This window comes from Lepidochelys kempii, chromosome 7 (assembly GCF_965140265.1).
Source record: "Lepidochelys kempii isolate rLepKem1 chromosome 7, rLepKem1.hap2, whole genome shotgun sequence".
Lineage (NCBI taxonomy): Eukaryota > Metazoa > Chordata > Testudines > Cheloniidae > Lepidochelys > Lepidochelys kempii.
Window position 1 is genome coordinate 96,361,165 of NC_133262.1, and position 572,447 is coordinate 96,933,611.

General features: G+C 40.0%; 1 protein-coding gene and 1 pseudogene across 1 annotated transcript; both read right to left on the bottom strand.

The window, feature by feature from the left end:
* Positions 1-10,919: 10,919 nt before the first annotated feature.
* Positions 10,920-486,361, bottom strand: ADGRA1 (adhesion G protein-coupled receptor A1). The gene is made up of 19 exons (XM_073353951.1): positions 486,065-486,361; positions 415,400-415,471; positions 291,519-291,590; positions 283,506-283,577; positions 274,767-274,838; positions 273,451-273,614; positions 233,076-233,289; positions 215,313-215,477; positions 209,712-209,910; positions 204,426-204,575; positions 200,177-200,338; positions 191,776-191,991; positions 81,519-81,726; positions 80,376-80,584; positions 72,157-72,284; positions 69,579-69,702; positions 61,337-61,482; positions 16,831-16,926; positions 10,920-12,484 (listed from the first exon to the last, which is right to left on the bottom strand). Exons 1-19 carry the CDS (start codon positions 486,283-486,285, stop codon positions 11,263-11,265), a joined length of 3,912 nt encoding a protein of 1,303 aa, XP_073210052.1. The 5' UTR covers positions 486,286-486,361; the 3' UTR covers positions 10,920-11,262.
* Positions 405,079-405,238, bottom strand: LOC140915412 (U2 spliceosomal RNA; annotated as a pseudogene).
* Positions 486,362-572,447: the final 86,086 nt, after the last annotated feature.

Here is a 572,447-nt window from a genome sequence, read left to right on the forward strand (position 1 = left end):
GGAGGAAGTGCAATGCAGAGCAGTTTGTTGATGTACATAGGGATTTCCCTTGAATCGTCCTGAGAGACCTGGATGAAACTTTCATAGAAGTACTCTGTAATCATCTCCTGAAGGTTTCTAGGCATGGCAGTCTTATTTGTCTCCATGATAGGACACTGTCTCACACTGGCTGGCAGAAATTTCTGCAGGCATGACTGCAGTAAACAGGCTAGTGGCATAGAGGCCCTGGCAGCTTTGGGACACCAGCAGCAGCTGTATTCTCTCTGCCTTTGTTACCCTCAGCAGTGAGATATCTGCTAAAATCACCACTGCCTGTGGAAAATGGTGCCAGTATTCAGTGCCACTGCCCTATACTCATAGTTTCATGAAAGTAAGCAATTCCTTTGCTCATTTCCCTCACCCCTGGCTGGCCGCACTCACCATGCTAGTGCTGTGAGTGGTGCCATGTACAACCACTCCCAAACAGACATGTCCACAAGCAGGTCTTGTTAAAACTTTAGGGGAGCAAGGGAAGGGAGTTCTGAACCTTAACTTTCGCTTTGTGTTGTGACCACACTGACAATTGTAGCTCTGTGTGTTTTATCTGCAGCTGATGCCATTGCAGTTTGAGGTGTTTGCAGTAGCTGTGCTACTGTAAGATCTGTAGTGTAACCTGACTGCTCTATGCCGATGGCAGAGAGGTCTCCCATCGACATAATTAATCCACCCCCATGAGTGACGGTAGCTATGTTGGCAGGAGAAGATCTTCCGCTGACATAGTGCTGTCCACACTGGTGCTTATGTCAGTGTAACTTATGTCACTTGGGGGGGTGGTTTATTCACACCCCTGAGCAATATAAGTTATGCCAGCAGACAGCCCCCCAACCTGAAGCAAATACTCACCAGCAACCACACACCACACAACAGAACCACTAACCCAGGAACCTATCCTTGCAACAAAGCCCGTTGCCAACTGTGTCCACATATCTATTCAGGGGACACCATCATAGGACCTAATCACATCAGCCACACTATCAGAGGCTCGTTCACCTGCACATCTACCAATGTGATATATGCCATCATGTGCCAGCAATGCCCCTCTGCCATGTACATTGGCCAAACTGGACAGTCTCTACATAAAAGAATAAATGGACACAAATCAGATGTCAAGAATTATAACATTCAAAAACCAGTCGGAGAACACTTCAATCTCTTTGGTCACTCGATTACAGACCTAAAAGTGGCAATTCTTCAACAAAAAAACTTCAAAAACAGACTCCAAGGAGAGACTGCTGAATTGGAATTAATTTGCAAACTGGATACAATGAACTTAGGCTTGAATAAAGACTGGGAGTGGGTACACAAAGTAAAATTATTTCCCCATGTTTATTTTTCCTCCCTACTGTTCCTCACATGTTTTTGTCAACTGTTGGAAATGGCCCACCTTGATTATCACTACAAAAGTTTTTTTTCTCTCCTGCTGGTAATAGCTCACCTTACCTGATCACTCGCCTTTCAGTGTGTATGGTAACACCCATTGTTTCATGTTCTCTGTGTATATAAAATCCCCCTACTGTATTTTCCACTGAATGCATCCGATAAAGTGAGCTGTAGCTCACGAAAGCTTATGCTCAAATAAATTTGTTAGTCTCTAAGGTGACACAAGTACTCCTTTTCTTTTTGTGGACACAGACTAACATTGTTGCTACTCTGAAATAAGTGGTAGTGTAGACATAGCTTAAGTGTTCTGTCAAGGCCTCCCTCAGCTGTATAGCTCCACAGTGGGTCCTAACAGCCCTTGTGTCTGGCTGTTCAAACTCAGCAGACAGCCGCTCCACCTTTGCCTTCCACTCCTGTGGCAACTTTCCCCCCTTTCCCTCACAAATATCATGCAGGACACAGCAGGCAGGTATAACCTTTGGGATGTTTTTCTCACTGAGATCCAATCTTATGAGTAAACAACGCCATTGTCCCTTCAATCTATCAAAACCACATTCAACTGTCATTCTGCACTTGCTGAGCTTGTGGTTGAGTCTTTCCTTGCTGCTGTTGAAATGGCTGGTATATGGCTTCATGAGCAAAGAGAGTAAGGGGTAGGCCAGGTCTACAAGGATCACTACTGACATTTCAACATCACCAATGGTAATTCATGGTTGTGAAAGAAAGTCCCTGCTTGCAGCTTTTTGAACGGTCCTGTGTTCTTAAAGATGCAAGCATCATGAACCTTCCCTAACCAGCCAACAGTGATTTGGTGAAGCATGCCTGGTGATCCACCGAGGCTTGCATAACCATAGTAAAGTAATCCTTTCTATTGATATTCTCTGGAGCACGATGGGCTGGTGGCAAAACAGGGATACCTATTGGTGCCATCTATCACCCCACTGCACTTCAGGAACCCTACTGGTGCAAATCCATCACGATATCCTGCACATTGCTGAATGTGACAGTCCATGAGTAATGGCCCTGAACACTTGCATGACAATGGCCCCCATGGTGGATTTTCCAATTCCCCTATGATTTCCCACTGACTTGCAACAACCCAGTGTTGAAAGGTTCCACAGTGTGATTGCCAGTTGCTTCTCCCCGTCAGTGCAGCTCTCATTCTGTTGTTCCTGCACAGGAGGGAGAGGGTGGCCTTTAGCATCCAAAAGTTCTGCAGCCACTGCTCATCATCCCAAACCTGGATTACAATGCCATCCCACCAATCTGTGCTCATTTCTTGGGCCCAGAAGAGGTGCTCCACCATCTGCAGTTGCTCCATGAACACTACCAACAACCTTGAATTGGTTTTTCACTATGTCCCACACAAATCCATCCTCCATGATGATGTGGTTCTTTTTGCATCTCTGCAAAAACTGGAGAAGCTGTGCTTGCAATGCCCATTACAACAATGCAGAGCTGTGCGGGTTCCATACTTCTATCAGAGATGGTGGACAGTGAGGAGGGCTGTGTGGTTTTATGGGATTTTTTAAAAAGGTGCTAAAATGATAGGATATGGTGATATTAGGGGATGGAGAAAGTTGCATGCTGGAACTTGACCCCTTGCTCCCAGTCACTCCTGTGTGACTTGTTTCTGCCCAGTCATGCATTACCAACCCCTCCAACCCCACTTTTCCCCAAAAAAGACAGTGTGCTGAGCAGTGGAGAGTTGCACACTGCGATGCCTACCCATGGTGCACTATACTGTACATCGACACAAGCACTTTTGATAAGTACACGCAGCACTGATGCAAGGAGCCAAGTATTCATGTGCACAAGTGATATACTAACTGCAGCAGCTTTATGCCAATGTAACTTGTGGCAGCCAAAATGTAGATATGGCCTGAGTGGGGAAAAGATATGAAAAGTAGATTTACTATCAGAATTCAGGAGGCAGCAAGTTCATTTACATGACATTTTATCCCTCCAGGCAACTCCATAACCTACTGCTGCAGAGCTGGGGGTTTTGTGTTTTGCCATCTGCAGCAAGGCATCTTTTCTGCGGAATAGCGGGATCATCTAGCTTCCCTGGTCTGTGAATCTCAGAAGACTCTCGATGGATTTTGGCTCGAATGGGCCCTAAAAGACTAGAAAAGCTACTTCCGTAGTAAAGAAAAAAACCAATCAGATCTAATCTCAGTTCCACAGTGCTCACTACCTCCATCTAAAACCACCTCAGACATTTCACCTTCAACAAAGTGTGTATCTCAAAGAGCTGCTTTGCAGAGGGTTTTTTTTTCTCTACTCAAAAAAAAAAATGAAGTGCACTGAAATAGCATCTCTACTTTACATAGCTATTAGGGCTGATTCTCTGCTCAAGGATAAAGTGCTCTGGGGAGATTTCATAGGAGTGACCTAAGGAAGGGAGGGGAGAATTAAAAGGAGACAAAATGCATGCAAAATACTTGGGACTAAAACCTAAAGTTCCTCTTTTTATTTCTGCCTGTTGAGCAAAAAAGGTATGAGCCACATCACCCCGACACATTGAGGTGCCTTCAGAAGAATGACAGGGGACCAGGAATATTTGTGAGCCTGAATTTGATAAGTTCAAAGGGGAAGCACGAGAAGCCCCCGACAGCACGACTCAGCCATGCCTCTGCCTGTGCTTCTACAGCTACACTGCTATTTGTACCTGTGCTAGCTCTAATTGAGTTACCACAAATACGTGCACACGAGCAAGGGCATCGCACACCCCTAGACATGGCCAAAGAGGAATCCAGTCCCACCTATCTGCTCATAGCAAAAACAGCTGAAGGCCAATAATATGAGCTAATTCTTGATTAAAGAGACAAGGTGGGTGAGAATATCTTTTACTGGAGCAATGTAAACAATAAAAGATATCACCTACCTTGTCTCTCTAATGTCCTGGGACTGACAACTACAACTACGCTTAATTCCCGCTGACAGAATTGGAATATCACAATTTACCTGGACAATTGAACAGTGGGTGCAGTTTAAAATGTCAAAATTTTGTGAGCAGTAAGATATTACCAGTACTAGTGGTATTCCTGTTCCACACAAAGGGAATACCTGCTCAAACTAGGCAGGAAAGGGTTATTCTGTTACACATTGTTGCCTAAATGTTTTAGCTCTGCACTGTGATGTAATCCTATCAATACAAAGGCCAGCACTGTTCAGTCAGTGCTGAAGTCAGCACTGTGCCTGAGTGGGCGATGAAGCCTAGCTTCTTTCCTAAAGGGATTTTTTAGTGTCTACATCAGGAACAAAGCAGCTGGGTGCAGTCTCCTAGCCAGAGCAGCATATGGGGGAACATGAGAGAGAGAAAACAGAAATAAATAGATACACAAAATCCCAGTCTCCACTCCTCAGGCTTCATATCCCTGTCTCCTTGCCTAGCCAGTCTTAGTCTCTCCCTCCAGGTCACTGTCCAAGTCCCACTTTTCCCCCTCCCAGTCTTTGACTCTCCCCAGACTCACTCCCAGGTCAGTCTTTGCTCAGCCAGTCCCAGGTCCCCACTCCCAGCTCCCCATCACATCTCTCTTTCCCCTCCCTGAGCACTGGATCCCAGTTCTAGTGTCCTCCCGGCATTCATTATCCAATCTCAGTCTCTCTCCAATGCTGGCTCTTTGCTCCACTGTCCTTTCTCCCTTTTTCCTTGTATCAGGCTCTTTGGCCAGCCAGTGCCGGTTCTCCCTCAGCACTCCAGCTCTTTGTCAGAGTTGTTGTTCCCTCCCCACAGCCCCTGACTACTTCCTAGTCCCAATCTCCTTTTCCCAGTTCCTCAGACTCTCCCCTTTTCCCAGTTCCTCAGCTGATCTCAGTGTTCCCCACCTCAGCTAACTCGCTCCCAATCTCCACTCCATTTCCCTCACCAACTCCCAGTCTCCTTGCCCAACCAATCCCAGCCTCCCCTCACCATGTTGGCCCCTATTGCCAGTATCCTTGCCCAATAAATCCAGCCTCCACACCACCAACCACCGGCTTCCAGTTCCTGCCGCTACTCCCTTCCAGTCTCAGTCTCCTTTCCCAGCCAGTGACAGTCACAGTTTCTCCCTCTCCAGTCCTAATCTCACCAGATTCCTTGTCACACTCTACTCCTTTCCCTCCCTCTAGTTCAGCCTTTGTCCACTCTGAATTTGAATAGGACAACTTCCTCTTGTATGCTGCATAGGTGCTAGCAAGGGGGTCATTGAGAGCACAAAAAAGACAGGCTCCCTGCTCTCAGCTCTGGTACCTGGCCCCATCCCAGGCCAGAGCAGCTGGAGGAACCATTACATGGAAAGTGCTCCTGAGCACCCATAGCCCTGGGCTGGAGCATGCTCAGTCACTGTGTGGGGATGACACATATGCAGTGCTTGAAGCTGTGAGAGGCTGTAGTGTGCTCAGTGAGAATGGAATCTTTGGAGAATTTAGTTGCTAAAATTAAAGGTGTTGAAAATGTGTGACCTGCTATTTTTCAAACACTTGACCAAATTTGGGCAGATTCATGTGGATGGTAATTGGTAAAAGCCATTTCCTTGACACAAAGGCCATCCTCCTGCCAAATTTCAACTCTTTGCTCCAGAGCAAGGGCGAAGCAGAGCTGTTCAAACAAAAGATCACCAGAATTGTTTACCATGGGCAAAAAAACAATATATTTTTCCCTAGCCTTATTTGTGGTAATAGCTGAGTGGTTTTTGGATGAAATTTTCCAAATAAATTCAGGCTGAGGCAGACCATGGAAAACTTCAGCCAAAATGGTTAATGTGGCAAAGTTACAAGCAACTGAAAATGGGGTCTTGTAACAGGAAGTGTAAGGCAAACTTAATAAATAGTGCTGCCAGCTCCACCTATCATAGGATAAAAGATGGGTAATGAATGAGGGCATTGTGCTAGGAATGAGTATAATTCACAAACCTGAGATTACCATCTTCTCTTTTTCTCCTAGAGTAGCCCCCAAGGTTATTTCTTCCTTTTTCCAGCTGCATCCTTCAGGTATTGCTTAATCTTACTCAGGAGGTAAGTGGATGGAGCCACGGATATGCTGAGCCAGATGACTTGTCTTCTATCTGCCAGACAGCCAGACAATGTACTGAAGGAGTGGAGGAGGAGCTACAATGGTTATAATGACCTGCCAATGAAAGAAGTCGGTTTTCTGCCTACCCAGAGCCCAAGAGTCTTAGGTGATAGATACCACAGTGACAGGTACCGTTAGAAATACATCAAAACAACCCCCCAAAACAGATAGTAGCTGGAAGCATAGCCCCTACGGCTTGGCAGGGGGCATGCATTTAAAACAAACCTCTCTCTCTGACTTGACATGCTGCATAGCCTTAAGGCATGAAATTTATCAGGGAGGGTGGACCGCTTTAGAAATTGCAGAAGCTTGAAGACCAAATCCTGACCTTTCCCATTAGGCAGCAGTAAAAGCTGCTTTAGCACTTCTATTTCATTTATGCTGTCTGCTTGGACCAGACCAATCCTGAGGACATTCAGGTTGTGTGGGAAGGTGGGGGTGAATTTACTCACTTTCACCTGGAGGTGCAGTAATTTCTGCAGAGAAGATATAGAGCAAGGAGAGAAGAGGGGACCAAAATGTATCTCTACATTTTACTTACACACACACACACACACACACACACACACACACACACACACACACACACACACACACACACACACACACACACACACACACATTTATACCTTGGTAAGAGTGCAGCTGGCTTTGAAGAATCATGGGGGATTATGCCCTTCTCCATCTTCCAATCTCCAAGGTGCAGTGATTCTTCTCTATAATGCACACCAACATGCTCCTGATGACATCTCATTCTGGAACTTTTGAGTGGGCCTGGCTTTTTCTGTCAAAAAACCCCTTCTGTCTTCAAAATCTGCTTAGATTTATCCAGAATCCCCCACTGATTCTTTGAAGGAAGGAACATGCTGCACTGTGGAGCTAAAGAAGCACTGAGCACTAACAGGACCGCCATGACAACATCCTCAAGTGTTCAGGGAGCACAGCATTATCGACTCCATCCCAGGGCACAGATCAAAGGGTGCCAACCATTGAGCAGCTTTGTGGCTGAACCTCAGGGGGTATTTCCCTCATGATATACTCATGCTTCTCTGGCCACATGGCTCTACTAGACTATTTAGCTCCATCTGGGCTCTGGATGCTCCTGGACCAGGATTTGTTCCTGAGTCTCGAAGTGAAAGTTGCTTAGACTCAATGGTGAGAATGACTATGTGAACACCTGGGAACCACACCTGGGAACATGCCCCAGGCACAATTTTCAAACATTCATAATTTATTTCCATATTGAATTTCTTTACATGAGGTTAAGCAGGAATTCCTCATGCAAAACTGCATGTGTGCCATGATCCAAGTCTTAAAAGAAAGCCACTTTGAGGTGCCCAAAACTGAACTAATTAAAACTGGAAGCTGTGTATATACACAGAGTTAAGAATACATCCATCATAAGAAATTGGAGTAATAAATTTGATCCCTAATTACCTTTATTTAACGTTCAGTATAAATGTGAATTACTAAACCTCAAGTGATCTGTCTGGCAGAGAATTTTTTAAAAGTTTATGCTTTCTTGGATTATATCATCATGGGAGTTACATGGGAAACAGTAATTGCCACACTGGATTTGACCCATGATCCATCTAGTCCAGTATTCTATCTCCAACAGTTAAGAGTAAGACAGAACTTTAATTTTAACCCCCTGTTGTCAATTGCCTGTATCATTCTCAGAAAATTACCTTTGGGGCTGAAATTTCTCATGCTTTGTCTCAGGCCAGGAAGTGATCTATAAAAATCTGTTCTGCCTCTTTTGTGTTATTCATGCACAACTAAAACTAATGTTAGTATTCAGGTGGGTTACATGTGCATGTCCAGGAGGGAATTTGTTAGTACAATATATCTGCTATACTGTATGTATTTCACTGACTTTATTTTTATGTCATAAGAAATCAGGTAAAGTCAATGATTCACTGACTCTAAATGACAAAAAAACCAACAACAATTAAATGATCCCATTTATCTTGGAAAAAAAAAGTCAAAAGCACAGAAAGAATTTTGGTCAAATCTGATGTTATAAAACATGTTGTAATTTATTTAATATCATGTTCTCCTACTCTGTAGTTATATATTTCTGAAAAAATAATATGCAAACAGATTATTGCATAACACATCTTTTCCAAATTAGCCCCAAAATATTTACTAAATTAATATTTTAACACAATAAGAAAGGTGTTTTCATATTTAATGTTAATTTTCCAGAGAGTTTTATCACATAAGATATTCTGTGGAAAGCAGCACCTATTTTACTTCTTTGTAAGCCATTATGAAGATCATACACAAGCCTCTCAGACAAAACAACACGAGTGACAGAAACGCAAGCTGAATAAAGAACTTCACTGGGTGTGTTCTAGCAAAGTGAATATTTCACCTGGCCATGTATGTGGGATATTTTGCATAATGATCTATAGACCCTCTAGGATTCATCTATTACAGCATAGATATATACTGCTGAGATACAGAGAAGTGGTATTTAGCATTATGTCTATGCTTGGTTAGGGCTCACTGTCTATGTGAAATGAGAATAAAATAATATTAAAATGAAAATAATTATTAAACAGAAAATATTGCATTATGCAAACAATGAAAATACTGTATTTTAGTTTTGAGACAGTTCAAGCACATACAGCATATACATAATAAAGCATAGTTTTTTTTTTTAATTCCCCCCATCACTTAAAGAAGCAGTCATGAAAAGGTTGTATACTGGTTTAAAACTCAACAACCAACTAGTGCATTCTTCCTGCTCTTTTAAAGACACACATAATAGGAAATGGATACATTACACTGCTGTAGTTTACAATATATATTTCAAATTTACAAAAATACAGAAAAACAAGATTTCTTGCACTCAGATACTGAGCATTAACCCTTTGAGTACTAATTCCCACCTGCAACACTGCAGAACACATTTGTCTGACTTATGCACTTTTATAACATTGCAACAATTATAATTGTCACCTATATGTACACTGTTAGGAAATGTTTTCCTATATAATTAAAAAAAAAAAGAGTAGGGACTAATAAACTGCAGCTAACAGACAAATGATGGGTTGAGGCATGTTAGTATTTCTGCAAAATATACATTGTAAATTGATGCTCCATCAAGGGGCTGTTATTATTTGTTCTGTGCTCTATAGCAATGTATCAGTTACCCAAGCCTGTGTTAGGATATGACAGACTTGTTCATATGGCCATACAACATTGTGCTTTGTCTTTTTATTTATGAAACCACTTCTCTCCTTTCATTGCAGACATTTTTCTTCCAGCTATATGTTTTTATTCACATTATATAACTCATTCTTACTTTGCAGCCTTCTTATTTTAAAAAGGAGTTTCATTTCACATAAGGATAATTATAATTCAGATCTGTCCTGTGAGTTGACGCTTTGTGTACAGACATTCATGGACAAAGAATTTCTTGCCAAAAGCCTTGTTAACAGAGAATGTTAGTGACCCTAAAATGCCCTATGGTTGAGCGGAATTAATGAACACAAGTAACTGCTTTTGAAGGTCAAATTTGCATTAAAGGATAAAGACAATCTGAAATTTGCTGGGAGGGAAAGTGGCTTTCACATAAGATGTGAAATTAATAAATTAGTATCTGGAAAGTTATGTTTCTGGAAAATGATTAAACGTTCACTTTCCTGACAACTCTGGACTACATTGTTCATATGATTAAATAGACAATATAGTATATACAGTCTCTCTGAAGTAGAGTAAGCTATTTTTAAGAAAATGACAGTAGTCCTCAAAGAGTTAATGATAAAACTGCTCTACCTAAACAGATTTTGAAAGGTTACTGTGAAACAGCTTACAGATTTGTTCAAAAGGCATACTTTACAAAGAAGTGTAAAACTTGTTGAGACAATTGCTATTACACTGCACAGCGTCACATACAATGAGTAGTGCATGCTCTGTAAAGACATTAGAGTGGACCCTTATCAAAGCTATCATATAACCTTATACAAAGGATTGTGCCACTTAAACTAGTGCTTTAGTGATTTTTTGTAGATTCATAATGCTCTAGATTAAATACCAACAGGGTTTCCACAGCCTTTTACAATACTTGTTTTTACATATGTAACACTAGAACACAGCAAATGGTATATCCTGACATATGTCATGCAAAACACAACCAATACAGCACCATAGGTGTAACAGACATTACCTAGTACTTCTCTCCAACAAGAAAAGAGGCATAACAGAGACTGTACATTACATGATTTTACAGGCCATATGCTACAGAAGATCTTTAGAGGCAGTATCACTTTGTAGGGCTAAAAAGCTGTATCAATAATTTATTAAAATCCTGCTCCTCATTTCTATTATTGTAACTTCTGATTAAAATCCATGGCACAGTAATAATATTTTGCTACAAAAATAAATAAGTAAAAGATGCGGATATGTATATAAAAGAGTCTGAAGTTACCTTAGAATTAAAAAAAAAAAAACCCAAATAATGAATTAAAAGTGATGTATTTCTAAAGAAATACAGTTCTTTGTTACAAAAGGATATTGCCTCTTATATTCAGTTTTCTAGACTTCAGTTTCAAATTCTCTCCCAGAACAATTTTCTAACATTCTTTTAAAAATAACTTCACTTTTAAAACACTGCCACTACTTCTCTCTTTTAGTCGCTCATTCAGAAAACAGAAATAAAGGTGTAAAACCTGTACAATTTGTTGATGTGCTACACAAATGTAATCTTATTCAGTTTAGAATAAAAACAAAACTGAAGATGATCTGAGTTGAAAAAAGACAATATAGTGGCCCATGAACTACACAGTAGTTTCATTCTTCCAAGGACCAGTTTTGATATTTCCTGTACTATCTGAACTGTATATCATGGCTTCATGCACATTTCCCTTGAGAATTCCATTGTGATTAGTTGTATTAAATGGCAATGATTGTGTCCGCGGATGCATCTCAAAATGAGCTGTATGGTGCACAGTGTCACTTTCTGGGATTTTAGCACAACTGTATATTACAGTACTTGCATCGCTACTTTCAGGCTGGTTGATAGTAGGATATGCATCACTTTTCGCACAGCAAGCCCGTCTGTGCCCTGACTGACTATCATGCGTGCTGTGTGGACTGTCTGTATGTGAACTGTGGATGCTACCATCAATGCTCGAAGGAATGTGATAGGCATATTCTCTTTCTCCTGCAGATCTATGTCGACTGAAGTAACGTGGTTTAGTTCTGCTTTTCAGACATCTGTGAATGTGCATGTTGGGCCTGAAAGTTCCCTCGTTATGCACATGTATATGAGCTTCATCATCCAAAAGTTGATCACAGTGCATTTTTGCACAACATGGTGTAACTGGTGAAAGGCAGTTAACATGGTTTTGAACAGCTTGTAGATTAGTAAGCTTGCAGTGATTAGCAGGTGGATGATTAAAAACAGCTGATTTGTTAGGACATGGTGACTCTTGAAGACAAGGTGCATGAACCTGCGTGTCCCCATTGACATTAACCTTTGGGCGGACATTAACTTGTACAGAATATGTGCTTCTTCTAGATGTGCAACAGGACCACCAGCAATGCCATACATCGTCTCGCTTTGCACAGTGATGGATGAGGATGAAAAGCCCTAAGGTCACACAAAATGCTCCATAGAGGCAGCTAAATATCATATCCAAGAAATGTCCTTGAGATACAGCAAGCGCTCCAAAGGTCCAAGTGGCAGTAAACAAGAACAAAGTGAATGCCGCAGCTCGAAGCTGAGCCTTAAACGAGTGCTCGTTTTCCAACAAAGAAGAAGAAATCATGGAGCACGTTGTCTGGGAAACTGACCCAGTGTCCGTAATATGACTACGGCCCACTTCAGTACTTGCCAACCTCTGCTGATCTTCTGTCCTTTCTCTTAATTCATACTTGCGTTCTGGATGACGCTTCAATTGCACGTATGTGCAGAGAAAGTAAACACAGGTGACTAGCACAATGAATGCTACTGGTCCATAAAATGCACCAAGGCTAGGTTCCCAAGCCATCCAACAACTGCAAACAAACAAACAAAAAAGTGAAAGTCAAATTAATTTTTAAACCCAAATTTGACATAATGGACAATAACTTCTCATATGTACAATACATTGGTTTTCCCTTAACAGCATGATATCCCCTTGATGTGTATGGAGAGCTCCCATTAATGTCAAGGAAACTATTAAATGTTAGCAATGGGAGGGAGAGAATATGATAATTAAGGTTCATTATTCTGAGTCATCACCCTCAGTCCCATTAAACACATATTTAGACTGAGATAGTTTGGACTGAGGCTGTAGAGCAGACTCATTAATTGCTCTCTAAGTGGTCTCGGTGCCACTGCAGGGGACAGAACATCACACCCAGGAGGTGTGTGTGTTACACTAAGACTCTCGGCCTCACCTTGCTTTCTGACCTCCAGTCTCCAAAAGCAGTCTGACTGACCCTGACTCTGTCCTCCTGATTCCCACCTGGTAACTGCCTCTGATATCCAGTCTCTGACTCCAGCCTGCCTCTGACTCTTACGTATTGATCCCAGCTCTAGCAATTATTCTGATTCCTGCTCACTGACTACCACTTTGTGGCTGTCCTTGACTTGCGGACACCAGCTCAGTTGTGACCAAAAGGCCAGACCACTTATGCCCCCGGTCCTTTACACTGGGGTCATGAGGCAGCAGGAGTTACTTCAACCCTAGTGCTGTAGTCATTCAAGTAGTGTGGAGAAAAGATAACAAGACGGTGTTCCTTTTCTATTTATTTCAAACAAAACAGCAACACATGCTAGCTGCGGGGTGTTGGGGAAAGGAAGAAGTCCCTTTCTGTTGCCCAATATGATTGCTATTTGGGATAACCTTCTCTCCCAGATGACACTCTTCTATTTCTCTTTGACTGAGTCCCATTTCTGAAACAAGAATTCTCTTAAACCTGCACCGACTCTTTTACAGTCTCTCCTGAGGCCCATTGACATTTAAACAAGGGAGGAGCCCACCATGAGCAAATGATCACTTCCACAGAAATGCAGATGTTGAGATGGATGAGTGGTATAAGCAAGAAAGACCATATGTGGAATATGTTTGTTAGAGACAAGCTCAAAGTAACAGTCTAATGGAAAAATGAGGGCATGCAGGCTTAGAGGGTTTGGTCATGTAAACCACAGTCCTGACAACTACATAGGTAAGAGAGTCCAGCAGATCAAGATTGAAGGAAAAAGCCAGAGAGGCTGACCCAAGAAAAAGTGGTGGGATGTTATAAAAGAAGACATTATTATGTGGTATGATAGGGGATACGGCATTAAACAGAGCACTTTGGAAGGAGAGGATTCAGAGTGGACCCAATTTGATGCAAGGAAGAAGAACAAGAAGGGCCCACTCTCCTGCTGGGAGGTAGACAAGGTTCATTGCCTTCCCAAAGTCATTCTCCAGAGTTCACTATCTACATATGGCATTCAGAGTGATAGGTAACTTAGGCCACGTCTACACTACCCGCCGGATCGGCGGGTAACCATCAATCTATCGGGGATCGATTTATCGCGTCTAGTGAAGATGTGATAAATCGATACCCGATCGCTCTGCCGTTGACTCCGGAACTCTACCACAGCGAGAGGTGGAAGCAGAGTCAATGGGAGAGCGGCAGCCGTCGATCCTGCACCGCAAGGACGCAAGGTAAGTGATTCTAAGTCGATCTAAGATACGTCGACTTCAGCTACGCTATTCTCGTAGCTGAAGTTGCGTACCTTAGATCAATCCCCCCCCCAGCGTAGGCCAGGCCTTAGACTATTTGACGTGGGCTCCATAACACAGAAAATCTTATGCATGTCAACAATGGGCCCTTAGGGAAAGGAAAGTGGCATGGAAGAGGCATGATACTTTATTTACAGTATTAGAGTACTTATTCACAGTCCACTAATAAAAAATTAGAGTATTAGAAGTACTTATTCACAGTCCACTAATAAAAAATAGGGTTAGTCATTTATAACCAGAGGTGTATATGATTCTTTACAAGGAGAACAGAAGTCCCCAATTTTGGATGTGGTCCATCTAATACAATGGTTCTGAAACTTTTCCATGCCAGGACTCCCTCTCACCACACTCTCATGTAGCCAGAATCCCCTCGACCATTTTGTAATATGAGTGGTCATACTCTCTGGGTTCAGAACCCCCGCATCTAACAAAATTCAGCCTTGGTGTGTTTTGGTCAGCTTTAGTAGCATTTACATTTGATTATTACATTTACATTTTTGATTCTGGACTCTGATCTTTAAGAAATGCACACAAGTTATTTTTTATTTCATAAGCACAAGAGGGTTTAAGGTATTATGCCCTTCTGGCAAAAGACCAAGGTGATTTTACTCCCAGGGTCATAAGAAAACAGGTTAACTCCTACTTTTCATTTGATAAGTGTGAAGCACTGATATATGTGCATACATTAAATAAACTCCAATGTTGCACATTTGATGCAAAGTGAAAACCAGAATATTCCCCAGTAGAACATTGTCTCAGGATGTTGTTGGTTCACGTGGAATCTCATCAGGATCACTTCAAAAATCAGTTCCTCAGTTCCATAAAAAACATGTTGAAGTTACTGCATCTACATTTTGATGTGTTAATATTATTAAAAATGAATCAGGCATATAACCCACTGTGCTGCTGTTCAATTTGTATCTTTCCTAGACAATTTTATAACCATCCTTCACCTGCTTTCCGTTTTCTGTACAGATTGTGATATCTGGTATTGATTGTCTATGATTAAAGTGATTAAAGTAGTACAACCTCTCTAATTGTGCCAAAATAAAAAATGTCTCACAGATTTATGAAGATAAATAATCAAGTCTTTAATATATTGTTGATTATAAATTATTGTCTAATTGTACATGTTTGAATAAATATGTTTTGAATATATGACAGGCATGGTCTGAGTAGGTACCAGTCTAAGCAGATCAAGTTGCCTAGTTTAGTAGTTGTCTACTAATTTACTGTCAGGTTTTACAATTTCATTCTCTCTGAAAATGATTTTGAAAGGTCAAATATTTAATTATTATATCTTTCACTTTGTTTCCAGACAACTCTATTTCTACTCATTCCATGGCTGCTTTGAGATGTGTCAAGATGCATTTTCAAAGCACCGTAGCATTAATTGAAACTGAATCCCTTCCAAGAATCCGTATACCTGTATTGACAGAATGGACTGAAAGTTCCATTAAAGCACTGATCACTGGCATGATGAATCATCTCTGTGCAATCAGTGTCAATTGTTATTCTAAACCACTTCCTGTTCAGCTCTTCTGGAAAAAGCCTGTTGGTGGCCTCCTTTGGCACTCCCCACCCCCAGGCAACAAGAGCAAATAATGTAGCTAAGGTGCCTGAAGCACCAACACGTAACAGCTGTACAGCCACCTTGGTCAGACTGGGTACTAGAAGGTTGGTTCATAACTGCAAGACAATATTGCTGGGATGTTTCTGGGTTGCTGAAAACCCAAGAATGTTTTTTTAAGGGAAAAAATATAATTTTTTAAAAAAAAATTTTATTGAAATTACATTAACAATTTCTTCACTTACGAAGAATAGTCTCTCTCTCCTTTTAAGGTTGGCAGCTAAAAGTGTCAATAGCGCCCCTTAAAAAATACTATGCATTAGGTATTTTGTAGCAGTCATAATGAAACTAAGCAAAATGTGGAGGGACAACATCTGGGCACCAAATACGTGCATGCAAGTGGGGGTTTCTGGTCAGCTCAGTGAAGTGTGGTACTTATTCCTCTTATACCAGCTGGTGTACATGGGGGTGTCCCTTCATCATTGCCCCCTTTTGGGTTTCTCTGATGAGAGTCAGACAGTGAGCATTGTGACTGTTCATTGCACAAGTGGGCAAGAAGTAGGGAAGGTCATGTTGAGCTGTTGAGCCCCACCCTGTGCAAACCCAAGCAGAGCCAATTATAGTCTGGTTGCACTGGTCTGAATAGGAGAATACATGGTAAATCAAACAGTAGTTAGAGGCATAATCAAGATTTTGTTGTTTCTGATTGGCTAGTGTGGTCCTTTTTATACAATACATGCAACAATACATGATTATAGTGAATGTAGAAACAACAGGTCTGATTCTCTTCTCATTTACGCTGGTGTAAATCAAATGTAACTCCATTGATATCAGTGAAATCAAACTGGTATAAAACCGTTGGTAAGTGAGCCAAGCATCAGACCGCAAAGTAAGACAATGATTTTTCACAGCCATTATTCCATGCAGGCAAATATGGAATTTTATCTTAAAGTTTTATGTTTCTGTCCCTTATGAAGGCAGTAACATTTATCAGCATCTGACAGAGACATATTACTTATTTCTGAGAGTATTTTATTACAATGCTATATACTTACTATGGGGCATTGCCTTCAATTCCATAATTATTGATGTTGGTCGCTGCTGTAATCCCACATATAATAAAAGGAACACCTCCACTAATTAGATAAAATCTGTCAAGAGATAACAATTGATATTTTAATTTTCTTGGTTTGCAATTGCTAGAATTTTTTTTAAACAGTTTTTCTTTCTTGATGTTTTGTAAAAAGATAACAATGAACAATATAGCCTGAAACATTAAATATCAGAGACATAAGATCAGAAAATCAAGAAAATAAAATAGTTTTGAAAACCCTGAAAGCCCAGTATGAAGCAATAGCAGAGGGCTAATGTTTGCATTGATCCATTTCAGAATTTCCTCACAATCTCTTGACTTGTAGTTTCAATATGTATAATTACACTCCAAAAAGAACCTCAGTAATGAGAGAAAACAATGAGGAGTCCTTGTGGCACCTTAGAGACTAACAAATTCATTAGGGCATAAGCTTTTGTGGGTTAAAACCCACTTCATCAGATGCATGGAGTGGAAAATACAGTAGGGAGGTATAAATACACAACATATGAAAAGATGGGATTTGCCTTACCAAGTAGGGGATCAGCGCTAACTAGACAATTCAATTAAGCTGGAAGCGGGCTATTCTCAACAGTTGACAAGAAGGGGTGGAAATCACTGTTCTAGTGCTACTGAGGCCAATGTAATCAAGGTGGCCCATTTCAAACAGTTGACAAGAAGGTGTGAGTATCAGCAGGGTGGAATTAGTTTTTGTAGTGACCCATCCACTCACAGTCGTTATTCAGGCCTAATTTGATGATGTCCAGTTTGCAAATTAATTACAACATCTCAAATAATAAGTTATTCCTTCTACTTAAATGTTTTTGCTTTATATACATATATGCACTATAAATTCAGAAAGTACAGCCAGGTCAGCTGTTTATGGTCTATATCCAACGTAAATTTTCTCAGAAGCTTCTGTCCTACAGAGGTTCTGGGGTCACGAAAACTGTTCCTAGCTGACAACTCTGAAATGGAGGAGAAAAAAAGGTGGTCCATTGGGCAAAGCTTGCCCTCCAAACAGGGATGCCTTGCTAACTGTGATGAGGGCCCTTCCCGCTAAGGTCTGGAAATCAAGATGATAAAACCTCTTTCTGCCTACTGCTCCTCACCAGTGAAGGGTGGTGGGACAGCACTCTAACAATTTAATGCCCTAATCCTGCATCTGTATCCATGCGGGCAAACCTCTGAACCCCTGATCCCGACCTCACAAAAATCTAACAAAATATACATTTTAATATCTTTCTTTTGTAACTTGTATGAAAAGAACGGAACACATAATTTCACAGCCATTTAACTGGTTAAACACCACTTTACTTGGATCCAAATTAATTCCAATAAGAGGAATACATACTAATACTATCCTAGTTAAGCCACAGTCATTACCATTCACTATAATTAGGCTAAATTAGATTCCTAGGAGATGTCCTTTGAAGCAGCCATCCTGTTTTATGATGTTCAAATTCAGCAGAGTGTACTGTAATATTATTTTACATTTGCATAGCACCTTCCCTCCAAAGCAAACAGCAAATTATGCATATAATGCAGCACTGAACTGCTGTGACCTCTGAGACAGAGAGCAGCAGCCAACTGGTGCACAGGAGACTGCAGAATAGTTATGGTGGAAAGGAATTTTGTTCAGTGGCCCAAGGAGAAAACTCAAATTTTACTAAAAGAAAAGGAGCACTTGTGGCACCTTAGAGACTAACAAATTTATTTGAGCATAAGCTTTCGTGAGCTACAGCTCACTTCATCGGAAGCATCTGATGAAGTGAGCTGTAGCTCACGAAAGCTTATGCTCAAATAAATTTGTTAGTCTCTAAGGAGCCACAAGTAGTCCTTTTCTTTTTATGAATACAGACTAACATGGCTGCTACTCTGAAACCTGTCAAATTTTACAGACAGTGTTAGGCTTTTTAATATCCACGCAGAGAACTTTAGTTTGTAGAGTGTTGTTTGAAAAATCCATGCAGTAAGCTCTAGTGAACTCACTTTATCTACCTTTAGGATGAAGGGCTGAGATAACCCTGCTTAGCTTTGAACCTGTGGCTGCACGGACACTACACATTTCAAACCAGAGAATCAAGCCCCTCCTGCAGACCCTGTAAGCTCTGTTGTTGCTCTCTGTGTACATCCTCTCTCATTTCCTATTTAAACCAGCTTTTCTCTCCGCTGAAACAATTCCTTTCTCTTCTCTCACCTCTCAATTATGGAAGGCGGTAGAGTTAAATTATAGGAAAGGATATTTTTTCTTCCCTACCCAGTACTTTCTGCTCCTCCAAACAAAAGGGGAACCTCTTACTTATACAACACATTATTGTGTGAGGTTCTGATCTGAGATTAGAATTTGGTCCCTATATTTTCCAAAGCCCTGTTCAAACATTACATAATCTCACAGTTATTGTAAGATAGAGCTTGGGCAGATCGGCGAAACAGAGGTAGAGTGAGTGGAAGTGACTGCCCCAAGATCACTCAGAAGGCTAATCAGAATCAGGGTTTTAATCCAGATTCTTTTGGTTCCCAGACCCAAAGTTAGAGGTCACTTTATAAACAGAAAGATCACACAGCAAAGCTTATAGCACACTTTTTCCTAGGGTTCCAAGCTATAAAAAAAAAGCAAAGAAACCTACCAGAAAATTACCTCGCATATGCCTGAAAAATCTTTCAGCTTTTATACCTTAAGCACATTTCCTTCAAACTTGGTTTAACTAGATCTCAATGAGTGCTAAAGAATAAGCAAAGTCCAGACAAAATCCATTCAGCCATTGCTACTTTATGATTATGCAATCATTTTGTGATCTGGGCAGATAGGACAAACATAATGTAATTAATTTATCTTTTTTACATACACAATTCAAAACTGGATGAATGAAGTTCTCAGAAACGTTTTAAAAAATTGCTCTGGGTAGAGACAAAGCATGAAAAATTTCAGACCAATTTGTCTGAGAAAATTATAAGAAACACAAAAATAAGAATGTACAGATCTATATAGGAAATCACATTTCAATCTTAAGTATAGTAGTCACAAAAATTTCACAATATTACATTCTATAATCTCGCTTTCTATCTAGATACACATTTCTTCTACATTGAATATATACTCTCACACATTGTATATCCTTTAACCTTATAAACACTTCTATTGTACATCTTTGAACACTATAAAATATTAATCTATTTTAGGTTTTCAAAAGAAATATATCATGTCAATATCACACAGGGCACTGTGCTGTGTGCTGGTAATTTTCAGATGCCCTGGAAGCAGTTACCTATACGATGCTCCAGAAATGAGGCAATGTCCAGCCAAATGTCTATCCTGTCGCATTGCTAAAAGTAGGAAAATACATTCTAGAAGTGACATAAGGTGAAGTCAAATGCTTTCAATGCATCCAACGTGCACTGTACTGATATCCATCACAGCACAGTGCCTGCCCTGTCTCATTGCTAATTTTTTTTTAAAAAAATCACAGGCTAGAAATGATACTATGTACAAATGATTCTTCAACTATAGTATCAGGCCTCCTCAGGAATAGGAAATAACTCCCCAGAAAATATACGGCAGAGAAATGAAACTGGGTAGCAGATGGATGGCACAAAGCAAAATGAAGACAAAATATGGAGAAATGGGAGTTAAAGTATAAGAACTAGGTTATACGCACTTTGGAGCAGGATTCTTGTTTATCTGTATAGAGACCATAACACTTGGGTGCTGTAAATATTATATTAATGAACAAACAGTAAGTATCTGAAGATTGAAAAAAGAGGAAGAGGCATTGTTCAGGATGGTCCAGAGGAATATAACTAGTAGTTTAGGAAATTTAGACCATTTTTAATGTGGTCTATGAAATATTAGGAGAGTCTGCCAAGAGAAGAAATGGATGAAGGGTCATTATTTGAGTAATTTAAAATGACTGGACAAAGCACTGGAGGAAATAGTGCTGGGGACAATTTGTTAGGAGACTGGACTGTGTGACATAATAGGTTTTTTTCAATCACTAGTAATTATGCAATATTTCATTATTAAAGGGAGAAAATTTATAAATGCAAGTAATTTCTAAGAAGCAGCCAAGAACAGAATTCACAATGCAAAAGAAAGAAAAACCACAATAATGAATAAAAAAGTGAGGAAAAGGTTGATAACAATTAGTAACACTTAGTACTTATAGAGCACCTTTCATCTCAGGAAATTAAAGTGCTTTATAATATTAATTGATTTAACCTTACAAACCCCCGTGTGGTCGATAAGTATTATTAACCTTGTCATACCGATGAGAAAACTAGCAAAGAGAGATAATGTGGTTTGTCCAAGGTCACACAGAAAGTCTCCCTCAGAACCAGACCTCTTGATTCCCAGTCCTGTGATTTAAACACAAGACTGTCTTTCCACCCTGTTAGAGTAAAATGAAGGGAATGGGTCACAATATGCCACCCAGGAAAGAGTTTCCACATCAAGGAGTTTACAAGAAATGGGATTTGCCTCCCCTTGGAGTGAACAAGGGCATCACCCTTCATTAAACTCAGACATCTCCTGGATCTTAAAAGCAGGACTGAGGATTCACAAGGAGGGCTGGGTGGCTCTGTACTACTCCTGGGGCTTGTTGATGCCCGGGTGTCCCTGCTCATATCTGGCAATTACTCTCTAAAAGCGTTTGACAGCAGGTAGATGGAACCTGTGTGAGTTAAGCCTGACAGTGTTAATCCTAGCTTCCACTTATATTTTCTTCTTGGATTGCCAGGGAATGTCACAAGCATCAGCTTTTCCCCACCCAAATCAATGGAGCCCAAACATTCAGAATTTTGTCCGGGGCGGTGGAGGGGGTGGGAGTGTGTTCCTCTGAGATCAAAGCATGGAGAGTACTGATCAGGTTCAGCTCCTCTCCCTGCAGCATATTTTCTGCTATTTCAACAGATTTTCAATTACTTTCATCTATACAGCAGGAAAAATCAGGGGCAATATTCTTGCCCAATGACACACACACACACAATCCAGTACAGCACCCAGTTTTGTGGTGTGAACTGCAATTATTCCCCATAAACAAACACACGTCTCTCCATCTCATTCTCATCTCTTGTTTACTTTCCTATTTTTTTATACCATCAATCTTTTTTCATTCACTTCTTTACAGTTTCCCTTAGCATTTGTTTACTCCCCTAAACTTACCTTATCTCCCTCTAGGTACATATGGGTTTCAGAGCTTGGCTCTGTGTCCTTTGGCTTTTCAGTTTCTAATGACCATCTCCATCTTTGCATACAAGTCACTCAATTTTTTACGGTCCAGTTCTATTTGTGCTTCACTCTCTTTAACTAAGCCTGGCCTAAGCCAGTTTGCACAAAAGGTTTACAGCCAAACCAGTGCCTCCACTTTGAATTTTTATTTCTCCTTTGTTTTACTAACTCTACTTTTTATTTACTGTGTAAACACTGACTCATCACCAGATCTATCTGAAGTGTCTGATCTATGGAATAGATGATGCCATAACAGCTTAGCATTATTTAAAAATGGACAGAGATATGGGCTAACTGTTAAGAGATGGATACATGACATCGGCTTGCCTACACCTCAAACAACAGGTGAAGGTGCTTGCCGTTCAGATCGTGACCTTGTTGGATGCATACAAACTCAGCAGTTGTATCAGCTGCAGGAATGCAGACTGCTAGCTAGAAATAATGCTTCTCATGATTGGGCACTCATTTGACATCTGCATACATTTATTTACTTGAATCATACACTCCTTCCATTTGAAGGAGCACCTATCCTTTGCTCCGGGGGAGACACACACACAAGTTATAAAAATAGACAAATCCTCTAACACCTTTTGTCCAATAATGCATATATATAATAACCCATCAGCTGAAAACATATGTGAGGTCTTTTCAATCTCCCATCAGACTTCCCAGTCCTTTGCAGACACGGAAAATAAATGACCCTTGCAACGTATCCTGCAGTTTGATAAAGGCCAATTGCAGATCTATATGAACCCATGAAAGTCCTGGTTCCATATCTGTGGCCTGGTGAAGATGGAGTTGTGCAGCTGATTAGGAGTTATTTTTCTTATCTTTCCCATTCCCATTCATAAGCGCTCTCTCTGCCTCCACAGGAAAACATCCAGTAACATCAGAGATCAGAGCTAGTTTCACCAACTAGCGTGGCTATTTCATAACTCATGCAAGTTAAAGCTGATAACGTATGCTATCAGCAGTGAAACACACTCGAAGGTAGTAAGATAGAAAAGCCATGCTAGTGGGTGAAACCAGCTCTGATATCCAGGGCCGGCTCTAGGTTTGTTACCGCCCCAAGCAAAAAATTTGCCGCCCCATGCTCAGGTGGGGCTGGGGCTCGCAGGCGGCGCTGGAAGCGGAGGGAGTGATGTCTCCTTCTCCCAGCGCCTGCAGGGGCTTTACCCTTCCCCCGCCCAGCCACGCAGAGAAGCCCCGATATAAGGGGTGGCATAAGGCCGCGCAGCAGCCAGTGCGCAGATGAGGCAGCACAACCCCGGCTCCCCGGCAGGACTCGTCCTCTCCTCGTAGCGGCTGGGCCCTGGCAGCTCAGCATCCCGGGGCTGGGGCTTCCCCTTCCCGCTATGGCTGGGGGCGTGGCGCCCTCGCCCTGTCTAAGTGGCGCAGCTCCGAGAGCACAACTGCCCCCCAAAAAGGGTGGCCAGAATGCCGACCCAAGCACATGCTTGCTTTGCTGGTGCCTAGAGCCGGTCCTGCTGATATCATTGTGGTGTAGGCTAATGTGTGGGGTTTGGAGTGGGAATGATGCATGTGCACATGCACACAGGAAATGGCTTCACACACACACACACACAGACAGGAAATGGCTTGAGACTCAAAGAAAACTACAGAGAAGAAATAAGGGTTTTATAGCTAAAAACTGATTTTGACACACTGTTTATTTATGTAATATTTTAGAATTGTTTTACAGGGAATTTAATCCAGGGGCAATTCCACACACAAAGGCAATTGCCAAGCAATGTCTTCAGCAGTCCCTGAGGAATGCTTTTTCATATTTGCACATTGTTGTTAGCACTGGGCCACGTCCTTGCCATCAGTCTGAGTCAGGGCCTGAAAAAACCACCAGGCACAGAAACGATAAAAACGCCCACACTCCTGTTTCGGAGTGCACATATTTTGCACACACTGCACATATTTTGAAGTCATTTTTATATGCACTTGGAGCTATAGATAGGCACATTTTAGGAATATAAAAACAACAGTGAAACACTGATGTCTTCCTTCCTTTCACTCTCTCCACCCTCCAAAAATGTGTATTTTTGTGAAGAGTGACAGGATGGGTGAGGTCATACCTTTTATCGGAACAACTTCAGAGAAAAAAATGTTGAAAACACCTGTTCTAAGGGACCATTCAAGGTAGAGTGGCACTTAACACATCTGCAGCCATAGGCCAAAAAAGAGGGGGTTAGTGGGTTACAGATTGTTGTAATAAGCCAGAAATTAGTGTCTCTGTTCAGTCTATGATTTTTAGTGTCCAGCAGAATTATGAATTTAAGTTCCCAGACGTGTCTTTTGAAAGGGTAGTGCAAGTTTCCTTCCCCTGTTTTTTCAATCCTTGTCCCCTGTAATCATTTTCCATCTGCACTTTGTGGTTCATCACTCCTGGTTAAGGTGGTGGGCCTTTAGTTCTGAGCAACCGTATGGCCGCCTGTCCCAGTATCTGCAATAGATATACACCTTCTGATTTCTACATCAAATGAGGCAGGTCTCCTACAAACAACCTCCTCCTTCAGTACAAATCCCTCACTCCTATTCCTGAATCACCTATTAACTTGAATGGTTAAAGTCTAGCAAAGTTATAAGCAACTGAAAACAGTTATAAGCAACAGGAAGGATGAGGCAACATTAACTACAGATTAGCTCTGCCTATCATACCTATCTTTATGGCAGGAAAGGGGTTAACTCAGGGCCCATTACAGTACAGATAGAAACCTAAGGCATATAAAAGCTAAGGGAAAGGTTATACAAGGATAAGAAGTTGTCTCTCCTTCAAAATTGAGGCAAGAAGAAAGTGGAAAACTGAAAACTGATATTGAGAGTCATCAGATTTTGGTGTGTGACAAAGCCACACACTTTTGCTTCACTGTCATTGAGAATCATCCAAACTACACTCAGTTATAAAGGAACAAGTGCTAGGTGAATATTTTAGCTTAATATATACAGATTCTTTAGGTATTCATTTCACTTCAAAAATACATTTTTCTTTCCAGTACTGATAAGCCAGAGTTGCGTCAGCTTGCTGGAAAAATTTTTGTATTCATTTGAATGAGGCTCCTAAATGACAGAAGTTATACTGCTGTTAGGTAATAAAATGCTGTAAAATAATTGATTAGAATGTTCCGAGGTTTCAAAATCCTTGAGGGAAAAAAAAGAAGCTAATACCCCTAAGCTTGTCCGAGTTTTCTGAGTAAACCTACCACCTATATTCTGTTCTATCAAGCTAGCAAGATTTCTGTGCTGACAAGTTCTTTTTTATATTTTCAAACAGAATAAACAACATCTTACCACCACAACATTTTTAATGACAATAGTATTTCACAACTGCAGACCAAAGATATGGAGAACAGAATGAATCTAAACTGCAGAGCATTAGGTTCACTCTTGCCAGTGCAGGGAGGCATAATTTCAAATGCATCTCCCTACACTAGTTTGGGGAATTCACTTTAGGGAGTGCACCTTTAGCTTCTGCCATTGGCCCTCCCAGTGTAAGTGGCCTGATGTGCTGAATCCACACATACCCAGCCTCCCTGTTTAAGCTCCGTGCCGCATAGAGGGTCTGCTATGGCTTTTTGCAGGTGGAAAGGAATTTATAGGCACCTAATATAGCAGTAAACTGCCGTTGTCTCAATAGCTTTTCTATTGCCAGTGCTCCACAGCAGAGTTTGAGCCAGCAGAGGGAATCAGGCCCAGAAAATTTGTTCACAAGAATAGCATTAAATGAATAACTCCAAACATCTTAAAGAAAATAAAAATCGGGAGGAAAAGATATAGAAGAAGTTGCACTTGCACATAAGGGACTCAATTACTTCTTGGAGACAGTGAAACTGCACTGCCCCAGAAGGGTGCCAGGAGGTTCCTTTCCTGGAGCTTCCAGGAATGCAGAGGCTTTCTTGCTACTAGGGCCCTTTGTGGGGGTAAGACTTACATGCTACAATCCCATAGTGAAAGTCAGCTTTGTTGGCCCGTGCACAGGGAGGGCAAAGTCATAGCCCTGCCTCTTCCCCAGCCCCTTACGGGCTCTATGAGTCCCCACACTGCCCAAAACACAAAGGCTAAAGCAGATCCTAAGAATGAGGACTGCAACCTATTTGGTCCTTATAGGGACCATGTAAGTGGGGAAAGCTCTCCTCTTGTAAGGGTCAGGCAGAATCTGGCCCAGAATGAGGGTAGCAACTGTAGAGATTTCCACTCACGCTTAATGAATAATAATTAAATAGCAAAAATGAGTAAAGAACTAGTCATGCTGAAATAATCAAATAAAATATTTCTACAGCCTATTTGTGATCTGTAAAATAAAAGGAAAGTAAATGCACAAAAATCATATCTTTTTAAGCAAAGGAAAAAAATAAAGGAATGCAAAATGAGGATTCAAATTACAGAGAAAAAATGATTGTGTTAATCCTTTGAGAAGAATTATATAATGTAAATAAATACCTTTTTCTCCCAAAATATTCACATTTGATCCTTACCCCACCCCACCCACATGCATTTTCACTGTCATTTTCTCCTGAGGAATCATAAAAAGCTTGTCAATACCGTTTAAAATGTTAATTTCTAGTAGTAAAATGGCTGATACTCTTGTCGTAAGCAATTCATTGCTTCCTCCTTCTTCCGGGCATTTGACTACATCAGTGTAGAGCTGTTATCTAAAATTCTATTGCAGCTCCAGCCTGCTGAATCAAATACAACTGCATTACCAAGCATCACAGAATACACCTTTCGAAAGTCAATTACCATCAAGATGTCCTTCTGCCTTTCAGTGAGGAGAAAAGAATCATTAACCTATCAACCCTCATCTAGGCAACAAATTCTGATAAGTGCCTATTTATGACAATGCCATTTTATATCATACAAAGCTGAATGGAAAATAAAGCATACACAGATAATAATAATAAGTTCTATGACCTTATATTCTGCTATATTTAATACATGGTTCACATTATATTAGTATCCATGTTTTATAGCTGTCAGTAGAATCAGCTTGCATTTTAAATAGACAATATAGATTTATTTGGTTCTGCTCAATGTAAATTGCATTGTCTGCCAAAGGAACCAAATCAAACTATCACCAAAGGGAAATGCATTGTACTTTTGATCAAGTATGCAAGCCCTTGTCAGTGGTTCCCAGTTTGTGTTCCCCTACAACTGAAATATGAAATAGTAGTTTTTAAAAGTAATTTTCTCTAATCCTTTATGTCACCAGGGGACCTTCAGTGTAGTTCCCTGATTAGTACTAAAGTTTATCTCCCATGCTTCAGAGCTATTGGTTTATTTTGGCCATTAAATAACATTTAGTTTATTTGGCAGAATTCTCTCTCCTGTAGGAATTCTCTTATTTAAAATGGAATAGTCAGGCTAATGATTTGTAATCTATGCACACATCTTAAAACATCTTTCCCCACTTGTATAAGAAGCAGCATTTTTACAACTCTCTCTGCAGTATTTTATTCACTGTTGGAGATTTTTCCTTACAATATGAAAGATGGCACCATAGATTTAACCTATTGTATTAAAAATAAATATCCTGACAATAATTACACCATGAGTTATACCACAAACTTAAGACTCCATTATTTGAATCATGGATTTCAAAGAAAATGTGTGGAACTGTTCATTTTCCATGACAAAAATGTAAAGTCTCTGAGAAACAAACAAAATGTAACTTTCTGCCACTTTTCTCTTACTACACATGCATAGAGGGAAGCCGGAGAGACCTGGAAGTGACTGAGCAAGCAATCTAATTGAGTTACAGACTTTACTGGTGGAGCCAGATGGTCTATTCTTAGGCTCCCTCAGTGGAGCCTATAAATTAGAACTCTGAAAATGGCAGAGGAAGAATGGAAGACAACACACAGGATGCTCAGGAGATAGGAGACCCGCTTCTATGCTATTCCCTTCTCTGAAGTTCATGAGTCTTCTTTTCCCTCCTCTCTTACTGCAATCAATAGTCTACCCTGAAGGGCAGGCTCCTTGTTCCAGCAGCCAGAGAGAATTAAATCACTGATGAGAAGTGGGAGAGTGGAAAATATCTCAAATAATTCAGAGAAAGGAGACCTGACTTTCCATCCTCACCTGCTATCAGTGTTCCAACTCTCAAAATTTGATTGCAAGTCTTGCGACATTTAATGTTTTTCTTAACCCCAGTTCTTGAAGTCAGATGATTATGTGAGAATCTCAGTGTTATTAAAAAATTAAAAGTTTTCAACACTCCTGGTTGTGAAGAAAAGCTGGAAAATGGGAACCCTAGTGGCTCAAAAACCAGAAGACAAATCAAAGGAACCTCAAATTTAGTATTTTGAAATCTCATGATTTTGGGGCAAAGTCATGATTCCGAGTAGCAATATTGCCTATCGGAAAAATACTATTAGGCAAGTACCAGCTCCAACAAGCTGAGAAGCACCTTGGAAATTATTTTTATCTTTTTCAGGTACCAAAACATTTTTAGCACCTTATGAAGCCTTGTTTGATTGATACTGGCCAATAAAACAATGTAAATTAGGAAATTTAATGTTGCCCAAAGAAACTTGCCATTTTCTCCATAAAAAATGGGCCATTTAAAATGAAAACAAAAAACTACAATCCTACACATACTGTATGTAAAATCAGCTGAAATGCATCAGCTGGCTTCCTTTGAATAATGGTCAACAAATGGTAAATATTATGGAGATTAAGCTGTCACAACTATTTTAAAATGATCTGCTCTCTGACCATAATGTAAAATATTTTTGAGCTATCCGGCACTATATATTCCTATTTTCCAACCAAGCTGTATATTATGAAGTCAAATTTGAAGTGAAATGGTATATTTTGTCACTTTTACTGGATTTGTTGTGCATATCATAAGCATATCTATGAATGAAGGCTTTTTTATACACCAGACAAAATAGATGATTATATTATATGTGCATGTATATGGAGAGACTTCCAGAAGGTTAAAACATACCTACTATTTCTGTGGGCATAATTCACAAGATACTAAGAAACAAATCTTTAAAATATTCCTAAAGCATAGTTGCTACATCATCAAAATTAAACACAGTTAGTATGTCACGCTACTGCATCTTTTTTCTACAATTATATTCTAATCACAATTTACTCTTTCCTCCCATCTATGTAGGTATTCAGATGTATTTTCAACTTCATGAATCTAAAAATCTAATCACTCACAGCTACAGCAAGATGTATCCTCAGGCCAAGTGAGAGAACAGCACTGTTTAAGACAGGAAGTAAACCAAACAAATAAAAATATCATCATTGTATTGAGTCTAGTTGGTCTAATTGAGAAATTCAGTCACAAACCCAGAAGGCAATTCAAAATTGAAGAGCCTTTATAGAAATGCTCCATGGATATCATCAAAACCCCAGCTGTTGAAGCTTACTAGCTGTCAGCTTCTGTCATGGACAAAGTCAGCCTGCACTTTACAGAACAGATGAAACATTCTCCTGAAAAGAGTGGCTGAATATGTGAAAGAAATAAGAGATGATAAATTCTTCTAAAGTCCACCATACAGAAAGCTATCTCGACGCCTATCACTTTAGGTTGCCTATCACTTCCCATTCTAAATATATTTCCAGTCTGTTTGGAAGGGCTCTAATGCTTCTATGGTTAGCAGTAGGAACTTGAAATTTGGCAGGGGGTAGTCTTGGGGGTGCGAGGATCAAAAAAGTGCCCACTTGAAACACCGAGGACATGATTTTCAGAGGTGCTGAGCACTAAAAACTCCAGATGAAGTCAGTAAGAAGCACCTCTGAAAAATAAGGTCCCAGCTGCCTCAACTCGGCCACCTAATCATTGAGGCACTCAAAATTAGTGAAAAATTTGGTCTAAATAACTTGCCGAAGGCCACATGATGCCATAGAAAATAATTACTCTTATCAAGGTATCTTTAGACTCAAATGTGGAAATGTGCCATATTTCTTCAGTTTTATTTCCCCCTTCTCCTTTCTACTCTCCATTTTAATCTGTCCACTAATATTGGCTGAGCAAACATCTGAAGCTCAGGACTGAAATAAGAGAACAGAGTATCTTGTGTGAGGAATTTCCTTACAGTATATGAAGGCTGGAAGTTCAAAAATCTTTGATGGAACAATTCTCTGTAAGAAAATGCAATTTCCTCTAACCATTTCATGAGGACATGTTAATTTAAACAACATTTTTGATGGGAAAGTCAAAATGTTTTCTTTAGACTTTCTTGTTTCATTTCAATAATGTTTAAATATTTCATTCAAATAATGTTAAAACCATTCATTTTGTATCAACTTCTATATAACATTGATTTTATTATATTATACACACCTTGCATTTAATATACAGTACATATTTTTTTCTAATATAGTGTTTTGATATTATTGGAACAAAATGTTTAGAGTTTCTGAATTGAAATTTTTCAAAATTTCTGTACCACAGGACATTTTGAAATTTCAACCTTTTGGTTTGATTTGGAAAAAACAAACTTTGAAATGTCAAAGTCTTCTGTGGAACAGAAATTCCATTTTCTAACCAGCCCTAATTGGAAGATACGGAGATATCTGAAGTGGGAGGTCCAGATATGAAATGCTACTTGTGACTAGATATATAAAGCTTTCAGAGTAGCAGCTGTGTTAATCTGTATCCGCAAAAAGAAAAGGAGGACTTGTGGCACCTTAGAGACTAACCAATTTATTTGAGCATAAGCTTTTGTGAGCTACAGCTCACTTCATCAGATGCATTCAGTGGAAAATACAGTGGGGAGATTTATATACACAGAGAACATGAAACAATGGGTGTTACCATACACACTGTAACAAGAGTGATCAGGCAAAGTAAGCTATTACCAGCAGGAGAGCCGGGGGGGGGACCTTTTGTAGTGATAATCAAGGTGGGCCATTTCCAGCAGTTGACAAGAACATCTGAGGAACTGTGGGGGTTGTGGGAGGGGGAATAAATATGGGGAAATAGTTTTACTTTGTTTAATGACCCTTCCACTCCCAGTCTTTATTCAAGCCTAAGTTAATTGTATCCAGTTTGCAAATTAATTCCAATTCAGCAGTCTCTCCTTGGAGTCTGTTTTTGAAGATTTTTTGTTGAAGAATTGCCACTTTTAGGTCTGTAATTGAAGAGATTGAAGTGTTCTCCGACTGGTTTTTGAATGTTATAATTCTTGATGTCTGATTTGTGTCCATTTATTCTTTTATGTAGAGACTGTCCAGTTTGGCCAATGTATATGGAAGAAGGGCATTGCTGGCACATGATGGCATATATCACATTGGTAGATGCACAGGTGAACGAGCCTCTGATAGCGTGGCTGATGTGATTAGGCCCTATGATGGTGTCCCTGAATGGATATGTGGGCACAGTTGGCAACAGGCTTTGTTGCAAGGATAGGTTCCTGGGTTAGTGGTTCTGTTGTGTGGTGTGTGGTTGTTGGTGAGTATTTGCTTCAGGTTGGGGGGCTGTCTGTAGGCAAGGACTGGCCTGTCTCCCAAGATCTGTGAGAGTGATGGGTCGTCATTCAGGATAGGTTGTAGATCCTTGATGATGAGTTGGAGAGGTTTTAGTTGGGGGCTGAAGGTGATGGCTAGTGGCGTTCTGTTATTTTCTTTTTTGGGCCTGTCCTGTAGTAGGTAACTTCTGGGTACTCTTCTGGCTCTGTCAATCTGTTTCTTCACTTCAGCAGGTGGGTACTGTAGTTGTAAGAACGCTTGATAGAGATCTTGTAGGTGTTTGTCTCTGTCTGAGGGGTTGGAGCAAATGCGGTTGTATCGTAGAGCTTGGCTGTAGACGATGCATCGTGTGGTGTGGTCTGGATGAAAGCTGGAGGCATGTAGGTAGGCCTAGCGGTCAGTAGGTTTCCGGTATAGGGTGGTGTTTATGTGACCATCGCTTATTAGCACTGTAGTGTCCAGGAAGTAGATCTCTTGTGTGGACTGGTCCAGGCTGAGGTTGATGGTGGGATGGAAATTGTTGAAATCATGGTGGAATTCTTTTCCATGGGTTCAGATGATGAAGATGTCATCAGTGTAGCGCAAGTAGAGTAGGGGCATTAGGGGACGAGCGCTGAGGAAGTGTTGTTCTAAGTCAGCCATAAAAATGTTGGAATACTGTGGGGCCATGTGGGTACCCATAGCAGTGCCGCTGATTTGAAGGTATACATTATCCCCAAATGTGAAGTAGTTATGGGTGAGGACAAAGTCACAAAGTTCAGCCACCAGGTTTGCTGTGACATTATCGGGGATACTGTTCCTGACGGCTTGTAGTCCATCTTTGTGTGGAATGTTAGCGTAGAGGGCTTCTACATCCATAGTGGCCAGGAAGATCACCGATGGATTGTAGTTTCCTCAGGAAGTCAGTGGTGTCTCGAAGATAGCTGGGAGTGCTGGTAGAGTAGGGCCTGAGGAGGAAGATCAGCGGCACTGGTATGGGTACCTGCATGGCCTCACAGTATGCCAACATTTTTATGGCTGACTTAGAACAACACTTCCTCAGCTCTTGTCCCCTAATGCCCCTACTCTACTTGCGCTATATTGACAACATCTTCATCATCTGGACCCATGGAAAAGAAGCCCTTGAGGAATTCCACCATGATTTCAACAATTTCCATCCCACCATCAACCTCAGCCTGGTCCAGTCCACACAAGAGATCCACTTCCTGGACACTACAGTGCTAATAAACAATGGTCACATGAACACCACCCTATACCAGAAACCTACTGAGGGCTATTCCTACCTACCTGCCTCCAGCTTTCATCCTGACCACACCACACGATCCATCGTCTACAGCCAAGCTCTGCGATACAACCGCATTTGCTTCAACCCCTCAGACAGAGACAAACACCTACAAGATCTCTATCAAGCATTCTTACAACTACAATACTCACCTGCGGAAGTGAAGAAACAGATTGATAGAGCCAGAAGAGTTCCCAGAAGTCACCTACTACAGGACAGGCCTAACAAAGAAAATAACAGAATGCCACTAGCTGTCATCTTCAGCCCCCAACTAAAACCCCTCCAATGCATTATTAAGGATCTACAACCTATCCTAAAGGATGACCCAACACTCTCACAAATCCTGGGAGACAGGCCAGTCCTTGCCTACAGACAGCCCCCCAACCTGAAGCAAATACTCACCAGCAACTACATACCACACAACAGAACCACTAACCCAGGAACCTATCCTTGCAACAAAGCCCATTGCCAACTGTGCCCACATATCTATTCAGGGACACCATCTCAGGGCCTAATAACATCAGCCACACTATCAAAGGGTCGTTCACCTGCACATCCACCAATGTTATATATGCCATCATGTGCCAGCAATGCCCCTCTGCCATGTACATTGGTCAAACTGGACAGTCTCTACGTAAAAGAATAAATGGACACAAATCAGATGTCAAGAATTATAACATTCATAAACCAGTCGGAGAACACTTCAATCTCTCTGGTCATGCGATTACAGACATGAAAGTTGCAATTCAACAAAAAAACTTCAAATCCAGACTCCAGCGAGAAACTGTTGAATTGGAATTCATTTGCAAATTGGATACAATTAACTTAGGCTTGAATAGAGACTGGGAGTGGCTAAGTCATTATGCAAGGTAACCTATTTCCCCTTGTTTTTTCCCAACCCCACCCCGCCTCAGACGTTCTTGTTAAACCCTGGATTTGTGCTGGAAATGGCCCACCTTGATTATCATACACATTGTAAGGAGAGTGGTCACTTTAGATAAGCTATTACCAGCAGGAGAGTGGGTTTGTGTGTGTGGGGGAGAGGGGCTGAGAAAACCTGGATTTGTGCTGGAAATGGCCCAACTTGATTATCATACACATTGTAGGGAGAGTGATCACTTTAGATAAGCTATTGCCAGCAGGAGAGTGGGGTGCGGGGAGGTATTTTTTCATGCTTTGTGTGTATAAAAGATCTTCTACACTTTCCACAGTATGCATCCGATGAAGTGAGCTGTAGCTCACGAAAGCTTATGCTCAAATAAATTGGTTAGTCTCTAAGGTGCCACAAGTACTCCTTTTCTTTTTGCGAATACAGACTAACACGGCTGTTACTCTGAAATCTGGTGGCTACAGACTCACAGTGCAAGTTCCACAGTAGGTTCAGTACAATGTATCACCTTACCAGCCTAGTTCTCTTTAGTTTTATTGCAAAATGATTTATTTCCTTCGCGGTGGGTACATATGCACATATTGTGTTAATTGTACTCTATTACATTGCTTCACAATGACAATAACTGATAGCATTGGGAGATAACTTGTATTTTGTTGACAGGTTTCAGAGTAACAGCTGTGTTAGTCTGTATTCGCAAAAAGAAAAGGAGTACTTGTGGCACCTTAGAGACTAACCAATTTATTTGAGCATAAGCTTTCGTGAGCATCCGATGAAGTGAGCTGTAGCTCATGAAAGCTTATGCTCAAATAAATTGGTTAGTCTCTAAGGTGCCACAAGTACTCCTTTTCATTTTGTTGACAGTCAGTGGCTTTATTTCAAACTGAACAGGCAACATCGTGTATTATAGCAAGCAGCTTATACTCTCCGATATCTAAATTTATGTGGTCACCATCAAAAAGTGGTGTTTTCCAATGGTTACCTCACTAAAATTACCAAAGTCTTCCTCTACTCTTACAATAAGAGATATCTACATGGTAACATTTGGCAAAAGGTGACTTTTTAAATGGTGACCACTGTAATGCATTTCCCATATCATTATATACCAAGTGATAATTTAAACAGAACCACAAGGGCTACAGACTTAAATCATTTGGTGCTATAAACTTTATTATATGATTTTATTAGTTGTTAGGTGATGACAGAGGCATTGGTGCTGCTGTATTAGACACAAAGTTAAAGATTGCCCCTGCTTACAGGCTAAAAGACAAACCAGCTAGGCTGAGTTCACTCAGAAATCCAGAAAGTGTGTTGCTTAACTTTTCTTTATTCCTTTTATTTATGAACTCATAATTTATAGGTATGTAGGAGAAGTGAGTTTTATATCTTTCTTCCATATTCTGGCTTAGGTATTTTTCATATCTTTCTTGTTTGATTCTTGTTATCCTTTAAATCATGCCAGTTATCCCTCCTTATCAACTGTTCTCTGTTCAATGCAGAGAGAAAGTCTCTTTAGTTCTATTCTTATTGTACTTTTATATGACAATGTAAATTGGAACTACATACTATTCAGGGGACTGATGTATTTGACATAACAAGTTCAGATAAATATACAGTGGTGTCTCATGTAGAAGCTATATATTAATCTATCACTGTACAAAACTGAAAGAGATCTTATATTACACCAGGTGGATCACAGACCTATAAAACATATCTGGCCAGATTCTTTTCCACACTCCTACCCATTGCGATGATCTGATAGTACAAGGGGTATGGAAAGCCACTGAATCCCCCGGGGAAGGGATTCTCTGAGTATGGGGGAATCTGTAGCGGGCATACATCTGGCGGAAGCAGATCTACAATACCTGACATGAAACTATGAGCATAGAGGTCAGGTCAGGGCTACAGGGGGGTTAGCAAAACTCTAGCTATTCTTCTATGGTGTAATGGCCCCCAGGGACTATAGCCAGACAGGGCACTTTGAGGAGCCCCCAGGGTTCATTAAAGTATTCCTGGGCTGGTGTTGAATTGTTCTCAGATGTGAGAAACCACAACCAACTTCTTTGAGACTCATCCCTTCATCCCAGAAGATAATGCACGCAGCTGAGTATGTCGCCCACAGCCTGTATGCTTCTTGCACTAAAGGAAATGTTTAATCTAAAGCCTATTTTTATCTGTGCTGTCTATAGAACCTCTCTGTTATAATACAGACATGAATGTAGAACTGTTACTCATGCTGATGAATACATACTGTGACTCATGCAAGTCGTCCCACTGACTTCAATCAAGCCCTATATAAGTGTAGTCTAGACGCACACAATTCAGTACGACAGACACGCATTGTTCATCACTGGGAACTCATTCATACTGTGAAGAACATTCGCGAGGTTTCATCTGTTCAATTTTCATGAAGAAAAACTAACTCTTCTAAGTTTGTTTTCATGGATAAAGTCTCTCTTATTATTGGCCGTCCAATTTCACATCTTACAATTTATCACCCTAAAAAGATAACTATAGATAACCAGCGACTCAAACCCTTACCCAGCTGCTAACTATTGAATACAATAAAGTAGTACATCTGAAGCATGAAAACATGATGGAAACCATGCTCCCTGGTGACTTCTGACTTTTGGCTCCTTCTTAGAGATCTCTCTCTTTCATTTCTGCTTTCTCTAGCAGGCACAGTTCAATCTGCTAATAAAGAGACAGCATCAAAACATGCTCTTTTAAAGTTATACACAAAGGATAGATATTAGGGATTATAATGCTATTAAGTCACAGAGAAACTGTAATCAAGTAATGATTTGAATCCTCAAAACCAAGAGATTTAGAGTTAATGGCAAAAATTCAGGTTGACATTTCATCCTGAGCTCACCCTACTGAAAAGTAAAAAAGCAAAGGTACAATGGCAGGAGTGTCAGCCCAAATTTTTAGCTTTAATGTTGAATTCTTTTGCTATTGTCAGTTTAAGGTGGATACCTAAATGGAGCTACGTGAAAACTTTCACATATACAATTAAATTCATGCATTCCTGCTCTCTGTTGTTTTTAAAAAACTGACACACACGAATGCACAAATCTATTTTTGGTGGCTCCTGTCCCAGATTTTTAACCAGAAGCTAAAACAAAACTTTTCCATCATCTATAAAAGTCAAAGGGTAAATTACAGAAAGTCACAAGCTTTTGAAGGACGAATCTTATTTTCCCCACCCCCAGCATTCAGACCAACAATGATGAAAGACTTCAGAAAGAAAAAAGAGAGGAGGGAAAGAATACAGCTATTTTGATGTGTTGTGGTTTTGTTGTTGGTTTTCTTTTTGTTTTTGTTTTTTTGGAGACACACACATCAGGTTAGAAAGAAAAATTGGCTAAATTGCCTAAAAATGTTGAGCTAAACATCCAGACAATAGGAAATTTGCAAGAAGAGGAATGAACAACTAGCATTGCGATCATCAACAAAGCTGCCAGTCTCAAAGTGCACATTTCTGCTCAGTTTCCTGTTCATTAGTCTGCTTAGTTTATAATCAAATGAATTTATTTTGGCCAGGGCTCATGATCTTTTTGCATTCACTTTTCTTCCTGAGATTGACTTTTACTGGCATAAACGCTCACAGAAAGCAAATTTCAAAGTGACATGCACGCACACCCACTTGTGGAAAACAAATTTTGCTTGCACAGGCATTTGTGCTGAAGTGCCTGCACACTCCATCCACTCAGGGAGCAGAAGCAACACCCTGTGACCTGTTTGACTGTCATGACCAACATATAAAGCAATATCAAATATTCAGAGGACTTTCCACAATCAATTCATAAGTTAAAACAGTTGTGAATTTTTGTTTTTTTAAATTATGAAATAATTTAGGACAACAGATAAACCTGAGGAAATTGTAATCTTCTCCTGGATATTCTGGGAGCAGAAACAGAAGCTATATTTATTAGATAAATTATTAATTGAGAATTATATACTCCATTCTAGTGCCGATATACAACAAGTGCAGCTACAGATTGAGGACTGTGCTGTACACCTACAACTTCCGACACTTTCAATGTCTTTCAGAATAAACAACAGAGCCTCTGTAGGTAAACTTATGCAGCACTTTAGCATACCCAGTTTTGCAGGCACTGTTGAAAAAAATCACAGGTACTAGCACAAATTATCTTGTGGAACTACTATTGCACAATACATCCATTTACAAAATATCATGACACTCATGACAAAATGGCGAGAGTTGGCAGCACTACACTCCTGCTTTCTCTTTCCATTTCCTCTTTTCTGCCACGAAAATTCCTCTTACCTGATTGAAGAGGGTCCCTGCAGCCTAGGACCTAGCCCACAAACAAGGCATTAGCTAATGCATATAGGGTATATTCACGCACTTATAAATACACCATAATAATAGGTATTATGCACATGGTATTAATGTAATATATATGCGTGTTGGGTTGGATAACAGTGCTAAATTGTATTCTATTTATTCTTGCTCACTTATGCTAAGGGACATATATCCCATGATGCCCTGGGACAAGTATAGCTCAGCACTTGGTTTAAGAAAATACAAAAGATGGCAAAACTAGATCGACGACTGTTATGAAACAAAGGTACGATGTAGCATAAGACAATATGGTAAGATTTTTGAATATTTTGTGCTAGGGAGTATCTTCATGCCCCTTAACATCTGGAATTTAATATTCAAACAAAAGATGGTAAAGTATAGGGAGGCACCAAAGGCAAAGCTGGCACAAAGTTGGTTAATTAAACTTACACATTAAGTGACATGATCAGTGTACTGCAACTTGTAAAGAGCCTTCCTATAAAAGATGGCTAGTTTAAAGTGGCATCTGGGAAGCACATCTTCTGTGAAGATGAACTAAACATGCTGCATGAATTCGCCTCCTGGGAAGGACTGGTGATGTATTATCCCCTTCTTTCTTGTACTGTGTTGGATTGTCTTCAGACAATAAATTTGGCTGAGCTTGGTTATTTGGTCTCCCAAACATTCTTAACATCAAATGACACATACAGTGAATTAGTTGACTATACCCTTTTGTCAATAAAGGGGATGATTTATTATCTCAATTATTAGTGAATGTAGGGAGCTTTGATATCAAGCACTATCTAAATGTTAATCATAGTCATAATCTCTTGCCTTGATTTCTGCACCCCCCCTAAATCCCCTCCCTGTTCCCCCTTATGTTACTGCAGCTAACATTTTCTACCTCTTCTGTATTCCATTAGCATTATCCCATCCTCAAATCCCTTCAACCTTCCTCTCATTTACTGCATTATATTGTCATTATTACCTTTGAGGATGTGGACAGTTCTCCCCTTGACCACATCAACCTTTGTTTCCATCTGCACTCTGTCTCAAGCCCAAGGCCTTCTTGGTTCTCTCTCTCTCTCTCTCTCTCTCTCTAGCGTTCTTTGCCCACTCCGTTTTCTGCCTTTTTACACACTGGCCCTACACTTGAAACAGCTTCTTTTTTCTGTGCCAAACTTCCTTCTCCCCATGTGCCTCTTTAAGCCCATTTTTTTCATTGGCTCTTTCATTTGCCCTCATTCCTAGCCCTTCGGTCCTCTGCATTGTGCCTGTCCCAATTGCAGTGTATGTTCCTCCAGATAGGGAACTTGCCTAAATGTGTTTGTAAAGTGCAATGTACTCCCATAGCATTGTATAATAAATGTGGTAAGTAAAATCAATGTGAGATTACAGCTGAGAAATTCAAAAAACTAATTCCATCATGTTGCACAAGACGTATAAGTTAAGATGTATAATTTATGGTACACAACAGTATAAAAATTAAAACATTAATGTAAACATTTAAAAGCACATAGTAGTATTTTCCTATGTACAACATCATGGAATTAATGTTAAGAACACAAGAACTGCCATTTTGGATCAGGCCCATCTACTCCAGTATCCTGTATGAGACAGTGGCCTGTATCAGCTGCTTCTGAGGAAGGCGTAAAAAACAATGCTGTAGTCAGTTATGGAGTAATCTTCCCCCAGCTTTCTTCTTAACACCCAGTGGTCAGTGGTTGGCTTATGCGCTGAAGCATGAGGGTTTATATCCTTTCAGCACTATGTTTTAATATTTACTGTTATAAGTCTGGATATTGCATAAGAAATCTTCATTTGTCAAGGCCAGTGTCGCATTAACTTTAGTTATAGCATTTAGTTTTCCTATTTTTTTTGAAGTTAAAAGAAAAATGAATATAAATGCAAAAAGCAAACTAAAATGCTTTAGATGTAAAGCGCTTGAGGTAAATATGCACTAAAAGCAGTCTTAAATGCTGAGTCACCTTACACTTTAAGGCCTTAAGCACCTCACTATCTAAAGGTGGTTTTGTTGCTTACAGCTTTAATGGTTTAAGGGCAATATAAAATGATTTGGTGCCTGCCCAGCATTTTAAATGGATTTACCTTTAGGGTGTCATGAAAATCAAATTAAAATACTCTACCATAGCTTTGTGCATATTCCAACTTTAAGCATTCATACCTCTAAAACTACAGGTGAAATTTTATTTCAGATATCTTCACATTTGGTGTCAAGGCTGATTCCGCACTCTGGCACTTTGAGTGCAGAAGGTGGGGGCCCGCAAGGATTCTAAAAATTACTAATGGTCACTCCAGGCTGGTATTAAACTCCCAAGGTTACAGCTTTTCTCTGACCTTGGATGGGTAGATGCTGCCACCACCCAAGTGTAAAAAAACCCTTTTGGGAACCCAGGAAGGTGCACTTGGAATTCCTTCCTGTGGGGTACCCTCAAGCCCTTTCACCCCCCCCATCCGGGGAAGGGCTGAGAAAGAAAAACAAAGGAAATCAGCTGTTGCCACAAGCTAATTAAACATGTGCACAAACCTCTTAGGACACAAAAACCCAATTCTGTTCTTAAAAAAGGTAAATTTTATTAAAAACAGAAAGAAAATACATCTGGAACTTAGGCTATTGCTAGATTTCAAAAGAGCAAATATAATAATTCAGCACCAAGAATCGTTTTCTTGAGGTCCAGCTTAATGGTTACAAACAAAACAAAAGCATTTGGGGGTTACCACAGAGGAGTCCACAAGCCATAAAGAAATAAAAGAGATAAACCTAATCACATCTTCCTAGACATTTCCTGATCTACTTACATATCTGGGGTTTCAAATGAGTAGTTTCTAGGTATAATCTGATGATTTTTCATACCTGGCTCAAAATTTTTTACAGCACAGTTCCAGCCCTGTCCCTGCTCTCCGAGAGAACAGCAGACAGACAGACAAAGGGGAAGTTTTCCTCCAATTTTAAAAAGTTCTAGTCTTCCCATTGACTCTTTTGGTGAGGTGCCCACTCCCTTTGTTTTACCTACAGGTAAAGCAAGTAGAGAACAGCTACTAACAGGGATTTTATAGCTAACTGGCTGGCTGGAGGTCCATAAAAGAGAGCTACCCCCACTTCATTTGTCACATCAGGATTCTTCAATGAAGATTATAAAAAAAGACAGGTTTGCTAGCTTTGACCACTTACAATGTACAAGCACAAAAATGCCATCTGGAACATATGGGGACAAGTGTATTTTTACAAACTCCCATAACTCAAAAACAATTGAGCTAATTTAATTCAAACCTTTTCCCCCAAACACCAAAACCAGCCAGCCAAATACACACACTTTTGGCTGGAGATTAAGCATGGAAAATTCCAGCCCCAAGTGAATTTGTCAGAGGAGGTTATGAGCAACCAAATAAAAGGATGTTAAAATGGAAGATAGATTTCAACCTTAAGCATAGTATTTGCTTCCTGCCAATACAGACGTGAATACAATAGCACTTACAACAGTAACCACCACACACTGCATTGTGTAATTAATAATCATGAAGTCCTGTAATCTTCTCTGGTACTATAGGCGAGTTATACTTTGGTTTGAATGCATTACAGGACACCAATGTGTAGCTATCTCATGATCATTCACCTCCTCTGTGTGTTTACTTGTTCTTTAATTTTTAATTGCATTTACTATTTGTGAAATGTCCTGAACTGACAGCATTTACAGACTGAAATGCTCTATTTACTCCGTTCTCAATGCAGATTATCACATGGGAAACTGCTCCATAAACCGCACATTATCTCACCAACCTGCTCAATCCTTTTTTGGAGGGAGGACCTTCACAGACTGCAAGGTAGCCAAGGTCTTCTGCCCATTTCAACTTTGGTCTCCTGGCAGAGACTGCCAAAAAGAGGCCAGTTAGTGCCAACTGTGATGTGACACCTGCCCACGTGGGATTGATCTAAAACTTCCAACTCATTTTGAACTGGCAACAGATGATGAAGCAAATAAACATTTTACATGCTAGTTGTCCTCTGTACTCCTATTCACCTTGGGCCACATCCTCTGGGCTGCAAACTGCCTTAGCTGAGCAGCTGAGGATATTCCCCACACTGGGAAATCCCTGAGTTGAGTAGAGTTGGCACAATTGTTTCTACATCATCCTCTCTCAGTCCCCTCATTAAAGGGGGCATGGCCGGTGGCAGGTGTGGCCAAGGGAAGGGGGCAATATTCAGCTGGTGTAAATACCTCTTGGGGGGTTACTACCAGCTGGCACAAGTTAGAACAGCCCTAAGACAACCCTTACTTGTGCTGGAAACTGAACCAGCCTCTGATGGCATAAAACCACCTTTGTTCCTCCAACCTTCCTTGGGTTCTCAGCAGACTCCACCTGGACAGATCCAGAAAACTGGGACATTTAAGTACTGTAGCACCTTACAGACAAGCATAGTATTATACAGAAATTGTGGATTAAACTGTGCCACCTAGGGAGCTGTACTATTTGCAATGGTCCACTGGCCATATTAAAAGATACTGATGTTACTCCAGGTTATACTATCTATAGCCACACATACTGTAGCCATACACATATACAACTAGGGCACAGCATCAGAGTATTTTCTTTCCAGTGTATATTTCCTGATAATAGTACTATTTTCTTTTCATGATAAAGCCAAGCAAAATATTTTGAAATGTAACAGCATATTTAAATAAATTATTGAAAAGGAAATTGCACACACACACACACACACAAGAGATAACTACTTTTGATTGACAATGTCTTGTTAAGATAACCCTTTGTTCCATATACTGCATTCTATACAATAATTTCTCTTGGTATCTTATAACTCCTTGAATCCACAAGCGCTTAACAAATTAACTGTAATGCACGATCAAAATGCTATAGCCTTTCTGTACATTTATGTTATGCTGTCATAAACATATAATGCTTGTACAGTATTCCAATTCATAGAATTATAGAATATCAAGGTTGGAAGGGACCTCAGGAGGTCATCTAGTCCAACCCCCTGCTCAAAGCATGACCAATCCCCAACTAAATCATCCCAGCCAGGGCTTTGTCAAACCTGACCTTAAAAACCTCACAGGAAGGAAATTCTACCACTTCCCTAGGTAACCCATTCCAGTGCTTCACCACCCTCCTAGTGAAAAGTTTTTCCTAATATCCAACCTAAACCTTCCCCGCTGCAACTTGAGACCATTACTCCTTGTGTAATCATCAATTATGATTGATTAATGAATTACATATTGTTAATTGTTGGCTAACTGCATTCCAAGTTTCTGAAATGTTGCAGCGTGGCAATTACATATTATACTTAGTTCCTTGAATCACATCTTGCCACACTAATTCTTTAATCACTTCACTGTTTAGCCCCTCCTCCCCTGCACACATACCCTTACACATACACACAGTTGAAAAGTTCTAATTGGACGATATATTGGAAAATTCTAACTCCATTATTCACAGCATACCAGCTATGGAGTTGTACCATCTTCTGCCACATATTGATAGTTTTCATAAGCAATTATTTTTATCCTATATTTTATTTAAATAAGCCAATAAATTATTTTTCTAATTTCCTTAATAAATGGTAGCTGTACTAATCATCGGCAATGAATGTCAAAATGGTCTTTTCTGTAACTGTAGTGAATATTATTCCCTATAGAGAGGAATGGTTGATCACGTATGTCACAAATCTTTGTTTTTATTATGGCAGTATCCGCAATATAAACATATGAAATGTATTCTTATGTGTTTGTCCTTACCACTCTTTGCATAATCAAGTCTCTACCTATGCAACACTGCATTCATCACAGAAAATATCTAGAGTCTCCAAATCTAACAGGATTTTCTGCAAAGCCCCTGCTGAAGTTTGAATATATTATCTTCAAGGATTTTCAGAACTTGCAAAGTTTCCAATTACCCCTTTACATTTTGCCTGGAGCAGCACATTAAAGTTGTAATTTTATCTATCTTACTCTATCCTCTACAATTACATATATGACTAGAACAGAGTATGGAAACTGTAGAGAGATGTGCCAGGATTACAAGAATTCTGAATTTCTAGGAAATATGTAAATGTGTATTTGTGATAAAAGCACGAAAACATCCACTCAAATCGTAGTATTCCAGAGCAGCAGTTTGTAGTTACGAGTCTATCCAACCTGATAAAATCACAGCAGAAATCCCACTGAACCTATGTCATTTTGGAAGCATGAATTCAACTAACAACTGTTCTAAACCATGATGATAGCTTTAATAGTTTCCATGTTACAAGCACCCTAAGCCTAACCTTTAATCTTTTTCTTAGTAAAATGACTATGTATCACCCATATGTTGCCTCATTTTTTTCTCTTCTAAAAAGTTTGTACAGATGCACTGCATGCTTTCAGAATTTGGGAGATTTTAAAGCATACCCTCCTTCAAGTCATCTGCATTCCCAACTGATAGCTCAAAGAAGGTGTCCAGGAGATATACATACTTGGCAAAGCAGTTAAGTGTCTTATTTACAAGTAAGGAATTTACCTACATAACTTTCTCTTTGAAGTACCTGTAAACCATCTGTATAGATCTGTAGTAAGTAGTTTATTCACTGTTCTTCTAATACAGAGGACAAACCTCATTGTAGATCCAAATTACGAATCATCTCATAAAGATATGGTATTAGACCACCTTTTATTATTGCACATTATATACATCATAAATACTGAATCTGAAACTATTACTGAAAGGCATATTTTTGCTGAATATATTTATATCTGATAAACAAAAACAAAATACCTAAGTGAATTCAAATATAGTATCCTGGCACAGATTTTCTTCTTCAGTTTATATTAGTTGTTGTTAGCTACTGTAATTCATATTTCAATATATAATGGATTAGTAACAAAAAAACCTATCTTCTATGATACATTTTCATCTACTGTGCTTTAGCCAGTGCAAAAATTTAAAAGGCCATATTGTATTTCAGCAATCTGGCAAGGACTTTGTTGGCAAACATATTAAGCTTCAAGCCAAAAGCTATACGGGCTACCGAAATGTAGAGAATGTGTCTGAAAGTAGCTATTATGCATTTTGTCCCCTGAGAGGCTTCTGGTATTCAAGCAATGTGGAAGCCTGGGAAAATACATGAGAATTGCTAACATTTCCATTGTTCAATAATGAATTAACCCAATTACAGCACAATTGGAAAATGACCTAAAAATATACATTACAATTACTGGAGAAAAAGAGACAAGTTTCTAGTATTAACTTCTTCTTAAGATTTTCCACAGCTAACATGAGAAACATACTTATACTGTGGCATTAGTTATATTCCTTGCTTTTCTACTGTACCAAACTTGAGTGGCAGAGACTAACTCTACCAATGCTAGAATTCGCATTAATGGTCCAAACTATGTTGTCCTCTAAATAAAAGAGTGTACTTGGCTAGGACATGTGGTCAGGCAAAAGTCATGCAGGAATAACGTACCAGTAAGCCTAGAAATTGGGAAAAAAAAGTTTTCCCCCCAACTAGACATCAACACAAAAGTGTATATAATGTATATACGAAAATTGTGAATATTTTATTGTATTCCGCTGTATTCCTATGTACAGTGCTTAGCATAAATAGGCTGTTACATGGAACCTCAGTACACACAATAAATAATAATTATTAGTGTCAATGTATTTTTTAATATGCCATCACCTAGAACCTAGGTATCCCAGATTTTTCACTGGGAGAAAAAATCATTGGGCTAATCCACCATTACTATGACTAGGAGAAAGCTTATTCAAAGAGACTCATCTTTCCATTTAAACATAAAGGTGGTGAGACTCCAGCTCATCCTCACGTCTTGTGGAAGAGAGTTCCGCAGCCAAGGGTCCTACAGGGGGAGCGCCCTGACTATGGCTCCTGAGCATTTTGCTCTGAGCTTTGTTAGTTGTAGCATTCCCTATTACCTGCAATATCCATGAGTTATAGAATCATAGGACTGGAAGGGACCTCGAAAGGTCATTTGGTCCAGTCCCCTGCACTCATGGCAGGACTAAGTATTATCTAGACCATCCCTGACAGGTGTTTGTCTAACCTGCTCTTAAAAATCTCCAATGATGGAGATTCCACAACCTCCCTAGGCAACTTATTCCAGTGCTTAGTCACCCTGACAATTAGGATGCTTTTCCTAATATCCAACCTTACCCTCCCTTGCTGCAATTTAGGCCCATTGCTTCTTGTCCTATCCTCAGAGGTTAAGAACAATAATTTTTCTCCCTCCTCCTATGTACTTGAAAACTGTTATGTCCCCTCTCAGTCTTCACTTTTCAAAACTAAACAAACCCAATTTTTTCAATCTTCCCTCATAGGACATGTTTTCTAGATTTTTAATCATGTTTGTTGCTCTTCTCTGGATTTTCTCCAATTTGCCTACATCTTTCCTGAAATGTGGTGCCCAGAACTGGACACAACACTGCAGTTGAGGCCTAATCAGCACGGAGTAAAGCGGAAGAATTACTTCTCGTGCCTTACTTACAACACTCCTCCTAATACATCCCAGAATGATGTTAGCTTTTTTTGAAACAGTGTTACACTGTTGACTCATATTTAGTTTGTGGTCCACTATGACCCCCAGATCCTTTTCTGCAGTACTCCTTCCTAGGCAGTCATTTCCACTTTGTATGTGTGCAAGTGATTGTTCCTTCTTAAGTGGAGTACTTTGCATTTGTCCTTCTTGAATTTCATCCTATTTACTTCAGACCATTTCTCTAGTTTGTCCAGATCATTTTGAATTATAATCCTATCCTCCAAAGCACTTGCAACACTGTCCAGCTTGGTATCGTCTGCAAAACTTTATAAGTGTACTTTCTATGCCATTATCTAAATCATTAATGAAGATATTGAATAGAACTAATCCTTGTGGCACTCCACTCTTTATGCCCTTCCAGCATTACTGTGAACCACTGATAACTACTCTCTGGGAATGGTTTTCCAACCATTTATGCACCCACCTTATAGTAGCTCCATCTAGGTTGCATTTCCCTAGTTTGTTTATGAGAAGGTCATGCAAGACAGTATCAAAAGCCAAGATATACCACATCTACCATTTCCCCCCTTCCACAAGGCTAGTTACTAGTTACCCTGTCAAAGAAAGCTATCAGGTTGGTTTGACACAATTTGTTCTTGACAAATCCATGCTGACTGTTACTTATCGCTTTATCTTCTAGATGTTTGCAAACTGATTCCTTAATTATTTGCTACATTATCTTTCCAGATACAGAAGTTAAGCTGACTGGTCTGTAATTCCCTGGATTGTCTTTATTTCCCTTTTATAGGTTTGCACTATATTTGCCCTTTTCCAGTCCTCTGGAATCTCTTCCATCTTTCATGACTTTTCAAAGATAATTGCTAATGGCTCAGATATCTCTTCAGTCAGGTCCTTGAGAATTCTAGTATGCAGTTCATCAGGCCCTTGTGACTTCATAGAATCATAGATTTTAAGGTCAGAAGGCACTATTATGATCATCTAATCTGACCTCCTGCAAAACGCAGGCCACAGAATCTCATCCACCTACTTCTGTAACAACCCCTAACTTATGTCTGAGCGATTGAAGTCCTCAAATCGTGGTTTAAAGACTTCAAGGTGTAGAGAATCCTCCAGCAAGTGACCCGTGCCCCACGCTGCAGAGGAAGGTGAAAAACCCCCATGGCTTCTGACAATCTGCCCTGGAGGAAAATTCCTTCTCAACCCCAAATATGGTGATCAGCTAAACCCTGAGTATGTGGGCAAGACTCACCAGCCAGACACCCAGGAAAGAATTCTTTGTAGTAACTCGGATCCCACCTTATCTAACATCCCATCACAGGCCATTGGGCATACCTATCGCTAATAGTAGAAGATCAATTAATTGCCACAGTTAGGCAATCCCATCATATCATCCCTTCCATAAACTTATCAAGCTTAGTCTTGAAGCCAGATATGTCTTCCCTTGGAAGGCTGTTCCAGAACTTCACTCCTCTGAAGGTTAGAAACCTTCGTCTAATTTCAAGTCTAAACTTCCTGACGGCCAGTTTACATCCATTTATTCTTGTGTCCACATAGGTACTGAGCTTAAATAACTCTTCTCACACCGTGGTATTTATCCCCCTGATATATTTATAGATAGCAATCGTATCTCCTCTCAGCCTTCTTTTGGTTAGGCTAAACAAGCCAAGCTCTTTAGGTCTCCTTTCATAAAACAGGTTTTCCATTCCTGAGATCATCCTAGGAGCCCTTCCCTGTACCAGTTTGAATTCATCCTTAACTTGAAGACATTTAATTTGTCTAAGTAATTTTTAACTTGTTCTCCCCCTATTTTAGCCTCTAATCCTACCTCATTTTCACTGGCATTCACTATGTTAGACGTCCAATCACCCCCAACCTTTTTTGGTGAAAACCGAAACAAAAATCATTAAGCAACTGCTGCGATTTCCACATTTTCTGTTATTGTTTCACCACCCTCATTGAGTAATGGGCCTACCCTGTCCTTGCTCTTCCTCCTGTTTCTAATGTATTTGTGGAATATTTTTGTTACCCTTTATGTCTCTAGCTAGTTTGACCTTGTTTTGTGCCTTGGCCTTTCTAGTTTTGTCCCTACATACTTGTGTTATTTGTTTATATTCATCCTTTGTAACTTGACCTAGTTTCCACTTTTTGTATGACTCTTTTTTTTTATTTTTAGATCCTTGAAGATCTCCTGGTTAAGCCAGGTGCTCCCTTATCATGTTTCCCATCTTTCCTAAGCAATGGGATAGTTTGCTGTTGTGCTCTTAATAATGTTTCTTTGAAAAACTGCCAACTGTCTTCAATTGTTTTTCCCCATAGAATCATAGAATATCAGGGTTGGAAGGGACCCCAGAAGGTCATCTAGTCCAACCCCCTGCTCGAAGCAGGACCAATTCCCAGTTAAATCATCCCAGCCAGGGCTTTGTCAAGCCTGACCTTAAAAACCTCTAAGGAAGGAGATTCTACCACCTCCCTAGGTAACGCATTCCAGTGTTTCACCACCCTCTTAGTGAAAAAGTTTTTCCTAATATCCAATCTAAACCTCCCCCACTGCAACTTGAGACCATTACTCCTCATTCTGTCATCTGCTACCATTGAGAACAGTCTAGAGCCATCCTCTTTGGAACCCCCTTTCAGGTAGTTGAAAGCAGCTATCAAATCCCCCCTCATTCTTCTCTTCTGCAGGCTAAACAATCCCAGCTCCCTCAGCCTTTCCTCATAACTCATGTGTTCCAGTCCCCTAATCATTTTTGTTGCCCTTCGCTGGACTCTCTCCAATTTATCCACATCCTTCTTGAAGTGTGGGGCCCAAAACTGGACACAGTACTCCAGATGAGGCCTCACCAATGTCGAATAGAGGGGAACGATCACGTCCCTCGATCTGCTTGCTATGCCCCTACTTATACATCCCAAAATGCCATTAGCCTTCTTGGCAACAAGGGCACACTGCTGACTCATATCCAGCTTCTCGTCCACTGTCACCCCTAGGTCCTTTTCCGCAGAACTGCTGCCTAGCCATTCGGTCCCTAGTCTGTAGCTGTGCATTGGGTTCTTCCGTCCTAAGTGCAGGACCCTGCACTTATCCTTATTGAACCTCATCAGATTTCTTTTGGCCCAATCCTCCAATTTGTCTAGGTCCTTCTGTATCCTATCCCTCCCCTCCAGCGTATCTACCACTCCTCCCAGTTTAGTATCATCCGCAAATTTGCTGAGAGTGCAATCCACACCATCCTCCAGATCATTTATGAAGATATTGAACAAAACCGGCCCCAGGACCGACCCTTGGGGTACTCCACTTGATACCGGCTGCCAACTAGACATGGAGCCATTGATCACTACCCATTGAGCCCGACAATCTAGCCAGCTTTCTACCCACCTTATAGTGCATTCATCCAGCCCATACTTCCTTAACTTGCTGACAAGAATACTGTGGGAGACCGTGTCAAAAGCTTTGCTAAAATCAAGAAACAATACATCCACTGCTTTCCCTTCATCCACAGAACCAGTAATCTCATCATAAAAGGCGATTAGATTAGTCAGGCATGACCTTCCCTTGGTGAATCCATGCTGGCTGTTCCTGATCACTTTCCTCTCATGCAAGTGCTTCAGGATTGATTCTTTGAGGACCTGCTCCATGATTTTTCCAGGGACTGAGGTGAGGCTGACTGGCCTGTAGTTCCCAGGATCCTCCTTCTTCCCTTTTTTAAAGATTGGCACTACATTAACCTTTTTCCAGTCATCCGGGACTTCCCCGGTTCGCCACGAGTTTTCAAAGATAATGGCCAATGGCTCTGCAATCACAGCCGCCAATTCCTTCAGCACTCTCGGATGCAACTCGTCCGGCCCCATGGACTTGTGCACGTCCAGCTTTTCTAAATAGTCCCTAACCACCTCTATCTCCACAGAGGGCTGGCCATCTCTTCCCCATTTTGTGATGCCCAGCGCAGCAGTCTGGGAGCTGACCTTGTTAGTGAAGACAGAGGCAAAAAAAGCATTGAGTACATTAGCTTTTTCCACATCCTCTGTCACTAGGTTGCCTCCCTCATTCAGTAAGGGGCCCACACTTTCCTTGGCTTTCTTCTTGTTGCCAACATACCTGAAGAAACCCTTCTTGTTACTCTTGACATCTCTGGCTAGCTGCAGCTCCAGGTGCGATTTGGCCCTCCTGATATCATTCCTACATGCCCGAGCAATATTTTTATACTCTTCCCTGGTCATATGTCCAACCTTCCACTTCTTGTAAGCTTCTTTTTTATGTTTAAGATCCGCTAGGATTTCACCATTAAGCCAAGCTGGTCGCCTGCCATATTTACTATTCTTTCGACTCATCGGGATGGTTTGTCCCTGTAACCTCAACAGGGATTCCTTGAAATACAGCCAGCTCTCCTAGACTCCTTTCCCCTTCAAGTTAGTCCCCCAGGGGATCCTGGCCATCCGTTCCCTGAGGGAGTCGAAGTCTGCTTTCCTGAAGTCCAGGGTCCGTATCCTGCTGCTTACCTTTCTTCCCTGCGTCAGGATCCTGAACTCAACCAACTCATGGTCACTGCCTCCCAGATTCCCATCCACTTTTGCTTCCCCCACTAATTCTACCCGGTTTGTGAGCAGCAGGTCAAGAAAAGCGCCCCCCCTAGTTGGCTCCTCTAGCACTTGCGCCAGGAAATTGTCCCCTACGCTTTCCAAAAACTTCCTGGATTGTCTATGCACCGCTGTATTGCTCTCCCAGCAGATATCAGGAAAATTAAAGTCACCCATGAGAATCAGGGCATGCGATCTAGTAGCTTCCGTGAGCTGCTGGAAGAAAGCCTCATCTACCTCATCCCCCTGGTCCGGTGGTCTATAGCAGACTCCCACCACTACATCACTCTTGATGCACACACTTCTAAACTTAATCCAGAGACTCTCAGGTTTTTCTGCAGTTTCGTACCGGAGCTCTGAGCAGTCATACTGCTCCCTTAAATACAGTGCTACTCCCCCACCTTTTCTGCCCTGCCTGTCCTTCCTGAACAGTTTATAACCATCCATGACAGTACTCCAGTCATGTGAGTTATCCCACCAAGTCTCTGTTATTCCGATCACGTCATAGTTCCTTGACATCACCAGGACCTCCAGTTCTCCCTGCTTGTTTTCAAGGCTTTGTGCATTTGTATATAAGCACTTGAGATAACCTGTTGATCGCCCCTCATTCCCAGTATGAGGCAGGAGCCCTCCCTTAGACTTGCTTTCCATGGGATCTTACCTTCCCATGTAGGTAAGTTGTAGAGGGCTGGGAAGGGAAAGGCAGACAGTCTTTGGGATAACCAGTCAAGGCTTTATAAATGAGGACTGGTATGGTCACTGTACGATGAAAGTGGCTTCCATAAAGGAAGATAAGAGAAAATAACATTTAAGAACACAGAAGAAAGAGGAAAACAATAGGCAGTAACTGATGTTTATCTGGTGACCCCTCTCCCTCCTTTTACACTGGGCGACATAAATCCATAAGATCCATTTCTAATGAAAAATGCACTAGAGCTTAACTGCATACATTTCAGAGCCACTGGTGCCAAGGGGCTAGTACAGTCTGTGTCTGTCAGGGTGTGAATTATGCCACTTCATATGATTTCACCTGAAGATGGAAGGACTAAAGATGTGAACATGGCCGAGAAGAGGATGCGACTCATTTGGAGTCCACACATCTACGAAAGGATCCAAAATGCAAAGTCCAGACATTTACTAGAGGATCTATCACCCTTGGCCAAAATTCATCCCAAAATAACTTCATTACATTGATTGGTATTACATTAGGGATAACTTTGCACCCATGAGCTATACACTGCTATGGGAAATTTCCTAGACCCTGAGATTAGTGAGATCTCTTGCTAAAGGAACTTGCAACTTCAAGTATATTAGATATACTCAATATACTAGATATACTGGTAAGTGACGATTATTGTGCCTCAGAGAACTAATTATAAGACTCTTGAAAAGTTAAAGGAGCACTTTTTATGCTTATACATGCTTTGACTCAGTTACCAGAATTCTAAACATTTAATGCCTTCCTTAGAGTCCAGAAAAATTGCACAGATGTGTTTTTATGATGTAGCTTAAACATACTGCAAGCGGCCAAACTCAGGAGTGCCACAGGGTGGTATAAGGCAATTATATGTAAGTCAATGTAAAACACCATGTAAACAGATGTAATTAACACAGTAAAGGGTGAAACAGGAAGGGGGTAGAAGGAAAAGAACAAAAGAGGGTTTAATAAGGTAAAAATAAATGAGGCGCGTGCACCATTAAGCATAATTAGATTCAGGCTCATCCTGCTTTATCCCATAACCACTTCTTAGCTGCTTTTCGTTACTTCCTCCCCAACTCCACTGAATTATACCCATTCACAACAATTCACCGGTCTGCAACTTACACAATATTTACCTCACCTCCCAGTTTGGCCTTTTTTAAAAAAACAACCACAACCTTGGTTGGTAATCCTTGCTGATAAACTAGGATCTAGGACAACAGCCAGATCAGGGAAGCTGCCTTCAGTATTCATAATTTGCAGTGAGTGGAGGGTTGATCTATAAGAAGGATGTGGTTTGCTAGTCATAAGGGTGGACCCTTAGGGCACCCAGCCCTGATAATGTGCCCTAAATGACCCACAATCTCTGCAGTGAGGTAATTACTATTGCACATTGTTCAAACTGAACAAAAAAAGACTATTGAATAAGCAAATAAACCAATAGAACAAAAGTTGCAGCCAATCTGACTTCCATCCAGTCTCTCTGGGTAGTCACAACCTGGTGAATGCATTAACATATAGCTGTAAAACTTTAAACCCACTTGCGCCAGTGACTTAAATATTGTGCTTGTCAGTATTCGAGCCATGCCTCCATTGCTTCATATGATGCACACTGAAACAAGCAGGGCTAAATCTATGGGACCAGAAGTTAAGTAAAGGACCTGACCCCCCATGGCATCATTTAGAGCCCTGTGAAAAGAATTGAGCTGCAAGGCCAGAGGTTTAGTGAAGGATTTGTTACCAGATGTCAAAGAGTGATGGGGGAGCTTTTCTAAACTTTGACACTTAGCAAGACTTCTCTCATTGCAAAAGGTAAATGCAGTAGACAAGTTTAAGTGCTAGATGTATATAGCTGGATACCAATGACTGACTTTAGGGTACCTGAGAGAACTAAAGATAACATTATATCCTCGAAAGGATTAAAGGAGCACTGATGCATATTAATGTATTTCATAAGTGTGGGTTCTGGAAAAGAGTATCTGTAATTTAGTGATTTGATTAGAAATTAAGTAGGTTTTGTGGTTGATTTGCTTCAGAGTGATAATGATATGATGTGGAAAGCCTTTTTGCCTCATCTTTTAGATGAAACTGAAGAATCCAATGGAATTTATGTAGGAACATAAAATCTAAAGTTATACTGTAACTTTTAGTGAGCTTTCAGATTAGCTTTTCTCTTTGTGATCAATCCTATTTTCTAATTAATTATATGATTTCTGATAGTCTATTCCATATCAGCCAATATTGTGTGTGTGTAAATATGTATGTGTATATATATATATACACATATATACACACACCCGCACACGTGTACACACACACACACACACACACACACACACAGAGTATAGGAACCCATTCTCATGTATGAAAGTTTGAGTGACAACTGGAATTAAAATTGCCTAAACATTTCCATTCTAGCCCACTGTTTTCAATCATTCATAGTATACACTCAACTTTGATTTCTGAGTTGAAATTTTCCAGGCTTGCACTGTGCCCAAAGGTGATTTTTTAAATGAAAAGTTTATGTTAAATGGTTTAGTCATTTTTTGGAAAGTGACAATATGAACATTTCCCCATTAATTGTTCTTAAATTATAAATACACACTTATTTTTAAATTAGTGCCAAAGAAAATTTAAATTTGTGCTCACTGAGAAGTGAGCACACTGAGAAGTGCTTCTGAGTGTTCTGGTGAAAACTGATTTAATTTGGGTGCGTTACAACCTTCAGAAAATTGCACATGTACATTTTTAATGACAATAATGCTAACCTTGATATGATGTTTAGCAAAGGAAGGATATATTGCCCATTCATAAAGAGCTATATACTGTAAAGTGCTCTGTAGGAATGCAGTGTCTGAAGCAGCGACCCCTAGATGCCTTATTGCATTCAGTGGGCATCTTGGAAGATGTATATTTTGTACACTGCATAATGAACAAGACAAAGCTCCATGGTCTCATTCATTGCCTGCTTAGCAAGTAGGGCTGTATTTGATGACAAGCAGCAATGGGACTATTTATGTGAGCTAGGGTTTGCAAGGTTAGTCCCCTGCCAGGCATCCAGCGAATGAGGGAGAGGGGAGGAAACCAGGAGATCTGTTTGTCTTGCAAACAATTCCCAAGCTTTTCCAAAGAGGGAGGGGGAGGGCGGCGCTCTGGCCCTATTAATTAATTAATTAATTTGTTCAAATTTTTAAAATTCAACTATAGGTGCCCATCCTAGGTGCTCTAGGTACCTACCCAATCAATTAAAATACACACCATTAACAGAAGGACTGCCACTAAACATACAAACTGAGCCCACACCCTCCCCAGCAGTCTTAAAAAAAGAAGTAAAGAGATAGGCTTTGTAGTGTGTTCAAAAGGTTTACAAATCTGAAGAGAAAATAATAAATATGTTTGAGAGGAAAATAAAGCTAACAAAAAAATTGAATGAACTAATTTAATTAATAATACAAAATTATTTACTTGCACTCTGCGATGGACTAGTGCCCGAAGAAAAAACAGATAAGCTAATTCTCAGTTTTGCTATGTGATATGCTGCCCCTGTTGATTGTTGAAGGGAGTGGCTTTCACACTTTACTTCGCAAAATGATTCCCAAGGCCACGCTGTTACATGTACAGAAACATTAAAACATAAGCTAGTGGGACAATACAACTTGGATCTTGAAAGAATTAAAAACAAATTGGCATCTGTGCCTTATGTTGTCCATGAATTGTCTTCCTTTTTGGAAGGCAACCTGGGTGTTATCTGTCCACTGGACTGATCCAATTAACCTAACAAGAGAATCAGCAGCCCTAGGTTTCTGATGCTTCGCTGGAACACATTCATGCAACAAGATTGCTTCTCTACTGACTGAGATCCACTAACAGTTTGATCTGGACTCAATACAAATAACGGATGTACTCACAGACAATGGCAACAATTTTGTTAAAGCCTTCAGTATGTTTTCAGATGCTGGAAAGCAGGAGAAAGAGGATGCGGGTAAAGAAATGGAGGATGATGCTGGTAAGGAAGTGGACTCACCAGATTCCGATATATGTAGCCCGGTGAGTACTGATGAAGTTTTGTCAAGCAATACTGCTGACTGTTAGTGTATATTGTACTTGCCACCAAACAGGACCTATTTTTCATACACACTCAACATGGTAGCAACTACTGATGCTTCTAGGGCTCTCGCCAAAAACTCCTCATACAAGTGTGTTTTTTAGAAGTGTGGCAGGTAAGTGCTCTGCACTACACACCAAAGCTCAAAGATTGCTGAGACAGTGAATGACACACTTTGAAAAACAATTCCCAAACCTATCTCTGTGTGCTGGAATTCAGAATTCGATTGCTTTCCACACATTTATGACATGAGTAATAGGATTTAAATTGTGATGCAGCATCTCCAGCTGCCAAAATTCTCCAACTCAGAGCTGGAATTCTTGGTGAGTAGTTGGACATGATGTCCCCAATTTCCACTACACTAGACAAACTACAGGGGGAGGAGAACAGAGTCTTTCTATGGTGTGGTTCTGCCTATTGGGTTTGTGCTAAAATCCAGACTTTACATGTTTTCTCCAAAATGCAGTTCTTGCTTGGTAGATAATTTGAAGGAGGGACTTAGAAAATGGTTCAGGCATATTTTGACCTTTGATGTAGTGGTGAATTACAAAAGTACTAAGTCATTTGTTGTTATTCCTGTGTCATACCTATTTCTTAAGTTGCATTAGCTGCAGAATCAGGATAAGAGAATAAACAAAGAGGAACTTTTAAAAAAAAGATCTGGTTTGTTGTGACACCTTATTGAAGCCTGTAGATCAAGTTATTTCATCTAAAGCTGCCACTAATTTTGATGGCTTTGATGATTAGAGGGGCATCTGACTCTGACTGTGACTTAAGAATTCTTGGGATGCAATTCCTCAATGATCCATTGCATGAACTGGATCAACAGGACCAATGATCTATTGCATGAACTGGATCAACAGTTGTTACGCTTTTTATCAAATTTAATATCAAAGAGCCAAGCTCTGCTCCTGGGGCAAGAGTATCCAGTTATACTGGACGACTCCTTTTGTCAAGAAGGAACTGTCTTCAGGATATGTTTGAGATTATGTTGTTATTGAAGAAAAATGCTCACGTCATGGAATGATTGCTGTACATAATATGTACATATGTACATGCTGTATGTAATATTGTAATGTATGTAATATTCTTATTAATAAATTTATTAAGGAAAATAAATTTATACATTTATTTACATTTAGAGATTTTTTCGTTGTTATTCCATGCTTATTTGCATATATGAATAAAATTTAATTGTTGCTCTTTTTCTTTCTCTTCCATTATGTACTATATTATTTAGGCCGTAGTCCATATATTGACCAAATAATTGCAGGGAATACAGGAGTTGAAAGTACTTGAACGTATACTTGTACTTATAAACACATAAATACTATTTCCATGGAATATTTACATTTGTATTTATAAGTGCTTCTGTAATACTATTCTTAGTTGCTTAAACTTAAGCTCTTTTTATTAGTTCTTACAGGAACACTGTAAGCAGGGCCAGGGTAGAATAATGAAACAGAAAATTCACAAAGGCTGAATGGAACATAATCACCTTTGCTTGGCACATTTTTACTGCAGAGGTTCTATTTTAATCTAAAATGACACAAATTTAGCAATAGTCTCTAGCTACACAATCCTTCTATACATTTATAAATATGTCTGCCATATCAGTATAATTATACAGGTTAACACCCATATTTCCAGATACACTAACCCAGTTTATAGTAGTCTAATATTCTTCTTCTCATCCACAATGTAATAATTCTAACAGAGCTGTTTAATGATCAATTTTCCCCCCACTCCTCCTACGTCTCTCTAAAATGTATTGTGCAGTGTTCAAATTAAACTGGTCAGTCCCAAGAGACCACACTTGAAGCCCATATATGCACCATGTGCACAACCTGATCCTATCCATGCCTGACAGTGGGATGATGCCAAGTTTCAAAGCCCAGAACCAACCACTAGAAGAGGACAAAGAGTTGGAGTTTCGTCTGCCAGCTGAGTACTCCTCATATTTCAGGACAGTGATGAGCACTTTACAAATGCCATACATAGACAGAATAGATTGATATAGTTCCATTTACTCTGAAGCACATCACAAACTATGTTTATATAAACACATGTACAGCAATGACTTCATTTTTGCAGTGTTAATGGTTAGAATTTAATTGCACAAAATTCAGTGAAGCATTCATTAATTCATGTCTTGTAAGCATTCTAAAACATTAATCTGAAGGGCAGTTTGGAAAATGCCAGAATGCTAAGAGTTAATGAGTTTCTTTCACTAAATAGTTATGGGCTTATATTTAATCATTGAACTACACAGAGAAGAAGTCACTACACTCAAAATAATGTTGCCAAGGAGGAGTGAGTTTCAGCAAAAATGTACAAGTTTAATAAGCATATCCTTTAGGTTCCTAAAGCATTCTGGTTTTGGTCACTGTACCTGTACATGACAAGAAAAAAAATCTATAGATGGCCAGCATTTCTTTCGGCAACTGAACACCCATAGCATCAGTCAAGAAGCAGACAAAATATGTGCTTTTTAAAAAAAACAACCCTACAAGGAAATACATCAGATACTATTTGTCATTTACTTTAATTCTTTAAAATTATTAAATGCTATAGTGATAAAGCAGAAACCTTTTTGCAAGTGGTATTTTAACAAAGAATAGAATGAAAAAGAAGTTATAAAATTCAAGTTACAATAAAAGCAATAAAATGGTATTGCAAAATCTCAAAGACTCATCTACTGCAAAACTGACAAGAGAAAAACTTGATAAAAACCACAACAGGTCTACTCTGATTTTTACATTGTTGAATTTAATAAACATATCTTTCTGGGTCAAATGTATATTTATGAGTCAATTTTTTTAAAATGGCACAATTAGGCTGAAAATATATACCTGTAATTGTGCACACAATTAGTATAAAACTGCATGCCCAAATGGTAAAATGTACATGCAAGTGGCAAGATAGACTCTTGATTATTTGTACATATAAATTCAGTAATTGTATGTGTAACCTCAAATGTCTTTTCACATACAGAGGTCGATTCTCCATTTTGAAAATTTGGCCCTTTGGTATTTATTCAATATTTTCCCCTATTTCAACTGCTTTAAAAGGTGAATCAAGCCCTTTTAAACATGCATTAGGTTTTTTAAAATTTCTTGGTAAATATTTGGTAAATGCTGTTCTACTGAGTTATTTTTTAATTTCCTGCAGTAGAATCCTCCAGTGAATCACAACAGATATTCTTGTCTCCTATAGAAAAAGTACATTAAGAAGGTGTAAAAACATCCATATGCAAACTGGGAAGCCAGTCAACTCTACACATTCATTTTCAGGAAAGAAAAGTTTGTAGAAGAGCAGCAAACTGTGCAGTTTATGTGATATGCACTCATAGACATTTTTGAAAGAAGCAGAGATACCAGCCAAAATAGACCTATAAACCTGAATTACTGATAGCAATTTACCTCCTAGTTTTTTTAATTGCCTTTGCAGGTCATATTATTTACATTTTACAAATGACAGCCCTTATATGTAGCAGTAAAAGGGCCTCAACTCAGCCTCTCTTACGTGAGCACAATTATTTATGGGTGCCAAAATTGAGGTAATTTGTTTGCTTTTACAAAAAATCAGTCCTGAAAAAATTTCATTATCCTTTACTTATGTGAAAATATTTCATAAACACAAAGCAGCCAATGTCAGCTTTCAGGTCCAAAAAATTAACATTAAAACCTATTTCTTATTAATATAGTAACAATTTAAGCAGTACCAAATGGATGTTATGGAAATATTTTGGATACATGATATAGAATATTTTAGATATTAACTTTATTGAAAATAACCAAATTAAAATGACCATGAAATTATCTTTGTCTTTCCAAAAGAACAACAATTACTAATTCTGAGTTTGGGCATTCTCTGAATTAAAGGATTTTTTAATTTTCCACATAACATGCCCATTTTCTACTTGAAATAGATCCTTCACTATTTTGAAACTAGTACTAACTATTATGGAATCACACCATACATTTCAGTGGTTGAATCTCTAGGACATATAATGCTCTGAGTGAGAAAACTAATTGTAGAATAAATTTAGTTAGCTATTAAACAATTATTTACATGTGCTCTTACAGCTAAAAGTAGGTCTATCGTTTCTATTACAAAGTTTAAAATACCTACAATTTATTTTCACTGTCTGAGGAACTCTATACAATTGACAGAACAAGGGCTCTAATTAGAGTAATCTTTTCTGTAACCTGATTGTCTGTTGTTTTCTTCCAGCTCTAACAGGATTTGAATTTGAAGAACATACAATACACTGGGTCTGTGTAACCTGAAACAATTTTCTTCGTTAATAACCTCACTGCAGTACTTGAAAATTAACAATTATTCATTTTGCCATGAGCAAATAACTGAATGACTGAAATTCACATCTGTGAAGAATGGTATAGTAAATCACAGATTAGCACTCACTCTCAACAAAAACATTTTCCTTTGCTTATACCTAACACAAAGCCAACCTTCAGTGTGAGTCTTCTCCTTTCCACCAGACAAATTTTATGTAAGTGTTAATCAATTTAGTCTTTGGAAAGAAAATATTTTAAAAAGCAGAGAACTAATGACGGTAATAAAGATTTCATTCAATGGGGTCTGGGTTATAAAACAAATCTTTTTACAGAACATGTGCACAATGCATATTTCTATATAATGTTAACAGTCTGGCTCATGTTCACACAGCATGGCCTATCAAGGCCATACAACAGATTTTATGTTCTCAGTAAAAAATGCTGTTCTAGACATTTTTGTACAGAATTTACTATTTTGGACTGAGTTCTCATGAAATTATGCCCCCTTGGTGAGAATTCTTTTGAAATTACAGCTGCTGTAAATTCAGAAGAATTCTTTCCAGATGGCCTCTTCTACTGAGCATCTTGACAATCTCTCAAGTAGTGACGGATCATCTCTGGTGTGGGGTGAGGTGGGTGGTGGGAGGACTGGCATAAGATCTCTATGGAATGAAGAACAGCATGAGTAAGATTTGTGGGCATAAGGGGAAAGTGAAGGCCATTATGGGCCAGTTTCTGATCACTGAATAGTACCTTACTCCACAAGTGGGCCATGGTATTTGGCTCAATAGGAAATCAACAGGATCCATTGGGGAGGTAGGTGCTATCTGGCATAAATAAGGGAATCAGAATCTAGCTGTATATAACTTCTATATATTTCAGTGTTTTGAGTGGAATTAGCCATAACCACTGCTGCAAAGTGGCAGATTTTTCCACATATTTAACAGACATTTCTGTAGTACTCTGAGGGATTCAGGTTTTCAGTGGTCTTACCTATAGTTTTCACAACTGAAGATGACAGCAAATAATGCAACAGACTATTTAAAGAGTTAGAATTGTTAACAAATCTTAGGCACTCAGATAAAAAAAATCAACCTTTAATGTTATTAGTCCATACCTGAGCAATGGCTGTTTTGGATAAGAAGCTTGGTCACTATTTTGGCATGGCTGAGCTTTTTTTGTGACTTGCTTATAAATATTCCTTGCAGTTACTCCGATCCATAGCATAGTGGAGAGGGTGGAATAATGCAATACTATGCCAACCTAAAACAAGAGGGTAATAGTTACAGAAATCGGCAAATGGCCAGTAAAACAAAAATACTTTGTAACATAAGCCTATTGTACAAATGTACAAGTAAACCAGAATAATTTTATTTTAAATGAACTGAATTTGTGATTACCTTAACAACATTTTTGCATCTCTCTGGTTACTTCTAATCAGTGCAAGAGAATTAAAATGATTTAAAAAGCAGGTGGCATCTCTTACTTAAACTAATGTTTAAATTATAATTGCTAATATCTGAAACACCCAGTAAGGTGTTATGAAATCAGAACACATAAAATGTGTTTTCTGAGAGCATCATTAGTGGCTACTCACTGAATGTGCAAATTTAAGCTTATGGAAGATTAGCTTGATTCTTAACGTTTTGTTAGCAAGGAACCTGCCACTACTTGCTAATTATGCTGCATATAATGCAAATTTCAAGTCTGAGGTCAATGAAAAGGCAAACGTTTTGTCTGAATTTGTACTATCAGCATTAATTTTAGTAAGTTTTGTGGAAGCGGTATATCTTTTCCCTCTCAGCTAGGTACAGCCATGTATGACCTGATGAAATGACCTATCAGTAGGTTGGGATAGGATCCTAGCATCTCAGGCATGCTAAGAAAAAATATTTTTGGTGTCTTTAAAACTGGCCATTTTAGCTACACCATAGCCAAAAGTAGATGAAGAAGTTTTGCATCTTTTAAAACAGTACTTAGTACAGAAATAAAAGAAAAAGGAAGTACAAACCTAAAAGTGTGGCTGTCCTGATCTTTCCAATAAAGTGCTGTGTGTATCATTAAAAGTAAAACAAAAACACCAACGCTAAGATGCTAACATGTTTACTCTGCTAGTAACTGTTATTCATTACTATGGAAATAGTAATTGGAATTTTATCCAATCTACAATGCTTTATTATATTAGCTAAGTCTCCATCTGATTATATAAAATGAGGTTACTTTTGAAGCAATAACCTGACATTTTGCTGTGACAAGTAAAATATTGCTATAATTGGAAAGCCCATACATTTTTAAGGAATACAGAGAATTACTGAATAAAGCTAACACAAACCTATTATAATGATTTATCTAAACTAGAGTTCCATTTTTGGTTAAGTTGAAACAAAATAATTGATAGAAAGAAAAAACATGAATTTTGTTTAGGTTTAATAATACATCATAATATTTATATATATACACAGCAAATATTAATCAAGGCAAAGGCTGTTGGAATTCATTTCTTTTCCTGGGCTTGTCTGACACATTAGACAGGGGAGAGTATGGACTTCATAGTGGCTGTCGCTTGAGGTGAGAGAAGCAGAAATAAGAGAATGAGACATCTATGCACCATCAGCTGGCAGATGTTGCCAATTCAGTGGCTAGTGCTGTCTGGGTTTATTTCATGTGCAGCTCACAGAAGAGTTTTGCAGGGACACAGTGAGAACTAGTATGAATCCAAGGGGGGCGGGAATGAGAAGAAAGAATCAGAAAAATATGAAGGACTAAATTGATAACATTGTTCTAGTTATTTCAGTGTAGGGCTGAGGCTGTGTATTGTATGGTTATTCAGAAAATATATCTAGAAAATATATATTAACAAATGCACGCACATGAGGGATGAGTCTGGTGTCAGTATATACAAATGTGTGAAGTTCAGACAACATATGGGATGATAAAATTCCATTCCCTATTGATGTACCAACAGATATGGCCAGCAATATAAATTAATGTGGATCCTAATAAAATAGTACAATAAAATAGCAACCGTTTCACTGCACTATCAAAGAAGCAACAGAATTGAGGCCAGAATAGAATTTCTGTGTCATACCCTACCCACAATGCCCAACTTTCTTTATACAATGTCCAACTTTCAGAGATTAGTCCCCTTCAGTAACATCAGATAAAACATGCTGACAAGGAAGAGAGACCATACATATTATTAGCTGTTGTGCAACCTCTTAAATACTAAGCCTATTAAAAACTCTATTGGTATTTCCTGCCTTTAATAGAGGAGAACATGTTTTCAGGCCCTGAATGGCTAGTAAATTTGAAGGATGATGGTGGCTCCAGACTTATTATTTAGCCAGACATATATGCAGGAATTCATAAAATATGCTCAGTGCAGATTGGGTGAATGCATTCAGCTACTATATTCAAGTCAGAGGGCAACAGTGCCTTTTTTTTCATAGATTCTAAAGCCAGAAGGTACTATTGTCATAATCTAGCCTGATTGCCTGTTTGTGCCTTACTTCACTCCATAAACACTGGATTAGAGGACAGATTTTTCTGATGTTAAATATGTATTCAATAGAACAGACGTGTTTGTTACACCTCATTTTGGACTATGTCAAGTGTTTGTAAGGGTACCCTCACTCAAATCCAGATTCAGGATATGGGAGTTCAAATGTATGTGGTGGGTATTGAAAGTCCTAATGGGTTACTTGTTTAAGGTGCTGAGTGGGGTTTGGGTTTATTTGTGTATATTGTGTTACTGGATTTGGGCCTAGAGCACATGGACAGATGCTATATAAAAATCCAAATAAACAAATAGATTAAAAATTAAGTAGTTTAAACACGATGTGGATGTGGTGCTCAGGTTCATCATTGTGTACAGATGATGTACACACTTGCATGATGGGCCCTGTTTCCAGTATGGAGAAAAGGATAAAGATTGAGGATACTAGATCTACAAAAAACAGAGGGGGAGGGGGAGGGGGAGGGAGACTTTCCTTATAACCTTCAGACTAATGCTTAGAGCACTCACCCAGGATGTGGGAGATCGCGGGTTCAAGTCCCCACTCTGACTGATAAGGAGAAGGGATTTGAAGAGAAGATCTGTCACCTCTCAGGTGAGTGCTCTAACCACTGAACTATGGGATATACTGATGTGGGTCTCTCTCTCAGTCTTTTCTGCTGAAATTGTTCCATGTCAATTAAATAATTGAATAATTAAATATTAATTGGGCCAGAGAAAGAGTGAGAATGACGCTATAGCAGGGGTAGACAACCTATAGCACACGTGCCAAAGGCGGCACGCGAGCTGATTTGCAGTGGCACTCACACTGCCCGGGTCCTGGCCACCGGTCCGGGGGGCTCTGCATTTTAATTTAATTTTAAATGAAGCTTCTTAACCATTTTAAAAACCTTATTTACTTTACATACACCAATAGTTTAGTTATATACTATAGACTTATAGAAAGAGACCTTCTAAAAACATTTAAATGTATTACTGGCACGTGAAACCTTAAATTAGAGTGAATAAATGAAGACTTGGCACACCACTTCTGAAAGGTTGCCGACCCCTGCTCTATAGCCTAGGACACGCCCCTGAGAAACAGATCACTGGCAGAGATAGGCGCTTCCCTGTTGCCTGGACTTAGGCACATATCTCTGAGGGGTTTAGGACATACCCATCTCATCCGATGATCTGCATCTCTCACTGGCTGTTTTAGGAACAAGACTGTGACCCACAAAGCCTGAGTTAGGCACCTAGGTTCCCTATACAATGAGTGGATTGCCTGCCTGTCTCTCCCCACTCATTGTACAGGAAACCTAGGTGCCTAACTCAGGCTTTGTGGATCGCAGTCTTGTTCCTATGATTTTCTAGGTACTTAAAAGTTATGCATAATGTTGCAATGCTTAAGTCCATTTCTAGATCAGAGTCAGAGAGACATGCTCAAGATCACACAGCAAGACTGGGGTAGATTAGAGTGCTGAATTCAGGTCTCCCAAGTCCCAGGCCAGCACTCTAATCAGCGGACCATCCTTCCTCTCTTTACAAATGACAAATAATGAGCATCTAATAGGTAGCAAAATGAGGTAAACCATTTGAAGGGATTTTTATGTCTGAAAGGAATTTTTAGATGTTTGGATTTCAGATTAAAATAAATACTGTACCACAGAGGGAAGTAATTGTTTTTCTTTAGTTCAACTACTTGACATTCAAGGATATAATAAGATGAATTAGTGGCCTAGTGCAGAAAACAGCCCTTGTTCATACCATTAACTCTTTCTCCCTAAACTGGGATCATTGTGAGACACTTAATTCTGGGTTAGAGCAATGGTTAAACTCAAATATTCTGCAAAGACATCTGCTAATGAGGTAGAGCCTTAAGGAAATTCACTTTATTATTTCACTTAGGTGAAAGAGTTGTAATGAGGTTTTGTCATGTGCAAAAGAAAGTGCTGGGGGTGTGGAGCTGAGTATGGTGAGAAAGCTAGGAGAAGATTCACTCCACAACACTCAGAGCAGTGACTCCAGGTTTATTCCATCAGAAAAGGCTGCATTTGGAATTTTCCACCAAGCATTGCACTATAAAACAACAATGCAGACTTCCCTCTGTCCTTTCCTTTGTTCCTGGGCTGCATTTATGTTGCATTTGTAAAGCAGGGAGAGACATTGAAGGTACTGTAACTATATCCCCAATGGAATATATGTTAACTTGTTTTAATGCTTCTTTGAGATAAATCATTTGAAACTGCCATCTTTACAAAATGTGTGATTAACAAGCAATGTTATGGTAACATCCTCTTCAGATACATCCTATCGGAAAGAAGATCGGATAGTTCTATACCAGTGTTCTTTTCTTTCTGCCCAGGTCCAGTTGTGCTTGCAAGAATTTAAAAAAAGGCTCAGCCAATCCTCATTCCTGCTTACACAGTCCTGAGGGACACCTGAACCAAATATGGCTATTTAAAAAGGTTCTGCCCTGGACTGACTGATCTTAACGATGGCTGCACTCATTGTGTGCACCCACTCCACAGGGCCTCGTGTGGAGCTGCTTGAGTGGCCATTGGGTATCATCATATAAATGAGCTCCCAGACACCCTGAGAAGCCATATGCAGGTCTCCCTTCTTTCCAGTACTGGCCTCTTACAGGTTACGTCAACGCTGCTGCAGCAATAATACCAGAGAGCTGTCAGAAGAGGAGACAGGTATCAGGACTGAGGGCTCTGTATGATTTTTTTACAGGTGTATGTTGGCAGGCAAGGAGGTTAGGAAGGGTGGTGGTGGTGAAACAATGGCTGCGAATGGACAGTATGTTCAACCTGTGGTATCAGCTAAAATATCCCCTTAATGGGTTGTTCAGTCCATTCGATCTCCCCTGCTGTCAATCCGCTCCTCTCAGGGAATCAGAGAAGCTGTATGCACGCTCAGTGAGCTCTGTGTCATCCCTGGACCCTTGGTGAAGTACGGTGCTGACACTCTCCATAGACGGGCATGGTCTTATGTGGATGAGTGAACCTAATGCAGGTGCCTTGGGGGCATGTGTGTGGGGGTCTCAGGATCTGTTTAGATTTCTCTAGCTGCACAGTGTGACTATGCTTTACAATGACTCAGGATTTGGCCTAATACCATGAGAGGAAATAACTACCATATGCACTGCATTTTATTAAAAAATTCCTGTAGCTTATCATAGAATCATAGGACTGGAAGGGACCTCGAGAGGTCATTTAGTCCAGTCCCCAGCCCTCATGTTATTATTACTCATAACAGAATTATTAATAACTCATTTAACAAACTCTATTTTTCATTATCATTTTTACTGTGCAATCTGCAAGGTAAATAACCAAGCAAAAATTGTAACAACAGATGGTCATTTGTGACCATGTAATTACATTGCCATGGCTGTCCTATAAACTTTCAATCTACAGATAAAAAAAAATGTAAATGATGTTTAGATTTGTGAGAATTTAGAGATTAATTACCATGCAACTGGCTAGATATTAAGAGAGATTTATCTCAGAATAATGAAATAGACAAAAATGTCGTAAAAATAATGTCACGTAAGGCATATTTTACAACTTAGTGTTTATTGCACTAGAGAAGCTTATAATATTTATAGGTGCTGTCTGTTGAAAGTCATACAAATGTAAATGTTCAACTTTCAGAACAGGTTACAGAAAATTAGAAACAGAATTCCTAAAATTGGTTATGGGAGCTGTACTATATAAATTCCTGTACTCATATTAAAAAAATCTAATTATATAAAATGTAAAGGACATGCTTCATTCAAACAGTGTTAGAATTTCAAGTTGTGAAGAACAGGAGAATTCTAGCATGGAACTGTTGTCTTGTGGTTAGAACAAGAGAACGTGAGTCAGGATTCCTGGGTTCTCCTTGTGGCCTTGTAATGCGACTTTCACTTAACCTCTCTATACCTTGGTTTATCCACCTGTGCAATGGATATAGTAGTAACAAACTCACTTGAGTGTTTTGATGTTATTTCTGTTCATAAAGGGCTCTGACATCTTCCAATGAAAGTATTATGTAAGTAGAAAGTATTACTTCAGCAATAACAGTCTTGCAAATCCTCATTGGTATATTACACAGATCCTAAATATTTTATCACCATTTTTAGCTGGATTATATTTAAGAACTTCATAATACATTAAGCACTAACTGTATTAACTATGGGCCAAATACTGCCTTTATTTACAATCACACAGTGACATTGAATCCATTATAAAAATGGGGAGAATTTTGTGTCTTATTTGCTTTCCTCAGACAGGAGTAATTCAAAGTAAGATGTGTAACTTGCTGTCTATTCCTTCCCTGGGTCACTATTCTAACTGAGAGATTGCATCTCAATTAAAATTTTACTTTAGAAATAAATTCTATCAGCAAATACAGAGGGGCATTTTACATGCTGCTATTTTTAGTAAGCCTGCTGAGCAATCATGAGTGCTTAGAAGAACAATTGCAACACTTTTTGATTCTCCTTGTTAGTAACAGAAATATTATAATGCATGAATGAAGAAATATTTTTTTAATTAAAAGAGTGGGCAAAGAATAATTTATAAATTAGCTAAAAAAAGGCAAGCAGACAAGTTGGGTCACTGTTCTCAAGTAAGATTTATTACTGGTGATGTTTTTTTATCCTCTTGTCTGCTAAAACCCCATGAAGCTCTGCTCACTTTTAAATTAAATGTGAGAACAGAACTTCTAATATATTAGTACTGTGACTAGACTGTGCAGACTCAGTTCCATCATGAGTAATGGAAAGAGATCAGCCACACATTTGTTTTCAATGGGCTGGGTTTCAAGACTATAGCCTGTTTAAGTAAAGGAGAATACACATCTCATATTAGAGGTCTCAGTGCTAATACCATTAGATAAAAGCTGAGTGTTGCATTCACAGATATTTTTGCTTCATGAAATTCTTTAGCAAAGGTCAGCAACAATATCATTCATGAGAACAGGGGCATCTGTTCTAAAGAATTCCAGAAAAAATTATTAGAAATACAAAGCTGGACTTTAACTGGTCCTTGCGAGGTTTTGCTGAGAGGGGAGGACTGAAGCAGCCTTCTTTCCTTCCTCTCCTGCCAAAGGACCAATCACAATCTCATTCCCTGTATCCAGGAGAGCACAGAGACTGCTCCCTCTGTGAGATTCCAGGGATGTACCTCCCCATATAAGATGTTTCACAGGAGGAGGAGGTGGGGATTGTGCAGCCTGCACAACACCCATGCCTGCATACCAGGAAACTCAGTGAGGCTCCCTAACATACAAGCCCTTTTCTGGGGGCAGGGTGGTATAAGCATTGCCTCCAAAGCCTGCGCTGCACTTAAAATACATCATTACGTTATAAACATTAAGTTGCTAAAATATATTCAGTGATTACACAGTGGGCATAAAGGGCCTACATTACAAAGCTGAAACAGGTAGGTTAGTATGATATTCTCATGGTAAGCAACCGCAAGAGTAATAATTCTAACTTTGCCCCCCCTCTAATCTGAAGATCTCAAAGGGCATTACAAACATGAATAAACCATATCCCCCAACACTCCTGTAAAAAAGAGAAATAGTATTAACTCCATTTTGCTTTTGGATAGGGAAATTGAGGCACAGAGAAGTTAATATATTTGCCCAAGTTCACACAGCAACTCAGTGGCACAGATGGAAATACAATACAGAGTTCCTGATTGCCACTGCTTCACATTAGCCACAATCTTCATAGTGATGACTAATTCTGGTACATATGTCTGATAAAATATAGAATCTTTGATAAGAAAGAATATCATCAGTATTAAGTCAACATGTATAATTTCAGGGGCTTTTTTTTTTAAAATAAGAATAAGGTAACAAAGGTACTTACAGCTTGACATATAATTGGATATTTTATGCGATTGATTCCACCAGCAAAGACAGCAAAAGTAAGAGCAGTATGGAAACAGAAGTTGAGAAGCATGTGCCATCCTTTTCTACTGATTCGGATTGTGCTGTTTAAAATTAACATATTTTTTCAATTCACATCTTTATTGTAAAAATCTTCGAATACGTTCTTATATTTTTGGAAAAAATATATTTGACATATAGATTTCAAACTCTCAGATTCTTGACTACTAGACTACTTGCAGCATAGCGAGTCTGTTTTAAAGCCCATTGAAGTCAATGGGAGGTTTTTAAAATTTTTTTTACTGACTTCAGTGGGCTTTTAAACAGGCCCAGAATGAAATAATACATGTATTTAAAAGGCTTTCTGCCAGATGTCAAATATGCAGTAGTCTAACTATGACAACTCTGAAGGATTATGTATAAGTTGAAGATCAAAATTCATTACATTGAATACATTCTTAATTAATGTTTATCAGCTTATACAGTAAAATACATTCCTGCTCTTTTAAATAGTTAATGACTTTTAACTACTGTGTACACACACACAAACACACACACACACACTTAAAAATCTCATTCATATAAATGAAATCACAACATTTCTAAAACCAAACAGATTTAAAAGCAAGAAAACACCTTTCTGATAAGATGATATTTATCAAACCCTTTGTACCAGGTTGTTCTCTGATTCTAATACAATTAGTGTATCTTTCCAAGGGGCTGTTGTGGAACTGGAAGCGAGCATCCAGTAGTTTGATATCAAAGGTGGCCTTATATCACAGAGCTTTATATCGCAGTATCAAATTATAAAGAATATAAGAAATTTTAGGAACAATATAAGACCATCTCTAGACACACATCTGCTTCTTTTTAGGGGAAGCTACAGCTTGGGAACAAGCCCATCATAATATTTTATGGGTTTCTAGTTTTCTAGTCCTTAAATTTTGTTTGTGTGTGAAACCAATATTTGAATGGATATTTTTTTCCAAATGGAGTCAAGGAGGACACATTTCCATAAGTTACTGATTAGAAGAGCTTGTTTTGGTATGTGTTGTCACATGTAGAAAGATTAATTATGAATGTTTTTGAGGGCAAAGTTCAATTTCCATTTTCTCTCACAGAGCTTAGTACAGTGGTTCTCAAACTATTGTACTGGTGACCCCTTTCACATAGCAAGCCCCTGAGTGCAACTCCCCACCCCCCAATAAATTAAAAACACTTGTTTATATGTTTAACACCACTATAAATGCTGGAGGCAAAGCAGGGTTTGGGGTTGTCATAAATATAAAGGGAAGAGTAAACCCCTTTGAAATCCCTCCTGGCCAGGGGAAAGCTCCTCTCACCATGTCAAGGTTCCTCCCCCACTCTGAACTCTAGGGTACAGATGTGGGGACCTGCATGAAAAACCTCCTAAGCTTATCTTTACCAGCTTAGGTCAAAACTTCCCCAAGGTACAAAATATTCCACCCGTTGTCCTTGGACTGGCCGCTACCACCACCAAACTAATACTGGTTACTGGGAAAGAGCTGTTTGGACGTGTCCTTCCCCCCAAAATACTTCCCAAAAACCTTGCACCCCACTTCCTGGACAAGGTTTGGTAAAAAGCCTCACCAATTTGCCTAGGTGACTACAGACCCAGACCCTTGGATCTTAAGAACAATGAACAATCCTCCCAACACTTGCACTCCCCCTTTCCTGGGAAATGTTGGATAAAAAGCCTCACCAATTTGCATAGGTGACCACCGACCCAAACCCTTGGATCTGAGAACAATGAAAAAGCATTCAGTTTTCTTACAAGAAGACTTTTAGTAAAAATAGAAGTAAATAGAAATAAAGAAATCCCCCCTGTAAAATCAGGATGGTAGATATCTTACAGGGTAATTAGATTAAAAAACATAGAGAACCCCTCTAGGCAAAACTTTAAGTTACAAAAAAGATACACAGACAGAAATAGTTATTCTATTCAGCACAATTCTTTTCTCAGCCATTTAAAGAAATCATAATCTAACACATACCTAGCGAGATTACGTACTAAAAGTTCTAAGACTCCATTCCTGGTCTATCCCCGGCAGAAACCAGCATATAGACAGACCCCCAGACCCTTTGTTTCTCTCCCTCCTCCCAGCTTTTGAAAGTATCTTGTCTCCTCATTGGTCATTTTGGTCAGGTGCCAGTGAGGTTACCTTTAGCTTCTTAACCCTTTACAGGTGAGAGGAGCTTTCCCCTGGCCAGGAGGGATTTCAAAGGGGTTTACCCTTCCCTTTATATTTATGACAGGGGTGGAGACTGACAGCTAGCGACCACCCATGTAATAACCTCATAAGCCCCTGAGGGGTCCCAACCCCCAGTTTGAGAACCCCTGCCTTAGTATAAACAAAACAGATTATTTGACTTTGTATATATTTTTACTTATGAAACACCAAATTCCATTCTTTTTTTTACTACATTATACTGTAAATTTTAGTATCCATCAGTAACTAAACCATTTAAGCATTTTATCTTTGTGCAAAGAAAAGATAGATAATGAATGTGTGTTTGCTTCTGTATTGAATTCTTACCTGTGATGCACAATGTAAGTGATAATGGATGCAAACAGGCACAATAACATGACTGCAGTACATGCATATACCACAGGGTGCAGGAACTCCCCTGGGTACTGGGGAAAGGAGAGCACTGTCTTCAAATCCTGCCAAGGAAGGAAGGAAAATAAAATTAGCATTTTAAGGGGTGAGAACCTAAGACTTCACTGCAATACTCCCATCATTCCCAATTAACCCCCTCTAGATTTTCACATGCTGCATTTTGGAATAGAAAAATAAGATGATGAATTTATCTGCATAAAGTTCATGAATTTACAATTGCAACAAACTGCTCTCCACGATTCTGCATATACTTCTCAGGGGGAAATTAACTTTCTTCCACAGGCAAGGCTGTCCTGATTAAAAAAATATATTCCAGAAAGAAAAATGTGCAAAATTCCACAGCAAACGGATACCAGTAATGTCTGTTCTATCTGACACCATAAACTTCATGCATCTATGATACTGAGTACACAATACCTATTTACCAGGAACAGTATTCTACTTCCAACATACTCATTTCTTCTTAAGGAAACAGAAAGATGACAAGGGACCCAAGATAGCTAACTGTTGTTAAGATACTACAGGAGTCTGATCCTCATTTGCTGTAAACCAGCATAAATCCACGTGGGCCAACAGATTTGAGTAGAATGTCTTTCCATAAAATGCCACCTTTGATGCACACATGCATAGCTTCTGTTGATGTCAGTTGAACAGCAGCTGCACAATTACATCTAAGGCAAAACCTAGGTGCAAGAGTTCTTTTTAGGGAAGCTGGAGGTGTTGCCACAGTTATTCATGGAAACAGCATGTCAGTGAGAAGACTGACAAAGGACATACTTCGGTGGACTCAACCATATCAGATTCCTATACCAACCGGTTGGATGCTCATCCTGGTTATGCCTGGCATAAGGTCCCAAATACAACTGAGACTATTGGAGATAACAGGAGAATAAGAAAAACATAAGACCAAGGGTAAACACCGCTAGGTCAGTGGAAGAATTCCTCCATGGGGGAGGCTCCTATGTTTGGTCTGGCAGTTTTCCAGGTCTAGAGCCCTATCCTTCTATACTTATTTAAAATATAAATCCCATTTACAGTGCACTTGTTACTTTAAATTAATTCTTAATATAGAAAGAATTTTAAAAAAACGTGATTGGCTAAGAATTGTGCACACAGTTAGTTTGTGCTAGAACATACTTAATATTAACTTATTATTCTCCTTCAAAACTATCCTTAAAACTCTCCTTTGCTGTGAGGCCTACAAAATTTTGATCAGCGCTAGGCTGCTGGTGTGCTGAGACCATAGACTAGCATGTTAACCAATATTGTTACATTGTTTTCTTGTACTCCCCTGTCTTTCTATATCTGTTGGTTTCTTCTTGTTTTATACTCAGACTGTAAGCTCTCTGGGGCAGGAACAGTTTTTTTGTTCTGTGTTTTGTTTTTTGTTGACTGGGGCTCCTAGTGCTACAATAATATATCCAATTCAAAATAATAATAAAATAACAACAACAGCAACAACATCCTATTCTCCAACACGCCCATTTGTATCATCCACCTGTTATGGCTTATCTTTTAGATTGTAAGCTCTTTCAAGCAGGGACTATCATTCACTACAAACATACAGTGCCTAGCAAAATGGCACTTGGGTGTGTGACAGACCTCTATGCTACTACAATCTTACACATATAATAAAATTAGACTGCTTTGCTGAAAAAGATAAAATAGTATCAGCTTCTAGCTCTCACTAATGTGGTCACATTTATGGTAAATAAATACCAAAACTATGGTCAGAATTTTGTTTTGAGGCCCTTTACATTTCCAGAAATGTATATAATAGCTACCATACCTGATACAATAATAGTAATACAATTATTTAAACAAGTAATAAGAGAAGAAAGCACTTTTCTGACATTTCTGTAACCTATTATTGAAAAACAAATTATAAAAAGCTAACAGAGTTGAAAACAGAAATAAAAAAAACTGTCAGTGTACTGCATTGAGATATATATAGCATACCAAACTTAAAAGGGTTTAACTGACATGGCATCATTTCACATATTAAAGAGCTAGCCTTTAATCATGTGCAATAGTGTAGATGCAGGATTCTACCAATCCTCTTACACTTGAGTGTTTACATGAAAGCAAATGCTATATGTCTTGCAGGAATATGGCTATTTTTGTCCCCAGAAGAGTCATGAACAATCAGCCTTTTAAACCTATTTCCAAGTTTAATCTTTCTCTTTTCTGATCTTGTACATCAAGTCTGTTAAAGAGTGAAATTCTAAAGAAAAATAGCTTAATAATAATTACCGCTGTAGAATATCTTTTTTTAGAGTTCTGAACACTGAAAACTGATTTCACTACAGATAAATGATAAATGTATCTAGTCTGCTTTTTAATGATAATTAAAGCTTATTGATCTGTCAACCGCCCCTGAGTGATCTTCTGGGAGAGACAGCATGAGAAGATAAAGTTAATTTTTTTTCATGCCTTATGCAGAGTAGTATAATTGTACACTACATTGAAATAAGGCTGTTTTGATTTTATTTCCTGGAGCGGATTCAAAGAACGATAATATTAAAAACTGGCAGGAAATATCTAAGGGAAAAAAGGATATGCAGTGGAGCATTTTGACATTCTAAAGAAACCATCATCTAGAATTATACGGCCTGTAAAATGCTGCCGTAATCAGAAATCTCCATTCACTCCCTCTAATAGTAAAGGTGTCAAGCTCACTTATCATAGGTATAAATGGCTGCACCATATGGAAGGCAGTAGACAATCAGGCCCATAGAAACTAGAGATGGAAAAGACTTATTACAGCATCTAATTCATCTAATCACTACAGAATTTTTTTAAAAAAAGTTTCACCACAAACAGGGTTTTCACCACTTTCCCTTTGGAACCCAAACAAAAATAAATTGTCTAAAGCAGATAAATCTGTAAAGATGGCTTAGTGGGTGATATAAAAGTATAAAGAAGTGTTGATAAATTATATAACGATAGTCCAGAGATATCCAACAGCAAACATTGAGAAAAGAGGGGGAGAAGTTATTTTGCTCTAGAAACCAGGTAAACACAACACTGTCTTTGCTCGTTCACTAAAATACATGGAGTTAACAAACAAGATAGTGCACTTTAGAAGAGGTAAATTTTTGTAATCCTGGTATTTATATTGGTAAATTCTGAATTTATTTTTTTGTAGGATTCAAAGTCAGATAAATACTGTGAGAGTATCCTCCCTTATAATATTATGACACTTCTGGCAAATGAAATTCAATGTTGATAAATGCAAAGTAATGCACATTGGAAAACATAACCCTAACTATACATATAAAAAGATGACGTCTAAATTAGCTGTTACCACTTCAGAAAGAGATCACAGAATCATAGATCTTGGAGTCATTGTGAATAGTTCTCTGAAAACATCCACTCGCTGTGCAGTGGCAATCAAAGAAGCTAACAGAATGTTAGGAAACATTAGGAAAGCGATAGCTAATAAGACAGAAATATCATATTGTCTCTATATAAATCCATGGTATGCCCACATCTTGAATACTGCGTGCAGATCTGGTTGTCCCATCTTAAAAAAGATATGTTGGAACTGGAAAAGGTACAGAAAAGGGCAACAAAAATGATTATGGGTATGGAACGGCTGCCATATGAGGAGAGATTAGTAAGACTGGGACTTTTCAGCTAGGAAAAGAGATGACTAAGGGAGATATGACAGAGGTCTGTAAAATCATGACTGGTGTGGAGAAAGTAAATAAGGACGTGTTATTTACTTCTTCTCATAACACAAGAACTAAGGGTCACCAAATGAAATTAATAGGCAGCAGGTTTAAAACAAACAAAAGGAAGTATTTCTTCACACAACGCACAGTCAACATGTGGAACTCTTTGCCAGAGGATGTTGTGAAGGCCAAGAGTCTAACAGGGTTCAAAAAAGAGCAAGATACGTTCATGGAGGATAGGTCCATCAATGGCTATTAGCCAGGGTGGGCAGGAATGCCAAACCGTGCTCTGAAGTGTCCCTAGCCTCTGTTTGCCAGATTCTGGGAATGGGCGACAGGGGCTGGATCACTTGATGATTATCTGTTCTCTTCGTTCCCTCTGAAGCATCTGGCATTGGCCACTGTCAGAAGAAATGATACTGGGCTAGATAGACAATTGGTCTGACCCAGTATGGCTGTTCTTATGTTCTTCTTATCCTGGCCAGAATCAGGACAGGCAAAGGGTGTATGGAAAACTCTGCCAGTTTCCCCCAAAAGAGAGTTCATGGTTGTTCCAAGGTTTATGTTGAGCAAAGATTCAGATTGGTTCTATTGTTGTGAAATTGGCCTGGCCATCCCTAGTTATCAGGTACCAAATAGATGTCCCTGACTACGCCACTCTCCTGATCAAAGGAGAATTATTGACATTCATACCAAGAAAATTAACAATCATTTAAATTATTTTTAAAAACTAGAGTGATACAATAAGTCCTGTTTTACTGTGATAAAATATAGGAAACGATAATTTCAGACTTCTCATTTGTTTGGCAAAAATTCATTAAAAAGAAGAAGGAGTTCTAACAGCATTTATTAATCAATTTTCTCTTCATTTAGAAGCATACTGTTTAGGAAAATTGGGGAATTTCACTTCTATTTATTTACTAAATGTGTGGAAATTATTATCAACAAAATCAATCTGACAGGGAAAGGAATGCATTGTACACAATTACAATAACATTCATCCCTATTAAATTGTGAGTGTGTTTTAAGAAAAAAGAAATAAAGAAAAACAAAGGAAAATAAATGACAAAGATTTAATCACAGATTTGAGAAGTTCTCACTTTATCTCATTAAGAGTTACAGTTCTCTGAGCTATGTGCTATGATTGCAGGAAACTATACTACTTGAAAAAAATAAATGCTGTTCTTGCAGAAATTAAAATATTAATATAACATTCATTTCATAAGTGATGCACTCATATTTGTCTATACCTATTAAAAGCTTCTGCTTGTTACAAAACAAACTTTGGTAATTAGGTATACTAAGGCTTTAGAATATATACATTTATAATGCTACAATAAATCAGAACAGTTTGCTTTATATAGGTGCATTTTTATCTTCATCTGAAGATCTAAAAGTGCTTTGCATAGAGTAAATAATAAAGCCTCACAACATCTCAGTGAGAAACTAAGTATTACTATACCACTTTTATACACAGATAAACTGAGGAAGGGAGAAGTTAAGGTGACTTAACCAAACTCATGCAGCAAATCAATGGCTGACACAGGAATAAAACTCAAGGATACTGTCTCACAGTCTTCAGTTCTAACCACTAGCCCACACTTTTCAGCAACTGATCAGGGGAAAATAACGGTATGCAAAAATCTTGATGTTATGCTTTCACTTCTAGCCACTTGCCCAAGCAAAAACAGTGTGAGGTGAAGGTACATTATTCTCACTTGTATCTCCCAATTCAAAGCACTGAAACTTTCAAATTTATATCACTTGAACAACATCACGGAGAGAAAAACAGCTAAACATAAATACCTACAGAAACATTAGTTGTAGCTATTAATTATTATGGAGAAAAATCTCAAATTATATTTACTAAACGAAAAGCATATTAAACAATTTTTCTAAAGAAGGCTTCCACTAAAGCTAGATTTTAACACTGTGTGGTCATAGATGGCAGCAACTCTAGAGAAATAACTCAAAGGTTCCTCTTTTAATATTCCAAAAAGTCTCCCTGTCAAATACATAATAGCTATGATGAATCTGAACGTGTGCCGTGCTAGCAGTACAATGCACAGCTGGATTAATTTAGGCATTTACTTCATCTTGTTCCACAGCAGGGTATACATTATCCTGATAGTGATGTAAACCTTCAGGATCACTGCAGCTTTATTGCTTCACTTCAGTTTAGTTGTATTACTTCAATTCACTGATATTGGCCCACACCATAAGAGTGCTTTATTATTGGATGGTACAGTTGGTTTAAAAAAAATATCCTATACCAGTACATGGCATCCCATTCTACTGAGTCACAAATAACATGCTACCTATTTTTAATTTACTGTTAGGTAAAATACATTAAGTACTCAGCTGATCTGGTTAGCTGAAGCTATGCAGTTTATTACTATAACTTAGTCGATCATTAGAATAATGCTTCACTATTCTGATATGAACAATAAAACACCTTAGAAACTCTTAATCTAAATCAAACTCAACAAATATCTCATTTTATGCCCCCAAATGCCACATTAACAAATAAGGCACTAACATTTACAACTACTAATGCACTTTATTTTGCTGCTAAAGTTTTCCATTGGTTCTTCCAGAAGATCTTGGAAGGCATGTCTGGATAAAGGTTGCAAAAAACATTATTGCTTTTCTTAACAGTGATTGAGAAACACAGAACAGGTGCCATATTACATTATTTAGAGCTGTACCAACTACTAAGGCAAAGTAGGATGTGAAAGATTTTATTTTGATGATGTTTTGCACAGATCAAAAAGGAGATCCGCATATAGGGAAAGAAAAGATGGAGTAATGAAACAATATAAAAAAGCCTAAATCAAAGTAACAAATTAAACATAAAAGTCCAAGAAAACCCACCATGTTACACTTTACCAAATGATATAAACATGAAATAAATTTGATATAAATGTCTAAAATAAAAATAAATTAGTCAATCTTTAAAGTAGTATATGATTTTTGTAAACAAAAAAAGCAAATGAGTTGTTTGTGAGTAAATAATTAGTAGCTAATTATTAACTAAGCAAACTTTAAGTATGATAACTTGAACTGAAACAGTTCTAGACAGAGACAGCCATTTTGGGTGTGGTACCTGCAAAGTCAACAGGTGTTTTCTTTAAAATTTTTAGAAAAACCTCTTCAGAGCAAAATTATGTTTCCTGCTTAGAAAAAAACACAAATGTCCAGAAAAAATAAGTCCATACTAGCTATATAAGGGTGAGACATGTTTGACACCATCTGATCTTCAGCAACAGGATGCTAAATTCGGAGCCATTCAGGTATGTGTGAAAAAATGATCAAATAACTCTGAGGGAAATCAGTTCTTATAAAGTAGATGATAATTCCGCATTTAACTACTCATTGTCACAGCTTCGTGCAATGATTGGCTGCCATCTATGCTCCATCTGACAGCAGCAGATTGGTATTCTCTGCACACGTCTTCTCAGTTCCTGTTGTCTATGTTTGCTGTCCTTTACAAATACACACAATGCATTATTTACTTAACTATAAACCTATCAAAAACATTCACAAGCAGTACCAAACATGTACAAATGCACCAGCATTTAGGAAAAATTCAATATTAGGCAAATACCAGTGACTAATCTATTTACAACCGGCTCATAATGACCCCTTTTAATGATGTAAAAGATTGTCAACAACATGTTCTTCAATCAGCAACCTTACATTTTTTTTGTTTGCTTTTCTCTTTCTCAACCAAGAAGCCATTTATTATTGCATACGTGTGCCTTTTCTTTCATTAAGGTAACTTTCTGTTTGGCATGGTAGTTAAATAACTGCAGTGTGAACTGCAAGTGTGACTGAGAACAAACCAAAGCAGCCTGATTGTGTTAGCATTGCACAGAAATATCTTTCTTCATGAACAGCAATTTAGCAAAAAGAATATTATCATCAGTATACACACTAAAGCTCCCAAAACACCAGCAAGGACAAAAAAGTGCTTGTTTTAAAGGGCATGAGATGTTATTCATTTCCATTTATTAAATGATTCAACATTGCGGTATGCCTGAAACTAATTAGTATGATCAACACAGTGTGAGGCAGGAACAAAAGCAGATGAGCTTTCTGAGATATATTGATGTAAAAGCATAAATGAGTATACATTTAAAAAACCTTCTCCTATAATTTGTAACCTTCACATACTGATCATTCTTTGATAGAACTTTCATCTGACAAGATTGACTTAAATGTCATTTACGATTGGGCCTCTCTCTAGATATTAGGCTGAGATGACCACCAGGTTTATTCACTTATTAGCAGTTAAATAATTTACTTTTCTTTAAGGTTGTATTGTATAAAACATCATGAGAAATGAAACCTCAGTTACTGGCAAGCAAGGATGGTACATGTACATATTAGAGGAATACATCTGTGTATATATCTATATATATATTTATAGATATACTTGCTAAGTCATATACTCACCATTAGCACTGCAAAGTTACTGAAGTGTGTACTCTGAATGGTGGTAATATTGCCTACAGAGCTAATTATGTGGCACCCTTCTCCACACCAGCCTCCATGTCCATCTAGAAGGTCAAAATCCCAAAAGGCTGCAATGGGGTCTATACCCCGTGCAAAGTGTCTCAAACCTATAGTAAGAGGCGTGGTGAGGTTTCCGAAACTGCATCCATCTGCAAAAGCAACAAACTGAATCAGAGAAATAGACTGGAAAATCCTTTACTGCTGAATGCTGTATATTCACAGATTCAAAAATGTACTGAACTATGGAAAACCAAGCAATAGCCACATATTCCTGTCTGTGTGAATTAAAAGCAAATACAGAAAAGTTTACTACAGTTTAAATTAATCTTAATGACTATTTCAGCCTGTTGAGGTGTCCGATTGATCTGATCATCCTTAATAAAGCTGGATTTGTTGTGTGAGTCTTAAATTAAGACACGTTATACTATTCACTCATGTAACTGAAAAAAGAGCTGTCCCTTAGTGTGATTAATAGCTAAGGCAATTTTGCACTTTTAAAGTTACATTAAAACATTGTTTTAAAAGCAAATGGAAATGGGAATACTATTCAGAATAAACTAAACTATTAAAATTGCCTGGGTGACTAATTAACATAATTAGTCACAGTTCTGTAAGATTCATCACATTGAGACAAAAGCCTTTAGCAACACCTGTTTTAGGTCCTTCATACCAAAAACTATTCTGGTGAATATTAAGATACATGCAACAGGGCATTAACCCCCCCCCCCACCCCATCTTAATATTTATCTGAATCCAGAGTGATGGTCTTGCAATTTTCCTTGTATAGAGTAAAACAAGGTTCTTTTCTATTTCACCTTGGTTTGAGATATAAGCTTCTGTCACAACAACATAAAAAAAATGTAAAACCTAATTTGCCTTCTGTTCCTACAATAATTACACTTCTCTTGTGGACCAGTTAATTTGAATAAAACCATATACATATGAATAAATACAAACACTTGCGTTAAGAAACAGAGAGACCCCAGGCTCTCAGCATACTGTATACTCTGCTGCTCCATTCTGTACATAATCAAGTACACCGTAGCTTTCAGATTAAAAGAAATAATGAATAACACTCCTCACCTATTTTAGCAAAGACAGCTGGTGTGGTAATTGTCCTACGCTTCCCGTCATCTGCAAGATTTGATGAGTTTCCCGTGCTAGGAAAGAGTTTTCCATTCCGAAAGACAATAAACTGTAGCTTGCAAGTGGAGTTATCAACAGATTGCAAGGCTGAAGACTGAGAGAAGACAGACTGTGGCAAATGAACTGAAGCTACTGCTACAGCATTCTGTACAATGAGAGGAAAAAAGAAAAATTTAAAATGCAAATCACAACAGGGTTGCTTTCAGTATGTTTTAAACTCCTGTACAAGAAATGTATGCTGCCTCCCTTTTCCAACAGACTAGAAGCAACCAAAGAAGCAGGAGTGGTAACCATGGGAATAGGATTGGTACAGCGCATATTAAAAGGGAAAACGTTTTGATTGAATGTGTGAGCCTATATGGTCAAGCTCCCTGCTGCAGAGGTGCAAATGGTTCTTACCATGCCTGCTAGAGGGTCCATCAACACTGCAGATCTGATTTAAAGAGACAACCTCTACCAGGTTTTCTCCTTCACTTAAAACAGAATCAGACAATTTATATGAAAATATTTCTCTGAAAGGGTACTTATAGAGTACGGGTATAATTTTATTAATACAAAAATTACATCAGTGGAGAACGCTAAACAGAAACAATGCAGTGTAGTAAATATATTGTATGGGTAGTATTTAATTCTTGCTTCACATAAAGAAAATTATTCATCCAACTCCATTTTTTAGTAAATCTAGCATTATAAATATCTCCAATACCAATGTACCAGAAGAAAGCAAGGTTAGTATGAAGTGAATATAAAGACTGTCAGATCACGATAATGGCTTTGACTTGTGAATGTGTTATACACCATTATGTAAGTAGAGATGTCACTTACAAAATGCGTATAAACACACCAGAATGAATGCTAGGCTGATTTTTCTCATCATTCATTCCTCTTCCTCCTGCTCTACAGGGAACCTTATCAGTAAGCACTGAGATAGGTACAAGAAAAAACAAAAGGGGAACAGAGTGTAAATAAACAGGACAAGAGATTGGCCTGAGTCTATTTATGTGAAAAGTCTATTTATTTAAAAACAAACAAATTGAAAAATGTTCTGAGTAATTTACATTCCCCCAAAGGCAAAGTACAGCTTCTGTGCACACAATTTGCATAGATTATCACACAATTTACTTATAGCACATGTGCAGTACCTCTTTGAAAATTAAAAAAGAATAATCTTCCCCATCATGCAGACAAACATGACATTAATATATGTATATGTGCTGGGAAGGATACATGTGTGATAGATACATAATGCTACTCAGGTGAGTGAGCAGAAAGGCTACAATAATGTAACAGAGGCTTCTTGTGACATCATAGGTATGAGAGCAAAGCTTGGGCGGCCTCTAATGTCATCGGAACTCTTAGATGAGTGGGTATAGGCTTATTCACAATTCTCCTCTGCTGCAGTGCACATTCTGAAAGTGTATCAAGATTTTAACATGACAAAAGTGCTTACAAATTACATAAAAGTCCTTCTGGACTGGATGGCATTTTCTTATCTGGAAGATGCCATTTGTTAGATAAAGACATTTCGGAAAAACGGAACAAAAAACAACACGAGAGAATCTTTTAGATATTTTTAACCTCACCATTAGATTTTAAAACAGCTGAGCAAGTAGTGACATGAGCGATAACTGGAACTGTGACATTATCGGTAACTCAGTCCATCATCATGCACTCAACTTCAGATAATGTTTCTATTGCAGTCCCATTGATTATAAAGCTGTAAAATTTCTGATTATTCCCTCATGCTTTTTAAAAAAAGTCATATTTCACTGTTATGATATCATACAGTAGCTGTGAAAATATGAACCTCTGATGACATCACCTTAGCCACAAATCAGTTTTCAACAACTAGAAATAAGGATTTTTACTAGGTTCATTCATCAAATTTCAGCAAGTACCTATTGAGGACTTTTCTAGGGTCACATATGAGCATGAGCGAGGTTATAATTTATTTATATTGTTCTTTTATTATTATTACTGTGTGCTGGAAGCAACAAAAGCACTAAATTACACAAATTATTTAGTATATAAAAAGGAGAAAGCTAGCAGCTCTTGAATAAGATTATGATAATGAGACTGACTCCTAAAAGCATTGGGATAAATAATAATGTACCTTGACAAAATAGCTTGACAAAAGCAGCGGTGAATAAGCTGGATGAACACAAGGGTTTTTATAGTGTATTTACTGAGATAGAAAACTATTAAGCCAGTGTGATTCTTAAGCTCTTCCATACTGTGACTTCATGTTACAGAGAGGAAAAAAAGTTATGGATCCCCCTTTCCCAAATAGGTATAAAGGAAAGTGGTAATAATGTCCTTCAGCTTTGAGAAGCCATGAACTAAGCCAATCAGACTTGGAATGCTGTCCATGTATTACAAATGATTTGTGGAAATACCTACACGTGGCTGAGGAAGTCTGATGTGCATAACACTACAGATTAGTGAGTCAATCAGATAATAAAAAAGACTAATAATATTGTTGTATGCAGCATAATTGTAGCAGTGTTGGTCTCAGGATATTTAATATCTTTTATTGGACCAACTTCTATTGGTGAGAGAGACACCCACACCTTGTCTCTGTAGGATTAATTACAGACAACTGAAATTTTTTCTCCATTAGTAGAGCTGACAAAATAATCTGTAACAAGACATTTCATTGCTGAATTTTGTCTCTTTTTCTCTTTACAAAAATTGCCTACAAACAGATAGCAATTTTCAAAAATATAACAATTATTTTGAAATTATCTACCAACAAATCTCTGAATTATTCTTGATCTGTACTTCATTCATGAGCATGTCACTTTGAGCATTTAATATTTCAAATTAAAGTTGTTTTGAGTGGATATATGGGGCATGTGGGTTTTTTGTTTTGTTTCCTGATTGGAGATGTGTAAATCCAAAGAGCAAATACTCATGATTATGCATTCAAAATTTGCTTTCCATGGATATTCTGCAATGATAGATTAAAACTGGCTGTTTCAGCACACATTCCTGCCAATAAACTCATCTGCTAGAATATTCATAGAACACACACACATTGGGAGTGCCTACACATTCACATTGCTGTTTAAAAATACGAACAAATATTTGTGAACAATTTTTACATCTTAGCCACATGAGAAATTTTTGTTCAACAGCATTACTCACATGGGGAAGGTACACTGTAGACTAGAATTCTCTCTCTTCTGCAACAGAAGAAGCAGCAGGGTCTTGTGGATAAAGCACTGGCCTAGTTGAAGGACTTGGCCTCTATCCTTGGCTCTACCGTTAACCTTCTGCGTAAGAGCAGGCAAGTTATGTCACCTCTCTCCCTCAGTTTCCCCACTGGCAGAATGCAATAATGATATTCACTTTCCTTTATAAGACATTTTGAGAGCTATAGCTAAAGAGCATTGTAGAAAAACAGTTTTATTATTATTGATAATGTTAATATTACATTTAGGGAGACTTATGACTGAATGAATCAAGTGCCAATTGCTGTACTATATGTAAAATTGTTATTATGGTTTAAATTAAGACATTTCCCCTGTTACAAATTTTATTTGATCACTGTAGTATGAAACTGCCTATGTGTGGCACTTTACAAAATTCAGCTAACAGCATTATGAGAAGGAGCTCCATGGTTATGCCAGCAATTATAACACTACCCTAAAAATGCCATCTGGTGTCTAGCAAGGGAACTGCAGTGTTACAATGATGTGAAGATTCAGAAATGACACCTGGCATTTGCTCAGGGAAAGGCAGGAAAAGCTGCCAGCTTGTGCAGTTTATTTAACCATTAGGATTTACGCACTTGGTGGGGTTTTTGAAAATAACCATGTAGGTAATCCAGTCATGACAGCAGGGTTGTTTGCATTCCATTTCTCACGACTGTATTTAGACTAGACACACCCTTCAAAAGGGGAAATACTAGAGCGATTGGAACTAGTTCAACACAATGTTTTTTCCAGTGGAAACACCGATTGGTTGAAATCAAAATGTTCCATGGGAATGTGTCAACTTCAATGAAATTCTGATGGAACCCTGCCTGCCAGGAATGTTACAAAACCCACCTGGTTTCTTGCCAGCTTACCTGCCTGGCTCCTCAGCAGACCACCAGAGGAGCTGAGAGCCTGCAAGCCCTGGCTCACAGCTTTTCAAAATCCAGGGCTCCTAGATTTCCTGGCTCTTGCATAGCCTGTCAGGTGGACTGTCCGGGAGCCAAGGCTCCCAGCCTCCTCATCAGCCTAGAAGCCCTATGAGCCCCAGCTCCCTAAGCTGCTTGGCTCCTTCACTAGCATGCTGCTGGGACTCCAGGGAGCCTCAGAAACATTTAGATAAGGATGAAACAAAATACCATTTTGGCTTTTTCTAAACAAAATTTCAGAATTCCCATTTTGTGGAAAATTTTGACATTTCAATTTTGTTTTATCTAAGAATTTTATTTTGGAATTTCCCACAGAATGGGAATTCCAGTTACCAGCCAACTCCAGAAAACTCTAAAAAGGGACATAAGAATCCAAGAGAACAATACTGAAATTAACAAGTTTGTCTGCAGTGTTGTAGCCGTCTTGGTCTCAGGATATTAGAGACACAAGGTGGGCGAAGTAATATCTTTTATTGGATCAACTTCTGTTGGTGAAAGAGCCAAGCTTTTGAACTACACAGAGTTCTTCTTCATACATCACCCACTTTACCTATCAAAAGTTTAAAATTTCTCATACCATAAAGTGAATGATCCTCAAAATCTATTGAGAGCTACTGAATCTTGACATTTTTTGTAGCTCATGCATGTGTGACTCTTGTTAAAAATGTTTAAGGGAAAAACTGAAAGATTTAAAGTGAATTTCTTCCCCCAGGCAATTTTACTCTGGCCTGGAGCACACTTCCTCATAATTGATGGTAGCATTCACGAGGAGTTTTTAAGAGTTTAGAGAAGACATTGCTTCAGGTACCTTTGTGATATGGTAACCCTCTTCCTAGTTGCCCTCTACTTTCATGACCTTTACTTCTTTAAAGAGGCCTGCTCCTGTTTTCAGCATTCCTTGCTGATTGTCCTGCTCTAGCTAAATGAAATTGGAACGTTGTAAGTTATCAGAGGTTTGTTATTAATGTATTTACCTGCTTGCCCTGTGCTGGAGTGACATTCATTGGATGATCAGGTACACAAATTCTTCTTCTAGTGCTGTCCTTGCTTTTACCATTAGGATATTGCGCTGCAAGAATATGAGGGTCTTGTTCCATTGTAGCTGGAGTGCTACATCAGCTGTAGTGAGTCATGACACAACAGAAGCCCTTCCCTCCGGCTGCATATATCTTGTAAGGAGTGCAGTGAATGAGGCCAGGGCTGTCACACACTATTTTTCAAATATTACAATGTAATATCATAGAATATTTTCTGCAACCTTGGTAATTGCAGCTTGTATGGTGAGGAGTGATTGAGGCGGAAACCTGCAAGAGCCATTGTCTTCTTCATTATGGATCTTGTATATAAATGGATTTCATGGAGCCCTGTTTGTGCTGTAAACACAGAGTAGTACACAGCACTAGAAGAAGAAAAACACATATCTGGGGATCTATTTTATGGTATTATATTACACTACTTGAGAAACAGCATGTGCTCATATAGTTACAAATTATGTGACAGATAATTCAAACACACAAAAGGAAAGATATAAGTGAAACCGTAACTTTTGCATTTCCTGATTTTCAGTGCTTCAACTTTGCTTGATTTAAATTATTCTTCAAGTAATTGGGAATCCACCACATCCCTAGATGAGCTGTTCCAATTGTTAATTTTCCTAATTTAAAAATGTGCACCTGAATATGAGGTCGGAAGAAAATAATCTCTGGCAAAAATGAAACAAATGTAGCCACCTCAATTCCACAATCTGAAAAAGAAGCTGGCAAGGAAATAGAGAAAGTAGGTGCAGTGCTTCCAAACATTAAAAATTTGATAACTGACTAATGGATTGGGATGCATTAAGGATATAATACATCATACTGATAGAGATCTGAGTGTGCCGCCAGAAATACATGCACCACATAAAGTTGCATTAGCAGTCAGAGAGCAAGTAAAAACTGAACTTGACTGGACGGTAATATCAGGTGTTATTGAACAAATACAGACACCAACAGACTGAGCTAATTGCATGGTCCCCACAATAAAATCAAACACAGGATTTATAAACAAATAGAGAATATCCAAAAGATGAAGACAAGGACCTAAAACGAGACTTCTGCTGCACACAAATTGCTGAGAAGGTCATATCAAGACTTCAAAATAAAAGAGTATTTTCAGTTTGAGATGCATGCCAAGGGTTTAGGCAGACTGACTTGATACAAAAAGTGCAAAACTCTGCACTTTCAATTCCCCTTGTCGATAGATATTGGGGTTGTCTCAGCACATGTGACAGACTGAGGTATCACATTCCAGATCCTTGTGGTTCTAGATTGGGCAAAAGTAAATTTTGAGTTGCTGATTTGGGGCAAAAATAATTAACGAACAATGAGAACCTTTGTAATGTTCTTCAACATACCAATTAAAGGAACTTTAAATCAAACAGAAGCAAATGACAATTTGAATAGAATGTAGTTAGTTATAAACTTGGTGACAAAGTTTGACAGGACCTAAAAAAAGTAGAGCTAATTGTACAAATAGAAAGACCCCCAAGCAAGGAAACTTTACAGAGTCATAGCCAAGAAAATTATTTCGTGATTTGTCACAGTCAAAACCTCCACTTAGAATGCTGCTTGAACACAAGTGCAGAATGGTACAGAAATGATTGGCAATAAAATAAACCTTAATTTTTTGTCAATTAAATGACAAATATAAAATGACCGAACCCTACAACTGGTCAGACAGTGAGAAAAAGCTGGGTACCTCCAAGAATAAATATTTATTGAGACTATAGAGATGTAATTGCTGTATATGACAGGATTATTGTGCGCTACAGATATTATGTAATAATACTGCATATCATGAGGTTGGAAATACTAAACATAATGCACATCCACCTATGTATTGAGAAATGTAAGACTAGAGTCCAAGACGTCCCATTCTGGCCAGACATGGGTATGCCATAGGGTATAGTGAAAGTGGAATCTACAGTAAAGAAATACAGGAAACGCTATGCAAAACAAAACAAAACAAAACAAAAAAAAACCCCTGAAACCACATAGGATTCCAGATCGCTTTTGTTTCAGTGCTGGTGCAAATGTATTTGAATTTAAAAACAAAGAAATAAATAAATTATATATTTATATATATATACACAACTACTATATGTGTTGTACAATACACCACATAGCAATGTAAACCAGCTTTTCTTCCATGTGATTCTAGAGAAGTTGCTAACAAATAATGGCACATTTCTCTTTGGTATATTACCTCAAACACACCAAATCACATCCTTTTTATGCAGTCAAACATGTTAGCAGAAAAGTCAGTATGAAGAGAAAAGAACTTTATTTTAAAAAACACTGGTGGATTCAAATGATCCATACTTAGACTACAACAACCCCAATGCTGTATTAGAATCACCATTTCCAGAGGTGCTGAATCAACTGAAGTCCACTGAAAATACAGGTGCTCAGTACTTTTGAAAATCAGGGCACTTATTTAGGTGTTTGAATATGGATTTAGGAGTCTAACTTCAGGTATCCAATTCTGAAAATTTCAATTTAAATGCATAAAAATTAGAACAGCTACAGACATATTTTAAACCTCAGAGTTAAACAACTTTTTATCTCATTACTAAGTACCATGAAGAACCAAGAGACCATCCACCCCTCCACTAAGAAGCACAAGCTTCCAGCTACTCTGAAGTGTGTGACAGTCTGGGCCATTCCACAAAATATCAATATTCAATGCAAATGACCTAGCTAACTACTAGCCCATGCTCAGCCAAATATTCCTGATGCTAAATCACAGAAAATGTGGAAGCAAGCAAATTCCAACAAAGCTAATCTTCTGCCAATGTCGTAGATTTGTCTTACCCATTTAGGCTAAGACTGGGACATAGCATGGACACAGTACTGGCAGCACATCTCAGTCACTTGTCCTTTGTTCAGGGTAGCCATGGATAGAGCACAAACTACTATACTTACACTACTGAATCTGTCTGCAGCCTTCCATGTGTGACTGATGCACATATAAGTAGAAAGAACAGGAGGACTTGTGGCACCTTAGAGACAAACAAATTAATTTGAGCATAAGCTTTCGTGGGCTACAGCCCACTTCATCAGATGCATAGAATGGAACATATAGTAAGAAGCTTATGCTCAAATAAATTTGTTAGTCTCTAAGGTGCCACAAGTACTCCTGTTCTTTTTGCGGATACAGACTAACACGGCTGCTACTCTGAAACATATAAGTAGGGTTCTATGTACTCTGTGACCACGGTATTTTCTATAAACCCCACCACTCACATCATAGAATTGTGCTCCAGAATTTTTCATTGTTTGAAAAGTTCTTCCACCATGATGACTGCAAAGAAAACGTTTGAAATGTAAACTGAGTATTTCTACATTGTCTTGAAGTGTGGGCATCAGAACTGGACAAATATTTTAGTACTGGTATTACCCATTCGGTGTGCAGAAGAAAGACCACTTCTTTGTGTCTACTTGATATTCCCCGTGTCTACTTGATATTCCCCATTTTATACATCCAAGCATCACATTAGCCCTTTTTGCACAGCAGAGAGCTCATGTTGAGGTGATGATCTATAATGACCCAATAATCCTTCTCTGAGTCACTGCTTTCCAAAACAGTCTCCCTTCCCATAGGTATAGTGTTCATTCTTTGTTCCCAGATATATTACCTTGTATTTGGTTGTAATGTTGGACTGTGACTATTTAACCAGGTGGTTCATATCACTCTGTAACAGTAACCTGTCCTCCTTATTTACTACTGCAGCAATTTGTGTGGTCATATGGAATCTTTACCAGCAAAGATTTCATATCATCTAGGTTTCAGAGTAGCAGCCGTGTTTGTCTGTATTCGCAAAAAGAAAAGGAGTACTTGTGGCACCTTAGAGACTAACCAATTTATTTGAGCATAAGCTTTCGTGAGCTGCAGCTCACATCATCTAGATTGTTGATAAAACCATTTAATAACACTGAACAAAAGAATTGATCCCTGAAGAAGCCCTCTAGAAAAGGTCCCATTCATTGGTACCTTCTCATTAACAACTACATATTGAGATCTGTCAGTGAGCCAGTTTTTAATCCATCTAATATATGCCCTGTTAATTCCATATAATGCAAGATTTTAAATCAAGATGCCATGTTGTACTAAAACAATTTCAACAAGCTAATATGCTTATCCTGCAACCCCATATCACCTCTGGCACCTCCTAGACACCAAAACAACTGGCTCGCCAAAAACTTCTCTGAATCAGTTATGTGTTGACAATACAAAACTCTGAAGCATATTGAAACCTGAAAATGTGTGAACAACATTATGTCAATTTAAATAGAAAAATAAATAGGACAGGGCTACTCTACTGACTGTATTATTCACTTTCATATTTAATTTAAATACAAACTTTAATTTTAATGAATCTGCCACAGAACTTTCAATTTGCCCCATCAGAACACTGTGAAAAAAAGGGACCTTGTTGCAAAATGTAGGTACAGCTTGATGCAGAGTCTCCTGAGGAATATATACAAGATTTAGCAGGATTAAACGGTACGTTCCAAGTGGATAGATCTCTTAGAGCTATGATAAGCAATCACTCATTGCTGCTAAGAGATGGGATGGGATGGGATGCCTCCTGAAGACACTGAAGAATACGTGCCTCCATCTGTTCCTTGTTTCCCCACATGCTGGAGGATAAAATGAACCATTGTGGTATTGCCACAAGATGACAAAAATCAGACAGCTCATGTTTGGGGAGTTGTATCATATTCATAGTGCTCCTTTGTTTGGCTAGCCATCTAACAGTAAGACAGTCTAAACACTAGCACAGTTCTGAAGCCCAGTAATTGTTATTTATTTTAAAATAAATCTGAAAATTCATCAGAATAAATGCACACAACCTTTCCAGAAGTGTAGGATTAGGACCCCCAGAACTCTGGTTTGCTTGGGAATTTGCCTCCTTTTATTCATTATTAAAGGTGAGTATGTGTGCAATCCCATGTGCCTGTCCTGAGAGGGGATGTTGTAAAGGAGAAGGGGGACAGTTGGGGAAGTTGGGAGGACTTGCGCATTGCAGGAAAGGAGAGATCTGTCAATCGGGGTAAAGAGGTATCCAAAATGAAATATTTTTAAAAATTGAAATCTGTAAAGGGAAAGGTCTGTAGTTTGGATTATTACTTGTGCTCTCAAAACTAGTTTACCCATCCCAAATTGTAAATCCAGCATAGCCTCATTGTGCTTGTCACAATGTAGTGGCCCACTTACCGAGTGGAGTTTCACTGAGAATGCATGTCACAGGTATTCTGGAGCTGTGCTGGCTGCTTATGAGTTTCTAAGTGGAATTGAAGGTGCTGTTTTTGAACTTTTAAAGGTCTGGGACATAGTTACCTGAGACAACATAATATGCCCATTATCATTTGCCTCTGCAGAGATGTTCTCACTGGAGCTCCCTTTTCATAATGGAAGGTAGCAGCTGGCAGTGTGTGTTCCAGAAAGCTCCATCGGATCTAGAATCCATTTCCCCCTTGCCCCTTGCAGGCTGTTAAACTCTGGGAATGATACATTTTGTCCCAGACATGTTGGGTGAAGGCTGCCTGAGGTGTGGGGATGTATTTCTATTTTATAGGGAATGTTATTTGCCATCTAAGGCATGTTGGGAGTGAAGATTTTATGGTGGAATGAGGAGACAATTTATTATTATGATATTGATGGGACTGTAATGTTAATTGATACAAGGGCACTCAGAGGATAGACGGGCATCTGTTGAATTCTTGGATTTTTTTTTTTTATAAATCAAAATAAAGAAACAGACAAGTAAATAAATATCATCAGTGGAGCTGTCTGGATGGCTCATTCAGCTACATTCCATGTTTTGCAGGTCTAGCATCATGGGACGTCAGAGATAAGAATCACAATTAGACCCAATAGCCACTCAGCCAATAGCCTCTGTGACTCATCATCCACAACGTTGAATTATGGATGAGCACTGCCAGTTTTGATCAAGGACTCATGTGAATTCCAGCTCCAGTATATTAACAGATATTCTTTTTTTGCACATGAATATATGTGATTTCCATTTACAACTAGTTAAACCCTGTCAATACACATGCCTCATGAGTTTTTAGTTTTTATTTTCTACGCCGGTTCATAGCTTACTGACACAGACGCAGAAGATTCTCAGTAAAACCAGGAGAAGTACTTTTTATCAACCTTGACATCTTATTAGTCCCACCACCTAAAAATAATAAAGTGACACCCAAAGGTTTTACAGCATTAGGATCAAAATATTTGAGTTAAAAGAGGATGCTTATGATATGTAGAAGAAAAAAATATTTAAGACTGAGACTGTATTGCAAATTGTATTTGCATTTGGGTAGTAAGCAGAATATACATGAAGGCACCAGTCAAACTTTTACTGAAGTCTCACACTTAGATACATTTTACATATTTCTGCTTACTGAATCTGATGCAAACAGATTCAGCCATTAGGTGACATATAAGGCCCTACTTGAACTGCAGGGTGATTGTCAAAAAATTGCAGCTAAGTTGAGGACAAGGCATGGAAAATTGAGGGAAAGGAATAATGGACCTTATTATTTGCAGTAATAAAGTCCATTATTACATTTCCATGATTTTCCTCTGTCAGCTGCTCGGGTTTCAGAGCAGGGGCCCACACTGTTGGCTGCCCAGAAGTGACAACGGGGATCCAGGGCTGAGAGTGGCCACCGGGGCTCACAGCAGGGGATCCCACTCTCAGCCCTGAAATGGCCCAGGCTCCCACTGTCAAAATTGCAGTGGAAGACTAATATCGCGAAATCTTTAACTTTTGCAATATTACAAGTTACAAGGGACTTTAGTGATGTAATAATTTAAATGACTGAATATTACAGCTCTTTAAGCATATTAGTTATTAAGATTCTAAACTTCACAGAACTGTTTTCACACTTTAACTAGATAAATATAAAGTTCATCAAGGAACATGAATGGGAATGCAATGCAAAACAAAATTCATAGAGCTCTCTTATGAAGTTTGTCATTAAAATGTTGAGACTGAAAAATATAAAGAACATACAGTGTACTGAAGTCTTGGTATTACATGATTTTTAGCATTCTTAGTTATTTCATGTGGATAACAGGGTGTTGATTACTGAAGTGCAATACTGATATTACTAGTCAATGGCTATTGAGAAATTGCTACTTTTTGTTTAAGGAAAAACATAAAAAACTCATTTAATGCAGTCAATGACAGCAATTCCAGTTATCTTTGTTTTTTTCTGGAAGTGGGTTGGGAAGTTCCATACCATAAAAACTCCACCCATCATTCTTCATATTTTAAATTTGATTTTGAACAATTCACAGACAGTATTAAATCAGCATTCCCCAAGCTGCACGCACTGCTACAGAAGGGTGTGAGATTATCAAAGGCTGTGAAGGCACTTCAGCTCTCTCTTCATGTGGTAAGAAGGGGATATGTAAAGGAAGAAGCAGTGAGGCTAATGTTAAGGTTTGCCTCTATTCTAAGAGCCATATGTAGACCCACCCCCATCTTTTGCTGTACTCCAAGAAACAACAACCCTGCCACTCTCACACTACGAAGGGGCACAATCATCCCCAAGGTGGGGGGGAGGTGTCACATATTATTACTTTCCCTGTTCTTGTCCCTCCCCCCTGAACCAATACCGTCTCCCTGTCCCCAAGATAGACAGAAATCAGTCTCTCTTTTCTGAATTCCCAAAGGTGACAAATAGCAGTCTCCTCTCTGGATCTCAGTTAACACAGCTGATCTGATAGTTTCTAGAATGCAACTTGAAGGAATAAGTAATAGAGAGAATTGCCCTTTGGTCCAAAGGTTTCATTAGCTTGTTAATGAAATTCAAAGGTCACAAAGGTGGTGATTCTTATACTGGAAGATAGATGGAGACCAAATCCTTAAAAAATGTCTTCACATTTGGGTGAACAAAAAAGAGAAGACCATTGGACTGTGGGTTATATGTTGGTATAATTGATGAGTGGACTTTAATAGTGGCAAGAGCTAGATCTGACTTTTCAGAGAAAACATGCTGTCCAAGACGTTGGTAATGGAGGAAGATAGAGACTGTGTTCTTGCTGTATGCCCATATTGTAAACCACCTTTATTTCACAGCATGTGTCTTTTTGTAGTACTCTCATGAAATTCTTTGGAAGAGCCAGTTGGATCTACTGTGAACACTAAGGGGGAAATTCTGACCTTATTGAAGGCAACAGGAGTTTTGTAATTGGTTCATTCGGGCCAGGATTTCACCATAAAAGCCCAAGGGCTTGTCTATACTACCGCTTAAGTCCATGTAACTTATATCGCTCAGGGATGTGAAAAAGACATCCCCTTGAGCAACAAAAGTTACAGCGACCTAACTGCTGTCTACAGCAGTGCTGTGTCAGCCGGAGACGCTCTCCTGCTAACTTCTGCGTCTTGCAGAGGTGCAGTAATTATGCTGATGGGAGAACACTCTCCCATCAGCATACAGCATTTTCACCAGACATGCTACAGCACTTCCAACGTAGACCTGCCGTAAGTCTAGCAGAATGCCATGCTAAAGGTCTACATGAACTGGACACGGGGCTGAGTGAAGGACCTAGCTTTGGGCCTGGGAAAAGAGACATGGAGATGCTATACTGGTAAGTGATGCAGAGGTTCCAAGACTATGACTACAGGTTCCAGTTACTAGCACTGTTGAGCCCAGGTTGGAAGTATAAGGATGATCTGAGCCTTGTCCTTACTTTAGCTTTCTGAAGACTTGAGGGTGATGTGGTAGAGAAGAGGATGCTTAGCTGTGCACCAGTTCATAAGATCTAGGGATGAATTTAGGGGCAAGTGACCCAGGCGACCGCCTGGAGTGCTGGGCTTGGACGGTGCCGGGCTCAGGGTGCTATTCTGGTTGTTAGTGACAAAAGGGAAAATAGAATGTTTGAAGTAAAATGTTTCAGGTTTTCTGTATGTGGATTCATTTTTCACTAAAATCCTACAACGTTCTGGAACTTTGTAGAATATCAAGAAACCTTCCAGACTTTCTGAGAACTACATTTTCCTTGAACCTCCTAGAATGTTGTTAGCCATGCCCTCATATGTGTATAACGGGTCAGGCATCACCCTAAGACTGCAGAACATAGACTTTTGCTTTCCCTAATACTGTCTGTTTTCCCCTGTAGAAAATACAAGATTCCCCCAAAGAATCCTTCAGGAGCTCAGTATAGGAAGCGAAAAGCTCAATTGCAATCTGGTTTGCAGCGAGGGGCAAATTTGATGGGAAAATATCTGAAACAGAACAACATAGAATGGACTTTAGGTAGTAGTGATCGTCCCAGTGCAGAAGAAATTGAAGAGCGAAGCATAAATGATGGAAGTCCTATTACTAAGGAATTCACAGATTTACCTGATGCACAGTTCAATTTCTTGATGCTAGTACATTTCAGTTATTCTTAACATTCAAAAGTTTCTATAAGCTTAGAGGAAACAATTTTTTATTTGCTTATATATGGCATGAATAAATACAGATAAATAAAAGGGATAAATAAGGCATTTAAATCGTGCATCAGAGTCATTAAATGGGCTACAAATGCAATAAAAAAGAAGATATTCAAAAGTTTAACAAATGGCGGGGAGTGGGGAGCACCAAAGACACCCCTCAGCTGGGGCACCATTCGGTCTTGGGCTGGCCCTGATAAGATCAGTATTCTTTAATAAATTCAGGTCAGATCCTTATTAACTTTTGAACAATGTAAAGGACACTTAGTATTGTCCTACAAGACAAACACATACTTGGGGGTCCCCATTGTTAGAATCAGCCTTTAGTGACACTTGTGTTGATCTTGTTGTTTCAGGTCCTTTGTAAAGAAATTATCTTTGCCTGCCAAATTTAGAATCACAGGGATGGCTGGATGAATAAACTACTGCCAGAACCATGTGAACAGTGAGGAGCAAACCCTTCACGTGGTAGTACATTCTGACTGTACCATATGTCAGAATCTATGGTGTCAGACTCTTGATTCAAAGAAGAGAGACATTCCAAGCCACAAAATCTCTCATAGGTCAAGCTCGTTCATTTAAATTCTGGATTATCTGATCATAAACTGTTAGTCAGTCTAGGTTAACTTCCTAGGCCAACTAGGCTGGATGCACAAGCATTGATGGAAATGATTGACAAAATGGAAGCCACTCCTCACCCTGAATCAGTCTAGCTAAGGTTTTTCTAAGACTCTAACCACAGAGGTATCTAAACATCAAAGAACATTTGCTATCACTACCAACAAAGGCAATGACAAAAATCCTGAGGCAACATATGCAAGGTCTTAATGTTGCTTTTCTCACGCTCTGTTGCCACTTCACAAAGTGCTTTCAATTGACAGTATTTCTGGGGAAAAACAAAAGACATCTTGTATAAAATTTCCAAAAGCGCCTAAATGATTTAGGATCCTAAATGACTTTTTTGAAAATGGGACTTATGTTTCTACATCATAACAGTTCTATTACAAATTTTACCCCATTATTTTTGCAAAAATAAAAGTATAATGGCAAAGTGGCATTTTATTTTGCAAAAGTGGATTGTGAAAAATAGTAAATTTCCAACTGAGACAAAATCTTGAACATTTACCATTTTGCTCATATACCATTAAAAGCTGGTGACATTTCATCCTGGGTCAAATTTGAAAATAATCACAGACATAATCAGTTTTCACCACAAATACTCATCATGTGAAAACTGATAGCTTAAAGTGAGGAGAGAGTAGCTAGATATTTGAGGGACAGCATGGGAAGGAAGATTGTGAAACAGCAGCTCCTGCCACGAACTTGTTATATGGCCTTGTGTGAATCCCAGCCTCTCTTCCCTACTTTCTAGATCTATACAAAGGGAAGAAGAAGAATATTGTGTAATCTTCCTCTTCATTCTTGTGGGTGGTAGATTGACTTGTGAGTGATAATAAAAGGTTAAGTCAGTACAGTATTCCAGAAGTGGATGGAAAGAGCTTTTCTTCTAGTTTTTTCTCTTGCTTATGAATTCATATAAGTTTTCACATACTAATGCTGCAGGGCCCTTATCCTTCCGAGAAAAGCATTAATAAAAAATAGCAGTTTATATACCATGCAGTACTTATTTTTGAATCTTGTATATTAGGAGCAAATTTGCAATTTAATCAGAAAAAAAAGAATTGTTTTACATTATTATATCTAAGCATTTGCTATAACTTGAATATTTTTGGTCCTCTCATCTTGCTCTACTGATTTTCTAATTCCTTTCAGTAAAGGTCAAATTTTCTGGCAAAAGTATATTTAATGTGTTCACAAATTTGTACCAAAGGCCTTTAGACTAAAGGGCTTCATTTTACCAGTCAGACACATCAACATTGTGTATAATTCAGATTTACTCAAGGGCTTCTACTGCTAAATCTGACTAATCTTTAATTTTTTTTTAAAAGGCAGCATTTTGTCATCCTTACTGAATCACTCCCAGTCTCCCATTAAATTTATATACCTTTTTCTATTAATATTCTATCACAATACCGTAATATGTTCACATTTACCCTATGTGTTACTTCCTCTTCTAGAGTCTCTAACTTTACTTTAAACATTAGTGTCCTAAAAGAATGGGAGTGCTTTGGTAAGTTTGGCACATGCATTTTTGCATTCTCACTACTCTTACAAGATGTTGGTATGAGGACCTGAGTGGAGGAATCAATTATTTAAGAGCCAAGAGCTGAGAAAGCGTGCTAGAGAGGGGAAAAAAATCAGTAAAGAAAAAAATGGGTCTCTGATGCCAACTGAAGGGCTAACACTGCGTACAAAATTAATAACTTGCATTATTAGCTGAAAGACAGTAGATTTGAGAAAGTTTGGCAGAGTCCTAAATTGCCTACTTCAGCAATTGGTCTTGGAAACTACACACCTAAGGTGATCACAAAATGCTCCTGACAAGGGCACAGAGTAAATTAATGACTAAACTCCTATTACTTTCTTCCTTTCTGGCTCTGCAAGTCTCCAGAATAGCCTAGCAGGAAAAAATAATAGCTGTGATGATGACTGTTGTGGTTAGATGAAACTAGACTAGACTAGGATCGCAAGGAAACCAGTCAATTTTGACACAGCTTCTAAAAAAACAACTTTAGAAGTGTGGTGTTGCACTTCCATGCAACATATAGCATCTGTAAAGCAAATAAAGACAATGCCTTTCCTACAGTCTGCATTAAATAAATGGTTTGATTTTAATGAAATGAAATATCATAGATTGAGATCTCCTTCCCCTCCAGATGTAAAAACAAAAACTGAACACAATAAAAACTGATTGAGCTCTTTATGCTCTTCTGCTAGTCAAAATGATGATGCTACTACATTCTTCCTATAGTACATACTACAAATACATTGACAAACACATTCAAAACAACACAAGACTAATTAAATTATAAATATCGTACATCTCATCTCTGCATTTTACAACCATGTTAGGGCTCTTGAAAGAACCTTATTCAACACTCATTTTCTGGATTAGCTTGGGTACTCTTTAACTGGTTAGATTTTCAATGAAAATGTTCATTAACAATAAACCAAAATGATGTGCTCTGGGGTATCTGGTTTTTTTCTTTTCTCTTTTGTACCTTGACATGGAAAATGCAAGATACTTGTACTTGCTAAGCAATGGTCTATTCAGCACCATTGTGTTGGCATTACTCACCAAGTGGAATTAAAAACTGCACTACAGTTACCATGACAACCAGCTGTCTCCCACATACAGCATCAGTTTGAATTTTTGCAGACCATTTCTAAAAAAGATTTAAGTCAACAAATTCAGTCTTACCCTGAGGTAAAACCCTGGTTTAAGGACAAATAAATAAAATTACTAAACTGAAAATATTTAAGATCAATACACGTTTATCCCTTTCATATGACTTTGGTCTTCAAATATCAGCAGTGACTTTTGTCAGAAATTAAAGGTAAACAGAAATCTCCCTGTTCAAACTATAGCTGAGGGCCAGTGAAATTCTTGACCCAATATCTAGCCAAGATTATTTAATGTGGTAAAGCTACAAGAAATTCTTGATATATTGTGCCCTCAGAAATATTAAGCTTTTCCATTTAGCATTGTTTTTGCAAATCAGTCACATAATAAATGAAATAAAATATAGCAACCCCAATGTTTACAACTGCATTTTAAGTCCTTAGGTTCTTGAAACAATGGAACTATAAAGTTAGGTATTATGAATCTTCTGTGTTTCAACAAATCTGCAAATTAGCCACTGAACTGAGGAGTAGGGCTTGCATAACCAAATAAATAATTTAGGGTAAGCCAGACAGAAAAGACAGCACTGTTCTCAATGGTCTAATATATTATACACTAATATTTATCATCATCTGATTATGTTTTAAAACATTATACACCCTTTCCTCCAAGCAGGGGGTATTTCATTATGTATTCAGGGAAAACACTCCTACTAAATCTAAATTTTCTTTTTAAGCTACCTTTTTAAAAAATGAAAGAAATTCAGAGATTAAGAACACACATAAATAATGTTTACTTATATCCCAACAAAATCAGACAATACACAATTCAGACTTGCACTCCCCTGGAAAAGTGGGACACTGTGACATGCAATTATGAAACAAAACAGTAAAACACCAGAATCTAAGCATTACTTTAGCTTTAAATCTTTTTGCTGTTGATTTGTATGATAATTGCATTTAAACAGCATCAAAGTTTTGTTCTGATTAACAAAGGGCAAAATAACAGGAAAAGATCTTTCACAGAAGGACATCAAATATATATTATATTCACATGGCATGTGAAAGAAAGAGCTATTTTTTCTCCATCCCCAACTTGTTTTCAGGTAAGAGTGTGTATGTGTGTGCATGTGTGCAAGAGAGAGAGAGGGAACAAACAATAATGTAAACAACCACTCTTCTGACCAGAATTTTTGGATAAATAAATTATTGATCTCAAACATAAATCTGTAATCTCAAAGTATCTGGAAAACATACATTAATTAATCATACTTATTATTATAAAACATTTATATTGCACTATATATTTCCATTTTGCTTTACAGAACATTAAAGACACATTCCCTGCCTTGAAGAGCTTGCTAACCTAGTAAGGCCTGGATGGACAAAAGGAGTTAGGCATTGTGATGCTGAGTACCACAATGCCTAACTTTTAGGTGCCTAGAAAAATCACTGTGATTGACAAAGCCTGAGTTAGGCAGCTAGACTCCAACAAAATGACTGGGAAAAGACATTTCCCTTTGAATATGATTCACAAAAGCCACTAGATTAGGCATTGAGCCGCCTAAGCTAGCCAGTGGGTGATGTCAGCTAGAGGGATGTGTGCTACCCCACTCATGCAGATAGGTGCCCAAGTCCAAACTGCAGGGAGGAACCTAGCTCCATTGGTGATTCTGAGCCGTGAACCTTCTTCTTGAGTTAGGTGCCTTTGCTGTTTTAGCAAGAACTGGGGGGAGGGGTTGGGGAGAGAGGAGAGGGGAGAAGAAGAAGGAGAAGGAGGAGGAGCTCCCTCATAAGTTTTAGCCCAGTAGTCAGGGTACTCACCTGGGATGTGGAAGACCTCTGGTTTAAATACCCCCTTCACCTGAGGGGAAGAAGGGTTTTGAATGGGGGTCTGCCACCTCTAAAATGATTGCTCTAGCCACTGAGCTATGGGGGCCAGTCCCCCAGTCTCTCCGGTGGAAGCTGATGCACTCTGGATAAATAACTAAGGTGTCACTTGGGACAAAGGGAGAGAGTGAGAGAGCACAAGCATAAGAATGACTCTGTAGCTCAGTGGTTAGAGCTCACTCAGGCGGTAGAAGAACCAGTATCCAGTCCCCCTGTCCCCTCCACTCCAGTGACACTCATTATTTACTCAGAGTGCAAAGGCTTCAAAAGGAGAGACTGAGGGACACCCACATCAGAATATCTATAACCCAATGATTTGAGCACTCACCTGAGGGGTGGCAGATCCCTGTTGAAATCTCGTCTCTCCTCAGGTGGATGGGGACTTGAACCGAGTGTCTCAGACATCCCAGGTGAGTACCCTGACCACTGGGCTAAAAGTTCTGAGAGAGCTGCCTCTCCTCTCTAACACCCTATCCCAGTGAACTCACCTGAGGGACCAGTCTGGTAGGCATGCTCAGAAGATGCCTATTGGATCGGACCCTGCACATGACTCAGGCAGTCAAACACCTATCTTGCCCTGGTTGTGAATCTCCCTGAGGCTTTGGTGGGAGATAGGCATGCAGATGCCTAGAGGGAGGCTGCAGAATGCATGCTGAGAAGCAGAAACACAGGCATTTAGGAAACTTCTACTACAAAAACTTAGATGCCCAATGAGTTTAGGTAGCTACGGGATTCAGCAGGCATCTTGTGCATCGCATTGATCCTGAAACAGGGACATAGGCACCTAATTCCTTTTGTGCATCCAGGCCTAAACAACAAGAAGGCAACAGATTCATTCAGACGAGGAAGTGTCTCTTGGGTAGACTATTAACAGATCTTGGCCTCCATTTCCTAAGAGGTAAAATCGTAAGAATAGTATTCCCTATGCTTGCAAGGCCTCTCAAATCTTTATATATAGTTTTATTGTTCTGTCAATTGAAAAACTCCCATTTTATAGCTGGATAAACCGAGACATAGAAAGGTTGCAACACACCCACAGGAACACGTCAGAGGGAACTCAACTGCTCTCTGTTCTTAAGGTTCAAAGGTGTTTGTGTACATGTGCACAGTAAGTGTGAGATTCTACTGTGTCTCTTTGAAATCTACCTGTCTGCACTCTTATTCATTTTGATAGCCTCTGATATTCACCAAATTGTCCCAAACAGCTGGGTTGTGGGTGCTTAAAAAAAACCCAAAACCTCAGACAAAGAGACCACCTGCCCAAACCATCCACCCTGACAAAGGGCCAGCTCATCTCCTACTCCTGGAAGTGAAGTATCAAGGAAGAAAATCTTTGCAAGGATCCCCTTGTATCAATTCACCCACATCATCTCTTTGGAGAGGTAGCTAAAGAGAACTGCAGAAGGCCAGCACCATCCACAGAGAAGCCCTGTTACTGTACACTGGCTCTAGCCCGCAACACCCCTATTGCCTTGTGTTCCTGGCAGCATGATAATACTGGAGCCACACGACAAGGTATTCCCCCAGAGTGCTGCTGGCTTTGGGACCCCAGGGCAAAAAATGTAGTACAGCCTGACCAAGCTCCACATGGCCAAAATGAGGGACAAAGGGGGGGGGGGGGGATCGATCTAAGTTACGCAACTGAAGTTGACATACTTAGATCGACTTACCATGGTGTCTTCACCACGGTGAGTTGACTGCTGCCACTCCCCCGTCGACTCCGCCTGTGTCTCTCGCAGCGGTGGAGTACAGGAGTCTACGGGAGAGCGCTCAAGGATCGATTTATCGCGTCTTGACTAGACACAATAAATTGATCCCCGCTGGATCGATTGCTGTCCGCCGGTAGACATACCCTTAGACTTTGTCCTCCACAAGATTTCTACAGGATCCAGAGGACAGTGACAATATTATGTTAGCAGCTGAAGTTCACTTCCACACATAGGTGCTGGAAGTAGGGGTGCTGCCACACCCCCTGGCCTGAAGTGGTTTACAGTTGGTTCAATGGCTCTCAGGGCACCCACTATACAAATTGGTCCAGCACCCCTGCTTCCACATGCACCCTCTTGTGCTTGGACATCAGGGACAAAAGCTACAAGTTACTCTGGTCAATATTACTCAAATCACTTTGCAGAAGGAAAAACAAACTCTGAAGAAAGGCACTACCACAGCCAGGCTATTACATCAGCACTAGTGAGGGAGGAACAACCAAGGGAGCGAGATGGAGTAGGGGTTGATTGACATTAATAAATGACAAGGGGCCATTGTAAGAGTGCTTCAGATGCAGAAGATTGTAAACCACAGGTCTAGTGGGTTAGATGTGGACCTTTTAGTCAGGGTCTTAATCTACTCAGCTCAAGTTGTAACCATGGTTTCTGAAATGGTACTTAACACTGAGTGTCCTCTTGGTTATGTTTGCTGTTAAATCATGTTCAGTGCTGATTCAACCACACCTGCTGGTGACAGCCATTGTCAACAATGGATAATTCTGATCAGGGCCGGCTCTAGGTTTGCACGTGCTTGGTTTACTGGTGCCTAGAGCCGGCCCTGATTCTGATAGTGAGGACAAAGCTTTATTACAGCTGAGATGACAACAGGCCACCGAGACAAAGCTTCCATTTTATATTCTACTTTGTTACATTTGTGCTTTGTATATGTCTGTGTTTTCACATTTTAATACAAAAAAGGGCAAATCTTGTGGAACTGGAGATCTGCAAACATTGAAGATGTTGTAATACAATTGCAAAAATATTTAATTTATTATTAATATTATTAATAAATAATAATAATAAATAATAATAATAATAAACATTTATATTGTGGTAACCCCCAGCGGCCCAATTGCAATTGGGACCCCATTGTGCTAGGAGGTGTACAAACTAAGGCCCTATTCCTGTAATGACTTATGCATGTGATTAGCTTTATCCAATGTGACTAGCCCCATTGACTTCAGTCAAGTTCAATACGTGTAAAGTTAAGCACATGCATATGTCTTTGCAGGAATAGAAAACGGACCATCCCTGCCCTAGAGGGCTTCATTTCACAGGCTTCCCAAATAAGTTTGGGAACCTTTCTGTCCCTATAATTTAAACCCATGGGATGATTCAAGTTAGAGGGAAGGCGACGATCATCCGAAGAGAAGGTCTGTTACTCTGCACTGGCTCTCGCCTGTAGCACCCTACACTGATCTGGGTTCCTGGCAGCATGACTCCGTTGGAGTCACACTACCAGGTATTCCTCCTGGCCTGCCAGTAAAAAGTGAGATGAACTCCTGTGACTAATAATAAATCACCCCCACCCCCACGCGAACCTACAAAAACAAACAAAAAATGACTTAGGCTAGCATAAGTGGGCTATTTTTAATAGCACATACATACTTTATCTGTGTTTTCCATTAGGTTTTTTTCTCAGGTCTTCTCTATGCTCCTTTTCCCACTGATGCTTGGTAAAACCCTCCCTTTCCAAAATCAAAAGGAGTTGTAACATGGCCAGGATTTCATTCACTGTATTTGGCTTTCAATCTTCTGATCTATTTTTCATCCTTGCATTTTCTTTCTCTTGCTCCTTATTTCATCGTCTCTCCTGAACACATCAGAAATACAACAACGTTCGAATTCAAGCTGAACTTATGAACCCTTGGTCTCTAGGTGGGTTTGATATTAAAAGAAACAAGTTAGTCTATTTCAAAATAATAATGCTTGGGGTATAAAAAGAAAAATACTTTAATTCACAGCCATCTGAGTGGCGTCTGACTATTTGCATAGTTAAAAAAAATAGGTTCTGGGTCTTTTGGTTTAATTCTTGTTTTTTTGAAGAAGAAAAAATGCATTTGCCTAACTCATCTCCCACCCGCCACAAAACCTGAATAAACAGCAGGCCTCTGTATTGGCCTCATCCTGCCTGTACAGTGGCACAGACTGAGCACATACAAGTGTGTGTCTGTGGACTTCCCCCTCTTCATGTGCCACATGGGATACGGAGGAAGAGGTCATGGGACATGGAGGAAGAGGTAGGATTTGACCCTATGTAAGTACTGAAAGGAAAAACCAATCCTTTATTGTGGACTGTAATAAAGTACAGAGAATACTTTTTGAAAAAAATCCTTCTTTCTTTTTGTGAGATCTTCTCCCACAGTCTGCAACCAGAGCCAATCTGCTCCTGGCTCTTGCAGATGGAAGTGGTTAATTTCCCAAAAACCATGCAAATAACATTGCATTGTCATTTACACCTGTGCAAGATGGGTGATGGGCACCTGTGCTGCTACTAAAGCAGAGTTCTCTCGTTGAAACATTGTATCCTGCATTTAGGAGGGATGACAAAGATCCCAAATCAGAGAGACAAAGACATTAGTCATGCAGGAAACTTAAAAGGGTGCAGGACTCATTTCTGTAGCATCAATAATTATTTCCATAACCTGTTTCATGATTCTGTATTTCTACTGTAAATACTTTTCTATAATAAAAGTGCTGAGGACACCCATTTTGTGTGGAACCAATGTGCATTTGGCACTAAAATAAGAGACGTCCCTTAAAAAGGTTTATTTGAGGCTATGTCTACCCTATGAGCTAAAGATGCCATTCCTCTGCTCGTATTCACATACTTGTTCTAGCTCTCAGCAATCTAGTGTAAGTTAGGGTGACCAGATGTCCTGTTTTTAAAGGGACAGTCCCATTTTTTGGGACTTTCTCTTATAGAGGCGCCTATTATCTCCCACCCCCTGTCCCATTTTTTCACAGTTGCTCTCTGGTCACCCGCGTGTGAGTATCAACATCCGTGCAGCTACGGTAGCAATACAGTGGCAGCGGAGGCACAGCTTAGCTGGGCCAAATATTTACCCACCAGTTTCAGGCAAGATTTTACCCAGCACAGCTCAGCTAGGTCTCTGCTGCCACTTCCATTGCTACCGCAACTACAATGCTATTTATACTTCCACTAGCTCAACCAGAGCTAGTGCAAATATACATACATACCTAGCTCATAGTATAGACATATCCTGAGAGGTATGTTCTACTTGCACCAAAAGTAGGGTTTAACATCGGCCTTTTATGAAGGTAAAGGACTATACAAAATTCAAAGCAGTGGAGAGTCTAGACCCAGAATGAACTTTGGGATAATCCTACACAGTTCCCATATTCTGGTCAAAAGCATACAAAAAAGTCTCAGTCTATATCCAAAAATTGTTTCTGAAAGTACCTTGTGGAAAACGTGAAATGCACAAGGAGCGCTGCGATTCACAGTAGTTTGTTCTAAGTTGCAGACGTGAAAGTTGCAAATTTGGATCTTTTGAAACATTTCTGAGCTTTGTGTTCATGAAGTGAACTACCATGCTCATTTACAATGAAAAGCTTTTTGAGGCAATCTTTGTCTCTTTTTGGATTTACATATCACCCAGCACATTTTGATCGAGAGTCTGTCTCACAATGCATAGATATGCTTTTGTATAAATTACACAAGAAAGGCATGTTGCTTGATTGTCTTTATAATTAATATAATATACCTTATTATGAAGCCCTATGTAAAACAAAAATATAAAAATATTAAGATTAAGATGCAAATAACTATAAAAATCATAGACAAATAAGCTCGCAAAATAACTTTTATATTAGACAAGGCTAGGTCAGCAAAACATGTCCAATTGCCATAATCAAATTGCCAGACTTAAGGGTTTAGATTCTTTATTGCCACATAAATGTCTTTTTAAAATAAAGTGGTCATGAATCTAATTTTTGCCGTGCTTTTTCTGTTGGATCCCGGGGGAAAATTCTTAACATCTGCTTCCTATTCAAAGGTGGTAAATTGAATTCAAAACTAGAAAAAGACTTTCTTCCCAAGAGTTGCATCACTAATTAAGATGTGATCAAGAAGATGATCCTTAAATAGTCCTGGCAAAGTAGTAGTTGAGAGGCATCTACATATCCTGGGACAATATCTTGAGGGTGATGGGTATTCTGATCACTGATGGGTATTTAAAAGCACTCTAACTTCTTATATGCCACCATCAGATATCAAGTCACTGATTTCTATACATAGCACTGTACAAATGTATTCTCTTCAGAGCCCTTGTTTAGCCTAGAAAGAATAATTGACAATGTGGTATATATAGCTATGTAATTGCTTTCTTTGCACTGCATTTTTAATTGTCTAGGAGTTGGCTTTCAGCAGGACTAACTACCATTTGGCAAAGATGATGTGATGCAGAATGTGACACAAAAAAGTTACTGCACTCTTTCATAGAGACATTTATTTTATTCTAATGTATTTTACCACTCTCCTCAATCTAAGAGTCTTTAAAACAAAGCATATGATTGGTTACTCATTGCATATGGAAAACATAAGAGAATTGTATATTGTTCATAGCAGAGTTTGTGTGAACAAAATTTTAAAATAATCTTATTTAACTATTTTGTAAGTCTAGGTTTGAATCACTGTGTGTCGATTACATTGGAAAGCATGGCTAGTGTAGCCAAGCTCACCCAGTGAGGGAGGAATTTGCAATCTATGCTCACCTGAAGCATCACCAGGCAACAGCTATAGCATAGGTTAAAAAAAAAAATCTAAAACTTGTTAGTTCCCGTAGTGGAAATTCTAAAATGGGATTTTTTTCACTAAATCTGATGTGTTTCACTTGTAATCCAATAATGGGATTTCTACCAAACTTCTCATATCTTAAACAATTTGCAAAAACAGTAGAACCTCAGAGTTACGAACACCTCAGTAATGGAGGTTGTTTGTAACTCTGAACAAAATGTTATGGTTGTTGTTTCAAAAGTTTACAACTGAACGTTAAAATTACTTTTAATTTTAGCTCAGCAGGCTGGCCTACTGGTTAGCAACCAAAAGGGGAAGTTAGGAGACTTGGGCTCTAGTTCAGCTCCAACATTCGCTCACTGAGTTACCTTAACTTTTCTGAAACCCCAGTTCATGAAGAGCATGAAGTACCCTTCAAAAGTTTACAACAGCTGTGAAACTACTCTACAGAATAAAAATTCTGCATTCCCCCTTTTTTAAGTTTACATTTAATACAGTACTGTACTGTATTTGCTTTTTTTGTGTGTGTCTCCGCTGCTTCCTGATTGCGTACTTCCAGTTCCAAATGAGGTGTGTGGTTGATTGGTCAGTTCGTAACTCTGGTGTTTGTAACTCCAAGGTTCCACTGTAAAGAGAAGGCAGCAAAGCCACAGCTGAGCTAGTGAAGAAGAGGGGAAAACAATGATTGTTTCCAGCATATCATCTTTATATTCTCTAGTGAAGCTGCAGTAAGATGAATGTCTGGTTATCTGTATGAAGTAGCAGTCCAGCACTTTTCAAACCCTGTTGATCACTGAATACACTTACAATAGGGAATGGATGATTTTAATTGCCAGTATGTTAAAATACAATGCAGCAACATCCCAAATCTGTTTGCAGGGGATTTGTCAATTTTGAAAAAAGAAAAACAAACTGAGCAAAATCCCACCTCCAGAATACAAAACCCAGCTGATTTTGCTCAAATGTAATATCAGCACAAGGGGCTGGAACAAAGAGTTGGAAAACACTGAAATAATGACAGGAGAAATCAACAGTCTATTACAGTTTTTTTAAATGCAATCTAATCACAGGGAATAAAATAACTTATTTTCATAAAGGAAACCATAACAAAAAATCAAGGAGCAATTCTTAGGATGGAGAATTTGATAGTAGCTCCCAAAATTATTAATGGAAGTAGTAACAGTATGTGTTCAAGTCCCCACATATTAATACTATATCTCCAACTCCTCACTCAGTGTTCTGGTAAGATAATGCCATGATTTAGGTCATTACAGGTACCACTTTTCATCTCATGTTTAAGGTAGTAATTGAGGTGCTCCTGTTTTGGAGTCTGACATAGGACCAGTAGCATCACAGAACTTAAAATCACAACAAAAAAAGAAAACAGGAAGAAATCAATATAAAAAATTAGCATTGTAAACACCAGAGACATTATAGGAGCCGATGCTGTTTGTGAGCAGTTGTAATCTGTGACTGAAGGCTATCAAAGCCTAACCCTCAGCACAACATATATTTTATCCACACTAAAGCTTCTGATGAGCACATATTATTGCTTGCAATTTCATATTACTTTTCTTTACTTGGAGCACTTGCCAGAGGATAAACTTAGAAAAATAAAAGAAATCTAGGAAGACTAACAAAGGCAGTAGCACAAAAAAAGCATTTAGTCCTGGATCGCTGTGGACACATTTTTATTAGTGACAGGTAATGTGAAATGAAGCATAAACTGAAATCAAACCCATCTTTAAGGTTACACTAAATTGAACTGACAAGAACACTACATGGAAGGGGGGGGAAAGAAATGGATTGCTACATAGTACTTTGATCTTCACAAATGAGAGTGCACAGTGCTTAAATATAAAACCAGAAGAGGTGGAATTCAAGGTAGAGGAGAGATGGAAAACAAGAGGCGGTGTAAACTTTAACCTGGAACTTCCACTCCCCAAGTCCAGTTAGATGCCAGTCTTTGTTGATAAAGGGGATTGAGGGAGAAAAGGATGGTGAAGAAGGAGAAATAACAGAAGTGGGTTACTGATATTTAACAGTGCTGTCAATATGTACTCTGTCCTATATTTAGCTACAGCATAAGACCATAAAAGAAACAAAGAATAGAGGAAAATCAAGTGGTAGCCTAGGCAGACATGTATGAGTTTACTCTGAGGCTGGGTTCGATTCCTGAGATTACAAATGCAGTTAAAGAGTAACATTGCTAAAAACAGCTAACGGATACTCTCTCAGGGCATTTTAGAAGACTATAGACAATGTCAATCAAAGGAAACATTTTTCTGTGTGGTTTATTGAATCTAGCAGCTCAAAATCAGGTCTCACAGATTGCTGTCTTGAAATGAGAAAAGAAAATTAAAATAGCAAGACAGGAAAATCAACAAGTTATGTTCAAACTTAATATTCCAGTACATATCTGCAAACATTCCCCACCAAAGCCAATTTCCAGGCCTCCTATAAGGCCATCTGCAGAAACCAATATGAGGAGTGGTGTTCTTTAGCAAGTCAGAACTGCAGGCATTTGCAGCTTGAGGTGGGCAGCTGAAACAGGTGTTGGATGAAATGAGTGCTGGTAGAGTGAAGTTGGTTTGGAAGTTATTTTAGATCAGATTCATTAGAATCTCTGACCTTAGTACTGATTTCCTTATTCCAGATTCACAATGGTGTAACTTCATTGAGTTATGCCTAATTTATACCAACACAAACAAGGCAGAATCAGTCATTTGTCTCAGCAGAAAAAACAACTAGTTTATATAACTGGTAATGGAAAATAAAGCTAATTTCAGTCTTACCAACAGTACCTCTCTTAGCAGGACACTTTGCATTTGTTTCTGCAGTCTGCGTCCTCTTGAGCCTCCCCTGAAGGCAGAGGCACTAGAGAGATTTGCAGTGTGCTGCTGTCTCAGTATTATTCCTAGTACAACCATACAACAAAAAACACCTGAACATGGCATGTTTGTAGACAGTCTATGTCTGAAGAGACTTGGACTATCCTTTTTATCTAGAGGTGGGCACTTCATCTCAGGATATAAATACTTTAACAGAAATATCTTGGAATCTTTCAGTGCTGGAGACCAGCTGTAGATAAACTGCGTACTTCATTACAAGTGCTACAGGCTAGTGTGCTTTAAAAGCACATAATTAAATATTTTTAACTAAATGGTTTGGTTTTGTGTTTTTATTTTAATCTAATAAACATGGCACACAAGAATTATTTTGAATTGTGAAGCATTACTTCATCCCCAGTAATGTAATGGAAGTAATCCATATGACTTGTCTGAAGACGCAAAAACAGAAAGGAGTTTTGTCGTCTGACTTTCAGATTGGATCGAATCAATGAAAGAGCAAGTCAGGAATGTTTATTTTCTCCTGACCAATTTAACCTCTTCTCAGATAGCTAGTCATAAATATAAAGGGAAGGGTAAACCCCTTTGAAATCCCCCCTGGCCAGGGGAAAGCTCCTCTCACCTGTAAAGGGTTAAGAAGCTAAAGGTAACCTCGCTGGCACCTGACCAAAATGACCAATGAGGAGACAAGATACTTTCAAAAGCTGGGAGGAGGGAGAGAAACAAAGGGTCTGGGGGTCTGTCTATATGCTGGTTTCTGCTGGGGATAGACCAGGAATGGAGTCTTAGAACTTTTAGTAAGTAATCTAGCTAGGTATGTGTTAGATTATGATTTCTTTAAATGGCTGAGAAAAGAATTGTGCTGAATAGAATAACTGTCTGTGTATACAGAAATAGAATATTTCTGTCTGTGTATCTTTTTTGTAACTTAAGGTTTTGCCTAGAGGGGTTCTCTATGTTTTTGAATCTAATTACCCTGTAAGATATCTACCATCCTGATTTTACAGGGGGGATTTCTTTATTTCTATTTACTTCTATTTTTACTAAAAGTCTTCTTGTAAGAAAACTGAATGCTTTTTCATTGTTCTCAGATCCAAGGGTTTGGGTCTGTGGTCACCTATGCAAATTGGTGAGGCTGTTTATCCAACATTTCCCAGGAAAGGGGGGGGGTGCAAGTGTTGGGAGGATTGTTCATTGTTCTTAAGATCCAAGGGTCTGGGTCTGTAGTCACCTAGGCAAATTGGTGAGGCTTTTTACCAAACCTTGTCCAGGAAGTGGGGTGCAAGGTTTTGGGAAGTATTTTGGGGGGAAAGACGCGTCCAAACAGCTCTTCCCCAGTAACCAGTATTAGTTTGGTGGTGGTAGCGGCCAATCCAAGGACAACGGGTGGAATATTTTGTACCTTGGGGAAGTTTTGACCTAAGCTGGTAAAGATAAGCTTAGGAGGTTTTTCATGCAGGTCTCCACATATGTACCCTAGAGTTCAGAGTGGGGGAGGAACCTTGACAGATCGAATCAATGAAAGAGCAAGTCAGGAATGTTTATTTTCTCCTGACCAATTTAACCTCTTCTCAGATAGCTACAAAGAGAAATGTTGGATGAGATTTCAATTCCACTCACAGGAAGGAAACAACATTTTTGTTAAAAGAAAAGGAATACTTGTGGCACCTTAGAGACTAACCAATTTATTTGAGCATAAGCTTTCGTGAGCTACAGCTCACTTCATCAGATGCATATCGTGGAAACTGCAGCAGACTTTATATATACACAGAGAATATGAAACAATACCTCCTCCCACCCCACTGTCCTGCTGGTAATAGCTTATCTAAAGTGATCATCAGGTGGGCCATTTCCAGCACAAATCCAGGTTTTCTCACCCTCCACCCCCCCCACAAATTCACTCTCCTGCTGGTGATAGCCCATCCAAAGTGACAACTCTTTACACAATGTGCATGACAATCAAGTTGGGCTATTTCCTGCACAAATCCAGGTTTTCTCACATCCCCCCCACCCCCATACACACACAAACTCACTCTCCTGCTGGTAATAGCTCATCCAAACTGACCACTCTTCAAGTTTAAATCCAAGTTAAACCAGAACATCTGGGGAGGGCGGGGTAGGAAAAAACAAGAGGAAACAGGCTACCTTGCATAATGACTTAGCCACTCCCAGTCTCTATTTAAGCCTAAATTAATAGTATCCAATTTGCAAATGAATTCCAATTCAGCAGTTTCTCGCTGGAGTACTTGGCTGACAACCAATTATTCCAGTCCAAGCTTTGTGTTTCAGATAAACAAATAAGTACATAATGAACAGTATGTTCCTAAGAAAAGTGCGTAATTGTCTAAGGTGGAGGGATGTGAACAGTAAAAATTAGTCTGAAAATGGATATTCTTGCATTCATCAATTTAAGTATCGACAGCAGTAATAATCCTACGTATCATTTTTGTCCTTTTCTTATATGGGTTCCAATACAAGGGAATGTTCAACAGATTTGTTTCCAGTCTATGCCCTTACTTATGCTGAATATTACCTTACTACTCATAATGTAAAGTCCTTAACTGTCAGTAAAGATGTCAGAATTTGGCCCTATGTTCAAATGCACAATCAGTCACTATTATCTCATGTAGTTCATAGCCTGCTTCTGCTATTCACATGATGAGAAATACAGTTGTGATTACTTCTTTAACATCCCCACCACAATGTAGGATGCTACTATTTCAGTGCAACTCATGGACCTATCTCCATATTCTGTTATCTTACAGAGATCATCATCAAATAAATGTGCTGCAGGGAATGATGGAATATAGCCGAACTGAAGCTGAAATTGCTAGGCCATAGCCACAGATTGAAAAAAGATTGAGCAGCAATAGCAAGTGTACACATAAGTATGTCCCAGCTCTAAAAAGCCTTATACCCAAATGTGTAGGCAAAATAACAGCAAATCTTCTAAGACGTAGAGAGTATTTTTAAATTGATTACAAGTTTAATGAAGTGTCTGTTTAAGAGGATATAATACTCTGCTGTTCAAAGTGAGAATCTCCGAAGAGTAAATATTCCATCCTTGACTTTGTTTTTCAGATATGATGAGAGACAAGCAGATACTCCAATTCATTTAACTTATGAAAGCAGGACATATATAAAAGGAACATTGGGAGTGAAAACAGGCAGAATGCTGCTAGAGATTACTTATGTAGGCAGGATAAGGAAAACTCTTACAGAACTGGCAAAGATACTAAATAGGGTTACTTTGACAAAGAGGGTCAAATATATCAAGTGAAAAATGAACTGCATTAAAACATTTAAGTAAATGTTCATAATCTAGGCATTAGAGGAAGAACTACTTAACACTTCTCATTTACCCCTCTCAACACACTTAGTCATCTCGTTTTTCAAATATGAAATGTGAAAGCATGACAGACATAACTGCAAAATTATAACTGCCCGTCTATTCAACTTCATACCTTGAATTACTCAAATGTATTAGTATTCTTAAGCCATTTATATATTTTTTTTTACAAAAAGGAAAGGAAAATGTCATAGCAAAATACTACTTTATGAAAGCTGTGGGCCTCATTTACAGTAGTATAGAGGACCCATAATTCTGAAAAGCAGGCCTATATCTATACTTCACCAAAAAAGAACTTTAGGAAAATATCAAGATCATGTGGATAAGTGCTCAGTAGTAAAGAAATAAACAAACAACCTTAATTATGCCTTGTAATAAATATACGTTATGATGCTGTCTTTAATTATATACTATTTCTCAAATTATACAGTGTCATACCATTTTTTTACACTCAAATAACTATGTGAAGAATATTTATCTTCTTTCATTATTTTCTACTTAAACTAACTTTCATAATAATCCTTCTAAATGATGTATTGATGTAAACATTTCATAACCTCAGTAACTCTATGATGTTTCTTTCAGTAATTTTGAGTACCCTTTCTTTTCCATCAGCCCTACAGACCTGTTTAGAAACAATTCAGAGAATAAAACTGTTGGCTATGAAGCTAATTTAGCTACATATATACAGCATGGGTTTCCCAGCCTGCAATTTGGGGGATGAGATTGTTAGCTATGAAATCCTGCCCTGTTGCAATTTAGCCATAAAATAGCTAATACTAGTTAAGAATCTTTCTGGAATAAATGTCAAAGGAATGTATGGTCCTGTGTATACAAGGCATGCGCAGGGTATCCTTTGCAATAACTGGGTTTCCTGTTTAAAAATGTATCATAGGCTTTAGTTAGATTATACAATTGGATTTCTGCCAAGTTTCAGAAACAGGTAACTCAGGAAAATTTGCACAGTGTAATTTTGGATTTGGCGGTATAACATTTGTCCTTTTCATTGGGTATGAGGGAGAGTTCATTTCACATGCATACTGCTAACACTAATTATCACTTAGTTGCATATACCCTGTGGAAATAAATTTCTCCAACAAATGCACAAATTTAAAATGAGAAAATGTGTATCACTAGTAAATGTTTGCTCTAGTGAGGCTGATAAACTGCATCCAAACACTGAACACTCAAGCTACAATGAGGCAGATCCCCTGTTGGTGTAAACTGTCATAGTTCCATTGATGTCTGTGGAGCCATGACAATTTATATCAGGTACTGCCCCGGTGTTTCTCTTCTGCTTTTGACCAAAAAGGTTATTGAAACATTTTAATCCTCCAGACAAACTTTCTATTTCCATAATAACTTCTCAAGGGCTTCTTATCCTAAATGAGCGAGTGCCTGCTCTTGCTCCCAATGAATTAACAAACTCCCATTGATTTCAGTAGAAGCAGAATAGGACCCTGGGTGACAAAGCAACTTCCTCCCTGGTGCAAATGGCCTGTGTAAATCTCAGCTCTATTTAATCCCTCAGGACCAAATGACCAATTTTGTCATCTTCATTTGGACAAAACAATCACTAAAACTTTTGCAAAGGGGCTCGTCCGTGCAAGAAAAATGAGTCTACTTACTGGACTGCAGACTGGGAACTTGCTGCTTTATTTAACTGCATCACAACAGAGTTGGAGGTGGGACTGACTAAATAGGAAGTAATGCAAGGATAGAGCATGGCGCCAACCTGTAATACTCTAAGTAACCCAGCTAACCCCTTGATGTCCACTTACTACAGTAGAAGTTTTGCCTGAATAAGGACTACAGGCATCATCCCAGTGATGCAAAGGGGTTTACGCAGGTAAGTTTACCCTTCAGATTTTATGTACATTTGCAAATCTCACTGTGATTTTACCTTCATTCAGACACCCTCTTTATCATATTGAATACCTGCATAAGTGTCTGCTATGCTTGACCTTGCATTGTACTTTGGTCTGCAATGTCATTAAACTTACTCACTTCAGTTTATGAATGAACCATCAGGAATCTCTCTAGTATTACATAGGTTATAGTCTTCCTTAACTCCATAAAACACTCAGAAGAATCTGAACTTAAGTGAAAAGTTCAAGAATGCAATTTTTAATTCTTTCTTAAAATCTCTGGTCCAGAAAACAAAATATGATTAAAATATTTATCAACTATTTGGTAACAGACCAATTCAAAGGGCAAAATTCTGCTCCCAGAGTTAGACATTGTTTCACTCTGGTATTCTGCTCTCTCTATACACACAGATCAAGGGACTGTCATCCATGTCATGAAAGCACAATACTGGAATTGAAAATCACTGTGTGAATCTGAGAGCAGAATTTTGCTGATGCTTTGATGGAGTATTTAATCAGTTACATGGAAGGAGTATGTGACAGGAGATAAAAAGAGAGAGATCATCTCTATGGAAACAACTATGGTCTACTTCAGCAGTAAGGGATATCACAAGAATGAACTATTCTAATGTTACAAGAAAGTCCAGTAATGGAGAAAATGTGATTTGAAACTACTGCCTGCATGGCCAAAATTATATAGAATTACCTAAAATGATTCACATAAATTGCATAGAAGATTTTACCAGCAATTACCACTAATGAAGTGATCAAAGATGAAGTAGTTCTGTTGTGCTATAGCAGAAACATGAGGTCCCTGAAGTACCTGTCACTATTTCATCTGTTTAAATGAGCATAAGTAAAATACCGTGATAGCTGTTTTGGAAGATGGCTTAATCTTCAATCTCATTTAATACAATAGTAGTCACTGATGGACTTCAGTCTTACAAAATAAAAGAAATGACCTCTTAACATGCAGTTCTACCTTGTAAAAATATCTGTGTAAAAATGGCATGGTCTTACTCAACAGATCTGCTCCCTGATGTATACTCTGAGATATATTTGCTTACTTCAGTGACAGCACAACATTTTTACTGATTTTTATTCTTAACCCAGATCTAATAGTTAAGGCAGAGTGAACTAGATTCCGTTCTTCCTTGTGCATCATCAACAGAATTGTTCACCGTGTCTAATCAGTCACACCTGCACAAATCCATTGAAGGCACAAGTGTCAGTAATGGCCTAATTTGCTAGCTGCAAAATTTCAAAACTTTCAGTGTAAAATGGCAGATTTCTGTGGAAAACTTCCCCCACTTTTCAACCATTTTTGACAACTGGTGATGATGCTCTAGAAGGAAGGACCATAGTGTTTAGTATGATTATTAAATATTGGTACAGCACCAAAACATGCAAAAAACACCTTAGAGAACAGATATTTAGGCTGGTCCCTGTGCCAAAGGGCTTACAGTCTAAGGAAAAGCTAACATATATGAGAACTAGGGCAAGCAAGAAGAAATGGGTCAGGACAGGATAAGTTCAAAAGATCATGCAGAGAGGTGCTAATATATTTCACGTGAACAGGTTTATTTTCTTCCCAGTCACCTAAAGTCCTTATTTTGTAAGTTTAATTGGTTCACTTCTAACAGGCTTTGTGTGAGGGATCGCAGCCCTCAAAGCGAGTCCTGCAGGTCCCCAGATGGTGCTCAAGACCACAGCTGCCACTCAGCAGCTCACCTAACCCCCTGGAGAAGGAGGCCAATGAAGCTCTAGCTTACAAAGGACTCCACCCAACAGAGCTCCTGACTGGGGGAGACATCCTGCCCTACAAATTGCCTGACTCCTACTTAAACCAGAAAGAGACACAGGAAATTGAGCAACTAGGTGAATCCATGACTGGCTGCTATTATGCACCCCACCTACTTGCCTGACTCCTGAGCCCTGCCTGGTCCCTGTTCCTGCTTTCCTGCCTTGCTCCCGGTCCCTGCTGATCTGGCTCTGACTCTTGGCTTGGCATCTGGCTCTGGTTCCAGGCTTCTGACTCTAACCATTAGGCCTGACCGCCCATGCCCTGGTCTCTATTCTTTGCAGCAGTCAGGAGAGGAGCTGATTAGAATGTGGACAAATAGCATAACTCTCAAACTGAGGCTAAATTTGCAGGACTGAGTTTTAGAAAAAAATTGTTTTACTTGTGAAATGAGTAAATCGAATAGGCAAAAATCACTAAAAGGCAAATATGGAACTTTACAATGGAGCCTGTTAGGATAAAGATATTCAGGCCTGTCTGCAAGGGCCTGTACTTTAAGAATTTAGGTGTATTCTTATCACTTGGCTAGTTCTAGAGGTATAAAAGAAAGAATCAAAATCACTGTCTGCTGGTGTAAGGGCCTTCTCTTACTGTGACAGTCTGAGGCCCTGTTCTTAGGCTAAGGCCTTTGGCTAAGCAGCAGAGGCAGCCATAAGCTAGGAAGCGAACAGTCACATCCTCACATTCCAAATTAGTCACATTGAAATAAGGTGATATTGGGCTGTTAGGCACTATCAGGACAGGATTGTATGCCTATCACCTCCGGAGAAAGGGAAGTGCCTAGAAAATGTAAAAGGAAACTTAGTTTGATAGCATCCTGTCTGGCAAGAATTCACTTATCAATAGCTGGGATGTGAAATCCTCACTTCTGTATTGTTTTGTCATTATAGTTCCCACTTTGCTATTGTTTGTCTGTATAATCTCTGTCTGGTTCTGTGATTGTTCCTGTCTGCTGTATAATTAATTTTGCTGGGTGTAAACTAATTAAGGTGGTGGGATGTAATTGGTTACATAATCATGTTACAATATGTTAGGATTGGTTAGTTAAATTTCAGGAAAATGATTGGTTAAGGTATAGCTAAGCAGAACTCAAGTTTTACTATATAATCTGTAGTCAATGAGGAAGTGAGGGGGCGTGGGTGGGAGGGGGTGGGTGTGGGTGCGGGTGCATGGGGGAGATGGGAACAGGGAATGGGGGTAAGGAAGTTGGAATCATGTTTGGCTAAGGGTAGGAATGGGAACAGGGACACAGGTGTAAGGCTCTGTGGTGTCAGAGCTGGGAAGGAGGATACTAAGGAAGGAAACTGGAATCATGCTTGCTGGAAGTTCACCCCAATAAACAGCGAATTGTTTGCACCTTTGGACTTTGGGTATTGTTGCTCTCTGTTCATGCGAGAAGGACCAGGGAAGTAAGTGGGTGAAGGAATAGGCCCCCTAACAGAGCCTCACAATTTTTAGAATAGAACTTCACTTTAAACATCTTGGCCACAGTTAACTGGCTGTTGTTGTAAGTCTTTGACATTTATTATATAATATCAGTAAGTAAGGTACTGTGATTGGGGAGGCTCATATTAAGCCTTTTAAAAACATTTACAACTTTGGGAGAAAATTATCTTTTGGGCTAAAATTTCTAAAGTTACTTTTGTCTCTTAAATATGTATTTATTAAGTCTAGTAACATTCTATTTTGATAATTTTTACTAAACCAAGTACAGAAGACAATGACTGAAACGCTGGTCCCATTGGGGTCAATAGAAGTTTTACCATTAACTTCACTGGGGACAGCATTTCACCCAGTGTGTTTTTCATTTTTTAAGAATATCCACATGTGCCTTTCTTGAACATGGGTGTGACAGACTGACATTATCCTGCAATATTTTGAATGAATTTTATTGAATTAAGTTTACCATCTTTGGGATTCATTGTATGAAAAAAGCAATTGCGTATGTGTGATTGCAGAATTCTACGTATGCACCTTCTCTAGGAGACTGACTAATGCAATCTCTGGAATGTATTAGGAACTTCAAAGGACTTTTTGGAACAATATCTGTGAATTGAATTTCATAGGAAATGTCTATGAAATGCAAAAGACCTACTTCAATCTGCTCTTTTGAAGTTATGTCCTGGGGAGAAAAACCCACGGTTTATTAATTACCTGATCCTGGAAACTAGTTCAAACACCCCTGACCTGCATAAAGGATGGACTAACATGTTATGAATGTGTTTGTTCTGAGCTGAAGCTGTGATGAACTTGTAACCACATGGAATCCCCTTGAATGCTTCTGACATGGTCCATGTAGGATTTGGTGAACTCTGGTAAATTTATTAGCATGCATGTTGGTTCTTTTATTGTTTTTAATATGTTTCTCTGTAGTGGTTTTTATCTTAAGAATAAAGTAGAAAGAACTGTATGGTACTTATACTGTTTCAATCACTCTTATTAACCTCTGAACAGGAAGCAACCAGGTGTGCTTGGGTAACCTGTCCCTGCTGGGAACAACACAGCGAAGGCAGGAAACTGCAGCCTGGACATACCCCACATGGAAGGAAGTGAGACATAGGTTTCCACCAAAGAAAGGCAATAATTAGGGAGCTGGAAGTCTGTGAATGGGTGCTTTGCTGGGCCACTGAGGGGAAATCGAGGTTCATTTGCCCTGAACTGTGACACAGGGATTCAAAACCAGCTACTCAAAATTTCAACTTTTCCATAGACCTAGTCAATGAGAACATGTGCCGTTGACATAATTTAGTATAGAAGTATTTGGAGTTCACACAGTTTGTTAAACCATTTTCTCTGAAGGTGTTTGAAAGAAATAAATCTCTTGATGGTCACAGATTATGGTGATGTTGATATTCCCAAAGAGAGGTTTCTGCTTTAAGTCTATCCATCACTTGAGACGTAATTGAATGTTTATTGGTTTTAGGCGAGATACAGATGAAAAGCCAGAGGATTTTGTAGCAATTAAAATAAGCTGAGCCAGCCCTCTGGTAAAATTTATCTTTTAATACAGCTGAAAAATATATCTTCTGCTTTCTGACAGAGCTTCCAGTGATTCTCTTCCAAAAATTGATAAGGAATATATTTGTTTATTTTGTATGAACATGGTATTAAGTTCCTTTAATGCCCAAAAGAATATGAAAAGAAAGTGGAGGATAAATCAAATTCAAAACATTAATCTAATCTGATCTTCTTCCCATCGGAGAAATATGGTTATTTAATCAGAAATTGGAATATATGTTCCAAAATTAATAGTAGAAACCTTTTAAAAAAGACAGATGTTTTCTGTTACATATATGTAGAGGTTATGCTGATTCAGAGCAACAAAGTCTTTCTGAGGCTGGAAAGTTCGGAGACCCAGCTTTCTATGATCTTGGGATGAGGTATGTTGTTACATTAAATCATGGCAAATTAATGGTTATGATGCAAAAATCAGGTGAAACTCAGTGGTTTAGAGTGAGCTTCATGTTGAGAGTTTGAGCTCCTTCAATCAATGATCCAAAAATAAAGAGATACAAACCACCGTGGAATGAAACCAAAGAATATTTGCGTGACATGTAGGATGTGAAACAGCCAACTTTTGAGTCAGCTCTCACACTAGCAGACCTAGTTGACATATGGGGGTTAGTGCAGAACAACAACATTTTATACTTGACAGGTATCTAGCAACTAAAAATCTATTTGTAGCATTACATTATTTTAACTATAGAAATAAAAGGTCTTGGAAAAGAAATAATAATAGTAATAAAAATAATATGGCCTATCTGTGAGATTAGGAAGGTGTTTAGGGTTTTTTGTTTTGTAGAAGAGTTACAGTGTATCTTTTAGTTAATGTCAGTTCTGATAATATGCAATGATTTTATTGTAACTGAACCACATCTAACAAATGTAAAACTAGGCATTGTTTATTTCTTAAGTGTACTTCCCACTCCACCTCATCCAAGACTCTTGGGACCCTGCACTAAATTCAATATAAAGTAGTAAATACTCCTAGGTTTCCAGCTGAAACAGACAAGTTGGTAGGAGATTAAATACAAAGAAAAAAATGGAGTTTAACATTTTTGAAAATGGATAAAACACTACACTAAACATACATATATGCATGCTTTTCTACTAATACTTTGCATTTAAGCAATTGCTGTATTTGCCACAGTGGTGATGTGAGAGGGGAAGGGATCTGATCTGATCTGAGCAGACATGAATAGAAAGACAAAGGAAAAGGAGATAGTTTTGACTGAAGCAAGGACTCACACCACTAAGGGTTTCTACCAAAACAATAGAATCAATTGACCCCTATGGAAGGCAGTGGAAAGAAAGCAGGACAAGGGGAATGTAATCATGATACATAGTATGTTTTCCTTTGGATTTATCCCCACAGTGATTTGCTATAGTCAACAGAGAGCACTAAGGAGAAGTCTTTGTCTTTTTCACAAAGCACATATTGGATAATCCTCTTTCAATAAGCTTGTGAAAGCTGGAAAAACCTCTAGGTGCCTACAGGATGGGGTAGAGGAATTCCTTCCTGACCCAAACTTCCACCAGTTCACAAGGCAATTTTACAAATGAGTTCTCAGTGATGTCAGCTAGAGGATTCTTTCTTCCATATAACTGTACACTCTGGAAATGTGCCAAAATCAATAGGCTCTAATATTAGGAAAGGAAATTTCCAGGCCTTCTAATCTGTTATTAGAAGCTATATTAGTGTGTGACTAACTGGGGAAGGTGGGGAGAGGAAATGGGATAAAAAATACTAGAATACAGGCCAGACTATTACCTATTTTTGGTTAGCAGAAAAAAATCATTTAATGGCATGTTAGGTAAATTCTTCCAGGTACATGGCATTTAAGATATAGAAGTTTAATAGAACGAGGCACCCTTTCTTAACACATTTTATAAGCCTGTTTATAATATTATGCAAGATTGCTGCCATAGGATAAGTGGAATTAATAAACTATGATGCCTTATATCTGTCTCTGTTTTTATCTGCCTTTGACTCTGCTTTCAGGGAAAGACTGTATGCTCCGGAACAGAAAGTGCAGTGTTGGGCAGTGGTTATGTCAATTTGGTTTGGTTTTACATTGTTAACTTTGAACAATTACTCCCAGTAAGAGCATTCATGGTAATTCAGCCAAATGGAAAATGCTGCATTTGTGTCATACAGACAACATTACATTTGCTGAATTATGATGTTTTCAAAAATTTTATTAAAAAGAGAATTAAAAAAGGCAGGTGAATTTGATTGATCTGATTACCTAATGTCAGTCCTGAGCTTTGACTTTTACAAAGCAAAATTCAGAGGTCAGAATTTCACTGGTTTCAAGTGGTGAATTTTTGCTATATTATATTCACTAGTCTGACCTAGAGAACCTCAACCTTATTTCACAATCAGATAAATCTTGAGAGGGGATGAGAACCTAAAACATCTCTTGGATTTAGGGTCACCGTCAGGATTTGGCACAATATAGATGGTGTTTCTTAATGGCAAGTGTGATTTGTCAAGTATATTGTTGCTACAGATCTAAACTCTGGCACTCACTCACTTATTGCTGTATGGAAAGCAAACCACTGGGGGTAACACTTATGACCCCTCATAGAACTGAACATTCTTTCAGACTCAGGGATATTAGAAAGACTGTGGATCCAACACAATCAGTTCCCAACCACTAACTCATTCATTCAAAGATCCAACATAGCTTTCGGAAGAAGTGGAGAACCTGCAGAAGCAATATACATAAAGAACTGGTTTCTCTGAGTTAACCTTTCTTTCTCTTTCAAAAATTGCATCGGCAGAACACCACTCTGTGAGATTAATAAGCAGTATGACCTCCTAGGAGGAATAGGGCTAAAGATTACTAATTGAATAAAGAATGTAGGAAAGGCTTCCTTGAGAAGCACGGGCTCTGATGAACCAGTCGTTCAAGTTCAAGCAACGGGAGGTGGACATACAAGAGCAAAAGACCCCCATAACCACTATTTTCCAGAAGATTCAGACTCAGTGGTGCTATGGGTGAATGCATTCCGGAATTGGAATCTGCAGAGACAATTGTCAAAGGAGAATAAGATAATCATAACAATACACCCCTTTGTGGGACACACATTCTTTCAATTCACACCTCCTTACATTGAAGAGCATATAACTTTCAGCCTCATGCTTAACTTCACACTAGGTTAAACTAATGCAAAACAATTCACGCCCAATCATATCTCACTATCTGAACATAACAATCTCAAGTAACAGAATTCATATAAGACAGAAAAGAACAGGCCAAATCCATCTTTGGAGTAACCTCATGAACTTCAGCTGAGCTACTCTAGCATAAATATAGCATGAAAAAGGCTCTGATGTGACGAATACTGATCTGACAAAAGAATGCTACCACACAAATATTAAATGCATTAGACAGTGGTTATCCTTAAAAACTTGTCAGTTGCCTTTGAGAATAGGTTTACCTCCTTATTTGGAACATTCTAATTGTCGCATCTAGTAAATATAGGAAAGTTTAGGTAGGACTGCAAATTCTGAGATAAAGTTAATTAATTAAGGCAAGATTGTAAAGTTTTTAAGAAGGGCCCTGTAGATTTAATTTATTTCACTCACTCACTACTTTAACTGCTATTAACACATTGTTTTGCCCAATTTCATGGTGTACTTAATTATTTTAAGAAATGAATGTAACAAGTATTTAACATTAATATGAAATCCCTCAACACAAGAAAATTAGTGATAAATAATACAAATGCTTTCCATTTCTATAGCCGAATATCTTAAAGTGCTATATAAATATTTAATATAGTTTCACAAGGGAGTTAAGAATTATTATGCCTTAATTTTACAGAATGCAGAACTGAGGCATGGAGAGGTTAAATGATTTGCTCACAGTCACACAGCAAGTCTGTGTTACAGCCAGGAATAAATCCCAGAACTCCTAAATCCCAGTCCACAAAAACTCCTAAATCCCAGTCCTTCTTATTCCTAGTTAAAGCATCACAGCTCCTTTATCTCAGTTCTACTGTTTCCAAGCATCATAGTCTGATTACTTGTTGTGATTTAATCCAGTGCAAGACCTAAACTTGCACACAATGGGCCAAATTCTGCACTCAGACATACAGGTAATGCATTAAAGATAAGTATTAGCATCAGCCATCTGAAAACTGGAGATACCATTTCCTCCAGTTTCTTTTCCAATCCACCACACAGACAAACAGCAGTAGGGACCTGTGTGTCAGCTATTTTCACTCTGCTGTATCTCCCCACACAACCCACCATGGGAGAGACCAAAAGCAGCAGCAACAAAGAGAGACTTAGAGCAAGCTTCTTCATGTATTTGTTGGTTTTTACTTCTGCTCCTGACCTCTCTAGGTCTAGTCTACACGTAAAACTTAGGTCAACCTGGCTATCTCACTCAAGAGTGTGAAAAAAATCACACCCCTGAGACACATAATTAAGCTGACCTAAACCCCAGAATAGACACTGCTAGGTCAAAGAAAGAATTTTTTTTTATCAACCTAGCTATCCCGTCTAAAGGGGTTGGATTAACTAGAGAGATGGAAAACCCTCTTCCATCACTGTAGTAAGTGTCTACACGATGGCACTACAGTGCCACAGCTACAGTGCCGTAACTGTGTTGATGTAGTATGTGTAATGTAGACATACCCTTAGTCTCAGCACATAGTTCTTCCTAGAGCAGGTCACACTGGCAGAGTGGAGTAGCTAGATGGATGGGCCTCCCTGCTCCCACTCAGCTCTCTTTTATTTTGTTCTGATGCTAGACCTGCTGGAATCGGATGAATGCTATAAATATCCTTATAAGGTTTTTTTTGGTGGGACCAGCCAATCAGACATAGGAAAACCAGTAAGAAAACACAAACAAATTAGAACATAAATGACAGATAAGATGACAATCACTGGAGATGGGAGAGATGTGGGCACTGAGATCTCCTTGTCTAAAGATATTTTAACAATTACTAAAGGCACTTCTGGAAGGAAACTGAATGATTCATTTGATGCTAAAATAGATGATGCTGTTGACTTTGAAACACTGGCTAAAGTTACAGTTAGGATTCAGGAGGCCGAGTTTTGCATTGTGATCATAGAAAGGCAGCTGGAAAAGACTAATTCTGCTAGATGTTGGAAAGGCTGTGGACAGTAACTATGTGCACACATGGTGAAGTTGTACTGTTGCACACGTGGTGGAATTGTTCTGTTGTTAAAACATTCTGGACAGCTGTTCATTCCAAGATCACCATACTGTTACAAGTTGACTTGCCATTGGACCCTGCACCATTTCTATTAGGTCGATGGACTTTTAAAATGTCGAGTGTAGTCTGCTGAATATTAACAAACCACCTTATTCAGTCAGCACTGTAGAAAAAAGTCTCAGATAGCTTTCATATGATCATACTCAGCCAGACATCAAGAGGCTGGATGATTATGAATTTGCATGGAATCTGCTCAATTCCAGAACTTTGTGAGGCTCTAGTCCATTGTCTCTCATTCTTTCCTCACTCTGCTCACTTCTTGTTACCTAACTGCGGCTTCAACACGCTTGCCAACAGTGTTATAAGAGAGAATAGTTGTGCATTCGAAAAGCACATAAGAAAGAGAGGAGTGTCTCAGCCATTCAGAATATCAACAATATTTGATATATGTTAGAGACTTTACTTGCCATACTTTTCACATTAATCTATTTTATGTTACATTTCCCCAAAGAGGCTTTAACTGGGTTAAAAAACAAATGTGTTAAAGATAATCTGAATTAAATTCTAGTATGAAAATTTCCATTTGGACTGAAAAATTATCTCAGTGCATTTGGAAATGACCAAGGGCTTGATCCTGCACTCTGGTCCTAATCCAGCAAAGCTCAAAACTTTAAGCACTTGAGCAGTTTCATTGAAATCATTGAGTGGCCAGTGACATGGATTTGTGACCTCAACGTAAATGACACAGCATACTAGAGAGCAGGATGCCCGCTCCTACAGAGAACTCATACTACTTACTCTAACTCCTCTAAATAGAAAAGAAGTTTGTGGGGAATGGGAGGAGTGGGGATATTCAAAACCTTTATAAAATTAGGTGTGGTGGTCTTAATTCACAGAAAGAGTTAAGGAGCACAGAAGTCTAGAAAGTGCTTTATCTATAGTGTAGTTCCAAAGGTCGAACAAACTTATTCTCACAAATTCCATATACAGCATAACATACTGTTAGTACTGGGCCATTATTTTAAGTACTTGACTGTCTCAATATTTATGTCCAGAGTTTATTTGCTTAATTACTGCTCCACAATCATTCAACAGTTAAGTAAGTATGGTTTCATAATAAATAGTAGTAGTAAATATATTATGCAGTCAGCTAGGGGGTATGCTGTACAAATACAAGATAATCCAACTCATAGGTTTGCATTCTTGAATTTCACATTTTGTGCAGTGAACCTTTGAAAAACTGTATAATAATGTAAACTAATACAAACATTTGGAATATTCTTATTTGATAAGCCCAAGCAACTTTTAATTAACAATATTGTTAAAAGGCTGTGTGATTCTTAGGAAACCCTTCAAAGCAGGTTATCACAGATTAATTTTATCATAATAATCCACATGCAATATTCAGTTTTTCACCATTCCAAGAACACATGTCAATTTCAGGAAGATTAAATAAAATGTCATATCAACCCTAGGATTCCTCTGCTTAGTTTACTTTATTTTGAGACTGTTCCTTTGTGACTTTACAAAACAAACATTTACACTCAAAAAGACACTAGTGGAAAGACCAACCATCGATATAACTCAATAAGTTGTTTAAAGTGGGTACATGGACAATGCCCAGCTTTTCTGTTCATTAAAAACATAAGAACAACAGCATTTTTGTTAGGCCTGCATAGAAATGTGAAGAATTTTGTATTTGGATAACCATTTAGGACCAAATCCTGGATGGCTGTGCAAAAATCATATAATCATATAATCATGTACTTCATGCAGTGCAGACTGAAGCAGAGCAAATCCTTCTCCCAGGGTGTGGAGCATCAGAGCAGATGCTCTTCAGCCATTACTACAGTCCATAGGCAGTGGGAGCCACAGCTGCTATGAACTACTCTAAGCAGGAATTTGGGACAGTAAATCGATGTAGTCACAGACCCAATGACCATGCCCCCATCTCAATAACTCCTCCTTACTGCCCAAAAACAAAAACAAAAAACCCAGAACCAAAGAAACACCACAGAGAATTGCTCTGTAGGGAGCAAGGAGTGCAGAGTTCTCTGTATGGCCATTCTGCAAATTAGAATTCCCCAAACTTTAAAAAAACTATTTTTTATATTCATGGTATTAATGCTTTTAAAGACATTTTCTGAACTCTTTGTTTATTCATGAGCATGTCTTCCTAAGACTAACTGTGCACTCCCTGCATTTTCAGTTCTTATCTTGTCAAAATCATTAATTGAATCTTTGATTAGAAAGTTGGATTTGATTGGACATCACATTGGGGCCATTCTTCCCATGCATTAAAATCAAAGCTATTCTTTAAAGGATTTCTATCTAGTCACTGACAGGAGGTTCTGGAACAAAAGGACAGCCTTTCTTTTCTATTGTTTAATTTTGCTGATGAACCAATATTTTCCTCTTGGCTCTTGTGACATTATGTCTTACTTCAGTGAATTTCACTCAGTATTTAATTGCAATAGAGGCAAATTTGTTTTTTTCTTGCAAATAATAGATCAGTAAAGGAGAATCCCTAATTATTTGCAATATTTATATACATATATAAAATGTTGTGCTGGAAATGTATATTTGTTTATTATTCAATTACTTTTCACATGAAGAACAGTGGTCACTCTTGTCAATTGGCTTAGATCATAGGTTTTTAAACTGTAGTCGGTGAGAAAGACTGTCCATCATCACAAAAAAGATGTAGTTAATAATCAGTTCTGAAAAAAATAAACGTAATGGAACCCCACCAATTCCCAGCTCAAGCATTACCTTAGAAGGCGAAGAATTGAGTCAATTCACATATCTTGTCAGTAACATGCATGCCAACGAGGATATCCAGAAGGAAATAATGTCACGCATTGGCAAAGAGGCAGCTGTATTCACCAGCTTAAACAAGATTTAGTCATCAAAAAAATCTACAATTAAAAAGACCAAACTACAAATTTTAAGTCAAATGTTATTTCCATCTTAACCCTGGGACAGAAAACCACCAGAAGTACAGACAAACATGTCAATACCTTTGAAAAATGCTAGGTATTAAATGCGATAAATTTATAAGATATGATAAGATTTTGTCAGAGAGCTCAACTATTCCATCTCTCTAAAGTTATTCAGAAAAGAAGATAACATAGCTCCCAGATATTTCTAAGGATGAAGCCAGAGAATCTGCCATAGGAAGCATGCCATTGGGCAACTGGATGAACAGGCAAAAGGATCTAACCCAAAGAATCCCTCCATGGAACACTGCCTAGAAAGGGAAAATATATGGCACTTAACAACATAGAGGACATGCAAAGAGCATCTCAGGATACACAGAGATGGCACAGCCCAACCTTTCCAAACTACTTTACCCCTTTCAGGAGTCTGATTTGTCTTGCATACCTCACAAGTTACATCTCACTTAAAAGCGACTTGCTTACAAAATCAGACATAAAAATACAAAAGTGTCACAGCACACTATTACTGAAAAATTGCTTACTTTCTCATTTATACCATATAATTATAAAATAAATCAATTGGAATATACATATTGTACTTACATTTCAGTGTATAGGATATAGAGCAGTATAAACAAGTCAGTGTCTGTAGGAAATTTTAGTTTGTACTGACTTTGCTAGTGCTTTTTATGTAGCCTATTATAAAACTAAGCAAATATCTAGATGAGTTGATGTACCCCCTGGAAGATCACTGCATACTCCCAGAGGTACGAGTATCAGTGGTTGAGAACCACTGCACTATCTGACATCTGATGGCACAGGAAGGATTCCAATTCAGAGTGCCTCATGAATGCTGCATGGTCACTAGGGTCGGTCGAAATTTTGCTGTCAAAACAGTTTGCTGACTGAAATGGTTTGTAGATGAAACAAAAGTTTATGTGGAAAGTACCTGCTTTCCTTCAAAACTTATAATTATTTTCACCACAAAATTGAAAACCTATTTTTTGTATCCAAAACTTGAACATGTTCAGGTTTTGTGTTTTTGACTAAAAAAAATATTTCTGTGAAAATAAACCTTTCTGACCAGCTCTAGTGACCACAGATGAAAGCAGAGATGTCTGTGTGATTTCAAATAGGACAGGAAGTATATCCATGAAATAGCTTTTTTACAAAAATGTGATCCACCCGCTGAGCAAGTTTGAGGACCTTTGCAGTAAACTAAATAATTTTACCTCACTGTTTGCAGTATTCCCCTAAGCATCCTTTATATTAAGTACAGGGAATACTGAGAAAATCTTTGTATTACTTTAAGGTAAAATTAACAAGTTTTAAAGGTTATGTCAGACAAACATGTCTGTGTTTGAGAGAACTGTTGAGATTAATATTGTAGCATTAAAGTACAGCGAGGTGACTAAGTGAAACAGGACTGAGCAGTTTGAACCCACTCATTGTACAGCCTTTTTTATTATAGTGAGATACAGAATGAAAGTCATACAATCTGCAACCTCTTTTCCCATAATTCATGAATGCAAAGGAAGTCTTTGCATATAATGCACAGAGGTCATTATCACATTTGAATTGTGCTTTGTTAGCAGTTAGCACTGTACGTGATACTTCAGGTCTGGGAAATTTCATTTTGATAACTGGAAAGGGACAATATGAATGATATCAGGTTCCCAAAATCAACCTTTACACATTTCAGTTGAATGATTGCTGGCATTACATTAAAATAATGAATACACAATTGTGAAGCTGTCAGATAGTCTCCTTTTTCAATATTGTTTGGAGAAGATTCATGAGATAACAGCAAGTGAGAATATAGGATCTGCTGGTACAATATGTCCAGTTCCTAGTTACCTCTTCAGAGCAAGAGTTTTATATATTGGTAAGCAGGACAGTTATTCTTCTTGACTACAGAAGACCATTTCCAATGTACTGTAAGTCAACACAAACTACTTATAGTCTACCAGAGTAAAAGGCAATATTTTGAAGTTGCTTGAAAAATGAATATGTCCAAAAGCTCTAAAATATGTTTGATCCATTTCTAAGAAAAACAGGGTGTTTTATTATATGTTGAAGCAAACATCTATCTGATCCAAAACATTTCACATTTTAAAAAGCCAAGTTAAAGAAAGAAAAGTTCTTCCATTTAAAAAGGTGACAATTATAAAAGCTGAAGAAGAGGACTATTTAAATGACTAATTCAAGATAAACACAACAAGTAGAGCTAATTTGGTCTTTTCCTTGTCATTTGTCTTCTCTAGAGCTAAATACTGATACAAATGAAAAATAGAAATCACAAAATATTTGCTTCTGAAAGCACTTTCTGTATTTCATACATCTTAATTTAGAGCATGTCACTCTGAGATATCCACTATACAGAATTAACAACTAGCTTCACAAAAACACTACACAAATAAAACCTACTAATCCAAGTACCAGGCATAACAAGAACTCACCATAGCCACTGTGCTAGAATGTACCTCTGTGGTCACACATTACACATTATTGTAATAATCTTTGTACAAGGTATGCTTTGTGAAGTATGATTTGAAAACTCAGTAACTTGCTGATCAGTAATGTCATGGTAAAATGTATGTAGTAACATTATGTGTAAAATTATGAACATAACCTAAAATCATGACTGAAGTGTGTTTCCCAGATAAGTCTGGGAAGTGGCTAAACCAGTTTCTCAAAGACAAAGGACAATGTAACACCCCAGCCAGCTGTCAACAAAGCTGATGGGCCCTCACTTATCAAGTGACTATTCTTTGGCAAGAAAGCAGGAAGGGACAAAGAGATCTGCATGTTATCATAGAAACAGTCCTGCACCAGACCCCGTCTCTTGATTCTGAACTGGAAATACATTTCAAAGAGGGACAGAAACTATAAAAAGAAGGGGCAAACACCTCAAGATACCCCCCTCTCTCTTCCTGACCATCTCATTCTCTGCATCTGAGATGATAAAGGAAACAGCGGTTGGAAACTGGGGGAGGGGTCCTGACCTGAAAATTTGGTCAGTAATGCTGTTGGATGCATGTGGCAAGAAGCTTTGCTACAAATCTAATATAGTCTGTTAAGATAGGCACTAGAAAGCGTTTTTATCTTTATTTTCTTGTAACCATTTCTGACTCTTATACCTCATTCCTTGTACTCACTTAAAATCTCTATTTTTGAAGTCAATAAACTTATTTTATTGTTTTATCTAATCCAGTGTCTTTAACTTAAAGTGTCTGAACAACTCTATTCAAGGTAACAAAGCCAGCGTATATTATTCCCTTATAGGAATAATGGATTTAATATATTTGTACTGTCCAGACAAGGGCTGGGCATTGCAGGATATACATTTCTGGGGGAGAAATCTGGGACTCAGAGTGTATTGGGGTCATCCTGCAGAAGTAACCGAGGCTGGTAAAAGCCAGAGTGTAACCCAAGTGTGGCTGGCAGGTTGCAGTTACACACAGACCCTCAGGGTATGGCTTGCACACTGTAGGGCTATTTGTGAGTAACCAAGGTGGGAATACTGCAGCAAGCCATTATAAAGCACCCAAGGTAGCAGGTCAGGGGGTCATACAGCCCCTCACTGGTTTAGATTGCACACCAGTATGTCACAATCACCAGCAAACCACAGTGAAGAACCAGAGAATCAAATTACTAATTCCAGCTTTCACCTATAAAATGACATAACGGCAAATAAATTATTCAGAAATTAAGAAGCTATTTAGCAATTTAGTTGTAAATAATGAATTAAAGTAAAACATGAACACTACTGCAGTTATCATGCTGCTTTAACATATTTAACCTCCAGGATGGAATTCTGCATAAAAGAAAGATTGTGCCATTTGAAAGCAAAATTATTTCTGCAATTACGGAACTCAGAATATACACTATAAATGAATACCTACTGTATATTTGGGATTGGGATTAAGTTTCATTTCAACTCTATACTGCCTCTGGTGTCATTAAGTTTTTTTTTTTAAATATCATATATATATTTTTGGTAAGTGCTCACCTTCAAGAGCTCAGTAGAAATGAAAATATATTTTCCTTATTGTCTGTGTTAAGAAATGAAACTATTGAAAGTTCTCCTCTGTGGCATACCACACAAGATGATCAACAGCACGATAGCATTAGCTCCTTGGATGCAACATCCCTGTCATGTGCATGTCCATTTATTTCAGGGCATTGACACTGATGTATCAGGTCACACAGTGTGTGGCAAGTCCAGTGGGATATTTTTGATATTAGTCCAACACATTTTGACAGCATTTTTACTATGCAGCAGTGAAAGTACTAGTAATTTCCACTAGTAATGGAATGGCTTTCACAAATCTCTCAAGATTCTGCCATTGCAGTTTTCTCATTTTCTAATTTATTGACACACAAAAGTTCAGTGCAGATATGGCATCTGTTTTCCACTGAAGTCCAGCTTTTTGCACAGTTCCAGCTGGGTTAACTGAGGCAAAAGAAAGTTAAATGATTTGCCTAAGGTCACACATTGAGCGAGTGGCTTACATGAGATTAGAAACCACTTTTCTCCAAAGTCCCAATTCTGTCTTGTACACGGAACACTAGAATTCTTTAATAACAAATTGTTTTGAGGTACTCTATGCTTAGTCAAAACTGTACAATTCCAATGCTGCTGCAGCTTACAGATTTACAGGTAAGGACTTGTGTCCTTTCTCTCTTCTCAAATCACCTCTGGAAGGTGCTCAGATACCATGGCGAGGGGTATAAGAGTGAGTAGAATTTACAATCTCCATTTTCCAGAGCCTCTATTGAGTTTAAGAAAATGCATGCACAGTAAACCATGGCATAGGACTTTGGAGTGATTATTTGCTCCACAACTTTATTTTCAGTTTTAAAGAGCAAAACAACAGGCCTGAATAGCTACATGTGCTTTTATTAAATTTATTTGACTAAATGTTGACATTGATGTTTTTAAAAGCAGCATAATTTTGGAAGCAATTTGTCCAGTAATCTAGTTACTTTTGATATAATTAAAACAATATGAATCAAATAAGCAGTGTACCTGCTGTTTAAAATTTGGCTATAGCCCACTGCACACTACATTTTTCACACAGCATGTAAACAAAAACTCTACAGATACCAGTAAATTCAAACACAGTAAATAAATGTTTTATTTAAAATAATCCCCCAGTTAAATCAGAAGTCTAATATCTCCTTTTGCGGTGTCTCTAAATCCCAATAAGATAATGGGGAGCCATACACATGAAGCAGTATATCCAATATACATTATAGATTAAAAAATCTTTTTTTAGACAGGATATATATTTTTCTCAGTGTAAATATTACTTGATATTTTTAAAGGTGCCTTAGAGTAATCAGTAATGTCTTTTCTGTATAGCTGACTGTTAAATAAACAGTCCCTGCGCACAGCCAGTCATATTCCATTAAAAGAAGACAGTAAACCTTACCTACAGGGTTTTTGTTCAAATCAACATTTTTAACACGTTGGAAGAGTGAGTAGAAGCACCAGGACTGGAAGAACTCTGAAGAAGATCTGTCTGTGGCCAGAGTACCACTTAGTCACTCTGCTAACTTGCCAGGAAACTAAAGGGTATGTTACAAGATTTTTCTCTGCATCTACAAGTAATGTTTATGTTGTTTTTTCCTTCCCTTAAAAATATTTCAACAAAGGGCCATTACTCCAAGTAAAGTGCAGCAGTCCTGCACAGTTCTGCATGAACTATTCTCAGGAGCAAATTTACATAGCCAAGGATGATCTATTTTAATAGAATATGCATATATATATATATATATATATATATATATATATATATATTTCGAAGAAGATTAAAGAAACTTAATTGAAGTGAAGTTGAGGTTGCAGGCTCTGCTTTTCCACAAAAACCTAACCACTAGACTCCTTGGATTCTTAAAGGTCCCACAAACATGCTGTCCATAGGGTAGGATGGCTGTGGAGCCCCCAGTAATCCTTCTCATACTTGAAAAGACTTTGGGGCTTTTAACAAACTTTATAATGGGTGCAAAGGGGTTGATACACTCTGAGAGGGGCATTAGTTATATTTTGTCCTTAGGTAGATTGTAAGCAGTTCAAACCATGCCTGCTTACATATTAGTACACTGCCTAGCACAATGTGGCCCTGCTGCTGAATCAGGCACTTGGGTGCTACTGTAATATAAATACACATATCATATCATGGAAGCATATATACTGTGATTGCATCTACGCAGACTGCCAAGACAAATGTGTTAATAGCTGAGGGAAGAGCACTGTGCAAGTCCATGAGGAATACAAACAGCTCTTGCCAAAGAATGCAACTTGCAATATGTGGCCCTTATCTTCTAACGAGCCACAGCAGCAAAGTGGGGAGTCACGAGGGTCCCACTTATAGTCACTAGAAGCACACCTGATCAGTCCACAGCATGGCAGTTAATCACATGCCTGTGCCCATATCTCCTCACTCCTAAACCATCTCTCTGAGACTGGCCCTAGTATTCCAAAAAACTCCCATTTAAACCACAAAATCAACTTGTTAAAGAAATGTCTCCTGTGGTATCCCAACAACATGAAGACCACTCAAGTGTAAATTCAAACAAGACAAAACCATATTCCAGGGATCTTCTAGGCTTCTCTTCCTCATTACCCCCCACTGGGACCTCTCCTCTCCCTCCTCCTGGCTCCGCTTCCTGGTTTCTTAAAAGAGCCATGCCTCATAAGCAGCCATTCCCAAATACAACATCTGCTCCTCTGGATTTTCTTCCCAGGCTGCAACTGCCTCAGGCCTAGAACTTTCAAGCTTTAGTTATGGTCCAGTAACTTTTAGGTCTCTAGACCTAAAAGTGTCACATCATTAAAGTTTGATATTGTACATCCACCCTGCAAGGCACAAGGGGTATTTTTTTTTCAGGTGTTTGCAGAGGCGAAGTTCTCTAGCTTCCTGAGTCTGAAGCAGGAACAAGTAGTAAATGGAGCAATGGGAGATGATGTGAGCCTCTCCGAGACAATACAGAAAATGTTGGTGCTCATCACTTACAGAGAAGGAGCACAGGCATGAAGCACAACTTTTGAAGCTGGCTTGCCAGGGCTTTGTCCTCAGGTGAACTCCACAAGGGGAAGAACTCCACAACGGGAAGAAATCCAACTGTGGGAGACCTAACTAACAACTGGAACTATATACAATTGACAAAAAGTATGTACAAATGGCAGAAAACGGACTAGTCAGTTCATAACTCTGGTGTTTGTAACTCTGAGGTTCTACTGTAGTTCCTTTGCATAATCTCCTTGAAAAGGATGTGAGGTGTGAATAGGGATGAAGCATACAAGAACAACTTTAATGAGATAAAACATTCAATTTCCACCAGTCCTTTTGATAAAAAAAATCCTATTCTGTCATTAAGATAGAGGGCAGTGAGTGGGTGGGTGAGGTTCTCTGGCCAACAATGTGCAGGAGGTCAGACTAGATGATCATGATTAAGATTGTGTCATTGTTATTTTTAGTAAAAGTCATGGACAGGTTACAGGCAATAAACAAAAATGTCCTCCCAGCCACTGGTGTGGGGACCACTCCCGCCCCAGCCCCAGCCACTGACAGCTCCTGCCCTGGCCCCTGACAGTTGTGACCATGGCCCTGGTCCTGCTCTGGCCCCAGCTGCTGACAGCTCTGGCCCTGGCACCAGCTGCTGATGGCTCTTGTCCTAGCCATTGCGGGGGCGGGGGGAGGGGAACAGGGGGACAGCTCCAGCTTCTGCTGCTGACCAGTCCCGGCTGAAGGCACAGTGGTGGGGGCTGAAGCCAAAGAAGCCCCAGAGGTCCATTAAAGCCTTGGAATCCATGACCAAATCATATCCTTAATCACGATGGTCCCTTCCGACCTTAAAGTCTGTGAGTTTACAAGTAAGACACTTCAGAACCTGCCTTTGGGGTAGGAGATTTTTCTTAAGATCTGATCACAAACCTCTTTCAGCTTTATTCACTGCATGAGGTTCTGGATGAACACCACCAAGAATTGCCAAATGGGCCACCAAACTACTGGACTTTGTTTTCCAGACAGTTTATCTTCCAGGTTCCAAGAACACCACTGCAGATTGTCTGTCTCGCTTGCCATACCTTATCATGAAGGTGCAATACAGAAATAGGATAATAAGAGATTACTATTTCACAAATCACAGTTTCAGAGTTGGCAACACCCATGAGAGAAGACAAGGAACTTAAGGACATGGAGACTTACACAGTCAACGGAGGGCCTTACAATATGACCAAACCAGAACACTTGCAACCATATAGACACACATCACATGAGCTGTCCCTTGCAAATGAATGGCTCTTAAGAACTGACCATCTTATTGTGCCTACATTTCTGAGAGAATGGCTGATCCACCTGGCACATGAAGGACATCTGGGGGTGAGTTTAATTAAAAGTTGACTGCAACAAGACTTTTAATGGCCAGAGATGGACAAGAAGGTTGAGGAAATAATCAAGAATTACATGGCTTGTGCTGCTAGTGATAAATCAAAAGAAAACCTTTAGCATTCCTCTCACCATCTGAATATCAACGGTCCACGGAAGAAACTGGCTTTCAACCTAATGGGACCATTTGAAGATCAGCCTGCTATGTAAAGGTTTGGAATAGAAGTGATAGACTATAACTCCATGTGGCCGGAAGTTACAGTCACTGGAAAGGTTACCACTGAAATAGTGATAAAGTCTTTGCTTGAGAAGGCTTTCCCAAGAAATTGGTAAGTGAGAATGGAATGCAATTGTCCTTTACAAGAAATGAAACACTACCTCAGTAACAGTGATATCAAGCACAAAACGGTGTCTCTATGCCATCTGAGAGCTAATGGTCTAGTCGAGAGAATGAACAGACTAGTGAAAGAAAGTTTGCAACTTAACAGTTTGCAAGCAAGACCATGGAATGATGCTTTATGTGAAACACTGTTTGGTTACAGGACCACTCCACACTCAAAGGGAGTATCACCCTTTGAACTGTTCAGAGGAACCTTTTAGTGTTATATACATTTTAGACCAGATCCTTGGCACCATTAGGTTGTTTTTTTACTGTTCCAGCAACATAAATCAGCCTTACTGTTATTTTTATTGGCAACTGGAGGAGTCTCCCTACACCCCCCATGTGGTCCTACTGACAACCCGATCTTGGCTCCAACATTCAGTACTTCAAGATGGCATGTCTTTACAGAATGTTCTTGAAGTTCAGGGGTACTAGAGGAGGGTACAGCCTACAAATGGAATAACAGAGGCTGCCTTGAAGAAGTAGCTTCCATTTGCAGCCCTCCCAGTGCCCATAGCACATGCATATGGCATGACACAAGGCCTGAAGGGGGAAAAGATGTACGACAACTCTTTTGAGAATGCAGCTCTCAGGCTGTTCTCTCAGTGGTGCCTGGTGTGCATGACATGCACATCTCACAGCTGTGAGAGCCTGGCACATATGTGGTTCATGGCCATGATTACAATGTGTGGGCTATAATTATGCAGGTGGAGATGCTACATGGTCACATCACTTCTCACAAAACAAGCACAAACACAGTGAAGAAACCATGGGGACGGATTTAAATCAGTTGAATAACTCTGAATTTGTAAAAAGAAAAGGAGTACTTGTGGCACCTTAGAGACTAACCAATTCATTTGAGCATAAGCTTTCATGAGCTACAGCTCACTTCATTGGATGCATACTGTGGAAAGTACAGAAGACGTTTTTATACACACAAACCATGAAAAAATGGGTGATTATCACTACAAAAGGTTTTCTCTCCCCCCATCCCACTCTCCTGCTGGTAATAGCTTATGTAAAGTGATCACTCTCCTTACAATGGGTATGATAATCAAGGTGGGCCATTTCCAGCGCAAATCCAGGTTTTCTCCCCCCCCCCCAACACCCTCCCCAAAACCCCTACTCTCCTGTTGGTAATAGCTTATCTAAAGTGATCACTAAGGAGAGTGATCACTTTAGATAAGCTATTACCAACAGGAGAGTGTTTGTTTTGGGAGGGGGGGTGTTGGGGGGGAAGAAAACCTGGATTTGTGGATTTTTTGGGGGGGGAGTGTTGGGGGGGAGAAAACCTGGATTTGTGCTGGAAATGGCCCACCTTGATTATCATACACATTGTAAGGAGAGTGATCACTTTAGATAAGCTATTACCAACAGGAGAGTGTTATTTTTGGGAGGGGGGAGGGAGAAAACCTGGATTTGTGCTGGAAATGGCCCACCTTGATTATCATACCACATATCACACAAACCATGAAAAAATGGGTGATTATCACTACAAAAGGTTTTCTCTCCCCCCATCCCACTCTCCTGCTGGTAATAGCTTATGTAAAGTGATCACTCTCCTTACAATGGGTATGATAATCAAGGTGGGCCATTTCCAGCGCAAATCCAGGTTTATCTCCCCCCCCCAACACCCCCACCCAAAAACCCCTACTCTCCTGTTGGTAATAGCTTATCTAAAGTGATCACTAAGGAGAGTGATCACTTTAGATAAGCTATTACCAACAGGAGAGTGTTTGTTTTGGGGGGGTGGGTGTTGGGGGGGGAAGAAAACCTGGATTTGTGGGGTTTTTTAGGGGGGAGTTTTCGGGGGGAGAAAACCTGGATTTGTGCTGGAAATGGCCCACCTTGATTATCATACACATTGTAAGGAGAGTGATCACTTTAGATAAGCTATTACCAACAGGAGAGTGTTATTTTTGGGAAGGGGGAGGGAGAAAACCTGGATTTGTGCTGGAAATGGCCCACCTTGATTATCATACCCATTGTAAGGAGAGTGATCACTTTACATAAGCTATTACCAGCAGGAGAGTGGGGTGGGGGGAGAGAAAACCTTTTGTAGTGATAATCACCCATTTTTTCATGGTTTGTGTGTATAAAAACGTCTTCTGTACTTTCCACAGTATGCATCCGACGAAGTGAGCTGTAGCTCACGAAAGCTCATGCTCAAATAAATTGGTTAGTCTCTAAGGTGCCACAAGTACTCCTTTTCTTTTTGCAAATACAGACTAACACGGCTGCTACTCTGAAATCTGAATTTGTGCCACTGTAGCTGAGATCAGAATATGGCCATAAAGTGTGAGGGCAGTTAAAATGTTTCTTTTAACTTTTCACTGATATTTCCTGTTAAAGGTAAAGAGGCTACCTGCTCAAACTAGTAATATCTTATATACTGGTACAAAGATAAAAGAAAATGTTTTACCTATATCTACTCTCTCTCTCTCTCTCTGTGGTACAAGTAGGTATGAGTGAAAACTTCTGACTTTCCCAATTCATTCTTTTGGAAACTGAACTAGTTTAAATCTTCAGTAAGGTGATCATTATAGTGTATATTTAAAATCTGAACTAGTCATACACCAGAGTGAAGGTTGAGCTTATTAGATTCTCTTCAGCACACATCAATTATACCCACCATTGAAGGTGATGTAAGTATGATTCCAGCTAATTAAGTCTGTACTATTAAGATGGAGTGCTTAATAAGGCTTAGCATGGGAAATCAAGTTAACTGTCAATCTCCTTTGTGATAATATGTTTCACTTCTAAACAGTCAGCATACCTGTGATTTGCAATGTTGCCAACTTCCAATGCATTTGGGTGCTTTTTGTACAGGTTTTAAATAATAAATAATAATAATAATTAGGATAGAAGCTCTTGGGGTGGCCCAATGTGTGTCTTTTTTGTTAACATCTTTATTGGTATTGTTACGAAATATTCTCTAAAATCCAATAGGGAAAACACTTGTTTTGTATTCTACTGAGTCTAAATCTTTCTCTGTGTTTTGTTATCCATAAGAAGGAAAGCCAGAATAGTATACTGGAAATAGAACTACTTTATCAGACCTCACTGAGGGATGTTACCCATTTAATGACTACACGGTCTTGTAAGAACCACATGAAGCCAAAACTTTTCAAAACAAATGTGAGAAGAAGTTTTGTCTCCCATTTTCTACTCACTATCAAATCACAGTCCTCACAGATACACATACAAATCACAAGTCCTCACAAATACACATGACTAATATTAAGCCTGTTAAACAGTAGGTTGATGCAGTATAGAGATCTCTACAGCAATTTTCCGGTATCATTCAATCCTTAAGTATAAAGATGCCAGGGTATAATGGATACTGATGTTTACTTAATTTGGTAATAATGCAACAAACACATAATGTGCAATAGCAATAGATTACCTTAGACTAGAAATAGTTTACCTTAGGTAGGTCTGAATGTCATTACATTGTTCCACTCTTATCATGGGTCCTATTTAAATTGAATTTTATAGTCTTTGACACTGACATCACTGGGAGTAGGATCTGAGTCGACAGGCCAGTCCCTGCTTACAGACAGCCCCCCAACCTAAATCAAATACTCACCAGCAACCAGATACCACACAACAGAACCCCTAACCCAGGAACCTATCCTTGCAACAAAGCCCGTTGCCAACTGTGTCCACATATCTATTCGGGGGACACCATCATAGGACCTAATCACATCAGCCACACCATCAGAGACTTGTTCACCTGCACATCTACCAATGTGATATATGCCATCATGTGCCAGCAATGCCCCTCTGCCATGTACATTGGTCAGACTGGAGAGTCTCTACGTAAAAGCATAAATGGACACAAATCAGACGTCAAGAATTATAACATTCAAAAACCAGTTGGAGAACACTTCAATCTCTTTGGTCACTCGATTACAGACCTAAAAGTGGCAATACTTCAACAAAAAAACTTCAGAAACAGACTCCAAGGAGAGACTGCTGAATTGGAATTAATTTGCAGACTGGATACAATTAATTTAGGCTTGAATAGAGCCTGGGAGTGGATGGGTCATTACACAAAGTAAAACTATTTCCCCATGTTTATTCCCCTTCCCACACCCCCCCACTGTTCCTCAGACGTTTTGTCAACTGCTGGAAATGGCCCACCTTGATTATCACTACAAAAGGTTTCCCACCCCCCACCCCGCCCGCTCTCCTGCTGGTAATAGCTCACCTTAAGTGATCACTCTCATTATAGTGTGTATGGTAACACCTATTGTTTCATGTTCTCTATGTATATAAATCTCCCCACTGTATTTTCCACTGAATGCATCCGATGAAGTGAGCTGTAGCTCACGAAAGCTTATGCTCAAATAAATTTGTTAGTCTCTAAGGTGCCACAAGTATTCCTTTTCTTTCTGCGAATACAGACTAACACGGCTGCTACTCTGAAATCTGACAAATCAGTGAGCAAAAAAAAGGCACCTCCTTTAGCACTGCACAGCCAATACAGCAGAGAGAGAGAGAGAGAGAGCATGAATTAGATTCTGCTCCTTCCTTGGGATGCATCAGGAGAGGTATTTCCAGTAGGGATAAGGAGGTTTTAGTACCGTTGTACAAGGCACTGGTGAGACCTCACCTGGAATACTGTGTGCAGTTCTGGTCTCCCATGTTTAAGAAGGATGAATTCAAACTGGAACAGGTACAGAGAAGGGCTACTAGGATGATCTGAGGAATGGAAAACTTGTCTTATGAAAGGAGACTCAAGGAGCTTGGCTTGTTTAGCCTAACTAAAAGAAGGTTGAGGGGAGATATGATTGCTCTCTATAAATACATCAGAGGGATAAATACCAGAGAGAGAGAAGAATTATTTAAGCTCAGTACCAATGTGGACACAAGAACAAATGGATATAAACTGGCCACCAGGAAGTTTAGACTTGAAATTAGACGAAGGTTTCTAACCATCAGAGGAGTGAAGTTTTGGAATAGCCTTCCAAGAGAAGCAGTGGGGGTAAAAGATCTATCTGGCTTTAAGATTAAACTCGATAAGTTTATGGAGGAGATGGTATGATGGGTTAACATGGTTTTGGTAATTAAATATTCATGGTAAATAGGCCCAATGGCCTGTGATGGGATATTAGATGGGGTGGGATCTGAGTTACCCAGGAAAGAATTTTCTGTAGTATCTGGCTGGTGAATCTTGCCCATATGCTCAGGGTTTAGCTGATCGCCATATTTGGGGTCGGGAAAGAATTTTCCTCCAGGGCAGACTGGAAGAGGCCCCGGAGGTTTCTCGCCTTCCTCTGTAGCATGGGGCATGGGTCACTTGCTGGAGGATTCTCTGTTCCTTGAAGTTTTTAAACCACAATTTGAGGACTTCAATAGCTCAGACATACGTGAGAGGTTTTTCACAGGAGTGGGTGGGTGAGATTCTGTGCCCTGCGTTGTGCAGGAGGTCAGACTAGATGATCATAATGGTCCCTTCTGACCTTAGTATCTATGTAAATCAACAGAATTGTTTATTAAGGTCCAAGAAATTACACCTGAAGAAACACCCAATGAAGGCTATTTGAAGACAATGGGCTTTTACAAATATACGAGAGGGCCCAATTTGGCCTCAAGAACAACACTTTAAGTGACCATTGAGGGGACCAACAAAATTTGGTTCTTTTGACACACACAATCTTCTAATAGAGGAAAGAAGAATTATTCTATGCCTAGTTTTGCTTTCTTACACTGGTTTAAAGTTTGGAGTAACTCACTGAAGTTCTATTTGTATGAAACACGTAAGAGAAAGAAGAATAAAATGCAACATGGTTAGGAATTCTTTGAGGGAATCTCTTAGAAGGGGTTAAATAAGAAGTGTCTTTTGTAAAGATATTACTGTGATTTAAATCCTTAAGGATGCATCCTTAGCTGGGGTAAAATGGTGAGCCCCATTGAAGTCTGTGGTGCTCTACTGATTTACACCAACTGAGGATGTGATACTAGTAATCTCCACTTTAACAACATCATCAACACACAGTGAATTGCATGTGCATATTCATTTCTTTACTGAAAATGTCTTTATCATAAATCCCTTACATCCAGTGATCTTGAGGTTCTTTATGCATTTTTGTGAAGATTTTGTACACTTGCAGCCCCTCTATTAAATATTATTTCAGTAACTTCTTACTGACAACATAGGATCCAGCATTGTCTTATTTATCCTGTGATTAACACAAATGTTTTAGTATTATTCTAACTTACGTTTAATATGAACTAATAATTATACCCTTCAAACATAAATGTACTGTTATGAAGGCATCCTGTTTAAAATACAAAGAATGCAAAACCCTTCTATCAAGCTTTAGATGACAAATTAACATTCAACACTTGTCACAAACAGAGTGACTAATTATGCCCGGGAAGGCACAACAGAGATAACAGGTGTCTGCGATAAGGTCACACAGAGGGCTTTATATTCAACTTGAATGAGAAAGTGATTGTTGTAACAGTCTGCATAGCAACACCCAGCCACAAGCAGCATGTGTATTTTGAAAATTGCTAATGCTTCTAAACATGGGGAAAAAAATCTTCATTTGATAGCATCAAGACGGTCTTTGAGTTTCTGATTAGGATGCATACATAAAAATAAATGAATACAAATATTCCCAAACAGAATCAGTCAAGCAATATTAAAACACTCTACATTATTTAGTTTTGGTATTCCTTTAGGCACTCACCACTTACTACTGGTCACAGGAAAGCTGACGCTCAAAAGGATACATGGGGACAATTTCCTGGTGCAAGTGCTGGAGGAACCAACTAAGGGTAGAACTCTTCTTGACCTGCTGCTCACAAACCGGGAAGAATTAGTAGGGGAAGCAAAAGTGGATGGGAACCTGGGAGGCAGTGACCATGAGATGGCAGAGTTCAGGATCCTGACACAGGGAAGAAAGGAGAGCAGCAGAATACAGACCCTGGACTTCAGAAAAGTAGACTTTGACTCCCTCAGGGAACTGATGGGCAGGATCCCCTGCGAAAACAACATGAGGGGGAAAGGAGTCCAGGAGAGCTGGCTGTATTTTAAAGAATCCTTATTGAGGTTACAGGGACAAACCATCCTGATGTGTAGAAGGAATAGTAAATATGGCAGGTGACCAGCTTGGCTTAACAGTGAAATCCTTGCTGATCTTAAACACAAAAAAGAAGCTTACAAGAAGTGGAAGATTGGACAAATGACCAGGGAAGAGTATGAAAATATTGCTCGGGCATTCAGGAGTGAAATCAGGAAGGCCAAACCACACCTGGAGTTGCAGCTAGCAAGAGATGTTAAGAGTAACAAGAAGGGTTTCTTCAGGTATGTTAGCAACAAGAAGAAAGTCAAGGAAAGTGTGGGCCCCTTACTGAATGAAGGAGGCAACCTAGTGACAGAGGATGTGGAAAAAGCTAATGTACTCAATGCTTTTTTTGCCTCTGTCTTCACAAACAAGGTCAGCTCCCAGACTACTGCACTGGGCAGCATAGCATGGGGAGGAGGTGACCAGCCCTCTGTGGAGAAAGAAATGGTTCGGGACAATTTAGAAAAGCTAGACGAGCACAAGTCCATGGGGCCGGACGCATTGCATCCGAGAGTGCTAAAGGAGTTGGCGGATGTGATTGCAGAGCCATTGGCCATTATGTTTGAAAACTCATGGTGATCGGGGGAAGTCCCAGATGACTGGAAAAAGGCTAATGTAGTGCCCATCTTTAAAAAAGGGAAGGAGGAGGATCCTGGGAACTACAGGCGAGTCAGCCTCACCTCAGTCCCTGGAAAAATCATGGAGCAGGTCCTCAAGGAATCAATTCTGAAGCACTTAGAGGAAAGTGATCAGGAACAGTCAGCATGGATTCACCAAGGGCAAATCATGCCTGACTAATCTAATTGCCTTCTATGACGAGATAACTGGCTCTGTGGATGAGGGGAAAGCAGTGGACGTGTTGTTCCTTGACTTTAGCAAAGCTTTTGACACGGTCTCCCACAGTATTCTTGCCAGCAAGTTAAAGAAGTATGGGCTGGATGAATGGACTATAAGGTGGATAGAAAGTTGGCTAGATTGTCAGGCTTAACTTGTACTGATCAATGGCTTCATGTCTAGTTGGCAGCCGGTATCAAGTGGAGTACCTCAAGGGTTGGTCCTCGGGCTGGTTTTGTTCAATAACTTCATAAATGATCTGGAGGATGGCGTGGATTGCACTCTCAGCAGGTTTGCAGATGACACTAAACTGGGAGGAGAGGTAGATACGCTGGAGGGTAGGGGTAGGATACAGAGGGACCTAGACAAATTAGAGGATTGGGCCAAAAGAAATCTGATGAGGTTCAACAAGGACAAGTGCAGAGTCCTGCACTTAGGACGGAAGAATCCAATGCACTGCTACAGACTAGGGACCGAATGGCTAGGCAGCAGTTCTGCAGAAAAGGACCAATGGGTTACAGTGGACGAGAAGCTGGATATGAGTCAACAGTGTGCCCTTGTTGCCAAGAAGGCCAATGGCATTTTGGGATGTATAAGTAGGGGCATTGCCAGCAGATCGAGGGAGGTGATCGTTCCCCTCTATTCAACATTGGTGAGGCCTCATCTGGAGTACTGTGTCCAGTTTTGGGCCCCACACTTCAAGAAGGATGTGGAAAAATTGCAAAGAGTTCAGCGGAGGGCAAGAAAAATGATTAGGGGACTGGAACACATGACTTATGAGGAGAGGCTGAGGGAACTGGGATTGTTTAGTCTGCAGAAGAGAAGAATGAGGGGGGATTTGATAGCTGCTTTCAACTACCTGAAAGGGGGTTCCGAAGAGGATGGATCTAGACTGTTCTCAGTGGTAGCGGATGACAGAACAAGGAGTAATGGTCTCAAGTTGCAGTGGGGGAGGTTTAGGTTGGATATTAGGAAAAGCTTTTTCACTAGGAGGGTGGTGAAACACTGGAATGCGTTACCTAGGGAGGTGGTGGAATCTCCTTCCTTAGAAGTTTTTAAGGTCAGGCTTGACAAAGCCCTGGCTGGGATGATTTAGTTGGGGATTGGTCCTGCTTTGAGCAGGGGGTTGGACTAGATGGCCTCCTGAGGTCCCTTCCAACCCTGATATTCTATGATTCTATGATATCCTGTAAGTTTTTTATTCTTCTGGTCAGAAAGTGCTAATGATATAAAAATAGTAACAGTAACAATACTGTATTATTTAAAAACTGAGATGGTCTTTGGTTTTGCTACTAAAGATGGACTGGAGAGGTATTTAAGTTGCCCAGGCACCATTAGCAATTATCTCCAAGAACTCATGGAAGACAGGTGAGGTCTCACAGGACTGGAGAAGAGCAAACATAGAACCTATCTTTAAAAACAGGAACAAAGAGGACCAGGGGAATTATAGATCAATTAGCCTAACTTTGAGATCTGGAAAGATAATTGAACAAATTATTAAATTAAATTATTATTAAATTATTAATAATTACATTAAATTATTAAACTATTAAATCATTATTAAATTATTAAAATATCATTACAGAATCCATTAATAAGCACCTAGAGGATTTGCATCAGTTTTGATAAAGAATTAGGTTGTAGCTCTATGATTTTCTCCTTTGCATGGATTTCATTTTAAATCAGCCTCAGTCTAAGGGTATATCTACACTGCAATGAAAACCCATGTCTGGCCCATGCCAGCCAATGAAGGCTCACGAGGCTGTGGAGCTGTTTCACTGCAGTGTAGACTTCCAGGCCTGAGCCCAGAAGTCTACAGAGCAATGAAACTGCCCCGCAGCCTGAGCCCAAGTCAGCTGGCACAGAAACAGTTCAATAAGCTGAAGGACCAGATGGTCTCAGCCTTTGGGGAATTCTCTACAGCTAAAGAGGAAGTTCTGCTTCTTCTAGGCAAGACAGATAACTTGGGAAAGGGAATTGAACAGTGAAAATGTAAATATTATTTAGATTTCAAAGAGCTCTGAAGACTGATTTCTGATGAAAAACTAGAGAAGATATGGCCTCAGGGAGAAAACAAATAGCAGTTTTCCTGATGACTCTTTTCTAAGAGTCTTTGGACACTAACAGATTAAAAAGGAAAAGGTTTTGACACCACTGTGTCACATCTTAGTACATGGAAATTAAAGTTATCTTTCTATCTATGTACTGCTTAATAAACACTTAATTGTCAGAACAGAAATCAATCCCACATCAGCTGAAAAAGCAGACAGTTTTCCCCTTTTTGTCTGGATTTATTTCTTACAATCATTTGACAAATAACTTACAAAAGTGATTAATGACTACAGTGTCATGTTAGAAGGCTGAAACTTTTAAAGATTCAAATTAATCAGTTCTATTACACTATTTCTTTAGTTCAGTAGCGGTGCTGATGGATGGATATATGATTAGGCTTAATTACTAAACATTTTTAAGTTTTTTGCTGGGGAATTTTGCACAACATGATTCCTTTTCCATTTACTTACCAATTTCTTTGAAAAAGCACATCAAACTTACTAGAGGGATATTGACAATGTTTTGCTTATAGATGATTCTTTCTGTTCCTAATAAATAGAGTACAACCTTCTATTTGAATTGTTAAGATTACTAAAACTAAATTGTCCTGGAGGTAAAAGCCTATGTTGTTTGGAAAATGTGAAAGATGCCTTTATTCTTTTAAAAGAAACATATCCTTTTATAAAGTAGTAACTCAGCTGCAGCTGGAGTCATTAAACTATTTTCTCAGCTTCCTAGACTCAAAATGAGATCCTGACTATAACTACTGTGGCAAGGTGTTGAGGCTTGGGATGCATGGGTGTATCCCAGTGCACTTGTTATAGCCCTTAGCCCCTTAGAAACAGGGAGCTGTATTTGCAGGATACATGAACAGGAGCAAGAATGTGACCTACAGGAATCTAGATACAAGGTTTCTAGCAGACAGGAAAAGAGCCAGGGTCAGAGACACCCTAGTATGGCTACACAGTAGCCAGGAATGGGTACTGAAGGGGAAGGATGTGTCCTCATAGCTGTCAGAAGCTGGGCTACCATATAGTTAGGGTATGTCCTTTTCCCTCCCAGGAAGTTGAGAAAGCCTCAGGTGGGTAGTACCACATATTCTGAGCTTATTTGCTCTTGGTTTGGAACTAGTACTTGTGTTCTGTAAAATTGTGCAAGCAAAGGCAGTGATAGGATATTTTAAAGTACAAGTTCTTTAAGTTGGCACTTCTACTCACGTCACCCTACAATTTTCCAATCAGTTTAACCAGAACTAGGTGAACTTATTGACAGTGAATTTTTTGAACCAAGTGAGAACAAAGACTAAGAATGTTCTGTGGTGCTAATTCCAGTTTACCTGCAATGGTTCAGTGTATTCTCGCTATCTTGTGTGCCATATTCATAGAATCATAGAATATCAACTGCAACTTGAGACCATTACTCCTCATTCTGTCATCTGCTACCACTGAGAACAGTCTAGATCCATCCTCTTTGGAACCCCCTTTCAGGTAGTTGAAAGCAGCTATCAAATCCCGCCTCATTCTTCTCTTCCGCAGACTTAACAATCCCAGTTCCCTCAGCCTCTCCTCATAAGTCATGTGTTCCAGTCCCCTAATAATTTTTGTTCCCCTCTGCTGGATGCTTTCCAATTTTTTTACATTCTTAGCTCAACCATAACAAATGCTAGAAAACAGCTCAAAATTAATGAGACTATCAGCACTGGGAAAGGGAATGACATCTAGTCAGTGGGAGCCAGAGTAAGAAAAGTGAGAGCTGTGGAGAGGATCCACCTTGTTTCTACAGCACTCTGCAGCTCATGGTGCTTTAGAGAAGAGAGCAAGGATGGCCAACAGGGGCAGGGAGTAGAGATTTCCACCACTTTCAGCATACCTATCAGTGGAGACCTGGAAAGGAGGAGCATCTTCAGGAGTCTGTTCTACAGTTTGGTATTATGACCAGGAAGTGCTAAGAAGTCAAGGAATAAAATTAAATTATTGCATGCCTCACTCCACCGATGGCCTGAGGAGTGTTACAAGGGTGGCACATGATCCCAAATGGGTTCACTGGCAAGAAAAAATATCTATACTATCCTGGAAGACATTATACGTCAAAATGAAGGCACCCAACAGATAATATCAAGTCTGGATGTACAATTTGACCAGTTAACAAGTAGTGCAGATAATACTGAAATTCAAACATGGAAACAAATGAACAGGCTGGAGTTAGTCTGCAAAGGGCTTCACAACTTTTCAAACAGACACTGAAATGACTAAACAATATTAAATTGAAATAATGAAGATCTACCAAGGACAAACATTAGAATTTTGATATATCCAGTGGTCAACCAAAGGAAGTGCTGATAGAATTTGTGGAGCAGTGACCAGCCAGTATATTGTCTCCCATATTTAAAAACAAACCTATGTATACTAAAAAGGCATGTGGCAGCCCCAGTGATGTAGGAGCAGGATTTTATATTTGTACTAGAAGAATTAGTGTATGATTTGATCATCCTGCCAGTCACACTTTTTGAATAGCAGAAAGGAATGACCCCCTGGGACATTGGTAGAAATGCATCTGACAGACTGCCAATGTCTGTACTGATGTTAAGACAGAGCAGAACAATCCTTATGACTAATTATGTTCACCCTTTAGTTTTAGGATAAGTTATAATGTCTACTATGGTTTCCTATATGTATTATAAATTAGGCACTCTAGTTAAATATACATTTCTTTGTTTTAAGGTTTAGTAAGTAAGAGAAAGGATCTTGTATTGTGTCAATGTTAAGGAGATTAGAGGAATGTTGAAGGCCCAGGCCACAATGTGAACTGTTTTGATTACAAGATTTAGTAAGGTTTAATTTAGAATGCCTTTCTTGCTCAACATAAACTCTGCTGTATACCTCTGAAGGTCTCTGTAAAAGACTGTTTGTGTGAATGAGGAATGCATGCATCAGGAAAAGATAAGGTCTGAAGGCCATTGTTATAGCCAGATGGTCAAGGAAGGAGGAGTGAAGAGACTTAATGACACCAGAGAACCATCAATGCACATCTATAATTAAGGAAGGGCAGATTTACCCTGAGGTGGAGGCTGGCACCCCTAAAGACAAGACAATTGTCTTTAGGGGTGCTCAACTTGAAAATGTTAGGTATATCATTGTTATCTGCTCGCATTTTTCAAAGAAATGCTGAAAAGAAGGAAAAGAGCGATGCTTCTGAACCATGGCACTGAGAAAGGATTGAATCAATTGTCTTGTCTTTAGGGGTGCCAGCCTCCACCTCAGGGTGTTTATCACTACAAAAGGTAGAGATAAAAGGGAGGGAAAACCTTTTGTAGTGGTAAACACCCATTTTTTTATGCTTTGTGTGTATAAAAAGATCTTCTGTACTTTCCACAGTATGCATCCGATGAAGTGAGCTGTAGCTCATGAAAGCTTATGCTCATATAAATTGGTTAGTCTCTAAGGTGCCACAAGTACTCCTTTTGTTTTTGACAAATGTGAAAGCTGAATTCAATTCAGGATAATCTGAGTGGTTTTGTTAATTTTATTTAAATCTTCTGATTTGTTTTATTACCAAATGTTATTAACTGCACAAACTGCTCCTACTTCTCAACTCTCTCTGTATGTATCCGACAACAATATTTGCTCTTCACTGGTGCATTTCTCTATGAAATCCCCGCAAAGTTCAAGTAACGGATAATTTTTTCTTTTCGTTTGCTCATGGCAGGAGAGGCCTGAATTATCATAACTCTGAGGTCATGGGCCTGATCTGCCACTGTATTCTAAATCTACTGGAACAGCCACCAACAACCTTAGGCTCCTATCTCTTTGGGAACGGGAAGGAGAAGGAGAAGGATGGGAGGAGATTGTGTTGAATCATTCCTACAAGTGGCATGAATTCTCAAAGTGAACACCAGCTTGAAAAAAATGTCAGGGTGAAATCTTGGCTCCACTGAAGTTGATAGGAGTCTTACTATTTACATCAATAGTGCCATAATTTCACCCTCACACTATACCTAAAAAAAACTGGTTAAACTACCTTTGAGGAAAAGTCTGTATTATCATTTTTTAAAATTTGGCTTATGTCATTAACTGTCAGCCGCCGACATGTAAAATAACAATTCCCCATTCTACCTCCCCAAATATTTTATGTTTAACTTTGTTGTTCTTGTACAAAGAGATAAGCTACTCAGAAAAAATTTATGTAGCAAGTTTAGCTACTCAAAGCCTTTCATTTAATTGGCTAAATGGGCTCATCCTTTTTAAACAGGTAATTTTCTCTTGTCTCCTATAGGTAGCAGTAATTTTTAGTTCAGCAAGCTGTTTCCAAAACTCTCGACAAAAGGAGTTCAAACTCACAGCCTTAACTAGGGTTTTTGCCATTCTGTCAAACACATCTTCTTGTACAACTTTTATCGACACATGGTAGTGAGTAGAATATTATTTAAAGCTGCTGTTGCACTGACAGCTAAACTGATTTTGTAGCTCAGCTTTCTGCAATAATAGAATTATATGTTTTTAACACTAATACATTTTTAATATCAGATGATGTGCTGATACGTGTAATGCAACTTACAATGAGATTTTAGTTGCTACCATTGTGAACTTTTGCCGTAATTTTAAAAAGAAAACCCCCACATCAATAGTGCATGTAATGACAGATCCATACCCTGCTTTAAAAAAAAGAGTAATTGAGATTAGAATCTATGATGTGCCTACAAGGCAGAGTCACTCCCACTTCACAAAAAGAAAAGGATTTTTAAATTGGTTAGTCTCTAAGGTGCCACAAGTCCTCCTTTTCTTTTTGCGAATACAGACTAACACGGCTGTTACACTGAAACTCCCATTTCAGAGCTCCATTGACTAACTTTGACATTTTCTGAAAAAGAAAACGGGCTTCAACATGCATAAGAAATGTGGGAGTGTTTTGTCAACAAACTTGCCAAAACCTGTTGTTAGCATTCAACAATAACAAAAACAAACAAATATATAGGCTCAGGGAAACTAAATAGAATCAACAGCAGCTTTCAACAGACAGCAAAATGCAAAGCTGGAGCCTGGATAGAGTAATGGGGTCTGTTCACTACAATAGTTTTCCCTAAATTAAAAATACAGCGAGGTTACTCCAATAGTACTTATGTTGCAAAGACAATAGTGACATGCCTGTTATGTACTTTGAAATGAAACTTTCCATGGAGACACTTGCCAAAAGGATTCAATACAGACTGGCTACATCAACTGCACCAGACAGTCCTAAATGGTTGAACATATGGGTTAAACACGCTCTTCCATCTGTATGGAGACTTGCAAAAAAGCCCCTTCCAATAGATATTGGTCAAATTTGTCTGAGTTACTCTGTGTTGTAGAGCAGCTGTCCAGAAGGGTAAATGTACAGGCTCAGAGCTAATTCATGCTGAGTACTGAGAACAATTAGCTCCATCGGGGCAAGAGCTGGTGACTTTGGGATTAGAGGTGTTCCAGGTGAGAGTACAAGGGAACAGACAGTGTGCTGAGAAACAAAATGACCAAAGGTGAGAAAGAGAGATTTATTTCTGGCACGAATACTGGACACCCAGATAAAAGTTTCTTTATGTGGAGGTAGTTATGTGTAGCTTTGCTGTTGTTATTGCCATCTCTTTTCAAGGTAAACAGGAGCCATGTGCCTCTTATGAATAAATCAAACTACGAAATATCCTGAGCCTCTATGTCTGCTAAATTCTGTTCCAACAAATAAGCATTCTACCCCAGAGGTGTAATTGTTCAAAGGGACATCAGCATAAATCCATCATATACATTTACAGTGTGTTCTCTGCCTACCACTTTGGGATATCCATGAATCATTGGGGGTGGGAAGGGATATGATTTAGCCAGTACTATACAATTACAATTCACTGGGAATTGATTTTTGTTGAAAAATTTCATTGGGGAAAACAATGTTTTTTCTTTCAAGTTTTGTAAAAAAAAAAAAAAAAAAAAAGTCTTTGGAAGCTTTGGGGTTTTCACTGTAAACACCCAAAATAACTTTTTTTGGTGCTCAGCACCAACATCTCACATTTTTCAGTTGCAGAAAATGGATTAGTTTTTGCTTTTTTGATGAAAAACCTGAAATTTCCACTCTGTAGGAAAAAAACCTTCTCTTTATAAAAAAAAAAGTTACTGGAAAATTTTTTGACCAACCCTAAATGCAATGTACCTACATAAGACATTTGGGTAGGGACAAAGCTAGGGCAGTAAGGTGACTTAGCAGGCAATGCCACATCTAGATTTTTAAAAAGGACTGTCCCTGAAGTATAATAAGATGCTAACTCCCTGAAAATTCTTGCACTGAAAGATTGGGTGTTTAGTCAGCTGCTACCCAGTGCATCTTTGTCTTGAAGCGCACTGTCTGCATGTCCTTTGGCTATGGAGCTGTGTGTCACCTTGTCTGCAGAGTATGAGCAGATGAGAGCACAAGCAGTCCAAAGGCAAGATATGCCTGACAGCTTCTGTCACAAAGAGAAAAAAGAAGAGAGAACCAGCAATGAAGGAGTAAAGAAGAGTCTAAAGGTTAAACAATACTAATTTAAAGAGACAAATTACAGGGGCAAAAGGAGGAAATGCGTAAGAAACTGAAGAAAACATTAACATCAAAAGAAAATAAATTCTAAAGGAAAAAGAGAAAAAAAGGATAGAGGAAGAGAAAAGCAGAGAATAAGGCCTGCAAGCAACAGGATCCACAACACTTATGCACCCCTTCTATGAGGAAGTAGCTACAGATCTGCTGGATCTACTCTTCCTTTGTCCCCATCCCTAATCTCCAAACCCCACAGCATGCTGGAGTGCAATGAGCCATTACAAAGCCTCTTTCAAAGGGCACTGGAATCCTGCCCACCTAAGATGTATAACCACACCATTTTTGTTGCAGGAAATGTGCCCTGTAGCTATAGAGAAAGGAGCAAAATTTTACCCCTACAAACAGCATTTTAACTGAAACAGCACTAAGCATTTCTCACGCTGCTTAATGATTATAAGATGTTTGAACTACAAAAGGAGTTCCTATGAGTCCAATATCAATATTGTAAGAAGAAAAATGGAAAGATGTGAGATGAAAAAAAGCTATAGGATATCTTGACACTGGTTGTCAGGAACTTTATGAAAATTTGTTGTACCTGAGGAAAAGCTCATGATAGATAAGTTGTCCTTCATTCACATCTGTAGGCTTTGCTGTCTGTTTACCCTATCAAGATAAACTTTGAAGTACTAATATGTATTTTTGTTAGATACATTTGATTTATGATTTCTCTGTTTTCCTTGTGTTGTGTGTGTCACCTTTAAAATAAATACAGATGTTCAGCTTTTAGCTGCAAAAAAACCAATGGCTTAACCTTTATTATCTATGTGCACAGCATTCATTTGTGAGCTTAAGATTTACTTCAGCTTTTCTTGAAAAAAAAAAACCCCAAAACCAACCACATTTAGAAGAAAGGAAAGAAGGGTGAATTGCTTCCTATTTAGTATTCCATTCAATTCTATGTACTTTGTAAAACACCAAACTATGATTCAGCCTGACTTGACTTATTAACATTAAATAATCTTAAGGATTGAGAAGTTTGCTTCTTTCTAGGTGAAATTCAGCCCTTTGCTTAGGTCCAACTCAAGCACAATTTAAGGCCTTCTGCTGGCCCTCTGCACCAGGGTGAATTCCACCTAAGACACAGAGTATTCATTTCTTTTGGAATTTATTTGGGCCAACATAAAATTCATGGATTATACAGTTTGAAGGTCTTTCAACAATTTCTTTCTTCAAAATGTAAGTTTTCATTAAAAGAAATGTTTTTCCATAACAGAGAGCCTTAAAAATATAAACAGATGCACAATTAATATAGGCTTGCAAAAACAATATTCAAAACTAAAATGGTACCCAGACAAACAGCAGCAAAGGTTTGGTATGCTCCTTCACAAAATACAGATTCCTGTAGTACAAGTGAACAGTTATGTACACTGTAAAGGAAGCTTGCTGCATTTTCATCATACCACTGTCTACTAGTCTGACCTCTTGCATAATACAGGCCAAAGAACCACATCCCGTATTTTCTGCGTCTAGCTCATACCTTCTGTTTGAGCTATAGCATATCTTTTAGAGAGATATCCAATCTTAAAGACTTCTAGAGATGGAGAACCCACCGTGTTCCCAGGTAAGTTGTTCCAATATCTAATTACCATCAGTGTTAATTTTTTTGGCCTTATTTAAAATTTGAATTTGTCTAGCTTCAGCTTCCGATCATTAGATCTCATTATACCTTTCTGTGCTAGATTGAAGAGCCTCCTCTCAGGGGTGCTGGAACAATTTGTATAGTGGGGGTGCTGAGGGGCATTGACCCAAACTGTAAACCCTGTATATAATGAAAACCACTTCAAGCCAGGGGGTGCAGCAGCACCCCTAGCATCCCTAGGTCCAGCACCTATGCCTCCTCTATTATTAGAAATCTTCTCGCATGTATGTAGTTGCAGACTGTGAATCAGTCACCTCTTAACTCTCTCTTGGACAAATTAAACAAATTGAGCTTCTTGAATTTCTCATTGTAAAAGCAGGTTTTGCAAAACCTCAAATTAATCTTATTGCTCTTTTCTGAACCTTTTCCAGTTTTTCAACATGGTTTTTGAAGCGATGACGCCAGGACTGGACACAGGGTTCCTGTAATGATCTCACTACGGCTGTCAATAGAGGTAATACCACCTCCCTACTTTTACTTGCTATTCCCCGGCTCTTACATCCGAGAATCATGTTCTTAGCTACACCAATGCACCAGTAGTTCTAGTTCAACAGGTCGAGTTCAACCATGAGCCCTAACTCCTTTTCAGTGTCAATGCATTTCAGGGTATAATCCCCCAATTTGTGTGACCTTCATTCTCTGTTCCTAGACACATGACCTTGTTTTTTACTGCATTAAAATGCAGGTTGTTCAAATGAGCCTGTCTCTCCAAACAAGCCGGGTTGGTCTGTGTAAGTGACCTATCCCCATCATTAATAACTATACCACCAACTTTTGTATCATTGGCAAGTTTTACTAGGAATGATTCGATATTTTCTTCCAAATTGTTCATGAAGATTCTGAATACCATCAGGTAAAGAACAGATCTCTCTCACACAAAAACAGCTCCATTAAATGACATTTTCCCACAATTGCTAATATTTTTATCAGAATGTCCTACAGGACTGACACTCTTGAGTAAGGTTTCAGAGTAGCAGCCGTGTTAGTCTGTATTCGCAGAAAGAAAAGGAGGACTTGTGGCACCTTAGAGACTAACCAATTTATTAGAGCATGAGCTTTCCTGAGCTACAGCTCACTTCATCGGATGCATACTGTGGAAAATACAGTGGGGAGATTTATATACATAGGGAACATGAAACAATGGGTGTTACCATACACACTATAATGAGAGTGATCACTTAAGGTGAGCTATTACCAGCAGGAGAGCGGGGGGGTGGGGGTGGGAAACCTTTTGTAGTGATAATCAAGGTGGGCCATTTCCAGCAGTTGACAAGAACGTCTGAGGAACAGTGGGGGGTGTGGGAAGGGGAATAAACATGGGGAAATAGTTTTACTTTGTGTAATGACCCATCCACTCCCAGTCTTTATTCAAGGCTAAGTTAATTGTATCCAGTTTGCAAATTAATTCCAATTCAGCAGTCTGTCCTTGGAGTCTGTTTTTTAAGTTTTTTTGTTGAAGAATTGCCACTTTTAGGTTTGTAATCAAGTGACCAAAGAGATTGAAGTGTTCTCTGACTGGTTTTTGAGTGTTATAATTCTTGACGTCTGATTTGTGTCCATTTATTCTTTTACGTAGAGACTATGAATGTAGAAGCCCTCTACACCAACATTCCACATAAAGATGGACTACAAGACATCAGGAACAGTATCCCCGATAATGTCATTGCAAACCTGGTGGCTGAACTTTGTCATGGCAAACCTGGTGGCTGAACTTTGTGACTTTGTCCTCACCCATAACTATTTCACATTTGGGGACAATGTATACCTTCAAATCAGCAGCACTGCTATGGGTACCCGCATGGCCCCACAGTATGCCAACATTTTTATGGCTGACTTAGAACAACACTTCCTCAGCTCTTGTTCCCTAATGCCCCTACTCTACTTGCGCTATATTGATCCATCTTCATCATCTGGACCCATGGAAAAGAAGCTCTTGAGGAATTCCACCATGATTTCAACAATTTCCATCCCACCATCAACCTCAGCCTGGTCCAGTCCACACAAGAGATCCACTTCCTGGACACGATGGTGCTAATAAGTGATGGTCACATAAACACCATCCTATACCGGAAACCTACTGACTGCTATTCCTACCTACATGCCTCCAGCTTTCATCCAGACCACACCACACAATCCATTGTCTACAGCCAAGCTCTACGATACAACCACATTTGCTCCAACCCCTCAGACAGAGACAAACACCTACAAGATCTCTATCAAGTATTCTTACAACTACAATACCCACCTGCTGAAGTGAAGAAACAGATTGACAGATCCCAAAGAGTACCCAGAAGTCATCTACTACAGGACAGGCCCAACAAAGAAAATAATAGAATGCCACTAGCCATCACCTTCAGCCCCCAACTAAAACCTCTCCAACTCATCATCAAGGATCTATAACCTATACTGAAGGATGACCCATCACTCTCACAGATCTTGGGAGACAGGCCAGTCCTTGCTTACAGACAGCCCCCCAACTTGAAGCAAATACTCACCAGCAACCACACACCACACAACAGAACCACTAACCCAGGAACCTATCCTTGCAACAAAGCCCGTTGCCAACTGTGTCCACATATCTATTCAGGGGACACCATCATAGGGCCTAATCACATCAGCCACACTATCAGAGGCTCGTTCACCTGCACATCTACCAATGTGAGATATGCCATCATGTGCCAGAAATTCCCCTCTGCCATGTACATTGGCCAAACTGGACAGTCTCTACGTAAAAGAATAAATGGACACAAATCAGATGTCAAGAATAGTAACATTCAAAAACCAGTTGAAGAACACTTCAATCTTTTTGGTCACTCAATTACAGATCTAAAATTGGCAATTCTTCAACAAAAAAACTTAAAAAACAGACTCCAAGGACAGACTGCTGAATTGGAGTTAATTTGCAAACTGGATACAATTAACTTAGGCTTGAATAAAGACGGGGAGTGGATAGGTCATTACACAAAGTAAAACTATTTCCCCATGTTTATTCCCCCTCCCACACCCCCCACTGTTCCTCAGACATTCTTGTCAACTGCTAGAAATGGCCCACCTTGATTATCACTACAAAAGGTTTTCTCCTCCCTGCTCTCCTGCTGGTAATAGCTCACCTTAAGTGATCACTCTCATTATAGTGTGTATGGTAACACCCATTGTTTCATGTTCTCTATGTATATAAATCTCCGCACTGTATTTTCCACTGAATGCATCTGATGAAGTGAGCTGTAGCTCACAAAACCTTATGCTCAAATAAATTTGTTAGTCTCTAAGGTGCCACAAGTCCTCCTGTTCTTTTTACTCTTGAGTAAGTTTCCCAGACCTGAAGAAGAGCTCTGTGCAAGCTTGAAAACTTGGTCTCTCTCACCAACGGAAGTTGGTCCAATAAAAGATATTACCTCAACCACCTTGTCTCTCATGCAGGATTAAGTCAAATACCTTACAGAAATCCGAGCATATGATGTCAACGATTACCTTTATCAATGAAACGTGATGCTTTTGCATACTTAAAAAGAAAAGGAGTACTTGTGGCACCTTAGAGACTAACCAATTTATTTGAGCATGAGCTTTCGTGAGCTACAGCTCACTTCATCGGATGCATGCTGTGGAAACTGCAGCAGGCTTTATTTATACACAGAGAATATGAAAAAATACCTCCTCCCACCCCACTGTCCTGCTGGTAATAGCTTATCTAAAGTGATCATCAGGTGGGCCATTTCCAGCACAAATCCAGGTTTTCTCACCCTCCGCCCCCCCCCACAAATTCACTCTCCTGCTGGTGATAGCCCATCCAAAGTGACAACTCTTTACACAATGTGCATGATAATAAAGTTGGGCCATTTCCTGCACAAATCCAAGTTGGAAAATAGTCATGTAAAAAATCATTGGCCCTGACTCTGCTTTTAACTACAGTCCTGGTGACTTGAAATGCCTCCTTGTCCTCTCTCTATTTTTTTAAAGCAGGATTTCAGTCATGGGCGATGGGTTTGGGGAGGCACAGCCTGGCATGGCCCCGCCCATGCTCCACCCCCGAGGCCTCTTCCTGCAGTTCCTTCTCCCTCTTCCATAGCCAAGGTTGACTGGGGCATGCAGCCGGGACTCAGTGCTCCGGGGCTGGGTGCGCTGCGGCCGCATCGCCCAGAGCTCTGGGCCTGGGGTTAGAGGCCTGCCTCGTGCTCTGGGGCTGGGAGCACTTGGGCAGCCTGGGGCTGGGGCAGTGGGGGCTGTGGCCGGGGCAGTGGGGGCTGTGGCCATGGTGGGAGTGCTCTGGGCTCCTGCGGGGGGAGGAGTGTGTGAGGGGTGGGGCCTTGGGCAGAAAGGGAAGGCGTGGTGGTTAGCCTCCCCCAATGGCCTGTTCGCTGGCCGCTCATGATCTCAGTGTTACTCATTGAATTCACCATTGGGGCAAGCACTACCTTGCAGGACAGGTGCAATTGTAAAATGTTCAGTACTGTGCATCAGTACTTGCCAATGCACTTCACTGGAGTTACTCCTGATTTACACTGGCCCAGATTCTCCCCTCACTTACACCATTCCATGAGGAAAGAAATGACACTTTCAGCCATCAGGGACAGGGAGGGAAATTCAGAAGCAGATAGACTTTCTCCCTGGTCTGTTTTGTAGATTTGATTGGGCAGAGATTTGAGGTTATTCTATGTGGCAGACATGGCATAGGGTTAGGTTCTCACACCAACACTGGTGAGACTACGAGAGGGAACAGAGAGGAAGCAAGTGCTAGACCTGAATAGGGGGAACAGAGAAGGTCTATGAAGACTTCTTTTGAACTGCTGCTACAATCTGTTCTATATATTTTAGGGCATTTACATGCTATGAAGTAACAAAATTTGCTTCTTAACTAAGGAAACTCAGTAGATGCCTTTGTATCTTGGTAGATGTCTAAGGCCCAAACAAATTCCCATAAATAACAATGGAAAGACTCCCATTAACTTTTGTCAATACATGCAAAAGAGTCTAGGTCTAGGTTTGGCATTTCCACTTATTTCTTTATAGTTTTTTTCTGATTCTATTTGACCAACACATTCATTAACAAGCAGAAGGGATCCTTCACATCTATATTTGATTTCTACACAAAATGTCACATTTGTCTCTGCTCTGCCTAGAGGCTACAACACCGCCATGCTCAAAAAGACAAAAACTGAAAAGGAAAATTACATAATGAGGTTTAACCAGAAAATGGTATTATTTCATGTAGTGTCATTAACCTTAGATTTCATTTACTCTCTGGGAAAAACTCTCCCTTCAACATGGTATATAATTCCTGTGAATACTAATGGCACACACTGATGTGCAAATAAGAGAAAAATACCTCAAAATTTTGAAAATGCTCGATTATGTAAGATGAGGTGCACTTCTAATGTTTATAGGAACCAGCTCTATTCCTAATTAAGACATCCCAATTAAAGGATCTTAATAAAAAGAACATTTTTACCATATTTAACCTAGATAATGAATAGTTTGAAATAAGCAATAAAACAACAGTATCTTTCACTTTATGGTAAAGTTTGAGAGTCTCTCTCGGGCCTGATTTTGCAAACATCTTATACAGTGAGTAACTCTATTTGCATGAGTATTGCCACTGCAACCAGGCCACACAAGGGAAGGTTTCTGGTGCCCTTCATCTCCTGAGCACCTACAAAAGGGTGAAACACAATCTGGCTATTATTTAATGATTATTAGGTAGTAAAATGCTTCATCAATCCTTCCTCACAATAAAATAAATGACAATTGCTTGAATTTTAAAAATATGTCTAAAAACTAGCATTATGCAGATTTTAATTAGTCAATCCCTGTACAGAACAATTAAATAATTGTCTTATACCCTGCTCTATACTGGCTCTAATATTACCCTTATCATGGTGTCAACTGAATGCCCTCCGTATGTTTTGATTACTCATTTGACCTCTGAGTGAATTTCACCCTTGTGCAGAGTCAGCTGAGTCCCACTTACACCCTAAAACATTGAACAGGCCTTGTACTGGCCTGCTGCACAAGGGTGAGTTTCACCATTCTTGTAGAATATTTACTGAATGAATTAATATCATAGAAATTCTTGCTTTTCCTATGTGTCTTTGGACAGTGATTTTATAATTATTTTTACATTATTTTAAGATTTAGAAATCTTCATATATAATGCTAAAATGTTATATGTTGATAATTTTTCCTTTTCCTTTGTGTTTCCCATTTTCGTAACTAGACATCATATATAGAGTTGGTTAAGTTATTTGTATAAAATGTATGTCCTGCTAAAGCAATTATTTTCATTTCTGTTGTCCAAACATTTTCTTAAAATCATAAATACAAAGCACTGAATGTTTCAAGCAGCAAGTAGAGAATACTATACTCAGATCATAGAATCATAGAATATCAGGGTTGGAAGGGACCTCAGGAGGTCATCTAGTCCAACCCCCTGCTCAAAGCAGGACCAATCCCCAATTAAATCATCCCAGCCAGGGCTTTATCAAGCCTGACCTTAAAAACTTCTAAGGAAGGAGATTCTACCACCTCCCTAGGTAACACATTCCAGTGTTTCACCACCCTCCTAGTGAAAAAGTTTTTCCTAATATCCAACCTAAACCTCCCCCACTGCAACTTGAGACCATTACTCCTTGTCCTGTCCTCTTCTACCACTGAGAATAGCCTAGAACCATCCTCTCTGGAACCACCTCTCAGGTAGTTGAAAGCAACTATCAAATCCCCCCTCATTCTTCTCTTCTGCAGACTAAACAATCCCAGTTCCCTCAGCCTCTCCTCATAAGTCATGTGTTCCAGACCCCTAATCATTTTTGTTGCCCTTCGTTGGACTCTCTCCAATTTATCCACATCCTTCTTGTAGTGTGGGGCCCAAAACTGGACACAGTACTCCAGGTGAGGCCTCACCAATGTCGAATAGAGGGGGACGATCACATCCCTCGATCTGCTGGCAATGTTCCTACTTATACATCCCAAAATGCCATTGGCCTTCTTGGCAACAAGGGCACACTGCTGACTCATATCCAGCTTCTCGTCCACTGTCACCCCTAGGTCCTTTTCCGCAGAACTGCTGCCTAGCCACTCAGTCCCTAGTCTGTAGCTGTACATTGGGTTCTTCCGTCCTAAGTGCAGGACCCTGCACTTATCCTTATTGAACCTCATCAGATTTCTTTTGGCCCAATCCTCCAATTTGTCTAGGTCCCTCTGTATCCTATCCCTGCCCTCCAGCGTATCTACCACTCCTCCCAGTTTAGTATCATCCGCAAATTTGCTGAGAGTGCAGTCCACACCATGCTCCAGATCATTTATGAAGATATTGAACAAAACCGGCCCCAGGACCGACCCCTGGGGCACTCCACTTGACACCGGCTGCCAACTAGACATGGAGCCATTGGTCACTACCCGTTGAGCCCGACAATCTAGCCAACTTTCTACCCACCTTATAGTGCATTCATCCAGCCCATACTTCTTTAACTTTCTGACAAGAATACTGTGGGAGACCGTGTCAAAAGCTTTGCTAAAGTCAAGAAACAACACATCCACTGCTTTCCCTTCATCCACAGAACCAGTAATTTCATCATAGAAGGTGATTAGTCAGGCATGACCTTTCCTTGGTGAATCCATGCTGACGGTTCCTGATCACTTTCCTCTCATGTAAGTGCTTCAGAACTGATTCCTTGAGGACCTGCTCCATGATTTTTCCGGGGACTGAGGTGAGGCTGACTGGCCTGGAGTTCTCAGGATCCTCCTTCTTCCCTTTTTTAAAGATTGGCACTACATTAGCCTTTTTCCAGTCATCTGGGACTTCCCCCTTTCGCCACGAGTTTTCAAAGACAATGTTTGTTAAAATGTTAATTTTTACACTATTACATAATTTAATTTAAACAAGCGAGATAAATTTGTCAGTAGTCATCTGAAACTCATAAAAGTTATTTCCAGCATAACTTGGAATAATTTTACTTAGATTTAATATCTAATTATACTGTAGCAGTTTCTTTAGGGGAAAAATTATTTGGGTCCCATCCAGAATCTGAATTTAAATTAAGATATATTCCTGATTCAGACCTCCAAGCTGAAGTCAGCATGCTCTAATTAGTACACAATTGTGGTAAATATTGAATACAAAACTAAATTAACTACTCATTTATAAGAGATAAAGGCAATGAAAATCAGGATTATAACTGCCATCATGTTTTATGGCGAGCTACTTTTTTTTAAAAGAAAAGCTCTTTTAAGATTTCAAGTCATTAACAAAAACATACAATTAAAAGTACAGATAAATACAGTTAAAAGGGTTTGCAGCTTACTTTTCATCTGCCAGGATGTAAATTCCTAATCTTGCCAGCATTTACTGCTCTGATTTGTCATTTCAATGTGCTATTCACAGCAGTAAGTATTAGGCCTGGGAGCAAATGTAGGCAGCATTTCAGCCATAGATTATAAACTCCTCTCAGAAGTGGAGCACTGAACTTGCAACCTGGGTCAGGGGGGTAGTGGGGAAGGAAGAGTGCCAGGCTGGAAGAGTTTCCACCATGTGGCCACATTGGTTTTTGCTGTGAGCTCACAGTTGGGTGAAGACATCGCTAAAGCTGTGTATGAAATCTGTAGCCTGTTCCTTCTTTGTATTGCAGATGTTTATATTTGTGCCCTGAAGTTAGCAACTCAGCTTCAACATTTGTTCAATGGGCTAAACAGACATTTCTTCTCGGACTCTTCAGAGTTATAGAACAAGTTCATGTAATAAATCTGTTTACCTCTGCCAAGGTTCCTTCCCCACTCTGAACTCTAGGGTACAGATGTGGGGACCTGCATGAAAAACCCCCTAAGCTTATTTTTACCAGCTTAGGTTAAAACTTCCCCAAGGTACAAACTATTTTACCTTTTGTCCCTGGACTTTATTGCTGCCACCACCAAGCATCTAATGAATACAACAGGTAAAGAGCCCACTTGCAAATGTCTTTTCCCCCCAAAATCCCCCCAAGCCCTACTCCTCCTTTCCTGGGGAAGGCTTGATAAAAATCCTCACCAATTTGCATAGGTGAACACAGACCCAAACCGTTGGATTTTAAGAACAATAAAAAAGCAATCAGGTTCTTAAAAGAAGAATTTTAATTGAAGAAAAAGTAAAAGAATCACCTCTGTAAAATCAGGATGGTAAATACCTTACAGGGTAATCAGATTCAAAACAGAGAATCCCTCTAGGCAAAACCTTAAGTTACAAAAAGACATAAAAACAGGAATATACATTCCATTCAGCACAGCTTATTTTATCAACCATTTAAACAAGACATAATCTAACACATATCTAACTAGCAAAAAGAAAAGGAGTACTTGTGGCACCTTAGAGACTAACCAATTTATTTGAGCATGAGCTTTCGTAAGCTACAGCTCACTTCATCGGATGCATCCAATGAAGTGAGCTGTAGCTCGCAAAAGCTCATGCTCAGATAAATTGGTTAGTCTCTAAGGTGCCACAAGTACTCCTTTTCTTTTTGCGAATACAGACTAACACGGCTGTTACTCTGAAACATATCTAACTAGATTGCTTACTGATTTTTTTACAGGAGTTCTGACCTGCATTCCTGCTCTGGTCCTGGCAAAAGACACACACAGCCAGAGAGAACCCTTTGTTTCCCCCCTCCCCAGCTTTAGTATCTTGTCTCCTCATTGGTCATTTTGGTCAGGTGCCAATGAGGTTATCTTTAGCTTCTTAACCCTTTACAGGTGAAAGGGTTTTTCCTCTGGCCAGGAGGGATTTAAAGGTGGTTAGCCTTCCCTTTATATTTATGACAGCCTCCTTGCCTATAATAGGCATATTTGAAAGTTCAGTTCTCCCATCCATTGCATTACTTCAAAGGGGCCCTGTCACTGTGCAGGAAGTTTGTCCTCAGAGCACAATAGTGAGAAAAGGCTCCAGTCTCCGGGTTGATCCACCTAAGGTCAAGAATCTTTGTTGTAATATTGCTCTTGGGAATATTGAGCAACATGTAAAATTTAACAAGTGAAAGCCCCTATCAGCTGCAGATGTTTCTGTGAATTGAGGACACACTAGAGGTGAAGATGCCACTCACCTCATGTTATAGGTAATGCTCTCTTAGGAGACTAAGGATTCCAAGCAGTGATTCAAAAGAGGCAAAGCATAGTAGAAGATTACAGGATCTCATAGACTACTATGTAGTAGTCATCTACTACTACAATAGATGACTGCTATAGAAGCAATTTGTTCCATTTAATGTTTATGCAATCCCAATATGTATCACATAAACTACTTTCAATTCTGTTGAAATGGCTGTTACATCAGTTTGAAGGTGATAGACTAAAGATTTTGCCATAACAACCTTTGGGAGGGACTGCACCTCTCCCCAACCCTAATCAGTTAACAGTTTTGGGGGGATATCATCAACCTGAAAAAGTATTTTCAGCAACTCACTTGTTAATAATTGTGCTGGCTGTGGACCAAGTTCATCACTGTTCTACTCCAATTTTATGGTGGTGTAACTTCATTGGTTGCACACAAGCATAACATTGTGGAAACTCGCCAGAAAGTGCAGCAGAATGGTCTCTGGGTAACTGTTTGGACAGTTAACTATCACTAGATTTTAACAGCACCTACTACTTTTCAGCTTGAGAGATTCTATCTATCTAATGTGATCAAACAGCACGTACATTTATGATAGCAGGATGAGTAGGCCCTTTGATTAGTCTGGAAAAAAAAGAGCTGGCACTGTGAGGAAAATACACAATTATCTTTGTGTAAAATTATTCCTGACCGTAGGAACTCAACCAACATTCTGTCCTGTTTCCTCATGATCTCCAAAGGGCCAGACCACTAAAAAGAATGAGCTAGGCTATGTGTCGTCTGCTGAAAACCTTTTCTTACTAATTACTACTTACTAAAGCTAAGATTTTCTTGTAAGAATAGCGTCTTGTTTGGGTTGTTTAATGATCCTCCCCAGGTCAAAGTGGGGATAGCTGTACACAGGGTATCATCCCGCAGTGCCTCATTATTCACCCTTGCCATCCACACATAAGCAGCTGAACACAGAGTCATTTCTGTGGTCCTACATAAAATCCGCAGAACTAGTAACCAACTGAAAGTCGACTGGTGAGAGGGTATGTGGTGGCTAGACCTGAACAGGTACTCCACGATAGTCCAAATTATAAAGTCCCTCTAAGCCCCTTTATCTGGATCTTCTGGGGTTATAATTTAACCCCCACTTGGTCAACAGATATTCCCTCTGTTTTTAGGAGATGGAATCCGGGACAGAACAGGTCAGGGTCTTGAAGGGAATTTATTTTCCACATATGCATACCTATATATACTTTCTGTCTTCCTCTCTCTATTTATATCTCCTCAACCATATGTACACACTCTCACACACAAAATCTGCTGAGTAAGATCTGATAACTCATTGTGGCAGATGCAGCTTGTTAATGTCACAAGGATATGAGAGAATTGTGCATAGCCTTTGGTCAGAGGGAACTAGGGGCAGAGACAGGGAGGTCCCACAGGAAAGCCTAGGACTTTTGTTGATAAATTTTAGGCTGAAGTTCATATTTTTTTATTATTTGTTACCAGTGAAGCCAAACGGCATGGATGGGGTACCTTTTACATCATTTATACACCATGTGTGTATTCCATTTGGAATATACACAAAGATATATGTGCACATCCACTCACTCTCTCTAAAAGTTGCAGCCAGAAATTAATTAACACAAGGTGAGAGATAAGCCTCTGAAAAACAAGCAATCTAAAAACAGATGGCAACTCAAATTAAGCAAAAAGTATGCCAAAATTCAAATTCAAATGTTCTGTGTGTAGACCTTATCTGCAACGATTAATTAAATAGTTTTGCATATTAAAGCCTATTTTTTCTTCAAACTAGACCATGTATATATTGTAATCATTAGTATCAGTTGAATAGTATGTTTTCTGACATCTCTCTAGATGATATTGCTCTTTTCTGATTAGGAATACTTAAGGCTTAAAAGACAGACTGTATCTGTAAATAACTATTCAGTTCAGTGAGTCTGTTAATTACATTTGACATTGGCAGATAATATTTAGCAAGAGTGTCAACTCTGTTGAATACTTTATACCAGTGGTTCCCAAACTTGTTCCGCTGCTTGTGCAGGGAAAGCCCCTGGCAGCCTGGGCCGGTTTGTTTACCTGCCGCATCTGCAGGTTCGGCCGATCGCGGCTCCCAGTGGCCGTGGTTACTGCTCCAGGCCAATGGGAGCTGCTGGAAGCAGCGACCAGTACATCCCTCGGCCCGCACCGCTTCCAACGGCTCCCATTGGCCTGGAGCAGTGAACCGCGGGAACTGGGAACCTGCGGATGCGGCCGTTAAACAAACCGGCCCAGCCTGCCAGGGGCTTTCCCTGCACAAGCAGTGGAACAAGTTTGGGAACCGCTGCTTTATAAAATACTGGTCACCAAAGCGAATTTATTAAATGCAGGATGCTTTTTGTGATGGACTCTCTTAAGGAGGTGGTGTTTTAAGCATCAATTCTTAGGCCTACTCTTTTCTTTTCCAGTCAGAATTGCAGCATATGTTGATCAGTGAAGCATAAGCTAGACAGCTGTTAACCCTACTGTATGACCTGCACATACTGAATTAGCCATTGTGTTTTTCAATTCTGGTTCATCAAACTTTTGGTCTGAGGAGCTTTAATCTATATTTAGTAAAGAAATACAATTCAATGCTCTTTTGTCTATCCATAATTCATAGCCTCTAGTCTGCTTTACATTTACAGCAATTGCTAAGGACTTTTTTGCAGTTACATTGGAAGTATAGAAAAACAACATAGTTCATGGATTGATGGTAGCAAACCTAAGAATAGTTCTTTTGTTAGCAGTTTTGATGAAGTAAATGCTTATGGACACACAGAGGCAATTAATAGATGTTTTTGGTGTCAATATTTTGTATATTAAGAATGATAATTTAGCACATAAATACCATACAATAAAAAATTCAATGGGAGATAAATAGAAAACAATAAGGGTAGAGACCAGAGGTGAAAGGGGGCCGGTATGGCATACCAGTAAGAAGTGCCTGCCGGTACCGGCCCGTACACAGCCAATGTTAAAGCGCTTAATGTCGCTGGCCCTTTTGCCCACCCCCGACAGAGCCGCTGATGGGGTGGGGGCAGAGGCGTGGCACAAAAGGGGCAGCTGCCCTGCGGCCCGGTGATTTAAAAGGGCCCAGGGCTCCCAGCTGCCGCCCCGGGCCTTTTAAATCGCCCCCAGAGTCCCAGGCAGCACAGGCTGGGCAGCGTGGAAGAGCTGGTTGGGGGAAGCCCCTTCTGCCCGAGGCCCTGCTCCTTCTGGGGGCCCAGAGCCAGGCCCCTGTATTGGTAAGTCTTTTCTGTTGCTTTCACCCCTGACTAAGACCTAGTCCATTAAGACCTACCAGAACTTCAAATCTACCCGTCTGTCATGACTGGGGTGTGGGCAGTCTGACCTAATGGTTGGAGGACGAATCAGGCAGGGTCAGGTTACCAGGAGAGCAAGAACAGGTATTGCAGGGGCAATAGTCTGAAGCAGGGTGAAACCATTTGCATCAACAACTTCCTGATTCTGTGCTGGGTTTAAATGGAAGCTCTGAGCCAAGTAGTTCCCAGGACTGAGATCCTCTATCAGAGTTCAGCTCCTCTTCTGATGACAGTTTGCAGGTCACTGGATTGCAGGTTGGAACTTACTAGTTTCAAAGAACCCTGTGGACCAGGCTTCAAGACGCCTTGTTGGATCATATTAAAGAAGTTCTGTATTAAAATCACAAATGAGTTTGATTCCCCAGAGTTTAAATTCCAGGGTATTACTAATTAAGAGGTCTCTTGGTTTTTGGTACTGTTTCTCTCCCTCTATGTGTGAAACTTGCAAGCTGCTAATTGTGTTAGTACATTCTAAGACAGAGTCTATTCTCAAAGCAATTCACAGAGAGAGAGACTCAAAGCAATACTCTGTAACAACAGAAACAGCACCCAGAGACTCCCCGCCCTTTTGTTGTATTAACAATTGTGATTAAAATAGAGATAGAGGATGTATGTGGATGGATGCTTGGTGTGGATAATAACTGAATGATCAGGGAGGTGCCAGCCTAAGAATCCAGTGTCCATCGGCTGAAGAAGGCGTCAAGTGGAAATAACCAGAGGACCCCCCCGGAGGGCAGACTGGAATCCACCCAACAGCCTCAAGGATGGGAGAACCAAAGAACAAGATAACATCTTGGAGCCGTCAGGAATGTGCTATCTGCTGATTGATTCAGCAACAGCATGATGAAGCAATTCCCATAGACTGGCATAGGAAGAAATTCCTATAAAAATAGACTCTAAAAAGTGAGAACTTTGGGGTCTGATTCTGCAAACCAACTTCCAGGAGCATCAGATGAGCATCTGACAAGGCCCTGCTCCCTCCTCATGTCCAGGCCACCTGGCCAGTGGCTTAGCATGAGCAACTCTAAGGCTGGTAACTATGATGACAACCTTGCAGAACCTGTGTGTGTGGGTGTGTATGTGTGTGTGTGTTTGTATGAATGAATGTGTGAATAAATAGGAGATTGAATGGAATGTTATAGCTATAACTAACTGCTTACTATGATTCTTTCTGTATTCACAATAAATGTGGTATTTTGCCTTTTTCCCTTTAATAAGATCCTGCTGGTTTTTATTTTATTGGTACAACAGCCTGGTCTCTGACACCATTCCCTCCCCAAGGGGCACCATTGAGGCGATGTGGGACCAGACTTTTCAGGGGGATTCCTATGGAATGCTTGTACAAGCGCAGGGGCATGGACTTTTTCCTCAGGTTCCTGAATCCATTCGTGAGGACCATATCTCTTCCAGTCAACAAGATACAACAGCTTGCCACATTTATGTTTTGAGTTCAGGATTTCATTAAACACGTATTTCTCGTTGCCCTTTATCTGTATCAGTGGAAAAGGTGTCCATCTTATGGGAGGAAAAGGGTTTTCGATCGAGGGCTTCAAAAGTGAGACATCAAACACCGGGTATACTAGTACATCTGTGATGCCTTGCTCCAGTCGGTATTGGCATTGAGGCAGAAGAACTGCATGGCATAAGAGGCTACAGTGCCCCTGTTAAGCTTCCTTAGGGAAGCCTCTGCTGGTTGAGCTCAATGTGGATTGTCAAATAGCACTGACATGCCTTGGAGGAAGACCTCCCAGATGGACAATACTGGGCTGTCACACTCCACGCAGGGGGAAGCCCAGTCTAATACTTCCCTGGACAGCAGGCTGATAACCAGGCTCACCTTTGCACAATCAGTAATACAGGACTGAGGGTGCATCATGAACAGAAGACGGCACTGGTTTATAAAACCCTGGAATAGCTGGTGATTACCATCAAACCATTCCAGCAGATATAGAGGGGAACAGGGCTCTGTGAGCCATGTCTGGAGTGCAGCATTTTCAGCATACAACTGCATGAATTGCTCCTGCAAGAGCACATTCTCTGAGGTCAGCTGGACGACACGGGCCTGCAGGGCTTTGTTGTCTGCCTGAAGGCAGGTGGCCCACTTGAGTGGATCGGTGCTCTCAAAGGGTTAGTCAGGTCCATTCTGCTGGTACCAGGACCAAGTCTGTGACCTAAGCAATCCACGGAAACTGTGTAAATGATAGCCAGTGTGCATGCATAAATCAAATAGCTGCATGTACATGTGACCATTCAGCCTACAGACTCATTTTAAGATAATCTGTCTGAGTCTTTATTAAATCAGCTAGATAAGTTCCCTTCATGCATAATTCAACAGATATACATTGAGTAATTCCCCAAGATGCTATGAGAATAACATTCCAATCAGTCTATATTATAAACAAACTGGAAGTTTATCATCAGAAACATAAATGATGAATCAACAGACTTATTTGTAGAAGGAATTCACTTTAAGTTCATACAACAAATGTGTTTGGACTTTCAATTGTCTTTACAGACTATTTGTAGACATAGCATCTAGAAGTATTCTTGGAGTCAAAGAAAACTCATATATAAGCATGGAGAATGAATATTTGTAGCTCCATTGTGGATTAATGATGATGGAAAGAATAACTTCACAGTACTCTAACTCTGGGGAATATACGTAAAGTTGCATCCTGGATATATATCCTGAATTCTTAACTTTAAAATCAGATGTAAATGGTTCATTAGAACTATTGAGGCATTAAAACTAAGACAAATCTTAACAATATGGAAAGGAAATACGAAAACTAGTTTAGAACAATAGATTAATTCAGTGCTGAAAATATGGAATTTTGAAGATAATTTTTTATAAAATACATTCAGTAGATTGGCTATGATCATATCTGGTAGCACTTTTTTAGATCTCCACAGTATGCATTGAATAAGAGCTTAATTAATTTACAACCTCTCCTTCACATTTTATATATGATATGCCAACCATACATAATTCAATAATGCAGGAAGTGCTCTCTATCCAAACATGAATCAGCAGATCAACATTTATTTAGATAAAATTACTTTCATTGAGATAGCCTTGTGAGATGCAGTGCGTATGTCTTCTTTGTGAGGGGCCCAGGGGAATGGTAGTCATGCAATCTTACTTCATATGTTACAAAAATTGTAACGTAAGACACAGTCTAAAACAGCAGACAAAAATGAGTCACAGTTTCAGTCAACTCTTTTTACTCTGACGAGGCTTCTTAAGGTAATTTAAAAAACAATTACTTGTTTTATTGCAAGAGACATTATTCCATCTCCCTGGGGCTTTAACCCCACAAAAGATTGACTCTACAATGTATTATCCTATTTTGATATCACATCCCCCCTCCTTCTCTCTTTTCTTGTTCATTTCTTTCTCTGTGCTATTTTTGGTTTGGTTTTCTTGTTATTGGTTTATATATCTATACACACAAGTTTACATTGAACTCATAACGCATAAACTCATCATTTATTCTATTTATATGGTAACTAATTCTTATATTATTTCTTCAAAACTAATTTTGTAAAATATTGCCAATTGAGTACGGCCAAGTCCATGCATTCAAAAATAATAAGACATGATCCCAAAGTTATGAGATTTGTTTTTTAAAAATAAACATTTCAGATTATTTTATTTGCCTTGCATCTTCTGAGCCATTAAGATTTTCTCTGAAACAATGAGGGCTACAAACTTGCCCGGTTTTTAAATGAAAGCTCAGATTCTCATGTCATTACTGGATTCCAGTAGCTGGGGCTTTAATAAAAACAATTATCTCAAAATCGTGAGAGTTGGCAACTCTGCTAATTCCTGCCTCCACAGAAATTTACACTCCGTGTTTTAGTAAACACACAGGAATTCTGATTTGCAACCAACTGGGGCAGGAATATGCCATATATTCCCTCTGGGGCTGGCAGACGCTGATCGCACCTGTTTCAAGGAATTGTTTTATAGGGTGGCTAGTCAAAGAAATAGAAGGTCACTTTAGAGTGGTTCCATCCAGCCCTGGTTTTCCCAGTGACCCGAAAAGGAGAATGTGTAAAGAAGAAGAAAAAAATCACAAGGATTCAGACAGCCTCTAGAATGCCAATGAGTAACAACAACTACAGAAGTTACTGGATACTGAACCCTGTCACATGACAGGAGCAATTAATCTGTTGCAGCCTTGATGTATGTCATCATCATTTGACCAGGACAAGAAATAAAGATCAGTCTCTCTTCTCAGCATGATTCTTAGCTTCAGAAGAGAACTGAAGAGCTGCCAAAAATATAACAAAAGGAAGCTGCCTGAAGTTGCCAATCTGAAAAGGAACTGGGCAGAATACAGGCAGAGCTAGATGTAACACTTTCAGGTTCTGCTGGAAGCAACAGGCATTGAAGACAAATGAGACAGGCTGAAATTCTCCACATAAACCCAGATGCATTGGAGATCTACAATACATTCCAATGGGACTGCAAACAGCTAGAAAATGTCATTCATAAATTTCGGCAATAATTTAATTCACGCAAGGCAGTAACTTGGGAAAGGCCCATTCTCTTTACTTGAAACCAACTGTGAGGTGAGAACACTGACCATTACGATTTAGACCTGGGTAATAAAGCTAAGTCCATGTGAATTTGAATATGTGTAACCCCTTTAGAGGGGGTGCTTCTGAAATACCACACTGAGCATTTAGGGGACTCACCCTTAGACTATAGCATTAATAGTAGCAGAGGCTCAGGACTCTGATTTCAGGTTACCTAGAGTCCAGGACAGAGATAGAACTGGCTAGCAACACTACCAGAACCAATCATAAGCCAGAAGTCAAAGACAAAGGGTTTGGTTTTACTTTTGGTTTTAGCTGTATTTGGGGAGTGGAGCAGAGAGAGAAGCTACACACCTGGGGGTGAGCCTTCTACCCTCCACAGTCCTATGCAAGGGAAGACTTGGAACTCCTGGGATCCGGGGACACTGAGCAGTGTCATCTGAGCAGATATCAGAAACCCAGGAGGCTGAGGAGAGTCACAGTCAGGATACCAAGAGCCCGTCTAACTGTACATGGGAATCCAGATCAGAGAGCCACAAAGACAGTCTTACCATCCTTGGTATGGAGACTTTGGAAGAACACCCCTCTTTATTTATTTTTCTATTTTGTTCAAAGCTGGCCAATGATTGTGTGTTAAATATTTTATCTAGGGACAAACCCACTGTGTTCTCTGCACTAGGAAGGGTTTCCCTGAGTGGAGGCACCAGACACTCTCATAGGTGAACCAAGGATCCATACCCCTGAAAAAGAAAAGGGAAAGGCTGGATCCACACCACAGGGTGGAGTCTACAAACAATTACTAGATGGACTAGGTAAAGTAAGAATTATTTAATAGTCAGCAAGATTGTTATTGTGTGAAACTGACGTGACTCTCAATTACAAAGACAGCTGATATTTGTGGGGCTAGAGAAAACTTCCCAATGAAAGAGTTAGCAAACAATGAAAGAACTGAGATGCAATTAAAAGTGCACTTCACTTTATAATGTGAGCTGCCAAAAATCCATGCATCATGTAGTGCAATAAAGGTTTGATGTTTCCTGAACTTTTCTTCAAATAAGTGTAAATTAAAATTGTTCACTTTTTGACATTTAATTATATAAAATTTAATAAAAATATTCTCTAATGGGATGGATGGCTGATAGTTAAACAGCCACTGTGAGCATATTTTCAAACTTGGTCACCTAAGTCCAATAACTGCATTTGGCCTCTCAAATCTTCATTCACACACCCAACCTATTTTAAGTTCTAATCTTCTGGTGTGAAGGTGGGCACCCTCAGTTAGTGATTTTCAACCTTTTTCATTTGTGGACCCCTAAAAAAATTCACATGGAGGTGTGCACCCTTTGAAAATCTTAGACATAGTTTGTGGTCCCACGGGGTCGGCGGACCACAGATTGAAAACCACTGCTCTAAGTCATCCAAATTTGAAAACTGAGCTCCCCTACTGTAAATAGGAGAAGTAGACAGTGTAGCGAAACTGCCCTGTAGAAAGAACACTTTGGATTAGCCAACTGTAACTATCCCCTGGTTGCTACTTTTGTAATATATACAGCATAAGTACATTTTGCTATTCAGTATCAAGTATATTTTGATGACTGAAAATAAAGTGGCCCTTGGAAGCCAAAGATTAGAAAGAGCAGTTACAGGTATTCAGCTCATATATGGAACTATGGTACAGCATGATATGGTATGTCTTAAAATGGGCCACATATGAAAAACACATCATAACTGCAGTAAATTGCTCTATTAGATTTAGGGTCTAGTTCTTGAGGTGCTGAGGGCTTCCTCAGAATCATGCCCCAGGAAACTTGTACAGTACTCAGTGTTCTACTTGTTCTTTATTATAGTTAATACCATTAAGTTAACTTCAAATATATTCTAACAACTGAAGTGCTATATTATTAACTGTTACAATATCAGTGTGGTTTTATTATCAGATTTATCTTAATTAGTGTACAAGCTATTATTTAACAGCACATTGCACATGAAGAAGTTTGGCAATTTTGCTTTCTTGACTCATAATAATAATCCTATCTTCTAATGCACTTTGGGAAATCATGAAAAGTACTTTCCATAACAGGGGAGAATGCAAAGAGAATAAGAAGAATCTTTCTTACACACACCATTTTGAATTAGAAATAGATAGCTTGATCAATCTTTCAGATATGTCTGACAAGTCATGTAAAATATGTATTTTACAGGATTCAAGAAAGTCAGAGGAGAGTGAAAGGAAAGAATTTCTTGTCAGATACAATTTTACAATTTTTTCAATCTTGTGTTTCTTATTTCTTTTCCCTACCCAAATTTCATATATATCTATATTGGAAATGCAAACTCCATATGTCTTTAATGGACAACCTAACATAAATTATACAGCTAGATGAATAGATTTATCTTTGGTTTTGTGAACACTTTTTGGGAAACTGAACATTGTCAAATTTTGTTCAAACCTGGTATTTTTATCCAAACATTTGTTGTTTTAAAGATAACTCATGCCTACAGAAACATCAGTCCAGAGATAAAGTTATAGATGTAACAACTGCTTGGCAACTGATACTACTATTTGCATAATGAACATTTTATTTGCTGAAAGAAGGCGACATATGACAGTAAGAGGCAAGATGCAAGATATCTGTAGGATACATTTTAAAGATGTTTTTATTATTACCACAAAAGCAAACAGAAGCTATATATAAAGTATAGGAAAATGAGATAAAATCCTTTTTCCTTTTTAAAAATTTTTTTTGGAAGAACTTATGTGGAAGGATAAGTAACTGCATAGCTAAAAATCTAAAAGCATACATGAAATAAACAATGAGATGATGGGAAAAGTGGGAATGATTAGTGTGTACATAATACATTACCCATTTGTTGTACATGTGAAATCTATTATTATAGCGCAATTTAATCTTCTTGGTAATTTTTTTTTTTTTTTTAGATATTTGTAACAGGAGGGGAGCATTTACATTTAAAAGACTATAAAAATAAAACTATGATAAGGTAGGAAATATGAGGTGGCAAATTGTCGTCCATATAGAGGGATCATTGTAGGAAGTATAGGTATTTACATAGATGATTTGGTTTTGGGGGAGGGTGGGGGAGGGGATGCATTCTGGCAATTTTTTTAAAAAAAGGAGGTGAGTAAATCTTCTTCTCATTAAAATGACCTGATCCAGCAACTGAAAAAAAGATGCTCAGTTTTCCCCACAACTGTTTTTTACTTCTCAAAGTAACTACAAACAAATTCATTCCTGTGAAGAGGGCCAGCACAAGTCCTATGCCCCACTCAAGTCCAATTGAAAATAGATGATAGTCCACTCCAGCTGACTATTCCCATTCTCGACGCTAGATATATTAAAGATTTATGCCTAATTATGATTTCAGGTTGCATCATCAACTTGATAGCTGCAACAATACAACAATGGCCCAGTGACTTCATTTTTAATATAGCTACCTTTCTATTTTTCCTAGGTCTCCGTTCTTATCAAAAAGAATATTGCAAGTCATCAGTACATATTTTGGCATTGATATGAATGGAATGATAGGTACAGTACATGTGTATACAGTCTACTTACAACACATCCCATTATATCATAAATCTTGAAACTGAAACCTTAATGGATTAAAAAAGCCAGTCAAATGACACAGGAAGGAAAAAAATCTCGTAAACTGTCTATGGAATGTAAGGATATCCCGGTGTGAAAGTAGCAACCAAGTACACACACACAGAAAGAAGCAATAGATTCAAAAGAATTACTGTACAAACATAGGTGCAGACTATGTAGCATTTGAGCCAATTTCCTCATGAATATCCACAGCAAACACCCCAAAAGACATCAATATTTAATATTACAATAGCAGGATGCTTTTTGCACTTGGATATCACAGTGGTGGGTGATGAAAAGGTAGAAGAACAAATTACAAAATTCTAGTCTGTAAACAGAACATTTATTACTCAATCTTGATTTATATACTGAGGAAGTGCCTTGCAATACTTGGATAAGAAAATCTGAAACCAATGTAAGTTATTGGTTATTGGTATGTTATCTTCCCTTCTCTTTCTTATCAGCATTGAGTCTAACTGCCTCCAGATGATATACAGTACCTGTAAATTAGAAAAGTCAGTCCTCTGTTGTGTATCTGTTCTCTTGAAGCAGCACAAACTAGAAAAGACAATTTCTTACTAATCTTACATACACTTGCATCTGGACATTTTTTTTGGTGTTACTGTACTATTCCATCTGAAGCCAGCAAAATGTTTATTAGGGAACTGGTGGCAATTAATGTGGCTTAGAGCACCATATCTTCTATTATACCCTACGCGTACCTATCAATTTACTAAATGTTACCACGCTGCGGCATCAGAGATACTGCTGTTCTCCCATCTTCTAAATAAAGAATACCCACCATGGTATCTCTAATACTACTGTGCGTTAAAGGTTGACTTTTATGGCTATGATTTTGTTTGTGTGCGTATTTATACCCAAAGAGATTTCTTCGAATCACATCACCTGTAACTGATGCATAGCCATCTCCTGACTGAAACAGTCATTGTTTCATCGCATAATACATTAAATGTAGAAGTGAAGAAAATCAGATCCAACTGAATTTACTGGGAGAATTTTATGTTGGCAGATTTGGCTAGGACAATCTGGTTAAAGCACTCATAATCTTGTGAAAGTTGCCATGAAGTATTTATATGTCAGCAAGTAGAAAAAATGTAATCTTGAAATTAGATTCTACTAACTTTTACCATTTTTTTCATTTCCCTATACTTCTGAATTCCCTTATCTGAATTTATCTTGCCTATATTTTGTGGGTATCCAAATTTTGAGCAAAACTGAACTGTATATCTGTAATGGATGCACTTCCCATTACAGTCAATAGGCTTTAAACACATGCGTATTGTTAAGTGCTTTCTTGATTCAGCTTGTTATGTAGTTAGAGCTTTAAGGACTCAACTGTGCACACAAATCAGTTGTTGGCACAAACTGGAACCGCAAAATGAAGGACACTCTTTTGAAACTTTATCCACTGGAGAGCTGGAAAAGCTGCTTCCAAATGTCTTCCCAGTCTTCAAAGTAACAGAAGAAGAGTTATTGTTCAAAAGCCAAGTCAAAACTGGCTGGTTTTAAAAAGTTCAGTATGAAAACCATTTTGAAACCTATAGCTGTTTAGCCCTGCATGTGAAACATTCTGGGTTTTGACACTTTCAGTATAAATAATAATTATTTATATAAGAACTAGCTTTTGCATTAATGGGAAAGTTAATTAGTGCACACTCTGCTAGGCAGCTTCTGAACAGATACAATTAATTATCCACAAAGATTCTGACAATTTCACACATGCTGAATTATAGAGTAGAAGGCACTTTCATTATGAGACCTATTTTCTGGACCTTATAACTTTCCCCTTCAAATTCCTCTTTGGGCTTCAGTTTTCCATGCTTGATCCTAGCTCAAAAATGTTTTTTTCCCTCTTTCGTGGTGGAAGCAGTTGTACTATATTCTGTCCTCCACTCTTTTAACTCAAGCACTTCTACCTAGTGACTTATGATCATCATCTTTACAATTACTAAAATTTACACACTATTTTTATAATTTGAAATTCAAAATTGATTCTGGGCAAAAGGAAAACTGCTTCTCACAAGTTGATTGCATATTTTTCAATTCACAAGTCATTATGGTAACAGTTCCATTGAATAATATTATTTAACATCTGAAAATATTATACCGTGAACAAATAAGCATAGGTTTTTGTCAAGGTACTTTAAAATCCAGGTATGTTTCTTCATGGTTGACATGTTTAAAGTTATAATACCAATTCAACTTTTAACATCCCAACCTACGGACATCTCCTGTAATGCAACCCGACAAATCAAAAGGCCAGTCTCACTCTGAAAAACATAAGAAGTAAATAGAACTGAAAAGCTAATAGGAATGTGTGGAGTGCAATGTGCCTACCTTGAATTTTAAAATGCAAGGCATACATACAGGAAACGAATATTATTGTTGCACCTCTGAAGCATTAACTCGATGATTCACCTCTCTGTGAGAAGACCCGAAGGGAGGTAAGGCTTTTTATTGTGGTTTATACTCTGAAACAGCAATCACTTAAGCTGAGACCTGCAAGTAAAACGCTTTTTCAAAGTCTATTTATGACACTAACTCTAAGGCCCTATCTATATTACAAATTTGACTGTGATATTAAAAGTTTTTTAAAAGTTTTCTTTTAACAGAATTTTAATGATAGTATAGAAGGGCTATATATTTAATGTACTGTACATGTTCAATATGGGTCATATTAAGTTTAAACTGGATTTCAGGTCTGAGCTTGAATCAAGACTAGAATTTGGGTTCAGATTTGACAGGACTGAAATTTCATGAGTTGTTCTCACAATATCTGACCCCAAAATGCAGGAATATCACTTCTTGTGATAGCTTGATAGCAACCAATGCAGCCAGAGCAAGAGATGGAATCAGTCCTAGTTGTGAGTTTTTAGGACAAGGGCCAAAATATAAACCAGAAGGATCAGAAGTCTGAAATTCTGGCAGCATATAATAAAGAATGATTGATGTTCTTCAATCTCAAGCATTGTGGAAAAAATCTAAACCAACTTGTCCTTTCTTGAACACACACACACACACACATAATGGTTCCAGTATTTTCCCCTAAGTCTGAAGTCATACTAAAATACTTTATTATTATTATTGACTTGGTATAATCAAATTGTTCTGATTTTCTTTCTCTTCAGAGGTAAGAGGTTTGATGACAATAATGGTAAAGCTCTGTGTGCGCGCATAGGGGGGAACTTGCATGGTGCCTACTTGCAATACCTTTAGCTCTCACTATTAGATACTCCCTTTCTTTTGTTCACTCTCCATTGGATTCTGGAGTTACTGCCTTGACTTACTTTATGGAAAACATCCTAAAGTTGAAATGAAAATTAAATTGAAAATCTGTGAATCAGACAGGAATGAACTGCAGGCTTTAGGACATCTTGAGAACATTACACGTTATTCTCCCAGAAGGGTCTTGCTGATAGTGGAATCAGAACTGGATGTTGAAATGTATTAAAAATTGTTTCCTAAACTTCTGTGAATGACTGCTCTTTCTCTGTCTCTCTCGCAGGTGCCATTTTTGTAATTTAGTTTTAATTTTTTTTGTCCTTATAATTTGTTTTATTTTACCTGTTTAACTCTGTATTCAGTACATTATGCCCAGTTTAGTTTTCCTCCTTCCCAAAGGCTACAACTGGATGATCTATTCACAGCAAAGTATTTAATCATTTTGCCATATTTTTCTATTTATGAAAATAGAAATAGCAGGCTCCCAATGTTAGGAGTTTATTATTCAAATGACAATATATTTCACCCTACATCCATAAATTGTTTTCAAACTACTTATTGTGGCTACTGCTTGAGTATTTACTATTCTTTTATTGTGTAACTGGTCATCTACAACATGTGGGTTTTGTTTATGCTCCCTGAATTGGATGATTAAATATCTCATAAATAAATTACAAGATAGTTATATACTTCCAGGACAAAATCATGTAAATATTTCTCTTTCCTCAAACGTTTTTGAGGACAACAACAGTTAGTACTTATGTTGGTGGAAAGCAAATAACAGGGATTAGTAAGAGTACTGTTGTAGTGATTTTGTGGCTTTTGCTCCTCCGCCCCCACCCATATTCACCCAGGTCTAATTAAGGAAATGCTAAAAGAATAATTAAAAATGAAAAGTAGTCTTTGAAACTGAGACCATCAGCCTCCCATCACTGCCACTGATGGGCCTGATTCTCCATTTTCTTGCACCTTGTGTAGTCATTTACAACTGTACAATCACTATTGTCAATCAGTAAGGTTTCATTTTGCATCTAGTTTGCACAGGTATAAATAGCTTTTGCAAAGTGCAGGGCAGTGGGGAATCAGCATGGATCAGATAGCTGGAATTCTCCAGCTCATTTTATTGGGAGAGAACAGGTACAGAACAGGTGAAATATAGCTACTCAACTGTTTAAAATAAATTAAAAGAGAACTGTTTAACTTACTAGTGGCAGAGAAAAGCCAGTCTGTGGAAAACTCTCACTTATAGAATTAAGTTAAGGAATGTACTTAATGCTGCAAACTCACCTCTTAAATTTAAGCTCTGACTAATTTTTTTAGTCAAGCAATAAAACCCATGAAAATACGATAGGAACTGCCACTCAGCCTCATCTATAAACAGCAACAATGTGCTGATATAATATTTATAAATTCACATACACATTCACATGATAGGCAATGATCCACTTAATGAAATCACTTCTCTCAAAATATCTCATATACTCCAAAATTGTTTTGCATGCTAAATAAGTAAAACATTCTTTTCAATTTCCATCTTCTTCCTGTGTGTACATTCAGTACTGAGGGTTTCCCTTCAGTATTGCATATGGGTTTGAAAGCAAGCTTTGCGTTACCCTATAGCAGCATGGTAACAGAAGAAATGTTCATAGACCCAGGGGAAAATAACTACTTAATTCCATACTTTCTACTATTACTAAGAGCTGGAGGTACAGATGAAACTTCACACTAAAGCATGGAAATGCAAACTGAGGAAAGGGTTTTGGTGGCGAGGCAGGGGAGAAATAGAAAAGGTGTCACCGGTGAAGGTCTTTAGTAACTGTAAAGATGGCTGCTCAGTGCTTATGAGGGTGCACACTCTGCACCAGCCATCAGAACAGAGCTGATTGCTCCTCCCAAGCACATTCTAGTGCCAGTGTCCCACATTCCTCTCTGCCCCTTTCTGGATGATTTGCTTATCGGGGGAGGAAGGGGTAAACACTCCTATTTTCATAGGTAACCCTTGCACACATAGGGAAAGGAGACTCTTTGCATTCCTCCCCCATCCCCAACACAAGGACCACTCACAATTGGGTCCAGCAATAATTTAAATGCTCTATGTTCCAAGGGCACATTTGTTTTTATACTCCTCTTAATTTGCGGAGCTTAATATTTCTACATTTTCTAGATATAAAAGTGTGCTGTATTTAAGGAGCTGAAAAAGATTGACTTGCATCTTGTTTCAAATTACATTGCAAACTCTTCTGCACTGCAATTGTGTCTGTTTACATGTTAGTCTACTTCCCAGCACCATGGGACCCCCAAAACGTTTGAGGCCTTTGGATGCTACACCAATAAAAACTGATACTAATGATGATGATAACAATAAAAATAATTAACAATAAGATGGAAGTGGAATCTTTTCTCTGCCAGTGCCTGATACAAATGTATCGGATCAAAGCTTATAATCTTCTCTTAGGTAAATGCCTTACTGACTTCAGAGGAACAGCCGTGTTAGTCTGTATTCGCAAAAAGAAAAGGAGGACTTGTGGCACCTTAGAGACTAACCAATTTATTTGAGCATGAGCTTTCGTGAGCTACAGCTCACTTCATCAGATGTTTACCGTGGAAACTGCAGCAGACTTTATATACACACAGAAATCATGAAACAATACCTCCTCCCACCCCACTGTCCTGCTGGTAATAGCTTATCTAAAGTGATCAACAGGTGGGCCATTTCCAGCACAAATCCAGGTTTTCTCACCCTCCACCCCCCCACACAAATTCACTCTCCTGCTGGTGCTAGCCCATCCAAAGTGACAACTCTTTACATAATCAAGTCGGGCTATTTCCTGCATAGATCAAGGTTTTCTCACATCCCCCCCACCCCCATACACACACAAACTCACTCTCCTGCTGGTAATAGCTCATCTAAACTGACCATTCTCCAGGTTTAAATCCAAGTTAAACCAGAACATCTGGGGGGGGGGGGTAGGAAAAAACAAGAGGAAACAGGCTACCTTGCATAATGACTTAGCCACTCCCAGTCTCTATTTAAGCCTAAATTAATAGTATCCAATTTGCAAATGAATTCCAATTCAGCAGTTTCTCGCTGGAGTCTGGATTTGAAGTTTTTTTGTTGTATATTGATATACGCTATATTGATGACATCTTCATCATCTGGACCCATGGAAAAGAAGCCCTTGAGGAATTCCACCATGATTTCAACAATTTCCATCCCACCACCAACCTCAGCCTGGTCCAGTCCACACAAGAGATCCACTTCCTGGACACTACAGTGCTAATAAACAATGGCCACATAAACACCACCCTATACCGTAAACCTACTGACCGCTATTCCTACCTGCACGCCTCCAGCTTTCACCCTGACCACACCACACGATCCATCGTCTACAGCCAAGCTCTGCGATACAACCGCATTTGCTCCAACCCCTCAGACAGAGACAAACACCTACAAGATCTCTGTCAAGCTTTCTTACAACTACAATACCCACCTGCAGAAGTAAAGAAACAGATTGATAGAGCCAGAAGAGTTCCCAGAAGTTACCTACTACAGGACAGGCCTAACAAAGAAAATAACAGAACGCCACTAGCCGTCACCTTCAGCCCCCAACTAAAACCCCTCCAACGCATTATTAAGGATCTACAACCTATCCTAAAGGATGACCCAACACTCTCACAAGTCTTGGGAGACAGGCCAGTCCTTGCCTACAGACAGCCCCGCAACCTGAAGCAAATACTCACCAACAACCACATACCACACAACAGAACCACTAACCCAGGAACTTATCCTTGCAACAAAGCCCGTTGCCAATTGTGCCCACATATCTATTCAGGGGACACCATCACAGGGCCTAATAACATCAGCCACACTATCAGAGGCTCGTTCACCTGCACATCCACCAATGTGATCTATGCCATCATGTGCCAGCAATGCCCCTCTGCCATGTACATTGGTCAAACTGGACAGTCTCTACGTAAAAGAATAAATGGACACAAATCAGATGTCAAGAATTATAACATTCATAAACCAGTCGGAGAACACTTCAATCTCTCTGGTCACGCAATCACAGACATGAAGGTCGCTATCTTAAAACAAAAAAACTTCAAATCCAGACTCCAGCGAGAAACTGCTGAATTGGAATTCATTTGCAAATTGGATACTATTAATTTAGGCTTAAATAGAGACTGGGAGTGGCTAAGTCATTATGCAAGGTAGCCTGTTTCCTCTTGTTTTTTCCTACCCCCCCCCCCCCCCAGATGTTCTGGTTTAACTTGGATTTAAACCTGGAGAATGGTCAGTTTAGATGAGCTATTACCAGCAGGAGAGTGAGTTTGTGTGTGTATGGGGGTGGGGGGGATGTGAGAAAACCTTGATCTATGCAGGAAATAGCCCGACTTGATTATGTAAAGAGTTGTCACTTTGGATGGGCTAGCACCAGCAGGAGAGTGAATTTGTGTGGGGGGGTGGAGGGTGAGAAAACCTGGATTTGTGCTGGAAATGGCCCACCTGTTGATCACTTTAGATAAGCTATTACCAGCAGGACAGTGGGGTGGGAGGAGGTATTGTTTCATGATTTCTGTGTGTATATAAAGTCTGCTGCAGTTTCCACGGTAAACATCTGATGAAGTGAGCTGTAGCTCACGAAAGCTCATGCTCAAATAAATTGGTTAGTCTCTAAGGTGCCACAAGTCCTCCTTTTCTTTTTACTGACTTCAGTGCGGGTTTTGCCTGAATAAGGAGGAAGGTCTGCAGGATCTGTCCCACTGTCTCCATTTTACAAATGGAAGGGAAAAGAGTGTGTTTGAGCATTACTTTGTATGATTACTATTAGAAAAAATGCATCGACTTCTTATTGAAACAGCTTCTGTGCTCAGTCCGAGAATAAATCTGAAACCAGTTTAAAAAAGGTTCTGCTTGAGACATGGACACCTTCTCATCTAAAAAACACAGATCAAGAAAATACGTCACCACTATAGAATTGCTTTTACTATGGTTAGTGTTGCTGTAGCTGTGTAGGTCCCGGAATATTAGAGAGAGACAGGGTGGGTGAGGTAATATCTTTTACTGAACCAACCTCTGTTGGTGAGAGAGAAGCTTTCATGCTTAGATAGAGCTTTTCTTCAAAGATATTTCCTCATCCACCTTGTTTCTTTACTATATTTAGTATAGATAAAAGAGAAGAAAAGGCAGCTTACAATGTTTCAAGCTAAATCAAGCTGAGTTTCACTCTATTTTATTTTATTAAATTGGGAATGAAGGATGCTTACGTGTACCTTTTCCTGTTCTAATATATCTTTTTTGAGATGGGGCCACGAAAACTGCATGCACTATTCAAGGTGTGAGAATAGCATGGAGACAATATAGAGACAATATGATATTTTCTGTCATATTATCTATCCCTTTCTTAATGATTCCCAATGTTCTGTTTGCTTTTTTGACTGCACATTGAGTGGATGTTTTCAGAGAACTATCCACAATGACTCTAAGATCTTTCTTGAGTGGTAACAGCTAATTTAGACCCTATCATTTTATATGTATAGTTGGGATGACGTTTTCCAATGTGCACTACTTAGCACTTATCAACATTGAATTTCATCTGCCATTTTGTTGCCCAGTCACCCAGTTTTGTGAGATCCTTTTGTAATTCTTTGCAGAATGCTCTGGACTTAATTTGAGTAGTTTTGTACCATCTGCAAATTATGCCACCTCACTGTTCACCCCCTTTCCCAGACCATTTATAAAGATGTTGAACAGCACAGGTCCCAGAACAGATCCTTGGGGGACCCTGCAATTTATCTCTATTCACTGAGAAAGCTGACCATTTATTCCTATCCTGTGTTCTTAACTTTTAACCAGTTACTGATCCAATAAAGGGCCTTCCCTCTTATCCTATGACTGCTTAGTTTGCTTAATAGCCTTTGGTGAAGAACCTTTTCAAAGGTATTATGAAATTCCAAGTACACTGTATCAACTGTATGACCCTTTCCCACATGCTTGTTGACTCCCTCAAAGAATTCTAATAGATTGGTGAGGCACAATTTCCCTTTAACAAAAGCTGTGTTGACTCTTCCCCAGCGTGTGTTCATCTGTGTGTCTGACAATTCTGTTCTTTACTATAGTTTCAGCCTATTTGCCTGGTACTGAAGTCAGACTTACTAGCCTTTAATTGCCAGGATCACCTCTAGAGCCTTTTTAAAAAATCAGTGTTACATTAGCTATATTCTACCCATCTGCTATGGAGGGTGATTTAAGTAATAGCTTACATACCAAAGTTAGGTTTCAGAGGAACAGCCGTGTTAGTCTGTATTCGCAAAAAGAAAAGGAGTACTTGTGGCACCTTAGAGACTAACCAATTTATTTGAGCATGAGCTTTCGTGAGCTTTAGTCTCTAAGGTGCCACAAGTACTCCTTTTCTTTATACCAAAGTTAGTAGTTCTGCAATTTCATATTTGAGTTTCTTCAGAACTCTTGGGTGAATACCATCTGGTCCTGGTGACTTATTACTGTTTATCAATTTGTTCCAAAACGTCCTCTATTGACACATCGATCTGGGACAATTCTTCAGATGTGTCATCTAAAAATAATGGCTCAAGTATTGGCATCTCCCTCATATCCCCTGTGGTGAAGACTGATGCAAAGAATTTTGTTTTGCTTCCCTGCAATGGCTTTGAGTGCTCCTTTAGCACCTTGATCTCCCAGTGGCCGCACTGACTGTTGGGAAGGCTTCTGGCTTCTGAGGTACTTAAAAAAAAATTGCTGTTAGTTTTTGTGTCTTTTGTTATCTGCTCTTCAAATTCTTTTTTGGCCTGCTTAATTACACTTTTGCACTTGACTTTCCAGGGTTTATGCCCTTTTCCGTTTTCTGCAGTAGGATTTCAGTTCCCATTTTTAAAGGATGCATTTTTGCATCTTTAACGCCATTGTTAAGCCATGGTGCCATTATTTTTGTCCTATTACAGTTTTTTTTAATTTGTGGAATTCATTTAGTTTGAGCCTCTATTATGGTGTTTTAAAATAGTTTCTATACAGCTTGCAGGCATTTCACTCTTATGGCTCTTCCTTTTAATTTCTGTTCAATTAGCTTCCTCATTTATGTATAGTTCCCCTTTCTAAAGTTAAATGCTACTCTGGTAGGTTTCTTTGTTATTTAAGGATGTTAAATTTAATTACATTATGGTTGCTATTACCGAGTGGTTCAGCTATATTTATCTCTTGGACCCAATTCTGTGGACTACTTTGGACTAAATCAAAATTGCCTCTCCCCTTCTGGGTTTCAGGACTAGCTGCTCCAAGAACAGTCATTAATGGTGTCTAGAAACTTTATCTCCATATCCCATCCTCTGGTGACATGTACTCAGCCAATGTGGGGATAGTTAAAATTCCCCATTATTATTGCATTTTCTGGTTTTGTTGCCTCTCTAATCTCCCTGAGCATTTCACAATCACTGTCACCATCCTAATCAGGTGGGTGGGAGTGTACTCCTGATGCTATATTCATTATTTAGGGATAGAATGTCTATTCCCCAAAATTCCATGGAACTGAGTCATTTAAGATTTTTATCATATTGGACTGCTTTCTTTCACATATAGTGCCACGCTCACACTAGCATGCCCTACTCACTCATGGCCTATATATTTTGTTCCTTGGTATTATTGTGTCCCAGTGATTACCATCATTCTACCAAGTTTCTGTGATGCCTATTACATCAATATTTAATACTTAAGTTCATCCATCTTAGTATTTAGATTTCTAGCATTTGTATACAAGCACTTATATAATTTGTCTATATTTTGTTGTCTGCCTTCATGTGATGTAATTGAATGGGACTCTTTCGTTTGACTATTTCTCTTCATTTCCTACCACTACTATCCTTTCCTCTTTACTAGGATATAGAATATCCCCTTTAATAGATCCTCCCCTAACGAATGTTTCTGTCTGAACCATGTGCTTCACATTATCTTTCCTCCAGCCCTTAGTCATATAAAAGCATCCATGCATGGGGCCCTTATGCCACATGATCCTTTTGCCTAAAATAGTATTATTACTTTTATTACTAATCTCTGTTCAATGTTCTGTAAAATCACAGATGACTTACAGCTATGTTAAGATACTTCTGTGTAAGGTATAAATAAAACAATAAAAGAACAGGAAGAATGTGATACTGAAATAACCTCTTGAGATGCCAAACCAAAATATGTAGGAGAGATTAGAGAAAAAAAAAGAAAAAAGTTAATCTTTTAAAGAATAATGAAACCTTGTATAGAATAACGTTCTTTTTCCTTTGGAAACTTGATGCCATTTAGAATTGTTCATGTGTTTGAATATCCAACTCTTTCTTATTCTACATCTGTGCCTGTAATCACTTAAGCATTCATATACTTACCAATAAGTCAGTATTACTAAAATGACACAAGTGTGTTTGAAACATCGCACTGAAGAATCACACTGTCACATAGCAGCGTGGTGGGGGCTGAGGAACTTGTCAAGTTTTAAGACTTAACCATTTTATATGTATCATTAGATCTGTTTTGATTTTATTTTTTAATATTGCTAGAATTGTTTTTTTGATAATAATAAAAGGAAAAAATTATCTCCTCCACATCTCTTGTATTCAAAAAACAGCTTTATTTAATCTTTCTAAACCAGCTCACCTTTGAACAGTGACAAAGCCTGGAACATTTCCACCTGAAAAGTGAAAGTTTTCAGTCATAATAACTTTTTAGAAACAGGAGGTAGAATGGAAAGCATAATTTAACCTTACCTACTATACAGAGGTCACTTCTGTTCTCAGTATAAGATGAACATAAGAATGGCTATACTGGGTTAGACCAAAGGTCCATCTAGCACAAACATTCAATAAAGAGATGCTTGCCTCATACCGAGCTATAATCTTTAAACTTACTAATGCATAGGTTAAAGAGACACTGTCGAATTTAATAGGGGCAAAATTTAACCTACTTTGTTATTTTTATATCTGTTTACACAGTCTCTGCCATTTTTGTAAAACAAATGCTTCAGCACTCTTTTCTTCTCAAAAGGAATGATAGATTCCAGCAGGTCAGCACTCATGTGAAAAATACTTTTCACATGTGTTGGAAGGGAGAAATGTGTGTAAGGAAAAGGTTTCATTTTCAAGGAGTTATTATAAACAAAGCGAAAAGAAAAATGAATTATAAAGTTATGAAAAATAACTTGACAGTCTCCTTTTAAGGAAGACTTGCTATATTTGCAAGCCTTAGTTTGGTATCAAATTTAGCAGTACATTCCTGATAAAATCTTACATTTGGTTATAATTATAGAACAATGGGGTTCTAAAGAGCATTATGAAATACCCTATTGCACCTGCAGTTTAAAAAAATATTTTTATCCACTGAAACTATATATGAAAACGCAAATTTGGATGGAAATTCTGACTTGGATGCTTTCTATAAACATGGCAAAATATGTAAGAAAAGATTATAATGCAGTGATGCACTGCCAAATTTTTATAAAAAGGGCTTCAACCAAAATGTTCTGCCTTAGCCTGTGATAAATCTTGCATGCCTGTGTGCTTATAGACATGGAGGATGAGGGGCTGTGGAATCTATTTGTTTTCCTATTTAAACCAAAATGCTTAATCATAACCAAAGGAGGAGACATCATCACTTGGCAAACAAACTTCTATGGACTGCATTTACTGGAAATGTTTATTCCTTGTTCCTGAAAAATATACCAAGTACATTCATAGATTTAGATATTTTAGGGCCAGAAGGGACCATTATAATCATCTTGTCTGACCTTCTGCATAAGATTGGCCAAAGAACCTTACCAGTAAACTCTGCTTCAAGCTCACAACTTCTGCTTGAGTTATAGCATATATATAGCACAGTGCTCAGCTTGTGTAGTTTGAAGTGTGTGTATATAGCTATATTGATAGATAGATTGTTTTGTAAGAAAGTGCAGGAGTATTAGTCCCTTGGGATCTTTCTTTTTTTTCCTTTTTAATGTAATCATTGACATTAGGTTCTACCTTGTGCATTCCAAGGACTAAAAAGTTGCTCTTCAGAAGCATCTTTGTAAGTTATCCTCTGTGTAGATGGTGTTCATCCCTACCTGGATGCTGCTAAACTATCAAAGGGAGGAAAGCTACCCAATCCTTCCTTCAATTTGGTGACAGAATTTTTACAAGGTTCTCCCAAGAGCTCCCTCCACTGGCATTACCTAAGTTACACAGAGCTTCCAAAGGCAGCACTAGGAAAATAAGTGCAATCAAAGTACTCTCAGAGTTCAGTAAGCTTGTAGTATTACCTAGAAAAGTATCATTTTGGAGTACTCAGCATTTCCAGGAATAAGCCTATTAAAATGAGATGCTGTTGGAGGATAACTAAAATTCAACCCTAGTTCTCTTAAATTTAATAACACACTCAACCAAACGCAAAATTTCCATTTCCCTCTAGATAAAAATTTCATTGTACCACTTCATTATTTGATAATAATACTGCATTCTATTAAGAGGCTTATTTATTATTGTTTTCCTTAGGCTGTTCCAAAACTCCAAGGTAATGCTCTTCTTTTATATCAAGTTTTGGAGATAAGAACCGTAAAACAATTTAGTGGAAGTAAAGACAATTTTTCTGAAAATGTCACTGTCCATGCAAGCTTAACTCACCTGAGAGTTCCTGACAAAACTCAGTATTTCCCATCGACTTCAATGGGATTGCTCACACGTGTAGAAGTTTGTAGGATCGAGCCCAAAGATTATAATTGCAAAATATATACTCATTTCTGTTTATATGTTGAATTTTTACATCATGCATGGAAACACTTATGCGATATTTGTAAACACAGCACACTAGTATTGGAAGTAAAATATGCATTTTTATCATACTTGAAGTTAAATATTTAAGACCAGTAACAAGTTACAATTACTTTTCTTATTAATCAATGTACAAGATTAAAAGCTCATATAATTATTTAATATAATCAGTTTGAGTCCTGCAGTGGTAAAGTAGTAATCTGCTTTGAATACAAGATACAAAAGAAATATATATATATATATATATATATATATATATATATATATATATATATATATATATACACATATGAGTCAGTTGTACACAACTGTTTATACCACTTACTTTGGTAGAAAAATTCATGAAAGAACCACTGAGACTGCCATCGTTGCACTTAAAATTCAAATGTTGGTCTGGGTGATAATCTGCTTCCCAGCTCCCCACCTCATGGATCAGTGACCTGTCTGAATTTTCAGATATTTTCTGGAAGGCAGTGCAAGTCATTCCTATGAAGCTAGATGGCTTGATCATAAAGGCTTCCAGAGCAATATTAAGGGAAATCTGTCAAAACACATTGAGAAACTGGTATTTTGCTAACATACTTTAAAAGGAATCGTTGATACAAAATATGCATTTTGTATACATTGTATATTATATATACACACACACACACACACATATGAAATAAACATAAGCATTTCAATAAAATGCCTAAAATAGAAAATATGAAACATCCATACATATTCAATTTGATTTGTATAAAATCTTGAATGTATATGTAGTAGAGCTAAGGAGAGAGATAAGCTTTAGGTTTCATTTCCAAATTATATCCTTTATAGTGAAATTACTGCTGACTCTCCTTATGTTTCTATTCCACTCAGGAAACAATTAGAGAGAACTCAGGAAAGTTTAAGATACTTTCCCTACTAAAGCATATCCACGTTATGCTGTGCAGCAATAAAAGCCATTAATATGTCTGTTAAGATACAGTTCTGGAAAGCAGGGAAAAGTATTATCATTGGTGCAACTTCCCTCTCAGACAAGAGCTGTTTTTGCCCTTTCCGTGTTCTGGTTCACTCAATCAAAATGGGTATGTATACATACTACAACTTACATAGGTCAAGCTGGCTCTGTGGATGAGGGGAAAGCAGTGGACGTGTTGTTCCTTGACTTTAGCAATGCTTTTGACACGGTCTCCCACAGTATTCTTGCCAGCAAGTTAAAGAAGTATGGGCTGGATGAATGGACTATAAGGTGGATAGAAAGTTGGTTAGATTGTCGGGCTCAACGGGTAGTGATCAATGGCTCCATGTCTAGCTGGCAGCCGGTATCAAGTGGAGTGCCCCAAGGGTCGGTCCTCGGGCCGGTTTTGTTCAATATCTTCATTAATGATCTGGAGGATGGTGTGGATTGCACCCTCAGCAAGTTTGCAGATGACACTAAACTGGGAGGAGTGGTAGATACACTGGAGGGTAGGGATAGGATACAGAGGGCCCTCGACAAATTAGAGGATTGGGCCAAAAGAAATCTAATGAGGTTCAACAAGGACAAGTGCAGAGTCCTGCACTTAGGACGGAAGAATCCCATGCACCGCTACAGAATAGGGACCGAATGGCTAGGCAGCAGTTCTGCGGAAAAGGACCAACAGGTTACAGTGGACGAGAAGCTGGATATGAGTCAACAGTGTGCCCTTGTTGCCAAGAAGGCCAAAGGCATTTTGGAATGTATAAGTAGGGGCATTGCCAGCAGATCGAGGGACGTAATCGTTCCCCTCTATTCGACATTGGTGAGGCCTCACTTGGAGTACTGTGTCCAGTTTTGGGCCCCACACTACAAGAATGATGTGGAAAAACTGGAAAACGTCCAGTGGAGGGCAACAAAAGTGATTAGGGGACTGGAACACATAACTTATGAGGAGAGGCTGAGGGAACTGGGATTGTTTAGTCTGCGGAAGAGAAGAATGAGGCGGGATTTGATAGCTGCTTTCAACTACCTGAAAGGGGGTTCCAAAGAGGATGGATCTAGACTGTTCTCAGTGGTAGCAGATGACAGAACAAGGAGTAATGGTCTCAAGTTGCAGTGGGGGAGGTTTAGGTTGGATATTAGGAAAAGCTTTTTCACTAGGAGGGTGGTGAAACACTGGAATGCGTTACCTAGGAAGGTGGTGGAATCTCCTTCCTTAGAAGTTTTTAAGGTCAGGCTTGACAAAGCCCTGGCTGGGATGATTTAGTTGGGGATTGGTCCTGTTTTGAGCAGGGGCTTGGACTAGATGGGCACCTGAGGTCCCTTCCAACCCTGATATTCTATAATTCTATGATGGGCTTATTAGTGGGCTCACATTTGCTGAGTGCAGTCAATGGAAGAGCACCGTCTTTACTACTCCTAGAGAGACGGTGTTTCATCTTTCATTATGTGAAGTGGTAATTAATGATGATGGGAAAGTTTTAACAGCAGCACAGCTCCGAAGAATAGCAAGTTTTCTACCCCTGGATTTTTGTTAATCGGGTATATTTGCTGCAGCAGAAACACAGTTTTGATGATTATTTGTAGAGTAACAAAGGTGCACATGGCACTTTATACAATCTTTTTCACTTGTGGCGATGAGGTTGTCTGGGAAATTTTGCCCCTTGATTGAGAAAAGGAAGGGACTCTAGAGTGTATGAGGCTCCAAGCATTCTAGGATACTCCTCAACCCCTTAGGCAATAGTGTTCCACAATAAGACTCAACTCCACTCAGTATTGATTAGAATGGGGTAAAATTGTCACATCAAACCCCAGCAAATTTGGAGTATGGTGCCAGTTCTGCTGAAGGTTTATTTTGCAAAAGATTTTCACATGACTTCATACTAAAGGAAAGTACTTTCTACCTGGCAGGGAAAAAAACAAAACAAAACAAAAAACCAAGCAAACATAAGACTCAGTTTAGAGCTGGGTGGGAAACTGTTTTCCTGTCCCAGGAAAATGTTTGAAATTTTGAAAATATTTCCTGTCCTGATTGGAATAAAAAGCTGAAATTTTGAAGTTTTTTGCTGAATGGATATATCACATTATTTCATTTTGGAAGCACTGAAATGTGGTATTTCTGAAGGGAAATATATTCATCAGGATCCCTGACTGCCTACTTGGTGAGCTGAAATGGAGCTGGGGACCCTGGAAGCCCTAGCAGCTGCAGACTGAAGTTGACATGATTCTTGTCAGTTTCATGACTGCCCACCACTGAACAGCAAAGTAAAACTGACCAGACACTGTTAACAAGAGTCTGGTCAGCAACACTGCTGCTGTTAGTGAGGACAGCAATGAAGCTGACAAGAATTATGTCAATTTCAGCCCCTGTGGCCAGATCTTTGAGGGTCCTCCAGAGGCCCCAGCTCCAAAGTAGCCAACTTGGTGGGGGCTTTCAGGCTCCTGGTTTCCCTCAGCCTGTGTGGTGGGCTTAAGTGGAACTGTGAGCCCGGAAACACTGGCTCCTATGTTCTGAGACTCCCAGCTCAGTGGACTGCCAAGGAGCTGGTCAGGCAAGCTGGAAGGAAACCAGGCAGGTTTATGATGGAAACCTGACCGGCAGGCAGGTTTTGAAACCTGGGGTCCATTGGAAGTTTGTGAAAATCCAACCAGTCTCACAAAATGGTTTGATCTCAATGAACTGGCAAATTCCAAAAAAGAAAGTTTTGTCAGCATTTTTCTGATCAGCACTCTACTCAGGATGTTGTAGGCTTGGAGCCAAAACATTAAAACCTCATTGTAAGGTGGGGAGGAAATATGGTGGCTTTGCTGCCCTTAGGTCCTGCCTTGTCAATTCAGATTGCCTGGATTCTGTCATAAGCCAGTGGGGTGTCTCATGATAACCCTTCAGTGGCTGGTTTATCTGTGTGTGCTCAAAACGAAGCTATGAAGTGCAGTAAATTCCTGTCGGCCACAAGTGCTGCCACCTCCAACACTATATTTAGGCTGTAGCACTAATGGCTAATTATAGCAAGAACTGCAGCTTCTGCTACAGTTAAGGTTCTATAATATTTCCATTCTAAACCCTTGTTTTCAATTGCTGCTAATTTTCTAAAATATTCACCTGTCCAGATTTTTTAAGTTTGAGTAAAAATGGTTGAGCCATTATAGAACACACAAAGCAGAATTTTTTCCCCCACTAAAAATAATATCCTGAGATTTTGTTTTGAACAGTCTAATTGCTGGAACAGCCAGGCAGGAAAGCTTTAAAATTGAAACCAGGTTTTCCTGGATAACTTGATGCACCCTACACATATAGATTTTTGTGCTGTGCAGACAAGTTTCACTGGCACATGTTATGCTTGTGGAAAAGTCAAAAGATATGGGTTCAATCCCCAGCTCTGCCAAAGACTTCTTGTGTGACCTTAGATAAGTCATGTAGTGTCCCCGTGCCTCAGATCTCTCTCTGGAAAATGGGGATAATAGAGACAATTTCATTAATGCTAACTTAGATATTTTCATGATGGAGGACATGTAAACAGAAGTAAAGTCATTTGCAATAATGAACGCTACTATATTTATAAATATATAAAATTATATTGAAATATATTCTTGCAAATGCCATGCAGTTCTCTCATGCCAAGCACAGAAGAATATGTCGATGAGGTACTGTATATGATATGGTAAGGCATCCAAAGTAAATCCACAGAATTAGATATATCATGGGCAAGGATAGATGCAGAACTAAAACTTTCCACCCTCTACTCCATTCACACAATCATAGCAAGTTACAGTCAGAATGGCAAGCATTGTATGGAAAGCTACCAAACTAATCTTCTTGTTTCCAAGTGCTATAAATATATAAAATAATATGGTATCCATGCATGTAACAGCAGGTTGGGGCAACACTTAAGATGATGGCAAGAATAGCTCCTTGGGTGTGCAGCTCAGGACAATGCCAAAGGGCACAAAGATAAGCCTACAAAGGGAAAGCCTCATTAACAATTAACCTGAAATTCTCTGACAGTTTCAGTGGGATTATTTAGAGCAGTGATTCTCAAACTTTTGTACTGGTGACCCCTTTCACACAGCAAGCCTCTGAGTGCAACCCCGCACACCCCCTTATACATTAAAAATACTTTTTTATCTATTTAACACCATTATAAATGCTGGAGGCAAAGCGGGGTTTGGGGTGGAGGCTGACATATAATAACCTTGCGACCCCCTGAGGGGTCCTGACCCCCAGTTTGAAACCCCTGATTTAGAGAAAGAGGTGAAAAAATATATGGAAGGTTTTAATACTATTTTGTGCATTTCCAAAAATGGGCTGAGGAATTAACATAGAAGATGTTATTTCATGGCAAAGAGGCTGCCAACAGGGTCACTACCTAGTTATAGATAGGCAGGATAGTTTGCTTTTGAAAGCTAAACAGTTACCGTAAATTAGATAAATAGATAGATAGATAGCCAGCCAGCCATGGAAAGATATTGCAGACTACTTAGTACATTTACATATACATTAACAATGAAGTTGGTTTAATTTGAGTGGGTCAGGTTAGCACACTAAGAGCAAAAAATAGTAGCTTTTTCACTTGTCTCTGTCCCATCAGAAGAATTTTGTGTTCATAGGAATTTATTCTTACTTTTTAATATAACATACAGAAGAGTTTCTTTTTCACTCTGCACGGTAATATTAATGTGAAGACAATATATAATTTCCTACCTTAAATGCATTATTATATGGGATACAGTATCTGGGGTTTATACATTTGAGAAGATGTAACAGGCCATTCCTTATGTAAAGAACAAAGTTTATATATACACCACCCCTAACTTAGGGAGGCATAAGGAAATACAACTGATCTATTGCCCTATCTTTCAACTCAGGGGTTTGTTTGCCTTTGTGATAACCCATCCCGTAGTGCATGAGATGTATGCATCCGATGAAGTGAGCTGTAGTTCACGAAAGCTTATGGTTAAATAAATTGGTTAGTCTCTAAGGTGCCACAAGTACTCCTTTTCTTTTTGCGAATACAGACTGACACGGCTGTTACTCTGAAACCTGAGAAAAACATGTCTGTCTTCCCCAAAAAACCATTGCCGTTTAAGGAATTTTTCAATAGACTTAGAATGAAAATGGCCAGGTTCATGTCATACAATTGACAGATTTAGTCGGAGACTTAATTTTTCAGAAATTATATCTAAAACCAGTGACCACTTCAAGCTGTGTGCAGTCTTACTCTGTTTAAAGAAACTAAAGCAATTTCTATGAGCTAGTTAACTGGCTAATTGTTTGCTGGCTGGTCTCCAAAAGGAACAGAATTGCATGAGACTACACAAGAAAGTCCACAGATTTGTTTATTTACAAGCTGCACTTGACTGTGCACTAAATCTCCCACAGAAAACTGTAAGAATAAAAAAGATAGAGCACAGCTAATAGGTTAAGGATACAGATTTACAGCTTGCATAAACAGAAAGAATTACTTTGGATAGGAATGTCAACATCCTCCCGAAGCAGTGACAAGAAAAATGACCTATGGAACTTGACATTTAAAATAAACCAGGAGTTTATACAAATAGAGCATCCCCTTAGCTGTTACATAAAAAGTCAGCTCTAGGAAGGCACCTTACTGTCTATACGTATTCTAAATAGATACATACATAAAAATGGGCATCAAAGTGATTCTTTTCTATATATAACCATTTAAATGAACAGCTTTTTTTCTCACAGAGTATAATCTGCAAGTGAAAAAAGACTGGCTCTTCTAGCTCTTTCTTCTCTAAGGATATGTGTATACTGCAGTTAAAAACCCAAAACTGGCCTGTGCTAGCTGACTCAGGCTCGCAGTGCTCGGTCTAAAAAACTGTTTAATTGTGGTGTAGATGTTCGGGCTCAGGCTATAGCCCAAGTTCTAGGACCCTCCCACCTCACCTAAGTTGTACTGTTGAAGGATCTAAGGATATAGGCAGGCCATCAATGCCTTTTTGTGTCTGTGCGTGCACTAAGGTGAACAGACAGCAAGTGTGAAAAAATAGGACAGGGGGTGGGGAGTAATAGGAGCCAATATAAGAAAATCAATATACGGGTGCGGGAGTGATAGCTCAGTGGTTTGAGCATTGGCCTGCTAAACCCAAGGTTGTGAGTTCAATCCTTGAGGGGGCCATTTAGGGATCTGGGGCAAAAATTGGGGATTGGTCCTGCTTTGAACAGGAGGTTGGACTAGATGACCTCCTGAGGTCCCTTCCAACCCTGATATTCTATGAAAAAGCCCCAAGTATCGGGACTGTCCCGATAAAATCGGGACATCTGCTCACTCTAGCGTGCACATGTGTGTTTGCAAATACATACTGTTCAGTAACTAAAATTAACGATGAATTCACTTTCAAGCAATACCCCCAAACAAATTCTGTAGATAACTGAACAAAATATGCAAGGTTTGCAAGTTATTGTTTTTTTCTTTTTTATACAAACTCAATAACTCTTTAAATATTTAATTTAAAATTGTGAAGGGTTTGGATTTAAGCTTCTGATTTTGGTCCATTTCTACTATTTAAATGTTGAAAAATTGATAAAACATATTCAGTGTCCTGGGAGTGAACTCTTGTGAACTGGAGGCTGGGCATTTTTGGTAGCAGGTCCATGAATCTACAATTTGCTCCCCATAGACAGGGCCGGCTCTAGGCACCAGCAAAATAAGCAGGTGCTTGGGGCAGCACATTTCTAGGGGCGGCATTCTGGTGCCGGCCATTCTGCCCCTAGAAATATGCCCCCGCCGGCCCAGCTCGCCTCCGCTCCATCTCCGCCTGCTCCCCTGAGCACGCTGCCGCTGCTCCGCTTCTCCCCCCTCCCTCCCAGGCTTGCTGTGCGCAAAACACCTGTTTCGCGAGGCAAGCCTGGGAGGGAGGGGGGAGAAGCCGAGCGGCGGCGCGATCGGGGGAGGCGGTGGTGGTGGAGCGGAGGCAAGCTGGGTTGGGGAGCCGTTCCTCTACCTCCCCCTCCCCCCGTTATTTCCTGCGCTCCCCCCCGACCCTTGCTCACCTATGCTCTGCCTGCTCCCCTGAACACGCTGCCTCTCCCTCGCCAGAGAGGGAGAGGGGAGAAGAGGTGCGGCGGCATGTTCAGGGGAGCAGGCGGAGCAGAGGTGAGCTAGGGCGGGTGGTTGTGTGGGGGTGGAGCCACAGGAAGCAATGGGGGGTGGGAATCCGGCATGCCCGGGGGAGGAGGCGGGGCCGGGAATTTGGGGAAGGGGTTGGGGGGCACGAAGAAAAAGCGGGGGTGGACAAAATTTTTTTGCTTGAGACAGCAAAAATCCTAGAGCCATAGAAATAAGCTTAAACACAAAACTAGCTGCTATCTTTACCAAGAGCAACAAGATGCACCTTTTCAGCCAGGCCTTTCTCACCGGTTTACGCTATTAATACCTAGAATACTCTCTGACAGCCATATCAAAAGCTGCAGGCAACAACAGAGCATGTTGTCTTATCCTTGGAAATGTTGATTGACCCAATTTAAGCCTTCTAAAATGAACACAGATACCAACAGAGATGGGTAAACTGAAGTGAACAGCAATACCATATTTGAAGAACACTCCACAAACAAAACAATCCACTATGATAATAAATAGATAAATGTCAGTTATTGAGCCTATCGGTAATATTCGATAAACCTGCTGCATTTGTGCTCTTTTTCTGTCTTCCAAAGGTACTTTAATGCATATAAATTGCTAATGCAAAAATTCATAGAAAAATGACAGATCTTTCGAACAACCCCCCACCCCAAAATGTTTGTAATTTTATTACATACCTTTGATATAACCTGAGTATGGCTGCTCAGCGTCTGATTTGTAATGTGCGCCACACATTGTACAATCCTGGTACAGGCTTTGTTTTCATTCTGGGCCATCCACAACACATGGTCATCTACCAACATTATGTTGCTGGCAATTTCAACTATAGCATCTACAAGCTGAAAGAAAAAGTAATTACAAGGGAAACTATTATACCATTAAAACTGCAACAAAGAACACAAGAGTGAAATTGAAATTAGGCACCTTATCTCACCTAATGGCAGTCATTTTAAGGAGACTAGTCATTCTGTTAGATCATTACATTTCAACAGACACAGAGACCAAGGAGAAGAGGAGATAAAAGTGCCAACTGACATCAAAGAAAATACTCTCTGGTTCACTATTTAAGTGTAATATCCCCACAGTACTCAAGTTTTTATTTTTTTTATGTATTTATTTATTTGTGTATTTCACCATTTTGGGTTAAAGCAGGTGCTATTGGTCATGTTTTTCCTATTAACTAAAATCAATTAAAATAAAGTAACACTGCTAATTTTTTATTTGTTTATTACAAATATGATTATTGATCATTCCTCTGGTTATTTTGGTATTTTATTCTGCTCTGCTAATTTAATATGTTCTCTTCTACTGTTTGTCTTATTAATGTGGGATATTTACAGGTCTTTATTTTTAAAGAATTTCAGTTCTCCTCTTACTATCTCAGCCACTGGATCTTCCCTATAACAACAAATATGGATTGATATTGTATGGATTTATCTTTTCCCAAATTAATTTTTTAAAACTAAATCTGTTTGAGTTATATATGCCCAAGAAAGCATTCTACTCAGATGAAGTATATTTTTAACCAGGATTAACCAGGTAAAAAGATTTCCTTCACGATTTATATAAAACCAAACCAAAATACCAGAATCAAACCCAAAACCAAACACTGCCTCCCACTCCACCCCCGAACTTCTTGTTTTCTGAATTACAATCTTTTTTTTTCAGAAAACAAGAGACTAAGATGGAAACAAGAATACAGCCATAACGGCTACAGTGCAACTTGCAATATCCCTTGATATTTTACAGCATTTTGTACAAGAAAGGAAATTCTCCATATGACTGAATACATGCCTGGCAACAGTCTCCATCAGAATGTTGGCAGTTTGTGAGAGTCTGACAAATTTCATCAGACAGCAGAGTGAACAGTGCCCCCAAACCAAAGTGTTTCTGAGATTAATACTGTGGTACCCAAGATACAATCATTTTATATTTTGATGGGTACAACGATTCATCAGAAAGCCTGAAATGTTTCTTTGACTTAAAAACACAGTCAGCTTAAAAAACACATTTCTGTCTGAAAATCACTTTCCCTGGTGTTGTTTCAAGTAATACCTACACTTACTGTAACTGAGAGGGTTTTAAAAAAACGTATTTCTTTTTTACTTTGTGCATTTGAAAGCACTTTGTGTATAGTCAGTTTCACTCTCGCTCTCTATGTAGGGAGAGAGGGCCTAATTCTCAAAAGCGTGGAGAACACACAACTCAGTTTAAAATGAATGAGAGTTGCAGGTCCTCCGTACCTCTGAAAATCAGGCTCACAGTCAGTTTACATTTTTGGTTGATGGCTTCTAAGTAAGAGCATTGCAGTAGTTCCAGGAAGCCTGTGAAGAGCCCCACTGTCCTAGGTGCCTTAAATGAGCCCTTGCCCTAAATAGCAAAATTAAAGAGAAAACCATTTTAGATAATGTGATTGTAATGATACTCCAAGGATTTCATCTTGAATTGAATCAATGATGCAATGGCTTCTTTCTTGACTTTTCATTCTGAAATGAAAATATTAACTTTTTTGGAAATTAAACTTAATTTTAATCAGATTACAAAGTCATATAGCCTTGTAAATGTACACAGCAGTTTTCAGAACCCACAGATATGGCATCCCAAAGAGTTTACTGATCAACTCACACAAAAATGATGCATGGAAGAGTGATTACATTCAGGGGCATAAAAATAACTAAAAAATGTTTCAACAGGGAAAGAGGTAAACTAATATATCTGGACATATAGTTCAAAGCACAGATATTCACTAGAAAAAAGAAACCTGTAAAGCAACAATACTGAGATGTCGGAGATGGCAGACATTAAGAAATTAAACAGGAGTTTGCAGTGCTGATGGTTGCTGAAAAAGCCAATGCAATTTTAAACTTTATATACAGCAGTCACACAACAATGGACAGAGATATAATGTGTCCTCTCTATATGGCTCTTTTGCGACGACCTGAAATAATATATTAATTTCTGGTAACCTAATTACTAGCAGGTTATTGACAAATTGTGTTACTGATGCAGTGAAGAGTAATAAAAATGATTAGGAGACTGGAGGCAATGATTTATGAGAAAAGATTAAGACGTATAGCTCAGCTAGGTGAGGGATAGGATAATAGCCTATACATAAATAAGAGGTGGGAAAATGAGGGAGAGGAAGCAATTCTTTAGCATAATAAAATGTGCTAACTAGGAGTAATAGCATGAAATCAAGAAAATGAAAAATTGGGTGAATGTATGCACATTTTCCTGACAACATGATGTACTAGACTGTTAAATTATGCCCCAGGAGAAGCAGTGAAAGCCCTATCATTTGACACATTTGACAGTAGATGGGACAATGCAAGAGTAAAATGTGCGGTAAGGAACAAACATGCACTGGGTGCAATGTAGACTAAATGATCAAATTGGTCTTTTTCTGCTCTAAGCATGACCTCAACATAGAAGTTGCACAAATTTAACTAAAATTGGTTTAAAACAGTGCAAAACTGTGAACCCACTTACGTTAAAAAAACAAAGAGTACTTGTGGCACCTTAGAGACTAATACATTCATTTGGGCATAAGCTTTCGTGGGCTAAAACCCACTTCATTGGTGGAAAATACAGAAGGAAGATATATATATATACACAGAGAACATAAAAAAATGGGTGTTGCCATACCAACTGTAATGAAACCAATCAATTAAGGTGGGCTATTATCGTTGATTATCTCTGAAAATAGCAGACCTTAATTGATTGTGAGAGATTATGAAAGAAACGGGTGGAGAAGTAACATGCAATGAGGGGCGGAGTTGTGTGGATGTTTTGATAGTGCGGATCAGGAGTTTGAACATTACATGGCAGGAGAAGCAAAACCAATTGGAGCTGATGCTAATTTATGTAATGAACAATACATAAGGAGCTAGTACCAAAACCAAAGTGGAATCAAAGGATTTTTTAGGAGAGCTATAACTGTGAATAAGGCTGTTTTTTGTCAGAGAGAAAATTCTTACTTTTGCAGGGGAGAGGGGGTCAAAAAGCAACATCATCATATTGGGATTCAGAGCCAGGAGGCTGAAAAGCAATTGTAGCTTTGAAATATGACTCTGGGAAGCACTTAGTATGCACTTTAGTTCTGGCATATGATGATGAAATTAAAGTTGAAGGCACTCTCAAAGTGGCACTAAAATGTTAACCATTACAAACCCCAAAGCCAGAATGAAATGAACAATGCCAAACCAAAAGAAAAACAAATGTTTTAACTATAACTATCATGTATTCAAAAATTACAGAAAATGAAATCTTTATGCAAGCAGCTACTCTGAAAATTAAACAATGAAAACTTTTATGAGTATCATTGCTGTTCTCTATAAAAAGCTATTTTTTCCTTTGGGATTTGCATAACTGATTAGATTTCCTTGTAAAATGTTACCCCCTGTGCTAGAAGTTTCTTCAGAAAGTTATACTTAAAGAGGCATTTTGTCCTCTTCACATAAAGTGATACATACACTCGTAATTCTTCAAAATGCAGTGAAAATATCCTCCACAGTTATTCTGTTGATAATACAGAAGAAACAAAATAAACATTTGTGACACTCAGATACTGTCATGGAAATATCCAGAAGGAAAAGCATCTGGAGTTACTCCCAATACTTTATCCACTGTATAATTTAAAAAGGCACAAAGTAAAGGAAATGTGTGTGCATCCTAAAATATTTTGTTCCAAAACAGCAATGGCTCTATCAGGCAGACGAGAAGGCTCAATCCTCCTACTAGACACTGAGCAACCCACTGCTGAATCATTTGTACAAAGTATATGCATTCACAAGATCAGGGAGCAGTTTTAGAATCTACACTGCAATGTGTGCCTGCATATGTTAAAACAGGAGCATGCTGTAAATGTACAAATACGTGATTTCAATTTTAAGTGGTAGATTATTCAGTATTCAAACAGTGTCTTACATCTTTGACTTCATCCACGATGGCTATTAACTTTTCCATTATGTAAGCCAAATATATAATATCCATCTTATCTGCAAAGTTGGAAGCATCTCTTGTGTAGGCTGTAAGTTGGCGGGAAAATTCAAGAGCATTGGTGGCGTTGATGTGCATCTGGAAATACATCAGAATTGTTGTGTGTAATATCTGGCTTGGCTTTTATCACTCTTTTCACATTTCTGAGGCTACATAACTTGTTTAATGTGTACCAATTTAGGATCTGATCATACAATCAAGGAAGATTAGGGTTGGAAGAGACCTCAGGAGGTCATCTAGTCCAACCCCCTGCTCAAAGCAGGACCAACACCAACTAAATCATCCCAGCCAGGGCTTTGTCAAGCTGGGCCTTAAAAACCTTCTAAGGATGGCAATTCCACCACTTCCCTAGGTAACCCATTCCAGTGCTTCACCACCCTCAAGTGAAATAGTATTTCCTAATATACAACCTAGACCTCCCCCACTGCAACTTGAGACCATTGCTCCTTGTTCTGTCATCTGCCACCACTGAGAACAGCCAAGCTCCATCCTCTTTGGAACCCCCCTTCAGGTAGTTGAAGGCTACTATCAACCCCCACCCCCACTCTTCTGCAGACTAAACAAGCCCAGTTCCCTCAGCCTCTCCTCGTAAGTCATGTGCCCCAGCACCCTGATCATTTTTGTTGCCCTCCTCTGGACTCTCCAATTTTTCCACATCCTTTCTATAATGGGGAGGCCCAAAACTGGATGCAATACTCCAGATGTGGCCTCACCAGTGCTGAACAGAGGGGACTAATCACTTCCCTCAATCCTTCAAAAGACTTACACACGTGAATAGTGCCATTGACCTAAAGTGAAGCATGTGTACAAGTCTTTGCAGGATCAGGGCTTTAGTCAGATGATTCCCACTAACATGGAACCATGCAGCTAAGAATCAATACACTGCACTGAATCAGGATTCCCTAGGACCTGTGGTTTTTATCTCATACACACAGCTGTGAATCTGAAATAACTTTTGACTTCAATGGTATTGCTTTGGATTTACACTAACATGAAGGTGACCAGGATACATGGCTCTTGGAGTCTTTATGTTAGGAACATGTCCAGATTTTCAGAAATGTAGCTACTGGAGTAAAAAAATCAGTTTTAAAAGCAGAGGGGTATTATTTTTATTGACAATTTTCAGGTAGAAAAGCAAAACCCAACTCTGAAGGTCTGGGAAAATTATAAGCAAGGAGTTATAATGGAAAGGGATTTTCATCCTTAACTATCACATGCACTACACACGTTCACTATACTATTTCTGATATTGCCTAACTACACAGTTAGTTGACTGCAGTTCAAACAGGCTACACAAAAACAGGCTAATAATTACTCTGTGCACCTTGGCTCTCTAGCTTGGATTTGACAGTAACATCTGATTATTGAACAATTTGTTAATAAACTTTCTGCTGTGGCAACAGGCAGCACGATTTCTCTAGAGACTTGAGAGTCCTCCAAAGAGAGGAAGAGGTGAGACAGGAAACTAATGAATGGAAAAAAAAAAAGCAATAAGAAAAAAAGTCCTGTAAGGAAAACTCACAGGTATGTGTGAGATAAAGATATTTTTCGAGGATAAAGTCAGAGTAAGGAAACAGAATGTCTGGATTCATTATCCAGAACCACTGAAATCACACAGACTAAACAGATGACCAGGCAAAAGGAAGGCATTGCTTTGCTGTAGCATTCCTTCAACCCAATCTTTTCATTTCTCTTTCCTGAGATGCTTTTCCTCAGATTAATCTTTGACTTTTCTCACAAGTAGAATTTTTTTTAAAAAATTACATTTGGTTTACCTATCAACTGTTCTAGATTATTATAAATGGAAATCATATTTCCAGATTGAACTTTCTGGCTGTGTTATGAAAATATGATCTGTTTATGTTTTAGTTTAACTCTGATATTTTAATTCATTGTATCTGTGATATAATTCATCTTAAGAAGTCCAAAGACTTCCAAAGTCCAAAGTGTAGAAGAGGCAAGAGATCAAAGAGCAATTCTCTTCTTCCCCCTGTACCTTTTGGTGGCACTGTTTGTGTTAAGTATCATTACATCAAGACTTGTTGTTTTTAACGAGCTAGAATTAAAAGGGGAGTTTTGCAGGCAGTGGCTTTAACAGGCACAAGTTAAAAATATTTAGGCTTACATATTTAAGCTTTGCACTGAGAACAAGAGGTGGAAACAGCTGCCTTGTGTATATAATGCTCCTAGTAACTTTTTCAGACTGAAAGCAGAGTTTATATTATTAATATTATTTATGCAGCATTGTAGGTCTGCATCAAGCTTTACAGAAATGAAAGTAGAAACACTCCCTACCCCAGAAAACATATAATTTAAAGGCCTGATCCTGCTAATTGTTCAGCAACCTTAATTTCCAATGGAGTCTGGGGTTCAGCACCTCTGACCAGACTCTGCAATTTGCAGCATCAAATTAAGCAAACACAGATAACGGACAAAGCTGGTGGGAGAGACAGGAGGGATGAGGGTTTCAACAAACCAAGACAATGTGATCTGAACTGTTATGCTGTGTGCAGCCCACACACTTCGGGTTGGACGTATTAATGCACTTATTTCAAAGAGAAGCTTGTGAAAGAGAAGCCCTAGGAGTGGAGGTGTGGTGGAAATCTAGCAAACAGAAACAATTTCAGGCTAAGTTGGGTAGATTGGTGCACTAGGAAAGGGAGGCTGTTGTCATACATCAGGGACAGCGCATGAAAGGAAGTGCATGGAAGGAGACAAAGAAGAAGAGTGTTGGAGTGAAAAGAGTGTGCTGAGAACAGAGGCATGGGATTGAGATGGGAGCTGAGGGCAGATGTGCAAGCAGGTACAGAGCTGTGCAGTTCCAACCACCGTCCTCCCTTCTATACACTTTCCTGCTCTCTCCCTATACCTCTTTCAACATCTCACCCATTTTTTTGGACTTTGATGCTATCTAGACAATGACTGGAGGTAGAGGAGGTGATGGCAGCTGTATCCCTCTTACAACCTTTAGTCTAGTGACTAGAAAAGGAGTACTTGTGGCACCTTAGAGACTAACCAATTTATCTGAACATAAGCTTTCGTGAGCTACAGCTCACTTCATCGGATGCATACTGTGGAAAGTGTAGAAGATCTTTTTATATACACACAAAGCATGACCACACCACTCTCCTGCTGGTAATAGCTTATCTAAAGTGATCACTCTCCTTACAATGTGTATGATAACCAGGTTGGGTCATTTCCAGCACAAATTATCAAACACATTGTAAGGAGAGTGATCACTTTAGATAAGCTATTACGAGCAGGAGAGTGGGGTGGGAGGAGATATTTTTTCATGCTTTGTGTGTATATAAAAAGATCTTCTACACTTTCCAGAGTATGCATCCGATGAAGTGAGCTGTAGCTCACGAAAGCTTATACTCAAATAAATTGGTTAGTCTCTAAGGTGCCACAAGTACTCCTTTTCTTTTTGTGAATACAGACTAACAAGGCTGTTACTCTGGAATCTAGTGACTAGGGCGCTCAGTTGGGATGGAGGAGACCCCAGTTTGAATCCGTACTCTGGTGCCCTAACCACCAGGCTATGGGGTATTCTCTGGTGGGTCTTTCTCAATCTCTCCTGTTGAAGCTGCTCCATGTTGTAAATAATTAAATATTTATTGGAGCAGGGACTTCAACTTGGATCTCCCACTTCTCTCTCTGGGCTAATAACTAATCAAGGGAGTGCGAATGACTCGATAGCCTGGTGGTTACAGCACTCACCTGGGAGGAGGGAGATTTGAACCTGTCTCCCTTACAGCCCAGATGAATGCCTTTCATGCCACGCTAAAGCTTGGTGGTGGGGGGAGGGAACACCACATCCCATTGCCCCATTTTGTGACTCTAGTCCTTTAAAAATGTTCAGAAACAAAACATTTTGGGTTAATGAAACATTTTGTTCGATTCACAACAGACTTTTTTGAATCACTGAAATTAAAAAAAATAAATCAGATTTACTTCAACCCAAGCCATTCTCTTTTTCCAGTTTTTTAGAACTGCCACCAAACCAAAATAATCAGTTATTCACCCAGCTCTACCCAACCTTGCCTCCAGTAGGTGTTGAACACTCTTCATACTAGTCTAAAACTTTCTCCTTTCCTCTTTCTTACAGACCCTCTAATCTGTGCTCTGCTTCTTACCCAACTGAAATGCCCACAGAACCAGTATCATGGCAATGAGGAGAGACATTCTAGCTGGGGAGTCAGCGATATAAGCATGCAAGAGGAACTAAGACCACTGTGGCAAGAATGTGTGTGTGGAGGAGAAAAGACAAACAAAAGTGGTGCTCTGATGTCTCAGTGTCCTTGTCAGTGAGTACCAGCATGTCACTCCATTACCAATGTTCACGTAAGTTCCAGACACAGGGAGAAACACACATGGCAATGAAGGTGCTGATATGCTGTATACACTCACATCCACGGCACAAATATAGCACTACATTATTCCAGTTTTACCTCAGTTTAAGTATAGTTACACTGAAGTAAAATTGGAGTAATATAGGGTATATTTATACAGCAGTAAAATACCTATGGCTGGCCTGGATCAACTGACTTGGGTTTGGAGGTTATAAAATCGCAGTGTAGACATACAGGCTTGGGCTGGAGCCCAGGTTCTGAGACCCCACAAGGGCTCTAGCAAGAACATCTACACTGCAATTTTATGGCCTCACAGCCTGAGCCCCATGAGCCCAAGTCCATGGACCCAGGCCTGCCACAGCTGTGCTGTGGGTCTTTTATCACAACATAGATGTACCCATAGTGGTGAATCTGGCCCAAAACATTTTCCTATCTATATAATATTTTACAGTCTTTTTTGTGATAGAGAAAGCTAAGGAAGTGAAGACAGTATAGGCCCTTTTCTTATTCTGAGGGCATCAGTTTTCACAAACCCTTCGAATGACGACTGCCTCATTTAGATGAAGTACTTCATTTTGCCTTGCTAGAGTGTAGAAATCCCAAACTTGTGCCTAAACTCAGGCTTGCTTGCAAGCTGTGCAATAAATCAAAGCTACAGCAAGGTGGCCCTAGTTAGTGCTTTAAAGCACCATGATCATATTGCTCCATGGTATTTGGATCCTGACAGGAACCCATTGTTGTATGTCTTAGAAACAGACGCATATTCTATTTCATGTGAAGTACCAACAACCACCTCACATATATATGTGTAACCTAACAATAACTACAGTATATTCTATGAATAAGGACTTTGTAATATTACCTGACTAAAGGCATGAAGTACTTGAGTTACTTCTTGTGAATATGGACATTCAGAATAGTTTTCATCTGCCCAGCGTCCCGTCCGGTTACATTTACGCCATGCCTTTGACTCTTCTGCTCCATTGTGGAGGGAAATGGAGGTAAATGAATACTGAAGACAGGGGTGATAAGCAGTTATCCCAGCTAGAGTTTTGGGCCATCTATAAGGAGGATAATAATAAGCAATTTGAACTTGACATGCCTTATTTAGAACCAATTTACAATGTGGCAGCAATATGGCAGAACATTTGAAAAAAACTGTCAGTACAAAGTAATAATTTAAAACATTTTATTTTCTAAAAATAGCTTCCTGTTTTTGTGCTTTGTGGTAAATTACTTTGTTTTCTTGGGAAATGCCAAAAATACACGAACCCAGAGTCTGGCAGTGATGAAAACTGGCAACTGATTTGTTCTAATGAGGCGTTTGGTTGTTAAAAAAAATATATATAGATGGCATGTTTCCTCCATTTGTGTCTATTCAGCTCTCTAAGAGCAGAGCTAAAGAGCACAGAACTATCTGGAAATGCAACATCTGTTATTAAAAACCGAATGGCAAATGCTCCAAAAAGGGACGGCCATTTGTACTGTGGATTTTGGCCCAAAGCCACAGAAGGGAAGATCATGAGTTCACTCGCAAGCTCCTCCTTCTGCCTTAAGCATGTGGAAACCAATCTATTGGGGGTTTGAAGAACTCAGGATCCATGGGTGAGGAGGGTGCTAAGCCCCAGGTGAAATGGGACAGTTATACTCTAGCAGGTTTCACTTAAAAAGTATAGTGGATAAGCCAGTGTAAGTTACACATGAGTTCCTCTGCTTTGCTGTCAAGTCACTCCTGGAAAGAGGGCTCATAGGGCAACAGCAGTCAGCACAGCTCAACTAGGCTAGAGGGGACCAGTAGGCAATACAATGTCTCTGTACTGCTACTGTATTCTCAAGAGCCTCACAAATCCCAGGGAATCTGAAATTTTTGGGGCTGAATCCTGTGCCATTTTCAGGGCAGTGGGAACAAAATGTGTTCAAATGATTAAAAGGGGAAATTAGAAGGAAACATAACTACAATCTCACAGAGTTTCAGATGCCTTCATAAGTTTGGAGAGGATCAGGCCCTTTAGCACATGTCTAGTGAGCCTCCTAGTCTTGGTCAACAGACTTGGGCTAGGAGGGCTTGGGTCTAATCGTTACATCAGTATAATTTCAACGGAGGATAGGTCTACACCACATTTCGGAGTGAGTCTCCCAGCCTGGTTCGACAGCCTGAGGATAGTGGGGCTTGTACTAATGCTCTAAAACCAACGATGTAGACAGTGCTTTGAAGTTGCAGCTCAAGCTGGAGCTTGTGCTCTGAAGTCTAGGAAGGGGCAAGAGCTTCACAACCTGAGCTGCAACTTCAAAGCACTGTCTACACCGTTGTTTTTAGAGCACCAGTATGAGCCCTACTAGCCTCAGTCTGTTGAACCAGGCTGGGAGACTCACTCCAAAATGTGGTGTAGACATATCCCCCGTTGAAATTATACTGATGTAATGATTAGACCTAAGCAGTCGTACTAGTACTCAGCTTCTCAGTGATGCATGTAGCACACCTTGATTATTAATGTTTAGATTAACATGTAAATTAACCCTTTTTACTTGTGCTCTGTAGATTGATTTGAACACTAGTACATAATATGCTGACAGGTTCTGAGCCATCCACATCTTTTCAATTCCAAAGAAAGCTAAGCCAAGAAGAAAAATTACCTTCCTTTTCCACAGCTGACAAATCAATGAAATAACTCATCACATGGAGCAAAAACATTGGACGCAAAATGAAACACGAACAGAGTTGTGGGAAAAAAAAGAAAAAGAAAATACCACATATTTTCCTCTTTGCCTTTGAATGGAATGCTACCTTTAGTGAAAATGTACTGTATTAGCTAAAGGCCCAGTTCTTACCTCAAACATAAAATCGATGAGGTTCCTCAGAAAAGTAAGCACCTAATCTAAGCAAGGCTGGCAGAATCTGACTCTTTAGGATTAGGAATAATGCAACATAAAGCTTTTACCTTTAGCATTTAAGAACAGACTTATAGTGAGTGGAAAGCAAAGTACAACATCACACAAAATATCATTTAGTTCATAGGATCAGTTCAGTCTGATTCACAATGCATAATATTCTTATTGCAATTATAAATACCACCTGGGCCTGCCAACTAAAAGAACCAATCTTCGACAGCATTTATTGCTTCTCTGCCCAATAAAGAGGCAGTTTTTTTTAGTTTTGCTTTTGTGGATGATATCTTTCTACCTACATATTTGCTATGATATCAAAACCTCAAAGATCTTTCCATGAAAAATTACTGGCATGTTAGCTACATCTCAGAGGAGAAACCTTTGAAACAAGCTTCATGTGTTAATGCTAAGTTTGCTCAAAAGAAGTTCTCTATAATTTTACATTAATTCCCTTCAAATGCCAAAAGAATCCATGGATTCAAGATACTTTTGATCTATGCTTCAAAACTAAATTTGTCTGGACATTCTGAAAGATGATCAATAAGGAAAGAAACGTGCATTCCTGTTCCTTTGATTTATATAAAAAGGCAAAATGCCCTTGGCGTTAGTTTGAGACACTATGTAGGAATTTATATATCTTTTATTTATAAATAAAAGAATGACATTTACTGGCAAGTGTATAATAGGCCTCTTAAGGTTGCCATTTGAAAGCTGCATTGTATGGCACTCAGTACAATTTTATATAATCTATTTCAAAAATGGTTCATTAAAAAACACCCACAATTCATCCTTTTGGGGCTGGACAGAAAGGTAGTTTTGTCAGTAACAAATAAACCCAACAAGCTCTGCTTGAGACTTTTAAAGGAATCCAAGGGATTTAGCTATGTGTCTTCCATTAATTTCAATATTTTCCTTGAAATTTGTGGTGAAGCAAAAAAATATGTTTTGGGGTGGGTTTTTTTGGAGAATTGTGAAAAGAATCTTTGGTGGCAGTAAGTTTTCCTTCTCCACACAGCTCTATCTGTGCTGTACCATAAGTGAAAGCCAGAGGCAAAGTACCAAGAAAAATGAGTCATTCTCACAGTTTAAGGATAAATTAAAAGAGAAGATATTTATTCCAGTTAGAAGCTTGTACAGAGAGCACTTAGCTCCCACAGGGAAAGCTCCCTGCCCACCTTACTTTTCTTTTAATTAATTATGCAATATCAACCCTTATCATAATCAACCTGGTAACAAGTTACCTTCTTGCTCTTTGGGGACTATTACACATTGGTGTTACTCAGTCATGGCCAGCCCCCGCCCCCACCCCCCGGGGCTCCTGCCCCATCCAACCCCCCGCATTCCTTGATGCCCCCCGCAGTACCCCTGCCCCATCCACCCCCCTCCCCTTTCCCCTGACTGCCCCAGAACCAGGCAGGAGGGTCTTGTGGGCCACCGTAGTGGGTGCCCACCGTGCCCCGCCCCCAAGAGCCAGAGGGACCTGCTGGGGGGTGAAGTGGGGAGTCCCAGCAGTGCTTACTTGGGGCGGCTCCCAGGAAGCATCCGGCAGGTCCCTCTGGCTCCTAGAAGTGGGATAGCATAGCTGGGGGGGAACAGGGGGAGGGCCGCTCCCCTCACTGATTACATCAAAAGTGGTGCCTTAGGCGCTGACTCTGTGGGTGCTCCGGGGCTGGAGCACCCACGGGGAAAATTTGTTAGGTGCAGAGGACCCACGGCAGCTTCCCACCCCATGCCCAGCCCCAGCTCACCTCTGCCTCCTCCCCTGAATGCACTGCCCCGCTCTGCTTCTCCGCCCCCCCTCCTGCGAATCAGCTGTTCGCGTGGGAAGCTGGGAAGGGCTGAGAAGCAAGAGCAGCTTTGAGCTCAGGCCCAGGGAGGCGGAGGTGAGCTGGGGCAGGGAGCAGTTCCCCTGTGCGGCCCCGCCCTCCTGGGTTACCTACTGTGGTGTGGGCGGCCTTCCTCGCGCCTCCCTGCCCCAGCTCACCTCCGCTCCACCTCCGCCTCTCTGGGCCTGAGCGCAAAGCTGCTGCCTGCTTCTCAGCCCTCCCCGGCTTCCCGCACGAACAGCTGATTCTAAAAGGCTTCCCGCGAGAACAGCTGATTTGCAGGAAGCTGGGGGTGGGGTGGGGTGGAGAAGCAGAGTGGGGCGGCGCATTCAGGGGAGGAGGCGGAGATGGAGTGGAGGTGAGGTGAGCTGGGGCCAGGTGAGGGGCTGCCGGTGGGTGCTCTGCACCTACCAAATTTTCCCTGTGGGTGCTCCAGCCCCGGAACACCACAGAGGTGGTGCCGAAGGCGCCACTTTTGGCTGGTTGTTAAATTTAGAAGCCCTTTTAGAACCGGTTGTCCCTCTTGGGACATGAACCGGCTCCAGCTCAGCACTGGTGTTCCTGCAGGACAGGTTAAAAAAAACATATCTTAGAGTTTTATATTCATCACCATCATATTTCAACTTCTCCCACTTAAAATCTCTAGCAATAGTGGAATCCCTAGCAGATTTCATGAAGTCTCTGGTTCTCCTCCATTTTGGGAGTGAAAAACTTCTTAAAACATATCATGTGATTAAACTGGAGTTAAATCATAAGTTACATTTGGTCACCACTTTGTGCAGACTACAGGTTTAATATGTAATTTTAGGGGGAAAGTCTACCCAAATGCAACTAATATATTTAATCTCTTTCAAAATACAATTTGTGGGTAATATTCATATTTATTAAAAAGAACAAGTTTTTCTGAAAGCAGGGTTAAGTATTCTATTAATATTTTTTCAAATTTTATTACATATTACTAGGTATTTTAGGAACTTGGGTACTATATTCATAAAAAGTCATCTCAAGCAATCTGCTTGTTTATCTGAACAGTTTTCACTTTAAATTTTTACTACCTCCAGTGGAATATTCCGTAACAGTTGTATGCTATTTATTGCTCCTAATAGCACCTGAGCAAAACAATTTGAACTGGAATGGATTCATCAGAAGTGTATTGAAGATTATATCTTTTAATGTTTTAGTGCAGTGGTTATTGACTTATTCTTTACTGTGACTCCGTGTTACAACAGAAAAAAAAGAGTCCCAGAAGTTTTCAGAGCCTTCTCCCATTTAGCCTTAATGGAAAGGAAGGCAGTCACAACCCCCCGCCCCCCGAAACCTTCCATGCCTCAGGTTGAGAACACGTACTGTACTACAAGCATTATAACAGAGTTTTTCATAATGCATTCTATGGACCACAGAGCACTTGCTGTTGGTCCTCAGAGGGCTGGCTAGTCACAGGGTGTTGGTTCTTCCTCCTACTAAATCACATTAAAAAGACAGCAAAAACTAAGTGAGATACTTTCCTAAAGTTCCTTTTCCACATGAGCACTTGTTGTAGTTACCACAAGGATATTTATATAAATCATGGATGAGAGGGAAAATAGTCCACAGGTTAATTTCTTGCATCAATATGAGGTCCATGCTGAGAAAATGTGTAAGAACCTGTTGTAAGTAATGTGTCCAGGATGAATTTACAGATCCATTTTATAGAGGACAAAGGCTTTTGCTTTCTTCATGTTTGTATATTTTAAACTTAGAGGAAATCATACCTGAAATCTCCTTTATTATTAATTATTCTTTCTTCAGGGCAGTAGGGTGCTGCTGTTTCTAATACCACAATTTCTACGTGCTTAGTACTGGTTCCATAGGAGTTGTTGATCAGACACTCCCAATCTCCAGTCGCACCAATGTCAATGCTGGACAAGATAAGCTCACTATAGGTATATATAAAAAAATAATACACAAATTATTGACCACACCTAATCTATACACAGGTAGACATTTGTTACTTGAAAAATATGAAGTTATCTTTTAGGGCTTTACTACAGAAATACAGAACCATTTGTGTATGTGTATTGCTGTAAAGACAGAGAAACATGGTGATTTGGTATGAAGTTTTCATCAGCATAAATTTGGATTAGCTGTCCTGACCATGAGTGACAAAGCCACAGATATTTGTACAGGTCATCCCAAATGAGTATCAGATACATACAAAAAGCTACATAAAAAGAATGTTATTTATGCTGCAAAGTCAAACAACTGAAAGTTAGAAAATGCCAGATTTACAGTTGCCACTGCAACCTTAATTTGGCCATGATGTCCTCCTGTCCTGCACCCCACAGCTGTTTTAGCAACTCTAAGGCATTCCCAGTCCAGTACCTGATACTGCTGTAGCAGGTGCATGGGCCTGGCTCTTTACAGTTTTCAGTGATTTCGGCAAACTGTCAACAGTTTCCTGAGGAATGCAAACTAGAAGATGAAAATGATATTTTTTTTAGTATTGTGCAACTCAGGGACATCTGAATGGCATTTCAAGGGACAAAGAAAAGGCATTTGTATAGCCAGGGGCTTCTCACTGTTGAATATGAAAGACTTTCTGCAAACAGTGGAGGTGTTACTACTTGTCCAAAAAAAAAAAAAAAAAAGGGGGCACACAAACCTTTATACTGGAGTATTAAGAAACCTAAATATATGGGTTGCTATCAACATCCTCAATATTGAAACTTCTGTGCAGTACCACACCACACTAACATGTTGACTCTGTATGACAAATATTCTACAGGGTTTGGGGAATTATTTTAGAACCATTTCTAAATTTTATTGATACTATTTTTCATAGACTTCAACATGTCAGCCCAGCTTCTCTTAGTATAATGAGTGAACCCTTTACCCCACTGAAGTCAAAGGGAATTTTACCCCTGACTTCAACAGGACCAGGATTTCACGCAATGACTGCAATTCGATAGATCTTATAAACAAAAAATTCTAACTATTAAATTTTCGGAAACAAATTCTACATTTAAGTCCTTATTAAAGATGCACTTCTGCTGTGCTACATACAGCAAATATTCTTGGTTTGAGTCCTACCTACAACAAATCTACTTGGAAACAAACAAACATTATTCCCCTTCCTCTAACTTGTGTGTCTGTCCTTACACTGGGAGATTCTTGTGTCATGGCCCATCCCTTTCAGAATTTCTGGGAGGTGCCTTGTTAATTATAGTCACTAACAAACAAACAAATAAATAATAAAACACCTTTAAAAGGTACCTAAAACCTTTTATTTACATAATTCATATTAATATTTAAAGCTGTAAAGTGTCATGATCTACCATGAAAAATATACACCATTGAAAAAAGCTTGCTTTCTAATAAACAAATCACAAAATATTAGACCGTAAATCTGTCACTGATCCAGAAATGAATATTGCTCGTTCTGATCCTCAAGGAAGTGCATTTCTAGAAAGAAACTCTGGATTTAAAAAGGAGTTGGGAGGGTGGGAAAGGCAACATCTCCCTGAAAATTTTTATTGTTTTACAAATATGGCAGCTGTTCAAAGCTGCTCAGTGACTTGGAATCTTAGTTGTTCTGGAAGAAATGGATTATGGGCAGAATGCAGGGCAAGTAATAAATGTACATGATAAAACAACATCACATAGTTCAGTAACTGTCAAACCGATATCAAAACAAAATTTGAGGTAGTTAAAACAAGACCTTATCGGCAGGTATTTGGTGGTCCTTCAAGTTATCTGTAATGAGTTTGACAATTTTTAAAGGCAATGTGTAGTAAAAAGAATTGTACCAGTTACTGAATTTTGTCATCTTAAACTTGATAAATTTCCACTTTCTTTCAACTTAAATCATGATGAATAAATTAAACCACAACACATTAGCTGCATGAAGGTGTCCGATTTCCTCACATATAAACTAGTTGAACAGATGCTTTTATCTATATAAAAATAGACTACAACTGATTGATTCACTCAGCAACCTACATTCCCATTTTTTCCCCATAAACAATGGAGGACGACCGTCTCAGCTAGTCACTTCAATATCATTGCCAGTTGATAATGATTCCTAAATTAAATTTACTCTTTCAGACCACAAATATTTTCACATCACCTTCACAGTCAGCTGGGGACAATATCTTCAAGCTGGTTGAAAAATTTCCATTGAAACTGTTTTTCAATAAAACATTGTTTTTTTTAAAAAATGACCTCACAGTAGCGTTGGGGCAGAATAACTTCTGAAATGCGTGGAATATATGACAGTCAGATGAGCTAACCTATTGATATAATTGATAAAAAAGCAGATGAGATCACTGTTAAGGTTTTGCATTTGAGTACAAGTTTGATGAAGTTGAAGTTGCTTTTGGGTATCTGCTGGATACAGATGTGAAAGCCTTATGGGGGTACTGGACTGCATTATCAACAGCATTGTGGGAAATATGAAGGTGGAAAGGAATGTACATGTCTTTCCCCTTAACTTCTTATTTGCATTCTTTTAAGGTTCTGATTGCATGAAGTTTTTCCATAATCTTAACTACTACTAAACATAGTCTTTGTTTGTAATTAACTCAGTTTTCACACAGCTCCAAAGGCAAATATTTACTAGCATAACATCAGTCCTTACATTAGAAGTACAAGAGATCAGCGTTGTCTGAGATTATATGAGGAAGCTGACATTCAGACTCATTTAGCCTTCTATGAGCCTTGACTAATGGTGGACAAAATAAAAGGCCAGATCCAGCGTTAAGCAAAGCAGAAGACCCTTCAGAATGACTAGGGTACGAATTACCATCTGGCCATGGCAAATTAAGAATGAATTTATATTCCTCTAGGAACATTTTGGGTAGAGAGCCCAATGGTGAAATTGTTCATTTTCTTACCATCTGGATATGACAAATGATTAATTGATTTTATTCCCCCCGGAGGCTTTTTGGGAACTGGTCAAGTAGAGAAACCTTTTACATTCTTAAAAAGAGAAGCCTGTAAATTGTCCTGCCACTCAACATGATGTCTTAAACATTTTTTTACCTATAATCCTTAGCAACTTCAGGTTTCTGGAAGACTTTAAGGAAAGCATGGGTCCGTATAGAATTTTGTACTCCTTTGTAAACCTTTCCAGGAGGTACACTACTTATGCTGTGTCTTGGCATTATTATAGCAGCCTTCTCAAAGGTTCCAATAATAATAGTGGTTTTTGGCTCCTAATAACAGGCTGCTCTTGAGCTTCCTTGAGGATGGTGGTGAGTCTTGGCAACAGGTAGAAACTCTCAGTCCCCACATGAGCCTAGAAGAATGCTGAATTTAGGCAGCTTGATCAGAGAGGAATCAAGACATGAGGAGGATGGAGGCTTCTGGTCCCTCCTGCTCACAAGAGATGCATTTAGTTGTGCCTCTGGCTGCCATCTCTCCTTCAGATCCCACAAAGGCTAAGGATCATTCCCACGAGTTCACTCAGCAGACCTTGTGGCAGTAGTGAGTTTTCCAAGGGGTGAAGCAGAGGACAGAAAGAGCCCACTGCAGCGGGCATCATGCCTTTCCTAAAATTGGAATGGATTCTCTCTCTCTTCTTGAGAAGTGCAGTAGTTGCCATTTCCAATAGAAACTTGTGACATGCCAAGAGGTACAGTCCAGGAAAGCCTAGGTGTTCACAAGAGGGGATTACTGCAATTTGGAATGGAAGTGTTCTGACTGGAAAGCTGCCTGATGAGGTCAAAGGGCCGAGTAGCACAAATGTTGTTCAATTTGTCATGCACCTTATAACACAGAACCTTGAAAGCAAGGAAGACGATTGTAGTGGGGTTCACTCAGAGGCCTTCTGGCTCAGTGGACATGCTGTGGCACAACAGTCTCCAAAGCCCGGCGGGACAGGGGGCTTTGTCAGATCAATCTCAGGGTCTGGCAGCCAAGTTACAGTCTGTCCTTCTCTATGTTGGACTGGGGCAAAGGGAAGAGTAAGGAGACCCGGGTGATCTCTCTGCGCATGGTCCAGAGCCCAAGGGATGTGTCTATCCTCTCTGGCTGATACCCCAGACCAGCCTCTCCTGGGCCACCTCCAAATCCCCCCCCACCCACCACCACCACTACCACCCACGGACTTCCTTCGTTTGGGGAATGGTCGCAGCTCTCTGCTTCCCTTCTGACAGAAGGTTGTTCAAGTAGTCTCAGTGATTCTGACAGTCGGCTGGGGCTTCCCAGCTCACTTCGCAGTGTTCAGTGATTTCCTCCTTGTCAGGGAGAAGGGGAGAGAAAAAGGGGTCAGGTTTCTGGCTGACTGGTTGGGCCTTACCCACATTCCTTCCCCTGTGTATTCCTAGAAGGTACTAACTGGCTTCCTCCCTGGGTACAGCCTCTTTTACACTCTCCCAGCAGCTTGATTGCCAGAGTCCCATTTCAAACAGGTCTCCTATTTGGAGCATGCTTCGCAGCTGCTGAGGGCCAGGGCCTTCTTGGCCCAGTACTGCCCCATCACCCCTTTAGTCTTAGTGAGGGGTCTGCAAACCCTATCGCAAGGATATACATATTTTTTCCTCTTTGTGCTGGGAGAACTCATGCATGATAGGAGTCCTCTCTCAAATGTAATGATTGACATGCTGGAAAATTAACCACAATATGCAACTGAAACTGTTCCATGAAAAGTCGTTATAATACTCTACAACACCCTGCAGTGTTGGTCATTGCTAAGTGAGGAAGCTTAATACAGGCAGAAAGCATATCCATTTAATCAGTTAACCTATGGCAAAAGATTTTCATTTGAAGCATAGATTTTCTTCATTATAGCTATGCTTAACTAATTAGGCAGATCGGAACTAGGTCATGTTTTGTAGAGTTACTCATTTCTTGTCCCCAAGTAATACCTTAGCAACATTTATCTTACATTCTGATAGTCATTTACATGTCAGAAAAAACAACAACCAAGGGAGGGGGAGACTACAGCAGCCTATTTTGATAATCTTTCCTTCAGAAAGGTTTTAGAATCTGACCGAATTTCCTATATAACTTTGCAAGAACCAATCTCCGTACAGGGGAAAAACAAAAATAAATTACTGGAACATGAACAGGTTTTTAACTTTTGTGGCATTTAACTTTTGTGGTCAATTGCTGAAGGAATTGGCGGCTGTGATTGCAGAGCCATTGGCCATTATCTTTGAAAACTCGTGGCGAAACGGGGAAGTCCCGGATGACTGGAAAAAGGCTAATGTAGTGCCAATCTTTAAAAAAGGGAAGAAGGAGGATCCTGGGAACTACAGGCCAGTCAGCCTCACCTCAGTCCCTGGAAAAATCATGGAGCAGGTCCTCAAAGAATCAATCCTGAAGCACTTGCATGAGAGGAAAGTGATCAGGAACAGCCAGCATGGATTCACCAAGGGAAGGTCATGCCTGACTAATCTAATCGCCTTTTATGATGAGATTACTGGTTCTGTGGATGAAGGGAAAGCAGTGGATGTATTGTTTCTTGACTTTAGCAAAGCTTTTGACACGGTCTCCCACAGTATTCTTGTCAGCAAGTTAAGGAAGTATGGGCTGGATGAATGCACTATAAGGTGGGTAGAAAGCTGGCTAGATTGTCGGGCTCAACGGGTAGTGATCAATGGCTCCATGTCGAGTTGGCAGCCGGTATCAAGTGGAGTGCCCCAAGGGTTGGTCCTGGGGCCGGTTTTGTTCAATATCTTCATAAATGATCTGGAGGATGGTGTGGATTGCACTCTCAGCAAATTTGCGGATGATACTAAACTGGGAGGAGTGGTAGATACGCTGGAGGGGAGGGATAGGATACAGAAGGACCTAGACAAATTGGAGGATTGGGCCAAAAGAAATCTGATGAGGTTCAATAAGGATAAGTGCAGAGTCCTGCACTTAGGATGGAAGAACCCAATGCACAGCTACAGACTAGGGACCGAATGGCTAGGCAGCAGTTCTGCGGAAAAGGACCTAGGGGTGACAGTGGACGAGAAGCTGGATATGAGTCAGCAGTGTGCCCTTGTTGCCAAGAAGGCCAATGGCATTTTGGGATGTATAAGTAGGAACATTGCCAGCAGATCGAGGGACGTGATCGTCCCCCTCTATTCGACATTGGTGAGGCCTCATCTGGAGTACTGTGTCCAGTTTTGGGCCCCACACTTCAAGAAGGATGTGGATAAATTGGAGAGAGTCCAGCGAAGGGCAACAAAAATGATTCGGGGTCTGGAACACATGAGTTATGAGGAGAGGCTGAGGGAGCTGGGATTGTTTAGTCTGCAGAAGAGAAGAATGAGGGGGGATTTGATAGCTGCTTTCAACTACCTGAAAGGGGGTTCCAAAGAGGATGGCTCTAGACTGTTCTCAATGGTAGCAGATGACAGAACGAGGAGTAATGGTCTCAAGTTGCAGTGGGGGAGGTTTAGATTGGATATTAGGAAAAACTTTTTCACTAAGAGGGTGGTGAAACACTGGAATGCGTTGCCTAGGGAGGTGGTGGAGTCTCCTTCCTTAGAGGTTTTTAAGGTCAGGCTTGACAAAGCCCTGGCTGGGATGATTAACCTGGGAATTGGTCCTGCTTCGAGCAGGGGGTTGGACTAGATGGCCTTCTGGGGTCCCTTCCAACCCTGATATTCTATGATTCTATGATTCATTCTTCTTCAGACAGACACAGAGAATTGGTTTCCACAATTTAGGCAAAAAGCCGGCATAGCCTATATCTAATCCAAGCCTCCATAAATTATTAATACTAACAAAGAATTTAAAAAATGATGATCCCTGGAGTCTGCTGCTGCTGGGAATGCAGTCTTTCACGGAGGATAAAAGGTTAAAGCATGGAAAATCAAAAGACAATGTGCAAGTCTGGGCATTTAAAACGAATTTATATTGCGAATCTGATCTCTCTGACCAATTGTCAGAACTACCCAGGAAATAAATATCTTTAGAGAACTGATGGACTTTTAAAGAAAATTTGTGTCAGGCAGCAGCAAGAGAAAGGGAAGATTAAAGTACTTATTCAGGGTCTTCTATGCAACACAGACGAGGTCTAGCAAATATATTCCAGGTGTAATCAATTTGTCAAAGTCATAGCAAATTCAATACACTGTATTTTCTATTTCTTCTGATCAAATATATAAAACACATTACTAATCATTTAATTCAATCTATGTGTTGAAAAAACAGACACTCAAAATATTGACTATATTAAACATTAAGTTTCATTGTGATTTAAATAGTGCCTAACATGCTACACTGTGGATTAAATTTAAGAGATGTTAATGGAATGGAGAAAGTGATCTATTGCAGCATTACAATAAAAATATGTTGACAAAAATATAAGACATATACCTTCAACACAGGAGACAAATGATCCTGGAGATTAGTTTTATTTCTGTTATTCAAATGAATGATACTGACTGAAGAGACATCAATGGTCAACATTGTCATAGGATAATACGCTCCATCTGCCACCAAGTACTTGGCCAAAGGTGAAGTATATGTTTTCAAAGTAGGGTCAGTGATTCTGTGACTCAGTGTACAGTTCCATGAAATACTTTCTCATAAATAAGATAATAAATACAGAAATATTAATATTGGAGACAAGTGGCAATTTCTCACTGTGCAATGGGAAATCTGCTGCATACTGACTGTCTGTAACACATGACAGATTAGCTTTTTTAATCTCGAAGCCCATCAGATATAGTCAGAGCCCAGATACTCAGCTGTAGCTACGGAGTGTTCAAAGGGCTGTATGCGAAAGTGGTCTTATGCCTCCTGGATCCAATCTGTACCAATCCATTCATCAGGAGGGTGAGCTGCTCTAATTTCTCTCAGCAACCAGAGTTAGCTGGGACATAAGAGAGCCTTGCCCACACAGAACTTGTCAAAAGAGCAGGTACACGCCACTCAAGGATTCCTCTAGGTTGGGTAAATCATCTGACAACTGGGTTTTGTACCAGAAGAGTGCTATAAAGCTGCCCTAACAGGGCAGGATCTGGCCTGGTGTTTTTTTAAAGTATACTGTACATTTATTAATTAGCCAATGGTTCACTAGTTGAAAGGCTTGGGGGAGGGGTGTAGTTTGTTTTATTGCTTTAAAAAAATATCAGCAGACAATAAATAGTCAGCTATATTGGAATTCGTTTGACTGCCACAGCAGTTGTTTGGTACAATGCAGTTAGACCTGTTGTACATCTTCCATTTGCTCTCGGAGAAGTAGTATTCTATAGACTGGAATATTGTATCCTGAGAAAGTTTTATTCCACTTGCATAGTTCTTGTGACTTGTACACTAGGAGAGGTTTTCAGACAAAAATATCATTGTGACAATCAGTCCAACAGAGTCAAAATTGCATAAAAAGCTTTTTAAGTAAAAACATTTCCCAGATGATTCACGAGAAGTGTTAACCTCTTTTTGATGATTCTTGATTACTTGATTACAGGCCTTTGGGACTAGCCAGAAAAAGGCAATGCTCAGTTCACTACACTAACTAATTTTTTAATTTGAAATTATTTCTTTCTCAAGTTTGTAGTTCAAATGCTTGCACAGCAATATGGCTGAAGTGTGGCTGCTATCTAATCACTTGTACTTATGAATATTGTAATGTAACAATTTATGAATACTGTATGAAACCTGGTCAGTCAGGGTTACTTGGGTCAGAAGATTTGCCTGTGTGAATGCATTGATTTAGCAAGAGAAGGCTATGGGAATAACAAACAGGGAAGCAATCCAATGACTTCCCAGATAAGAACATCTAGGTAGACACTTGAAAGACAATGGGGCAAACTGTTGACTTCAAAAATCCTGTCTCCAACATGTTATACATCTTGTTTTGCCAGAGTGGGCAGTTGCCAGATCAAAGGGCTATAAACAGTCAAAAAGTGTCTTGATTCCTGCCAGGGTGGTGAGTTGCCAAGGGCTGCTCAGGATGTTCTCAATGAGCCCTGATAAGCTCAGATTCCCTGTGGGGCTTGTGTGCACTACCTGCACCGTCCAGGCCAACTCTTTCTCCACACACAGATCCTGACCTGATATACTGCTGATGGCTTGTGGGTGGGGGAAGTGAGGGAAGGGGAGATCAGTGCCACAGAGGCAGCTGACCCTTCCACCGTTCCATGCTGGAAGATTCAATTGTGCGAGGTCCCCTCTAAGTACATCTCATAGGGAGATGAGTGGGCCCCAAGATAGCTATCAGTTCCTATTTTCTTTAGGAAACAAGAATTGTTTTTAGCCTTTCAGCCAAAACTTTTCACTTTACAATACTTGTTTTGATTAATGTTCTTATCTCTTAATATTTCAGTATTCTCAAAATTAAGCAGTCAGATAGTATATCACAAGACAACTTTTTGCAGTTGCCTTTATTCCATCAAACAAGTAGAAAGTACCATATCTGCCCTGTTGTTTTCCACAGGATTCATACATTTAGCTCACAAATTTATTTTAAACTATTCTCACATCTTTAATAAGTTACAAATGGTAAATCATCTCCCTTATCACTGGATTTTATTTAATCAATTCAGATTATTTCAGAAAAATCCTAACATTACTCTTCCAATTAATTAATGTGAAAACTCTCTTGTTCTTCACAGATAATTAAGCCCTATGTCTGTATCCTTCCAAAAAAACTGCACTGATTTTTAACATTTTTTTTACAGTCTAAAAATACTGTGTGAGATGGGATTCTTTTCTAAAAGTATTAGCAATAAGGACTTTTTGTGCTTTCAGTATCCTTTGTCTGTTGCACAGTCTGAAGTTTAAGGTAATCTCAAAATGGTGTAGGAGCATTGATTTACAAGTTAAATGGGTTTTTGCTTTGCTAAGTCATTTACCTAGCTGTTCAGCAATTAAGCATCAAATAGAACCCAAGATTGCTGCTCAAATGATGTACAAACAAAATATCAGCACTATACAATTACTGCTGATTACCACTGGCCTCTGAATATGCCCTTTAGCTGCTCATCCATCACCAAGAGGTAACTGATAGCAGTACATAAAGTCCTTCTCAAAAATCTATTGGATGAATCAGATTTCTTGGTCTCTCCTCTTATCCTCACAACCGTTGTCTTTTTGTCTTGCCTAGATTCAGTCTCCCAGAGTCTGTCATCACTTGACACTCATATAGCCTCACCTAATTATGCATCTGGGTTGCAATCTATTTATCTCTGGAACACAACTCTCAAAATGCTCCTAACATATTAGCACCACCACAAGTTCACTCACAACTCTTCCCGGGGAAATGTATGGTTACCAGTTCTGCCAAAAACTGATAAGAGAATCTGGAAATCACTAGTTCCCCACTTCCTGTCCACCAGAACTTCTGCAAATGTGTCATTCCTTCTGCTGGAACTCAAAATTGCCATGAAACTGACAGCCTAACTCTTGGCACGTCTTGATGCCCACAGCGTGTTCTCTCTCAACAGCCACACCTTGTCCCATCCTCATTTTGTTAGCATGCTTTTGCAACTCTTCCTCTCACCCAATGAAATTCCTTTGCCAACTGCAGTATTATCAATCCCAACAATTTATAAATAATGAGTCAGAAACTAAAAAATCATGAGCTTGGCTTTAAGATCATGATATATTTTGTAAAAAGCGTTGAGCTTTTTATTTGCTTTCTGGTTTTTGAGTCTTTGTGCGTCCTGTTTTCGAACTTTCCTTTGCAACCATGAGGATTATAAACTTACTTACAAAAAAATCTGCGATTTACATCTAATCACTTTCCTCCAGGAACAGGAGCTTTAAGGAATATGCACTCTGCAGAATTTTAGTTCACTCCTTTTTTCTCCTACCCTTGCATCTCTTAAAGGATCAGTGGTAATTTTGTTCTTATTGTCTCAAACAGGTGTTTCCTCTTTCCTTAATCATTAACACTCAGTCCAAGACAGCTCATCACAACATATGCAGAGGACTCTGCTGGAAAAGCATGAGGAAATGCTACGTGCATGAAAAGCTCAGATTCCTAGGCATATTTCCTTTTGGTAATGTATTCTAAATACTCTAAATGTACATCTATGGCAGCTCACAGCTCTATACTTTGGACACATTTTAAAAGGAAAACTATCATTTGCAATGGTTCATGGGTGGGACATATCGGCATAAATTCATGGTGGCATTTGAATCTACATAGCATGACGATCAAGTACTTAGATGATGTGAATAATGTGCCTTCTAATAGCACCTACTATCTCGGCTTCAGTTAAGGGCATGCTAGTTTTCCCATTAGCAACATCTACTTTCATGGGTTCTTAACCTACTGCACAATTCACTATTTTCAAAAAGAGCCTCACAAACCATAATAGCCCCACAGCAACCACGAAAGCCAAATAAGTGCTGTTAAACACTGTCTAAATAAGTATTTACAGGATAGAACAAAGTATCTCTAAAGTAGTCATTACAGTCTATTGGGTAACTAATGCAATTAGCTGAAAAAAATCTCTCACTACTGAGGAGCTGATGGATTCTTGACAACTACAATATTTTCTCTTTGAACAGAAAATCTAAAAAAAAAGATCAATGCTAAACTATATAATTGTAGTACCTGCTTACTGGCAACTCCTCAGAACAATAAAGTACAAAAATGGGTTGAAGTGTGAGGAGATAGCTGTCGTTTGCTGTACATAACACTTCTGTTGGCAGAAAGGCTGCTTTTACCTGGAAGTAAAACTGAGCAAGTCCTTAGGTGGAAGAGAATTTTTTTGTAAAAAATAACATTATCTGCCCAGCCAGTGGAAAACAAAACCAAAAGAACAGTTTTAGAAAAGCGCTGATAATGTGTAGTCTCCTAGAATGTCTATAATTTATCATAAACTGTTATCAAATCTAAGACCTTTGTGTTACCAAACCATTTCATAAGCTATAATCCTGAAATATTTACACATTAAATCACTGTACATGTGCAAATAGCCCTCAACGTTACTTGTGTGCCTAGAGGGTTTGCAGGATTGGAGTCCACGTGTGTAAACTCAAAGGACAGCAAATAGAATGGGACAAAAATGAGATGACAGTATAAATCAGAGTGTCAATGTCTTCACTGTCTGTGTATCAATCCTGCTCTTTATTTCACACCTTCACTTAAAATTGTCTCCTCAGTTTCATTTAAAATCCCAATTTTTAAAAGGTCCTTAAGTCCTAAAAAGCCCCCAGTAGCTAAGTCATCAGTAAAAGGGTGGCTACTATATCAAACCACTGGAGTTTCCCTACAAACTAAAGGCCAGATTGTGGCACACCTTGCATACAAGCAGCAGGGAATACAGGGGGTATTAGTCATCTCCCTTACTCCTTGTGCTAATGCACTGTATTATAGCTTCCTGTGAAAGTGGGAAGCAGGCTACATTTCCCACCCTCACCCCAAAGTGGGTGGGAAGTGCTGAAGGGAGTAGCTGGAGCCTAGACTCCACACACACCTGTAAGTTTTAGTTATGCCAGTGTATCAGTAAGCAAATACTGTGACACCCTCCCCAGAACAGTGAGAAGATCAGGAGGATGATGGTGCTCAAATGAGTTAGTCTCCCTTCTGGGCTGCTCCAGGGATCATGTGGTATTGCCCTGCCCCTTACCTTGAGCTAGGCCCCAATCTAATGGTCTAGCCCTAAGAAACTAGCACTGCCTTGGTACAAACAAGTCAATTTCTGGATATGACACACACACACACACACACACACACGAATAATGACGGAAAGTTCAACATGAGCAAAATCAAATACTATTATTGTTGGCAAGAAATGGTAAATGTGAGCTAGCAGCAGAATTGAAAACACCCTTTTGAATATCCCATAAGGAAATACCCTTTGCCAAGAAAAATATCAAGACAGACTACGGTTTCAAAAATCTATAATTAGCAGAAGAAAAAGTATTTATTTTATTTTGTTTTACCATGAGACATAAATATGCATTTGATATTCTATCCTTGCATGTTGCCAATTAATAAAATGGAAAGATTTAGGAGGATACTTTTGTTACAAATCCATGTCTACAAATATCTGGAAATCTGGAGCTACCAAATAAAATAATAATCTACAACTGTTTAAATAAGTTGCTTTTGGAACAGCACCTCTTTGTTCAAAGTCAGCGTCAGAAGTAGAACCATAAGCTGCTAAGCATTATGGGTCAAATTCTGCCCTCAGTGCAATCACAGGAACAGAATAGATTTCAATGGGAGCTACATGCATAGGAGGGCAGTAGGTAGTACTTTAAGAACTGCAGGAAGGAGTAGTTTTATTTATGTACTGATACTATGTAAGTTCCTCAGGGGAGGGATTTTTTATTTAGAGTTGTACAGTGCCTATCACAGAGTGGTAGTCTATGACTGGGGACCCTAAGGACTACAGTAAAACACAGTAATAATAAGAAAAGGGGTACTTGTGGCACCTTAGAGACTAACCAATTTATTTGAGCATGAGCTTTCGTGAGCTACAGAAAGCTCATGCTCAAATAAATTGGTTAGTCTCTAAGGTGCCACAAGTACTCCTTTTCTTTTTGCGAATACAGACTAACACGGCTGTTACTCTGAAACAGTAATAATAACTGCAGCAAATATAAACAAAACCATTCTATACAATGACATAAAGCTTAGAAAATGCTGTCAAGTGATTTTAGGACTAAAATTTTACTAATGTATTTTTAGTATCTGTTTGCAGAGTCCAAACAACTTTTTTAACATTAATTATTTGAAGAATAGTTTTGTTTAATAATAATAGAAGAACAAGAGAGACCAGTTTTAACAGCACTGCACTCATAAGCAACGGTAAGCCCTGATGCTACGATGAGCCCTATTTTGGTGGGCCCCAGCACCCACACAGAGCCATAAGTTCAATGGCAGCTCTATGCCAGCAGGATTGGGGCCTTGACATATAACAAACTGAAGTATTACAGGATAGGGGCTGTAATGTATAAAAAGTGAAATCTACAACCAATCGAGAAAATAAAGTCAGTCATGAAAATAATTTGTTTTACACTTCCAATTTTTAAATATTCTGAAAATACCTTGGCAGAGTCATTTTGCATATTGCATATAATATGCCTTTAGCATTGTACTGTTTAAAAAAAGAAACTTTCTAGCCTACAGTCCATCAGCAAATTAATGTTTCCAGATCCATCAATATTCCATACACTATTATAACATAGTAATTTCAAGCATCTGTTTAAGAGCACCCTTTAAAGTGGTAGACAGAAGCCCCATAATCTTTATTGAAGTATTACTATAGGCCTAGATTTTTATTTTATGATTGGACACACAGCTGGCAATCATAAATAAATTCAGTTTCATTGCTCCATAATCTAACTTTTTAAAGAGGAAGCAGTAGCAATTTTGCAGACCCTAATATGATCAGACAATTTAATACTTCAGTGTACTATGACCCTCTCCCTTCCTACAAATTCTTCATATAGTATAAAAGACAATTTGGTTGAAGAGTGTAATGATGGTAATTAAGAGTATGTCTCTTAATTCTGATATCATGGAAATAAGGAGCACATGCTTAAATTAAAGTGATTTAGCAGCACTTATCCCAGCTCATACACTTGGCATTACCATCTTAATTGGTATAATATTCTTGTTCATTATCCATTACACCCCTTGACATTGCTATTACAAATTAATAGATGAAAGAATAGATCTCTTCCACATCTCTCCATCTATCAAAAACCAAATAGGGTCAAATCGCCAATAAGGAGACTCCGCAAAAATCACTAAAGTAGGAAAGCCCCAAATGGTTTGGAAGCAATTTATTATATACAAAACAACCCTTCCATAACCTTAGTTTGACAGTTCAAGAAGCATTTTGGGTAAATTACATTAATAGAAAGTGGTTGAGGTGGAAATAAATTAATGATGTTCCAAAAGGCAATTAGTATGGTTACTTTCACTGTGTTTTTTAGACAGAGAAAGGTGGTGGTAAAGAATACAAACAGCCTTAAAGGATTGATTCTTCCTGATCACATAGGGAAACTGGCTGGGGATCTGCTGAAGGGATATTTACAATAGGTTAGTTGCTTTCAGAGCTAGTTTTTGCCAACATAATGGGAACCAAAAACAAATATATGAATAAAAATAAAGGGAGGGAAAAACTAAAAGACAAAACAGAGGCACAAGCCAACATGGTATGTTCACTATCAGACAACCTTTTTATTAGATGATATTTTAAAAATATGTTTTTTATGCAATCAACCTTTTACTTCAATTATATGCTTGTCAAGGTTCCTCCCCCACTCTGAACTCTAGGGTACAGATGTGGGGACCTGCATGAAAAACCTCCTAAGCTTATCTTTACCAGCTTAGGTCAAAACTTCCCCAAGGTACAAAATATTCCACCCGTTGTCCTTGGACTGGCCGCTACCACCACCAAACTAATACTGGTTACTGGGAAAGAGCTGTTTGGACGCGTCCTTCCCCCCAAAATACTTCCCAAAAACCTTGCACCCCACTTCCTGGACAAGGTTTGGTAAAAAGCCTCACCAATTTGCCTAGGTGACTACAGACCCAGACCCTTGGATCTTAAGAACAATGAACAATCCTCCCAACACTTGCACTCCCCCTTTCCTGGGAAATGTTGGATAAAAAGCCTCACCAATTTGCATAGGTGACCACCAACCCAAACCCTTGGATCTGAGAACAATGAAAAAGCATTCAGTTTTCTTACAAGAAGACTTTTAGTAAAAATAGAAGTAAATAGAAATAAAGAAATCCCCCCTGTAAAATCAGGATGGTAGATATCTTACAGGGTAATTAGATTCAAAAACATAGAGAACCCCTCTAGGCAAAACCTTAAGTTACAAAAAAGATACACAGACAGAAATAGTTATTCTATTCAGCACAATTCTTTTCTCAGCCATTTAAAGAAATCATAATCTAACACATACCTAGCTAGATTACTTACTAAAAGTTCTAAGACTCCATTCCTGGTCTATCCCCGGTAAAGACCAGCATAAAGACAGACATAGACCCTTTGTTTCTCTCCCTCCTCCCAGCTTTTGAAAGTATCTTGTCTCCTCATTGGTCATTTTGGTCAGGTGCCAGCGAGGTTACCTTTAGCTTCTTAACCCTTTACAGGTGAGAGGAGCTTTCCCCTGGCCAGGAGGGATTTCAAAGGGGTTTACCCTTCCCTTTATATTTATGACAATGCTACTCTATTCTTTCAACATTTTTTCACATCTAAAACATCTGAGGATGGTCATAGCTAAGATTGTAGATACCTGTAAAGACAGGTTCTAACCAGATGCAAAAGACAAGTTTATCTAATTAAAGTAACTGTAAGGGTATGTCTACACTATGAAATTAGATCGAATTTATAGAAGTCGTTTTTTTAGAAATCGTTTTTATATATTCGAGTGTGTGTGTCCCCACAGAAAATGCTCTAAGTGCATTAAGTGCATTAACTTGGTGGAATGCTTCCACAGTACCGAGGCAAGCGTCGACTTCCAGAGTGTTGCACTGTGGGTAGCTATCCCACAGTTCCAGCAGTCTCCGCTGCCCATTGGAATTCTGGGTTGAGATCCCAATGCCTGATGGGGCTAAAACATTGTCGGGGGTGGTTCTGGGTACATATCGTCATAGCATCAGGCCCCCGTTCCCTCCCTCCCTCCCTCCGTGAAAGCAGCAGCAGACAATCGTTTTGCACCTTTTTTCTTGAGCTCTGCATGGTCACCATGCTCTGCATGGTCACCCGCAGCTTGCCACGCTGGCCAAACAGGAAATGAGATTCAAAAGTTTGCGGTTCTTTTCCTGTCTACCTGGCCAGTGCATCTGAGTTGAGAGTGCTGTCCAGAGCGGTCAGAATGGAGCACTCTGGGATAGCTCCCGGAGGCCAATACCATCGAATTGTGTCCACAGTACCCCAAATTCGAGCCGGCAACGTCGATTTAAGCGCTAATCCACTTGTCAGGGGTGGAGTAAGGAAATCGATTTTAAGAGCCCTTTAAGTCGAAAAAAAGGGCTTCATCGTGTGGACGGGTGCAGGTTTACGTTAATTTAATGCTGCTAAATTCGACCTAAAGTCCTAGTGTAGACCAGGGCTAAGATTCCCATCATGATAGTATATAATGTGCTGGATCCTAAGTAAATTCATCCAATCTCTTCTATTTATAGTTTTTCGTAGCTGGATCCCACTTTGCTGTTCCAGATAGTCTCAGCAAAAAGTGGTCTGGCTAAGAGTTAAAGTTCTCCTATTATTATTAAAGTTATTAAAGTGAGTTATTAAAACTTTATTTAATTTTTTCCCCATTCCTTTCATCACCCTATGTGTCAGAACCACTAATCATTATCTTGGAGTTTTCTCCAGCTCCCAATTCCAGAGCAAGTCAGAGACACCAACATTTTCTCAGTGATTCTTTAAGTTCTAATCTGAATATGGTAGCATGTAGACTAGAAAAATGAAGGTTAGAATATGCATCCATGTATAGATACGACGATTCCATGCCTCTATCTCTTAAGGTTCAACACCATGCATATGGAACACTTCCATTTCACCAACTCAAACTAATCTTTCTGCACATTCCTGTTAGGCTTGTTATTTATTTTGCATTTGTTTGCACTGCCTGCAGTACTGTATATCATTAAAATGTGTATACATTACCGTGTAATTAAACAGCAGTCATGTATTATGCTGTCCTCCACAAATATGCCACTCTCTTCATCGGTTCCAATAAGATGACCGTCATGGTACCAGTGTACTTGGGTAGTGTTGTCAACGTATGTTGCAGTGCACTGAAATGGCAAGCGGTCTCCATGAAAAACCACCTGCCTTTGTGATGGTATCAGTTCAAAAAGAGGCAGTTCCAAAGGTCCAGCTGTAGAAAAAAAAATTCCTGTTATTTAAGGAATGGAAAACAGGCCATAGTGTGCTTTTCAAAAATTGCTTGGATTTTGTTAATAGCTATTATTTCTACAAGTGTCAGCATGCATTATAGAAGAAATCAAGTGTTCTACAATTTAACACTTTCAGATAAGATCAAACATTTTTCATGCACAGGACAAAATATGGAATCAAATATCTACTCTACATCTACTACTGCTTTTCCTGCATAAAGCAATAAAAATACAATACCGGCTACACACCATGTATAATACTGCACCCATCATGCACAGAATGGATTTTTTTCTGAATTCTCTTGCACATGAGTTTGTCTTATTACTTTTTCATCGATTGGGATTCTCCGAAGTTAATTCAGTCATTGCCTCTGCATTTATTTTACCAGGAAGCAATGGCACAATGGCTGCCCAAGGTGACTTTTGTGCCTCATGTGCACTGTGAAGATGGGCTCTGCACCATCCCAAAATATGCTGAGGCAGAGGGAACTGTTGAGGGTGAGTTGGGGAAGGAGCTATTGGATCTGCTTACATAGATACAGAGTTCCTCACAAATAAGGTGGATGTGGAGGGGCTGAAGCTGCTTCTCAAGCCCATAGCTAGCGATAGCGGCTTCCAAGGAACTGAACTTCAGCTTCATCATGACTTGCCCCACTACTTAGTTCCTAGCATGAATAATCAGATTTTTTGTGGGGAAAATCTATTTTCTCTACAACTAGTGAAAAACACACACACACACACACACACACACTCTGCAGCTATGTTTAAGTGCACATCTTAGACTTAAAGATGTTGTCTATCAAGGACCATCTGTAATCAGACCTGCTGAATTGTTTGTCAGCTGATGATTGTCTATGTCTGCTGCAGCTACCTTTAAAAGACATGCCCCCTAAGACAACTCACTTCCAATGGAACTCTCCTTTAGGTTAACCATAACTTGGAGCAAAAGGTAAATTTGTTTTCTTCACAGTTCACCTATGCAATCAGCTGGCAACCACAATGGCTAAATCCACAGATTGTTATAGCCATCCACATTTAGTATAAAAAGTTAGTGTTGTTCTACAATAGTTGTTATTGCCGATTATTAAAGCAAAACAGGACAAATTAGAAAGTTTGTCTTTAAACATGTAAATTATTACTCTAGCAAAGCTGTATTGAAAAAAGAATTAACAGAACTTTGACAAAAATTAAAGACATACAATCATTGACACAACCAGTGAGAAGGAGGAAGAGCAAAGAAAGGAATTAAGTTGCATTTAGCTGGAGTTTCAACAACTGAGAATGGTTTTGGATTCAGTTCCATTTTCTGAAAAATGTCGCCACATATTTGAGTTAAAAGGATGCATTCAAAGTAATCTGGTAATCTGAAATTCTCCTCCTTAAATGCTTGAGAAAAAAGCTTACCACCTTGGAGACTACCAGATGGAAATTTACCCAGACTAAAACAAAATTCCTCTTTTGCCCAGTAAATTATGTCCTCCTATGCAATGATTTTTTTTTACCATGAATACTGTAGAGTGTATGTTTGAGTGATTAGTGAAAAAGCCAATAAAACTATTCTAGCGAACCTTAGTCAGTGTGGCAATCATGGTCCAGACACCCTAAGGGGAGAACAGAAGGTTTTAACCCCCAAAATGATCAGTTAAACCAACTGATTGCATATTGTGTTATTGTACAATAAAAACATATCAGTTCAAGGTCTTTTATGAAAGCCTGTAATGTTCTGAACTTAATGGTAAAGACTGGTTATGAATGTATGTATTTTTGTATATAGAAAATTGTGCTTATAATCTCTGGCAGAAATTCAACTACACCTCATGGCAGGATGGTGAGAAGTTAAGCAGAGAGCCGCACCTGCCAAGCCAGTTGTTTACGTGCAACAGGCTTAAAGTAACTCTCTGTTGTCCAGTCCAGGAAAGGACAACGGTGGACCACTAGAGTTCACGGAAAGACATTTAGACAACTTAAAATTGAAAAGAATATCCTGACTCCTGGACACCAAATCAGGAGGAAATTTCCCCATTCTGATTAACCATGAGTCAGGGTAGACTTGGGGGGCAGGGAGAGGAGAAGAGAAGGAAAAAAGCCTTTTAAAAAGCAGATGTGGGATTGTAGCTTTTTTTTCCAGAACTCAGGGGACAGTCTTGAGAAAGGAGGATGCTCATGAACAGTGGATCCCGCCTACAACTAGGGGATATGCTGGGAAATTGTTTTAAGGCAATAGGTAACTCTTATTAGAAAAGTATCAGAGAGGTAGCCATGTTAGTCTGGATCTGTAAAAGCGGCAAAGAGTCCTGTCGCACTTTATAGACTAACAGATGTATTGGAGCATAAGCTTTCCAGAGGCAGTTATAAATACGCATCCGACGAAGTGGGTATTCACCCACGAAAGCTTATGCTCCAATACGTCTGTTAGTCTATAAGGTGCCACAGGACTCTTTGCCTCTTATTAGAAAAGACATTTTACCTAAGAAAGTGTAAAGCCTGAGGTTGTATCTTTATCTTTATTTTCTGTGCAACTTTTATGTTTGCTTTCCCTTATGATTTCACCTTTCCATCTGTGATTTTTCTATTGTATAAACTTTTTGTTTATTTTTATCCCAAGCAGGTCTCTGGTGTGCAAACTGTGTGGAGTGTTTATGCCAAAGGGAGCTGATAACTGGGGTTAGGTTTTCACACCTTGTGGGGGTGATGAACCAGAGGGGAATGGCCTGAGTGTCTGGTAATTAAGAACTCATGGAAGAAATATTTGGGGAGACTAGAGACTGGAAGGGCTGTTGGAGTCACCCTGCAAAGAGTAACTGGGCAGGTGAGCCTCCTTAAATGCTTGCAGGATGGCTACTACTGGTGTCAGGGATCCAAACAATAACAAACAAACAAACAAACAAACAAACAAAGGCTCTCAAGGTTACGGGGCAGGCAGTGACAACTCCTTGCTGATCTCAGTAGTCCCCAAAACGTCACAGTCAGCAAACCTCATTTACTGTGATGGAAAGAAACCACATTGCACACATGATTCACCAACCTGTATCCAGTGCTTTTGACATTTGTGTCTTTTACAGTACAAACAGGACATCTTACAACCTAAAAACAAGGTTTCAGTGCATTTAAAATGTTCTTTAAAAACATCACAAAGACTGCCAAAATGAAACCATGTTCATTTGCTGAAACATATCTTTAAATATATTTTGGTCAACAATAAAACTACCTGTGGTATGCTTCAGCATATTGGTTGTTCAAACTACAAGCCTGCTACCCAGTAAAATCCCCACAATCAGTGGGTCACTGTGGAGTAGTTATTCATCTGATTAAACTAACAGATTTGCTAAATCTTTAAATGTGCCCAGCTGTTTTTGTCTGAATAATATATTGCAAATTGAACAAAGTGTATAAAATTCTAGCTTCCACCAACCCCAATATTAAAAGCACTTAAATAAAATGTATGCCTATAAACTACTCACATATATTTAATCATATTTTCAGTTTGGCAGCGCAAATATCTTTAAATAGGCTGAGACAAGACTATTATATGATTATTGGAAAATACTGCAGTAAATAAAATGTTCATTTCACAGCCAGGCACATGCAAAAGAGATGAGAGGCCAATAATAATAGAATCATAGGGTTAAAAGGGACCAGAAGGGTCATCTAGTCTAACCCCTTGCCAAGATGCAGGATTTGAGCGTCTAAACCATCCAAGACAGATGGCTATCCAGCCTCCTTTTGAAAACCTACAGTGAATAAGCTTTCACAACCTCCTGAGGCAGTCAGTTCCATTGTCCTACTGTTCTTACAGTTAGGAAGTTTTTCATGAGATTTAATCTAAATCTGCTATGCTGTAGTTTGAACCCATTGCCTCTTGTGCTGTCCACTGTGGCAAAAGAGAACAACTTTATCTTTTTTTATGGCAGCCTTTCAAGTATTTGAAGACTGCTATCGTGTCCCCACTTAATATCCTCTTTTCCAAACTAAAGATCTCCAGTTCCTTCAGCCTTTGCTCATATGGCTTTCATTACATCCCTTTGATCATCTTTGTTGCTTGCCTTTGGACCCTTTCTAGTTTCTCTACATCCTTTCTATACATTAGTGACCAAAATTGGACACAGTACTCCAGCTGAGGCCTAACCAGCGCCAAATAGAGCAGTACTATCGCCTCCTATGACTTGCATGCTATGCCTCTGTTAATGCAACCTAAAATGGCATTTGCTTTTTTTGCAACAGCATTGCATTGCTGACTCACGTTTAGGCTGTGATCCACCACAACTCCCAGATCCTTCTCAGCAGTGCTGCTGCCAAGCCAGTTTCCCCCCATTCTGTATTTGTGCATTTGTTTTTTTTTCCCTTAAGTGTGGCACCTTACATTTGTCTTTGTTGAATTTCATTTTGTTGTCTATAGTCCAGTTCTCCAATTTATCAAGATTCCTCTGAATCTTAGCTCTATTCTCCACAGTATTGGCAACAACACCCTTTCTTTATCTCATCTGAAAACTTGATCAGTATGCTCTCTATGCCTACATCCAGGTCCTTAATAGAGATGTTAAACAACACCAGACACAGAACAGCTCCCTGTGGAACCCCACTTGAGACCTCCCTCCAATCCCACATCATTCCATTAATAGCTACTCTTTGTTTGCAGTTGTTTAACCACTCATTGGTAGCTCTGTCAAACCCGCATTTCTCCAGCTTACTTATCAGAATGTCCAATGGGACTGTGTCAAAAGCCTTGCTGAAGTCCACCTCATAAGTATATTATGTCCACCTCATTCCCCCATCTACCAAATCAGTTATGCTGTTAAAGAAGAAAATCAAGCTGGTTTGGCATGATTTGTTCTTAGTAGCAGCCAGCGTGGCTGCTAAAGATTACCCCTTCATCCTCCAGGTATTCACAAATTGAATGTTTTATACATTGCTCTAGTAGCTTCACAGGTAAAGTCAGACTGTCTGGTCTATAGTTCTCCTGCACCTCCTTTATGCCCCTTCTAAAGATGGGCAGTAGGTTAGCCCTTCTACAGTCTTCCAGGACCTCTCCTATCATCCATGAGTTTGTAAATATTATTGCCAGTGACTCAGAGATTTCTTCAGCTAATTCCTTCAGTACCCTTGGGTGAATAGCATCTGGACCTGCTGATTTGAATTCATTCAAATTCATCAGAAGATATCTGATGTGTTCTTTACTTATCCTGATCTGCATCTCTTCCCCTTTATTGTCCATGGTAATTTCACTAGTTGTCTCGTCACATGTCATATTTTGTGAGAAGACTGAAACAAAATAGGCACTCAGCAGCTCTGCTGTCCTATCATTTTCTGTTACCAGCTCACATTCTCTATTGAGCAACAGATTCACACCATCCATGATCCATTTTTTTGTCTGACATATTTGAAGAACCCCTTCATGTTGTCTCTAACATTTCTTGCCAGCTGTAACTCATTGTTTGCCTTAGCTTTCCTGATTTTGTCCCTACACACCTGCATTATTACTGTGAAAACTTCCTTGGTGACATGCCCCTCCTTCCATTTCCTGTATGTATCCCTTTTGGTTTTTAGAGAACTAAAAAGCTCCTTTTGTAGCCACATTGGCCTCCTGTGGCTCTTCTTATCTTTCCTCTGTGTTGGAATAGCTTGATTTTGAGCCTCTAGTATTACATCTTTTAAAAACCAACCCCCTTCAACTCCTTTTCTTCCTAATTGGTCTTCCCATGAACCTTTCCTACTATTTCTCTGAGTCAGTTGAAATCTGCCTTTCTGAAGTCCAGTGTCCTTGTTTTGCTGTTCTCATGTCCTCCTTTCCACAGTATCTTGAATTCTATCAGATCAGGATCACTTCCTTCCAAGTTACACCTCCAAATTTGCAACTAATTCATCTCTGTTGGTCAAAACCAGACCCAAAACGATGCCCTAGTTGTTTCCTCAACTTTCTGAATCAGAAAGCTGTCCTCTGCACGTTCTAGGAATTTTCAGGACATATTATGTTTTGCTGCCATAGTCTTCCAACAGAAATGAGGGAAGTTAAAATACCCCATTAATACCAGCTCCTGTGTGTTAGCTAATCTTGTTACCTGCTTGCAGAATGATTCATCCACTTCCTCTTCCTGATTTGGTGGTCTTTAATAGACCCTCAAATAACATCACTACTGTTCTTTTCCCTTGTTATCCCCCCCAGAGATTCTCAGTAGGTCTGTTGCTCACTTCCCCTTGGACCTCGGAGCAAGTGTACACATACTTCATGTACAGCGCAACATCTCCTCCTTTTTTCGCATACTTATCCTTTTGGAACAAGCTATATCCCTCATTCTTGGTACTCCAATTATGGGAGTTTTCCCACCAAGTTTATGTGATGCCAATTAAGTCATAATTTTCTTCATATACCATGACTTCCCGTTCATCCTGCTTGTTCCCCATATCCCTTGCATTTGTATACAGGCATCAAAGATATTTTACAGACTGCCATGCTGCTTTTCTTTTTGTCTTTATAATGCAGTTGTGATTTCTACATCCTTCTCCATAAAGTAGCCCCCCCCATCTTAGTTAGTTTAGCCTAGATGCACTTTGCCTGGATTTTTGTCACCATCCCCCACAGGACCTCATTTAAACCTTTCCTTATCAGGTTAGCCAGACAACATCCGAAGATGCTGCTCTGAGAATTTGATATATGGAGTCCATCTCAGCATAGTAATCCCCTTTCTTGGGGGATCAGTTTGTTGTCAAAGAAGCCAAAGCCCTCTCACCTACACACACCTGCATAACCACGCATTTCCTTTCACAATTCCACAGTCCCTTCCAGGGCCTTTTCCTTCAACAAGGTGGATGGATGAGAACACCATTTGCACCCCAAACTCTGTTATCCTTCCTCCCAGAGCCACATAGTCTACAGTGTTCTGCTCAGGGTCATTCTTGGCAGTATCACTGGTGACCACATGGATAAATAGCAAGGGGTAGCAATCTGGGGGCTAAAATCACTTTAGCTTGTGCTTAACATATTTTTTCTACTCTCTCTCTCTCTCTCTATGAGTACAAAACAGAATTGAGTCTCACAGCTCAAAGATCAGATCCTGACACGCTTCCATCAGGTTGAGTAGTACCTTACCCTGCAAGTAATTCTATTTATTTCAACAATACTATCCAGATTCCAATTTGACTATTCAGTGTGCATAAAAACAACCAAAGCTTACTCCTACTTAGTAGAAAGTAGTCCGTGTCCAACCGTGTGCTATACACAAAATCTGATGAGTTCCTGGGTTTTCCATTTTCCATTTTGTGGGGAAGTAAAAATATTTAGCCATTCTTTGGTCACTGTGGAATAAGTTATTAAGCATTCTGTAACTCCTCTTTGCCGTGAACAGATTCTTGCTCAGCCCAGCTCATATGCCTTATAAATGGGCAACTGGCATTTGGACAGTGACACTGTGGAAAGCCTACTAACTTTGATCAGGAAAGAAGCAAGACACTCTGCTACTGGAGTGACCCCCTCCCCTGATTGAAACAGATATGGCCAGCCTCTTACACTAGGAAATATTTAAAAGGCCAGTCATAGAATCATAGAATATTAGGGTTGGAAGAGACCTCAGGAAGTCATCTAGTCCAATCCCCTGCTCAAAGCAGGACCAACACCAACTAAATCATCCCAGCCAAGACTTTGTCATGCCGGAACTTAAAAACCTCTAAGGATGGCGATTCCACCACTTCCCTAGGTAACCCATTCCACTGCTTCACCACCCTCCTTGTGAAATAGTGTATCCAAATATCCAACCTAGACCTCCCCCACTGCAACTTGAGACCATTGCTTCTTGTTCTGTCAACTACCACCACCGAGAACTGCCTAGCTCCATCCTCTTTTGAACCCCCATTCAGGTAATTGAAGGCTGCTATCAAATCCCCCCTCACTCTTCTCTTCTACAGACTAAATAACCCTAGTTCCCACAGCCTCTCCTCATAAGTCATGTTTGATAGAGCATAACCAGTGTTTGATAAACCTTGACTACAGGTCCAATCCATTAGCCAGTGAGAGCAATTTATGTCAGCAACTTGGTTCTTGTTCCTTTAGTACTAAAGGAAATGTGCAAGTGATTGGATGATATGCAAACTTCTCCCTGGCTGACCTTAGTAGAGATCTTAGACCCATATGGGTCTAAGCAGTGTAGGGCTTCAGTCCACCTGGGTCCCTGCATCACATGCAGAAATCCAATTACACAGCCTGAGCCATATCCTCATTTTGCCGTCTCTTATCACTGAGGGGATGGTTACAGATTGGTGTTATGAGCATGCAGAGGTTGGGGGCCCCTTCATAGGAGAGGAAGGAGCTGGATGTGTCTAAGGTGTTTATATGCCCCCACCATCACCACCACAGTATCTAAACCCAACAGAACCTGTAATGTATTTATTTTCACAATGCCCCTGTAAGTTAGAGAAGTACTATTATCTGCAGTTAACAGATGGGAAAATGAGACAGAGAGAGTCTCTTCCTCTGTCCCAGGCCTTGTTTCCCTCTGTCTGTAAGAGATTGCCACCAGCCCCCTCTTGTTCCCCGGCTACAGTAAACAAGATGCACATTGCATTATGACTCAGTAGTAATTACCTTGTGTCTTTCTGGAGGATTCTAGCACCTCGCATCAGGATGACTCATTAGGTGAGCCTTGCAATCCTATACAGTATCCGTTATGCTTACGACTTCACACTAATGACTCGGATTATTGAATTTGGTGAATTAGCAAGTAAGTGAGCAAATAATACAAAGGAATGTTAAGACATCACAAAATGTACTGTATGTTGCCAAATATTTATTTGTAAGGATTTAATATGCTTCACCAACTACATGTAATGTAAAAAGTTTTGTGAAAATAACGAAATCCTGATGGTATAAAAAAATCTCGTAGAAGTTATATTTTTGGTTAATGTTAAGGAACTACTCCTTTCTTTGTGTGGATTACAAAGTGTGTGTTCAACAAATTGTGGTTTAGAATGGTTATTTTGTAATATTACCTACAAAGAAATGGCTATCCTCATCTTTCCCTCCTCTCCTTCATCCTTTTGTGAAGTATAGGAAATTTACTAGAGTTGAATGTTCGTGGGCAAAGAATTTTTCAGAATTCTCAAGAACTGGATATTGTGAGCTGTGAGGTTAAAATTATTTGCATGGGCTTTCCTCTTCCCACTTAGATCTACAACTTTTTGATACATACTGGTAATCTTATTTTTAATTAGGTTGGGGCTAATATTGCTACATATCAATTCTGTTAAGCGTATTGGCTTTTTGCAGAATCAAGATCCACAGCCTTCTGCACAAAGCACATAAAATTAGTTAAATATAAATCAGACATAATTCTGTACCAGTGAAAGTTAAAACTACCAAAATGCACAGGTAGACATGCCCTCCAATCCACAGACCACATCCCATGCTGTGCTCCCTGAACCCTCTTCCTCTTATTACACAGTAGTAAATCAAGTGCAGGTTTGAGGCCAATGAGTAACATTAGTAGAACCTCCAGTTCATCTAATTTTGAAAGCACACTTAAAATATATTTCATAGTTTCAACTTCCAAAGTTATAATGCACAACCTGCAGCTTTTGACAGATAACTCAGATCACTCCTGATCTTATTCCGTCAGCATAATGGGATAATTTTCAATGCAGTTTAAAGAGAAGGAGATGTGGAATTCCTATTAACATGGAAAATGTACCACATTGTGGCATTAGATTGTGGTGTGTCAATCTCATGAATATGTAAGTACTTTTTGTAATGTATGATGGTCTGGGTGTCAAAAATGATTTAAACTTTAACTTGCCAGTTAATCCCTTAATGCTAATAAAACAAAGCCATTCATAATAATTTCCATGTTGATTATCATGATGTTATTCATAACTTGCTATGCACGATGCATAAACCTCACACATTCTCTTCAATTATAATTCCTTCTGAAATAAATGCAAATGGTTTTATTTATTGGCAGCATCCTACAGAATTTACCACATCAAGTAAACGCATCAGCATCATACTGAAAGGATTAATCATTTAACTGAGATCTTCCATGAGGCCAAAAAAAGATCCTTCATATGTTTGTCAATAGTCTCTTGCCATATAATTATGTAATTGAGGATATTTTCCATTTTTGTATATCTAGACAAATTCACAAATTTTGGAAGCAGAAAAACATCAAAAATGTATCCTATTCCACACCTCTTATTTTCAGCTGACAAACCCTTTCCTCCACATTCTAATATATGCCCCTCCCTAATGTTAACAATCCTCTCACCTTTAGTTCCTATTCTGTTTCTATCTCTCCCCAAACCAGAAAACTTCCACTACCTTTATTTAATACTATCCCCATCTCTCCCAGGTGTTCTTTTCCACCTTATTTCTCACCCTTCAGGTTCTACTGTTTTTCCCAAGACATGGCCTGGTAATACATATGCTGCACATGCTTACTCAGGTAAATGGTTTTTTGCATATAACTATACTCCACAATTTCTTCTAAGTTTTTGTCATGCACATCCTTAAAGTTAATAAGAATTTTTATTTTTTGAGATCAACAGTTAAACTTCTGAAGGTAAATCGTGTTAATTTACTGAACTTCAATTTATGCTAAAGACTTTGAATCTCTGCACTGGTTTCCCTTTCCTCCCACCCCCATATATTTTTAAGCTCTCTACAGTTGTGCATCAGCATATTCTATGTATAATAATTTGTACATACTCATTATATAGCTCTCGCATGCCTCTCTATTCTATGCAGAACGTAGGGCCCTCATCACTGCTTTCCAACTTTGTCTGTCTCCTACTGCAATCTTCCCATGTAATTCTGATAGCTTTCAATTTTCCTTCTATTGTGCATTTCCATATTATTCTTGGTCTACCTCATCACCTCTTGCCCTGTGGGTTCCAGTCCAACATTTGTCTTGGTATATGTTATGAGAATATATGTACTCTTGCTTTAAATTTGTAACAGGAAGCTAGGCAGTAATGGGGAACAGAAATGGGGAAAGTAATTTAGGCAGAAGCTCTGTAGTGAACCAGAGAGAGGCAGAGTACCTCCAAGGATAAAAAGATTTTCATTTTTCTAATATTAATCCTCATTAGGTGTTAGAAGAAAGTGACTCTCTCTACCTGTGATGCTGTTCCTCCTGAATATGGAAAGGACCCAGTCAAATCTGTAAAGCCACCATCTTATCCCCGATCTCCCTCCTCAAAATTCACTTCTGCCAAAATGCAATACAGAAAACGACAACCTAAGAATTCCTAAGCAGGTAGTGAGTCGCAGTCACTGCTCCTTGGATGGCTGAGAACTGTGTACATTCTGTTATAGTTGCTACCTTGTCTCCCCCCGGACCTGTTGGTTTATGTCATCCACCTGTTGTCTTGTCGTTTGGATTATAAATTCTTTGGGGCAGGGACTGTCATTGTTATATGTTTGCACGGCACCCAGCACAATGAGGCCAGACCCAATTGTAGACTTAAGGTGCTTCCGCCATATAAGCGTTAAATAATAAGAAGTTTAAAGCATATCTTAAACAGACAGCAAGAAGGACAGATACTGCTTAAAGTCAGATAAGTTTCTTTTACATAGTATCTTTCATACTCAGGATATATCAAAACTGTTTATAGAATAATGGATTAAATTCTTGTAGTAGAGGAACAGTATAAGTAAACAGAAGCAATTGTACTCTTGGTAATAACTCATAGATTGTCTTTGTAATTAGAACTTGTCCTATGTACTTAGCCAGTGTAATACACAGGACTTGCATGAATGTATGATATTGCTTTCTGGGGATTGGCCTGCAGGGGATTAATGGATCTGCTGATATTACCTGGTTAAATGGTAGAGGTCGGTTTTGGCCATTATAGACAAGTGTTTAGTCCCCACTCCCTGTGCAGACATGTGTGTGTGGAATACGATTTACATAGTAATGGTGTCTGTTGTGTGCAGACATGAATTTTTTACACTAGGTTGCTTGGAATATACCCTGGAGTTTTAAAAGAATTATGTGATTTTTAATGTACATCTGAACAGCTAAAAGAGATATTACAAAGGAAGCCAATTTAACAACTCATTCAAAGGATAGCACTACTACTACTAAGAGGATATTGCATGGTTGCATGGTGTCAAGCAGTACATATTAGCAGAAATCATGGCATTGGAGGAGATCGGCCACCTGGCTCAATGAAATGACAGCTTAGCAAAATGTAAGCGTCCATGATCAGAGAACATGGAAAAATAACCTAAGAGAATCCACACAAGTTAAACATACCATCACTACAGTAACAGCAATTCATTAAACTAGCATCCTTAATTCATAAGGTGCTTTCTGTGAATGTGATCACTGTTTACTGAGGGTACATTGTACTATTGAATTTAAGTGTTCATTAGTGCAGTGATCTATTGTGTCAAAAGGCACCTAGTAGAGCATGAAATATAACATTGGTATTTCATAAATCAAGCTAAATAACTTGCATGGTGTATCGATTTAGAGTAATCTTGGAACAGCAATACTTCGAATTTACTTCTCCCTTCACATCTGGTCTTAGATGCTCTTTTCTATCAGTACTTTGGTATTCAGCCTTGGGAATCAGACCAAAATGAGGAATGAAATAAGCACCAAATATTCTGAACAGATTTTTTAAGTTAAAGACCACAAACAAATTAAACCTTTGTTTACAGATGGATGTCAAAAAAGGAGAAAATCTTTTGTTTGACATCAAACATGCCATGTTCATTTTCTTGTTATTTACAAACCCTTGAAAGCATGAGGAGACATGCCAAGTGATACTGAATGGAACCTGCTACTGGTTTACCGCTAATTTCTAGGAGAGCCTTGTAACCTTATGAACTCTTGCAGAATGTAAATTTTTGGATTGACCAACCTGACAAAAAAAATTGTGTACACACATTTTTTAACTGAAACTGATTTAACCGCTTGTGAATTATGTCATTTGCAGAGCACAGAAGACACATTTTAGTACTGCTTTACAACATCTGTTTTTCATTCTAAGGATGTCTCTGGAAAAATGATTGGTATCTTTAATCCTCAGCTGTCTCTTGGAGATAATCTTGATTCAAATGACTGAGCCCAATCCTGCAACTGATACTTCTGCAAAAAGTCTCACTGACTTCAAAGAGACTAATCACAGATGCAAGGATTGTTCACCATGAAAGAGTGTCTCAGGATTAGATACTATATACCAAGGCATAAAATGTCCGCACAGCAATAGGAGCAGTGCAGATGGAGACACTTGTTTCTAAAACTATAATCTGTCAATCCCTCAGTTTTGGAAATGTGTATAATTTGAAGTGCTTAAGTACCAATAGAATACCCACATTTTCAAATTGTACTCTTTAAGCAAAGCACAAAATAGGAAAGAATCTATTCAGAAGCCATTTAAGGGTCTATTCTTAGTTATTTTCCAGTTATCTTTGTACGGATTAATGTAACTACAAACATGCTCGGATAATCATATCCTGGCACTAGCACAATTTATTCATTGATTAAATAATTATTGAAGACCCAGATAAGTATAGAACAAAACAATCTTTTCAGCTAGTTTTATGAAGACGTTGCACCAAAGGGTTACAGCCCCACTGCTGAGTTTTATAAGGCACATGAGAGTTAAAAAAGAATGTTCTGCTTCATAGGCTCTCCTTCCAGACAAACCCCACCCGCCTTGCAAAAATGCAGGAAAAGAGAAGTGTGATTCTGCTCCAGGCATTTAGATCAAGAGTTGGTAAAGTATTTTACAGTAATCTCCTATCTTGTCTCTTCTGTCAGCACTGAACGATGATTGCAGTGCAGCACCACAGGAATCGCTGATTACACAAGGTATTCAAAGGCCTAACCCATCATTATAATAATTCCATCTTTTTCTTGATTTCTCTACCTCATTTTCATGTAAAAACAGGTTTTTGTTGACTGAAAGCTGTATTCTTTCTATTAAAAATGACCATTATCAATCCTAAATTCCAGATTAGCTATGGTTTAAAGGAGAGCAAATATGGAACAGAAATCAGCTAGGTTCTACACTGAATGCTATGGTGGTGAGTTTGAATACTGCTAAAGGGCCCGTCTATTATAGTGCATGATAACAAGGTGCATGTACGATAGCAAAATAGAAATGATAGGACATACAAGATCTTGTGAATTGCAACTGAAATATGAAAAGCATATTTGGAATAGCATGGACGATTCATTGCATATCTCTAGGGCAACAGAAATTTTGTCCCAATTTCAACACACACACACACACACAATAACCTTATAATGAAATTCAGAACACAAATACTTTAAATAATTTACTGCTTGTACCCTTAAACCTCAATTTTGACTGAACACTTACAATATTCAAATTATAGTTCTCACTTGGTTTCCTTTTTAAATTTCTATTTCAAAAGGTGGGTAGGGGAAGAATGTACTGGAAATAAAGGAAAACTCTAAACTATCTTTATGCATAAAAGCAACACATGAATGTATGTGACAGACATCACCTAGAATACATCTATAACTCTGAATTTTAATTACATTTTAAATATTTTAAATATAGCTCTTTGTATTTGAATAAATTAAGCATTAATGTATTTTTAATGGACAAATACTCTTTCCTGCTGGGTAAGTGGTGAAAAACAAATGTTCAGTCTCAGTAGCCATCCCATGAAGTAGACATACTGGGACATGTTCTAAACATAGCCATTCTTTGGCGAGACAGACCTACACAGCATGCTGGAGATGTAGGAGCATGACCAGATCAATTGTAGGCATGTCCCAACACAATCTAACTCCTTCCATGCTGACTTCCATACACACAAGCTACTACAGCATGAATAAGAAACTTCTCACAGCCAAAGAGTTGGCAAGTATACTTCGGGGTTACCACTCTATAGCATTTTGGTTGTTCAGTTTGCCATTCATTTCTATGATTCTTTCTTTCTGTTATAAAATTTAGTGAGCCACATTAGCTTATTTTACCAGTTGGGAGTGGGTGGGTATAGTAGTGTTAGTGAGAAGAAAATCCAGTTTTTGTAGGTGGCTTACCATGCTTTCCACACGTGCAACTGTTACGATGCTTATGCCTTAGAATAAAACGGTGAACTTGTGCCTCTCTTTGTGTATATTATTCAGCTCATCACAGCCTACTGTGAGCTTTGGAAGGCATGAAAACCAGAGTTTGGTGTATTATTTCTTGTTAATCAATTGATTTGTTGTATTGGCAATGGGCCTTTCTAGTTGAACTGCGTATGCACACTGAGTGTAGCATGTACTGATGATGAAAGCTCTACTATTTGTATACAGTCTCAGTGGGAAAGATATATGCAAAGCAGAGTTCAGTGGGAAGAAACTGGAAGCCATGACAAAATAAAGTAACTTGCCCAATAATGAAGATAAATGAAAAACTGGAGGAGGACTGGAAAAAACAACTTTGAAAATGTTTTAAAAATTGAATTGCTGATAAAGCAAATTATCTCTAGTGACACTGACTACACAGAACCAAAGAAAACCAAACCAAAGAAAACAGAAAAAATTGGAATGCTGTAAATATGGAAAGTCTGCTAAGTATGGAAAATGTTAGTAAAACAATGCCAATTTATGTACTGCAAAACATTGCTGAGCATGACACAGGATTCTGTGCAGAAGGTCAAAAACAGCGCCACAGCATTAGAGACAGACCAGAATGAATAGAGAAGTGGAGACAAGTTTCAGTTTAATGAAATCCTATCCAGTCTCTGATTTCTACATAATTTATAGAAAACGTACCAGACGATGTATAAAATGCATAAAAACAAGTCAAATTTTACTGGGCTGAGGGTAAAGACATTGTGAACCATACCCATACTGCTCACTAAAGAAGGGGAAGAGCTTCCATTCAAGTAACCAACTTTATACTACCAGCAAGGGAAATTGGGATTCCAAATCATTTTAGCAACCTTTGCTTCCTTAATACAAATGCTCTAGTCAGTAATATAAAATGGAAGTTGTTTTCGCAGTATCTCAAAATTAAATCACAGCTTTATGTTTATTTCTCAATGTGCAGCTGTACTCTGAAAAGTGATTGTATAAAAATGGCAGATTTTTACTTAAGAGAGGCTCCCTGTGTGTATGCAGAGTCATACTGGCTGTCTGTAGGACCGAAGTTTTATTACATTTACTCCTGTTATCTCTGCAGAGCTAACACAGCTGAGAGAGAGAGAGATGGATTGTAGAGCTTCTTGGTTAAATTGCAGTTGGTTACATGTGTGCAAAAACCATTGAATGTAGCAAAGTTACAAGAAAGGGCCTAAATTGACCTGCATAATTTTTATTGCTGGAGTTTATGTATAAAGTCAGTGTAGCCGAGAGAAACGCATTCTAACACTGGCTTATTGTGTGGCATTTGGCTAGTCACTCCATATTTCAGTCTGTTTGCCATCTGTAAAATGGGGGCACTTACAGGGATGTTGTGAGGATGAACTAATTCTGTACAGTACTCCAAACAGAGTAAACACTATGTGAATGAGAAATCTTATCATTAAGAGACTAAAAGAACCCAGTGTGAGTTGTAGACCCTAAGTTCAGTATGCAGGGTGGGGAGTAAATTAAGTATAGTCTTCTCTAGCAACATTGACACACTATCAATATTGCACCCTGCATTATCATTTTCAGAATAGAATTGCAGTGTGCAAGAAGATCTATCATTCTATTTCACTGAAGGAAATGTGTACTGTGCAGTACTTTTGGTGTCTACAATGTGACAGAAAGGCCACAGAAGAGTTATTCCCCCATTGGATTCCCTCAGAGGCTTGGGAGAACTACCGCATGTCTCTCCCCATCCCTCCAAGTCTGCACCCTACTTACAAATTAGGGCCCTCTGTGTATGCATCCTGGGTGAACTATTTTCCATGATGCCCATGAGCTTTTATTTACAACTCTGTGTGTAGTAAGCCCCCCTTCACCCCCCAAAAATATAGTATTTCTAAGGACACTCCCACACTATGGCAATGTTTTACTTACTTCGCCCAATATGGACATGCCTTATACTACAAAATGCTGTGGAATATGGCCACATGTAGTAAATGAGATGCCATCAGAATATCATCTAACTGGAAGAAAAACTGATTGAGGACTTTGGATTTACAGGGGAGTAAAAGACTTTTTCTGCGGAAAAGGACCTAGGGGTGACAGTGGACAAGAAGCTGAACAGCAGTGTGCCCTTGTTGCCAAGAAGGCCAATGGCATTTTGGGATGTATAAGTAGGGGCATAGCGAGCAGATCGAGGGACGTGATCGTTCCCCTCTATTCGACATTGGTGAGGCCTCATCTGGAGTACTGTGTCCAGTTTTGGGCCCCACACTGCAAGAAGGATGTGGATAAATTGGAGAGAGTCCAACGAAGGGCAACAAAAATGATTAGGGGTCTGGAACACATGACTTATGAGGAGAGGCTGAGGGAACTGGGATTGTTTAGTCTGCGGAAGAGAAGAATGAGGGAGGATTTGATAGCTGCTTTCAACTACCTGAGAGGTGGTTCCAGAGAGGATGGTTCTAGACTATTCTCAGTGGTAGAAGAGGACAGGACAAGGAGTAATGGTCTCAAGTTGCAGTGGGGGAGGTTTAGGTTGGATATTAGGAAAAACTTTTTCACTAGGAGGGTGGTGAAACACTGGAATGTGTTACCTAGGGAGGTGGTAGAATCTCCTTCCTTAGAAGTTTTTAAGGTCAGGCTTGACAAAGCACTGGCTGGGATGATTTAATTGGGGATTGGTCCTGCTTTGAGCAGGGGGTTGGACTAGATGACCTCCTGAGGTCCCTTCCAACCCTGATATTCTATGATTCTATGATTCTAATAAGAAACTCCTTCTGGACCAGAGGCATTCCACACAATACAATGAACAAGGCTTTTTAGTCTGATGTGGAACTAGGACTCTGAACATGGTGTCTTGTATGATAACTGCCTGAAGCATTTTTATTTTCTGTTTTGGTTCTCTCTCATTTTTTTACTTAAAAAGAAATAAATTATGTTAATGTCACTCATTTTATTACACCTGAGCAGAAGCTATAGTTAAGGTTCCAATGTCCATGATAACTCACTGTTTCCAGTCACTTAACTTGTTTCAGCTTACACTTTTTGTACTGACATTTTCCAAGCTTGGTCTCACAAAAAGTGATTTTATTTTAAGATGGAGAAGAACTCTTCAAACTGGTAGGTGAATCAACAATCAACTGCAGGAGAAAGTCTTTCTCGGTGTAATTTAAACCAAGTTATCATTAACAAATCAAACTTAACATCCAGCCCTCCACAGCTGGGTGTGGAGTCCTTCCTTGCCAAATACATTCTCCTGCTTTCAGTTCTCCAACAGTCTCTCCTATAGCCAGAGCATCTGTGCAAGGGAGTTGGAAACAGGTGGAGTTGCACCAAGGTGAGGTAGTGTCCCTGCCTGCGTCAGACCCATTCACCCCGTTTTGAGTAAGGCAAGAGCAAAAGTACACTTTCCCATCTAACAAAAAAAAGTCATGTTTCGTTTCAGGGTGGGTCAAGGAACAGTTGTAAGAGCTAACTCTTGAAATTTGACATGAATATAGTTCTCAGGGTATAATGCATACTCTACTGAGTTTCAGAAAAATCAGCTGTAAAATAGCTGTAGCTGTCTGAAAAATCTGCATGAGTGTATGTATAATATGAAACGGTAAATTTTATCCATTTTAATCCCAAGTGTGATCTGAAATTAAGGCCCTGATCCTGTAAGGAGCTCAAACAGGAACAGGGGTCTCTGAAGGATGGACAGAGCAAAGGTGGCTTTATGCCACTCTTGTCACCCCCCGATCCTTGGCTTTTACATTGCCAGACCAATCTCCTGCCACACATCAAAGAAGCTGGGGATCAGCAAGTTGCAAGGATGTTCTGGGGTACGTGGTAACATATCTTTACACCATCAGAGGATTCCCCAGTAGAGGAAGGCTCCTCCACTGGTCAGATCAACCAGGTTTAGGATACATTTAAACTGGGAGACTAGTGCAAATTTTCCCTGACTCATCATAGAATCTGTCCTTTAGCTTTCATTTAGCCAATAACTCAAAACTAAACAGGATGACTCACAATTTTATTTTTAAGGCAAACAAGCAGAGGCTCTCTCTTGGCAGCGTGTGGATATTTCAGTTTATCATTGGTCAATAACAATGATCAAGCAATGGCAGAAATTAGGATATGAAGCTGCACAAAACTTGGCAGCTATATCTGGGGTACTGGTCGGTGTCTGGGATGCTTGCGTCAATGAGTGCTGAAGGGTGTCTGAAGGATGCTAAGGTTGCTGTGGATGTCTGGGTTCTCTCTGGTGGGAACTGGATGTTGTTGGTGTGTCTAGGACAGAAAGTGTAGTTTGTCCTGGGTGCTGTCTGGGAGAGAAACTGGGGTCTCACACCAGGCTGTGATCTGGCTAGGTACTGTTTGCAAAGGTAGCTGGGGTCTGGTTGGGAAGTCTGGAGGCAATATTGATCACCACTACCTTATGTCACTACTAGTCAGCTACCCATTGACACCATCTCTTCTGACTCCTTCCATGCAGAGATCCATTAGGGGGAACAGTAAGAGGGGAAGCAGAGAGGCAACTACCCCATTTTCCTGCAGTCCAGTTGGCTGCATGAGGATCCAGCTGGGCTGCTGGAATGAATGCCTTACAGGGCTGCCATATGCATTAATATCATGTGAGATGTGTAACGCTTGACAGTCCTGTCAGACTAAGAATTTATCCCTTTCTCATGCTGAGAAATTTCTCCTGTTCCCATTGCTCTGCAGTACCTTGAGCACAGATGGCTACTATGTCAGCTACTGCGGTTCCATGGAACTGTGTAATTACATTTTTATATAGATACATTAAAGAAAGTACTTTGAGATGAAATGTCTACATAAATGTAAAATGCCATTACAGCATATTCTACGTAACTGGGACACAGGATATCGGGATGGCTGCTCTATTGCAATATCTCTCAATAAACTAATTTAAGCTACTGATAGTGAACAGTAATAACTGCTGCTTATCAGGCCAAATAGTATAAATTTAGCTAAGGAGTTTGATGTATTTTAAACCAGTGTAATATGTGTGAAATTCTGAACTCTTGTCTTAAATGCACAGGTTGCCAAATTAAGATTAAAGGACACATTTTATTGGGTACTCAACAGGTCTCATTTAAGGGTGGCTGTGTTCTCATTGTCTTGGTTAAGGGTTGGGTTCTAGAGGCATCCAGCCAAGGCACTGGTGCTTAGAAGCTTTGGAGACTGAAGCTCTCTCCTTTGTGTTAATTTTCTCCTCTCCTTCCCTGCAATCCCATCTATTTCTTTCTTTTAGAAAGAGAAGGAGGAGGGAATGTAGGAAATTAGACACAAAACTACACTAACAACCATTATGATAGTTTGAAGTTAGGATACATGAAAAATACAAATTAGATATGCTTCCAAATACGAGACATACTGAAAGATGAAATCTTAAAAATAAACCCACAACATTAAACTCTTTCTCTGTGTATTTCTCTGAGGAACAGTATGAGATACCACAATAATAAAATATGTGTTATGCATGCCCAATTCACTGAGCTCAATGAGTGTTGTAGCTTATAACTTAATTGCAGACTTTGGATTTAAGTTAATAAAGATATTCTGGAAAAATATGACAATAAAATTAAAGTATACAAAAATGAAAACAATATATTCCAAGATGCTACATATGTAAAGCTGAGAAAAATTAACTATATTGAATTACACAATATACTGGATTTCAGGAATTATGTGAGATCATTTAGGTAAAGGCTATTGCAATGCACATGCACAGGAGGAAAGGTCAACCTAACTTTGGTACTTCCTGACATTTGATGGTTTAACCATATAGCCTTGATGGTACATTATGGTTTTTTTTAAAAAAAAAATCAATCATATTTACACTGAACAATTAATTACTTTCTTTTTCAAAAAATAGACTAGCCAGTTTGGGAGGGGGTATCATTTTCAGGATCATTTCATTTTCTAGTATTCACACATTAGCACAGCTGCAAGCAAGTATTTAAATAGCAGTTTTCATTTACATTTCTAAAAAGATTAACATTTAATAGAAATGCCTGATCTGATAAATGTGTGTAATCAGAGATTTCAATTAAAAAAAAATCACTAGAAACAGCATCCCATGGGTAGGGTAAAGGCACTCCCTTTGTAATGTGGCAACACACTGTTAAATAGAGAGTTCTGATGATTGCTACTTTATATTTCTCTGAACAAAGTCTCCTTGTTTTAATGATTATTGTCCTGTTTCTGATATTTACATGGAAGGATTTGTAAACCTGTTAAACCTTCATAAATAAACAGGTTTTTTTTAAGTTTCTATTAATGTTAGATTTTGGTAGGTTTTAATTTTAATAAACGTTAGGACCAAAGATTGGCAGTTTTGTTTTATACTAGTACAAAATGAATGAAAATAATAATTTCCCTGTACTTTCACATAGACAGCACATTATTGTTTTATTTTCCAGTTAAAAATGCCTGAGATTGGATGAGAAACCTAGGGTTTAGGATTGGATGAGAAACCTAGGGTGTAGCCAGAGCTAGTTCAACACTATTGGCTTCATATCCTCACTGAGTTATCTATTGCAAAGTTTGACATATAAAATGAACTACTTAACTCTGGCAAGAAACTAGAACTCCCAACCCTCCCCACTTTAAAAGACATCCAAAAACTTTCAACTGCATTAGTTGATTTATATGTAAATCTGTTAAGAGGCATATATTGTTATAACTACAAAACCTTGATTTGATAAAAATTTAACACAAATAAAATACCACAGGATATATTTTTACTGATCACTGGTAAATGTATCACAGTTCATCTCTTCTGAAACCTGAAGCATGTATTAAATAATGGTCAGATCCTGAAAAACATTACTCATGTGCATATTCCCATTTAAATTTAATTAGAGCTATTCTCAAGAATTCCCCACAGGATTGGGCCTCAAGTCCTTGCTCCTGCAGCTTTGTAAAGTCAGTGGAGCTCAGTGAGGGTGCAAAACACTGCATGATTGGAAACTTAATTTGGATAATCAACCCATCCATACTTTGTACTTGTGAGTCTCAGTTCAGCAAATATTTTTTAAAAACCACTAATGTTTACACTGTACCAGATTTATTGTAGAGTAGAAAGAGCCTGAATGAAGAATTTGTATGAAGAATGTCCTGTCTTGAGTACAGGGGACTGGACTAGAAGACCTTTCATGGCCCTTCCAGTGCTACAATTCTATGATTCTAAGAACAAAGTTAGCGAAGTACGCTAACCCTGGAGAATTTTACTACAAAAAGTACCAAACAACAGGGATTGGTACAGAAAAAGGGAACGTTGAATGCCATTATTATATAAGAAAGTTATTAACTTCCCAAACTGGGACAAAGGTCTCATTAATTTTGAGCTAGTTGTTACTACTGCAGTATGTTACATAGGGGAAGCATAATTTTCCAGAAGGGGCACCTAAATCTACATGTAGGCAACTAAAACTGTTGTTTATTTATTGCCCAAGTGCCAACATGGGCAACTAATTTGTGGCACTCATTAGAAACATTTCAAACCACCACTTCCAACCAATGGTTGGCACATACTATCTACAATAGTCTATAAAGTAGCTGACTTGACAAGGTGCTGAATGCCCTCAATTCTTATTGAGTTCAGGATTGAAGCTCAGTGCTGAAAAGGCTCTATTCAAAAGTAAACTTTCCCATCATCAATCACTCTCTATTTTTGTCATTTTAAAAGTATGTGCCCTCCAAGGAGCTTCTAATTATAAAGCCAGGCTGTTTCAGATAGCTGTGTCAGGGATGAAGGTGAAATTACATGTATGCATATGAAGTAAAAGATCGCGGCTACCTCAACACATTTAGGACATGAGAATCATCAATCAACCACAGTTATGAAAAGAGCTAGTGCCATATTAGAAATACTTCACTGGAGGAAAAGAAGACATTTCTAAATAGGTGAATACTTCATGACAAAATAATACTTAAAAGGAAATTCTCTTCTTTATAAAGATTCCAGAGCTGTAATTGACAGATGTCTTGCATTTTCTGCATTGCTGTGGCATTATCTGTATAACTGCAGTACACACTTCTTATGAAGAGAAGTTAGGAAGCTGTGTACTGACCTGACAGAAATATGCCTTAGTGTGTTGCTTACACTAAAAGAGTGGAAAATAGACTTGAAAATGTCATAGTGGATAAGAAATGATGAAAAGACTTGGTATCCTTCTCACATCTAACAAAACAAGTCTTAAAATGATTAAGAATTCTGTGTGACTGAAAGTGGAAGAACGTGAACATGTTCTTCTCCTTTTTTTGCTTAGAGTCAATTTTAGTGTGAATAAGCAGAGTGCATCAGAGCATAAAGTGCTTACTTCTTTACCTGACTGTGCTCCTCTTGGGGATGAATACTTTTGATATTCAGTGAAGTGAGGGCAACTGCAAAAGACAGGCTGGTGAACTGTCTCACAAATAATTCCCTAACAAATGTGTGTTTTTCCTAAGAAAATGGCACAAAGATTTCATTGAAATGTCATATGAAACTTTTAATTAATTGGATCCTAAAACACACAGCAAAGAATAAGGTATCCTTCTGAAAATTCCTTCAAAGGCATCTTATTAGACTCCCCCCACCTACCCGGAAAAAAAGCATTTCAGATAACATTTTGGATCACTACTTGCTAATTTCACTCATGACTTAACACTTAAAATTAAGGTAGTTTGCAAACTATACAGACTGGAAAATCATTCAAATGCTGGTGGTTTAAAAATGATTCTCCATCACTTAGGATAGGTACATTCTTTCACTCTTTTTATCCTGAGCCTTAATAAGAGAATTTTTGTGGTCTTTAGTATTAACACATTTCAAAGTATATTCTACTTTAATGCCCACAACAGACTAAATCCTACAGACCTTACACAAACCAAACTCACATTTGCTTCTGTAAGTTCTGCAGGATAGGGTTGTAAATTGCCAAGAGTAATATATCCCAAGCACCTACTCCATCAAAAAAAGAAAGTGTGATTTACTAGCAATTAAAGCTATATGTAAATTACCAGGGCCATCCCTAGGGAGGTGCAGGGCTGGGACAAATCAGCCCCTGCTGGCTTAGGGGCCCCACTCTGTATCGGTGGCCAGGCCAGCGGGATGGATCCAGCCTGGTGCTGTGCCCCCTGCTGCTGCTGGCAGCTGCAAGCGCCTACCGCAGGGCTATTGTGGGCTATAGGGCCATGACAGCTCAGAGCTCTGGCTGGGACAGAGGATTTGCTGCACCAAAACGTGGGCGGCAGAGCCCATAGCACACAGGGCCAGCAGCCGGGACCTTGGGTGAGCAGGGCCAGCAGCCCAGGGGTGCTGCTGCAGCACCACCCGACCCCCCGCACCCTTAGTTCCTGCGCCTATGTCTTCTGGGACATTTGTCTTCTGGCTAATTGCACTGGCCCGCAGGGCCCTCGAAAGAGTGGGGCCGGGAGTGGTCTCCCCAATTTGCCCTACGTAAGGGATAGCTCTGTAAATTACAAACCAATCAATAAGTAAATTCACAATGCAAATTTAATGTAATCAGTTGCACTATTATTCAAATCCAGCATGGACTTACTAACCTACGAATCTCTTTTGTACAGGTTGTACATGCTGCTACCAACACTACTTACCACAGTTCTTGCCATTCACAGACACTGAACTGTAACCATCATAAACCTTGAGTATACACACTTTTTCATTTAACATATTTTTGTCCATGTGTAACATCCCCAGTGGAATTGGTTGAAATACATTGGGTCCAATTTTCAGATGCACCGAGCACCCAGAATTCCAGTTAAAGTCAATGGGAGTTGTGGGCACTCAGCACCTATAAAAATTAGGTTCTAATTACATATAGCTGAGAGACATCCTCACACACCAGCTTGGCAATCTTTATGGAAGAGTAGACTTTTTATTTTTAATATTAATTCTTATTAATAATAATTAAAGGGAAAAAGAAAGCTGTTCTATGTCGTGGAAAGTACATTAATAGTCACTGAAGCAGGGATTCGCACTTGATTCTCCCATGTTGCAGGTGAGTGTCCTAACCACCAGGTTATAAAGTCATTATCTCTCTCTGACCCAATATATATTTAATATTATTTATATGAAGTGGAACAGCTTCAGCAGCCCCACTCAAGAATCTCCCTATAGCCCAAAGGTTAGGGCACTCTTCTATAACATCTCTGAATTAGGCAGAGTGGTGACTTGAAGCCAGGTCTCTCACGTGCCCAGTAAGCACTCTAACCACAGTTTTCTACAGTACCTCCTTCTTCTCCTCCATGAATGGTATTTCCAAGTGTCCTTTGCTTTTAATGGAAAAAAAAGTGGTTAAAATGCCGCGAACTGAAATAATAATAATAAAAAAACCCATTAATTTAGGTCATATTAAACATTATATTTGACCCAAAATGAAATTTTTGTTTTTTGTTTCACCAAGAGAAGTCAACCTCAAATGATTTTTTTCTGATTTTTTTGGCTTGGCCAGCAAGCAGAGAAATAGATTATTCACACAGTTCTAATTAGATCCAACTATCAAATAGAATCAGTCCATGTACAGTATCATTTTTTTAATGAAGCCAAGACACTGCCATGAGTATGAGTCAAAACATGTTAAATATATTAATGTATAATCTTTATATCCAAGAGAGGAAGAGATGCAATTTCTTAGAGCCTCTTCTCATAGCCACCAACCTTCTAGCTGTCAGGCACCATAGGTCTTGAATTCAGCGGACAAGGTTGCCAGCTGAGAGACTTATCCTCTGCACCACTGGACTGCAGGATCAGATGAGGGAACTGCAGCTGATGCCCCACTACCAGAGGCTGCACCCTCTGACTCAGCACTGTCAGGTAATTAGAAGCAGACTCATGAATGGACACCATTGGCTATAATGCTTCCTGCCTTGTCCCACTCTTGTCTGAGCAGCTAGTTGCTGGCCAAACCTCTGAGACAAAGTTCCTGCCTACTGACCTGGTCCCTGCTCTTTGCTCCTATCATCACACTTTGTTCCTAGTTTCTGCTTCATCATCCTAACTCCAGTTACTGGTTCTGGCTTGACCCTTGGTATGGCCACTATCTCCAACTCTGGCTTAATCCTTGGCATAGTTTCCACCTCTGGCTTGGACCCTGGGCTTGGCTTCAGACTCTGGCTTTGACCTTTGATGGGACTTCCAACCCCTGACTCCACCCCTGGTTCTGGTCACTAGGTCAGACCACTCCCTTACTGCCCTGACACTAGTAGAGGACAACTGAATAGGAACAACTGGAGAATCCTCCAAGCAGTGAAGTCTGTGTTGAGCATTGTAAGATACTCCCTCTACATAGGTGCCTTGAATGCTCCCTCAAGAGATGCCCTATTACCCTAACAAACAGGAGACCAGAGCCAAAAATCTAACCAGTGCTTTCCACAGAGAAGTGCAGATTACCACTAAGTCATAAGGCCACCCCAGATTATAAAAGGATGTCACTTGTGCCCTTTATTGCACATTTATTCTAATAAATATTACATATTTTTATGTATCTCAACAACAGTTCCCTTGTTTTGTGAAGGGTGGATATGGAAAGAACATGGATCACCTTAGGAAAGCATTAAATTCCTGCAAGTCTGCAATAGCCTAGACAACAAGAAAATAATTAAAAACATTCCTGGTCTCCACATCCGGCAAAGAAAAATATACTTAAACAATGTAGACTGAAAATTTAAGTTAGTGCCTCCACATACAGGGAAAGCATTAGCAAAAATGATATTGCATAATAGCATGTCACTTTCTACTCTTAACTAGGAATCTGTGAAACGGAAATTGAGGTGATTATATCATGAAATAAGTGTATCTCCAAGAAAAATGAAAGCATTCAGCCTCATTGTTCAGCCAGCTGAAAAAGAGGCAAAATTAATGCTAATTAATTACTCATTAATGAGGAAACCCCAAATACAAGCTAGGACTTTTTTAAAAAAAAAAATAGCAGAAATCATAGTATATTTTTATTAAGTATGTGAATCCAATACAGAATTTTGCTCTATTCCTATAAGAAATCAAAACCATTAAGGCTAAATGAATAGTGAATTAATGGACTGGTACCTCAGGGAGACCCAGGCTCATATCGACTTTGATGTGAGCGAAAGTCAGTGCCATGATTATAACTTAGTTCCTAGCAGATGTTGCGCACACCATAAAACAACCTTACAATCACCCAAAATTCAGGTTTCTTTACACAAGAAAGGACTAGAATTTGGAAAGGGTGAATTTGAAGCTGAGACGAAGTGCAAATCTATTGTCTGTGAGAAAAACTTGCCCAATGGCTAACTATTTCTCCAGGCAGCTTCGGCCATTGCTATCACTTCCTTATTTTAATTAATCATAAGAATGGCCATCCCGGGTCAGATCAAAGGTCCATGTCTAGTCCAGTATCCTGTCTTCTGACAGTGGCCAATGCCAGGTGCTTCAGAGGGAATGAACAGAGCAGGTAATCTCAAATGATCCATCCTGTCGCCCATTCCCAACTTCTGGCAACAAAAATCAATCTATGAAAATACAGGGCCAAATTACTCAAGCCCTGAAGTCAATGGAGTTTCATCGGGTGACAACAAATTTGAATTTGGTTTATAAAGTACTATATTGCTCTACCCTAAAAAAATGACTATGTAAAAATGATACCTTCTTATCAACATCTGCTCCCAATGTGTATTTGTAGCAGAGCTGGCTTCCTGTGCTATGAGGAGTTTTCAAGATTTTAAAAATTTTTCCTTTCCTGAATTGGGACAAAATCAAAATCTCAAAAATGTTTGCAAACCAATAAACCATCAGATCAGATCAGATCAAAATGTGTTATATCAATAATTTTGAAACATTAAGTTTTGATTTTGATCCTTTTTTAACAATTAAAATTTCTAAATGAGTCATTATGATTTGAAAAAAGAAACTTTCAAAAATTCAAAATGGGACATTCTGAGAATTCTGAAACATTTTACAATTTTTTGAATGATCAAAACTGACCCTTTCCTGGGAACAATTTTGGCTTTGATAAATCAACTTTTTTGGATGAAAAAAATGTTTCAACGGAAAATTCCCAACCAGGTTCTAATCTGCAGGTTTTCAGAACAAATAAGCTCTTATTATTTTGTACTGCTAGCTTGGTAGAGCCCACACAGCTATGTTGAACTGGGTCACTCAACATAATTAACTAAGCCTTAATTGCAGCACCAATCACTTTCACTTGTGTAATTCCATTTAAGACCAATGTCAGCACCTCACAAGTTAGGTTAACCCAGAGACTTCACTCATTGGTGTGAAAAATCTACACTCATGAGTGATGTAGTTAAGCTGACGTAACCCCCAATGTAGTCAGAGCTAGCTTGACAGAAAAATTCTTCCGCCAGCCTCGTGACCACCTCTCAGGGAAGTGGACTAACTATGCTGACAGGAGAACCCTGAAACGCAAAACTGAAGTGCTAAAGTGGTGCAGCTGCTGTGGAATTACGCCAATTTACATAAACTGAGTATCTGACAGAGAGTTTGGCACAGTCAAGATATATACCCAGGTCTCTGAAATCCCAGACCACTACCATCTAACCGTATGTCTACACTGCAATGAGGTGTGGTTATACCACATGTAGGTATACCTCAGCTGGTTTTGACTGCGCTAGGTCACTAAAAATAGCAGTGAAACCATGGCAGTATGGGTGGTGGCAAAAGACTAGCAGACTGAGTATGTACTCAGGTCCCAGGAGGTCTTGCACTTGGGAATCTGCCCCATGATGTTGCGGCTTCACTGTATTTTTAGCAAGATAGTTTGATCAAAGCTCGCTTGGGTGTGTCTATATGTGCTGCAATCAAACCATCGTTTGCAGTACTGACATAGCCTTAGTTGGGAGACTCTTTTCTCTACTATTTGTGACAGTTGCTGCATGATCTTCTATTTTGGTGGCAGTTTTGCCAGTTTAGTTGCAACCTGCTGCTATTTTGTACTTTCTGACATTTCTCCTCTCTGCCCTCCCTCCAACAAGGCAGATTTCTAATTGTTTTCAGTGGACAGACTACACAACTAGATAGAGTTTTCCATCTGATCCATTGGAAGGCTCTTCTCAGGAAGAACCACTAAAGACAGTATTTTCCTTTACTTCAAAAGTAAAAAAAAAAAAATCACTCTACAAAGTGCTTCAGAGGCTTTTTATTAAACCCAAGTACAAATTAAATGATTGAAAATTAAATTTCTCAGTGTTGTGAGCACCATGGGCTGCACAGAACCATGAAGTACCTGGAAGACATTATAAAGATTGTGAACCGTTCAAGAATTACTATAATCATTGTGAAGCTCTCAGAGGATATTAAAACAGCATCAAGTTCTGGGCAGACATGGTAAACAAGTGTTCTATGGACATAATAAACAGCATTTTATTAATACTACAAGTATATCAGTGGTGTTATAAGGAGTGTTATCCGAGTATGACTTTCTGAGAAATCATTGTTTCACTTCCTTTATAACATTCACTGGACTCTCTGGGAAGTTCACGTTAGTTAAGAGCCTAAAAATACCAGTTCAAAGCATTCTTTGAAAGTTCTGGAGAAGCCAGAGAAGTCTCAATAGCCAGGAGACTATTTTTTCCACCTACACTGCATTCTCTATACTGGATTGCTATAAAGTGGCAGACTGACTATGAATGGTATTGCAGGTTTTGAAGTACTTAATAATGTAGGCTGTGGAATTATGGGGTAGTTCCTCCTTGAGTTTTATCCCGATGGGTATCTGCACTCTCTACCTACCCATTATTTAAGACTCTATCCTCATGACTTTAGCCCTAAGGATCATCTCACAAGTAGGGCCATCAAGAGATTAAAAATTTAATCACAATTAATCGTGCGATTAAAAAAATAATCGTGATTTATCTCACTGTTAAACAATAATAGAATACCATGTATTTAAATATTTTTGGATGTTTTCTACATTTTCAAATATATTGATTTCAATTACAATACAGAATACAAAGTGTACAATTGCTCACTTTATATCTGTTTTTGATTACAAGTATTTGCATTGTAAAAAAACAAAATAAATAGTATTTTTCAATTTACCTAATACAAGTACTGTAGTGCAATCTCTTTATCATGAAAGTTGAACTTACAAATGTAGAATTATGTACAAAAAACTGCATTCAATAATAAAACAATGTAAAAGTTTACAGCCTGCAAGTGCACTAAGTCTTACTTCTTGTTTAGCCAATCGCTAAGATAAACAAGTTTGTTTACATTTGCAGGAGATAATGCTGCCCACTTCTTGTTTACAATGTCACCTGAAAGTGAGAACAGGTGTTCTCATGGCACCGTTGTAGCTGGCATCGCAAGATATTTACGTGTCAGATGCGCTAAAGATTCGTATGTCCCTTCATGCTTCAACCACCATTCCAGGGGACATATGTTGTCATAAATATAAAGGGAAGGGTAAACCCCTTTGAAATCCCTCCTGGCCAGGGGAAAGCTCCTCTCACCTGTAAAGGGTTAAGAAGCTAAAGGTAACCTCGCTGGCACCTGACCAAAATGACCAATGAGGAGACAAGATACTTTCAAAAGCTGGGAGGAGGGAGAGAAACAAAGGGTCTGTGTCTGTCTGTAGTCGTCTTGGCCGGGGACAGAACAGGAATGGAGTCTTAGAACTTTTAGTAAGTAATCTAGCTAGGTATGTGTTAGATTATGATTTCTTTAAATGGCTGAGAAAAGAATTGTGCTGAATAGAATAACTATTTCTGTCTGTGTATCTTTTTTGTAACTTAAGGTTTTGCCTAGAGGGGTTCTCTATGTTTTTGAATCTAATTACCCTGTAAGATATATACCATCCTGATTTTACAGGGGGGATTTCTTTATTTCTATTTACTTCTATTTTTTATTAAAAGTCTTCTTGTAAAACACTGAATGCTTTTTCATTGTTCTCAGATCCAAGGGTTTGGGTTTGTGGTCACCTATGTAAATTGGTGAGGCTTTTTATCCAACATTTCCCAGGAAACGGGGGGTGCAAGTGTTGGGAGGATTGTTCATTGTTCTTAAGATCCAAGGGTCTGGGTCTGTAGTCACCTAGACAAATTGGTGAGGCTTTTTACCAAACCTTGTCCAGGAAGTGGGGTGCAAGGTTTTGGGAAGTATTTTGGGGGGAAGGACGCGTCCAAACAGCTCTTCCCCAGTAACCAGTATTAGTTTGGTGGTGGTAGCGGCCAGTCTAAGGATAACGGGGGTAATATTTTGTACCTTGGGGAAGTTTTGACCTAAGCTGGTAAAGATAAGCTTAGGAGGTTTTTCATGCAGGTCCCCACATCTGTACCCTAGAGTTCAGAGTGGGGGAGGAACCTTGACATGGTGGCACAGCGGTGGGATTAACCTGAAATCATTTTGAGACCCAGTTGAGATTTTTTGAACTAGAAATACAGATTTTAAAAAGGAATTTTTAGGAAGTCCAGAAGGCAGCTTTGAAACTGAAAGCAGCTTGGTTTCTCTCTGCTTTGTGGCCAAGCAGAGACAAAAGGGGATTATCTTGTGAATTGCAGGTTTTCTTTGCCTGGAGGCAGGGTACTTAACTCCTGCAGGGAAATTCACAGTCTTCCAACCCAGAGGTTTTTTTTTTTTCTTTTCTTCCTAAAAGTAAATAGGGGGTGTGTGCTCTACCCATTTGCCTGGAGACAAAAGTGGCAGGGTTTTTTTTAGGATTTTGATTTTTTTGTTTTGTTTTACAAGGAGCACAGGTTTGAAAATAATTTTTTTTTTCTTTGGGCTGGGTAAGCAGGTTTCCAAGTAGTTGGAGGTTTTTTGCTTTAATTTGGGCCCAGAGCAGAGACAAGGGAATTGTCTTTTTCTGTAGGCTGACAATCACTATCAGAGAATAGGTATTCTATTCCAGCACAGCAAAATTTTACAGCCAAGTTTTGTTTGTTTATTTCCAAACCTCGGGTGTAAAGTTAGTTAAAAACAGAGAGGTTAGAATGGCCAAATCCTCAGCTCGACTACAGCTGGAATTAGCCAAATTTCAGGCTGAGGAAAAACAAAGGGAACATGAAAGACAGATAGAACTCATGCGGCTGAAGGAGGAGGAGAAGGAAAAAGAGAGGAAGCATGTGGAGGAGATGGAGAGGATAAAGGCCCAGCAGAATATACCAACAAACCCTAGCAATCCTTCTCCAGGTACCACTTCCCATCCCAGAAAGTTCCCCACCTACAAGGCAGGTGATGATACTGAGGCCTTCTTAGAAAACTTCGAAAGGGCCTGCCTTGGGTACAACATCTCTACTGACCAATACATGGTAGAGCTGAGGCCGCAGCTCAGTGGACCCTTAGCTGAGGTGGCAGCTGAAATGCCTAAGGAACACATGAACAAGTATGAACTGTTTAAATCCAAGGCGAGAGTCAGAATGGGGATAACACCCGAGCAGTCTCGTCGGAGGTTCAGAGCCCTAAGGTGGAAACCAGACATGTCATTTACCCGACATGCCTACCACATTGTAAAACATTGGGATGCCTGGATATCAGGAGCAAGTGTTGAATCTCCAGTAAATTTGCCCTTCCTAATGCAAATGGAACAATTCTTAGAGGGTGTTCCTGAGGAAATAGAAAGATACATCCTAGATGGGAAACCCAAAACTGTAATTGAGGCAGGAGAGATTGGAGCCAGATGGGTGGAGGTGGCAGAGAAGAAGAAAACTGGTCGCAGTTGGAGCGGAGACCAGAAGGGACCACCCCAGACCACACCCTATTACCGGGGGCCGCCCAAGGCCCCACCTACCTCCCAAAGAACCCTCCAGACCCCTTATCGTCCCACCACCCCGTTCTCCAGCAACCCTCCTCGCCCCAGTGACCCGTCAGCTGGACGATGTTTTAAGTGTAACGAGCTGGGGCATGTAAAGGCCAACTGCCCCAAGAACCCCAACAGATTACAGTTCATTGCACCGGAATCACACCAGAGGTCCACAGGCCCAGATACCTCCCAGATACCCTTGGAGCGGAGGGAAACTGTGAGTGTGGGTGGGAAGAAGGTCACCGCGTGGAGGGACACCGGAGCACAAGTGTCAGCTATCCATGCTTCCTTAGTGGACCCCAATTTAATCAACCCAGAGATCCAAGTGACGATTCAACCCTTCAAGTCCAACTCTTTCAATTTGCCTACAGCCAAGTTGCCTGTCCAGTACAAGGGCTGGTCAGGAATGTGGACTTTTGCAGTCTATGATGATTATCCCATCCCCATGCTGTTGGGGGAAGACTTGACCAATTATGTGAAGCAGGCCAAGAGGGTGGGAATGGTCACCCGCAACCAGGCTAAACAAGCCGTGAGGCCTAGCTCTGTTCCGGAAACTTCTATCAGGACCCAGTCAGAGGTGATGGACCTGGACCCCAGGCCAATGTCTGCAACAGCAGTAGTGGATCCAGTCCCAGAGACCCAGACGGAACCAGTCCCAGAACCGGAACCAGCCAAACAACCAACACCAGACCCCGTGTCAGCACTGAATCCAGTACTTGCAACCTCAACACCAGAGGGCCCCACCGAACCTGAACTGGCAGCAGCCGATAACCCTACACAAGAGGCTCAGCCGGAGCCTGAATCCCAACATAGTGCACCAGCGGAGAGCGGTTCACAGTCAACAGAAACAGCTCCATCCCCTATATCGCTTCCAGAGGGACCAAGCCTAGGTCCACAATCCCATGAGGAACTGATGTCTCCAGCATCAAGGGAACAGTTCCAGACCGAACAGGAAGCAGATGAAAGCCTCCAGAGAGCTTGGACGGCGGCACGGAGCAACCCACCGCCTCTCAGCTCTTCTAATCGATCCAGGTTTGTTGTAGAAAGAGGACTTTTATACAAGGAAACTCTTTCTGGGGGACACCAGGAAGACTGGCATCCTCAGAGACAGTTGGTAGTTCCAACTAAATACCGGGCCAAGCTCTTGAGCTTAGCCCATGATCACCCTAGTGGCCATGCTGGGGTGAACAGGACCAAAGACCGTTTGGGGGGGTCATTCCACTGGGAGGGAATGGGCAAGGATGTTTCTACCTATGTCCAGTCTTGTGAGGTGTGCCAAAGAGTGGGAAAACCCCAAGATCAGGTCAAAGCTCCTCTCCAGCCACTCCCCATCATTGAAGTTCCATTTCAGCGAGTAGCTGTGGATATTCTGGGTCCTTTTCCGAAAAAGACACCCAGAGGAAAGCAGTACATACTGACTTTCATGGATTTTGCCACCCGATGGCCGGAAGCAGTAGCTCTAAGCAACACCAGGGCTAAAAGTGTGTGCCAGGCACTAGCAGACATTTTTGCCAGGGTAGGTTGGCCCTCCGACATCCTCACAGATGCAGGGACTAATTTCCTGGCAGGAACTATGAAAAACCTTTGGGAAGCTCATGGGGTAAATCACTTGGTTGCCACTCCTTACCATCATCAAACAAATGGCATGGTGGAGAAGTTTAATGGAACTTTGGGGGCCATGATACGTAAATTCGTAAATGAGCACTCCAATGATTGGGACCTAGTATTGCAGCAGTTGCTCTTTGCCTACAGAGCTGTACCACATCCCAGTTTAGGGTTTTCCCCATTTGAACTTGTATATGGCCGTGAGGTTAAGGGGCCATTGCAGTTGGTGAAGCAGCAATGGGAGGGATTTACACCTTCTCCAGGAACTAACATTCTGGACTTTGTAACCAACCTACAAAACACCCTCCGAACCTCTTTAGCCCTTGCTAGAGAAAACTTACAGGATGCTCAAAAAGAGCAAAAAGCCTGGTATGATAAACATGCCAGAGAGCGTTCCTTCAAAGTAGGAGACCAGGTCATGGTCTTAAAGGCGCTCCAGGCCCATAAAATGGAAGCATCGTGGGAAGGGCCATTCGTGGTCCAGGAGCGCCTGGGAGCTGTTAATTATCTCATAGCATTCCCCACCTCCAACCGAAAGCCTAAGGTGTATCATATTAATTCTCTAAAGCCCTTTTATTCCAGAGAATTAAAGGTTTGTCAGTTTACAGCCCAGGGAGGAGACGACGCTGAGTGGCCTGAAGGTGTCTACTACGAAGGGAAATGTGCTGGTGGTGTGGAAGAGGTGAACCTCTCCATGACCCTTGGGCGTATGCAGCGACAGCAGATCCAGGAGCTGTGCACTAGCTACGCGCCAACGTTCTCAGCCACCCCAGGACTGACTGAACGGGCATACCACTCCATTGACACAGGTAATGCTCACCCAATTAGGGTCCAACCTTACCGGGTGTCTCCTCAAGCTAAAACTGCTATAGAACGGGAGATCCAGGATATGTTACAGATGGGTGTAATCCGCCCCTCTGAAAGTGCATGGGCATCTCCAGTGGTTCTAGTTCCCAAACCAGATGGGGAAATACGTTTTTGCGTGGACTACCGTAAGCTAAATGCTGTAACTCGCCCAGACAACTATCCCATGCCACGCACAGATGAACTATTAGAGAAACTGGGAAGGGCCCAGTTCATCTCTACCTTGGACTTAACCAAGGGGTACTGGCAGGTACCGCTAGATGAATCTGCCAAGGAAAGGTCAGCCTTCATCACACATCTTGGGCTGTATGAATTTAATGTACTCCCTTTCGGGCTGCGAAATGCACCCGCCACTTTCCAAAGACTTGTAGATGGTCTCCTAGCGGGATTAGGAGAATATGCAGTCGCCTACCTTGACGACGTGGCCATATTTTCGGATTCCTGGGCAGACCACCTGGAACATCTACAAAAAGTCCTTGAGCGCATAAGGGAGGCAGGACTAACTGTTAAGGCTAAGAAGTGTCAAATAGGCCTAAACAGAGTGACTTACCTTGGACACCAGGTGGGTCAAGGAACTATCAGCCCCCTACAGGCCAAAGTGGATGCTATCCAAAAGTGGCCTGTCCCAAAGTCAAAGAAACAGGTTCAATCCTTCTTAGGCTTGGCCGGTTATTACAGACGATTTGTACCGCACTACAGCCAAATCGCTGCCCCACTGACAGACCTAACCAAAAAGAAACAGCCAAATGCTGTTCAGTGGACCGGAAAGTGTCAGAAGGCCTTTAACAAGCTTAAAGCGACACTCATGTCTGACCCTGTACTAAGGGCCCCAGACTTTGACAAACCGTTCCTAGTAACCACAGATGCATCCGAGCGTGGTGTGGGAGCAGTTTTAATGCAGAAAGGACCTGATCAAGAATTCCACCCTGTAGTGTTTCTCAGCAAAAAACTGTCTGAGAGGGAAAGCAACTGGTCAGTCACTGAAAAAGAATGTTATGCCATTGTCTACGCTCTGGAAAAGCTACGCCCATATGTTTGGGGACGGCGTTTCCACCTGCAAACCGACCATGCTGCACTAAAGTGGCTTCACACCGTCAAAGAAACTAACAAAAAACTTCTTCGGTGGAGTTTAGCTCTCCAAGATTTTGATTTCGACATCCAACACATCTCAGGAGCTTCTAACAAAGTGGCTGATGCACTCTCCCGTGAAAGTTTCCCAGAATCAACTGGTTAAAATCGTCCTTGAGATGTGGAAAATATTGTTAGTCTTTATGTACTTGGTAGTATATTTAGAGATGCATGTGTCTTATTAACTCTGTTTTCCTAGAGCTCCAGGAAGAAATCCCAGCCAGTGTTTCACCCTAGCTGAGATTTGGGGGGCGTGTCATAAATATAAAGGGAAGGGTAAACCCCTTTGAAATCCCTCCTGGCCAGGGGAAAGCTCCTCTCACCTGTAAAGGGTTAAGAAGCTAAAGGTAACCTCGCTGGCACCTGACCAAAATGACCAATGAGGAGACAAGATACTTTCAAAAGCTGGGAGGAGGGAGAGAAACAAAGGGTCTGTGTCTGTCTGTAGTCGTCTTGGCCGGGGACAGAACAGGAATGGAGTCTTAGAACTTTTAGTAAGTAATCTAGCTAGGTATGTGTTAGATTATGATTTCTTTAAATGGCTGAGAAAAGAATTGTGCTGAATAGAATAACTATTTCTGTCTGTGTATCTTTTTTGTAACTTAAGGTTTTGCCTAGAGGGGTTCTCTATGTTTTTGAATCTAATTACCCTGTAAGATATATACCATCCTGATTTTACAGGGGGGATTTCTTTATTTCTATTTACTTCTATTTTTTATTAAAAGTCTTCTTGTAAAACACTGAATGCTTTTTCATTGTTCTCAGATCCAAGGGTTTGGGTTTGTGGTCACCTATGTAAATTGGTGAGGCTTTTTATCCAACATTTCCCAGGAAAGGGGGGGTGCAAGTGTTGGGAGGATTGTTCATTGTTCTTAAGATCCAAGGGTCTGGGTCTGTAGTCACCTAGACAAATTGGTGAGGCTTTTTACCAAACCTTGTCCAGGAAGTGGGGTGCAAGGTTTTGGGAAGTATTTTGGGGGGAAGGACGCGTCCAAACAGCTCTTCCCCAGTAACCAGTATTAGTTTGGTGGTGGTAGCGGCCAGTCTAAGGATAACGGGGGTAATATTTTGTACCTTGGGGAAGTTTTGACCTAAGCTGGTAAAGATAAGCTTAGGAGGTTTTTCATGCAGGTCCCCACATCTGTACCCTAGAGTTCAGAGTGGGGGAGGAACCTTGACATATGTCCATGCTGATGACGGGTTGTGCCTGATAATAATCCAAAGCAGTGCAGACCAATGCATGTTCATTTTCATTATCTGAGTCAGATGCCCCTATTAGAAGGTTGATTTTCTTTTCTGGTGGTTCGGGTTCTGTAGTTTCCACATCAGAGTGCTGCTCTTTTAAGACTTCTGAAAGCATGCGCCACACCTCGTTCCTCTCAAATTTTGAAAGGTACTTCAGATTCTTAAACCTTGGGTCGAGTGCTGTAGCTATCTTTAGAAATCTCACATTGGTACCTTCTTTGCATTTTGATAAATCTGCAGTGAAAGTGTTCTTAAAATGAACATGTGCTGGGTGATCATCTGAGACTGCCATAATATGAAATATATGGCAGAAGGTAGGTAAAACACAGAGCAGTAGACATACAATTCTCCCCCAAGGAGTTCAGTTACGAATTTAATTAAAGCATTATTTTTTTAACAAGCATCATCAACATGGAAGCATGTCATCTGGAATGGTGGCCAAAGCAAGAAGGGACATACAAATGTTTAGCATATCGAGCACCTAAATACCTTGCAATGCCGGCTACAAAAGTGCCATGCAAATGCCTGTTCTCACTTTCAGTTGACATTATAAATAAGAAGAGGGCAGCATTATCTCCTGTAAATGTAAACAAACTTGTTTGTCTTAGCAATTGGCTGAACAAGAAGTAGGTCTGAGTGGACCTGTAGGCTCTGAAGTTTTACATTGCTTTATTTTTGAGTGCAGTTATATAACAAAAAAACCTTATATTTGTAAGTTGCACTTACACAATAAAGAGATTGCATTACAGTATTTGTGTGAGGTGAATTGAAAAATACTATGATTAATCGTGATTAATTTTTTTAAGTTAACTGCATGAGTTAACTGCAATTAATTAACAGTCCTACTCACAATCACACGTTTTGCTGCAGAGAAAGGCGCTTGCATCCCTTGGTATCTCTCCCAACTTCTAAATACCTGAAAATTGTTTTTAAAACCAGAATTTGTACTAGGATCACTGCTGGGCCCTACCTCCCTCCTTCGTATTAGCACGGCCTACTCTTTGCTTTTATAGTTTTTAGTATAAGGGTGTGTCTACATTGCAGCTGGGAGCTTGCTTCCCTGTGCAAGAAGACAGACACATGCCAGCTCTGCTTGCACTAGCATGTTCAAAATAACAAGGTAGATGGAGGTAGCACCAGTGGCTCACACTAGCCACCCAAGTGCATACCCAGGGGGCCTGGACAGGTTTCTATCTGCTCTCAGCTACAGAATAGATGTACACATAGAATGCAACTAGTACACTGGTCTTTGTATCATGTTTTTAGAATATATTTAGCATGCATCCCAGCAACCTATTGTAATTCAAGAAACTCCTCATAAAGATCATATTAATATTGAAGGCTCTGTGAAGTGATATTTCTGTCTGTTAGGATTTTCTATTGAGATCATTACTGTGGTATCTGAGAGCTTCTGATATACTTTTTTGCACTTACTAATGTATAACATTGTTGCTTTGAGTCACCTGTTTTAGTCTCTTCCTTACTATAAGAGGCTCACCTTGATATATCGTTTATTCATTCATTCATTCATATTCTTCTCTCTCACCTCCTCCTTTCCCCATCACTTTGGTTATGGTGGGAAAGCTTTTTCAAAGAGCTATTTCCTTTATACATTTTCAAATAATGAATTTTGCCTAACTGGAACTCTTCTCAATATAAAAATTCTATTACTCTCCAGTGCACAGTGGTAAAGAATACTGTACAGGTTCATAAACGTGAGAGATGTAGCAATGTGGTTTCACATTTATGCCATGCTGTTAAGTGTACAACCTAAAAAAATATTGTTTTAATCCCTGCAGGAATACACTGCTTTATGTAGAACTACCACTATGGATTGATGTTTATTTTATACCATAATTAAATATTATTTTATATATGGGACATGACAGTTATGTTTCTGTGATTTACAAATTCCATTTTATATGAAACAAGACAGCTGTATTTTTTCCAAGTTGTATTCTCCTTCAATTATCAGAGGGGTAGTAGCCGTGTTAGTCTGTATCCACAAAAACAATGAGGAATCCGGTAGAACCTTGAAGACTAACAGATTTATTGGGGTATAAGCTTTCACGGGTAAAAAATCCACTTCTTCAAAAGCAATTTTCCCTCTCTTGGTATTGACACTGCCTCATCAATTATTGGGAGTTGACCACATCCACCCTGACTGAATTGGCCTTCAACATTGGTTCTCCACTTGTAAGGTAACTCCCTTCTCTTCATGTGCCAATATATATATTTATGCCTGTATCTGTAATTTTCACCTCATGCATCTGAAGAAGTGGCTTTTTACCCACGAAAGCTTAAGCCCAAAGAAATCTGTTTGTCTTTAAGGTGCCACCAGACTCCTCATTCTCTTTCAATGTTAGTGCTATTTTCTGTGCACCGTACCTTGGTTTTCTTCCACTCATGAGAAGGCTATACATCAGCACATTCTGTTTGGCATTCATTCATCGGTTTACACCTTTTCGTGGGAAATCCACTTCAATTTATAATGTTAAATTAGTGTGCAACTCACCACATATCAGCTGGTTTTCCTTCAGGGTATGAAATGCCAGTCCTCGTAAAGTACTGGGGTAAGCACAAACTGTTTCTTCTGCTATTCGAACTGAAGCATTTCTAGCCCACTGCAAAACCCATTTTAGATTACAGTCACAGATGAGCGAATCAGTGTTGAAATGTCTAGGAAAATAAAAAAGTAACACTGAAGGACCAAAATGCACTTTTGCAAAATAAATTAATGTATACAGCACAAAATTAGACTGATGCATCTAAACATAAAGATAGGCATCACATGACAAATAATATACATTTTCCTCACTCATATGGATTCCAAGATACTATGCCCAATTCTACTCTTAGGTACAATGCACCATCCTTTGACTTCAATGAGAATTTGGCCCACCATATTCCATATGCACGTAATTACAGTGACACTATTTGTCCACTACACTCGTTAATTTTGCATCAGTGTGTGCACTCAAAGCTAAAACCTGTATGACCCTACTAAGCAAAATGATCCTAAGCTATTACTTTGTCTATTAAAAGTTCCCCTTAGAGTATGTCTACCTTGCAATGAAAGACTCATGGCATGGCTAGGCTATGGCTTGCCTTGTGGCAGCTGATTCAGGCTCACTGGGCTAGGGCTGCAAGGCTAAAAATTTCAGTGTAGATGTTTGGACATAGACTGGAGCCTAAGCTCTGAAGCCCTGCTGGGAAAAAGGGGGAAATGGGGGCAGGTCTCAGAGCCCAGGCTCCAGCCCGAGCCTGAATGACTACACTGCCATGTTTAACCCTGCAGCCCAAGCCTTGTGCTGTGGGTTTTTTATTGCAGTGTAGATTACCCTCAGTCTCTAACACCATGCAAACAATATTTACCCATTTAAAAAACCCTCTAATGTGTGTATTTAATACATTCAGTAATTAATTATTGGAAATTTTCAAATGAAAATTATTTGGTATTAATTTGTTTTTCCTCTTTTTTCCCTGTTTCCATAAAAAACAAAGGAAAATTATTGCAAAAGGCAGTACATTTTAAGTAATTAGAAACTGACAAAAGCAAGCCCATTCAAATTAATACTGCAGTTCTGCCACACTGGTTCTGAGAAGTTCTCAAATTAGGGTAAATGGGGAAAAAGAAACACTATATAGTCTATGGTATTAACAGAAGGACTTAATATGTAGTTTCAGCCTTGATTATTAAACCTCTGTGCTTTTGACATGTAAAACTAGAGAACACCAAGATATCTTAGCTACAATATAGTACACATATATGACAACAATAGATTTGTATGATATCCAAAATAGAATTTTACATAATGAAGCCATACTTACAAGGCTTTCAGAGCTAATAGCTCAGAAAAAAGTCCAGTCATGAGACTTGAAAAAATATTCCCTGACAAATTCCTAGAAAAGAAGCAACATACAGTTACTATAACAAATAAAAGATACAAACCAGTTGTTAATGTATATGGCAGAATTTTTGCTGCTGTTAAAAAAATAAAATAGGTTAGAACTTTGCTGCTTTGTTCCATGGGAAGAATAAATAAGATATACTTTCTTAAGGTTACATATCCTTTTTTGATGAAAGACTATATATAAACATGTATAAAGCAAATCACACACCGATTTTCATCTTCCTTTCACAGCAGACACATTTCTATGATGCAATATCTTCTAATAAACAGATATTCATAGCTGTTATAGATCCAGTAATATTTTCCGTGTTTAAATTTGAAGTTACGATACAGTGATATAAACAGTTAGACCTATGTTAGAGCTATGTTGTGCTCTTTTAAATCTATGTAACATGATACTTCACGGTAATCCAGACCAAATAAATTGATTAATTTAATATTGAGAAGCGTTTAGAGAACATACTGAATATGTTTTATGTGTAAAATGAGACTAACTATAAAGCAAGTTAGTTTCATATTCTAAGGTTACATTTCATTATATTTTCATATTAAACTTCTTGGAAATGTAAACTTTTTCTATAAACTACAAAAAGATCCAGTGTCATGGGGTCAGTCAAGAAATGTCTGTTGTAAGAGGATTTGTCCATGAATTTGCTTTGAAAATTTATTACTGTCTTTAAGGAACAAGTCTGAACATCTCAGTTCTAAATAGCTCTAATTGTCTTTGGTAATTGATTCCTGATTGGTTTTTAACTTCATGACTACAAATATATTAATTTCCTTTTGCATAGTCTAATGGTATTGTTGTGCTCAATACATGTTAACATCAATGGCAAATGCCTAAATGTCAAGTCATATTCTCCATTGCTATACCAGTTAAATAAAAATTGGTGTAGCATCTAAGATTAAAGTTTCCTTTCAGATAAAGCACATATTTCTGGATTGCTGACAAATGTTCTTTTCTATCTATGCAAATAAGTAAATGCCTGAAGCCTTCTGAATTTACATGACTACATTTAAGATGGCTGCAAAATTTCATGTCTTAGAGGACTGTTCAGCAGGAAATGTGTTGTCACCAAGAAAATAAGTTGTATCGAAAAATAAAGATGCAAGCCTTTTTGACAGAAAATTGATTTTTTACTGATTTATATTTCTTGTTCTGTCTACAAAGTAAAGAACTCAAACTATACTGAAGGTAAGAATTAAGTTTAAAAGTACTGTTTAACAAATGAAGCCTCTGGAAAGCTGTAAATGATCTGATTTAAAAAAAAAAATCTTTGCAGGGACTCCATTATGTACAGGAACATGTGCCCTGATGAGTTCCTGCCAGAAAGATGAGGAAGTATCACAGGTCAAAAACGTTTATGGAATTCTTTTACGAAAATCATTTATTCTTGAAAGATAATATTACTTTTATGGTGTTTATTCAAGAAAACTGTACTGTGCATGATGCCCAATGACAAATATGCAGCGTGGATGATAATGTATGAAGCCATGAAGATAACTGAATAAATGTTGTAAAGATAGGAGATGCTAAAACCCATTTCCATCCTACTAGAAATGCTGGTGCAAGTTTGTGAAGTGCTGAGTACCTTGCATCTCTCATAGTGTAGCAGGAACTGCACCCTATTTAAGGCTCTATTACAGAACTCAGTTTAAACAAGAACTTTACATCTTTATTTAGTAATAATCTCATCAAAATGGCAAAACCCAAATCACAGAATATAAACTTTGAGTACAATGAATTTTATCATGCTTTGACGAAAAATAAATTTATACAGAAAAAATAAATTGATATTTTATTTGCACTCTAAAGCAAACCTTTAACAGTGACCTCATCAATGTTAAGGCAAAAGAACTTCCCAAGTGCGTGGAACATGTGAGTCAGGTGTGCTGTTCTTTTGAGACACTTGATCTGAAAGGAGTGTGACAGGGTCGGGCCAGATGGCTACAGGAGAGTAATAGAAGGCAGATATATTAGCCCCAGATTAAGTAGGTCCCTTTTCCCTGGGTAAGGTAACAGGGAAGGTTCCAGAACAATCAGGAACCTTCTGGAGACAATTAAGACAGGCTGATTAGAATACCTGCAGCCAATCAAGAAGCTGCTAGAATCAATTAAGGAAGGCTAATCAGGGCACCTGGGTTTTAAAAAGGAGCTCACTTCAGTTTGTGGTGTGCGTGTGAGGAGCTGGGAGCAAGAGGCACTAGGAGCTGAGAGTGAGAACGCGGACTGTTGGAGGACTGAGGTGTACAAGCATCATCAGACACCAGGAGGAAGGGCCTGTGGTGAGGATAAAGAAGGTGTTTGGAGGAGGCCATGGGGAGGTAGCCCAGGGAGTTGTAGCTGTCACACAGCTGTTCCAGGAGGCACTCTAGACAGCTGCATTCCACAGGGCCCTGGGCTGGAACCCGGAGTAGAGGGTGGGCCCGGGTTCCCCCCAAATCCTCCCAACTCCTGGTCAGACACAGAAGAAGTCAACCTGGACTGTGGGTTCAGAAAAACGGCCAATCTGAGGGCTGCTGTGAAGCTCCAAGGCGAGCAAATGCGCCAATAAGCGCAAGACCCACCAAGGTAGAGCAGGAGCTTTGTCACAGGAGATGAGGTCACTGTTAAGGTTTTGTGTCACCCTCCAAGTTTGATAAAACTGCAGTACGTATTGCTTTTAGGGATCTGCTGGAAATGGAAGTAAAAGCCTGATGGGGTGTTGGAGTACATTACTGACTCTAGGAAATATGGAGATATAAAGAAATGCACTAGACTTTCCCCATAAATTCTTATGTCTATGCTTTTAGCATACCATAGTGTAGATGGAGCATGCTCTGTGCAATTTTAACTCTCATTAAATATAGTTTTTGTTTGCTGATATCAATGGGAGTTGAGGGCACTCAGCATCATAGAGACCCCAATTATGCAGATGTCTAACTCTAAAATCAGTGAGACCATTCATGTACTTACTGTTAGGCACATGCTTAAACACCTTGCTGAGGTGCTGAGGGTTTCTCAGCGTGAACTGGACTGATCAGGATTTGGCCTACACTATGGTAACCTAAATATTTCTGAATCACCTGCCATCAAGGGTTTTCTGTTTTTCTTATTTGCTGTAATAATGAAGGATGAGAATATTTTCTTCAGTGTTTTAATCAATGTTAAATGCTGCACAACTCTAACACCAACACATACAGACACAGAGGATAATGCTAATCTGTAGTCTTTTTTTCTTTCTTCTTCTAGTTGTATTTTCTCTTTCAAATGAGGGAGTGATCCCAGCATTTGACTGACAGGATGGTTTTTTGTGGTTATGGCAGAAGTGAAGTTTGAGGAGGGATTTAAGTGAAAATAGGGAGGACACAAGGGGCATTTGAATAGGGAGTGTGTTCCAGGCATAAGAACAGCACTGAAGAAAGTATAAAGATGAAAGTGATGAACAGATAAAGGGAGAGGCAAGGAGAGATTAATTAAATGTGGGAAGAGATTGAGGGGGTGGGGGATAAAAATGAGAGGAGAGGTGTAAGCTGGGATAGGTTACAGTGGATAGTTTCTTGATACCACTACAGTAGTGCCAATTGGATTCCCTACATGTTACTTGTTTTGTACTTTATCTCTACAGTGTACATAGTGATTAGCTGCTTCAATGACATTAACAAAGTCACAAGAGAATTTATTATAAGATATTATCATAAAGATAACTAATGATGATTCAGAGTCACGATGAAATATAAATCAGATGTACTTTAATCAAATAATTGCAAGTAAACAGCAAGGTGTGCTTCATACTTTTAAAAAGAAGATTCAGAAGTAACTGTTTGTCAAAGCATGTTTCAGGCTGGAACATTTTATAGTCTGAGGTGCTAATTTATCCAGGTTCATCAAAATAGACTCTGATATATCATTAAAGTGATACCCATAATCTTCTGCTGCTCCTGATACTTAGTTCCAAGTAGAACAGGTGTTTAAATTATTAAGAGCCCCATTACACACCAGAAATCCATTTGCATACCTGGTTCCTGGAACATAGCATTGAAACATGACCCTTGAGAAGGCCAAAAGGAGATATGAAAGACTTGTTACATTCAATTATGTCACTTATAATCATGTTTAGAATATAAGAAGCTCACCAAATATAGGCATGGCCAAAGGATAAAATACAAGCCAGGAAAGCCAAGCCAATAGATTAGCGAGTCATAACAAAGCATCTTTTGAACTACCTGGATTGCAGTCAGCTACACCTGTCATATAACATGAATATATGCGCTAGGATCATTTTGGTACTCTTCCATTTTGGCAAATTCATCAGCTCCAAGTAAGTGTAAAACCTGGATCAATCTCAGGGAAAATAATCACACATCATTGACAGGCAGTGATAAATTTCTGAAATAGTGTGAAAACTTTGCATTTCAATGCTAACCAAAAGTTCAACTCCTATTCATTGCAAGGTATGAGACTTTTTTGGCACAAGCTTTGGGCAAAATCCTCCATCTCTATGGGTGCCATCAAGGGGGCTATGTTTTTAAGTGGATTCAGTGGTTGTACTTGAAACCCAATCTAGCTTAAATATGGCAGTTATCAATGAATTTATTAACTAAATCAAGTCTGTGGTTTGGCCAGATCTAAAATAATTGTGTACCCTTTCTGGTGCTGACGAGAATATACTGTACCATGGCCCTTGGCTTTCAGGGCCAGCAGACAAAATCCTGCCCAGGTCAATGAACATAAATATTCTTCTTACTCCTGTTTTGAAGACAATCTGCTCCAAACTGCCCTCTATCCGCCCTTTAATTAAACTAGTTAAAGACCTTTGCATTAGAGTTGGTACCTCTGACAGTTTTTTCAGGGCAGCCCAAGTTGTCCTCCCTAATTCAAGCAAAGGATTTAAATCCTTCCCCATGTTGCTGGGTATGGATATATACCCTACAGTACATGATGAAAAACCAATATGAAATGAAACCTAAAGCCAGTGGTGTCCCAAAACGTTCTGCAAATTAAATCAAAGGGTAACACATAACTCTTAAAAAACCTTGAATTATGTTAATCTAAATGAAACATATTCCAATTGCCTTTGTTTCACCCGATATTTATGCTTTTAAACACTGTAAGAAACCTAATCTCTGTAGTTAGCAGAAGATGACTAGAGATTTACCTCTCTTGCTCTTTCCAGTAGACTTATGGCTCTCTCTACTGGTTCTAATAATGGCCTACAAATGATTCCTTGTACTTTGTCATGCTAAGGTAGCAAGAGAGCTTAGAAGAGTTTCTACAGTAAGTAGGTTTCAGAGTAGCAGCCGTGTTAGTCTGTATCCGTAAAAAGAAAAGGAGTACTTGTGGCACCTTAGAGACTAACAAATTTATTAGAGCATAAGCTTTCGTGAGCTACAGCTCCAGCATTCAAAGAGTATGTATGTGATTTCCATTTTTTCAGTTACCTGGACCAGGCTTGATTGCTTTATCAGTGCCAGTTACTAGTTTAAGAACTTGTCACCTTCACATCACTTGCTCAGTGCTTTCAAAACTGTGTATATCAACACTATTGTTATGCCAAATAAATGTTTCTACACAGCTCTTCTACAATTTAGCTGTCTCATGCTCCTCAGTTGATTAGTAAACACATTTCCAATTATATCAATGGCAAATGCATTACTACCAGACAATTTTCTGTATTTCAAACAGGTGCTAAAGAATAGAGAGTCTGGAAAGTATTTGTTCATGAACCACCAAGAAAAACCTAGGGTGCTGCTATCCAGATTCAAAAGATGGAACTAGCATGGAATTAGGAGGCAGTGCACTTTTACCACCTTTTGGACAAGAGGAAAACTGAGGTCCTGACCATTTGTGATAATTAAAAAATACCCCGACACTTTTCACAAGAATAGGGTATTAACCCCAGTGTTCCTGGCTAAATTCCAACTTCATTCTACTTATGTAAATAGCCTTGGCAGTTTCAAATAGATCCGATATTCCTCACTTATACAATACTGCTTCATAATGCTAGAAATGGCCACAGTCTGCCTCAGAGGGTGGCTTCCTTTTCTTGGTGAGTGAGGAGAATTCTGTATATCCTATAAACCTGTGTTTACTCGAATCAGGCCCAAGGATCATACTCTCAAGCCCACTGAAATCAAAGAGTGCTAACTGGTGGATCCATTTATAGAATTTAAGAACTTTGGTTACGTTTGTTTGACAGGTACTATATAAGTGTAATACATAGTTTTGTGTTCAGAATACACTACATATTCACATAAGAACTAAGATTTAAGAATAAACTGCTGTCTTGATCAGCCAATAGGAAATAAGTAAACTTCCAAAGGTTCCTTCTGCTCATGAATAAACTTTTATCATCTGTTAGGTGCAATGACACACTCCCTTCAACTTCAGAATGCTTTAGTTCTACTACTCAATCAATAGCTTTTACAAGAAGAGATTTATTAAATGCACTACTTGTTCTGCATTTCAACATCCTTGTTGCACTAACATATCATTACATACAAACGCCAAGAAATTCAGGACTGAATGATCCACATGTACAGTGAAGCAATTATACAAGTTAAATTAATGGCAAATAGGATGCTGACTGCTTCCTTAAAATTGAGCTGCCTAAATTAATATTTCCAGAAGCAACCCAATTTGAAGTACCCTGGTTTTCTAAATCTCCCCTAATTTAATAGTCTGTGGACTACTTTTTCTCAGCTACCATTTTGAGTCTTCACTGTAATATGTTTTATTGCACATTTAAGATGATAAAATATTATGCCATCTGTACGGAATATAAACAGGTGATTTTTTTTACCATTATGAATACCAATATTTGGGATTATCATTAGCATGTTTGATCTGAGCTGAGTTTTCAAACTATGCAAAATGAAAGGCATCATATTTTATCTTCTGCCTCTTCTTGGTATGAAAGTTAAACTTTCAGTTGCATTCTTTGTAGAGTATACGCTTGATAGGTAACTTGGCTTATATCATAATTACATACAGAAAGTATGTTAGAAGAATGTAAGGCTGCAAAGTCAAGCCCTCAAAAGCAGAATACAATCTGAACGGGGCGGGGGGGGGAGGGGAGAAGGGAAAGAAAGGAGGGAAAAATAGTTCTACTCCTGTCATAAATATAAAGGGAAGGGTAACAACCTTCCATTATACAGTACTATAAAATCCTTCCTGGCCAGAGGCACAAAATCCTTTTACTTGTAAAGGGTTAAGAAGCTCAGGTAACCTGGCTGGCACCTGACCAAAAGGACCAATAAGGGGACAAGATACTTTCAAATCTGGGGCCGGGGGGGAGGCTTTTGGTCTGTCTGTTCTGTGTGCTTGCTGGACACAGATCAAGGAAGCAAGCAATCCAACTCCATTAGAATTATAAGTAACAGTAAGGGACTGCGTTAGCTTATTTTTGTTTTGGCTTGTGATTTTCTCTGTGCTGAGAGGAAGGTGTAATTCCTGGTTTTCTTTTTGTAACTTTAAAGTTTGGCCCAGACGGAAATCCTCTGCGTTTTTGAATCTGATTGCCCTGTAAGATTATCTTCCATTCTAATTTTACAGAGGTGCTTCTTTTACCTTTTTTCTTTATAATAAAGTTCTGTTTCTTTTAGAATCTGATTGGGGTTTTTTTAGTATCCTAAAAAAACCAAGGTTGGTCTGTGCTCGTCTTGTTTATTCCCAAGCCTCCCCCGGAAAGGGGGTGCGGGGGCTTGGAGGGATATTACGGGGGACTAGGAACTCCAAGTGGTCCTTTCCCTGAGTTTTAATAAAATCACTTGGTGGTGGCAGTGTTACCCCATCCAAGGTACAAGAGAGAATTTGTGCCTTGGGGAGTTTTTAACCTAAGCTGGTAGAAATAAGCTTATGGGTCTTTCATGTGGGTCCCCAGGTCTGTACCCTAGAGTTCAGAGTGGGGAGGGAACCCTGACAACTCCCATTTTTCAATACCAAATTTTCACAAAAAAAGGGGATCCTTTTGAAAATGATTTTCAATTTTTTTGAAATTTTTAATGAAAAAAATCTTACTTTTTGGATCAGTTCTATTCAAATGTCGGAAGTGCCAAAATTAAGGTTGTCCACGTAAACCTTAGTCTTGCCCCAAATATCCCCAAATCTGTGATAGAACCAAGAAAAAATCCATTTATTCCACATCCCAATCCAGTGTTGTTGGACTTAAACACAGAGAATGCCCTTTTGCTTTTAGTATTGAATGGAGGCAGGGGTCTTGTAGTACAAATTATATAATCACATAATTGAAGACGATACTATAATGCATAAGGAGAAAGAGTAAAGGTTTATTTTTGCATTTAAAATTAGTTTAGACTCTTTAAAAAAATTAATTTGCAGTCTTTCCCATACTCTGCACACCCCACTGTCTGGCTTACATAACATACCAAACGAATTGGATAATGGCTGGTTTACTTTTATGTTCTTCTACTTCACTCTTGTCCTAGCAGGCTTGAGTGACAGGATCCCATTCTCTGTTTTTCATTAAGTGTCCAGGGGAAATTCACTGAAAAAGTTTGGCTTTCTCTAGTTTAAAATGTACAGACATGCCTTCTTTTAAAATCCTTTGCAGATAGTTCAGTCAACACAATTGACGGACAATTTCCTGTTCTCCTAGTTGTAATGTGTTAAAGGCTTTTTAAAAAAATGATTATTACAAAATGGTATTATACTCACAATTTGTGAAGATTGTTAAGGCCCTCAAATATTTCTGGGGTCAGACATCCAATTCTATTATTGGAAAGATCCCTGAAACAAACAAAAAATCAAAAACATTAGTTGTATACTATGGGTGTACACAGCTACATAGCCACAAACAGCTTTGTTAGTTTTGATTTTAAGGAGTTAGAAAGCTACAAATGAAAGAATAAATATAAATTTGTGTACTGTAACATATTTGAATTTAACTGATTTTATAACTTTTTAATTTTTATTATATTAACATAGTTACGAATCCCACTTAACAGTTAAACTTTCCTGTAACACATTGGATTGAATTTTACATTAACTGCTTCGTAAATAGTGTCATGTCTCTAGAGGCCTCAAAATAAAATCAGTCTTCATCTCATAGCAGTAATTTTTAGCAACATTTATTTAATAATGAGAAAATGGCATGTATTTTAGGAATTGCTGCATACAATAGTTTCTGCAGCCTGGTCTGAACCCTAGGTATCATCTATTTTTCCCCTTATTAAGTTACTCCATGCTCAAGGCCTCCTATCATTGCCAACCAGGATGGATTTTATTTCAGTCAAATTGATTTAAATTGTGATTTAAATCGCTATACAGGAAAACTCGATTTAATCATGGATTTCTACATAAAAGTGCATTCTTGTTGTTTGTTATAACCTTAATACATATTCTTCACAACTCAGAGATAGATAGATGTAGGTTTCATTTTTAGAAGGTACACACTGCATTTTTAAAGTGATTTATTTTGAAAACTTTTCAGATTAGCTTTACAGCTATATCGGAAAATGAATGATTGTTTGGTTATTTCATTTACCAAAGGTAACTGAAGCAGATATTTATGAAGTCATTAGGAGGTAAACTATCTCCAATTCAACAGGTTAATCATTAATATTTGTAGGAATTTCTTGCCTCCACATATTAATGATTAACCTGTTGAAGGTTAATCACCAGACAGACATTTAAATTGTTTTATTTAACTAAAACAACAATGTTATGTATTCTGGAATTTTTCTTCAACAGCAAATGTCTAATGTTTTAACAAAACATGCATATGAATTTTTGAATTTAGTTAAACATTCAAGTTTTTTAAAATCAGGTTTGTTTTTGTCACAATTGTTTTTAACTAAAATAGTTAAATGAAATATTAAAAAAAAATTGACAATGTCAGCCAGGTCAACACAAGAAACTTAAAATATTGGCTCCTGCAGCTAACTCAGTCGTCTTCACCTTCATTTTCCTGTTTGTTCATAATCTGGAAAAGAAAAGCAAGCTTTCCTGCTTTTTCAGGTCCCAAACGATTTCTAAATTTGGAATGAATTAGTCCAAAGGAAGAAAATATTCTTTCTACATTCTTTAACAGCTACTGCTGTTAAAAGTGAGATTATCACTTCAACAGTCTCTGAATCCAAGTGTTTAAGTGACTTCCACCAGTTCCCTGGTGTGCCTTTCTTTAAAACATCATCAGCAAGCATATATTTCTTGAATGGTTCACCCTTAGCTCTGAAGTTTATTATAGTTGGCATTATGGAGGGATGATTGCTGGATGTCCATGTCATAGCCAACTCCTCTTCTTCAGCAATTAGGGTTTGACCCTGGTACCAAGTATTGAGAATATCTGCAAGAAAATGAGATGGAGATAGTGCTTGTCCCATTCCCTTTTTTAATGCTTGTAATTTAACTCTGTCATTGCATATTTCTCTTTTTAAGATCTCACTCAGTTCCTTCCAAATTTCGACAGCATCAGCAATAAAACAGTGATTTCCCTGCATTTTGTTCAAGGCTACAGAAATAGGCTTCAGGGTACTCAGTGTGTGTTCAACATTTCTCTTAAGCCCAGTGCTGAGAACTTTGGTTGTGACAGTGCCATCTAGTTTTTAACAATTTTGTTCACAAAGTGTCATCAGATTAGGCCAGTTCTTGATATAGTGCTCAAAACAGTCCATTACATCACAAGTCTTGTGGGAGAGTAAGCTTGGTTCCTCCCACTCTTTTCAGAGAAGCTGCTGCAAAGTGGTTGTTACAGAAGTATTTTGCAATTTCAGCAACATTAGCAACCGTATGTTATTAGCTTGAGACTCTCTTCACTTTCCTTTAAATAATTTCTTCTCATTTTGGATACATTTCCAGCATTGTCTGTGACCAAGCTGCGTACCAGAATTTTTGTTTGAATTTGAATTTTTGTTCACAGTTTGTTATAGCTTTTGCTGCTACTTCTTGTAAGTATTCTGCTGTGTGCGCATTTCCTGATGTATCAATTGTTTCTGTAAGGAAGACATTCCCTTCTTCTGTTGTCACACAAGCACATACAACAGGATCATTGTGGACACTGCTCCATCAAGACTCAGGTTAACAATTTTACCTTTACCTCTAGACCTTTTGCACACTGCTCAATTTCTCTTTCATACACTTTATCCAGCAATTTGCCTGAGACATCTGCTCTGTTGCGTGGACTGTATCCTGCTCTTAATCACTGAACCATGCTAATGAAGTGTGGGTTCTCAATCATACAGAAAGGAGTTTGTTCCATAAACAAACTGGGCAATTTTTTCATCTATTACCTCTTTGTAATCTGCTAGTTCCTATCACAAACTTATCTATGGTTGTTTCTGGATGATGGATTTTTTTTTTCTTTTTGCTACAGGTGGATATAGTGTGGCTATGTGACATACATGATGTGACTGAAACACTATCATTGGCAGATAACTCTGAAACTATAGAAAATGATGGTGATCTTGAAGGTGGATAGTCTTCAGAATCCCGTATGTTGAGGATGGATTCTCCTAAACAAAATAAGTCAATGCAGTTATTGAATTATTATTAATGTACTGCTCATTTAGTATTACTCATTGCATTCACTGACACTCAGTACTACTTTAAAGGTGAAATTGTAAAAGGAAGATCTACCTATTTCAGCTAGTTATTTTTTATCACAACTGCATCTAAAAGGATAGTACCATAGAGTAACAACCATATTTTTTGCTCAAACATGAGAATTCAAGAATAGTCCAGAAGGAAGACAGGCAGTCATAAGAAAGAAGTATGAAATGAAAAAGTTTACCAACCTGAAGATCCTGAATGTTCAGACATGTTCCTTTCCATCATCTTCAACGCAGCTTCCTCCTGAGAAGGAACACTTCTCATGATGTTTCATTCAGGCAACTAGGCCTTGCATTTCTTTGTTGCACTGTTTGCATTTTGCATGGATGCCTGTCTTACATACAGGTAGAGGAACTTCATTAAAATATTCCTATACTGGGTCTCTTTTACGGCCTGCTGGCATTATAGGTTTTCCCTTCTAGTGAGAGAATGGTATGGTAGGTCTTAAATTAATGAAGACTACACTCAGAAAGACCTCAAGACTTCTGGAATATGCTGCTCAAACAATTTAATTGTTTCTACTGCCTGTCCCTCCCTTCTCACATTTATCTCCAGACTTCTTCTCCTTGTCCAGATCTATTCCACCCCCAATAATCTTCTCTTCATTGAACTTTTTGAAATTTTGCACTTTTAGAAAGAGGTAAGGGATTGACTCTGTGTGCACAAATTTGCAGGGGCAATAGGGTTGAGGTCTTATTTTTCACCTCTATATATTATTTATTGATTTTAAAACGTTTTTGCTGTTAACAAGCATGTTATCTCTGGAGACACAAATCCACTGTTTGAGAACTGCAAAACTAAGCATCTCTGATGGTATCTTCTAGACTGAGCACTGAGTCCCATTGGGTAGATAGAAAGATTAACCTAAATAATCAATACAGAAGCCCCTGGAACCCCATAAAATTGGGTCCCTAATCCATGAACTATTGGAACTCATTCACAAAACTTTTCTTAAACATTAGATGAATACATTGTCTCATACTAGAGAATTAGAATTTATAATCCCTATTCCATCATGAGATTCTTTGAGCTATAAAGTATCTTAATTAAAATGATCTTTGGATAGGTTTTGTCCTCAAAAAGCATTTTATAAAAAAAGTCTTATTTAAATTTAAAAAAATCTGATTTTTTTAAAATCATTGATTTTTATCCACCAAAATATTAGCCTAGGGTAAATTTTCATTATTATGCCCATTTATACTCTAATTTCAAAGCTAACTTATATATAGCTGACTGATAGCCATAATAGAAAGCTTAAAGCACTAATTAATAGTTGTTATAAAACCCATTTGTGTTGTAGCTTATAAAACCCAGGTGGGGGCTGTTATGGAAGCTGAGTGAGTGGCACCAGTGGGGTATTTCTTCTGCGTTTTGTGTCACTGATTTTCTTCATCTCCTTTTTCTTATATTCCAGTGTGCTTCTAACACAACACACAAAACATAGTTGCAACAGGGACAGGATATGAGCAGCTAGGACAGAAAGTTCACAGAAGGCCCGGGTGAAGGAAAGGGGAAAAAATCAACTTCTCTGGTTCAAGCAAAAGAACATAATTGAGCAAAGTTTCTGGATACATTACTTGCAGTTTAACAGCCTAAACTCTACAAATAATATTAATCTAACCAAAGTAACGAACAGGGCAGCTGTTATGTCTCTTGAGCACCAAGTAGGGGGTGTTTGGCCCTCCTACAAGAGTATACCAGCCACTTCATAAAACACTAATCCTCACTACATTTTCAACTTAACCTGAATGCCTCCTGCTCAAGGAGGCACTTATAGCAAGGACTCCAAAAATCCCCATCAAGGTATAACCCCAGCTCCCCCCAAAAAAACCTCCCCACAAACACACTGATTGTCATAGCAATGTCTGTTATTAAATGTACAGATGGGATGGGCTGTAACAGGTCTGTGGAACCTTCTCAAGGGTACCAAAAGATTGGTACAACCCATCACACCAGAGTAATAACATGAGGCATAAAGTCACTATGATGTGACTATAGTCTCCAGAAGAGTGTATGCAAGATTACACTCTATGTAATTCATAACTGCGACAGCGTACACTTTCAAGAGGCAGCTACTAGGGCTCTCCCACCATTTACAAGATGACAGCAGCTGCGTAATTCCAGATTTTCCACCCTATGTGTATTCTCAGCTATAACCTAATTTCCTGACTTTCAAATGTTTGGTTTGTAATTTTAACTTAAATTTCTTCAGCTCTGTTTTTTGTGAAAACTGCAATGATCTAATCATCTTTCAAATGAACAGATAACCTTTTACAATGTTAAATCTAGTCTGTTTGGGAACTAGATTGGTATTGCTTCAGGTATTGTGCCGCCTTTCTCTGCTGCCCTATTTTCTCCAATTATCCTCCGCATCTGTCAACACACATGTCCAAAATAAGAAAGCAAGAGTAATAATTTGCCATCTTGTAACTAAATCCTCAGAATCTTGGAGAGCCACCCAAAAAAATTACTGAAAGAACAGGGCATCTTTTAAATCTCACTGTGTTTCATGTTATACTTAAAAAAATGAAAGTTTTGGATAATCAAATATTACTGTATCTTCTTACTAGACATGAAAATATTCTTGTGCAGCTAAACATTTTAAAGTAATTTTTAAATATAGCATACATTTTTCTTATATACTTCTCAATTATATTAGCTGGACTAGTCCAGAAAAAGAGTAGTTTGTGTAACAATATTTAAAATGTTAATTTACATTTTTTCCTACTGAAAGGATTATTACTCCATAATGAACACAAGCATAAAACAGAAATACATCAGTAATTTTCCTAATATGTCAGTGTCACTGGATTATCCTGGAAATCTGTAGTTTAACTTAAAAAAAGAAGGAAAAAATAACAGCCAAATCCTAAAATTGTTACTTGGGCAAAATTTTATCTGAAATCATTAGGAGTTTTACCTGAGCAAAGACTGAGCAGGGATTTCAGAATATGCCTATGTGGCAAAACTGGTTAACAAAAGTAGATTTCAGCCAAAAGAAAAAAAAATCACAAAACTAAAAACGATCTTGCCATCCTATTCATGTAGTTCTCAAGAAGAGACATGCAGTAACAGGCTATTTCTAACAAAGCCACAGCACATGTATCCTCTTCTCAGCCTCTAAAATAACAAATGCTATTTTCACAACATGTTGCATAAGCTGGCAACAACTGAAATCTGTTCACTGTAAACCATTTTTCCTCATGAAACATTAGCAAAGAGAAATGACAGCTTGCACCAGCTTGCTGCACATACCTCTCTGCTTATCCTTATGATTTTAAGCCCAATTTGCTGCATGTTACAAAAATCTGGTGTTCATTTTTAGTTGTAAAATATTTACATCAGAAATGTTGACTCATGAAATTGATCTTACAGAAGACAAATATTCCTCTGTTATAGAAACAAGTCCCACATGCTTTTTGTGCTTCCTCACATTTTATTTTTTATGTATCCATCATTTTGTGATAACCCAAATGGTAACGCAATTTGCCATTGCAAATAATGAATTCTCACAATACAATCAGTTCTCAGAAAGGGTTATACACAGGAGAAATTGTTAATTTTTATAGGACCTTGACAGCTTGCAATTTACCCAGCTCACTCACTGTAATTATGTCTCCTTCCGCGGCCTATGCTACACTAGCTTCAGCTGCCTACTGGATTACTCATGGGACATATGTGAAACAATACTAAATGAATGCAAGTACAGTCAAAGTAATTACAGCATTCAGACTTCAGTAACGTTTTTTATTTAGAGCTAGCTCTGGTTGATATTGTGTAGTGATCTTCTACTACTCAAGAACATTTTCCTCGTGGATTAGAGTGGAACATATCAGTACCAAACACAGAATACTTCTTTTTAAAGTCTGGCATGGTAAATCTCAGGATTTCTGTGGGTGACAAGAGCTTCTGCTAGCTTTTTGCTAGCTGTCCCATCTCCTAATACCTTTTCCCTTCTTTGACTTCTCTTTTGCGGCCAACCTTTGACTTCCTCAAAATGTTTCTTTTCTGTGACTCAGAAAGATTAAATCATGGCGTTTACAGGTTACCCATTCTTCCCACAAGAGGTCAGGGTTGTGTTATTAGATTATATGGCCGCATCAGTAATTAACATTCATTCTCATCATTACACTACAATGTAATTATCTGTAAGTATGCAATACAGAAAAAATTCAAATATAGAGATCATAACTAAACAGCAAATGTGTATGATTATATAACAACATTTATTTTTCATAAAATTGCCCTCCACAAGCTCTAAATGAAGAATTTACGCAGCATAGGGATTTACTTATAAACATAACTGCATTCACCATTCTTTGATGTTTATTATTAACACTGCTATTTACAAGCCATGTAAAATTAGCAGATATCAAAGTCCTTTACTAAAACCAAAGAATGTTAATTGAATATGTTGTTAGGGAATTAACGAGTTAAGAATATAAAGGTATACGCCAAAATGTATTATTTGAAATTTGACCCCAGTATTTTGCATTAAATTAGTAGGGAAGTAATATTTTAAAACCCGACTTCAAAAATACACAGTTATCACATGATCACCAGTATTCGGAAGGATATGGTATACAATATGACCAAAGAGATTAAACAAACAAACAAAAAAAGACACAGAGTAGAGTAGACTTGATAGACAAGAAATTGATGAACTTAACTTCTTCAGCATGCAGAATCCTCCTTCCAAGGAAATTGTTTTATAAATCTGGCCTATGGTATCTATGAGTAAAAGTGGACCTCATAACAAAAAAAGTTAGTACGCAGAATTTTTATTTCAATGTACTAGTTAAGTCATTAGTTACACATTTTTAAAAAACGTATCAGCTACAGACTTATTTATTTAGATATTTAATAGGGTGTTTCTTTGCTAGAAGACAAAAAGATATTTTAAAATACTCCAAAGCATGCCCCCAAATAGAGCAGAAAATAGGAATAGGACCTATGTAGAAGAAAAAAAATTAAAAGAATCCAAGTACAGTATGTGGTTTTATGTCCTTTTCCCTAAGTCCTTATGTTATTATTGCTTGGTGGCATACTCAAGTTCCCCAAGGACAGAAATGTTGATATGAACACAATTTCCAGGGTAATTCAATGGGAATTAATACTTACAAGCGCTTCAGTTCTGGAAGTCCATGGAAGGTTCCAGGCTCAATAGTGCTAATCAAGTTATTCTTCAGATCTCTAGAGATATATAATAGGAGGAGCAATTAATTAGCACTTTACCTAGAATACTAGTTTCATACATGAACAGAAGAACAAAAAAGATAACATACTAAGGCTTATCCTAAGCTTTATTTGGTTTAACTCAAAACAAGAATGCATGTATTTTAGATAGCAAAACTGAAAAATATTACCAAGCTCACAGTTTGGAAATCAATGGGGAGATTTTGCAATAAAAAGAGTTGGTTAAGATTGGGGGGAAACATATGTGGCTATGTGCCCTTTGTTTTAAATTATTTTTAAAAAATTTCCCTAAACAAGTTTGCCAGCTTTACCAGCCTAAGGAAAAATGCATTAGTCAACAGAACATTTTAAAGTGAGTGAAACAATTAGATCAACCTATTGGTTTGCTTATTCACTGTGCTGTGCCATTTTACGCTCAAAATATTCTTCCTTCCCACCTACGGAAAGCAAAGCAACTGGCATTTGGTATATTGTGCAGATAGATCAGCACAGTGCATTGGCACACATACATATTTGGCAGACAGGTGTACTTGGTAACTATCCAGGGGATCAGATGTTGTAGAGATAAAGAATATTTTACTAGCATTAGTAACCTCATCTGCTACTGGCGCAGTACTTGAGGCCGTGACTCTGCTCTCAATTCAATCTCCACTGAGATTTACTATGAGATTTTCTGATGCTCTCCAGGATTCGGACTCTGAAGTGTGTTTTGGGAGTAATTAGAAAGGCAGGCAAAGGGGATATCTGCTGTAAATTCTTGTAGACTCTTGGTGTTCATCTTTCAAACAGTTTGAAACTCATAGTTGAGGGCTGGCATTCAATAATATTAGTGATGTTTTTCTCAGGACAAGTCTACACTACAGCGCTACATCGGTGCAGCTGCGCCATGGTAGCACGTCTGGTGAAGACGCACTATGCCGATGGTAGAGCACTCTCCTGTCAGCAGAACTATTCCACCTCCACAAGAAGCGGAAGCTATGTCAGCAGGAGAGCATCTCCCACCAACAAAGCGCCGCTGTGGACAGCATGAAACTTGCATCGCTTGGGGGCAGGGGGAGCTCTCATGCCCCGGAGTGACGTAAGTGATATTGATTTAGGCTGTAGTTTAGGCCTGCTCTCAGACTGGTGAAACATTCTACAATAGATGCACTGCTTCTGGGAGTACCACAGGGCAGCTATGTCAGCATCAGTATGAGTCACCCTACCTATGGCTTTCTATTTTATTGCAAATACAATACATACCAAGTGAAATCCTGGTCCAATTGAAGTCAATAGGAGTTTTGCCATTGACTTTAATAGGGCCAGATTTCACTCACAATATTTATTTCAAATATTTTCAAATAAGATCCACACATGAGAAACCAATTTTTTGTATCTTTTGCTAACTATGTAGGTGGACCTTTACATTCACTGGTTCAGTAAGGTGCTGTCTATTAATGCTGCTTAGATTTAATGCTGGTGGCCCATTAATGCTCTGTCTCCCTTATATTCCTCAGTCACCCGTTGACTGAAAGCTCACTTCACATAACCACCCCCCAGTTCCATTAAGAAGGAGATCATGACCGCTTACAGACAAGGAGTTCCAGTAACTTCTACTTTTGTGAACATTTGAATTTTTCCTATTGACTTGATGCAAAAACTGTTTATATGGTTATCGTTATGGAGTAAAGAGCAAAGCTATCGGACAAACAGTAGTAATATTCGAATCTTACTGGAAGAGACTGAAGGAGGAGTGAATGCCTCACAGCATTTCTGCTATTCATCTCTCATTTCAGCCAGAAGAGCATATTTAGGTAGTCACTTGTTGAAGTTATAAATATAAACCTGAGTCAGGATAATCATACTGTGATTATTACGGCAGCTAATAAAAAGAGCCTAGTCAGCTCAAAGATTCTGCAACAGCTCCATCTACAAACACACATAAGCAAGAACTGAATACTCCAATATTCACATTTACTCCAATATTCATACTATCAAAGATTCTGTTAACCATAGTTCATTTTCATCAATACATTTTATGTATCAATGATTTATTTATATGCACATAGCAATAATGTGACAAGACCCAGATCTGCCTACAAATAAATGTGAAAATAATATGAAAACCCAGACCTTTAAAAATGAGTATAAACTGGTATTGCTTATGTTTAATCCAATATGAAAAAAACAGCAAGTTATTAAGTTATTTAACTTAATGTGATTTGTGGTTAAATTGCACTGTATACGGAGTGATTCGTAATATTTTAAAATAAACCATTCGAAGTATATTTCCCCCTGGCTTTGACCACAAAGATCATGTATTATAAAAATCAACTACTCATTGTTCTTAAATCAACTTTTGTTCTTTACATCAACATGTTCGACAGGGGCGGGGCTCTCATAATGAAGACGTCATATTTTCTCATCTTGTGACATCATGAGAACAAATCACATAAGAAAACTGAGAAGGGAGCTGCATTTTTAAAGCTGAGCTAAAATCCTTCTACATGAAATATAGGTAGTGCAAGTAGTCCATGTTTACTTAACCCCTATAATTAAATACTTAATCTAAAAAAGTGAAGATTTAAGATGAAAGAGTAATATATTGGCAAATTTTTCTCCTTGCCACCCCAGATATTGCAAGTATAAGTTTTATTTTATTTTATTTTTTTTAATATTTCAGTTGCTATTTTCCAGCCCTAATTTTCACCTATATCAGACATATATTGATCATTGTCTTATACAAACATAACTCATCAGAGTAAGTTAAACTTATTTTAACAAAAATAAATTGAACATTACGATGACATGTTGGCAAATATTAATATGTTTCAATTAAGCCAATATTGATATAACTTTTTTAATAAATATGCATGCATTCACAAATATGCACATGTGCACATCCAACATTAGAGGTTTATTGCATTTTTATATATTTGGGCATGGTCCAGCATCCTATTTCCTTGGACTATAATGACTCCTTATGCATACTCTCTTGCTGCCTGTTATGTAGGCAGGAAGCAAGCATCAGGCCCAGAGGCTTCCTCTTTCCCTTTCCCTGTGTGGTCACTCTGCAGGAAGTGAATGTGCTAGGGGTTGACTGAGGAAGGGAGAGAATCAGTGCCCCCTTTCCTCCATTGTGGAATCCCAAGAACCTGGGAAAGTTGGCCACTGACAGGCTGAGTAGAAGAGAGGCAGGTGGCAAACAATAAAGTGGGGAAAGCAATTGAGCTGCAGGACAAAGTGGAGCAGCCAGAAAGGGGCAAGGGGCTTGAGAGAGGAAACTTGATGGTGATTCTGAGACATAAGGGGACAGGAACAAAGGAAACTGAGATAAAGGGACAAAGAGAGGAAGAGATACGAAATTCAGAGGAAGAAAGAGACAGTGACTCTGCCTCACAGTGGACAAGAGGTGCTACCTCTCAAGTTGCACAGAGTGGATAACAGATCCATTATCTACCCCTAAAGATGCAAATTTTATTGCAGGCTTTTTATGGGCCCAAAATAGACATGTCCTATGGTCAGTTTCCGCAAAAAAAGGTCAATGACTTAATAACCATAAATCTAAACTATCTTCTCATGCTTGGAGGTCATCTCTCTTCAAGTTTGTAGCTGGACAGTCTAACTGCCGGGACCATTGTTGCATGGACCTGTAGTAGTCCTCCTCTCATTCCCTCAGTCACAGTAGTTTGCCAAAAGTGTGCAGCAGATAAAGTGGGATGGAAGGATAATGAAAGGCAGTCACTAGTTGCTACAGTGACAGGAGAAATACATATGCACAGACTTGACTGGAGAAAGACTTGCGCTGATTCTGATCAACTGCAGCACAGTCCTCCTCTTGCTCGAAGTGTATGTGAAACCGCACAGCAGATGACTGAGAAATTATGGGCCATGGTGTCATCATTACACTGCTGATACTCTACTCTCCATCTCTTTGTTATCAAAGCAAGAAAATGGCAGTGTCTGGATTTCTCAATGTCTGGTACAGATAGGAACTTGGATGAAAGCATCTGTAGCTGGGCGAGATACAGATGATGTTTATTAGTAAAGGGACACACCCTCAGGAATCAGCAAAGGCTGTGATCTCATCTTCTGTTTTTTGTCAAGGTGGTTTGCAGACTAGGGATAAAATGGATTCATCTGCTGTCCTAGGACTACAAGAAAGCAGCAGTGGCCAGAAGTGCCATCTTCTACCTTCAGTTGACCAAGAAGCTGTGAAATTTTCTTCTAGATCAGAACCTCACTATTTATATAGTAAGAGTGGTGTGTGTGTGTGTGTGTGTGTGTGTGTGTGTGTGTGTGTGCGCACACACACACATATTCCTCCAGCCTAGACTATTGTAATGCATTTGTAGATCTCTTGAATAGTGTCCCAGGCCTTTCAGAAGACATACTTGAGCCTTTCGTTAAGGTTAACCAGCAGAGTTTATTTTCTTTTGGTGATCCTGGGTTATTCACCCTGTATAAACTTCAACCACAACCGAATTCCCTTAACTCTCCAAAATCCAAAATATACCTTGCAGCCTACTGAACTCTGTCCACAAACAACATCAGGAGTTAGCCTTCTCCAGTCAAGACAACTGAAAAATACCTCAGCTACTTACAGATGTAACTTTTGCCTGCTTAGTATGTTCAGTCTATACCATCACAGCACTCTATATGCAGATAAATTTGAAGACCACTTGTCAGCTTCATCTAGTGCAGATGTCCACGTTTAGACAGATTAAACTAACAAGAACACGTTACAACAATAATCCATATTCTTCATTGGTTGCCAATTAATTTCAGTGTGAAATTCACATTGTTGATTATAATCTGTAAAGCCATAAATGATATACAAATTTAATAACTATTTGAAGAGATCCTCTCTCATAGTTAACAGTACCAATGGCTAGTGACAAATCTAAAAGAACCAGAATGGAGAGAACATTGTTGATGGGTGCATTTTAATGTATGTCAAAATGGAAAAGTAGACACCAGGTTTTAGACTTATTGAAATTTGCTGTGTATTTGCCCATGGAAACACTGTTCTATTTCTAGGTAACTTGTGAAAGCCCATAGGAAAAAGAAGCATGATCCTGAACTATCATCTGCAGGAATTAAAAAGCTCAGCCTTGTGTTAGTAAAAAACAGACCATTTCCAGGAAAACTGTCTATCAATTGGATGGCCAAGCTAGGCTATCTGCTCTCCTTATTTTAGAAATTATACTAGAATTTAGTAGGTCATTTTAGTGACGGCTTTTCCCAGAAAACTGTAGATATACTACCCACAGTCCTGGCACCATATCGGTAAGTATGTTCTTCTTGTGATTATTCCATAATGTGTCAATACACTGTTAACTTTATCTTTTCCTATCTAGCACCCACTGTAGACTATAATACTGTCAAAATAAATGTGAAAATTACCACAACTGCATACCATCTATATTTCTTATTTCTGCAGTAGGAATGTTACTTGATTATTATTACTTCCTTACCTTTAACTGGTATTTTTGTTTCAAACAGAATGACTTTTGCCAAAATATTAAATACAGGCCTGTCATTTTCTAATTTAGCTAAAGCAGCTGGTTACATTGAAGCTTTATAGTAAGTATCAACTTTCACTGAGTTAAATAAAGAAACCAGGCTAATTTGGTTGTATGTTTACACTTCCTCCCAAAAAGATATTCCTGAGGTTTGGCAAAAGGCTTGATCCTAAACATGCCAAGCAGCAGCCCAGGCTGGACCACACACACACACACACACACACATACACACACATATACTCTGTGCAAGCAACTTTGGCATCAGCCAAGCATAGGAAAGGAGGAAAAAGACCTACCACCGTAATACTCAATGGCTGTAGGGTGACCCAGTTAAAGTGACCAAAAAAATGCATTTTATAACTAACAGTTATGGTTTTATGATAGTGAATTCTAACTTCTAAGTTGCTGTTCTTAGTCTAAATGACGTGTCATTTGTGGTGTGGGTGTATACATCCGGTGGCACGACCTGAAAATAAATCAGAACTAAACTGCTGTTACAATTACAGATACACGAAGCTACATGAAGTCCACTCTAGTTGTAATAATTGAAATGTTTATACCAAGGTTGTACAGTTGTAAAACTATTACTAGAATATGTATTGGAAAGTCATATCTTGCATCATTTTATATTACTGTTGTTAGAGGTACTTATGGTGTGGTACCATGATCTTGACTAAATATGAATGGGAAAAATAATAACAGGGTGGAGTTACTTAGTAGGAATTGCCTTGTCATAACAGAAAACATTTTCTGCAGAGTTAGAAAAAGTAACCAGAAGACAGTTTCCTTTCTATTTACAAATTAGAACATACGTAGAACAGGGGGCCACAAACAAGGGAATTTGGGAGTGGGGGAAGGAGATACTCCTGCTGAATGAACAATGTGCAAATACTAATGTCTTGGGGTGAGTCAGTTTGTTTGGCTGTTTGTGTTTTTCTTTCTCTTTCAGATCATTTCAATTACATGGTGGATTGGGATTGTGAATCTGGGTACTATTTAAACCTTTGTTCCCTTGCATGGTGTCAAGTATCAGGGGGCAGCTGTGTTAGTCTGTATCCACAAAAACAATAAGGATTCTGGTGGCACCTTAAAGACTAACAGATTTATTTGGGCATAAGGTTTCGTGGGTAAAAAGCTTTCAGAAGAAGTAGGTTTTTTACCCACGAAAGTTTATGCCCAAATAAATATGTTAGTCTTTAAGGTGCCACCGGACTCCTTGTTGGTTTTGTTCCCTTGATCATCTTTGATCAGCCTCAATCAGCTTTGTGATCAATGAGGGGGTAGGGCTGACCTAGGAGAGAAGGCCTTAAAAGCCAAAGGCCACGTGACCAAGGGGAGCTAGCGAACACGGGACCACAAACCGGGGAGTTAGAGAGGGAGTTTGTGGAAGGGAGACGTAATATAATCACTATGGTTAGGAAGTGCAGCATCACCAGTGCCAACGCTGCTCCTGTCTCCTCCACCTGCACCTGTATCCAGACAGACAGCCTGACCGTGGATGCCTCTACCCAGATCCCAGTGTGGATTTTCAGAGACTGTGGCCTGCATTTCCCACACAAAGAAAGCCAGGCTGGGGGGGACATCTCAGTGTGAAAGGTGCCTGCTGGTGGAATATCTCAGGAAGCAGGTGGGAGAACTACAGGAGGAGGTGGCTAGGCTGAGGCGCATCTGTGCCCATGAGAAATTCCTTGAGAGTATTCATATGGAGACATCCAAGGCTGGGGAAACTATCCAGCTACAGAGGATGGCTGTCACAACACTGGAGGAGGAGGATATGGCCCTATCACAGGGAGTACAGTGGCTGCTGGTTACTTCCAACCCACCTACCATGGAAAACCGTTATGCTGCCCTAGCAACGAGCGATGAGGAATCACCCAAAGGTGGAGGAGGAGAAACCATGTACCCACAAAGCTGGGAGGATCGCAGCTACCACTCCCGGGAAGAAATGTAGGGTAGTGGTGGTTGGTGACTCTCTTCTGAGGGTGCTGGAGGCACCATCTGTCGCCCTGACATGGCATCCCAGGAGGTATGCTGTCTGCCAGGGGCCTGTATCTGAGACATTACAGAGGGATTGTCGTGGATCATCTGGCCTGCTGACTACTACCCCATGCTACTCATCTATGTAGGCACTAATGATACTGCCAGATATGACCCTTAGCAGATCAGAAGTGACTACAGGGCTCTGGGAGTAAGGGTGAAGGAGCTTGGAGCACAGGTGATGTTCTCTTCGATTCTTCTGGTCAAGGGTAGGGGCCCAGGCAGTGACAGATGCATCCTGGAGGCGAATGCCTGGCTGCAAGGATGGTGTCGCCAGGAGGGCTTCGGCTTTCTTGACCACAGGATGCTGTTCCAGGAAGAAGGACTGCTAAGCAGGGATGGGGTCCACCTATCGAGGAAGGGGAAGAGCATATTTGAATACAGACTGGCAAACATAGTGAGGAGGGGGCAGGTGACCAAAGCCCACAGGTAAGTCAAAAACATGGAGACCTGGGAGAAGGGTCGGAATCTGGGGGGTGAGCATGGGCTGTTATAGTAGGGAGAAAGGAGAGACAAGACAGAACTGGGGGAGGGGGAATCAAATCAGTATCTTAGATGTGTGTATACTAATGCAAGAAGTATGGAGAATAAGCAGGAAGAACTTGAAATGTTAGTAAACAAACAAAACTATGACATAATTGGCATCACAGATTTTACTTGGTTGAATAATACACAGCTGGAATATTGGTATAGAAGGGTACAGCTTGCTCAGGAAGGATAGGCAGGGGAAAAAAGGAGAAGGTGTCACCTTATATATTAAAAATGTATACACTTGGACTAAGGTTGAGATTGAAATAGGAGATAGACTTGTTGAAAGTCTCTGGGTAAGGATAAAAGGGGTAAAAAACAAGGCTGATGTCATGGTAGGGGTCTACTACATGTATTAGCAGGAGTGTTGTAAGCAAGACACGAGAAGTAATTCTTCCATTCTACTTCACGCTGATTAGGCCTCAACTGGAGTATTGTGTCCAACTCTGAGCGCCACGTTTCAGGAAAAATGTGGACAAATTGGAGAAAGTCCAGAGAAGAGCAACAAAAATGATTAAAGGTCTAGAAAACATGACCTGTGAGGGAAGACTTAAAAAATTGGGTTTGTTTAGTCTGGAAAAAGAGAAGACTGAGAGGGGACATAACAGTTTCCAAGTACATAAAATGTTGTTACAAGGAGGAGGGAGAAAAATTGTTCTTCTTAACCTCTGAGGATAGGATAATAAACAATGGGCTTAAATTGCAGCAAGGGAGGTTTAGGTTGGACATTAGGAAAAACTTCCCAACTGTCAGGGTGGGTAAGCACTGGAATAAATTGCCTAGAGAGGTTGTGGAAGATTGGAGATTTTTAAGAGCAGGTGTCAAATATAAAGGAAAGGGTAACAACCTTCCATTATACAGTACTATAAAATCCCTCCTGGCCAGAGGCTCAAAATCCTTTTACCTGTAAAGGGTTAAGAAGCTCAGGTAACCTGGCTGGCACCTGACCAAAAGGACCAATAAGGGGACAAGATACTTTCAAATCTGGGGGGAGGGGAGGAGCGGCGGAGAAAAGGTTTTGGTCTGTCTGTTTTATGTACTTGCTGGACACAGATCAAGGAAGCAAGCAATCCAACTCCATTAGAATTAGTAAGTACTAGTAAGGGAATGCGTTAGCTTATTTTTGTTTTGGCTTGTGATTTTCTCTGTGCTGAGAGGAAGGTGTATTCCTGGTTTTCTTTTTATAACTTTAAAGTTTGGCCCAGAGGGAAATCCTCTGTGTTTTTGAATCTTTTGTTACCCTGTAAAGTTATTTTCCATCCTGATTTTACAGAGGTGATTTTTACCTTTTTTTTTTTTTTTTTTTTAAATGAAATCGTTCTTTTCAGAACCTGACTGATTTCTCTATTGTCTTAAGACCCAAGGGTTTGGGGCTGTGATCACTTTGTAACCAATTGGTTAGGATATTATTCTCAAGCCTCCCCAGGAAAGGGGGTATAAGGGCTTGTGGGGGAATATTTTGGGGGAATAGGACTCCAAGTGGTCCTTTCCCTGGTTCTTTGTATAAATAAAACTTGGTGGCACCATACTGTTCAAGAACAAGGTGGAATTTGTGCCTTGGGAAAGTGTTTAACCTAAGCTGGTAAAAATAAGCTTGGGGGTCTTTCATGTGGGTCCCCACGTCTGTACCCTAGAGTTCAGAGTGGGGAGAGAACCCTGACAACAGGTTAGACAAACACCTGTCAGGGATGGTCTAGATAATACTTAGTCCTGCCATGAGTGCAGGGAACTGGAATAGATAACCCATCCAGTCCTATGATTCTATGTACAAAATGTACAAACTTGTACAAAATGTGATATAACAAGCACTCCCTGCACTCCCCCACACATTTTCAGCATCTCAGACATACCCATGCAGACTAATAGTCCCTCACATTTAAAAATACAACCATCCTACAGAGTAACACAGGATGCTTACAGCAGAGCTGGTTAGAAATTTTTCATAAAAAAAGTTTATCCAACTAAAAATGCTGATTTGAAAAATGTTGATTTTGATAAAGTTTTATTTGTCAAAATGTCTCATTACATTTTCATAACAGAACACTGATTTTTCATTTGAAAACAAAATTCATTGTTTTTAACAAAAAACGTTAAAGTTTTAAAAGGTTGAAATTGGAACAATACATTTTGATTTTATCTACACAAAACCCAAAATGATTTTTTTTTTGGGTAGGAATTTAGTTTCATGGTAATTTTTTAGTTTTTGGTCTGTTTCAGAATTGATTTTTTTTTCAAAATAACAGAATTTACCATTAAGTGAAAAATTTGGTTTCTGCCCCACTCTAGCTGAGAGCTTATCACCTTGAGCCTCTGATCTTTGAACTGGTTCCCATTTACTAACTGGATACTTGCATTTCAGTTAAATGGAGATAACTGATTAAAGTCAGGGAGAGCTCTGTGTTTGAATGGTCAACTTCCCAAAGGCCTTATGGTGGTAGAGAAGAGATGGGAAAAGAAACTACTAATGAACCTTTATATGTAGAAACTTTAACGGCTTTAAAATAGCTGCTTACTTCTTCCCTCTCAGCCATCCAGCTTCCCTATCTAATTGAACCTCTGATTATCCAAAGATGTCCTTGTGACTTTTGATGATTCATGTTTACTATATGCATTCATATAATATAATGAATTATGGTGAAATAGCTATATTTAAACCTAAATCTCATTAACAAAAGAACGTATTTCCCTTGACAAGTTAGATGCTGACAAATTGGGCATACTGTTTTAGATTATGGGTGGTTATACTGGAGGTCTTCAGATACTATGGAACTTGCTTCCAACTTAAAATATATGCACTGAAAATATTTTGAATACATATTTTTAACAAATATGTTTGGTCTTTGTTCGAGTTCTTGACATTGATACATCTTTCATAAAAAATATTGGTTGTACGAAGAGGACATCTGTGTTTGGAAAGTTGTCATTGTGGTACTATAGACATACCAAAAAAAGCTCTGAGAAATGCAATCAGTCATGGAGCAGATGCCAAATACCAGTGAAATATAACTGACATTGCTTTTTGCATGTTGTCTGTTACTATGAAACAAAACACACATAGAGAGGTCAAATCCTCCACTCCTTACTCTTACAAAACTCCAACTGAACTATATGGGACTTATACCCAATTGTGACTGTAGGATCATGTACCTTAAAGAACAATGTGCTTTTACAATATGGTTGTAATTAGTGGTGGTTGTGGAAGGCCACAGGACAGACAGGGCCAAGCTGATCACCACATCTAATGCATATCATGCTAAGATGATCACTTTTCATCAGGTGGCTACAGAGACCAAGACCTAAGGTGAGTTGGCAAATCTATGTGAAGACATTTCAGGAGGATCTGACCATATTATGCCTGGCTCGTGCCAACGATTCAGTGCCCACCTCTCACCTCCCACAGCATAGCTATTTTTGTTAATAACTGCAACCATACATATTTGAGAGAGAAAGAGAGGGGAACGGTGTATAAGCCAACTCTCTATTAACCAAAAGCTGTTAACGCTCTCAACAACACAGCACACACTGCTTCTATGAAACTCTTGGGGTTTGCATTTTTTGGAAGGGGGGTGGGGTTTGTAGATTAAGGATGTTTACACCACCTTTCAGAAAAGTCAAGGTTGCACTGAATGTAAATGTCAAGAGATAAGAATACATCCCTGCTTATCTTAAGAATTCCCCCCCAAGAGATATTTCTATTTACCAGATATCAGATAGACAGTAATTGCTTCTTTGGAGCCACTACAGTGTTTTGGGTTAAAATTCATTCACTTTTAAATGTTTATGTCTTCTTCGTTTAATTTTCTTTATTAAATAATTAAATATTGTAGAACGTCACACACACGAATCTTATGTTTCAATTCATGATACTTACTAGTATGGCTACCTATGCCAATAGACCTGAGGAGAGGAGCAAAAAAAACCCACAACCTCCCACCCCTACAAAATGCTAGGAATTGTCAGCAGTTCCTACCCTGCCATATTCAATTGCTATAATGAGATATAAAACAACAAAGTCTCTCACATAGACTGAGCCTATTGTGCTGCAATAACTCGGCAGCTAGTTGCAATTTAGAGACAAGTTTAAAAATACTAAATAAAGAGCATCAATATATAGCTGAAACAAAACAGAATTTGATGCATGATGGAATACTTTAAATATGAAAACTACTAAAGCATTTTTAATGTAATTAGTTTTAACGATAAAAGCGCAGTGACTGTTATAATACCTTGTTACTGAACACTATCTCCCACAGCCCATTTAGATTTTTTTTTTAAATTGTAGGAGCGTTATGTTGGCCAAGACGTATGGGTTCTTCTCTGACCTCTACAGAAAGTGCAGTGGGATGTTTCACTTTCACATCTGCTGCCATCAGAGTTACCACAGTTATAACATTTCTTCTGAAGGACAATACCTCCAACAGTGTAATAATTCCCAGCATACTTTGCAGTGCTATTGTTTGATATGACCTTAATTCCTGGCAGGGCTCTGAACTTAAACTTCTAGTCCAGATGTGAAAATGCAAGTCAGCCACATTAACACATTGTTAGTTTTGAAGTAAACTTTTGTTAGACTCCCTTTTTTGCTTCTTAGTATAAATAATCAAAATGTAAATGTATGGAATGGGGTTTTGGTCTGTGCATTCCATGTACGCAGAGAAAATCTAGGCTAACTATTTGGCATGGGTGATTGTCCAATGTTTCCTCTGCTATTGTCCCATCTTACTTGCTCTGACTTACTCTTGTAAGTGCTGGTCACATTAACATTGCCTGATGCAGTCAAGTTTCCAGCACTGTTTGTACATATTTGTTCATTGTCATTGTTTTCATGATAAGCCCAGCATTCCCTTATATCTTGTGATCTACCGACCTTGTTATTTGCTTATATTCCTACTCACAAACCTGATGCTCTATTCACCAGCACCAAGTAACCAAAAGGAATTAATTTCACGTGTATAATTTATACAAAAACAGCCACATATGTGTGCTACACACCACACAGTGATCAACCTAAAGACATTTAAAAAAAATGGAATTGGAACTGTAGTTAAAACACCACCACCACACTTGGTAAGTAAAGATAGTTGTCCTAAATGTTTTTTTGGGGGGGTGTTTAAATATATTTTGGAAGATTGCACTTTTGTTAATTTGGAATTTTTAAAAATATTAATTTATGGCATGCTGGCTTCAGAGAGGTACAAATTTGACCAGGTACAAATTCTAATCTAAGTTTAAACATGATGCCAACCAATGAGAAACTGGTGTGCAGATGCACAGAAATTAGAATCTGTCAATCACAGTTGGAGTTTAACTTAGGTTTGGTGTTTTATTACTGTATATAAATAAATATAGGGAAAGTCATCATGGCTGAAGCTAATCTGAAGTAGAAAACCCAAGTTAAGCACTACATGCAGCTTTGAGTTCATATATCCCCATGGGATAGACACAGTAGTATATTGTTAAAAATGAATATACTCCAGATTGTTACTAATTAACAAGCAAATTTTAAATGCAGATATTTATTCTTCTAGAAAGCTTTCCTCTCATTCAACTCCGACATACTGAGATCTCCAAGAACACAAATTCTGCTCCTGTTACCAAATACACAAACCACAGTTTTAAACACATCCCTGCATACACTAAAATATCCCCTACTTAAATTAACATATGTAGTATCCCACCTTTGAATCACAAGATTCTTCTGAGCCCCATCTGGTCCATTCCAGAGGCAATGAATGGAGAACTACTGCACTGCATGGAGAAATCACTCTGAAGGCAAAGGCAACAGCCACTCTGGCTGCAGACATAAGCCTTGTCTTCACTACAAAATGTGTAAACACAGTTGTGATTGATCGTGTTAACTGAACACAGTTTAACCATCAGTGTAAACTTGGATAAATCATCTTCAGCACTAGATCAGCCAATTGTGATTAAACTCTGATCTCAGCAGAACTTAATCATGGTTAGCCATATGCTTTGTGCTGGTCTACACTGACTGCTAAACTGTGCTCAGTTAGGCTGACCTTTCACAATGGTACTCAAACACAGTAACATTTTGTAGACTAGACAAGGGCACAGAAGTTGCTGGCAGCAAAGGGTGATAGAGAGAGTAGTATACAAGGGAGCTCAGGGCAGGAGCTGAACTGTCATGTTTCAGAGAAGAGAAAGTAGGTGAAGCAAAAGCTCTCCAAGGCATGAATCCAGGAGTCAGGTCCATAAATTATATCAAATAACAAGACTATTTTGAATTAGGAAGCTGTCATTCCAATAAGGATTCCAATGACTATATAAACCACTCAAGCTTTCTTCTCATGGTTTGTGGAGTGACTAGAACTCCTTGATGGAATTATAGCCTCATCGTGCATAGTTACCTGTTAAAAATAAAACTTATAAACATCTTACTGAAATGGAGCTTTTCTGTTAAAACTTATGACAATAACATGTGCATGCACCTATTAACATCGCAACCTTTACCAATTTTTACATTATTTGAGGCTGACCCAGAAGTCACAGGCTAGCAATAAATACAATCTCCAACCAGGCAAAAGAATCATTTTATCCTTCCTACACAGAATTAATGAGGTAGTAGCCAAGCATCTGACAGATGTTTAGGTTTTACTCATGAACTTATTTAACCTTTCATTTTCTAACCACACAATTCCTTCTCCACAGACAGAACAGCCACATATTATTAATTTACTTCCCCTAGGTCTTTTCCTCACTATCTGTTAAAGACCAACAATGAACAGACAAAGAATAGATGAGAACAGTGGGTACACACCAGGGTCAGCTAAGGTCTGTGAATCAGTGGCTTTAATTGTTGCAAAAGATACTGCCACATGTGGCTGGAGGCAATAACTAAGAGAACCAGCCAGGGGGTCCATGAATTAGTGCTACAGGGAACCAGTAGGAATGAATGGATGGAGGCAATGAATGCCAAGGGAGGCATACAGAGTGCAGGAGCTCAGCCTACACCAGTGTGTGGGTGACTCATTGGAAACAGGATTTTGAGCACTAGATATCAGCACCGTACTGATATACAGTGAGATGTCCTACATGCTAAATCCTGTTCTCTGCTGATCACCACTGCTGATGGCTGTTTGTCTGTCCATAACTGGTTCTCCATGGCCCATAGATTCATTACAACCAGCTTTTAGAGAACCACACTGCATTCATCAGGCATCTTTTCCTCTACAGCCCTGCACATGCTGTCTCCACAACTACCTGTGGCTAGACATGCACAGCAGCCTTCCAGGAGTCTAGCTATTTCCGTGGAGACACTGATGAGCATGAAGAGTTTGGCAGCTCCGGAGGCTTCTTTAATTTGTACCCCCATTGGGACCCCTCTGAGCATGTATGCCCAGGCGGTAATTCTGTGTGGACTAGATTTCCTTAGACATGCTCAATCCTTTTTGTAAGTGGCTAACTCACACATCTGCTTTCTGGGCACAAATTCAGAGCACAATAGCAGCAAATGAACAAGCTGCCTGCAGATAATGTGGGAAAACGTACGCCTGACCTTTAAAAAAAATCTGATAGAAAATGATACTTTCACGTTTATATGCTGCTTTGTGTCCCAGGGCCACCAGTACTCACTGCACCCTAAGCATGCAGAACAAATGAAATATAAAATAAAGCCTGTGAAAATGAAATACAATATAATAATTGCTATTTGTGTGGCAGATTTCAGGTCTGTTATCGGAATGGTTATTCTCCGTTCTAACAATGCATTTATTTATGTATTTATTTAATTTATTTACAAAGTTCCAACATTATCAATATCATATTCTCCGAGATCAAATTCCAGTCACTCTTCTGAAGTTACCGGTTAACAACAGAAATATACACTTTTGATACAGTATATTAAATATCTCATGCCTGTATTTCAAAAGTATATTTAAATTCAATTTCTATAATAAATTAGAGAAGTGGCATTTTTACACTGAATTAACAAATACACTGGGTAAGTGATCATGCACTTTGTTTAATAATTTGAGAACTATAATAAATGAATTATTGAAACAGGGACATAATATTTTAAAGGGAAACACACGCTTGATTCTCACTTTTGTTCTGCTGTGGAAGATTATCCATGGCCGACACTGAAGAACACACACAATATGTCATTACGTTTAATTTAGAACGTTGTAAACTATGTCACTTACAGTGGATAAAAAGTCAGACTGGGCTATACTAAAAATGGGAGAAATTCAGCCCTCAAGTGTGTGTGTCTGCACACAAATCCAAATATTTGAGACCAGATTTGAGACAAAAATGAATGAATTTACTATTCTGTATAAATCAAATTTGATAATGAATCTATCTTCCTAGACATTTTTAGGTTACTCTAAAAACATCTTAAAGCAGATCTTAAAAACTTCTAAAAATTACTAATTAATAGTGTTAGAATCCAAAACCCCACAGAAGGAAATCTGGCTTCCAGTCCACTCCCTTGGTCAGTATAATTCTGCAAGAAGAACTGAGGGTTAATGTGGATAAATAGTGTTACAAAGAACCCTCTCAATTTGTTAAATTAATCCAAAATGGGTTTTTGGCCTAGTTAAGTCCCGCCGAAGTTCTCATGTTGCCTCCTATAACTGTCTAGTTGTTTTTTGCTTATTTAGAAAAAATGTTACCCTATGTACAACTGCTTCGGAGAATTTCAGCAAGAACTATATTCAAAGCTGTTCTTCCTATTTACATGGGCAATTTAATAACCACAAGCAGTAACCGTGACTGGATAAATTCTAACTACTGTATCTTAAACCAGCACTGGAAGCAGTTTCCAGAAAAAATAATTTTAAATTCAGTTTTACTCATCTGAACAGGACAGAGGCATTTTTAATGATGTAGAGAGACTTTCAATTAGCTTTCAAAGTTACAGGTACTTTTCAGGGAAATTGGAAGTGGTTTTAGAACTGAGGACAGAGTGGAACCATTTGTCTGCAGTACAACTCACAGGAATTAAAATTAGCTAAAAAGGTGGCCCAGGAACTCTTCCCCTGGAAACATTTGTGGATGTAAAACAGTAGCTTTTGAAAATAATTTCAAAAGCGTTCATGCATGCAAATGACAGAGCATGCAGAGTGGTTTTATACTGGGTAGCTGTGATTAATAATCTCCCTTTTCATACAAATAGAAGAGAGTTCACAGGGATTTTCACTATCATTCTGCATAGATGAGCATGGAAGGAAAGCGACATCTCTAGCCACCCAGGTATTGCTAGAAAACTTTATGAAATTTTAAGTAAGAAATAATAATCAATACAGATAAGGACAGCACACTACAAAGTTTGCAAAGCAAGGAGTTAGTGGACACATGTAAGGGTGGTGTGATCCATTGTTCTGTTATGCTCCGTATCATCTGTACCCTTGTGCCATTTCTAGGGAAACAGCTTTCTTGAATTTCACCCACGTTGGTGAAATGCCGTTTAGACCATTCCTCACTCCAGGGATTCTCTTGGTACTTTAAGAGCCAAATTTTCAAAAGAGCTCATCTGATTTGGACAATTTGGGTGTGTCTACCCTGCAATGTAAGTCCAGGCTCAGACTCAAGTCCACCCTTCACTCCACACTATTCTGTCTACACAAAAGTCTGTCTGGCTTGGGCCCCAGGATCCCAAAGGAGTGGAGGATTTGAGCCCAAGTCATGAGGGCTTGGGCCCAAACTCCATTGTTTGCAGTGAGGATGCAGCTCAGGTCTGGTCTACCAGTCCTGCAAGTCCACCAACACGATCCCACAATCTCATGGGACGGTGTCCTTTGTCCTTTCTATCCCAAGACTGGACAATTGACTCCCAGGAAATGGAAGGGTATAACTGCTTGGCGTTTAACCCTTCCCTTTTGTTCTGGTCACTGAAATGCAGAGTGAGCCTTCTCCTGCATTTGCAAGGGCCAGCGACATGAAGAAGTGCTTTGCAAAGCATGCTGCTAGCTGATCATGGGAGCACACCTAGATTTTGGTTCATCTCTGGTACAAGACGAGCAAACCGTTCCAGGACCACGCATACCAGCTAATAACAAAGAAGCTGTCAGTGTTGGGCATTCACCAAACTAATGACCAGTGTAGGCAGAGAATTAAGAAGCTCAAGACCAACTATCAGAAAGCCAGGGATGAACACTGCACTTCTGTGAACTCCCCATCATCTGCCCCTTTTACGAGGAGTCTGACCCGGTGTCCAATACTGTTCCAAGCACTGAGGTATGCCTACAATTAGACACCTGCAGCTGGCCCATGCTAAGTGACTCCAGCTCATGGGGCTCAACCTAAGGGGCTGTTTAGTTCCAATGAATCCCAATAGATATTCAGGCTCGAGCTGCAGCTCAAGCTCTGGGACTCTCCCACCTCACAGTTTCCTAGAGACCAGGCTGCAGCCCGAGCCCAAACATCTACACTGCAATTAAAAAGCCCCTTAGCCAAAGCATAAGTCAGCTGGCACAGGCCAGCCATGGGTTTTAATTGCAATGTAGACATACCCTGAACCACCAGTGCTTCACAACAGCTTGATCAGCTGTGGCGGCGACTTTCTCACCCCTGAATCCAGCATAGGACTGGAGGGGAGCCATCAAGGGTTGGATGAGAATGCCAAACCAACTCTTACTCAAACCAGTCCCTGAAGAGGCTTTACCTCTGGAGCAGGTGCAGCACATTCCGAGTCCCTAATCAGAGAAACATTTTGATGCCCCCCCTGCCCCAAAAGGAGCTGACCGCTAACCACCCTAGCACCAGCATCAGAAACACAAGAAGCAGAAGTAGACCCTGAGTCCGGTAAGCTTCTGGCACCATATTTATTATCAATATAGAGATGGGCAGGATTTCCGGTTTTAACCCAATGCAAAATGTATTGCAAGCCACATGCAGCAGCATGCACCTGCTAGAGGGGGAATGCATGTCAGCGCCTCTCCTGCACCTCCCCAACACAACTACACCTCTACCCCAATATAACGCGGTCCTCGGGAGCCAAAAAATCTTACTGCATTATAGGTGAAACTGTGTTATATCGACCTTGCTTTGGACTCGAGTATTTCCATTATTAATAGTCACTTCCCGCCCCCTGACTGATCCCCTCAGAACCGCCGACCCATCCAACCCTCCCCTGCTCCCTGTCTCCTGACCCCTATCCACACCCCTGCCCCCTGACAGGCCCCCGGGACCTCACCCCTATCCAATGCCCCCGTTCCCCATCCCCTGACCGCCCCACCCCCAGAACCTCCGAACCATCCAACCCCCCCGCTCCCTGTCCCCTGACTGCCCGAGACCCTCTGCCCCTTATCCAACCCCTCGCCCCGGCACCCTTAACTCGCGGCTCAGAGCAGTGTGTTGGAGCCAGACACGCTGACGCGCTGATCCGCCGGAGCACGCAGCCCCGCCCCCCAGAGTGTTGCTTTACCATGTTATATCTGAATTCATGTTGTATCGGGTCATGTTATATCGGAGGAGAGGCGTACATGGAGACCAGGAAGCACAAATGGCAGTGAAACAAGAATTTACAATTAAAATTTTTATTAGAAACTCTCATATTTTTAGAGAGATGTGCTGCGGTATTAAAAGTAAGAACCTTATATTGCCTTCCCTTTTAGTACGCCATACCATACAAATCAAGCACACCATAACATAATGAGCTGCCTGTAAACAGAGAACTGTACAGGGACAGGGGAAGGGTGGTTAAATGTAGTCCATGGGTGACAAAAATCAACATACGGAGCATGGCTGGGGGGTTGTATGTAGTTCAGAAACATGCCAGGGGAGAAGGGGTGGCTGTGTAGTTCTTTGAGAGTCTGTAATATCATGTGTGTTTGCATCTACTAGTGCCTGACTAGATGAGTTCAAAGCAGCCTCCATTAGAAGTTGTACAAAGCCATACAGAGGTAGTCATTCACGAGGATGCTAACACAGCATACTGCTGAGTCCCCATGAATTTCAACCCAATCCCGAGCGCTGATAGCCGCAAACTTTTTCCGGTGATAGGAACTCCAGATAGATAATCACATTTTGGAGAAGAGGGCATTTTCTAGGCCCAGCTCTATAGCTCACTCCACTCAGAAAGGTGCTGCTCTGTCACCACAAATTTGAAAACTCTGTGGCATACATGGCTAGATTGCCACGGCAGCTTGGAATAAAATCTCCCTTTGCCATTCTGAAGCCTCTCAGATTATGTCCTCAAGAATGTGGAATGCCTGAAAGCACAGAGAAGGCTTATGTAGTAAGCCGTGGCTTCTCCTCCCCATCCCACCAAAAAGCCAAGGGATTTCTGTAATTTTTTTTTAAAAAGTATAAAACTTACTACCATTGTCTGTATAGTCTTTTCGCTGTGGTTAGCTGAGTTTTATCCAAGGAGCTTCTGGGACCTGAGGCGTTCCTCTCAGAAGACAGTGAAGCTGTTTTACAAAGTCATTTGTGGCCTTGAGATTCCATAAGGCACTTTTTCGTGGGGGTACACTGAACTGGTTGGGAAGCACTGAAACAGTAATGCACTGTTTGATGTCTGGTTTTAGATCCTTCAAGTTCTGATGGTACTCCAACCTCTGCTGGTCCTTCCACCTCAGTGGCAGGCCCCTGGGATTCAGAACTGTCATGGACTGGTCTTACCGGAAGTGTTTCCTTGATGAACTTTTGGTGGATATTGTGGACATGGGCCAACAAGCATATACAGTACCAGAGGGAGAAGGATTTGTGGCAAGAAGAAAGGTGCAGGCAGGTGGCAGAGCAAGAGGACAGAATTTCATGATGGGAGGAGAGGCTTGTAGTACAATTTCTGGATCGGGAACATAATCTGATGGAGGAGGATATAGCCGAGCAGAAAGATATTTAAGAGGCTGCTTATGCTTATGGCCCCCAGAGTACAGGCTCCTCTTCTACCCTAAGCAGTCGTCCACCCTCATGCTGATTCACTGTTTGCACTGTTCAAGCCCTTTGTGTTTGTTTAAGATTTTGGAGTAGGTTGATGACTCGTGTTTTGGTGTGCTAATGGCAGCTGGCTTGCCCGGCAATCGTTTAATATTGTGCTTTTCTAATATATGTTCAAAAATGAAGGTTTTTATTTTATTAAGAAAGTTTACCGCCATCATTGCATCACCTAATATAATGTGTATTTCAAATAATAAAAGTAAACACATGGTAAGGGTCAACTGGGAAGTAGGATGCAAACACTATTTCTCAATACATTTCTTAACATTGAGCCACATTGATAACCCACAATTCTGGCCCTTACCCCAACCCCATTTCATAAGCAGTCAGATCATTCACAACTACAATGCATGGCAATCCACCACCCCACGCCATTTCACTGTATGATGTGACAGTACCTCATTTATTGTAAATATTGTACAAGCACATCCACAGATATACTATTTTTCCTCTTCCAATGGCCCATACAAGCCCAAGTGGCATGGATGCTTTAGCCCCAGCTTTGGAGCCTGGGTCTAGAAATACTAAACTTAGGGTCAACATGCAGTATGGATGCTCAAGCCCTAGGCTTATGAACCACAAAGGTCCACAGACTCAAGTCCCACTAATCCTCGGTTTATATTGCAGTTTAGACATACTCTTAAACAAAGTGACTAGAGTTTCAAAAGAGCACAAAAGCTCTCATTGAGAAGAACGTGCTCACTGCAACCTTCATGTGGCTAGCTTGAAAGAAAAGGGATGCTCCCTTACAAGGGGTGGGGAAAGGGGAAAGTTTACAGTGATAGACAGGAAGCATAGAAAACAGGTGGGGTCAGGTTCTTGTAGCAGGTTCTTAGTCCAAAGGATTTCAGTGGAGTCGTCTTGGAAGATGGGCCCTAGAAAGGATCCACATCATCCCATCACTGTTAAAAAAGCTTAGAAATTTGGTGAGGGTACTCTATCAAAATTTGTAGAAGCTGGCAGGAGGAGGCCTTGGTCAAGGCTGCATTCCTGACAGTGTTTTTTTCCAGCTTTTAGAGTCAGCAAGCTAGTGCTTGGGTGAGCAAGGGATACTTTGGGAAGCACTTTGGAGTGGAGGAGTTTACCATGGGAAGAGCAATCAGTCATCCCTAACCCTGAGGATTTTGAAAACCAAATTGAGGCAATGAGGTGAGTTCTTAAAGCTACAGGAGGGTGGCGGGACAAAGCAAGGATTGGCTCAATAAGGGAAGTGACGACATAGACAGTAAAGAGACTCATAGGAGAGGGGCCCCTCTTTATTCATGGTGATGGAAATCCCTTCATAACATACCAATTTGTTACAGTTTTCAAAAATGGGCTTACAAAGTTACAAAACACAGGAATAAAGAGTCAATTTTCACAGTGGAGGGGTAAATAATGGAGTCCCCCCAAGATCTGAACTGAGACCAGTGCTGTTCAACATATTCATAAATGAGATGGAAAAAAGGGTAAACCATGAGGTGGCAAAGTTTGCAGATGTTACAAAATTACTCAAGATAGTTAAGCCGAAAGCAGACTTCAAAGAGTTACAAAGGGATCATACTAAACTGGATGACTGGCCAAAAAAAAAAAAAAAACAGATGAAATTCACTGTTAATAAATGCAAAGTAATGCACACTGGAAAACTATCGCAAGTATACATACAAAATGGTGGGGTCTCAGTTATCTGTTATCACTCAGAGAGATCTTGCAGTCACTGTGGAGAGTTCTCTGAAAATATCTATTCATTGTGCAGTGGCAGTCAAAAAGGCTAACAAAATGTTAGGAACTATTAGGAAAGAGATCACAGAATTATAGAACTGGAAGGGACCTCGAGACGTAATCTAGTGCAGCCCCCTGCACTCATGGCAGGACTAAGTATTATTTAGACCATTCCTGATAGGTATTTGTCTAACCTGCTCTTAAAAATCTCCAATGATGGAGATTCCACGACCTCCCTAGGCAATTTATTCCAGTGCTGAACCACCCTGACAATTAGGAAGTTTTTCCTAATGGCCAACTTAAACCTCCTTTGCTGCAATTTAAGCCCATTGCTTCTTGTCCTATCCTCAGAGGTTAAGAAGAACAATTTTTCTCCCTCCTCCTTGTAACGTTTTATGTACTTGGAAACTGTTATCACGTTCCCCCTCAGTCTTCTCTTTTCCATACTAAACAATCCATAGATAACATATAAAATATCAGAATGCCATTATATAAATCTGTGGTATGCCCACTCCTTGAATACCGTGTGCAGTTCTGGTCACCCAAAAAAGATACATTAGAATTGGAAAAGGTACAGAGGAGAGCAACAAAAATGATCATGGGTATAGAACAGCTTCAAATGACGAGAGATTAAAAAGAGTGGAACTGTTCAGCTTGGAAAAGAGATGACTCAGGAGGGGTATGATAGAGTCTATAAAATCATGAATGGAGTAAGTGAATAAGGAAGTGTTATTTACCGTTTCACATTACACACGAACCAGGGGTCACGCAATGAAATTAGGAAAGGAGTACTTGTGGCACCTTAGAGACTAACCAATTTATTTGAGCATAAGCTTTCGTGAGCTACAGCTCACTTCATCGGATGCATACTGTGGAAAATACAGAAGACGTTTTTATACACACAAAACATGAAAAAATGGGTGATTATCACTACAAAAGGTTTTCTCTCCCCCCACCCCACTCTCCTGCTGGTAATAGCTTATGTAAAGTGATCACTCTCCTTACAATGTGTATGATAATCAAGGTGGGCCATTTCCAGCACAAATCCAGGTTGTCTCCCCCCCCCCACACACACACACCCCAAAAAACCCACTCTCCTGTTGGTAATAGCTTATCTAAAGTGATCACTCTCCTTACAACGTGGAAATGACCCACCTTGATTATCATATACATTGTAAGGAGAGTGATCACTTTACATAAGCTATTACCAGCAGGAGAGTGGGGTGGGGGGAGAGAAAACCTTTTGTAGTGATAATCACCCATTTTTTCATGGTTTGTGTGGATAAAAACGTCTTCTGTATTTTCCACAGTATGCTTCCGATGAAGTGAGCTGTAGCTCATGAAAGCTTATGCTCAAATAAATTGATTAGTCTCTAAGGTGCCACAAGTACTCCTTTTCTTTTTGCAAATACAGACTAACACGGCTGTTACTTTGAAACCAATGAAATTAATAGGCAGCAAGTTGAAAGCAAATAGGAAGTACTTCTTCACACAATGCAGTCAACCTGTGGAACTAGTTGCCAAGGGATGTTGTGAAGGCCAAAAGTATAACTGAGTTCAAAAAAGAATTAGATAAGTTCATGGATGAAAGGTCCATCAATGACTATTCATCAAGATCGTCAGGGATGGAACCCCATGCCCTGGGTGTTTCTAAACCTGTGGCTGCTAGAAGCTGGGACTGGCTGACAAGGGATGAATCATTCGATAAATTGTCCTGTTCTGTTCATTCCCTCTGAAACATTTGGCACCAGCCACTGTTGGAAAACAGGATACTGGGCTAGATGGCTCATTGGCCATATTGAGTCAAAACATTCTTATGTTTTTATGTTCTAAAGTTTGGGCTACTATTTTTGGTTCCTACTCTTTCCAGACAGGGGCTACAAGATTGTGGCCCAACTAGAGCTAGACACCTCAATGATTCAGGAAACTGGGCAATGGCATTCAAGTACACACAGGACATATGTGAGACCCTCCCATTAAAGAATCTAAGCTGATTTTATACTTTCAGAACCATGCAGAGAGACTAGTGATGTGGACTTGCAGGCACAGTATTGTAGACTGGGTGCACAAGCAGGGTTTCCAGGTTGTTGGGCAGTTCACATGTGGACCCAGGGAGTGAGGCAATTCTGAGCTGGCATGAAAAAAGGGGCATGCTATGGAACCAGCTGATGCCCCTTGTATCTTCTTGGCAGCCTAGGAGAGGACACCAGATACAAATATAGTTCACCAGATGCCTGAAACGCTGCAGTGTCTAGCTCTAGTTGGGCCACAGTCTTGCAGCCCCTGTCTTGAAAGAGCAGGAACCAAATAGTAGCCCAAACTTTAGAACATAAAAACATAAGAATGTTTTGACTTAAAAAGGGAGAGGGGGCTGGGGAAGAATCAATCAATATCTGGGAACTTTTTAGAGGTGTGGGGGAGGCAGCCAAGTATTTTGTTGGCACTTCCTTGCAGCAGATGTACAGTCACTCTGTATGGAAGGGATACAGTTATCATACAAAATATATTGGAAAAGGATTTGAAGGAAAGCATCCCTTAAAAGATCTGAGTTAGGGGGATTAGGGCTCCTGCATCTCTTACAGCAAGGAGCCAAACCCCATCCTTTTCCTAGGCCCCTTTAAGGGAGCTTGGGAAGGGAGGTTGGGGCTCCTACATATTGAACAGTGGGAGGGGAACAGTGGGGAGCCACCCCTTTCCTTTTATAGCCCCCTTTCACCTCATTTAAGGAGAGGGCAGGGGGGTCCCAGTAGCAGCATGGCTGGGACCTTGTTGGGGTTATGTAGAAATGATTAAGGAAAGGATAATGACCTGCATTGTACAATTTGTTGCTGGCTACTGCCAGATATTTTCAGATAATAAAGTTGCAGCCTAATTAAACCACATCCATTGCCTCCTATCTTTTTTCCAGTGCACCTTGCTGACAACAGTGTGCTGTTGACACCAAGAGCTGCCATCTTTAATAGTTAATCTAACCCACAGTGGTTTAGAGTAAACCTAATGTGGATCCAGCAAAAAATCGTCTACCAGGTGCACGTAGATACACTGATTTATTTGAGCTTCATTCTATGCAGATCAATCAAGGCACAATCACTTGGATGTCATCAAGACCGAGGTTTAAAGGTGTGATGTTAGCAAACTTTATTTAAGTCTAATGTAGACAAAGCACATTGTCTTTAACATGTTAAACTTGACCAATTTAAGCTAGCGTGCTTTCTGCACACCAAGCTCTTAAATGTGTTACTCAGGACATGTTAGCTAACTCACCCTTTTAAACTCACTTTTAAATGTCAGTCTAGGTAAGGCCTTCAAGCCTGGAGTGTAGACAAGTCCAAAGTCAGGAGAAATATACATAGACATCATCCTCCAGCTGTATAATACTTGCATTCACTGAAGGAATGGAGATTGTGGGGAATAAACTAGTTCACAGTGACAATTGACAATGCAAAGTATAAGTTACTATCTTAATGCTAGAGCCCTGCAAATCTGTGGATATCTGCTTTGTATCTGCTGACCTTTTTTGCGGATCATGGACCAGATCGCGGATACAAATTTTATATCTGGGCAGGGCTCTACTTAAAGCTGTCTTACTGCTTCATTCCCTTTCATATTCTTTTTTGTCTTACTCTCCACCTATTTCTATTTCCTCTTCTGTTTCTACTGTTTAGCATTCTCTCATGCATTTATGTATTCCCTCTCTCTCGCTGAAAGAATTTATTTTCTGATATAATGGAGCAGCATCCCCGTGCCCTATGCATTTAAGGGCCTGATTTTCTCCCCATTCCAGCCCTTGGAGTTGCTCAGGTGGCACAAAGGGGCTGGAATCAGGCCAAATGAGAATTCTCCACGCACAAGGGAGCTCTCCACTGGCCCTGTAGTAGAGCGTGTGCAGGGGGCATAGGTGGAATGTTGATGTACTCCAGCTATTCTCATTTGATGCACACTTACTTTGAAATCCTTGCCAACTGACTTAGGTTGGAGCTCAAAGGGCTGTGGACCAGTTGGGCAGAAAAAATAACTCCCCAATAGACTCCCCTCTGTGCTGAACTACCTCTGTCACAGTAGAGAATTTGGCTTTGTGTGTTCATCAGTGAAAATTACTGCTGAATGAGGACAGTGTTCAGTGCTGCATATGACCCAGATAAGGATATAGTCCCTTCCTCAGGGAGTTCACAGTCAGAGAAATAATTTTTTTCTTCACAGTTTTTCCCCCGCATCCCCACTTTCATCTCCCAGCTTCCCTCTGGACCATCCAGAGGCACGGGAACTAGCAGTGTGTGTCGGGGGGTGCTGCAGCTGGCCCTGGGGTCCCGGCAGCCAGCCCCACGGTCCCAGCAGCCGGCCCCGCAACCCCGGGGTCCTGGCCCCACACCTAGGGCTCCTAGCCTCAGCTCAGGGGTGGGAGGGAAGGGATGGACAAGAGTCTTTCTTAAGTGCTCCCTTTAGGCCTTAGATTCATCCAATCTGCTGCTCAAAAAGGTCAGCTTTTATGTCAGAAAAAGTCCATAGAAGCCTGCAGGAGGCAGAAAAACTGAACATCAGCGCATGGGGAAGCAGCAATCTGCTTTCTTTGCTCCCTAAAAGGCCTGATGGGTACTATATCATTAATAAGCAGGGAGTCAGATTGGAGGTAGAGGAGAGTATTTTAACATGTACTGTCCCTCCCCAAACTTGTGACCAGGTCCTATCCTGCTCCTACCCCAGTGTCAGAGGTATCAGTAAGGAAATGCTCGTGGAAGCAGAGGTACATAGTCACTATTTTAAATGCCTATTTAACATGGTAAAAGATTTTATTATGTTTGTAGTTTGTAAAATCAGGGTACACTTTCAAGCGACACCAAAAGTATATTTTACATGATGTAAATTTATAAATCTGTACTTGATAAATCTTTCTAAAAGATGACAGTATCCAATACAATTTTTTTGTCACCTTAATGACATCATTATTTAAAATGTCAGATGCATATTTCATCTAGCTGAGATGGTAGACTGCATGTCAAACTAATTTGACTATTTGCACAGGGTTACTGAGAAACAGAAAACTGGATGCCCATAAATCCAATTATGTGACTTTCTGAAACACTGCAACATTTGTTAAAGACCTATTATATTGATTTTTAAAGATCATATTGTCCGTAATTTAAACAGCTCTATAAATTAATGTTCTAGGATATTTTATTTTATATTTTTGCCATTTTGAATGCAAATATTGGAATTTTATATGGAACACACGCTATATATATTTGTTTTGGTGCACTATACACATCATAAATTGTTAGTTTAATGGTGTCTAATGTTATTTTAAATCTGTTGATGAAAATCATTGTAATGTGAAATGGAATCAGTATATAATCAATAATGAACAATAGTTCAAAACAATACAACTTTTAAACAGTGACTGAAAAACAGGACTGCTAGGGGATACTCTGTATTTGTCTGTTTAATAAACAGTACGTATTCAAAGTTACAGCTGCTTTTTGAGCCTCATTTATAAACAATGTCTTAAAGAATATCCCACAAAGCCCTGTGCCTGCAAGAATATATTGCTATAATATACCCTAAAACAAAAACAGTCCAGTAAAGGTTAATATAAATGAACTAATACTGTACTTATTTTGCATAAGTAATACCTATCACATAGCATGCAAGCACCGGACTCCACACCAAAAGTGTTATTTAATTCCAAGTTTACAACAAAGAATTTCCTTTTGGGAAAATTCCACCAAGAGTTTAATTGCTTCTATTTTTTCTAGAAATGGCAAAGTTTTCAACAAAACCAACATTGATGCCAAAGACATACTGAAATTACACACACCCACACACACAGAGAGAGTCAAATTCTTATTTACACTGAAATCCAAACTGTGAATCCTAGCCTTTTGCCCCTGCTTACAGCTGTCTAATACATAAATATGAATTAAATCCTGCCCTCACCCCACCCCCACCCCAAACAAGAGAGGTCAAATTTTCCCCTACTCATTGTTTTAACAGCAAGTGAATAATTTATTGCCCTTTGATTGCATGGATTGCCACTGAATTTCAAGCTGAGTAGATAAAGTACCTATTTTCTGTCATGTATTGTATAGCCTGTCTTCTTGCATCATCGGTACATCTTCAAAAAAAAATTCAGTCAAACGTACCATATATTATGTCCATTTTCCCATTTTAGAGGAGTACATAGAATCATAGAATCATAGAATATCAGGGTTGGAAGGGACCCCAGAAGGTCATCTAGTCCAACCCCCTGCTCAAAGCAGGACCAATTCCCAGTTAAATCATCCCAGCCAGGGCTTTGTCAAGCCTGACCTTAAAAACCTCTAAGGAAGGAGATTCTACCACCTCCCTAGGTAACGCATTCCAGTGTTTCACCACCCTCTTAGTGAAAAAGTTTTTCCTAATATCCAATCTAAACCTCCCCCACTGCAACTTGAGACCATTACTCCTCGTTCTGTCATCTGCTACCATTGAGAACAGTCTAGAGCCATCCTCTTTGGAACCCCCTTTCAGGTAGTTGAAAGCAGCTATCAAATCCCCCCTCATTCTTCTCTTCTGCAGGCTAAACAATCCCAGCTCCCTCAGCCTCTCCTCATAACTCATGTGTTCCAGTCCCCTAATCATTTTTGTTGCCCTTCGCTGGACTCTCTCCAATTTATCCACATCCTTCTTGAAGTGTGGGGCCCAAAACTGGACACAGTACTCCAGATGAGGCCTCACCAATGTCGAATAGAGGGGAACGATCACGTCCCTCGATCTGCTCGCTATGCCCCTACTTATACATCCCAAAATGCCATTGGCCTTCTTGGCAACAAGGGCACACTGCTGACTCATATCCAGCTTCTCGTCCACTGTCACCCCTAGGTCCTTTTCTGCAGAACTGCTGCCTAGCCATTCGGTCCCTAGTCTGTAGCTGTGCATTGGGTTCTTCCGTCCTAAGTGCAGGACCCTGCACTTATCCTTATTGAACCTCATCAGATTCCTTTTGGCCCAAACTTCCAATTGGTCTAGGTCCTTCTGTATCCTATCCCTCCCCTCCAGCGTATCTACCACTCCTCCCAGTTTAGTATCATCCGCAAATTTGCTGAGAGTGCAATCCACACCATCCTCCAGATCATTTATGAAGATATTGAATAAAACCGGCCCCAGGACCGACCCTTGGGGCACTCCACTTGATACCGGCTGCCAACTAGACATGGAGCCATTGATCACTACCCGTTGAGTCCGACAATTTAGCCAGCTTTCTACCCACCTTATAGTGCATTCATCCAGCCCGTACTTCCTTAACTTGCTGACAAGAATACTATGGGAGACCGTGTCAAAAGCTTTGCTAAAGTCAAGAAACAATACATCCACTGCTTTCCCTTCATCCACAGAACCAGTAATCTCATCATAAAAGACGATTAGATTAGTCAGGCATGACCTTCCCTTGGTGAATCCATGCTGGCTGTTCCTGATCACTTTCCTCTCATGCAAGTGCTTCAGGATTGATTCTTTGAGGACCTGCTCCATGATTTTTCCAGGGACTGAGGTGAGGCTGACTGGCCTGTAGTTCCCAGGATCTTCCTTCTTCCCTTTTTTAAAGATTGGCACTACATTAGCCTTTTTCCAGTCATCCGGGACTTCCCCGGTTCGCCACGAGTTTTCAAAGATAATGGCCAGTGGCTCTGCAATCACAGCCGCCAATTCCTTCAGCACTCTCGGATGCAACTAGTCCGGCCCCATGGACTTGTGCACGTCCAGCTTTTCTAAATAGTCCCTAACCGCCTCTATCTCCACAGAGGGCTGGCCATCTCTTCCGCATTTTGTGATGCCCAGCGCAGCAGTCTGGGAGCTGACCTTGTTAGTGAAAACAGAGGCAAAAAAAGCATTGAGTACATTAGCTTTTTCCACATCCTCTGTCACTAGGTTGCCTCCCTCATTCAGTAAGGGGCCCACACATTCCTTGGCTTTCTTCTTGTTGCCAACATACCTGAAGAAACCCTTCTTGTTACTCTTGACATCTCTGGCTAGCTGCAGCTCCAGGTGCGATTTGGCCCTCCTGATAACATTCCTACATGCCCGAGCAATATTTTTATACTCTTCCCTGGTCATATGTCCAACCTTCCACTTCTTGTAAGCTTCTTTTTTATGTTTAAGATCCGCTAGGATTTCACCATTAAGCCAAGTTGGTCGCCTGCCATATTTACTATTCTTTCGACTCATCGGGATGGTTTGTCCCTGTAACCTCAACAGGGATTCCTTGAAATACAGCCAGCTCTCCTGGACTCCTTTCCCCTTCAAGTTAGTCCCCCAGGGGATCCTGGCCATCCGTTCCCTGAGGGAGTCGAAGTCTGCTTTCCTGAAGTCCAGGGTCCGTATCCTGCTGCTTACCTTTGTTCCCTGCGTCAGGATCCTGAACTCAACCAACTCATGGTCACTGCCTCCCAGATTCCCATCCACTTTTGCTTCCCCCACTAATTCTACCCGGTTTGTGAGCAGCAGGTCAAGAAAAGCACCCCCCCTAGTTGGCTCCTCTAGCACTTGCGCCAGGAAATTGTCCCCTACGCTTTCCAAAAACTTCCTGGATTGTCTATGCACTGCTGTATTGCTCTCCCAGCAGATATCAGGAAAATTAAAGTCACCCATGAGAATCAGGGCATGCGATCTAGTAGCTTCCGTGAGCTGCCGGAAGAAAGCCTCATCCACCTCATCCCCCTGGTCCGGTGGTCTATAGCAGACTCCCACCACTACATCACTCTTGTTGCACACACTTCTAAACTTAATCCAGAGACACTCAGGTTTTTCTGCAGTTTCGTACCGGAGCTCTGAGCAGTCATACTGCTCCCTTACATACAGTGCTACTCCCCCACCTTTTCTGCCCTGCCTGTCCTTCCTGAACAGTTTATAACCATCCATGACAGTACTCCAGTCATATGAGTTATCCCACCAAGTCTCTGTTATTCCGATCACGTCATAGTTCCTTGACATCACCAGGACCTCCAGTTCTCCCTGCTTGTTTCCAAGGCTTTGTGCATTTGTATAAAAGCACTGAATCAACTGTGCTGAATCAACTCTGCCTCACAAAATGGCAGCTGACCTCACTGATGGGCAAACTCCTAAAGACTAAAAGGTGTGGTACACTAAAAATGTCACCAAAAGTTATAACGCTACATACCACATGGATCTCTTCATAGTCTACTTCAGGCCCAAACTAACTACTAATATAGTGCCAGTAGTGAATTAGTAAAACAGCTACTATGGGCTCAAAACTGCACCCATAAAAATGGAAGCCACATTGACAGCTGGCTGAAAGGTAAAACCCATAAAGGTCAGTTCACTTTTTTCATTTATTGAGAGACGGACATGTCTTACTACTCACACACAAAAAGTATAACCCATGTATTTTGGTTTACTGGAGGGGCATATCCACTAAACAGTCTTAGCTTAGTTTAAGGTAAATCTGCCAGCCTTTCATCTCCAGTAACTAGAGTTCTAATCCTACCTCAAGTCAAAATGAATATTAGTTTGATGCCATTCTACAATTGCCATTAGCGCACATAAAAGCCACCACACAATTCAGTGTATTGACAGTTTTTGCTTAGGAGAGACAGAGGACTGAAACCCCCCCCAACTGTTACAGGTCAAAATTTGTGCATAGCTCCCCACAGGCTCAGGGCACTCCTATTAGTCACTTTCCAAGGCAGTCACTTCACTTAAAAACCCTCTTGTGAAGGGTATATACACACACACACACACGAGGTCCTCAGCCTGCAAATACTTAAGCTTGAATAACTTTACATACGCTACTAACTAGATGCACTGACTTAATGGGACTACTGAGATATGTAAAGTTATTCACTCATGTATTTGCACATTTGTGGCCAAAATGTAGAAAAAGCTACCTATGCCACCATTCATGTCCCCTACGCTTTCCAAAAACTTCCTGGATTGTCTATGCACCGCTGTATTGCTCTCCCAGCAGATATCAGGAAAATTAAAGTCACCCATGAGAATCAGGGCATGCGATCTAGTAGCTTCCGTGAGCTGCCGGAAGAAAGCCTCATCCACCTCATCCCCCTGGTCCGGTGGTCTATAGCAGACTCCCACCACTACATCACTCTTGTTGCACACACTTCTAAACTTAATCCAGAGACACTCAGGTTTTTCTGCAGTTTCGTACCGGAGCTCTGAGCAGTCATACTGCTCCCTTACATACAGTGCTACTCCCCCACCTTTTCTGCCCTGCCTGTCCTTCCTGAACAGTTTATAACCATCCATGACAGTACTCCAGTCATATGAGTTATCCCACCAAGTCTCTGTTATTCCGATCACGTCATAGTTCCTTGACATCACCAGGACCTCCAGTTCTCCCTGCTTGTTTCCAAGGCTTTGTGCATTTGTATATAAGCACTTGAGATAACCTGTTGATCGCCCCTCATTGCCAGTATGAGGCAGGAGCCCTCTATTTTGCTGAATAATTTAAAGATAAAAGAAACGTACAGTATGTTTTTCCCCTTTAGGATAGTAAATCCACATCTGATTTTACCTAATCATAACAGGTACTATAGAGCAAGGTCCATTACCAAACAATTTTAGACCAAAGAAATTAAGTAGAATTGTGAACTTTCCTTTTAATATATCCAAACTTTGAAAAAATTAATCATACCCTATTTCAGGAAAATTCACCTCCAACACAACCATCCTCTCCCCCCACCCAAACTAGATTAATAAAATAATTAAAAGAATAAAGTCTACTGTATTATGAAGCACTTAACATACTATAGTGATGAATGCTATTGAAATACCTATGTTCATAAACAAAATTTTCCTGGCTACCTAAGAGACATAAGTATCCTTATAGGATAACAGTAAAACAAAAGTACAGCCAACCCATTAAATCATTATGATATAGAGAATTTTTCTACCCACTTCATTTGAATTTGCTACGTGCCATTTGTAATGGTTAGCAAAGGACTGAATTGGTGAAATAGAACTTATGTGCAATGTGTCTTCTGCCTCTGTTCATAAAAGAAACCACTTTTCAGATAGAAATAAACTGGGGTTTACATTAGAATAAGTGTTGGGGAGTGTACTTTGACCTTCTAAAATGTTTTTTCAGAGAGTTATAAACAATGTGACCAACAGCCAGAACAGTATCCATCTAAGAAAGAAGTCAGGGCATAATGTCTCATTCACTAAATATTATATCTTACACTGGAGTTCATAAATTAAGTTTCAGCAGCTGATCTTTCACAAAAACATTCTGAAGCAGTTAACTCATTTGATGGAAAGATGACCGTCTGCATCTGTCTTTTTTATTCAGAACATAAAAATATTGCCTCTTCTAGAATAGATTTAAGGGAAAAATCGTATTTCAAGCTAGGATTTTTCCTTTTCAGGAGCAGCATTTTGCTAAACTAGCTAATAAAATTCATTGGCTTCCACAGCTGAGAATCAGTTGACAACTGTGCTTCATACTGATTCAATATTTAAGTAATTGTGCATTAAAAGAAGTGCATTTTAATTATTTGTGAATATAAAGAGTGGAGGAATCTGACCTTTGCTTCTTTCTCCAAATAAGTCTCTCTGGCTCTGTGTAATAGATGGCCTAATATGAACCTGGTTTATCCAGGAGCAGGTCACTGATTCTCCTCTAAAGTTGATCTTAGATCTCATCATTTCTCTTGGGGACTACACAGCACATACAGATGACTTTATAAGCTCTGAAAATAATTCATCTCACCAAGATCAGCAACTGTCCAACCATGCCAGAAAAACACAGGAGGCAATGAATGTGGTTTAATTAGGCTGCAACTCTATCCACTGAAAATAACTGGGAATACCTGGCAATATATTGTATGGTGCTGCTCATCATTATTTTCTTAATTGTTTCTACCTATTTGGAAGGGCTGCCACCAGCCCTCCCCCTTCTTAATCTGGTCCCAACCAGTCAGTTGCTGGGACCCCACTGCTCTCACCCCATGTGAACGTTAAGGAACCTTGAAAGGGGGCAGAGACTGACTCCCCGCTATACCAAATGTTAGGAGCCCTGAACCCACTTTTTTCAACTTCATTAAAGGATGCTTTCTTCTAAATCCCTGTTCAGTGCATATTATCTTATAACCATACCCCTTCCATAACAAGTCCCTGCATTGGACATCTGTCACATTTTTTCATTACTAAGTTGTAGCATTTTAAACTAACAGACCTGCCTACCCCACCAGGTCCCTAACCCACTGTGGGGAAGGTGAAAACCCCCCACCCTGCCTAGGTGCACTGTGACACTGAGGGGGAAATTCCTTCCCAGCCCCCAAGCACAAAGACAATTAGCATAATGCCCACAATGGATCATGAAGAGACCCAGTACTAGTCTGATTCCATAGGTGGGAGGGTGGGTGTTGCCAACGCAATCACAGTGAGAGGGCTTCTTTGGAATTGCCTGAGGTATAAATATCTCTTTCCCCTCCTCCAGTCACATGGAAGGGCAGTGGCTCCCCACCTGGTCCAGCCACTTCTTGTTTCTCCCAGTTCTATTCAGGTAAACTTTTCCCCTCTTCTGCTCCACCATCAGTTGCAGAGGGAGCCCCATATGGGGGAAAACACTTCTTTTCTTTTGGCCTGCCAGACAAAGGACCCAGTGCATACAGTTGTGGTGATGATGTTTCCAGAGAGCTCAATAGTAAATCTACTATTTTGGCAGTTTCAGAAAAGAAGTTTGTGATATAAGCCATCCTGAGATATCTTGCTCACATAAACATTTTAGATGGTGGATTCTAACTGGAGCCAGATAAAAAGCAAAATGAGCTAAACCTACCTTTAATCATGAGTGACATAGAAACTATTTTCAACACCTTTCTAAAGCCACAACCATATCAAAACCAGGAATCAAGTTAGAAGCACCTGGGACTGCAATAACATCCAAAACACACCACCACCCAGAGACTCCTTTACCCATCAAGGACCACACATGAGGTTTAAAGTTTGTTCTAGATTGGTTGCTGCCAGTTGGGTATGGTTTAGACATGTTTAAATCATCTGTAAAATGCTAGAAACCTGTTTCTAACAACAAGAAATAGGCCTACTCTAGGGTGCAACTTCACATTCAAATTAACCAGTAGGGAGTACATGGCTGTGGTGCTGCCTGCACCTTCTCCCAGAGTAGAGAGTATAACCAATGTGACACTGCTCCCTAGCAGTCCAGGGAGCAAAATAATGTAAATGGGGAGTGCAATTTAGATCTCTAAATAATCCTGATCCACCAGAAATATCATGGATAGCACTTTAAAAATACAGAATTCTCTTTAATTCAGATTTCAGAGTAGCAGCCGTGTTAGTCTGTATTCGCAAAAAGAAAAGGAGTACTTGTGGCACCTTAGAGACTAACCAATTTATTTGAGCATAAGCTTTCGTGAGCTACAGCTCACTTCATTGGATGAAGAGACCCAGTACTAGTCTGATTCCATAGGTGGGAGGGTGGTGTTGCCAACCCAATCACAGTGAGAGGGCTTCTTTGGAATAGCCTGAGGTATAAATACCTCTTTCCCCTCCTCCAGTCACGTGGAAGGGCAGTGGCAAGTCCTAGCCATCTCCGAGCATAAAACTAAACTCAAATAGAATGCATCAAACCAACTTTATACTCAGTTTCTCACATCTCATATAGGCTGTTTTAGAAAGGGGTAGTCTTTGAGGATAGTGTTTTCCAGCTGTACAATACAGTTTATGCACATATTCCACCCTCATCCCCTCCCCTCTGCTGATAAGTGATGAGAAAGGGCAGCTCAGAAACAATGTCCTGCCATATATGGCTCCCACTCAGTACACACTAACCCCATTCTCCCAAATCTCACCACAGTGTTACAGCTCATTAAATTCAACTGAAGGATGAGAACTGAGCAGTGCTACTAAATCTGCACAGTTTGTGTTTACCAGCAAGAACACTGCATGTAGTGTTGCTTACCACATAGTCCTGTAATATGGAAGCATTCTTGTTGGCAGCTTTGACAATTTATCTATTCATACCAAAGTGAAACAGTGGCTGCTTTAAAACTGTTGCTCCTTGTACTACTGGGAAAAAAGAGGAATATTAAAAACTATCACAGTGAAATTTCTGTTGCCACCAAAAGGTCATTGATCCAAATACAAACAACCTAGTGTTAATGATTTAACTAAACATTTTTCACACAGATTACATGCTCATTCATTAATGTAAAATATTTTTCACATCATGAAAATAATGGCCATTTCCTTCCAAATGCCAATTACAATGAAATGTATACAAATCAAATACAGATTAGAAATTATCAGGTTTTTAATCTAATGAAATGCATTACAACACACACAAAAATAGAAAGGAAAAATGTTGCCATTGTTTGAAAGCTAGACACAGTTCTCTGGTCAATGAATCTAAATAGGAAAAACAGCATGGTAATGGTGAATATTTTCTTTATTATCCTATTTTCAAATGGGAAAGCAACCTACAGGATATGATAAACTGATTCCTACCCTTGCGAGCCCCACTAACATGCCCTTTTCCTAATGAAAATGTGCACAAGTCCATTTTTCAAAGGAAAACTGAGGAACAGATGTTATGACATTAGCATATTAGGTAGCACATAAGGACCTTAGTCAGATTCAGAGCCCCATTGGCTAAGCACTGTGTGAAATAAAATAAACTAACATCATGCATACTATATAGGGGGAGAGGGAGAGAAGAAGAAAGTCTTACCACTTGCCAAATGTTATATATGAAATTTGTGGCAGAAGTAAAAAAAAAAATATTTATTATGCAGGCATTGTAAGATGTATGATATCTTTAACTATTCATTGTCCTACTTTTAATTGCTTACATTTTTCAATTGCTGTTATTTAATTACCTTAACTGATTATTGAAAAAGTGGTTTGTTTGTTTTTTTTAAATTTAAAGGCACCAGTCCTGCAAAATTTCTCTATGTGGGGGTAAGGCCAAATTCAGATCATACTATATATACACATAACAAAATAATGTTCGATAATATCTGTACTCATGTAATGTAAATGTATTAGAAACACAACAGATGCATATTTGGAACAACAACTTCCCTATTACAACTACTAATGCTTTAAATTTATAAAGTGTTTTGGTATGCAGCAAGATTATCTAATTAGGTAATTTCCATATATTAATGGGTTCTGGAATGGGTGGGGTTGAATTTTTTTTTTTTTAAACAGTTTCAGCACTGGATCTAAATTGTTTGTCTGTGGGCAACTTGCCTGAAATTGTCCAGTTCGAGCTGTAATTTGTTCCACATCCCATATTTGCCTGGCTACACTGAAAAAAGGACAGGAGACATTTGACATAGGTTTAATCAGGCCACAACTTTATTATTTGATGTCTGGGACTACCCGGCAGATAAAAGTGTATAGCGCAGGTAAACCCATGTTCATTCAATAATTTCTGCCAGTTCCCCCTCTTTTTCCATCCAGGTCCCTGCAGCAAATCCATTGCCGGGACCTTACCAGCCACCTCCCTCATAGGAGGGTTAAGACGGGCTATAAGAATGGGGGCTGGCTCCCTGCCATACCAATCATAGGAGTCCCCAACCACCCCCTGTTTATTCCTTTAATGAACACCTCTTTTAAAGTCCTTTCCCAAGCCATTTATCCGCTCACTGTATACCTTTCCTACGGAGTACCTGCACTGGACTCCGCCCTATACTTAAATAATGAGTTGCAACATACGGCCTCTCCCCCTTCAGGCCATGTATGAACAGAGCCCTTCCTGAAGCCGCTGTGCAGAAAGCAAAAAAAACCCAACTGCACACAAGCCAATATGGTGGTAAGGGAAAAATTCCTTCCCAGCCCTCCTAAAAAAGGGGCAGCTAGCATAATGCCCACAGCAGGTCTTGACCAAACCTGGTATTTTAGCACCTAAAGGGGAGGGAGAGTGGGTCCTGCCTCAGCCTGCTCTGGGTAAAAGGAAGGTGTCATAAATATAAAGGGAAGGGTAAACCCCTTTAAAATCCCTCCTGGCCAGAGGAAAAATCCTCTCACCTGTAAAGGGTTAAGAAGCTAAAGGTAACCTCGCTGGCACCTGACCAAAATGACCAATGAGGAGACAAGATACTTTCAAAAGCTGGGAGGAGGGAGAAAAACAAAGGGTCTGTGTCTGTTGGTATGCTGGTTTGGCCGGGGATAGACCAGGAATGGAGTCTTAGAACTTTTAGTAAGTAATCTAGCTAGGTATGTGTTAGATTATGATTTCTTTAAATGGCTGAGAAAAGAATTGTGCTGAATAGAATGACTATTTCTGTCTGTGTGTCTTTTTTGTAACTTAAGGTTTTGCCTAGAGGGGTTCTCTATGTTTTGAATCTAATTACCCTGGAAGGTATCTACCATCCTGATTTTACAGAGGTAATTCCTTTACTTCTACTTACTTCTATTTCTATTAAAAGTCTTCTTGTAAGAAAACTGAATGCTTTTTCATTGTTCTCAGATCCAAGGGTTTGGGTCTGTGGTCACCTATGCAAATTGGTGAGGATTTTTACCAAACCTTTCCCAGGAAGCGGGGTGCAAGGGTTGGGAGGATTCTGGGGGGAAAGACGTGTCCAAACTATGTTTCCCAGTAAACCCAGTTAGAGTTTGGTGGTGGCAGTAGATATTCCAAGGACAAAGGATAAAATTAATTTGTACCTTGGGGAAGTTTTAACCTAAGCTGGTAAAAGTAAAGTTAGGAGGTTTTCATGCAGGTCCCCACATCTGTACCCTAGAGTTCAGAGTGGGGGAGGAACCTTGACAGAAGGCTTCCCTTTTAAAACCTTCACTCCCAGGAGATGAGTCAGCCACCATGTGATCCTTTTGCAGCAGCTTTCATCTCCCCCCACCAGCTATAAAGCAGTTCCCTTCATTCGGCCAGCCAGCAAAATATTCCCTCCCTCTCCAACACCCACTTAAATGAGTGCTGTGGTCATTCTTGTATTTTATTTAGATACAACTTCACTGTTTCTTTCATGAGCTGTACCAGTGTGATGAATTTAGTGACTACTGTTAACATTTATAATAAGTTGTCATTCTTTGGTGCTCTGAAGGTTGGGGTGGGAGCATCCCTCTTGTTCTTATAATGTTAGCAATTTTTAATGCATATGACCTGTCACAGACATACTCAGCTACATGATGTTACACAGAGAAGTCTGGCTATTATGTTCAAGTTAAAATGCTAGGACAATGATTAGAGGCTGATATACAGGAGAATAATATCAGTGATTATGTCAAGTTTTTGAACAGGTGGTATTTCTTCACTTTGTATATTCTGAGTTCAATAATTTGTTGCCAGAAAAAAATAACTTTGAAAATAGTTAATATTTATATTGTGCAAGTGCCCAGAGGTCCAAATCAAGACTGGAGCCCCACTGCGTTAGGCATCTAGACCCCCAAACCTGCAACCTACAAGGATTCACTTGCATACAGTCATTTATAGCACTAGAGCCACAGACCTAGATATAAAGAGCTTGGGGTGAAATCCTGACCCTCTAGAAGTAAATGAGAGCTTTTTCAGCCAAAATTTCACCCTTGAAATCTAAGATGTTTGTATTACAGATGTTGCAATTAACAGTTTTAAAGAATCAAATACAAAATAGCACTTGAAACTAAACTTCATCTAAAACAAGATTTGTTTAAAAAAATTATCCAAACTACTCTAGTTTGGAAACAGGGGAAGGAAGACAATTTTAACTAGCAAATGTTCTGGTCCGTGAGCATTATGCTCAAACACAGACTATATGTTACTGATTCTACCCAAAATTTACCTTCCCAACAAGTTTGCACATCCTTACTTAGGAAATATATTCATGAAACATATATTTAAGGAGCCATATAAGATTTATAGGCTACCACAGTGTGAGCACTTGCCAGTAAAGAATATTACTTTCAGAGGAATGTGGAATATAATGAGCACGTTTATTGTTGTAATCCTTTTTTTTCTTCTGACTTATTCAAATGTGGTTTAGATGACTCCCACCGGACAAAATGTTCTTCAATAATTAGTGCACTGTAGTGATTTTATGAAAGTATTAGAATTTCACACTTTTTCCAATAGCAAAAGGTCTGTCTCATCTTGAGAGAAAAAATAACCTGGCACATCTTGATGCCTCTGGCATTCATAAACATTCACTGTGCAACCCAGAAAACAGATAGCTACTGTAGTAAGATTCTTGGTCCATCTGGTCTATTTTTGCCTCAACTTTAAAATCTGTTCCCAAAAATACAAAGCATTTTTTCTAATGGATTTGGACTTCAATGGTCCCTTTCTTCTTTTAAACATAAAAATCACCCAGCAGAAGGACATTTCCCTGCAAACAATCTGCTATCCAGGCCCACCCTCTCACCGATGTCCTTTGGAGCGGTTCCCAAACTATCCCCAAAGCACCAGCATTTCAACAACTCGAATGGCAATTTATTTTTAATTGTTTGAGATCTTACAGGCTTCTATCTGAAAACAAAGAATGCACATACATCACATTCTATGGCTATGATTCAAGTCCTTCTGAAAATAACTGACATATTGTAACAATACCATTTTACGTAAAACAGTATAGCGCTCATGGGGCACTCAGCAATATACTTAATCATAGGCAGGTTCATTTCCTAACCATCTAATAGATTATTTTAGGGATTTAATGACAGTTACATAAATGTAATCTTTAAAAAGATAGTTTTAGCTAGTAGATCATTAACAACAGTTTAAATCTAGAGCTGATGGAAGAAAAGATCCAAGGATTGGAGATGCAGGTGGAAAGTCTGGTTGAGTTTAGAAGGGGATTCGAGCGGATTATGGAGCAAAGACATGAGGCGGATGAAGGGAAAAGCTCAGACTTGCAGATGGAAGCAGGACCGAAGAACTCTGAAGGGAAACTGCTGGGTGAAGAAAATGGACAGTGGAAGCATGTGACTAAGAGAACCAGGCAGAGGAAAAGATGGGCTAATGAAGGAGAAATAGAGCTCAAGAACAGGTTTGCAGAGTTGGAAAATGAAAAAGGGGCTCAGCAGGTGGTCACTGAAGGTGGAAGGGCAAGAAAGAAGAGAAGAGCAGCTTATCCTATAGGAAGAGGGGAAGAGTCAATGGAGACTACACCAAATATGAGTCCCAGGAGGATACAGGATGGGTTGAAGAGGATTACAAGGAAGAATAGGAATGGAAAGAACTTGCAGCCAGAGGGAACAGGTGATAGACCAGAGAATTGCACCATCACCAGGAAAAGGCAGGTCTACGTGATTGGGCACTCCTTACTGAGAAGAATGGACAGGCCTGTAACCAGAGCTAATCCAGAGAATAGAAGGGTGTGCTGTCTTCCAGGTGCTAAGATATGGGATGTGGACCTGAGGTTGAAGAGGATCCTAAAGGGAGCGGGAAAGAATCCACTGCTCGTCCTTCATGTGGGAACAAACGATACCAGTAGATTCTCGCTGGAACGTATCAAGGGAGACTATGCCAGACTGGGGAAGACGCTTAAAGAAATCGAGGCTCAGGTGATCTTCAGTGGGATTCTGCCTGTTCCTCGAGAAGGGCAACAAAGGTGTGACAAGATTCTGACTATCAACAGATGGCCCAGGCAGTGGTGCTATAAGGAGGGCTTTGGGATGTATGGCCACTGGGAGGCATTCATGGACAGAGGACAGTTCTCTCAGGATGGACTTCATCTGAGTAGGGAAGAAAATAGAATTCTAGGATGGAGGCTGGCACAACTGATTAAGAGAGCTTTAAACTAGGAATTTGGGGGAGATGATTGGGAGATGTTCAGGTAATCTCCACGCTGGATTTTAACATTGAGAGGGAAGAAAACAAAGTAAGAAAGGAAACAGCTGTGGGTTGAGAATGAATACTGGAGAATAACAGGAGAATGGACATAAGGAGAAAGGGCAATGTGGATACCAGTCTAATGGGTCATACTGACTGTAGAATGTCCATGCCTAATTGGGTAAAGAATGTGAGCGAGGCCTAACAGCAAAAACTAAGATGTTTGTACACCAATGCGAGGAGCCTAGGTAACAAAATGGAGGCACTAGAGCTACTGGTGCAGGAAGTGCAATCAGATATTATAGGGATAACAGAAACATGGTGGAATAGTAGTCATGACTGGACTACAGATATTGAAGAGTATGTGCTGTTTAGGAATGACAGAAATAAAGGTAAAGGTGGTGGAGTAGCATTGTATATCAATGATGAGGTAAACTGCAAAGAAATAAGAAGTGATGGAACAGATAAGACAAAGTCTGTCTGGGCAAAAATAACACTGGGGAAGAAAACTACTAGAGCCTCCCCTGTGATCATGCTTGGGGTGTGCTATAGACCGCCGGGATATAATTTGGATATGGATAGAGCCCTTTTTAATGTTTTTAATGAAGTAAATACTAATGGCAACTGCGTGATCATGGGAGATTTTAACTTCCCAGATATAGACTGGAGGACAAGTGCAAGTAATAATAATAGGGCTCAGATTTTCCTAGATGCGATAGCTGATGGATTCCTTCAGCAAGTAGTTGCTGAACCGACAAGAGGGGATGCCATTTTAGATTTGGTTTTGGTGAGTAGTGAGGACCTCATAGAAGAGATGGTTGTAGGGGACAACCTTGGTTCAAGTGATCATGAGCTAATTCAGTTCAAACTGAAGGGAAGGATAAAAATAAATCTGCAACTAGGGTTTTTGATTTCAAAAGGGCTGACTTTCAAAAATTAAGGAAATTAGTTAGGGAAGTGGATTGGACTGAAGAATTTATGAAACTAAAGGCAGAGGAGGCCTGGGATTACTTCAAGTCAAAGCTGCAGAAGCTATCAGAAGCCTGCATCCCAAGAAAGGGGAAAAAATTCAGAGGCAGGAGTTGTAGACCAAGCTGGATGAGCAAGCATCTCAGAGCGGTGATTAAGAAAAAGCAGAAAGCCTACAGGGAGTGGAAGATGGGAGGGATCAGAAAGGAAAGCTACCTTATTGAGGTCAGAACATGTAGGGATAAAGTGAGAAAGGCCAAAAGCCATGTAGAGTTGTACCTTGCAAAGGGAATTAAAACCAACAGTAAAAGGTTCTATAGCCACATAAATAAGAAGAAAACAAAGAAAGAAGAAGTGGGACCGCTAAACACTGAGGATGGAGTGGAGGTTAAGGATAATCTAGGCATGGCCCAATATCTAAACAAATACTTTGCCTCAGTCTTTAATAAGGCTAATGAGGATCTTAGGGATAATGGTAGCATGACAAATGGGAATGAGGATATGGACGTAGATATTACCATATCTGAGGTAGAAGCGAAACTCGAACAGCTTAATGCGACTAAATCGAGGGGCCCAGGTAATCTTCATCCAAGAATATTAAAGGAATTCGCACATGAAATTGCAAGCCCATTAGCAAGAATTTTAATGAATCTGTAAACTCAGGGGTTGTACCGTATGACTGGAGAATTGCTAATATAGTTCCTATTTTTAAGAAAGGGGGAAAAAGTGATCCGGGTAAATACAGGCCTGTTAGTTTGACATCCGTAGTATGCAAGGTCTTGGAAAAAAAAATTTGAAGGAGAAAGTAGATCGTGCCAAACCAACCTGATCTCTGTCTTTGATAAAGTAACAGATTTTTTAGACAAAGGAAACACAGTGGATCTAATTTACCTGGATTTCAGTAAGGCATTTGATACAGTGCCACATGGGGAATTATTAGTTAAATTGGAAAAGATGGGGATCAATATGAAAATTGAAAGGTGGATAAGGAATTGGTTAAAGGGGAGACTACAGCGGGTCATACTGAAAGGTGAATTGCCAAGCTGGAGGGAGGTTACCAGTGGAGTTCCTCAGGGATCGGTTTTGAGACCAATCTTATTTAATCTTTTTATTACTGACCTCGGCACAAAAAGTGGGAGTATGCTAATAAAGTTTGCGGATGACACAAAGCTGGGAAGTATTGCCAATTTAGAAAAGGACTGGGATATCATACAGGAAGATCTGGATGACCTTGTAAACTGGAGTAATAGTAACAGGATGAAATTTAATAGTGAGAAGTGTAAGGTCATGCATTTAGGGGTTAATAACAAGAATTTTAGTTATAGGCTGGGGATGCATCAATTAGAAGCAACAGAGGAGGAGAAGGATCTTGGAGTATTGGTTGACCACAGGATGACTATGAGCCGCCAACGTGATATGGCTGTGAAAAAAGCTAATGTGGTCTTGGGATGCATCAGGCGAGGTATTTCCAGTAGAGATAAGGAGGTGTTAGTACCGTTATACAAGGCACTGGTGAGACCTCACCTGGAATACTGTGTGCAGTTCTGGTTTCCCATGTTTAAGAAGGATGAATTCAAACTGGAACAGGTACAGAGAAGGGCTACTAGGATGATCCAAGGAATGGAAAACCCGTCTTATGAAAGGAAGTTTAGACTTGAAATTAGACAAAGGTTTCTAACCATCAGAGGAGTGAAGTTCTGAAACAGCCTTCGAAGGGAAGCAGTGGGGGCAAAAGATCTATCTGGCTTTAAGATTAAACTCGATAAGTTTATGGAGGAGATGGTATGATGGGATAACGTGATTTTTGCAATTAATTGATTGTTTACTATTCATGGTAAATAGGCCCAATGGCCTGTGATGGAATGTTAGATGGGGTGGGATCTGAGTTACTACAGAGAATTCTTTCCTGGGTTTCTGGCTGGTGAGTCTTGCCCACATACTCAGGGTTTAGCTGATCACCACATTTGGGGTCAGGAAGGAATTTTCCTCCAGAGCAGATTGGCAGAGCCCCTGGGGGTTTTCCGCCTTCCTCTGCAGCATGGGGCTCGGGTCACTTGCTGGAGGATTCACTGCACCTTGAAGTCTTTAAACCATGATTTGAGGACTTCAATAGCTCAGACATAGGTGAGAGGTTTATTGCAGGAGTGGGTGGGTGAGATTCTGTGGCCTGCCTTGTGCAGGAGGTCAGACTAGATGATCGTAATGGTCCCCTCTGACCTTAATATCTATAATCTGTGAAACTGTGTTTAACTTGTGTAAGTAAATTACAGAATTAAGCTAAATAGCATAAAGTAAGGATTCAACTGGTTTAAGTTTGTATATTAAAATAGGTGTCAAAGGTGGAGCACCTAGTATACGGGGCAACCCTTCACCTCCCTGTCCTACAAACATATTTCGTTACCAGTTTTCTAATCCATTCCCATTTATTTCATGGGTCAAATGGCTCAAATGTAACAATGTAAACTTGGTGACAACTGATTTTGCAATTTAGATCCAGTCCTCTTCCCTCCCAGCCCCCATATTTAAAAGTTGGCATGTGTTTCACGGACAATATAGATATCACATGTATTAAATTAAGACTTGGGCCTTCAGAAAACTTTGCAAAAGGTTATGTTTGTAATCTTCAGTGTTTATTTTACTATGAAACGAACACATTCAGCAATAAGTCAGATTTATTGTGAAAATAAACACATTAGGGCATTATAAATAGCTGTTAGAAAAGTTCCGTATGGTATGCCAAAAGTTGAAAATGATTGGTTCGTGAACTTTTCCACTCCTGCTCTAAAGCCTGGAAAAAAGTGTTTATTTTTGGCTAGTTATGAAGAAATGAGGATTATATTTCATCTGCAGCCTCCATTAAAGTAACAGGATTTTGAAAACTTTCCCCAAACTTTTAGGGAATGCATATTAAAAAAAATGGTTCACAACAGATATTTTTTAATATGTTTAATGAAAGTGCAGAGAGGAATGTTACTTTAAATGTAAATTTACAAAATGAGTTTCTCAGTTCACCCCATTATATCACCTAAAAAGAAAACAAATAGATCAATCTTCCAAAGTTACCGAGAGACTCTCCAGGGATCTAGCCAACCCTACCTAATACATATCACTGCTGCAGCAACAGGGTTGATATGCATTTCAGCTACAGAACTGCCCATATCTCACCAAAGAGGACACTTTATCCCTGGCCTCTAACTGAAGCATATAGATGAGGGACTTACCACAGCGATGACCAATTTTAAAAAATAACCTAGAGTGATTATTTAAAAAAAAAAGAGCATAGCTGTCATTTGGTTTGTCAGATGAATGCCTAAAAATGTTATTTGTTGTGGTATAAGGCTTAGCCTTGGTATGAGCAGGTAAGTAGTACTGTGAGGCATAGAGAACTATGAATGTGAGACTTGGGGGGAAAGTGCAGAGATCTTCTGTTGTAAAAAATTACATCTGCTCTGAAGTTTAACTTTCTGTGCCTGATACGTTTCATTCAGGGCAAAACTTCCCGTTCACAGGCACGGAGGATAGTAAAACCAGCAGAGTTTTACAGCGCAAGAAGAAGAAAAGGAGTACTTGTGGCACCTTAGAGACTAACAAATTTATTTGAGCATAAGCTTTCGGGAGCTACAGCTCACTTCATCGGATGCACGCAGTGGAAAATACAGTGGGGAGATTTTATATACACAGAGAACATGAAATAATGGGTGTTTCCATACACACTGTAACAAGAGTGATCAGGTAAGGTGAGCTATTACCACAGGAGAGAAAAACAAACAAAAAAAATAATCCCAACCTTTTATAGTGATAATCAAGGTGGGCCATTTCCAGCAGTTGACAAGAACATGTGAGGAACAGTGGGGGGGAGGGGAATAAACATGGGGAAATAGTTCTACTTTACGTAATGACACATCCACTCCCAGTCTTTATTCAAGCCTAAGTTAATGGTGTCCAGTTTGCCATTAACCATGTTTATTCCCCTTCCCGCCCCCTCCCACACTGTTCCTCACACGTTCTTGTTGACTGCTGGAAATGGCCCACCTTGATTATCACTATGCAGCCAATGACCTCAGCTACATCTTAGCATAATTCAGGTTTAAGTGCAGATCCCTTTCTGAACACACAGAACAAACATGTTCCATCCAAGTAAGAAAAACAATAGATAAGCAATCATGCAAAACAAAAATTTTGTTCTCTTCTGGAGGTCTGCTGGTTTAATCACCAGAATCCTGAGCCAGGCCTTGCATTAGACAGTTGAAAATAGATCTCTCTCTATAAAACAGGGTTATATACATTATTTCCATATGCTTGGATAACTTCTGTTTCAACTTCCTGTTTATACTGCTTCATCTAGAAAATTCTATGAAGCAAAATCAGCACTCTCTTATTTGAGGTCTTAAAAATCAGTGCAGAATCTGACCCTTTATTATTACTGATGTCATCATGTCCTATCAATAATTAAATGATTTTCCAAGTTGTCCTGCCTGCTGGATTATGGCAAGTCTCAGGAACTCTACAGGGGCACTCCTTAAAAAACTGAACAGATCTAGAAAAAAATGAATACACTTTTTAAAAATACTGTATACAGTGTCATATGTATGAAGTAAATCTGTGGACAAGTTATTTATTACTTTTACCTGCCTGCTTACCTGATTTATATGTGCAAAGTCTTATAATTTTAGGAAAAATTAAATGGAAAAGTCAGTACAAAATTGATTTATTTATTGGCAATTATCTGCTAGACAGAATAGTTACAAAAGCCAAGTTATTGTACCCTATTGGTCTGAAGTCTAGCTTGCTATCATTGTGTCCATATAGCAGCAGAGAAAGTATTTTAAGGTAAAATATTGAACTATGTATAAGTTATGACAGACTATCTTACAATGGAGAAATCTCATTCCCCTTTTCCAGGTATTTCCCAATTCCTAGAAGAGAAAAAGATTTGAGCTATCTTTACTTTCATTGGCAAGTACATATGTTTTTCTTATATTCTGAATTACTGTTAATTTAAAAACAACAATTTGGTACTGTGAAATTTCTTCTTGATTTGTACACGTTGGAACAGCGAAAAAATTAAGGGTAATATACAAGAAAGATCAATGAGAGAAGGTATTAGACTATTGTGGTCCACTGAAAAGAATTTAACATGGTAACAAATATAAAAAGTATAACATCGACATTTAGGATCCTCATAATATCGACATTTAGGATCCTCATGTATCCCTGAAAACCAGAAACATCTCTGTTTCCAGGGCCTGTTGGTTTAAAAGGTTGTTTTGTCCTGGTTTTTGTATACTCCTGCAGACTGAAGGAACCATCAATCAGCTGAGCATCTACATGGGAGGGTGTATTACTTTTGTGTCAATAGGCCTTTGAGAGTGAGGAGAAACATGTAAAGAGGAAACCATACAGAAACCGTGAAAAATCATACAGCACACGCAACTTAAAAATAAATCACCCACACAAGTATATAGGTATAGGGGATAGAGTATGCATCGATACACATGGAGATAAGGAATACTCATTCCGCTTTTAAGAGCAGATTAATGAAATGATAATAGATAATCAAATAATATTTCCATTTCCCAGGTAGGAAAACAAAGACAGAGAGAGGGGAAGTGATTTGCCGGAGGAAGAGCATGTCAGAGAACAGATTTAAGGAACCAATCTTACATGTTTAACTAGAAAGATGCTTGAAGAGGCTCTGTGCAATCGTTCTACAAACACACGAATCATGTATACACTAAGAACAGAGAAGACTTATTTAGTGTTGTATACCAGGGTATAACTAGAAGTACTGAAATTGAATTCAGAAAAGGCAAAATTTAGGCTGAAAAAAAATCAGAGAAAGCCTGTCAATGAGATGCATCAGGCCTGTGGAATAACTCTCAAAGTAAGTGGAGGGAAAAAAACTGTGGCAGAGTGCTAGCAGTAGCACCCTGGTCACAGGTTGCTGCAACATGGCGTCGGCTGTAGGCCCACACAGGAAAAATTAACCACTTTCCAATGGGGGATGATGAGCATGTGGGTAGTAATTACTAAGCTATTGATACAATTGGCAGTAATTGGGAGGATAAAAGTGGGAGGAACAGGAGGGAGGAGCTCAGAGGGTGAGCTGTGCAGAAAGCACCTTCTGAACTATGCATGTGTTTTGTTGGGTTTGCAAAAGAACCGTGGAATAAAAAAGGCACACCTGGTGAAAGAGAATCGGCTTGGGTGTGTTTTTGACCATGAGGTGACAGAAGCAGGCAATGCAGTGCAGCATAGCTAAGGGAGGACCTTGTGACAAAGCCTATTTGAACTAGACTGGACAAAGCAAATGTGCTGTAAAGAACAATCTTTCATTGGCAGGGAGATGGACTGGGTGAAATGGTTCTTCTCTATCTCTAACTTCTGTGTTTTTATCATGGGGCTTTCTTCCAATACCAAGCACACACTAATGTGCCTCTTTAAAGGAGAAAAAGGAAGCCAGCTACAGAATTTGTACACACATGCACAACAGGTGCTTTTCCAAGATGCACACATATGAGTTGCCACCTAGAGCCTGATCGGATGGTGGCTCAGTGATGGATGACCCAAAGGAAGCACTGGAACCAAGGACTGCCCTATGCCACTGTCATAAATATAAAGGGAAGGTTAACCGCCTTTCTGCATACAGTGCTATAAAATCCCTCCTGGCCAGAGGCAAAGTCCTTTAACCTGTAAAGGGTTAAGAAGCTAAGATAACCTCGCTGGCACCTGACCAAAATGACCAACGAGGAGACAAGATACTTTCAAAGCTGGGGCGGGGGGAAACAAAGGGCCTGTCTGTCTGTGATGCTTTTGCCGGGACCAGAGCAGGAATGCAGGTCAGAACTCCTGTAAAGAGTTAGTAAGCAATCTAGTTAGATATGTGTTAGATTCTGTTTTGTTTAAATGGCTGATAAAATAAGTTGTGCTGAATGGGATGTATATTCCTGTTTTTGTGTCTTTTTGTAACTTAAGGTTTTGCCTAGAAGGATTCTCTTTGTTTTGAATCTGACTACACTGTAAGATATTTCCCTTCCTGATTTTACAGAGGTTTTTCTTTTCCTTTTTCTTTAATTAAAATTCTCTTTTAAGAACCTGATTGCTTTTTCATTGTTCTTAAGATCCAAGGGTTTGGGTCTGTGTTCACCTATGCAAAGTGGTGAGGATTTTTATCAAGCCTTCGACAGGAAAGGGGGTGTAGTGCTTGGGGGGATATTTTTTTTGGGGGTGGGGGAAGAGACGTTTCCAAGTGGGCACTTCCCCTGTTATTCTTTGTGTAACACTTTGGTGGTGGCAGCTTTTAACCTAAGCTGGTAAGAATAAGCTTAGGGGGTCTTTCATGCAGGTCCCCACATCTGTACCCTAGAGTTCAGAGTGGGGAAGGAACTTTGACAGCCACCATATGTTATCTTGCTTTACCTCTCTTCAAAGTGTCTCCATCTGAATCTTGACCACAGCAGAAGACCAACTCCAGGTACAGGAGAAGTGGGCATCACATACCTGTTGACACCTTTGAATGTCACTTCTGTTCTACAGAAAATTTCTTGGCCTGGTACACCTCTATACAAGAGCCTCTGCTCTTCCATCCAGCCTGGTTATTAATCCTCTACAGTGAGCCATTTCAACAGCTCAAGATGTCTTGCACAAGCTAGCCCAAGATAGTTGCTGCCTCAGAGGCCATGAAAGGCTGCAGCCTCTACCACACAGTCACTAAAAGAGTGGATGGTTGACACTTCCCAATTCCAGGCCTGACCATCACAAGAACATGAACTCCTGCAGAGTGATTTGAACACTCTTTTGAGGTGGATCCAGCTGTCCATTATGAACTCAGACCCCTACACATGAGGGGGAACTAGTGACCTCTGCTCCAAGGATCCAATCTCTCATCAGATCTCATCTGTCATCAGATAAGAAAAACCTAAGAGGAGTTGAGGGCAAACCTAAATACAGACTGTGTTGACATGCCAAATTTGAAGAAGATATGTCCAGGCCTTAGCGCCTGAGAAAATAACTCCATCATCCAGCACACTTTGGAGGCAGAAAACGAAATAGCCAACGTCTTCTTCAGAGACTTAACCTAAAGATGTCCCGCAAGTTGTCTCACATCAGAGGACCTCTGGAGCTAGATTTGTTTGTCAGGCCACAGAGCAACAGACTGAAATTCTACACAAGAATCCCATGCAATACAGCAGCAGGCAAGGTTGCTCTTTTCATCCTGTAGCATGGCCCCAATGTCTATTCCTGTTTCGTCATCTTGAAAGCCCAATATTCCAAAAGATACTGGAAAGGAAATGAAGGATTGCCCCCACTGGCCACCAAGAGCCAGAATTCTGTACAAATATGGTATGTGTGATATGGTGTGATATGCAGCTTGGTCACACCTCCCCACCTGAAAAAGAAACCAACAAAATCCTGTGGGTGCTAGGACCCAGCATGAGTGCAGGCAAGGGATGGGAAAAACAACTTGCTTGCCCCCTTCTCCTCTTGTTGCCACTTCCAGTCAGCCCTGCTCCATCCCTTTTAATCACCAACTTCTCACTAATTGCCCAATAAGCTACTTGTATCTCGCCTGTCAGGAACAGTGCTATGAGGGCCAGATCAAGTCCTCCCAATCTGCTGCCTTTGCCACCCTCTCAAATGTTCGGAGGAAGACCTTGGGTCATCTTCTGGTCCAAGATTCACCAGCCTCAGAGCCAACTGCCCCCCAGCCCCATCAACAACTGTGTTACTGGGTGTGGCTCAGTCTAACTGTTCCTGTATCCATGCCTGTTTGGAGTAGACTTCTTGCCACATCTGTTGTGCAGCAAACTGAGCCTCCTGCTATTTCTGTTAATTTTCTGTAAATTGCATCAGCAGGGCCTGGGTCTGCTGCTGCTTCTCTTGTTGCTGCTGCATAGGGATCACCCTTTGCTGCTGTTCTGCACCTAACAGGCAGATCACCTCCTCCCTCTTTTCCCTTATTCTAGGAGTAGGCCAGAGGCCTGCTTCTGGTACCACATATCGTCTGGCCAGGTCTCTCCCCAGCGCCAAAGCACATGCTGCCATACCCAGTCTTTTGCACAGAGGCTTATTTCTTTAACAGATGTTAGCAAAAAACAGAGAAGTCTTAACTGAATGTCTGGCCCTGGACTTCAGGGCCACCTCTCCCAGGGGTCTTTGGCACTCCAGCTCCTGGAAGCTTCCCAGCCTGTTAACTCTGCTCTCTTCCTGCTGCTTTCCTGAGCCACTGGCCCCTTGCTCAGAAGCTAACTCCTCTCTGTGGTGGCTTTCCCACCCCAGGGCTCAGTCTGTCCCAGTCCTTCTGTCCCAACTGCCTATTAGCAGCCTTTATAGGTGGTATTATACCACAAAGCCCAGTGCCCCTAAACCTGCCAGCAATGGTTTCATTACATGATTCCAGCATTACAATGGACAGAGATTTGAGAGGTCAAGTCAAGAAATCATAGATGATGTTAACCATTAGGAAAGGGACAGATAACAAGACAGATAATAAGCAAATATCATAATGCCACTAAATAAGTCCATTGTACGCTGATACCTTGAATACTGCAGTTCTGGTGGCCCCACCTCAAAAAAGATATATTAGAAATGGAAAAAAGTACAGGGAAGGGTAACAAAAATTATTAGGGGTATGGAACAGCTTCCATGTGAGGAGAGATGTAAAAGAGTGGGACTATTCAGCTTAGAAAAAAAGATGACTTGAGGGGATATGACAGAAGTCTATAAAATCATAAATGGTGTGGAGAAATTGAATAAGGAAGTGTTATTTACCCTTTCACATAACACAAGAACCAGGGGTCACCCAATAAAATTAATAGGCAGCAGGTTGAAAACAAACATAAGGAAGTACTTCTTCACACAACGCACAGTAACCAGTGGAACTTGTTGCCAGTGAATGTTGTGAAAGCCAAAAATATAACTTGGAGCCAAAAAAGATAAGTTCATTCAGAATAGGTCCATCAATGGCTATTAGCCAAGATGGTTAGGAATGTAACCCCATTCTCTGTGTGTCCCGAAGCTTCTGTCTGCCATATGCTGGGAGTGGATGACAGGGGATGGACCACTAGAAAATTACGGTTAAATTCCTTTGAAGCATCTGGCATTGGCCACTGTCTAAAGACAGGGCACTGGGCTAGATGGATCACTGGCCTGACCCAGTATGGCCATTCTTATGTTTTACGTTATTTTATGGGTCCCAGGCTGGAAAATAAATTGAGAAACACTGTCTAGACAAAGGTCCCACTCATTCCCAGAATTTTTGGAAGAGCCTTTAAAGCCATCACCTGCTACCTCTCAAGGATCAGTTGATAACCCCAATGTGAAATATAATGTGCCCTAATTCCCATTAAATGAGCAAAATTATCTGTATTTTAATCAAAGGTAATCTTTTTTTTTTAAGTGAGTTTTGTGTGCTGTAGTAGATGCACCACATAGCGTTGCTTCTACTTGAATGACTAATGGAGATGTGAGCACTTATACAAACAAGGAAAGGGATTTAATGAACACACTGTACATACTAAAGTGGATGCTTTACTTCAGAAAAGCGCAGAATGCATTCTTCCAAGTGCATAAAAATCCCACATAAATGATGCATGCGTTTCCTCTGAACTGGGCTAGTCAAAAATGGTCAACTACGCTGTTAGGGGGCTTATTCCTTCACCCGCTTCCTTCCCTGGTCCTTCTCGCATGAACAGAGAGCAACAATACCCGAAGTCCAAAGGTGCAAACAATTCGATGTTTATTGGGGTGAACTTCCAGCAAGCATGATTCCAGTTTCCTTCGTTAGTGTCCCCCTTCCCAGCTCTGATACCACAGAGCCTTACACCTGTGTCCCTGTTCCTATTCCTGCCCTTAGCCAAACATGATTCCAATTTCCCCACCCCCGTTCCCTGTTCCCATTTACCCCTCCCACCCACTCACCCACCCCACTTCCTGATTGACTGCAGACTATATAGTAAAACTTGAGTTCTGCTTAGCTATACCTTAACCAATCATTTTCCTGAAATTTAACTAACCAGTCCTAACATATTGTAACACGATTATTTAACCAATTATATCCCACCACCTTAATTAGTTTACACCCAGCAAAATTAATTATACAGCAGACAGAAACAATCACAGAACCAGACAGAGATTATACAGACAAAACAATGGGGAAATGGGGACTACAGTGATAGAACAAACACAGAAATGAGGATTTCACATCCCAGCTATTGATAAGTGAGTTCTTGCCAGACAGGATGCTATCAAACTAAGTTTCCTTTTACATCTTCTAGGCACTTCCCTTTCTCTGGAGGTGATCGGCATTATCAGGACAGGATTGTATTGCTAACAACCCAATAGCACCTCATTTCAATGTGACTAGTTTGGAATGTGAGGATGTGACCCGTCGCTTCCCAGCTTATGGCTGCCTCTGTTGCTTAGCCAAAGATCTTAGCCTAAGCACAGGGCCTCAGACTGTCACAGTAAGAGAAGGACCTTACACCGGCAGACAGTGATTTTGATTCTTTCTTTTATACCTCTATAACTAGCTAAGTGATAAGAATAATCTAAATTCTTAGAGTATAGGCCTTTACAGACAGGCCTGAATATCTATATCCGAACATAAGCTTACAAGACTAAATCAAGTATGGTAATTGTTCACTTCAATTTGATGTAAAAAAATAGAGCAGAGAAATTTTCTAAAATGATTGTACTATTTTTATGTTGCTTTTCATTAGAGACCATTTGAAGATTCAAGCTTGTTGGTCTCAGATGAATGTGTTTCTCCAGAGCAGCAATTTCACTTATTGTACTTCCATTCATTCTCATTCCTTGTATGTGAACAGTGACATTTCCAAAACAAAAAGGACACAGCAGTTGGAATCTCACATTTACAGCACATTTATAGAATCCTGTCATGTTCGTCACAATTTTATGAAAATTATTAGAATTTCAAGAGACTGTGTCCCAAAGGAAGAAAGAAACTTTTGTGATATTTTGTTCAAAATAATTACAGCAGGAGGATGTCTCTTGATTGCCCTTTCATCATTCCATTTACTGCAGTTGCAATCTTCCCACATCTTATATGAGGATGCATAAAAGGATGCTAGATGGTCTTCTGTTAAGCATGGACCTTGGATTTGGTTTCTATGGCCAGCTGTGCCACAGGCTTCCTGTGTAACCTTAGGCAAATCATTTTATTGCTCTAGCATCTCATTTAAAATAAAAATAATAAACATAAGAAGTCTGTATTTAACAACAACTCTAGCTCCCTACAATTTAAAATTCACTCTCTGCAGGAAAGGAAAGAGGAGGTGAATCCTTCCCTTTCTGGTACAAAAACTTTAACTGTCATGTATGCCAAAGAACAAAGTTATCTCCATTCACCTTCTTGGGTGCCAAAAGCCCCAAATCACCACCAATGTCTTCCACAGACAGTTTCTACAAAGCTATAAAATGATTATATGAAAAATATATTGTGTTTCTAGCCATGATTGCAAAGAAAACCATAAAAATATGACCCAAGTTTAACTGACACAGTGTGTCTTCCTGAGTCTGTGCAGAGCCTGAAAAAATAACTCTGTAAGGTGTGCCCCATTCACTACAAAGGAGCATTAACTCTGAAACAGTAAGAAGGAAAGGTAAGTCTCAGGAATAATATTTCCATTATTTAATTGACAAACATTTGGCAATGGAAATATTATTATAAATTATCATGATCATTATTAATTATTATTATTATTAATAAAGGCACAACAGCAATTGTCCTGATGTAAAGGAAATGTAGAAAGAATAGCAAGAGACCAATATGGCTGTATCAGGAGCTCTTTAATGACCTGAAAATTCTAAAAAGAAATCCCACAACAAGTGGAAACAAGGACAAATTGCTAGGATGAGTACAAAAGAACAGCACCAGCATGTAGGAGTGAATTCAGAAAGGCTAAGGCACAAAATGAATTACACCTAGCAACAGACATAAAAGACAACAAGAAGAGGTTCTATCAATACAGCAGGAGGAAGAGAAAGACAAAGGAACGTGTAGGTCGACTACTTAGTGGAAAGGTGAAGCTAGTAATGGATGACACCAAGATAAGGGAGGTATTTAATGCTTATTTTGCTCCAGTTTTCACTAAAAAGCTTAGTTGTGACCAGATGCTTAATACAATTAATTCTAACAACAAGGAGGAAGGAACGCAAGTCAGACTAGGAAAAGAACAGGTTAAAGAATAATTTAGATAAATCAGATGTATAAAAGTCATCAGGATCTGATGAAGTTCACCTTAGGATACTTAAGGAACTAGCTGAAACAATCTTGGAACAATTAGAGATCATTTTGAGAACTCATGGACTATGTATGGTGTTCCAGAAGACTGGAGAAGAGCCAACATAGTTCCTATCTTTAGAAAGGGAGTCCCAGGGAATTATAGACAGCAGGATTTCAATAACAATCCAGTACTAGTCAACATTTGCATTAATAACTTGGATAATGGAGTGGAGAATATGCTTATTAAATCTGCAGAGGACATCAAGCTAGGAGGGATTCCAAGCACTTTGGAGGACAGGATTAGAATTCAAACAGCTAGACAAATTTGAGAATTGGTCTGAAATCAACAAGATGAAATTCAATAAAGGCAAGTGCAAAGCGTATACTGAGGAAGGAAAATAAAATGCACAAATACAAAAAGGGGAATAACTGGCTAGGCACTAGTACTGCTGAAAAGGATCTGGGAGTTATAGTGGATCATAAACTGAATGTGAGTCAATAATGTGATGCAGTTGTGAAAAAGGTTAATATTCTGTTGTGTATTAACAGGAATGTCATATGTAAGATATGGGAGACAATTGCTCCTCTCTACGTGGCACTGGTAAGGCCACAGCTAGAGTACTGTGTCCAGTTTTGGGTACCACACTTTGAGAGAGATGTGGGCAAACTGGAGAGATCCCAGAGGAGAGCAATAAAGATGATAAAAAGTTTAGAAAACCTGACCTATCAGGAAAAGTTAAAAAAATAGAATTGTTTAATCTTGAGGGAGGACCGGATAACATACTTCAAATATGCTTATAAAGAGGATAGCAATCAACTGTTTTCCATGTCCACTGAAGGTAGGACAAGTAGTAAGCAGCTTCATCTGCAGCATCAGAGATTTAGGTTAGATATTAGGAAAACTTTCCAACTGTAAGGATAATTAAGTACTGTAATATGCTTCCAAGAATCATTGTGGAAGACTCATCATTATAGGTTTTAAGAACAGGTTAGACAAACACTTGCTAGGGATAGTTTAGGTATACTTGGTCCTGCCTCATTACAGGAGACTTGACAAGATGACTCCTCCTGGTCCCCTTCTAGCCCTCCATTTCTATCATTATATGATTCTACAATTTTAGCAGAAACATCCAATAAATGTGTTATCCCATACCCAGATTACCAAGTGACTAATTTGGTATCAAAATAAACACAGCTCTTGTAAAGGGTATACAACCCTGCACCAGCATGGAAGAAGTTAAGGAATTGCTTTGTGCTAGAGTGGCCCCACCTCTCTACACCTATGAATCAGGACAAGAGGAGGAGTTAAAAGTAAGGACCTCCACTTAGGTGGGGTAACCCTGGGAAAGGAACAAGCTGTTGAGCTCTCCAGCTCCCAGAGAGAGGTCTGACAGCCAACAGAGCCTCTGCCCTCTCAGAAAGGAGAACACAAATTCCCTGAACAAAGAAAGAAAGAAAGAAAGTCTGAGACCTGTACTGCAGACCCAGTGAACTCTGGGTGGACTGTGATACTTCCAGGGCACTCTGAAGTAAGAAAGGCCAATATTTTGACTAAAGCTGCCTACAGGTTTTTCTTTCTTTTCCTTCATGCTTTTATTTAACCCCACTTGCTTTCTGTGGACTGTTTTGTTTGCATCACCTGGGACCCTGCGAAGAAAAGAAACAGTCAGCAGGCTTTGGCTGGAGGTTCAGAGCATCAGCCTCCCTAAACTAACACAAACCACAGCACCTGCTAGTGTGGGGCAGTTGCGTGCTATCCACCCCCATCAGGCTCCTAACGGGGGCACTTTGCTGAAGACAGATTTGTGACAGCCCTGTGTTGTTTTCCTGTTTAATTGATTAAAACCTTCTTTTTAAAGCTGCTGCAGAATTTGCAATCTGCCATACTAGATTTAGTGGTAGAATCGAGAAATCTTGCCACAAAAATTAGGTCCAATTTGCTGCAGAATACAAAGCCTTGCCTAAAGCAAACTGTGGTTAACAAAAAAGGTCACAGTTTGGAGTGCCCCAAACAAAATACATGCTTTGATGATCAAGAATAGCAAAACACTCTAGAATATACAACAAGAGCTTCTAGTGACAATTTAAAACAAAAAGAATTGTTTGGACTCTTGAACACTTGTTTAAATGTGACCTAGTAGAAAGCTCTTTGGGGTAGCAGGATAGAAATTAAGGTGGCAATTTGACATATCTGACAATGTCCTAACATAATGCAGCATAGTTATAGCCCTGTTGGGCCCAGGATATTTCAGAGACAAGGTGGGTAAGGGGATATCTTTTATTGGACTGACTTCTGTTGGTTTCCTGTGTGTGGCTCAAAAGCTTGTCTCTCTCACCAACCGAAGTCGGTCCAATACAGGATATTACCTTACCCACCTTGTCTCTCTAATGTAAGACATTTTTGGCAATATGTTGGAAGTGTTATAAAGATAACAGAATCATATTTAACATCCCTGTGGCAGGGAAAACCACCACAGCAGCCCAACACTGTAGCATTTAATTTCAGAACGGGTGACTACACATAAATGAGGAAGTTAGTTAAACAGAAATTAAAAGGTACAGTGCCAAAAGTGAAATCCCTGCAAGCTGCATGGACACATTTTAAAGACACCACAATAGAGGCACATAAACTCTGGCAAACGAAATGTAAAAACATAGTTAGGAAGGCCAAAATAGAATTTGAAGAACAACTAGCTAAATACTCAAAAAGTAATAGCAATTTTTTTTTAAAGTACATTGGAAGCAGGAAGCCTGCTTAACAACCAGTGGGGCCATTGGACGATTGAGATGCTAAAGGAGCACTCAGGGACGATAAAGCCATTGCAGAGAAACTAAATGAATTGTTTGCATCGGTCTCCACGGATGAGGAGGAGGGCGATTCCCAAACCTGAGCCATTCTTTTTAGGTGACAAATCTGAGGAACTGCCCCAGACTGAGGTGTTATTAGAGAAGTTTTGGAACAAACTGATAAACTAAACAGGAGTAAGTGACCAGGACCAGATGGTATTCACCCAAAGATTCTGAAGGAACTCAAATGTGAAACTGCAGAACTACTAACTGTAGTTTGTAACCTATCATTTAAATCAGCTTCTGACAGAAAATGACTGGATGATACCTAATGTGAGGCCAATTTTTAACAGGGTTCTAGAGGTGATCCCAGCAATTACAGGCCAGTAAGCCTGACTTCAAACTGGTTGAAACTATTAGTAAAGAACAAAATTGTCAGATACATACACCAACATAATATGTTGGGGAAGAATCAACATGGTTTTTGTAAAGGGAAATCATGCCTAACCAATCTACTAGAATTCTTTGAGGGGGTCAACAAGCATGTGGACAAGGGGGATCGGTAACTGTTTAAAAGATAGGAAACAGAGTAGGAATAAATAGTCAGTTTTCAGAATGGAGAGCGATAAATAGTGGTGTCCCTCAGGGGTCTGTACTGGGACCAATCCTAAACAACATATTCAGGATCTGGAGAAAGGGGTAAACAGTGAGGTGGCAAAATTTGCAGATGATACAAAACTACTCAAGATAGTTAAGTCCCAATTAGACTGCGAAGAGCTACAAAAGGATTTCACAAAACTAGGTGACTGGGCAGAAAATGGCAGATGAAATTCAATGTTGATAAATGCAAAGTAATGCACACTGGAAAACATAATCCCAACTATACATGTAAAATGATGGGGTCTAAATTAGCTGTTACCACTCAAGAAAGATCTTAGAGTCATTGTGGATAGTTCTCTGAAAACATTCACTCAATGTGCAGCGGCAGTCAAAAAAGCAAGCAGAACATTGGGAATCATTAAAAAAGGGATAGATAATATGACAGAAAATATCATATTGTCTCTATATAAATCCATGGTACGCCCACATCTTGAATACTGTGTGCAGATGTGTTCGCCCCATCTCAAAAAAGAGATATTGGAATTAGAAAAGATTCAGAAAAGGGCAACAAAAGTGATTATGGGTATTGAATGGCTGCCATATGAGGAGAACTTAACAGCCATACTGGGTTAGACCAGAGGTCCATCTAGCTCAGTATCCTGTCTTCCAACAGTGACCAATGCAAGGTGCCCCAGAGGGAATGAACAAAACAGAGTTAGATGTACCTTTGGTCTGACCCAGTACGGCCATTCTTATGTTCTTATACATTACCACCTAAATCAGAACTCTTGTTTTCTATTAAATAAAATGTTAGCTATAAATACATGATATATGATATAGGATATGTGGCTGGCAATTACCCTTTGTTGTACAACAAATGATTGAATCTTAGTAGTAGAAAAGCTCTTTTGCCACACTTTTGAAAGAATCTGATTGATATGGAAGAAATTACTTCCAATGAGCATCTTGTTTATGATGCTGAGTATGGAGAACTGTACATATCAGAATAACCCCTTACCTGAAGGAGAAAACAAATGTGTATGTCAGAATTACATGAGATCCCTATAGAGTGATGTCACTGTCCAAAACTTTGTTTTAATGAAGGGTTGTTTGCTGCCTCTTCCTTGTTTTTTTATTTATTCTCATCGGTAGATTTTACAGTTGTTTTAAAAATCAATAAAAACAATATTTTTTAAAAAGAAGCTCTGTAATGGTTATAATCATTACTGTGACCTAGATAAGGGAGGAAAAAGACAACATCACCCTAATTAGCAGATTTAAAAAAAATTCAGAAAGATTTTTATTGGAAAGAATAGGGTTCAATGCCTCGGTCACAGAGGCAACGCCTAGGAAACCAATTGCTGGAAGCCAATTAACCAGTTATAGAGGAACAGCTTGGCCTTTTATTTCCAAGCATTTTTAAAAATATATATTTTTTAAAACTGAATAAGAAAGGCAACACATAAATTAAGGGAAAGAGGGTTTGTACCCACATTACCATATTACCAAATATCCTTTAATAATATGTTGCTGTCTTTTACAACCAGTTGTTGGTACCCAAATGGGAATAAAAAGACTCTGAGGTCATTAACTGAAATCCACTTTGATTAAATTGATCCCATTAAAATAAACACACAGGAATTGAAGACCATTTTTCTTGGTCCTCTCTAATCAATGATGGGAGAACAAGAGAAGAGACTCTTGATCGATCTCCATTCTAATTTGTGTGTTTTGTGGAAGGCACCCACAGAACTCTTGCAGTGGTACTGCTTCATGGACAGCCATTCTGCTATAATATTCATGTAGTTATAAGAAAACAAAGACACACAGAACACAGTGCAGTAGATTATTTCTGCAGAATAGATCCCAAGAAAGCACTTATCAATGTCAGGATTAACCTGATAATGGTAACCTTCTCTACACACCTCAGTGGCTTATGAAGGTAACAAAAGAAGATCTATTAGGTCAAACTGATTAGTAACGTTACAATCGATTCTAACCTGCAGCTGGTTGGGTATGACTAAATGTTAAATATTGATTGTTAAGATACTATTAAAACAGATTTCTTTCATTTCAAACTTCTCATTCAGCTTTGTGAGTTAATGGATTAAGTAATCATTTTAAATTCTGGATTTACAATTAGTCATTCCCTTGCATCTAGAAATCTTAGACAGAATTACAGAGGATGCATATATCAGTACTAGAAAGTGATTTACACAGCTGCTCCCTTTAGCGGTTCTGCCTTGGGAAGTGTAATTTAATGCTTGAACTTCTTTTCTAGACTCACACACTATAGTGCAGTACATCTGAGTCATCTTAAATGAGTAACAGTTAAACAACTGAACCGTAAAACCTATATAACTTCTAAGTACCAAATGGCTGAAAATGAAAGTCTCCACAAGGAAAGGAAAGAGATTGGCTTTTTAAAAACGTGCAGCTATTCATGATGCCCAACTTTTCAATTCTATTTAATTTTAAATAGTTATTTAACGTACCGTACTTTGTAAAAATGGGTTGTTTACACAATGAGTTTGACATACAAATGCTAAATAGTTAGCGGGTGTTTTCACAGTAAGACTACTGAAGAAGGTACCAAAAGTATTCAAAGTACTGTTGTTTCAGACAATTTTATAGACAACAAATGACGGAAATTGAAAATTGCACAGATGTTCTTACTTCTTCCTACTTAATCAGGCCAAACCTATTACTTAGCAAAAAAATACTTTAGTAGAAACGATTTTCATGTCTTATTCACATTACGTTGAGCTACAAATGAACGAATATCTTCAGGCACTGTGTTCAGCCACAGATATATAAGGCCTTTTTTGGAAGAGGCCATCACAATATTTACAACCAAGTATGAAAAAAACTAACTGGAATATAAACTAATGATGCTAAATTGTTTTATACACACTATTAAATTAGCACCCAGATAATCCAGGATACCTGCTACATTGGGGTAACTGCCAGGGTACAAATTCAGAATAATGCTTTTCACTGGCAATAAAGAATTGATCAACGGGATATTTCGTGCATTAGTCTGGAGTTGGCTAGATCCCTATTCACGGTATATCACTATATCCCTATTCACAGGTGTAAATTTAGTGTTTTGTTTTTACTTCACACTGTTTGAACACTGTTACGGGTGATAAGAGTCACTTGCTTTAGTATATTTTAATGCTTTGGAGAGAACTTATTTTTAAAGCAATTCACAAAAATATCTAGCAGCCCAGTGTATTTATATGATAGCCTGAGAACTGGCCAGGTACAGCAGGTTAATTGACACATTTTTTCTCTCTAGGGTGTGCCATTTAAGATTCTACTATAGCAATTCGTAGAAGCGAGGCACCAACAAAGGCTGTAACCACATGATGGCAAACAACAACACTCCACTTAACTCCCCCTGAACCATGGTTTGACACTGCATAGACAAGGTCAAAAAGTTTTCAATGCCTGATGCAGAAAATATGCTTGCCCTTCCTCTGCCTCCTCTCAGAGAGGGAGCAATGTTTGAGATTGGGTTTCAAACACAATTTGTTTTTGGAGTTTGGACACAGGCAGAGAGAAGAAGAAACACTAAAATCCTAATGAAAGTGAGTTTGGTCTGAGTTAGACTTTTAGGTGGATGTATAGAGATGAATGATTATCTGAGATTAATAACAGTGGCAAACAAGTGAGGTCTTGGGCAAATTGGAGGAAGTGGGGACTAAAAAGAGGTGACAGAGTGCTTAGGTCCTCAAAGTTTACATCACTACAGGTGAGAAGTATTAACTGGAATACAGAATATTGATGGCTACCAAAGAACCAAGGCAGGATGCAGAGGAGGTATAATCTCCCCGCACCTCCCCACAAACTAGTTTCCATTTTGGTAGATAAACTGCAGCGATTAACACTGCAGGTGAAATCTCTACCAGCAAAGAGAGAAGTCAAATCAGACAGATCAAAGACATTGCAGGACGGACACTGCCTCTTCAGATGATATTTGGGCAAACATGCAGAAAGATCAAGGAAGATGGAAGACCTTGCAGTCGCAAAAAGGAAGGGGAAAAGGGCATGCATCAGACAATGAAAGGATACTCCACTCAGTGAGTTGAAAGCACAGTCAAATTGATAAAGAGAGAGACTACACTATGGTCTGATGGGTAAACAGGTAATAATTAAATGAGAAGTGTTAGAAAGAAAGAGGCAGCAACTGATCTGGACTGATGACTTGATAGTGAAGAATGTACAGTACCCCCAAAAGTGTTAGACAGACAAAGATGTGAGGCTAATCTCAATCTGGGTGCCAGAAGAGAAGATCTGAAAAGAAAAAGCAAGACAGAGAGAGAGTGCATGTGATTTTTAGGTCTATACCAAATAAATATAAAGATAACATCCCCATAAAAGTTAGTCCAAAATCTCCAAGGTCTGCTACCGAGCAATAGGGCTTGTCTTTCTCTTGCTGTATCCATTTTCTTCTTACAGCTTGCTCTAATACCCCTCAGCCTATGGATATTTTCCCACTACATAGAAAATCATTTTAGTTTCTTGGGGTGGGATGGGGTTTTTTGGGGGGTTTTGTTTGTTTTGTTTTGTTTTTTTGTAGCTTAGCCAAAGTCAAACTTCCACTTCAATCTGTTGAAATTCATTGCTTGGCTGAACATTTTAAAATACAGCAGGATTCTTTAAAATACCATGTGATTATTTTAAAATATATACGTAAGAGTATAGCCATTATACTCAGAGTACATTAATCCCTACAATGTGAAAATGGATACTACATTTTTGTAACCCCTGATTCATGTCAGGCGACTGATGCCAGAAAATAAAGACCAATCTATTACCATCACTCTTTGATGTTACATATACAAAAAATCATTATTCATTAGCAAAATATTTTTTCTATACTATTGAGAATTTTATATATACCCAAGCTCCTTCCTTGTTCAACTTAATCTAAAAATAGTATGTTGCCTAACACAAGTAGAAACACAAGTGAATGTTGTAGCTCTACTGAAGGGTCTGTCTGTGAATGGCAACTCTTAACATGTTCCAGATGCTTCAAGCTACTGTAATTATGGTATAACTATAGACCAATTAGAGAAGTACATGCAACTTTAAAAGTATGCCAGATGTGTTGTGCAGAATTATGACAGCTGTCCTGAAAGCAACCCAAACTGGGACTTACTATCCTTAGTGGCAAAGTTAAGGTCTGCTTCTATTATGATACATACATTTCTCATCAAGCCAGGTTACACAACAGTTTGTTGAAAAAGTGCATCAAAACATGACAGAGAAGAGAGCTCATAAGGAAACATAAGTGCTGGGAACAACCCCACCACCAGCAGTCTACAGCACACTGTGATGGGATATATGTATCCTGCCCACAGCAAAGGGAGCAAGGGGTAATTGAGCTTCTCTGAAAGGGAGGAAAAAACCTGTCCCTTCCCAAAGGGAGTACACAAGCTGTCATTTCTGGAGGGAGGGCCTGGCTAAACAGCCTCATTATGGAGACTGTCTTTTAAAAAGAATTATTTGGGTTATTGCAGTGGTCCTTGGCTCTAGCCAGGAGCCTGAGCTGAGAGGAGAAATTATGAAGGGCACAGACACATGCAAGTCTTCTGTGGCCTCTCAGAAAAGTTGGTAGAGTGTCTCCTGGAGAAGCAGAGAGACCCAGAATGAAATCCTATTCAATTCCGACCACAGTGTTGTGCCTCACCATGTTAGTCTTGAAGTCATGTGGACCCACTGATCTCACCGCGGTTCCCATGCGCCCAACTCCCCAACCGTGTGGGAATAGCATGCTGCTTAACAAACATAAAATAATGTACAACCATAAAACTATATTTTGCACAATAAAAACATGTCATAAATCCAATCTCATAAAACTAAGTACTGACGGCACATTTACACTTATTTTAAAAATGGTCCTAAATCACATCTCATAGTGCTTATTTATGATAAAAAAAGTTGCATGTCAACACTGATAAGACTAACTAAAGATTTAATGGCTACAAAATAAGGGATATAAAAATTGAACTTTTTTTAATCTTCCCCACTCTGTATATTTTGCAGTCTTTAAAAACCCAATTTTATATAAAGAAACACTCTTTTAAAAAAATACATTTCCCAGAGTGAAAACACATTAATATTAGGGCTGTCAAGAGATTAAAAAACTAATCGTGATTAAATCACACTGTTAAACAATAATAGAGTACCATTTAAATTTTTTGGATGTTTTCTACATTTTCAAATATATTGATTTCAATTACAACACAGAACACAAAAAGTGTACAGTGCTCACTTTATATTTATTTTTGACTACAGATATTTGCATGGTAAAAAACAAGTATTTTTCAATTCCCCCATTACAAGTCCTGTAGTGCAATCTCTTTATCCTGAAAGTTGAACTTACAAATGTAGAATTATGCATATAAAAAACTGCATCCAAAAAATCAAACAATGTAAAACTTTAGAGCTTACAAATCCACAAGTCTACTTCTTGTTCATCCAATCGCTCAGATTGGCTGAACAAGTTTGTTTACATTTGCAGGAGATAATGCTGCCCGGTTCTTGTTTACAATGTCACCTGAAAGTGAGAACAGGCATTCACATGCCACTGTTGTAGCTGACATCACAGGATGCGCCGAAAATTCATATGTCCCTTCATTCTTCAACCACGATTCCAGAGGATAATGCTGATGATGATGGGTTCTGCTTGGTAATGATCCAAAGCAGAGCGGATTGACGCATGTTCATTTTCATCATCAGAGTCAGATGCCACAAGCAGAGGTTGATTTTCTTTTTTGGTGGTTCAGGTTCTGTAGTTTCCACAACAGAGTGTTGCTCTTTTAAGACTTCTGAAAGCATGCTCCACACTCAAAATCCCTCTCAGATTTTGGAAGGTACTTCAGATTCTTAAACTTTGGGTCGAGTGCTCTAGCTATCTTTAAAAATCTCACATTTGTACCATCTTTGCATTTTGTCAAATCTGCAGTGAAAGTGTTCTCAAAACAAACATGTGCTAAGTCACCATCCGAGACTGCTATAACATGAAATATATGGCAGAATGCAGGTAAATCAGAGCAGGAGACATACAAATCTCCCCTAAGGAGTTCAGTCACTACTTTAATTAACTTATTTTTTTTAAAACGAGTGTCATCAGCATGGAAGCATGTCCTCTGGAATGGTGGCCAGAGCATGAAGGGGCACGAATGTTTAGCATATCTAGCACGTAAATACCTTGCAACACCGGCTACAAAAGTGCCATGTGAACACCTGTTCTCACTTTCAGGTGGCATTGTTAGTAAGATGCGGGCAGCATTATCTCCCATAAACGTAAATAAACGTGTTTGTCTTAGTGAGTGGCTGAACAAGAAGTAGGACTGAGTGGACTTGTAGGCTCAAGTTTTACATTGTTTTGTTTTTGAGTGCAGTTTTGTAACAATTATAAATTTGCACTTTCAGGATAAAGAGATTGCAGTACGACTTGAATGACATGAATTGAAAAATACTATTTATTTTGTTTATCATTTTTATAGTGCAAATATTTGTAATAAAATTAATATAAAGTGAGCACTGTACTCTTTGTATTCTGAGTTATAATTTAAATCAATATGTTTGAAAATGTAGCAAAACATCCAAAAATATTTAATAAATTTCAGTTGGTATTCTATTGTTTTACAGAGCAACTAAACAGATCAATCAAGATTAATTTTTTGAATCACGATTAATTTTTTGAGTTAATCTCAGGAATTAACAGTGATTAATCAACAGCCCTAATTAATATGCCTCAACCTCTGCAGAAAGGGATATTTAGTGCTCAGTGGATTTCACTACAAAGAGCAGGAAATCCCCCATAGAAATAGGAAGCTCAAGGTGCGGTTATTGTGCTCTGTATGCTTCTGATCTGTTACAGTTATTACGCACATACTTAGCTTTACTACCACGAGTAGTCTCATTGAAATCAGTGAGGCTTCTCATGCAAACTAAGCACACCTGTAAATATTTTCAGGAAGTAGGTCCTAGTCTCTCTGGGCTCAGTTCACCACCTGTAAAATGGGGATAGTAGTACTTCACTACCTCAAAGAGTTATTGTGAAGATAAATACATTAAAGATTCTGATGTGATCAGATACCATATACATACTGTGATACAGCATGGCCAGAAGGCAGCAGGAGAGTGATATAGGAGAGAGATGCAAGTCCCAGGATGAGGAGAAGCCTTATTCCCTGTAGAGGGAAGAAAGCTTTCTATAGATTAATTAAAAGCACCTGAAGCCAATTAGAGCACCTGAAGCTAGTCACCTGATAAAAACCCCCTGCTTCAATCAGCCAGAAGGAGGAGTTGGAGCAGAGAGCAGTTTGAAGGAGTTGGGGCAGAGGAGAGTTTGGAGAAGTGCCATGGCTGGCTAGAAGACCAAGACCCTAGGTAAAGAGATACCCGGCTTGTGCAGAGAGAGAGAGAGAGAGAGAGAGAGAGGGCAGGAAGCCCCATAAGCTGAAGAGGGAAGTAGCCCAGGGGAAGGAAGCACTAGTTCAAGTGTTTTACCACTATCTCTAAGGCCCCTGGGCTGGGACCCAGAGTAGACGGTGGGCCCAGGTCCCTCCCTCTCCACTACCCTTCTCTGGGTTACTAGTGGGACAGTAGATACCCTCGTTCAGGGGCAGGAAACTGCACCCTGAACCCCCCCCCAAGAGGAGGAAGCGTGGGATCCATCATAATCGTACTAGCAAGTTGCCACAATACCTAAAACAGACACATTAGCAACTGGGCTGAATAATTTTTACAGTTAGGATTGTTTACAGAACAAACCAGCTGCAGTCTAAAATATTTGTATACCGTATGATAATACTTCTGATTTGATAGTCTGATCTGATACATGAGTGCACACTGCTATATATCATATGAAAACAGCTACAGCTATACTGATATATGCATGAATTAAATATTAGTTGTACGCCAAAGGGGGAAGAGATTTTTTTCTATCCTCAAGTGTTATAAGATACAAATAAGGTAATAAAAATAAAGGAAAATGCAAGACAGTTAAAATGTCTGTATTAGTAAGACAACAGAATGACAAGTTTCTTCTTTTTTTTAAATTCTATCTTTATCACCTTAGTACAGAAGAGTACTCAATGAATAATTCTTAAATAATACAGTCAAGGTAATAAAAATAGAATTAAGAGAATTCTATTAAGAGAAATGCTCTCTATAGGAGAAGGCTATTCTATTAATAGTATTTTATGACTTGCTGTTTGAAATACGAAGTTCAAGCTATCTTGCTTAATCAGAATTGGTGACATGTTACATGATATTTCCATTCCATGATTGGACAAATTATAATCTTATTAGATTTCTTTGAATGTTTGTTGAAAATGGATTTAAAATTTGCTTTCTGTAAGTTTTCAAGTGATAAATGCTTCATTTTAAAACACAAAGTATTTAAATCAAACCAATCTGTACACAGAACACAAGACTGTGCCAGGATAGTAGATTTCATTCATCATATGTATATTTATGATTTTCTGACATGTTGGGATTTCATCCTTCTCTCTTAAGTGTGCCTCATCTATCCACAACTCATTATGTTAGTTTGAGTCTATCCATAACCATTTAAGAAAATCCAAAAACTAAATGATGAACAGATGACTTCAGGATAATGTATTTCAACATTTTGGCATTTTTTTCTAGTGGTATGAAAGCTATATTTATATAAGTATAAATGTAGGAACTACAAAGAAGTCACACAAAACTTCTTGCACTGTGAGATGTTCTTGTATAAGAAAGAGTCACTGCAACAGTGAATGGGTGGGGAATACTGCCACAACTGGTAGACAGTGTCAAAAAAGAAAAAGCTTTAAGTACTTCCACTGAATTATGAAAGTTATTTTGGTTTTTTGTTTTTGGTCAAAAATTCCCAGAGCATCATTCAGCTGTCCATTATGTGGAAAATAGAAGATTTTCAGTCATATGAATCTCTACTGCAGGTTTAGTTTTAAGTATGCAAATGTGGTATTCTTCCATCATTAACATGAACAGCTTGACTCCTTTTATGTTTACAAAAACAAGTATCTGTATCCACTATTAGTAGGGCCCTCCCAAATTCACGGCCATGAAAAACGTGTCATGGACCATGAAATCCGGTCTTTTCGTTTGCTTTTACCCTATACTATACAGCTTTTACAGGGGAGAACAGTGCTTCTCAAACTGGGGGTCCTGACCCAAAAGGGAGTTGCAGGGGGCCACCAGGTTATTGTAGAGGGGTTGTGGTATTGCCACCCTTACTTCTGCGCTGCCTTCACAGCTGGGCAGCCAGAAAGTGGAGGCTGTTGGCTGGGCACCCAGCTCTGAACACAGCGCCCCGCCAGCAGCAGCGCAGAAGTGAGGTTGGCAATACCATCCCAGGCCACCCTTCCTTCTGCACTGCGGCCTTCAGAGCTGGGCGGCTGGAGAGTGGCGGCTGCTGACTGAGGGCCCAGCTCTGAAGGCAGCAGCACAGAGGTAAGGGGTGGCAATACCATACTATGCCTTCCTTGCTTCTGCACTGCTGCTGGCGGTGGCTCTGCCTTGAGAGCTGGGCTCCCAGCCAGCAGCTGCCGCTCTCCAGCTGCCCAGTTCTGAAGGCAGCGCCGCCATCAGCAGCAGCACAGAAGTAAGGGTAGCAGTACCGCAATCCCCCCTACAATAATCTTGTGACACCCGCACCCCCCTCCACCTCCTTTTTGGGACAGGACCCCTATAATTACAATACCATGAAATTTCAGATTTAAATAGCTGAAATCATTAAATTTATTATTTTTAAAATCCTATGACCATGAAATTGACGAAAATGGACCGTGAATTTGGTAGGGCCTTAACTATTAAGGACTGAGCCAAAAGAAGGTAGAAATATCCCAGTCAGTAAGTTTTCAGTGTGTTTTTTTAAAATATAAGAATGTCAGAGTCAATAGTGTACGTTAAAGTGACACACGTCATTAAATCAAAATAGGCCCAAGAAGTAGATTGTGTAAAAAAAGGCTTTTACCAATAAAACTAGGATCAAAAGAAATATTGATATATGTTAAAAAAATTCTAATAGACAGCTACTTTAAAACAAAAACATTCATCACCACTGTTACAACATTGTAGTACTGTGCTGGTGAATTTGATAAAGTTAAATTAACTAGAAACAGAAGCAAAAATTGAGAGTTTATTTTCTTTGTACTGCAGTGTTAAATGTGTGGGGAGCAGAGAGGATAGTGGGAGAGAAGAAAAAAAATATCTGGACTATCCAGCTTCCAAACACACTGGAAGTCATCCTTAATCAAGTACACCTAACCACAGCTGTCCTAAGCTTGCAACCTGAGCTAGAATTATTTATATTGTCAGCTTAAACTGTAATATTTCTATATACAGTCTGGCTTGCTAGATCTTGTAATGATTTATTACTTACCTGATTTTACTACCAGTTGCAATTATGAGCCTAACCAATGAGTTTCATAATTGTCAAATAAAAATAATCCTAAAGACCATATGTAAAACCTCACAAAACATAACTATAAACACTCAAACCTTTTGAAACAAAAACAACCCACCTTTTAAAATTTTTTTTTTCAAAAATTAACTAGGAACCAGAAAAAGACAAAGATCTGACAGGCTTGATTATTATTAAGAATAACTAGCATAGAAGCAAAAAGCTGCAATGTAGTATTTTGCGTTGTTTACTGTGTGCCACTGGATCTTTCATTGTTTACCAACCTCACATGAAAACAAAAACATGCAAATTATGTTAAACACAGTGACCAATCCAGTTATAAACACACTAAGGGACTTGGACATCTAAAGGATGTTCCTGGGGTACTGCGGTTAATGCTGTTTGAGTTAGTTTCCTGATCATCAACCACATCTTTCACACATCTTCATCATACACAATTCCTACAGTATATTCCATATGTAACACATATTGACGATAAATTATTTACAGCTACTATTATACTCCTCTTTCTTGCTGGCAGCATTCACTCCTTTGGTCAGTAGGAAACTTGCTCTCCTCAGATTGTGGTCAAACCAGAAAACTGTAGCCAACTGTACTTCATGGCACCACCACCACAAAAAGAGAAGCTTTGAAAAGTTCACCATCTAATCCTGCTTGTTGCCACCATCCTTCTAGCCAATGAGGATCGCCACTGGTGGCAGTTAAAATGGGAAACGTTTTCAGGAGCCAGGGAGATATGCAGTCCCAGTCCCAAAGAAGGAGGAGGGGAAAACAGAGCTCTAGTAGAAGAGTGCTCTTGCTGAAAAAAGTTAGAATTGGAAAGTTAAACTGCAACTATTTTCTCATCTTTTTATATGTGCACAGTATTTGTTTGGATTAGTACTTCTTGCAAATCCGGGAAGCCAAATATATCTTCTATGGTAAAAGCAGCACTATTCATTATACATAAAACCTCAGTCCACCGAACAGGGTATATAATACTGTGCTATCAGTGCAATACTGTCATTCTGTTTCATTACAGTAATGGGGAGCCATACCTTACAGCAATACTTGAAGCATTTTTTCAGTTTAGGCTTTTGCAATACACTAATCAGTCTCACTAAGCTGACATTTTGTCTAAGAAGAGACAGTTCTCAGGGAATGGAAGTATATCCTCATAGTAGAAGGTTATTTCTTTGGGAAAAGGGTGTCTCAATAGCAAAGGAAACTGATATGGATTCCGTAACTTTGCTGAGATGAGCTTAAAATGAATCTTTTTCCTCATGCAAAATTAACTTATATAACCAAAGACTGTATCAACAACCAATTAAGACAAACAGTACTTAAAGATTAAGAGATCTATACTACCATCAATGCTAATTAAAATTAATAGGATTCCTATGTGTAATTCCTTGGTGCATCACGGGCAGAGTAGGCCCCCAAGGAATGTATTAAACAATACCTATCTTTAGCGAGGGAAAAAAAGAGAGGAAAGGAAAGGAAAGTTGTTTGAAAGAGCTGGCGCTCCAGCAGTTCTTATTAACAAACAGTAAGAAGCTGTTTCTCCATTTTTCTCTCAGAGTATGTATGTAGTTATTCAGGAAGGTAAGGGGAACCGTTTACCTGTTAACAGCATGCTGCTGCATTTTATTTGGGATGCACGACACCGAGAAAGCTGACTATATGCAAAACATGCTTATTAAAAATATGGACTATACATAGTGTTTCAGTGAATGATGTTCCTACAGAATCACTATGGTTAATATACAGGAACCAGAGGGTGCAATGACATCAATACCCATGACGACATACAACCACTAGAATTGGTGCTCTGTTTTAACCACTGGTTCTGTCCAACAAAGCAGCATTTCTTTACCCATTGGGTGTGACCCAGAAGCGATTTATAAAGGAGTCGGGGGTAAAAAAATTAAACTATGTCAAGTAGTTGCTAAGACTCAGTGGGAGCCTAGGGAGGACAGGTAAGGAGCAACTCACTCCCATTTCTGGCTCTCACCTTGTCCTTGCTCTGAACTTCTCCAAACCCAATCACTTTGGAGTCCATTCTCTTAGAACTTTTCCCAACCTGTCCAGCACTCAGCTCGACGGCAGGAGAAATGGAGCTCAGCACCATGTCTGCAGACAGAGAGGAAGGAGAAAGAAGAGAAGCACCCTCAGCAACCTAAATCAGCTCCCCTACCTATTTCCATCTGGCCACCAACTAAGCCCCAGCATCTTCAAGCACCCCAATCACCAGGTAGGCTGGCAAAAATAAACCCAGCTCTAGCCACCCCTACTAAACTTACAGCTGTCCCCATCATTGCTATCTAGCCGCCCTCCTTTCCTCCCCCCCCCCCACACACACATACAGGCCTCACAGCATCAGCCATCCCATCTCACGGCAGTATCAGCAACCCTTGTACTCATCACCACACAAAATCATCCCATTGTTTCTTACTGAAACCCAAAGCTCACAGTTCTTCGTAGCTGGAACATGTTGTGTTGCTGCATATATATATTTGCTCTCTGGGCCACAGAACAAATGACACTTTGAGGACCATTGCAACACAAAATAGTCATACACGTAACAGAAGAGAAGCCGGTATCACACCACATTTCTGCTTACAGGATTATGCACACCTATCCCTTGCAGCAATGGAATATGCTATAAATTGTCAAATACAGAGGTATCATAAATGGAGAGCCCCACATACTTCATCACTACTGGGTAAATTAGATGGGTGGACAGAAATTTTGTACTATTGAACAGAAAGAACTCAGATTGTCAAGACCTCTTGTATCAGAGGTCAAAATTGCACAGAAGTATAGGTTAAGTATGACTTGCCCATTTTAGAGAAGGATTTGAATGAGCAAGTCAAGCACTAGAAGAAGTAACTTGGATTAAATGCTCCCTCACGCAATGGAGTAAATCTTGCTACACAGAACGTTGGGTGGGAGGTATGTGACTTTTAACAGATTTGAGAGTACATTTGTCCCAAGAGGAATAAAACACTTTCCCCACCCCCGAAAAAATACACTCACACAACTTTCTGTGCTTTCTGAAGAAGACCTGCAGGACTAAACACTAGAGTTAGAACATTAAGGCAGATTTGTGTGGAGTTCAGCAGATTAGTATATAATAACTAGAAGACCTTAGACACGCTCCTGTACAGTGGAGGGAGAAGCAAGATAAAATGAGCCCTGAATTACTGCAGTTCTAGGCTGGAATAAGTCTTTGATCTCTTATGTTCCTTGTTCTGGGCATGAATTCTTGCTGCTATGAGCCAGGTCTGATTTACAAACCTACTGCAGGCTACCAGAATTTATTCTAGTGGAGTCTATCAGGATTTTTTTTTCTGTGTTTGCTTAGAAGCTCCCAAGCTCTGGCCCATTAATTGAAATGAATGATTTTACTATATTAAGCTTTGTGACTGGCTTGCTACAAAAAGCTGGACAAAAACAATACAATAAAAATGAGTGCAGCTTTTGTATCTACTGATTGTATTTAAATTCTGAAAACTGTTGCATAAGCAGTTAACTTCAAAGCCAAATTTCAACAGCTGTCAATGGAAGAGGGTGGTTTTGTTTTGTTTTTGTTTTTAAATGAACTGAGGAAATGCACTCATATATTTAATCATCATTGATATTTAGCATCTTATTTTTTGCTATTTGGAAGTTTTTGCCTCATAATTAGTGTATTTATAATAAAAAAACTTTTCTTAGCATTATATTACATATTCTACACATCCAATTTCATACCATCATGGATATTTTTTATTCCCAATTTGATAATCTTTTTTTCTTCAAATATCACATATAGGCATAATTTTAAAAAAATCCCAAACTAATTATGAAGATTTTTTTCTTTGTTTTGTTTTTGCATTTTAACTTTACATATATACAGCTTATAGATGAGAAAATATTTAGGTAAGTTAACTATATAAATATACTTCTACAAATAAGAAAAAATAAGCTGAATATTGTATATGTTAATACCAGCTCAAAATGTAGTCATGATTCATACATTAAACACAAATCAAATCAGATTTAAAGCCACCCACTGAGCTGAAAATATTTAGAATTACAACTATTGTACACTGTAACAAAGAATTTCACAAGCTTTACATTCTCACTAGCAGACAGCTTGTACATTAAACATCTGAAGATGTGAGAAAAACAGAACACACTTTACGTGCAAGATCAGTCTGTCTAACACAGCAACAAAAATAAATTTTTCATCAAAAAACAAACCTGTAAGTGAGGCTAATTTTATTAGTCATACAGTATCTGCTTTATCTCTTGGGTGGCCAAATATGAACTGGTCAGAAGAAAATGGAGAAGTTCTGCAAAAGGCAACTTTTACACTATTCGGTATTTTAATACTGGCAATATTAAACTTTCCCTGGAAAATCAGAGTTATGCCTCAGAAAACTTAACCTTACATAACATGTATTCAAGAGGGCTTGTCACAACCCAACCTCTTTGATATTCCAAAAAATTTAAAAGGCAGCCTACTGATATATAACAAATTTCCATGGACAGGAGCAGCTGCATGGCTTGGTGCTGTTGCCACTATTAACCTCCGTTACAATTTGATGGCTGAATTAAGTTGTCTGCCAGCAGTTCCAGCTGGCATAATACATTACTATAAGGTGTCATGCTGTTTAGCCATGGTCAGTGTTGTGACATGCTGAGCTCCATTTATTTATTCTCATTTATAGATAAAGCATAAATACCAAGATCTCATAGAAAGTACCAATTTCTTTAAGTATCAGATAGGTCAAGATTAGATACATTTAGAACTGGTAAAAGTACATTGATACAAGCTAAGATACAGAACTAAAACAGTATCCCCCCCTCATTTACACACTACAGCAATGATTCTGTGACGTGGCTTATGAGAGCCACGGGACCCAAGATACACCTCAGAGAGAACTGGGGAAAATATGGTTTTTATAGAACCTTTACATCCTCTGGATTCTGGGCCGCTGTAGGGGTTGAAACAGCCTCTGGCATAAATTAAAGCAGCCACTGGATTGTGCTAATTTATGGCAGCCTCTTCAGGGCTGCATATGAACGGCACAGCAGCGCACAAGCCTTTAATTGTGGCACATCCCATCCTTCCCCCAACCCCTGTATTTTCTTTGTCTTAAAAGATTGTCTTAAAAGAAATATAAAGAATACCAGAAAGAAATGGGTTGGTCTGAAGGCAACCTATACATGTGATGGTACTTGTGGCCAGCAGCCCTCTTAGATCTGAAAAGTTCTAACTCATCTCACTTGTATCATCATCATCAATTCCAGATTCTGAAGCAAATAAAGAAGGCATCCAGCTAAAGTTAGCCTCTGGAGTGGTTGATCCTCAAATTCTGCAGGCTTCCTTGGCTCTGCAAAAATGCAGGCTGAGCACAGTTCTAAGGGGAAGCCTTGTTTTCAGTAGCTACAGAATCTCTAGAGTAGAGTGTTCAGACTCAGCCCAAACTAAACTGTATTGCTACTACAGTATGACTGAAATAGGATATTGGATGATTCCAGGGAACATGGTCTGGTTCTCTCCCAATTAGTTTAACATACTGATAAGTTCCTTACTTGGGGCTCAGTGCCAGCAAGGGAAGACCTTTAAAATGTACTATGATCAGAAGCTGGGATTTCTCTGTCTGACTTCAAGAATACATTAGTTAGGGAGAAAAGAGCCATGGATATCCCAGATATCCCAGGAATAAAAAAGGGTGGTGGAATACTAACCTTCCTATGGTTTCCTAGTTATAACCAGAAAGTCATTTATAAAAAGCAAACATGAACCACTTCTGAAAGGACCTCAAAGTGCATTTCTGTTATCAACACCCTGGCATTCAGGCAAAAGCATATATTTTTAAGAACAACTTTCTGAAATGTACACTCTGAATTTTAATCACCTTCTTTGGTAAAGGAGATCACAGTTAAGAAAAAAGTTGAAATTTTCCAAATCTTACAAGTATTGATTAAATTCAATATATAGATATTTAATTATGAGGATAAGGTACAGATTAACTTTGAATTTTTTATTTTGATACTAAATTATTTTGTGACCATTGTGTTAGTTCAGCTTTTTTATTCCAATGCTATTTTCAATGGCATTGACCTTTATTATTCCCAATATTGAAACAAAACAATGAAGCTGTTAATTGTGGTTCCATGTGGAGTCAACAGGAAACAGCCTTGCCTCTGCCATTTCAGTGACCTCTCAAGATGTGTCTGGACTCATTGCTGCTGTCCGCTCTGACACTGGGCCTGTTTTCCTCCCTAATTATAGCAGCAACTATAATAAAAACATAACTGTTCTAGCTAACACCTCTTCAGTTCAGAGTACAATCATTTCTATTATCCCACTATTTTGTGGTCATAAAAATTCACTTTGGGCTGACCCTTGCCATACAAAAACCTCAGAACTCTCAAGGAAACCACTTTTTCTGTTTTGAGATCAAAATGGGTTTGATTTTTCTGGTGCCCCTCAAATGATGTGAATGAGAGTTTTCCCTGAGCAGGCTGTGGATAATGAGTGCAGAACAAGGCCCTTGATGTATTTGGGGGATGGCAAAAGAAATACAATTAAACTGAGGTGCTTCAATTAAAAACATCTATTTTGTATGTACACAAACATTTTCCTCATAGTTTCATAAGGATTTTATTGCTTTTATAGGCAGTGTTCCAATGCAATTGCCAGAATGTTCAGAGAGAAGGGGAGAAAAGGAAGATGCTTCCTTTTGATCTGTCTTTCTAAAGTACCGATATGGCCCATCACTATAGTGTCCGAATGCCTCACAATCTTTAAGATAGTTATCCTCACAACACCCCGTGAGCTAGGGCACAGAGACACTAAAGGTTTGTCTACACTGACTTATCTTAAGTCAACCTAATTTTGTAATCAACAGCCACCACAGTAATTCAATTGGCTGTTGATGTCCACCCTACCCTTCTTCTGCTGGTGGTGCGTGTCCTTACCAGGAGTGCTTGTACCAACTGAAATGGGGGCATTGTAGGGCACTGATAGCCAAGTGTGGAGCACTGACAGCCTTGCTGGGCTCACACCTGGAGCCCCCCACTTTCCCTGGGGTGACAGCACTAGCTGTGAGCTCAATTTCACAACAGGGACTCTATTAGCAGTGAAATTGACATTCTTGACAATTTCATGGCTCCAGCTGTGAGCCAGGGCTGCTGACAGAATGACAGCAAATAGCTAGTGTAAGTAATGCTGTGTCTACACAGAGAGAGCGTCGCCCTAACTACACCAATATAAGCTCTATGCCTCTTGTGGAGGTGGAGTTATGATGTTGGTTAGAAGGCCACTTACTTCAGTGGAAGTAGCATTCTAGTGTAGACATTGACATAATTAGATCAACATAAGGCAGCTTACATCAACCTAATTCTGTAGCGTAGACCAAACTTAAGTGACTTGCCCAAGCTCACACAGAAAGACTGTGGCAGAGCAGGAAATTGAACCCAGTCTCCCAATTTCTAGGCTACTGCTGTAACCACTGGACAATCCTCCTCCTGTGATCTCCCCATTCATAAGAGAGCCCACACCTCCTTTTTCGACGTAGCCTGCATAATTGTAGTACTGCATGAAAAGCCCAAAGCGGTGTGGAAGGGGACTACTCTCGATACAAGTGTAATTGATCGGATGCACATTCCCAATCACTGCCCATTTTCTACTCCCACGTTCCTAGTTTATCACACCCACTTTTTCCTGTTCCTTTAGCTAAAGAGGTCACATGGCTTTTCTACCATCAGCAAACTAATCAATCAGACTTTAAGGAAGAGGTGAGGTAGGGTCTCACATAAAGTTCATATTATGAAGTTTTATAAGGGGTGAGAAGGCATTAAGCAGCAAAAAGACAGCCCAAGACAAATCTAGAAGCTGGTACAAAGAAAGTTTCAGCATTGAGCTCCTGTAGTTAGGAGTCAGACAATCATACCTCACAAGGACTCTACCCACAACTGCCTCCCCTCGGTTAATCACTCTGAACTTCTTTACCCCTATCTGTCTGGTAACAAGTTACCCTCTAAACCCTCTAGTGGAAAGAAAGGCTTGTGGGATTTCAAAGATAGAAACACCAGTGCTTAAGATTAACCACTTTATTCTTCTGAAACGTGTTTCAAAGGAATGATTGTTCAAGTCTTGAATATCATTGATAAGTGAAACTGGGGTGGGAGCTTTTGATTCTGCTCTGGCAACGCTGTAATCTACACTATTGCCTCCCAATGTTTCAACAATTGCTGAGAAGTAGGTGGTGGTGTACCATGCATTCAATTGTTAATTCTCTCCCTCTTTTCTTTGGCAGTCCAATTTATCCCTATGGGAGTCTCAATGCCTCATTTTCCCCTTTCCTTCCTCCACAGACTCTGTAAGAGTGGTAACCAGCATCACCTTTACATACAAGACAGACCAGTGTGGCATCAGCAAATCTCCACCAGATCTCCCACTCTCCTGTTGGGGCAGAAAGGGAAGATTGGATTACATATTGTTTCACCTCTGCCAACAGAAGTGAAGGGAAAGCCTTACAAAAGAACAAGCAACTGCATAGGAACCTCTGTGTATCTTGAGCAACTCTTACAACATGAGTTTTTCTTTAGGCTTTCACAAATCATTAGGATGGCTTTTCACATGAATGGACAGAACTCCCTCCAGAGCCCAACAATGCAATTTCTAGAGGTGGGTCACCGTTTAGCAATGTGAGCTACATCCTTATCCCCAGTGAAACTAAATGGCACCACACCCACACCCCTGATCCTAGATTTCCCATTAGCTTACCAGACCTTTCCAAGCCCGATCACTTATAACATTTGCCACACATTTATGCTTTACACAAATTCAGTGGAATTTTTGCCAGTTTCCAGTCTCACTTACCCCATTCCATCCTTTACCTCACCTCCTTCCCAATCTACTTCCACTCCCCTACAATTCCATGTAATTTTTACTGCCTCTGCTTTTCATATCCTGTTTTCCATCTTTCTATAACATTTTTCTCTTCTCCTTTTTCACTAGCCTACTTAAAGGCACAACCTTTACCTTATTTAATGGTGTTTTTATGTCTGAACAACATTAACTTTCATAAAAGTTAATCTTAATTTGTTCTCAATTAAGTAGATATGGTTAAACCAGCATGGCTTCCAGAGAAAGAATTTTGTTAATGTTCTAACTGACTTTGTGTTGTAACATCACAACACAGACTATGTGCTCCAAGATTATAGATCCCTGCTACATGTACAAAATGTAAATGCCTGGTATACTAAATGGTTTAAGCAGTCTTCCTTTATTCTGATTTCTAAAATTGTGTGTATACCCTTTGTTATAAACACAAAAAAAGTCAGTCTCCCAGGTCCAGGATTATTTTAAAAATATTTAGTGCTTTATTTTTGACTTCCATTCTCTGCAGTTAAAACAGTCAAAATTTTCCATATCCCAAGATACTTATCTCACCATTGGCCTCAGGAAGACAGAATACTTCTGTAGCAAATGACTCTACACCTGCAGTTCGTCAAGTTTAGACAGACTTCAATAACAGGTACTACTACTACTTACTCCATAAATTTTCAAGCTTACAATATCTTACATCTACATTAAGAGTGACAGATTGTACAGTATATAATTTACAACAAATGTCAGCCATAAAAGCATATAAACTTAGCTGGCAGAAGCAATAAACTTTTGAGAGGGCAGCAAAAACCTACTTCAAAATTTAATTTTTATGTTGAATAGCACCAGTCCAAACTTCAGATTACTAGAAAAATTATACTTTGTTATTAATAATACCTCATGTATTTATAGAAGCACACCAAAGCACCCCATAAACTTTATTCAAACACTTATATCCACCTCTGGGAAGAAAAGGGCAGCAGACAAGAGGACAACTGACATAACGGCACATGGTAAACTGGAGAAATAGCTCTGACCAAGAAACCTACATCTTAGGAAAAAGACAATGAGATATTTCATATTAATGCAGATGATCAGACAGCACCTCTTTTCTGAAATCAATATACATAGATAGATTCATAGATACTAAGGTCAGAAGGGACCATTATGATCATCTAGTCCAACCTCCTGCACAATGCAGGCCACCCACCCACTCCTGCGAAAAACCTCTCACCTATGTCTGAGCTATTGAAGTCCTCAACTCGTGGTTTAAAGACTTCAAGGAGTAGAGAATCCTCCAGGAAGTGACCCGTGCCCCATGCTACAGAGGAAGGCGAAAAACCTCCAGGGCCTCTTCCAATCTGCCCTGGAGGAAAATTCCTTCCTGACCCCAAATATGGCGATCAGCTAAACCCTGAGCATATGGGCAAGATTCACCAGCCAAATACCCAGGAAAGAATTTTCCGTAGGAACTCAGATCCCACCCCATCTAACATCCCATTACAGGCCATTAGGCCTATTTACCATGAATATTTATGGATCAATTAATTACCAAAATCATGTTATCCCATCATACCATCTCCTCCATAAACTTATCGAGTTTAATCTTAAAGCCAGATAGATCTTTTGCCCCCACCGCTTCCCTTGGAAGGCTATTCCAAAACTTCACTCCTCTGACCTTTGTCTAATTTCAATAAGTGACACTTCAGGGATCCTTCTGATTTCATTCCAGAGCTTCCACACTGCAGGTTATTATAGGCTTAGGAGAATGCCTTATATATTTTGGCCCCAAGCAAACAAGCTCACAACGTGACCCAGAAAAGTACACTTGACTTTAAAAAAAACCAAAAAACTTTACAAACTCAAGTAAAATCTAAATTAATTGACACAGGTTTCCTGTTTATCACTACAGTGTTGTAATGAAGAATATTTATATTTTATGTTTCATTCTTCTGAATCTAAAACATATTAAGCTTTACACTTCTCTGGGATGGAACTGTTTTCATTGTTTAAGCTTTGTTTGCCAATAACCTTATATGTCCCTGAACTACTTGACTGTCAGCTGCCCCTCTACGGCTCACCTTCTGTGAGATTCATAGAGTTCATGGCCAGCAGTGACCATTATCATCATCTAGTCGGATGTCCTGTATAACAACAATTTTACCTTCTGTAGTCTCTTGTCTTATATTTAGATTGTGAGCTCCTTGGGACAAAGACCACTTTTAATTGTGTGTTTGCACAATGCCTAGCACAATAGGGTCCTTGTCCATGACTGGGGCTCCTAGGCACTATGATAATTTTTATTACTAATAAATAATCATCCTTCTCCTCCACATTGTGTGAATTAATGAGACTTTAGCTTGACTTAATCAGTGTGCTCCCACCACGTATATCACCACAGATCACATGCCATACTATCCTATATATCTTACAATTACTTTCCCAGTTTTGTCATGCATGCATGTGCAAATCCAACATGAAGTTATGAGAGCCCCTCTACAATGGAGATTTCCACTCCATTTATATATGATACACATGCATGCAGTGTCCCAAATGAATGTTGGCAGATATTAATTGTATTGTTTAACAGAGGCCTTTGTGCAAGTATGAAGAATATTGTTTAAATCCTTACAACTTAGCCAAATGAAAACAAATCACTGAACCATGGAAAGCACATCTGCAACAGCCAAATTTTAAGTTTGAATTCAGAAGTGTTAAAAAAACACCACACAGTTTTACAATTATTTTTTGATACTGGCTAAAGAATTTTCTCCACTCTGTTCTTCAAAATCACCCAGCCATTTTTAATCAAAACTTTCCAAGAAGTTAACTCCTAGACTGACATTGAATGTGCCAAATTACAACCAAAATCATAAAGCTGTTAGCATCTGAAATTGAAAGTACAGAATTAGAACATATCTGGGCATCCTTAACTATAGGCAAACACAAACACACACAAATTATATATAGTGAGAGGCAGGGAAAAGAAGAGGATGAAAGAGATGAATTTCTGTGCAGGAATTAACAGTACAAATGACTATATGGATTCTCTCTCTCTCTAGTATAATGATGCCTTTTTGAAGCCAATTGAAGAATAGAACCATACACACCAAAAAGTTTTATACTAAGAAAATTCTGACTGATAAGTCCCCTTTTTGAAATAAATGTTTATTAAAAGGATGCTTCTGAGAATATTCCCAGTTATTTTTGCTTTTACTTGTGCAACGTGATACACTGCAGAATTATATTCTGCAAAACTAAAGAAAGCACCACTTATCAAAGAAAAGAACGGTAAGTCTTTTAAAGGGAGTTATATATTCTTTCAAAATTCACAAGTGTACAAAGTATATTTTAAAAGTGTACTTTAGTGTAGCACATTAAAAGACTCAGCAAGGAGTCTTCTTTTTTGCAAGTTTAAAGGTCTGAAATCCATTCAAGAGCTGCAGAAGATGCAGAGTGCAACTTTGCTATGCCCTCCTGGAAATGAAAAGATGGGGCACTTGTTCACAATGTGTTTGATGGTTTGACCATCTCTGCATTTGCACTGTGGTGAATCCTGAATTCTCCATTTATGCATCAGGTGTGTGCATCATCCTAATACAGTTGTTGGTCATCTAATGTCTTTTGCAGAGCAAGTAACCGTACAGTACAACAGTGGGATCATGTATGAGGTGCTTGTTGCTTATGTCAGATCCTGGCCATTGCATCCACTAGGTATCTTCTGGGGTGAAACTGGATGATAGAAGACCTTCTTCAGCCATCCAGAATGGTCAGCGAGACTTAGGTGAGTAAGAGGCAGATGAACAACGATGTCACAGACTGGGAGCTTTTGGATGATATTGACACAACTCTTCATTTTATGGCTCACCTGCTTCAAATGTTGTTGTTAAGTAAGGCTGCAACTGAGAATGACTTCAAGGTAGCAGGGGTTAGGATCATGAATAACTGCCTTGCCACAGAAGTTTACATTCATCATCGTCTTATCTTGATAACTGCTGAGATGGAAAGCTGATTACACCATTTTTGATGGATTGGAATTAAGCCCCCAATACCAAAAGTAGTTTTCCTTCCTCTTCAGAGCAGCATTAAGGGTATCTTCTGCTTCCTTGAGGGTTGTGGCCTGTGTTGTTAGTGCCAGGTTGTTGGCATAACTTGCAGCATGTCATTTCAGGCACATCACTTATACACAACAGTGCTAGAACTGATCCACATGGGAGGCCATTGTGCAGACTCTGTTTTTCTAACCTGACATCTGAGATGGACACGGAACATTCTGTCCGAAACCATTGATCTAATGAGGCAAAAAGTCCAGTTGCACTGAAGCAGGTTGGATAAGCTTCAGCTGTAGGCCCTGGGCTAGACAGTGTCATAGGCTGATGACAAATCGAAAAGAGCTGTGACCGTTTTAAGCTTCTGCTGGAAGATGGCCTCCGTACGTGTAGTCAGTGCAAGTACTTGGTCTTAGCAGCCTCATCCTGCTCTGAAACCTGTCTGTTCTGGGGGACTGTGGCCTTCAGATAGGGGTCAGCCTCACCAGGATCGCACACTCCAGTAATTTGTTGTTGTACAGAGGAGAGATAGAGGGCAGCACCTTTTAGGGTCATTGGGCCACTTTCCAGGTTTTAAAATGACAATGACCTTCGATCATCTCCAAGCTGCAGGGAGTTTGCTGGTGGTGCTGACTTCTGTGAACAGTGCAGCCATCCAGTCATGCCCTCTCAGCTCAAGATATTAAAGGAAGTCTGGAAAGATGCTATTAATGCCAGCTGCTTTTCCTGCTTTTGGTATCAGAGAGGACAGTGCCAATCTTGGTCCTGGGAAGGATCAACAGAGATTTGACAAAGTGGGCACTACTCTTTTCATTTGTTGGCTTACAGTTGTCTTACATTTTTTGGTAAGAGGCTGGCAATGCTGTTAGCAGTGACTCACACTGTTTGCGTGTGTGCTGGTGTGGCTCCACTTAGGAGTTAATGCCCTATATTCATAGCAAGATAGCATGATCCATAGCATCAGGATGGGCCACAAGAATGTATCTTGATCTCTAACTAATGTGTATCCCAATTACATAAATAAAACAAAACTAAGGTATTTCTTGGCGGGGGAGGGGGGGAAGGGGGAGGAAAACACAGCACTAGCACTAAGGAACTGTGCTCTAAGCAGCAGTCATACAGGACCAAACTGACCTCTGACATAGAACTCAATTTACTTCACTGGAGTTATCAGTGATGAATTTGGCATAACGTGCCCACTCCAGAAGAGAGACTTGTCTAAACTAAGAACGAACAGAGACCAAATCAAGAAACAAAAGGGACCAAAATAAAAAGTTAATGTATATGTCATGGTTACAGGAAGAGCTACACTTTAGACTCCAGTTAGTACATCTCGAGTGCACCCCTTGAACAGGTTTCACTATCTTCACCCCTCTCTGGGTGGAACCACATGATCCTACCACTCTTAGACCAGATCACTGAGCTGTAGTCCTCTCTTTCCGAACTGCTTTAACCCAACAGACCCAACAGTGTTTAGCATTTGTAAATCCTTTTCAATGAGGAGCTTGCAACAGTGGCTGGCTGATTAGAGTGACTCAATCAGCTGCTTCAAAACAAAGCATCATTTATTCATTCCCCCAAATGTACATAGCACATGAAACAAAGAGTAAAAGCAATAAATGTCTATGCACATACTTCCCCTTTCTTTGCAAGCTTTTAGTAAATTGCATTCATCCTAGTTTACCTCCATCTCCGAGGTGGGAGAAGCAGATTACCCTGTGAAGCTTCTGTCTTTTTTTCAGTGTAACTTTGTCAAGGACACTATCTGCATCTAGTGAGGAGAAAATTGTTACACAAATCAACTTGTGATTACATCTTTCAAAGTGGAAATATAGGTTCCCTCCATACTGCTTCATAGAATCTCTTAGATTTATGCCAAGACAGAGATGCTCTTTTTTTTTAAATTCACAATAGGCACTATAGAGCACACCACTCTGTTTCAGTAACATGATTTAATTTTTTTTATAAAAGCTAATGTTAAAATTATCTAATACACAGGTGAAGGAAAGAGTAAAAAGTCTCCTGAGTCAGCATGGGGGAAGGTCTGTGGAGAAGAATAAACTAAGGTGGACAGTGCTGGGAGGCAGAAACATAGATCCTGAGGGAGAAGGGGCTGAGCCAAACTGAAGCTGTGATGATACTGAAAGTTTGTATTCTATTTTGAAAGACCGCGTTATTTTGGATCATCAGGAGAGAGACACTGAATTACTGTTGAGGCCTGGAGGGCCAGTGGACCTAAGGACTGAATAAATTGGACCCCAGGTAGGGGATGTTTAATTTCCTTTGCACGGTGATGCCCCGAAGAAGGGGGAAACACAGGCAGGGCACTGCAGAGGCATCACAGCCACAAGGGGGTACTAGAGGCAGTTGACCCTATTATACTTCAATATAATCACCAGTGGTTTCGCTGTAAGGAATCCATTTTCACCCAAAATATGCTTACATCCTCTTTTGCATTTGGTAGTCATAGCTCAAAATGACTATATTTTAGTCTAGGAAGTTACTTAGCATAGCTCAATTAGTGATAAAGATGACAAATACATACATCTTGCTTCTGTACCTACTGTGGCCTTTGAACTAACTCTAGCAACTTATCTGTTGTAATGAGCTATTGAGCACTATCCTGACTGCTCCAGTTTAGGACCAGGGTTCATGTCTAAAAAGTCTCCTTACAAAAATCACAGTCATCTCTGCTCTCAATCAATTTAAATTTTACAACATTACACATCTTGAGATGAACAGTGCAAGCCTGGTCATGGATGCTGAATTTAGACAGATCCCAGGATATAGGCATTATTCACCCTTGCTTGTCTGTCTCATCCTATTACTTCTCTGAAACAGATGTCCTCCCAACCTCTTCCTCCTTCCATTTCTTGCAAATGCTTCTACTAGCGTGGCTGACCTCATTTGTTCTGTGTTCTCCCCCTTGCTAAACCTGCCACGTGACCTCCCAGGACATTCAGTGCTCCTAAGAGGCATTTAATGCCACCCCTGTGCCTACAGCTTCACTAACTCAGAGCGCTATACCAGTTGCCCTTTTCTAAAAGTCCCTTCTTTAAAACTCCAGCCACTGGATTATCTCTCTTTTGAGAGTTAGAATTCAGAGGGACACGGGACTGGCTAGGCAGTCATGGCCAAACATGAGATGGGTTTGGTCAGAAAAGTTTGTGAGGTGAGCATGGTACAGAGCAGTCGAACCAGCCCATTTTGACAGGGCCCAGAACAGCATGAACCACAAAGTTGCCAGAATCCTTTTTGGATGCAGGTGGCCCAGTGATCACACAAAAGGACGTCTGGTACAATGTCCCGGAGCTTTTTTAGGGATTATGGAGTACACTTGGCAGATTGAAGGAGTTAACAATTATGGAACCTGGAGGATTGAATTAGGCTGGAAATAGCTACCAGGTGTGCAGGTGGCAGATGCGACCAAGCTAGTTTCTGGCGCTTTCAGTGGCCAGGACAAATACACTTTGTCTATACAAACGTTTAGTTCACAGCAAGTGAGGGTCTGAACCCACCCTCCACTAGCCTAGTTTGTTAATGCACTTTGAAATAGACCTGTTTCAAAGAGGAGTAGATCAAATTGCACTAACGAACTGTTAATGAGTGTCAACAGGGTCCACACAGAAAGTTGGCCTGCAGCAGTGCAAGGTAATTTCACACCACATTTTTCCACGGACTCATTGTTTGTGTAGACAACCTCAAACACTAAAAGTAAAAGGGGAAACTCAACAGACAGAGGTCCCTACTGGAACACTCTGTCCCCTTTGCTATGGGGAAGGGGATTCAGACGTGAGCTGAGTTCTAGGAGCAGGCTGAAGAGAGTCTAACCTGAGTTATTGGTTATATGCTGGGAGCCCTGTAATCCCACACTGGACGCAGTTAAATGTCTGGTATGTGAGAGTGGGGGTGAGCATATATATATGTTATGTTAATAAAGTTTCAACCTGCCACTTAAATCCATCCCTCTGTCTTTCATTCGCCCATATATCCCGATCAAGTTCCTTGTTTAAAATTCCAACCACTGGGTGATCTTCTCTGCATACTTCCTTATTGATACCAAAGTCACAATGTTCTGCTTAGTCAGAGTCCTCACAAAAGGCTTTGGTCTCTCCCTGAGCCTCAGCATACTTGGGTAAAAGCATGCCCATGTATTATATTCCATTTTAAAATGAAATGCTGAAAGTTTTTGTTGAGTGGTTATAGAATTCCACAGTCACCATAGGACCTGGATGTGCTGCAGCAGAGAGCTTAATAATCATGGGAACTTTCCAGTCAGAAAATTCTCTAGTTGTTGCTTAAAGCATGGCTCTGTGTATTTGTCCACACACTATATGGTGTCAGGAGTGAGTGAATCCCTTTCTCAAAAGAAGGAAGGGAGGAAACAAATGAGACCTCTCTGACTGCCAGAGTGGTAAGTGAATGGGAAAAGGGAACATTCAAGATGGAGGCATGTGAAAACTAGAGCAGAAAGAAGGCACAGCCCTGTCTCAGTGCAGCAATGAAGCCCACAGTGCAAACGGCTCCGTTAGAGAAGATTGATTTTTGTCACTCAAGCAGCTGGCCTTGCTGAATCCAGATATTAGAGTGACTGCTCCTGATTTAGCAGAGAAAGCTCAAAAATACCAGGTAAATGCTATGATATTTGCCATGAGTGATGCTGCGGATCACATCATCTTCTTGCCCTACTCCTCTCTGATGAAGAAAAGAAAGAATACACCGAAGTGAAAGAGGTTTTTGAAAGACTGTGGATGCCCATTTCACAGGTAGACAGAATATTACATATCAAAGGTCTAAGTTTAATAGGAGGTTCCAGGAATAAGAGGAAAAAGCAGAGGCTTTTATTACTGCAGTTCACAGGCTTGCTGAACCTTGCAAATGGAGAACTTTAAAAGGACTAATAAGAGAAGTTATAATTGTTAGTATAAGAGACACCGATTTATCAGCACAGCTTCAGTTAGACCCAAATCTCACACTAGCAAAAGTGAGAATGCAAGAAACAGCAATGTGACTTACATGCTAGCATAGGGGAGAGTGCATCAGACAATGATGACACAGTAAAGAGAAAAGACAAGTGTAAGCAGCAGTCAGACCAAATTTACAACATAAGAACAGTACACAACTAGACAGTGGGAGACCAAAGAACTTTAATAGAAAGGAAAGTTGGAAAAGCAGTGGGCGATGAGACAAGATACCAAGCCAAAGACAGAATATAGAAGAAGATGCCACAAAATGAGACATTTTTTCAATAGAATGGAGGTTACCAAGAGTAGTGGAAACAATCCAAAAGGGAGTGTTGAGACTTGCTAGAAACTTACCCAACTCTGCCAAACAGGGTGGGGTTAAAGAAGTCACCCATCAACTGACCTACTACCTGAAGAGCTATGTGTAACTCAAAAGCTTGTCTCTTTCACCAACAGAAGTTAATCCAATAAAAGATATTACACCTCAACCACCTTTTCCCTCTACCATCATATCGGCAGCACTCCAATGACCTTCACATGGCCAATGGCCTGCTTCTGAAAGGATGGCACATTTTCATCCCTATGGTATTTCAAAGAAAATATGTTCTCCAAAATTCATGAGGGACACCAAAATATAAACAAGTGCAGGGTATGAGCACAACAATCTGTATGGTGGCCTAGTCTGAGTAGGCACATTCACATTTTAGTATAGGCTTGCAAGGTAGGTAACAACCACTACCACTGCCAGAACCATTATTCTACAAAGCTACCTGGCAGGCACTGGCAGCAACTAGCAACACATTTGTTTTTCTGGAAAGGACACGAGCACATTATTGTAGCTGATTGCTTCTCCAGATATATTGGATTTGGCTATACTTACACAGACTTCATCAGCATAGGTCATCCAAAACCTGAAATAAATATTTGCAAGATATGGAATTCCTGAAGTCTTCCTATCAGATAATGGTCTCAATTTATCTCTGAAACATTCCTAGCATTTGCACAGGACTTCGATTTTGACCATTGTACTAGTAGCCCAGATTTCCCCCCAAAGCAATGGGAAGGTAGAGAGATCAGTGCAGATTTTGAAAAGACTTCTAGAAAAATCAGTGGACCCACACAAAACATTCTTGGCATATTAGTCAACACCACTTGCATCTGCACTATCTGCAGCAGAACAAAAGCACTACCTGAACTGAGACCAGGGAACAAAAGTGGGCTCTAAAGTTCCTAGACATTCTGAATTGTTTAGAACAAGGCAGAAACTCCAAGATCCTACCTAGTGGAGACTCCTCCAGAGAAGTCCTTTTGGAATCAGGTTCATCTCCAATATTTCCAAAAGCAACAAAGAGAGGATCTATGAGTACTTTGACAGGATGTGTGCCCCCTGCCACAGGGAACTCCATGCACAAACTCAACAGAAGTCAGAACCTGTTCTGGAAGACTGATCAGACTTTATCTTTACTGCTCAAGACTATTTTAATAGAATTGATAAGGGGACAAAGTAATGTAAAATTTATTTTGAAATGTTTGCATACACACTGGTTTATAATTTAAATGTTAATCTTTTACTATAAAAAAAGAGAGAGATGAGGTGTGGTGATAGAGTTTCTAGTCCTCCACAATTATCAGAGGGGACCAGGATGTTCTTGTACTGGGGAGCTTAATAAACATGGGAATTTTCTGGACAGGGAGTTCTCTAGTTGCTGCTTAAAGCACGGCTCTTTGTGTTGGTCCTCACACACTCGTAAAGATGATCTCATAATTATCACTTTAGTGTAAACAAATGATCACCATTTTTTCAAAACTTCCCTCTCCATTGATTAACTTAATGAGCTGACCTCTCAGTCACTGCAGCTCAGGATCTAGGGGAACTCTTCTACCGAGGCCACGCACACTGGAAGTCTTGCAGAAGCTTCTTTCTTTTCCTTTTGTTCATGCTTTCTCAGCTGAGAGGAGTTTTACTTGGCATTTGGAAAATGGGGCCATATATAGCCGGGCATTTTTTAAGAGTGCCCAGGAACATTTAAAACCAGAAATGAGTGGGGGAAAGGGAATAATGAAAGAAAATTGAAAGGAAGCAACTGGGTGAAAGGAAGGAGAAATTGAAAGGTACAGAATAGGAGAAGAGAATATTGAAAGGAGAGAGCAACAGGATTTCCACAAAGTGTTTCATCCGGCAACAGTATACCTGTCATTTTGGGAATATTTTAGAACTCAAGATCATTTTACCACCAGATTACTAGCCCCAATTATTATTATTTATATAGTGCCATAAATGATCAGAGAGTGTTAAACAAATACAGAAAAGTATCTGCCCTGAAGAGTTCACAGTCTGAGTAAGACCAAAATACAACATGAGAATGTGGAAAAACACTGTGGGGACAGGTTTCAGAGTAGCAGCCGTGTTAGTCTGTAGCCGCAAAAAGAAAAGGAGTACTTGTGGCACCTTAGAGACTAACCAATTTATTTGAGCATAAGCTTTTGTGAACTACAGCTCACTTCACCAGATGCATTCACTGGAAAATACAGTGGGGAGATTTATATACACAGAGAACATGAAACAATGGGTGTTACCATTGTAACCATTGTGGTACCATTGTTACCACACTGTAACGAGAGTGATCAGGTAAGGTGAGCTATTACCAGCAGGAGAGCGGGGGGCAGGGACCTTTTGTAGTGATAATCAAGGTGGGCCATTTCCAGCTGTTGACAAGAACATCTGAGAAACAGCGGGGTGAGGGGGGGAATAAACATGTGGAAATAGTTTTACTTTGTGTAATGACCCATCCACTCCAAGTCTTTATTCAAGCCTAAGTTAATTGTATCCAGTTTGCAAATTAATTCCAATTCAGCAGTCTCTCGTTGGAGTCTGTTTTTGAAGTTTTTTTGTTGGGTTTCAGAAACGCCCGTCCCCATCCCCCGGAATAGGAATAATGGAGAAGCCCACAATACCCTGAGAGCTGAGTGCTCTGGTCGCATCCATTCCTTTCCCCCACACCTCCTATAATGACAGCTGTGAAGGAGGGTGGCACAGAGTTGTTATGCTAGCCCTGTGTAACCACCCCTCCTGATCTGTAATTTCAGGGGGTGGAGAGAAGGAGACAACAGCAATCTACTGCAACATAAAGGACCCAAAGTGCAGCTCAGAATTAGGCCCATGGTGTTACAAAACAGCATATTTGATAAACATATCCTGTGCTTTGGTGTTTGTATTGGCCAGAGTCAACTTGAAATATAGACCATTTCAAAACAAAATTAAGTAGTTTCAGATACTCCACCTGGGTTCCCTGACCATTTTTATGGCTTCACAATCCCATTTGTGTTAAATGTTTTCCCTTTATAGTTTCTGTGTAACAGATCCACAAAAACAGCAGAACAAAGCAGGTAAGGTTATGGTAGAGAAGCAAGCAGGACAAACCACAGTGGAGCTGTTACTAAAACGAGTTTCTCCTCTTATGCAATGGAGATGTTCTGTGTGACAGAATACCAGACGGATTTGTCTGAACCTGAGAGCCCCTGTTGTGTGATGGACCAAGAGACCTAATACGAACAAATAAGCTGAAAGCCTTTCTTGGCTATATTTTATTTGATTTACACTGAATTATGAAGGGAATGCCACTGTCAGCTAACCAGGCTCCTGAGTGCAAAGAAATCAAAAGAGAAGGCTCAGGACAAAAGGTCTCAGAGCTGTACTCTAGACACATGTACGATGTCATTGACAGTTTGAATAAATAAAAAGACTAGTTTACTGAATGTGTGATTCTGATGACAGAAAGAGTACCCTGTATTGTTAATGTTGGTCCTAAAGAAGGGGGAACATGCCTCAAATGCAGGAAAGATTCAATTAAACATCATTATTGTGGAAGCTCTCCTTTTTGTCTACATTTCTCTAACTTTGTCTTGTTAGTATTGGCTAGTGCCACATGGGTCCTGAAAAAGTTTCTTTATACAGCTGTGACAGTGCACACCCTGGACCCAATGCCCCAGGCCTTTCCAGAGTGTGTGTATTGCATCTATTATGTACACAGCTTAACACAAGAGCTATTGAACATTAGACTAAAACCATCAAACTTGTTTTACGTATTCAATAAACCAAATTTGAACCCAGTCTTCAAGAATTAAAAGAAATACTGTACCAACACTCTGTAAGATAAATATTTGCAGATAAATCATCATCTTATTGCAGATAAAATATCTGAAAGTAAATTATATGTTCACAGGCTTTGTGTCTGTGGAGCTCTCTTTTAAGGATATGTAATTCTTTAAAAATGTATTGTACTTTTCATGAAGTCACAAGCAAAAGTCTGAAACAAAGATTCCCTACATTGAACACCATATGCAGCAAACATTTATACAAGCAGACCCAGTTCTGTGCAGCGGGAATGCTTAATACAGTACTTAAACTACAGGCTAATGGAACAATTGTCCCTAGTGAGGTACTTTGCACTTTGTACTACTAATTGCTTGCAATTTTTTCCCCAAAGAAAGAAAAAGCTATCAACAGTCTGAATTTAACTGCCTACATAGTGCAGAAAAACATTCTTTTGTTCTGAACATGATGTACCTTAAATTCTTATTTCAGCTGACAAGCTTCTTTTTAAAGACATTATTCACTTAGTTTTGTGAAGAAACAAATGTGAATATTGGACATTAGAAAATAAAATGAGTACTTGCAGAAAGTAATTAATTCACTGTGTGTCTACAGAAGGTACATCTGCTATAAAAGTTTCTTTCACTTGACAGTAATTATAGCATCACAGCAACAACACTAGAGTTGAGAAGGCACTTAAAAAATAGCTCTCATTTTCAGGTGCTTTTAATTTTTTTAAAAAAAAAGTCTTTTTTTATTAGAATTTCTCATGCTTGTCCACAGCCAGACATGAATTGATTTGAAAAGTCTCAAACAATTCTATCAGGCCATTTTTTGAGTTGTACAAAATGATAAAAAATGTTTTTCCATGTTTTAGAAGCCTTTTCATTATAACTCTAACAGGTTATTTTTAAGAGATCAGCATCCCAATCATTAAATCTAACCATCTCACTTTACACATTCAAGTGAATAAACAAACACGCTGAATTGTAGCATGTTTTTCTCTCTATTCCTCCCCGCTCACAATTTAAAATAAAGTACCAAAGAAATTCCATAAAAAAACCACACATAAAATGTTGTGTCACTGTTGATGAGTTTAAACCCATAAAATACAGCACATGATAGGGCTCACCTAGAAACAATAACTAAGCTACTTGCAGCATATTCCCTAGTTCATAGTAAAATGTATATGCCTAGATCCTCAACTATCCCAATCATGAACCACATGTAAGACATTCGTTTTCCCAATTCCCTTTCTATCCTTTTCCTACCTCTGACATTCACTCCAGCCCACCATATGAGGTATGACAAAGTCTGCACTCAAGGAATCTGCAGCTACCTGTTTGAGATGGCTTTAATGCCCTTACTGTGGCTGGAGCACCATGGTGGAAGCTTGTTCAGGGCCAAAAATTTGGCTCAAATTGTATTTCATGAAAACAAATACATACTGTATTACATAAAATACTGAGGGTAAATAGAGAAGGTGGATGCTGTACAAGTCTAAACAGTCTCAGTATATAAGGGAACGTTAACTGAACTAAAGACAGAGTATGTCTACACTGCAATTTTAAGTAGCTTTGATCTAACTAGCTTGAATAATAATAGCAGTGAAACCATTGTTCCATAGACTATCCAAGCCACCTCTTGGTATTTACTCAAGAGGTTAGCCCATGCTGTAGCCTTCACTTCCAGGGTTTTTCTGCTATTGCTACTCAAGCTAGCTAGATCAAACCTACCTCAGGCACACCCACACTTACTGCAGTTACACTTCTGACTGCAGTGTAGACATATGAGATTCTTAAGAGAAAACTTCATGTTAGGAATAGACTACCAAAAGCAACAATAAAAGTGACAACGATGCATTTTTTTATTTCAAAATTACAAGCACTTGGCATATATGTGAGAGATAGCTCAGTAGGCAAATTGAACCAAATGAACCATTTACCTTTGTCCTGAAATGCTACCATCCTGTGCTCTTCAATGGAAATGGGCACATTTATTGTGCACCAGAGGAAAAAAGGGACTCACAACTGAAAATAACACATTTTTATCATTCCAAAGAGAAAGCTTGGGTATTTTATTCCTGGATTGTAGAAGAAATCTCAGCACACAGTAATATGAGAGCACAAAGAATATATGAAAGTTGGCCAATGGATATAAAAAGGTCTATACAATTTTCTGTGAAGAATATGCTTTGGAACATTCAGATAAATACAAAAAAAATTCCTTACTCTCAGAGAAGTGTTACACTGGAGTGCCTCACGCAGGAAACTTCACTTTATTCTATTTGGCACCCTGTTGAAAGAGTAAATTCTCCAAAAACATGAGACTGTTCAATGCATGGACTAGTGTATATTAGCTTTTAACATTAAAGGAACCAACAGAATTATTAGGTACTAAAAGTTATAGCAGTTCTTAAAATATTAAGATGGCAATGTGAGGAAAAGTGCTTTCATGAAGTGATACTTCCTAGTAACAAGTACGGGGGCAGCAAACACTTCTGTCAACCAGTTCATGCTGGACCAACTCATGTATAAGATCTATGGATGCCTAAATGAGTGTAAGGGTGTCTAACTTATACCACTCTATGCATCACTTCTAAATGTGATTTGTAGTATTAAGCTCTTAGAGTATGAAAGTGGAAGATTATTATTTAGACTGTAAACTCTTCAGGGTAGAAACCATCTGTTATTCTGTTTGTAGAGTGGCTAGCACAGTGAGGCAGTGTCTCTGTTGGGGCCCCTAAGTGCTACCATGACATAAATAAATAATACACAACCTGGAACCAGTAGAACATATTTATAGCACAATTATCTTACTGTTACTAATTGGCATTCTTTCAGTAAGTTTGCTATTTGGATTAGGTAAATAAAAGTTTATAGTCTAGAAATACTGTATCTCAGTATACCATTGCATTAATTGCTTACAAGATGTGGAGGTACAAATTAAGGCAGCAACACAACATGCAAGAAAAACATATGCTTATATATGTAGCAGCCAGAACCCTTCCACTTCTTCATGTACACAGTAAAAGTGTGAAGAGGCACAGATACAATATTCTGGAATGGAGCCACCAAATTTCCTTCACATGGCAGAGAGCATGCAGCTGACTGGGTAGTGGCACCTGACCAAGCCCCAGTAAAGCTAGACACTCATTATAGCATTATAGCTGGTCAAAACTTGGAAGTTCCATCTGGTGGGAAATTTCAACATTTCAAAATTTCCTTTCATCCCAGAATCAGAATGAAAAGTCACATTTTCAAAAATTCCCCACAAAATAAAGTTTTGGAAAATGATATTTTAAAAATAAAGCCTTACAGAAGTGCTCTGTTTTTCTACTATTATATTAATAGAATAAAGTCAAAATAATAAAGTTGAAATGAAGGATTTTGATTATTCCAATGCTGATGCATTCCAGCAAAATGTTTTGATTTCATCCAATCAGTATTTTCCTATGGAAAACAGTTCTGTCAGAAAATTTCTCAATCACAGCTCTACTCAAAACACAGACGGGGAGCTTGGCAGTCACAAAAGCCTTAAGTATCATTACTAGTACTAACTATGTAAAAGTAGTTGGCAGCAACTGCCCTAGATTAAGCAGTTTTGCCATGCCAAAATTGGAGGAACATAATCCCAGCAGCACATTCAGAATTACAGAATATTCCCCCCATATAAATGAGCAATGTCCGTGAGGGAACACAGTGCTGGCAAGTGCTAGTGTCATATAGAAACATGGCAAGAAAAGCAATGAGATTGGATTGGTGGCCAGAGGTCTGTGGGGGGACAAAGACACTACTCAAAGGAGAGAGAATAGTAATGTCTTTAAGGAGAAACAAAGAAACAAGGGCCATTGAGTAGAAAGACAAGCCTCAGAGCACAGAAGAATATATGTAGTAAACAGAACAAGAGCAACAGGGCCAACGGTGAATGGACAGGGTGGGGGGAGATGAAGTGTATTTCTGATCATTATAGATCCAAAAACACCCAGAGAAGCTATGACACAGACCTTTCTGTTCTTCTTTTCCAAAGTGTCGATTACTGCTAAATTTAAAGAACTGCATTGTAATCTGGAAAACATTGTCTCCTCTTCTTTTAGACTTTTTGTTTTATTGAACATTACAGTATAGAAGTCCTACAGCAGCTAAAATATAGGGGATTTAGCAGTTCTCTCATCCCCTAGAACATGAAGTGTATGACCTCTAACAGCTTATGTAGTGACTTTGCACTGGAAAATAGCAAATGACTAGAGGGGGGGAAAATACATTAGCTTTCTGTCAGATTACATTACAAGTGCTTTGACAATTACTTCGTGCTTGTAAGACACATTACCTATGCTGATTAGAAAGAGAGTAATGTAATCTTCTCTTTAATTTCCAAGTCTTGTGTTTCTGACATAGAGAAACAATGGTTTCATAATTCCCAGTGTAATACTGCTGAATTTCCTCCTGCAGCAACACACACTGGAACATATTAGCTATTGTAGCAGTTGAAAATATCTAATGAGCCTCTGCTTTACTAAATCATCACCACAGAGAGCAATTCATTTGTCAGTCACAGGGTGGAAAGGGGGAAGGAGGAAGGACAATGAATGTAAAGGCAATAATGACTTAACACGATCTTGCCCAATCTTGTGTCTGACCCTGCTGCTGCCTCTGTTTCTCTTTCTTGGGCTTCTCAGAAACTTCAACCAGTTGTTTGCAAGTCAAGCACCACCCCTTTCATCAGGTCTGGTTTACTAAAACAACATCATAGTTCAAATGTGAACTTAAATCTAGACAAGTCTTTCCCCCACTCCAGTTTCTTCTGCCTTACATTGGGCTCAACAGTTCTTTCCTCAAAATCTAGTACCTGCACCCCAGAGTTTCCTTAAGTTTCTTCAGGCTTCTAGTCACACTCCTCACTGCAGATAGCTCCAGACAGGCCTTTCCATCGTGCTGGTGTAGAGAGCCCTTTCCACAATCTTCACTGGGTCCAAGCCACACTCCCCTCTTCCTCACTGTTAGAGCCTCCCTTTTACAGAAGTCTCACCCCTAGATCACTGTCAGGTGATCCTGGTCACCAGACCCAATAACCAACTGAAGCCCAAGTCCATCCCCTGAGGCCAGATAATGAGGCACAGGCGGGACTGAGCCCAAGTTCCTTAACTGGCCAGCACATCCTGTGATATGACCCTTGGAGTAAACAGATTTGTAATTTATTTACAATCCACTACAATTCATCTCTGTGTGTCACAATAGCCAACCACTACATTGTATCATTAATAAACCTGAACAACAAGGTTCACGTTCTCAAACCAAACCATTACATCAAAAACTCCTGAAGGCAAGAGGAAATGAGGAGGTAGAGAGCAGGAAGGAAGGCTAGGAGGACACACAAACAGAAGGGCAAAAAAGCAAGAGAAGCAGCAAGCTGGAAAAAGGAGAAATTTGTTCTTCCCCCCTTTCAATTTTTAATTTGGCACCAACTCTTCTCTTCTTCCTAGTTCCAACCTCTGTCCTTCCTTTCTATTGTCCTTTCAAAGCAGCATCCTTCCTTTATCAAGTGGGCATTCTGGTGAATTTTGAGTTAAATTTTTTCCTAGAATGGGTGGAGGAGAGGAAATTATCCACCCACCCTCCTCCCCAAACTCAACAGAAAGCAGTTTAAACCCTTCAGAGACTCCCAACCCTGTGCTGATTTGAAAAATCATTCATTGAAAGCTGGAACGGCTACAACCCATAGTTTGGTAACCATTGTATTAATTATATCAGAGTTGCTTTAAACTATGGGCCTAATCACATTGCCACTGAGTTTGAGAAAGTATTACCAGGATTGGCGTTTTGGCACTGGATTTTTTATTATCAACTTATTTTATGTAATATTTCTGTTGAACACACTATGCTCATTACCTTTCTTGATATTAATTTTAACATTATGTTTTGAAATAGTGTAATTAGTAAAATCTAATGTTACAGCTTTCCAATATTTTACTTTGACTTTAACCTCTACAATATACTAAAATTATTTCCTGTATTTAACTAGTAGTAACCCAGATAGACCATGATATGACACATGATAATGCCAACTAGGTAGAAGTGATGGGTGGATAAGTTTTTGAAGATCAGAAATCACTTTTCTGTTAGCAATGCTATTGTCCTGCCATTTTGATATAATATTTCAAACTGCTACATGAGAAATACAAAGAATAGATTTTTGCATTTACACTAACTCCTTCACTTTTTTTTGTAGGGGATAAGGGGCTAGGAGAATGCGAACTTCACAAACACAAAGTCCAGCTCTGATCCCAATAACTTGTTTTCTTATGTAAATGTCCATACTCTTGCTGAGTAGAATTGTGATTTTATACACTGTACAAAAAATATTTAGAGACATAACTGCTGATTTTAATTCACTCTAAGAATGATGTGCACAAATTTGATGTCTACACAGGGCATTTGCAAGTGGGATTATCTACCCTTCACACACACCCATGATAATATATTAACTAATAAAAAGGCTTTATATTTTATCCATCTTATACTAATTTACACCATGAAATTGAAGTAAAGCTAGACTATGTTGCTTTGGAAGAACAGAAGAAATAAACATTTGGAGTCAAAGCTTCATCAACATGGGCATCAGCAGAGCTACCAAGTATCATGAATTTATGCAATCATATCACATCTCTGAAGCCCAGCCGACATTTGACACATTCAGCTGAACTCCAGGTATGCCTGCGTGTGTTCTTCCTGGCCAGTAGGGGAAGCTGTGTCCCCAAAGCAGTAAGACACTCTGCCTCCCCATCTCACTGTTCCCATGCTGGATCCAAGCAGGGAAGAAAAGGCCGGAGATGGTGCTAGCAGCAGACCCAGAATGTGAGAGACAGGGGCCCAGTACTGGCTCCAGTCCCCAGCCACAGTTGCCAAGCTTTCTGTAACGACCTTTCTGCGCCTGCCACTGTTTAGACAGGGTATACGGATCATAAACTGAAGATTATGGTTACATGCAAATTTTCAAATATGCAAATTAGCTAGACAACTGGCATAAAGTGCTACACTTGAGTTGTACAAAGCACACCAGTTATGCATCTATTTATTTTCTCCTCATCCATTCACTTACACCCAATAATGTTGCCTACCAATCAGGGTGGGAGCATGTTGTCATAAGGAAGTGACCCCTGTCAAATCAGGTGAAGTTGGGAGAAAACAAAAAGAAAAAAATCTGTGTAAAACAATCCAGTATCACAATCATAATATTGTGCTCTTGTAACTCCTTCCCTCTGAGCATCTCAAACTCATACAAACACTAACGTGTTTACTTGAGTCAGGTAGGTAACTCTTTTGCAGATGGGGAAACTGAGGGCTCAGAGAAATTAAGAGATTTGCCAAAAAGGACTACACTAAAAGTCTGTGGCAACATTCAGAATAGAAATTAAGTCTCATATTTCCCCATCCTTGGACTCAAGCAGAAGACTATCCTTCTTCCAAAAAGTTACCTTATAATTGCTAATGATAATTGCTTTGTTTTAAACCCACATATAAGTAAGTAAAAGGGAAAAATCCAGCACATTTGCGACAGTAAGTCATAGAATCATAGAAGAATAGGGTTGGAAGAGACCTCAGGAGGTCATCTAGTCCAACCCCCTGCTCAAAGCAGGTCCAACCCAATTAAATCATCCCAGCCAGGACTTTGTCAAGCCAGGCCTTAAAACCCTCTAAGGATGGAGATTCCACCACCTCCCTAGGTAACCCATTCTTGTGCTTCACCACCCTCCTAGTGAAATTGTATTTCCTAATATACAACCTCCCCCACTGCAACTTGAAACCATTTCTTCTTGTTCTGTCATCTGCCACCACTGAGAACAGCCTAGCTGCATTCTCTTTGGAACCCCACTTCAGGTAGTTGAAGGCTGCTATCAAATCCCCCCTCACTCTTCTCTTCTGCAGACTAAATAACACCAGTCCTCTCAGCCTCTCCTCGTAAGTCATGTGCCCCAGACCCCTAATAATTTTTGCTGCCCTCCACTGGACTCTCTCCAATTTGTTCACATCGCTTCTGTAGTGAAAGGACCATAACTGGACACAATACTCCAGGTGTGGCCTCACCAGTGCCGAATAGAGGGCCATAATCACTTCCCTCGATCTGCTGGCAACGCTCCTACTAATGCAGCCCAATATGCTGTTGGCCTTCTTGGCAATGAGGGCACACTGCTGACTCATATTCAGCTTCTCATCCACTGTAATACCCAGGTCCTTTTCTGCAGAACTGCTGCTTAGCCAGTCAGTCCCCAGCCTGTAGCGGTGCATGGGATTCTTCCTTCCTCAGTGCAGGACTCTACACTTGTCCTTGTTGAACCTCATCAGATTTCTTTTGGCCTAATCCTCTAATTTGTCTAGGTCACTCTGGACCCTATCCCTACCCTACAATGTCTCTCTCTCTCTCTCCTTCCAGCTTAGTATCATCTGCGAACTTGATGAGGGAGCAATTAATCCCATCATCCAGATCATTAATAAAGATGTTGAACAAAACCGGCCCCAAGACCGACCCCTGGGGTACTCCATTGATACCGGCTGCCAACTAGACATTGAGCCATTGATCACTGCCTATTGAGCCCTACAATCTAGCCAGCTTTCTATCCACCTTATAGTCCATTCATCCAATCCATACTTCTTTAACTTGCTGGCAAGACTGGATATGGGAGACTGTAACAAAACCTTTGCCAAAGTCAAAATATATCACATCCACTGCTTTCCCCATATCCACAGAGCCTGTTATCTCATCATAGAAGGCAATCAGGTTGGTCAAGCATGACTTGCCCTTGGTGAATTCATGTTGATTGTTGCTGATCACCTTCCTCTCCTCCAAGTGCTTCAAAATTGATTCCTTGAGGACCAGCTCCATGATTTTGCCAGGGACTGAAGTGAGGTTGACGGGTCTGTAGTTCCCTGGGTTCTCTTTCTTCCCTTTTTAAAATATGGGCACTATATTTGCCTTTTTCCAATCGTCTGGGACCTCCCCCAACCACCACGAATTTTCAAAGAAAATGGCCAATGGCTCTGCAATCACATCAGCCAACTCCCTCAGCACCCTTGGATGCATTAGATCTGGACCCATGGACTTGTGCATGTCCAGCTTTTCTAGATAGTCCTTAACCTGTTCTTACACCACATGTAAATCTCTTTTCACAAAAGCATTTTTATGATTGAAATACAATTGATAAATCTGCAGATATTAATTAATACCGGTTAAACATGAGTCACAGCGGCTATAAAAATATATTTTTCTTGTTGTAACACGTCTCAAGATTTTCGCTGCCTTTGTGAAATCTTACAGGATCGTGTGGTAACAACAATTTATTTGTGAATAAACACGGTGAAGTTCACAATCATGAACAGGCAGTGTGCAATTTATATACTGTATCAGACAAAATTATTTGGTTCCTTAAGGTAACAGTGGAAATCTCTTATTGAATACTATTGCCACTTAATTTTATTAATTGAAATATTTAGCTGCACTTTCCACAAATCACAAAAAAGAGAACTACAATGCTCCTGAAGTGCTAGAGAAGTGTTGTGTACTTTGGGCACAGTCAATTCATAAGCTGAAGATATTACATTGAAAGGCAGCAAGGTGCTAACAGTATTCTGGTGACCTTTCTGTGTTACCAGAGGTAATCTTTGTACCTCACTGAAACTTGACAACAGACTTATATCAATCTGGCCAATCTAAGACTGATTATGTCATCAGAATTATGTGGCACTACAATGCTTCTACAATGTTTCAATGGGGGAAAAAATAAAGATTTTAAATTCTGTCATGCACTTCATTAATTTTACAACTATTCATTTAAAAGCTACAACCCTCATTGATAGATACATAAAGGTTAGTATTTAAACTTATTCATTTAAATATTTTTATTTAAATGAACCTCACTACATTGTTTTAGTAATAAGATATAAAGCCTTTCATCTCTAAATCACTGGTCCAGACAGGCTACAACTCCCCTTGAGCCTCACATTCAAGATTTTGTGCTGATAATTCTTCAGAAACTACCCCAATCCAGGTCACAAGTGGCCTTCTCCTAGCTAGACTTAAGGGGCTCTTCTTTATCCTCACTCTTAATCTCTCTGCTGTTTTCTCTTCTGCTTTCTCTCTTCTCTGGCTTCCCTGATTCTTTTCCAATATCTACAGTGGATGTGCATGAGGTGGCAGTCCTTTAAAATGGATGTTCATGAGGTGCTAAATTTAATGTGGCACATGCAACCTTAACTTCAGCTTTTCAAGGTTTTCTAATGTTTCAATTTTTGACCTTAATGCTTACCATTGATGGTGTGTATATATATTCAATACAAAGCCAATATCCAAAGAGGACTTAAGTGACCAGGTTGTTTATGCTCTCTTGTTCCACACTAGGGTGACCAGATGTCCCAATTTTATAGGGACAGTCCTGATTTTGGGGTCTTTTTCTTACATAGGCTATTACACCCCCACCCCTGTCCCAATTTTTCACACTTGCTGTCTGGTTACCCTATTCCACACTCAGAAGTGGCATAGGGATCTACTAGGTCATATAAACACCAGCATGGACTGTACTCTCCAATGGGTAGATAGGTCTCTATTCCACTGTTTAGGCAGGGAGGTCAGGCAACACCACCATCCAGGATTTCAGAATGGGAAGATTTAAGGGAGGGAAAAATACACACAGAACCTGGGTCAGGACACAAAGCCATTCCCTGACATGTTTTATTTTCTGGCTAGCTCAGAGAGAGAACATAAAGTAGAGTCTCTCCCTCTGAGAAACTGATTCCAAATGGATATTCCTAACCCTCCTTAATACATGGAACAGACCCAACCAATCACAAACCAAAACAGCACAATGTGACTTGTAACCAAACGCAATGAACTGTCCTGACAAAAAAATTGAAGAAAAATGTGCTTCAAATTTCACCAGTATTCTTGGACATTTCCAGAAAACAATTAGAAAAATGTTGATTGTTTATTAAAATTGATTTTATTTTGGGGATATTTTGCAACAAAAACCCCCTTTGTTACAATAGTTAGCTAAAACTAGAGGAGTTGTAGTGAATAGCTATATCCATGTATTCTATTGTTAAACCTATCAAGAATGTGGAAAGAAGTGGCAAGAAGCATTTAGCTGTTTGAAAACATGTAAAATTTTCTCTTCCTTCATATTTCTCCTACTCTTCCCTCTCTGACTATCTCAACGGTTTTCCAAATTGTTACTGCCTAATTGTGACCAGGCCAACACATTGGAATTACAAGTTTTTGTAATAAAATTACAATCTGTTTACATAGGTGACTATCCTGATTCATGTGGATTACAGATTGAATGTAAAATGCTAGACTGGTTGGCCAATATACAGGAGCAACCAATATACAGAATTATAGGGGTAGCACAGGCAATTATTAGCTTGAACTAAAAAGCCTAATTATTACGCTTTTTGAACTGAGCTCTTTTAACACACAGAAGAACAATAAAGTGACCTGACGCTTTCCACCTTATAGTTGTGCTGAACAACTAATATTGTTTGCAGGCAGCTAATGTCATCAATCTATAACAAACCGGAGAAGAGGGAAGACTAACTGAAAGACCGAAAGGAAAGCTAAATTGGAGTAGTTCCAACATGAATTACTGATTTACATAGGAGCTGAGTTAGCATTTTGGGGGCAGGACTATAGAACAATTTTTTGCAGTACCCTTCAAATAACACCCGTATGACATTATCATACCTCTACACATGGCTGTCTGGGGAGGGTTAACATGATTCTTTGAGATACCCCGAAGCTTAACCGACTTGTTCTAAGGGAAAAGTGTAGGTGTGTAAACAAGAGTGGGGTCTTGAAGTCTCCTGCTGCACAAGTACATCCCAGATGTTTGTTATTTTCACCTCTCATGATTGCTTTTATTAGCTGTTAGTTTATGTTTCCAGGGCTATCTTCACATGAAAGATCATGAAATTTTATCTTTAAGTGTCAGACATCCAAGATTTCTAACTCCCCAAAGCAAAGGGGCCACAGCCACAAGCTCGGATTTAAACTTCTCAGGCATTTTGTCAAGCCTCAGAAGTTTTAGGTTTCAACCAAAAGTTACCATTCCACTCCTATTTTTGGATGTCTAAAGAGAGAGAAGATAATAAAAATAGTATGTTCTAGAAGCACATGGAAATGTAAACCTTTAACAGCTTATCCTTTCAACGAGGCTGAGAAAATTCCAAGTGCAAAACAAGAATGTGATTCTTCTATGGCCTAATTAGTTAACGTGCCTATCTTCCTGAGCCTTCTGGGCCATAAAAATTTGAGAGTGTTCATTACCATGTTGATTTTATAATAAATTATGTAGTCACAGATTTCAATTATGATGAAACTGTACAGCTTTATGTAATACCTTTAACAGTAGCTAAGGACTGCTGATGTATTTTAACTACCATGGGATTTCTCCATAGCTAGCACCCTAACTACAAAGATGCAGGTTTCAGAGGGGTAGCCGTGTTAGTCTGTATCAGCAAAAACAACGAGGAGTCCTTGTCGCACCTAGAGACTAACAAATTTATTTTGGCATAAGCTTTCGTGGGCTATAACCTGCTTCATCAGATGCATGGAGTACTATATTTTCCACTCCATGCATCTGATGAAGCGGGTTATAGCCCACAAAAGCTTATGCCAAAATAAATGTGTTAGTCTCTAAGGTGCCACAAGGACTCCTCGTCGTTTTCACAAAGATGCAGTAAGCAGAGGTGCCTGGTCAGATGTGCAGTACAAGACACACTCCATGGAGCCAAGATTTTAGAGATACAGGGCCACACAGCCTCTATCCCCCTCCTCCCTGGAACACCATGCTCTGCTATTCTCTATGACATTTACCAGGAAAAGTGGTCCTTGCAGGTTACAGGGACTTTCTGAAATATGAAGAAACTCAACAGCATGCACTGCCAACAATATTCAGTAATTGCATCTTGTTCTTAATTAGACTTTAAGCTCTTTTGAGCAAGAGCTACGTTGTGCTGCACCTGACACAATAACTCAATCCTGACTGGGGCATTTGGATGTTACAATAATAAAACAATTATTAATAATTTGGTGAAAATGATCTGTGCTGGCCTACTGGTCGATAACAAGCACAATAGCAGTAGCTCTGGTTGTTGCTCCTGTACTTAACTGAGAAACAGCTAAATTTGGAGTTTCAATTTATGGTTTAATTAATTATAAAAGTTTTATATTTTCAGTTATTCAGATCTTATAAATTGTCAATTTATTAAATGAGAGTTTCTGGACTGCTAAGATCTACTCCCCATAGGATTGCATGACTGTTCTGCAATTTCAGAAACCTATTCGACATCTCTATTGCAGCTGGGCCATGTGAGAGATCTGTGATAAGCCCTGTCCTGTGCAGTCCAACATCTCTCTCTCAAGGACACAAACATTAATGTGAAAAGGGAATTAGAGCTGGGAAACAATACAAAACCCAGGCCTGATCACTCCTGAGCCAGAGGTTTCAAAATCCATATTGAAATCTGTCAATTTCTGTCCAAGTGTCAAGCAGTTGACATTTGGTGCAACACAGAGATCTTTTCGAGCTGCAAACTCTGATCTGGCGGTTTTGGCACATGTTAACTGTAGTTTAAGTCTGTCAAAGTTGTACTATTTTTAAATAACATCCCCCACCCCCGACCCTCTCAAAAAGAGGATTTCTAGTAAGTTTCCACTTAGATTCGTATTTGTCCCTTGATTTTTAGTCCAAGCTGTTGGAGTAGTCAAGGATCGTAATTCAAACAAGGACAAAAATGCAAGTTTGCAGAAAGTTTTTACCCCTCCAATAGCATTCAAGTGACAAAATCTTTTTGTTAATCCCCCCAGATAGCACTACATAGCAGGCACAGTAGCAATTGATTATGATCCAGATGTCATAACAAATTTGTGATTCAACCTAGCGACAGGCAGTAATTCTTAGTCTGGAGAGACAGTGAATTGCCATCGCTATAGAGCACCCTTGTGACTCACTGTTCACATATTTTACGGGAATACAGTTCATACAATATCGGCTCCTTCAAAAATCAGCATCTTCCAAAGTGTCCCAAATGTCAATATTTCATAAACTCCATAATTTATGTTGTCCGTTACAATCTTCACAAAATATTTTAGCTTTGCATCTAATATTTCTTAGTTAAGCAACTGTACCTTCCCAAAACTGCATTTTCCTTAGTAGGGTTGGCTAGGTGCTAAATATGTGTCACTTGCCTACATATCAGCGCAATAACAGAATGTAAAGAAATGTGAATATTCAAAACTTTATAGCACTAATATTTACGAGGCAAACAACTTCATGAGAAGTATGCAGAAACAAAATGTAATTACTAAGGGGATTCAAATACAACAAGACTCATACATTTAAATAACACTGCTTTAAGAGTCCTTCTACATGATTAATAATTTAAAAGGTAGAGACAACCTTAATCTGACAAGGGGCATTTTACTGAGAAATTATTTCAGCTTCTAGATTCATTTGAGAAAAGTTAAGAGACAGATTTGCCAGCGCATTGTGACATTGCTTTCTTGGGTGCTGTCATGTGGTGTATGTATCCCACACTGGTCCAGCAACCAAAGGGTTAACACAGGCACGGCCGGTCACTACTGATGGACAGCCTCACAGGAGCTAGGAAGATAAAAGGACTGGGAAATTGAAGGATGGAGCTGTGGGGTGGCTACCAGAGGCGTGAGCAGGCTGGAAAAAGGAGCTCCTGCCAGCAAACTACTGAACTGCCACCCAGAGACAACAGCCCAGAAGGGTATGAACTGACCGACAGACTGGAGAACCTGCAGAGGCCCAAGGGGCAGGTAGTAAGGAGCTCAGGGCACTGTCAGAATCAAAGAACCGGGTCCTGCTTATCTAGCTCAAGGGCCCTGAGCTGAACCCAGTAGAGTGGGAGGGCCTGGGTTCCCCTACTAACCCTGATGGACTTGGGAGTGAAGAAAGGTTTTCAGACTCCTGGGCACCAGGAATAGACTGACAGCCCCACTAGGCCATGTGAGCCCAGGGGCTGCAGGACACTTGGCCAGAAGGGGCACTGTTGCACTGATGCATTGCCTCACAGGTGCCTAGAAACTCGGAAAATGCTGTGAACTGAGAACACGGATGACATTTCTGAGGTTCAGTTCCTGTTGTGATAAGCATGGGAAGACGAGACAGCAGAAACCTCAGTGCTCCAATTTCTCTCCCACTGCTTTTGCCTGGGGTTTCATTTTTGGAGCATGTGATTTTGGCAGACTGGAAGCTGTATCCTGATTAATGCAATGCAATGTCAGCGCCTAATAAAGATTTAAAAATAGGTGAGGTTCCCGTTTATGTGAGATTTAGTATATGAGTCAGTTGGTCCTCTGGTTAGCTTCTTTCTCTACATACATATCATATGTAACATGAGCCCAGGGCGGAGGGAATAAGCACTGTCATCATCAAGAGGTTGTCTGGCTCCAAGGATGGATTAATTTGAGCGTATATTTGTGAATGCTAGGGTTGGATTAATTTGGGAATAGCCATAATGTACAGATCACTCCATTGCACTTCAGAGCTCCCTTCTACATTAAACAGACTTCTATTCCGTTCTGGCACTGGAGTCACCAAGGCTTACTGCCTTCAGTGACTTCACTGTTCATGTGGATAATAGCTCAATTTGTCCTAGGATCTTATGGCTGCTATAAAAAAACACTACTGGTATATCCCAAGTGATTTCTTGCTCTATACAGATGGCATCTTCTATCCCATAGACCTAAATTAGCCTTTTATTTATTAGGTCTGTATCCCGTAAAATATTGGCTTAAGCAGACATGCATGAGTAAAGTGGGCCTATGACGCTTAGCATATATAAAATGGTCTGACAGTTACTTTAGATTTTGGGGAACTGGGAATAGCTTGCTCAAGAGAGTGGCTTGGTACAAAACGATACCAGGCAACTGCAGGAACAATGAACTGATATTGGGTTTGGATATTTTAGGTTAGAATCATTGGCAGATGTTTAACCATAAACTTGCTTTAGCAATGATGATGAATATGATAATAAGCTAAAAGGCATTAATATATTAAACTTTAGTTGATAAGGGCACACCAATAGTACAAGGCTGAGGAAGTTAGATTTGGACATGGGAGGCTGGGCATCTGAATGAATATTCGTGATACTACCCAGGCCCTATAATAGGTCAAGCCACCACGCAGCAGGGGCCAACTTTCCATCACTGACCCTTCAGCTCTTCGTTGTTATGATCTACCATTGACCTCTGGGCATTGGGAGTCTGGACCAGGGACAGGGCTTTGTCTCTCACCTCCAGGTCCTCAAGGAAGGGTACGAGTATATAAGTAGATGAGCATATGCAGAGGATGACATCAAAGATATCCCTAATGCTATATTACTGCTATTTATTTATGTGGTTAGGAGTTTTCTTGTCTTTACTGATTGTTTAACTAAAAGTAGCTAAGGCTTTGCTTTGCCTTCAGTGCGAGTGTCTTTGCCACACACCTCAGGATAACCCTGCAAGATATAGAACTTGTTAGTTTTAATTCTGTGAAGCCTGATTCTGGGACAAAAACCCTGTTACCCCCAGTTCAATAAATTAATATCCATTGACAATCAACACAATTATTAACCATTAGAGGAATCCGGCTACAATCCACAACATTCCCAGCTGTTTTCCTCAACGGGAGAACAAAATGTATATCATAGTGCACCAGGGGGCAGAATCAGGGTTATATGGGTAATCTTAATCCTGTCAGGACACAACTTTCAAGTGTTTGAGTTTGGACACTTAATATTGTTAACTTAATATGGGGTTTTTTGGGGGGGGGGGTGGGAAGGGGGTTGATATGGAACTTCCTAGGCATTTTAAACATTGTTTAACAGAAAAGTAAATTTTAAAAAATGCCATTATGTGCAACTGTAATATCCCTCATCAGCAGGGTTTAAATCTGGGACCTTTAAACCTGTAACAAGACTTCTGCTGCTTGAACTAAAAGAGTAGCTTAGTTAGGTAGCAGCAACAGACCAGTCAGTAAATATCTGAACTTAGTGGGGGCTCCCTCTGAGCATCTGAAGTCTGCCAAAGTTCTCCTCAGGAGGCACATTTGTAAAATCCCTCTGCATAAATCATCTGTAAGGCTAGAAATGTAGGATATTTACCACTTCCCCAAAGACACCTAATGACTTGAGCTACAGGAGTAACTATTAGCTAACAGAAGCAGTAGGCTGTTAACCACTGTGGACTAGCCATTAGACGATAAACACATAACTCACTACACAGTGCATAACATATGCAAGAGTAGCAGATTTACAGACAGCATACCCAAGCGCACAGATTTGGCAGATTCTCTCTGAGGTGTATCATGGCTAAAACTTGAGTTTGGCATATTACAAGTCTGGGGTCAAGCCCAAAGTCCGCAAGCGTGAGCTTGTGCAAACTTTTAGTTACTCCTGTAAAATGGAGAAGGATGTAGGCAGCCTGGTGACGGACGGGGAGAAGAGTATGAAGATACCTGCATGCCCCCTAGGGTAGGGATAAGGTCTTGCTCAATAATAAAGTGATCCATGGCACAAAATTAATAACCACTTTGTGGAAGAGGTGAGATCAGAACTCACAATCTTTTGTCTTCTGTGCTACTACCTGCTCCCATAGGCCTAACAGTATTTTGCTAGAGGATAGTGGCAGGAGTAAGATCCATTTTGTCTGTGTCTCATACAGAGATTCAGTTCTGTGTGGCTACTTCAGAACAATTCAGAAATCTCAATGGGGCCTAGGATCATGCATGACCTCTCAAGGTCCCTTCCAGTCCCACGACTCTATGATAGTACAGTTGGAATGTTCAGAAAATTAAGCAGCAGAAAATGTCTGGACAAGTGCAAATAGCAATTTTCCACAGCTTATAATTTAGCCAACTCTGGGCAGATTTAAATGTCTCTGACGTCAGGAATCACTATTCTCCCTGCCAAACTTAAAGTCACTGCTCCAAATAACAGAAATGCTTTAGCAGTTTAAAGAAGTCAAAACAATTTTTCAACATAAAGAGGCCCATTCCTGACTTAACTGGGAGTGTGTGCATGTAGGAATTGCCCTATACTGGGTCCTGGTTGGAGTGGGGGTGGGTGGGTGTGTGCCCTCTGCCACCAGTGTGAGTGGAGCAGAGATCTGCCCCCTCCCCCACAAGCTACTCACTCTATTCAGTGGAGTGAGGGAAATGATGGGCTCCCAGAGCAGCCATTCTTGCTATTGAAAGCCATGCTGCCCTTTAAGCAGTGTAGTTGTTGGAGATGGGTTTCTCTGCAATACATTGTTAATTAGGGAATTTAGAAAATCAGATGCCAGGAATCACACTTTGGCTATGAATAATAATAGTTTAATTGCCCTTTACTTTTTCATCAATAGGGGTTTTTTTTCAAGTAATAGTTTACTAATGGAAAATTAACGGATATATTTTACTTTTGATATATAGTTGCAACAGAAAGCCATTAATCTGTTTCATTATCTTGGAAATGTTTCATCAGTTTTAGACATTATTCTTTTAGCACACCGACATTTCTGTTCCACCTCAAAATAATTTGAAAAGAACAAAAGGCAGTATATATGCAATTATTGCTCCACTGTGGTGCTTCAAGCTGACATACTGTGATGTGATAGCAAAATTTTAAAAATCAGTCAGTTAGATGCTCAGATGCCATGGTAATGAGCACAGCATAGATTAGCTAGAGTAACTTATTTTAGAGCAATTTGGAGACAGAACTAAAATACACAATGAATATCAAAGAATGTCTCAGTCTATTTTAAGCATCTGTACTAATATTTTTCATACATGGACTATTTTAGCGGAAAGAGATTGTCAGCACATGTGAAAGTAAGGCATCTCAACTAGTACTAGAAACCAGTCACAAAATCATAGAAATTAAAAGTAGAAGGGATCACCAATTTGACTTCTTATATATCAAAGGCCTCCAACACAACCCAGCACCTGCATGCTAAACCCAATAGCCAAAATTTGACCAAAGTATTATAGCTCACGGAAGATGGGAGGTTATCATGTGAGGCACAAAATAAGAGGGACTGAGATGTTCCAGTGCTTGAGGCCCCCCTCAATGACATGTAAATGATCAAGTGAGATATGCCCAGATCTTGGTGGTTATCTTATTTAAAAAAATAACATTGTTCACACTTAAAACAACTCCATAATTAATGTTCTCAAACACATTTCCTTTCCCCTTCCCAAGTCCTTCCTACTTCCTAAAGTAGAAGCCTTTTCCTCTCTGACCTCTGACATCAAATGATTTTGTCTGTTTTTCATACTACATTCAATGGGAACCTTTATTCCCCGTTGCTGTTTCAGGACAATTTGTCTAAGAAAGTCGAGTGGCTCTCAGATATCCCAGCACCTGACAGGGCCCTTCAGCATTGCAATTAAAGTCCCTTTCAATTGCTAGGGACCTAGAGATCAGAGTGCCCGTAGAGCGTTGAAGTATAGCATGCTGGATCAGAGCAGAAATCAGAGAAATTTAAATGTATCAAGCTATAAGAAATCTTACAAAAAAATTTTTTTTAAATAATTCCCCCTTTCCTTTGTGTTTACAAATTCCAAATAAAAAAAATATACCTAGCTCTCATAGAACACTTTTCACCTTTATTTCAAAGCACCTTATGAAGGAGGGAAATCATCCCCAATTTACAGATGAGGTAACTGATGCTTAAAGAGGTTGAGGGTATGTCTACACTACAGAGACTACACTGACATACCTGTGTCGGCATAGTCCTGAGAGTAGATGCAGCCTACTCTCTCACCAACAGAAGGGGGTTTACTGTCAATGTAGTGAATCACTTCCTCAAACAACGTTTTCTAAGTAGACAGAAACCCTCTTCTCTAGACGTAGTTACACTTATGCTGGGGGTTATGTCAGCATAGTTATGTCATAGAATCAAAGAATCATAGAACTAAAAGGGACTTTGAGACATCATCTAGTCCAGTCCACTGCACTCAAGGCAGGAGTGAGTATTATAAAAAAAGTTCTCACCAGGGGAGATGCACCGTTCTTGACAGTTCTGCAATACCAGGTTAATGCATGCAGTAGATGGAACAAGCTCCTATTTCAAACACCCAGTTAATATAAAGTTTTCACAGAGACAGATCTGATACTAAACTGATCAGAACAGATCTAAAAAATTTATTGAAGTGAATGTTTAAAATCAAATTTACACAAGTTAAGAAGGAAGGTACTGTACATCTGGGGTCAGGCTTGAGTTGTGAAACATTACAAGTACTGGTTACAAGGTTCACAAGATACATACATAGTACATAACCAGCATAGACCCAGACTGGGGTGTGGGAGTTTTTAAAGAGTCAGTGAATAAGTGATCTCGGGTATGCCACCCATAGAATGTATTTAGAGTCCAAGTCAGTCTTGGTGTAGCGAATCGGTACATGGGTGTGGTGTGACCCTTGGTTCATCAGGGGAGGAAGTGGGTTATTTCTTTCCCTGACCGGCAGTCTCGTTTACTCATCCTAGTACTGACAGAATCCCGTGATGTACTCCATGTAGATGTCTCTGGACCACCTGATGATGTCGGACACCATGAGCTGTCTCGCAAGCCAGGCGTAGCCACAAAGCTGACAGACAGGTGTCGGTTTTTCCACAGCCCTGACTGACCTACGCCAATATATGTTTTCTGTGTAGGCTAGGCTTAAGTGACTGCCCATTGGCTTACTGTATAGTTTTAAGAATGGCTCTAACTCCCACTCCAGCACCTTCCCCACTGGACCGCTTTGCCTCTAATAAACACTTTAAACCACTAAAGATCTTAGTATTCTCTTAGCAAAGCAATACATTTAGTTGTTATTCTCTCTTCGTAATCAATATATTTGGCTCAATCATTTTTGTTTCTAATATCCAAACTCATCCAATTTTTCAGATTCTTTCTGGGGAAGCTCTGAGTGTAAGATTTCAATATATAAGATGTTTTAAATTAGAACATAATGGCCATACTGGGTTAGACCAAAGGTCCAACTAGCCCAGTATCCTGTCTTCTGACAGTGGCCAATGCCTGGTGCCCCAGAGGGAATGAACAGAACGGGTAATCATCTAGTGATCCATTCCTTATTGCTCATTCCCAGAGCAGGGATGGGCAGGGACACCATCCCTGCCCATCCTGGCTAATAGCCATTGATGGACCTATCCTCCATGAATTTATCTAGTTCTTTTTGAACCCTGTTATAGTCTTAACCTTCATAACATCCTCAAGCAAGGAGTTCCACAGTTTGTGCGAAAAATACTTCGTTTTGTTTGTTTTAAACGTACTGCCTATTAATTTCATTTGGTGAGCTCTAGTTCTTCTGTTATGAGAAGGAGTAAATAACAGTTCCTTATTTACTTTCTCCACACCTTAATCATATCCCCCCTTAGTCATCTCTTTTCCAAGCTGAAAAGTCCCAGTCTTATTAATCTCTCCTCATATGGCAGCCATTCCATACCCCTAATCATTTTTGTTGCCCTTTTCTGAACCTTTTCCAATTCCAATACATCTTTTTTGAGATGGAGCACCCACATCTGCATGCCATATTCAAGGTGTGGGCATACCATGCATTTATATACAGGCAATATAATATTTTCTGTCTTATTATCTGTCCCTTTCTTAACAATTCCCAACATTCTGTTTGCTTTTTTTTTTAAACTGCCGCTGCACGTTGAGTGGATGTTTTCAGAGAACTATCCACGATGACTCCAAGATCTCTTTCTTGAATAGTAACAGGTAATTTAGACCCCCTCATTTTATATGTATAGTTGGGATTATATTTTCCAATGTGCATTATTTTTCATTTATCGACAGTGAATTATATCTTCCATTTTGTTGCCCAGTCACCCACTTTTGAGAGATCCTTTTGTAACTCTTCACAGTCTGCCTGGGACTTAGCTATCTTGAGTAGTTTTGCATCATCTGCAAATTTTGCCACTTCACTGTTTACCCCTTTTTCCAGATCGTTTATAAATATGTTGAATAGGAGTAGGCCCAGAACAGACCCCAGAGGACACCACTATTTACCTCTCTCCATTCTGAAAACAGACCATTTATTCCTACCCTTTGGTTTCATATCTTTTAACCAGTTACCAATCCGTGAGAGGACCTTTCCTCATATCCCATGACTGCTTACTAAAATCCAAATATATTCGGTTTACTGCTTTCACTTCATCCACTATTTCTGTAATTCTAGGGGTTGCGGGGGGGGGGGGGGGAAGCAGCAATAAAGTTTGTCTGAAAGAATTTCACACTTTGGTTCTTTCTATACCAATGCAGTGATTTGGTATAGTTTAGAGAGCTAAGCAAGTATTCATTTATACATCACAGCTATTCCTCATTTAACCCATAATAATTAAAACTAACAATATTAAACGTATTTATTAGCTCTAATGATGTATAGCAAAGCGTTTATATGTTTTGGCATATATTAGTTTCCTAAGTTAGGCCCTGGTCCAGGGCCAGGTCAGGGTACTTTAGCAAATGCCTACATTTAAGGACTTGAGTAGTCCCACTGACAACAGGTGGATTACTCACATGTTTAAGTACCTCAGTGACTCACCTTAACACATAACTATAACAAATCTTAAATGTGAACAACATTATTCATGCCAATTTCAACTGTAAATAATGATAAATGAGATTTTATATAGCATTTATTATTCTGAACAATCCTAAAAAACTCTGTAGAGATTGCATATAAAAACATTATCCATACATCACTGAAATGCAGCTCTGAGGATGAATACAAGCAGCTACTTTTTGATAGCAACTCCTTATTGCAGTTATTTTTAGGAGGGGCTGTGAAAGATAATTTCAGCGGAAAGTACACTGGATATTTTTAGACAGGCATTTATTCTTACCCAATTTAGATACCCTGGCAAAATTAGTTGCCCACAGATATTGAAAAAAATAACACTCTAGACTAATTTCTAACTCTGTAGATTATTTTCAAGTGGTTTATCTAAATATGAACAGAAAACAAAACTCTCTTATTTCACTGTACAAAGTGGGATTATTTACCTGTTCTGTAACCCAAGTACTTCAAGATGCACTGGTTCCCATTTGTATTCCACTGTGGAGTATGCATATGCACCATGCACCTGATATTAGAAATTTTTTCAGCAGTGGCTATTGTTCCATACCTATGCCTTTTGCCTCCTCATGCTCCAAACCAAAGGCATAAGGGGTGGTGCAGACTGGCCACCTCTCCAGTTCCTTCTCTATGGCCAATAAAGTCATGCGCTGAAGTAGATGGAAAAGAGGGCAGGTAGTGGAATACAGACAGGGACCACACATCTTCAACAACAGTGAGCAGGAGGCCAATGGTTCAATCTGAGTTTTCATGAGTGCCACTAGGACAAGATTAAGATCCCACATTGAAGTTGGCTTGCGTACAGGAGGAAAGAGCCAAAGTAAGCCTTCAAGGAAGTGGATCCTTATCGGATGGACAAAATTGGAGTAGTCATCAGTGGGGGGACGGCAGGTGCGGAGAGCCGCCAAATAAACATGCACTGAGTTGAAAGTGTGTCCTGAAGACTTTAGGGAAGGAGGTAGATCAGGATAGCAGAGATGTCTGATTCTTCTGGATAAGTGTAGTGGTTATGAGCCCTTATGGAAAATCATTTCCACTGGGCTGCACAACAATTGTTTAGTAGACTCCCTTCTATTATTGTTGAGAATAGACTGGACATCTCCTGGGCACGCAGTCTCTAAGTGGATGCCCATCCAAATACAAAGTGGTCAAGTGCAGTGAGTCTTGATTGGCATGCTTGATTCTGTCTTTGTGCTGCATCAACAGGTTCTGGAAGGTGACATGCAGATGAGCTGACAAACTGAAGGAGGCTGGGAAACCAGAATTGCCTGGGCCGAATGGGAGCTATCAGTATGACCCATGTTTTGGCCTGCCAGATTTTCCTCAAGACTCGAGGTAATAAGGGAATGGGGGAAAAGGCATACATTAGTTGCTCTGACCAGGGACCAGAAGCACATCTCCCATGAAGTTCTGACCCAAAGTCCCCCAGAGCAGTAATTTGTACACTTTTTGTTCTTGTAGGATGCTAAGAGGTTGCAGGACAAGGAGCCCCAAAGATGGAATACGGTCTGCTGAGTCATGAAGCTTTCACTTGTGGTCCTGAGAGAAGCAACTGCCGAGGCTGTCTGCCTGGGTCTTGGGTACTTTCAGTATGTGCACGGCTGACAGAATTATCTGATGTCAAATATACCAATTCCAGAGTTATACAGCTTTTGTAGAGAGGGGTGAATTTTGCTCCTCCCTGTTAGTTTACATAGACTAGCATGGCAACGTTGGCCCACATCACTAGAATGTGGTGAGACCTCATGATGGGGAGAAACTATTTGGAAGCCTTCCAGACCACTCTGAATTCAAGTTGGTTTACGGACATTTTGGCTTCTTTCACTGACTATATGCCTTGTGCTGAATGTTCAACCAGGTGGGCATCCTCACCAAAAACAGAGGCATCCGTGATGAGAGACTTCTGTGGTAAAGTCATAGTGAACAGAACTCTGTTGGTCCTTGTTCTCCCACCAAGTCAGGGAGGTCCTCACTTCTTGACAGAGGGAGATTAGTTTGTTTATACTGTCTGAGCAAAGCCAGCCTGTAGACAGTGAAGACCATCTCCCAAATGAGGTTACATAAGCATAAGACACTGTTACCCTGGAGGGTGAGACAGGAGCACATTTGCAACTGTGGGCTCTCAGTTGCATGGCAAGATGTTTGATACCTGGAGCCATAAACCAATCCCCTCTGGACAATGACGGGATGATAGACGCCAAAGGAAGCATTCTCAATCTCAGCTTACAAATAAATATACTGCATTGTGTTAGATCCTTTGATCTGAGGAAGAAATTTGAGTAGAACCTCTTCCCTCTGTGTTGTTGAGGTATTGGTTCTAAGGCTCCTTGAATGAGGAGGGAGACTACTACTTGGGCAAGTCTCCTCTTGTCAGAGGGATACCAGAACAGGGACAGGGAAGCAAGGTTTGGAGGAGGAAGAGAAAGGAATTCAGTTTAGCATGATTATACTATATCAAGTCTCCATCTGTCTGTTGTGATGTCCTGCCAAGTATGGAAAAAGTGGGCCAGGTGACTTCCAAACTGAAGAAGAGAAGACTTGGGTAGCGTGAATTCCAGATATTATAGGTATAACAGAGACCTGGTGGAATAGTAGTCATGATTGGGCTACAGGTATTGAAGGGTATGTGCTGTTTAGGAAAGACCGAAATAAAGGTAAAGGTGGTGGAGTAGCACTGTATATCAATGATGAGATAGAATGTAAAGAAATAAGAAGCGATGAAATGGATATGACTGAGTCTGTCTGGGCAACAATTAAATTGGGGAAGATAACTATTAGAGCCTCCCCTGGGATAGTTTTTGGGGTGTGCTATAGACCGCCGGGATCTAATTTGGATATGGATAGAGCCCTTTTTAATGTTTTTAATAAAGTAAATACTAATGGAAACTGTGTGATCATGGGAGACTTTAACTTCCCAGATATAGACTGGAGGACGAGTGCTAGTAATAATAATAGGGCTCAGATTTTCCTAGATGCGATAGCTGATGGATTCCTTCAGCAAGTAGTTGCTGAACCGACTAGAGGGGATGCCATTTTAGATTTGGTCTTGGTGAGTAATGAGGACCTCATAGAGGAAATGGTTGTAGGGGATAATCTTGGCTCAAGTGATCATGAGCTAATTCAGTTCAAACTGAATGGAAGGATTAACAAAAATAAATCTGCAACTAGGGTTTTTGATTTCAAAAGGGCTGACTTTCAAAAATTAAGGAAATTAGTTAGGGAAGTGGATTGGACTGAAGAATTTATGAAACTAAAGGCAGAGGAGGCCTGTGATTATTTTAAATTAAAGCTGCAGAAGCTATCGGAAGCCTGCATCCCAAGAAAGGGGAAAAAATTCATAGGCAGGAGTTGTAGACCAAGCTGGATGAGCAAGCATCTTAGAGAGGTAATTAAGAAAAAGCAGAAAGCATATAGGGAGTGGAAGAAGGGAGGGATCAGTAAGGAAAGCTACCTTATTGAGGTCAGAATATGTAGGGATAAAGTGAGACAGGCTAAAAGTCAAGTAGAGTTGGACCTTGAAAAGGGAATTAAAACCAATAGTAAAAGGTTCTATAGTCATATAAATAGGAAGAAAACAAAGAAAGAAGAAGTGGGACCGCTAAAAACTGAGGATGGAGTGGAGGTCAAGGATAATCTAGGCATGGCCCAATATCTAAACAAATACTTTGCCTCAGTCTTTAATAAGACTAAAGAGGATCTTAGGGATAATGGTAGCATGATAAATGGGAATGAGGATATGGAGGTAGACATCACCATATCTGAGGTAGAAGCGAAACTCAAACAGCTTAATGGGACTAAATCGGGGGGCCCAGATAATCTTCATCCAAGAATATTAAAAGAATTGGCACAAGAAATTGCAAGCCCATTAGCAAGAATTTTTAATGAATCTGTAAACTCAGGGGTTGTACCGTATGATTGGAGAATTGCTAACATAGTTCCTATTTTTAAGAAAGGGAAAAAAAGTGATCCAAGTAATTATAGGCCTGTTAGTTTGACATCTGTAGTATGCAAGGTCTTGGAAAAAATTTTGAAGGAGAAGGTAGTTAAGGACATTGAAGTCAATGGTAAATGGGACAAAATACAACATGGTTTTACAAAAGGTAGATCGTGCCAAACCAACCTGATCTCCTTCTTTGAGAGAGTAACAGATTTTTTAGATAAAGGAAACGCAGTGGATCTAATTTACTTAGATTTTAGTAAGGCGTTTGATACTGTGCCACATGGGGAATTATTAGTTAAATTGGATAAGATGGGCATCAATAGGAAAATTGAAAGGTGGATAGGGAATTGGTTAAAGGGGAGACTACAACGGGTCCTACTGAAAGGTGAACTGTCAAGTTGGAGGGAGGTTACCAGTGGAGTTCCTCAAGGATCAGTTTTGGGACCAATCTTATTTAATCTTTTTATTACTGATCTGGGCACAAAAAGTGGGAGTGTGCTAATAAAGTTTGCAGATGATACAAAGCTGGGAGGTATTGCTAATTTAGAGAAGGACAGGGATACCCTACAGGAGGATCTGGATGACCTTCTAAACTGGAGTAATAGGAATAGGATGAAATTTAATAGTGAGAAGTGTAAGGTCATGCATTTAGGGATTAATAACAAGAATTTTAGTTATAAGCTAGGGACGCATCAACTAGAAGTAACGGAGGAGGAAAAGGACCTTGGAGTATTGGTTGATCATAGGATGACTATGAGCTGCCAATGTGATATGGCTGTGAAAAAAGCTAATGTCGTCTTGGGATGCATCAGGAGAGGTATTTCCAGTAGGGATAAGGAGGTTTTAGTACCGTTATATAAGGCACTGGTGAGACCTCACCTGGAATACTGTGTGCAGTTCTGGTCTCCCATGTTTAAGAAGGATGAATTCAAACTGGAACAGGTACAGAGAAGGGCTACTAGGATGATCCGAGGAATGGAAAACTTGTCTTATGAAAGGAGACTCAGGGAGCTTGGCTTGTTTACCCTAACTAAAAGAAGGTTGAGGGGAGATATGATTGCTCTCTATAAATATATCAGAGGGATAAATACTAGAGAGGGAGAGGAATTATTTAAACTCAGTACCAATGTGGACACAAGAACAAATGGATATAAACTGGCCACTAGGAAATTTAGATTAGAAATTAGACGAAGGTTTCTAACCATCAGAGGAGTGAAGTTTTGGAATAGCCTTCCGAGGAAAGTAGTGGGGACAAAAGATCTATCTTGCTTTAAGATTAAACTCGATAAGTTTATGGAGGAGATGGTATGATGGGATAACATGGTTTTGGTAATTAAATATTCATGGTAAATAGGCCTAATGGCCTGTGATGGGTTTTTAGATGGGGTAAGATCCAAGTTACCCGGGAAAGAATTTTCTGTAGTATCTGGCTGATGAATCTTGCCCATATGCTCAGGGTTTAGCTGATCGCCATATTTGGGGTCGGGAAGGAATTTTCCTCCAGGGCAGATTGGAAGGCCCTGGAGGTTTTTCGCCTTCCTCTGTAGCATGGGGCACGGGTCACTTGCTGGAGGATTCTCTGCTCCTTGAGGTCTTCAAACTACAATTTGAGGACTTCAATAGCACAGATATAGGTGTGAGGTCTTTTTTAGGAGTGGTGGGTGAAATTCTGTGGCCTGCATTGTGCAGGAGGTCAGACTAGATGATCATAATGGTCCCTTCTGACCTAAATATCTATGAATCTATGAATCTATGAATTCCATCTGTTGATCACGGCTCCCAAAAGTATTTCTTGATCTGGGGTTGAGGCTGGAAAGGTGTTGCTGGAAGAGCCGTTTGTTTACTACAGTGTATCATCTGCCTCTTCCATGGACACTCAGAAGCCTTTTGATGGTAGAAGGGCTGGAGCACTTTATGAGGTCTATAGGATATGGTTTTGTGGCACTTACCCTTCAGGCCAATTCCAAGTGACCAGAAGGATCTTCTTGAGTCTTTTAGTGAATGCAGAGACTTCATCTGGCTTTTGCTGAAGAGATTATTCCAGTCAAAGGGCAGGTCCTTCTTCCTGGATTGTACATCATGAGGAAATCTCGAAGAATGAAGCCATGATGCTCTGTGCATAGCTATTGTTAAAGCCATGGCTCATGATGCTGTGTCAGCTGCATCTGCAGGAGACTTCCAGGATGATCTAACTATATCAGCTTTCCTTCCATACCCTATACCAAACTTGGCGGCATGCTTCTTGGTGTATGCGGGGGAGGGGGACTCTGATCAATCTGGGTCAGACTGTGGCCTTAGAGACATTCCATAAAGCATTTCTTGAGTCTGTCTTCCCATGCCTGTTTAGTTCAGCTGGGAAAGGAGTGGTAGGTGTTGCACCTGGAGACAACGTGGGCTTCTCCAGATATAAACACCAGAGTTACGGACTGACCAGTCAAGCAGACACCATGTGAAACTGGAAGTATTCAGTTAAGCAGCAGCAGAGGCAACAACAAAAAAGCAAACACTGTACTGTGACTGTATTGCATCTTAAATGTAGGCACATCTGGGTTGTCTGCCCCCACCCCATTCCCACGGCAGACACAATGTGCACCGTTTTCACCCCTCACCCCCCCACACACATTGGGAGGGAGACACACTGTTTTCACCCCCCTCTGCCAACTGGGAGAGGGAGGTGCTGTTTTCTCTCTCTCTCTCACACACGGGGGGGAGGGGGGAAGTTGGCAAACTCGGTCTGACCCAGGGAAAGAAGCTGCCTGCAAGGAAGCTGCCAGTGCTGAGGAGGGAGCTCAGCTATTGCTGAAGCCTACCCTGGAGTGTCAGCTGCTGGATCTGAAGCCCGAACGGTACTTCGTTCAGAGTTACAAACATTTCAGAGTTACGGACAACCTCCATTCCCAAGGTGTCCGTAACTCTGAGGTTCTACTGTAACTAACACTAATACTATACTAAACTAATGGAAACTATTTAAGTGATTTAAAATGATATATTTACAATATTTACTGGTTCAAAAAGGAGAAGCTTTGGGAACACTGGAGAAGTTCCATCTCAGATCATGCAGCGGTAACATGGAACTGGAGCAGTCCACACTGCCCCTTATGCCCTTTGCTTGGAGAGCAAAGGGGCAAATGGCAAAGACACAGCCAATAGACACTGCTAAAAAATTCTGATCTCAGGCTCATAATGCACATGCATTCCCCACAACGGCATACACAGAGACCAGCACTCAGAGAAGAACTATTTTATTGCTGATTTATTCACAGGAGGTTCTTAGATTCTTTTTCTAAACTCATTTGGGTACTCCTGAATAAATAACACACAGTAAGCAGTGCATCTTTCTTTTTAAAAATCTGTGAGTTACAAATACTCTGTAATGGAGCTTTACCAATTTCATGTCCCACTCAAGAAATAAATGCTGCCCAATGTCTTTGCACAGGAAATTATTCAAAATAGAAGGAAGTGTTGGGAACTAGAAAGTTAAATAATCCAGGCTATATATCAGGTACATTACCATTACATATGCCAGTCTTCACTTTGATTGGGTATGCAGTGCAATACAAGCCTTTCACTTCATGTTTATTTTAGTTCCAAATTAATGGTAGTGCTTTCCTGCGTTTTTCCATCTCGATCCCAGTTCACTCATTTCTCTTGTTTATTAACTTGATGATTGCCCAGAAAGCCCGTTCTGATATACATCCAAGAACTTCTGAATTTTATTATCTGTTTGTTTTACATTTCAAATATGAGAAACATTTTTGAACGGAAAGTGAACAGAGGCTGATCAGTTACTCACAGTCTCTCCAGGGATCTCAGTCCAAAGAAAGAGCCATTCTTTAACCACAAGATCTTGTTGTTACTCAGAATTCTGCAAAAAGTCATAAAAGAATCTGGTTAACAGATCATGATAATTTCGCTGATTAAGAACATGTAATTACAGTAAATGATGTCGCTGTAAAATACCAATCACAAAATTCTCTGCTTCATTTGCATTTTCTTTTTTAGCAGTAAATAAAATAAAGATAATCATTTTCACAAGTAGAAAGTTACATCTCCAACATTCTCCTGTTTAACAAGCAAGTAAGTCAACAAGTGCAGCGTGGTGCCGTGTGAAAACTGTGAAATTAATAGACATCTGCACAGCACACATTTGATGAACAGCTGGTGAACGTTAATTTTTATGCTTGCATAAGTCAACAAGCTGGGTGTGTGGGTGAGGGTGGGGGGAAATGAAGAAACCTCTTCCTCCAGGCCACAGGACAATAGTGGAATTACTTGGGACCCGCTACAAACAGTGATGAACTCTTCCCCCATCTCCCCATTGTCAATGACTAGTATATGTCAGATTCATACACCTAACAGAAATAACCTGCTCCCCATCACACTGAACTGGAGTTAGAGGGAAGTACCTCCCCACACAGTTCTGGGTTTTGCAGGAAATTCAAACCTACTTTTCTAAAAGCAGCAGAACAAAACCTTTCCACGTTTATCAAAGATTTTCTTTTTTCCTTTCATATAGCAGGTTGTTTTAAACCTATCAGATGCTAATTTATCTATCTCCTAGTATTTCCTACCATAATTAAAATATAATGAATGCTTATTTCAACAGTGCAGAGGTCTTGCCAGAACAAACTGCTGCTGGAGATATCGGTGTCTCAGAGCCATACTGGCTCACATATGTTGGGATTGTCCCAGGATACAATCTTTTTGCCTAGAAGCAAGCAGGACAATTAATAGGATAATGAATACTTCCTTAAAAATTATGTCAAGAACTGTGTTTTGGAATCTATCCCATCACCTTGCAAACCCTCCAATTTATGGAAAGCTTGGTTCTCTGTCCCAGTGCTTGTAGCCAAACAACTCATATTGCTTAGACTGAAGAGCAGACTGCTTCCAGGGGCAGGAGCTTGGTACAGTGACTTGGCTGAGCTGGCAGCTAAAGAGTGGGTAAAATTTCGGAGAAGAGGGACCGCAGACAAATTAGAAAAGATTTGGTCTGACTTTTTAGAAATTTTTGATCGATGCCTAGTGGATGGACACCAAGATGTCACTCTCCTTTCCCCTCCCTACCCCCCTTTCTTCCTTTCCTTTCCCTCCCTTTCCATTCCTTTACCTTCCCCCCACCCTTCACCCCATCCCTGATTTTTCCAAGGGGTGAATCAATAAAATATTAATATAAAACATTTAGATGTTGCACACCACCATATATTGCATAGACATAACCTCTCAACCTGCCAAGGCCCAAATGTGGAACACAGTGTGTAACAAACTCCCAGAATGAGGGACACAAAAATAATTATCCACGCAGGAAAACTTAATATGCTGTGGAACTCAATCCTGTTGTGTAAATAACTCTTGATGAGTTTCATGATTTTTTATAGACTAATGTAAATAATTTTCAACAATAAAAATGAAGGGACACCCGATTTGTGACCAGTGTATAACTTTAGGACTATATTGAGTGACATTCCTCAAAATAAGGAACACATCAGAAATATGCATCAGTGCAGTGCATCTCTCATTTATATAGATTCCATAAACAAGAAGTTAGTTTAAAAGGAATTAAGGCTGGTTAACTGTGACACTTGCCCCCCCACAAACTCAAATCCTTAAAAGCAAGGAAGTCCTTAGGTATGCAACAACCCTTATCTGTACCCTTACATCCTCAGAGAACACTTCCACTGACAGTCACAAGATCTCCATCAGGTCAGGAAACATACTACGCACAACACATTAAATCTCTTCCACAGTATAACACGAAGTCTTAAACATAACCTAAGCAACATTAGCAAATAAACACCACAGATCAAGCATGTGCTCTGTTATGGGATTGTGGGATAAATATAAGGTCATAAAGGTCAAAGTCAAAATAGGGCTAGTGTTCGTTCTGATTTTGTTTTATAATTTCCTGAACATCTAAGGTAGCCATATTTGATGCATATTGGTTGAATAATTTTAAAATTGAGCATTTAAACTGAATATTTGACCCACATACTGTAGAATTTTTCTGCTCTTTTAGGTTTTGGGGGGTTTTTTGGTGTTTTTTTAGTTCTTTCCTGCCCTTTTATTGATCTAAACGTCTGAGACCAGGCAGAGTTTGAATTACCCCATGGAAAATGAAGCCCCCCAAGTTAAAATTGGCTTGGTTTTGGAGGCTCAAAACGTGAAATTCTACTTTGTACTATATATTGTGTCATTTGGCTATATATTGTGTTATGAAGAGATCGTATTTTGAGGTATATTGTAGTGGCAGAGAGTATAAATATTACACTTGGACTGTTCAGTATGACCCAGATTTACAAAGATCTGTGTACCTTAGAACTACCATCTCACTTAGGTATAATACATTCATTCCTGTCTTCAGATATTTGCCTTTATATGTATATATCATTTGTTTTTTTCCAGTTTTCTAATAATTATATTCTGGATATAGAGACAAGATTTAACTGCTGATAGCTCCATTTGTCAATATAATGTGTGCTTCATATTGTCCACCACCTGGATTTGCTTCTGGTTTGTCCTAATAGCATAGATACAATCCAATATTAAATTATCTGCATAAGGCAATCTCCTTGGAGTGGGAACGTAGTGAAGAAAAATATTTTCATGATACTAATAAAACATGGTTGGTTTAAGTTAAACATTGAGCAATGTGGGCACATCCAGTCACTATGTTTGCCTGTTTTATTTTCTCTTAAACATGATTCTTTTAGTCTTCAAAATTTTTCATTTTTAAAAGATCATTCATGTAACCAATGTGAACCCCCCCAAAAAAGTTTAAAAATTAGAACTAATTAATTTTGCGTTTCTAAATTTAACCTTAAACTGTATTCAGACCTTCACAGTGACTACATTTCCAACAGTTAATTTTTCTTTAGTGCCTCATCTTGTATATGTCAACTGCCAAGAAGGTTTTATAAACATGATAATGTAAAGACAGCAAATGCTTACTTAATTAGGTATAGTTAAAATATGCAATTCAAGCCAAAAATGCAAAAACTTTTCTGGGTGGAATATTAATAAGTCATGGCTTCAGAAAAGAGTAACATTCAGATAGGGCAGATGAAAATGGTTTCCTTATAATCAAAGCCTAGCTAGACTGTTCTAGTATGAACAGTATATAGTATGAATAGTAAAATAGTATGAACTTCAGCACTGGCAAAATTTAAGTTACATTATATTGTATTGTAGAATATTGCTAGATATTACATACTTAACTCAGTCTTCTTTTCTAAGGATATTCACTGTGGGGATAGGAAAGAGAGTCATGTGGCCACATTGTTGAGTATCTTGATATGGAAGAGGACTTTTAAATGAAAAAGGTTAAAAAATAAGCCCTTCCATGTAACAGAAGCCTGGCCTGATGTCTCCACTAAAAGTTCAATTTCTTCTGAAAACCGCAGTACATTCTTTTCTTTACCAAAGCACCTGAAAGAATGGAAGATGTACCACGTGTGAGTAGAAGAATGCTATTCATGCTATATTTTCTGCACTCCCTTTGGTTTTTTTGTAAATATGCTTCTAGCCTGCTTCTAGCCAAATGCAGTATTATGTTTGTAAATAGAGACAGGGTCTAGAAGTGATATAGAAAAATAAAAAACACAAAGAAGCATCTTTTTTTAATGTAGTTATCTATTGGATTCTTGTTTTTATGTACCTACTTACTTAATTATAATCGGCAGTTGTAACATATGCTGTGTTTTTATAACATCAGAAACTGATGCACTTGGGATTATTTTGATAAGAGAACATTAACCTTAAACTTGAGGGGGGTTTTTTTCCTCCTTATAAACCACAGGAGAACACTACATGTTAAATATTTCACACTTACTATCTACTGTTCTCAGCATTTTCACTTGTCCTATTTTTTCAGATGTGTTAGTTGATTTCAGTGATAAAACACATATTGCTAAAAAAGCTGCCTACTTGCTATATTAAAGTAATTATCAGGTTCCAGCTGTGTGCTAGGAGCCTCACATTTTGAATTTTTTATTCAAATGAGACTAACATTTAGAACCTTTTATTTCTTCAAGTGCCACTTCCAAAAGAGTTTGTGTTTAAATGTTTTGCTTTTTCTAAATAGTTTCCTGGCAAATTTGCTCTGTCGCCCTATCCGCATTTACCCTCTACATCCAAAAAAGATACTTTCCAGCTTTCCAACTTTTTTTCCCAAAAGTTACCTGTAAGTAATATTCATGTGTATTGATCCAGCATTCGTTGGTCAGCGACAGACACATACTATCTGAAACACTAAACCAATCAGATATTTTAGTACTAAGGATTTTAGGTCTCTTGATATGGAATAGGACTTTTAAATGTTTTACCCAGACAAAGATTCCACCACAATTAGGAAGATGGGAAGTTATGATGGGTACTCATATCAATTATATTAATATAAAAACACCCCTAAATCATAAGGTCAAAATATAAAGAGTAGCTCTAGCACTCATAATGGAATGCCAGGGTTATATCTACCTGCACCCTGTCGCTTTAAAGAGTGGAGGTCTAATGAGGAGGCCAAAGGAGACAGCTCTGGGGAGCAGTGTGTGGTTGCAGGAGTAGAGGTTTTTGGTGCTTGCTCTGGACAGACGCAGCAGGAGTTTGCATAAGCTGTGCTAGTTTTTTGGATACTAAGTTCAATAAAACTCCAGTTTTAAAATAGTCCTTGGTCTGGCAGTATAAGAGCCTAAACATTAAATCAATAACCAATGGTAGGTTAAAGAAAATAAAATGAGTGACAAGATCATGGAGAGTCTTTGATAGTGGTAGATCTTGAGATAATGGAATTTTATTTGCGGGTAAAGATTTAGTATCTGCATAGATTTTGTGCTATGGAAGTATAGAGGAATTTGTCAGGTAGTCCTTCACTCAGAGACAACTGTTCTCAGCACTCTGATACAAAGACCCATGCTGAGGCAAAGGTGTTAGTCTGATAGAATTTGGTGAAGGAGTAGAGAGATCAGACTGTACCTTTCCATCTCTTTAACTGAGAGTCTCTGACTCTAACAAAGTAGCAACTACAAAATGAGTGGAATAACCCTGACACTCAGGAAACACGGGCTTTCAAGGCAACAGTTCATTCCGGTGGAATATCCAGTATATCAACATATGCACATTGAGCTCAGTCATTTGATGGCATCATCATAAGCCAGGTGGAGAGCCACTAGCCCACCATCAAAATAAGTCAATGGGCACTCAAAGATATGCTACATAGTCTGAAGCTGACAGCAGCTGCATCACAGGTCATTAGAAAAACCCCATTTAAAGAGACTGGCCGCACAGCTGCCCTGTCCTGTTCAAAATCGGTTCAGAGATGACCACAGGGGCCTTGGTAGATCAAAACTTGATGGACAGATGACGAAAGAGTGATCAATGACTGTCATCACTGATCACTCACTGTGTCAAGCAGATTCCACCGTCACATCTTGTGGTGCCATAAATGACCATAAAAGGCATCTAGAAAACAGGCAAACTGGTCGGTGGTTTAAGAGTTCTGCATACAAAGGCAGGTTGCTATTCTCACAGATCTTGGCCAGCAGCACGACAGAGGCCTTCTTACAGTGAATGTGGGGTGGTGTTATGTTATTAAGTATCACTACAAACAACTCCATTGCCATGGCTAAAGTCATAGTAACAATACTCATAGCTTTGTTAAGCTCTACATTGACCAGCCTTGTGTGAGATGAGCAACGCAGACAGAAGACAGAAGCATAATAATCTGCTGTTGAATAGCAGAGTGCAAGGGCTGATATTCTAAGTGTCCAGGCACTCACACCCCAGGTTGAACCAGCCAATTTTATGAGGAAGTTGTTCGGTGTGTTGACATACATTAATACATACAATACATTAATGACCTATCCAATGTCACATTGAGGTAAACCAGATTTGGATCATGCTGAAGGTGTTGGCCACTGAGGAAAATGTTTAACTCATGGCTTGTATTTGCATTATGCAGATGAAATACACTAGGAACTATCATGGAAAAGGTCAGCTGCAGACGCCATCAACAATAATAGTCTGCCATGAGCTCCATAAGGCCTTAATTCAAGGCCTTAATTTCTGAGAAGGACTGAGCTTGGTAGCTGCAGCAGATGTCGTCGGCATAGATAAACTTGAGAGAGAGTGTAGCTAGCAGGTCTTTGAGGTACACACTGAACAGTAATCAGTGAACGAACTGAGCCTTGAGGAAGGCCGTTGATATGACACTTCCAAGAGCTACAGCTCTAAACTGCCTGTTTTGGAGAAAGAGCTCTACCATTTTGACCACCCAATGCAGGGCAATGCGAGAGAGTTTAAACAAAAGGCCTCTGTATCAAACTGTGTCATAGGCAGCAGTTAAATCCAAGACGACAGCTCCTGTCTTTAGATTTTGTTGAAAACCGTTTTTCATAAAAGGTGATTGTCAAGGTTCCTTCCCCACTCTGAACTCTAGGGTGCAGATGTGGGGACCTGCATGAAAACCTCCTAAGCTTATTTTTACCAGCTTAGGTTAAAACTTCCCCAAGGTACAAACTATTTTACCTTTTGCCCTTGGACTTTATTGCTGTCACCACCAAGCATCTAACAAATATATAACCGGGAAACAGCCCGGTTGAAAACGTCTTTCCCCCCAAAATCCTCCGAAACCCTACACCCCCTTTCCTGGTGAAGGCTTGATAAAAATCCTCATCAATTTGCATAAGTGAACAAACCCTTAGACCCAAACCCTTAGATCTTAAGAACAATGAAAAAGCAATCAGGTTCTTAAAAGAAGAATTTTAATTGAAGAAAAGAAGTAAAAGAATCACCTCTGTAAAATCAGGATGGTAAATACCTTACAGGGTAATCAGATTCAAAACACAGAGAATCCCTCTAGGCAAAACTTTAAGTTACAAAAAGACACAAAAACAGGAATATCCATTCCATTCAGCACAGCTTATTTTCTCAGCCATTTAAAGAAAACAGAATCTAACGCATATCTAGCTAGATTACTTACTAAGTTCTAAGACTCCATTCCTTTTCTGTTCCCAGCAAAAGCATCATACAGACAGAGAGACCCTTTGTCCCCCACCCCCCCCGCCCGCCCGCCAAGCTTTGAAAGTATCTTGTCTGCTCATTGGTCATTTTGGTCAGGTGCCAGCGAGGTTATCCTAACTTCTTAACCCTTTACAGGTATCCCTCCTCTGGCCAGGAGGGATTCTAAAGGTGTTTACCCTTCCCTTTATGACAGTGGTCAAAGCCAGGATCAGTGTTCATGTCACACTCCCTGTCAGTACCTGGCCCCGACAAGTTAATCATCTAACCAGTGGACCAAATTCAGCAACAAATCCTGATTATGTGCCACCTGACTGTGACCCCAACATATCACCATCCTTCAACTTTCTGATGGAATAAGGGTAATTTACAGGCCTAGACATCCCTTATAGATTCATAGATTCCAAGGCCAGATGGGATCCTGTATAATGCAGGCCACAGAATTTCCCCAATTTAATTCCTAGAGCATATCTTTAGAAAAATATCCAATCTTGATTTTAAAATGGTCAGTGATGGCAAATCCACTACAACCTTTGGTAAATGATTCTAGTGGTTAATTACGGTATTAAAAATGTACACCATAGTTTCAGTCTGAATTTGTCTAGCTTGAGCTTCCAGCCACTGGATCATGTTATACCTTTCTCTGCTAGACTGAAGAGCCCATTATTAAATATTTCTTCCCCGTGTCGATGCTCAGGGAAAGTAATCAAGTCACCCCCTTCCTTCTGTTTGCTAAGCTAAATAGTGATAAACTCAAAGAGCTCAATCTATCAGGTATTTTTTCTATCCTTTAAACATTCTCACAACTCTTTTCTGAATCTTCTCCAATTTATCAGCATCCTTCTTGAATTATGGGCACTGGAACTGGACACAGTACTCCAGCAGTGGTCACACCAGTGCCAAATAGAGACATAAAATAACCCCTCTAACTCCTTCTCAAGATTCCCCTGTTTATGCATCCAAAGATCACATTAGCTCTTTTGGCCACTGCATCATTCCAGGAGCTCATGTTCAGCTGATTACCACCACAACCCCCTAATAATTTTTAAAATCCCTCCCTCCCAGGTTAGAAAGCTAATAGGAAGTCAGTTCTGTCATTAGACAATGAGTGTCACAAGCATTTCTTATGTTACTATGTATTGGTGTTGTACACAGATATGAGAATGCAGCAAGTCCACTTGACATTACTCCTTTCTGTAGGCTCACTGCTTAGGTTACGATCTGAAACAATTCCATTTCAAATCTTGTTCATGACAAGCTGACAAAACTATTTCAATTCCAGGATAGAGTGGTTGCCCTCATATTTTATTAGAAATTACAGCAATACATATCAATGAATCTTTCTTAGGTAGACTAATAATGGACTGGATATGTCATGTTCTAGGTTGTTTCTTCTCTTTGCATTGGAACTGCAGAGACAGGAGTGTTAGGCAGAGAGAAGGGGAGCGGGACCAGGCACCCCATAAAACAGCAGTTGGAAAAAGTGTGGGTCGTGAGAGTGAGATTTAAAAATATCTTTGCTGAATTGGCATAAAGTGGGATGGGGGACATTTACATTGAGATGCTGTGGTATAAATGACAGATTATTTTAAAGGTTTATAATGCTTCTTCCAAGTCAACAACATATAATGTTTATCTCCACAGTATGCATAATTCATTTGACTGTTGTAGTATAACAACTTAGACTAGAACTTGCAACACAAAATAGCAGGGGGTAAAAAAGCCATTGCAATTGTGGGCTACAGATGCAGAGATAAACATCATTGTCATGGATGAGGACAATAACAGTCCCATTCTTTAAAGATGCTGATGATACCAAAACTAAAATAGTGCACATAGTTTGGGTAGCTGAATACCAGAAGGATATTAACCTTAACCAGTTGGGAGGAAATTTAGAAAACTATAACAAAATGATTAAAGATCCAGACAGATTGACTTACAAAGAAAGAATGAAGTATTGACAGCTTATCTAAATGAATAAATAGGATATGCTAGCCACCTACAGATATTGATGACTGAACAGGACAGAGAGGGAACTTGTGTTTGAGGTGTTCTAAGGAGAATTGGGAGTATTTTTTATATACACATCACTTTTTTTCTGTATGGCAATTTACAAACAAGGTAAATCATGGTGTCTACCAAGATGAGTTTGAGCAGAAGGAAAACAAACAATTTCAAGAAATATTTTTCTAACAGCAATGTCTATTAGACTATCATAAGTGTGTAAAACATTTCCTAAACAAGTAAGCGTCAGTACTCCTCCCTGAGGAGTTCACAATCTAAGAAAGCATTTTACGAGCTAAATTATGTAGTTATCTATATTCTTACTCTCCCAGTCCTCACTCCACCTTTAGTACCTCCCTATTCTTTTACCAAACTCCCCTTTCTTGACAAAATGATTTTTTCACTAGCAATATGGCCAATGCCAAACATTCAAAAGCCATGAGTCAGACACAAATTTACAAGATTGGCTTAAAATGGGGGAGAGGGAGGGTTAATTATACATTTAGGCATCTTTTTATTTGCCTTCTGTTTGAGTCTTTTGTGTGCTCTTGGCTCAAGTTCTCAAGCTTTTCTCCGCAACCATGAAGCTAGAGACTTACTTCTTTTAAAAAAATTAAAAAAAGAGAAATTCTCACCTAATCCCATGCCTCCAGGTGCTGGGGCTTTAAACATCAAATAGCCTGTGACTCATATGGAAATTGTGGCAACACTGCACTCGGGAAAATTATGTGACTTGAACCCTCCCTTGCTCAGCCCAGTTCTCCTCCTCTCCGCTTTGAGAGCTCTGGGAAGTGAGGGTATTGAATTCCTGGTTGTTCAAGGGCTAAAAGGAGAATATTTGTGAAAGACTGGCATTGCATGTGCTTCCATAGCTCTGCGCATGCTCCTGAGGCTGTACTTCAGGCTGAGGGAGTGCAGAAAAGCCTTAAAAAGCTCCTTGCCATCAGTGCAGGTGAGGAGGGACAGCTTCTTTCCAAGAGGAAGAAGGTTCATTTCAGGAACAGAAATGTTGCTTCCTGTTGCTTACTCCTTTCCCTGCAGTAGCCCTCTGCAGCTCTGTCCCCTTCAGCTTTTTTTTCCTGTGCTCATCTGCTCCCCAGGGGAGAAGCAATGTGAGTGAAAGTCATCTGTCACATCTGCTTAAATGTGGAATGGAGCACCGAGGAGAACAAAGAGCATTTGAAGAATGGCTTCACATAAATCCCGTCCACCACATCTCCACCTGAGACCCAAACCATAATCTTAGAGCTAATCTAGATCTGAGCGCCACTGTCTGAACCCTCTCTAGTTAATGTTACATTGAATAGCAAGAGTATGTAACTTTTTCTGAATCACCTTATGTCACAGCAAGGTAAGGTATGGAGAATCCAGTACTCCACAACCTTAATGATTCCTTCTTGAGACAGCTAAATCTCAAACACATCAGAGGAGGCACTGTTCTCAATTTAGGGGTTTATCTACACTTGAGATTCACTACTCCACCACAGACTACCCGTGTCACCCCAGACAAGTCACTTAGCCTCTTAGTTCCTCATTCATAAATTGGGGATAATAGCACTGCCCTAGCTCACAGGAGTGTTGTGAGGATAAGTACATTAAAAAGTATTTTAAATCAATTGTTCTGCCTCTGGCAGTCCTCCCACTGCCATCCCACACTGCTTTGCTCCACACCAGGGTTGGCCTCTCTATCTATCTGTGAGCCCCTCAACTCCCTAGGGTCACCTTGACCAGTTGCCACCTGCCCATTTAAATGCTGATGCACAGCCAGGTGTGCCCCTTTTGCAATTCTAACTCATGGCATGTTCACATAACCAAAGTAACATATGGATTACATAGCAGCCACATACATACAGTCCAGTAACATCTTATCAGCAGTCACCAAGATATGCATAAGGATAACCAAGCCACATGAAGGTGAGGGGGCACTCCCAGGGCAAAAACCAGTGCCGTAACAAAGGAAAGGCTCACCAACAGTGTTATAAAAACAACAGGGACAAAAGCAGGATCTCTGGTAGAGCTCAGGTGGTCTGTGCCTACCATGAGGAGCTGGAACACATGTCTGTGAAGGGGACTACCACCAAACCCTAGCATGTTTTGGACACCACCGAAAACACCCCGAACACAACTCTGAGCAGGAAAAGACTGACCTGGACAGGCAGGATCTCTTTGACCCACAAAGCCCTGACATAGAGACAGTGTCAGAGAGCCCAAGGCAAAAACCCAGTCTGACAGTGCTGGGAAGGGAACCTCTTCCATAAGTATCATGACCCATTGCACGATACAACTGTAGAAGGGGATTTAAACAATTTTCTTCCAGGTAACATCAGGGTGCTGTTGTGGTGGGCTGATGTGAGTTAGTAATTAACCAGGCCTTGCGATACAACTGCCAATGCATGTGCAGCAGCCAGTTTGTATTAATGACCACCGGGAACACAGCACTCCATAGTGTTTACTCCATGCTGCCTGACGAATTGTGGGATGCACGGTGTGGAATCTTGTCAGGATTAAGTATTGTTTATAAATTATTTTAAAAAGAAAAGGAGTACTAGTGGCACCTTAGAGACTAACCAATTTATTTGAGCATTAGCTTTCGTGAGCTACAGCTCACTTCATCGGATGCATTCGATGAAGTGAGCTGTAGCTCACGAAAGCTTATGCTCAAATATATTGGTTAGTCTCTAAGGTGCCACTAGTACTCCTTTTCTTTTTGCGAATACAGACTAACACGGCTGCTATTCTGAAACCTGAAATTATTTTAAGTTATTTGAATGAAAGGGCCTCCAAAAGTACACAGAATGTTTAACCATTTCACTACACACATACTATTTAAGATGAAAATGAGACATTATAATACCGCATGAGTTTGTAGAAGGATCTTTTGGTGTGAAAGACACAATCAAAACCTTCAATTGAAACTTATTGGAAAATAAAACCCTAGGGTTAAAACCTAGACATAGTGTTTTCTTTGGAACAAAAGTATATTGTTCTCTCACTATCCTTGCTGGATGCTTTTCCACAACACTCCTTCTGGGTGGTATGAGAGACTGTTAGGTGGCATTAAAAATAACAAGGGCAGAGAATTCTTGCATAAATCATTGCAAATCTGCTTTAATTAACTAAAACACATTTGAGAGCATGTTTATTCAAGCAACACCACAGTCGAGGCAGTGAAACTGAACATTCACATCACTAGCAGAATACAGAACTCTAGTCCTAACCCAGATTTTGGTTCATTTGAATTAAATCTTCAAAAAAACCTAGCTCACTGTCTGTCTTGCATACAGTGTAGGATCTTAGTATGATTCCTTAACAGTGGGGAAGTTATAGTTCACAGCTTTTGAAACAAGCTCCCTCAGCCACAGGGCCACATTCATTAACTGAAAAGGACAAAAAGCAGCAGGAATCAAAGCATTACTAATGGATCTGTAAGTACTTCAGAAAAGCAATATGATTGGCTCTTTTACTATATTTGTCAAGCACTGGCAAACCTTTAAACCAGACTGATCCACTTAAGTAAAGCATATTCTTTTCTCTTTGTTTGTATACAGATGAATTTGACTGTCCAAATACCGTCAGACCTAAAGGTTTTCCAGTCATGACAGGAAACCCTGCAGAGAGCTTCAAAAATGCAATCAACTGTATCCAAGAAATTCAACACCTGGAAAATCTATTGCATTAGTGGTTGACTATGGAAACAAATCTGATAGTATAAACAGTGGTTAAAGAAATCCAGACAGCACAAAAAATGTGCAGTCATAATTCACTAACGCTCATACAATCTTACAGTGCTAAAACCCTAAAACCAGAAACTTGCACGGATACAAAATTTGTGTCCGCATCCATCCATGATCCGCAAACATGGTCCACAGATATCCGCAGCTTTGCAGGGCACTACCTAAAACATCTCTACATATCTGCTATCTATATTTCACATATTAACGCAGCGTTCATATGGATTTGTAGCATCCTTATAATATGTAGATTAATTTCACCCCCTCCTCCCAAATTCGCGACACAAAATTCATGACTGCTTTTTAAGGTGTTCTCTTAAAAATTTAACCATGATCTGAAATGTTCCTTGAGGAGTCTATGCTAGTAGCTTTTTAAAATGTGTAATTTGGTAAGATATGGGTAGCATTGAGCCTCTGGACTGTACGATCACACCCACCGTAATGGTTTCCTATATATGCTCCCGTTCCTGTACTTAACTTTACATGACTAGCCCTACTGATTTCAGTAGGGCTAGCTACCTGCATGAAGTTAAGCATGAGAATAAGTGTTTGCAGATCAGGGCTTATATCATGTGTTCTTTGGAATAAAGAAATATTCCAGTTTACCACTATACGGCAAATTAAATCTCAATAGCCCGACTCTCAATAGCAATTGTGTGGTGGTTTACTGATTGGAGAATGGGTCAGGACATCTGGGTTCTATTCCCAGCTTTGCCTCTGACTCATTGTATGACCCTGACTAAATCACTTGTGTGTCTCTATGCTTCAGTATACCTATTTGTAAAATGGATGTAGTAATATTTGATTCTTGTGGGAGTTGTAAGAATGTTTGAAAAGTGCTTTAAGAGCTTTTGAGAGGAAAGGTGCTATAAACTGTAAATGGATATATACTTTTAAAAAAGGTTATTCATGCATTCAGGTACTAGATGGGTGCACTTTTATCTTAAAAAAGGATTTATATGAAAGATTAACAATGCAGTAAATAAAAATAGACAGTACTTCTCTTTATTGAGCACCTGGCATGGAAGTCAGTTTAAGGGATAGGGATGTAAAGGGATTGTTGAGGTGTATGCTATTAAAAGAACTAGTTTTTGCTTTGTTTGTCTGGCAATCCAGTTGATTTTGTGTTACGGATTTCATTAATGTATGAAATGCAGACACTTCCACAATTCAGTGCTCACCTATGGTGTCGAGGATATAAGGAGGAGTGAAACCACTACCTGAGAGTGGGACAGTAGCCACCAGCAGATGGTGGCAGTGCTGTTGAGTTGTTTATAGGCTCAACACTTACCATACTGCCTGGAGTCAGAAGGTGAAATCTTGACTCCATTGGAATCAATGTGAGTTCTCCCAGTGACTTCAGTGGGTCCAGGATTTCACCTAGAGTCCAACTCCTTACACAACCCATTCTTTATGAGCATGAGGGTTGGCTTGAGATCACTTGCAGAGAATGGTGAGGTGAATGTAACAACATGCCAAATGCTGGAAGACAGGGAGATTCCAGAAGCAAACACATAGGTGCTCAACTAACCGAAGTCAACCTCCATGGCTTAGCTGACCAGCAGCTCTTTCTATAACAGGACAGAATCTACAATGGTTTACAAAGACTGTTTTTGTAAAACAAGCTTGTAAAACAAGCCTTGACAGGACCCAGGGAAAAAAAAAAAGGTATTCCCTTTTTTCAAGGCCATGTGGTCAATCTACATATACGCAACCAGGAGATAAACTGTTTCTTTTCTCAGTTGCACCCCTGCTACTATGCAAGTCTGCCTCTACCTTTGCTGCTGAGCTCAGAGATAATACACAAGGCTGATCAGTGAGCCTGTGGAGGTAGTGAGATGAGCAGTGCTGCTTCCATAGCTGAGCGGCCTTTCTGCAGGTGGCTCTCCTGTCCCTTCCAATCCCTCTGCTCTAGGATGAAAGTTTGGGGGTGTTGGAGAAAAGATATACTTGTCTTTCCCCAGATTGAAAAACAGAATAGTGAGGCAGCAACTGCTCCCTATAATTAGAAAAATGGTACTACTGAACATAATGAAAATAGTTCAATTTATGAATTTTAGAGCCTCTTAGTCCATTAAGGCGATGAATGTTTGCTCTTCTACAAATACTAACAACTTGAAATCACGAACAGGAACACAGGAATCGCCATAACTGATCAGGCCCACGGTCCCCCTTGTCCAACAGTGGCCAGTAACAGCTGCTTCTGAGGAAGGTACAAGAAATCCAACATATGTACATGTGGCCTGCCCTCCATATGAAAGTCTCATCCAACAATCTTTACTCTTAATGTACTGAAACATTAAGCTTTATCTTCCTTTCAATACATTGTTGTTTGTATTAACTCTGGATATTCTTATCTATATAAAATATCCAATCCCTCTTTCAATTTTGCTAAGTTCTTGCCCTCAGTGACATCCTGTGGCAGTAAGTTCCAGAGTCTAATTACATGTTGTGTGAAAAGGTATTTCCTTTTATCAGTTTTGAGTTTGGTACCTTTCAATTTCTTTGACTGTCCTAAAACAAGATCAAATGGCAACAGGAAGAACAGAAGCGCCAAATCTACCTTTTCTATATGATTAGATATTTTAGATACTTTTATCATATCCTCTCTTATTCATCTCCTTTACAAGGTAAACAATCCCAAGTTTTTTCAGACTCTCTTCATACAATTTTTTCCCATGCTCCATGGCCCTTCTCCAAACTCCCTCAAATTCTGCAAGATCCTTTCTTTCTCTGCACTCTTCCCAGTTTCAATTACTTACAGTTTATCACTCCATACACTTCTCAGTGTCTCTAAGAAATATGTACTCAGAATTTTCTCTCAAATGCTCATGTGTCTCGGCTCCTATAGCAGACATAAGCAGAATACAACTGAATACTTAAGGAAAGAACAGGGAACAACACTCAATCTCTTTATCAGTGTAGGCATTTATCTTACTGGCTTGCTTGTGTAGCGACCATGTTTTAACCCAAAGGTACCATTAGGAGATTAACTGGATTTTGCTGAAGTGAAGCCTGCAATGGCATTTTTTCCCCTTATGATGGTGTATATTGGCAACAAAGTCACTAAATATTTTCCAAACCCCATGGGAAATTGAAGGGCTGGCCCTTGCATGACACACACACACTTCTTTCTGGCTGATCTATATGAGAAAATACTTTATCCTAAGGAACATTAGAATCTTTGATTTGAAAGAGCAGGATTATCACACCTAAATTCTGTTTGTTCTTTACTCTTTGAGCCATTTGGCAGGGAGGTGTGGGTATCAGTAAGAACCTAATATTCAGAGCTCAGCAGTCCAGTGGGTTTTCTTAAGATTACATGGAACTGCACAGATTCCAAAAAGGAATGGAGCTTTAAGCACAAACAGGAAGTGGCAAAAAAAGTTTCTCCAAAATAAACACACCAATGAAAGCTTGAAAACAGATCAGCTCCTGGTACTATATTGTTCAAATAAGTTAAATTACAAGTTTGTCAAATGATAATGCCAAGTAGAAAAATGCTAGCATACAATTACTATTATCTCTTGTACTTTTAAGTTACTGAAATTTTCATAAAATATTGTATTGTATTTTAGAGATGGTATGTACCAGGATTCTTTATCAGTATCACTACTATGCTTCAAACATAATTAGAAAAAATATTTTTCCAGTTATATCTGAATATCAATTTAGAATGTAAATTAACAAAGACTGTTCTTTGCAACAAAATTGAAAGATTGATCGGAAAATATTAACTATATGAGAACATAAATTTACCCCAAACAAATATTTGCACATCATATCATAGGAGTAGATGGATAAGAAAAAGAGATTAAAAGTTGATCCTTGAATATACGGTATTCTTGTAATCAAAAATATAAGAATGTGGAGTAGAACACAGGGACATTTAAAAGCTACTTATTACTGGAAGACTAGATTTTTTTTTTTTTTAATCAGAACAGCACAGTAATACTGTCCCATATCTACTGACGACTTACGTTTGCTATTATGCAGGCCAAATGAAATAACCTACAAAGAGCAGTCCCAACATAATACTGTACTTTCAGCATCAAATTTGAAAAACCCACCTCAGATATTGCAAATGGATATTTGGCTTGTAATTGTGCTCTAACTCTCAAACACTTGAAGTTCAGATAGAGGCGAAAAAAGCTTAACATCATGTCAATATTTAAAAAAGATAAGCAGAATGATCCAAGTAACTATGGGCTACCTGGTCTGGTTTTAATCCCAGACAAAATAATGAAAAGGCTGATGGAATACAGTTGGTAAATTATTAAAGGATGGTAGTGTAATTATGCCAATCGTAAATTCCTAGTTTATAAGGCCTGAAGGGACCACTGTCATAATTTAATCTAGCTCCTGTATAATGCAGGCCATAGGATTTCCCTGAATTAATTCCTGTTTGACCTACAGCATGTCTTTTAGAAAAACATCCAATCTTGATTTAAAAATTGCTGGGGATGGAGAATCTATCGCAACCCTTATTACATTTTTTCCTGTGGATAATTATCATCACTGTTTAAAAAAACAAATGAAAAAACACTATTTCCAGTCTGAATTTGTTTAGCTTCAGCTTGGATATGTTATACCATAGTCTGCTAGACTGAAGAGGCTATAATCAAATTTTTGTTTCTCATGTAAGTACTTATAGACTGTGATCAAGTCACCCCTTAACTTTCTCTTTGTTAAGCTAAATAGTTTGAGTTTCTTGAGCATATAAGGCATGTTTTTCAATCCCTTAATAGTTCTTGTGGCTCAACTCTAAACCCTCTCTAATTTATCAACATCTTTGAATTGCAGGTATCCAAAATTTACACAGTATTCCAGCATCGGTCACACCAGTGTTAAATACAAAAGTAATATAATCTCCCCATTCCTGTGTGACATTCCCTGGTTTATACATCCTAAGATCACACTAGCCCTTTTTCACTGGGACCTCATCTTTAGCTAATTATCCATCGTGATCCCCAAGTTGTCTTCAGAGTCACTGCTTCTCAGGAGTCCCGCCGTCAAGGTTCCTTCCCCACTCTGAACTCTAGGGTACAGATGTGGGGACCTGCATGAAAACCTCCTAAGCTTATTTTTACCAGCTTAGGTTAAAACTTCCCCAAGGTATAAACTATTTTCCTTTTTCCCTGGGACTTTATTGCTGCCACCACCAAGAGTCTAACGGATATATAACCAGGAAAGAGCCCGCTTGGAAACATCTTTCTCCCCAAAATCCTCCCCAAACCCTACATCCCCTTTCCTAGGGAAGGCTTGATAAAAATCCTCACCAATTTACATAGGTGAACACAGACCCAAACCCTTGGATCTTAAGAACAATGAAAAAAGCAATCAGGTTCTTAAAAGAAGAATTTTAATTGAAGAAAAAGTAAAAGAATCACCTCTGTAAAATCAGGATGGTAAATACCTTACAGGGTAATTAGATTCAAAACATAGAGAATCCCTCTAGGCAAAACCTTAAGTTACAAAAAGACACAAAAACAGGAATATCCATTCCATTCAGCACAGCTTATTTTCTCAGCCATTTAAAGAAAACAGAATCTAACGCACATCTAGCTAGATAACTTACTAAATTCTAAGACTCCATTCCTTTCTGTTCCTGGCAAATGCATCACACACACAGACAGAGAGAGACTTTGTTTCTCCCTCCCTCCAGCTTTTGAAAGTATCTGGTCTCCTCATTGGTCATTTTGGTCAGGTGCCAGCGAGGTTATCCTAGCTTCTTAACCCTTTACAGGTGGAAGGGTTTTTTTCCTCTGGGCAGGTGGGATTTTAAAGGTATTTACCCTTCCCTTTATATTTATGACACCCCCATTCTGTAAGCAAGGCCTATGTTCCTTGTTCCCAGAGGGATAACTTTACATTTGGCTGTATTAAAATGCATATTGTTTGCTTGCACCCAGCTTACTAACCAGTCTAAATTACTATCAGTAATACTGTCCTCTTCATTATTTACCACTTGATATTGTCTTTGTGTTATCTGCAAACTTTATCAGTGTTGATTTTATGTTTTCTTCCAGGTCATTGATAGAAATGTTAAACTGAGTAGGGCCAAGAACTATTCCTGTAATATGCCACTAGAAACACACGTGCTCAATGGTAATATTCCCCATTTTGAGATCTGTCAGCAAAGCCAGGTTTTAATCCCCTTTAATCCTTTTTTTTTTTTTTTTTACTTTTCTGGGCTTTTTAATCAAAATGTTATGCAGGTTTATGGAAAATGGAGCTTGTCAACAGTGGCCAATGCCAGGTGCCCAGAGGGAGTGAACCTGACAGGTAATGATCAAGTGATCACTCTCCTGCCATCCATCTCCACCCTCTGACAGAGGCTAGGGACACCATTTCTTACATCCTGACTAATAGCCATTAATAGACTTAACCCCCATGAATTTATCATCTAGTTCTCTTTTAAACCCTGTTATAGTCCTAGCCTTCACAAACTCCTCAGGCAAGGAGTTCCACATATTGACTGTGCGTTGCACGAAGAACTTCATTTTGTTTGTTTTAAACCTGCTGCCCATTAATTTCATTTGGTGGCCCCTAGTTCTTATAGTATAGGAACAAGTAAAAAACTTTTCCTTATTCACTTTCTCCACACCACTCATGATTTTATATACCTCTATCATATCCCCCCTTAGTCTCCTCTTTTCCAAGCTGAAAAGTCCTAGCCTCTTTAATCTCTCCTCATACGGGACCCGTTCCAAACCTGTAATAATTTTAATTGCCCTTCTCTGAACCTTTTCTCATGCCAGTATATCTTTTTTGAGATGAGGAAAGCACATCTGTACGCAGTATTCAAGATGTGGGCGTACCATGGATTTATATAAGGGCAATAAGATATTCTCCGTCTTATTCTCTATCCCTTTTTTAATGACTCCTAACATCCTGTTTGCTTTTTTGATGGCCACTGCGCACTGCGTGGACGTCTTCAGAGAACTATCTATGATGACTCCAAGATCTCTTTCCTGATTAGTTGTAGCTAAATTAGCCCCCATCATATTGTATGGATAGTTGGGGTTATTTTTTCAAATCTGTATTACTTTTTTGCAAGTCCTCTCCAACCCCTTAAATTTTTTTAAGTGACTAATGTAATTTGGCATAGTCTATTTCCTGTACTAGGAAGTGTGACCTTTTGGCCATATTAAGATTTCCTTCAGTCTGTTTATATACAATATAAAAATTTGCAATAGAAGTGACATTCTGTAACTTATAAATAACCATGCTAAACACAATTTCATAATTTTTAGTATCTGTTTGCAGCTTGTTCTTCTTGCTGCTTTTGTTTTGTAAACTAAGCACATAGCTAATTGGAAAATCAACTTTGTCTGAAATTTTTAATTAACTGTCTTAATAAATATTTACATAATCTTAATATCTGAACCATTTATTGATACAAATACTTTGTGTGTATATATATATATACACACACACACACTACTACTTATATAATAATACTAAGATTTAGTACTGTTCATGTGTGGAAATCTCTCTCAATGTGTTCTATATAGAGAATAATATAAAACAGAAACTGTAACACTACGGGTGTAATTTAAGATATCAAAGGAAGAAAAAAAATCTAACTTTGACACTTCCTCTGACAACTGCGTACCATTTATAAACTATGGAACAGGGTTTCTCAGTGCATGGGTCGGGATCCAAAATTGTGTGGCCAGAATGTTTCAAAGGGCACTGGTCCCAAAGGGCTGGCTAGGCTTGCCTCCCTGCTCCAGGCACTGCAACCTCTGGAGTCCCAGCGCCACATAGATTTGGCCAAGTCATAATGATGAAGGGAGTCTGGATAGGCCAAATTTGAGCGAGTGGCACCCCATGAGCCAGGTCACAAGTCCACTCATGCAAATTTGGTCCAGTCAGGGGGCTGAGCCAAACCTGTGCAGCACTGCAACTCTGGAGGTTGCAACACCCAGAGCCTAGAGCCAAGCCCAGCCAGCCCCACAGCACAGGAGCTGCAGGAGCCATGACTGTGGGGTCACTGCCAGGCTGGACCCAACTCCCCTGGTGGAAGGATCCAACTGAAACCACCCCAGGGCCTCCACCCCTAGACTATTTATTGGGTCTCGACAGGCCATAAACATTTACAAACGAGTCCTTAGCCCAAAAAGTTTGAGAACCACTGCTATAGAAGACACTTCTTTTGACAAATGTGGCTGCTATTTATGAACTTCGGATCTTTAGGATTTTTTTTTTTTAAGGAGCTTAGTTATTCAACTTTCTCGTTCACAGAACATCACAGTTGATAAGAGGAATTACATTTTAATCTGCTGTATAACTTCAATTGAAAAAAATCCAATGTTACGGGCACACCAGAAAAAACATTTGAAATCAGTAACTTCTACATTTTTTTCTTTCCTCCATGACTGACATTTTTTAAGACAATGTGCAAAAAATTATATTCAAAAGTAAACTTCTTTGCCAGAATTCAGTAGCAGAATCTTTAAATGTTTTTGTGGTATCTATGCTACAGGCATTTAGGGAAGCTGCTATTCACTGGCTCTGTCCAGCACTCTCCATGTACTTCACATGGAGTTTTTTGGATCGCTGGATAGGGCCCTGTATCTGAAAAGAGATGTCGCTCATTCCCTTCTACCACTGGAAAACTGTACTACAGTATATAGGAATGACTACATGCTGTCCGTATTTCCTAGAATGGCAGTTTTGTGCATTTTTTTTTTAAAGGCAGTATTAACAGTCTACATGGAGATTGTTACATGGCATTTTTAGGGTTTCGCACATGTGCTCAAAGATTGAGACAGTTACGCATGATATTGAAAGGCAAAATATAAATCTACATAGCATTTTGGGGAAACAGATGATGCATTGTCATTGTCTTGACAGCTGGCTGAACATAATACACGTTAACTGAGAAAGCAGAACCTGCCACACAGAGTTGGCAGCATTAGTAGATGGGTTTTCATTTGGGATTTCTAATAATTTATAAAAGATAATTCATGAAGTAGTTCATTAACAATAATTTCAGTATATACTTCTTCCCAAAAGGCCCACAGATTGTACAATGCTTTAATTTATGAGAATTATTTGTGGGGATGGATTTGCAGTCCTTCGGTACATTGCCAGTGACTGACTTCAGTGATATTTTTGTGTGAAATGTCTGCAGGATATGGACCAAAGTTTGAAGTAAACAAACACATTTTCTGTACTCAGGGTTCTGACGGGAAAGAACAACATATATCATTATAATAGTGAACTTTCAAGCCAGGTATGATGTGTTGATTCAGAAGGAGAAGCTTGGCAGTATCATTCTAAGACAGATACTGGAAACATTCCTTTGCTGCAGAATGATAGCCTGGTAGTTGTTGATCAGTCTTAATCCTGTAACAGATAGATTCAAAATTCCCACTTTCTGTATTGGAAGCTGAGTAGTTTAACCATGGTAGAACGTTCTTATATTCTGTAGGCATTACTGGTCCGTTTTCTTACCCAAGAGCCACATATTCTTGAATGTTTATGCTTTTGTACATATTTAAAAGACAGATGTTGACTTACTTTCATTCATTCATTCAGAGTAATAGCTTGTGGCCTGTTAACTAATTTTACATTTGAAGGGTGTTTCCCTCAACTCCCTCCCCTCCCCCTCTTAAAGCATTTATTTTGGTTTTAGAAATTTTGTGTCTGGCCGGAAACTCTGAAATATGCTATTTTTCACCCTGTTTCTGTATGTTTTCAGGTATAAATATAAGAAAAATTAAACAAGCTTTTCAAATTTGTCATATGCACATGTGACGGGTTGTGCTCCCCACACCAGCCCCAGGAGAGTTGAATTAGGCCATGTGGGCTCACTCGGTTGACTGAGCTGCATTTAGGCGGTGGGGAGGCTGCTAATTAGAAGGAGACTCACCTATGAGGGAACAGGTGGGGCTTCTATAAAGCCAGGAGACTGGCAACCATTTTGCAGAGGGGAAGCCTGCAGTCTCTGCCTGAGGTAAGGGAGGGAACAACCCCTGAGAAAGGGTTTATCTAGGTGGCCAAAGAGACTACAAAGGTTAGAGAATGAAAAGCTTGAGGAAGCATGGTAGGAAGTAATCCAGGGAAGAGAGAAGTAGGTGTAGCTCCAGACCGTAACTGTTTGCTGTAGGGCCCTGGACTGGAACCCAGAGTAGGGGACAGGCCTGAGTTCCTGGACCATCCGCTGTAGAGTGATATTGCTAGGGGCAGTGAATAGGAAGACTGCTGAAATCACTGTGGGAGTTCAGTAGTCACGGCAGCAGGCATGAGGACTGCCTGATGCTGCTTGCTGAGAGAGACTTTGAAAGACTTCCCTTGAAGTGGAATCACAGTGTGACCTGGCTGGAGAACCGAGTCACAAAGCAGCCATGTTGCAACTCTGTAAGCAAGAGGAGAGCTGCAAATGTAGAGGGGGAGAAAGGAGGCACTGAACCAGACAGAACTAATCCCTAGAATTGCCAGAAGGAGGCATCACCCAGCAGTGTGTGTGTACTCCATTACAACATGGTATAAATGACTTTTGGAATGTTAATCTGCATTGTGCTTGGAAGAGATCAAGACACTTAGAAGTAGCACGGTCACATTTCTGTGCCAATAAATACGTGTTGAAGTTTGGTCAGAAATGAGTGGTTAATAGCTCTGTTGGTTAAATAGTATGAATAAAGTCTCCAGGCTGTAATGTTTTCCTTATGAGAAGAAATGAGTAGAAGAAAAATCCTGTAAAGGGAGCAGCTACAAGAATCTTTCAGTTTATTTATTTAATTTATTTATTTTGAACCTTGTCAGAAATTTCAGCAATGTTGAAAACTCATTAAAAATAATAAATGTCCAGGTGGGTATTTGCCACAGTGGTGGTGAACTACTGACATGCATAAACCAAAAATACGTTGTTGGGTGCCATTCTTTATGGCGCATTTGTATTTCCTTTCAATCCCTTTTCATCTTCACTGCTGCTTACCACATTATTACCATGAACTTTTATTACGATAGCACCTATATGCCTCATTTATTATGTGCTAAGTGCCTTGCTCACTTATAAAGAAGTATGTGTCCAACAAATGTACAATCTGTATATGTGAGCCCACAAAGCCAGGAGGATAAAACAAATTACTGGAGGAGGGTAATCCTGATTAGCTTAATAAGTAGAAGTGTCAACATACCAACTGTCTAGTCCAGTGGTTCTCAACATGTGGCCCAGTCAACACACAGCTGTGGCCCACACGAACTCCTCAGGGCTGTAACTGGGGCAGGGCGGGAGGGGCACCTGTCCTGGGCTCAGAGCTTGTGGGGGTATGGGGGTGCAAAAATGGGGCAACACAGGATCAGGCCCATCAGTGATAGGCCTCCCCAGCAGGATCAGGCCCAGTGGTGTCAGCCCCCATCCCCTGGCAGGATCAAGCCCAGCAGCATCAGTAGGAGGCCAGGGTGCTCAGTGCTCCCCACTCTGCAGGATCACATGTCCAACGACCATTGCTGGAGCTGGTACCCTGGCACTAGGACCCCAGTGGCAGGTGGGCAGGATGAGCTGCATGGCTGCAGCTAAGGTACAAGACCAGCTAGAGTTGCCAATTTAGGCTGGATGTATTCCTGAAGGTTTCATCACATGACATAACCTTTAATGAAGGATTAATTCCTGGAGACTCCAGGGCAATCCTGGAGGGTTGGCAACCTAAGACCAGTGGGTGCGAGGAGAGGGCTGCTGGGGGCATGGGGAGGGAAGTGCAGCTGGTGCATGGGAGACAGACTGGTAGCTGGGGGCTGTTCCTGGATGTGGGAGGTTGAGTGCAGGGCGCAGACCTTGGGGGGCTAGGTGCAGGTGCTGGAAGCAGGCCGTAGGTGGGGGCTGGGTCTATAGAGGGCAGTCCCTGGATGGGGGACTCTGGAATAGTCGTCCCTGGGGTGCCGCTCTGCTCTGAATAGGGCGCCCTGTCTCTGCAGGGCAGGCACATGATCCAGCCCAGTGTTGGGCAGGGTCTGAATGCTGGAGGGACAGTGCCACGGGGGTTGGATGATGGGGGGGCAGTCTCGGGCAGTCCCTGACTGGTGGGGCGCCCTGCACTGGGCAGGGCTCTCCATCTCCGCAGGCAGGCTCCACAGCTGCACTCTCCGGGAGCTCAACCCAACCACACCATCAGCAGCAGCATGGAAGTGAGGACACCATGCCAATACACCATGCCATCTTTACAGTAAATTAATTTTAACAGTTAATGTTTTGACTTTTTTTTTTGCTCATTTAAAATACTCTTGATAAACATTTGCCAGTGTTGATATGAAAGGTACTACACTGATTGCTGTCAAAACAAATACTAAACCTTGTTTTTTGGGGTAGATGTACAGGTAGCATACCTGTTGTGTGGATGCAGCCCATATAACAAATAGAGAGTTGCATAGGCGGCCCACAATGGTAAATAAGTTGAGAACCACTGGTCTCTGCCATGATCCCTACAAAATCACTCAGTAATGGCTAGCAGTTTGAGGGAACGATGTCAATGTATTGGCTTTATGGATGTTTACATGTAATTCCTTACCAATACAGGAGGCAGCATAGCTGGAAAAGTGAAGGTGTTTGAACTAAAGACTGACACAGCATCACGTCATTGGCAAAATAGAGACGGGAGCCAGTGCCTCTGTATATGAGCCAATTAATAGAAGAGACCATTGTAATGGTCTGTCTAGACTTACCACAGCCCCTCATACATACACTGACTACAGCTAGACAGTGGAGGGGCAGAAGGGCAACATTTGTTAGTCCAATGGATCCTCCCTTCACCACAGTGTTAAATGTGAAAACTGAAGTTATATAGTCAGAAAAGCAAGTCTGGATGATAATTTTAGCACATGCTTTGTTTCTAGAGGATTCTGGTCAGAGCAGTCTGGCAGAGTTGAAGAGGAACCTCCTCTCAAGAGAGATCTCTGCTTTTAAGAGCTTGTTTACACAGGGACATCCAAGAAAATTAATCCAAATGAACTAAAAGTGGATTATTTAAATGGGACACATTAAATTGTTGTGTGGATGCTGCCATCCAGAATTAAACTGACATTAATTCAGTTCAGTTCACTTTGGAAGTGAATTAATGAGTTACTGATCCTGTTATGTATGTATATTCTGAATGATTTTCAATAGGTTTTTAAATATAGTTTTAGTACAAGGGATAAGAACAAAGCCTGACTTTTTAAAAAAAATAATTTGATAGAATATTTTGTACTCACATTTTCTCCTTTTGTGTAAATATAGCTTGTTTGTTTTCAGATACATCTAGACGATATGTTGTTCCTTAAAAGGTACATATGTTAGCCTGAAAAAAATCACCATTAGAGGAATGCCAGATTAAAATAGTTAGCAGAGTGCATCAGGGATGTGTCTAGCCCTGAAATTAAGATACCTGAGACATAGGATATGTACCCTACACAGCTCTCGAAATGCCCAAGTACTGTAGTGCCTACCATGTCTACACTCCTATTTTTAGCAATGTAGAGTCCCATTGAAATATTTCTTCACACAACACACACTCAACCTGTGGAACTCCTTGTTAGAGGATGTTGTGAAGGCCAAGACTAACAGGGTTCAAAAAAGAACTAGATAAATTCATGGAGGATGGGTTCATCAATAGTCAGTAGCCAGGATGGGCAGGGATGGTGTCCTTAGCCTCTGGTTGCCAGAAGCTGGGAATGGGGGACAGAGGATGGATCACTTGATGATTACCTGTTCTGTTCATTCCCTGTTCTGTTCATTTCCTCTGAAGCACCTGGCATTGGCCACTTTCAGAAGACAGGATACGGAGCTAAATGGACCATTGGTCTGACCCAGTATGGCCATTTTTATGTTCACTGCCTCCCTGCAGCAGGAAAAGGTTCTGGCAATGGGGACAGGCTCTAGCAGCCCCCCGCTGCTGGAGCCTTTCATTACTGCATGTAGCTACACATCGGCATGTGGCTGCAACCTGCTTTTCACTGAAATGTGTAGCTGCATATACCCTAAACACTGCCCACAAGTGTAGACAAGGCCACAGAAACATTAAAGATGACCTACATGTACTAATAAGGGTTCTACCTGGCAAATCCCTATCCATCACAGGCATGGTAAAGAGAGAATTTGTCTTAGTTCCGAATTTCTTAGGTGCACATGAGACCCTTAGCTACTGCACTTTGTTTTTTGAACATCTCTGTGAAACAGCTGGCAGTGTAATACACTTAATTCTCAAAAGTTTATGTAGTGATCCTTAACATAACCATAATTAGTATATCAAAGCCAAAGACGGATTTCATATGGCTATCCACAATACGCTTTTGTTTAAATAAAATATGGCCAGGGTCTTTTGGTAGTGGGATTGCATCTATGTAATTCACTCCTACTGGGAATATGTCTAAACTCCAATTAGATGAGGATAGATTAAGGGTAAGTGTGGCTTGAATTGATTTAAAAAACATAGGGCTCCAGACACTTGCCCAGCTGGTAGCGTAGCTGTAAAACAATTTGAGAATCTGTGTGAGAGTGAGAGCTCAGTTTTGTACTGGAAAAAAAATCCATAAGGACAGAGAGAGATACTCCAGAACCAAATCCACAGGAGTGTGTGTACGTGTCTTTATATCATGGTACTTCGATCAACCAATCTGTTCCATAATACCTTATCTCACCACTGACTATTGCCCTGACCTAAATCCAACAGTGAATAGACCTCCAAACATGGTACTGTAAATCATACACATTACACCACATGCACTGCTCAGTGCAGATAGATTTCTTGAAATGAAAACAAATATCTGAAATTATTTTTCACTGCTTTTTTTTTTTGCGTAGCATTTAAAAATTGTGATTCTTTGTATTCCATCCAGTAGATCATGTTGTCACTTTAGCTGTCTGTTCTCTGTGTGTAAAATCACCAGTGAATTATTAAGGAGTAATTTTTCACTAGTGAAGATAAATGACATTCCAACCCGTTATATAATTACTCAAAAGTAAAGTACTGGAGACCTTAATAAAACAGAAGCCTGTTTAATAGTAGATAATCATTCTCGGTGTTAAAAAATTCTGGTTTATTTGTGCACAGAGATACTTTTTAACTCAATACATTCTGAGTTGGCATTTCTGAGTGCAGTGGTAGACTGTACAGTAGTTTGTGTATGTGCTTGCCTTAGTGAAATTTAAAGAATTGTCACATCACTGAACTGTCAGAAGTGGCCTGACCATCAGGGCTTACTTGCAAGTGCCTGCAATAAGCTGCTTTTTCAGAAATCTGTGAACTGTTGAACTCTCTCACACCTATTGAATATCAATGAAAGCGGATGGTGATGAGCACTGATGCAGTGATATCCATTCCCCTCCTGAAGAAGTGTTTAAGATCTCTGATGTAGTCATTTTAGACTACACTATTGACAATACTGAAGCAAAAATAAATCAAATTATCTGGGAACTGAGCTTATTCTAGCTGCTGAATGCTTTGGGCCTTTTAAATTCCCAGCATCAGTTACTTCAGATTTTGAGCATGATGATGCTGAATAAATATAAAGGTTGAGGGCAGAAAAAGCACAACTTGGAGCAGTCAGACAGCAAGATGGCTCATTAACTAAAGCTGTAACTTGAAAATCTCAGTGCTTTGTCACTTAAAGGAATCCCAAGACAGAACAATTTACAGTAGCTTGACTTGCCACAATGAATTCATTTTAATTGTAATTTCAGGTTATCTAAAACACCAAAGTTAAGTTCAGTTCTAATATATTAAAGAAATTGCATTAACCAACGTGATAGCTCATCACAGTCATTGCTGCATGGAGAATTTAACTCTCTACTTGTATCCTGAAGGCATCAGGCTAAACTCTGATTTGGGGTAAGAACTCATTAGGCAAAGGGGAATATTTCTCCGGCTCTTTCCAAAAAGTACTGTGTAATTCACAGAAGCTGAGAAAGGAACACATATGGGAATCCAACAGGACAAATGATAAGCAACTGATCTGTAAACCAATAATGAGACTTGCGGGGTGAGATCATTTATTTTTTCCCTCCAACATAAAACCATTTTTAAGTCTGCTTTTAAGTCCTGCTGCTCCTCTCCTCTCTTCTGCTGGAATGGTTTCAGTTGAAACTCAACCCATAGTTACTTCCAGAGGATCTCTTAGTTTTAGCTGGCACAAGCCAGTACAATTCTAATCTAATATCGGTCAATAAAGTGGTTCTGGAAATAGAGCTGCTAGCCAAGGGAGACTTAACACAGGTTAGTCTCCTTAAAATTCATCCTTAGGTTGTTTGGTCTGTAACATATTTCTAACTGGCTTTCTCCCTAGCAGATAGTCTGTTGTAATTGCACCCTACCTTTGGACGGATGTAACGTGCTTCCAAGCCAACTGGATCTGATCAGGTTCCAGACACTGTTTCTAGCTCTGGGTCTCTAAAGCACACTCCCAGATGTAAACTCTCCCATTCTGGCACCCTGCCTTGGGATTTGGGACTACACAATCCAACTACCTCAGGCCCTGAAGCCAGTCATGAGCCCTCCAAACCCTCCCCGGTTGCTTATCCGCGCTCCCCGACCACCCTAGGTTACACCTTGCTGTCGGTGCTCTGGTTTATAATTTAACTTTTCAGGGTCCAAGTGGCAGGTAAAGTAAGGAACAACATAAACTTTGCATACGAGTTTAACTACATACAGGAGTTAAAAATGTAGAAATAAAACAAAACCTAGATGCTCTCTCCCTTAAGTCTACGCTCACCCTTTTTGTGAGTTTTAGGGACATCCTGGTGTCGGGCAGGTAGGCTTTTCCTGCTTTCTGCAGTCTCTGTTGTCTGCCAGTAGTCAACCATTAGGGAGAGGGGAGAAATGAAGAGAGAGAGCCCGTAAATAAGGTTTCTGTTCTCTTTGTCGTTATGTCAGAATTCCAGTGGGTGGTTAGGCCCAGCCCCTGTAGAATCCAAGCATGGAAAACCAATTTCCTTCAGCCCAGCCACTATTTGTCACAAAACAATTGATCTAGGCACAGACCACTTTGTTTCGAAGACAGTCACAGTTGATGGCTCTCGGGTTAGTCCTTCAGGGAGGTGGTGTCAGATATTACAGTATCTGTCCTTGACAACTCTGGGCAGTTACAGTTACCTCCTCAAAATGTGGGTTAAATTCTTCAAAGCAGTGGTTACAATGTCAAATGAGGCTAATGGATCCAGACCATACAACACAGGGGGATTGGACTATTCCCAAGTGAGTACTCAATGTTGTTTGATAATACTCTATTAAATTTCCTTGTGAAGTACAAAACACACAGTTTGGTGACATGGGGAAGGGGCGAGAGAGGATCCACTAAAGGTAACCATGAAATAGCGGTCAACAAGGTAGGAGTATAATCAAGAAAAATAGAGCATAATGGAAGTCTAAGGAAAGAGTCTCATTAAGAAGTTGGTAAAAGCAGCAAAGAGTCCTGTGGCACCTTATAGACTAACAGACGTATTGGAGCATAAGCTTTCGTGGCTGAATATCCACTTCGTCAGATGCAAAGCTTATGCTCCAATACGTCTGTTAGTCTATAAGGTGCCACGGGACTCTGCCGCTTTTACGATCCGGACTAACACGGCTACCCCTCTGATATTAAGAAGTTGGTAGTCAACAGGGTCAAAGGCATTGGAGAGTAAGATAAAGAGACCCACAGAGCTAGAAAGGAAAGGTTATTAGGAAATTTTATGAAGGTAGTTTCAGTGCAGTGAAAAGGGTGGAAGCCAGACTGGAAGAATAGTCTGGAAAAGAGGAAAGAAATGGGCAAATAGTCTGCTCAGAGAGTTTGGAGATAGAAAAGGAAAGATGTGGATTATAAACAGAAATGGGTTCCTTTTGGATAGAACATCATGCTTGTGTTCAAGTGAAACTGAGTGTGTAAGTTGGAAGCAATTGAGATGACAAATAGAAGTGTCTGAGGTGGAGAACTGAAGTGACCTTAAAGTGAGACTGACTGGAAATGAAATCTCTCTGAAGCAAGAATACACTGTTTAAGATTTTAAAATATTTTAGACAAGGTATTACAACCTGGGGGTTACTGATAATCAGTGTATAACACATGGAAAGCTGTATTTTACACATTTTAAAAATAGAAAAATGTACATATGGGAGATCAGGGTGATAGCACAAATTCATTTCTCAGCATGTAACACAATATATATGATTTTACTACCCATGCTAAAACATAACTATCTATCCACATTGATGAGACAAACTTCTCTTTCTCATGCATAGTATCTAATGACACCAAATTGTTGTACCTTAGTTGTGGTCTTGAATCAGTTAATCTCTCTGTTCCTTTTTCTCTGTACAGTCAGTCCTTTTCCAGATTTTACTCTATTGCCACAAAATTCATATTTCTACCCTTTCTGCATGGAACTTCCTTTTTCCTAACTCATACAAGCCCACAACCTTACCTCAGGCTCCCAAATGGTCTCAAATGTATTTGCATATTGTGGTTTCTTAGAGCTCCTCATGCATTTTAAGCTGCAATTTTTTCTCTGGTTATGCATGAAGAAGAGCATTCAAAAACAGAGAATAATTGTGTTTTAGGTTTGGTTTTGCAAATCCAAACTAGTGGTGGTTCTGATCTGTTCCCTATTTTTTGCATACTCCAAACATAGATTTTAGAGAGCAGATGGTTTCAGATAATGATTCTGGGTGTGGTCCATTTCTAGAGGAAAATAGATCAGATGCTGAGAGTATCTTCTGAGGAAGGAAGATTTGAGAAAGGACAATGATCTGAAATTCAGAGCTGAGATGGTTTTTGAGCAAAGACATAACAATTGATTCTTTCAGTGAAGCTGGCATCCTGCTATACTGCCAGGAGGCATTTGGGAAAAAAAAGAAAACAAAAAAACAACTACTTTGGTGATAGCTCCTGAACTTCCTCACCCTCATTCATCACCCTAGAAGAACATAGCTCTGATAATTCGATATGGAGCACACTCTGAGAAAAGACCAAGTCTGCTCAAAATCCAGTCAAAACAACAAAGCAATGAACTGTAGTAGTACAGATACAAACTTTCTGGAGTACATGCCTTATCATTTTTCAAGACCAAGTATAACAAAATTCCATTATGGTGAGATAATACCGTATATTTCAAATCTGGTTACTAGTTTCCTTTTTCCATGATGATATTCTAAGCATGGTGTGGGGAGGTAACTCATGTTTTTTTAGTACTATCCCTACCTTTATTGCTTAATTAATCTTGAAATGCAGAATAGAAAAGGTAACATAGAAATGTCAGACATTCAAGGACTACATGTATGTGGGTTTAGCAACGACATCTTAAGTCTGCATGCAAGGTTCTAGAAAAAGTATAGGAAGAATTTGATCCCTGACCCCAGGGAGTAACCTCAACAATTCTAAGGTACTATGGCCATCAAGAAGAAATTGCGAACTTGATTAGGGCAAAATTATAAACTTTGCATATGTTGACTTTAAAAAAAAAAATAGAAGCTGTCTACAGTTTTGTTATAAAAGATTTAGATTATTTAAATGATGAGATGAGAGAAATGGAAAATACATTTTAAGTGCCAGGACTACTTATTAATATATACAAGTCACTATCAAATGTTTTGTTATTTTGGATACTTTCAATAAATGCTCTTGCACTGGACCCAGACCTTAGCATCAGAAAAGGTAGTAGTTTTGGTTGAGCTTCCTAGGAAACCAACAGATTAGGCCAAAAAGCAAGTGTATTGGGTAGAATATTAGACTTATTAGGTTTGAGGATTGACGGATTTGGCCCAAATTTGGGATTTTTAAACCGTGCTCTATTTTGCACTCCTGTTTATTGATGACTCATGAAAAATCAGTACTTGACTGTAGACACTCTTGGTTTTAACTGTCTTCTGAAGCTCTACTTTTACTTAGTTTTCTTTACTCTGTTTTACATGCAAATTTTGATATATCAAAGCACCTCTCAAATCAAGCAGTTCTTCAATTAAAGCATATTATCCTATCAGTTAAATAAGAAAACAGCTGTTAAGCATATTTTCAAGTTATTTGGGCTGCAAGCCTGTTTTAAGGTTTTGGAATTTGATCAAAAACACTTGCCTGGTGAATTAGTTTAAAACAGGATTTATAGGTAAAACTCTCTATAGGGGAAACTCTTCTCCTTTTTGACAAAATAAAAAACAAGGAAACAAACTTTTGAAAATGAACACACTTGGGACAACAATGATTCGAGGCTGTGGCAGAGTTGCTGTCCCAACATGGCCAGCAACAACTTTCCCTCAGTTTCTCTCAATGTCTTTTGGCCACCTCTGGCTAGAAAGCTGTCCTGACTCTACAGCCAGACTGCTTTGCAGAGTCCTCCCCCTTCAGGGGCCACAAGGTCCATTACTAAAGTCCAACAGAAACGTAAAGAAAACAAAACTTTCAGCATGGCTGGGCTCGGTTGGCCATCTCTTCCTCACAAGTGTGCCTCATCCACCACAGTTTGTACTCTGTACCTTCAGAAACCCCGCTGTCCAGGGGGCTGGCATGCTTCTCCCCTCACTCAGTGGTTCAGGCTGGCTACAGGTCCTCAGGGCCCCTGTATCCAGTCAGGAATCCTGCTCACCTCTAGAGTAGCCTGTCTGGTCTGCTTGTTCCTTCTCAGCCTTGTCTCTCTGGGAAGCAGCCTGAGAGACAAGGGAAACTTGCCACCTCCTCTTCTATGAGTCTTCCCCCTTCAACCTAGCTCTTTATGAGGAGAAAACCCAGCTTCCTCCATCGCTGGGTTTTATTTCTGGTATTTCTGGCCCACCCTCCAGGTGCACACAGGCTGGGCAATTGGCATCTCAGGGTATGTCTACACTGGGATAAAAAAAGCTGTTTAGACATTTGGGCTAAGGCTGAAGCCCAAGCTCTGGGACCTGCAGGGATGAAGGGTTCCGGAGCTCAGGCTCCAGCCCAAGCTCTAACCTTTACACAGAAATTTTTAGTCTTGTGAGCCCACGTCAGCTGACCCAGGCCAGCCGTGGCTGTGCTGTGGGTCTTTGATGCCTGTGTAGACATACTCTTAGGCCCATATTAACCCCTTCATGTTTTGTATGTGTGGAGGACGCACCTCATCACAGAGGCTTTTAACTTCTATAAGAAGAGAGAATGGAAAGATTGAGACTTCAGTGTCAGTGTGTTACTTCTATCACATCCCCACTTGCTTGTATGCTCATGACACTCAACATTAGGAAAGGAGCACTCAATGAAATGAGGTGGTTAATCATAAACAACCTAAAGTGAAAAGTAAAGGGAATAAAATCTTTAAAGGTGGAACGGATGTTACTTACAAAAACAATAAGACACTCAGATGGCAAGAGTACTGCTAAATCTAAGCAGAGCCGGAATGGCAAGAAGTAAACCAAGGCCTAAATGGAGAGTTTTGAGAGGCTATTTGAGCCAAACAGAAATCCTTCAAAATTTGGAAATCTTACCCCAGTGAAGCCAGTAAACAAGAGCATAAATTATGGATGCAATTAATAACAGGGGAACGTAGACGGGGCAAAATGGATTTGAAGAGCAAATGGCTAAAAGTGTTTAAAAACAAACAAGATTATGTAAGTATACCAGAAGCATATTATCCCACATCTGCCTACTGTGGGGTTCTTACAACTTCATACAAAGTTCTGCTGATGGCCATTATCAGAGACAGGATATGGAACTAGATGGACCTGGAGTCTGATCGAGTCTGGCAATTCCTATAGTCCTACATTCACAATAATGAATCGTACAGAGAAGGTAAACTGGGCACTTCTGTTCAGCCTTGTGAGAATATAAGAAGAGGACATTCTGTGAAACTCAACAAATTTAAAATTGATAAAAAGGAAGTGTGTGTGTGTGTGTGTGCGTGCACACACAATGTTTAACATATGGAACTCATTAACAAAAAAATATATCAAGGAAAGCTGCTAGGTTTCTAGTTTTTTTTATTTTATTTTAAATCCTATCTGTATAATGAGAAAATCCGGTTACATAAGATCACCTTAAAAGGGATACAGGTCCTCATGCTTTAGGCTATAAACACTATATCCATTAATTGGTGGAATTAGGAAGAACTTCTGTGTTCCAATTCTTCCATAACTATCAACTAGTAGGTTCCTTGCATCTTCCTTTTGAAATATCTGGTATTGTTCATGGTCAGATTCAGGATACTGAAATAGATGGACCAGTCTTCTCCGTTCCAGTGTGACAATTCCTTTATTCAGTGTCCATTACCCAAAACTATCAGGAGTAAATTATAAACCAACTTTCAATAGTCTAATTTCAAATGTTCGTCAAATGCAAACCCACCCACCCCCGAAAAAACAAAAACAACCCAGTAACTCCTGAACACTGCAAAAAAGCAGTTAGCCTGTGCTCCTTAAGTTTATTTGTTAAACTGCTGAGCTTTTGCTTTTTTTTTTTTTTTTTTTTTAAGTTTTTCTTTCCTGATTTATTTATAAACAGTTGTGTGCTGCTATTTTAATATAACCTAAGTTTAGGACAAAATATTCAGGGTAGTATTTATTTTTGTTTTTTGGCATGTTCAGGTTAGCTGCACATTTTGTTATTTTACTTTTTTCTTTCCATCCACTTCCCTTAAGTCAGGAACCATAGCTTCCTGTAATGTGGTTTTCAGCTATTCTCTGAGGAAATTGAATTTCTAGATTCTAAAGCTGCCCATTTCAAGTTCAAGAGCTCTTCTTTCTTTATTAAAACATTTATGAAACTATATAGTTTAGAAATATTTTAATCAGCCTTCTAAACATTCTTTTTCTCTTTAAAAGCATAGAAAGAAAGCAGAAGGAATTTAAAGATAAAGGCACATTGTCTTGAAGTTTCATAATATCAACATAGGCATTAGGAATTTAAAAACATATTATAGAAGGGAAAACACCCCTAAGAATTTAAAATACTTTGTCTGGTTTACAGACTTAACATTCCAAAGAGGTATGGAAAATAACTCCTTTTTATTCTGAGCTTATGAAATTAATAGGAGCTCTTGTTAGCCCTCTCTGAGGAACAGAGTAAATTTTGTGAAGTACCAAGTTTTCTTTGAAAAGATATTTCTGTATATTAAAATAAATAGTGTTACTTTAAAGTAAGAAATTATAATTTATATTTGTTTAAGTGATTTTATATATATATATATATGGGAACAACATGGTTGTGATTGAGGGTAGTGTTTTTGGGTTGGCCTTTTACAGTTCCGTTTTTTTTCTGAAATGATACAACTTAAATAATGTAAAAGGAACCTTCAAGCTAGTATTTGTCCTCATTTCGTATTTGTCCTCATTTCATGAGTTTTATATATTTTGGGTTAGTGCAAGTAATAAACTTTAGCTGTAGGCCTGGAGAAATATAAATAAAATAGTACATGTACTTTACATTCTCTAACAAGCTTGCTGGTTGCAGATTTAACATCACGTTCTAGGAAATAAACTAACTAAATAGTGAGATTACTAAATTTCTTACATCTCTAAAGCTTGCAATAAAAATAACACATAGCTATAAAATGTTTTTGTAACTGATATTTAAAATGGGTGGCTGAGTAGATAATGGTTACATAACAATTAATAGATGGAATGGAAGATAGTTTAGGTGATAGGTCATCTAGATCTATTTCCTATATACCTCAGGTATATTATAATACAAAACAGTTACCATATGGTGGCGGTTCAGAGGAAGTGCAATCAAGCAGTTACAGTAGGGTACCTGGAGTAAGATCTCTTTATAACTAAATTCCTTCCTCATTTGTGCAGGGCAAATACTCAAATTTTGTATAAATGAATTCAGTTTGGTCATTTTCACACCCCTTTTGGTTTTAGTTTTACTCTCTCAAAGGCATGTTTTAAGACTGTACATATAAGTAAGTATTTGCATCTGAAGCAGTATTTTATATGGCATGCGATGCTATTTGGAACACTCCCTTTCCTCTCCCCGCCGCCTCTCTGACTTGGTAATGGGGTAGTATCTGTAGAGCAGAGCCGGTGTTCTGCACCAAACCAAGATCCGGAAAAGCTGAGCAAGAAGGTAGTTGGGGGGTATGACATTCCCCTCTGGTGTTGTCTGGACCGGTGATCTGCTAGGCCACTCCAATCCTTGAGTCTGGGAGCCAGCCTTACCCTGCTCTTCTGTGAGAACCCCCACTCCTGGGCTGCTCACGCACAGCCTCTGGCATGTAAGCTGTTCCCAGCTACTTGCAAGCGAATGACACTAGCCAGTATCTCCAGTCCCAGAAGCACCTTAGGAACCTCCATCTTGCACTGTCCTGTTATGCCCACTAGATGCTGCAAGCTTATATAAATTCATCAATTTAACAAAGCAATTTATCTGTACCAGGCTTGTTCTTCCAAGTGGAGTTTCTGACACACTGCAAACCAAATGCACTGCTTCAGGTAGAATAAACAAACAGATTTATTAACTAGAAAGTGACTTATAATCACTTAAAATCTAAGTATAAAAAGTCAGATTTGGTCAAATGAAATAAAAGCAAAATGCATTCTAAGCTGATCTTAATACTTTCAATGTCCTTACAAACTTAGATGCTTCACGCCACAGGCTGGCTCTTCAGCCAGGCTCTCCCCTTTGATCAGTGGTTCAGTCACTTGGCGGTGGTGGTGTCTGTAGATGTAGGTGGAAGAGAGAGCATGGCAAGATGTCTCTCCCTTTTATCATGTCCTTTCTTTCCTCTTGCCTTTGCCCCCCCCTCAGGGTCAGGTGAGCATTATCTCATCGCAGTCCCAAACTGCCCAAAGGAAGGGGGTGACTCCCTCGAAGGTCTAAGATTCTTTTGTTGCTGCCTGAGCCAGTGTCCATTGTTCCTTTGAGGCTGGGCTGGGTTTGTCCCATCCATGCCCTGATGAGGTGTGAACTGCCTCTCTGTTCTTGGAGAGGTTTTGCATGGGCTTGCTTTAAACCAGGGGTGGCCAATCTGTGCCTGAGAAGGAGCCAGGATTTAGCAATGTACATTGCCAAAGTGCCACAGTAATACGTTAGCAGCCCCTAATCAGCTCCTCCCTCCCCCTGCCTCCCAGGGCCTCCCACCCACCAGCAGCCCTGCTGATCAGCACCTCCCCCTCTCTCCCCGCACCTCCCGATCAGCTGTTTCATGGCACGCAGGAGGCTCGGGGGGGGGTGGAGGGGAAAGGGGAGCAGCGAGGGTACAGCAGGCTCAGGAGAGGGGGCGGGAAGCAATGGAGTGGGGGCAGGGCCTGTGGCAGAGCCAGGGGTTGAGCGGTGAGCACCCCCCAGCACATTGGAAAGTTGGCGCCTGTAGCTCCAGCCCCAGAGTTGGCGCCTATACAAGGAGCCGCATATTAACTTCTGAAGAGACGTATGTGGCTCCGGAGCCACAGGTTGGCCACCCCTGCTCTAAGACATGAGGATATATTTTCAGCCTCATGAAATTATAACATCACTGTAACAACCATGCTCAGTGCATTACGAGCCTTCCGAAGACACCCAACATAACAAACTTTGCATTGGATACCACACAAGCATTTTATAAAGATGAAGATGGGGGTGTAGGGCATTCCGCCAAGGTACAGAGCGTCACAGGGAGGCTTTACTCCCATGCTGAGCCAAATAAGACAAGTGCCATTCTGGTTCATTCTCTAAAGTCCCAGATTCATATACCCTCATTCACATTGGTTACTGTCACTAGTATTCTGACTCCCTTGAAAGGGACTACTTGTGACAGTTGCTGCTCACCAGTGTGAAAAAGGGGTTTATAACTTGGCCTTCTTGATTTCAATGGGACTACTTAGTCAGGTACTACTCAATCTGAGAGAGAGTGGCAGAATCCGACCTTAAATCACTTTCGTTCTAGACTCTAACTTCTATATATAGCTAGAAACTGGAATTTCTAGTATAAACATTGTACATAGAAACTGTAAATATATAAAAAAGTAAACAGTTATCTACTTGAGACAAAGTCCTAAAATGAAACAAAACAAGAAACAATATGATACCGTACAATAGTGTTAGCACTTTCCCAAGTATCTATCTCCTCCGTTTCTTTATACTCAGATGTGGAGTATTTCTAAGGGTTTCTATTACACGTGCAGTCAAAAAATACTGCGGATGTTCAAATAATCTTAACCTCAGGATTCCATATTTTATATCTTGCTTTCTATCTTACAACATCACTATTTTATGAACAGATAGCATAAAGGAAATCCATATATTTAAAGAAAATATAGTTATGCTTCTAATGGAACATAATTGGTTTAATGAACACTATTAAATAAATATCTTTTTTTTTTTAGTTTGCCATGATTGTGGTAAGAAATTTGATATTAGGAGCCATTTTCAGCTCTGGTTTAAACAGATGCATTCCTCCTGCTTTCACCAGGGTTAAAATTATCCATGTAGGTGCAAAGTGAATTCTTAACTTTAACAGTTTCTGTATAATTATCACTAAATTCCAAAAATAGAAAGCTAATTTGCAGCTTAAGGGCATATGCTGAATGGTCCTTGAAAATGTAAATCTAATTTAAGATACCTTTTGAAATAACCAAGATTGCATCCTTCAGCTACATATTAGCATTTGTATCCCCCCATGCTTCATAGATCAGACGCAAGATTGATCTTTAACTTTTCTAAAGTGTGTTATATGAGTGAAACAAAGTGCCACATGTTCATCATTTTAATACATCAGCAGCAGTGATAAAGACGGAAGGGCAGAATCAGGCTTCTGCATTCTGTAATGCATTCTCCCAGTACATGAGTTCAGTAAACCTGTACAAATAAAGTGGTTTTTAAACTCATTCAGAGTCTATCTTTCGCTAAATAGAAGAAAGATGGCAGATCAGGTTTTATATTCTATTTTAAGGCGGTTAAATTGTTACTATAGGCCTTTGTTAACCGCTCAATTATAGGCACGGGTTGGTTTTATACATAATCTTTGATCTGCTGTTGAGGCCAATCTTCATCTATTTGGCAGTCCACTTCTCCCTCACGTACCTTAGCTGTGGGGGAGGAAACCACCTAACAGAAATGCATGTCCAAACCAGCTTTTTCAGCTTCCAATCTCTTAAGTTTCATTTCTGCCTTGATGCCTACTGAACACTGGTGTCTGCCAATAAGGAGGCAGGTGAGGAGTTAGGACTATAGCTAATCATGTAAAACTGTGCTTGTTTTACTATTTCCTCACCTGTCTCCATTCTCGCCCCTCAATGACCCCATCCTCCCTGCAATTTTTCTGTTTTATCCACTTGCTGGATCTCATCATAAAACCAGATTACATAAATTCTTGTGGTCAGGAAATGCCTTCTTGCTAAATTTGAGTCCCTAGCACAATGGGACACTGATCCACGATGATGGCATCAAGTCCCTATTGTAATACAAAACAATAAGGTGTTCTCACACCTGATTCAAACCAAAACTATTACTTAAGGTATGAACTGTATTCTATTAATATTAGTTTCAAAAGCCTGATGAACTTTCATTTCTGATTTATATACCATCTGATTTTCAGTAAGATTATTCTCACAATTGAAAAATAGCATTTTTCTATGGTGGATAGTAGTTTCCAGAGGGCAGCTAACTCTGTATCGTGCTGCATTTGATGTCAATGTGGTAGGCAGGAGAGACTACTGTGCAACTCAGTGGACTGGGTCTTGAGACCTTGGTTCAATTCCCAGCCCAGCCTCAGGCTTCCTGTGTGACCTTGAGCAAGACATTTAATCTACCCTGAGCTGAAGTTCGCCATCTGTAAAATGAGGTTAATGGTGCTTCCCTACCTCACAGGGATGGTGCTATAAGGACAAAATCCATTAATAAGTATCAGGTGCTCAGATAAAATAGTGGCGATGGGCATATAAGTAACTACATAGACCAGGACTGGCCAACCTGAGCCTGAGAAGGAGCCAGAATTTACCAATGAACATTGCCAAAGAGCCACAGTAATACGTCAGCAGCCCCCCCATCCACTACCTGCCTCCAGCACCTCCTGCCCATCAGCAGTCCCACCAATCAGAGCCTCCCCCTCCCTCCCCACGCCTCCTACCTGCCGCAATCAGTTGTTTTGTAGTGCACAGGAAGCTCTGGTGGGGAGGGGGGAGGAGGGATGGCATGGCAGGCTCGGGGGAAAGGGCGGGGGCCTTGGGGAAAGGGGTGGAGTGGTGGCAGGACTTGGGGCAGAGCAGGGGGCTGAGCAGTGAGCACCCCACAGCACACTGGAAAGTTAGAATCTGTAGCTCCAGCCTCAGAGTCAGTGCCTATTCAAGGAGCTGCCTATTAACTTCTGAAGAGCCGCATGTGGCTCCGGAGCTACAGGTAGGCCATCCCTGCCATAGATTCTATAGAGTGAGTGGCAAAACTCCCTTTGGACTTCAGTGGTGCAAAAGCAAGGATGCAGTAAAGATTAGCTCACATTTTCCTCCTGTTATCCCTCCACCCACACCATTTCATTAGTTTTTTTTATGAATGACAAAAAAACAGCTAGTTTGGAGCTTAAAAACTATGGGATTAAAACAACTTTCCAATTTTCCTCACACCCTATTAACACTGGGCCAAATTCTGGCTAGTTGTGCATTGCGTGTGGGGAAAGGAAGATGAACATTCTGTGCTGATTCGTGTCCTGTGCATTCTCAATGGCTTCTGTGGGATTGCCCTGCATGCATGTAAATCATTGGAATGTTTGGTCCAAAGAATGCCAGCATGATTATATTGTCTGTCCTTTTTGTGTTTCATCAGACAATTTAATTTTTCTGTAATCTTAATGTTCTCTTCCCAGCTGCAAGAACTTCCTTGGATGACAAGTGAAATATGTGGACCACCAGCTAAATACGAGTCAACGGTGTAACATTGTTGCGCAAAAAAAAAAAAGCGACCGTTATTCTGGGATGTATTAGCAGGAGTGTTATAAGGGGGCAGGAGAAGTAATACTTTCACTGTACTCTGCACTGATACAGCCTCAGCTGGAGTGTTGTGTCCAGTACTGGGGCCACATTTCAAGAAAGATGTGGACAAATTGGAGAAAGTCCAGAGGAGAGCAACAAAAATGATGAAAGGTCTAGAAAACATGAACTATGAGAGAAGATTCTAAAAAATGGGTTTGTTTAGTATGGAAAAGTGAAGACTGAATGGGGACATAATAGTTTTCAAGTATATAAAAGATTGTTACAATTAAGAGGGAGAAAAATTGTTCTTGTTAACATCGGAGGATAGGACAAGAAGCAATGCGCTTAAACTGCAGTGAGAGATTTAAGTTGGACATTAGGAAAAACTTCCTAGCTGTCAGGGTTGTTAATCACTCGAATAAATTGCAAAAAGAAAAGGAGTGCTTGTGGCACCTTAGAGACTAACCAATTTATTTGAGCATGAGCTTTCGTGAGCTACAGCTCACTTCATCGGATGCATACTGTGGAAACTGCAGAAGACATTATATACACAGAGACCATGAAACAATACCTCCTCCCACCCCACTCTCCTGCTGGTAATAGCTTATCTAAAGTGATCATCAAGTTGGGCCATTTCCAGCACAAATCCAGGTTTTCTCACCCTCCCCCCCCCCCCCCCCAACTCACTCTCCTGCTGGTAATAGCTTATCCAAAGTGACCACTCTCCTCACAATGTGTATGAAAATCAAGGTGGGCCATTTCCAGCACAAATCCAGGTTTTCTCACCCCCCCCACCCCCATACACACGTTTGTGTGTGTATGGGGGTGGGGGGGTGAGAAAACCTGGATTTGTGCTGGAAATGGCCCACCTTGATTTTCATGCACATTGTAGGGAGAGTGGTCACTTTGAATAAGCTATTACCAGCAGGAGAGTGAGTTTGTGTGTGTGTGGTTTTTGGAGGGGGGTGGGGGGGGTGAGAAAACCTGGATTTGTGCTGGAAATGGCCCACCTTGATTATCATACACATTTTAAAGAGAGTGGTCATTTTGGATGGGCTATTACCAGCAGGAGAGTGAGTTTGTGGGGGGGGGGCGCGGAGGGTGAGAAAACCTGGATTTGTGCTGGAAATGGCCCAACTTGATGATCACTTTAGATAAGCTATTACCAGCAGGAGAGTGGGGTGGGAGGAGGTATTGTTTCATGGTCTGTGTATATAATGTCTTCTGCAGTTTCCACAGTATGCATCTGATGAAGTGAGCTGTAGCTCACGAAAGCTCATGCTCAAATAAATTGGTTAGTCTCTAAGGTGCCACAAGTACTCCTTTTCTTTTTGCGAATACAGACTAACACGGCTGTTACTCTGAAACCTATCAAATAAATTGGAATCTCCATCATTGGAGATTTTTAAGAGCAGGTTAGACAAACCCCTGTCATGGATGGTCTATATCAGCGTTTCTCAAACTGGGGACTGCAGACCCCTGGGGGTTCCTATACCCCAGGGCAGGGGCATAGTCTCGGGAAGGGGGTGGGGCAAGGGCTGAGCGGGGGGGCTTGGCAGTCCCTGAAAATTTTTAAATCAAAATGGGGGTCCTCAGGTTGCCAAAGTTTGAGAATCTTTGGTCTAGATAATACCTAGTCCTGCCTTGAGTGCAGGGGACTGGTATAGGAAACCTCTTGAGGTCCCTTCAAATTTTAAATAAGTGTGCAACATAGGACAATATAATGTTTAATCATTATTATATAGGAATCAGACACATCCTGTAGTTTAACTGAAGAATTCTTTACCAGTGTCCATGAAACTATGTGTGTCATTCAGAGTTTGTTTATCCAGACAAATTATTATTATGGTAGAATCTAAACAAAATCACTTTCTTTTGCGAGCTGTAATCACCAACTAAATTTGTGATGTCAGGTTTTATTTTTCATTGTGGAACTTCCTCTGAATGATAAAATGCAGATGAGTTTCCTACCCATGAAGCCAATGAAGGCAGCAGGTGCTGGAATAATTTGTGTAGTGGGGATGCTGAGAGCCACTGAACCAAACTGTAAACCCTGTGTATGATGGAAACCACTTCCAGCCAAGGAGTGCTGCTGCACCCCAAGTACCCTTAGTTTCAGCACCTATGATGAAGGCTAAACTTCTGTTTGACCTAATACAATTTTGTTCTTCTAGAGCAAGGACTACTCCTGTTATGGTTCTACAATGTGTCTTAGAGGACATCTGAACACATTAAGACACTGGCTGTTCTCTCCTCCTTTGTATTTACTATTTGCTTTCGGTCCATGAGTTCAGACCTGGGTTTTCAATGCCCAGAGAACAGGATGACTAGTTAACACTTTAACACAGAAAATTACTTCAGCTAGCCATATTATTGAATTAGAATAATAATAATGTATATGGACCAAAATTCAAGTTATTTCTTGAAATAAAGTACTATAAAATTGTTAGTTAGTAATGTGATAATACCCATGTACAGTTGAATATAACAAAACAATTGAAGAATGATATTGTGAAAAAAATATGAATGTCTTCATTACAGTGACTTAAAAGCTCAAATGATCTTTGCTTGCCATTAGGTAATGATTACATTAACGCAAAGTAATATGAACCGTGTTGTTGCAAACCTTACCACTACAATGAGGTTATTCAAAAATTTACTTCAGTTTATAAATAATTGATCTGAAAAAGTACCATCTGGGAAATGTATATTAACAGTTTATTACTTATTCTTTCCACACGAAGATTTACAGCACTTTAAAAAAAATCTCTTGGCTGTACTGAATTTCAGATTACATCATAGCAGCTGTTTACTAGAATCAAAAACATCTTGTACACTTGTCAGATTAGTGATTTTGTGTGTGTCTTTAGAATCTGTGCTCTCTGTTTCTGAGCTAAGTAAAACCAAGCCATAGTTAGTACTACAACAATCTCCATAGGCAAGTCTCAAAATAAAACTCCTCAAAAGAACACATCCGGAGGTTCACACTGTGGCCTTGATGGCTGCCGCCTGCAAAAAAAATACCTGTGATTGCAGGACACTATGAGGCTGTCCTCCCAGTTTTCACTAGTTTTTCCAATTGGGGAGGTGGGAGAGGATATTTCATTCTCAGACCCTGTGGATTCCACGACCATCCACACATAGGCTTTGTACATGCTTGAATTGCTGTCCTCCCCATCCCAGCTCTGACAGTCCAGCTCTGCTGCCTCTGGGACCCTACCCTACAAGAGCATTTGCCCAGTTTTCAGTAGGTACCCATCAGTTTTTTCCATTAAGGCCCATATGACTGTGCACGTGTCCCCCAGGCCTAGCTCTCCCTCTCTCACCTCTGGCATCCCTCCCCTAGCAAAAGATTCATCTCTTCAGAAGTGCTCCTGTGGGGCCAGAGGAGGGAGTGCTACAAAGGCGACCAACATCATCCTTGCTTGTTCCATGCAGGATCTAGTTGATATACAGGGAAGGTCCTCACTACGTTACTAATATTGGTGGGGGAACAGGGGAGAAATCTTCCTGTTCAGGCAAATTTCCACTGAATATCAGGATGTCAAGATCTGGTCCATTATACATTTTTTACTGTGTTCATACTTCAAGCAGTACTGCCAAGCTTAAGGGTCCAAAAATCATGAGTCTGCTCTGCTAAAAGGAGATCTTCAATTTTTTTTAAAATGGGTTCTTATTTGCCTTCTAGTTTTTAAACCCATAGGGTATAGCGAGGTCACATTTTCAAGCCTTTTCTCCACAATGGTGAGGGGTAGGAACTTCCTTTTTTAAAAAGCTGAACTTCACAGTCACTAGAGTCCAGGAGCTAGAGATTTAAGGAAAATATGGAGAGACTTACAATCAGATCATGAGAGTTGGCAACACTGAATCAAGTTGCAGCTCTTTGAGTCAGTTTTTTTTTTTTTTATGGTTACTGGGTTGAAAGGAAATTTTTTGCATTAAACAGAAAATAATGTTGCTGTAGGTGAATACCCTATGTGCTTGGCTTGAGTTTGGTTTTTATAGAAAAGCAACATTGCTGTAGGAATGTGTTCATATTTTCCAAACATAGAAGACTTTGAAGAGGTCAAGGATTCTTATACAGTTCACCATAGATGTTAAAATTAGTAAAACCAAATTTATGTATAAGTGAGGTACTTGATTAATTAAGGCATCTAGGTAAACCCCATATATAATTTTCTGTTCTTGTCCTACTGATATATAATTATAATTATATATAATTTATAATTTAATACCACTGATTTTGTCAGTTTGCCTGTGCACAGGAACAACTCCTTGTATGTGGTTATAACTGGTTCAACATTGTTTGAGGCTTTTGAAGAATTTCTAACTAGGACAATTTTAATTTGTATGGGCACAGTCTTAAATTTTAATCTCAATGGAACATTTTTCGCCCAACAATATCTCTTATAAAATTAGTTATCCATTTACTAATTAGCAAAAAAGCTGAAGATAGCTGTTTTCAGGTGTTCTTGCTTTCACTTTTCATCAGAACTGCATATAGTTACTTAGATTAAATTATGTAGATCATTAGTCTGCTTTGCGGATGAAGTCTCTTTAGTATTTTTTCCTTAATTTTTTAAACAGTTGTTGCAGCATTTGTTTTGCTTGGCTAAAACACTTATTATTTGAGGTAGCACCCATAATCTATTAAGTACTTTGGATTCACTCTAAAAGAGATGCACCCTGCTCTGAAGAACTCATTTAAAGACAGACCAACAAGTAGACAACAGTTAGCAGAGGGAGACCAACAAATTGGGAATAATTTAATCTGTCGGCTAGATTCATCGTAGGAAGCACAGCAGAAGTAGGTGTTTAAGAGAAATCTCCCATTAAACTAAACTTTAGGGATAATTATCCCATTTTCCATCTATTAACCATGACAGTGTCCCCTTAGCTGTGAAAGCTCACTAGTGCACAGATACACAACATACTGGGCATATGCTGTAACTGTACTGGATGCAGTAATTCTATATTGTGGTACCAATACTTCCTAGCCCTAGGTAGGAGCACCTGAAAATAAAGGATTATCTTCTGGTAGAGATTTGGCAGTCTATGAAGACAGAATTGCTGATCTCAGTCCAGCTTATAATAGAAGGCCATCTAAAACATTATCTTAATTAGCAACGACGATCATTCCCAGCTTCCAAGATACTAATATCTAGAAGTCCAATAACATCTGTTAACTTTAAGAGGACAGAATAAAGTGCCTGAGCATTTGAACCTGCTGAGGGAAGTCTTATGCATCTATTCAGCTAGCTATTTGTTATGCTGCAGGAACATGACCTCTTTTTGTAAAGGGTTCATTCAGATGGGTTGCAGTGACATCGATAGCCATGTTTTCTATTCCTCCTTTGGAGCTGTGTAAACTTTCTTGATAGCACTTTGGAAATAGGAGGAGTCTGAGGCCTGTTTCTGGGAAGGAACCTGGTGATATTGACCCAGCTGGATCTTAATCTTCTTTTACTAGTACATCAACAAATTTTCTTTAGATATTCTTGGCCCATACTCGTTATATTCTGTCTCTTCAGTTGAAATGCTGAGGTTAATGAATGGTCCCTTACAATATGTGCTAACTACTTCTTGTAAACAATCTTGTATTTTGCTGTGATGGTGGAAATACCTTTCCCAGACCTGAAGAAGAGCTCTGTGAGCCTTGAAAGCTTGTCTCTCTAACCAACAGAAGTTGGTCCAATAAAAGACGTTACCTCACCCATCTTGTCTCTTTCTGGTTATTTTAGAAAAGTTCTAAAAACCACTAAAGGTAAAGAACTGGGAGACATTTGGCATAACTGAACTTCATTTAGTAGAGCTTCAGGATGTGATTTCCTAGAAAGTCTTTATAATTCCTTTTGGATATTACTGCCAGAGTTCATTATCGTTAAAGCAATGCAACAAATTACAGTAACCATGCATTAAGTGTTTTAGGAAGTATTTGACAGGAATTTAAATGGTAAAGTAATGCTTAATAGTCATGGAATACATGAAAGGTGATTGAATGGACTGACCATTGTCTTTGTTTCCTGCACATTAGCCAAAGTATGAATCAAACATTCTCAAGCTAGAAAGAAACCTTTGGCCTGGAAGTAGGGTCAAGTGGTAGGTACTTTGTATTAATTATACAAATGGCTGAACAGTGGTGTTGAAAGCATAGTTTCTAAGGTTGCAGATACTGCTAAAATGGAACGCACATCAAATACTGAACAACATAGCCTCAGAAAGATCATTTAACTATCTGAACTGATAGATGGCAAATGCAGTTGGAAATAGTTTTTTTTTCCTTTTCCTCAAAATCTGTCTTGGCAGTAATATTGGGGACTAGATGGATTTGGTGATAGACTTAACTGTCTGTTAATAGAGCTGGTCCCTCCAGAGTTGAAGCATGTTGCCGTGGTGGAAAACTTACATTGCTATAGTATGTAGTGTGTTTGGACTGTGGAGAAACAGTGGACTTTGAAAGTATCTGTCTCTCTTCTTTTAACCTAAATTCACTCAGGAGCCAGACCCAAGTTCTAGGTAGCACTAAAGTAAGTGGGCTGGGTGTCCTCTCTTCCCCTCACTACCTTCTGCATCTGCATTGTCATGAAAGTCTAATAAGAATGTGAATAGTTGTAATGAAGTGAGAGTGTTTTTTTCTTGGCTCAGAGCTAAATCCTGGCCATGCTGACCATATTAGTGATCAAGAGCTGGGGTTCTCAACCTTTTTCTGTCTGAGGCCCCCAACATGCTATAACTACTCAATGGCCCAGCTGTGCCACAACCACTGGTTTTCTGCATATAAAAGCCAGGGCTGGCATTAGGAGGTAGCGAGCAGGGCAATTGCCAAGGGCCCCATGCCACAGGCGGGGGGACTACAAAGCTAAGTTGCTCAAGCTTCGGCTTCAGCCCAGGGTGGCAGGGCTCAGGGCCCCGGGCTTCAGCTCTGTGCAAGGGAGCTTTGGCTTTCTTCCTTGGACCCCAGCAAGTCTAATGAGAGCCCTGCTTGGCGGCCCCCCTGAAACCTACTCATGGCCCCCCATGGTGGGCCCTGGACCCCTGGTTGAGAACCACTGATCAAGAGTACCTCTGAGGATTTGACTTTAAACTTCTTATATGATCTGTTCTGCAAAGTTGCAGTTTATTAACTCAGGTTTCAGAGTAGCAGCCGTGTTAGGTCTGTATTCGCAAAAAGAAAAGGAGTACTTGTGGCACCTTAGAGACTAACCAATTTATTTGAGCATAAGCTTTCGTGAGCTACAGCTCACTTCATCGGATGCATACTGATGAATGCATCTGATGAAGTGAGCTATAGCTCACAGAAGCTTATGCCCAAATAAATTGGTTAGTCTCTAAGGTGCCACAAGTACTCCTTTTCTTTTTATTAAATCAACCATCTTTTCTTTTGCAAAAAGTACACTTATGAGAACAAATTATTATTATTCCAAGTGTTTCTAGGATAAAAATGTTCTGATACCAAGTAATAGTAATAGTGTATTTATTATGGTTTCTCATTTGAATATGTATCTTACGGAAAAGTGTAGTTTTGTTACCTATCCATCAACTATCTTTACATTTACATGTTAATTTCCTGAATACTGGCTGTAATTTTTTTTAAATGGTTAGTGTTTCTTTAATAAGCAATAATTTGTGATCAGAATTCATAATTTCTTCAACTGATTTCAAAATTCCTCAGTATATTTGGACTAGTACAAATAAATAGTTGTGCTCAATGGGAACCAAACCTGGCCCAGAGAGCTACACCTATTCTTTATCCCTAGAAACCATAAATGGCCTTTTTGGAACAAGCAGAGCATAATTGTTTTCTACCCTCCTATCCCTACCCTTCCAGTCATGAAGAAATATGATAAGGAATCTCTCCACTGTCAAGCTTCCTGCAATTCTCTTTGGTTACCCAGAAAAGACCAAGGAAATGCAACAAAAACCAAACCAAAACATTGATAAGCTGCACACCACATGACTGTCTAGCCTGTGTTTCAACAAGAGCATCCAAACTATATCCAAATCTAATTTGCTCAAAACCACCACCATATTGGGAGATAACTTTGGGGGTGCGAGGTTGGAATCTCTTTGGATCAATTTGGGTTTGCCTTTTACTGGTATCAAGCCCTTACTGAATGACAGCACAAACAATAAAGCAACTTTCCATTCAAAGGTAGGTGGTGTAACTTAGGAAAAAAGGGGCACTGGACATGTGACTGTCATTTTGCAGAACTACCTGGTACAGAATTTATGACTTCTTCATGCAATTGTGCATGACAAAACTAACTAACAAAACTAACATGTTGCACCAAATTATTGATAAGCCCTGGAGGAAAAAACTAATTCCAGGAGAGTTATTAAATAACACATTGACTCTTAATGTTAAAACCAGTTCCATTTTAATTTAATTCAAACCTTTTAAAATATATTTATAAATAACAGCACCCTTATAAACAGAAGCCCTAGCTATAGGATATTTTAAGAAAGATATCCAGTCTTGATTTAAAGACTTCAAGCAATGAAGCATCCATCACCACCTTTGGAAACTTATACCAATGGTTAATTACGCTTACTGTTAAAAATGTCCACCTTATTAAATAGTAAATTTTCAGAATAGAGAGGGATAACCAGTGGTGTTCCCCAATGGTCAGTCCTAGGACCAATCCTATTCAACTTATTCAAAAATGATCTGGAGAAAGGGGTAAACAGTGAGGTAGCAAAGTTTGCAGACGATACTAAACTGCTCAAGATAGTTAAGACCAAAGCAGACTGTGAAGAACTTCAAAAAGATCTCACAAAATTAAGTGATTTGCCATTTTGTTGCCCAATGCATCTGCCTCAGTGATAAATATTTGTTCCATTTTTTAAAACTGTGTATGAAATACATCACCACCTTCTGAATCAGTTTGGTTCTAACTAAACCTTTTTCTGCCTGCATACAAATATGATGCCCATTTAGAGGGTTTTTTAAAGGAAAAAAAACACAATAATGGTTCGGAGAGCTCCTTGGCCAATACTTATAATAATTGGGTGCAAGTTATCAGGTGGTATTTTATCCTTAACCAAGATTTTCTTTTTTAACCCAAAGAAGGTTCTTTTGGGATTGCAGAAATTGGAGGGGGGGGGGGGGGCATCTAATCAAACAATTCCCAATTATTCACATTCTGTGTTTACATTTTTCCTTCCACTCAATTTTATTCATGATTGTTTTTCAGCTTTGGGAAATGGGCCTTTTTAAAGTATCAAGTACATATCACTAATCAGAAATATATTTTGTTGGCACATAAATAAACTTAGGTCATGAATATTGGCACCTAAAGCAACTCGGTGATCAATTCATCTTTATGAGGCAGAATAAGGTCTAATATGGAACAATACTGAGTTGGTTGCAATACTTCTGGAACTTAACACTTGAAAGCCAAAGTTTGGGTGGGCATGCCCTTAATTCATCCCTAAACTCAAGGCTGCCAAGCCCTGTTCCACAACACCAAGTTAAGGACACAAGCCATCAGGCTGATTGCTTATACATTCCAATGAAAAAGTGGCCAAGGTACACAGCAAGCCCTGTCACAGACAAACATCCATCAGTCCCTAATGATGGCTTATCTGCAGGAGTAGTTAGTCTACCTTCCATTCAACCACATCAATATGGGCCAGTAGCAACAGGGGAGAAAACTAGAGCCCTCTCCTACACCTAAGCACAGGGAAAGACTGGTACTTTGTAGCTAACCTGCTCAGAGATACAGATCTTTATAGTCTGAGTATCTGTTTAGCTAGGCCCCCCGGACACAAAAGCAACATGGAGAGGCTAATTGAGCCAAAAAAGGAAAAAGTACTTTGCATGTGTGCATTTTAGATCTGGTTGAAAAACCTTAAAGCCATACAGTATATGCAAGTTTTCAGTGATTCTTTCCCGCACTCTCTCCTGTCCCCCAGTCAAAAGTTGAATTTTTGGACGAAAATCTTTAGTCAAACTCAAAACTGAGAATTTTTTTAGCTATTTCCCCCACATGCATTGTGGCTTAAAGGAGCAGTGACCCAAATCCAACAGGTGGAATAGGATCTATTACCACCAGCATATACCGAAGGCAGCCTAGGAGTCGTGAACTTATGTATCTGCAGAAAGGGAAAGCTGAAACTTAACCCTGGTGACCCCGATACAGGTAGTGGCACAACGACTATCCCACCACCTCTCTTTTTAAGCAAGTGACCCACATCTACCCCATTAACAATGCCTTATCAGTAGAAGCAAAACAAGGCCTATTGGTCTCCATTGTTTTTGTACCTTGTGTGGCCATTTACACCTGTACATAGCGAGAAGTCCCCCTTTTTTGCTAGGTGCTGTACAATTCTGAGGTGGTAGCTTTTACACCCATTGTGCACCTACTTTTCACAAGTGCAAATGCCTACATAATACAGTGAAGAATTGGACTCACAATGTTTATGGACAACTAGAACTGGATCTCAGATTGAGGCAGGCAGAGGGGAGTAAGAACAAAAGGAAAACCCATATAGCCCCATATCAGTCACCAGGAAATGAGACCAACCAATAGGGAGGGTGGCTTTTGGTTTTTATTTTTATTACAGTAGTGCCTAGAGGCCTCATTCAGGACTGGAACGCTCTTCTGCTAGGTGCTGTACAAACACATAGCAAGTGAGCCCGCATCCTGAAAAGCTTTCAGTTCAGCTCCCTGGTAACCAGTCAGAAAGGAGATTTGCAGCAGAATTCCTGCTGCAGCTCACCCTCCACCCAAGAAAGGTATTGGAGAAGTTCAACAAGCAATGTTGTTTCCTTTCTCTTACTTGTCCTTTGCCATGCACATCCCTACTGAATTATCTCAAGCGACCAATAAATGATTGATTAGAGATCATATCTAAAGTTTTTAACTAGTTTATAACCACCAAGTCAGAGGTGTCTATTTTTACCAAATACACGCATTCAAATCTTGGTTTTGAATATTTCAGTGTGCTATTGTCATATTTCTATGCATAACTATTTAAAAGTGACTAAATTTCATCTACATTTTTCCTATACTCCACGTAAGCAGACCATTCAACTCATTTTTGCCAGAACTCTTAGAATATAACAATTCAGCCTCTATGCATTAGGTTATATCCCTATATCACTGACTATAAGGAATGTGTTGTTCTACCCTGCAAATTGACAGCGTAGAAATGGCACAGTTTTGTTTAAACCCGCTTCCTGTGTGCTTTCAGAGTTAGATATACTCACTTAAGTTATAAGAAGTTTTAATACTTTTCTCTCCGTTTAGCTGAGATTTATTCTAGTCTTTCTTGTAGATCATTAAATAGAATAGCTTACTCTGGTTTCTCCCAAAATCTCATCAGCTAACCTTATTTTGTAGTTTAACAACAACAATTAATTGGACCATAACAAGAAGAAGATAAAGTAACAAAAAGTTACGCTAGCCCAGTTAGCTTATAAACAAGGGACTATCTTCTTACTGTACGTGCAACGTGCCTCCAGTGGCACATGACCAGGATTCCTCACCAAATTTAATCTGCTGGTTTGAACATTAACTTTCCCAGTCCAGGCCGGGTAATAACGGAGAGTGCGATGTGAACACGGATCCTGGTGTAAGGGTACTGTTGCCCCCTTACTAACATTCAGTGGGGTATTTTGGTTGGCTAGCTCCCAGTACTAAAAAGGGGAAGGGTCTATGGGAAACCAGGACCCTGAGACTGATAGTCCCCAGGAACAATGGGGAGAGGCCAATGCTCCAGGTCAGCCTGAATGACAGGGCAAACAGGCTAATCAGGGAGTCAGGAGGCCAGGGAGGTCCCATCCTCCATGTGAGCTGGATTTGCCTGGGTCAGCCAGAGTGGGGCCAAGCTAAGGAGAAAGCAGGGGCCCAAGCTAAGCTGGGGAGCAGAGCTGTGCCAGATCCAGAGGGACCAGAAAAGCAACCCAGAGAGAGCAGACCCTGTCCTGGGAGCAGAGCTGCAGCCCCAAAGCCAGAGGCACAGCCCAGAGAGAACAGACTTGCCCTGGGAGGAGAGCTGCAGCAACCAGAGCCAGAGGGGCCAGAAAAGCAGCCCAGGAAGCAGGTCAGTGCTGGGAGCAGAGTCACAGAAGCAGCCTGCAGAGCAGACCTGTCCTGGGAGCAGAGCGGCAGCAACCAGAGGCAGAGGGGCCAAAGAAGCAGCCCAGGGAGCTGGAGGCAGAGCAGCAGAAGCAGCAGCAGTGCAGAGACAGAGTGGTGGAGCTGGGGCTGGAGCAGTCCGGAGCTGGGTGCAGAGAGCAGCTGGGGAGACCAAGGGGGACCCTGGGCAGTGAGCCCAGCACAGGGAGACGCCTCAGCCAAGAGGCTCTGCAGGCCAGGCTTGGATCATAACCCCGACAGGGTGGGGGTGACACTGGGAAGAAGGGTCCTACCACTTAGAGCCTGAGAGCGTGTGGCCACCACCAGAGCAAGTGTCCAACCCACAGCATCTCTGCAGCAAAGCCAGGGCCTGAGAAGGAGGCCTGGGACTTACAAGGAACAGACTGTGAACTGCCCTGACATTCCAATGTTTGTCATGTTCCCTGCCACAGAGCGGGTTGATGAGTTTCCTTTAACCTTTCCCATTTTTCCTTATTCTTTTTAAAATTAATTGTTGATTAAATAACTTGCATTTGCTTTAACTTGTATATAATGGTCAGTGGGTCAGAGAAGTGCCCTGTGCAGAGAGAGTACCCCGGAGTGGGGAGACCCTAGCCCCTGTCCTAGGGGACCACAGCAGGGTTGGGGGTCGAGCCTCCCAGGAATCCTGGACCTAGCCTTATTGGGGTTACGAGGACTCTGCCAGACAGGAGAGTGGAAGGGGAGTCCTCATGGGGAGGAAGGCCATTGGGTAAAGGAAGTGGGAGCGAGGACTCGGATCCTTTCGCTAGCCCACTTCACCAGGATAGTGCAGAAGCCAGGAAAGTTCCCCACAATAGCGGGACTATTCCCCCGCTTACACTGGGTTCAGTCTGCAACCCAGATCTAGTTGCAAAAACTTCCAATGGTAAGTCCTTTGAACTCTGCCAGCCCAGAACACTCCAGACTGTAGAAGGTACCGTAACAAAACACAGACATCACAGTTCTTAAAGCTCCATATACCACATTCAGCAAGTTCCAAGCAGGATCAATAACTATGCAAACCCACTGAAGGCAATGCAGTGACATCCGTGGCAATTCATAGCCCATGTTGGCCAACAGAACCTTTATTTTTAGTCACATCTTTAGTCACTATTTTTAGTCACTTTTCAGAGAAAGACTCTACCTAATCTGAAATAGTGCTTTGGAAAGCTATAATTTAATAAAACATTACCTATTTTAATTTAGTCAAAATTTGATCCTGGCCTTTGATTCGTTTTCATTACCAAAAATCTTTGAAATCAAGTATTCCATTTGTAAATTAGGTGCCATAATGATATCAACTAGTAATATTAGGCTGGGATTTTCAAAGGAGCCTAAGAGAGTTAGGCACTTAAATACTGGTAAATTTCAGTGGGATTTGGGAACCTAATTTTCTTAGGCTCCTTTAAATATTTCCATCTTATTTTTAATATATTTACAAAGAAGCATGCTACACAAGTTACTGGTGCTACTGTAATGCTTGAGTAAAGCAAAAAAATACTTAAAAATCAAGATATCTTACTGAGCAATTTACATTTAAACAGTATAAAATGTTGCTGTGAACACTATTTTATGACATGATTATCTAATGAACGAATAATTACATGGGGGCACAAATTAATCAGAAATTGTTTCTGGAAGAATAGTCAATTAGAAACAAGTTTATAATGATAACCTGATGAGCATGAAGTATTCTAAAACAATGACTTCACTTACCCTGAAGTATTCAAGGAGATAAACAACTGATGTGTATGTGTAACAAATATGCATCTCTCATTTATTTACTGCTTATTGTTATTTTTTGTTCATAAAAAGCTATTGTTTTTCATTAGTTTTATTGAACAAATGATCTTGCACAGAATAGAGACAAAATAAACGATCACATCTGCATTTTTGTGAATATTTGATATTACCAAAGGGTTTACCTATGCATCATGTTTATTGTGAAATTAATTGGGAATTTTAAAAACATATTAAGCAACAGAGAAAAAATTAATGTAGTTGCTGGTTTGGGAAAATGTTCTCACTTCTTTGCTTTCATAATGTGAAGAGCATAGTTCTAGATGTTCTAGTTTTTCCTTGACATAGACCTTGAAGATTAGTAAATACAAGAGAGATATCTTTAATAAGATCTCATTTTAATAAGCAGCAATAAGTATTAATTAAATACATTGTCTGGGTTAGCTCATGTACATTTTATATTTTATGAAATGTTGGCAACACGAGGCATCTGAGATTGAATCTTCTGATATTTCTGTCCCAAGTCTTGAATCCTCATGGGCTTCCTAAGGTTTTCTGGTTACTCTGGAGTATCTATGAGGTGCTCTCACTCCAAATTCTAAGCAGGCAGCAATGGGAACAGCATGCTGCTGAAGAGAAAAGTAAGGTCACAGGATCATCCCGTGAAGATTGTCACCTGCCAGTGTCCTTAAGAGCCCAAACCTTCTTGCCACTGAAGGGAAAAGGCTCTGGAGCCTCCCCATGAGAGGAAGGTTGGTGGGTGGAACCCACACAATTTCCTAATTTTTTTGTTTAATTTCACTCAATCTCAGATTGATGATTTCTTTGCTGATGGAATAACAATCATTGTCTTCCTACAACAGAAACCAGCCATTGTTTTAGGTTGCTTAATAGAGTAATTCTAATCACAGACCAGAAGTTCAGAATCTAGCTGGTTAAAATGATCACCCATTTCTGATCAATAAATGGAACACTAGTGGATATATCAACGGTGCTTTCTTTTCTATATCCCAACTCCAGTATAAATGGGAAATGGTGGCTTTTGCAATAGTAGTATGACTGTCAGCCACAGCCCCCATATGTGAGAACAATTCATTAATTGGATTTAAGGTGAAATGCCATGGTAAGCTTGTAAAAAGGCTGGGAACGATACCAGCTATACCACAGAAAGGAGGAAAACTGTCTTTTAAACTTAGATATGTTTTAGTTTTCTGGCTCAAAGACAGTAACCGAAGTAACAATGCATTCTGGAGAGATTTCATCCTCAAATTGCTACACTTTTTATGTACGTACTGCATACTTTATTTTCTGTAACAGAGTCATGGGAATAGTTACATGGGGCTGCAAAGGATTAAGAGGGGAACTCCTCTCCCTCCCCTCTTTGCGCCCCCCCGGGATTGCCAACTTTGTAATATTTTTTTTTTAAAGAGTGCCAAAATCTCCCCCCCTCAACCCCATCCCCCATTTGCTCCTCTTCCCCCCCCACCTTCCCCCATCACTCGCTGCTATTCCCCTCTCTCCTCTGCCCAGGTTAGGAGGGACTTGCCTGCGGGAGTACATGGCTGGGAGCTTCAGCCACCCAATGCAAGTAGGAGGTGGCCCCGGCTGAGTAGGGGCTGGCACAGGTGATGACCCCACATCTCCCCGCCACCCCTGTCCACAGTAACTCGACTTTGCGTGTCCAGTCAGTAGATATGACCGGACACTTTCAGCTCCCCTTTTTGACTGAACTTTCCATTCAAAAACCAGGCACCTGGCCACCCTATCCTCACCCCTGCATGCCATCAACACCCAGCCCTGGGTGGGGGGTGGGCAAGGAAGATTGCAGTGTCTATCCCTTCCAGCTGACAGATGGAGGGGAGGCAACAGAGCCATCATGAGGCTACTGCTCAGTAAAACCACACTCAGAATTCTCCTCCCATTTCCTAGCCATTGTTTAGGTGATGAACTGAGAAGAGAGGAGGAACTGCAGCGATGACAGTAGGACTGTTCTGGTCTTCTACTAGGCAGATGGAGTTTATGAACCAGCAGTTGGCAGTGGAGAATAGAGGAACTGGAGAAGGCAGAGATGGGAGCAAAGAGGCAGGAGGGAGCAGAAATAATCAGATTAAAATGGATGAGGGGAGATCCTAAAGGGAGGATGAAAAAAGGAGTAGGAACTGGGAGTGTATGAGGGTAGAGCTGGGTATGTCAGAGACAGGGGAAACTGGAGGAGGACAAGGAGAAAGTAGGAATAGGAATGCAATCCACTATCTAGGGCTGAATGAGGGAGGGTGAGAAAGGGAGACTGAAGAGCAGAGGGATTGTCTGGGGACTGAAATACAATGGAGCAAATCAACGCAGAGTCACTATGGATGTATTTCTGAAAGACCTTTGTGGCAGAGGGACATCTGTGGAAGAAAGGACATCTGTGGAGGAAAGACTATAGAGTATGGGAAGGAAGAGAAGAATGAGTTGGGGAGGAAGGAGGAGGAAACTTGTGGATGCAACAGTGCAGACGCAGACTGCAACAGCAGAAGGTGAGCATGACTATGTGCAAAGGCTGGCGAGTGGGAGAAGTAACAAAGAATGAGCCTCTTAAGTAGGGTGTTCTTTAGACCAAAAGGTAAAAGATACGAGGAACAAGGCTCATGTTTTGGGGGATGGGAGGGCAAAGAGATACTCAGAAGGTCTATACTTGTTTTCAGAATCTTAATAATGCATTGCCCCAAGTAACTTTTAGGTACTATTGCAAGGAAACTCAGTTTTTAGTCAGCACTGACCTTGTGTCCTAGTATGTCTGAGTGTTAAAAGCTGAAGCTGGTTTTTGTTGTGCTGTTGATAAGTTACCATAACTGAGAGAAAGTTTCACACGCTCTTTATAGGTGCATCTTTCCCATCATTTTTGCTATATTTTTCCAAAACGCTGTAAGTAGAGCTGAGTGAATAGTGACCTTTTCGGTTCATTGGCAATTTTGGAAACTTTTTTTTTTTTTAAAAGAATTAAAGGTAATTTTGAAACAAGTATTTCAAACTGAAAAATCAAAAATGTTTCATTACAGTTTTTTCAGATTTTTTTTCACCCCCAAAGTGAACAATTTGGTAAATCAGATACAAATGCATAAAATATTTTGGTGTCACTGATTCTACATAGTCACCAAAAATGTTTTGTCCAAAAAAAAAAAAAAAAAAAGATTTCACGCAGCTGTAGCTGCAAGGCTAATTGTGTTCAGGTTTGAGGTTTGGGAATCTAACCTCCATTTCTTGTATTCAAAGGTATAGGGTCACTTGCTGGTTTGATCTAGTGTAAATGGTGGATTCTCTGTAACTTGAAGCCTTTAAATCATGATTTGAGGACTTCAGTAACTCAGCCAGAGGTTATGGGTCTATTGCAGGAGTGGGTGGGTGAAGTTTTATGGCCGGCAAATGTGCAGGAGGTCAAACTAGATGATTGGGATGGTCCTTTCTAGCCTGGAAGGCTATGAGCTTTTCCAGTGAGTTTGTAGCATATTTGTTCTGCCCTCATACAAAATGCTAGAGTTAATATTAATTTTCAATTAAAATCTATTGTCAGGGAGCTAATAAATTATAGCAAATTTGACAAACTGTTTAGCTCCTCTGACAACAGTGTATTCTGTTTCCAGTTTTTGAGGTCTCGTTTTAGGATATTACCAGGTTTAGGTTTATTTTCCCATTCTATTATTTAGGTTGGCATTTACTTTAATTCCAATATATATAAATCCCTTGATCTTTCCAGTTACAATTCCGGTCTATGAAACAAACATTGAAGCACCTATTTTGAATTGGAATTGGTTCATCTTTACATAAAAAACGCTATTTATAAGAGGGTCACCTCTGCTACCTTGATTCTGTGGTTCCTTCTTTTTACAGCAAACTCCTCACTAGCCAGGGAGAACCATGAAGGTCCATATCCTAGTAGGCCTGGAGGCCCTAGGCCATCAAAGTTTTTCAAAGCTATAATGCTGCATTAACAATGAAGAGAATCACAGTGGGCTTGATTCTCAGTTATGCTGAGTCCTCTCTACATTGCCAGAAGGGCCTGAGTGTAATGGGGAATTCAAGACAGTATATTGAGAACTCTGGAAAGTAAAATACAGCCAACCCCAAAGCCTCAGGATTTACCAAGGGGCAGCTTTTTAAAAAGAAAAAAAGGTTTAAAAAGGACATTCTTATTTATGTGCTACCTGACAGCAAGAGCTAAATTTTATCAGACCCTGAGGTAAATCTCAGAGTTTTTTCATAGTTTTTTATAATAAGACTGCCAGCATACAACAACAAATCCCAGAAGTCTTCTCCTGCCTGTGTTTTGTTACTGACAGAACAGTTTATATAGTGGACATAATCTTATCTGAAAAAGAATAAGTCCAATTTAATACAGACAAGTAACTATCACCAATGTTATTAAACTATAATAAAAACATCAGAAGTGGAGCAATGGCATGAAGTACATTCACTATTTGGAGATAAATCTCTCAGCTCAGTTTCAGGCATGAGAACAAAGTAGGAACTACTGAAAAGGAGAACAGTAGCATGTTACCTCAAAATCAAAAAACAAAGTGAATATTCTCTATACTAAGAAAAGAGAGAGAGTGTGTATCAGAGAGAGAGAGAGAGAAAATCAGAAGAGCAAGAAAGTGTTTGAGAAACCTACAACTCCACATTAACTCCCAAGAACTTGAAAGTAAATTTATGAAACACTATCTTGGCCAATGAAATAAAGGTTGGTCCAGTATGACTAGGGAAGCAGATAGCTAGCAGACTATTTTATGTATTTCTAATGCTGTAGAATTACTCGTCAGGGACAACGAAAATGAAGGAGAGCTAAGATATCAAGTGGCAGTTGTACACAAAATTAGAGACAGAAAGCATGCTTGAAAACTTTCACTGCTGGTTTAATTCTGAATGTCAAGTCAGTACAGGTGAATCTCAGGTGTACATGAGAGAAACAAGTAAGCCTCACAAATACTTCTTAGGAGTTGTTAGAGCAGAATAGCTGTCTTAGTGGAGAAAATCTGCCCTTTTAGCTTCCAGATTTATGCCACAAAACAGCTGTGTATAATAGAAGCAGGGCAAAACACAGTCTGAGGAAAGAAGGATGGATTATCTGGAACAGGGCCGGTTTGAGCAGCTGTGACAAGGCCTCTGCAGAAGAAAACAGTGTTATGTCTACAGAAGTTTTACTCAGGAAGCTGCTGGGTCCTTCTGTGGAGGGATGGAGGCAGCCACAGAGAAGTGTTCTTTCTAGAAAGGGAGAAAACAAAGGGAGCAGAGTGACTGGAGAAACCACTACATGTGTCACAGGATAGGAAGGGGACAGGGAAGGAGTAGAACAGCCCTAAATTGCAGTTTTTTCACAAGATGGGAGGCAGGAAGCATAGTGGCCTCAGAGCTGCTGCTCCTTTAAGAAGAGGGAGCAATGTGCAGAGTGTCCTGGCAGAAGGGGAAGCAGCAGAGCCCTACAAAGAGATACTCGAAGCAGAAATGATTGATCTGATTGGGGAGGGCAGAATTGATAAGAGCATAATTGACTGAGGGGAGGGAAGATGTGACAATGGAAATCAAATATGCATAGCTTTGGGGGGAGGTATTTCGCTTGGGATAGTAGGTATAAGTTTTGGAGGCCCAGATTTTCACTCTCTCTCCAGATCACATGAAAATTGTGTGTACAAGCTGTGCCTCATGACCAGCGAAGACACTCAGCCCCTAACTATCCCCATCTGTACATTTTTATAGTTTGATCACTCTTGAAAAACATGTGTAAGATACTAAGATTTCCAGCAATGCTGTAAATCTGTCAATGTTACTTCTGAGAGTCACTTTCATCACCTGCTTTTTAGGGAAAAGTTCCCTTTCAGTAGCTGGAAAAAGATACTATGATCCCCAAGAGGCATGAACTCCTAGAGCCTCTTTTAAGGAGAACTTCCACATGCATAAAAGTTACCGACGAGAGCTGGAATAAGAGATATAACCAGTTGGTGGGCAGGACTTCAGCTAGTGACCAAGGGTGGGATCCACAAAGGTACTTAGGTACCTAACTCCCATTTTTAGGCACCACTGCAATTCACAAAACTCCCACTTGACTGCCACCTAACACTGTAGGAGCCTAAACTCATTTGGCATCTAAGTTTTTTCCTCTGGGCATGCACACTGCCACCTCATTCTAGGTGCCTGAATACCTATCCCCTGCCTGAGCCCATGCACTACTGCCTCACGCTAGGTGTCCAGACATCTCCTGCCTAAGCCACAGAGTGTTTCACAAACTAGAAAGATAGGAGTTCAGCTAGCCAAGTTGTATGTGTGGGCCCAGTCCAGTACGTGATCTCTGAGTATGCCTACCCTATTGGGGCCCTCAGGCAAGTTCACACAAAGACAGCTGTGTGCACGGGGAGAGAAAACCTCCCTTGTAATCTTTAGCCCTAGTGAATAGGGTACTCAGCCAGGATGTGGGAAATCCCCGTTCTAGTTCCCTCTCCTACTGAGAAGGAGAAAGGATTTGAACAGGGATCTTCCAACTCTCATGGGAATGCCCTAACCTCTTGGCTATAGAGTCATTCTTTCTCTCTCTCTGGCCCAGTTAATATTGTTTAATTAAAGTGGAACAACCTCAAGAGGAGAGATTGGAGGTGCCCACATCAGAATATTCTATAGCCCAGTGGTTAGCGCTCTCACCTGAGAGGTAGGAGACTCCTGCTCAAATCCCTTCTACCCTCAGGTAGAATACTTGACCTGTGAGTCTTTCACATCCTGGGTGAGGACCCTATCCACCAAGCTATACATTAGACAGGAGATCCTCCCTCCTCCCCCCCAGCTCTTTTGACTAGGATTCCACATGCAACTCAGGCAGCTGAGCACCTATGTTCCCTTACTTCATCGATCACTAACAGAGCTAGGCTCCCCCATGGAGCCCAAACTTAGGTGCCTATCTTTGAGAGAGGGGTAGTCCATAGCCCTCACCCCTCTGGCTGAAGTCTCCCATTAGCTATCCTAGGCAGCTTCCCACCTAGCATGCTGGCTTTGTGGACTGAAAGCTAAGGCACCTCTCTCTCTCTCTCTCTCTCTCCATTCATTGTATAGAGAGCCTAAGCCTCTAATTCAGGCTTTGTGGATTGCAAAGGCATTCCTATGATTTTCTAGGCCCCTAAAAGTTTGGCATTATTAGGCTCCACATTGCAATGCCTCCTTCCCTTTGTGAATCCCACCCCCAGTTACTGACTGCTTTAGAACTGCCAATGATCCAAACATAGGGCCCTACCCAGGCACAACAGATGAGGGTACATGCACTTGAGACACAATTTGATTTTTTTGCCGCGTATATCCTTTGGGCATTAAAAATAAATCTGTGCAGCACATATTGGCCTAACATAGCAAAACATGCAGTGGCATTTATCAAATCTCTTCTAGCTTGACAATCAACTAAGGTCAATAATGGATCAACTGGCACATTATCCCATATGGCAGAAACCTACATATGAGGGAGCAAATTTGCAACATAACACTTTACCTAGGTCTATCTTCCCTGTTAAAGAGATATACATATATGTTTACATATACCTATTTTTCCTAAGCAATCTTAAGTCTTTTGTCCCTCTGGAAAGAGTCTACCCCAAAATTAGAAAGCCAGCGATATGCAAGTTGCCTAGTCTCGGATATATATTCCATGTTGTTAGTGAAATGACCAAATAGATAAGTGATCCAAATAATAATAGATTGCAAAGATTGCAGTCCTGGGCCTCTAAAGAGTCACCTGTCTAGAAGAACAGGGATAGAACGTTTAGGCTGTGGAATTGCAATGATCACTTATTATCCTTAGATTAGTCAGAATGAAAAAAGATGAAAAAAAGACCCTATTATATATTTAAGAATGTATTATGAAAAAAAACCAATATAATAGCTCTTCTATTGTTCCTTTGGCATGTAAAACTGGTATCAGCATGGCTAAGTGTCAATTTGAACACCAAAATGTCAGGACTTAGTTATTATATTAGGTACTGCCAAATTAAACAGAGAATTCAGGGCTCCTTCTCCCCTCCCCAGAAATAACCTCACCCAGCATGTCTGTCTAACGGAGAAAATAAAACATTTAAATTCATGGTATTTTGCACTCATTCTGGGTATGTCTAGACCAAGAAAAACAATCAATTTTAGGCTGACCTACAATGCCCTACAAATCTCATCCTGCCTGACATGTCTACTCTCTTTTCCGCCTGTTCCCCATTCACCTCTCCCTGCCACTCACTTCAACTTTCTCATATCTTCTGTCAATTTTCCTTATGCTTGGAATTTCTTTCACCATGGCCGATTGTCCCTCCAACAGATTTTTGGGAGGCTGCATGGTCCAGCACATAGATAGGGAGCCAGAAGATTTGGCTTTCCTCTTCCTGTCTGACAATGATCTGTTGTATGACCATGTGCAAGTCACTTAGCTCTCTTCACCTGAGTTTCCTCACCTGTTTAATAAGGATAATAACTTATCTGTCTTTATACAGTGCCTTATGAATGATCTAGAGATTACAAGTGTTATGCAAGGGCTAAGTATTATTAAAACATTTTTGAAACCCATTCTCAGGAACCCTCTTTTATCATCATTATCTTCTCACCAATAATCTTTTTTTGTTCATCCCTGACTTCCTAAAATATTGTCTTGCATTTGCTAGCCTTGGATAACTTAGATCGTAGGCTCTTAGGGACATGAAATGTGTTTTATACTGTAAAAGTACAATGCAGTAAAATTTATTTGCTATATAATTTATTAATAACAACCGTTATGAACCACTGCAGCATAGAACAGGAAGAGACAAGACTGGGCATGAAACAAATGAAGTAGATTTTGTTTTGTTTTTTAAAGTATATAAAGCAAGTGCTGATGTGACATAACATTTCAGTAATTTGGAGACAAGGGAAATGGGTTTCAGAGTAACAGCCGTGTTAGTCTGTATTCGCAAAAAGAAAAGGAGTACTTGTGGCACCTTAGAGACTAACCAATTTATTTGAGCATGAGCTTTCGTGAGCTACAGAATTGGTTAATGTTTGCAAAGTGCTTTGAGTATGAAAAAAACTATGTATTATCATTATCACGACAGAGCGTCTCTGAAATTAAATATCTGAGGGGCTCACCACGGCCACTGATCTATGAAAAATGTGAGTCTTCAGCTCAGCACATCCACTGCATTTGTGATAGTTATTTACTAATGGCCAAGTTCTACCTTTAGTGAAATCTGTGTAACCCCATTTAAGACAACAGAGTTGCATAGGGATAACTGAGGGAGAATTTGTCCATAAAAAGGGACTTGGTGTGAGACTAGTGCTGGATTTTCTTTCAAAGGAAAAAGTAAGTTAATCATGTACTACTATCAGAAACAGGTGAATTTTAGTAATATTTTGAAACTATATCACCTTCCAGCCAAGGCTACCAAGGCATTTAATAAATAAAGATTCACAAGCCAACAAGGAAGACTGCATTATCCTCATTTTACAGAACATAAAAAAAACAGAGGCACAGACAAGGTAAATGGCTTGTCTCATAAAAAGAAAAAAAAAATCAGACAGCATCTCTGTGCTAGAGCTGAGAACAGAACCTAGATCTCTTCATGACCTAGAGGTGATTTAACCTTTAGACCACAGTGCTTTGCAATAAACAAGTTGCCTGTGTATATCTGAGGTCAACAGGACCAACTATCATGTTATGCAGCCAACCATCACTGGAATGACTCCAGAGCCACTTAATAGCTCGCAAAGACCTTTCCGATTACGTCTCTACACATTTTTCAATTGCATCAGAGATCCAAATGCAAAACCAAACAGTCTAAGGCATCATAAGGATTTTCATTAACCCACATGCATTATGTAGGTCCACAAGTCAGCGAGGGCTGATCCAGCAGTCCATATTTATCCAAAATTCCCTACTAACATCTAAAAGCAATAACGTGCATCCAAGGAGTGGAAGGTCCTGAATGGATCACCGTAATTCACTTACCAATAAATCTTTACATCTAGAATACCCACTTGTATAGTGAATGGAGATTTTTTTTTATATAAAGGCTGGTCAGTATTTTTGGGCATATGTTTAATTTAAACAAGTAAAATTTAATATATACTCTCTTAACTCTGATAGAACGTCTTTTTATGAGACAATGAAACCAATGGTTATTACCCAAAAAGTTGTAATACATCTTGTTTAGTAATATTGTGAGAGTTTGGATGATCAGCTCAAGAGCAAGCTCCTACATCAACCAGAATTTAGAGTGCTCATGAGGGAGAGAGTATCTCATCTGTTGCACACTCTCATGAGCCTGCAGGCACACTCAAGGAATAGCATAGACAGGATCTGAAAGGGCCAGATGGAAGATCAACACAAAGCAAAGTCTTTGTGATTGGAAGGAGGAAGTGTGGAAGCATACTGGAGTGCTCAAAAGGCTCCTGTCCCACTAGGGAAAAGAGTATTATGGAGTGGACAGCCAAAACAAGTTATATGGCAGGCAAATGCTTCCAAGACTTAGATAGACAGGGTCACAGGATGATCTTGTTTGACAACAGCAAAAATATAGAAACCTGAAGGGAAATAAAAAAAAAAAAAGATGTGTCTAAACTTTAAGTTAGACACAACAAGAAGAACAATAAAAGATCAGATCACTGGTCCTTGCCTCAAAAAGTGGACAATAACTTAGCCAATTGCAGACTGATCTGCACAGACGTGGAGTAGGATTAGCCTTTTGCTGACCTCTGCGGACACTCAAGAAACATGAGATTGGATTATCCACATCATTAGTTTACATAACTGTCTTGAACACTATTTTGTCCTTTTTATAATCCAGCCAAATGTCTTTATTACCTCCGATGGCAATGAATAAAGTCTCTCTCTCCCTCTCCCTCAAAATAAAAAAAGAAAAAAAAAAAAAAAAAACCACCAACCAACCACACCCACCAACATGGTTATAGCAACTTTATTGTCCAGAAGTGAAATATGGGCACTGAGAAAGGCTGAAGAACACCAGACTTGTGGTGTTCAATTCTCATCTCATTTTTCAGCATGAATCTCCTTCTCCATAAGTACACTTTAAAGGCCATTGCCGCAAAAATAAATAAGAATAAAGTATACAAGCAAAAATACACAATTTAAGAAAATATAAACAACTACCAAGAAAAGTGAACACATGATATAAAAATCCCATTAAGATCCACTCTAAACACAAACAAATGAAATATGCAAAAAGCAAAATGAAAGAAACGTTACGTTATGTTACTTCTACTCATTGTGGGTCTGCACATCAGTAGATATTCGTATCAATATGGAAATAGCAGATGCCGTAATTTAACACAGCTTTGGAACAACAGTATACTGCTGTAGAAAGACGAAAAGAAATCCCTCTGCTACAGAAGGCACATAAGTCTCTGTTGCAAGTCACTGAGGAGTATCACTGTGGATCGGAACAAACCCATTTCAACAGAAGATACACGCTTACTTTCAAAAGCTATAGTAAAATTAGACAGCCGTTTTATCCAAGTGTTTACAGTTCCTATTTCAAAGGCACCGAGATAAATATTGAATACAGACAGACAAACAGTGCGTCCAAAAAATTTTAACAAAATTTCTTTAAAAAAAAAAATTAGGGTGCTACAGCTGACTGATAGCTCATTTTCTTAAATTTTGCTTCTCGTAAAACGCTCTTAATTTGTTGGGGTCACCTGACATTTTATAGTGCAGATATTACTGAATGTAAAGATTTTGAAACCTGTATGAGCCCAGTTAGTGACAATCTCTCCCACCACTCAAACTGAAGATTGGTTAAGAAACCATCCAAAGCCCATTGAAGTCAACGGGAGTCTTAACTTCATATCAGACCCTAAACTACCAAGACATTTAGTAAAATGTATGTCAAATCCTGCCAAGTCTGCCCATCACAACCAACTCCCATAGTTAATCAATTAAAGAAACATTAATACAAACTCTCTTCCCTAACAAAACATACATATTGTGTTAAATTAGTTGATAAACTGCATCACATAGCATGTATGTACATATGTATTTACAAAGTATACAGTATGCACTGTAACTTCATCTTACTGATTTAAGAGATATTTATTACTTCTCGATGGTGGTAAATTTTTCATAACTGCCCACTACGGTTGTCAAAATATTGTAACAATTTGCCTTAGATCTGCCCTTCCAATTAAATAGCACCAAAAAGAAAAAGCAACTATTATTGAATGAAATTATTAAAATCATATGAAATGTTATAATAATTTGCTACACTTGTTTTATTTAATGTTACTGCATCTGCAACACACATTGACCTTTATTCACATCTATATTTCCTAATTGTTAAAGCAATCCAAGATTTTGTATTCCATATGTTATAGCTTTCTCTGTAGGCCAATATAACCGAGTGGAAATAGGCAGCGTGTCTGCAAGCAAATGCTCTTTTACTAGATCTTTTTACACCTCAAATTTTAAGTCTTGTTTTACCTTCAAGCATTAGCTTCTAATTACAGATTTAGTCTCGGAAAAAATGTAATCTCCTTAAACTACATGTAATTTAAAAAGGAGGCATTTAGCAGGCATACAACATTTTATTCACTTAAATAGAAATTTTCCATTTCTTATGCTCAAAATTGCTCTAACACACACATTTAGTTTTGAAGTCAGCAGAAGTTGGTCCAATAACAGATATACCTCACCCACCATGTCTCTCACAGTTTTGATCAGTTAGCTATAAGTAACAAGTTACCTATTAAGATTAAGTGACTTTCATATGTCACTTTCAAAAATGTAGCATAGTGTATTTCTGATACTTGAATAAATGTGTTTGAGTGTCCTCTGAACTATATGGTATTATCTACCTTGAGACTAGTGCCTTAAGTCTTAGATATCAGTGGGCAGCTCCTCATTTTGGAGCTATGACAACTTGCGTCAGCGGAGGATCTGCCTGTATATATTTATTCCTGCACTACCTTCTTTCAATAGTACACTCCTATTTGAAACACTTCAACTGTTAATCCTATATTAAGTATGCTGAGTTAACTTTCTAATACAGTTTAAAAGTATAAATGGTCATAAAAGAAGTGTTTCCAAAAAGTCTGGAGAACTTTTTGCAAATAAATATTTAAATATAAAGCACAAAGGAACACCTTGTAGACATGCACAATTAGAGAGTTTCTAGCAATGTCTTAAGTAATGGAGAAAAGTAGTTAAGTCTGCACAAAATCTTTTTGGAAAGTTAGAATGCTTTATGTTCTTAAAGAAAATTATAAACTGTGAAAGTAACATTGCATTTAGATGGTAGTTATGAACTTATGTTGATTTAATAAAGTTATTCTACCTCAGTTCAGCAAAATTCTTTGAGAAGTGTAGTTATCGTATCTATATATTAAGACGCACAAGCTTCCCAGATGAAAGATCAGCATAATCAGTTTTAGCAAAACCTGAACTGGATCACACTCAGCACATCTGCACATTTACAAGCACAAATTCCCCAGATGTCATAAATTACTATCTTTACCACTTGCCTCCTAAAAGTGTTGACTTAAAGAAAGTGCTGTGAACAGTGGAGATTTTCCCAGCATGAGTTGTCAAATGAACTAAATTCAATTGCATAGGATCAGTTGGATATATGCATCATCTAAAAGGGCAAAATGCCAACAATGTTAATGCTTGGGTCCTGTTATAGGAACATTACTTTAACATCTCAGTGATAGAGGTACAAAATACCATTAGTTATGTTTACTTACAATGAATATCATATATTCAAGTTCATGTGTGTGCAATAGACAACACTATATTTGTTGCCTATTTCCAAAACACATGCAAGTCAACAATGCACAAATTGTGAGTCATTTCCCCACTACTGGATTACTTAAACAACAAACAGATCTGATGTATTCCAAATAGTATGTATACAACCAAAAATGTATGCAGACAAAAATGTAGACATCGCAGCTTCCAAACTTTAATTAGAGAAGAAAACATCAGTTTCAGATAATTTGTTAAATAACCCTTAAAATGCAGCTCTGCAGTACAGATGGCATGTTTTAATCATCCTTGGGGTTGGAAATTATCCTGTTTCAAGTTTAAAGGTGCATCAGCTGGTCTAATCAGCTTAGCTATCACTAACATTTTCAAAACCACCCTACAAGGTAGTATGCAATTTACATTGTAGTAAATTCTGCTTCCCAAAAACAAACAAAATAACAAGAGTTTTTAAGCTAGAAGTGAAAACAAACTCAAATATTTTTTAAAAGTAGGGCCAGAGTCACATTTGCCCACCCAGGCTGATTAGAGAGACAAAGTGGGTGAGTAATATATATTTAGAGGACCAACTTCTGTTCTTCTTCAGGTTTCCTCACCCACCTTGTGTCTGTAATAGCCGGGGCCCAACTGGGCTACAGCTACACTGCATACACCCAGTTTGATCTCAGTTTCTACTCCATTTTGACTCTGATTAAGATGTTTGATGTATATTTCATAATTTGTTATGCACACTGAACCATTTCCTCTTTTGGAAGAGAAGTAGCTTTCTTCAAACTTTTACAGAAGGTTTCAGACCGACACTGCACAAACTATTAGTTTATAACGTTTTTCCTAGGTGGGCTTCCTTGGTCCACTACTCTCATTTCTCTCCCAGAAAAGAAATAACACGCTCTTTAGAGTCCAAACTTTCCCCGTCCCCTTCGAAGCTGTGACAGCTATCTGGAAACACCAGGGACTAGATTAGTGTCCATAGTTTGCACCGGGATATGTGCGCGCTTTGGCAGAGGGGATGCATCCCCACCTGGAGTCGGTGAGCAGCTCGGCGAGGTGTTCAGCTCTCACACTTCAACTTCCAGGCGCCCAAAGTGTCCTCCAACTTGGGCTCTCTCCCAGGCACGACCCGCTGCCTCCTGCATTAGCCAGAGGCTTGCCTCTCTTGATCCTAAGTCCAGCCCTGTCCGACCCCCCTCCCGCCGGCCCGGAGAGCAGCAAAGCCAGACCCTTGACAGCTGGGTTTCCTTTCACACGCTCGCCTAGCCAGCTCCATTCACACACCCCCACACCGGCTGTTTATCCGAGGCAGGCTCCACACGTGCCCCCGCAGCCCAGCCGGGCTGTACTTACAGAGACACCGTGCGGCTCGGCAGCAGAGAAGGCTGCAAAGTTTCGACCAACTCCCCGCCGCTGCAGACAACTTTGATGCGGACGGTTTGGCGGCCGGGCCCCTTGGAGCGCTCCGCGGTGCAGAGGCAGCTGTCAACGATGAGGTCCGGGCAGTTCCGGCTGGCCCAGGAGAGCCCCGCCAGCGCGGCCGCCAAGCAGAGGCAGCGGCAGAGCCCGTGCATGGCGGAGGAGCGGACGCCGCGGCTCTGCGCTGCTCATGGCAAGTTCCGCGCACAGCCCGCTGCGAGGGCGGCTCGGTGCCCGCCACGCCTCCTGCACAGACCCGCTGCCGGCCGCGCGGCCCCGGGGCAGGCAGCGGCCCCCGCCCTCGCGGTAGCCTGACCGGGCGGACCCGCGGCCGGTCACGCCCAGCAGGAGCCTCGGCGGCGCCCTCCCGCTCACCGAATAAAACTCCCCCGGGAGGGGAGCGCGCCTCCCACCGCGGCAGAGGGGCGCTCCCACCAGCTGATGTCAGCGCGACCCGCCCCCAGCCAGGCTCCGCCACCGGCCCCGGGCAGCGCCCCCGGGCTGAGAGGGCGAGCCGGGCTGCAGCTCACTCGGTCCGCGCCTGGCGGGGCTCGCTGCCGTCTGGCCCCCACCTCGCAAGGGGTAGGGCCTGGGCTGGTGCTGCACAGGGCGAGCCCCCCCGGGGCAGTGACAGCGACAGCGTGAGGTTGAGGGGCACCGTGGGAACCCAATTTACAGCCAGCCTACTCCTCCCCCTGTGGGTTTGGAGAGCGGAACTGAGTGGGGAGATGCCATTGGGAGTATCCTGACCATGGGCTTGTGGTTAAGGAATTGGAGGACTCGGCCTTTGGAGATCTGGCTTCATTTCCCAGCTCCGCCACTAATTTCCCTTGCGACTTTTGGCAATTGGCTTCATCTCTCCATGCCTAATTTTCTATCAGTGAAATGGAGAGAATAGTTAATTTTAAGTTAAGTTAGGACAACGTTAGGTTAAATTTAGCTTCATCAGTGTTACCAGCTACTACAACCGCTGTCACAGAAAAGCTTACACCTAAAATAAGTGTTGCTTCATTAGGGCAGTATAGCAAAAATACACAGAAGCTCAAACTATAAGAGACTCTGCAAGATATTATGTTTATTTTCAACATACATGTACTCCAGAATGCCATGCAGAGCTGAACAAACTGGGATGGGGTTTATTCAAATGGTGTTCCAAATCTACACCTTTTAGTTTGGCCAGCCTCACATGCTCTTTCATTCCCTTTTTTGAACACTCATGTAAATTTCTTTGCTCACAGACAGCCAAATTTAGGTGGCTAACAAAGATTAACTTAAATCAAGAAACAAAGATCCCAATCCTGCCCTGACCTCTGTATGGGCAGACCTGCCCACAGTCCCAATGACTTCAGTGAGGCTCCATGCAGAGGTCTCTTGGGTGTGGTTCATTCTCTCATTCCCCAAACATATGTGTAAATAGAGTAATGTATATTTAACCTAGGCTGAAAATTGTTCACAATATGAGCAGTCATGATCTATTTGCAGACAGATCAGGAACAGAAAAGAAGGCTAACTTCTCAGCATGAATTACAACCAACAATTCATCTAGTTCTAGCTGAGAGTGAATGAAAAGACAGTTTGTAAAGAAACCCCAATCCTGCAATGAACTGTATTCTGACAGACTTTGTTGCTCACAGAGAGCCTTATTTAAATCAATGGGGGTCTATGGCCTGGAGCTCATTGCAGGAGCTGGGTTACAGATTGTAACTTTATATCATTTGTTACCATAAATATAATGCATAGCTATTATAAATTACTAGTTTTGAGGGCAATAGTGATACTGTAATATTACCTAAAGGCAAGGGCTGTTTTTTTGTGTGTGTACAGCCCCTAGTACAATGGAGCTTTAATTCCTAATCTGGGGCTCTTGGCATTAATATACTAATAAATAATCCATAATAGAAAAGTTACTGCTATTATGAAATATCATGATCAAGGTAATGTTACACCTCTTTTTAAAAACAAAGTGCTGTAAATCTTACTTAAATAATAAAATGGGATGTGTGTGTTACATGAGGCATTTCAGCATCCTAACGGTTGTGCCACTTTTTTTCTTTTTTAAGGTAAAGAAAGCCTAAAAAGTATTTAAATTCATATATGATTTTTTAACCATGTTAGAAATTCAGGTCCACCCTGTATTTTTTTACATCTCTTGGGACAACTAGAGAAGTTATACCATGTGTATGTGTATAAACCTGATTGAAAGGGAAGTGATTTTGTTAGAGTGTTAAAACTCTGCTTTGCTTGTTTTTAATCACTAATCTAACTCATGCACCCTAGGAAGTATTGGACAAAAAGATCTTCAGTTAAGGGACAAGAACATTCACAGAGTACATCCTAGCTGTCTGCAAAGTTCTGCAGTAAGAACAGACTTGACATTCCTAATATTAAGGTAGAAAATAACAGGTAAATTCCTCTCCAACCCCCAAACAAACCAACCAACCTTTCAGGCCGTTCTTATAGATTTTAATGCAGCAAAAGCAAGACACAAATCCACATTGCCTGTCGCCTTTAAACATTTATATAATGTCTGATGTATATGATGCTTTACAAGCACAGATAAAATGTTTCCTGCCCCAGAGAGCTTACAGTCTAGACAAACAGAACACAAGGTTACTGTGCATGTACTCAAAGAAAGCATACCTAGGTTTATCTTCCTGGCTATAGTTTTCCCACTTAATTTAATCAGCTGCCAGGATTTTGTATGTGTCATCTGTAGGAAATGCTTGAGGGTGTTGTTAAAATGAAGGTGGTGCCTTCTGTACAGCAGCATGAACTTCTAGCACAATTTGAGAAGCATTCAGAGTGTTAGAACAATGTGGGCCCAACCCAACGCAGATTAATTTCCTGGAGCACAGAAGCAAGCTCTGTTAGCTTTGCCTGAATATTTAAGGTCTGGAGACTCATGTGGGACATGGGAGCCTAAAACCATCTGGTTTAATATAATTTCTTTGCAGTCTAAATATGTGCCTTAGTTATTGGACAAAATAATTATCTGCATAATGGGGTAGACTTTCATGTGACAAACAGGTCAGGCCAGTATGAGTGTAGACAATAGGCAAACAAATAAATGTGAATATTTTCTATTTATTCTTTTTGCTGACCAGATTTTTTTTTTTTTATGTGCACTGAAGTAATCCTGAAACATACAAGTCTTACTCTGTGGCAGAAAGTATGAGTTAAAAAGGGACATTTATAAACATCAAGTAAAGTCATGGATAATCCTAAATATTGAAATGCTGCTAATACGAGTGAGGGCAGAAACAATTTAAAAAATGAATCAGAAGTTAGCAAAATAGGCATTTCTCTGACTTGCAAGTTTACATTATACTTGGATCACTTCACCAATCAGACATGCAGCAGTACCTGTTTAACGTGTGTAACTTGGGACACTGCACAAGAGTTATGTAACAAGAAGTGAAGAATGTTTCATACAATAGATAGGAAATATAGAGAGGCACAATGTAATGATCTGAATTAGAATTTTGACAGGATTTCCAAAGAATATGTTACTACTGGAAAAGAGCCATGGAAACTTTAATAGCCACAAGTTTGTTCTACCTCCTGTCCCAAAGATGGCACCTCCAGCAACCCTCTAACTACTAAGGCATTGGTTCTATACCAATCAGAGTGAAGCAGTCAGTTATCTACATCACTTTCTGCAGCACGTAGGTACTGTTTCCCACCCAGGTACCAACCAGATCTGATGCTGTTTACTATAGCTTGTGAATTCAGACACAATCACACCACATGGTGGTATGGCTACAAGCCATAACAAAGGAAATGGGCAGAAAATAACTAAATAAGATTCAATTTAGAAAAAATGATGAGTAAGTATCTGGGGGAAAAATAATCCAGAACAGATTTTGAATGGGTTGAAAATACTTGAATGCTGAACAGATACCAGGAAGAGTTACAGGGAAAATGTAGAATGAACACAATCCTGCAATAAAGTGTTTGGTGTGGTAAAAAATCCCAAATAAAACAAACAAGCAAAGAAAGAAAACCCACACACATACCAAAACACCAATGATTTTTAGCTTAATGTATAATGACTTCATGTCACAAATGAGGGATGTGATAGACCCTGTCCATAAACACCTAGTATAGAGCATTGCACACGGTAAGAATGATAGAATCATAGAAATGTAGGGCTGGAAGGGACCTCAAGAGGTCATACAGTCCAATCTCCTGTGCTGAGGCAAAAACAAGTGTATGTAGGCCATCCTGTACATGTGTTTGTCTAGCTTGTTCTTAAAAACCTCTGCTGGCAGGGATTCCACAACCTTCCTTTGTAACCTATTCCAGTACTTAACTACCCTTAGAGTTAGAACGATTTTCCTAATATCTAACCTAAATCTCCCTTGCTGTAGATAAAGCTGATTACTTCTTGTCCTACCTTCAGTGGACACAGAGAACAATTGATCACCATCCTCTTTATAACAGCCCTTTATGAATTTGAAGACTGTCCCCAGGTCCCCTCTCAGTCTTCTTTTCTCATAGCTAAATGTGCCCAGTTTTTTTAAACTTTCCTCATACGTCAGGTTTTCTAAACCTTATTCATTTTTGTTGCTCTACTCTGGACTCTCCAATTTGTCCACATATTTCCTAAAGCGTAGTGCTTAGAATTGGACCCAGTATTCTGACTGAGACTTCATAAGTGCTGAGTAGACTGTATATGACACTATTATGACATAAGCAGAGTCAGAATGAGCTCTACCCTGACATCTGGTGATGAGCTGTGGAAAAGGACTTCAGGGGCTGATCTCGTTTGCATGGGCACACCTACCCTGCCTAGCATGATGGACTGCTTGCCCAAATGGTCACTTTGGCTGCTGTGGGATCCCCAGTCTCTCTGTTATGGGGCAGGAGTAATAAAGGTTTGTTATCCTGGTTATGTGAATCAATGACAGTAGAACTGTACTTGGCATTTTATGATGGAGGGACTTGCCCTCAACTAAGTAGGACTCGCTAGGCAAGGGACATGGGTTCCAGCTCCCAGGGAGTTGAAAGAGGCTGGGGACAGGTATGTGTACCTGGTAGTGTGGGTCTCTTCTGAGGGTCCTAAACACTACTTTGACCTCTCTTCTCTCCCTGGTGTAAGAATAGAGTTAACGTTAGCTCCATTAAGTAGTTTTGTTACATGCTGCAGAGCTGAAATCACTGACACCTAGGTCTAAGTATTAGCCCTACTTTGGGCTTGTGGTGCATTAGCACTGAGGCTCTGCCTACTGCCAACTAAAAATCACTGAGAGCTGAAGTTGCTGAGAGCTGTGTTAAGTAGGGAGGGGGGGCTGAAGACAAGTTGGTGAGCAGACAGCAGGACAGCTAGCACAGAGAGCAGATAGCTGGGTGGCTGGCAGAGAGGAGCAGACAGCAGGACAGCTAGTGGAGAGTGGAACCGATAGCTGGGCAGCTGGCGGAGAGGAGTGGACAGCAGGACAGCTAGTAGAAAGGCATGGAGAGCAGCGTGGAGCGGATAGCAGGGCAGCTGATGGAGAGGCACGGCTGGTGGTGAAGACTGCAGCAGAACCCCATGGAGAGATGTGGCACTTGGCCATCGACCCGAGCCTCAGAGCATGTAAGATGCCCCCCCCCCATACTTTCCTCCACTTCCACCCAGGCTGGGAGGTAAACTCTGCAGATGAACTTCTGAACTCTGGAGGGCTGCACTGACCAAGGACAGAAACTGTATGTGTGTGTGGGGGGGAGATGGGGTGACTATTGGGTTGCTGGACTTAAGACCCTGAGGGGGAAAGGACACTGCCAAACTTACCTGGGGGTGGGTCTTTTGCTCATGGTTGGTGTTATGAATCCTGTTTGTGGTGTTTCCCCAACATAATCCACATTGTTTCCCTCCTTTGTTAAAAGGCTTTTGCTACACTTGGACTCTGTGCTTGCTAGAAGGGAAGTATTGCCTCTTAGAGGTGCCCAGAGGGGTAGTATGTAATTGTCCCAGGTCACTGGTTGGGGGCTTGAGCTGGTTTTGCATTGTGTTCTTGAAACGGAACCCCTAGATACTGAACCCGGCCCTTGTTGCTGCCAACTCTGATGGGCAGAAGTGTTACAATTAATACACCCCAGGATATTAACTCTTTTCGCAACTGCATCATATAGTTGACTCGTATTCAGTCTGTGATCTACTAAAACCACCAGATCCTTTTCACCAGTACCACTACATAGCCAGTTATTGCCAATTTTGTTGGTTTGCATTTGATTTTTCCTTCCTAAGTAAAATACTTTGCATTTATATTTATTGAATTTCACCTTGTTAAATTCAGACCAATCCAATTTGTCAAGGTCATATTGAATTTGAATCCAGTCCTTCAGAGTGTTTGCAATCGTTCAAGCTTGGTGCCTTCTGCAAATTTTATCAGCATACTCTCCCCTCTCTTAGCCAAGTTTTTAATGAAAATATTGAATAGTATTGAACTCAGGACAGACCCCTGTGGTATCCTATTAGTTTCCACTAGCAAACCATTGTTAACTGCTCTTTGAGTACAGTCTTTCAAGCAATTGTGCACCCACCTTATAGTAATTTTACTTAGACCACATTTCCCTAACTTGCTTATAAGAATGTCATGTAGGACTTTGTCAAAAGTCCTACTGATATAAAGATATATCGTGTTTACTGCTTCCACCTCCCACCCCACCAATCCTCCAGGCCAGTAACCCTGTCAGAGAAGGAAATAAGGTTGGTTTGGCATAATTTGTTCTTGACAAATCCATGATGGCTATTCCTTATCATTGTATTATCCTTATCCTCTGGGTGCTTACAAATGGATTGTTTAATAATTGGTTCCAGTATCTTTCCAGGTATTGAAGATAAGCTGACTGGTTTGTAGTTTCCCTTTTTAAAGATAGGTACTATGTTTGCCCTTCTCCAACCCTCTGGAACTTCACCCATCCTGCCTGAATTCTCAAAGATAATTGCTTGATCAGGCCCTGCTGACTTTAATAGATCCACTTATCTAAATATTCTTTAACCTGTTCTTTCCCCTTGTCAATATTGTGTTGAGCATCTGGTCACCATTAATCTTTTTAGTGAAGACTGAAGCAAAATAGGCATTAAACACCTCAGCCTTCTTGATATTGTCAGTTATTATCTCTCCTTCACCCCTAAGCAGAGAAACTTGCTCTTAAAGTATTTAAAGAACTTCTTATTGCCTTTTATGTCTTTTAAGCACGGATACATGTCTGAAAGCACACAATATGCTTTTTTGTCTTTAAAAAGTGATTTATCACAAAAATTGTGGTCAGGTGTTTCAATAAAGTTAAGTAAATGTGTCCCTGAGGTTAGAGTTCTTCTGGGAAAAAAATGCTATTCTATTTGTTATGTAGCAGAATGAAGACCAATATATTGATTACATTTGAAATTGTGATTGTAGCTCGGCAATGATACACTACTAGAGGGGTAAATACAAATTCAGAAATATTTGGAGAACAAAACAGGATCAGGAGTTGTTTCCCAAGGATGAACTGAGGTTTTCCATGAAACTATTAGAGTTATTGCAAGAAGCCAAATATAGATATCATTAAAAAATCTTAATACTGACTTTTACTTGCTAAATGAACCTCAGCAATTAATAAGATACCTTGCAGTATGCACCACAAAAACCTGGAATAACATTTCTTCATAATTTATTACAAAGTAATTCATTCCAGAAATTTCAGTTTTATTGACATTCTAAACATTCAAAGTAAAGTTGTTTTTTCATCTTTCTCTCTTACTTGCATATTATTTATTTGTAACAGAGGAACAATTCTCCTGCATGTCTTAGGAGCTGCCCAGGAGAGCAGACTTCTTGGACTATGCACTTACTGGGGACTAGGGTGGGACTGGGGTCATATAGCATCATGAAGGACAGAAGAAGCCGAAGCACTTGTAGGAGAAATAGGAGAAGTTAGAGGCTTGGTGAAGTGAGACCACTGCCACCTAGGAATCCTAAGCCACACAGGAGGAGAGGTTCACTGGATTAGATTTTATTATAGCCACCTTACGTATCCGACACAGTTTCTAAGATGCATGAGATCAGGGTACATTCTTTTTCCACTTTGATGCCCCACGTGGCAGGTACTTTGCTGTGTAGTTCCTACACAGTCTATATTAGAAGTGCTACTATAGTGCAGTTGCACTGATGCAGTTGTGCCTCTGTAGTGCATCTGGTGAAGATGCTCTATGCCAATAGGAAAAAGCTCTCCCATCAGCATAATAAAACCACCTCTATGAGTGGCGGTAGCTATGTCGGTGGGAGAAGCTCTCCCTCTGACATAGTGCTGTCCACACTGGTGCTTAGGTGGGTGTAATTTACATTGCTCCGGGGGTTGGCTTATTCACACCCTGACTGACATAAATTATACTGACATAACGTATAGTGTAGACAAACACTTAGACACAAAGGCTCCCACATGACTTAGTACTGTAGCTGCACAGCAAAACAAGGTACATGTCATAGAGAGTACCTAACCCTTCAGTGGTAGATCTGTGCTTCTGTATTGTTTAGGAGCCTACTTCAAGTATTACCTCACCCCCACCCTGCAAAAACAATGCTTCACCGTTTTCTACCTCCTCTTCCCCCTCACCTCCACCACCACAGAGAACTAGTGGGGCAGACTATTCTTGTCCTTACTGTCCTGACTTGTGAAGATTTCCCTGTCCCCACTTCCTGCTCTATCCTGTTAGGGGCAGCAAGGGGGGAGGATGTGCAGAAAATTGGCAAAGTGTCAGGAGGACAATCTGGGTACATGGAAGAGGGCAAGAAAATGCTACAAAAAATGTATGTGGGGGGAAAATGTAAATCATATGAATTTTGTGCAGCTGTAAAACTGAATTTTAGACAAGAATCTGGCTAAAAACACACTTTTATAGTAATCAGTAATAGGATTTGGGTTTTTTGAACGATTGTACTTGTGATAATGTATTAACAATACTACATAAGAATAGTTTGTGTTCTGTTACTTCCTATTTTAGTCAAGTGAGAACCAGGAGATTGTGTCAAGAATATTTAGTGAATTTCTTGGTTACTGTGATAATGCATTCAGTGAGACACAATGACATTACTAATTCAAGCTGTACTTTGCTGTGTGTTATTTTTTCTTTGCTTTTAACTAAAAATTGCTGTGTATGGAAAGAGAATATTTTATACTTTGGAAGAGAAAGTTGAAAAGAGGGCTATCCTCATACAATGGATGTTTGAATATGTCCAAGTGTTAAGCAGCCTATGTTATAACATTTTTCGCTAATAAAAGATTACAATACCTTGCCACCCAATTATATTGAATTCCATTTTAAATGCTAAGGATGGCTTTATAAAGAGCGTTCAGTACATTACTAGTGGTTCAAATAATTAATTTGTTTTATTGTATGTTTGCTGGTCAAAAATTTGCATGACTGTTCACTTCTAAATCTTTTTGTGTTTCCCATACAAACAGTTTTAAAAGTATAGACTATTGCACTGAGGCCAAAGTTTTCTTTAATCAAGGATTTAACCAGAATCACATTTTGCACCCAAATGAGAAATTCCATGAAATAGAAATCTCGCTTGTATGTGCTGACATATTTAATTATAACAATGGGAACAGCTGTGCAACAATCCTACCAACTATAGCAATCTCACCTCCTCTCCAGGCTCTTACTGCCTCTTCTTCCTTTGTTATATTTTTAAATGTATCCTTTGCTCTAAACCCCACTGCCAAGACACAAGCTCATACGCTAGTTATCTTTCAACCTGACAATTGGAATGCTCTTCTCAGGACCCCCCACTTTCCCATCTTTCCCCACTGCTGTCCACTCAAAACTGTTGCCACCAAATTTTCTTTCCCACAATTCTGGCTATACCTTTTCTCTTTCAAGTCTTTTCAGAAAGATTTTTTTTCCACGCAAGTTTCTCCTCCTCAGTTTTAAGGCATTTCATAAAGTGACCTTATGGCTCATCAGAGACACCTCCTCTCATGTGTTCTAATATCATCCCTACTTGCTCATTCTCATTCTTGAACTTTCTCTCCTTCCCCTTCCACATTCTGGAAATAGTCGAATGCTTTCTTGATTGTCTCCTTCAAAAGACCAAGACTCTTAGCCCACCTCCTCCATGGCACATTTCAACCACATACCACTCTTTCTGTATTGTCTGGCTCTACTTTAGACTGTTCCTGCTTGGCCTTACAAAGGAAACCTTTCAGCCTTAATTTTTTAGCATAGTATTATTTTACGTGTACATGTACAGCACAATAGTCCTATCAGCAAAGAAACACAAGTATTGCAATACTGATTACTTCAAGTAAAATCAGAGGTTTCAGAAAACCTTAATGTCCACTATTAGTATAGTGTTGATCTCACTATATAAATATTAGCTCTCCTAAAGGATCCTAGCCCTCTACCTGTAGCCAAGTTTTATGGTTTTTAAAACTAGTGATTTAGCCTATATTTTCTTGAAACCAAAAATGCTTATATCCGTAGTTAGCTGAATTGCATACGATTAACTTTAGAGTAACATTTTCTAATTTTCCCCTGGCTACTTGAGTTTACCTCATGAGTTGAAGAGTACCAGTCTCTTCCATTCCAACATAATTAGGCTGAAAGTAAGGACATCCTACTACTTATGATAATTTGATGACGAGGAGGGCATGCATGAAATTAGAAGGAAAAATGGGCAAAGAATACAGAACACTAAGAAATTCATATGACAATCAAAGAAGACTAGGAAGACTTTAGAAAGAAGAAATTGGGAGAGGCGGCTGAAAAGAATGAGAGCCTGAAGAAGGTAGAAAGGGATTTTAGGCTGAAACAGATTATCCCGGCAGTGCTGAAAGATAAAAATGGTGAAATGACATAGGAAAGGAGCCAGATGAATGAAATATGTACACAATTCTAGAATGACCTCTACTCCTCATATGTCTATGTCCAGCATACACTGTGAAGGCAGCAACTTACAGAAGAAGTTCCTGACGTTATGTGGGAAGAAATTGAATACGCAGTTCATAACATAAAGAGAGGGAAGAGTCCGAGAGTGGACGATGTTTGGCCAGAATATCTCAAAGTAGGGGAAGATACTCTCTTCAAAGTGTTGATGTAAATGGTGAACCGTTGCACCAACAGCAAGCGTGTTCCAGATACATGGAAGAAATCGAAAACAATACTATTGATGAAGAAAGGCTATCTAGAAGAACTGAGCAACTACTGTCAATCATGCTCCTCTCACAAGTGTATAAAGTCTTCACGCATGTCAGACTCAATCAGATTAAGAAGGATCTTGAAATGTACAAAAGCAGAGAACAAGCTGGTTTCTGCTCAGGGTATTCGACAATTGATCACATCCACTCAGTTCGGCAGCTCATCAAAAAATGCAAGGAATACAGAATACCATTGTGTATTGCATTTGTCGACTACAAAAAAGCATTTGACTTGGTAGAGATTAATGCTGTACCTAATGCCCTCAATGAAATCTGAATCAACCCGAGGTACATCGACCTGCTGGAAGAAATTAACTGCAATTGCTTGACAGAGATAACATTATTCAATGTCCCCTGCATTATTACAATATGCAGAGGAGTCAGACAAGGCAACACAATCTCACTGAAGATGTTTGCAGCAGTACTGAAGTTGCTGTTCAAGAAATTGAACTGGGAAGAAGGAATCAGAATTGATGGAGAACGGTTAATGCAGCTTTTCTTCTCTGACAACTGTGTAATACTGGCAAAGGACACAGCAGAACTGGAGAACAAATTGCAGCAACTGCAAACACTTTCACATGATATAGGGTTGGAAGTGAACACATTGAAGACAAAGTGGATGTGGAATGAGCATTATGTAGAAGGAATCATCCCTATAAACAGGAAAGAAATTGAGGAGGTCGACAAATATATTTACCTGGGTCAGCAGCTGAGCAGAGACAATTCATTCGAAGGGGAATGCGATAAGAGGTGAAAGGCAGGGTGGGCAAGTTTCAACAAAATAAAGATATCTTTAACGGATGATGCACTGAAAAGGAAAGAACTGTTTAACTCCACTGTTCTGCCAGCAATGCTGTATGGAGCAGAAAGCTGGTCAATGACGAAAGTGGAGGAAGGAAAAATTTGCTGTCACCCAGAGAGCAATGGAAAGTCAAATGTAAGATATCACTCCGTGATCATATACCGAATGAGGTGATCAGAAGGTGTATGGAAGTGACTGATGTAGTGCAGGCAATGTACGATGCAAAGCGAACATAGGCGGCTCATGTAGTCTGCAGGCAAGACAACAGGTGGACAACCCACATCAGTGGCTGGATCCCCAGAGACCATAAGTAACCACTGGGCAGAACATGCTGGACGATCCCATGACAAAACTCTTTGGCCAGAAATGGAAAGAATGTGCTTGCAACAAAATAGAATGGTGTGACGTCGACTTGCGTTCACGGAGGGACGGATGAGGACAAGCCAGACAAAGGCAACAAAGGTGACTACTTATGAAGTTTTCAACAACTCCATAACATTCAAGTAAACTTGATTGTAAAGACTGTGGAGGGTTGAACGAGAACAAATTGCAGCCTAATGTGAAAATGCAGATTGCCAACATTGTGAGGAAGATGATTAGAACCAAATTAAAGAGTTGCATTTAAAATTAATCTAGAAGTACACTGCATGAGTAAAAATAATGTTCAGGAGAGCCACATTGCAGCTGTATAGGGATTATTGAAACAACTGTGGTTGCTGATTTATAACTGTGCTGCACAGTGTATTATAAAACTGGTTATCCGTGTGCTAATGCTACAGTAGTGCATGAAGCTTAGGATCAGTGTTAAATGACATCCATCAGCTATTGAGAATTGTTAAAAAGCTATTGTTCCTTATTCATTTCACTCTAAATGTACCATTTTCCCACCCCTTTTGCAATTGTGCTCTTAACATGTGCATTTGGAACTGGAATAAAATGAATCACCCTCCACACTGGTAGCAATTGGTATGCATAAGATGTTAACTGAGACAGGAAATGGTTTTTATTAGACTGATATGGATTTTTGGGATTGTGTAATGACTCTTTAAGAAGCCCAATATAAAAGTATGAAATGGGGCCTCTTGCAGATGGCTTTCTGAGGCAACATTGCTAAAAGCAGATAAATAGTTCAAGATATTTGGACATGTATTTCAGTACACATCGGGAACAGACAAAAGGAGGGAGGGGAAGTAGAGAACTAGAACCCAGGCCTCCTGATTTCCAGCCAGTGCCCTCTGCCAGTACACTGTACTACTGCTTATCAAGCCTAATAAAAGATACTGAAGGAAGTTCTCATGAATTTCTTGAACTGGACCATCCACACAACATTCTTCATTATCTGTTTTCTTTATTTATATTTTCAGTACTGCTTTGTAGACTGCATATGCTTTTCTCATAATTGCTTGTGACCTTTGTTTATTTATACTAAAAAAAGTCCTGACTATTTCCAGACACTATTAAAAATAAACTATTTTAATTGTTCTGATGTTTTATGCCCTCGTCCCCTTTCCAGCCCAGTTTGACAGGATGGAACATTGTTTTTGCTTGGGATATAACTATTTCTGCTGGAGGAGAGAGAGCTAGGGGGAATCAGCAAACAGACAGTAACCAAAGTTCCAGTCAAGTGAATGCACTTTGTCTAGGAGCTGTCAGGTATCCTGTTACAGGCATATACATTTGCTTAATACATTCACTCCTCGTGGTTTCTTTACCAGATAAGCCATAAAATAAATGTACTTTTTCATATGACTATGAATCTCACTGCCTTCAGTTAAAACTGTATGACTCACCTCTGCCCTTGCTTTCTCATTACACTATTAAAATTTACATATTAATAATTTTTAAAAGATGCACACCCTCTCCTCCCTACAGGAAGAGGGGCAAGTAAAACAAGACAACCTCTAAAGGTTCCTGATGGTCCCATGTAAGGCACTCACCATAGTGGTGAGTATGAAATAGTTACATAGATTCAAGGGACTCTCACAGGCCCTTTTTATTATTATACCACATCCCTGATTTTGAACTCTAGTTAATCAAGACTCCCAGTTTACTGAATACCCCGAGAGAAATAGGCACCAGGCTTTGCAATGCCTTGCACCCCCTCCTAACAACCCCATTTCTACAAAGTTCCCGGAGGGCTTTCAGAAATGGGTTCTCCTGTATTTGTAAAAAAAACCTTCTAATTTCTAATGAGATTTTTAAAGGAGGGTTTTGTGGTTGAGGCACTAGCCTGACTCAGGAGATCGGAGCCAGACTTCCTGTGTGACTTGGGGCCCTTAATAGGTGCTCAAGTTCTCTGAGATATGGGGAATAGTACTTTGATTTTCTTACTCTTTGTCTCAGTCTTGTCTATTTATATTGTATGCTCTTCAGGCAGGGACTCTCTCTCCATATGTGGTTGTCCAGTGCCTTGCCCATTAAAGCCCTTATCATTGGGGCCACTAGGTGAAACGATAATAATAAAATAAATCAATGTAGTAGTGGCAGCAAACAATTTGTGCCCTGAGGGTTAAAATAAGGGGGAGTATGGGAGAGCACAAATCCTCCTCCTCTGCTAGAGAGAGACTGCCCTGTCTCATGCTCTCCCTGGCTTGGGGAATCTTGGTTCCCACTCCACCTGCCACTTCACTTTGCTGGTGGAGTAAGAACTCCTCTGGTGAAGTACAGATAGGAAGAGCTTGTGGGCTCAAGTCCTATCTGTAGATGTTGCAAAACCAATACCACCTGGGAGAAGAATTATTCCAGCTGCAAGTCCACTTTCTTCTACAGAAAGATCTCTCCCTATTGCTGGTTCTCCTTGCCCCTCCAGGGAGACAAAAGGAAAGAGACACACTGCCCCTTCAGTAGGAAAATGGAGATACTGTCACATGCTTCCCATGACTAATGAAAATCCAGGGGAAACACAATGGGCCTGTGAGGTCCCTCTCCCCTCCTGGCCATCCATGGAGTGGGTGGGGAGTGAGTGGAGCATATGATTTGGGAGCAATCCTGTACAGTTTCATGCTGTGTACACACATACTTCTGTCTGGTTGCTCATGGCCTGTCTTGGAACATGTATTTCTTTTTCCTTTGTCCCCTTTCACTTCCTGATGTCATACCCCCTTATACAAGATGCTGCAATCAAACATTCCTATTCCTATTCCTATCTTCCCATTCCTATTTTCATCTACTTTAATCTGTAGTGCTAAGTCAGTAATAGAGGCCCGTGCCGTGGCTTGAGAAGTAAAATGGGCTTTGCCAGCAAGCTGAGTCCATGACTTGAACTGAGTCTGGCACGTTACAGTTGTTTAGCCAATGACTTTGGAGGCCTATTCCTGGACTTTGGGCCAGCAAGTGATAGGCCCTGAGGAGAGATACTGGATCAGAACCTGAACTTCAAACTTGATCTACTGGGAAAAGGGTTTAACCAGATGACACTACGTTGACTATGACTTAACCTTGTCTACACTAACTGCAAAATCATAGTCAATATAATGCTAGTGAACATGACACGTTATGGTCATATTCAATGGCAAGTTATATTGAATGAGAAGACAAGCCTTCAATAACTTTCACATCAACTAATCTAGATCAAGTAAAAATAAGATGTTTCCAACTGCTAGTGCTGCTATTTACATGTGCTGTCTGAAAAGCGCCCTGTCATCTTTCTGCTTTATATCCACCTAACAAAACATACAGTTTTCCTGAGAAGGGAAAACATCATTGAGCTTGTTTTTCTACAGCTATTGTTGCACAAGGCTTTCTTGTGCTTATTATTCAGATATTGCTAAGATGATACATTAGTGGCAAATCAGTAGTAGCAAGAAGACATTTATCTAACCCTAAATGTGCATAACCTGTTTTAGGGTGCATGTGTTGCAATAAGGCAGCAAATTCTACATTGTTTTTTACCCAGAAAGCCCGTGCTAGGGGCTGAATGATGAAGTAACTTGCAGAGAATGGTGTCTTGTTTTAGTTATTAATCCTACAGTAGCTTTGGGTACTTAGAACTCCAGTAAAGATGTAACAAAATGGCTCAATTTACATTAGTGGCTACATTTCTGTTGACTTCAATGAGGCCAAGATTTCACCCAGGAAATTCTGCTGAATCAATGAAATGTTCACTTGCTGAAAAGGCCAAAAGGGACAATTATGATAATCAGTTCTGAACTGCTGCATGACAGAAGCCTTGAGACTTCCCTGAATTAATTCCTAGCTGACAAAGCATATCTTTAAAAAAAAATCAAATCTTGATTTAAAAAAGTTTAAGGATGGAGAATCCACCAAAACCCTTGCTGGGTTGTTCCAATGGTAAATTACCCTCATTGTTAAAAATCTGCACTTCTTTTCTAGTTTGACTAGCTTCAGCTATCAGCAGTCGATCTTGTTATACCTTTGTCTGCTAGATTGACAAGTCCTGTTGTCAATCTTTTGTTCCCGGCCTAGATACTTGTAGAATGAGATCAAGGCTACGCCTAACACTAGGAGCCAGAGGTGCGATTCCGAGCTCATGTGCACTTACTCGCGCCAGCTCAATGTGAGCTATAAGTGTGAGTATAAATAGTTAAGCAGTCACAGTAGCACAGGCAGCAAAGGCACAGCTTAGTCGTGCCCAGCATGTACCCACAGGATTCAGGTGGGTAGGTATGTAGGCCTGCAGCAGCTAAGCCATATTGCCACTGCCTAGGGTACCAGCATCTATACCACTATTTACACTCGCAGTAGCTCTCATTGAGCTAATATGAGGACGTGTACGTGAGTAAGGAGTCACTGCCCTACCTCGTAGTGTAGACATTGCCCAAGTCATCCCTTAACCTTCTGATTGTTAAGCTTTATAGTGGAAGACTCGAGGAGCTTAGTCTATTAAGGCATGTTTTCCAATCCTTTAATCATTCTCTTGGCTCTTCTCTGAATCCTCTCTACTTTTCCTTCTTGAATTATGACACCATAAATGGACATTGTGCTCCCATATAGGTCACACCAGTACTAAATAGAGAAAGAAAACAACTAGCGGGGTGAGGGTTGAAGTTGACCATTCCCTTCTACATTGAATGAAGGCTTTTAGAAACTCTCCTTTGAATGCCTGTAATTGGATGAGATCTAGTCCTAGAAATAAATCTGAGTACTTGCAACTGGAAACAAAAGGCAAGAGAAGCTCATTGCACTTTAATGAAAAGTACTACGTTAGTATCATTTTAGGTAGCTCCTATTGCTATATCAATAGCAAATTAGAGATAATATGCTGAGATGCTACTTCCAAAAAGGTATATACAGTTAGAGGAAGATAGAAAACAGTTGTACAAAATGCAGGACTAGGCCAATAAGAAGGATGTAGTCTCATAATCCTAAAGACCGGGAGCCAAAGTCTCTTCTTGTTCACACTGGTGTGAATCAGGAGTAATTCCATACAAATGGAGTTATACAATAAAACTTGGTGGAAGTAGATAATCAGGGATATACATTTATTTACGGATCCTTATAGTTAAGTCAGAGATTCCACAATACATCTGGGTGTATGCATCTCTTTTTATCATTATTGGCAGTTATACATAATCAACAGGAAAACATGTAGCTTTGAATAATCATCTAATGAACAAGCTTTGGAGTTGTACACTTTGGTTTTTAGAGAGACAGATTTTTAGAGAAGTTCTTCAATTTATTTATAGGAAGGTGCGGAGAGACAAGGATATCCTCTGAATTACTACAGCTCAGAACTTGGAGAATGCTTCCTCCTTCCAGCTGTGTAACTAGGAAACAGGAAAAAAAAAAGATTTATTAAAAGATTCCCTCTGATTGGCCATGTTAAATCTAACTATTATTACTGGACTTGTAATAAATAATAAAAACATCTTACACAACAAGCCCTGAAAGGGCTTTAATACCTCTTATACTACAGACTTGTGTTATGCTTTTGAAATCATGGTCTATACCAATAAAGTTCTACTTTGTTCAGAATGCATTCGTAGGCTGGGAATAGCTGTAGTCCACAGAGGAAATAAACTCAAGGGCATGAAAATGCTTTTTATGAAAATGGATATCAGATGACTTGCATAACAATCCTTCTGTGGAATGTTTGGTCATTATTGCACAGTCTATCTTTCTGTGCCAGCAAGGGCCATTGCCTCTGGCAGGTAAAGGGAACATCCACCCCCGTGGGAGGGCAGCCAGCATTTCCAGGTTCATTAAAGGTGAGCAAGCTTTGTTCTGTACTCCACAGAGGCTGCTAGAGGGATGTATAGAATCAGTACATTTCCTATTCACCATGACTATGCTTCATCCCCAACTTGCTCCTTTTAGAGTAGAGTTGATTAGCTTCAGTTCTCCCAGAGGAAGGGGGCTTATGGACACCTTGTGCCATCACTAACTCTTTTCCTCCTTGGTGACTTCCTGCCACCAGGACCTCTTCTAGGGTCTGTATCAGCAGAATGCAGAACAGACACTATGTGAAGCACTGTGCTTTAGCAAAGCATTAAGTTGTGATATAGGAAAAGGGAGTGTAGTAGTAATGTGCATAATTGGCCTTCCATCATCTGTTGTAACTACACTTTTAAACAGCATCAATAAGGATCTTATTTAAATCTAGAAAGAAACATTCCAACTTTGATCTAGGTAGGTAGGAGAGAGTTTTCTTTTACCCCCCCGTGAGATGAAATGAAGGGCAGAAGCTTAATAAATGATCAAGCTTGATCAAGGTGAGAAGGGACCATTAGATCATCTAGTCTGACCTCCTGTCTAGGACAGGCCATAGAATTTCATTCAGTTACCCCAGTAACGAGCCCAGTAACTTGTGTTTGGCTACAGCATATCTTGCAGTAAAGCATCCACCAGTCTTGATTTGGAGACAGCAAGAGATGGAGAATCCATCACTTCTCTTGGCAATTGGTTCCAGGGCTAGTCACCATCACAATTATAAAGTTCTTAATTCATTTAAGGTGTGTTCTACTGATATTGTATAGTGCGAATTTTTTAGTCATACTATCATCTGCTACTAAGTCAAACACCTTACAAGAGTAAGTATATTACCCCTATGCAGTAATCTTCATCAATAACATTTGTAATCTCAAAAAATGAAATTAGGTTTGTTTTCCATAAGACCATCTTGACTGGTATTAATTATATTCCTATTTTTAATTTTCTTAATTAAATTCCACACCAGTTTATTATTTTGCACAGGATTGACATCAGGCCAACTCACAGTTACCTGGATCATCTTGCATGTCCTTTTGGAATATTGGCACTATATTAGCACTCCTCTAGGAGACTGGATTTATTAAAAATTAACATTAGCAGGCCAGAGAACTCATTGGCCAGCTCTTCTAGGACTCTCAGGTACTAGCTATCTGGCTCTGATGGTTTAAAAGTATTTAATCCTAGCAGATCTGGGGGGGGGGGTTGTTTGTTTTTTTAAAACCACATATCCTCCTTGGTTACTAGTGGACTGGAATGTACTTAATCCTCCTCATGTGATAAGACTACATCATCTGCTTTTCCCCCCAAATACAAAATAAAAATATTTACTAAATTTACCATCTCCATCTAGTAATAGACCTATACCATTGTTAGGATTTCTTTTGTTCCTAATATACTTAAACTCCCTATTGTCCTTAGTCCTGACAGCCAGGGATTTTTCCCCCCGATGCTTTAAGGTTCCCTTATTAATTTTCTACTTTATGAACATTTATATCAGTTGGTATTTTCCCCTTTTTCCAGTTGCTATATATTCTGCCCCCCCACCCCACCCCACCCTGACACACACCATTGCTGCCTTCATTTTGGCACTGAACCAGGATGGGCTTGTAGCTAAAGTTGTCCTCTTTCTTGATTGTGGAATCCTGGCTATCTAATAAACGCTTCTTCAACTCCCACTTTTCATTCACATTTTCTTTCTAAATTTTTCCTTCTGGTCAATTTTCTTCATAATTTTTCACCAGCTTTAGGAAATGAGCCCTTTTGAAGCACCTAATATATGTTACTATTTGGGACTGCCCTCTGTTTGTCACGGTTGAATGTAAATCAGATTATGATCACCGATCCCTATGCAATCACAAATGGAGGCCAGTAGTGATGAATTAATCTTTATTCATCATAATGAGGTCCAAAAACAGAGATAATTTGTGTTGGGTGAAATAAGTTTTTAGAAACTTCTACTGATGTTTTACTACTGAGTGCATAAGACCTCCAGTATACGTCCCTGTAGCAGGCTTCCATATGGTTGGGTTGCAGCCAAACAGTCTCTGTAAGCCTTGAAGGAGCTTTCCAGGAAGCTGGTGGCCAAGCCACAGTTTGTCATCCCACCTGGAGTCCTCTGGGATCTCTAGAAGGCTGGGGGAAGGATATTTTTAAGGCAGGTATATTCTAAGTATTTGTAAATCATCATCAGTGTAACTCATGTTTTTCTTTTTCAGATGGCAAGATTTTGCCTACTGACTACAGAAACCAAAAATCATCTCTGATGCTACAGTTTTTATGGAGCCTTGGCAAAGGATTTCCCAAAGCTTGATGGAAAAATCCATAAAGCTCAGGATGAGTAAGATCCATTCAACTGGTTCTGTAAGTTCTCTGTCCTTCACATAGGAGTCAGGTGTCTCTTTAACCTCCCAGGGTATGCCTACACTGCATAGTAAATTCAGATCTGTGGGACCCACACTTCCAAACCTTTTCCTTCCAAGCTCACACTTGAATAGGGTGATCAGATGTCCCAATTTTCATCCCGATTTTGGGGGCTTTTTCTTATATAGGCACCTATTACTCCCCACCCCGTCCCAATTTTTCACACTTGCCCTCTGGTCACCCTACACTTGAACATCTAGATTGCATTTCTCCACAATCATACCCATGCAGGGTTACAGACATCTTTACTGAGCTATGCAGACAAGTCAGATGTGATTGGTTCTGGGGACATATCCCTGGATTCTTAGCACCCTTGCTAGTAGAGCTACTGTAGGCCTTTGGTTCATGGTGAGAGAACTGGTCTGTTCAGTCAGCAGCACTTGACTGGAAATGCTGCTAGCCTGACAACACATCCAGCCAAGCAATTTCTGGGTTTGCAAGTGCCTTGCAAACTGAATCAGCAGCATGGATCTCGCACTGATGGAAGAACTTCTCTTACTTATGCTCCTATTTTGGGAATCTGTGAGATGCTGGTGGACATTTCAGCAGCTGTATTTATCCTATCAAAGGCACCTCTTGGAGGGGGTACAGACATGGCAGATGCTGCTAATGCCTTTTGCCATACCCAGGGATTCCCTCTATGTAGGCCAGCAATCTTAGAGCACTGCCACAAGCGAGATCCCGAAGTCCTGCAGACCTAGAATGACGAGCAGTGGCTCCAGAATTTTTTCCATGAAGCAGCAGACATTCCTGGAGCTGTGCAATCAGCTTACCCCAACCCTCCAGCATCAGGACACGTGCATGAGGGAGGTCATGCTGGTCCAGAAATGGGTCATCTGGATTTCTACAGGGCCATGGCTAGACAGTTTGGTGTTGGCAAGCCAACTGTGGGGGTTGTGAGGGAGGAGGTTTGTGCCGTGATAAGGACTGCGATTTACCCAAAGTGTTAAACAGTAATAATGTTCCTGAAATGACTGCCAGCTTTGAGAGAATAGAGTTAACTGCTCTGGGGCTATCACTGGATAGGCAAGGGCTCTGAGGTAGCACTAAGCATTCTCTCTCTCCCCCATATTCTTAGCTAGCTGGTTCTTGCTCACATGCTCAGGGACTAGCTGATCATCCATTGTGGGGCTGGGAAGGAATGTTCCCCCAGGTCAAATTTCACCGGGAGGGTCCTCACCTTCTTCTGAAGCATAGAGTGCAGGTCAATTGCCAGGATTATCTAGGCATATCTCCATTCATTCCTTGCCATTGCATGGGCCTCAAGCATTGGTACACCTTCTACTCTCTATTCTCTGTATGTGGCACATAATGGGTTCATCTACAGGGGGCTATAATATTTTGATCTCATTTTTGTTGTTGGGTTTAGTGTTCCTGGGGGTGTTGGTGGTCTGTGTTATACAGGAGGTCAAACTAGATGATCTGGTGGTCTTTTCTGGCCTTAAGATCTGTGGGACTCATGTGCCCATAGTCTGGTCTCTGCAAAGAGCACTTGAGTACATAAAGATGCAAAGGGTACTACTCTATCGTTATGCAGGCCCAGGTCAGCCACAGAGACAAGATCATGAACATGAGTGTGGGATGCACTAGGAAGATGCGGATGCCAGGATTTTCCAAAAATCAAGACATTAGATTCATGGACAAGCTGGGACATTATTACAGTCATGTGGAGGGAATAAAGGGAGTCACTGTCCCCAATATTGTCTTGGGGGAACCATGCATGGCTTATGAAACCATACACTAATCTCCAAGGGCCTGGCCAGAGAAGGTGCAACTACACACCATCCTACAGCTACTGAGTGATGGAATGCGTGTTTGACAGATTGAAATCCATATGGCACTGCCTTCAGATTCATGTGGATGCCACTGTTAACGCTATCTGCATTATTGTGATCAGCTATGTGATGCACAATGGCTGCAAGGCCAAAGTTGAGCCATTTTGCCAGCAGTAGACTCAACATACTGCAGGAATACTACACACAACCAGACAGTACACCTATCATTACTGGGACGTAACCCACACATGCAACAGAAATCAGAGATGCTTTGTGCTCCTACATAATGGGTTTGCATGGTGACATGGTTGGGGGTGGGGGGGGAGAGAAGAGGAGAGAGGAAAAAAGACGACTTTAGTTATCCCATACAAACTGCCCCACATACTTTCTGCAATGTCTAGGGCTAGGTTAGCTCAGGAAAGTTTGTGAATTTCATATAACTGTTTGTGTACATCAGAGAGTTTATAGATTACTGTGATAAAGTTTAGAATTTTGTTATGCTCCTCTGCTGGCCACCACCGATCTCAGTTATGGAGGTGGAAGAGGGAAGAGTCGACCTCATGAATGAGAAAAAGCATGGAAATTAATGGTGAAAGGGAGCACACACGGGCTTAAAATAAAACTATTCAAGGCTCTCCATCTAGAAAATTCTCTGGTCTTGTCTGACCAAGGAATGAGTACCTCAAATTAAATTAGCCAGCACAGCTTATTCCTTGCCCTTCCCTCCACCACCATTCCCTCCTTCCCACAAAAATGAATACTTCCCCGCCCGCCGCCTACATCCCCCAGGAAGCACAATATTCCTTAGAAAAAATTGTGGCGTCAATACAGAAGTGGTAAAACACTACAACAAACAGGAGCATGGAGTCTTACAGAAGATCTCTACATAATGCACTAAAATTTTGGCCCAGCTTTCAAATTCCTATATATATGTACCTATCTACTATAAAAATAATGGTTAGTTTTTACTTACTTTGCTAGTACATACAAATGCTGCGTCTACCTGTATTGGTTTGCAAGTACCTCTAGGAGTCTGCCAATTGCAAGTCTCCTAGCGGTAGAGGGAATTAGCAATATTTGTGTTGGAATATTACTCAGACCTGGTCTCTTTTGTAGGATAGCCTGCCATTGAGGTTTATGCCAAGATAAAAACAAAAGCATCCACAAACAGAACTTCCACTTATGTTGTAATTTCAATTTTCTGCATTCCATCACCCATTCCATCACCTTTATTCTGCCCTCCAAAAAAATTCATTATATCAAATAGAGTTGTGTCATTAAATCTTGTGGGAAACTGAACAGTTTTGTGGTGCCATCCAAATTTGGCTTCACATGTAAAGAGGGGTTTTTATTATTATTTCAGAAAAAAATAGTGATAACTGAACATCCTCCTCACAGGTACCAGATTTCCATGGACTTCCAGAACAATTAAAACAAGTTTTCTGCAAGCATCTCTTATTTTTGCATATTGCCTAGGAAGTGCCATTTGAAATTATGACCAAATCCCACGGTCTACATTTTTCAAAATGCATTCAAGCAAAGTTGCACCAGTCAAGATGCACATAATAAAATATTAAATTGAGCTCTGCTTTTCCAAAATAGAACCAATGAAATATAAAGTTTCTGAAAACATGCATGCACTAAAGGGATGGTTTTCTACCCTAAGGCACTATGAAAGTAATTGGACAGGGAACAGTTTATAGTAACGGCAAGTTTCCCTTACCCCTGTTTTTGTGTAGACACTTTACTTCTGCTCTAAAACATCACTGAAGTAAGGCAAGGCTCTTGTTCAAAAAGTGTGTATAGAGAAAGACGTAACAACACGTGTTGGATTTTTGGGTCCCAGCTAAAAATGCTCTGTGGCCTAGTGGCTACAGCACCGGAGTGGGACTGGAGATCTGGGTTCTATTCCCAGTTCTGCCATTGACCTGCTGGGTGACCTTGGGCAAGTCACCCTGCCTCCGACTCAGTTCCCCCTTCTGTAAAATGGGGATAATGATACTGACATCCTGTGTAAAGTTCTTGGATATCTGCTGATGAAAAACCATGGTGTAAGAGCTTGTTATTAATACATTTGGAGATTTTGCATCCACGCCTGTTCTCATTTCAATGAAGTGAGAAAACTCTGAATTAGTTCAAAAGAAGCAGGATTGGGCATTCTGTCACCCAGTTTAGGAAATGTATCATTTTTCTGCTACAATTTAAAGACTGATTCCACAGATTGTCAAATAATTAGGGTCAATACTTGCTCAAGAGATCTTTCTGAAAATCCTAGTTAGTGTAGGAAGCTTACCCCTGACTGTATGAGATGCCACTTGCTTTTTCATCCCTGGCCTGGTAACAACTGAATATGAAAATATATCCCAAATACTGTGTTTCCTTTCTATAAATCCAGTCACATTTCTGGGGCCTAACAGCACAAGGCCTGATAAAGAGTTTGCTGCCAAAGGGAGGCGGGGGGGAAGCAGCAGCCCACGTTCCAACCTCCCCCTGCCATATGCTTCTTCCTTCAAGTAACCAGAAATTAAAGTGATTTTAATGTTTTTCTTTTAAAAGAAGTGACAGTACATTGCAATGATTTCAACTTCACCTTCCCAAACCCAAGTAACTGAAGTTTTATTCTGCATCATTCAATCATGGGCCATAGGACCCAATTATATAACTCACAGTCCAGTCACAACTCTACGTATTTAACTTTGGCCTAAGCTCATCCACACAGTGATGGAGCTCTTACTTGTTCATTAGGCTTTTCAGGGAAGCCACCACCTTCATACGTTTGAGTAGCAGGATAGAACCGGTTGTTCTTTGGGCCCAGAGTGTAAATAGCTATGACGTTACTTTAAATAGATTTAGTTTCTTGAACAGTTCAGGTTTACAGTAGCCACATGGCATGAGTGTAAACATGAATACCAGTAAATCTTCATAAACAAGAGAGGAGTGCGAGTGAATGGAATCTCCTTCCTTGGAGGTTTTTAAGGTCAGGCTTGACAAAGCCCTGGGGGGGATGATTTAGCTGGAGATTGGTCCTGCTTTGAGCAGAGGGTTGGACTAGATGACCTCCTGATATTCTATGAATCTCATTAAGTTAAAGGGTAAAGAAGTGTACAATATACTGAATTGCATATGGTCACAGAGTATGCATGCATCTTTTATTGGATGCCTTCAGGCATTGTAGATGAGCAGGCACTCTGGTGAACCTGGAAAAGCATTTTCAGTCTCTGGAACAAGCAATTTTGTACCTAGGATGTAGCAAAAAAAAACAAAACAAAAAAACAAACCACCACACACAACCCACCACCAAGCAAACTTCAGACACTTCAGCTACTACCAAGATATTTCCCTCTCCTCCCACCCCAAATATCTTTAACACACCTTGTCTGAATAGCCTCAGATTTGTTCCAAGAAGAATGGTCAGCTGGCCACAGACCACACAGACCATATATGAAGTAGAAAGGACTATGGATGGGGGAGAGGAAAAATCAGGTTTAGAATTGGAAGCAAGACTTAACTAAGAGCAGCTGATGTACACTATGTAACAAATTTCATTCTATAACCATTCCATGCCATTGTACTCAAATTTATTTGAGCATAAGCTTTCATGGGCCCACGAAAGCTTATGCTCAAATAAATTTGTTAGTCCCTAAAGTGCCACAAGTACTGCTTTTTGCTGATACAGACTAACACGGCGGCTACTCTGAAAGAAATGAGTGCAACTGTAAGTTTTTGTCATTCACATTTGCATTACCTTTTTGTTTTTCCCTTACTGAATCAGTGTATTACCATTCTGAGATACTAATGCCAAGGGGTAAATTTGCATGTAGCAAGCGAAAGCTGGAGGCTTTCTATACACCTCAGAAGACTATGTCATCAGCTCATTGACCTACAACCTTTTATTCAGGATGTTGTAGAGCCTCAGGAAATACCAATAGAGTCATCTTAGGATATGAGGAGTCTTGTAAGATCTAGTAAAAGATGAGGCTGGTTAATTCAGTATCATAAATATACAGGGCCTGACAGCAAGTGTGAATGTCACAGGAGATTAGTATACAAATCAATTATAAACAGAATGGGGTTAAGATGGAGACTGAACGTTTCTAAATTAGCCAAAAATATCAGGAGATTCGGTACTGTTAAATTAGTATTAAGCCGATCTAGCATTTCAGAAATAGTTGAATGTTTATCTGAACTGTGACCTTGCTTCCTGCCTTTCCTCCAGTCCAAACAGACATGAGCTTAGCCCCCTCTACTATTCAGTTAGGGGGAAAATGATAACTTGGCATGGCCACGCCAATCCCTAATCTCTCTACTAGGCAGAAACACTACAATATATTCTCCTGCTTTGCTTCCCCTAAATCTCCTAATCCCTCACCCCTTTTGCTCCTCGCTGACATCTGCTATCTGTCAGTATGCCCTCTGTTCCTGGGGTTGTCCCAATGGCAAGACTCTGCTCAGTGCATGGTGGGATCAGAGGCAGCAGGAGAGACCAAGACCAGTCAGCAAACAGCACCAGACAGAAGCAGGAGTTGAGCTGAAGGATAGGTGAGTTAGAAGGTATTTCTAGGACTCTAGGGGCAGTTGGATGGGTGAATATGTGAGGAACAACCCAAGAGACACTTTAAAAGGCACAGCTTTTAAGTTTTCCTGTGCCAAAAAGCCTGAACATGTTTGGAAAGGCTCTTTGCCAGTCACTTTTTTTAAAAAAAAGTGTTGGGGGAATTAATTGGCCAGTATTGTTTATGAGATGCTACCCCCATGTTATAGGAAGAGATTCCTCTTCTACTGGGAATTACTACTTACGTGGTCAGTAGAAGCAAAAGCAGCACACATTGCCAGTGAGGACAAAGTCTGTCTAAAGCTATCCTAAGAAGAGGAAGATAAAAGTACCTTCGCTGAAATTAGCTCTTCTGGCAGAAAGTCATCCCACCCCCAAAATGGTGAAGGATATGGAAGCTCTGTAGAGATGGTAGGGCTGCCTTGCTGGGGGCAGGAGTTCAGTGGCTGGACAGGAAGGCAGCAAAGTCAGCCCTGTCTTTGTAATACTGCCTACTCCTTCTCTGTGCTAAAGAACTGAGCTGGCCAGGCCTAGGTATAATTCCCTGCTGCCATTCCTTTGACCTGGTACAAAAAAAGAAAGTCATGTTCTGCTCTCCCCTCAAAAAATCAGGGGGGCTGGATCCAAATAAGGGGAGAGAACACACAGGATTCCTCCACTGGCAAACCAACAGACTACAGGAAGGCATCAGAAGTCAGCTGTGTGGGCTTACCTCTGAAGTGCAGAAAATTCAAAGACATGGCTGATTTTACTCTGACTTCTCCCCCATTCAAGCATCCAGATTAATACCTTCTCTCCCTCTCCTTCTCTGTTTTGAGGGGTTTCCTCCTAGCAACAAGCATCATTAACATGCTTGCCTCTTAGAGGCTTTGTTTAATACTGTTCTATGTAAGGGCAGCCAGCTATGTCCCAAGTGCTGTTTTTGCTGGCCCCAAACTATACTAATGACAATTAACAGAGATTGTACTGGCGGCAGGTTTGCCTGGGAACATGGTAGCTCAGGGGAAGTGGAAGTGTGCCATAGTGTGCTCCAGGATATAGCTTTCATTTAAAAAACATTTTATATAAGTCTTATTTTTCTGAAGAAAACCTTCAAAGCAGCCAATACAATGAGGTCTGAGTATGCAAAAAGCCTGAAATAGCAGCTCCAAGATGTGAGAAATGAACAGGGCCTTTAAATGGAATGCTAACAATGATGATCATTTATATTTTAAATTCAAAAGAATTTAGCGCATATTCAATTCACAAAATAGAAACCTATGTATGCAGCTAATAAGTGGCAGCAGCAGCAGAAATGCATTATCTGTGTAGTGACATGCATTTTTGATAGTCATCATTATAAGAAACTTCACACTACTGTAACTGAGGAGATAGGAAAAACCAAGATTATCCGAGAGCTATTTAGTTCAGGTCATAGAAAGTCAGTGTTCTAAATGCTTCCATCTCTGATTCCAGGTCCATAGGAGGACCTTTTAGATAGCATGTTAATTTATGACTATTTATAGTTTAGTTCTATTATGCATACTCAGTTGCTGAAATCTCTTCCAACTTTCATACTAAACAGATAAAATTGAGCCATAGATTAGCATCAGAGGAAATCCCAGCAGCACGCCACATTACTGGATTTCTATTACAACCCTTACGTCACTAGTTTCCTATTCAAAAGGGAGGTTAAACAAGCCACAGGCATACAGGAATTAGCATGTCTATTTGTCACCTATAACCTTATGTTAAATCCTCAATCTTCAGTTCCAGCTGCTTCCAATATCAAACCTGGAAAAAAAGGTGTGCGCATAGCATGCGCACGCACAAGAGGGAAGAGGAAAGGACTGCACCTGAGATAACAAGCTAAGACCTGGCCTCACAAAAGGACTTCAGTGTTACAATGCTAAGCCAGAGAGTGAAAGAACGATTACAGCCTGGAGGTTAGGGCATTCACCTGGGAAATAGGCTATCCCATTTTGAGCCCCCTTGCTCTAATAATTATTTATCCAAAGTGGAACCACATTAACAAGAGAGGCTGAGGGACCCCCACCTCAGAATAGCCCATAGCCTAGTGATTAGGGAACTCTCCTGGAAGACTGCAGTTCAAATCTTTACTTCACATCAGGCCCATGAATTGAACCCTTATCTCCCACATTCTGGATGAGGGCTCTAACCACTAGGTTGGTAGTTAAGGGAGGCACCACCACCTCTTACAGCTAGATTTTGTGTGCAGCCTGATCCAGTAAGCATACTCTGAGCACACCTACCAAATCATGCTCCCCAGGATAGATGTGGGGAACACTTACCCTCACATGGCTTGAGGATCCCACTGAGGCTTAGAAGTCCAGATATATAGAAGGAGACATCATGCATGTACCTAGAGGCAGAAACTTAGGCACCTAGGGGCTTTTAGGGGGGGGGGGGGGAAAGTAGGCACCAGGGAATTGTTGGTGTCTGCAGGATTAGTAGCAGGCCAGCAAGGGTTTTGAGGGTCTCAGTTACGCCTAAATTTTGGACTTCAGTCCTTTTGTGGATCTGGACTCAGATACCTACTTTTTACCCACAAAATACTAGTTTAACATAATCAGAGTGTAAAGTATTCTATTGCCTTCTCACAGAAGGCAGCTATAGTGGAGCTTAAGAGTATATCCAGACACTGCTTTTACTGGGGTAATACAGTACTGTAATTTTCAGCTAATGGGATAGATAAAATGCCCCATAGAGTGCGGTGACTCAGAACTACTGTGACATTATCTTCTACCTGTAGAAGAATAACCCAGGAGGTCACCCTATATAGCAAAGCTTACCTGGTAAGAAGTTTCTTCTATAACTAAGCTCTCTCTATCTCTCTCATACTTGCTCTCTCTACACACCTGAAACTCATTGCCTAGGAAGTGGGAGGATTGTTGCTGTCCTCTTATATAGCATGCACCTGTAGAAGGCTATCCTGCAGGAGGAGGTTACAAAAGTCATGGCATTACTGGAGAAGTACTACTGTGTTCAGTGTATAGGGAGGGGCTACTATTCTTTAGAAGATAATGAAAAATAGAGTTCTCTTCCATCTGAATATTCAAAATGCATTCCTTATCTTTTATAGGGGCCTAATAAGTATTTGCTGGTTTCTAGTTTAAATTTCTACCTTTTTTGATTTTACCTGCAGTGCAAGCTTGCATTATTAAAAGTTTCTCCCCACCTGTGGCCTCCCTTTCTAATTCTAAAGCTACCACAACTGCAGCTAAGGGCTTGGCTACACTTACATTTTATAGTGCTCTAACTTCCTGGCTCAGGGGGGTGAAAAATCACACCCCACCCCCACCCCCACCCCTCCCCGAGTGCAGCAAGTCAGAGCACTTTAAAGTGCTAGTGTAAACAGGCTCCAAGCTAATCCCCTTGTGGAGGTGAATTACCAGAAGCGCTGGGAGACCTGTCTCCCAGCGCTCGCGCGGGACCACACTCGCACTTCAAAGCGCTGCCATGGGAGCGCTTTGAAGTTTCCAGTGTAGCCATGCCCAAAGTTTAATTATAGGATTACTTACCAAACTGATGGGGGAACAAGCTTCTAGTTAGCTTCAGGAACTTAAAAGTTAACCTTGAACAAAAAATACTTAAATCTCAGATGTTCTGATTACAAAATTATTTCAGCAGAAGTAATCAGTGAAGCTAGTGTAAATATACTACACCTCATTAAATACTAAAATGAGCAGCCAACTTACTTTTAAATATATCAAAGCCATGATAACTCATATCTTTCATTAGAGAGAAACATTAAGAGCAATTTAATTAGGCAACAGAGTAAATAATTATGAATCCTACAACATCTAAGGGAAATTTCACTCCAAAGATAGAGCAAGTTTGATACCATATTTCACAATTCCAGTTAAGCCTTTAGTTTTAAATTATCCAAATTTAGCGCACACAGTCCTCAGGTCCAGCAGTCTTTAACTCTTTAGCAGCATTCTTCTTGCTTACTTAGTCTCTGCTGTCTCCATCCACAGCATATATAACTTAGTTAATAGTCTGCTAATAACTGAAGCCATTTAGCCTCCCATGTAGGCAACGAGAATCCAAGGTTGAGGATTTTCACAGAAGTCTAGAGGATTTAATTTTAATAAATGATGTGTCTAAATCCTCTGGACTGCTTTGAAAAACCTCAGCTCAAATCCCTAGGAGTCTGAGTCACAGGTGAATCTATTATTATACCAGTCTGTGGAAATTTGTTTCCTTAGTAGGGAAAGGAAATTAGGGAGAGGGGTACTCAGAATATTCCAGACAAGCCATTTCTCTACCCTAAGTCTTAGGAGGCTTTTGTTTTTAATGTTACATAATTTATCTTGTCATTTTATTCAAATCTTTTGACAATGTTAGACTTCACATTATGTTAATAACTCAAGTGTGGTAATTTTATATTTGGAAACAGACAGCAGACTGTGGCTTTCTATGGTGCTTACTATATCTGTGATAGAATTGTACCTGACATTTAACTGACTGTACAGTGCCTAGCAAGATGGGCTTCTGGTCCATAATCTCAGCTCTCTACAATAGAAGCTAAAGGTGGTGTTAAAAACCCTAACAAGGTCTCTCTATAGGTGCAGTAAATGTAGATATTTTAGAGTGGGCTACTTTCTTCTGTTCAAGAGATGTAAGCAACTATCATTATTCTCTCAGTAGTATAATGAACATTGCTGTAGTGACTACTGGATAGTACATTGCATAGCTCCTCCATAGTTTGGACACAAAAGCAAGTTTAAAAAAGCATTACATGATTTTCTGGCAATGGCTGAATTCATATTAAATATCGTGAAATCTCATTTTCCAATATATTGTGCCTTCTAATGCATGAGTGATCATCAATTTGTAAAAATGGCTTCAGTGACATGATATAAATAGTCTTATAAGTACATCTGGAGGAGCAACTCCAATAACAAAGACCCCATTTAATGATATGGGGCAACAACTGGCCTTGATCTGGCCAGTCACAGGCTGTGGAGTGCCATTTAAAGTGATAGGGCATAGATTTGCTCCCGCACCTGACCTTTCTCTTCCTTTCCAGCCAGCCCTGCTCACAGCCCATGAGCCCTCCACCCACCCCTCCAAATCTGAATGAGTGGCAGGCAGGGTTGCAGCATCGCTCAGGTTTGTCTCTCTCAAAAAATGGTTGGACCATGTCCGTGACCATCCCCCAGCTCCACAGCCTATGCTGCAAATACTTAGGCACATGCTTAATTTTAATACATGTGAGTAGTCTCATTGAATAGACTGAGAAGGACTTAAGTGGGTTTACCCATATGCATAAATTTACAAGATGGGGGACTTGATCTTGGGAAACAGTAACTCAGAAAAAAAGATTTGGGGGTCATGGTGGATAACAAGCTCCCAGTGTGACACTGTGGTCAAAAGAGCTAATGCAATTCTGGAATACATAAACAGGGGAGTCAAGTAGGAGTAGAGAGGTTATTTTACTTCTATATTTGACACTGGAGTGACTGCTGTTGGAATATTGTGTCCAGGTCTGGTGCCCACAATTTAAGAAGGCCGAGTCAGGGATAGGGCATGGGCAGCCCAGCCAAGGGGTTAGGCATCAGGCACAGGTCAAGGGTCCAGGAGCCAATTACTAGGAATACAGGATAGGCTAGAATACCAGGAGGTCAGAACTGAAAGACAAACCAGAACACAGGCATTGGGAATCAGTTACCAAGAGTCAGACCAAGTCAGGATACCAGAAGGCTGGTCATCTGTATTATCCATTCCCTGAGTAGAGGTGAGTGGTGCAACTTGAGTGGACAGAGGGGAAAAGTTTCCCTTCCCAGCCCCCCTAAAGGTGTAGGATTTTTCTAGATTAATAACTTCAGAAGGCATGCTACTGAAGCCATATTTGTGATATAAGCATAAATGTAGTTTGCCATGTATGCTAGTTGTATGTAGGGTTAACGCTGTAAACTGGAATACATTGAAGATATTTAAGTATGTGTGGGGCACAAAATGTGTGTCTTTTGAAATATGACTGACAACCTAATGGGTATGGGTGTGATAGTGTGTCTACCCTACACAGGACTGGAAGGGGCCTGTGGCCATACTGGACCGAACGGCCCCGATCCCATCCGATCTCGGAAGGTAAACCATCCCAACGGGACTACTCCAGTGGCCTTCCCTGCAGGGGAGGGCACTGGTGCTCAACCAGCTAGTCCTGTCCATGCTCTGGCACTGGCTCAACACCCTGGTCCCAGCCCTGGGTTTCCTGGCTGATATCCAGAAGCTGGTTCTGGAGTTCTTTTGGCCAGGACTGCAATGGGTCTCTGCCGGGATTCTCCATCTCCCCCTGGAGGAGGGAGGACAGGGCCTGACATGCTTGTGTCTTCTGCCTCCAGGCCCTGCTGAGACTCCTCTATGGTGCAGGTAGTCCGGCTTGGAGCACATTGGTGCACGCCTTCCTGCGCCTCTTGTGAGGGCTCCGATATGACTAGCAGCCCCTGTTCTGGCTCCTCCTGAACATCCTTTTATGTTTTTGGCTGCACTCTTCACCTCACCTTTTCCTATATTCGCACCCTATCTGTGGCCCCACAAAGTTGTGGGACATCCTCGTTAATTTCCTCCTAGTGCTGGCCAAAGTGGCCATCTACAACACCAGGGAGAAGAGGTTGGCTGAGAGGGTTTTCTGTGACTGTGGGGCCTATTTACGATCCTCCCTCCATTCATGCATCCGGGCAGAGTTCCTTTGGGCGGCATCTACTGGCTCCCTTGACACCTTTGAGGAACAGTGGGTGCTGTCTGCGGTTCTCTGCTCGGTGTCCCATTCAGGTTCCCTTTGTTTGACCCTTTGACCTTCACACCTACCCCGTTACGTTTTTGGTTGTCCCCTATAATTATTTGAGTTCCTGGACCTTGTGGACCCTCCCCCAGCCTTGTGGACCCTCCCCCAGTCCTTTAGCAGTTGGTCCTTTAGCCTGCCCACTTCCAGAACCCAATACGACAGGACTGGAGGGGCTTGAGGTGGCCAAGTAGGCTGGACCTGGAGGAAGAGCCAGGCAGCAGAGAATTTATTGCAAGCAGGTTCAGCTGTGCAGAAATAGGTGGGGCCTATAAAGCCAGGAAGCTGGCAACACATAGGTGCTGCTGTTGGCAAAGGGCAGCTATTTCCTGGGAAGAAGGTTTGGAGCTGGTATTTCCAGAATAAGTAGGGGGCACCAGGAGTAGTAGAAAGCAGTCCAGGGAAGGAACAGCGAGGGCTGGAAGAGGAAAGCCCAGAATTGCTGGGCTGTGCCAGACTTGGTGGTGGGGCCTAGGTTCCCCTACCAGTTATGGAGGGTGAGGCATGGACCAGGTAAATGGGCAGTGAACTGAAAAAATGCCAGTGTCAATGTGGGAAGTGTCACAGATGATTTGAAAGACTGTACCCTAGAATGCTGAGTGACCTAGCTGGATGGCTGATTCATGAAGATGATGCTGTAATTCCTGGAGTGAGAGGGGCTGTAGACCTGAGAGAGAAACAGTGTGATGGTGTGTGACCACAGGAAGGAGTGTTGACCTCAGGAGCTAATCCCCAGAGTGACCAGAAGGAGGCCTTAGATAAGTGGTGAGTGGTACACTCCATGACAATGGGAGCATATAATGATAATGACACAAATGATGCACAGCTATGGCAAGAGATAACTACACCCTCCCTTCTCTCTCCCCCCCCCCCAAAGTTATTAGCTGCAGGCTGGGAAAGAAGTTGACTATGTAGTGATCGACTATAGATAATTTGGCCCTAATCCTGCAAAAACATAACTTTGTGCCCATTCTATTCAGGTTGTTATTACTACAGTTATGAGGGTAATATCTGAGCATCTTACAGTAGTGCATTAAGTGACATGACCAATATTGTCACTGGTGGTTCATTCTCTCTCTCATCTTTTTCCCAATGAGATATTTGTGTGTACAGTGGAGTGTTTTGCTTCAGCCTGTCAAGGTTCCTCCCCCACTCTGAACTCTAGGGTACAGATGTGGGGACCTGCATGGAAAAACCTCCTAAGCTTATCTTTACCAGCTTAGGTCAAAACTTCCCCAAGGTACAAAATATTCCACCCGTTGTCCTTGGACTGGCCACTACCACCACCAAACTAATACTGGTTACTGGGGAAGAGCTGTTTGGACGCATCCTTCCCCCCAAAATACTTCCCAAAACCTTGCACCCCACTTCCTGGACAAGGTTTGGTAAAAAGCCTCACCAATTTGCCTAGGTGACTACAGACCCAGACCCTTGGATCTTAAGAACAATGAACAATCCTCCCAACACTTGCACTCCCCCTTTCCTGGGAAATGTTGGATAAAAAGCCTCACCAATTTGCATAGGTGACCACAGACCCAAACCCTTGGATCTGAGAACAATGAAAAAGCATTCAGTTTCTTACAAGAAGACTTTTAATAAAAATAGAAGTAAATAGAAATAAAGAAATCCCCCCTGTAAAATCAGGATGGTAGATATCTTACAGGGTAATTAGATTCAAAAACATAGAGAACCCCTCTAGGGTTCTGGAGTGAGAGGGGCTGTAGTTACAAAACCTTAAGTTACAAAAAAGATACACAGACAGAAATAGTTATTCTATTCAGCACAATTCTTTTCTCAGCCATTTAAAGAAATCATAATCTAACACATACCTAGCTAGATTACTTACTAAAAGTTCTAAGACTCCATTCCTGGTCTATCCCCGGCAGAAAAGACTACAGACAGACCCTTTGTTTCTCTCCCTCCTCCCAGCTTTTGAAAGTATCTTGTCTCCTCATTGGTCATTTTGGTCAGGTGCCAGCGAGGTTACCTTTAGCTTCTTAACCCTTTACAGGTGAGAGGAGCTTTCCCCTGGCCAGGAGGGATTTCAAAGGGGTTTACCCTTCCCTTTATATTTATGACAAGCCGCAATTTTTGTTTTTAAATGTACACGCTGCTCTGTGTTTATGTTAGAATGCAAAGTACACTTCTTCAACCTTGCCCTCAAGTGGAAGTTGGTGGGGGATTGTGATGGTTCATGGTGTCTGGGGTAGTTCATTCCACAGCCTCATATCAGCCCCCTGAGAAAGCTCTGTCTCCTGCACACATGAGCTTTACCCTTAGGTTAGAAAGCTCTATTGGGCCTGAAGAGTGAAGCTATTGAACATGACCTTCATCCCAGAGATACCTATCTTTTAGAATCCTGGGCCCAGGCCATTGAGCACCTTAAAGATAAAGACTGAGAGATTGAACATGATTTGATAAGAACGGCCATACTGGGTTAAACCAAAGATCCATCTAGCCCAGTATCCTGTCTTCCAACAGTGGCCAGTGCCAGGTGCCCCAGAGGGAATGAACAGGTAATCAAGTGATCCATTCCCTGTCACTCATTCCCAGCTTCTGGCAAACAGAGGCTAGGGACACCATCCCTGCCTATCCTGGCTAATAGCCATTGATGTACCTATCCTCCATGAATTGATCTAGTTCTTTTTTGAACCCTGTTATAGTCTTGGCCTTCACAACACCCTCTGGCAAAGAGTTCCACAGGTTGACTGTGGATTGTGTGAAGAGATCTGATGTGCTCACAGTAGCCCGCGTTGCTGAGGAGATGTGCTGCAGTGTTTTGTAGTAGTCTGAAATTCCTAAGGGATCATGGATTTATCACCAGGCATGTTGCATTGCTGTAATTCAAATGCAGGGCGACAAAGGCATGTATAACTAAGGCCAGGTCATGGTCTGCCAAAAAGGGATGGAGTCTCCTAGCCAACCAGCAATGGTAGAAAGTGTTACTCAAGGATGTTGCTGCAGTGCTGATGTATTGACTTCAACGGCCATACTTACATAGCTTTTGTAAGATCAGGGCCTTAATTTGTTTCCCTTGAATCTGATTTTTTGCAGTTTCATTCCTTTAAGTATATTAAATAGTTTTCCCTGATAAACCACCATTTCTTAATATAAACAGATCAGACCCAGAAATTCAGGACCTTCTCATAAACATCTCCTTTCTGGATACACTTAGACAAATGTATTCTGTCTCTAACAGGAATTTCCAGCTGTAGGGCCCCAGTCCTGCAACTGGATCTGTGCGGGGACAAACTAAATTCAGTGGGGATGCATGTGTGGGCAAGAATCTGCCTGCACAGATCCAGATGTAGGATTAGAGCCAATAGTCTGACATCCTTAAAATGTAGTTTCCACAGTCCCCTAAACTTTGAAAGCATTGCATGAGGCTTTAGCTGTTCAGTTCCCATTGACTTTACTACAGCTCATTCAGTCATGAGGAAGACTGAAATGATTAATGATATCTACGAAAGATGAACTGCAATCCATGATATTACATAATACAGGGTCTGGTATATTCCACTTGTCTGGGGAAGTCAGTCATTTCATGTATGCTTCATTATTGCTGATAATATTTTAAAAGATGACAAACTACGGCAAGGCATTAAGGGATACATTTTCAGCTTGATAGAACTATTTAATAATTTAGGAGTAAATATTTAGCTGTATCCTCCAAGCTCTACATTTTATCTTTTACTTTGTTTATTTGCAGGCTTTCTTGGCCATGCCATTTGTGTGTCTGGCTTTATTTGCCTATTTCCATAATTCTCTATGCACACTTACATAATTAATAGCTGATAGTTCAGGACTACACATCCATCACTGGAGTGGTTAATTATAAATAAATTGTAAAAAAAACCCAGACAACAACCTCCAACTCTTCAACTGGCTAACAGCATTTAGAGAAAACACAAATTACAAATTTCCTGCCAGTTTAAATGTCAACATAGCAGACTGTGCTGATTCAGACTTTTTTGACTGAAATCAAATGCAAAGTAATTATCAAACAAATGCCACAGAGTCGAAGATTTCCAAGATAAACCTGAAGAGCCCTGTAGTTGCCTCTACAGGCTCAGCTTGGGGAGGCATGGATGGATAGTATGCCACTTCTGCAACATTGTTGTTAACATCCCACCTAACTTGCTCTACAGGGACTGGACTCCCTAGCTCAGGAGGGAGCAGACCAGAGGGCTAGCAGTTCTCATTGGCTTTGTTTGCCTGTCCAAAGCCAGGATTTTTGTGGTATCCAGTCCACTTTTTTCCAATTGGCAGAAGAATTTGTAGGACTCCTGCTGCCTGGGAGCTGGAGTAGGTATATGGGAGCTGGATTCAGTACAGGGGACTAAACCTCCAAATAGATGATCCTGTGTTACTTCAGATACAGAACAAGTTCTGTATCCATGGTAGTGGAAAAATCTTCATTTACCACCCGAAGAGCGAGGAAGAAATCCTGCAAGTGCAGACTCAGTTTTTCCAACCTCCTCTCTATGCAGGAATGGCCTGTTCAGCAAACTTAACGTTTTATTTTGTAAAGGTTGTTTGTTATGGGCACAACAGTCCTGCTCACACTGAAGTTAATCGGATTGTTCCTATTGATTTTTGGGGAGATTAATAAGGTCACATCATAGAAATGTAGGGCTGGAAGGGCCATCAAGAGGTCACATGGTCCTGCCTCAATGCAGGGGGGCTGGACTAAGTAAACAGATCATTCCTGACAAGTGTTTGGCCAAGCTGTTCCTAAAGATCTCCAATGCTGGGGATTCCATGACCTCCCTTGAAAGCCTAACTACCCTCGTAGTTAGTTTTCCTAATATCTAACCTACACTTCCCTTGCTGCAGATGAAGTTTGTTACTTCTTGTCCTACTGTCAGTGGACATGGAGAACAATTGATTGCCATCCTCTTCATAACAGCCCTTAACATACTTGAAGACTTGTCAGGTTCTCTCTTCCTCTGCCACGCACTCCCACAAAGTCTTTTCTCAAGACTAATCACACCCAGTTTTTAACATTTCCTCATAGGGCATGTTTTCTAAACCTTTTATCATTTTTGTTGCTCTCCTCTGGACTCTCTAATTTGTCCACATCTTTCCTAAAGTCTGGCACCCGGAACTGGACACAGCAAGGTCCTTAAGAGACACTTGGGGTCCCAGCACTTCCTGTTCACTGGGACTTCCCCTTCCCATTTTATTTACACATTGTAGACATCTTGGGAGGGGGGAGTGTCTGAGCTCAGGATCCAGTACAATTGTCTGCTTTATTTCACACACACACACACAACCCCAGCTGAGGCTTCACCAGTGCTGAGTAGAGCAGGACAGTTATCTACCATGTCTTACATTTGCCAGTCCTGTTAATACACCCACCATCCTTCTCCTCCACCGCATCATATTGTTGACTCACATTCAATTTGTGGTCCACTATAACCCCTCCCTCCCCCCAATACTTTCAGCAGTGCTACCACCGAGCCAGTTATTCCCCATTTTGTAGCTGCACATTTGATTTTTATTTTTTTCCCTTCCTAAGTGAATTACTTTGCACTGGTCTTTATTGAATTTCAGCTTGTTGATTTCAGACCATTTCTCCAATTTGTCAAGGTCATTTTAAATCCTAATCCTGTTCCCCAAAGTGCTTGCATCCCCTGTCCCTTCAGTTCAGTGTCCTCCACAAATTTTAGAGGCATACTTCACACCATTATCCAAGTCATTAATGAAAATAGTAATGAGTACCAGAGCCAGGACTGGCCACTGGAACTCCACTAGATATACCCATGTGCTTGTAAACAGCAATGACTGGGGGCCTGAGGAATCTATTCATTTGTTTTCTGATTTAAACAAAATCACTTTCTCGTAACCAAGACAGTGCCACTTGGCAAACAAACAAGTGTCACATGCCAAAAACAATTTCTTCCTGATAACTGTATTGATTTGACTGATAGTGTTCATCTTGTGCAATTTGAAATGGGTGATGTAGATGAAGACCCCATAGGAGTGTCCAGGGAAAATCTGTTAAACCTGACATCTAGAGTAGCATGTGGTGCATTTCAAAGGAGGGGGGATTGCTCTAAATGTATTCATCATTTTTGATGGGGATGATACAGCAGTGCTCAGGGAAAGGGTAAACTCCATCAAAGGTCAGCAAATCTCTCCAGCCCCCTCTTTGGATTAGTGGGGGGATTTTAAACTAAGGGTTCACTTGAGACTCTACCCATCCCATCTTTCCACTAATTCAGGTTTCTGTGCCAACAGCTTCGCTGCTGGCATGGAAGTGTCTGAGTCACCATTCTCAGTGACATTTTAAAAGCAAATTAATTGCTTTGGCTTCAAAAATGTCCATTTGGGTTTGTGCAGAGCTGCCCGAATTGTACTTTCCATGTGCTGATATCGTTTTCCACATGGAAGAAGAGACTAGCAATCAACATGACACCATTGCTCTGTCCTTGCATCCCACTCAGGGCATTCCATGAGGACAGGGATAAATACATGGAGGGGGTCAGGTCAAGCTGGATATCATCCTCCCTGTACCAACTTCAAGGGGAATCCACAGCAATGGTAATATTATCTGTAGCTGCTTTATTACATTTGAACTGCTACCTCCACAGGTAATCAGAGGTGAATCGTTCCCAATTAGCATGGCTCCATTGCAGCGAGGCTGCCAGGAGTCTGTGAACAACACAAGGCCCTGTAGAAATGCAGATGCGCAAGACTTTCCACACTGATAGCCCTGGCTTCTTTGGGCTTCCATTTCCCCCATATCTGCTGGAAGAACTTATAAGCAACAGTGAAAAGGACCTCACAAAGTCCATTCTCCTTTGTGGGTTTTTCCATGAAGGGAATGGTTTGAAACACTGTGACCATGTCACTTTTTCAGAGAAAAATAAAGCACTGCTTTGCCGCTTGCTGCAGTCTGCAGAGTACCTTGTGCATTTCTGTTTCTGAAAGGGTTTTGTCATGTTTCATGATACTGTGTGCCTCTTTCATGATATGCCTGTAGATCTGTTTCCATGAACCAAATGTACAGCTAAATACACTGAAAGGGTAAAGTTAATTTTAGGTAAATGGCAACTGAGTGATGCCATTGTCATTGATTCACAAAACACTAGAGCTCTAGGAATTCCATTTCCCTCACTGGGCAGCATTAACACAGTTATAAATTGCTAAGTGTCACAAAGGGCAAAACATTCCTTTTTGCTTTTACTGAGGAAGCTGGCCACAGGGGTAACAGAATTCAAATGTCCTTGTGCGCATGAAAATGAACCCTCCCCCTTAACACACAGAAGAAAGTTGAAATAAGTATTCAGCAAAATCCAACAAAGAATGGAAAACAAAATCAGCAGACATCTACAGTGGAAATCCAGGAGTCCTTGAGAAAGGAGGGAAGCTGACAGGACCCTGTCAATGCAGCTGCAGAAATCTAAAATATAGCTCTCAGAAGATGGGGATCATTGAGGCAAAGAGCCCCTGGGCTAATCCCCAGATAGTCACTGTTACAGTCTTTCTCTTGCCTTCCTCCAGGCATACAAGTGCAAGAGCATGTGGATTTTTTCCAAGATTAATCTCTCTGGACTGAGTAGATCGCAGAGAGACTGTGACAATCCATGAAGGGCTGCTGGGTGGCAAGGGAGTTCCCCATTCATAAACGGTATGGTGGCTCCCACCCACAGAGTTGGAATCTTCCAACTGTTCCATTTGTACCAGCCCCAGCTGTCCTTAGGATTGTTGAGGCACTTATTGCTCCATAAAATGGGCCAGAATTAGATCCTTTATGCTTAACGAGGAGTCGTCATTTGTTGTGGCTGGAACTGGTATCAGTGCTACAAATGTAATCCTCAGTTCATACCCAGACCTCCACATCATGATGGGTTGATGGTGCTTGACCATTTTAAAAGTGCCCCCCTTTTGATAACTCCCAGTCTTATTTTATAATTTCCTAGTTTGACCTATTATGTGAAGGAAGGGAGATCAGTGTTACCAATTCTTGCAATTTTATTTCAATTCTTGTGAAATTTGGTGGTGTTTTTTTCCCACCCTAAAGCCCCCGCTCCTGGTGTCATCAGCTTATGTGAGACTCTCTGCTTTCGCTTTAGATGTCTAGCCCTCATGGTTACAGAGAAAAGCTTGAAAATCTGGACTCTTAAAAACTCAGAAGCTAGAAGGCATAAGCCATAAGATGAGCCCACAATTTATTACTTCAAAAAAAATCTCAGTTAAAGCTTCTTTATTTTTGGAGGACTAATTCATGATTTTTGAATGCTTGTGTTTGGCAATACTGTAAAATTGGCTTAGGGTTGTGCATAAAACCTAGAATAGCTGTACAATATCTGTAAAATAAACAAATGCAAATCTTTTAAAAGCAAATAGAGACATGACTAATCCTGATTACCGTGGAGACACAAACTAAATGTGTCTAGTGTATCAACACCACAAGAGCTGCTGTTGAGTTGTAGGAAAGTGTCTGTTTACCAAAATCTGCAACTATCTTTTTGAAGAGGGTCAGGGGAGAAATAAGCCAGATTTGATCCTGAATCAGCAGGGATTTGGTGGTTGTTGTTGTGTTTTGTTTTTTTTTCCCCCAGAGGCAAAATATAACATCTCTCAGTGGCCATAACCTCTACTTGATCTGAGGGACATGAATGATAAACTAGTTTTTTACTCCTTTAAATGTTTCCTTTTCATCTTGAAGTGAAGACAAATATGTCTGTAGTAATGCAAACATTTCAGGCAGCATTTCCACAAGGAGAGGAAAAAATTTTAAAGCAAAATTTTGAGCAAGATGCTGGCACGACTAATTATCCCTCATTGGAGGAATTCTGCATTTCTTTTCTATCAGGCAATGAATTATAAGGCAGAGTCAGCAGTCAGAGAACAAATGGAGCTTTCTGAATGGAGATTGCCATATTCCCTATCATATCTTATTACTTACTAAGAATACTTCATGTTTCCATTTCCTTACCTTTTTAAATTTGTTAGTTCCATTTTTTAGCTACAAGAGACAGTCTGATACATTTCTAGAGAATTACAGTACTTTGCAGGGTCAGATTAACCTTTTTTTAGGCCCGTCTCCAAACATATTTGTGGGCCCCCATGGAGGCAATGGAGCATGGTGCGGAGAGGTCAGTTCCCAGAGCAAGGGGCTAGCTGGGGCAATGGGGCCTGGCATGGCAGGAGTCTCCCCGCTCTGCCCAGCCCAGTGAGAGGGCACTAGTTACAAACCAGCAGTTGCCAGATGGCCAGTGGCCCACCCTCCACCCCCTACTGCCCCAACACACACACCTTCCCCACCCTCTCACAGCCCAGCACCCCTCCAAGCTCCCTAGAGGCCCACTCCCCCGGGGCCCTGCCAGGAGGTGACTATGTCTGCCGGGCTGAGCTGACAGCGCAGCCACAGCTGGTCCCAGGGTGAGGAATCGCTCCAGATCTTCGCAAGTGGCACGATCAGCCAGAACAGGGCCTGCTCCGGCTGGGCTCCCTCAAGACGCACTTGCCTAGAGGGGCTCAGCCAAGCCTCAGACACTGCCCCCGCACGCCACCCAAACTGGCCGAGACTGGCCAGGCTTCTGCACCAGTCCCAGGTGGCTCAGCTCCGGGGAGACAGGTGGGGCCTCACAGATAAGCAGAGACTGCCTGGAGCCAGAGGTGCACTGGGGTCCGGCCAGGGGACAGAGAGGAGCCGGGGGCTGAGGCCAGGGGGCAGAGAGGAACAAGTGGTGGGCAGTGAGAAGCCGGCCAATGGGCAGGCTGAGAGAAGCAAGTGGTGGGCAGTGAGAAGCCAGCGAGCTGGTGGGGTCTCGGGGCACACTGCAAGCAGAGCAGGCCAAGGCCCCTTCTGAGCATGGGCCTGGCTCCATGGTGCCATTGTAAACCTGGGACTGTACTTTGTGGGAGGCTAAATGAAAATTACAGAAATCTGTTATACTCCAAGAGGTAAAGAATGCTTCAGATGGTAAATATTTTTAGACTGAGGTTAACATAACATGGGTGTGCAAGGAAGTGGGGAAAAGAGGGTGCAAGTAGCCTTCTGTGGTTTTCTTCTATGCACAGGGACAAAGTCATAGCTTCAGTGTTTGCATATCCAGAGCACAAGCACTGGGAGAATCTCACCCTGGTACCCACTGAAACCCCAAAGGGAACTGGGAAACGTTGGGCAAGGTGATAGCTTTGTTTCCCCCTCATACTGGCTGGTGGAGTTGAGTTAGTGACCGTCTGTACCAGTAAGGATTGGTGGAACTCAAAACTGGGTCAGCAGAGGGTCCAGGCAACAGGCATCTCCACACAACTACTCAGTGGCAGCTGTAACCCAGCTGCTCCTCATGACCTGCAATGGATGTACACTATGGCAAGTCCCACCGAAGAGACTCTATTGGCAGCTGACTTGGAGGCTTCTGTTTGGCCCTTTAAAAGCCCACAGGACTACCATATTGATCTCAAGGGCCAGAAAAGTTAAAGGTGTTATAAATTCTTTCACTGTCCAGACATTAAAATGGTGATTCCAAAGTTCAGGTGGCTTCCTACAGAGAACCTGGTTTAGTCAGTTTCTTGGCACCCAAGAGCTTTTATTCTAAAGTTAGAAGTTTATTGATCAAAATGCAAGAAAACAAGCAAGCAAAAACTGAAAGTGAGTAATTATGCAAAACAAACTTAATCAAAACTTAGTCTGATATTTTGCCTCCAAAAGGAGTCTCGTATTTTCACCAACAACCTTTCTTTCATAAAGAGAGGTTAACTTTACTCTCAGTCCTCATGTGTGAAGTGAATTCACTTCTATTTGTGCCAGACACAAGTTGGAGGAGAGACAGGATAAAACAGAAGGAAATACGGCTATTGTTGGTGTTCCCGGAACAGTGGAATGGATGCTTTAGGCTGGCAGGTCAGCCACAGCACCTATTGCTTGAACCCAGGCTTGCATTCTAGTCAGACATTATCTGGTTGGGTCCTTTCTCCTCAGACAGGGCAGGGCCCATTTCACGTTGCTGTGATAATACATGTGGTGCAGTTAATTTTAGGATCCATTGAGAAGCCAGTAGAGCTAGATAGGATACCAGGGGGAAAACAGTGGGGCAGAAAGTAACAGGAAGGGAGACAGAACAGTATCTTATGTGCCTCTGCAGTGCTGACAAATAGGTATCTCCACTGATGGGCTGAGGACTGGGTACCGTGATGATGTGATGCGTATATAACATTGTTGTAGCTGTGTTGGTCCCAGGATATTAGAGACAAGATGGGTTAGACTGTTGTAATAAGCCATAAATCCAGTGACTTTCAGGACTCACAGATGAACAACAAAATTCCTTTAAGAGCAAGGCCTGTTCACCTTCCACATGGGAAGAAAATCTTTGTCTGGTCTATTCCTTCTGTCTTGGAGTGAAGGGAGCTGAGCTGGGAAGAGATAAGTCAAACTGATATGTGTCAATGAGCTGGGATCCCATGATACTTTCTCAAAGTCTCCTTTTAAGGAACCCCCATAGGGGGTGTATTTGGTGGGGGGAAGGGAAGTGTGTGAGGCAAACTTGCAGCCAAACCAGGGCTGCTCCATCAGTTGCTGCAGTGAGCAGCACTTAGGTATGCAGCAACTACCTATCATCAAGCAGAGCCTGGGTCATAAGACGTCAGGCTCAGGTATTTCTACCACCCCAACAGAGCTTCAGATCAGTCTGAACAATAGTGTTACCTAGTCAGGAACCACCCTGCTGCCTCCCAGTGCAGCAGACTCCAGAGACTCCCAGCTTGCTCCCACTCTGACTCCGGCTCCCCCCGTCACTTTGCCTGAGCCTTGTCCTAGTATTGTCCTTGTCCTGCACTAGCTTTGCTCCAGCCTCATCACCTGCTCCAGCCTCTGCCTACTATTCCCTCTCCCCCTCCCCCCAATGCCCCTCTGACTAGTCGGTTTTGACCTTCGGTGTGTCTCTGGATTCCAGCTTCATTATCAATTTGGTTCATCTTTAGACTCTTTGACCTCTTGCCTGCATCTGGATTCTGGCTACAGTTCTGATTTTGGTTTGGCTACTGACTCTGGTCTGTGTTGACCCTAGCATGTCCCCAGATCTCAATTCCAGGACCGCCCTTGGCCCAGGCCCAACCCTATGCCTAGCTGCAGCTCACGCTTCAACCACTAGGCCTGATTATCAGAGACAATGCCTGATAAAGTGGGAGGCACAGTTCATCCCCTCATTATTTCATTCACGAATTAAACCCCTTTCTGTAAGACCATATTTTCTTAAGTCCAGTCTCAACAGCCCTTGAGTCACATTGGGAGGCCCTTTTTGTTTGGACTAATTCAGTTTCTCTGGTTTTCTTGCACCTTCTTATAACATATTTTATTGAAAATAACTTGACCTGCTTTCCATGGTTAATTCCCACACAGGCACAAAGTTATAGGTTATTGTGAAATCTGTGAGCTCAACTGTAAGAAATGTGAAAACTCATAAATTAGGGTAAATTTGTCATCCCAGTTATGAAAATAGGACATACCAGGCAACATCACAGATCCCCAGTGAGCTACCATGACTGACTCTACTTCTGTGCTGCTGAACTCCTGGCATTGACTTTGGCTCTGTCTTGGACTCTCACTCTCTCTCCGGAACCCCAACACAAGTTTTGACCTCTGCTCAGAAATCTGATCTTGAGCCACCCCTTGCCCGGGACCCTGACCGTTTGCCTGGATCACCCCTAACCCATACTGAAGGCCAGCCTTGTGGTAACATAGAGGCAGCAGATCATTCCATACCTGGCATGCCTGTGAGGGCACCAGAAATACATGAATGAGTTGACCATCTCCAGGAAGAACTCCCCACAGTGAAAGCACAAGTGTTTGCAGCTCTCATTGGAGAACCACATGCTGCCGTGCAGACTACCCAGCTACAGGGAGAGAATGCTGCTCTTCAGACTCAGCTGGCAAGGTACACCACTGAGAGCCAGTCCCCGTGGGAGCAGACTGCCCCAGCTCTGTAGCAAGAATATTGCACCACAGACCCATGCTAGACCCATGCCCCTGAATGCAGGGCTGACCATTCCCCTCCCTGAACACTTCAGTGGCGTGAAGAAGAGGATGGCAAAAAATGAAGCTGTACCCCTTCTTGCCCCCCCCTTTAACTTTGGATTTGTAAACAGGAAAAAAAGAACTGTGTACATCTCCCTAAAGAGCTAACCCTTAATCTCCAGATGCTGGCATGTTATATTAATTTAAAAGATTTTGATACAACTTTTTAAATTTAGTCATTTGCCTTTCAAAGCTGTCTGCTGACGTGAGTCTGAGCTGACCTTCTGATGAAGTATCAGAATAGACCATACAATGTTTGGTTTCTTTAACTGAGGCCCATCAAGAATGCAAATGGAGGACAGGATAACATTGCAAGAATCTTAAACTCCAGGGTAATACGAAATGATGAAGGCCCAAGACAGCATTTAGTCATGGAGAATGTTAATGAAGTCTTTTGCCACATGGAAGCCTGAAATAAACTTTGGTTCTTCAATAATTTAAATTTTTAAAAAGAAAAGGAGTACTTGTGGCACCTTAGAGACTAACCAATTTATTAGAGCATAAGCTTTCGTGAGCTACAGCTCACTTCCTCAGATGCATATCGTGGAAACTGCAGCAGGCTTTATATATACACAGAGAATATGAAACAATACCTCCTCCCACCCCACTGTCCTGCTGGTAATAGCTTATCTAAAGTGATCATCAGGTTGGGCCATTTCCAGCACAAATCCAGGTTTTCTCACCCTCCACCCCCCCACACAAATTCACTCTCCTGCTGGTGATAGCCCAATTAAATTTTTAAGTTGTGCACAAGGGGTAGATGTTCAAAATCATCCTACTCATGTAGTCAAGGGGACATAGGGTCTCAAGTGACTAAGGCTCTCATGCACGTTTTACCCACCAGGACTATAAACTGTTTGGCTTTTACACTGCTTTTCATAAGATCTTTTGAAGAATAGATAATCTACTAACAAAAGCCTATGTATGGCAACATTTTTCACTTCATCCACCACCACCTCCTTTCTATTTTATTACTTCACATGGGGAATAAACAGCAGGAGCAAAAGAATCCTGTTTTCATGCAGATAGCCTTAATTTAAAATTTTAAATTCCCAGTGATAGTCAGATTTATCTCTAGAGAAAATATTTCTAAAATTTTCCCTGAGGTGTGAGCTGGTATAAAACATCTTTGCAAATGAAATTTTTCTGTAGGAACTCTATAGAGCAAATATACTCCAGGGCTGAGCTGAGCTTGGGGCAGTATTTGACTGCTCCTTTCTCTCTCTGGCCTGCCCCAAGCTCAGCTCAGCCCTGGAGTATATTTGCTCTATAGAGTTCCTACAGAAAAATTTCATTTGCAAAGATGTTTTATACCAATAGATGGTGGAATCAGTCACAATGCATCCCCAATATAAACCAGAATGGCAAACATTTTAATATGGTGTTCTATTGTATGAGAACATGGTAAATTTAATATCCAAGAAATAATGAAAACATTATGTACAATTGTAAATAAGGAGTTTTTTTCTAATGTTAAAATCACTGTTTGAAAAACAAAAATCAAATCTCCAATAATAAAGCCTAGATATCTATTCTAAAATGGAGCTGGCCTTTATATATGGTACTAAGCCAAGTACAACAGTAAACAATAGGATACAAATATTCTTAATCTCAAAAATGAGGGTTGTACAATGATCCATTCTGGCATAAATAAATCAAATGAAGGACCTGATCCCACAAGGTCCCGAATGCTCTTTGTAAGATGCTGAGTGCCTTGAGCTCTCATTGGCCTTCACGGGAGTTGTGGGTTTTTAACATCTGTCAGGATAAGGCCCTTATCTTATGATGTTGTGAGTACAGTCAAATAGCACATGATAAATAACCATTTCATGCTGTCAGTGTAAAAAGTGGCAATTTTTCAGAGTTGCATCCAATGGCTCTTTTGCTTGGAAACTCCCAGCAAATTCAGTGAGAGTTTGCCTGCATAAGAATTGAGTAAAGCAGTGTGGGAACCAGGCTCTTCTCCAGACACACAGTGATAAGTTGCCTGAATCATAGAATATCAGGGTTGGAAGGGAGTCATCTAGTCCAACCCCCTGCTCAAAGCAGGACCAATCCCCAATTTTTGCCCTGATCCCTAAATGGCCCCCTCAAGGATTGAACTCACAACCCTGGGTTTAGCAGGCGAGTGCTCAAACCACTGAGCTATCCTCCCCCCCCCCCCCCCACAAAAAAAATTAGCTTCCCTGACTGGGAAGAAAAAAGGAAAGAGGGTGTTCCACCTGGCCCACATGCTCTCCTTTTCCCTTCATTTTGTGGAAGCCTGTCCCTAGGGCTTCTACTGCATCAGAGGGGGAAGACCAACCACAGGGAAACTGAGCAAGTTAGGCTCCCCTAAATTCCCCTTCCACCAAACCCATGGGTGGAAATAGTGGTAGTTAAAGCCTGTAGTTTTATTGATTCCCATGGGTCTGTTCATGTGTGCTGTGGAACCTGCTTCTATGGCGATTCCACAGTTAAAGTAGGCAGGGATATCCCTAGTAGCATGGGTCCAAGAAATGGGGTGGGGCAGGCAGGAGGCCCTGGAGGCTTGTGGGTGGCTATGTGAGTGGCTCTCTTCATTTTGTTGGCTCCAGCCTTCACCAGGACCCAGGAGATCAGTGGGTTCTGGAGGCTAAACTCTTGGCTTCTTCTGCAGGGGACTGTGGGAGGAGGCAACCCCAACCCCCTGCTCAAGGGGTGTTTCCTAAGAAACCCTGAATTGAAACTCAATTTCTTATGAGGAGAGAGAGGCCCTGACTAAGGACCTCAGAATTAGACCCTCACTTTTTAAACAAGGCATAGTATGTAACAGACAGCCACAATTACAATGTACAGTGTGTTAATCTTCTACAGTGCTTTGATTTTAAATTGCAATTAAGCTGAATAAAAAGTTTTATAAAAAACTATCTTGCATAGATTTTCAGCTAGACAGTAGGTTCTCCTGCTTGATAGAGTGGCAGCCTTTAAATCCTCTGTGTCCAGAATAGGAGTTACAATGTAATCATGTACAAAGTTAGTAAATATTGTTTAATACCATTAAATCCACATTTTCTGACTCACTAACATTTCACAGACTCTTTATTGAAATGTCCCAAAATAGAAATATTCAGTGAACCCTCTCTCTTTAATAATCCATAACCAGAATTAATTATCACATTGATGCTTTTGCTTGTAACTTGTCATCAAGTGATTATTATGAAGCAAGAATGATTCAGCTCACTGAATTAGTCAGTGACCTATATATTCTGGAACTTCTGCTCTGATTTAGTTGTGGTCAAAATGATGAAAGGTCTGTCCAATTGCATTCTTGTTAAAGGTTTTCAACTGAATAAGTCTGGTTACTATCATTCCAGTTTATAATGGAGCTTTTCACAATACTGTCACACGTGCTTTGGTATATTGATGGGGGTCTTTAATTGATCCAGCCATATCTCCACCCCACTCCCCAAAAGCACTGTGCAGGAAATATAAGATTGGTCCTAGTGCCCTGAAGTCAATGGAATTTCTGCCATTGAATTCACTGAAAGCAGGACTGAGCCCTAAATTATTAAACTACTTTTTTCTTTTACTTTTAATCCCTTTAGGAGTACTATGTACTGGAAAAAATGTCTCCTTGTCACAGTGAAATCATCCAAATGCTGTGCTGGCAAGTAGTAATCCAGCACTTAACAATCAATGTACTGCAGCAATTCATTAGTACCACACTGGATGCCCAGGAGAATGGAAAATGTGATAGACCTTATAACTGCTGGCTGATGATGCTAAACAAAGAGGCAATAGTTATTTTAAGAGATCAATTTTGTGCACCCATGTATTTAAACAGAGGTGAGAACTTTCTATATGCAACATTTCCAAAACTGCAGGAAGGAAAATTATTAAATACACATTCATACAGTATTAAGGCTGCACAGTTAAACACCCTCAAATTCAGGAAATGCAAAAATAAAGGTTCCAACATCATTGACTTGGCAGTATGGTACTTCCTGGATGCTTTACAACATACAGATAAGATAAATTAGTCACTTCTTAAAATCAGCAGTGTTCTGTGCTGAGAGAGAGAAGAGCGGTGGGAAGGAGGGGAGGTTTTAAGGCGGGTGTTTGAAGGTAGGGTCTATGCAGCTAGGTGGGCACAAGAGATGATGAGACTGGAGAAGGTGTGCTGTTTGAACAGGAAGATGGCAGAGCTGAAGGAGGAGAGAATAAATGTATAGTGGAGGAAATCCATGCAGTCATGGGACTTTCTCCGGAATGGGAACAAGAAGGGAAAAGCTGCTGTTGTGAGTGAGCTAGGGTTAATGGGACAGACTTTTCAGTGGAAAGGGTTAAAGTGTGGTGGTGTGAGTGGAGTGAGCATTCAGTATGTATTGTTTCTCTGGCCTTGAAATGAGATTATAGCAATACTCTTCAAGAATCACAATATATACCCATATACAGTAAATCCCATACAAGAGACTACCCTTATTAACCCACTTCCTTGCTTAAGAATATTCCTAGGTAAAATGGACAAGATTTTTTTAAAAGAGCCTAAAATTAGGCTCCTAAATCCTGATTTAGCCATTGATTTAAGTGGACTGACTTTTCAAAAGGTATGAGCATTCACCAGCTCCCACTTGACCTTCTCACACAGAGAGAGCTTTCTCCCGAAGTAGAATATGCTACTAGTATCACAAAGCAGTGCAAAATCATAGCACTGTCTCTTCTGCATAAATAGCAATCAGTCCTATTCTTATGGTGATGACCCCAAAAATATAGCATTAAATTTGGTTGTCCAGGACTGAGATATTAGAATCTCCGTCTTTACCCTGTTCATTTATTCAGATATAAATATTCCTGTCTCATCATTGGTTCCATGTTGCCAAGCAACAGTCAACCAAAAATGTAACCAAACACTTGTCTCCCTGTTTGAGGAGTTGACATTTATTTTCACTTTCCTTAACTACTTACCTGCAAATGAAAAACTTCTCTCTGTAATGGTATCAACTTAATCCAGTCTTCAAAACTTTAATAGACACATTTTAATATATAACTTTTTTTATGGATTATTCTTTTTCTTTTTGTCTCACACACACCTCCCCCTCCCATATATCCTTAAAACTAGCTTATCAACTTTGGCTCTACCAGCTGAGGGCTTTTTCCTTCTGATTTAGTAGGGCATATATTATCACCACCAAAGCAAAAAGCCATCAGACATTACAGACACTGGAAAGAACCAGATGGACTCAAGGCATGTGAAGAAAGCAGACAGAGTCATAAGTTTGCCTCACCAGAGCATAGAGGTTACCTAGTATAGACTCTGACTTTTTTCCCCAGCAAGTCTGTTTCCTATTTCACTCCATACTCCTCTGCTTTGTTGAAACAGCTGCATCTTTCCAGCATGGTATGAATGGATATCACAAATAATATTTGTACAGCAATTTCTAGCTACTATGCAAACAGAAAAATAATCACTCTCCTAATTGCTTTTTCTATACATATAGTACATTCTTTCTTAAAAGATGCAATGACATTTTATGAATACCCAAGGGAGTGAAAATTTGTACCTTCTGTTAATTCTACTGCTGATTATCACTCTCTGCCTTACTTTTTAGTAAGAAAAATGAAAATAAAAACTTGTTTCTTTTTTATGGAGGATGTAGAGACAATATCTCAAAGAGAATTGTACCTTCTAAAGATTTCTTGGAGTAAGGAGAACAAAAGATGGTGCATGTCAGAGGTAGAACATTTTGAACCACGCTTATTTTGTTATCTAGTAGAGTACATGCATGAATCTGACAGTATGTACTATTAATATAATACACTATCAATTACAACTATTTACAGTACATCATGTGGACTACCACGAAAGCTTATGCTCTAATACATTTGTTAGTCTCTAAGGTGCCACAAGTACTCCTGTTCTTTTTGCGGATACTGACTAACACGGCTGCTGCTCTGAAATTTATATAGAATATGAATAGCTGGATTTTTGAGGTTTCCTAATCAGAGAAACTTTTCTATATTGAAGTCCATAAATTGCTCTGAATCTACATGTACAATTCCCATTGACATCAATAAATTATGCATGTGGATATACTTCAGTATATGGCCTTTGATATGGAAACTAGGAACAGACTTATTTAGGGTGGCTTAATGCCTCTTTGTGCCCCTAAACTAGTGAAGAGGGGCCCTACTGCAAGTTAGGGTTTAGACCTTTGGGTCCAGCCCTACTCCCTTTGAAATTAAGGAGAATATTGCTGATAACTTCAGTGTGAATAAAATGGAACTCCAAAATACTAAATAAATGTACAAATGGTGATGGCAAATATCAGTAGTGAGAGAGAACCTAACTAATTTACAAAATATGTTGTAGTGGAAGCACTTTGTCATTGTCAGTAATACTTTATCTATATTTTTATTGTAAAATAATTTGCTAATAGATATCTGACCAGATTGGGATATAAAGATGCATTCTTCGTTTCACAAGTATCCCTTTTCCTCTGGCTTCTATCAGGGACATGATACTTTCATTGTTATAGAAACAAAATTTGCTGCTGGGCTAATGCCATGTGAGACTTGGAAAACACCGATACTTGAACATCTGCTCTTTGAAAGTGAAGCTGGGCAAATTTTTAGGCTCAAGGAATGTGATGAATTTGTAATATTGGCTAAAGCTAGTTAATGTATCCGGCAGGCAGGTGCTGGGTGAACTTTCCCAAATGGTTCTGCTTAAGTCCTGCTGCCCTCCTACTCTTTCAGGTTTTGAAATTCTCTTTAAAAAATAAAAAATAAAAAAAAGTGGAAATGATCTCAAATTGGCTTTGTAAGGTAGGAAAATGCTCAGGATGGACTAAACTATTAATAATACTTGTGCCTTACATAGTGCTTTCCATGCAAGTATCTGAGAGAGATTAATAAATACCAAGTTAGTTCTCACAGCACCCCAATAAATATTAATATACTCATCTTAGAGATGGTCAGCTGGGCCACAGATGTCCATTAAAGTGAATTGAAGACCTGTGGATAGAACTTACTGTAGAAGTTCTGTATAGATAAAAAACAGTCCAGTCCTTCAAAGTGCTATGATGTACTGAGCACTCTCAAAATTCATGGAAACTGAGAGCACTGTGCATAACTGAACCATAGAGAGAAAATAAAATGTTCCTATTTGAACCCAGTTTTTCAGGATCCCCAGAGCTGAAAGGATAATGCACCAATCCACTGAACATTTAATTGATATTTAGGCTTGAGAGAATTACTTTTTTAATCAATAAATGTCAATTTCACCAGATATACACAAACCAACAAGAAATATGTCCATTGATTTTTTATTTTTTTTTACAGCTAGGCAAAGTAAGTAAAATGCTGCTTGAGAACTTAAAGTTTGATTTAAGGAGATTTTTTTCTATATTTTGGCATGTGAGGTTGACAATTTTGTGTTTTAACCATTCTAGAATGTTAACCTACTGACTCTCAAGGCCTACCATCTGGGCTCCCTCACAACCCCTCAAATTTCCCACAAATTGGAGTATTGGTTGACCAAAGGATGACTATGAGCCGCCAATGTGATATGGCTGTGAAAAAAGCTAATGCGGTCTTGAGATGCATCAGGAGAGGTATTTCCAGTAGGGATAAGGAGGTTTTAGTACCGTTATACAAGGCACTGGTGAGACCTCACCTGGAATACTGTGTGCAGTTCTGGTCTCCCATGTTTAAGAAGGATGAATTCAAACTGAAACAGGTACAGAGAAGGGCTACTGGGATGATCCGAGGAATGGAAAACTTGCCTTATGAAAGGAGACTCAGGGAGCTTGGCTTGTTTAGCCTAACTAAAAGAAGGTTGAGGGGAGATATGATTGCTCTCTATAAATATATCAGAGGGATAAATACCGGAGAGGGAGAGGAATTATTTAAGCTCAGTACCAATGTGGACACAAGAACAAATGGATATAAACTGGTCACTAGGAAATTTAGACGAGAAATTAGATGAAGGTTTTTAACCATCAGAGGAGTGAAGTTTTGGAATAGCCTTCCAAGGGAAGCAGTGGGGGCAAAAGATCTGGCTTTAAGATTAAACTCGATAAGTTTATGGAGGAGATGGTATGATGGGACAACATGGTTTCGGTCATTAAATATTCATGGTAAATAGGCCCAATGGCCTGTGATGGGCTATTAGATGGGGTGAGATCTGAGTTACCCAGGAAAGAATTTTCTGTAGTATCTGGCTGATGAATCTTGCCCATATGCTCAGGGTTTAGCTGATCGCCATATTTGGGGTCGGGAAGGAATTTTCCTCCAGGGCAGATTGGAAGAGGCCCTGGAGGTTTTTCGCCTTCCTCTGTAGCATGGGGCACGGGTCACTTGCTGGAGGATTCTCTGCTCCTTGAAGTCTTTAAACTACAATTTGAGGACTTCAATAGTACAGATATAGGTGTGAGGGGTTTTTTTGCAGGAGTGGTACGTGAAATTCTGTGGCCTGCGTTGTGCAGGAGGTCAGACTAGATGATCATAATGGTCCCTTCTGACCTTAGTATATATGAATCTATGAACTATGTGAAGTTGAAATCAATAAAAATGGAAAATTGTTTAAAAATAAACAATGATATCCATCAATTATAAAAAATCTACCATGCCTACTGATATTTGTGTGTGTAATATATTGGCTAAGGTGGTCACTAGTATCTAGTTCTAAGAAAGGTCAAGAGCCTACTCTTCTATCTAATGAAGCTTGTTTTGCTAGGTCAGTGATAGAGACCTATGCTTTAGCTTCTAGAAGATGGGGGCTCTATCCCCACAAATGATTTGTGATGGTGTTCATTCACTGTGCAGCTAGTTAAAAAGTTGTGTATGATATAGCATTTATCTGGAAATTATATGGCTCATCATACATGCTTACAATGTTCACAGGCACGATCCTGTCTTTCCTAATAATTTCATATAGATTTGACTCTATGTCTGAACAAATAACTTTGCTAACTTTTGTCAGGAATGGCACAGCTGCAGTTAAGATTTTAAAATCCTTGGAACAGGATGCAATTTTTCATCAGGAGTGCCGCCAGGAGATTTGGTCCAAAGCTTGATGAAAGTGTCAGACACAGAAATATATCTTTATCAACTCCCTTTCATGATTTGTTTCTAATTCACTTGACATTTCTGTTACTTGATGGAGAAAGGTGCATTCTTCTTCAAATACTTTCAATAACTACCGAGCAAACATACGATTCTTTGTAGCTGCTTGTCAGCAGCACCTAGTTAAGTGGCCTCTGCAAAATGACTTTAACTGAAAGAAAACCACTCTAGAGCAGTGTACCATATTTAAACAAAGGAGCCTTAAAACACATGCAGAACAAAAAACACCTCTGTCAAATACCCTCTACACACATTTTGAATTATTTTTATAAGACACTGCTCATTTGCACTGGAAAATGTTATTTTACATAAATGCCAAAAAACTGCATACATAGCAACTCTGTAGTTAATATTTTAGACCCCTATGAAAAAATTCAGGTGTATAGATCCTACAGCAAACATAATTTGTCCTCTTTATGCCATGTGGTAAAAAGTGTTAATATTTAGCATGTGATGTCTCCCCATTCATTCCTGATCCACAGAAGATATGACAGTTACAACTCTCAGCCAGAGGACTTAAGGACAGATTTTTAAAGACTTTTAGACACCCAGTACAATTTTCAAAAGCACCTACGTCCTATTGATTTTACAGAGTTCATTTTGAAATTCAGTGCTCCTCCTCCTCCCACCCCTGATGTAGGGAGTGTGAGCAGGAAAAAAGGGGAGCATAGCCAGAGTGAGTGCCACTGTGCTATGTTGAGTCGTGGCTGCAGACTGGCCCTTTGGGCCCCTTTAAAACTGCTCTAAGGTATTCTGAGAGTCAACGTAGCATCGAGAGACTTAACAACTGCTTAAAGCCACCTTGGCACTTTCCTGTCCCACCCCATTCCAAACCCAGCTCAGATAAACCAGAGTCTGGAGCCCATACTACATGGCCTGACAAACAAAGAGAATTCTCATAACAGTTGAGCAATGAGGTTATACCCCTAGACCCATATTTGTCCAGAAGCTACAAAGCTTGTCTCAGAGGTTCTTGAGAACAAGTTTCCTTCTTTTTGTCTTACATTCCCCCACTAAAAATCAAGTGCCCCTTCTCACATTGCCAGCAATGGTAGAAGTTGGGCAATCAGCACTTTTGAAAAATCAAACCACTATTTAGGTGCCTAAATACACTTTTTTTAAAAAATAAGTACTCATCCTAAGGGTGTAAAAAACCTGGGGCTCACTCCATACAGATTTTCCATTAGGAGCAGCAATAACCTGTGTGGGGTTATGTGAGAAAGGGCCATTTCTTGAGCAGGGGGTATATGTCCATCACCATACAGACAATGCCCTTTGACCCATAGTCCCTGTCCTAGAATGGTCTTTCATGGTTTCTGTCATGGAGTGAGTACAGAGTTGCCTAGTTTGGGATTTGAGGAAAAGCCCAGATAAGCCTGATGAACTGACCACAGTTATACATTCTTTCATCTGGACTAAGGACCATCAAAAATCTTACCACCTTCGACTCTAAGTACAAGACACATTTCTTTGACCTTGCTAATACATAGCAACATTTTTATTAAAAAAAACCAAAACAACCCTACCAAAACAAGACACTCCACTGTACCTGCTTCTCCCCTGGGGAGAGGATGAGCGAGCAAACAACCCATGCCAGATGTTAGTCATGACACTTAATGTACTACCAGAAGGCATGGTAGGTCATATGAGCATGATATAAGAACCTATATAGAATAGAAGATGGACAGTTTCCCACCTGCAATACTGTTGCTAGCTGCAAATTTTGTGTTGGCTGACTAAGCATAGTGCCTGTTAGAATTTGGCCCTAAAACTGGCTGTTTGCTAGCTATAACAACTGAAGGATAGATCAGCTGCAACAAAATGAACAATGATGCTTTTATATGATATCTTAGAGATTTTTCCTTATTTTAGTAATCCATGTAAATATTAAAATGTGATATTTTTAAACTTGACTTTGGAATGTTGGAGTCACTCTGTGGGAAAATCATTTGTCCATGGTTGTTTAACAATCACTTTCCAACAGTCAAAACTCTGGTTACAATCTGTTTCTAATTACTCAACAGGACAAGACAGGGTGAGCATTGTCCTAGTACAATGTCATATATTGCATTCACTGAAAGCACCCCAGACAAAAGCGTTTTTAGTAACCCAAGAGGAACATTTTAATAGTCAGAATTACCAAGTTATTTTTTGCAGTGAGCGCAAAACAACTATGAATTTAGATTTTAAATGCAAAAACTTTTTTGTTTGTTTTTAATTCTTTTGAAACATAATTAAACTGATTTAAAAATACTGTAAATGTTATTTAAAACACTGATAACTGTGTAATAATATAAAATAGTAGTGCCCAGTCCAAAAAATGTTGACATAGACTGCTATGGCCATCATTATCCTTGTATCTGATCATCATTCTTGTGGGACATACAAAAAATTCAGGAAGATTGACAATTCAGACTGTTTCAGGTCCATACTCTCCCATGTAACCCAGTCCTTTCATTACAGGGGTTGTTGCATTTTTTATATGAAGTAGATACAGTTGAAAGTTTTTGAATTTTCAAAACTCTGACCTTCCCCCTCCCCCCAACTACCTCATTAGAGTGATTTTTTTCAAAAATTCAAAATTTAAATGATTTTTGTTGCAAAAATATTTCAAAAATGTTCTGTGAAAATGCTCCTGCATTTCTTCCAACCAGCTCTAGTTTTAAATTGCTAATGTGAGATTCTATCCTGCAACCTTTCCTCAAAGTTCAACAGAAGTCGGTGGGAATATCCACATAAGGACTATTTGCAGGATCAGACCTCTAGACAAAAGAAAATGATTTACTTTAGAAATTCTGAATTCTGGGTTATAGAAAATATTCTTTGTTGAATTACAGCCCACTCATTTTAACATTCCTCTACTATTGTTGTTATATCCCTGATTTTGTTTGAGAGTAGGAATATCATGAATGCTGTGTGTTATTGCTTCTCTGAGTCATTGTTATAACAGGAATTACTCTTGCAACAGGCCTCAGCAAAGTTAGCCAGCTAGTATGTGTATGATGGGGAAGTACTGTCCTGTAATCTCTTGAAATTAATCTTTTTACCATTTTTTTTCCAGAAAAGGATTTCTGATTTTATTGGAAATATAACTAAAAAGCCGAGATACATTATGTCTATTTTTTTTTAAATAATGGGTATGACGTCTCTGATAGATAAAGTAATGCACAGCCCTGAAGACTTGTGTGTGAGATTGTCCTTGTACTCTGACCGGGGCATAAGAGTGACAGAAGTGATAATGCTCTGAGCATGTCAATTTAGGTGAAGGAGAGGTTTATATCCTGTTTTGTCTTCCATTGGTGGCCAGACACTGCAGTAGCTTTTCCAGTTGGTGGAGTCCCCTGTCTGGTGTTTTGGTTAGCTCTGTGTGCTGTACCCTCCCACAACTGAGACTTGAAACTCCAGGTGCAGCTGTACATAGCTGAACCAAAAGAGAGCTTCTTTCTACCTAATCCAGGAGGAGCTGTGCTAAGCTTGTGTTCAGTATGCCACTCTGTGCATATCTCAAAAAGCCCTCTCAGACACAAGTAATTGTTTCTGCACTTTTAGTAAGGACACAAGAACGGGTCTGCAAATTATGGAATACCCTCACACAACTGGTGTTCCAAGCTCCCCCACCCTCTCTTCAAGACCCATTTCCTCTTGGGAATAGCCCAGAACAAATGAGTCAACAAAATTATTTGTGATGGAAAGATATCTGTAACCACATTGTTCCAGCATGACGTGCATTTAGGCTTTACCCAGAAAGGCCATCTCACTATGCCACGCCTGGCCTTTTCTTTCTTATCTGCTCCATACAGTTGTTGTTTTCATCTGTTGTGCTAGATCTGAAATTAAATTGTATGCTCTTTGGGGCAAGGAAGTTGGGTGAATCCTGCCTCCATTGAAGGCAATGGCAGTTCTAACTGACTTCAATGAAGACAAGATTTCACCTCTTGTCTTCTAACACAAATAAAAAGACACTTAGCATTCTTTTGTACACTATAAATATATTAATAATAGTCACAGAAAAAAGCTCTCTCTCAATGAAAAGGTGATTGAAACCACAATAACTTCTGCTCAGATTTAGCTAAATGATATGAGTCATTTCCACGTGGGGGTAACTTTTGGGGCATATGTTCTGACCATAGGCTGCAAAGGCAAAAGAATGCTCATCTTGGATACCTGGGATCATCATTATATGGTAGAGAGAAAAGTCTGATCAGTTAATTGTCAGTTAAAAACAAATCAGATGGACACACACACAAGCCTTACAAGAAAGATTCTCAGCGGTGGTCAATGGGCCATGGATGGTCAGTGGAACAAGACTGGATGGGCAACTAATGCCACTCAGCATGGTTTTATGGAAAATTGGTCCCATCAAACAAACCTGATTTCATTCTTTGAGACTGCAAGTTTGGTTTAGGAAGGTAATTGTGTAGCTGTAATATCACAGAATCATAGGACTGTAAGGGACCTTGAGAGGTCATCTAGTCCAGTCCCAAGTCTCATGGCAGGACTAAGTATTATGTAGACCATCCCTGACAGGTATTTGTCTAAACTGCTCTTAAAAATCTCCAATGATGGAGATTCTACAACCTCCCTAGGCAATTTATTCCAGTGCTTAACCATCCTGACAGTTAGGAAGTTTTTCCTATTGTCCAACCTGAACCTCCCTTGCTGTAATTTAAGCCCATTGCTTCTTGTCCTATCCTCAGAGGTTAAGAAAAAAAAATTTCTCCCTCCTCCTTGTAACCTTTTACGTACTTGAAAACTATTATAATGTGCCTCCCCTCCCCCCACCCCAGTGTTCTCTTGTCCAGACTAAACAAACCCAATTTTTTCAATCTTCCCTCATAGGTCATGTTTTCTAGACTTTCAATCATTTTTGTCACTCTTCTCTGGATTCTCTCCAATTTGTCCACATCCTTCCTGTAATGTGGTACCCAGAAGTGGACACAATACTCCAACTGAGACCTAATCAGTGCAGGGTAGAGCAGAAGAATTACTTCTCGTGTCTTGCTTACAACACTCCCGCTAATAGATCCCAGAATGATGTTCGCTTTTTTTTGCAACAGTGTTACACTGTTGATTCATATTTAGCTTGTGGTCCACTCTAACCCCCAGATCCCTTTCTGCAGTATTGCTTCCTAGGCAGTTATTTCTCATTTTGTATGTGTGCAACTGATTGTTCCTTCCTAAGTGGAGTACTTTGCATTTGTCCTTATTGAATTTCATCCTTTTTACTTCAGACCGTTTCTCCAGTTTGTCCAGATCATTTTGAATTTTAATACTATCCTCCAAAGCACTTTTAACCCCTTCCAGCTTGGTATCGTCCACAAATTCTGTAAGTATACTCTCTATGCCACTATCTAAATCGTTGATGAAGATATTGAACAGAACTAGACCCAGAACTGATCCCTGCAGAACCCCACTCATTACGTGCTTCCAGCATGACTGTGAACCACTGATAACTACTCTCTGGGAACAGTTTTCCAACTAGTTTTGCACCCACCTTATAGTAGCTCCATCTAGGTTGCATTTCCCTAGTTTGCTTACGAGAAGGTCATGCGAGACAGTATCAAAAGCTTTCCTTAAGTCAAGATATACCACGTCTACCGCTTCCCCACTATCCACAAGGCTTGTTACCCTGTCAAAGAAAGCTATCAGGTTGGTTTGACATGATTTGTTCTTGACAAATCCATGCTGACTGTTACTTATCACCGTATTACCTTCTAGATGTTTCCAAATTGATTGCTTAATTATTTGCTCCATTATCTCTCTGGGTACAGAAGTTAAGATGACTGGTCTGTAATCCCTCACGTTGTCCTTATTTTCCTTTTTATAGGTTAGCACTATATTTGCCCTTTTCCAGTCTTCTAGAATCTCTCCTGTCTTCCATGACTTTTCAAAGATAATTGCTAATGCTCAGATGTCTCCACAGTCAGCTCCTTGAGTATTCAAGGATGCATTTCATCAGGCACTGGTGACTTTAAGACATCTAATTTGTCTAAGTAATTTTTAACTTGGTCTTTCCCTATTTTAGCCTTTTCTGATCCTACCTCATTTTCACTGGCATTCACTATATTAGATGGCCAATCACCACCAATCTTCTTGGTGAAAACTGAAACAAAGAAGTCATTAAGCACCTCTGCCATTTCCACATTTTCTGTTATTATTCCCCACCCCCACCCCCCAACATTGAGTAATGGGCCTACCCTGTCCTTGGTCTTCCTCTTGATTCTAATGCGTTTGTAGAATATTTCCTTGTTACCCTTTATATCCCTAGCTAGTTTGATCTCATTTTGTGCCTTGGCCTTTCTAATTTTGTCCCTACATATTTGTGTTGTTTGTTTATATTAATCCTTTGTCATTTGACCTAGTTTCCACTTTTTGTCAGGACTCTTTTTTTTATTATTTTTAGATCCTTGAAGATCTCCTCATTAAGCCAGGGTAGTCTGTTCCTTTACGTCCTATCTTTCCTAAGCACTGGGATAGTTTGCTCTTGTGCCTTTAATAATGTCTCTTTGAAAAACTGCAGACCGTCTTCAATTGTTTTTGCCCCTTAGACTTGCTTCCCATGGGATCTTACTACCGACACCCTGAGTTTGCTAAAGTCTGCCTTCTTGAAATCATTCTTTATTTTGGTGTTCTCCCTCCTACCATTCCTTGGAATCCTGAACTCTACCATTTCATGATCACTTTCACCCATGCTGCCTTCCACTTTCAAATTCTCAACCAGTTCCTCCCTCTTTGTCACTTGGACTTCTGCAAGGTGATTGACTTAGTACTGCAGAACATTTTGACTTAAAATATTAGTACTATGCAATATCAATACACATTAAATGGATCTAGAAATTGCAAATTGACCAATCTCTAAAAGTACTTATTAATGGGGAACCATTATTGAGTGTGGTGTTTCTAGGAAGATTCTGCAGGGTTTGGTCCTAGGACTAATGATAGTGACTATTTTCATCAATGAGATGGAATTCACTGTGCCAGCCACCAATTTTATTAGCAATGATTGGTGGAATGGGTCTCTGGATTGCTTGGTTATCTGGGTCTATTCAAACAAAATGTGTTTCGGTAAAGCCCAATGCAAAGTTATATTCTTTGGAACAAGGAATGCAGGCCATACTTACATCATGGGGGTGGGGGCTGTATCCTGGAATGCAGTAACTCTGAAAAGATTTAGGAGTCATAGTGGACAAAGCAACTCAACATGAGCTCCCAGTAAAGCTGTTGTAAAAAGGGACTAATATGATCACTGGATGTATAAGTAGGAAAGTAGTGAGGAGGAGTCAGGAAGTGATTTTATCATTACATATAGAATTGGTGAAATGTATGCTGGAATACTGTATCCAGTTATGTCTACCTTTAAAAAGGATGTTGAAAATTTGGAAGGTGGATCCCACTCCCCCTGAAAAATAATCCAAAGGTGAAGAAAATCCCCTACTTTGAGCTCAATCTGTTTATGTTTTCAAAAGTTTGAAAGATGACTTGATTATGATGTGCAAGTTTATCTTCCTGGGGAGAAAATATTTGCTCTTAATTTAGCAGAGAAAGCCATAACAAGAATCAATGGTGAGAAGCTTAAAACAGAGAGATTTAAATCAGAAATTATGCACAGATTTTTAATCAGGACGATGATTAATCATTGGAAAAAACTAAGCAAAGTGGTAGATTGTCCATCTCTTGGTGTCTTCAGATCAAGACTAAATAATTTTTTGGAAGATATGTTATAGCCAATTAAGTTACTGGCTCAATACAGTGATAACTGGGTGAAATTTAATGGCCTGAGTTACACAGTGGGTCAGACTAGATGATCTAATGGTCCCTTCTGGTCTTAAACTATGAATCTATGCATCACCTGCTGATGTGCTATGAAGAACTGGTTGGTCAAATGGTAGTGTTCCTTATTTCCAGCTGCTTAACTGAATTAAAAGAAGCTAAAATATATAGAATACTTCCCTAATTACTGTTCCTTGTATCCACAGGGCAGTAATTCAGCTGTCAATGGGAGTGTGGTTAGTCTGTTTGCAATTGAAAATAAGGCAGGTTGTTGATAGGACAATCTGTATTCAAATGTGTGACCTGCCATAGAGAATTTCTGCCTCAGTCTGTATGCTTTTGGGGACAGGGCATATTCTGCTGGAAAAGTGCGATTAAGTAACTAATGATATTTCAGTTCTAAAAATACTATGATTTTACCATATTGTGTTTACATACACCTCATCTATATAAAATGTGCATGATTGCTGCAATTAAAATACAAATAGAGCCTAAAGATTTTTATAATGTTTGTTAATTTTAAAATAATGTAATTCTATCTGAACTACATTAGTTGTTGGCACGATACCTGTAATTATAATAATTAGCTTTAGATATAAAATGAATCCTGAATGAAGAAGTTATTTATGGAGATCAATCTAATCTATGAAATTTTTCCTTAAAAAAAAACAAAAAACAATAGTTTAGGAGCAGATGATTTCACTATAAACACAGCACATATTGCTACCAGAAGTGATATGGAAGCAAAGAACAAAATGTTTACACCAAATAAATAGTTGCATTTATTATATCTCCATCTAGTGATCAGAAATGTTGCAAACTGGCTGAACATTTGCTCAGCCTAATGGAAGAACTTGGCTTCATGTATTTCTGGAACACAAAAATAACATGGAAGGGAGTTTAGCCAAGTAGAAATTACTAGAATTGTTTCACTTTTAAGGATAGATTTGTTGCCCCTTTTTCTTCTGAAAGTCTTCTGACCCCTTGGCAATAATTTTCTCCCACTCTTGTGCTCAATCAATATAGTTCAGATGAGAAGAAGATGAGCCAACTCCTTTGTCTCGCAGTTTACGAGTTAAGCTACAGTCCTATGATATTTGGGTCACTTATTGTGTACTTTGACAGCTGTTACTTGTTCTAATATAATTTTAAAAGTCACAGATAACACGTACCTGTAAAACAGGCAGCTGTCTGAACACTTTAGGTGCCTCTGACAAGAACTTGAAAATACCATAAAGAAGACACAGCAACCCTATAATACTGCTAAGTAACATTTATATGTAGCACTGACTGTACAAAAGGATCACCATGTAAAATTTTAATTTCTGCAGCACTTGAACTGAACATCTGTGGTTTTGATTTTGCTTTAGGTAAACTGACAGCCAGTGCTCAAATGGTAAAGAATTCATAAACAGCTTCCCTTACTTTCTAATATGTATCCAGGTTAATTATGATACCTCCATTAGGTGTTTTATCAATGGGAGCGTATTTGGGAAGAAGGGACCTTAAGAATAGGCAACTGACTGGACCTTAGGAAATCTAGGTACAATTCTCAGCTCTACCAGGAGACTTTCTGTGTGCCCTTGGCAAGTCATTTAATCTCCCTCTGTGCTTCAGTTCCTCTTCTCTAAAATCTGAATTAGTAAAGCTTCTTTACCTCAAAGGAATATCTTAATATCATTAATATCTCTGGGGTATTCAACTATGGTACTATAAATGACACCAACCATATAAGTAGATTGATATTTTCTCCTCATTTCATATCGGTCTTTTTGATTTTGTGTTAAGTTTAGCTAATATTAAGCTGCTGACTAAAGTTTCAGACAAAGCTGTTTTTCTTGTTTGTGATTTTAAGCTGATACTTCAGTTTCTATGCTAGAAGCATAGGGCTTGGGTATAGCAAGGGTGAGCCTGAAGAGAAGGACTTTCTGTGCTTGAATAATACATTTCAAATGACAGGCTTCAGAGTAGCAGCTGTGTTAGTCTGTATTCGCAAAAAGAAAAGGAGTACTTGTGGCACCTTAGAGACTAACCAATTTATTTGAGCATAAGCTTTTGTGAGCTACAGCTCACTTCATTGGATGCATTCAATGGATACATAGGAACTTACACATCTGGAAGTAGTGAATGAAGCAAGGACACAAAGTCTTAAATTTTACACTCCACAGACTTATGAGAAAGAGTTGCCCAAACCAGGCTCCAGGTGAACTGAGATAATTTAATTTCATACCTCAAATACTAGATCAGATCTCCAGTGGGGGAAAAAACAACCAAAGCAAAGAATGGTTTCTTGCTAAGAGACTGGCAGCAAGGGGGAATTGATACATAGGAACGTACACATCTGGAAGTAGTGAATGAAGCAAGGACACAAAGTCTTAAATTTTACACTCCACAGACTTTTAAGAAAGAGTTGCCCAAATCAGGCTCCAGGTGAACTGAGATAATTTAATTTCATACCTCAAATACTAGATCAGATCTCCAGTGGGGGAAAAAACAACCAAAGGAAAGAATGGCCCTACTGGGTCAGACCAGTGGTACCTGTAGGCCAGTGGTTCTCAGACTTTTGTACTGGTGACCCCTTTCACACAGCAAGCCTCTCAGTGTGACCTCCCCTTTATAAATTAAAAACACTTTAAAATATATTTAACACCATTATGAATGCTGGATTCAAAGCGGGCTTTGGGGTGGAGGCTGATAGCTCGCAACCCCCCCCCCCCCCATGTAATAACCTTGCAACCCCCTGAGGGGTTCTGACCCCCAGTTTGAGAACCCCTGCTGTAGGCCAATACCATATATCAGATATTGGCCAGTATCAGATGCTTCAGAGGAAGGTGTGAGAAATTCTATAGTAGAGGTTTCTGGAATAATCTTTCTGCAGAGTAAGTTTCTTCCTAACTCCCTCTCATCCCAAAGGGGCACATTAACAATTTCTACCGACAGAGGACGCAGCTCCTCCCATTGGCCTTTACAGGCCAGAAAAGACATGGGTCCATCTAGCTCACAGGTGAAGCCCAGGACTTCCATCAAACTAAATAGCCCATTGAAAGCTTCTGCAGATGAGTAGAGAAAACAACATGCAGAAACAAGCCTCCTTTCTTTCCCATTCTGGGACTAACTGACAAGATGAATGTAGCAGGATTGGCTGCCACCTAAGCACCCCCTTGTGGCCAGAAATTATTCTGCAGTGTCCCACCCCTGTTTTCTCCTTCATAGGGTTCCTTAAACTCACAATAGTCCAAAAGAAATTAATAGATTCCCTTCATGGGGTCCAATTTATTCACTCTTTAATTATACACTGGTCACCCAGGCCCAAACCCCAGTTCAATATCTCTCTCCCTTTAGTTGGAGAGGCTAACCCTCTTTCCCAGAGCTAGGCACAGTTCAGTCCCTGCAACGGCTAATCTAGCTAGGTGCAGGTGTTTCATCCAGCCAGCTACAGTTTCTCAAGCCTCTATTTCCTGAATGTCCCACCACTCTCTCCCTTACTGCAGCCACCTGCTGCTCTTTATAGGGAATTTCCCGATCCAACTCAAGTGGGGCACCTCCTATAATCAGAGTTGGGTTAGCCCTAGCTTTTCCGCATGATGGGGCAAATCCTCCTGTTATCATGGACATACACTATTAGATTTAGGAATGAGACATTTCTAACATTTAAGGACAGATAAACCTAGCATCACTTTGCATAATGACAGGTTTCAGAGTAGCAGCCGTGTTAGTCTGTATTCGCAAAAAGAAAAGGAGTACTTGTGGCACCTTAGAGACTAACAAATTTATTTGAGCATAAGCTTTCGTGAGCTACAGCTCACTTCATCCAATGTACTCCTTTTCTTCTAGCATCACTGTGTTCTCTCCACAGGGAGTATTGAAACATAATGTGTGTGTGTGTTGATCTTCTAAATGTTCCCACTCATTCTCCCATCCCCCTTTTCCCTTTCTGGAGATCTGCTTTATAAAAAGTGTAGGCCAAGAGGTATTCAACAAAACATGTAAGTGTGTAATCACCGTGTCATCAAGTTACAATGTACTGTAATGAGGGTTCTTGTGTGTGCATAATTATGTCAATTGAAATAACTGTATTTTAGCAGAAATACTGATTTCCAAAAATATGTATTGAGTCTTTGACAGTTCCGACTAAAAGTACCTTTTTTCATTTTCGGAGACCGTTGTTGATGCTGGAGCCAACAGAATTTTAGCCTAGAACAACCACTGAGTTTCATATCTGCAGGTACAATTTCCCCCCATGGGACGTCTTTGAGATACAGCCCAAAAAATCACGATTGGGAGGGATAAAAGAAATATAAGGGATTATATGAATGATTGTATAATTAAGTAGTCATGTACATTATGAACTCAATTCAAATTTTTCTGTGTGGCCATGTTGACACCTACCTTCCACAAATACAAATATTAAAACAAAACAGAATATAAACAAAATCCTTAATCTGTTTGTGGCTTGTTTGTATAGGTGAAGAAAACACACACTCACTCACTCAACAATGCATCCCTTTGAAACTGACCTCTGTGTGCTCTGTTGAAGTCAGAATCTGTTCTAAATGAAGGCAACTGGAATTTTGCCATTGACTTAAGTGGTAGCAAGACTGGAGCACTGGTGCTTTTTCCTGATTTATATTGTCTATCTAATTTCAAATGCAAAGTCTTTAGAACAGGGTCCAAACCTTCCTTTATGTTCATTACATCCTGAAACAGACTGTCATAATAAATACATTAAATAATAAGTGTCTGTAGTCCTAAGCTATTTGTTTTAGTGAAATAATGCATTGTGGGAGTGAAAAGCAACTTGGTACAATGTATCTTCTTCCAATAGAAAGACAGAATTTATAACCCCAATAGTGCAGCATCTGGGTACAAATTCATAGAATATTAGGGTTGGAAGAGACCTCAGGAGGTCATCTAGTCTAACCCCCTGCTCAAAGCAGGACCAACACCAACTTTAAATCATCTCAGCCAAGGCTTTGTCAAAAACCTCTAAGGATGGAGATTCCACCACCTCCCTAGGTAATCCATGCCAGTGCTTCACCACCCTCCTTGTGAAATAATGTTTCCTAATATACAACTTAGACCTCCCCCACTGCAACTTGAGATCATTGCTTCTTGTTCTGTCATCTGCCACCACTGAAAACAGCCAAGCTCTATCCTCTTTGGAACCCCCTTCAGGTAGTTGAAGGCGGCTATCAAATCCCCCCTCACTCTTCTCTTCTGCAGACTAAATAACATCAGTCCTCTCAGCCTCTCCTTGTAAGTCATGTGCCCCAGACCCCTAATAATTTTTGCTGCCCTCCACTGGACTCTCTCCAATTTGTCCACATCGCTTCTGTAGTGGGGGGACCAAAACTGGATGCAATACTCCAGGTGTGGCCTCACCAGTGCCGAATAGAGGGCCATAATCACTTCCCTCGATCTGCTGGCAATGCTCCTACTAATACAGCCCAATATGCTATTGGCCTTCTTGGCAACAAAGGCACACTGCTGACTCATATCCAGCTTCTCATCCACTGTAATACCCAGGTCCTCTTCTGCAGAGCTGCTGCTTAGCCAGTCAGTCCCCAGCCTGTAGCGGTGCATGGGATTCTTCCTTCCTAAGTGCAAGACTCTGTACTTGTCCTTGTTGAACCTCCATCAGATTTCTTTTGGCTCAATCCTCCAATTTGTCTAGGTCACTCTGGACCCTATCCCTACCCTACATCATATCTACCTGTCCCCCCAGCTTAGCGTCATCTGCAAACTTGCTGAGGGTGCAATTAATTCCATTATCTAGATCATTAATAAAGATGTTGAACTAAACCGGCCCCAGGTCCGACTCCTGGGGCACTCCGCTTGATACTGGCTGCCAACTAGACATCGAGCCATTGATCACTGCCTGTTGAGCCAGATCTAGCCAGCTTGCTATCCACCTTATAGTCCATTCATCTAATTCATACTCCTTTAACTTGCTGGCAAGAATACTGTGGGAGATCTTATCTAAACCTTTGCTAAAGTCAAGATATATCACATCCACCGCTTTCCCCATATCCACAGAGCCAGTTATCTCATCATAGAAGGCAATCAGGTTGGTCAGGCATGACTTGTCCTTGGTGAATCCATGTTGACTGTTCCTGATCACCTTCCTCTCCTCCAAGTGCTTCAAAATGGATTCCTTGAGGACCTGCTCCATGATTTTGCCAGGCACTGAAGTGAGGCTGACTGGTCTGTAGTTCCCCAGGTTCTCTTTTTTTCCCTTTTTAAATATGGGCACTATATTTGCCTTTTTCCAATTGTCCGGGACCTCTCCCGATCACCACAAATTTTCAAAGAAAATAGCCAATGGCTCTGCAATCACATCAGCCAACTCCCTCAGCACCCTTGGATGCATTAGATCTGTACCCATGGACCTGTGCATGTCCAGCTTTTCTAAATAGTCCTTAACCTGTTCTTTCACCACTGAGGGCTGCTCACCTACTCCCCATGCTGTACTGCCCAGTGCAGCAGGCTGGGAGCTGTCCTTGTCTGTGAAGACCAAAGCAAAAAAAGCATTGAGTACTTCAACTTTTTCCACATAATCTGTCACTAGATTGCCTCCCCCATTCAGTCACAGATACATTAATTGTAATTGGAAAAACAGTGCTGCAGATTCTCTCACAGGACGGGATTTTACTGCCTCTTAGAATATTGCCTAAAATGTGGAGAAAAGCACAAAGTAAGAGACAGATTCTGGAGGAGGAGAGGAGAAAGTAACTGAACAGGTCTGTGAGATTCCTCAATTGGATTGGCTGGCTCCCTAATTAGGTACCCAGAGCTCAGCTACAGTTCATTGCTGCAGCTGGATTCATTACCAGCTGCCTGCTTCTTTCAGGGATAAAGCATTGTTGATCTGACTCTCTTGGAAAGTTGAATATGTAGCTTGCTTTTGTACCTGGAAACTGACCAACATGTTCCAGTATATCTATTTGTCATTGTAAGAGGATGTGTATCCATGTTCTGTTTTCATATACCCAAAGTTTTGCCCTATAACAATTTTTCCATGTAGTTAGTTTAGGTTAAAGAGCCCTCTGGGGAATGAGAATCCACAATCTCTGCTTGTTAGGGGCCTGAGGATTTGTAGCACAGGATATCTGCTTGTATGCATGTAGCACTCCTTTTGCTCTTATCCTTACATGTGGTTTCTTTCCTAATGTTGTTTAAGATTCTACCCTTCACAGTGACCATGCATCCAGCTATACTGGTTCCAACCACTGGGCCAGAAAACCCAATTATAGTATTATTAGCTGGGCATGCACTTACTACCAAGATCATGCGGGCCATTTTAGAAGTCTCCGGGATGGGGCTGGCAGGGCAGGACATTGCTGTTTGCTTGCTAGTCTGGATGCTTTGTTGTTTGCTATATCGATAAATATTTATTTCTCCCATGATCCCTTCCCCCATACTAAATTTCATCTGCCTGGCTTTGTGCTAATAGTTCTTCTATTCAGCTTCTCAACTTCACCCATCAATGTGGCATCTAAATGTCTATCAATACTGCACTCAGCAATGTAACTGTTACTATGTCCACTGATTCCTTCAAGCATTATGCAGATTATACTCTTTGTTAAAATAGTTTGGCAGAACATCTGTTGCAAAACACATTCTCGTAAAAGTTAGCAGTACCATGCTAAAGACTGAAGAGATGACTTACTATTACTAGTGAATTAGATGGTTCTGCAAAGTTAATAGTACTTTGGCCAAAAGTCCTAGACCCCTCATATATATTGCCAGTTAATGAAACAAGGAATGATGTAATCTTGATGTAGCTCCATGCAATTCTCATTCACAGTAATGGCAGGTAAATTTGCATAAAGAGGAAAATCTGCTGTTTTCTGTATTATTACACATAGATTATTCAGCTATAAAACAGGCTATAATTAGCTGTTTGCTGTTAAGTCCAAAAAAAGAAGAGAGAATTAAACTTGTAACGATACTATGCAGTATCCTGGAAGTAATGTTTCTGAAACAATTCTCTGTACCTCTTGAAGCAGGCTGTTTGGGTTTCCCAAAACTCTTGTAAATGTCACTGCATTATTGCTCAGCATTTGGAATTCGCAAAAGCTAGACCCAAGGAGTTAATATAAAGTGTTACCTGAATGATAAATGTGAGCTTGAGCAGATCCAAGAGATAGACCTGAAATCATTCTATCAAGCTGAAACAGGCAGGCGCATGTTTCTCCCCTAGATGCTCAAAAGTAAAGCTTTCACATCAGTTACACATGAATAGTTACCCAAATGCTACTGTTCAGTGTCTGTCAAGGTTGAAAAAATGCCTTGCGGTCTTAATTTCCTCAGTGAGCACACTAGTGAGTTAGTTAGCATTTGGAGACCAACACATTTGTTTAGAAGTAGAATGTACAATCAGGCATTATGGGTAAAAATACTATTAATCATTTTCGTGCAAAAGAGAATTTTAGCATATAGCAAGTGCAATAATATTCCTACTGCTAGCAATAAAGTCAGTTAAAGATAGACACAAGGAAAGTGTTTCCGAACCAATGGGATGTGTGGAATGGTTCTCTAAGTATCATTATCTATGCATTTGTGCACACAGGAATTAAAAAGCAATAAAAGGGAGATCTGGGAAATTTTCCTCTGAGAACATTTCGGGTTAAATGGTGCATTTTCAAAGTAAATTCAAAACAAGCCATGCATGCAAATCTTTGGGGCATGCCAAGGGCTTTATTCTGGGCAAGCTATAGAGTAATAACCCCCTTTTTATTAAAAAAGGGAGAGGGAAACAAGATGGCTTCTAGATGAGCAGATTCACCACTGCTTGCTGTCTCCATGTTGAATTTCTCACATCAGCAGTGATAAGCCCTGCACCTTTTCCCTTTCCAGATACAGATCACTGGTTAACATTTTTCCTTTTTGTTGGAGCAAATAGACCTTCTTGTTCAAATGACAGGTGAATGTAGCTGCAGCAAGCTACCAGACAACGAAGTGATGGGGTTCAGACAACAAAAGATACAGGGAGAATGTCTCCCCATGCTATGAGATTTCCTCCATTAGCTTTAGACTCACTAGGTAATTGTTTCTCATCTATCTCAGTTTTTTCACTCCCACCAATTTAATAATTACTGAGACAGAGTAGACTCATGGCAGCTTTATTTCATTCATCAATGTTGATTTTTTTTTATTTTATTTATTTTGCCCAAGATGATGACAAAAACAAGCAGAAATCTTCAAGACTCCTCTAATAACATAGGAATAGATTCACTTATGGAAGGGACCATCTGCAGATGGATCTCCCCCTCTTGAGCAGAAAGAAGGTTCACACACCTCTGCAGCAATCTCTAGCACTCAGTGGATTCTGCTGAAGATGGTTCCAAGGTTTATATAAATAAATGCAAAGTAATGCACATTGGAAAACATAATCCCAACTATACATATAAAATGATGGGGTCTAAATTATCTGTTACCACTCAAAAAAGAGATCTTGGAGTCATTGTGAATAATTCTCTGAAAAAATCTACTCAATATGCAGCGGCAGAAAAAAAAAGCTAACAGAATGTTGGGAATCATTCGGAAAGGGATACATAATAAGACAGAAAATATCATATTGCCTCTATATAAATCATGGTACGCCCACATCTTGAATGCTGCCTGCAGTTCTGGTCACCTCATCTCAAAAAAATTATATTGGAATTGGAAAAGTTTCCGAAAAGGGCAACAAAAGTGACTAGGGGTATGAAACCGTTCAGAAAACCTCAGATAACACATCAATTGCTGTTTCCAGGTTGGCCACAGGACGGATTTAGCAGATGTGAATGGCTCTGACTCCTGCCAAGTATGTCCTGTGACCTTTTCCCGAGAGGTCCCACTGATGGAATGATCAAGGAAGAACTCTGAGGGGATCCTTGCTGGCAACACTTTCCCAGAATTTCCCACAAGAGAGGATGATTCAGGACATAAACTTCAGTGCGGATATTATAGTTGAATCAACTGAAGAATTAAAAATGCCATATCTATTCCAGGCACCAACCTGGAAACAGCAATTGATGTGTTATCTGGGGTTTTCTGAACTTGAAACTATGGTAACTAATCTCTATTTTCCAGGTGGTGTCAGGTCATAAATCAATGGGGACATAGATCCTCCATTTGGTACACGAGTGCTTTCACCCCAAAATCCTTATTTTATTGACTTTCAAGCACACATCTAAAATAGCAATAGTCTAGAACATCCCAGATATCATTACCCAAAATCTGAGATGGTGTAGAGTGGTCAGCAGCAGTTTTCCAATGGCCAGCATTCATCTTAGCTGCTGGGGAGTTGGATGTCAGTCTCCTAGTTCATTGAAATGCACTCCGAAATTCTCCAAATTACATACACTAATCTCTTTATATGTTTCTCCAAACAAAGCACATAACTCATAGTAACCCCTAGAGTGTTAATTTTCCTAGCATCAGCAAAATAACTCATACTACTACTTATCAGCAAAGCAACTCCCAGCAAAACTCAGAGTCAGACACCCAGATCGGAGGTCAACAATCCACACTCCCTTTCATTCTCATGAATCTGTCACTGTCTATTCTTATTAGCAATTTTACAGATGTGCAGCTGTTTTTGTCTTGTCTGCTTAGGCAAAGGCCAAATTATTTCTGACTACATGGTGCTCTTGCTTCCAATTAATGGTGTCTGAGCACACAAAATGGCTGTGGTTACGTCAAATCCAGTTCTCTCATAACAAGCGGTCAAAGCATTAAAGTCAATATTACATTATAAAGAAGAAAATAAAAAATATAAAGTTCCCGCCAATACAAAAACTTAAGCATCTTTCCAAGGCCCAGCTGCAGCTATAGCTACTAGAACTTTGGGGGATTACTATTTTTTTTTCTTAAATCGAGGCTGGAAAGGATTAGATCTGTATTGATAAAGGTCAGTAAATGTTGATTTCACTGTACACACAAACTGATAAATATTTTCATTGATAATAGAAATTTACAGATAGACAAAGTAAGAAAAATGTCACTTGAGAAAGTAATAGAGTTTGATTTAAGGATGTATACTTTGTATATTTTAACATATGATGTTGACAATTTGTGTTTTAATGGTTACAAAGCTTCTAACTTTTTGAATCTTAACAACTGTCAGTAAATAATTGTCTAATCCCCCCAATAATTTCCCAGAACTCTGGAAATTTAAATTGATAAAAATTGAAAGAAGTGCTTAAAAATAAACATCTGTCAAAATTATAAAAATATAAAAATAAAATTATTTCAAGCTTACTTAAAACATATTAGACAGTGATCTTTAGCATTGTGGAGTCTTGCACCAACATAAGAACATAAAAATGGCCCTACTAGGTCAGACCAAAGGTCCATCTAGCCCAGTATCCTGTCTTCCAAAAATGGCCAATGGCAGGTGCTCCAGAGGGAATAAACAGAACAGGTAATCATCAACTGATCCATCCCCTATCACTCATTCCCAGCTTCTGGCAAACAGAAGCTAGGGACACCATTCTTGCCCATCCTGGCTAATCGCTATTGATGGACCTATCCTCCATGAATTTATCTAGTTTTTTTTTTAACCCTGTTATGGTCTTGGCCGTCACAACATCCTCTAGCAAGGAGTTCCACAGGCTGACTGTGTGTTGTGAAGAAATACTTCCTTTTATTTGTTTTAAACCTGCTGCCTATTAATTTCATTTGGTGACCCCTAGCTCTTGTGTTATGAGAAGTAGTAAACAACACTTTCTTATCTACTTTCTCCTCACCAGTCATGATTTGAAAAGACCTCAATCATATCTCCCCTTAGTTGTCACTTTTCCAAGCTGAAAAGTCCCAGTCTTATAAAGGAATAGCAATATAGAGCCAGATACGACCATATTCTTGTATTGAATGGCCACAGGAAAATTCATGTCAGGGAACTCTCTGCTAGCATTAATCCAGAGGAAGCATCAGCTGCACGAGTCCTCTTCATTCCCCTCCCCTGCCCTCTCCTAGCATAGTGAGTTTGCCAGGGGAGGGAGGAGTTGTGTCAGAGTTGGGATGGGGGCATGTCACGAATGTGATAGAGCAGAGCTTTGATATGCTGATCTTCCATTAGCATAACGTCCTCTATTCCATGGGTCAATCCAGAATCATGGAGCTATAGCCAGCTCCCTAACACCCTTCCCCTGTACCAAGTTGAGTTCAGATACAGGGGAGAACTGAGCCTACAATGTCCACGCCAGTGATGCATCAAAGTTACTCAGAGAAAAGACAACAAAGCCCCCTGTAAGACTAATACCAAAACAATGCCAGCTTGTTTAATTGTAAAATAAGATTTTTAACTCCAGTATACAGAATATGTGGCCACCACTATGAAATTCACATGTGTGCTCAGAGTAGTAAAGTCATCAGCAGAGAAATTATTCTGCTTCTACCAGTATTGTTTGCAGTCTAGAATCTAGTAGAAGAGGCAGCCAGGGGGTAGCATTCTTAGGAGCATTCTTGCTGCTTGGCTAGACTAGTTGACTAGTGTAGCATTCTTCCTGGCTGACCAGCTGGCTGAAGAGTAGTATGTCTGTGTTCCGTCTGGCAGCTGGTAAACTGGACCAATTACATCCCTTTCCTATGCCCCCCCTTTGAAATCCCTTCAATTAAAACAAAATCATTTAAACCATCTCTGCTTCCAAATCAATGCTGGATATGCCGGGGCGGGTGCAGGGGAAGAATACGTGCTTCTCCAGCATGTCATTTTAAAAAAGTATGGTCTGTTAAGTAGCAAAACCAACAGTAACTGTATAAATCAATAAGACTGAAATCCCCACAGCAACATCATTCTGCCAGCCCTCTCCCCCAGACTCACAGAGCTGTGAGATGTCTGCCAGGGAAATACAATAAAATACTGGAACATGAATAAATAAAATACAGTTCCCTCACCCACAAGTTCTGGTGTGTTTTTTCCCTTTTCTTTAATGTCAAGTCCCTTCTCCAGTTACTCTTTATGCTCCAGTTTGTTCAATGGTTCTTTGTCTTTTAACCTTCTCCTCATCTTTCTCCGTCTTTTTCTCTTTGGAACTCCCCCTTTCGCCTCTTCAGAGTGCAGCAAGGGGCAAGGACATTTGTACACCTGACTGCATCATGCTCTCAAGGCAGCATGACTCCTTCTGGATTTGTGCTTCTATTGCCACCGTCCCAAATCCCCACCAGGAAGCTACAGAAGAAAATACTGACCATGTCAGCAGCTTTATCTTCCAGAGATTGACTGGGGGTTGTATTGATGCTCTGGAAAGTGGCCTTCTCCTGGCCTGGCCATCATCACACACACACATCACGCACCACTGAGTGTGAACTCTGCTGAATGGATGGATGGGCTTCCAGGAGAAGCACACTATGGAGCTACTTCTACCTCCTGCTGCATCTCCCCAGGAAACTTCCACCAGGTTTTGCCCCCTCCACTCATGTTAGCAATAGGGAGTTTTAGGGCCTGATCCAAGCCTTTTGAAGTCAATGGGAGACTTTCCATAGGCTTTGGGTCAGTTCCTCTATTAGATTATCCATTTATTTTCAATGGCCTATTTACAAAAGTGTTCATGTGCATTCTGTGAAATCAGGGGAAAAGAAAACAAGTGCCATCCTCTGTCAAATGGCAAGTATACTGTGTTAGTTGCTGTACAACTTTGCTGTACAACTTCTTTAAAGAAGAAGCTAACATGTGAAAACACCTTGTAGAGGAGGCCTCCTTAAGCAATCCTTGACACTTCACTTTGCAGTGCTATAACAATGGCAATGATCACAATGCAGAAAATCTCCTTAGTTAATAGTGTGTAGCTGGGTGATAGAATGAACAAATTGTTCATACTTCATTCTACCGCTGATGATATTGTGGGAGAAATTTCCAGGTTATGACTAGTATGTATCACAACTACATCGCTCTTAAATCTTTAACCAAAGTGTCTAAATATAGGGAGCAACCCTGAACTCCCTACTCCAGCAAACCTCGCAAGGGGTGTCAATCTACATTAAGTCACTGGTAACTTAATATTGAAACCATATCCCTTAAATAGTATCTTAAAAGTACAAGAAAAGCAGATTGTGCCCTTGAAAACAGTGAGAGTGAAAAGTCTTTAGAAGTTAGCTATATTACATGACAAAGAGACTTTCCTAACACAGCCCTATAGACGGCTGAAATCACTGTTGGTGTGCGTCAGGCTTTTGCAAACTGACATTCAATCATTTAGTTTATTTGCCAGCTGTGATAATTCTGAAACGGATTAAATTTAATGGCACTATATGGTTCTCTGTTCTATGGGGTCATGTCTGTGGTGTATTTGAAGCAATACAGTCATACTCATTGTGATGAGGAAATAACTTTGTGGCTCTTTACACATAACTTTTAACTTACCATTTTCATTGTACTTTTTACGATTCTTGGAGAAAAGGAAATGGGAACAATTGCATATTTTAAGTTAAAATTCATCTACTATGTGAACTGGGCACTGTTTGTAAACCTCTGTTTTTGTGATTAAAAGAGTTGGATCCTGCAGCATTTAACCAGGCTGGCAAATTCCCATTGACTCCATTGGCAAAGTAGGTTGAGCAAAGGATGACTTCAGAATCTGGTCCTATATCTTTTGTGCGAGATTTGTTACAGAAATCTATATGATGTGAGTTCTTTAATCTGAGATCTCTTCTAGGATTCCTCCATTTTTTCTCCCCTGTACTTCCTCCTGAGTCTTCAATGGTCCCACATCTTGGTGACCCAGACTCTGGCCAAAGGAAGCTGGATACTTCCCTCCAACTGCATTCCTAAGTCAATGAGCATAGGGTGGATGTCACTCAAAAGCTCTGAGCCCTTGTTGATGCAGTTATGATGGAAAGTAAGAATTAAGTGCAGGACTTTAACCTGGCAGGTTGACCAATTTTTGTATTTGTGTGTAACAATTAGAATAAATGGTGTCTCCATAATCAGAAGGCTTTCTGAAGCTGTAGCAGCACTGAAATAAATGTACTGGTGATACTTTATGTAGAAATGTTGATGACTAATAGAAGTAAGTCAGCCTTACTAAAAGCTTTCAGATTTTTATGAGAAGGAAAATATTTATTAGCAAACAATATAAGCTAAACAAAAAAGAAGAATGTGGGGCTTAAATCATTAGCTGAATCACATGGGGCAATTCACAGAGCTCTACTCTTGTACATATAATCAAGTCAGGCTTTCAGGAGCAGCCTTAAGAACAATACAAACAGCAAATCGCTGTTTGAGAACAGGCAAAGCCTTAACAACTTAGGGCCTGTTGCTCCCTCTCATATTGGGGCCAGAGAAGCAGCTAGTCACAGCCCATTTACTTCCAGTGCTAGTAGGGGTTAAAGCTACCCAAGGCACAAATAATCAATGTAAATTCTTCTTTGGGACCTATGAAACAGAACACTGCCCTGGGACACTTTCAGTAATGAAGTAGTTCAGCTACCCATTCTTTGCAGAGTGAGGCACTGAACAGAGCAGATGTTTGTAAGATTTCTGCTGAGAAAAAAATCCCTTCTCACAGAGTTATAAAAAGTTTGAAATATGTTACTTAATTTTTTAATATATATAAAAGACTTGTTTTACTTGAAAGCAAAGTGGTTTGCAGCTAGACATGTTAGATGTAAGCAGAGTCAGGATGAGCTCCACCCTGACATCTGGTGGCAAGTCATGGTGGGTTGTGGAAAAGAACTTCAGGGGCTGATCTCATTTGCATAGGCACACCCACCCCGCCTAGATGGTCACTTTGGCTGCTGTAGGAGCTGTTATTGGGGCAGGAATAAACTGTTATTATCCTGATTATGTGAATCAAGGACAGTGGAGCTGTACTTGGCCTTTTGTTATGATGAGGGACTCACCATCAACTAAGCAGCACTCGCTAGGCAAGGGTCATGGGTTCCAAAACCCAGTGAATAGAGAGAGGCTGGGGATAGGTATTAATACCTGGTGGTATGGGCCCTATGGGAAAGACAAAATGTTTTTATTCTCCTTCTCTACAATTTCTGTTTTTCATTTTTCTTAGAAACACTACATGCCATGAGTCTGAATCTGAAATGGCTATAGGCAGATTTTCCTCAGGGCAGAGCCCTGTCCAATATCAGCCATTTCCCCATTAGTGTAAACAGATTCAAAGGAGCAAGGTTGCTATATTTGCCTTCTCATGCTTTCTTAACTCTTTCCCTAAAGACTACTCTATGGCGTAACCTCTCTCAGCATGTTGACACCCAGGAATTCTGTTTATTACTTGGTTTGACTTCTGCCCTGACTGTTGATGCTGGTAATTGAAAAGCAGTCTCTTAACTGTTGAAAAATCTACCAGTTAGAATGCTCATCCATAAAGCCATGTTTTTCAAGTAGCGTGTATAGAGAGAGCGAGAATGTATCCTGTTAAGATGTGTTAGTCTCTAAGGTGCCACAAGTACTCCTTTTCTTTTTGAGGATTCAGACAACACAGCTGCTACTCTGAAAGATTTCAGTCACAGTTATTGAATACCAGGAAGCCCAAAAAGCAGTGCTTTATTCCCAAGTGATTCAAGAAATCTAGCTTTAGGGGTGAGTGGAGTGTGCGTAGATTCTAGTGTGTGTGTTTAGAGTCTGTTTCGGCCATAAACTGAGATTTTACTGCATTTCATCCTAACGCTAGATTAGATTCAAACATTGCATACTGCATTTTGCATGCAAAATCCATAAATTCTATATATGCATATATTCAGGATTCGACACTCATGTAAGTTTCAAAGCAGATGCAATTGCATGTGAATATGAATTTTTCTTTACCTCTCAAAAATAACCAATGAAGCTAAGATTCAACACAAGTGTAAACTTCAGAGTAAAATTGTGAATGGCACTTTATCAGGCCAGATGATATTAGAAGAACAACAATACTAGCCAAAGCACTTTCATTTTAGCTACTCATGGTTTACTGGAGAACAGTTTTAGGGCGAGTCTCTGTAAGTAGATGTGAGAAATCAAGCACATATGGGCCAAATAGTAACACCAATGGGAAAAATAATGGGTCCTCTGTTCTGAGCTCGAGTTCCCTAATCCCATGAAGAACTACAGCAAATGTGAGATCTCCACACAGGTGCTTGACAATACTAAATGTACACATTTTAATGGTGATTAAAATACCACAGCTGCAAAAGACCAGCTGGGGAAAAGAAGGAGGAAAATTTCACAGTGGTTGGTTCTGGAGAAGCTTTAACAAAGTAACTGCAGTGTAGTTGTTTAAAAAAGGTTGACATACAATTCAGAATATACAAAATGCAGAGGCAAATCCTTAGGAGAGCAAAGCTGCAAAGTCCTCTGGGAATGAATAGGGCTATAAAAACCCAGATGATCACATTTAGGGTCATGGAGAGAGTGCTACTGAGACAGAGACATTCTTTCCCAGGCCTTAAAGGGTACATCTACACTGAAAAACACCACCACCAAGAAATACCCACGGCAGTAAGTCTCAGAGCCCTGGTCAACTGACTTGGACTTTCCCTATGGGCTAAAAATAGCAGTGTAGATGTTCCCACTTAGGCTTTGAAACCAGGCAGGAGTAGGAGGGGGTGTCTTGAGCCCAAGCAGGAATGTCTACACTGCTATTTTTAGCCCCATAGTGCAAGTCCAACCAGGCTCTGAGACTTGCTGTTACACATCTTTGCAACTTAGCCAGATGTCCAAAGTGAAGTTTGAGGTAGAGGAACTTAACTATGGGAGAAAATCCATCCAAGGGTCATAGGCACAGGAAGTAAGTGTGAGGGGGGTGCTGCAGCACTCCCAGGTTTTATGTGGGGCTGCCGGGCCCATGTCTGGGGCTCCACTTCCTGGCTTGGATCCCAGGGGATGGCCCCACGCCCTGCTCCCCAGCCACTGGCTCCGCACCTGGGGCCCTGCTCCTGGCCCTCTGCCCGGGACTCCACTCCCCAGCCCTGCGCCCGGGGCTCGAGTCCCTGTCACTGGCCCCGCTTCCCAGCCACTAACCCCATGCCCTGCTCTCCGCTCCCCAACTCCGCACCTGGGGCTCAGATCCAGGCCACCAGCCCCACTCCCCGGCTGCTGGTCCTCTGCCCAGGGCCTGTACCCATAGCCTCACTCCCGGCCCTGTGCCTGGGGTTCTGCTTCTGGGGCCACGGCTCCACCCCCCCCACTCCTAGACCTCCACTCCCGGGGTGCCGCACCCAATCCCCGCTCCCAGGGCTCCACTCCCAGGGACCCACATCTTCAAGCTTCAATTCAAGCTTCTATTTCATATTGGCGTGTGTCTCTTCCTTCCTGCATTGATGCTGCCATTGGGATAGCATGTGAATGAGAAAAGCAGGCTCCCTTAAAGAGTACCCAAGCATGTGTTTCCAAAAGTGTGTGTGCACACAAGTAGGGAATTATGCACGCACACACAAATATATATATACACTGAGTATTGAAAACATGAAAATCAATAATGCACAATCTGAGAACTTGGAGGCTGCCTTACTACTGCATATGTGTTCTGGTGGTGCCAGTAAATATAATGGGATCACCTTGGAACACTGGCACCTCCAAAAATTTGAAGGAGCCATAGACACCAGGGAACCTTTTCGTAGATTTTGTTCTATCATTAGTATTTGAAACTATTTTACTAAAAGAAATAAAAAAAATCTGGTATTTTCAGATCTCTACCTGTACTCCTTAAAGTTAAACCAGTGCTAAAACACTTTACTGAATCAGGGCTCAAAATAAAACCAAAACAAAATGGATTTACAAATGGCCCTGGCTCTTTGTGAAGTCAATCTGGTTTATTTATCTGGACAATTCAATTAATCAGTTGTCTGTGAGATAGTTATAATGTCTTGGCTACTAGTAATTGGTCCTCTAAATCACATGTGTTGGTGTCTGTTTTATAATTAGATAAGCATGCAGTCATTACAGGTATTAATATGGGCTCATGCACATTTTAAATTTGTTTTCCAAAAACACTTATTCATGGATCTTTAGAGCTCACTTCTTGCAAATATTCATGGCAATAAAACATGATTGCATGAATGAATGTGCCTGGAAAGTAAAGATTCAAAAAAGGATGTGAGTTTAACCAGAACAAATACATTATAAGTGAACTTACATGAATATATATAGGGGGGAAATGTCTAGTATTTACAAAGCTCTAGAACTGATCCACTTGTAGAAGTCAAATCTAATTGTCTTTACAGGACAGGTTGGGGAATGAAACATCTACTATAATAAAAACCCTTAATGAATTCTTTCATAATAAACATTTTATTAATCCCAACTGATTAAAAAACCCCAAAATGATCAAAACAACATCCAAATAACATTTGAGCTGACAGCACCCTCTTCTGATTAAAACCTCTACTGAAAGTATTGCAAAATCCCTAATCTCACTGAATTGCACAATAACAAGGATTGCAGAGAGACAAACTGCTTGGAAGGAGAATGCAGTAATTTCATTTCCACTGCAAACCCCCATCTAAATTTAGGCTTTAATTTTTATAAGAGGGAAACCTTTTCTAACCACTTCTAGGTATAGACCCTTTACTATACCTGTGGTCAGTTGTGATGCTTATTATTCTTGCAAAATATTCCCCTTCTAGCTAAGAACTCTGGCACCCAGAGACTTTCCTGTGATTTCTCCATTTTATTCTGCTTTTCCTAGCCCCACAAAGTGAAAGGCTGCCTGTGACAGGTGTCGGTCGGTCCTCCGAGCCCCTAGGGGCGATGGAAATCTATGGTCTCCGTGGCAGGCCTCAGCCACACCTTCCAGGCATTGGGGAATTAGCGGGGAAGGTGTGCCGGCACGAGTCGGTAGCTCGCCCCACAGGCAGGGGAGCGCTGGGGTAGGGGAATGCAGGCCCACCCAACTTCACTGAGTTCCAGCCCAGGGCCCTGACAGTGGCGGGAGGCAAAAGTCCCGCCGCTGGGTCAGCGGGGCCGTCCGCGCCCGCTGACCAAACACACCCACCCCACGGTGTAGTTCAGCCCGTGGGCTACTTCCTACCCGGTCTCTCAGGCGGGTCGCTCTGGTCCCTCCATCTCCTCCAGATATTCCGCTGCGGGCAGCTCTGGTCCCTCCATCTCCTCCGGATATTCCGCTGCGGGCCACTCCGGTCCCTCCATCTCGTCCGGGTATTCCGCTGCGGGCCACTCCCGCTCCCCCTCGGTATCGGACTCACGCTGGCCCGGGCTGCAGTCAGGCCCCTCCAGGTCCTCTGGGTATTCAGCGGCAGGCAGCCCTGGTTGCCACAGGCCTTCCTCCCGGTCAGGCTCCTCCTTGCCCAGGGCTTCGCCTGGGTCAGCAGCAGGATCGCGAGGGAGCAGCCTGTGTCTGTCTCCCTCCCTAGTGCTCTCTTCATTGGGCAGAGGGCCCTGCCCTTTGTACTTCCTGTCCCACCCTTCCCCTTCCGGGGATTGGCGGAAGCTTGGCCTGGCCCCGCCCACTCAGGCTGAAAGGGTGGCTCTTTACCCTCTGGTTCGGGTAAACATTGCCTCATGCAGGCTTTACTCTGATCTTCCCTTTCCAGGTTGTATTCCTGGGATCTCGCTCTGGACCAGGGAACTGCTAATACTCTCTCCTACAACTTCTTGGAAACAATCTGTTTAGCTGATTCACGGTAGAATTTGGGTCCATCGGTATGTTGCTCTATCAGTTCAAAGCTGCAGCAGCTGTGTCCCCTGCTGGTGAAGGACAATAATCATGCTTATAAAGCCCATTACAATAGTAATTGCCTAGCACAAAGATAGGGAAAAGAGATAAGGAAATGAGAGAGAATTAAGATGAATAATGCCGTGATGGAACTCGTGTCAACAGAATAACTTAACTGTGTGTCATAGACCTCATATTACTAAGCTCAAATGGAGGTTCTCCTCTAGCTCAAGTGTCCCAGTTCTGTGCTTTTGAAGCAGAAAAGTCTGTGTTCTATCCCAAATGCAGCAGTGGTAGGTGTCTGATCTCATGAACATTTATCTCTATGTCCATCTCTTCACATGTACTGCAGGAACATCCTCCATCTCCTCACTGCAACTGCCTTTTCATAGAATCATAGAATCATAGAATATCAGGGTTGGAAGGGACCCCAGAAGGTCATCTAGTCCAACCCCCTGCTCGAAGCAGGACCAATTCCCAGTTAAATCATCCCAGCCAGGGCTTTGTCAAGCCTGACCTTAAAAACCTCTAAGGAAGGAGATTCTACCACCTCCCTAGGTAACGCATTCCAGTGTTTCACCACCCTCTTAGTGAAAAAGTTTTTCCTAATATCCAATCTAAACCTCCCCCACTGCAACTTGAGACCATTACTCCTCGTTCTGTCATCTGCTACCATTGAGAACAGTCTAGAGCCATCCTCTTTGGAACCCCCTTTCAGGTAGTTGAAAGCAGCTATCAAATCCCCCCTCATTCTTCTCTTCTGCAGGCTAAACAATCCCAGCTCCCTCAGCCTCTCCTCATAACTCATGTGTTCCAGTCCCCTAATAATTTTTGTTGCCCTTCTCTGGACTCTCTCCAATTTATCCACATCCTTCTTGAAGTGTGGGGCCCAAAACTGGACACAGTATTCCAGATGAGGCCTCACCAATGTCGAATAGAGGGGAACGATCACGTCCCTCGATCTGCTCGCTATGCCCCTACTTATACATCCCAAAATGCCATTGGCCTTCTTGGCAACAAGGGCACACTGCTGACTCATATCCAGCTTCTCGTCCACTGTCACCCCTAGGTCCTTTTCCGCAGAACTGCTGCCTAGCCATTCGGTCCCTAGTCTGTAGCTGTGCATTGGGTTCTTCCGTCCTAAGTGCAGGACCCTGCACTTATCCTTATTGAACCTCATCAGATTTCTTTTGGCCCAATCCTCCAATTTGTCTAGGTCCTTCTGTATCCTATCCCTCCCCTCCAGCGTATCTACCACTCCTCCCAGTTTAGTATCATCCGCAAATTTGCTGAGAGTGCAATCCACACCATCCTCCAGATCATTTATGAAGATATTGAACAAAACCGGCCCCAGGACCGACCCTTGGGGCACTCCACTTGATACCGGCTGCCAACTAGACATGGAACCATTGATCACTACCCGTTGAGCCCGACAATCTAGCCAGCTTTCTACCCACCTTATAGTCAAAAGCTCCAGCAGAAAAACCTTCCTTGCTGAACAAGAAAAGCAAATGGAACATTCATCCTGGCCTCCATTTAAAATAACTGCTTAGAAATGACATCATCACTAAATTTCCCTTAGGAAACTCTGAAAATTTTCTAGGATGCTATGGTAGATTGATCTGTACTTCTGCAATATACCTGTGCTCTATAACGTAACCTACAAGGACTTTTGAAATCTCCCATAATCTGCTGATTCTGGTATCTGTTCCAGGACCTAAGCCTGTGAGGGCTTGCAAATTAGAGGCAGGCTCACATTAAGATGCTTTCTTGGCTAATCCCAATGTCCCTTGTACTTTAATCTGATGCATTTTTTTTTTATTATTATGAAGGTCACTTTCTTTTGACAGGCCAAAGCAACAGACACTCACATTATGTTAAAGAAAACCAAACCAAACCCACAACAGTGGGGTGACAAGGCAAGGCATAGTGCTATAAGAGTGTGGGGAAGCTGGGATTGGCTCTGTCAAAGCAGTACACGCAGACTGGCTTTGTGTGGAGGTATCTGGTGCCAGGCCACTCTTTCTTCACAGGGAAGGTAGTTACCTCAGAAAAGCAAGAGTCCATTTGTGGTGATATCAAAGAGTGTGCATTGTTGATTCCATTTGTTTAGGATGAGAGTGGTTACATCCACAGCACAGCTTGGAACAGGAGCCCAACAG

Bases quoted from the DNA above. Each gene is read 5' to 3' on its own strand.
- ADGRA1 (XM_073353951.1), bottom strand. From the start codon at position 486,285: ATGCACGGGCTCTGCCGCTGCCTCTGCTTGGCGGCCGCGCTGGCGGGG. The intron at 215,478-233,075 runs GTAATGTATACA...ATATACCTATAG, and splicing joins GACTGCTGTTTAATTACACG to TGAGCTTATCTTGTCCAGCA. The intron at 16,927-61,336 runs GTATGGACTAAT...ATCTCTTGACAG, and splicing joins CCAAAACAGCCATTGCTCAG to ATTTTATCTAATTAGTGGAG.